The sequence below is a fragment of the Rhinolophus hipposideros genome (assembly GCF_964194185.1).
Source record: "Rhinolophus hipposideros genome assembly, chromosome: 16".
In the NCBI taxonomy this organism is placed as follows: Eukaryota; Metazoa; Chordata; class Mammalia; order Chiroptera; family Rhinolophidae; genus Rhinolophus; species Rhinolophus hipposideros.
The window spans coordinates 31009156-31585871 of record NC_138062.1 but is presented as its reverse complement, the minus strand read 5'-3'; the positions used below and the strand labels follow the sequence as shown (position 1 = coordinate 31585871).

The following is a 576716-nucleotide window of genomic DNA, read 5'->3' as shown; positions in this document are numbered from 1 at the left end:
CCAAAAGCCAGCTGTTGAACATTTATCAGCATACCACAGGTGGAGGAGAACTTGATGAGTAATGTAATGGACACTTGTTCATTTAACTACTGACAGAACAAAGGGCTTCTCTGCAGAGGTGGGTTTCCAGCTTGCCCCACCTAGTCTTAAAGAAGAACTGGCCCAGTGTAGAGAAGTAGCTTGATTATATGGCCTAGAGAGCCTTGGCTAGCTGTTGTCTCTCTCTGAAGCAGGTTAGCACTAGGATGAGGTAGGAGAGGAATTAACCACAGGTGCAAAATTTCAGAGAGCATCAAAAAAACACAGTAATCAAAATGACTCAGCAGTATTTTAAAGGATCACAATTAATGTCCCACAATGAACAAAATATCAAAATTTTAAGGAAAGACAGGATTGGACAGGGCTGAGATTAGGGTGAGGTAAGCTGAATCATGCAAGTGCTGGTCAGATCCTGTCTTGGTTAGATTTTGATCGTTTGTTCACACACACTTTTTCACATTGATTTTGATTTTTTTAAAAAGTTTATGTCTTTGCATTTGGCAATGATTTCTTGGCTATGACACCAAAAGCACAGACAGCAAAAGAAAAATAAATAAATTAGACTTCATTAAATTAAAACTTCTGTGCATCAAAGAACAGTATCAACACAGTAAGAAGGAAAGCAGAATGAGATAAAATATTTGCAAATTAAATATATGTGAGGAATTAATATCCACAATATATAAAGAGCTCCTAAACTCAGCAACAACAAAAACAAGCAACTCAATTAAAAAACGAACACAGAACTTTACTAGACTTTTCTCCAAAGAAGACCTACAAATGGCCAATAAGCACACGAAAAGATGCATCACATCAAACCATGAGGGAAATGGAAGTCAAAACCACAATGAGATACCACCTCACACCCTTTAGGATGGCTATGATCAAAAACCAAAACAAGCAAACAAACAAAACAGAAAATAAAAAGTGTGGAGAGGATGTGGAAAAATTGGCATTCATGCATTGATGGTCGGAATGTAACATGGTGCAGCTGCTGTGGAAAGCAGTATGATGGTTCCTCAAAAAATTAAAAATAGATCTACCATATAATCCAGCAATTCCACTTCTGGATCCATATTCAAATGCATTGAAAGCAAGGACTCAAACAGATATTTGTATGCACATGTCCACAGCAGCCTTATTCACAATAGCCAAAAGGTGGAAGCAACCCAAGTGTCCATTGATGGATGAAGGATAAACAAAATGTGGTGTATCCATACAATGGAATATTATTCACCCTTAAAGAGCAAGGAAATTCTGACATATGCTGGAGCATGGATGAACCTTGAGGACATTATGCTAAGTGAAATAAGCCAGACACAAAAAGACAAATACTGTATGATTCCACTTATATGAGGTACCTAGAGTAGTCAGACTCATAGAGACATAAATTAGAGTGATGGTTACCAGAAGCTGGGGAAGGAGGAAATAGGAGTTGTTTAATGGGCACAGAGTTTCAGTCCGGGAAGATGAAAAAGTTCTGCAGATCAATGGTGGTGATGGCTGCACAATAATGTGAATGTACTTAATGCCACTGAAATATATACTTAAAATTGGTTAAAATGGTAAATTTTATGTTATGCATATTTTACTATGATTTTTTATATACTGCATTAAATTATAATTTATCATGATTTCTGAGTTTTTTCTGGCACCATCTTAAATTCTGTTTCTGAGAAGATTGTCTCATTTCTAATCCAGGCCTGCTCCGAAGCACTCCTCAGGCAAATGTAGACAATTTTTCTGGTTTCCTTATCAGTAGAATACTTCTCCCCTATGTGACCATGGCCAGTGGCTGCTGGTGACCTTCTGTTCCTGTGTCAGGTGGCTGAGAGGTGAGGACCTGGCCAGTGGCTGCTGGTGACCTTCTGCTCCTGTGTCAGGTGGCTGAGAGGTGAGGACCTGGTTTGGGGTGAGAGTGTGGAGGCAGGGTGTAGATGTTGAGAGGTACCTGTTAGAATCTTGAGATGATGGGCACATTCTGAGGTAATGGGAATTAGGACTTCAAAAGGTGAATATTTTGGGGGGGTGGGGTGGGGCATAATTCAACCCATAACAGACGTTACTGGACACCAGTGTTGTCACAGAGACTGGACAGCCTATGTGGTCACATGGCATCCTTGTGGCAGGGGTGAGGTAGTATGAGGAGGCTCCATTCTTGACATGGGAGGGATCTTCTGATGTCATGAATGGGAAGTTGTGAAGATTGTGAATTTATAGTCATGGTGTGTGAGTTTATAGCCACTTCCATCCAGCATCATTGTTGGGTACATGTGTGAGCAGCTAAAGTGAACGCAGCAATGAGCTGGAAACCACATTGCCAATTTTCTCATTTTCATTTATTCATAGAGTGGTAGTTTTAGACCCTGAGCTAGTATTAAATTTAATATAAATATAGAATACTGGGGGGAAAGTAGTGGATTAGAAAACATGACTGGTCTGGGAATAGGAGGCTTGTCTAGAGGCCCAGTTCTACTTTCAAAAAAATTTCCCTCTCTGGGACTGTTTTTTCATGCATAAAATGAGTCTTCTGTTGGTCAGGGAATATTTTTAAAATACTGATAAGTAAAAAAAGCAAGGTGCATATGTACCAAAGAATTGAAAATAAGGACTCAAATAGATATTTGTACACCCATGTTCACAGCAGCATTATTTAAATAACTACAATGAGGAAGTGATCGAGGTGTTCATTGATGGGATGGATGGGTGAACCAAATGTGGTATGTCCATACAATGGAATATTATTCAGCCCTAAAGAGGAAGGAAGCCTTGTCATATGCTACAACATGGATAAATCTTGAGGACATTATGCTAAGTGAAATAACCTAATCACAAAGAAAAATTCTGTATGATTCCATTTATATGAGGTTTCTAGAGTGGTCAGATTTATAGTGACAGAAAGCAGAATGGTAGTTGCCAGGGGCTGGGAGAAAGGAGAAATGGGAAGTTATGGTTTAGTGGATACAGTTTCAGTTTTGCAAGACGAAAGAGCTAGGAAATGGATGGTGGTGATAGTTGCACAACAAAATCAATGTGCCTAACACCACTCAACTGTACACTTAAAGTGGTTAAGATGGTAGATTTTGTTATGTGTATTTCACTAAAATTTTTCAAATGGGGGAAAAAAGCAAGGTAACAACCAGTATCTATAATAGATTATCTTTGTATTTAGAAAGGGGAAGAAGGAATAAAAATTTAGTATTAGATTTGCTTGAATGTGCATTTTTAAAGCTCTGGAAAGATCCTTAAGAAACTGAGAATAAAATTTACTTATGAAGGTGTGGGAACTGGGCAGATGGAGCTCAAGGGTAGGTGTGACACTTGTCACATGTCCTTTATGAGAAGTTCTAATTCTATATAAACAGGTCTCAGAAATTCCCAGCTGCTATGGAAAAGCAGACATGTCCTGATTTGAAGGTTACATAATGGCCACATGTGACCTCCTCAGAACAACTCTTTCTCGTGGGGTTCACCTTGAGCTGCCATTGACCAGTGGATTTTTTTTGTTTGTTTGTTTTATCTCACTTGAAACCCAGCATGAGCCCTCAGGCCAACCCAGCAGAGCATTTTCTTCTAGAAACAGTCCCACTTCCTTGACAGGAGTGGGCCAAGGGGCACTGAGCCAGCTCAGTCAGGAACCTTCCCTCTGGGGACAGTTCCATCTTTCCGCTTAGCTTCCTACTGTCTCCATGGACAGTCTTTCATTCGGTCTGATGAGATCCCAGACCTGCCTGCCGAGCTCTTTGTCTAACAGGAAGATTTAAGGGCCCCCTCTCCCAAGCCTTTCTGAGGGTTGACCACTCTGGCCCTGTCGGGAGAGATGAGAATCTCGGGTGAGGACGAACACCTACGGGGCATGCTCCCTCTTTGCTCCAAAGTAACTGCTCTTTACCTCTTCTCTCATCCTTGCTAGCTCAGGAGAGTTGACTCCTGAGTCTACTGGAGTCTACTCCCTCCCTGCCCACCTTCTCTGGGGCCTGGCCCTCCAATCCTGCACCTCCTCCCTTCCATGCAGGAGCCGTGCCTCGTTAGCACTGGTGTAGGTCTGCAGTCAGACACAGGTGCGTGTGCATTCTTGCTCTGCTGCTTACGTATAAGTTGTGTGACGCTGGGGGAGGTGGTTAACCTACTTGCCTCTTGGTTTCCTCCCAGGTGAAATAGGGACATTGATAAAGTAACCCATGTATGTGCAAGGGGGTCCATGCTCCCCACTTGTGCTGGGTGCTGGCGTAGTTCTGCCTCTTGAGCTACTCGATGGCTGCATAGGACTTTGTGTCATAATTATTTATTCAACAATTCATTTGGTTTTATGCACTCTTCTATATGGATATCGTATTATACTTTTTTTAAAAAAGTTTCTTTGAAAAAAAAAAGAAAAGAACACCTGTTAGGTGCTGAATAAATAATACATGCTAGTTTAGTTATCATCCCCTGCCCCCAATATTGCATCAGTTCTCTCCTTTCATAAAAATCCCTTTGATTCTTGTCGATGTAAGAAATGTCCAAACATGTAGAGAATTTTTACTGGAGTGTATTTGAGCCAAACTGACAATATATGCTGGGAGGAAGATCTCAAATCCTTGAGAGAATGACTGTTTTGCAGCTTCTTTTACACGTTTGAAATTAAGGTGGGGATGTAAGGAAGGTTACATGGAAGCGGAAGAAAGCAAGGCATGGATTAACAAGATTATGAGCTCCTTTGAGGGTTAATATCCCCTTCAAGGGGTATCACTTCTGGTATTTCACAGGTGTGTTCACCTAGATGCACAACAGCAATGGACAGGGCTGGTTTAAAACCTTTCACTAAATAAGTTATATGTCTGGGAGCATGACCTGCCCGGTTAGGAATTTATAATAGGATCACCCTGTGTGGTTACTTTCCATAGAACCCCTTTTTTCCTCCACATTCTTTGCTATCACAAATCTCTGTCCCTCCCCAGCCATCCTCCTAAAATGGCGAATCTAAAATTGCTGCCTCTACTTGTTTCTCCCCTTTCCTTTCGGTGAGCCTTTCACGGCTGTCGGGCTGTGCCTTGGCAAGTCCAATCTCCTATCACGTTTCTGAGGGGCTGGACCATTGCTCACTGCCACTGCCATCGAGAGCATCTCTCCTTTTCCCACTGCAGAGAGTTTCACCTTCCAACACTAGTCAGCGTCATGGAGGGCACAAGAATGCTCTCTGGGCACAATTCCAGGAGTTAGGTTCTGTAAATGATATGAAGCAATGTCACCTACCCTTGCATCAGAATTCCCTGGGAGCTTTTAAAGATACCTGTTCCTCAGCCCCACCCTGATGAATCTGCCGGGAGAAAGCTCCAGAAAGAGAATTCTCATCCACTGGACACCTACTCCCGTGTTTCTCCGAAAAGAAGACCTAGCTGGACCATCAGCTCTAACGTGTCTTTTGGAGCAAAAATATAAGACGCAGTATTGTGTTATATTATATCTGGTATTATATTTTATTATATTCTACCCGGTATTTTATATTATATTATATTATATTATATTATATTATATTATATTATATTACATTACATTACATTATATTATATTATATTGTATTATATTATATTAAAGACCCAGTCTTATATTAAAATAAGACTGCATCTTATATTAATTTTTGCTCCAAAAGACGCGTTAGAGTTGATGGTTCAGCTAGGTCTTATTTTTGGGGAAACACGGTATGCACCGGGCACTTCCCATTCACCAGCCTATTTAATTCTTCTCCCAGTCCCATGAAGTTAGTGCTGCAATTGTCCTCACTTTGCAGGTGGGGAAACTGAGACTCACAGAAGGTGAGTGACTTGCAGTGGATCACATGGGCAGGAGTGGTGGAGGCAGGATTTGAGACAACGACTGTGCGGCTCCCGCAGCCACGCTCCTCCCTGCCACGCCAAGACCACGCTTTTCATTCTGTCACTAACTTAGTCTGTGGTAGAGCACTGTTTCTCAAAAAAAAAATGTTCAAGTGCATGCTGATCACCTGGGATCTTGTTAATTGTGACTTGGCGGTCTGGGGCGGTGCCTGAGAGCCTGCATTTCTAACAAACTCTGAGGTAATGGTGCTGCAGTTGGTCAGTGGACCTCAGCTTGAGTAGCAAGATGGGAGAAGAGGCAGAGTACAGAGAAATGTGACCCAGCCAATCACTGGGGGTCCCTTGCTTTTAAGGGTAGGTCAACTAAGGGGTTATAGACTGAATGTTTGTGTCCCCCCTTCCCCAAAATTCGTATGTTGAAAACCTAACCCAAAATGTGATGGTATTCAGAGATGAGGCCTCCATGAGATGATTAGGCCATGAGGGTGGAGCCCTCATGAATGGGCTGCGTGTCCTTATAAAAGAGACCCCAGAAAGCTCCCTCACCCCTCTGCCGTGTGAGGACACAGGGAGAAGACCGTGAATCATGTAGTGGACTCTCACCAGACATGAAATCTGTCAGCTCCTTGATCTTGAACGTCAGCCTCCAGAGCTGTGAGAAATAAATGCCTGTTGTTTAAGCCACACAGCCCTAAATGACTAAGACATGAGAGCAGGGGAACTAGATGATCCCCCTGGAGGTCCCCTCACCACACTGCCTCACTTCTGCCAGCATCGATCAGACACAAAGGTTAGCCATCTGACTACTTAACACAAGGACTTGAGACCTTGGAAAGTTCACTACAGATATGAGGAGATGACAGACAGCGAGCTCGTCTCAGGCCACATGGCTTCAGCCGTCTTGCCAACCTCTCCTCCAGGACTGGGGCCTTTGCAGAAGACCACACTCAGGACATATGGTCTCCTGGGAGGCATGCATGGTAAAATCCCTGTTCCAGAAGTTTCTCTCTCAGGGACTATCTGTCTTGACTAGGCCTCTGGCCTCCTGGGCTACAAAGTGTTTTTCATCACATCACATCCTCCTCTGAGAAAAATATTGGCGGCTCTTTGCAAAGGTTTTTTTTGTTTTTGTTTTTGTTTTTGTTTTTCTTTTACATTTGATCTTAGTCAAAAGGCCAAGAAGCAATTTTTTGGTTTTTTTTTTTTTTTTATGTTAACTCTCTCCCTACAAGCCCAAGAAAGAGACCAATCACTATATTTGCTTGTCGGTCCCAGGCTTTCTCCAACTAATTGTTCTTCTCCTAAGGATTCAAGGTGGGGTTCTTCTTTTGCGGTGTGGTTTCCCGGCTTCTCCCCGCTTTCACCCTCTCCCCACCTTTTTCACCCTCTCCCCACCTTTTTCACCTATGGCATACAGAGAAGATGATACTATACCTACCACGTGCTGGAACACAGGAGACAGCTGCTGAAACTGAGGCAAGGACTTGCCCTGAGGGTTTCCTAGGGCTGAGGGCATCAATGTCACTGCACACTCATGCTGCGGTCACAGCTCCCCAGTGGAGATTCTTAACCTCCCCTCAGGACACTTGTTTCCTATACTTTCTACTGACTTTATCTGTCCTTGTGGCAAGGATAGATAGCATCAGTAAAAGTCAGCAGAATAGCCTGGGGAGATTATGAACATGCATGTGTTACTGGAGGGCGCCCAGCCTCATTAGGGCTTTCAGGTGATCTGAAGGTGCATCTGAAGTCGGAGCTGGGTCCCTACACTCGCCCCATGTCACTGAGAGGGTGCCCTGCCTGCTCTTGCCCTCCCCCAGGGTTGTGATCTCAGACAGGGAGTGGTGAGCTCTCTCTCTCTCCCACAAGTTTTCGTCACTCTGGCCCCACCGTACTCTGACCTGAGGCCCAGGAGAATATTTGTTGCATCGTTGAGACCTGCTGTGAGATGCCACCCAGCAATGGATGGGAGTTTCTGCCTCGGAGTCCTGGGGAGCCCCTGTTTCTAAATCTGTCCCATGCGGGCCCACGCCTGCGAATGTTGTGGGTATGTGCCTTCGCATCTGTCCCGGTCACAGGCACATTTGCAGGCAGCAGACTGGTTCAGGGGTCAGAGCTGGGAACCTGCTAATTCCCACTCTCTGAGACTCTGCCTGCTCCAGCAGCCCCCAGGGAGCTGAGTCAGATCCACTGCACCTGCCCCCATCCGGTCTGAACTGGTTCCAACTTGATTAGTTAGTCTCATTTGCCAAGGACAACCAGCACGGCCTCTGTCTCTCCTTTTATGAAATTAGTTTCACAGAGAATGAGAAGTCAGGGCGTCAAGTGTCTGAGATCCATAGTATGATTTGGCCATCACTCGCATGATAACTTGCCCATCTGGCCTGATGTGCTTTCCAGAATGCATAGTTTGCACTTCTTGTCAGATGCCTTTCTAGCCTCATGCAAAACTTGCTTCTTTTCTCGGTGGTGTGTGGTAGGAACCCTGGCATGGAATCCTTACAACTCTGTAGTATGCCATGGAGCTCGCACAGTGCCAGAGGCCTCTGTAGCTCTGACACCACGTAGAATTCCTGAGCCTGCCAATGCTCAGCTGGTCATCTCGTCTCCACCTCTGCAGCCTGCCCCCTGTCACAATCCAAGGACATTTGCCAACCATAGTTTCATAGTTTCTTGATCGGTTGCTGATGCTGCATTCCTGCATGTGGCTCTGCTTTCTGGAAGCACAGGGCCCTGCAAGGTTCCTGTTGATGAGACAAATGTCCATGGGGCCAAGATTTGAAGAATGGTGGATCTTATTGGACAACAGCTCCCAGAGAGCCCAACACAGGGAAGAGATGCCGCACTTGGATCCACTGTCCCAAATGACCACTGAGGGGCCTGGGAGGAGGGATGAGGAGGACAGGAGTCAAAGGGGCCTGTCGAGATGAAGGCCGAACACACCTGCTCCATTAGGGATAATGTGGCGCTCCACCCCCTCTCTGGGAGCTGCCACCAGCTTCACAGCCCTCGGCAGTGTTGACTCTGGCAAGAGGGGAGGATGCTATCAGCTCACAAGTTCTGAGCTTCAAGGCAAGGACAGAGCGGCTGATAGGTTAAGTGGGTCCTGGGACCTGATCCAGGCACAGCACGTGACCCACCCTGCCTTTCTCTGGCTGATCACAGCTGGGGTTATGGAGTACTGCCCAGCTCAGGCCTGGTACTCTGGGAAGAGGGTGGGAGAAGTCTGCCAGCCCATGCCTCCCAAAATGAGCTGGCTGTGTCTTCTTCCAAATGCACCATAGTTCTTCGTCTTTTCAGGTGTGTGGGGGGGGGAGGGAGCCTTTGAGAATCTGATAAAAGCCAGCACCTTCTGCCCTGGAAAACACAGCCTCTAGTGTGCAGCTGAGGTTTTGGTTTTAGGTCCCTCTGAAACCTGGTTGAAACACAGACAGGATGAGAGGATGGGAGGCAAAAAGTTGACAAAAATCTCTGGGACCCTAGTGGAAGGGGAGTAGAACAAAGAGAAGTATTAAGGTTAAACTCTTCTCCCATGAAAGAGAAGATGGGAAGCACTCTGTTTCAGAGATGGCTGATGAAATGACAAAAGGACATCAGACCTCAAAAGGATGGAGTCAGGTGTTAGTGGAACATTTTCAGGTGATCCTGACCTGATCACCTGGCCAGTAAAGAGTCTAGCCAGAGACCAAGAACATAATTCATGAAAGACTTTGGGAGTAACATGAAAACATCTCCTTACCCCCCTTTCTCTTTGAGTCTTAGTAAATAATTTTAACACAGAATGATGAATTCTGTGTATGGTCTTTCAGGTGCTGAACAGCTGTCAGACTTGGTCATTGTGACAAACAGACTATAGGGTGGCCCTCACAATCCCTGCCTCCTGATTTTAATTTGGGAAACTCTTCCCTTTTGTTGTAAGCAAGACCTTGCCTCTAACCGATAGAATATGGCAAAGATGATAGAATGTCAGTTTCCTGTTTAGGTTATGTCATGTATGTCTAAGGGCTGTCCTTGCTGGTTGGATGAAATAAGTGGCCATGTTGGGAAAACCTATGTGGTAAGAAACTTCCAGAAGCCTCTAGGAGCTGGGAGTAGCTTCTAGGAGCTGAAGGCAAACTCCAGGCAACAGCGCACAAGCCAGGGCCTTCAGTGATATAACCACAAGAAATGAATTCTGCCAACAACCCAGCAACCTGCGTGAGCTTAGAAGTAGATTGTTCCCCAGTCAAGCTTCCCAATGAGACCCCAGCCCTGGATGACACCTTGATTGCAGAGGACTGCTTAGGATCTCTTAGGAGCTGTACCTGCACTTACCTGATTCACAGAAACTATGAGATAATTAGTGTGTGTTGTTTTACGCCACGAAGTTTGTTACACAGCAGTAGATAACTGTACAGCCATAGACTGAGAAAGTCGCTGAAGGGCTTTCTGTACCTGTGTTGCAGTGGTTTGGAGTGTCCATATTGTTAGGCAAAAGCAGAGCGGTGCCAGGACATGGATAAATGCTCTGTCTTTGTTATGTCTCAGGAATCACTATGTTTGCTCTGCATTAAGTTTTATAAAGCCCAGGACACTACACTGGGAGAGGAATGCCTTTTATTCTGTGAATTCATTCTCTATCTACATCTTATTCCTGGAAACAGCTACTGTGAGCCACCATCTATACTTCAGAGGACTCAGATTTGCTTTATCCTCAAAAGAACCCAAGATAAAGGGACATGCAGTTATTACTGATGATTGCAAAAGCAGAGCTGGCAAAACCTGTCCAGGTACTTCAGTGTGTCTGAGTTGTTCAGGCAGAGTTAAGTCTATTCATTTGGAGATAACTTTGGATTCCTTGTGTCAACCTGATTTCTGATTACCAAATCTTCTCTGATTTTGCAGGTTTCCCCTTATTTTTGACGCATGTCTTATTAATTGTGACATAATGCTAAAATTTGTGTAATGCCCAATAATAATATATTTCTACCCTTTCATTCAACTAGAATTTGTTAGGTGCCAACTGTGATAGCAGGGCCCATGAGAGTTGACAGATGATGAAAAGCAGCTCAGGTTGCTTCAATGACTTGCTTGCTTATGTAGGTCACAAGTGAGGCCCAGGCTGTAATCCAGTCTTCTGGCTGTAGAGTGCTTTGGGCTGTCATATGAGATTGCAGGAAGATTCTTAACCTCTTTACTTCAAAGCTATCCTTCATCTTTCAAAGGATATCTCTTCTTGCTCTCGTTCAATTTGGTCCAATATATAATCATTGAACACCTACCATCATAGTCTCAGAGGGAAATGCTGGGCTAGATGGACCACTTAAGGAACCTCTTAAGTCTGAACATCAAGGCTTTTGACAGGCTCTGAAGATCGTGAATGTGGGCTTGTGTCCCTATACATACTGTATCGGGCCTTCAAGGGTACATGTGGGGATGGGGAACCCCTTCTTTGGATGCCCCCAACCTCTGTTGATCAATAGCAAGTCTTCCATAAGAAGTTCCTGAAAGCAAAGAACCTGTGGTTGACTTGGTTTATGCAAGAGCCATCCAAGGAAAACTAGGACTCTGCGTCAGGCATCGCAGGACAGGTTTCCTGGGCGCAGGTTAGGGCAGTATGATATTGTGATATAAGAAATATATACTTTGGTTTTCATCTCCAGCTGCTGGCAGAGGTCCCCTAACGCTTATAACTTCCTAAGTGATAAGAGTGATAGGAACATTTTTTTTCACTGTTATAATATTTGATTTTTGTCTCCAGCTCCTGAGACAACTTTAGACTGATAAAGGTGAAAAGAGCGTCTTTTGTTATTCATAACAAGCCCCTTTCAATCATACCTGGCTTTATGTTAATGAGGTGACTTTTGGAAAGCCCCTAAAGATGGGGGCGCTGGCTGCCAGGGAAACCACCCTTGTGTTTAGAAGGTTGGAATTTTCAGCTCCCTCTCTCCCTAATCATCAGGGAGAGAACAGGGGCTGGAGGTTCAGCAAATCAGCAGTGGTCAGTAATTTAACCACTTATGCCTACATAATGAAGCCTCCACAAAAACCCTGACCAAAGGGATTTGGGGAGCTTCTGGATTGGTGGACACATAGAGGTGCCCGGAGGGTGGCACACCCCCAGAGGACATAGAAGCTCTGCACCCCTCCCCCATGCTTTGTTCTATGCCTCTCTTCCATTTGGCTGTTCCTGAGTTGCAGCCATTATAATAATCTGGTATTGGTAAGTAAAACTCTTTCCTGAGTTTTGTGAGCCATTCTAGCAAATGATCGAACCTAAAGACTGGTTTGTGGGAACCTCTGATTTATAGCCAGTCGGTCAGAAAAGAGCAGGAAGGTCTGGACTGGTCATTGGTGTCTGAAGTAGAGACAGTCTTATAGGAGTGAGCCCTTAGCCCATGGGGTCTGTGCTAAGTAACTCTGGGTAGTTAGTGTCAGAACTGAAATAAATACTAGGACACCCAGTCGGTGTCCTCAGAGAACTGGAGAATTGTTCGGTGTGGAAAATCCACACATCTGGTGTCAGAAGTGTTAGGAGTAGAGGAAACAATGTTTTGACTTGTTGGAAGTTTTTGTCCTTTGAGGCAGACATTCCTTCACCATCCCCACACCACCAGGCCCAGCTAGCTGTCCTGGAGCTCAGTCCATGGGGAAGTCTATCCATGACAGTGTCAGGGACCTGGAAGGCTTGGGCCTGAGGCTTTGGGGCTACTTCTCCCTCCCCTGCTCCCTGAGCTCCCACAAATTCTCCTGCGTCTCTTCTCCTCCATCTGCTCAGGCCCCTCCTCCTGCCTGGCTCCCAGCTCCTCCATGTCAATCCCTTCTGCCTCTTATTCCTGATTCCCTCTCAGAAGCTCTCTCCTGTCTCTTTCCTCCATGAACAGACTGCTGGCAAGGACAATGCCTTCTGAACTGCTCTCCTTGAGCCATTTATCAGGCCGTTGCCCTCTCCCCTCCAGGAGGGCACCTGGAGAGCCTCTGCTCAGGTCCCAGATCCTGGGGACAGACCTGGAGGACATCACCTGGGTGCTCTCTCCTTTTTCTGAACATCCTCCCTGCTTTGCAGACTTCCCTCTCCCAGCTCTTTGTCACCTGCCCCTCCTTCTGCCCCAGGGCTATTCCCAGTGCAGATACCCTAGCCTGAGGGCTGGGGAGTCCTGACTCACATTCTCTTCCTATGGAATGCCTGGGCACCATATGGTGCTGATATGGAAGGGGGCGTGGGTTCCTCCACCTTTCTTAAAGGAGCCTGGTGTCTTGATTCCTGCAGTGTTAAGTATAAGTCAGCCATTCCCAACAGTGGAGGTGGGCAGTGTCAGCACGTGGCCAAAGCAGTGAGCTTGTAACAGGATAGACTTGTTTCCAGGGAGCTGTAGAGAAAGGAACATGGCAACGGCAACCTGTCGCTGAGGTCAGGCACAAACAAATGCATCCAGCCTCTGTTGCACTGTCCTCTGGGGCTCTCGGTGTGTCTTGTTCATCCTGGCTGTATCAGGTTCCTTAAGAGGCCAAAGGAAAATGCCACTTTTGGATCGTGGGAGGCTGGTGAGCGTCCAGAAGGAAAGAACTAACATTTAAGTGCCTGTGTTCTGTTCTAGGCACTGTGTTTTCATAGCACTGTGTCATTTCTTTCTCACAGAAATCCGCTCAAACAAATACTATTCTATACAATTTTCTTATAGCATGCATGCTTTCCTGGCACTTAGTTCAGTAATGAATACATGTGTTTCGGGTAGACTGAGTAACTCATCCATCAGAGAGCTCCTGGTCCAACGCGGAGGCAGATGTGTAGACAATGACATTCCTGTGTCCTTGGGAAGAAGGGCTCAGGGGAGTCTGGGCCCTGAGCATCGGGTGCCAAAATGGAATTAGATGAGCAAGAGACATACGTGGGGGAAAGTGCCTGTGAGGAAAATGGGGGCTTCTGCTTTGTGGTCTGCAGGAGCTCCCAAAAAGTCTAAGAATCACTGTTCTAGGGGGAAAATGCTCTTTGCTTGAAAAAACAAAAGCCCAAGCACAGTTGTAGTTCTCTGTCACTGTTCTCCTCATATAGCTCCAACCATCATGTTAATTTTATAACTTAAACTGAGTGTCTTCTATTTCACAGAGAAAACTGGGGAAGTGGATAAGGCAGCACTGTCTGTCTTACACCAGCATTTTAGCAGAGAGCAAAGCTCATGACTACATATAACACAACATTCAATAGTCAAACACAACCCTTTATATCTTAAAGTGGCAAAAATGAAGACAGGATTAATATGACCCCAAGATATACCATAACAATAAGAAGCAATAGTACATAAATCTGAAATTATGTTAGTAATCAACATGTTGGTATTTTACAGTGTTTAGACATTGTCTAGGTATCCAATGATTATCCATTAACTAACTCAATAGTATCAGTCCAAGGTTTTAGATTACCTTAAAATCTTGGAAGTTGCCTTCTAGCTATAAAAACATAATTACTAGTGCAAGAAAAAGTTTGTCAGAATGACTGAATTTAGTTGAACAAAAATGTACATGTTTATTAATACTAAATGTTATATAACATTAAATATTAGCTTATTTGATTAGTACGCCTGTCTACATTTAGGAAAGATAAAATAAGTAAAATAAAATGTATGCTTGTATTACACACTGATAAACAGGAGAAGCAGCATGCTGTTTTTTTAAACCAAAATGATTAAACTAGTCTCATTTGCCTATGATTAATTTTAATTATACAAACTTAGATTGTAAAATGTTTCTGAATTGGTATTAGATGTTCAATTTCCTTATTTTCTGGGATTGTAGGAATATTCGAAAGACACAGACAACCCAGAAGAGTGTGCTAATAATCTTTTGCCCATTGCAAATTCTTTCACAAATTTTCCTGAAAGTAGCAAGAGATCTACTTGGCTACTTGTGGACAAGTCGAGTTTGAGATGTCATTTGTGTGTCCAATAGGAGATGTTAAAAATTTAGCTGGATGTTCACATCTGGAGTACAGAGGATAAGTGCTTAAGTTTTACCTTCTTAGGGAAATGGTTCTGACCAACATACCCCTGGACCCCACGTCACCACAAGACTACGTGCTTATGTGCTCCTTCCCATAAGTCATATGTTAACTTTTTTTTTAAGTTAGCATCTACCACAGTGTATTGTAATTGCCTTTTTGTGTTTTTCTGTTTCTCTCCACTAGATTCTTAGCCATTTACAAGAGGGACCATTTCTTATTTAGTATACCATCTCCAACACCCAACAGAGATCCTTGCCAAGGGAAAAAAGTAAGATAGGGTGGCAAACACATTGTTCTACCATTCTGCGTTCTACCTGAGTGTTTGATAAAGAACTTTGTAATTCCATACTGACGTCTTGGTCCTGCATGCGATATGGTGGAAGGTGGAGAAGGAAATTGAAATCATACAAGGATGTAATGAATGGTATCCACCTTCAGTCATTACTAAATTAGTTAGCTAATTAACTAATTAATTCATTTCTTAGAAAATCAGTGAAACATTGATCTAGGAGACAAAGCTGAAACTCATAGAAGTAATAATGGCAATGAGGGAAAAGGGAAAGTCAGTATAAAGATTCTGAGGCAAAAGAACAGGAAATGTCTGGGGAACCACAAACTGATGAGTATTACTTGAGCTAAATGCACAGGAGAGAGTGGGAAGAAATGAGGCTGTATATATAATGTGATGGTTCAGTGTGGGGTCGGAGGGATGGTGGATGGGGGGAGGGGGGTTCGCAGTGTGGGGGATGTAGATGATGAACGTCTGGGTATTGCCTTGTTTTGTACACCTGAAACTAATAAATAAATTAATTATAAAAAGAAAAAAAAAAAAAAAAAAAAAAAAAAAAAATGAGGCTGGATAATAGACAGCTGAAACATGGAGGGTCCCATAGGCAAATGTTCGATTCTATGCTGCAGGCAATAAGAAATTAACTGAAGAATTCTGATCAGAGGTGTGGCACAAACAGACTTAACATGCTTATCAGTGCAAAACATTTATGAGAGGAAGGGGAAACTAGGAGTAGCGTGATCAAGAAGGCCGCTTGATTAATCTCATATCCTGCAACCTTGCTAAAATCACTTAGTAGTTTCAGGAGCTGTTTTGTGCAGCCTATACAATTTTTTTATATAGCCTATCACATGGTCTCTGCTAATCTTGATATCTTTTATTCTTTTTCATACTTTCATTGCATTGGCTAGAACCTCCAGTACAGTGTGGAATAATAGATGTCTTTTATCAGGTCGAGGCAGCTTCTATCCATTTCTAATTATTGAAAAATTTTATGAAGAATGAATGTTGGAACAAATGCTTTTTCTGCATCTATTAAGATACTATTATAGTATAAATTTCATTTGGGTATGCTCACTGCTCGTGGATAGAACAGCAACTGATTCTTGCAAATTGATACTGTATCCTGGAATCTTGCTCAATTTCGTTTTTAGTTCTAAAAAGATTTTTTGTGTATTACCCTTGTGGACAACAAAAAACGGGGTTCTGTACAAAGTAACCTCATAGGGTGATCTGATCATAAATTCCTAACTGGGCAGGTCATAGTGAGTAGTCACACCCCAGCCATATAACTTTTTAGTAAAAGATTATCTTTGCCTTAAGCAAGCCCTGGCCATTGTTTCTATGCTTCGTAATCCAGTCCTTGCTTTGCTATCCCCCACTTCCATTTTATCTTCCTTACTTTCCCTCTTTAATTTCAAATGCATAAAAAGAATCTGCAAGACTGTTATTTTCCGGAGCATTTGAGATCTTGCTCCCTGGAATATGTTGTCAGTTTGGCTCAGATAAACTCTTATAAAAAATTCTCTACAGGTTTGGAAATTTCTTACGTTGACATCCTTTTACTTTTAACTTATTTGTGTCTTTATATTTAAAACGTGTTTTTTCTAGACCCAGCTATAGTTGAGTCTTGCTATTCCATATTGTTTTCTTTTCTTTTTTATTACACATTAATACATGTGATAGGGGAAGGGAGGTGGAACTGGGTGGGTTGTTAATTTTTTAAAAAAGCAGTCCAAGACTCGCTGGAAAATGGAATGGACTTACCTTTCCTTATTTCTCCAAGTACAACTAAAACCTCTGGCTATTATATATAAAACAAATATAAGAAGACACTAAAATATGGAGACAAGATGGCAGACTGGCTGGACATACCCTGACCTGAAGAAAAACACAGTGATGAGTTCTTAGTTTGTGGTATTTTTTTGTTTGTTTGTTTGTTTCATATATCCCAGAATGGGTGCCGAAGAAGGTGGCAATCTGAAATTGCTAATGGGCACAGGAAAAAAAAAAGTCCCCCAAAGTCTGCTCTCTCTAGCTAAATAATCAGGAAAGAGGCAACCTAACAAGACAGAAAGCTTTTAGGAAATAACCAATCTGCTGCAATCAAACACTACAGAGAAAAACACTGTGGACCCACCACACCCACACCAGCTAATGTCAAGTGAGGAGCCTAGATGTCCATCCTTGCCAAGCTGTAAGGAGATGCCCCAACTACCACCTTGATAGGTAGGATATAGTAAAGCTGAATTTACGCTGTGATCCAGTGTATGCTATAAACCTTGGGTCTTTAATCAACAGAAATGCAAAGTTATATTCACCAAAAAACATGTAAAAGAAGGTTCATGGCATTCCTATTCATAATAGCCCAAACAGGAAATGACATTAGCCAAGCAAGTAGCCTCCCACTGAAAAACTTTAACTTTTCTTTCCTATAGGGATTTTAAGTTTCCTTTTCCTTAAGTTTCCCTTTCCCCAGTTTCTTAGCTCCTACCCCCCTACTTCTTAATTATTTTGTAAATCAGTTTCTTAATCATAAATAATAGATTGTTTTAATGTGAATCATAGAAATCCCCTATCCGCTGCTTTAGATAATTACCCTAAAGCTTGTGATTCATGCTTGTGGATTATAGTCACTGTGGCCCAGAGTTCTTTCCATGCTTAGCTCCCAGGTGAACAATAACTGAATGACTGGTGACAGCAGAAGAAAGGCCAGGCGCCATGAAGCTGTATGAACTTCCCATCATGCATTCACCCTTTGTCAATGGCTTTGAGTCCTGCTTCTTAGGCCAAAACTTTTAAGTCTCTTAACTAAAACCTCTCTCTCCTCATCTAAGGGCCGTTAGGATACAAGTGATGCCCCAGCAGGGTTTCCAGTACATCCCGGCCAGAGAGGTCAACATGGTCCTCCAGGCAGATCTCGAGACCCCCTTCCCCTCATCTAAGATCAGACAGGGCAAGAGTCCTGTGAATCCCGAATAGGTAGGGACAATGGCCACACTCAGCAGGAAGCAGATACAGAAGAAGAGACCTCCTGTCCCTCAAAGTCCCATAGAAATTTATGGGGATCATGTCGCTCAAGGGGGACATAAGGCAGGAAGTTAGAAACAGGAGTTGGGGCTCCGAGATGCCTGGATACATTAGGTAACATTCCTGCATGTCCAACGTGGCCTACGGAAAATAACTGCCCAAAAGGCCTCCCCTCTCCACCCAAACTTTCCTTTATTTACCATAACCATTAGCTATTACAAGGAAGCTAAAGAATACAAAATACCTAACTAGATAAGACCAGTCACCCACACCTGTGCAGTAAAGGCTACAATGACCTTCATCTCACCCTGACCTCATTATACCATCTTTATAATATCATACATATGCCCAGAAGTTCATTAATATCATTATAACAGACTGAATTCTAGGAAGGAACATGTGCAGTCTGAAAAGATGAGGTAATAGCCTCCTGTCAATCACAGGTGCCAATCAAGTGGCCCCACACCCAAAGAGGAGTAGCCCATTCTAGAAGAGAAGGAAATAAAAACTCCAAGCCCTCACCAGTCAGCACCTTTTGAGCCACTCCTTTGTGCTCAGGCCTGCTCCTATCTCTTTGGAGTGTACTTTCACTTCTAACAAACTGCTCATTCACCACTGTATTTCTGTGTCTCATTCAGTTCTTTGCTCGAGGCACCAAGAACTTGGACACCATGCTGAGAAGGGTCTGCTCTCTGGTAACAGAGACAACCCAGATGTCCACCAAAATTAAAATGGATTTTTTAAATGTTGATTTTATCATTCACTGGAATGCTACACAGCAGGAAAATGAACAAACTATAGCAGCCAACAACCCCATGAATGAATCTCATGAATATAATGTTGAACAAAAGGCAGTCACCAAAAAAAGGGACTCTGATTTAATTACATGTAATTCCAAAACAACAAAACTTATCTACAGTGTTAGAAGTGAGGGTGTTAGTTACCTTTGGGACAGGATGAGTAGTGATTAGGAGGGAGCAAGGGGGTTCTGGGAGCTGACATATTCTATATCTTGATCCTAGGTAGTGGTTACACAAATGTGCCTATCTGTAAAAATGAATCCATCTGTACGCACAAGATTTGTGTACCTATTATGTTATACTTTAATAAAAAATGATTAAGAATATTGGGAACTAGTAAAATTATATATGCATTTACCCTCACCAATGTCAATAACAACATCTGACACACAAGTGAATAAAATGAAAAAAGGGAGCAAGATTTTAAATATGCAAGCATCTTTTTTTTTTTTTAAGCCTGGAAGGAAGAGAGAGGAAAAAACAAAAAATGAAATGTGATTTTCATTCATCCTATGGAGACAGGTTAGTTAGCATGTCGTTAGGCAGGCAGGAAGGTCCCTGGTGGAATAAGCAAAAGGCAGCCATATCCTGAAACTCTAGGTTCTGCAATGGCTCCGTCACTCCAGGACAAAGATATGAGAAATGCATGCATCTTTTAAGTGAAAAGGGGCAAATACCAAAACCAGCATTTTAAATTTTCTGTTGGGTATAGGAGTGGTATAAGTGATCTTTTTTTTTTTAAATTATGAAGTCATTTTAGGTTTCCAGATATTTGTTGTGAAAATGAAAAAAAAAAAGGAGCATTTACTGAGTATTGAAACATAAAATAAAGAACATTGTCTATTAATGCAAAACAGTCTTTCCTGGGAATTGCAAATTGTTTTTACTGAATGGAAGTGTTGAAAACAGTTTCCATATAATTATATGAATTACCACATGACTACTATTCAATATTAACAGGGACAGTTTTTGAATCTTTTATTAAAACAGAAAGATTCTCAAAAATCATTCATTTCTCCCCACCAAACAGAATCCCATCTGTTTCAAGACTGAATAAATATGTCAGCACAGCAGTTCACTTCCAGAATTTAGTAAACATTGCAAGATTAGTTTCAAAGCATATGGCAGATAGTTAGCAATTTTCCCCCCAAACAATTCTATGACTTAAGGGGAAAACTAGGAATTTTCAAACAGTTGCAATATATTCTACCTATTTCACTGAATGGAAATCCATAATTCAGCCATTATTTATTCCTCAGCAAGACAACCAATTTTGCTTTAATATGAATGTGCTGAATAATTTTAAGGAAAGTTATTTTTTAAATGAAGGCGTGTTGACAGTAGTTTATTTAAAGGAAAAAAAAAAGAATGGAAATATTGACTCGTCTTCCAGTGGAACCTTACTATCTCACCAGGGAAGGGAGGAAATATGCGGCTACATCCACCTCTAACAAGCAAAACTGCACAAGAGGAAAAGTGGTGAGTTGAGGAGAGGATGCTCTTGTTCCTAAGCAGAGTTGTGGGCTCCTGGCAGTTTATTTTATTGTGCTTCATAATGTACGTTTACAAATATTCTTTCAAGCATACACAATGTTACTTTTTCAAAGCATATTTCAGTTTGAGTATATTTCTAAAACATCAGCTTTAGGGGGTGGGGAAGCAGCAGCCTTGCTGAGCCAGGCTCACACCTTTCCCACAGGAGAGGAAATGGAGACTCACGATGAAGTGATGGAAGTGACTTTGTCAAACTTAACAACTGGTGGCAAAACTATGGCCTGAATTCATTTCCCTTCCAGGTGTGAAGCTTTTCCCACAAATCAAACCTCCCTCTGAAATCAGATTTTCACACTTTTGTATTTGTTTAGAAGAAATGTAGATTTTTAGCGTGCCAAAGGCTCATGTTCAAATACAAAAGTGTAATCAAGGAAAGAAGGAAGACACTTAATGTGGCATTTGCGATTATTTGCTAGGCTGGAAGTCTCCTTTTTGGTTCTTTGGATCATGATTCACAGCAGGCCTGACTGAGGGGCCCGGGAATGAGACAAATGCTTTAGCGGAACTGAAGGCTTTAGTGGAACTGAGAGGTAAGAGAGGCGTAGAAATATGGACCCAAAAGAAGTGACTCCTCAATGGATAAGTGAGTATGAACAGTAACTGCCTGTTACTGTTCTAACCCTTTTAGAGTTAAACTGGGAACATAGACTTCCTTTCTTTTTCGATCTTTCACTTACATTCTAAGTGTTTATTCCTTATCCATTCAGGCTTAGTGAAGAAATTGGTAAACAGTTACTCTGCTTACTTGATAATGCTAGATTATTCCTTTCAGATAATGAAAGTTTCAAAATGGAAAAATTCAAGTTATTTTATCTTAATCTGGAATAAAACAAAAACCATGAACATCAATACTTTGAACCTTAGTAATAATGAAATAACTGTCAGTCCACTTCTAAAGCAGCTGCTCTGTCTACTTAGCAATCAGTCTCCCAGTTGTAAACACACTTTAAGAAATATGAGATATTTATTCTATGTATCTCTTTTCATAAAAACATTTGTGTTAATATAATAGCACTGTTTTAAGTGAATTCTTTATAGTCATTCAATGAGTTTTATTACGGTAAAAAAAAGGCGGGGGATATTTGCCCTTTTAAGAACTTAGTTATTTGGATATAAAAACTCTGTTCTTCAAAAATCCCAGAGAGTGACTTTTGTTCTTTCAGACAACAAGTTTTCAGTATTTGCAGTGATGTTCTTTGCAGCGTTGTCTATAACAGTGAAAGAACGGAAGGATTCTAAATGTCCATTATTAGGAAATCAGTTAAATATATTTTTGTGCATCAACAATGAAAAGTTATGCAGCTTTTAAAATAAATGAGGTAGATCCAAATGAATTCATACTGAAAAGTGTTGTAGACTGTTAAATGAAAAAAGACTGGTGTATACTGGGGGTGCCAAGAAAATGTCTATAACTGGACACTTTGGTCCACGTTGCTCAAGCAGCAGTTCACCATAATCAGAAATGTCTGGACACTGATGGTAACCACTTTGAGCACCTCTTGTAATTGCAGAAGTCAAACGTGCTTACATACAGTTAAGTTCGTGAACTTGGTGCAACGATGTTGCTAACCTTTTTTGTTATCCAAAGGATTATTCATTATGAATTTATACCAACTGGACAGTTAATTAAGTTTGCTATTTGGAAGTGCTGAAAAGGCTGAATGAAAATGTTAGACAGCCTGAACTTTTCGCCAACAATTCATGGCTCTTGTATCACGACAATGCGTCAGCTCACACAACACTGTCTTTGAGGGAGTTTTTAGCCAGTAAACAAATAACTATATGGAACACCCTTCCTACTCACCTGATCTAATGGTGAGTAGATCTGGCCCCCAATGGCTTCTTTCTTTACCCAAAGATAAAGGAAATATTGAAAGGAAGACATTTTGATGACATTCAGGACATCAAGAGTAATGCCATGACAGTTCTGATGACCATTCCAGAAAAAGAGTTCCAAAAATTGCTTTGAAGGGTGGACTAGGCACTGGCATTGGTACAGAGCTTCCCAAGGGGAGTACTTCTAAGGTGACTGTAGTGATATTCAGCAGTGAGGTATGTAGCATTCTTCCTAGGATGACTTTGCGAAGTTAATTGTCAGAACTTGTATATATATATATTATATATACATAATATATAATGCATATATACTATATATGTACAAAATATTATATATGTATATACATATATGTATATATTATATATATACATATACATAATATGTACATATATAATATATATATATCTGAATATGCAAAATATGCAACCAATCATGATCACCTCTAAAGACGGCAACTGAGAAACATTTTTCACTTTGTTTACCCATTCATGCTGCTTGAATTTTACAATGAGCATAAGATTTTTTTAATGATTTTTTAATTGGGGTACAATTGATATAACATTATATTAGTTTCAGGTGTAGAATGTAATGATTCAATATTTGTAAATATTGTGAATGATTACCATAGCAGTTAGTCTAGTTAATATCTGAAATTTTTTTTTAATTAGAAACTTAAAAAAAAAAAAGATAGTAGATACAGACCTAAAATGGAATCTTAACTTCTATGGTTAACAGTTACTATTGAAAAACACTATATAGTATATATATTTTTCTTTTTTGAAGATTTCTGGTTTCATGTAAATTTTACAAAATAAGTGAAGTTAAACTTTGAATGACATTCATGAAACATGATTGTAAGAGGGGAAAAGCTCATTTCTTGGTTAACAGATGAACAAATTTGAAACACTAATACAGTAATTAATATTAAAGATATCTTTTTTACCACCTCATCTACAACCCTAAAAGTTGTATGTTTAAGTTGGGCAGAAAGATTTTAGGGTTATCTTCACATTGAATGATGAGGCATTACCTGTTCAACTCAGTCCTTTTATAGTCAAGTATACATAATATTAAAACCATAAAAGTTGACATAATTCTATTTTCAAAAAAGGAAGTACCCTAATTTATCTTAATAAAATGTGATTTAAAAATAGGATTTATGTCTTATGATTGCCTATGGAACCAATGCATTGATTTAGAGACAGTTATTAAATTAGTCTGAGATCTGTCTTTTTCACATTAGTTCAAATCTTTTTCTCTTAATTGAGGTAAAATTGATATGTAGCATGGGTTTCAGGTATATAACATAATTTGATATTTGTATACACTACAAGTGATCAGCACCATCAGTCTAGTTATTATCCATCACCACATAATTGAGCCCCTTCACCTATTTCACCCACTGCCCAACCCTTTTCCCCTTTGGTAACCAGCCACCAATCTGTTCTCTGTATCTATGATTTCGTTCCTGTTTTGTTTTGTTTTTCAGATTCCACACATAAGTGAAATCATACAGTCTTTCTCCATCTGACTAATTTCACTTAGCACAAAACCCTCAAAGTCCATCCATGTAGTCGCAAATAGCAACATTTCATTCTTTTTTATGGCCAAGTAGTATTCCATTGTATGTGTGTGTGTGTGTCTATTTATTTTACATCTTCTTTATCCAGTCATCTATGGAAGGACGCTTAGGTTGTTTCCATATCTTGGCTATTGTTAACTAACACTTCAAAAAACATAGAGGTGCATATATCTTTTCAAATTAGTGTTTTCATATTTTTTGGATAAATACCAATTAGAATCTTAAGATTCTCCAGCAAAAAATAGAGTTTATATTCCCAAAACCTTTATAAAATTAGAACTTTTAAATAAATTCAAACTATATCTTCGTAAATAAGTATGTACCAAGAGAAGGGGTGCAGACGGTAGAGCAGAATTTCATCGAAAATTAATTCAACTCTTTCTCAATAGAAATTTGAGTATGTAAAATTAAGAAGCAAGTGAAGTGTTTATTTATACCCCTTGACCTAGTAATTGTATTTCTGGGTTTCTAAATAAAGCAATTAAATAGTGGATTGATTACACAATTACGATCGTCCATTCAATGAGTATTATGCAGCTATTTTTAAATGGTAAATATTAAATATTTTAAATGGTAAATATTTAATTTACTTGTAACATGTCTGAGAAGAATGGATAGGAATATGAAAAAACAGCTAGTATGTTAGCTGGCAAGGATTGCAAATGATTCTTTTCCAAAACTTGGCAATTTTGTCTTAGCACTACTTTTATAGTTATGAAAAACAATATTTCTCTATTTGTTACTATGTTGTATAAGCACTGGGAAATACAGATATACACTATACTGTTGAGTCAGTTATTGATTGCATTTAGAGAAGACAACTTTTTTTTCATTACTTTTAGTTGTTTAAATTCTTAATAAGAACATTTTTAAATGAACAAATTAAAAAAAAAATTTTTAAAAAAACACTTATGCCCTTACCATAAAACACAATAACAAATTGTCAATCTGGCCTAAGCGTGTTAAAAAAATACTATTAGCATCCACCCCCTTCTACAGTAAGTGTCTGAAGTAGTGCAATAACATTTGTTGCCTAGGGCCTATTTCTTGATTTTAAACAGTATAATTGCTGGCAGTCATTAGGCTGTGCTGTTTGTGGAATGACACAAAGGCATATTATGGCAATGCCACCCAGAAAACACATTAGCAGAACTAATAACCATATCGGTTGTCTGTGGAAATCTTTGAAGTGAAAGACATCAGAGCAAAGTCAACATTTGTATTCTTCCTTTTCTAATTTAAAATAAAAAAAATGTTTTTGTGGTTAAACTCACACTTTCCCCTTCTTCAGATCATTTCTAAATTAACCATAAAAACCCCTTCTCCCAACAGAAAGGAAAGCTCCTTATAGTAAAAGATTGAGTCATCTTCTGGGACTCCAAGGTGTGCACCAGATAGAAAGTGTTTAGATAGAAAGGGCAACTCTAATTTCAGTCTTAATTAAAATGCAAAGATGTCAGTAAGAATCATCCATATAATTCAAAGCATACCTTGTTCTTACACGCTTCTTTGAGGTTCTCCTGAAGAGGTCTTTATAGATTTATAAACTCTATAGCCATTCTAGAACAAATCCCTCCAAAGGGCCCCAATTCCAAGGTCACCCAAGGAAACGCTGGAAGGAAACGCTTCCACTTGGTGGAAACGCTGGAAGAACAGGGTCTAAAGAAAAGGGTCATTCAAGTCAGTTCCTTTTTCCCTTCTCATGGAAGGAAAAAATTAATTTCTGTTCCTTTAAGATGACTGAGAATAAATTAAAAGAGCTTAAGAACTGTTTTTCAAACTGTAAACAGTAAGAAATAAATGAGCTTCAAAATTCAATTATCTGCATATATTCATAACAATATTATTTATAACTAAAAAGTGCAACCAACCAACCTAAACATTCCTCAACTGATGAAAAGACAAAACAAAATGTGGTATGTACACACAATGGAATACTATTTAGTGATGAAATCAAGTACAGTAAAAGTAAATGAAATACTGATACACGCTATAACATGAACCTTGAAAACATTATGCTAAGTTAAAGAAGCCATTCACAAAAGACTATATATTGTATGATTCCACTGATGTGAAATGTCCAGAATAGGCAAATCTGTAGACACAGAAAGTAAACTGTTGGTTGCCTCGGGTGAGGAGGGCTAGTATGTGGTTCTTTGTGGGATCCTGACGTGGCCTAAAATTAGGTTATAGTGATGGCTGCACAACTCTGTGAATATACTGAAAAATCTAATTACCGTATACAGCTAATTACCATATACTGAATTTTACAGTATATGAAATATATCTCAATAAAGCTGTAAAACAGAAAAGCTCATTACTATCTGTTTGGTTTTAGAAAATAAAATGTAGAAATGTAAGGTTAATTATGCTAAGTAAGGGGAAGAATTATATCAATATAACTATTATTAAATAATTCAATTATCTAGAACTTCTCCAGTTATATGTTAAAAAGATTTTAAATCCAGTTATGCCTCCCGGAAAATTACGTTTCTGCCTAGCTGTTAAAAATTCCAAACACATAGCATTGTCATTAAGCACATATAATAAATGCCTTTTAATCCTTGATAGCTGTTTACCAATATACCCAGGATTCCTCTGTGCAGTTTCACCTTCTAGTGATTCCACATGTAGCACGTCCTGAGGTAGCTGGAAAAACAGTAAATCTGTATATATTTATACAGTAATGGCTTCGGAGGGTTTAGAGTAGCTCCTCTGAAGTCTCAGTCTAAGAGTATATAAAAAAGGCTGTAACAAGAAAGCTCTCTTTAGAAAATAGTGTTTGGAACTGGTCTACACAAGTGGGCTAGAGCTTCAATAGGACTAGTGGCACTTCGAGATGCCCGTCCCCATTTATTGAGACAAGGTGAAGGGGTGGAGCCCAGAAACCTGCGTATTTAGACAAGCTCCTCTGAGAGACTGACATTGTCAGGTAAGGGAGTTATATTCCTGCTAATTACTATAGCTCACTAATTGGAAGGCAATCAAAATAAGAGGTGACATGCCTTGTACTACTTACATCATCTTTTATATTCTTAATTTCTTACAGACATATTTTCTTACAGAAAAATAAATGAGAAATGATCATTTTTGAAAAAATGTTAAAATCTCTTCAGCATTGTGAACGTGGGATTAATAAAGATATCAAACACATTTTATGTTCTGATGGGACAGGAAAGAATACTTTTAAATTAGGAGGGCATCTTTGATAGTCTCTAAAATGTAATCTTTAGTCTCTAGTCAAGAGAATAATAGAGTCTTAGGAGTGATATTTAAATGAAATTTAATTAAACACAACCGTCACATACTTTCACCTTCCCAGAAATGGTCACTTAATTAGGGAAATAGAAACGGTTACGACTTCAGTCTTCATTCTGTGATATGTGTGTCTGGACAAGTTTAGGCAAACAGCAAAGCTTTACAAGTCCTACCACCTAACGGACAGCATTGTGAAAATGCCAAAGCCAATTCGATTCTCTATCTGGCAGTTCAATGTGAGCTGCCAAAATTTAGTCCAATGAGGCCTTTGACTCCAATAATCTAGGTTCTTAGGGGTCTTTAACCTTAGGGTCACTACTGTTTTCCTTTGACAGACGTCCAGGATGTACAAGCTCGTTCTTTTGATCCCTTCAGTTAGCTTGAGCAACTCTGGTATCGAAACCATGGAAGTTCAACATGGTCGTCACCAACTCTGGAAGATCAAAATCATGTTTCCATCCCCAGTCCTTCCGAGCATTGCTGTCATCAAAGTTCATGGGCCAACTGTCGGCTAGGAAAAGATATAGAAGAAGAGCTTAAGTTTTTCAGGCTCTAGAGTTTCAAAAGGTCTCCAACAATTTTATCGACAGGTCTATCACACAAGGTACCACACAAGAAATTCCGTCTTTCAAACGCCCCTTTTGAGCAGACCAGGGCAGCTACTATGCACACACATAGTCAGCCTCTGAGATTGGAAGACTATTACTTGTCTACTGTCAGACACTGTGAATTGTTACATACTACTAAGACCTCAAGCAAACTCATAGGGTAGGAATCTTATACTCAAACGGTGCTCAGGGCCACAGAATGGGACAGTCACAGCATTTAAGACCCAGGGCGGTTTGCATCTCATGTCTTCTTGTTTTATGTTTAAACTGTAAAATGCTGACAAGCTGTTGTTTATTTGGAATGAAGCTACTCCACCCCCATTAGATATCATTTCCCAAAATTGCAGCATCTACAGGCTTTGGCTCAATAATTGCTCCTTCTCCAGAATGTGTCAGGATCCCTGGGAAGGCACCATGCTCTCCTTATCCTCCACAGTTTATGTTCCCCAGGGACTCATAGTGCAAACCGAACTTTAATTTTGGTTTTGAAACGTTTGCAATTCTGTACCAACCTATGGCCTGACGAACAGAATCCACGTTGTAAGTGATCTGGAATTCTGGTACGTGCTTCAGGACCTCCTGGGCCAGTTCCTCGGGGGAGAAGCTCATGGCGTTGACGTTGTAGGTCCTCATGGAGAGGGACTCTGCCGGGGCTTCCATCACTTCCAGGGTGGCCCTAATGCAGTCATCGATGTACATCATTGGGAGCCTTGTGCTGGCTTTCAGGTTGCACTCGAATTTGCCATTCTTTACAGCATCGTGGAAAATCTGGACTGCGTAGTCTGAAAGAGAATCCTGTCTTAGAACAAAATCATGAACGAGCCTCGTGGATTGAGGCAGTAGTTCTGAAACATCTTACTCTCAAAACCTCTTTATGCTCTTAAAAAAAAAAAAAACACCGATGGCCCCCAAAGAGGTTTTATTCACGTGAAGTGTATCAATATTTACTACATCAGAAGTTAACTGAGACTTCATATGTATGATATTTTATGTGACTAATAACATATTTTTCAAACCAAAGAAAATTAAGTGAGAAGAATGGCATGTTTTATGTTTTGAAAATCTCTTTACTATCTGGCTTAATAGGAGCTAACTGGAGCGCCCATCTGCTTCTGTATTCAGTCCTGTGCTATCACCCTCACATAGCCTCTGAACAACTCCACGGAACACTTGTGAAGGAGAGTGAAAAGGCAAATAACATGTCAGTATTCACGTAAAAATAGTTTTGACCCCTTGGACATCTGAAAAGGGTCTCAGGGATCCCCAGGGGTTCCCAGTATGTACGTGGAGAAACATATTAAGGCAAAAGCTTTTTTAAAGTAACCAAAAACAGAGCCTCCTTTAAATTCTTTCAGATTTTGTCAAATATCTTTTATATTGCATCTCAGGACCCCTCATGTGGGAAGGATTTCTAATGTAGGAGTTACTGAATATAATGCATGCTTGAGTCCAAACCAACAATAGTACTACTACCACTACTACTACTACTAACAATGCTTGTGTTCCTTTTAACTATGCAATATATAGATTCCATTTCAATAAGGTTCTCTGTATTAAGAAATAAAGGCTGTATTCAAAGAAAGAGGGTATTTCTTATTTGCTGTCTTCCTACATTGTGGGTAACACGTTTGCTCCCAAATATTATCTGTTTGATTCCAGCACTGTGGATAGCTGACCTGAGCTGCATTTACAACACTGGCAAGTGTAAGTCAATAGGATACAACAATAGGATACAATGAGCTTCTAGATGCACTTCCTGGAGAGGATGCAGAAACTCAGTCAGCATATGGCTACAAAGATGACAGATTCATCAGCACTCTTCCCCGTCTTACACACAGAAAGCCTATCTTACACACAAAAGAGATAGGAAACTACACGTACCAGTTGTTCCTCCTCCAGGTTGGGAGTCAGCTGAAATGATGCCAGGATATCTCAAGCATCGGAAATCTAACCCATACCGGTAATAATAATACTACAAAAAAGAGAAAACTCACTTTTAGAAAGAATCTTTCAAATCAGATACAGCAATACAAAGAAATAACAGACTTTTTCTGAAATATTATCCCATGCAGTTATACTACAATTCTCCTAAAGGAAAGGAAGATTCTAGAATTTCTAACAGTGTCCTTTTAGAAGGAGGGAGGACAGCTCATTTTGCTTTAATAACTCTTCAGTGTTTATCTTCAGACAACCATCATTCTGCGGACCCATCAACAGGGTAAATAATACATCAGCTTACAGTAGCAATTTCCGGCCTTTCATTGGAAGGGAGTCCCTGCTCATGGTCCTACACAATTCCCCATGGGCAGGTCCCTGCCGTGAAGCACTGCAAAGAGTACGGGGGAGGACAGTGGGTGACACGAGAGCAATGACTGTGACATATCAGCTAAAGGATCAGACACCAACAAAAGTCTGCTATAGAGTTACAAAGTATAAAAAAATAAAATAAAACCAAAAAGACGTTTGAAATTTTCCATAATATAAAGTTTTTAAACTACCACCAATAACTACCAATACGGGAGTCTGAAAGAATAGTGCAGGACAAATACAATGGGCAGCAAATGCCATCTGAGGGGCCTCTCGGAGGCGTGAATATTACCATACGGCTGAGGAGTTCTTCTGGAGCTATCGTACCTGCTGCTTGGCAAACAATCAGTTTAGGAGAATTTCTGGAGGCTAGAATCGGGGGAGCAGGAAAGTCCCCTCCAAGGATGAATCAGCAGGTGTTTGAGACAAAAAGAGTAGAAAGGGAAACACTGAGACATCTGGCCAAGTAATGCGTACTTCTCCCATGAGCTCCGCGTGGACCTTAGACACCCCGTAGATTGTCCTTGGTCTCTGGGTGCAGAGATCAGGGGTTGGGTTCCGGGGAGAAGTGGGTCCAAAAGCTCCGATCGTGCTGGGCACAAACAATCGCAAATTGTGTTCTGTGGCAACATCCAGAATATTATGCAATCCTGAAACCAACAGACAGTATCACAATCTGAAAAATCTTTTACCAAAAAACTGGAAAAATTGGAAAACAGGTCATTTTGGGCAAGATTCAGAGACTTACCTGTGATATTGACAGCTCTTGCCAAGGATACGTTTGCTTCTCCAACTGCACTGAGCAAAGCGCTATAATGAAACAACCAGGTAATGCGATGGTTTACCACTGTCTCTCTAAGATTCTTGTAATCCAGAATGTCGGAATAAATAAATGGGCCTATAAGGAAAATGGTGAAACCACAGAGGTAAAAAAAGTTTGGGGTTTGAAGAGCTAAATGGACCTTTCCCCTCTCCGCCGTTGACTTGTGAATTCCATTAGTACCAACTGGGTAACCGAACCACTTGGACACCATGTAGCATTTTTGTTATGGAAGAATCACCAACTCCAACCACCCCACAGCTAATAATAGCTATTGCTTAAACAGGATTTCGACTTACAGGTACTATTCTAAGGGCTCTCTGTATATTTAGCTCTCACATGGCATTTGAGGCAGATAAATTTACTGACGAGGAAATTGAGGCACAGAGTGGTTAAAACTTGCCAGGATCAAATAGAGAGTAAGTGGAAGAAATGTCATAATCAGGCAGCGGGTTCCAGTTGGTACTGTTAATACCAACCCTACATGCAGAGTGATTTCACTCTGCTTAAAAGTTACAAGTTTTAAAAGGAATAGAGAAATGGGTTGAAAAACAACCACAAAAAACCATGGTACAGAAGAATGACAAATCATGATTTCATCATATCTGGTTAGGCGAGAGGTGGAGCCGATTTTGTTCAATGCCAATTTTCCCCACTGATAGCAAATTACTGCTCTTCCCCAAGTTGCAAAAGGACCACACTGAACGAGGCAGGATTAGAAGACATAAAAATGATTCTGAGCTAGTGGAAAACTTGACTACAGGAGTTTGAGATTTGTGTGTGTGTGTGTGTGTGCAGTAATTTAAGTGCAAGTCCATGTTGAAATATGAGGATTAATTTCTCCAACAATTTTTTTAAAACTTCTTTTTAAGTGTGTTTTTCCAAGACTCATCAGCTCCAAGTCAAGTAGTTTTTTCAATATAGTTCTGGAGGGCACAGCTCACAGTGGCCCATGTGGGGATCGAACTGGCAACCTTGTTAAGAACACCGTGCTCTAACCAACTGAGCTAACCAGCCGCTCCTCTCCAAAATTTTTAAGTTCCTTTTCTTCCTTACAGAACATGATTTTTGCTTGTTTGTTCTCTGAGCGAAGAAGTTAACTAAAAACTCAAAAAGACAGGAATCAAAGTTTTTATTTCAAAGATACTACTCCAAATGATATCCAAAGACGTTATTCCAAAATTTTACCTCACGTTTAGAAGAACTCTCATGTTCTTATAACACTTGAATAAGCAGCAGTGTTATTGTAGACATTGTACAGAACTACTGAGAACAAAAATATGAAATTTTTTTAAGAGACACAACTGTGCCTCAATAATCTCTCTTTCTTTAATTCACAAGCCTGGTTATGAGCTGTTGCCCACACTGATTCCATGAGCTGCCCTTCCAACCGTACTTTGAAAATTAAAGATAAAAATAAAAGCAAGCCATAATGACCTCTTACCACTGTGGAAGATGTGATCAGAGGGTTTCCTTATGTCAGACAAAATCACATTATCCTTCCCAAATCGTTTCCTAAAATCAACACACATAAGTTAATATATCTAGGATATAATTTGTCCTATGAGAACAATCTTTCAAACAGGAAGTGTAATTTCCTGTCAGCCTCCAAATCCCTCCTTTTCATGCCTTTCCTCCCTCTTCTTCCCAAACACACACACCTTCAGTGCGGGCCACACTCAGGCCTCCCTCTGCCTATTCATGGCCCCATCTTCCATTTCTACTATCACCCCATTTTCACCCCTATGTTTGCCACCTAAGTTTTTACCTCTCCCTCCTCATCCTTCTCTCCTCCCTTATGCTTTCATCCCACTCTCTCCGAATCCCACACTGTTCTTGTCGGTCTCTACGCATATCCCTCTGCCCCCAAACATCTAAAAATCAAGTGATTCTTCTGGAGTTCTGTGTCTTACTCTGCCTTAGTTAGAAAAGAGGGTGGGTAACTGATCAGTGTAGGGAATGCTGAATCAGGACCTGCAATAATGTCTACCTAGGAGGCAAAATGAAATGTATTCCAAACAGTCATTTAGATAGGAGATCTTAAAAATAGTAAGGGGCAAGAGAGGAGAGAAAAGGTTACATGGTTAAATGGTAGCAAAGACATGCTTCCCATACTGAAGAACTTAAATTTTAAATTTTAAATTTCAGATTTTAAATTTTCACTTTTAGGGCTCTTACCTCAGAAAGTTAGCAAGCCCCACTCCCAGCTGGCCAAGACCCCCTAGATGAAGGGAAAAGAAGTAAAACTTTAATCTAAATCTAACCAATGCATTTATTCCCAGAATGTAATCATGAAATAAGACTCTATTTGTTGTCTTAGCTTATTAGGGAAAGCCCCAGGTTGGCCTGATAGAATTGAATTACCTCCTCCAAGGGAGGAGAGAAATGAATACAGGTAATATTAGTTTCAGAGACAAAGCTCTCACCCACATGGAGTGCCTGAGTAGGAGCAGGGTGCAGAAACAGAAAAATTACAAGAAAACTGGACAACCTTCTGGCTCCTCGGGCCAGGAATTCACTCCCATCCTTGCCTTCATTATTAGATGGGTTCTGAAGTTTGTCTGCTATGGGTAACAAAATACTCAAACACAAATATAATAGTTTATATCAACCTCTGATGGGATTTTCCAGAACCCCATCCTCCATTAAACCTAGAATGGGATGTGAAAGGAGAGAGAGGGGGACACAAACCAAGAAATCACCTGAAAAAACAGGCTGATAACTGAATCGATAAGGAGTCATTAATATAAACAAAACGGCATTAAAAATGCCACTGATAGAAACAGGAGAGCTAGTGGGTTGGGAACACATTTGGGGGAACAAAATCATAAATTTCATCTGAGAGAAATTACTGAGGCAGGAAGATACAGAAAATAGGATTTCCTGTAAGCACTGGTTAACATGGAACTAAAACTAGGCCCACTGATGCTAACATGGGCCCTGGAAGATGCTTCGTTAGTGGGGGTAGGAGGCAATAAAACGACACACAGACAAGCTGGGTGAATCACAGAGGGAAGTGCAGAGGGGAACCAACTACACTGGAAACCCATTCACAGTGGGAGGAGAGCAGGAGGCAGTCAAAGGAACACACACACCAACGGTGACGAGAAGCCAAGAGAAGAAAACCTGGCAAGAAGGAAATTAAAGGGGTAAATTAAACCAGAGGTGGGCTTGAGTAGGCTAGAAGTACATGGGAGTGACAGAGTAAAATTTGGAGTGAGGAGGGTATAGAATCAGGGATTGGGTGGACACCAGGTAAGGAGGATCAGGAAGCAAGTCTGGCGAGGATGAGACAGACAGCAATATGAGATGGGGGGGGCGAGTTCCTCCAGACAGCCCCTAACTTATCTTCTCCAACACACGAATGTGCAATTACTGCTTGGGATGAGGGACACCGAGTTTCGATTGCGGAGTTTTGCCAAGAAAAGATGCTCCTGATTCCAGATTCCATACTCTATTCCCTGCACACTACCTTTCCATGAGACTAGGGATGGGGAACCGAGTTCCAAAGCAGCTGTTGGGCGCCCAGATTCCTCAGTCCTCCCTCAGACAAAAAATAATGGCAGGGAAGAAATCAAGCGCTGGCAATAGTGACAAAATGAAGGTTTGAGATTTGCAAGATTCCAGAGGAAGTCACAAGTGGAAAAGGGAGTTTCTGATTAATAAGTGCCAGCTGGTGGCATGTTAGACATTCTAAAAAGACATACATGGCCACAAAGAAGCTGCAAAGAAAATCATCAGCCACAAAATAATCCATGGAAAAAAGGGGAAAACGCAACCTGTAATTAAGACGCGTGGCTGGTCTGTTTCAGAGAAAGAGGCAGAGTGGAAGTTGGCATCGGCTGGAAGCTGCCAAGGGGAGGGGCCCGGGAACAGGCCGGGCAGGGCAGCCTTCCGACAGCGGCAGGCTGTGCTCTGCAGCACCTGGCATACAGTTTGCCGCAGTGTCCTAATGACCACTGGCATTTTCTCTTCAAGTACCCTGTAAGAGAAAAGGAGCTGAGTTCATTACGTTACCTTTTATTCTCCGAAACCCTTAAAACATAAACTCTTTAACCAAAATTAACACTAAGATGGTCAGTTCATGAGCAAAGCCATGTTTTGGATTTATGAATTGAACTAAAGAGACTGTCGAGAGTGCCAGTCAAGAGCCCACTGTGAGTCAGGCCCTGTGAAAAAGGGATAAAACGTTGCTCATACGAAGTGCAGGCACACACAGGCTGGACGGAGACTTAGAATTGGAATTGCATAAGGCTGACATCAACTGGGATCTACTGTCACAGCAGAGGTTACTATAATATAGAGAGAGCTGTACAGCCCAGAAACACCAAGTCTGTGGATCCTAGGGAAGGCTTTAAATCTAAACAACTGTTATCAATCTGTCCCCACACCCTCAGAGAGTACAAGTAGGTCTTAAGTTAAATAACACAGTACCCTGTACATCTCGAGCAAACACTCAGATATTATCTTTAGAATGAACCAGACTAGAAAAGCAGATGGTTAAGACAAAAAGGCCCCTGGCAATATTTAGTAAGCTGTGACTAATTTCTGTTTTAATGTCATCCCTTTAAAAAGGATTATTTAGAAAAACCATTTTCTCCTTTCCTCCCAGATCATGTATATTTCAGTCTAGCTTTGCCTCATCAGCTTTACCGCTGACTATGAAATCAGCTCTGGCCTCAAGAGGTCAAGATGGTCCAATCACACATGGCTTGAGACAATGCATGCAGAACAATGCATGCAGGGCTTCCCTTTTCCCCATTCTCTCCCCAGCAACCAGGCAAGTGTGTCACAAGAGCAAATCAGAGCCTTACAGCTTGCTCTGATGGTTCAAACAGCAGACGTCCCACCCTCTAATGTGAGGCCTATTCCACCCTGCACACAGCCCCACAGCCCTATCTCTATCAGTGGTAACATTGCCAAAAGAACTGGTAGATGAACCTTCAGAGCAGACTCTGGTGTCCCACTCCCTCAAAAGGGAGTACCAGGTCTCAACCATCTTATATTTTGCATCATGAAAGGAGAAAAGGTAAACCACAGTTGAAGACATTTTCATTTTAAGATATTAATTTAGCCTACTGCCATACTCAACTCAGTGCTTTGAGTAGACAACAGTAATTCTAAATGAAAACACCAGAGGTAACAGGAACTTTCTTGTAACTTTTCTCAAGTCCAAATTATAGAAAACAAAAGGAAAATACAATCTCCTGAAAATCTATGCTTTACTACTCTTGTATGAGCCATGGTGACTTAGTTCTTTAGGACACCGAAATAAGGCAGGTAGAGTCCCAGCAGCTTCTGTTGGGTTGGTGGCTTGGCCCCAACAGGTCCCCGGCATCAAATGCAGTCCTACAAACCTCCTCCTGAGGCCCTTCATCCTGACTAACTTTCCCAGACAAGCAGAAGAGAACCTTTTGATGGCACATCTCTGGCTTCCTGTTCAGGATCAGGATTGGAAAAGAGGCATCCAGGGTGGGCCATGTTACAGAAAAGGCCTGAGGTTCTCTTTAAGCATCTCTCAAAAGACCTTTGGGGAGAACATCCTTGAAGCCATGTCGACACCCGAGTCCAGGTAAGAACTTTGATTCTCAAAGTCACCAAGTTCAAGAGGATGGCATGGAAGCCAAGAAGCAGCTCGATTTACCAGAACACTTGAAACTCAAAGGCAATGCTCAATGCCAAAAACAAAATGATAAATGGCCACAGTTGAAAAAGTTATTTTTTTTTCTTTTAAAGATTGAGGAGATGGTAGTCAGGGAAAAGGCAAACCCTGAAGATATGAAATAGGTACAACTCTATTCATCTTCTCTTTCCCCACAAGGAGAAAGCAGGAAGGAGGCAAAAATTCCTAACTGAACACAAAGCGTTTTAGTTAAACGATGTGGACAATTCCTAATTGAATTGGTTCTTCCTATTCCACTGCCATTAATAGCTAACATATGATGCTCACTATATCCCGGTGAGTACTTCCCTACACTATGGGATTTAACCACGGCAACCGCCCCTTCTCCAGACCCCAATGCTTCACCACCAAGCAGCACTGTTGCCCCTCATATGGGATTGTGTTGATTAACAATGTACTGACATTAAAGCCAAACCAAACAAAACGCTTCCTCCCATCTACAACGTAACTCTTTTCTAAGTCAAGATTATATTGCTACTGCCAAGTTCAAGTTAATACTCTTAGGGCAGCAGTTCTCAGGTTTTCTGGTCTCGGGACTCCTTCACACTCTTAAAAATTGAGGACTACAATGAGCTTTTGTTTATGTGGGTAATATTTAACAATGTTTGCTGTATTACAAAGCAACACTGAGAAATGTTCAATGTCTTAATTAATTTAAAACCAATAAACATGTTAACAAGCGTATTTTTATGAAACTATATTTTCAAAACAAACAAAAAAAATAGTGAGAAGAGTGCCACTGTTTTACATTTTGTACATCTCTTTGATGTCTGCCTTAATAGAAACAGCTGGATTCTAACATTTGTTTTTGCACTCAATCTGTTTGTTGCTTTTATTGAAGAAAATCCAGACTCACACAGCAAAGTAGTGGGGAAAAGGAATAGAATTTTAAAAGCTTTTTCAGATAATTCTGGATCCTCATTTTTGATATCCAAAACTCAACACATGGTAGTTTCTTAAAGGTTAGTTGCAATGTAGAATCCGAAGCCATATCAATGAACCTTTCAGACTCTGTTACATTAAAACCGAATGGTCTATCTAATACTTTGAATGGATCTTTTACCCCTGCATGATTTTGCAATTTCATGCATTGGTCTTTTGGAAAATACTCATTCAGTGATTTATGCAGAGCTTCCAAATGTTAACACACTTCCCTACATAGCGTCAAAATCATTCTGATTAATATCACCACTGATCTCATCAGAAAATTCCTAGGTATTGGGAGGCTATCAAGCTCATGGCGGTAGACACAAGTTAATTGGTAACAAATACCATTAGTTGTTTCCTTGAAGTCAGACTCACTTGGTTCATTTTGTTTTAGAAAACGTATTCCAATTATCCAAGAATGAATAACCACAGTTTGTCTGTCATTCTTTGAAGCAAAAATGGTTCTCTATGAAAAAAAAAAAGGGGTCCATTTCAGCTTACAACTCAATCATCATGCACAGGCTTTACCTCGAGACAGCCATCACACTCCAACACAGAACAAGTGCATTCATTCAGCACATGGCATACTAAAAAGGTATGTCCTCAAGGGTCAAGATAGAATAAAATCCATCATTTTTACTGGTCCATAAAGGGCATTCTTAAGTAAGACTGGCAATTTTTTTTCTTTTTTTTTCTTGAAAGCTTATGAAGAATACCATGTGAACCGGTACCGTTTGTTGCCACAGCCTTGGTTTGTGCAAAGGCACCAGTAGTTTTATCTAGTACTGTATTTGCGTCATCAATGCAAACGCAGCACAGGTGTTCCAGAGTACACCATGAAATTCAAAAAGTTATTCTATACTGAAAATGTTGTCCCTACTTGTGTTTGCTGGCAAGCATTCACTAAAAAGATATTCTTTGATGGTTGGTTTGGAGCTGATACCAGAAGAATACAAACAAAATGGTAAATCCAGCCATGACTGTACATTCTTCCATCTGTAAAGCAATAATACATTTCTGTTAAGATACTAACTTAGTTTTCATATCTGCAGCTAAATTTTTAATTTGACAAATTTCTGTATTATTACAAAGTGGTGGCGCTATGATTTCTTTCAACGCTTTTTCATCCGAACAAAGCTTTATTGTGTGTTTCTCCGGCCACTGCAATTTGATAACTTATCCTGTTAGATGTTTCAATAGCTTTTTCATTTCTCGTTAGGGAAGCTGTAATGAATAACTTTTGGCTTCTAAAGAGCTCATCATATCTACATTTAAGCTATTCAATTCATTTTTGTTTAGATAACTCTGAATGGTTGGTTTCAGAATAATGTTATTGGCACCATGTTATTAAAAAAAGTTCTATGACATAGGACACATACAGTAAAGTTCTAACATCTGTAAAACTGAGGAAAGCATTCATATTTTTATGTCTTTAGATTTGCCCATTTCTCTAGAGTAAATCCCTCCCTTCCACAAGTCAAGGAACTTGACATGTTATTTCATTTCTTTTTTTAGCATTTACAGACATGGATGGTGTAGCTTTGAGTAGAAAAATCAAGTGCTCTAACACCCCCTTTTTCAGTCAACAACGTATCCTTAAATATAAAAATTATATAAGTTAACATCCTTTTACTTTAGAACAAAATAGTAAATTTGAGAAAAATTTTATACCATTTAAAAATTCAGTAAACTTTTCAAATCAAAACTACAAAGGACACTTACTTTTTATTGTTTTTTCCTATAGGCACAAGGAAAACTTAGGAATTAGAAAGTAATGCCTTATTAAAAGAAAATGAGGTCACAGATGACAGCAGATATAACTGAAGGTAGCCAGTAAGTGCACAGTAAAAGTGCTAAGAACAAACTGAGTTCATCTCTGAAAATGTACACATGTATACCCTAAGCCTACTACCCTTGCAAGATTCTAGAAACACAAGAATACACAAGCACACCTTTCATAAGCCATCAGAGGAAAAGCTCATCACAAGTTATGTAGCCTCTGGAAAACTCCACTTGTAGAGAAAGAATGAAAAAGGCAAATCGCTTCTTAGTATTATTTTGAAAATAGTTTGACCTCACAGACCCTATGAAAGATCTCAGGGAACCCCAGCATTCCCCAGATCACACTTTTAGAACAATTGTTCAAAAGTAATACTTGCTTTGCTAAGCTAGTTACTAAATTTATATAGGGAAAAAAAACATCAAAGAAGACTCTCAGTCGCTCCTTAACGATCAGATGATAGTCCCTAGTCTCTCTCTCCCAAACACCTTATTAACTTTAACTGCAAAGGGATAAAAAGGAAACAGGTCAATAGACTCTCCTCCAGAAATAATGGAACGCCTCCCCAACCAGGCCTCTGTAAGGTGGTCATTATACAACCTCTCCCATCTCCTGGAATATACCCTTATGTACATGAACCACAGCAGAACTATGAAATAGTAGTGGCATCACCAAGAGGGTGGGGGTGATAGAGATAGACTCAGAGCTCAACTGGTTTTGGTAATTGTTTGGATATGGCAGGGTGATGGTAAAGGAATCAAGAAGGATAATACTGAGGTCTCTAATTTGTGCTGATGCAAGAATGAGCTTCCTGAAGAAATAGGTCAAGTGAGGAGAAATGAGTTTGGTTTGGGATGTGTTGGTTTTCGTGGCCAGGAGACAATATGGCTGCCTCTCTCATAAAGCTGTGACCTCTGATGAGCAATTCCTATTAGTGCCTCATGTGTGTCAGTATTCACCAAACACTGTGTCGACCGGGCAGATAGGAAGGAGAAAACAAGAAATATAAGGGGATTGTCTATACTACAAAAAATAGAATGCACCTGTTCTCAGAAAAAATTACTTATTTTCTTAGGGAAAACTCACTTCAGTTGTGATTGTTCTGAAGATAGATAATTCTGTTTCAGGAATAATAAAAAAAGTTCCAATTTGAAATATTAAAGACCAACAAAATAGGCCTTTTCCCTGAGGATGCACCATCAGTTTCCCTTAATGTTCTTGCTGTCTTGTGATCTTCCCAAATTTCTATCTCTAATCATTCTTAGCCATGGAGATAGTAAATAAGGGTGAATTAAGTTATGTCTCCAGTACATTAAGCATGAAGCCAAAACTATTTAGCTCTTGATGGATGAATGGATCAAGAAAATGTGGTATATACATGCAGTGAAATGTTATTCAGCCTTGAAAAAGGAGATCCTGTCACATGAGACAACATGGAGGAAACTTGAGGACCTTATGCTAAGTAGTAAATAAGCCAGTCACAAAAGGCCAAATATTGTGTGATTCCACTTATATGAGTTATGGGTTATCAAAAGCAGTCAAAAATCAGAGATAGGAAACAGACAGGTAGTTGCCAAGGGGTGGGCGAAAGGGGAAGGGATTAAATTAAAACTAAATTAAATTAGTTTAAATTAGATTTAAAAACTAATTAAATTAGTTTAAAATTAATCGGCATAGTTTGTTATGCAAGATGAAGAAGTTCTAAAGATGTTGTACAACAATATGACTATACTTGCCATTACTGAACTGTACACTTAAAAATGGTTAACATGGTAAATTTTGTTATGTGACTGAAACCACAATTGGAAATAACATTTAAATTAAAAAACAAAAGTCTCTGGCCCCAAGAAACGGTCTGTGCATATACATATTGCTGAGGAGCTAGAAAATTCACCCAATGAAGATCAGTGCTGCCCCAGAGATTTGACAATTCAATTGCCTTCTGAACCCCGGTCTTGTCCAACCTCCCAAGCCCTTGTCCCACTGAACCCCCATCAGTTTTTTCTTCACTTATGAACCTGCTGAAACGTATTGTTCTACTGCCTTTATCTTTTCTCCCAGTCAGAGCAGTCTCCAGGAATGGTCAGCTGCTCCAAACCTTAATTCCTTGCCCCTCAAGGAAGAGCTTCCTGCTCCGTTCACCAAAGCTCAGTCATTGCCTAGTTGGCAACTTCCAGGCCCCTGTGCCCTCTCCCACGTCTAAGGAGAGGCCCACGTTCACGTCCTCTGGGTTCTCTTACCTCGAATTCTGCTTTAAAAACCAATAATTCTTATAAAACACATTTGCAAGGCAGTCTCAGCTTTAAATCTCTGGTTCATTAAATAATAATAATAATAAATGTGTCCTCTTAATTGTAATGACCCAAGGGAAAAATCAGGCACCTCATAACTACTGAGGGTTGACAAGCCCCTGCTTTCCTGAACTCTTATTTCACCTTCACAGTAACCCTGAAGCTGGGATCTTTTCCGCATTTCGCAGAATGAACTGACCTGACTAAGGTCGGGCAGATACTCATTACCAAGAGGAGGGGGCAGGAAACCAGGTTCCTTGAGTCTCTAACCCACCCCCATTCTTCTTCCTCAAGAAAAGGAATGAGATCAGGTACCCAAGAGAGAAAACAAGAAAACACGGCCCTGGTCGCGCAGGGGGCATCTTCCCCACCGCCCGCTGCCCACTCCTGCGCGGCTCCTCGTGCCCCTTCCCCAGGAGGAGAGCACCCACCAGCCTGCGTTTTCAAAGGCCAGGCACCACACTCCCTTGCTGGGTGAGCCTACACATATTACCTTGCCAAACCTTAATTTTCTTCACCCTTAGAAAGGGGACGATGATGGCACCGCCAAACTAGACCGTTGAAAGAATTTAATAAAAATCAATCTATGAAAAGAACTTAGCAAGCTGCCCAAACAATGTAAAGACTCCATCAACGATCTGGTGAAGTCTGGCCTTACTGTGGGGACGCTCAGAACGACAAAGTCCCGGAGCTCGAAGCCTGAGCTGCACAGGGAGGTCTGGCTCTGCGGAGCGGGCGTCCCTGTCCGCCCAAGCACACCTGCCGGGCACAGGGCACCCAAGAAGACGCGGGACGAGCCGCCCACCGGTCTCCGACCTCAGCCTGGCTCCCTGCGGAAAGGGCGCAGGACCCCACTCTGCCCGAGAGACGACTGCATAAACCGGTTTTGGGAGTCCAGCCGCTCCTGTCCCTATTCCCTGGCGGGGGGCGCCCTTCCCAAAAGTGGAAGGGGCAGGGTGTCCTGCCCTGCGGACTCCAGCAGAGCTCCGGACCTCCCCGGGCCCGGCGCTGACCTCCCCGTTCCACAGTGATGGCTGGGGACCCGCGCTCACGCCGGGGAGGACACAGTCTGCGGCGCCGCGCCCGAGGCACCTGGATCCCGGCAGCCGCGCATAGGGTGCCCCGCGACGTCGGCCTCTGCTCCCAAGGAGTGCTCAGCCCTTCAGCACAGCCATCGGGGGGCACCTCCGGCCACCTCCGCACTGACCTTCCGACGCAGCCACCCAGAGATGCGGCGCTGCGGCGCTGGAGCTGGAGCAGCACGTGGCCCCAAGTCAAAGCGCCGCGAGCAGAATCCCCACCCGGGCCCAGCAGCGCGGCGCCTTTATCCCCTCGGCGCCCACACCCGCCCCGCGGCGCGCCAATCCCTCTCCTCGGCCAGGGACGCTCGGGCGTCGGCGCCAGTGCACCTGGGGGTGGGGCTTGGGGCGGAGGAGCGCGCCCGTGGGAAGGGCAGCCTCTCCCCGCGGGGCCCCGGGGCTTCCCGGCCGCGCGCACCCTCACACCCGCCTCTGCCTGCCACTCGCCCCGTGGAGGATTCGAGGCCCGAGAGGGACGCAGCAGAGTCCCGAGCGCAGCGAGCGTCTCCCGGCGGCCGTGCCAGCCTGCCCATCTTCGCGTGGGCACCGTCGGGGTGGGGGCAGCTCTGCAAGGACATCCCCCTGAAGGGAAACCGGCCCCCGTGGAGCCCCAGAGAACCCGCTGGAATTGGCGTTTAGTGGCTCCGCATTGGACAGGGAAGAAAGCGGGACGCGGAAGAGAAAGCTGGAAAGATGGGCTGAGGGAAAAGCCTGGGACTGGAGTCAGGAGATCTGGTATGGAGAGACCTTGAGCAAGTCCCCTCATTTTGGTTTCCCACGTGGGAAACATCGCTATCAAATTAGATGCCCTCCAAAGCCACTGACCAGCCGAGTTCGTATTCCTTGGGACCTTGTTAGAAATGCACATTTGAGGCCCAACCTGAGATTTGTGGGTCACATTCTCTGGGGGCGCGGCCCAGCGAGCTGTGTTGGACAAGACCTCTAGGTGATGCGCTGTGTGCTCAAATACGAGAAGTTTGTACACGGGCAGTGGTTCCCAGGTATCTATGTTGTATTGATATCATCGGGGAGTTTTTGAACCTTCCAATGCCCAGGCTGCACTCAAGACCAAATGAATCAAGATCTGGGTTGAGGATGTGGGGGGTGGGGGTGGGGAGAACGCCAGCCATAAGTATCTTTTTAAAGCTCCTCCAGGGATTCCAATGTGCTGTCAAGGCTGAGAACCACCTATTTTCCCTAGAGAGGCTTGGCATTCAAATGTGGTCCCTGGACAAAGCGTCCCCTGCCCAGATCTACTGAATCATAACCTGCATTTTAACAAGATCTCCAAGTGATTCTCATGCACATTAGGGTTTGCTCTAAGGTTTCCTTAATATTAAGAATCCATGGTTTTGTGACATATGTCTAATTTTATGTTTTAGGGGTTAGGAGGCCCCATTTCTTCCACGTCTTCCCATATGACCTGACCCATTATGATCTCTGATGCACTTGAATTTTGAAATCTTAATTACAGATGCTTAGCCTCTCAAGAGACCTTAGAGATTAGTAAGGCCAGGTATACCCATTTCACAGTAGAAGAGGTGAAGCCCCACCCAGACATGAAGACATTTGGTGAAGGCGCAGGGGACCAGAGTGCTGACCCAGGCACTGGGTCCCTGCCTTTTCTAACATACCACATCATATCATGAGGAATTATATTTGTTTTCCTCAGAGTTTATGGTGGGTTCGGAGATGACACTCAGAGCGTAGCTTCAACCTTTATTCCTGAGGACAGGGCAAGAAGGGTTGACTTCCAAGGGATTGAAAGATGGGTGGTTTCTGGCTACCTAGCATCTGTTTCTTCTCTTCCTTATGTAAATCTTGTGGTATGAAAATCATAAGCCTTCTGCCTACCCTACCTAACAGACAGACACTACCTCCAGACTTGAATCCTGATTGGAATGACAGAGAAGCTGAAGACAGCCGGTGCTGTCCCCACCAGCAGAGGTCTTCTAAGGTGAGTTCTGTCCCCGGCCACTGCCTGTGGGCTTCCTGAGACACAGAGGAACCCAGGACTGCCTTGAGTGCCTGCCCCTTTCCAGGCTGCTTCTTCAGCCTTTCCAACAAGTCTGTGCCTTTCTCAGATCCTTTGTCTTAAGTCAACAAAGTAGGTTTCTGTTTTCCAAACTTCGTGATAACTTCGTGATAATACTAAGACTTTCCCTCCATTTTCAGAGTTGAGATTTTGGCTTTCAGATCACAAACCCAAACAATAAAAAATAAATAAAATAAATACCCTCCAGTCTGCCCATATTGATATAAGTAAATAACTGAATGAATGGATAAACAAATGAGGGAGAAGGAACAACTGTTTCTTACAGAACAATTCCAACTAACAAATATAGAAGGGATGAGGAAAATAGATTTCCCCATAAGAACACCACAGCAAAATTGCTGTAGGCAAAATCCCCAGATAGATGCTAAAATTAGTGGGTAAAAGCTTAAAGAAGAAGCAGAATATTTGCATAGTCTCAAGATATCTCTCCCAAAATAGATATTTATTAATATTATAACAAAGGGAAAAATAGTAACTTTATGGTGAAGAAAACTGGCAGTCACCCCTTTAACCAACAGACTAAAGTTAACATCATCAGCAATAAGACATATTGACATGATGTACCCCATGATTTTCTGCAGTGGGAAGAGCATATCATCTCTGTCATATCTTTCCCAACAAGGTATAACCTCAATCTAATCATGAGAAAACATCAGATAACACAAATAGAAGAACATTCCTCAATATGACTAACCAGTGCTCTTCACAAATGTCAAAATCAGGAAAGACAGGAACTGTCGTACATTAAAGAAGAGAGTGTGTTACTTGCCAAAGTCAGCTTCAGCTCCTACGAATGAGCAATGTAGACCCTATGAATCAGCTCTGTAGACTCATTCCTATGAGTCTTTTATGGAGTCAGTCCATCTCTATTTGGTCTTCCTTTTTTGTCTAAATGTAATGTGGGATCCTAGACTGGATCCTGGAAAAGAAAAAGAACATTAGTGGAAAAACGGGTGAATCCCAAATAAAGTTTGTAGTTTAGTTAGTAGTATTATCCCAAAGTTATTTCCTTAGTTTTGAGAATCATACTATAGTGACATAAGATGTTAATGTTAGGAGAAGCTGGGTGAGGATATAAAGGAACTCTGTACTATGTTTTGCTACTCTGTAGGTCTAAAATGATCTTAAAAGGGAAAGTTTACAAGTATTTTTAAAGGAAACAAAAGGCATGCAGTAAAATATGTCACAATAAAAATCTTAACAAAATATAAAAATGTAAAATTTCACTTGGGGAAAAAGACTTTGTAGACATAATGACCACAAAAGAAGATTCACCATGGGAGGAACTATATTTGTTTAAATCTGAAATGAGAACAAAAAATGACCCAAGGAATGAATCAAATCTTTGTTGTAAAATTTAATGAGAAGTAATCAGTTCCAAATAAAAGTCAGTAAAGTAAAACTCAAAAGTGTTACCAGAGGTTGGGCCTGATGCCCAGGCTTGGCTCTCACACCAGGGGGTAAACCCAGCAGAGTCCAGGCTAAATTTCCACACCTGTGGTGAACCCGGGCCTCCTGGAGGAAAACTGGCAATCCAAGTGGCTACGTTGCTGGGGGTGGACCCTCCTCAGCGCAATGTCCAGGTTCTTGGCGTCTCGAGCAAAGAATTGAATGAGACACAGAGGTAAAGTGGTGAAGGAGAAGCTTATTAGAAGATAGTATACTCCAAAGAGATAGGAGCCGGCCCGAGCACAAAGAAAAGTGGCTCAAGGGCCATTATTAGAAGAGAAAGTACATTATGAAGGTATAGCAGTGGATCTTAGCAAAAGTTGGGCTCAAAAGGCTCAAAGGGTGCTGACTGGTGAGGATTTGGAATTTTTATCCATTTTTTCTCTAGGATGGGCTATTCCTCTCTGGGCTTGGGACCACTTGATTGACAACTGTGATTGACAATAGGCTATTATCTTTTTAGAGTGTGCATGTTCCTTCCCAGAATTCAGTCTCTTATAATGATACTAATGAACTTCCGGGCATATGTATGACGTTATAATGAGGCCCAGGTAAAATAAAGGTCATTGTGGCCTTGACTACACAGATGCAAGTGACTGGTCTAATCTAGTTGGGTATTTTGTACCCATTTGTTTCCTCATAGGGGTAGATAATTACAATGAAAAAGGGAAGTTTTGGGTGGAGAGGGGAGGTCTTTTGGGTGGTTGCATTCTGTGGGTTGTGTTGGATATGCAGGAATGCAGAGACCCAATGCCTGTCTGACTGCCGGCCTTGTTTCCCCTTGAAAGACGTGATCCCCATAAAATCTATGAAAAGTTGAGAGAGAGGAAGTCTTTTCTTCTGTATTGGCTTCCTGCTGGGCAGGGACATACAGCTGTCCCTACCTATCGGGGATTCACGGAACTCTTGCCTTATCTGATCTTGGATGAGAGGAAGGGATCTTTGAAATCCGCCTGGAAGACTGTACTGGCTTCTTTGGTTGGGACTAGTAATCTTGCTGGGGTATCATCTGTATCCCCAAGGCCCCTGAATGAGGAAAAATAGATTTTAGTTAATAACTTTAAAAGTGTTGGTTTACAACACAAAACAAAGAGAACTACAGACCAATATCTCTGATGAATACAGATGAAAAAAACCTAAACAAAATTCTAGCAAATCGAATGCAACAATGCATTAAAAAGATTATTCATCACGACCAAGTGGGGTTCATCCCAGGGGCACAAGGATGGTTCAACATACGCAAATCCATCAATGTGATACATCAAATAAACAAAATAAAGGACAAAAATCATATGATTATATCAATTGATGCAGAAAAAGCATTTGATAAGATACAACATCCATTTATGATTAAAACACTTAATAAAATAGGTATAGAAGGAAAATACCTTAACATAATAAAGGCCATCTATGACAAACCTGCAGCTAATCTCATAATTAATGGTGAAAAACTGAAGCCCTTTGCTCTACGTTCAGAAACACAACAGCGCTGTCCCCTATCACCTCTGCTTTTCAACATAGTGTTGGAAGTCCTTGCCAGAGCAATCAGAAAAGAGAAAGAAATAAAAGGCACCCAAATTGGGAATGAAGAAGTTAAATTGTCACTCTTTGCAGATGACATGATGCTATATATAGAAAACCCTAAAGACTCCACCAAAAAGCTATTAGAAACAATCAACAAATACAGTAAAGTTGCCAGCTACAAAATCAACGTACAAAAGTCCATTGCATTCCTATATACTAACAATGAAATCTCAGAAAAAGAAAAAAAAATTCCTTTTGCAATTGTAGCAAAAAGAATGAAATACCTAGGAATAAACTTAACCAAGGATGTGAAAGACGTATATGCTGAAAACTACAAGACATTTTTAAAAGAAATTGAAGAAGACATAAAGAAATGGAAAGACATTCCGTGCTCATGGATTGGAAGAATCAACATAGTTAAAATGGCCATATTACCCAAAGCCATATACAGATGTAATGCAATTCCCATCAAAATCCCAATGGCATTTTTTAAAGAAATAGAACAAAAAGTCATCAGATTTGTTTGGAACCACAAAAGACCCCAAATAGCCAAAGCAATCTTAAGAAAAAAGAACAATGCTGGAGGTATCACACTCCCTGACTTTAGCTTGTACTACAGGGCAACAATAATCAAAACAGCATGGTATTGGCAGAAAAATGGACACATAGACCAATGGAATAGAATTGAGAACCCAGAAATAAAACCACATAAATATGGACAGATAATTTTTGACAAAGAAGCAAAAAACATGCAATGGAGAAAAGACAACCTCTTCAATAAATGGTGCTGGGAGAATTGGAAAGCCACGTGCAAAAGAAGGAAACTGGACTGCTATCTGTCACCATGTACCAAAATTAATTCAAAATGGATCAAAGACTTAAGCTTAAGACCTGAAACAATAAACTGCATTGAAGAAAACATAGGTAATAAACTTATGGACCTTGGGTTCAAAGAGCGTTTTATGAATTTGACTCCAAAGGCAAGGGAAGTAAAAGCTAAAATAAATGAATGGAACTGTATCAAACCTAAAAGCTTCTGCACAGCAAAAGAAACCATCAACAAAAAAAGAGGCAACCAACTGAAATGGGAGAAGATTTTTACAAACAGTGCCTTTGATAAGTGACTAATATCCAAGATATACAAGGAATTCATGCAACTCAACAACAAAAAAACGAACAACCCAATTGAAAAATGGACAGAGGACCTGAAGAGACATTTCTCCAAAGAGGACATACAAATGGCAAATAGACATATGAAAAAATGCTCAACATCACTAATCATCAGAGAAATGCAAATAAAAACCACAATGAGATATCACCTCACCTCAGTCAGAATGGCTATCATCAACAAGACAAATAATAACAAGTGTTGGAGAGGCTGTGGAGAAAAAGGAACCCTCATACACTGTTGGTAGGAATGCAGACTGGTGTAGCCGCTATGGAAGGCAGTGTGGAGGTTCCTCAAAAAATTATGAATAGAATTACCATAGGACCCAGCAATCCCTTTCCTGGGTATCTACCCCAAAAATCTGAAAACATTTATCCATAAAGACACATGTGCTCCAATGTTCATTGCAGCTTTATTTACGGTGGCCAAGACATGGAAACAACCAAAACGTCCTTCAACAGATGAATGGATAAAGAAGTTGTGGTATATATACACAATGGAATACTGTTCGGTGGTAAGAAAAGATGATATAGGAATATTTGTGACAACATGGATGGATCTTGAGAGTATAATACTAAGCAAAATAAGTCAGACAGAAAAAGCAGAGAACCATATGATTTCAATGATATGTGGTATATAAACCAAAAACAACAAAAGAACAAGACAAACAAATGAGAAACAAAAACTCATAGACACAGACAATAGTTTAGTGGTTACCAGAGGGTAAGAGGGGATGGGAGTGGTAGATGAGGGTAAAGGGGATCAAATATATGGTGATAGAAAGAGAACTGACTCTGGGTGGTGAACACACAGTGGGATTTATAGATGATGTCATACAGAATTGTGCACCTGAAATCTATGTAACTTTACTAACAATTGTCACCCGATAAACTTTAATTGAGAAAAAATGAAAAGTAAAAAAAGGACCAGAAAAAGTGTTGGCTTAAAGAACAGAGCTTAGGGCCGGCCCAGTGGCTCAGGCGGTTAGAGCTCCGTGCTCCTAACTGTGAAGGCTGCCAGTTCGATTCCCACATGGGCCAGTGGGCTCTCAACCACAAGGTTGCTGGTTCAACTCCTCGATTCCCGCAAGGGATGGTGGGCTCCGCCCCCTGCAACTAAGATTGAACACAGCACCTTGAGCTGAGCTGCCGCTGAGCTCCCGGATGGCTCAGTTGGTTGGAGGGCATCCTCTCAAACACAAGGTTGGCAGTTCAACTCCCACAAGGGATGGTGGGCTGTGCCCCCTGCAACTAGAAATGGCAACTGGACCTGGAGCTGAGCTGCACCCTCCACAACTAAGATTGAAGGAACAACAACTTGAAAAGGCCTGGAAGTACACACTGTTCCCTAATAAAGTCCTGTTCCCCTTCCCCAATAATAATAATAAAAAGAACAGAGCTCAAAGCTAGTATTGATGCGGGTGGCTGGCTATGTGATGGAAAATCCGTCAGCTCTATGGAGCCTGTCGCCATTCAACCTGTCATTCATGTGGCAGTAATTGTCCAGGAACTGAGCCCAGAATGGGTTGGAAAGAACATTAGGCTGCAGTGATTGCAATCAACAAGTATAAATCACAAATTTCAGGATAATTATCTAAAGCAGGGGGTAAAAGGACTTCTTATGATTCAGGCTAAAAACAATCTGTTGCCTAAGATTAAGAAACTGATTTAAAAAAATAATTAAGAAGCAGGGGCTGGGGTAGGAGCTAAGAAACTGGGAAAAAGGAAACTTAAGTAAAAGGAAACTTAAAATCTCTACAGGAAAGAAAACTTACAGTTTTTCAGTGTGTGTGTGTGGGGGGGGGGCTACTCGCTTGGCCCATATCAAAAGGACGGAAAGTAAATTTTATAGAAAACTGGTCACAGGCTTATATAGACTTAATGAAAACATATTTTTCTCTCTATGTAATTCGGAAATATGAAAACGTTTCCAAATAGAGTATGTCCACAGGTAGTGTTTTGTTTAAGATATCCATATGTGTAGTTAAGGAAGAATGAACAACACATGCAAATTTCATGCTTTCATTTCAGGATCCCACAATGATTTAATCTAAAATATGAAGGGAGAGGCTTGTTTCTGTGTAAAGTTGAATAAGATTGCTCGGATAGGGACTTGTGCCCAGAAGGAATAATGGAACTGAGACACAGGGAACAAGAGAGTACAGTGGTACCTCAGTTTTCGAACGTCTCCATTGACCAACATTTCGGTTTATGGATGCCGTAAATTTTATGGATCTATGGTATCATTAGATAGTAAAATTCATGCTAAATTTGCAGTTTTAGGGGTTGATGTTAAAGGTCTGGAACGGATGAATCCATTTTGCATTACTTTCTATGGGGAAACCGTACCTTGGTTTTTGAACGTTTCAGAACTTGAACGGTCTTCCAGAACGGATTACGTTTGAAAACTGAGGTACTACTGTAAATGACATCACCAGGCTACAACTTCTGTTCTAGTTACTGGAAAGAGCACCAGGGCTCCGCTTCCAGTTGCAGAAGCATTTGGTCAAGAACTACACTGTCCCATGGCCACTACCCACGTGTGGCTACGAGCACTTGCTATGTGGTTAGTCGGACTTGAGATGTGCTGTAAGTGTAAAGGACACAGCAGATTTCAAAGATATAATATGAAAAAAGTAATGTGAAATATCTCATTAATTTTATACTGTTTACGGGTTAATTGGCTATTTTGAATATGTTGGGTTAAATAAAATGTATTATAATTAATGTAATCTGCTTTACTCTTTTGATTGTGGTTAATAGAAAATTTGAAATTACCCATGTGGCTCCTATCTGTCACTCACGTTCTATTTCCATAGCACAGCGCTGGCTTAGGACGTTCCCAGAAGAGGCTCCATAGGCTATAGGCAAACTCTCCCACTCCCTTTTGTGAATGGATTCCTTGCATCCTTGAAGTTTCCCACATTCCAGCAGAAGAGATGTGTGGATGAAAAAGGGGTTCTATGGAAAGTAATCTCAGGCGATCTGATCATAAATTCCTAACTGGGCAGGTGTGGGGACAGAGTCCCAGAGAGCAGTTTCCAGGCTCTCAGCCTCACGTGGAAAGGTGCTGGCTCAGTTATTAGATGGCCATCAGCTGTAATCAGATGGCTATCCGCTGTGGCTGAGTGGCCATCAGCTGTTACCAGTTAGCCATTGGCCACTAATATAACTGCTGTGGCTAGGCTTGTGGGGTTGGTTGGTTGGCAGCAAAGCAGAAGGCGGATTGCAGCTAGCAAGTGGGGTTGGTTGGCAGAAAAGCGGACGGCAGATTGTACATCCTGTGGAGCCTGCTTCCGTATCTCCAGCCCAGTCGCCAGCGAGATTATAATGGTATGAACCCCCTTTCCATGGATCCTGTGTTTTTGTGTGGGGAGTGGGACCAGAGACCCCGCATGACAGCAGGTCATGGTGGGTAGTCACTCTAGGCATATAACTTCTTTACTAAAGACTTCTCTTTGCCTTAAGCAAGCCCTGACCATTGTTTCTGTTTATCTAGGTTAATACACCTTTGAAATGCCCCCTTTTACACTCCTCCTTCTAATACCTGACCACCATTTCAGAGCCCGCCTTCTAAAGTGTGACCACCCTCAAGAGTGGATCCCCACCTTGCTTTCTCTCACCTTCATGTAACCCTCATGTTCCCTCCTTAATCTCAAATATGTAAAAGTAACTGCAAACAGTTATTTTCAGAAGCATTGTTCTCAGTCTGTTGAGATCTTGTTTCCAGGCGTATCATCTGTGTGACTCAAATTTTTATAAAAATTCTCTACAGGTTTGTATGTTCTTATATTGACAGATGAAAGCAAAGATGGTAATGTCTAAAAAAAAAATCATCCAAGACATGTTCTGTAATCCATAACCTCCTGCTAGAAAGAAGTTAGTATTTCTGAAATAAATGCTTAAGTAATTCCTTGATTAAGACTTATTCTGCCAAGCTAGTTACCCACCTACTCCCACCTCCCAGTTGACTGTCTGCTGACATTGAACCAGACTTTTTCTTTAACATCTGGCCTAATAATCATTATCAAATCCAGGGAGTCTCAAACTATAGGGTACAACAGAATCAGTTGGGGAGCTTGTTAAAACACATATTTCTGGCCCCCACCCCAGAGATTCAGTGGGTCCAGGGTAGTTTCTGAGAATGTATTTCTGGCCAGTTCTCAGGTGAGGTTCATGCTGCTGGTCCAGGGAACACACTTTGAGGACTACTGCTCTAATAATTCACTTTTCCCGTGAAATGTCCCTAGTTAGATGAATTTTTAAATTGACCTATTAGAGATCTTTCTTTAAATGATTAAATGTTGACCCATGTTCATAAACAAATTGTCTGACAAAAATTCTTTCATGTAAGTTGGTCTGAGCATAGCATTTAATAAGATATACACCAGTCTCTTGGTGTTCTGAAATTTCTCTCATTGCCATTGTGATGGTTAATTTTATGTGTCAACTGGACTGGGCCACAGAGTGCCCAGATATTTCCTTAGACATTCTTCTGGATGTGTCTGAGAGTGTTGATGGCCTATGTGAAAATGTAGACTTGAGTTAAAGCAGATTTCCCTCCCCTGTGTGGGTTAACCTCATTCAATCTGTTGAAGGCCTGAGTAGAACAAAATTAAGGGAGAATTTGCTCTCTCTCTCTCTGACAGTCTTCAAGCTGAGATATCAGTCTTCTCCTGCCTTTGGACTTGGGCTTGCACTTCTCAGCCTTCATACCTGGTGAGTCAATTCCTTATAATAAATCTATAGATGATAGATAGATAGGTAGGTAGGTAGGTAGGTAGATAGATAGATAGATAGATCCTACTGGTCCTGTTTCTCTGGAGAACCATGGCTAATATAGTCATTAAGTGAATCTAGCAATTCTAGAAGATAGGGAGTCACCCTAATCTGGGGCAAATCCCAAAATAGAGTTAGTGCCAAAAAGGAAAAATACTTTCTGAATGAAAAAACTTTAATATCTTCATAGTTTTAATTGAAATATTTGTACTTATGAAGAGAGTCAAAACATCTATCAGGTCAAAATGATGGAACAAAGAGCCCTGAACCCATGTGGACTTAATTAACATCTTAGCCCTTGTTAGTACCACAGAACAGGACGTCCCTTTTTGTGTGAGGGAAAAGGACATCTGTAGAGTGTGTCAAAGAACAGGGTCTGCAAAAGAAATGTATCTTTTGTATAGTTTACTTACATGGTAATTGTGAATAGCATGTTTATAGGAAGATATTTATGAATGATGCAGAAAGAATCAAAACAAAATTGTCACTGGGATCACTGCACTTTACAAAAGATATGCATAGGAATAACAAAGTAATTGTTGGCAACAGTACATGTTAAAAATTTCTTCTGAGTGTGTTTTGAACAATGCATGACAATTTTTAAAAATAGAGACTTTGGAGTAAATGAATGTAGAGTACTGAAAACAAACCTTTGACTTCTGCTCCCTACCCAAATTCTCTAAAATGATTGTAAAGGAATAAAAAATGTATATCATGATAAAGAAAAAAGGAGAAGAAATGTTGGCAATGTTGAGGAGAAAAACTTTTTTTAAAACGGAAGTTTATCGGGGGTGACAATTGTTAGTAAAGTTGCATTGGTTTCAGGTGTACAATTCTGTATTACGTCATCTATATATCACATTGTGTGTTCACCACCCAGAGTCAGTTCTTCCATCACCATATATTTGATCCCCTTTACCCTCGTCTACCACTCTCTTTCCCCCTTACCGTCTGGTAACCACTAAACTGTTGTCTGTGTCTATGAGTTTTTGTTTCATTTGTTTCTCTTGTTCCTTTGTTGTTTTCAATTTTATGTACCACATATCAGTGAAATCATATGGTTCTTGACTTTTTCTGACTTATTTTGCTTAACATTATAATCTCCACATGCATTCATGCTGTCGCAAATGGCACTATTTCATCTTTTCTTATGGTAGAATAGTATTCCATTGTGTATATATGCCGCCACTTCTTTATCCAATCATCTATCGAAGGACACTTTGGTTGTTTCCATGTGTTGGCCACCGAAAATAAAGCTGCAATGAACATCGGAGCACATATAACTTTATGGATAAATAATTTTTTGGAGAAAAATCTTTTCTCCAAAGGAGAGAAAAATTTTTTCTCTCTTCTTCTAGGATCTTCTGGCCGGTCTGATAATCAAATTGACGTAAGACAGATTAGCAGAAGAAAAACAAATTAAAACTTAATTACATGTGTTGACTGAGCATTAATCAGGAGGCTTTGGCTAGAAATAAATAATAAAGATGTATTTAAGGATCTTAGGATTTGCTAACTAGAATCACAGCTAGGCAAAAACTCAGAAGTGTTTCAAAGAAGAAAGAAAAATGAAGAGATCTTAGAGTAAAAGTGTAAATTTGAGAGTAATCAGTCCTGTCTTCTTAGGGTTGGTCCAGGATGGTTATCAGCCAGATGTCAGTTGGTCTGGATGATGGATGCCAGGGGGTCTGGATGATGGGTGTCAGGAGGTCTGGTCACCCGTGGTGGTTGGCAAAGTGGATGTCAGGTAGTCTGGGTACGTGAGTCCTTCAGGGGGTGGAGGGTGTAATAGGAGGGTTATCTGGAGCTCTGATGTGTGTCCAGGCATTGACACAAGACTGGAAAGTTCAAAAGTTTAAGTTCCCAGGCTAGTAAAATCAAGAATAGAATCATCTCCTCATACCTCAACGTACTTGAGTTTAGTAGCTTAACAGTCAAGTGATTCTATTTTATTTCTTCACTCTTTCCCTCATTTATTCCTTTTGATCAGGGTTTTTCTCTCAGAAAACATCAAATAAAACACATTTAAGTCTCTCGAGGCTAAGATGGCAGTGCCTTCCTTGGGGCCATGCTGTCTCGCAAAGGGGGGATATGGGCTACACATGCTGACCACATATGAGTTTATAGTCAGCTCAAGATTTGTGCCAATTTTCAGGTTGAAGCATTAGGAAAGGACGAATTAAGGCAATATTATTATATATCAGTTTTAGAAACCAGTCTCAGTCTTGAGAATAGGCCAGTTCAGGTAAACAGGTGTCTCTTATTTCAGGAGGCGATAATGCAGCCGGCTCCCAGAGTTAGATCTGTGGTACTAGAAATCAAGTATTTAATAAGAGGCACTTCTGTGGAAACAGAAGAAGAATGGTTATTGATTGAAGCACTAATTCTAGTCTCTGAGTTCTGAAGGTAGCCAGTCGAGAAAATTTCTAGATGTCTGACATGAAACATCTTTAGATGGAGTGAGGGCAGATAGGAACAAGCTGACAGATTCTCCTGGTTAGCAGTTTGAATATCTCTGGTGATTTTTCTGCAACAGGCACAAATGTTGCCCAGAGATGAGCTGTTGTAGTGATTTCTCAGGTTTATATCAAGTTGTCCCACTTTAGTTTGCATGACTTAGGGAAAGGGGCAGTTTTAGTTCTCAATGATTCCAAGTCAAAGGATGGGAGAAAAGTGGGAAATATTCGTTTGGAGACTCAGAGCCAGATATTGAAGGAAACTAGAATTCAGAATCCAGTCCAGTTTACAGATAGGAACAAAACCTCAAAAGACATCGAACAACATAGAATCTAATATACACAAAAGTGTATTACGGAAACAATTTTTCTCTCTAAAATCATCCTCATTTTTACCAAACATAACCAGATCAATACTAATTATTATTTATTTTTTGCACAATAAGTCGTTTCAATAAATTTGGCCTGTTATTTACACAGGAGCAATAACAATAGCAATTAACCACATAGGCTCTTTTAAATCTGCTTTGTTCAAATTTTTCATAAGGAATCTTCAGATTGAACTTTAAAAGACCTGTCAAGGCCAGAAAAGCCAAGACAAGGACTTGCTGTGAGACTTTGCCTGCAATACCTATAGATTTGGGTGAGTTCCTCTCTTCTCGAGGTCCTCAAAATACCATGAGGATCCTGCACCTGCCAGGAAGTGATCTTCCTTACTCACCTGGTAAGGCTGCTGGGAACTCTGTCAGCAAAGTACCAGGCCGGTATTTCCAAGGGTCTGATTGGCTTCCATAAGTCAATCTTAATTCCTTAAAGCTACCTGGTCATATCTGACTCTATGCATGTTTCTCTCAAATATGATATTCCAATCAAAGCCTTGGTAATATAACCAGTTTCCAATTGCATTCTGTTACAAGGTGTACAGGTTATTATTGAACTTATGCAAACAACAATATTGCCATGATAATAAGAATATTTGCTGAGAGTTCTGAATTCTAGAGGGATCAGGAGGGAGAAAAAGATAAATATTTCAATTTTACTCACAAAGGTGTAATTTACCACATTGCTCCACATCATAGGTACCTTAAAAGGTTTCCTTATGTCAGGGAAAACCAAAGATTAAAGAACCAGTAATATTTCAAATAGAAAGTCATAAAAATTATAATCATCCTCATCAGTTCATTCACTACCATGTTATTAATTCTTATTGATCCTGAGCTTTATGTTGGCAGTTTGATGAATCCGATTTTTTTTCTCTGAGTTCTGTAAATCCTCAACTTGTTTAATGGTATGATCTGAAAGTTTATCAGAATCCTGCAATTTAGAGTAAGTGTTGGAGTCCTCTTCATGAATCTCTCTGAAGATGAAAACATGCTTGCAAAAAGTATCAACAAAATAACTCCATAAATGACAAAAGATTTAACATGACATGGTTAAAGATTTGATGACAATGCAATTGACAAAGAAAGTTGCTTATTTCTCTGCAACACACATTTTAAGATGATGTTATATCAGGGTATTGTAGATTCTTAGAAAGTTTATATAATTTCAGAACATTTATTCTAATAACAATATATGCAAACAGATAGAACATAATTATTATTTATTTGACAATGCTTCCATTTTAGCATATTAAATAGGCCTCATTCGTTTAATTTCCCCCTTTTATAGAGAGACTTGCTTTGAACTATTTCAGGGATACTTTTGAAAATCTCAAAGTTATTTTCAGGTTAAGAAACAGACAATTTAATTTTGAATTTTGGGGAAGTTTATCAAACATATCAAAAGTTTTAAAACTCTTGATCAAATAGAATCCTAGGTTACTGAAATAATAGTTATCTATTTCATCATGGTGGCAAAGACTGTGCAGGCAAATACAGAAAGTTAAATTATTGTAAGCAAAATTTAGTTCTCTTAATATTAAGAAAACTCCATTTACCTAAGCAATCAAAGAACTGATGACACATAGCACAGGAAATAATTTTAATAAAACACAAAGTCTTTGCTTTCTCTTTATAATCACTTATTAAGAGCATACCAATAGTACAGGAAAACTTTGTCCTTTTAACAGAGAAAGAAAGAACCAAACTCTAATTTTGTGTCAGCTTAGTTTTGATGTTTAAATTCATTTTTTAAATTAATTTTAATCTCATTTAGCTTGACCACACATAAAATTCCTTTCTCAAGATTCCTTTTCCACAAACTTTCTACAACATTCCTTGTTCCTTTTAGTTTTTCTCCTTATTCATTGAGAAGTAACCAACTTATTTTATGACAAACCATTTTCTTTTTATTCTCTTAAAACTGCATTTCCATACCTTATGACTTTTTTTTTTACTGAAAACACATATTATTCCCTTCCATATTTAGTAGAATTCTTAACACTTAGAAACCTTAATTTTTAATGACAATGAAAAGCAATTAGCACTCTCTAGATTGGCGAATTTATACTTCCATAACTTCTAAAAACATGGGTTCTTTTACTGGAAAATATATTTCATAACTTTTAGAAATATACGCTTCCTCAGCAAAGCACAAAACATAACAAATCCAAATTTATCTTTTTGTTTCCTTTAAAAAAGAAGCTAAAAGTAGCCTTAGACTTATTTAACAATTAATATTTCAGTATTTTATCTTATTTGGAATGATCTAGATATTCAATAAATTTAATTTGACTCATCATTTAACTTAACGTGGCAAACTCTAAGGTTTCAAGTTACCAAAATATTTTTGGAACTTTTTTAAAACTTTTATTTATTTTAAGTGTATTTTTCCAGGACCCATCAGCTCCAAGTCAAGCAGTTGTTTAATCTAGTTGCAGCTCACAGTGGCCCATGTGGGGATTGAACTGGCAACATGGTTGTTAAGAGCACCACTCTCTAACCAACTGAGCTAACCGGCTGCCCAGGAAACTATTTTTAAGTACACATACCATATGATTATTGTGAAAAAGTTTTACCTGAAAAAACATTTTATTAATTTACATCTATTTAATTTACTTATTCACAATAATTATGTTTAGGTTACTTGTGAAAAATTGATCATACCAAGTTATTTTTCTCGCTGACAAATTTTGCTAGAGATAACATAAACGTATTTGGCTAATAAACCTAAGTGTTATACTTAATGCTTATAACTCTAAAGACATACCTATTTAACCCAAAATCAAACCAGCTTTAATATAGTTTCCCAGATGATGTGATCCTTGAAATCATTTGAGTTAATTTCTACTGGTTTTTTTTTTTTTGAGAATTTTTAAATATAAGGGCTTAATTTCTTTAAGTCAATTAAACATAGCTCTTTACAAATCAATTCTAATAATATCCTCTGGATGAAGACATATATACACATATATAGACTGATGCAACCAAAGACCTCATAGTTTCATTTTTTAAATTTCAGCCATGAGACAGGTACAATAAGGCAGAATCCCACTAATTCATAGCAGTTGGAATAAGTTATTTGTTCAGACGGCTAAGGCTTTTTCTTACTAATATTTATGGAGCATAAAATTAAGATTTGTTTTTATTCTTGGCGAGGAGCCATGGAGCCAGAGCAGCAGTTTGTGCTTTAAAGAAATCACCTTCATTTTATTTTTTTTTTCCCTTCCGTCTGAGGAATTGAGAATGGTAAAGTAGGTGGGCTTTGAACTACTTCTAGAGTTGCATTTCTGGTTTCACAAAGATTTGTAACATGAGGACAGTTGTCTCAGTTCCTCCAAAGTATTGGGTTTTAACTTAGGTGGCATCATAGGCTGATCTACTTGTCCAACTACATGTTCCGAATTTGCTTCTTTCTCCCTGGGTACATAGTTTTATTTTAGCTTACAGGAGAAGATCTTGTTTTTTGGGGAGGGGGAAAAATCCTATCAGGCTTTGAATCTTTAGCTTCTAATTTTTCCAAATTTCTGACTATAGAGTTATTAAATTCTTTGAAATATCAAATTTCAGATGGGAGAAACAGTAAGTATCTCTGGAGGTATTTTAGTGTATGTGCTGCCAAAGGGAGCACTATCTCTGGAGGTATTAAACAATTCCACAAACTCAACAGGGTGCAACGGTCACTCCCTCTAATAGCCAAAATCTTTGAAGAACTGATAGCCTGTATGTCCCAGGCAGGCAAAAAGTCAAGTCAAGCCCCAGGACACAGGCAATAACTATTTCTGGGGGAGAAAAGATAAATAACCAATTGGTCATACTGCAGATATATTTCTTCATATGGATTTGAGTTATTGTCTAATTTTCTTTTATTTCACCCTGAATGACTTTCTTTAGTATTTATTGTAGACCAGTTCTAGTGGTAACAAGCTCCCTGAGCTTTTGTTTATCTGGGAATATCTTAATTTCACTACCATTTTTGAAAGACAGTTTTTCTGGATATAGAATTTTCAGTTGACTAGTTTTTTCTTTCGGTATTTTAAATATATTATCCCACTGCCTTCTGTCCTCCATGGATTCTAATGAGGGATCAGTTGATAATCTCTTATACGTGCTGATTATCTCATTGTCTTCAAGATTTCTTCATTGTCTGTGTCTCTTTTTTCTTTTTTGGTTTAAACAACAAAAATTTATTTTTTCACAGTTCTGGAGGCTGGAAGTCCAACATTAGGGTTCCAGCATGGTTGGGTTCTGGTAAGAACTCTATTCCTACCTTGCAGATGGCCCTTTTCACTGTGTCCTCACTATTGAACTATTGAAGTGACTTTCAATAGTTTGATTATAGCATATTTCAGTGTGGGTCTCTTTGAGTTTATACCAGTAGAGGTCATTAAGTTCATTGGATTTGTAAATTCATGTCTCTCTTCAAATTTGGAAGGAAAAGCTAGGGGAGATTCTTTGGAAAATTAAAACATTCAAAATCCTCGTGTATATGAAGAAATTAAGAAGGACACATACATGCCTAGGTTAAGATGCATGTTTAGAAAAGTGTTGAGAAGCCCCAAGTTTTCACTTAGGAGTGATCCCTAGGTTCAGTGCAAGCCTGGTGTTGAAGAAGTGTCCCAACAAAGAACGGATTGCAAAGATTGGAAGAGATTATTTTTTTGTTTGCTTGTTTTCGGTTATTTTTTAAAGCTCCTGGTATTCAAAGAAATCTCTGTCAAAACATTAGGTGAACATAAGCTGAAGGAACAGAGACCATACATGGCAAGAAATACAATCTTTGCAAAAAATAGTTTGGAAAAGTAACTATTCAAATGGACTACTATAGTCTTCAATACTAACAACAAAGCAAACAAAAAGCCCCCAGCAAACCCTGGGGAAGGACAATAATCTAATTTCCAATGTTATCACATTATAATATTCAAATGTCAGTTTTCAATAACAACAAAAAAATCACAAGGCATGCAAAAACAAATAAGCAAACAAAAAAACAGGAACATATGGCTCATTCAAAGGAACAAAAATTCAAACTATCCCTGAAAATTAGACATTGGACTTACTAGAGAAAGACTTTAAAATAAGTATCTTAATTGGCTTAAGAAGCTGAAGGGAAACATGGACAAAGAACTGAATAAAGTCTAAGTATTACTTTGTCTTGTGCACCTGAAACTAATGGAAAAAAAAAGATCTTCCTTTTGATTCTTTTGGATAATATACCTAGAAATGGGATCCTCGACCATATGGTAATTCTATTTTTAATTTTTTTTTTTTGTTGAGGAACTGCCATACTGTCTTCCATAGTGGCTACACCATTTTATATTCCTACCAACAGTACACAAGTGTTCCAGTTTCTCCCCATACTCAACAACACTGGTTATTTTTTGTTTCTCTGATAGAGGTTATCCTAATGGATGTGAGATCATATCTCATTGTAGTTTTGAGTTGTATTTCTTTAATCATTAGTGATGTTGAATATCTTTTCATAGACTTGTTACCTATTTGTACATCTTTGGAGAAATGTCTATTCAAGTCCTGTGTCCATTTTTTAATTTGATTCATCTTTTTGCTGTTAAGTTGTAGTTCTTTATATATTATGGCTATCAACCCCTTATTAGATATGATTTGCAGTATTTTCTTCCATTATGTACATTGTTGCTTCACTCCGTTGTTTCCTTTGATGTGCAGTTTTTTTGTTCACTATTGTATCATTTATCTATTTTTACTTTTGTTGCCTGTGCTTTTGTTGTCATAGCTAAGAAATCCTTGCCAAATCCAATGTCATCAAGTTTTTCCCGTTTTCTTCTAGGAGTTTTATTGTTTTAGGTCTTGTTTACATCTTTACATCTTGTTTACATCTTGTTTACATCTTTAATCCATGAGTTAATTTTTTTATATGATATAAGGTGATAATCCAACTCTATTCTTTTGCATGTGGGTATCTAATTTTCCCAATACCGTTTTTTGAAGAGACTGGTCTTTCCCCATTATGTGGTCTTGCCATCCTTCTTGAAGATATTTGACCACATACACAAGGATTTATTTCTGGGCTCTCTATTCTGTTCCTTTGGTCTTTGTGTTTATGTGAATACTACACTGTTTTGATCACTGTTTTGTAATATATTGAACCCAGATTGGTACATCATTCCTTTTTTAAAAAAACTTTCTCAGTCACTTTGTTTGAATTATGTCTGTTGTATACAACATAGAGTTGGGTTTTGTTTTATAAGCCAATTTGTTTGTTCGTTGCTCTAATTCAAGCTCAGATATTTTCATGATGTCACATAAAAACACGCAACAATGAATGCCACTCAGCAAGACACTGCCACATGTTGACATGAACACAGCTGTGAGACACTGATATACCAAGGTTATGAAACCTGACCGAGCTGTTTGTACAGTGCTGCCAATGTAAGCACACGGTGGCAAGTTCGTGAGCATAATTGTCAGACCTCGTATTTACTGTATTTCTTTGTTATTCCTTTGGAGTTTTATTTCCTTGGTACAAAAGATTTGAATTTTTTCTAGAGGTGTATTCATAATACTGTTCATAAAGACACCTTTGTTCTAACCTAACACTCTACAGTGAGATTTGTTAGATTCATATGATATCTTTGACTTCTACCTATTACTTAGATGACAGTTGATGACCTTACTTTTTTCCTTTTTTCTCTTATTCAAAAAAATTGTGTTATTTCTATTTTGTCAAAATACATACTTTCTAAATAATATTTTTCTACCCGTTTCTACCTATGTCTTAGATCTACAGTTACAATATATAGAGTCCTAAGCTATTATTTTCCTAGTCATCTCCAATTGGGACGAAACTCATCCATCTTTTCACAGATTTATGAGAAAGCACTCTTGACTACAGCATTTCCTGACTTCTTGTATGCTTAAAAACTTTTTCAACAGTTTTGATTGTTAAAGTCCAGGTTGGCTGAATATAAAATCGTTGGCTTATACTTTGTTTCTCAACAATTTCTCAATAATGCTGTTGTCTTACTTCGTATGTTGTTGTTGAGAATTCTAATGGCGACCTCATTTTAAGTGAGTCTTTTTGCCCAGAGGACCTGGGGATTTTTTTTCTTCTTTGTAGTTAAAGTCTAATGGTTTTACTAGTATATGTCTTGGAATTGACCAGTCTGTATCCAATACCTCCGACATTCTTTTATTTCTGGAAACTTTTCTTTGATTGTAGATTCAAATATTAATTTTGTTCCATTATTTTTTCTTCTTCAGGGACTTCAACTACTTATACATTGGCTCTTATTTGTGTGTACTCTACATCAATCACTTTCTCTCTGACCTTCTTGCTTATTTTCATTCTTTCCCTTTCATGCTTTTATTCAATGCTCTTTAATAAAAGTTCAGTTGAACCTAGTCTCCCTTGAGTACCTTATAATTTCATCTTTAAGATGACTTTGTCTTTATTCTTTGAATTCTTTCCTGAGTTCATTTAACTCTTGTTTTCTACCTTCCTATTTTTTTTGTTTGTTTTTGGTCTATTTCTGTTCTGAGTTTTGTAATCTCATTTGAGGATTTTTTTTCCTATCATGCCTGGAAGTTTTGTTGAAAGGGATATGTTCCTTTTGGAATGTGTTATAGTTTGCTTCTGTTTAATGTTTCATTTATTGGGGGATAATTTTTATCAGCCGAACTATTTTCTCATTTTATTTTTATAGCTTTGTATGAGTGCCATTGGCTGTTTTCTGTTCACTTTGTGCTTTTGAAACTTTTGAAATAATATCAAACTTATAAAAAGGTTTTCAGTCTTTCCTTCTGTAATCTTCATAATTTCTTTAAAGGATACAGACCAGTTATTTTGTAGAATGTTCCTCAATTTAAGTGTGCCTGATGCTTCTTCATAATTAGATTCAGGTTGTGCTTTTTGTTTGTGTGTGCAAAAATACCACAAAAGTGATGTTGTGTTCTTAGTGGATCATATCCACTAAGGCACATGGTATTGATATGTCTCATTACTGGTGGTATTAACTGTGCTTGGACAGTTAACTTGGTGGTATCTACCAGGCTCTCTTCACTGTAAAGTGACTATTTCCCTCTTTGTAACTAGTAAGTATTTTATGGAAAAAGACTTTGAGACTATATACTTTTCCTCACAAACTTCCTCCTGCTTAGTTTTAACATCCACTTATGGTGACTGCCTAGATCAATTATGATGATTACCAAATAGTGACTTTCTAATTTCTTCATTCTTTCTACATTTCATTGTTGGCAATCTACTCTGAGGAGGATATTTCCCTCTTTCCTCACTGATTTATCCACATCAATGCATACTGAGTAAATAGTGTGTATAATATATACTCCTAATTCTTGGGAGATACATGTGAAGTAGTTAGGTGGAAAGGTCATGATGTCTGCAGCTTATCCTCAAATGTTTCAACAAAACAATACACATACTCACAAACTCAAGAGCATTAAAACAAAGGTGAAAAAATGTTAACAATTATTCAATCTAGGTGAACTGTATAAGGGAAATCATTGTACGATTTTGCAACCTTTCTGTGGATCTGAATTTTTTCAAAATGTAAGAAATATATATCAGTTTTAATTGTAACACTGCCAAAACCTTCACAAATATTTGAAAAAAATTAAAGTCAGCCTACAGATTTAATTTACCAGCACTTGAATATATTCAAAATTTATTACCATTGTCTATAGAAATTTAACACTAGCATCTGTGCAACAGCCCTCTGAGGCAGAGGGAGAACACCATACACAAATCTTACACACTAAGATAACAGTACCACATTCGACTGTTTCTTGATTCAGTAAACCAAGGTTGACAGAGCAGCCAACTAAAGATGAATGATTACAATTTTGGGACATAATGCCTCGTACTTATCACTTAGGGAACATTATAAGTAATATTAAAAATGCTATATAGACTTACAAAAGTTCAGTATTTTTCCCGAAACCTATATATAGCCTGTTTATATATAGACAGGTTCACAATATAGAACCCTGTACATTACAGCACTCTGAGGTTTTAGCAAAGCATTACATTATAGACACATTTGCCATACAGTTCAATTTTATTACGTAAGACATGAATAACAGTGCACTTAATTCTAAGAGTCACATTCAAATATATCAAGAGTACAATTCAAATACCCGCTATTGAAGAAATACATATTCTTTTTTTTAATAATAAGCTGTGCAAGTACAACATTTTTAGTGTAGATGGTAATAGCGCTATAAGGATGCTAAACAACAGAACTCAAGGTGCATTCATGTAGAATAATACACCTCTCCAAAGATGTGCATTTTAAAAGTGCAACAAATGTCTTGGGTAGACGGACACAGGCAGTGTTGCAGAACTTGTTTTTATTACAAATCACAAATACAGTCAATCTCTATACTCACAGGTGGTTAAACAGAATGGCTGTAAAAGTCAGTACGCTTCCCTCAGGGACTGTTTTTCAGGACAAAGTAGTGTCTGCTGTGAGCCCTACTTTCTTTCGGTAAATTAAGCACAAACTACAGTTCCACAGTATAGTTCAAAAACAGGACGTTGGGTTTCTTAGAGGAAATTTAGATAACAAGTCCAGACTTTCTAAAATCTAGTTATACAGTTTCAGAGGGTCTCTTCTAGGCTATTGGTTTAAAGGATGAAGACGCTGTGGACACTAGATTATAAAGACTGAGTAAAGGTAAAAGTCCTTTTTTTCAATAAAACAAAACTTAGAAAACTGATATTGTAAGAAAAGTACCATTTTATATCATCTGAGGATAGGTAATAATAGAGAAATCAGTCTTTTCATGTTTTTGTTGTTGTTAAGATGGTGAATTACACAAAAATACTATCTGGTAATAACTTAGAATATCAGCTCTGGAGGGGGAAAAAGATCTGAGTCATGTTAAAAAATAAGAAATAACTAACCTATGCTGTCTTGAGGTATAGCATAAACCTGTATTAGATATACTGAATGACTTCATTTTCTGGTCAATTTCAAAGCTGCCAGGACAAAGGATCAACTATCCTAAAAACTGCCTATTTTCTTTGTCCAGGAAATAGTTTTCTGATAAAGACTGCTCATAATACCCTCAGACAGTTTTCATTTACTAAATCTGGATATGGGTAAATCCCAAAACTTTTACGTCAGGCTAAAGCCTGATAATAAGTAAACCTGATATCCTCATTAAGAATTATAATTAAAATAGCTAATCTGAAACCAGATTAACTACAAGAATTACATTTTTAAGCAAATGTTTAAAAATGCATCAAAACATTCCTATTTTTCACTGCAAGAGACAACTACTGGCCAAATCTTTTCCATGGTACTGATTTTTTAGTTAACATAAATACTAACTGAATCAAACACTAACATCTCACTAAATTTCATTCTTTAAAATGAAAAGAAATGACATATCACCTCAGTAAATGAGGTTTCAGAGTTCAAAGAAAAGTTTTTAAATTCTCCATATGGGATCTGAAATGACTATTGTCTTCCAAAGTTTTCTCAAAAATCACTTTAAAATCTTGCTTTAATGACCTAAGTTTTCTTAGAAATATAATAAAACACATTTATAGATTGTTTTAAACCTATTAGATTTTACAATTTCTGCTTTTCTTCCCTCTAATTTTGCCACCACTCTCTGCATTAAGGTTTTTAAAGCCACATTTATAAAAGACAATTCTCCAAACTTAATGTTTAAGAAGTACCTTGTTATGAGTATATCCATTGTATTTATTTTTCTCATCCAAGGAATGGGTAACTGAATAGTATTATGAAAAATCCTCTTCAAGTTGTATTGATAATGCACTTGTTTTTGACAGAGTGCTCGAGTTTGGGAAAACCTTAATATTTGCATTGTTAGCTGAGCCCTTTGAAAGTGCATTGATACCGTTTATTTTTATAAGCTATAATCAGAACTGAGGTTTGGACAATCCCTAGTTATAAATTAATACTAACATGCAAACTTGTCTAAACAGCTTAAGATTGCTGTCTCAATAAGAGAAATAAAAAGAAAACTGAAATACTTTGCTATTATATTCTGGCTCACACATAAAATGCTCTTCAGGAATACGGGTGTAAATGATGGCATACAATTTCATCATGACCAAACCTAATAAAAACTCTCTGAAGTTTCCAACCACGGAAGCCCTACGGCCAATCAATATTACCACTAGGAATCACTTTTAAAGGATCACTAAAAGAAAAATGAATCTCTAAATGGTTTTCCTTATGGGTCCATTAACTGAGAAGAACAAGGCTCCTACATATCTAGTCTTGAGACAAAATTAGGAGAAACAAAAAAGTCAAGCTGCGTGAACGAATGCAACAAGCAATTCTGAGGGGTCATAAAAAAACCAGGGTGTTTCCTCCTTAAAACGTACACAGACATTGCACTAACAAGAGATATCTATTGCAAGATAGTTCATCTCCATTGTTCCTTTGCCTCCACCTTTTGGTGAGGGTTTCAATGCCCCATTATTCATAACTGTAGCCGAGAAAATAAGTAAAGAAGAAAACTGAGCTTAGAGGAGAAGGCAGGCAAATTTACCAAAAGAGAGTTCCGACTATGAAGTGTTTGTTCAGCCTTTTGCAACAAGTCTGAGGAAACAGAAAAAAGATGAAGCTTTGGAAACTGGAGATAGAATTTGCCACTTTCTAAGGCTTCTGAATATGGCCATAGATTTTGACAGAGTCAATTTTTTTAAATTACATTTTTAGCTCAATACATATCTCTAAAGCAGGGTTCAGTTTTGGTATGCTTTACACTGAAATGGTTATATACAGATGGGGTACAAATAGTATTAATGGTTATCCTTCAACTATCTTTTTAAAGGATAGCTAGAATCAATGATATTTGTTAAAACGAGCAGTGCCAACAAACAGAAATGTACATGGAAAGCATGGAGCTGCTAACTTTTAGAGTTGCAGGCATAAACTAGCATGGCATTAATACAGTCATCACGGTTTCCGTAACACTGAAACAGTTCAGATCTGTTTCTGAAGTTTAAAACATAGCTGCATCGTGTTCATAAACTGTCACCTCCACTTAAATTATATTTGCCTAACATATAATGGACAAATCAGCAGAGTCGAGATAAAATTTCAAAAGGCTGAAGCCAACATGAGAGTTGTAACCTTAGTATTAACAAACTCATAGAATACTTAAAAATAAAACAACACAATAAAACATACACATACAAACATAAACCAGTGCAATGAGAACTTCAGACAAGGGCAGTGCATCTCTGGTTTAAGGAAACCATATTTGTAGCTTAATTATAACAAATTAACACTATTGTAAATGATGGTTTAATGTTACATCTGGCATCTTTGATACACATTTAATATGTATGGTCAGAAACCTGAAAAACCAATTCAACAGAAACAACACCACATCAGTAACAAATTCCTACTTTGTTTCTATATTGCACATACTTTTAGTGTCTACTGTTAAAATAAATTTACTTCTTATTGTAAATATCAGACGACTATACCTCTTGCCCTTGTAAAATGATTTACCTTGAATAAACACTCAGAATTTCCTTTCTTGACAAACCAGAATGAGAATGAATTCAGCTTTGTTAGTCCAAAACTATTTTAAAGAATGGCAAAGGTATTGGAAATGGCATGTTAAACATAAAATTCTTGATTTATCCACCATTTCAGTTTTGAAAAATATTTCTATATTCAAGTTGTTTAAACGTTTGATCCTTTTTTAAACTGACAAATATTCCGTAAAGAGATTAATCATATCCTTGACTGGTCTGGAGCACTGTCTGGAAAGTGGACACAGAGAAAAGCTTATGATAAAACGGTGTATAACACAAAATGGCATTACATAAGTCACCTGATTTACCTAAAATAAAATGACTAGCACCTCCTTCCTGCTCCCAAAGTGAGGAGGCCTAATAGGCCACGTGAAACATGAGAAATTATAGTAAGTTTCGTTCATGACGTAATGAGAAATCCATTACATTAGCGGGTTCTCACACCTAAAGCCTTAAGTTCAAGGCTGCTGTGTAAAAGTGAGCTGAAGGGCAAAAGGAGAGAGAAGTGGGCTACGGGTGCGGGAAGGTCCTTACATAGGGTGTGAGGACATCTTTCAGGGACTCTCCTGTATCCCATCCTCAGTTTCCAGTTCCGCCAACTGCCTCCTAAGGATATTTACTTTTGCTTGTAATTCCTTATTATAGTCAATGATGTTAACCATTTCTTCATATGCTTCATCCAAATACTTGGAGGATCTGTTCCAACGTAGGAAAATACCTATTGAATCCAGGAAAGGAAAACAGAAGGGAGAAAGATACATATAATGGATTAACACTAAAGTTGTGGGTAATACATAATTCCGTGTATTTTTCTTTTTTTTCCACAATTCACATCTGTTTTATCATACTCTAAAATATACAGGTATCTTGATGTACTGAAAGAGTGATTAAATACAGTATTCAAGAAATCACCATTTCTATGTACACGCTTATTCTTCAAAACCCCCATAAATAATGAAATACATAAAAATACTGTTTTCTGATATATTCAGGAAACAAGCTGATAATTCATAATACCATAAACTTTCCAGTTTCGCAATAGAAATATATTTTTTTCAAAATTATAGACCTTTACTCAGACCTCTGAGACCTCTTACACATGTGAAATCACTTTCACTGAAAAAATGAGTTACAGGAAAAGCAGCACCACACAAATTTTTATTTAAAAGCCTAAACTTCGGTTGTGTCTCTTTCTGTCTTGTTACTTAAGAGGCAGTGTTCTAATTATGCAGGCAATTGCTTCTTTCCCCAAATAATAATTACAATTTTATTATGGACCAAAAGGAGACATTTTCTCCTCTACATAGATCCTGTGTTAACTATCTATCATCCCAAAATAACAGCAGAAAGATACTCAAGTAAGGAGGTACAAAAACTTTCTAGGCAGCAACATGTCAGTAGCTGACAGCTCACAAAGGTTTTATGATTCATTAAAACACGTTCCATAAACCAAACTTCCGTGGGCCCTAAAGAGTCTTTCTATGTATGTCCAAAGGCTACTCTCTATCAGAAAGGTAAAACAGAAACATAGCGTAAAGACGGGCTGACCTGTGTTGCTGTTTCTATAAGAAAAGTACAAAAGCCTATTTTTTTAAACTCCTGTTCTTCAATACAGGCAGGAATCATTTGATGATAATGTAACGATGATGTAAAAATAAACAGCAGAGAGACATTTCAAGGCTAAAGAGTCGTGTCATGTACACACTCCATACACCCACCCTGAGAAGATTTTACCTAACATACAATTTCTTTCAGCTGTAAGTTGAGGAGGCACTAAACACATATGGAAACTCCGTTCTTAATAGTGGTAGGAATTCATTCATGTAACAACAAAGGTTTCCTTCTATCACTTAATCCTTAAACTCTCAATAAGATTTGGTTAAAAACTAGTTAAGTCATCCTGCAGGCCACTCAACTCCCAAACCTGGGTTTTCTTCCGAGTAGCTAGTCTCTCATTTCAGTTATTAAGCATGCCAGTGGCTTTTAGGTAAACTGTCCCAAGAGTCTTAAACAAGAATATAGCTGTGATCGCTCACTTAAGAGATCACTTATCCTGCACCTGTGATTGTCTACAACAATCTAGAGAAGTTCTGAGCAGCCCCCAAGTCCCTAAAGCACTGATATTCAGACTCAGAGAAACTTGAGACTATGTGAGGCCATTTCCTCACAAATCTGACTAGAGGACATCTTGACAGATAAGATGAAAAGCACAAACTGAGGGGGAAGGAAGCAGCTAATGACAAATATGCCAAGAGGAACAAGACGTGAGAGCTGACATCCAGAATAGTGACACAAACAGACTTGATCTCAAGCCGAGAAAGCAAAACAATCTGAGATCCTTTTACACATAAAGGGCAAACAGTTTTCCACATGAATTTTCCTTGAAGGCATAATGTATCAGAACATGGTGTGATAACTGACATTCCTGTTAATCCAGTTCAATTTGCCCAACAGTTACTATTCCTGTGTGTATGATGTATGCTGCTTAACACAAAGATGAATAAAGGTGTACTTACTACCCTCAAATTAAAAAGAATTTAAATGGCATTTTATAGTCCTTTTTTTAGGTGAATGCCTAATATATTTTAGATAGATTTTGTCAATTTTTTAAAAGCAACTCTTGGTATTTAAGGAGATAAGCTTCAGGAGTCTGAAAAATTAATGTTGGTGAAACACCTTCTTTAGAATAGATTGTAAAATTAAGCATGGATTATTGTTCCACACAATGTCTGCATTACTGCACTGACAGTGGCATCTGTGTCCATTTAGAGACCCTAGCTAGAATGATGAGCTCTGTGGGGACAGAGCCAGGAGTGCAGTTTCCAGGCTCTCGGCCTCATGTGAAAAGGTGCTGGCTCAGGTAGTAAATGGCCATCAACTGTGGTTGGATGGCCATCAGCTGTAACCAGTGAGCCATTGGCCACTAATATAACTACCGTGGCTACGCTAGCAGCAAATGGGGGCTAGCAAGAAGATGGTGGCTGGCAAGCGCGGATTGCAGTTAGGACAGCGGTTGCGGACAGTGTGGCTCTTGCTTCCTGTGTCTCCAACCCAGTGAGAATATAGTGGTATGACCCCTACCCATGGCTCCGTGGGTGTTCCTTTTTGGCCTCACCATATCCTGCGTTCTTATGTGGGGAGCGGGAGCTGAGACCCCACAGGCCGCCCCGCGTGACAAGCTCATTAACCCTTTAGTAGCAACTAACAAAAGAACCTATCCTAATCACTGCTTAATAAAGGAAACAGAAACCATCTCCTCGGAGCTTACAATTTATTCCTGTCCCAACTACCACCCAACTTTCTTACACAAAAAGTAATGTACTTTCCCTCACACCCATTAGGATGGGGAAAAAACCCAACCAGAAAATAACAAGTGTTGAATGTGAAGAAGTTGGAACACTTGTGCACTGTTGTTGGGATTATAAAAAGGTGCAATTGTCATGGAATATAGGATAAAGGTTCCTCAAAAAATTAAACAGAGAATTATCATATGATCCAGCAATTCCCCTTCTGGGTACACACCCTAAAGAATCAAAAGCAGGGTCTCAAAGAGATTATTTTGCACACCTGTGTGCCAAAAGGTAGAAGCAATCCAAGTACTCATTGACAAATGAATGAATAAACAAAAATGTGATGTACGAGTAGTATACATTTAATAGAATATTATTTAACCTTACAAAGGAAGGAAATCCTGTCATGTGCTACAACCTGGATGAGCTTTGAACACATTATTTTAGTGAAAGAAGCCAGTCACCAAAAGACAAACACAATATGAGTCCACTCATGTGAGGTACCTAGAATAGTCAAACTCATAGGGACATAAAGGAGAATAGTAGTTGCCAGGGGCTGGAGAGACGGACAATGGGAAGTTGTTGTCTAATAAAGCACAGAATTTCAGATTTACAAATTCCAGAGACCTATTCACAACAATGTGAATATACTTAACACTACTGAACTACACACTTAAAAATGGTTAACTTGGTACATTTTGTTTTTTAATGTACCATCTTATCTACGGAAACCATTGAATATAAGTAGCAGTATCCATTAAATAATATATTTTTTAATAGGCTGGTGGTTATTTATTTCATCATTTTAAAAGTGTTATTCCATTGTCTTCTGTAATTCTAGTTGGGAAATCGCCTATCTTATTTTCTCTCTTTTAAGATAATGGGTCTTTTATTCCTGAGGTTTAAAATGCTCTCACTGTCTTTGGTTTTCAGCAGATTCACAGTCATGTGCCTTTGCGAGGCTGACATTGCATGGACCCTTCCTGAGTCAGGCAGTACTTCTGGAACCTGAGGCTTGATGTCTTTTGTCGATTTTGAAAAATTCTTGGCCATTAACGCTTCAGATATTGCTTCTGCCTTATTCTCTCTTATTCCCTACTGAGACTAATCCCACATGTATATGGGCATTCTGATTATTGTTCCAAGTGTGTCTTCCGCTATTTTCCTGCATTTTGAATCTGTTTCTTCTCTATGCTCCCCTTTAAAGGTCGTCTGCATCAGCTTGTGAATCCTCTCTTCAGCTGTGCTTAATCTGCCATGCAATCAGTTAAAAAAGCTCCTGTAATCGGGCACTTCTGCCTTTCCTTCAGGCTTGAAAAGTTTAGGGTATAACGCTTCTAAAAGCGGGGGATCACTGCTGACAGCCTGTTCCTAGGGCAACTGACAGTACTTAGGGACAGCTGTGGTGTTGAGTTTTTCAGGAGGAAGTTCCTTCCGTGGCCCAGAATATCAGGGTGCAATGTTTTCTGCATTTGGGGGACTTCGTGGCTCCGGGGTGTTGGGAGGAGTAAATGGGCTTGCTGTGAACCACCTTCCACGTGGCTTCCGTTCATTTCCCATGCTGCATGGCAATATTATGATTTATTTGTGATCTTGATTCATGCTGGACATTTTCAAATGTGTATTTGTCAGATCTCTGTCGCCTCTTCAATAGTTGGGCACCATAGTTACTGAGACAGGACAGTTCTTCCAGCAGGACGTCTCTGGGGATGCTGACCTTTTTGCCCAGATCCATGCCGTCTACATAATTCTGGAGACGTGAAGTCTGAGAGCTGGGTGCCAGCATAGTTGAGTTCTGCTGACAGGCCTCTTCTTATGTTTTTACATGTTGGAAGGGTAAATAATCACTGCTAATTACTCAAATGGGTCCTGAAAACAAGGTGTGACTAGATAACTGATATGAAGGAGAGAACCATGCCCATACTGAGAAAAACATAATTTCACACGGGGCTGAGGGCCGGGTCCACCCCGTCTTCAGATAACAAACACGTACTCACAGGCAGTTGAAAGAGCATCCTCGACTAGGGGTAAGAGGTTTGCAAAGGCTGTGTGGCTTACCTTCCCAGAGCTGAAGACTCTGTGGAGCCACTGAAGGCCAGATGACGAGATTGTTGGCTTCAAAGAGAGGATTGGTGAATTTACTCAGTTCACTGGGCCGATTAACCCAGGACCACAGAGACATTGTTTTCTGCTGCAGCTTCAACTTACATCTGATCAAGAAAGAAATTGCCGTTACAGTAGTTAATTAATTAATTAATAATTTTAGTTTTTTTACTAGTTTCAGATGTACAAAACAATGTAATAGACATTTCACCCCTCACAAAGTGATAACCCTTCCCCCAATCTCTTGTTCCTCTGACGTCATATATAGAGCAGTTAATTTATAACAACTACTATTAAATACTCCTCTTAATGGGAAAATTTCTTCTCTCTGTATGTTAGAAGGCAGAACAAAATACTTTTAGTAGAGGAATAAAATGTAAAATAAAAACATTTGTCAGAACATACAATCAGCACTGTAACTCTCAACAACAAAAAAACAAAGCCTGTTTTACAGTCTTCCAAAGACAGCAAGAAGGAAAAAACCAGAATCTAGTCATGTCAGGTTCGGTATTAAACATTAACCCAGAGAACGTTATACTATATGCAAAGTCTTTTATTGTGTCTGAGATTGTATTTTAATTTAAAACAGCTTAAAAATTAAAAATAAATATGTATCTTGATGTAAATACAGATTTAATCTACATTCATATACAATCAACAGTTTTCATAATAATCCTGAAATTCTGTAATATTCTATCGTGGAATAAATGTTAAGGATAAAAACTGAACTGGCACATGTTAGAAAAAATAAATTTTAATGAGGAAAGATAATTTGTGGTAAACCTTACATTAACCCAAAAGATAGTACGTTCAATTGTCACAGAATCCTGTTTAAGTTGAAATTTTACTATAAAATTGGTTTTGTCTCTGAAACCTACTTGATTACTTGTAAGTTTCATGCAAGTTAATTATGTGCATATAATTATGCTAGCAATAAAAATAATCCACATAATCACAGAACCCATGTGGTACTAGAATTTAATTGCTAGGATAGCAAGTCCCATACTATGTCCCCAGGAGCCAGGCATGGTGAGGACAGGAAACCATTGCATTCACTGCTCCCTCCAGCCCCAACCCCCCAAGCCCATGACTGGCCAATCACTGAACTTATTCTGGCTGAGCCCGCCCCACACAGCTTCAGAACCCTTCTCAATCAGCACTACTGATAGGCTCTACCAAATGGGAATCAGAACGTGAGATAACATTTGTGATCCTTTTATTTAATGTAGTGCAGAGGGATATTTAGGTGTAACACCAAAAAGAAGTCCATAGTCAAACATATTATTTAAATGTGGAATTACAGTTACATACATTGCTTCAACAGAGAAAGGCTAGAGCAGGTGGAAGAAGGCCTGTAGTATAGCTCTACGTTTGGTGACCAGCTGGTTGTGTGTCCCTGGGAAAGTCACTTTACTTATCTGGATATTACTTTCCTAATCTATAAAATTGGATGGAGAGAGAAGTTGGAATATATGTTAAGGCTTCTTCCAGATGTAAGATACTATGATCCTATATAAGGACATTAACATTTAAAATGGTTGTCGAATTTATTCAAAACATGGACTAATTTTAATCTATTAGAACAAAGTCTTAAGATATGTCCACCTAGCATGTGATAGGCTCATAATAAGAATACACTTCATATAATTTATACTAACTGAAATGTCTATCATCTTATAAATAACATTAATGTAGAACCAAATCCTGGTCTCTTTTACGAAGTGACCAAAACCACTTGAAATGGCCCCCATGTGAGCAGTATACCCACCTTTCACTTTCATTGTTGCCCAGAAAGGTTCCAAATTGTGAGGCATAAGAGTGCTCAAAGAGCATGATGAGGAAATTCTCATTAAATTCAAAAGAACAAGGGAACTGACGAAGAATCTGCCACACACAGTCCAAGAAGAGAAGAAATACAGGTGACTCCCACTTCTGCTTACTATTACAATAGGCTGACTGTGCACAGCGCTGTTGGAACGGGTGACCAGCCTAGAGAAAAGATGGAAATGTGATAGTCATATCCTAGTGAGATCACAATGTAGCACATTCTATTAACGTTATTTCACATGGGCGCAATGAAACTCTTATTAAATGGAACATCATATAATTTGGGTGGCTGCTATTTAGAGGAATAATTTCTTGGTTTAAAACAGTTCCCCAGTACTTAACAAGGCTGTGCAGTTAAGACATCACCATAAGAACTGCAATTGTCCTTAGAATATCACATGGAATAATAATGAACTTCAATAATGATAAATTTATAAAATAAATCTTTCTAGGTCTGTTTAATTTGGAGCAAAGTCAAAAAACAAGCTCTTCAGGTACAAAACAAAGGGCAACGATCACCTTCTATCTATTCCAATGCATTGTAGGCTGTTGTGAGCTACACTACTATTTATCTCACTACTAAATGGAGATAAATATGGGGCTCTCATAGACAAACTTTATAAGGTCACTTCTGATATTAAATCTTTAAATTCCACATGGAAAAAAGTTACTGTCATGAAGAGCTCTTTTATGAATACTATTACATTAGACATAAAGCTGTCCTCAGTTTCCCTCTTCTCCCAAAAAGAACTGGAAGAGTCTACTGATGAAACAAAATTTAAGAATCATTTGTCTCTCTGGCCCACCTAGAACCTGAGCACCAACCTTATTCCAAATCACACCCTTCTAGGTTTTTCACAGACCTGCTTTACCTTTGAATCCTTATAGCACTTTATGTGACAAAGATAATGCCATGACTATTTTCTAGTAGTTAATGGGGTTTTGATACCCATTAAAATGGTAATATATAAGTATGTCATACTCATTTTTTTGTTTGCTATGTATCAAGAGGAATGTAGCTAAATAGATTTTCACTAAATATTTAGGATGGGCTGAATTAAACTGAGATAAAGTTCAGATGTCAGGCGGGGTAGACATGATACACACAACAGCATTCACATACAATAAATCGGAACTATAACCAGAAGGGCCAGAAATGATTTTTCTCTAGAGATACTTCCACTTTCAAGATTTATCTAAACATTTGTTTTCAACCACAACTGTTTAGTAAGTTACACAGCATATACACGTTCATAAATGAATCTCTGATTGGAGGCTTTCAATGTTCTGAGACCTTTATTTTAGTTGTCATTCAGCATTACGTGACAGCACTGTGTTGTGTCCTAAGAAGAAACAGATGAACTGGGCAACGTTCCCTAACCTCAAATAAGTAACTTTATTTGAGTCTAGTTCAGGAAACAGGGCAGAAAGAAAAAGGACCCATTTTACCTGTGAAGGAGATCCCAGATTTCACGGGAGCAGGGACAAGAAAGACTTCACCTGGCTGGGGAAGAGGATAGGACGGGTCCAGACTAGAGCCAAAAGGCGGCAAGTCCTGAGAAGCACACGCCTTTGTAATTACAAGTCCCTATTTCCCTGTCCCACTTGTTTTTGCATTTTGTCTCTAAAAAGACTAAGCTCTGCAAGACAAGACTATGTTTTACATTCTTTGTATCCTCCTGTCGGTAACGAAGTACAGCTAACAAGCTTTTGCTGAGGCAAGGAAGTGCCAAATGAGCAATATAAGCAAAGAAAGATACAGAAATTGAGAGGCAATAGAGATTACAAACATTTATTGGGAGGAAGATAAATCATTGCCCTCCCAAAAATTAAACATACACTTTAAACATTTTAATCAATCAAAATTTCACACAATCTATTGGGTCCTACAAACCCGGGTCACAACATCAATTATTAGCTGTTCCTCTGCTCACAAAATAGCTTTTCTCACCTGTAGCCACTCTCTTTCTATCAGGGCCTCAAACCCACGGATGGTCCTGCTTCTTGGTTCCAAGATGATCTGGGCCAGGGACGTAACCTGAAGTGTGGAATCAGTTCCTTCTGTTCCATGAATCAATATGGACGCTCCTTCCCTGATAGGAAAATTCAGGGTACAAATGGGATACTCCCGACAGTCAATCAACTCCGTTAATAATAAACATTTACTGAGTACAATATTCCAGTCTTACGTATTCTGCTCTGTCCAGTAGAGTTTAGTCTAAATTAGGCATAGGAAGAGAGCTTCCTTTGGGTGAGTTCCAAATTTCACAAGGCAAGAACCCCTTTAAGATATGACAAATATAACAGAAACTTTTAGCTGAAAAATTCTCCCTTTACAAAACTGAAAAGCAGTCCTTATTACACACAGTAGGCACTTACCTTTTCTGCTTTAATAGTAGTATTTCTCATCAAACCTAGAAACATACACTTAAAGTTATTTTTCTGTATCTCTCTGACCTTGATTCTACCTTTTTACCATTAGCTGACTATAAAGACACCTTCATAAACTATAATGGATCTGGGAAACAAGTCTTAAACCACACTTTGAGAAACATGAAAACAGGAAGAAACATTAAAAAAACAAACAAACAAAAAAAAAACCCCATCATAAAACTGTCAATCTAGAAAGTCAGTGGCAATGGTGCCATGATATTTAGGTGTCTGGGACCCCATTATACTAAAAAGAATGGGAGGAAACACCAAAAACTAAATTAACTGCATCTCCCCTCCCCTTCTTCTACCTCTTATATTGAAATGACAATGATGAAAATTTTGGAGAAAAGAAAACTAAGCTCACCATTTTCTCATAAGTTTCATGTTTAGTTACTACTGTTAACTCTTTTCCAATGTACATATATACTTTACATAGCTATAACATAGGGTAATTTCTTATTTTTTCCTCTTGTATTATAAACTCTTTCCTATGTTTCTATGTCATCTTTAGAAGTAGTGTTTATATAATTAGTGGTTATATAATTTCCTATTAAGTGATCAACTACAATTTACTTAATCCTATAGCTGGAGAGTTAGGTTATTGCCAATTTTTGTTACACTATAAATGATGTACTTAACTTTTTGTCTTTTGCTGAATTATTTGAGAATTCTTCATTTGAAAGTAAGACTCCCTGATATTCCCTTATGGTTAGGTTAACAACCTCATTCTTAGCATGAAATCTAATGACTGGGCCAAAGGGTATGAGCAAATATTTTTAGGCTTCTGATGTACAGCGGGTACCAAAAAAATGTATACACATTTTAAGAAAGGAAAAAACTGTATTAAAATTACGCTGATGGTAACCACTTTGAGCACCTCTTGTAATTGCAGAAGTCAAGTGTGACTTGTATTCATTCGTCTTTTGTTATCAGTATATGTTGAGTATTACAACTTTAGTACAGTTTTTTCCTTTCTTAAAATGTATATATATTTTTTTGGCCCCCTCTATATATTCAGAATATACATCTTAGTTATCTGTGGTATATTCTGAATTTAATTCAATTAATTTAAGGTTGATTTTTACATTTTAAGTAATTAATTATATGGGCAGATTTTTATGGCGGTATTAAGTAGCTAATATATATATCAGAAAAGGGAAACCAAACATGGCAAAATAAACGAAAACTTTCAGTTCTCCTGAGTGTGGAAGTCCCTGTCTGCTTAAGTGGCCAGCCCAAACTAAATGAAGGTAGAAATACCAAACACTATTCTGCACCTAGAGTTGCTTTGACCTTCATCATCTCGTTATTAGGCTGAAAACTTAGACAACATGATGATACCTGTCTATTACTATTCACGTTTCCTAAGAAACCAGAAGCCTCTGTACTTACCATGTAAGGGGAAATCTGTTAAACTTAAGTTAACATTAGAATCTCATCATCCTGTTTTATCAATTTCTCTGCCACAGAGCCTTGGTCTTTAACTCCCGTATTTTATTAGATAAATGAGCTTTGCCTAAAATAAAGAACAGTGATAGCCTGGGAATGCTGACACCAAGAGTGTCTGCCCATTCTTGGTTCTGTCACTAACTTACCACATGATCTTAAGCAACCTATTCTATTATCAATTTCTCACTAACCATAAAAAATTACATCTATATTTCCTTAATTTGGAAGCATCAATAAAACAAATTAAATTCTCAAAGGCAAGGGCCATCTAACTATGTGGGAGCAATACTTATACCTACCTATTGTTTCTGTGGGAATCCCCTTCTTAAAAAGGGCATACTAAGCTTCTGTAAAAATTTACACCAATCATTCTGCCTCTGTTCAAGTCTTCTGCCTCAAGTCTCAAGGACTAGCCACCTTCAACTAAGTGAATAAACTAGAATCACTTCATATCCGTCCCATCACTGTCATCAGGCTTTCTCAGCTTTAGATCCCGATATAACTGCACATATCAAGAGTTTGTAATAAGATATCTGAGAGATTAGAAAGGATCATTTTATTGTGTAACAAAATTACATGTTTCCCTTCATTGATATTTCAAAAGAAAGAAGGAAAGTTTGGCCCTCTGAGAAGAAATAAGAAAACTTCTTTTCTTTTTCATAGTTTAAGAAAAGGAAAGTTGGTAGATTAATAATTTAAGGATTTTATAGAAAAATTGGTCCTTTAGTATTTAAAAAAACTTGTGTTATCAGAGATGTGTATATGTGCATGGTTCACAATTCATTCAACATTAATTATCAATTAAATGTGAGACTAGGCACATACTTTATCGATAACCAAATGGCACGGACTATCTTATGTAGTAATTTATAAAATGATCTTAACAGAGAATATAGAATAGGCACAAACTTTAACATACAGGCATACCTTGTTTTATTGTGCTTCGCTTTATTGCACTTCACAGATACTGCATTTTGTACAAATTGAAGGTAAGACCCCAACAGCAAAAAGATTACGACTTGCTGAAGGCTCCAATGATGGTTAGCATTTTTTAGCATAAAGTATTTTTAAATTAAGGTATGTATATTGTTTGTTTAGACATAATGCTATTGCATACTTAATAGACTACGGTGAAGGTAAACATAACTTTTATATGTACTGGGAAACCAAAAAACTTATGTGACTCGCCTTATTGTGATACTCACTTTATTGCAGTATTCTGGAACCAAACCCACAGTATCTCTGAGGTATGCCTCTGAGATATATGTTAATATGGAAATATATGTCTGGATAAAAGCAAAGTCTAGTTAGCAGTGCATGTCTCATTCTGATATGCTGATATCACTTTACCTGTCGATACACTGAGCTGCTAGACAGGCAGTTGTCAGAATCTCTTTGATGTGAGTCAGCCAGTTTGAGGCCTCCAATTTACTGAGCCATCGGTCCATGTTATGTGTTTGGTCATTACAAGCTTCCACAAGTTTGATTAAGCTCTCCTGAAGAATGTGATACCTTTCAAACACAAGGAAAAGAAAGACAAAATAGAACGATGAAGGAAGAAACCAAACCAAAAACTCAGCCTCCAATGTATCCAAAAGCAACAGTAGCTCAAAATATTGTAGAAATATTTACCTTGTTGTACAGTAACTTGAGGGTTAAATGTTGAGAAATTCATATGTAAACATGATTGCAAAGATGCCTAAAATGCCTGTCATGGTAAATTGTTCCTCCCCTGAATAGATTAAAGCTGAATTATCTGACTGGGGAGAGGGCCAGAGCTCTGCCATCTGTGATCCTCCTCCCACAGAACCATCCGGTGCTGTCAGCAGGGTTGCCCAAAGCCAGCAGAGACCCCATTGCTTTATTAGCCCCAACTCCCCCCCAGCCACTCAGAGGCACTTATAAACCGCTGTTTGCAAGCATAAACAAGAGATGATACCGGTGAAGGAAAAAGGCTGTGAGAGTAGGTGGGTAGGGGAGAAATTAAATCGCTAAGGCTTTTGACTTAGGGATATATAATTATCCATAACATATCTGTTCAGTAAGTTTAATCTACAGGTAGAGGAACAGACCTTGTGGTGATGAAATTTCAGAGCTGACTCAGAGAAAGAGTGCTATTTGTCTAAAAACTCAACTGTGGGCATCCAAGATTAGTTTTCCGCTTATCTTACAAAACACATTGACAGGACATCCAATCAATTTTTGAGTCTAAGTTAATGTGTAGGTTCATTTGAAAATTTGTGATTTTTGGACAGCTAAGGGCTCACCCAGTCTAATGAGCTTCAAATAAGAGTCCACCACTGTCTCTAGAATCTTTTACCTCTCAATGGACTTATGAATCCGCCTCCACTGAGGATAATGTGCTTCTTGTTCAAAGCCGCCTCCTTTGGCTCGAGCTTGCTGAGCCACATTGAGAGATCGGGTATCGATGATATAGCCACGCTTTCCTGCCCTGAGGGTAGCATTTATCAGCTTCTCATCTTCTTTGCACCGTCTCCCATTTGTGCCAGTCAGTGGCTGACCACTTCGCATAATTACCTGGAAGCATAATACAGTTTAACATTTAATAGTAGCTGCTTTTCAAAATTTCTGAAAACAGAAATGAATTAGCTAGTTTAAGAGTATTTCAAAAACAATTTTGTGACACTTTGGAGATACTGCATTTTGTACAAATTGAAGGTAAGACCCCAACAGCAACAGTAAGACCCCAATTTTTTACATGTCTATGTATTGACAATAGTTACTAATTGTAAAACAAAAATAAGCCTTGTGCTTTTAAATGATTTTTCTTCCAACTACCTCACATAATAAATTATAGTTCCTCTTTACGATCAATCTTATAATTCCTTTAGTCAGTGAATTCATGATCCAGTCAATCTAGCCCTGTAATGACGATAATAATGGCCAATGCACCAGGAAACTTTTGCTGCAACTACATAAACTTAGGGTTCGCAGGTTTTATCAAGAATTGTAAAGAAAAAGGCATCAATGGCAAAATAAAAAAGTTTATGAACTATTCTTGTTTTGGGAATCATTTTCAATATCTTGAAAGTGCCTAGTTATTGTTTATTCTCTAGTGGCCCTCTTCCATCCTTTTCAGTATTCATACTTGTCTCCAAAGACCACCAACTATATATTTTGAAAGGTTTGCTTTTGAAACTTTTCTCAAGAAATCAATAACTATTATATTGATCTCTTCCCAGGTGAATGGTTCAGAGTTATTTCAGCTTCACCCCGTAGTATATAGTTATCTTAACTACCTTGAAATTTAACATGATCAGAAAAGTCATCCAGAGGATGACGATGTCTAACGCTCAGATTGCGCTTACCATGGAAATGGACACAACAGTAACCCGGATGAACCCGAGTAAAAAGAGATATACTACAAGCAGGATATGTGACCTGATGCCAAAGGAGCAACTTTTCAGAAATCTTTTTATCCTAAACATCAATGTTTGACTTATTACCAGGGGAAATGGAAAATGGAAGAAGGCTATCCTTTATCCACTAATTTACTATTGGTCTCAAAATGTGAAGCAGTTTATCGACTGAGAGAAAATAAGAGGACAGAAACAGATTTAGAAAATATTTAGGAAACAGATACACAATGAGCACTTGCCTATTCAATTCCTGACTTGTGTTTATTTAACTTGTGACTAATATGTATCACTCTTCTCCCTTTTGAAAATAAAAACATCTGCTCGATTTACCTTTCATAGGGAAATTTGGTGAGAATAATTAAAGTATCTTACCATTATTCTGGTCAGAGAAAATTTATTGTTCTGCCTAAGAGTGTTATTTTAAATATCCAATCAATGAACATTAGTTCTCTTTGTACTCAGTCCTGAGGATAAACCCATCTGGGCTTTTCGAAGGTTGAGCAGCATCATAAAGAATTTAAAGTCATATCCCGATCACAAAAAGCAATCTACTCCTGATTTCCTAAAACTTAATGAAGGAAATCCTAGCAGGAGAGACTAATCACTTCAATGAATAGGTACACGGAAAAAGTTAACATTTCTAAGAAAAGATCCTCAAACGAAGTATTTTGGTAGAGCAGTACTGTACTCTTACCATTCCGTTTTTTTTATGATAGTAGCTGAGTATTGGGAAGCGTCCTCCATGTCGAAATGTAGCTACCTTCCGAAGGGCTTCATCGTCAATGGATTTGGGCACAATGACAATTGGCGGGTAGGAAGGGCAGACCGCAAATTCCTTATTTACATAGCTTAACCTCCATTCACTGGTCTGAAAAACAGAAAATACTTCAAAGCTAAGCAAGTATCTCAATGTTACAAAATAATCTGAAAAATTTTAAAGGACCTTAGAGATCAACTTCCATACAATGAAGAAGCCATCTTAGGAATTTAATAGAACGATACCTAGCCCATACTCAAACACGTCCAGAGAAAAGGAGCTCCATTCTTCAGTCAGCTTCCTGCACTACTAGGTATCCCTAGTTCCTAGAAAGTCCTTCCTTATATTGAGCAAAATTTGTTGCTCTATAACTTCCTCTATTGGTTTTTACCGTGATTTCAATACAAGTTCCCTATTTCACATGGCATCCTATCAAATATGTGAAAGACTGGTTTCTCCCTTAGCCTTCTATTCTACAAGTTAAATGTATTAAATATACTCATGACTGTCAGAACCAACATCATCTCATTCATTCTTTTCTGGGTACCATTTACTTTGTTATTGGTACTCTTAAAGTATAGCAACAGGAAGACTATAATACTCCAGAAAATGCTGGACCAGAACAGATGAAAATAGTACTACTTACTTCAGATCCCTTGTTCCTTTCTGTTACTTAAAAAAGGAGTAAAATGTAGAAAGCTGGTAACATTTTTCTTAAAATAATAATAACAATACAAAGAAAGACATGAAGATATGAGTCAGTGAAGTAATTTCTAAGTCAGTAAGCCGATTAAAAGTATGCAATATAAAACTATCAAATGAGAACTTATTTCAAACATAAAAATGAAAACCACTTGAAGACTGTAAAAAGGTTTTTGCAGTAAAACAAAATTATGTATATGTAAATTTCAGTATGTTCTTCTAAATCAGAGTTGGTCTAACATACTGTCCATGGTTGCAGTACCAGGAGAATAAAACCTAAGTATGTTAGATATACTGTAGAACAAGAGTACTTTTTAAAAAAACACTGATATGATATAATATCATGTTTTTAATTACATTTTTTTCACTTTTCATGTTACGAATTTTAAAAAGACAGTTTCTAAAAGATCCATTATATAAAGAAAGGAAGTTACTTGTTTCCTGCTTATTCATTACCTAATTCCCTTTTCCCAGAGGCAATTTTCAACTCTTTTCCCGTGTGTGTGTTTACCTCCACATTTCTAAAAAAACATAACCATACTGTTACTTCTTGATTTCTCACTATCATGTATCATATACTGATTTCCTACTCAGGAGAATATGATCCTCCATTGATAGCAGTGCCACTTCTGTCGTATATTTTTATTTATTTATTATTTATTTAGTTTTCGATTATACTTGACATTCAATATTATTTTATATTAATTTCAGGTGTACAGCATAATGGTTAGACATTTATATAATTTACAAAGTGATTCCCCCAATTAGTCTAGTACCCACCTGGCACTATACATAGTTATTAAAATATTATTGACTATATTCTCTATGTTGTACTGTACATCCCTGTGACTACGAGTATTTTGTAACTACCAATTTGTATTTCTTTATCCCCCTTTTTACTCAGTCCCTCCAATACTCCTCCCATCTGGCAACCATCAATTTGTTATCTTTATCTATGAGTATGTTTTTGTTTTGTTTCTTTATTGATTTTGTTCTTTGGATTCCACATTACAAATTAGATCATATGGTATTTGTTTTTCTCAGTCTGACTTATTTCACTTATGATAATGCCCTCTAGGTCCATCCATGTTGTTGCAAATGATAAGATTACATTCTTTTTTATGGCAAAGTAATATTCCATTGTATATTTGTGCTATCTTTTATTTATGCAGTTGTCTATTGATGGGCATTTCGGTTGCTTCCATATCTTGGCTATTGTGAACGGCACTGCAGAAAACACATATCTTTTCGAATTAGTGTTTTGGATTTCTTCGGATAAATACCTAGAAGTGGCATTGCTTGGTCATAAGGTAGATCTATTTTTAATTTTTTGAGAAACCTCTAAACTCCAGTGGCTGCAGCAATTTGCAGTCCCATCAACAGTACACAAGTGTTTCCTTTTCTCCACACCCTCTCCCAATAATTGTCATTTGTTGATTTATTGATGATAGCCATTCTGACAGGTGTTAGGTGATGTCTCATGTGGCTTTAATTTGCATTTATCTGATGATTCGTGATGTTGAGCATCTTTCCATGTCTGTTCAAGTCCTCTACCCAGTTTTAAATTGGATTGTTTGGGGTTTTTTGTTTGTTTGTTTGCTTTTTGGTGTTGATTTGTATGAGTTTTTATAATTTGGATATTAACCCCTTAGTAGCTGTATTATTTGTGAATATCTTCTCCCATCCAGGAGGCTGTAATTTCGTTTTATTGATGGTTTCCTTGACTGTGCAAAAGCTTTTTAGTATTTTAGTCCCATTTGTTTATTTTTTCTTTTATTTCATTTGCCCAAGGAGATACATCAGAAAAAATATTACTAACAGCAATGTCCAAGAGTTTACTGCCTAGGTTTTCTTCTAGGAGTTTTATGGTTTTGGATCTTATATTTAAGTCTTTAATCCATTTTGAGTTTATTCTTGTACATGGACGGTGTAAGAAGGTGGTCTACTTTTATTTGTTTGTTATTTTTGCATGTATCTATCCAGTTTTCCCAACACTATTTATCAAATATTGTCTTTACCCCATTGCATATCCTTGCCTCCTTTGTCATAGATTAATTAACCATATGGGCATGGTTTATTTCTGGGCTCTCTATCTGTTCCATTGATCTACGGGTCTGTTTTTATGCCAGTACCATGCTGTTTTGATAACTATAGCCTTGTAATATAGTTTGATACCAGTAACAACAAGTAGCATGGTACCTCCAATTATGTTCTTCTTTCTCAAGATTGCTGTGGCTATTTGGGGTCTTTTGTGGTTCCATGTAAATTTTAGGATTATTTGTTGTAGTTCTGTGAAAAATACATTGGTATTTTGATAAGGATTGCATTGAATCTATAGATTGTTTTGGGTAGTACGGATATTTTAACAATGTTAATTCTTCCTATCCATGAACACAGTATATGCTTCTACTTATTTGTATCTTCTTCAATTTCTTTCTTCAGTGTCTTACAATTTTCTAAGTACAGGTTTTTTTTACCTCCTTGGTTAAATTTATTCCTAGGTATTTTATTTTTTTGATGCAAATATAAGTGGATTATTTTTATTTTTCTCCCGGATAGTTCATTATTGGTATATGAAAATGCAACCGGTTTGTGAATATTTATTTTGTACCCTGCTACTTTACTGATTTCACTTATCAGTTCTAATAGCTTTTGGTGGAATCTTTAGGGTGCTCTCTATATGTAGTATCATATCATCTACAAATAGTAACAGTTTTAATTCTTCCTTTCCAATTAATATAGATGCCTTGATTTCTTGTCTGACTGCTGTGGCTAGGACTTCAAATATTATGTTGAATAAAAGTGGTGAGAGTGGACATTCATGTCTTGTTCTTGATCTTAAGGAAAACGCTTTTAGCTTTTCAACATTGAGTATGATGTTAGCAATGGGTTTGTCATATATGGCCTTTATTACATTGAGGTATGTTCCCTCTACTCCCACTTTGCTGAGAGTTTTTATCATAAATGGATACTGGATTTGGTCAAACACTTTTTCTGCATCTACTGATATGATCAAATGATTTTTATCCTTCATTTTGTTTATGTGGTATATCACATTAATTGATTGGCAGACATTGAACCAACTTTGTATCCCAGGAATAATCTCACTTGATCATGTGTATAATCTTTTTAGTGTACTGCTGAATTCAGTTTGCTAATATTTTGCTGAGGATTTTTGAATCTATGTTCATCAGGGATATAGGCCTATAATTTTCTTTTTTTGTAATGTCTTTGTCTGGTTTTAGAATGGTAGTCAGGGTAATGCTGGCCTTGTAAAATGGGCTTGGGAACCCTCCCTACATCTGAGTTTTTTGGAATAGTTTGAGGAGGATACGTGTTAATTCTTCTTTGAATGTTTGGTAAAATTTACCTGTGAAGCCATCTGGTCCAGGACTTTTGTTTGTTGGGAGTTTTTTGATTACTGATTCCATTTTGTTAGTAGTAATCAGTCTGTTCAGATTTTGTTTCTTCTTGATTCAGTCTTAGAGGATTGTATATTTCTGGGAATTTATCCATTTCTTCCAGATTGTCCAATTTGTTGGCACATAACTGCTCATAGTATTTTCTTATAATCCTTCATATTTGTGTGGTGTCAGATATCACTTCTCTTTCATTTGAGGTTTTATTTATTTGGGTCCCTTCTCTTTCTTTTTTTTCTTTGATGAGTTGGGCTAAAGGTTTGTGAATTTTGTTTACCCTTTCAAAAAACCCTCTCTTGGTTTCATTGATCTTTTGTATTAGTCTTTTAGATTCTATTTCATTTATTTCGGCTCTGATCTTTATAATTTCCTTCTTTGTACTCACTTTGAGCTTTGTTTGCTGTTCTTTTTCTAGTTCTTTTGGGTGTAAGTTAGACTGTTTGAGATTTTTGTTTCTTGAGGTAGGCCTGTATTGCTAAGAATTTCCTTCTTAGAACTGCTTTCACTGTGTCCCATAGATTTTGGGCCATTGTGTTTTCATTTTCCATTAGTTTCAAGGTATCTTTTGATGTCTTCCTTGATCCCATTGTTAACCCATTCATTGTTTAGTAGCATGTTATTTAGCCTCCATTTGTTTGTGTATTTTTCAGTTCTCTTCTTGTAATTGATTTCGAGTTTCATACCATGAGGTCAGAGAAGATTCTTGATATGATTTCAGTCTTCTTAAATTTATTGAGACTTGTTTTGTGGCCTAACGTGTGGTGTGTCTTAGAAAATGTTCCATGTGGGGCTGGCCTGGTGGCTTAGGTGGTTGGAGCGCCGAGCTCCCAACGCGGAGGTCACTGATTCGATTCCCACATTAGCCAGTGAACTGCGCCCTCTATAGCTAAGATTGTGAACAATGGTTCTCCGTGGAGCTGGAGCTTGGCTGCCATGAGCAGCCAGAGGTCGGTGTGAGCTGTTGTGGGCTGCCGCGGGCTGCTGTGTGCTGTGGCGGGCTACTGTGTGCTGCCATGAGCGGCCAGTGGCCAGCGTGAGTGGCCAGCAGCCATCATGAGCTGCCGTGGGCTGCCGTGTGCTGCATGGGCTACCGTGTGCTGACATGAGTGGCCAGTGGCCAGCGCGAGTGGCCGGCAGCCAGCGTGAATAAACGACAGCCGGCAAAAGCTGCTGTGAGCGGCCAACTGACAACCCACGACCAACTGCCTCAGCCTCAGCCTGGGGGAGCGCAAGGCTCATCATACCAGCATGGGCCAGGGAGCTGTGTCCTACACAACTAGACTGAGAAACAACGGCTTGAACAGGAGTGGGGCGGGAAGGTGGAAGAAGGGGGAAAAAGAAAATGTTTCATGTACACTTAAAAAGAACGTTATGTATATTCCACTGCTTTGGGGTAAAATGCTTTAAAAATACCAATTAAATCCATCTGGTCTAATGTGTCATTTGAGGCCACTGTTTCCTTGCTGATTTTCTGTCTGGAATATCTATCCATTGATGTCAATGGGGTGTTAAAGTTCCCTTCTATGACTGTATTACTGTTGATCTGTCCTTTTATGTCCATTAATATTTGCTTTATGTATTTAGGTGTTCCTATGCTGGGTATATAAGTATTTACAAGGGTTATATCCTCTTGTTGGATTGATCCCTTTATCATTATGAAGTGTTCTTCTTTGTCTCTTATTATGGCCTTTGCTTTAAAGTCTGTTTTGTTTGATAAAACAGACTTTAAAGCAAAGGCCATAATAAGAGACAAAACCCTAGGTTTTCTATTCATTTCTGTTTACATGAAATATCATTTCCCATCCCTTTAGTTTTAGTCTGTGTGTGGGTCTCTTGTAGAAAGCCTATGTATGGGTCTTGTTTTCTTATCCATTAAGTTACCCTATGCCTTTTGATTGGAGAATTTAATCCATTTACATTTAAAGCGGTTATTGATAGGCACATAGTGTGTATATCAGTGTTCGTTAACAGTTTGACTCTGATGCGCCTAGGCATAGTTTCTTCATATTTATCCTATTAATGTCTTGCTGAGCTTTTAAAATTTATATCATTCACCAAATTTGGAAAGTTTTTGAACATTATTTCTTTAAATATTTCTTCTATCTTATTCTCTCTGTTCTTTTCTTCTAGGTCTCCAATTACACATACTGGGGGTACAAAAAAAATGCATACACACGACTTGTATTCATCTTTTGGTATCAGTATATATTGAGTATTACAATTTTCATACAGTTTTTTCCTTTCTTAAAATGTGTATACATTTTTTTGGCACCCTCTGTACACTAGGCATTCTGCTATTGTCCCACAGGTCTGAGGCTCTGTTTATTCTTCTGTAATTTCTCCCTTCCCCCGTCTTTCTACTGAATAATTTCTACTGCTCTCATTTCAAGTTCACTGATTCTGTCCTTTGTCATCTACTCTCTACTATTTAGCCCATCCAGTGAATTTCTTATTTCAGATATAATTTTCAAAAAGTTCTAAGAGTTCCACTTGAATCTTTTTAATATTTTCTATTTCTTTGTTGAGATTTTTTTTTTTTTCATTTTCAGCATATTTTCCTTTATGGAAAGTTAGGCAGTTTTAATAGCTGCTTTAAAGTTCTTATGTGATAATTTGAACATCTGAGTCATCTTGATGTTGGTACTTACTGATTGTCTGTTTTCTTGAGAATGGGTCACAATATCCTGGCTGAATTTTGGATTGTATCCTAGCCATTGTGAATGTTATGTTATAGAAACTTTGAATTCTATTACATTCCTTTGAAGAGCATTAATGTTTCTGTTTTAGCAGGCAGTTAACATGGTTAGACTTAAACAGCAAACTCTGTAACACATGAGGTGCATGGCAGCTCAGATCTTAGTTCTGACTGCTCTCAGTCTAATCCATGTGAGCATGTTCAAGAGTCAGCCATAGTGTCAGGGTTATATACAGAATCAAGGTTCCCCTTCTCTGGCTTTCTGGTTGCTGCAGGCCCTTCCCGTTTCCTCCCACTAGAGGGAAAGCAGGCTTTCTATTGAAATGTCAGTTGTTCCCTACCATCCATGCAACAGCTGTGCCGCTGACCTCAGGACAAGGTCCCCAAAACAGGAAACTCATATGCCATTTACTTTCTCTAAGTTTTGACTCCCCTCCAAAATATGCTGCTTTCTTTTCACTTACCAGGGCTTTCAGGTAGTAGATTTTTGTATTTTATTCATAGTTTGTCATTGATATCAGCAGGAGGGCTGATCAGAGAGGAGCTACTCCACTATTACCAGAAGCAGAACCTTATCATCATCTTTTTTTTGTACATACTTTCTAAAGTGGTAGATTGGGAGAGTACAGATATACTGTACATGTGTATTTTAGCAAAGTATCTGTAATAATCTTTCATGATATCTTAGGATAAAAGCATGTTAAAAGTGGAAGGAACTTTAGAGATTATTTTGTATACATGGAAATTAAGTCCCAGAAAGTCAAGCAGCCAACAACACATCTGGGATACAACACAAGATATCTTCAGAGCTAGCTTTGTACTCTTTCCTCTCAATACCACACATCTCCTTTGGACATAATAGGTAAGTGGGGACTGGCTGATATTATAATAAAAGAGTTTTTCAGAAGGTCAAAAACCTTACTCAAAGAATCCTGATCAACAGATGTCTATCTGGCAGAGGATTTCTAATGATATATAGAAGGCCTTATTGTCCTTTTGTCCTATTCTGCATAAATACACACATTCCTACATTCAGTCACTCAGCAGATACTTACTTCTTGCCTATCACGTGCTAGGAATACAGTAGGGAACAAGAATGATGTGGTTCCTGCCCTTGTGAAGTTTATATTCTAGCAGCTTATATTCCAGCCCAAGAGAGAGGCAATAAACAAACAATGAATAAAACACTTTCTGTTGACCCTCTTTTACTTGAGACTCGCTCTTCCTTTGGCTTTTTCCTCCACTCACCCCTTAAATGGTTCAATCCTTGCCCCTCTTCTCAGTTTAGATGCTTCCCCAGGCAATTTCACCTTCTCCCTATGGTTTCCACAACATATTTATTGATTACTCTCAGTTTTTCATTTTTAACATAGATCTCTCAAATAAGCTCTAAACTATTTCTCGCACATCTTCGACGACATGTACCATACCGACTCTTTGAATCTGCCATCTTCAAAGCTGAACTCAATTCATTCCCTGTCAAATACATTTCTCTTTCTGTCTTTACCATTCTCAGTGGTATCATCTTAAATGCCACTGCCTGTTTCACTTCTCATATGCAGTGAGCGGGTCACCAACTCCATTAATTCTATTTCCTGAATCTTTCTGCACTATAATCTCCCTGCTATTGATCCAACCATCTTCTTTACATTTTTCTCAGGAGCCTCTTAAGCAGTTTCTCAGCATTTTGCATCAGAATTGATTTTCTATAACACAAATCTAATAATGTCATTCTCTTGTACCAAAAGTGGATACTTTTGCTAGCACTTAATTTATTGTACTCGATTACTTAGATAATTATTAGACTTTGAACAAGTAGAAGGAAGGGACCATGCTTTGCTCATTTTAAATTTCTATAATCTAGCAATAATAAGTTAATACCTTAAATCGAGGCATTAGAGATATTCTTATTAAATCTGTGAAATATAAAATTTTGCAGGAAAATATTACAGAAATTCAAATATACAAGATGCTTAAATAATTAGCTAAACTGAAAAGGAAATTCCAATTAGGTAAAAAGAATTGAATCTAAGTAAAAATAAATAAATAAATAAAATAACCAAAATGTAGGGAGAATCCCTTAACACATTCTGAACGCCACTTTCTACTTAGGAAATAACTAAGGATTCTTCTAAGGTAGTTGTTAGGTGGTAGTTAATTGATACAAGAGAAAAGCATCATGCATCTGATGTTTGCTAAGCAGTTTTTAATGCAATAAGGACACAATGTAAATACAGATAGCTACCCACAAAATACAGAAAAATGCTCCATACCTAAGCACGTAAAATTGGCCTTCCTTTCTTGCTTTGCTATTGTGGACATCTTTGTTCTTTAAATACATGGTGTTCTGGTCCCTACTTCTGATCCCCTCCACACTCATTTACAGAGGTATAATGGAAGAAGAAAGAATGGGAGAGAAAACCTGGTTCTAGTCACCTGGTCTTAGTAACCCAAATTATAAAAATACAAAAATTATCCCACAGAAACAAATGTGGTATTTATTTCTCTAGTGCTATCTTAAGTACACAATGGGTTCAACAGAGTTTTTTGGGATGGCTCAGAACCTAACTACTACATACAAAGTTGTTTCTATGGAAATGTTTTTAAAACACCCAACAATTAACTCAAAACATGTCAGAATTATCTTTATAAAGATCTTTATGTTTTATCAATAGCATTTGCAAAATTTTTAAAAGTAACATTTAGAATACTGTAAATCCACTAGAAGAAAAAAATCACTTGAGCTGCAGCACTGAGAACAAATTATGCAAATGTCTGAATAGCAGAGGCTGTAGCACTAATAGCTAACAGATACTTCTTTTAGGCATGAATGAGTTAAATGCATCTTACTACTCATCAAAAGGAAGTGATCATTTTCACAAGTAAAGGAAGGTGTTGGGTTATTCCTCATTACCCATAGTTCCCTCAAGTTACTCACAGCTGAAGAGTAGAGTTCAAACTCTTGCTCAGGAAGGAAAGAATGCCAGCCATCTTCTATCACTTCAAACATGGGCCGGTAAAAGAAAGGGTACATCAGAGTGATGGAGTCCAGGGTAGACAGTGCCTGGGGCGGGGGAAAGGAAATAAAGAGAGGAAAAGGGAATATACCACAACTTGAAACATTTAACTGTCAAATTGGTATTAAACAAATATGACCTAATAATGATAGGCACCTAATATATTTCTCTAACACTGTATTTATCACTAGATACAACTATAGCTCATTGAGGCTAATTTCCATGTTTTCAGCATCTAACGAGGTATCTGGCAGATAACAAACACTCAGCATTTGCTATAAACAAAAGAATAAAAAAACGTGCATACCTAGGAGTAAAATGAAATGACTCCTTCTTGACATCATTTAATAAAGCCTTATAAAAAGGTCCAAATATTTTGGGGGATCAGAGAACAGACAGATTTGGGTTAGTCAGAAAGGCCTTGGCTCAAAAGCCAATTATCAACTATATAAACATATGTAAATTACTTTTAAAAATCAGCATCTGTTAGTAATTGTAAAATAGGTGACATAGCTTAGTAGCCAAAGAGTCAAACTGGAGTCAGACTGCTACATTCAAATTCCAGATTCCAATGCAGTAGTGGTTAAGTGGTATAACCACTCCATGTCTCAGTTTCCTCAGCTGTCAAATGGGGGAAATAACAGTACCTACCTCACTGAGCTGTTGGGAGCATTAAGAGAGAGAATATGTGTAAGAGACCTAGAACAGTGCCTGGCACATAATAAACATTAAAATAATTTTACCTATTACATGGCCCACATATTATATGCTACACGTATACTCCATCAGTGTTCACTTCCTCCCTTCCTAGAGTGTTACACCATTTGGTCTTGTATCATCATATGATACACTGACCCATTTTCAAGCTGGGGCATTAACTCTGTGGTCCCCCCAGGAGCTTTTATTCATCTGGAGCACTTGAATTCTGGGTGACAACACCAGGAAACCTGAGTAGAGGGGAGGAATAGTTCATCCTCCATCAAGTGGCAGTTTCATCGTTCTGACAGAGGAGTTATGGAATACATTTCTATGGCTGGACAAAAGGGCACCAAAATCAGTTAGCATAATTCAACCTGCAGTAATTATAGAGATGTTCACCTGGAGCGGTGAGGGGCCCAACATCATGTTAACACCCCAAAACTCTCAGCATGAAGCTACCTCCTTGTAGGTCACAAAAACATCACACTCACAAAAGGATGGGCCCATGACTTATTAAAAAATAGACAAAACATGTAGTTCAGCAGTTTCACAAAAACATCTCCATCCAAAGTTATTCTTCTCTCTGCCCATAAGTCATGAAGCCTTCATGAAGCCTTTTATAAGCCCCAACGCTCATAAAACAGAAAATATGGAGAAACATGGCTATATAATCCATTATCCACTTATATTGTCTTTGGTTGCCAATCACACCAAATAGAAGCAGAAAGGCCAGTGTTCATGTATGATTTGACAAGAGTTGTCATCGGTCAGTACAAACTATTTGTTTATTTATTTGTAAGATATTCTTTGCACTATTTAAAACAATTTTTTAGCTTTACTGATGTGTAATTGACAAAACTGTAAAACACTTAAAACACAATGTGGTGATTTCATACACATACACATTGTGAAAGGATTCCCCCCATTAACAACACATCCATCACCTCACATATTTACTTTTTGTTGTTTTTGAGAACATTTAAGTTCCAGTCTCTTAGCAAATTGTAATTATATAATATAGTATCATCAACTAGAGTCAGCATGTTATACATTATATCCACAGACCTTATTCATCTTATAGCTGTAAGTTTTACCAACTTCTCCCTATTCCCCACCCCCAACTCCTGGTAACCACTTTTCTACTGTTTCTATGAGTTTGACATTTTTCTAGATTCCACATATAAATGATACCATGTAGTGTTTGTCTTTCTCTGTCTGGCTTATTTCACTTAGCATAATACCCTCCAGGTTCATCCATGTTGTCACAAATGGCAAGATTGTTTTCTTTTTTAAGGCTGAATAATAGTAATAATAATAATAATAATCACACACACACACACACATCTCACATCTTCTTTATCCATTCATCCATCAACACTTAGATTGTTCCCATACCTTGGCTATTATGAATAATGCTGCAGTGAACAGGGAAGTACAGATACCTCTTTGAGATAACGATTTTGTTTCCTTTGGATATATACCCAGAAGTAAGATTGCTGGATGATATGGTAGTTCCATTTTCACTTTCTTGAGGAACATCCATACTGTTTTCCATTGTGGCTGGTACAACCATTGTTTTAAATACAAGTCAGCAACCACTCTGACAGGCAATAAGCACTCATACTTTGACTTGTCATGATTACATGCTATGTCACTAGAGATAGGATTTTTCCTGTAAACACATTAAGAACTGAAAACATTTCAACCCCAAAAGCAGTTGAAACTATAAGAAAAAAGCTTCATCAGACTTCCTGCTATCATTTAGGAAACTGAACACTTGCCAGTTATTCTTCCAATGAGGTTCTATTAGCAGAATATATTTGGGTATACAAACTCTGGATTACAATGAATAGCTCAACCATGCTATATAAGAATTTTACTTATTACTCCCAGATTATGTGAAGACATATGGGGGCAAGGGGAATTGGATGCCAGAAAAAGGCTACAGGTCAACTTCACCATGTATATGTACTGAGCTGTAAAAACAATCAAGAAAGCATTCACTTTCTGAAGTCAAATTATGACAATGGCTCATAATATACAGCTTCTTTTCAGCCATAAGGACTATATAATCAATCAGTTTCTAAAGAGCTTTAGATAATATCTACAGCCAAGTAAACAACTGACTCATGCCAACAAAGCTAAGTGGATGCAATCAGAAAGTGAAATAATATGCTTTGCCCTATTTCTTCATCACTATGCTTCACTATGGGCAACTTCACTAACACCCACCAACCAAGTTGTGGGTGTTACAAGTTATAAAAGGGACAAGAAGAAAAATATAGACAGGTCAATGAAAATCCAGTCCCACAACTGAGAAAACCACATGCTAACTGAAGTGGGTCAGTAGCATTTCCCTGCCCACAAAACAGGATAGTATTTCAATTTAACAGACTAGAAGGCACTTGTACTTCTCACTCATGGTAGCAAATTTGGCTAAATCAACATTACTGTGTTACTTCCAAATGACAGATATGTAAGACAAGCAGTTCAGCTCATCTTCTCATTTCCTTAAGTAAAATTCAGCAAAGGCAGAAAGAAAAAATGTTGCCAATTTTCTCAGTACCACAACACTTGTTCCTTTATTTCTCTATTCTTGTTTAAAACCAAACAAAATCCTAGTTACAGATTTTTAAGGCTTTCTGCCCCCCTTTAATAATCAAGCCAATAGCATTTGTTTTGGAACACAAAGCCCAGATTAGTCACTCAAAGACAGAAACAAAACAAAACAAACAGTGTATCTCTATAATTGTCTAGAAAATACTGTAAACATAAAGTTAATTGCTGTAATTTAGAGGCCATGATTTAAAATAAGGCAATTTAAAATTTGAGTGTATACCAAAATAGTTGGTTAGAATGGGGAAGAAAATAGTGTGAGGTCTTCAATTTAAATATTAAATTATCCAAGTAAGATTTCTGTTATTTATAATCTGAACAGATATTCAATAATTTTTCTACAAATATAAAACAAACACACCTTGTCTTAAGCAAAGCTGTTATGTGGAAATTCAGATTAATAATAATAAAAACAAACACAAGACTAAAATCATTGGTGATATTTACTTGCTTTATAAAAGAAATAACTTTTTAAAAAAGTCTTACCATATGTACATATACAGTGGGATATTATCTAGCTTTAAAAGGAAAGGATATCCATCCTGTCACATGCTACATACAATACAGATGAACTTGGAAGAGTAAATACTGCTATACGTCTGTAAAATCCTATTACATTCCTATAACATGAAACTGGGTGAGGCTTTTCCTATCAGTCTTCAATATTTGAGTCACAGAACATGACCAAATATCTAACAAAGAAACATATGAGCTACATTGAATCAGAATATAAGGCTCTTTTTTATTACTATTTATTTTCATCAAATTTTGCTTCCAAAATACTTACCTCAATGGAACTGGCTATATTCAAACATTCCTCCATTCCAGGAATATCCAACTGAATTATTCGAAAATCTTTACATTTTACGATGATGGTACCCAGTGGTCCCACAAATCTGTAAAAAATTATAAATTATACTTAGGTACATATGCATATATACTTCTAACTTTAAGCATATGATTATTTCTTTGAAAAGAGAATGTAAATATAATCACCATCTATATTCAACTTCTCAATTAGTCTGATTAAGGAAGAGTAAAGCCTGCATCATAAAAAATGTGAGCCATAAATTATTTAAAATACAGGCTAATTCATTTAACAGATTATTTGGGGCCTTCAAAGAATAGCAAAAAACAATCTGTAATGTATTCAGTGTTTGTATAGAGGTATTTCTGAAGCATAGGAAAATGGTTCATTTGAGATTTTACTTACTCCCAAGCTTGTAGCAGTTGATTTTAAATGTAACTATTTTTCGATCTTTAAAAACTATTAACTTGCAATATCTATTCTAAATCAATACCGTATCTAATCATAAATTTTGTATCAGTAAGTTTACAAATTTTGTACAAATTTAATTTTGTCTTAGTTGGGATTTTAAAATAAAAATTAGTATTACTGTAACAGTAGTTTATAACTACATTTTTTTGTTTTCTACATGATTTAGCAGGTTAATACACTTAAAGAGAAAAATACAATTATTAGTATAAAAGCTAATATTCCTGTATTACTGTAGCTTTGGTTTGTAACTCCAAATTTTGTTTTCTACACAGTTAAGAGACTAATGCATTACAGGAATTATTAGTTTATGTTTGGGGGCACACAATATATAAAGATGTAATTTTGTGACATTACCAATGGAAAGGGTGGGGATGGAGCTGTAAAGGAGCAGAGTTTTTGTGTATTTTGAAGGTAAGCTGGTATAAATTCACATTAAGAGTGTAAGAACTTTAGAATGTTAAATGGAATTCCCATTGTAATCACAAAAACAATAGCTATAGAATATACTCAAAAGTAAATGATGAAGGAATTTAAACATTTCTCTACAAAAAATCAGTTATATACAAAAGAAGACAGTAATTCAGGAAATGAGGGACAAAAAAGCTATAAGGCGTAGAGAAAACAAATAGCACAATAAATCTCAACTCCTTATCAATACAGTAAGTCCTCACTTAAAGTCACCGATAGGTTTTGTGACTTTAAACGAAATCATGTGTAATGAAACCAATTTTGTCATAGGCTAATTTATATAAACAAGAGTTAAGTTCCTAAGGCATCTTAATCAATGTTATAACAAAACATTAAACAAAATGTTATTTGAGGACCTGCTGTGAGTACTTTAAATGTAAATGGCTTAAACTCTACAATCAAGAGACAAAAATTGACAGAATAGGTAAGAACACATGATCCATATATGCTGTATTACAAGAGGCTCAGTTGAGATCCAAAGACACAAACAGGTTGAAGGTGAAAGGGTAGAAGAAGATATTCCATGCAAATAGTAATCAAAGGACAGCAGGGGAGGCTATACTAATATCACACAAAATAGACTTTGATCAAAAACAATGACAAGAAAAAGAAGGACATTCTATATTAATAAAAGGTTCAACACAGCAAGAAGATATAACAATTATAAACATTTACACACCTAGTGACGATCAAAATATATAAAGCAAAAACTGACAGAGTTGAAAGGAGAAATAGATAGTCTAAACTAATAGTTGGAGACTATTTTCTAATGGGTAGAAAAACCAGACAGAAAGATAAATAAGCAAATAGAGGACTTAAACAATACCACATGAAATATATAGATATATACATGCTACCCAACAACAAAACACATTCTTCTCAAGTGCACATGGGACATTTTCTAGGATAGACCATATATGTTAGGCTCAAATCAAGTCTCAATAGATTTAAAAAGATAGATATCACACAAAGTACAGGCATACCTCAGAGATGATACAGATTTGGTTCCAGACCATGGTAATAAAGCAAGTACAGGCATACCTTGGAGACACTGCGGTTTTGGTCCCAGACCACCATAATAAAGCAAGTATTGGAATAAGGCGAGTCGTAATCTTTTTGTTGGTGAAGGGTCTTGGTTTCAATTTGTAAAAAAAATGCAACTGTAAAGCGCAATAAAACAACGTTTGCCTGTATCTTCTCTGACTACATGGGATGAAGTTAGAAATCAATAACAAAAGGAAAATTGGAAAATTCACAAGCTGTGAAAATTAGACACTTTTAAACAACCAATGGATCAAAGAAGAAATGACAAGAAAAGTTAGAAAATACTTAGAGACAAATGAAAACAAAACCACATTATAAAACTTACGGGACACAGCAAAATCTGTATATATTATATATACACATATATAAATCTATTTGCTAAATGACAAGTCAGTCAAAGATGGGTTGTTAGATGACAGTTTAGTAAAACAGACTTGCTACATGGAGGAAAAATAAAGTTGGATTCTTATCACACAAAGGTAGAATCCAAACAATTAAGGACCTAAAAATGAAGGCTAAAACTATAAAGCTAATATGAAAGAAAATGTAAGAGAGTATCTGGTGATCTCCGGATAAGGAAGGACTTCTTAAATAAGACTTATAAAACACAAAACATAAGTAAAAAATTAACATTTTGCATTAAAGGTAAGGACTTCTGTTCAACAAAGGACACCACAGGAAAGTTAACAAATAGGTGAGAGACTAGGTAAAGACATTTGTAATGTCTAAGAATTGATATCTAGAGAGTATACAAGGAATTGGTACAAATCAACACAAGAAAGACAACAAACTCAGTTTTAAAAAGTGGGCCAAGGAAATTCACAGGACATTCACAGAAAGGAAAAAACATTTAACTTTATATACTTGAATTGCTAACAAGTATATAAAGAAATACTTACACTCACCAGTAATTAGAGAAATACGATGTCTGACAATTAAGTTCGCGAACTCATTCTAGAAGTGCTACATACGTCATTGCTGACTATCACTATGGTCACCTTCGAAGTACTCCCCTTGGGAAGCTATGCACTGATGCCAGCGCCTAGTCCACCCTTCAAAGCAATTTTGGAACTCTTTGTCTGGAATGGCCATCAGAACTGTTGTCGTATTACCCTTGATGTCCTGAATGTCATCAAAATGTCTTCCTTTCAATATTTCCTTTATCTTCAGGTAAAGAAAGAAGTCATTGGGGGCCAGATCAGGTGTGTAGTGAGGGTGTTCCAATACAGTTATTTGTTCACTGGCTAGAAACTCCCTCACAGACAGTGCTGTGTGAGCTGGCGCATTGTTGTGATATAAGGGCCATGAATTGTTGGCAAAAAGTTCAGGTCATCTAACGTTTTCATGCAGCCCTTTCAGCACTTGCAAATAATAAATTTGGTTAACTATTTGTCCAGTTGGTACAAATTCATAATGAATAACCCCTCTGATATCAAAAAAAGGTTAACAACATCGTTGCAACAAGTTCGTGAACTTAATGTCCAACCTTGTACAAATTAAAACAAAGAGATACTATTTCACAATCATCAGAGAGGCAACAATTAGAAAGATCGTAATACCAAATGTTGGTTAAGAATGTGGTAGAAATAGTGACTATGGTGGGAGAGCAAAGTAGAACAGTCTACTTTCTGGCTCGATGCCATCCTAGGCACAATGTGGGAGAAACTCTCAAACAAAACTATAATGGGACCCAAATGAGTATATTTATCCAAGTTGTTTGTCATAATGGGGAGTTGAAATTATCTAAAGGGTCAGATAAGTAAAATGTTATAGACACTTTGGAATTCTATGCTGCAGTCAGAAGCAGTGAAATGGACGTACATACAACAAAATGAAACACCTCAAAACAGAGTACTGAGTTAAAATGTTGAGAAATAGAACAAGATCTACAACATAATCCTACTCCAGTAAATTAAACCCACACATGCATGTGTGCACACACCCACACACAACAGTGCTATGTATTTTATAGGGATAGACATATATCCAAGGAGAGAGAGCAACACCTAATATAGTTACCTATACGGATTGAAGGTGAGGTGGAAAATAGGAGAGAAAATTAGGGCTGAAGAAGAATAAAATAAAAACATCAAGAAAACCTTATAATGAATCAATCATGGAAATGATGAGTCATCAACGGTAGGATTAACTCAACTTTCTACATCTGAGGTCCATAAAAAAGGAAAAGAGTATAATTGTAAAATGTGTATACAACATAGTCTGCTGAAAGGATCAAGTAAAATTATGTATGCAGTGTACATGAAAGTATTTTATAAGCTTGTAAAGCATTATTCAAATATAAGTTGCTACTTGATATGAGAGGGGTTGTCTTCCGTTTATGTGATAGAACTTAGGTTCACAGAGGTTAAGTAGCTCGTCCAAGGGCACCTACGTATCTAATATGAGGCAGAACTGAAGGAGTCATGCTTAATACTGCTCTTCCTGTCACACCCCATTTACAATTCACCAGCAAAGCATGGCAGCTCAACCTTCAAAATACATCCTAAATCTGCCTGCTTCTGACCATACTACTGCTGCTTCCACTCTACGTCAATGTCACCTGTTACCTGAACTATACTCAAGTCTCCTAGCTGGGCCTGCTGCATCCACTCTTGACCCCTTACAATCCACTTTCTGTCAGTGGCCAGAATCATTTAAAAAGTCTATCAACTGCTACTTCCTTGCTTTCAATTCTTCAAGGGCTTCCCATGAAAACCATCACAATGGCATATGAAGCCCTACACAATCTGGCCCCACTTGTCCCTCCAACCGTAGTTTACGCTGTCCCCCTAGACGCTACACCTTGCTCACACCGGCCTCTTTGTTCTTCCTGGTACATGCCAGGCATGTTTGATTCACGTCTTTGCATTCACTGTTCCCTGGCTGAAATGCTGTTTCCTCTGATAGTCACATTGCTAGTTTCTTCCCTTCATTCAGATGTCATTCATGCAAATGTCACTTGTCTCCTCTGAAATTCTTTTTACATACACTGCATTCTCTATCTTTCCATCTTCCATTCTCTATCTTTCCATCTTCCATTCTCTATCTTTCCATCTTCCATTATTTCCCTTTCTGGCACGTATTACCTGACATTGTTATATATTTATTTGCTGATTTATCTGAGTGTCCATCTCCTCCACCAGAACATAAGCTCCTCATCCATCTTAGACATCACTGCATCTGCAGAGCTCCAACAGTGCTCAGTACATGGAAGCCACATGGAAGTAAATATTTCTTGAAAGCAACAATTAAATAACCTCTGATCTGACCATCCAGCTCATGCTCTTTCCGATACATCACTCTGTTTCTTAGGAAAAAGAGAAATGTGCGTACAGTTTGTCATGTATCCCCTACAGATTAAAAGGCCCATGTCTTAGTATATACTTCCTTAAGCCCTACCAGGATGTAGTAAATGCTAGGCAAATATGATGAAATGAAAGTGAAAAGCCACCATAAATAGAGGTAAGTAAGAGAGTGGATGGCCCAGAGAAACGCTAATTTGTATTCTATGGCACCACTAACCATTCAGTAATCGACTCTTCTGTTATTTCCTATGTGCCTCTCTGCCCAAGCCACAATTAGGAGTTTTAAAGGAGATAAAAATGAACCAAATGTGAGTCATGGCTTCAAGAAGCTAAAATGTATGTAACTATCCAAATACAAAATTTGTTCTTTAGTTGGCAAATATTGGGGAACAGTGTTTCTCCAGGGCCCATCAGCTCCCAGTCGTTGTCCTTCAGTCCAGTTGTGGAGGGCGCAGCTCAGCTCCAAGTCCAGTCGCCGTTTTCAGTCTTTAGTTGGAGGGGGCGCAGCCCACCATCCCATGAGGGAATTGAACTGGCAACCTTGTTGTTGAGGGTTCGCGCTCTAACCAACTGAGCCATCCAGCCGCCCCAAATACAAATTTGAATGTACACTTACGAAAGAGGTATAATTACAGAGCTATAGGATTTCAAAGTGAGGGGAATTACTTCTAGTTGTGGGATTAACAGCATATTGGTAGATTGGTAATAGTTGGATGGTAGCCTATAAACTCCTAAAAGAACTCTATTTTATTCATCTTGGTGTCCTTAATGCCTCACAGAATATCTGGGATATAACGACATTCAATGAATGTTTAAGAAACTTGGGAGGAGCAAGGCATTCCAGGCAGAAAGAAGAACATCAGTATAATACAGACATGAAAGAGTGCAGGAAACAGATGAGCAAAAATAAAGTGAGGACTGGCTAGTAAAAAATGTTCATGAAAGGGAATGGCAAGAACTAAGGTGGGAAACGTAGGTTAGAGATGGAACCTGGAGTGCCATGAATGACAGACTGAGTAAGAGATTTAGACTTTATTATGCAGGCCAGGAGAGACCATTGAAAACTCGTACCCAGGAAATGATTTGGGGAGTCTAATAGGAACCCTCTGTTTGAAAAAAATAAATAAATACATCTATTACTACTTCACCCATAATGTTTCAAATTCTATCATTAGAGAGTATTTTCTTTTAAGGCAAAACCTCTCTAGGAATCTTCTTAATATCCAAATTCTCTTGAAAGGTAATAAAAAAAAAAAGCTATTGTCATTCACTTATATTATAGTTTAGTGTAAATTGGACAATCTACCTTCTCCTGGCTAGAGTAAGTCCATAGTCATTGCGGAAATGGGACTTTTGACTGCAGATGTAAGAGTAACTTTTTTTACTCTGAGACACTACCTTGGAAAAACAGAGTCTGGGGTGCAATAAAAGAGAAGAGGTTAATTAATTAATTCCTTTGCTTAAGTGCCAACTCTGTCCTTTCCAAAAGCAGAACTAAGTAAACCCCACAGTGGGAAGTAATATAAAATGGATGACCCAGAAGGTAAGAAACAAGGAGACATATGATCAACTGAACATTTTTGAGAGAAAGAAATGGCGGTGTGGACTTTACACGCTACGTACGGAGTTCTTTTGAGTTTCTTTTCCTCCAAAGTGGCAAGTAAAGACTTTACCTAAATTGCATTCAATCACAACTTCATGCACTGTGATAGACAATTAATAGTCAAGGTGTACGATGGCACAAGGAGAAGACATTTTAAAAGGGAAACGTTGAAAATGCTCCCAAATAGTGTTATGTACCAAAAAATGATGATAATCAGGATGAGAACCACCACGTGATACCCCTGAGATTTCCATCCAGATTGAATGATGGGGACCGGGTTTAATAAAACCATCTCAGTGGATGGCTTTATGCTTTCTGAAACTCAAACCGTCACTCTAGGCCAGCGAGGGCTCATTTTGCTGGCTGGTTGGGCGACAGGACGCGAGGAAAACACTGGGACGCGTTTCCTCCACGTCCGCTTAAGGCCCCGGGTTCCCTGAGGAGCGGGTGGGATGAGCACTCACCGCTTGTCAATGGCGTCGATGTTTGAATGGAGAAGCCACAACTCCTCCGTGTTGTCCTGCCGGGAGGACAGGATCAGGTGGTGGCCAGTCAGACACAAGGTCCCCTCCACGGCTGGATAGAAAGGCCGGTGCAGCACCACATTGTCCACCCGGGGGGTCTTAATCAGCTCCGCAAACTCCATGTTCCCCAGCAGTGGGAGCCTGGGCACTGCAGCTTCCAGCAGACAGAAGGCGGTTCCCCCGCCGCAGGGCTGAAGAAGAGAAGGACCCGGCGCCAGGCAGGCCGGGGGGGCGGGGTCCGGGGCGGGGAGGCCGCGCCCCGCCCCGGGATGGGGTGGACTGGGCGAGGCCTCCGGCCGCGGTCACTGGCTGCGGAAAGACCGGGGCTCGGCCAGGCTGGTGCGTCTCTCCCGCACCTCCCGGCCCTCCCAGGTCCAAGACTCAGCCCGAGAGAACGCTCTGCGACAGGCCCAGCAGCTGCCGCCGCCACCTGCGGACCCGGCTGGACCCGCTGAGGGGACAACGAGGAGGCCGCTTGAGGGCCAGTTTCCAAGTCCCAGCCGCGAGGGACTCCTGGCGGAAGTAGCTGCTCGCAGCCGGGGCCTAGAGCAACTCCGGGCGGAAGCCGCTGAGCTCGAAACTCGGAAGACAGGAAGTCAGAGATGGAAGTCGGTCCCCTCTTGGGTCCGACGAGAGAGTGCCTCCGGAAACACAGCCAGGGTCGAAAATGTGTGTTCCTACAAGGGAAAAGCTCTTCTTTACCTCCCCACCCACCGCTATACCACCACACCCTTCAACCATTCCGTATCAGAAAAGGCCGGGGAAGATGGGACGAGGGGAAGAGTTCCCTGTTCTGTCTCCCTCCGCTTCTGTAAGCCCTCCAAGGTTCAGAGCGTGAGGCTGCCATAAATGGTGGCGATTTTCATCCGTTCGCCGTGAAGAAGTTGCAAGTGTGGGATCGAATCAGTGATTGAGTCCCCAGAGAAGACGCCAGGGGTGAGGGCGAGACGCCTCAGACTCCCAGAGAGCACCGCACCAAGGTGCTGTGACCTTGAACAAGAATGGGAAAGCATCCAAACACCGATGAGAAGGACCTATGTAGAAATACAGTGTACAGAAGAGGAAGTGATGAATCCTATCCTGTAAAGAAGCTCTAGTTGACTTGCTAATGCACAGTTTGTCTGTAGCAGAGACTGGACTTCACTTTAGGTCTGTGGAATCCAAGGCAATGCTCACCACCACCCAGTGTCCGCATTAAATACAATCCAACTGAACGACTCCCAGACACCTCAATTATGCCAGAAACTTACTCAAATAATTTTTCCTTGCTTGGTGCCTCCCATCTTAAACTGGCATTTTCATTCTAAAATAGAGGATTAGAGGGGAAATACGCAAGGATTTGAGTCCTGGTCTACTGTTATTACTTAACTTGCAATCTTTACCGTCTAGTACAGCAACTCGGCTGAAGTCTCACAGCAAAGACAAAATTAATGCCCCACATCTCACCAGATTACCCAACACATGTTTTTGCTTCTGTCCTTGCCCCTCCTAAACTGTTCCCTTCTTAGAAAAACACCTTATAGGATTATTACAGCTGAGAGTCCAGTTTATTTTATTCGTCTGCAAAAGAAAAACTGGAACCAACAGAAAAGGGGGAATAGTGGGAAATGGCTTACAAAGTTATTTTTTTAATTGGTATTTTTGTTGTCCTTCCATTATGTGATTCATTATAACAATTACCTATTGTGGAAGGAAGAATTTATTCCAGAGTGAAGAATCAGTCAGGGAAAGCTTCATGGAGAAGGTATCATTTGAAAGGAGGACTTCGAAGGATGAATAAGATTTATATACTGAATGGAGTATAACCAAGATAGATGTCCAGTTTAATGATATCTACTAGAGGTAAGGAAAAATTCTTCAGAAATTTTATTGGCTTTTTCTTTTAGTTATTATGGGAGGAAAAGCCTATGAAACATCATTATTTCATTAAATTTAAACACGTTCAATATTCCATAAAGGCATAAATAAACTTTTTGCCCATGAAAGAAAACTGTTAATATCTTGCTGGATTGTTATAACAAAATGCTAGAAACTATTAGAAAATTGAGTCTACTCTGGGTTGAAGCTTAAAGCATGGAAAGCCCTTGGGATCTGAGGAAAACAAACATTCCTCAGTAAATAGAGGTGGTGGGGGCACAGTGTGTTAACTTAGTACATGAACAGTAGATGGCAGTAGAGTTTGACAGTAATGAGCTAGGTTTCCATTCTATTAAAAATCAACGAAACTGTAGTCAAACAAGTTATTATACAAGCTGCCTGCATAAAAGGGTCTCAGAGGATTCTGATAAACCAAAGAACATGAAAGCATTTGTAATGAATGTAAAGCACTCAATACCTTACAAAATATTATTATTTTTTATCTTTTTATGAGATAATAAGTGACACTGATATGTAATCATCCAAATGTTATTCTATCAAATAGTCAGCTGGCATGTAGTAAGTGCCTACTTGCTCATCAGCACTCTGGGAAATGGAAACAATAGATTTGACATGGCCCTTGCCCTCAGAGTAACAGCTAACTTGGGAACGCCAACACACCCCGCACAACCAATAAAATAAGAGAGTAACTGCTAAATTTTGAAGTACAGATTTGCTTTCCTGGTTTTGTGTTTCTCTACTAGGCCTTGAATAGTTAGTATAAATTGGGGCAGTTTGAAGAAAGCAGGCCAACAATTGCCAAAAATAGCAGGCTCATCTAAGATGGAGAAGACCCTGCCTATGTGTCCCATTGATGAGTAGCTATTCTCCGTGTTCTTTGTTATATATTGACTGTCGGCAGCTGAAATGAACCTGTTCACCCCAGGTCTTGTCTTTCTTGTGGTCTCCATCCCTTTTATCCCCCAAGAAAATCAATCACCAGTTGTTGATTGTGTCTTTTAATAGCTCTTGAATTCCCCCACTTTTCTTTATCCCCAAGGTCACCTAGTTCAGGCCACCATCATTTCTCACCTACTGTTACTTAACAAGAAAAGCTTCTCAGTTGGTTTCTTTCTTCTAGTGGGGTTCCCCTCCAAATCATTTTGCACTTGGCAGCTAAAGCTCTTTTTGCTGTTCTAAGTTTCTTTTTTTCCCCTTAAATTTCAAATCCCTGTGTGATTTAGCCCCTTAGACAGTGATCATCATTGCAGATCTCATCTCTCCTACTCTCTCTCTACCCAGCACAACAGCCCACAAACCCCTGTTCCTTGCAATTTTCATGTCAGCTATTCTTTTTTTTAAATTTATTGGAGTGACAATTGTTAGTAAATTTACATAGATTTCAGGTGTACAATTCTGTATTACATCGTCTATAAATCCCATTGTGTGTTCACCACCCAGAGTCAGTTCTCCTTCCATCACCATATATTTGATCCCCTTTACCCTCATCACCCACCCCCCACCCCCTTACCCTCTGGTAACCACTAAATTATTGTCTGTGTCTATGAGTTTTTCTTTCTCATTTCTTTGTCTTTTACCTTTGTTGTTTTTGGTTTATATACCACATATCAGTGAAATCATAGGGTTCTCTGCTTTTTCTGTCTGACTTATTTCACTTAGCATTATACTCTCAAGATCCATCCATGTTGTCATAAATGCTCCTATATCATCTTTCCTTAACGCCGAATAGTATTCCATTGTGTATATATACCACAACTTCTTTATCCATTCATCTATCGAAGGACATTTTGGTTGTTTCCATGTCTTGGCCACTGTAAACAAAGATGCAATGAATATTGGAGTACACGTGTCTTTATAGAGAAATGTTTTCAGATTTTTTGGGTAGATACCCAGGAGAGCGATTGCTGGGTCATATGGTAATTCTATTCGTAATTTCTTGAGGAACCTCCACACTGCCTTCCGTAGCGGCTGCACCAGTCTGCATTCCCACCAACAGTGTATGAGGGTTCCTTTTTCTCCACAGCCTCTCCAACACTTGTTACTATTTGTCTTGTTGATGAAAGCCATTCTGACTGGGGTGAGGTGATATCTCATTGTGGTTTTCATTTGTAAGCTATTCTTAAATAGCTGGCAGTTTCCTCTTGAGATTTTTGCATCCAGTTAGAACCTTGCTATCAAGTGGAAGTGTAGAGCAGGTACCAGCATCATCAGCATTCCCTGGGAACTTTGTTAGAAGTGTTCCACTCTAGAGCTGCTAGATCAGAATCTGCACTTCAACAAGATTCCTAGATGATTTTTATGCACACGAAACTTTGAGAGAGCACTGTTTTAAAGGATCTGAGTGTTCTTTCTGTCTGGTACATATTCACCTCACTCACAATATCTTGTCCCTTCACCTGCTGATTCCCGTCATCCTTCCGATCTCATCTCAGATGTCACTGCCTCTCGAAAACCTTCCCTGATTTGCCCCCAAACCTATGGGCTCCACATTATATAAGCTACACAGCACCATGTAATAATAATAGTTCGTACTTTTGAGTGTTTAATCTGTGTTCCAGACATTGTGATGAATGCTTTACATATATTGGCTCATGTAGTCCTTACACAGTTTTTTGAGGTTGGTTATTCTCCTTCTACCTCTGAGGACTGAGACACAGTCATCTTAATCACTTTCCCAAAGTCATACAGCAATAAGTGGTGTAATCAGGATTCAGACTTAAGCAGTCATGTATAAACTCTGTACTCTTCACCACCATAAGAGCTGAAACCACCTTGGTTAGTCTCTGATTTTACCTCTTAATAAACTGTATTGAGATGTCTATAACGTTCCAGCTATATAATCTCCTTGAGAGCAAGGACCATTTCTTTTTTTTTTCCAATCTTCCACCTCCCCTCCTACCCCACTCCAGTTCAAGACGTTGTTCCTCAGTCTAATTGTGTAGGACACAGCTCCCTGGCCCATGCTGGTATGAGCCTTGTGTTCCCCCCGGCTGAGGCATTCGCTCACAGCAACTCCCGGCAGCCGGCGGCCGCTACAATTCACAAAATGTTTTCAAATATGCCATCACATATGGCTCTCTCTATGACCTGGTGAAGTAGATATGAGAGGTATTATTTCCAGCTTAGAGAGAAAGAACTGAGGCTTAAACGGATGGTGATGTCCTTTCAATGACAAAACCAAGCAGTGAGGCAGAAACCCAGAGGCAACTCTTCTGCATCCAAAACTGGTCCCTTGCCATCACACTAATTTAAATTAGACTTATTTTGCACTGCTTTTGTCTGTTAACATTCTGAACTGTGAATGTGGGGAGAAGACAGCCATTCTTTAGCCAAGGAGGGCTAAGGTTTCATTGCACACAGCAACAAAGGGGACGCTTTGGGGACAATGGTATGATCAATGGGTCTGTGTTCAGATACTGCATTCTAATAGCCACACTCCCTGTGTCTGGTTCCTGTGTATCAATCACTGTGCCATCTCATTTTTTGAGACCAATCAGAAGAATAGGAACTTTGGAAGAAAGTGACAAACTAGAAGGAAGAAAGACTGTTGCTATTGCACATAAAATACATCAGTCCAAACATACATCACTCCAAACAACATCCAGCATTTGGTAACTAGAGCTGGAATAGTGGGGGAGGGGATGCTGAAGCCACTGGAGGCTGCCCAGGTACCTCTTTCTGCAGTCTCAAGGTCTCTCCTCAGGGTCTCCTTGGGAATTAGTTTGGTATTCCTGCTAATGTGGGTTGCATGCATGGCAGCTGAAAGTGTCACAAGTGAGTATTCCCAAGAGCAAAGCAGAAGCTGTGTCAACTTTTATGACCTAGACTCAGATGTCACATAATGTCACTTCCACTGCACTCTGTTGATCTTAAACAGTGACAGAATCCCACTCAGTTTCTAGGGGAGAGGAGGACATAAATCCCATCTCTCCATAGGAGCAGTGTCAAAGAATGTTTGCCATGGGGATGCAGTTAATAGTGGGAAATGTGTGTGAACTCAACTTTCCCTGAACACACTGGCAGCTGGAAAGAGGAATAAAGAGAACATTCCAAAAGTCAGCACACTCTTTTTGGCAAAGTGCTTTTCTGCTCATAGCCATAATGAAGAGAACTAAGAATATGCAGTTACATTTAATTAGATATAATTAAAATAAAGAGACACATCTAAAATAAAGGCATAATTAAAAAGTAGAAAAATTTACTAGATGGGAATGTCAACAATGCTAATCCAGTGATTACTGTTGGAGTTTATTTTATTGTCTCTGAACCTAAATGGGTTCAGTGTCCAGGAAAGCCAATAAGTAATCTCAGTTGCTCTCCGCTCTTTTAGTTACACTCCGTAGCTTTCCATTTCTTCTCTCCCTGCACTATTTAGGGGAAGCTTTATATATAATTTTAAATGGGACGTTTAGTTTTGTTTTCAATTCTTCAATTTGTTTAATAGACTATGACACCTGTTCTAATTTCCCCTCCTACATCTTCCTTTACTTTTTTTCCTTTGGCTTTCCTCCACTGTCCTTTCCTTTCTCATCCTATTCTGCTTGTCTGTCCCCAATCTTTTTTTCCTCAGAGATACCACTTTAAGAGGACAGATCTACAAGTATCAGGTCACAGAATGAGGAAATTGGGTGGAGGAATGGCCAGGGGCTTGCACAGAGCCAGGGAAGTGAAAAATTACGAAGCCTACAAAGTAAATGCCGTGAGGCCAGCTGTGTCTGTGAGCTGGCAATTTTTGAAGTTAGGATTCTGTCCTCCCACAGACGGGGAGGGAGACAAGGGACCTGTCCTTCCTGAGGATTGCCTTTCAAAGGAATGGCTCTCAGGTCCTGGAGAAAGACACTCCTGAGTTGTAGGAGATACACATACATCTCAAAGGACAGAGGAAGGATTTACAATTCACAGTAGATCCCCCTTTATCCACGGAGGATACGTTCCAGGACCCCCATTAACTGCCTAAAACCATGGATAGTACTGAACCCCAAATATACTATGTTTTTTTCTATACATACATGTCTATGATAAGGTTTAATTTATAAATTAGGCACAGATATTTAAAATAAGTAATAATAAAATAGAACAATTATAACAGTGTACTGAATAAAGGTTATGTGAATGTGATCTGTCTCAAAAAATCTTATTATACTATATTCACCCTTCTTTTTGTGAATATGTGAGAAGATGCAATGCCCACATGATGAAATGAAGTGATGTACTCAGAATGGTGCACAATTGAAAACTTAGGAATTGTTTATTTCTGGAATTTTCCATTTAATATTTTTGGACTATGGTTGACTGCAAGTGACTGAAATGGAGGAAAGCAAACCCACATAATGTGAAACTGTCAGCCTTTTTAATTAAATGCTCTATAAACGCAGGTAAGGGGCCTAGCTTCAGGTGTTGACTGGAACAAGCAGTCAGTTCTTTGGTAGCTTTGAGGGTTTTTTTGTTTTTTTCAGGCGGTAAAGGTGGTAGGGTCATCCTTGGGATGTGATATGGCCTCAAGCTGTCAGAAATCATGTTAGTGTTTTTTCAAGAAGGCTTTTAGTGTGTGTGTGTGTGTGTGTGTGTGTGTGTGTGTGTGTGTGTATAGGGGAGTTTGGATTAAATCACTGGTGCTGTGAGTGTGCAGTTTTTATAGTCCAACGCTGAGGCCTAATAGAGAAGAAGGCTCAGAAGGCCTGAGTAGAGTCTGATCAAGGAGAAAATCTTTGTCATTACTGCCAAGGAAACGTAATTTTTTAATTGGCCTCATCCATTGTCATCAAATTTTAAATCTAAAAGTTGAATAGAGTCACATATTATTTGATTCACACTTGACATTCCTTTCCTCATTCACTTCTCTTTTTTTACATAAAATTTTTTCTGGAAATTCTTTTTTTTAAGATTTTTATTAAAATATAGCTAACATGCAATATTATATTAATTTCAGGTATACACCATACTTATTCAACATGTATACACCTAAAGAAGCGATCACCATGGTAAGTCCAGCAACTATCTGACACCGTGCCACATTATCACAATATTATTGGCTGTACTCCCCGTGCTGTACATTACATCCCCAGGACTTACTTGTTTTATACCTGGAGATTTGAACCTCTTAGTCCCTTCACTTTTCCCCCCTCTTAAAAATTTTTTCAATTACAGTTGACATTCAATATTATTTTATATTAGTTTCAGGTATGTAACACAGTGGTGAGACATTTGTATGATATACAAAGTGATCCCACTGACTGGGCTAGTACCCACCCTCATTCCCTTCTTTCTCGTCTTTATAATATTCCTGATCATATTAGTTTCTTATTAGACCGTATGCTTTTTAGAACAAAATATCTAAATCCTGTTTCTCTTGGGGCCTCACAGTGCTAGTTAGGCACATAGAAGGCACTCAATAAATGTTTGTTAGTTACATAAAGGAACAGCTAAAAAAGAGGAACCATGTATGTCCTTATTTCTCAAAGGCCAGAAAGTGCAGTTGGGGAAGCAATGTGAGAAGCAGTCTATACACTGCTAATTGGAAAGGGTGTATTTTAGACTAATAATGTACTTATGGGTACCCCCCAAGATGTTTATTTGTCTTTGTTGTTTAAAGAACTAAAGGGTGTCTAAAACAAAAGAAGAAAAGAACCAAAGGGACGTTCATTCTTAGACAGAGATGTTTAAGTGTTATTACCCGTCCTGACCATTGGTAGATTGATTCTCTTTGGAGTGAGACCAGCGTTTTCTCCCATACGTGTATTTAATCGTAGCGGGAATCCTAATATGCTTTAGCTAACAGCAAGCTCCCGAGGAGGCCTCTGCAGGTCATATTAACACACGCTACTAGTCATATAGGCTTGGGACGGTCACTTCTACTCTCACTTTCCACTCTTGTCTCACCTGTAAAATGAGGCTAGCCATGCCTACATAAGCAGTTATGGTAAGTGTCAAGGAACGGTTACGGAATAGAGCTGCAAAGTGTCAAGTGCCGTGATCAGTACGATGTTTAGGTTTCTATTATAACTGAGGGTGTCATTGGAATGGCGGTAACTTCCAACTCATGTAGCATCTTCTACACTGTTATAATCATGCAGGAAGAGGGGAAGTTAAGGCACACGTAAGACAAGGGTGCAGGTTATCATCATGCAGAAGAAAAGGGTGGGGGAGGACCTAATGAAGTAGCTCTGCTGCGTCTATGCTGTAACCACTATTTTCTCTTTTGAGGGAGGGGGAAAAGCTCCAATAGGACTGAAGGCAGGGGTGGGCTGAATTGTGTGCTCCCCAAACTCCCACTGTATGTTGAAGTTCTAACTCACAGGACCGCACAGTGTGACTGTATTTGGATACGGGGCCTTAAAAGAGGCAATTAAAGTGAGGTCCTTAGGGTGGGTCCGAATCCAGTAAGACTAGTGCCTTTGTAAGAAGAGGAGGTGAGGACACAGATGCACAGAGGGGTGACCATGTGACGATGCGGGGTGTGTGTGGGGGGGACAGACATCTATAAGCCAAGGAGCGAGGCCTCAGGGGAAACCACCTTGATCTCAGACTTCCAGCCTCCAGAACTGTGAGAAAATAAGTTTCTGTAGTGTAAGCCTCCCAGGATGTAGCATATATATATGTGGCATATATATATATCTCCAAAGATTATAAAACCAAGAACAACCAAGACAACTCTGGATTCCGTCACTCCTTCACTGTGGTTCTCTACGTGACGCTATTCTTAGCTCTGTCTGGTGTTTGGGCCGCAGCTCCTTCACTGGTCCTCACAGTTACGCCTCCTGGCAGTAGCCCTCACGCTGAACACAAGCTTCCCTGTTTGTCCCCCAGGGGAGAAGCGAATCAGTGAAGGAACATGGGAATGCTGTGGACTAAGCCGAGACTGGACCCCTAGGTCTGTCCATGCTGCTTTTCCGGAGGGCATTACCTGGGGACAGCAGTGCCAACGGCAGGGAAACGCTGCCATGTGGGTCAGGTTGTGCCCTGCTTCAGCCCAGAATTCCTCCCAAGGCTGTCAAGTCATTCAAAGGCGGTGGAGCCCTGCCTCAGCACTTCGCAATCGTGTGGCCTCAGGATATGCCCAAAACCTCTCTGACAGTCTCTCCACCATAAAATGAAGGGAACAGACCTCCCAGAGCTGTCGAAAGAAGTAAATAACATTATGTAATTATTTAAAATACCTAAAGTGCCCAGTGTATGCTGCGTTCCTAGCACAAAGCCTGCTGCTTCTCAACTATTAATAAAATAGAAAACAGGGCATTATTGTTTGCGGTTCAGCTGGGCACCTTCCCTTTGACTCCTAGGGCTGTTGTTGTGAACTTGTGCTATATTTGTGATGGTGAGAAATGGAGATTCCATCTCCATTTGGCCCTGCAGAAGTGCGGGGACTGCTTTGTATAGCCTGCTCTTAAACTGCTTTTGCTTGAGAGCCTCCTTCTGCCTGTCTTTCTCCCCTGGGGTTACCTTGGCAGTAAAAGCAGATCATTATTGGCTGTAGGCAGTGTTTCTAAACTGTGGGACACAGAACATTTACATCAGGATTTCCTGGGCTGGGGATGGGGCTTGGGGGGAATATGCAGATTCCCAGGCTTCTCCCCAAACCTACTGAATCTGAACTTCTCGGAGACTAAGTTTGTTCCCCAAGCTCCCCAAGCTCCCCAGGTGATTCTGTAGGTACCATACACCCTGGTACAGTGAGTAATCAAAATGATGGCTAGCATATGTGTATGATGGGGAAGGTGGGGCGAGCAGCTTGATATTTGCTTTTGTGTATCATTTTGCCCCTTAAGCTGCACTCACCAAAGTTACTAACACACATTCATCCAGTCAGAGCCCGTTGTCCATTGTACCTTTTCTTTTATACTGTTTGCCTGCACAGAATTGACATTTAGCCCTACCTCAAACTAGTCACATAAATAAGTTCTAGCTGAAATAAAGCTTTAAGTGTCAAACAACAAAACGATTGCCTTCTATTTTTAGCAATATGGCAGACTAGAAACCCTAATGGCCCTTTTGGTACCGAAATTGTATATTTTTGAAACAACAACTATTTTAAAATGTGTTTTAAAAACCAACAAATTATTAAAGGCATAGCTGGCCTGCAAAAAGTAAAAGACAATCGTCAAAGACCAAAAATAATGGAAATCATGAATTCAGAGAAGAAAGCAAGGATACCAAAGCAGTTACTGCTTAAGCAACATCGAGGGGCCTGGAGTTTCCATTTAGATAGTTGGTTGAGGGAGAGAGAAGAGAAAGTCTAGTGCCTACCCAGGTGCAAAGTCTACCTGGAGACCTTGCTTCATAAGGCTGGGAACCTGAAAGCCACACCTCACTGAGTAATCCAGGAAAACAAAAACAAAAAATAAAAAGCCTCCTATCTCTCTAAAGGAGATAGTAAGGAAATTTGTCTACCTTGACCTTATCTCCAAGTGAAGGGGAGACAAATATGTTTAAGAATTTGCATTTCACCCTCACACAGATTTAGGAGCAGAATGTATACTGTCTGAGAATCATAAAAACACAGAAGTGACAATTTAGTTTAATGACACCCTGGCTTGCAAAAGCAAACATAAATATTTGCTCAAGGAATACACCTCAAACTCAAGTCAGAGAATCAACATAGATAGGTTCCGTGGAAGAATCTCACAATGACAAATTATAGGACACAAGAGGAAACGAGTCCCATGAGCAGGAGTGAGGAGCAAGAAGAAACAGCAGAAGCATATTCACAAAAGATGGAAATATCGGAAAAGAAAGGAAAATAAATATTTTAATATATTTATAGAAATAAAAGGGCATTAGAAGTATGACTTCAGAAAAAATTGGAAAGAGTTCTGCCAACTTTACAAGCAATGACTGAGATCTGCCCGTTATCTGTACTTAACTAATGATACCCAAACAGAAAACTCCAGAGTCTGCACAGTGACGACAAAGACATGCTCAGTAAGATCTAGCTGCAAAGTCAGAACTAATGTTTAGACAACATAACATTTCACAGGCAATCACTTTAACAAATAACCTAGTATAAAAGAAAACAACCACCCTACTTCTGCATTAAAAATCCTTTCCCCGTGATCCTCAGGTAACCTGATGACTGTCTACTATACAGTCTATAAAATTTGAGCAAGGCTCAATTCTGTTGCCTCTTTGTCTTTAACATTTTTGGAGATCCAACGGAGCTCGCCCAATACTCAGAACTTGCCCTCCAATCCCTGACCAGGGAACATTTTGGCCACCTGCCAAAAGGTCCTTGTCCCTCTTGACCATCTCTCCTGAGAGTCCATTACTGACCAGAGTCCAAGTTGTTGCAGTGCGTGGGTACCAACTGAGTTTTGCTTGTGAGATGATTGAAGCGGAGTGGTGAGTACATGAGCGTTAATCACACGCTGCCTCTACATTTGTGTGCATTTGAAATTTTCCATCGCAAGTTCAAAAATAGACTCTGCTGCATCTATAGACCATTCCTCTCAACAACAGCAAAATGTACATTCTTCTCAAATGCACATAGAGTATTATCCAGGATAGACTACATGTTAGACCATAAAATAAACCTTACTAAATTGAAATAATTGAAATAATACAAGTATGTTCTCCATCTACAATGGAATTCAATGAGAAATCAACATCAGAAAGTAATTTGGAAACGTGAAAATTAGGCAACACAATCCTAAATAATGAATAGATTAAAGTATAAATAAAAATGGAAATTAGAAAGTATTTTGTGATGAATGACAATGGAGATATAACATACCAAAACTTATGCAGCTAAGGCAGAACCTGGAGAAAAATTTATAGCTGTGAATGTCTGTGTGAAAAAAGAAAAGCTCTAAATCAATAACCTAACCTTTTATCCTAAGATACTGGAGAAAGAGAAGCAAAGTAAACCCAGAGCAAGCAGAAGGAAGTAAATAATAAATATCAGAGCAGAAAGGAATGAAATGGAGAATACAAAAACAATAGAGAAAATCAATGAAACCAAATGTTGGTTATTTGAAAAGATCAACAAAATTGCCTAAAACTGATTAAGAAAAAATGAGAGAAGACTTGAATTACTAGAATCAGAATGAAAGAGGAGACATTATTATCAACCTTACAGAAGTAAAAAGGATTATAAAGGGATACTATGAACAATTGTACACTGATATAAGAGTATTAAATAAGGTCTACTTATTTGCCTTTACAATCACTGTGTTGTCGTGGTTTGTTTTGAATCTACTGTTTAAACAGGTGTTGGAGACACTTGCTGCTCAAGAAACAAACTCCAAGCTCAAAATGTTTCTGAACTGATAGGAACTTATGCTGGAAGGAGAATGTGCAAAGCTGAGTCCAGGGGGCAGAAACTTCTGTGCAACTGGGAGTTCTCTGAATTAACTTCCAGATAGACTATGATTATTAATGGGTAAGTAAGAAAATGTCAAATTGAAGCTTACGTTTACATTATCAAAACTCAATCGTACCTACAGAAATTGTTTACAACTTCAAACAACAAAAGTGTTTTTTGTGGAATATTTTATCACTGACATTATTCAGAATTGCTAGCACATGGTGATCTAAAAAAAAACACAAACCGAACTGACTTTTGTTGTATTCTTGTATTTAAATTCTCTACATACAGTACATCCCTTATTGCTTGTGCCAGGGGCAGGCTGCTTCCACAGCTCTGTCCTTCATTTGCTGCTGTTTTAAAGTGGTGGCCTCATGCTACAAGGTTATACATCTATTTTCATTTAAACTGACAGTCTTACAGTTGAGTGTTTTTGTTTTAAGAAAGGACCTCTCAACGGTGAAGGAAAGGGCAAACAAAGGAAACATGTGCTAAATCCTTTTTTTTCTCAGACATCAATCCTTAGGATTTTTTGAGAACGGGGTGCGGTGGGGGGGTGGAGAGCTGGAACCTGGACATTAGTTTTTTCAAGTTCCAGGACAGTGTTTGGTGCCCTCTGTGGGATACTTTGAAAATAGAAAGATCAGATCCTGTAGAAATTAATAATAGCTTACATTGTTTATTAAGTTCCATGTATTGGGCTAAGCTTTATGTGCATTGGCTCATTCTTACAAATTAGGCATCTGATTCCAATTTCACCAATTACAGGACTAACTCAGGCCAGGTAAAATGACCGCAGCCACACAGCTAGCAAGTGGCAGAGCTGGGATTTGCACCTAGTTTGTCTCATTCCAGGGCCCAAGGCACACTACCAGATCCGCATCCCAGCACCTGGCAGCTTGAAGAGTGATCACCCCAAACTGAACTATAGTCACTTGCATAATTGTTCTGGTAAGATCTAAAATTAGTTTTTTGATGTTCTCTTAGAGGTTGTAGTTTGCTCTCAAAAGTCAGCCACTGTGGCTTGGTTTGTCATTTTCTTCTCATATTTTTGTTCCTTTTATATCTTAACATGTTCTGGCCAGTTCATAATAATGGCTTCACTGTCTAGCAATACCGTAGAACTCTCAAACTAAAGAAAAATGAGCAGTCTACATCTGTGAAGTCTCAGCAATCTTAGCACCATAGACTTGAAGGGAGCTAGTTCTGGAAGGACCTTGGGAGTGGTCCACTTTAATGGTTTCACAATGTGGGCATCTTGAAAACCCATGGTGGAAGTTTTGTTTGTCACAATGATTGGACTGTGGTATTTAGTGGAAGGGACACTGGATGGCTTGCAATGCCCAGGAGCGGTCACACAAGGAAGAGTTTACCTGAGTCCCATAAGACTTTCCAACAAACTGTCAGATATTCTGAGATAGAATGTCTCCTTCAACCTGTGATGGGATTTCAAAACCTGGGATGTCTGTGATGTTTTCTGTGATATTTCATCACTCCCACACCCCATGTTATCACAAGGAATGATTCTGACACTGTGCTTATCAATAAGGCCTGGATGATTTGCAATAATGTCTTATTTCTTTGTTTTCCTCCACAATCTATAACTTATCTTGGCATCTTATCCCACTTAAGATGTTTTCCTTTTTTTCCTACCATGTACAAATCAGTCAGCTCTGTTAATACCACTAAATTTATTCCTGTCTAGCCATTCTTCTTACTCTCTGTCCTTCTAGGAAATGGCTCCTGTTCTGACTTTTATTAAATCTAAGCTTATTCATTGTAAGTGGGGGCTACAAACCATTTCCTAATGTCTTGTAGTATTCTTCTGTTTTTAAAATATTTTGTATTCATAGAACATTTGAGGTCTAGTCAAGCCAACAGATCAGGAGATGACTGCCGTTGAAATAACAGTTTGTTATTCATGATTCCCGAGTGGAAGGGGCACACAGTGCCATGGACCCACATGGGGAAAGCACTAGGGTCCACCAGGAGGCAGAGGGAGTGAGGGGAAGTGTGGGCAAGAGCCTTGATTGTAGTTCCCACAGGAAGGAATGGGTGAGGCAGTGGAAGCGGGTTTAGGATTGGCTAGTCCAAATAATTTCAGTAGGCTCTGGGACATGGGGCTGTTCCTAGTTGTCTGGTACCTGGCCCTGGGGTGATTCAAGCAGGAGACAGTAGTCCAGAGTATGAGAGGTGATAGAAAAGGTGGTTGGATTGTGGGCTCTGGACTAGTTGGTTTGAATCTGAACAGCCCACTCTTGGGCAAGTTGCTTACTGTCTCTAGGAGTCGGCTGGCTTGGGGAGGGACAGTCACTCCAGGGTTGGCAAGGCCCCAGAGGTCAATCATCAGCATATAGGAAATAAAAGACATGGTTAATATACTGCCCATGCCTTTTCATATTAAAATACGTATTATTTTGTTATAACCTATTCACATGAATTTCCCATTTAAATTACAGTGAGCGATCAGAGTGGTCTTTAAAGATACATCTGTAGGTAGTTATATCTATGATTTTCATTTTAGAATAGCAAACAGGATGTTACGAATGTTTATTTCAAAATGAGGCGTAGGATCAGATGAAATTGGGTGCCACAGAGGTTTTGCAGGTGAGGCAACTGACACGGGGATGGGCGAGATAGCCTTGGTAGTGAGAACACAAGGAGAAGGCTCTCAAGAAATGGGCAGAGGAGCAACAAAGAGACAAAGATGAGACAGTCGGAAAAATGGAGGACAGTGTCTTAGAAGCCAGGGATGGGGTGCTGATGTCCAGGGTCCATCCTGAGCAGAGGAAGTGCTGCGCTAGAGACCCGTGTTTTCCTGATTCCTACTCCCTTCGTGGGCCCCAGGCTACCTTAGGCAACACCCTGAGTAAAGCAGGGCTCTAACTGTGTTGTTTCCTCCTCTTCCCCCAGAAGGGAGAGGCTCCATCTGCTAAAAGGGAAAGGGGAGTTGGTGCGAATGACTGGAAGGGCCTCATTACTAGGGATGGCTGGTAGAGAGGGAGTCTGAGAGGGGACAGGTAACTGCCCCACAACCTGTGAGAGGGAGACTTGTGAGAAATGAATCCAGGAAGCAGGATTAATACAAGGCAACAGGAGGCTTGCAAGACTTAGAGAGAACACCAGAAGCTGCACAGAAATCCTTGGTTAGTTGGGTTCAATCTTGCTCAGAGACAGCCACGTAAATGGAGTCAGTTAAGACCTTTCCAAATGACAGCAAACAGACGACTCCGAGTAGCCATCAACATGGGCTCCACATCCTGCAGGAGAGAAGTCAGGAAGGAAAGGCAGAGCCCCTTGATGCATGTCTAGTGTGTTTCCTCCATGACAGTAGCAGGGAACTGGTGCACATGTGCTTTGCAATGTACATATATGACTTTTGGTGCATGAGATAGACATCTGTTCAATGCTCTTAAGCACCTGCCAGCCATGGAGTTTCAGATGCGTTTCTTAGATAAGCAGTTTTTGATTTTTTGTTTTTTTCCTCTGTTGCAAAGCACGGAGTGACAAAGGCACAAATCCTTGCTGGGACTGCAGAATGCTGGCAGTGTTACCCTGAGGCTGCTATGTAAGGAAAACATTCTGCTGAGGCCTTTTGGACAACATGGTTTCATGTGCTCATTTATTTCACACCCATGTTTTAAAATAATTCTTTGCAGCTGAAAATGTATTTTTACTTAAGATAATAGATGGAAGTTGTGGGGTGGTTACATTTTCCAAGTGACATTAGCATATGTGTCACATTTCCTCCTGAATTCCACCCCCTCTCTCCTTTCCGATTTTCTGTCTTTTTCTGGTTCCAAGGAGGAAACTTTGAAAACATTTCCTGTATAATATTCCTCTTACTCACCTCTTTTCCCCCAACCTTTCCACAGGAGAGGGTGGGGAGTCTTCGGACTCAGTCCTTCTTTATTTCCCGTAGGAGAACCTCCTTCACACCTCTCCATCCCACTGCCTTTGCCTGAGCATTCACTTTTCCCTACCTTCTCATTACAATTCCCCTACCTTCTCCTTCAGTTTTGCCTCATAATCCATTGTCCACACTGTGAGCAGAGGATCTCTCTAAAACTGCAAACTGGGTCCTGCTACTCTCCTGTTTCATCCTTTGGTGACTTCCCATCAATTACAGGATACTTCCAACCTTCTTACCAAGCCACTCATCTCTCAGTCTTCTGCCCTTCTCCTCCAACACTCCATGTGGTTTCAAGCTGTTTTACTCATGTACATGGCTCTTTATCTTCCCAAAGTATGTTTTCCCTCCTTGTCCACCTGGCAAACGCCTACTTGATCCTTGGGCTATGGCTCAAGTATCCCTTACTCTTGGAAACATCTCAGGCCCACCCAAGCAGGACTTATCATTTCATCTGAGGCTCCTTGACAAGCATGGCATGTGCCCCTGGGGATCTCTGATGCCATCCCTGCTTGACTGAGCGCCTGGCTGCAAGGACTGACCTTCCTCTTCTTTAGACCTCTAGCACCAGTCCAGTGTTTGACTCAAAGTAGACTCTCTAAAAATATATGTTGTATCGAAGAGCTACACTAAAGAGGTTTGGTTGGCTGGTAGCAATGGTAGGTCCTACCCTCTGTGATTATTGGAAGGGTCACTCCAATTTAACAAATATTTGTTAAATATTCGCTTTATGCCAGGTACTCTTTTGGGTTCATTGTACCCAAATGAGCAAAACATCTTTCCTTCAGTTAAGGGCCTTACAGTTGACCAATGAAGACTAGCAAGAAATATCACTAGAATAAAATGACAGGTGCTATATACTAGGGGTAGACGAAAAATACCATATCAATGGTTTTCAACCATGGCTGTCCATCCAAATCGAGGGAGTTTTTAAAAAATATGCATGATTCTGCTTATATAAAGTATATAAAGTAGTCAAATTCATAGAAACAAAGAATAGAAAGGTGACTGGCAGGGACCGGGGAGGGGGGAATTAGAAGTTGTTAATCAACTTGTATAAAATTTCAATTTTGCAAGATGAATTAGGTCTAGAGATTTGATATACAACATTGTGCCTATAGATAACAATGCTGTATTATACACGTAAAAGTCTGTTAAGATAATAGGTCTCATGTTAAGTGTTCTTAACAAAAGGACAGAAAAATAGGAAAAAACTTAACAGTGCAGCCAAACAGGGTGGAAAAATAATATTGAAGTGTTTCAGGTAATTTATAAACAAGTATGTTATTTCTCTGGACTAAAAAAATATATGTACGTCTTGGCCTGTATTGGTTATCTATTGCTGCTTCACAAATTACTCCCAAACTTAGCAGCTTCAAGCAACAATAAACCATTATTATATTATACGACTTTGGTGGGTATAGAATTTGGCAGCAGCTGACCTGGGTGGTATGGGGTCTCTCCTGTGGCTGCAGTCAAGGTGTCGGCCAGGGCTGCATTCATCTGAAGGCTTGACTGAGACTGGAGAATCCACTTCTAAGACGGCTCATTCACATGGCTGGCAAGTTGGTGCTGACTATTGGCAGAAGGCCTCAGTTCCTCACTATACGGACCTCTCCACAAGGTTCCTTGAGTGTCCTTCTATGGTGGCTTACTCCAGAGAGAGTGATCCTGGAGAGAGAGAGCCAAGTAGAAGCTGAAATGTCACATATGTTCAAGATTCAAAAGTCACATTGCACCATTCCACAATATCCTACTGGTTGCACAGGGCAGTTCTAGTCAACGTGTGCGATGACTACACAGGATTGTAACTACCAGGAAGTGAATATTGCAGGGAGTCATTTGGGGGCCTGGCTACCATACGGTCCTATCATCAACTGCTTCATTCAGTATGCCTAGGTAGGACCCAGAGTTAAGTTTTTCGGGGGGTTTGTTTATTTGTTTTGCCATTTCTTTTTATTATCTTGTTGGCTTAACTTTTTATTGAAATACAACATACATACAATATGTAAATCATACACAAATCATAAGTGTTCAACTGGATAAATTTTCATAAAGCACGCATCCATGTAACCTATGCCAGGATTAAGAAGCAGAACACCACTAGCATCCTAGGAGCCCCTGTTATGCTCTCTACCAGTCACTAAACCCTTCTGAGTATGCTCTCCTGACTTCTAACACATAGAATAGTTTTGCCTGTCTTTAAACTGTAAATGGCATCAAACAATATGTACTCATTTATGTCTGGTTTCTTTTCACTCAACCTTATGATCATGAGACTTATCCATGTGGTTACGTGGCTATATTTGTTCATTCTCATTGCTATATAATCCCTAGGGTAAATCCCCATTCTACTGTGTTCCAGTGTTTGGCTACTATAAATAGCACTTCTGTGAGCATTCTTGTAAATGTCTTCTGGTGAATAGATATACAAGTACATTTTTATGTCTGGTGTATGCCTATGAGTGGAAATGCTGAGTTATAGAGTATGTATATGTTCAACTTTATGGACACTGTGAAACAGTTTTTCAAAGTGGTTATACCAACATACACTGCTATCAACAGTCTATGAGAGTTTTGGTTCCACACCTTCTGCAGTACTTAGTATGTTCTGCCTTTTTCCTTTTAGCCATTCTGGTTGGCATGAGGTGGTATCTTATTTTGGCTTTAATTTGCATTTCCCTGATGACAAATTAATTTTAACCCCTTTTTTATATTTATTGGCAATTTGGATTTTGTTTTTGAAGTGACTGTTCGTGTCTGTTGTCCATTTTTCCATTGAGTGATATTCATTTTCTTATAGATTTGTAAGAGGTTTTTTTCTATGTATTTGGGATAAGAATTTTTGTTAGATGTACATATTACAAATGGCTTCTCCCATTCTGTGGCTCACTTTTGACTCTCTTAATCGTAATGTTTGATGAATGGAAGTTCTTAATTATAGTGTAATACAATTTATCTTTTTTTCTTTCCTTTATGGCTATTGCTTTTTGCACCCTGTTTTAAAAATCTTGATCTACTTCAAGGTTATGAAAATGTTCTCCCATTTTTTCCCCTAAAATCTGTGTTGCTTTGCTTTTCATGTTTACATAGGCAATCCACCAGGAATTGTTGGGGTATTTTTGGTGTGAGGTAAGGATGATGATTCATTTTTCCCTATACGGAGATCCAACTGATCCAACACCATTTATTGAAAAGATCACCATTCCCCACTCCACTCCAGCATCACCTTTATTGTATTTCAGGTGTGTCTATTTCTGGACTCTGTTCTGTCCCAGGAGTCTACTTGTCTATCCTTGCACCAATACCACATTGTCTTAACTATTATTTGACTGGTCTTAATACTGATACTGTAAATCCTCTGGATTTTTTTGAAATCCATCTCCCACCCCAAATGAGAAGCAAGGTGAGGTTATCCACTATCAGTGTTTCCACTCAACATGGTCCTAGCAGTCTTAGGCCATGCAATAATGCAAGGAGGAAAAGGGCATACAGATTGGAAAGAAAGAAAGAAAACTGTCACTATTTGCATACAACAGGATTTCATAAAAAGTAAATTTAGAGAGGCTACTCAATACAGGGTCAACATATAAAAATCAACTGTGTTTCTATATATTAGTAAAAAACAAGAAAATAGAAATTTCTAAGTATTACCATTTATAGTGGCATCAAAAACTGTCAACTAGATGTGCAAGCCTCAACACTAAAAAGTACAAACATTTATTGAGAAATTATAAAAATACCCAAATAAATGGAAAGATATACCATGTTCTTGGATAGAAAGACTTAACATTTAATGCACTTCCAATTAAAATCCCAGCAAGGTGTGTGTGTGTGTGTGTGTGTGTGTGTATTTAAAAAACGCCTTTTTAAATATATTTGGAAATGCAAATTGCCAAGAATAGACAAGGCAATCTTAAAGCTTAGAGGTGTGTGTGTGTGTGTGTGTGTGTGTGTGTGTGTGTGTGTGTGTGTATTTGGGACAATCAGAGCATGTATAGAAGCTCTCTCAAGCAGTTGATAGAAAAATGGGAGAGCATCCCTCTATCCCCTCCCCCCAAAAGAAAAGAAAGAGCTGGCCTTGGGGAGAATTCCATAGAAAGGACAGAATTGGCCTAATATCGTGAAAATTAGGATGTGCATAGTATATTCCAGGAACTTAAATGACTTGAGGTAGTTGGAACTTAGGTTGCAGAATTACAGCGAGAGACGAGGTATAGGAAATGTTGATTGACAACCAGAATGTTAAGGGCTTTGAATGTCATGGAAAATTCAAATTAAAGTATGAGCTTTATCTAATTCCATAAATTGCCCACACAGTCTTTTAAAGCAAAGGAACAGCATGCTTTGCACATGTTAATTCATAATCTTCACTATTATTATTATCATCCCATTTAACAGATAGGGAACTAAAGGCAGAGAGATTAAATTGCCCAACCCAAAGAGGCAGTTTATAGGAGGGAGATTTAGAATTTGATCCCAGGAAGTCTGACTCTAGAGTCTATACTGCTTCTCACGATTAAAGCTTCATTAGAAAGTTAACTTTGGTGCAGTAAGAGGGCTGGTGTGAGTCTATGATGGGAAAAAATTCAGACAGTTAGGAAGCTATCAGTGGCACATTTCTGAACTAGAGCAATGACAATGAGAAAGGAGAAGAGATGAATTTGACCAACATCCCCGAACTAAGACGACAAAATCTGGCAATTCACTCAATTGAGAGTCGGGTGAGAGGAGGAGGGAGAAAGGAAAGTCAATGAATAAACTGCCTAAAGGTGGTACTGTTTTCTTACAAGGTTCTTTGTTGGGGAAAGGATACAAATGTACTTATAAGTAGCATTGCAGGTATAGGAGCCCTTGCAGTGGGTTTGGGAAGATGGAGGTTTTAAGTTACAACAATGCAATTATTGCATTGAAATTCAAGTTTATATAGTCGAGTTCCCCCCAAATACCTGTCATTTCAGAACCACAGCTCCAGCCTCCAGCCTCCAGCCTCTGTTTCTTATTTTCTTTCTCTCTTACCCATTTTAAATAAAGACCAGTTCAGAAATTGGGGTTGTTTGTTGGTTGGTTGGTCTTAGCAAGGCTAATCCATGCTCTCTGGATATCAGTATCCAGTGTCAGCAATCTTGTCAAAGACTGTTCCTTCTCCAAGAGGAACCCTCGTTACTCCATTACAGAACTTATGGCCTTTCATTTTATCATAAATTTCATCCTGAAGCCTGATGTCCTCAACTATAAACTGTTATAGTCATGACTCTGTATTTTAATTTATAAACGGAAACTTTAATACAGAGCTCTTAAACATGAGTGAGAGTTGACAGTCACACAGGGGAGCTTTGTAGAAATGCAGAGTTCTAGGCTTCACTCCCGAAAATTCCTTTTCAGTGGGTTTGGAGTAGGGCCAAGAAATCTTCCTCTCTGATATCTTTACATATTCAGCGCCTATCCCAGCTTTGAGGAAGGTGGTTCTGACACTACACTGAGAAGCAATGCTGTAGTGCTACAGTGGGTGGTGGAAAAGCTATGCTACTTTCCCCGCCCCAGGGCAGCAAGCCTATTTCCACTGCCTGAGAGGAACTTGCCCCGCAGAAGCACTTGACACTGTGTTTATTCTCCCAATAACCCTATGAGATAGTTACTATTATTATCCCCATTTTACAGGTGAGGAAACTGAGGCTCAGAATGATTCACTCACTCACAACTAGTGCTCAGCCATTAAGTGATTCTCGCATTCATTTATGCACCACTGAATGCTGTGCACTATTCTCGATGCCAGCAGGTGGCAGAGCTAGGATGTGAACTCACAGTCCATGTTCTTCACCGTGGTGACACTGTGTCTTTCTAAAACATTGTTAAGACAGTTTACAGACTGTGGAGGTTGGGTATGATGAAGCAAAGGATGCAGGAAGAGAGGAGGTTCCATTGTACTGGGCTGGTGCCCAGGTCCCAGGGTGTGCTGATGGGACCTTGTCCACCTGCAGAGGGCGTCCTGTGGGTATGGAGGTAAAGAAGGGCCACTCCAACCAAGAATATCGGAGCCACACCAGGAGTGGCAGGAATGACTCCTGCCAGAGCTGGGAGTACTGGCATTCGAGGAGAGGGGGCAATTAATGTTCAAATCCATCTATCTTCCCCAAACTCCTTTCTCCTCCTTCTTGTTTTCTTCCTTCCTGACTCCTCCCTGCCCTTTCCATTTCATCTCCCTTCTACCTTCTTCAGCACACCCCTTCTCTTTCCCACTTCTCTGTTGACCTCTTTTCTGCCTCGCTTGCTACCTGCAGTGGAGTTCTGGTTTGCTGTGAACATGGCTGCTCCCCTGGAGTGTCCCCTCCCCTGGGAGGGCTCTCCAGAGTCCTTCATGGGTTCAGTACCACCCCTGGGCCCTAGGACCAGCTGTGACAGGAGACAATGCAGTATTGCTTGGGCAACCCTCACCTGAGCTCCACTTGTGTTCAAGGGACTACAAGAGCCCGGGAACAAAGACACTAGGGACACAACACATAGAGGATGAGACATAGTAGAAAATGGGAAGATGTTATAAGAGAGGTGCAAAGGGATTCTGCCAACGATCTTCCTGATCTGTTGCCTTTTCTACCTCCTTGCCACCATTGCTTTGGCCCAGTGCTGACTGGGATTTTTGTTCATCTGGTTTACTGCAGTGGTCTCCTTTAGACCTTGAGGGGCCTCAGCTTTACCCGGAGGACGTTCTAAGACATGGAGGGCTTGGCTCCACCCCCAGAGTTTCTGATTCACCAAGTGTAGGCTGGGGCCTGAAAAGTGGCGTTTCTAGCAAGTTCTGTGCGATACTGCTGCTTCTGGCCCAAGCACCACACTTGGGAATCACTGTTCTCATTGATCTTTGCTCTCACCCTCCAAGCCATTTGATTACAACCAGTATGAGTTGTTGTAGTTGTTTTTACTAGAAATCTGCTCATATTTTTCTCCTACTTAAAATCAGCATTTTTACCTTTGTTTCAGGGGCCACATAAGACCTCATACCTAGCAGAACCACTCACTGTTCTGCTCTCTGCTGCCTCTGCGACTTTGTTCATGCTGTGTCTTCTCCCTGGGGTGGCATAACTGCTAGTACTGCTCAAGACCCCTTGAGCTTCCCCACCATGGAAACCCTTCCTCCCCTCCCACTCACCCATACACCCCAGCATGTCTGAGTGTAGGCATCCATCGCTTCCCACACCGATATGTCTTCCTTGCCTTTCTAGTCCCTCACTAGACTTTCAGCTCTTTAAGGACAGGGACAAGCCCAGACAGTGTCTTGGATTGGGCACCTGGATTATCCCTTATCTATCCCATCTTTTTCTCTAGGCTCCCATAACGCACATATTCTTGTGTTTATCTGTTTATTCATGGCACTGGATATTGGTAACTTACACAGCTGTGCATGACTCTCCTTCTGAAATATCAGCCTTGAACCAGTTTTGGTCTAGTCTTACTAAGACATAAGCCCAGCGCCTAATCCCTGCCCTTGGGAGTCCCCTTCCAGCCTCCTCTTTATGCACCTGCCTGGCACTGCAGACACCTTGTATAAGGTGCCACAGCACATTTTTTAGAGTGTGCTTCTGATGTGACATTGTTTCTAACAGCAAAGTATTTTGGCGTAGTGAGACTTTTCCAGTCGTCCAGCTAAACCCGTCAGTCCTCTGACCCTTCTGAGAATGGGAATTTCAGAGAAAATGGGGGAGAGGTAAAATGCATATGTAAAAACAAAGGCAATTTTTTTCCCCTTAGCATTTTCAGCAGCACAATAGCAGCAGGCACTGTTTTAAACTCTTGGATAATTCGGTCTTAATTATATGGTATGCAGAGTCACTAATAAGTTTACAAATCTGCCAGCAACACTAAACACATATATCTTAGAAAATGCTACCCTTTTCCTTGCTTATTGTAGAACCGGGAACTAGAGTAATTGTGAGCAATCAAGAGGGAGTGACCAAACGGTGATTCAGAGGAATCCTCTGGTGACAATGACACCAGTGGAAGCAGTCTGGCCGGGTGGGCAGGGGGCATCTGGAGGCTGGAGAGGTGGCCTGGAGCCCAGAACTTTGGGATTGATCTATCACAGCTGAATGCCTTCCAGAAAAGTACGTCAGGAGAGCCAAGAAATGTCTCTTTCTTATCTCAATGGATACCAAGAGGCTCAGTGACAGCTCTGAGAAGAAAAACACTGTGTGGGAAATGCAAACTTCCATTTCCAGCACCTCATGCCATGGTGGAGTAGAATTGGCGGGGGCCATGGGTTCCCACAGTGTGCAGGACTCCCAGCTTGAATCTGCCACTCACCCACCAAATGCCATTGTACAAGTTACTGCTGGTGTTCTTGGCTTCTCTCTGTAAAACATGGGACATACCTCCCTCGTGGGAGTCATGTCAGAAGTAACTGACATAGCATATGTACAACCTCAAGCAGATGTGCTAGCACACCTAAGTGGGTGTGCAATTAATATTCTTTCATTTCCTTCCCTGCTTCCTTTCTTCGGAAGAGGATAAAATGTTTTCACTAAGGTAATCTATGATGGGTACATTTCCTGGCCCACAGAAGGTGCTTCATAAATATGTGTTCAAGGAAGGAACAAATAATCAATAATATTTTTTCCTGCTAAATCAAGAAACTAAAGCAGAGAGAGGTTAAGTAACTTGACAGAAACACACAGCAAGTAGATGATAAACTGGCCTTTAGTCACAACAGGGTTTCCAAATTTAGCATAGCTGAATTCAATATGATAGGACCAAACTACAGTATAGGGCTCTATTCCTTGATCTTTATTCTGAAGTTGCAATATTTGGCCAAGACTATTTATTTCAAAGTAGATAAAAAGAAACACCCCAAAAGCTAAAGGAGTGTAAATGCCTGATTATAGGCTTCTTTGGATAAAATAGAAACTTTGCTTCTGTGGTATGTGTGTTTAGGCAGATTAAGTTGATGTTTGATTACAAACCCCAGGATAGAAGGAAAATAAATATGTTCATGAAGACTAGAAATTCCCAAAGGAAAGAGGAGAAAAATAACTATTAGTTAATACTCTTCTGGCTGCTGTCTGTAACAGAGTCTAGATAGATCTCACCATGGCATTCCTGTGCTCAGAGGTTGCCAGTGGGTGGCTCCCCAACATTCCCAAACATGGCACTCACCACCCTCCCGTTCTGTCTGAATCCAATGTGTTTTCTGGCCTCATCTCTCCTGCCTTCCCTTCCTGTACCTACACAGAAGGTTACTGTGCCCTTAACACCTTCTGAGCTTCACTGCCAAGGGCCTTTGCACCCTCCCTTTCTTTACCTGTTGGGAAATACTAATCAATCTTGAAAGCCCAATCGAAATGGATAAATCCCCTCTAAGTCATTTCCTAATGCCTTGGCAGGAAATGATTTCTTCCTTTGCTGTCCCAAAGGACTTGGTAGTTTTCTTGTTCCATTCATCAAAATCAGCCTTTTATTAAAACGACATTTATTTGTGAATGTGTCTGACTTCACTTCTGAATCTGTAAACACCCTCTTGGTCCGCTACCTACAGTGCCCTGCACATGATAAGTGTTCAAAGAATGTTAATTGATGTAAAACAACTTAAATGTCCCAAAATAGAGGCCCAGATGAATTGGGTATGGTACCGTCATGCAGTGGAGTTTTATGTAACCATTACAAATGTGGCGTGCATATTTAAAGGATACAGAAGCATAAATATTGACATTTAAATTTCTACTACCCTGGCATGGCATGACCACAGCCACTCACAGAACATTTCATCTGCTTTCACATATCTCCCTGTCCCCTTAAGTGAGTTAGGTGAGGCCATGTGACTTCATAGCTAATAGAATGTGACCACAAGTGATTCTACTAAAGCAATGAAAAACGTGTGCATGACTACAGGTTTTCTTCTTCTTTTCTGGTGACCAAGATGGTCATGCGGTCCAGATGGTATAGCTCCAAAATGGCTGTGCCTCCATCAACTAGGTGCCTGAGTGACCAAGTGGAGCAGAGGGGTAATGGATATATTTCAAAAGAGAGAACTAAACCTGTGTGGTGTTAAGCCACTGGGGTTTTGGTGAGTGAAACACAAAAGAGGGATGTTAGTTCTTCCTTTATAGACGATTGTGACAATGACATGATATTACACTACCTAACAAAGTGCTTGGCATAGAGTACGTACTTTCTAAGTGCTAGCTCCTATCTCCCCTTCTATTCTCCCATGTGGTGAACTTTAAACTGTCCATTAGTAAATAGAGTTATTTAGCATAACAGGAGTTCTGATAGAGAATATAGAAAAATCCCAAAATGTGTGGTGTTGCACTTGTTCTAAGTGTGTCCTAGATTAGTTGTCGTGGAGGAAACTCTGGGAGAACCAGCATGAAGGACCCAGGCCTCCAGCATGCACACAGAAAGGAGGAGCCTCGGGGTGCCCCAAATTTGGTAGTATGACTTTTGGCTTGTTTGACCTCTCTTATATAATGGAAGCAATTAATTCTTGCCTGGGTGGGGCTAAAGGGTGAGAGAGACAAAGAAATTTCTGGATGTCCGCCATGATGGCTAGGGCAGAGATCTAGAGGGCTCTGAGCGGGGATAAAAGGTTGTGAAAGAGGTGAGGCTTAGGAGGCTGCCAGAGAAAGAGAAGTGCCACATTTAATCCTATTTGTCCTATGGGAGTTTTCCAAAGCCAGACAAAGGACATCGTATCTAATGCCCGGTCTCACACACAGACATCAGGGAGAGTCTTTATATTCTTTTTAAACTCTGTACACACTTGGCTGCACAGATTTTAGGAAGGACAAAGGTTGTTTTAATAGTGTTAATGTGGGGTGATGGGCGAATCATAATCTTTTAACCAAAATGGTTCACTCATTTGTGTCAGCTATTGAAAGCAAAGACTCTTTGGTAGGTATAGAAGAAAAGGATTTGAAATTGCTTGCCACCCACCTCCTCCACAGGACTGTTAATGAGGGAATGTCTTAACACTGTGAACGCCCTGGGAAGAAGTTGCTTTGCCAATTCCAAATATTATTGTGACTTGCTTAGGCAGAGCTGAAGGAATGATGGGGGTGGGAGGCTGGTTCCAGCATGGAGTGTTTTTCTTTTGGGGTTCCCAAGTTTCTTCAGAAGCAGAACTACTGCTGAGAAAGACCCCAAAAAGAACAGAGCATGTATTTTGGGTTCTTATTCCCATCATGCACTTGCCTTTCTGGGAGACCCTGGTCTACATACAGTACCGTGCTGTGACTTCATGTGGCTTCAGCGGCTGACTTTTAAACTTAGTTTTAGGATGTAGAAAGAACTGCAAATAACTTAAAACTTGTTGGAAACATGAAACTAAATAAATACCCTTAGAATGAAACTATAATGAAGGCAGAGCATAAAAAAATTTTGTATTATCCTTCTTGAAAAATAGCTTTAAATGCTTCCCGGTAAAGATTTCATTACTTGGAAGGTATAGAGCTTTGTGAAGAACTACTGATGTGAATTTGAGTGGCAGAAAATAATAACAGTAACAGGAACTGCCTTGTATTTGTAAAGCAGATGAGAACTCACAAAATGCATTCCACGTGCTTTATCTTCTATGATCCCACAGCACTGAATTCAGGGAAGCAGCTGAGTGTTATTGTGATGGTCTTCATTTTGTAGATAGCAGCAATGAGGCCCCCCAAAATGAAAAGTCTGAGAAAAAAATGGCTAGTAAAGTCTTCAGGTTTCAAATCCCTTTTTTGTTCCACCAAACAAACAAGAAACATACCAAAATAAAAAGCAAAATACACCAACAGAAATAACAGAGATGCATGCTCAATAATTAGAAAAAAAAGAAACAACGTTAGAAGTGGTGAGGAAAAGCTTCACAGACTTTTAAGTAGTGATTTTTCAACAAATTTTGTTTTTCGCTTAAGAAAATGGTAATATATTTTGGTGGAGGATAGAGAAAAACAGCCTTTTCTATATGAAAAAATGGAATATGGAGAGTTATCGATGCAAGAGGGAAGATAGCCGTTTACTAATCTGAAACTACAATAAACCAGCAGTAGTGGCAAAAGAGGGCTTTCAGATAAATTAGCAGAAAACCTCCAAGCCCATGACTAGTTTAAATTTGACTCAAGACGCCATTAGAAGCCTGCATAAGTTTCTAAGAAGGGTTGTAACACTTGAGAGAGATGACTCCTATGGCACCAAACCCTGCGGAAGGGAGAAGTGGGTGTGCCTTGGGAGATGTTATGGAGGGAGAGGTACGAGAACTCAGTGGCAGCATGAACTCCAAGGCAAACAGAAAGGAGCCCCCCTTGGCTTCAGAGCAGTAGCTGGGGTGGAAGGAAGTGTGTTGGATGCTGACAGAGTCACCGAAGAACTCACTCAAGTGACAAAAACCCATCCTGCCCTCATACCTATCTCTCAAGATTCCAGATCGACTCTCTAGTTGGGTGTGTATAGGAAAAAGCTTTCCAGGCGATTCTGACATGGGATACGAAGAAGGATGAAAAATAAGACCCCAGTCCCAGGAGAGCCTAGGTCTGACCTGTGAATAGATAAGGAGTAAATGAGAATTGCAATATGCTATCTATGTGGTATGATGGAGGTATATAGAGAAAGCTCTGGAAACTCATGAGAAGGAATGATTCATCCTATAGAGAAGAAAAGTGTCCCAAAAAGGTATAGATTAGTTGTTCTCCACCGAGGTGGCACATTTCACACAACCAAGAAATCAGGCTCTCTGTGGAGTGGGGGCTTGGCAATAGCAATTTTTTAAAGCTCCTCAAGAGATTCTAGTGCATCTGCGGTTGAGAACAGTTGTTAGAGATCAAAGTTACCCTAGCCTTTGAAGAAGGAGTAGACATTTTCTAGTCAAAAAGAGTAATGGAACTGACAAAGGCACAGAGGCACGGATGCAGCACGTTTGGACAGTGGGGAAGAGACTGGTGTGGCTAGGACTTTGGTAATGAGGAGGAGACACTGGAAAGATACACGGGGGCTGCGTTGTGAAGATCATGGTGACAGGATGTGAGGATGAGGAAGAGGAGGAGAGCACCCTGAAAGCATCAGGACATGTTTTCTGAAACATGATATGAGAGACCTATGTTTTATAACAATTCTGGAGGATGATGATGGATAAAAAGAGACACAAGAATTCCAACTTTTGAGTTAATTTCTTTGGGCCACGGGGCCCATTTTTGCCTATAGTTGTGCTAAAGTAGTGGTTAGTGAGTCTTTGAAAGTAATACTATGCTTGGTAGCCACAAAGATAATTGTCCTAATTCTTCATGATTTCTTTTTAAATAAAATGAAAAATGTCAGGGCCCCCATTCCTTCCAAAGTACCAAGGCATGAGGTTGTCTCCCTTCCCCACAGTGAAGATTAGGAGAAGTGATTTCACGATTGCCTACCCTTCCAAAGTAAGAATTTAAACCCCGTCCCCAACGTTTTGTAACAATTTCAGGCATTGCATATAGACCTTATACATTTAAAGGCAGGGACTTTAAAATCAGCATTAGACAATACGGTAGATCTTTGCCTCTTGGGGTTAGAGGAGTACTACCAGTGAGCTTTGCATCTTTCCTTTTGTCCCTTCCTTTCCCTGTCCTTACTATTACATTGGAGTTTGTTTTAATTGTTCATAGCTTTTATTCAATTTTATATCTGTTTTCAAATTAAAAAGCAGAGGAATAAAAGTTAGATTTTTTTAAAAAAACTTTTAAATTAAGTTGATTTTTACATGGATGTTCTTGAATTTTTTCTTCTTCTATGAATTCACAGCCATTAATGCAAAGTACGCAAACACAGACACTGTTTCCAGATGGTAGTAAAAGTTTAATGGTGGGCAGAACACTGAGGACCTGAGGTTTATAGATGCTTGATTTTATTTTTAGATGCCTCAGGTGGATTTCCTTCTTCAATGTACCCTTCAAGCATTCTCTGAATACTCTCTGTAGATGACGCCCCGTGGAGGATGGATGGAGATGAATAAGGCAATCCTTGATCCGAACTCATCTTCCCGATTACTTTAAGATATAAGTAGGGGGCAAGGTTATTTTTACCTAATGAAATTGGGGCCCAGAAGGGTTAAGGGCATGAATCAAGGCTGAACAAGAGTGGATCCAAGATCATTCTATCCTTGGAGTGATGTTCAAACCAAATCCTTACATTATATGACAGGTTTCAGTAGTCCTTGAATTACTGAGGAGGCAGGGGCAGCTGAGAATTTATGTTACTATAACAAAAAAAAAATGACATTTTTATTATATACTATTGTTTGAGATTTTAAAACATGGACTGAAAAATGATAGAATTTGGTCAAGCAGTTATTTAACATAGGAAATCAAATACTTCTTCCATGACTATTTCATGTCAGAGGAAAACAAAATGTTAACACTTTAACAAACATTAAAAAAAATTTTTAAGTGTTTTGATCAAACATTTTCCTCAAAATGCTTTTATAATTGCAAGCTCTTAAAAAGTATTAATTGTGCCAGTGATTATTAAATTCCATATGATTTTTACTTATATTTTTAAATTTTTAATTAAGAGCATTGATAACAATGATGGTTTTATATTTTCACATAATTATCCTAAAACTTTGAAGTACCTCGAGAATATTAAATAGTAAAATACTAAAATCCTAGACTATGAGGAATCTTCTGGCTTAACCAAATCAGTGCTTTATACCTTGAAATGAAACATTCTTACCATATCCTTAAGGGATCATATAATTCTTTATATCTTAACTCATTCCTGAGCTTCATTAAAAAAAAAACGCAACAGCAAAATTTCTGAGCTATTAAATAGATGCATAAATTGTTATACTTTCCCCTTTTACTCACTCCTTTGTTCTTTTCTTCCTCCGTGCAATAAGTCTGCCTTTTCCCACGGGATAGTGGAGGTGATTCTGATAACTTCTTTAAATTTATCTAATTTTGGCCTCAGGGCGAAAGAGGTCAATTAGCATTTCTCTTGTCACAAACTATAAGATGTGAAACTTGAGAATAACAGTGCACATATTTCCTATCTTTGGGCCAAAACTGGTGAAACAAGTAGAGATGAAAGATGGATAGTAAATCTTGCCAAGTCTCAGGTGACAGTTTGCTACACCTGTTCCCAAGTGAACTTGTAATTCTCCAGCTATTAGCAGACTTTTGGGTCTTCTTTTCTTTATTTCTGAGATAAAGCATTTTGAGTGTAGAGGTGGGAGAGGCAAAAATGAGGAAGGGAAATAAGTCTCTCTCCTTTGGGAAAATCCTCTCTGGAGGTAGTTGGTTTCAAATCAGTCAATCTCCTCATGACAGAATGCAGCTATCTCACAGGTTATTATTAAAAGTTTGCAGACTGCAGCCTGCAATCAACTGTTTACTGGATTGTCTGCCTCCTCTTCATCAACTACCTGGCTCATGCCAGTGATAATATAATCATTTTGGGTAAGGATCACAGGGCAAAAAGTGTGTTTGTGTGTGTTTGTGTGTGTGTGTGTTTCAGAACATCTGGGGCACAATATTTCAATATTAAAATGAAATAATAGCTAATGCTTACCATGTGCTTACTATGTGCCATACACTCTTCTAAGAGTTTACATGTACCAACTCATTTAATTCTTATAACAGCCTATGTCAAATAGTTGTTGTCATTCCTGTTTTATAGTCGAAAGTACCATGGCACAGAGAAACTAAATAACTTATCTGAGGTCATACAGGTAAAATGTGGGGACAGAATCAGGATTCAAACCCAGGCAGTCTGCTCTTAATGTCCACGGCACATGATTTTTTTTTTTTAATGACGGGGTGCAGGATATGATGCTTCTTCACAGCAGTGTTCCTCCAGCCCCACGGGATCACCAGATTCCTCTTGGGGAGGGAAGGTTGTTTAATGCTGCCATTATGTGCCCATAGTGGGTCATGGGCTCAGTATTTGTCCAATCATTATTATATGGGGCATGTTGGAACAACCTAAGCTGGAGTCCAAAGGGTGTTACCCAACTCTGTTGTAAGAAATTCTGCTTTTAGGGGGTTATCAAAAAAGCTCAAGGATTTCTTTACACATAGTAAACATCAAATACATAATTGATGAATAAACAAATGAGTAACAACTAGTTATAAAGACTACCAAAATATATAATAAAGTTCTAAAACTTAATGGGCTGATTCTGGGTGGTAGATTTTCACTTTATGTTTCTCAAGTTTTTAACTAAGAACATATATCCCCTTTTAAAAACATAATCAGAAAATCATGTATGTTTTAAAAGAGGGACATTCAGATGCGATAATTGCAGTTATGTGTTGTTTTATTTGTTTCATTTTTGTAGTTTATACCCCAAGGTCAAAAAATATTTCATGTATAAAGTTTAATCCAGGTACTCAATAAATATTTGTTGTCATGGTATTTGATAATAATATATCCTGTTTTTATACGACCACACCATTCTTGATTGAAAAAAACATCATGTAATTACAGAATACTAAATGGAACTCTTAGAGCACTGGAATTGGAAAAAGCACAAACACTCCTGGACACATGTATTGGTAATATGTAACTAAATTGTCAGTTGAGTTCCTAATATTTTCTACACTTTCTTTTATTTCAATTCAAGCAGATGCCTCATTACCTTAGGGAAGGCAGTGGCAGGCAAGGAATAGAGTCTACCAGATCTCCAGGCTTCTGTTTCAAGAAGTCTAATTCATTTAGGATGATAGGGTCTGAGGTGGAGAGGGTCTTCCCAAAACAAAAAAGAAAGAGTTCCCATTTGGATGACAGAAGAAAAGACTGGGGGTACTGGAATGGCTGAGGTCTATCTGTCATTACTCTAGGGTACAGGGTGGTGGTGGTGGTGGTGGTGGTGGTGGTGGTGGTGGTGGTATCTCAAATAATGCAAGATGTGCTCAGGATGTGTGGAACTATGGGTACTAGTGAATCCTGGCCTTATAGGTCTATCCTGACACCCCAACACTGCTTGAAAGCAGCAGAGAGCAGTTGGCCTGAATGGACTGGGTACCTCATGGCTAGAGATAAGACTCTTATCTCTGTGTGGAGGACTGACTGATGGCCAGAAGTTTCCCTGTTCTAGGCTGTAATGGGCTGAGTTGAGCTCCCTTCTGTCCCAAATTCATGTGTTGGAACCTAACTCTCAGTACCTCAGAGTGTGACTATATTTGGAGATAAAGCCTTTAAGGAGGCAATTCATTTAGAATGAAGTCTTATGGGTAGGCCTTAACCCGGCTTTACTGGTATCCCTATAAGAAGAGATTAGGACACAGCCACACTCAGGGGGAGGATCATCTGAAGACACAGGGAGAAGGCAGCCATCTACAAGTCAAGGAGAGAGTCCTCAGGGTAAACCAACACTGCCACCACCTTGATCTTGAACTTTTAGCTTCCAGAACTGTGAGAAGATAAATTGTTGGTTAGGCTACACAGTCTGTGGCATTTTGTTTTGGCAGCCTGAGCAAGTACATAGCCATTGACCCTGCATGAGACTGCAGAACCTTATCACATCCTGAGGAGGACCACTCCAGGACGACTGAGGTGGAAAGCTGGCCAGTCGTGTAGGATTGAACTAGAAATTCAGTTGTTTAATGGAAAAGAACATCTTATTTCTTCCACACCTAGATTTGAGCTCTGTGATTCAAACCAATGCTATTTATTTCATGTTGATTTTTCTGCATTGTATTTTGAGGGATCTGTTTTTATTCCTATTTGTTATTCATGCTTTTGTATATATCTCTCTTAGAACTCATTATTTTATGACCCATTGTGAAGTTGTTCGAAGTCATCTAGTACATTTCTTACTTTTGTGTCTTTTCCAGGAAGGTTGGTGATACTGATATTTGTGTTAAGTGTGCAAAATTATATATATGTATATATTTTATATATGATATATATTTCCCCTGTAGGAAATCTTCACAAAAACATTCCACTATAGAGAAGAGGCTTGGGAGAAAGAATTAGAAACCTAATCCCTCAGTTTGCAGCTGATTCAGCTGAATGGAGGCAGAATGAACCAGCAATAAACAGAGAAAGCAATGGAAAAGGCTTGAAGAGTTTTGCGATTTTTATCAGCAGATGGAAAGTGTGATTTAATGTAGACAAACTAATAATGAATTGAGGAGCAAGGAGGCCAGTCCAGTGTTGTGTCCAGGCAGAAAATAATCCCCTAACACACAGATCAAGAAAAGGATTTAGGGATTTTTCTTGAAAAATCATTAAAACTATCAGTCTAGTACATAGTTCTGTGAACAAAGGCAAACACGGTGTTTGCAAAGACAAAGCACAGAAACTGGAGGTGGCACCTGTTAATTTGAAAAGGACTTGTTTGATTTACTCGGGGGTATCATCATATTAGTCACTGTTATGTAAGGAGATGATAGAAGAATGATGAAAACCCACGAACCAAATGTATCCTCTTATACAAGAGGGATGCAAACTCAGATGCCTTCAAGGGCTAAGCTCGTGGGTAAACGTGTGAGCTATCATGGTAAGACTTTCGGGAATCATAGGAACTGGGTCAGATTGGAAGATGCTAAAAGGCTTTAGGATTCACACACACACACACTAGCCCAACAAAACATGTCTGCCTGCCCAATTCAGCTCTTTGGCCACCCTTATGGATCCCTGACTTAGAAAGTTTGTTTCGTGCCTCACTTCTGACTCCTCCCTCACTCCAATCTGAGCGTCCTTCTGGAGGATCAGACAGCGTCTTAGTCAGTCTTGTATCCTGATCTGCACTGAGCATATGACTTTGCCCCATGAAGATTAGTCAGAAATGTTGCAATGACAAAGGCGCTCTAGGCTGTATATAGCAGAAAATGCTGCTGACAGTTGCCTGGTACTTCAGTGGCTGCTGTGTCTGAAGTTGCATGTCTAAAAGAGCTCGTGAGTGGGCCCAAAAGCCCACTTGTGCTTGACTCAGCCTCACAGTACCTAATTTACATGTGGAATAAATTATTTCTGTCTCTGTCATATGCAATGCTGCATTTCTCTCTTCTGTCTGCTCCTCCCACCAAACTCAGCTTTTCTTCATCCCGGATCTTTCTCTTCCCCTTTTTAGCAATATAAAAAGAAATCATTCAGTTGGTTTTTCCTTTTCTGTCTTCTCTTCTGATCCTGGTTTGTTTTGCTTCCTACTCTTTCCTTTTTTCATTATACCTATGTCACAAAAGATGGGCGACAAAAACAATCTCAATGAGTTATCCTCAGGGAGTGTAATATTCTGGTTAGCAGAGTTTGTGTTTAATTGACATTCTACTCTTTCAATAGCACAATCCTTTTCTGGTAGGTAATAGAAATAGATTAATCAAAAGAAGTACACTTGACTGATCATAATGTTTATTTATATTTTAAATTGTGCATATATATATATATATATATATATATATATATATATATATATATATATACAAAGGCAAAAACCCTAACACACACACACACACACACACACACACACACACACACACACTAAAATGAATACCTGTGCGCCCACCTCTCAAGAAATAGAACATTCAATATACAGCTGAAACTCCTGTATTTCACTTAGTGCTTCTTTGATGCCTACCAATCCTACCTTAGGATCATTATTATGAGTATCAATTATGACTGTATAATACTATTGATGCACAGGGTAATGCTTTTGTCAAACTATAAAATAAAACTGAGTTCTTTCTTGCATCTGTCACTTCTTCTTTTTCCCAGATGCCACTGCTGTAGCCCAGACCCTCAGGAGCTCTTCTACACCATGACAGACCCCCTCATTTGTCTCTGTCTCCATTGTCACTCAAGGTTGAACCAGCAGCTGGATGAAGGGGCAACTATGGGTGGGGGGATTCAGTCTATAAGAGGTATGAAAATATTTGAATCAATTGGAAATATGGTGCCAATTAGTTGGATTTTCATACAACTCTAAATAACTAGAAAAATGTGAATTGATTCTATTTACATGCTGTATTAGTTTTCTATTGTTTCATAACAAATTGCCACAAACTGAGTACTTAAAACAACACACATTTGTTATCTCACAGTTTGTGTGGGGCAGGAGTTTAGACACAGCTTGGCTGTGTCCTCTGATCAGCTCTCACATGGCTGTAATCAAGGTATTGGTTGTGCTGCATTCTCAACTGGAGGCTCGACTGGGGAAGAATCCACTACCAAGCTCATTCAGATTGTTGGCAGAATTCATTTCCTTGTGGTCATATCACTGAGGGCCCTGGCTTCTTGCTTGATATTGCAGGAAGCTGTTCCTCAATCCTAGGAGTCACCTTGCCATATAGGCTTCTTCAACATGGTGTGCGGGCTTCATCCAGCTCATGAGGAGTATCTCCAGCTCCAGCCTCCTAAAATGGAGCCTTATATCGTGCAGTGTAATCCAGGATAGTGACATCATGTCACCTCTGTCATATTCTATGGGTTAGAATCAAATCATAGTTCCTGTCCACATTCAAAGAGAAGGGATTACACAAAGGTGTGAACAACAGGATGGGAATCTCTGAGGGTCATTTTACATATGCCTAAGTTACAGTGCTTTGGAGCAGGAAAAAAATCCTAGTCAGGCAGATATATTTTGTTTCTTCCCAGAGATTATGTGTGATTATAATTAACTGAAAGTTGGCATTCTGCTGAAATTTTAAAACCAAATAATGCATTGTATAGTACTGACTGTTTGAAAGGAATGACTAATTTTAGTATCTCAATTTTAAATCTTTTAATATGCTCTCCAGAAGTGCTTTAGTTTAGAAAAATCATAAAATAGAACTATGAGTGAAAGATAACTATATAAAAGAAGAAACTATTTTGCCAATTTTATAAAAGATAATTTATTCTGTTTGAGCTAAGAAAATTTCATCTGTTTCGGAATATGATTACTATCAAAAGAATATTAGTTTCTACACATCTCCACTAATGAATATTGAACCAAAAAAAAAATGCTGGTTTATAGAGACACCAGTGAATTAGTAAGCTTAGGACAGCCACTTGTCAACTTTTGCTCTAACTTCTACACTGTCATCAAAGTTATTTGTCTAAAACACAAACTTGATTTTGTCACTAGTCTGAATTAAAGCCTGTGACGATTTCCCACTGCCTACAGGATCAATTTGAAAGGCTTAAGTCTGACATTTATGGATCTCTAAAAATTTGCCCCAGTCTACACTTCCCATCTTCATATCTTTTCATACTTCTCCCAGCAACTGATGCTGTAGACATACTAAGTAGTTTCATGAGCCCCACTTTGTTTTCATGTCACTCCCTCTGCACGGTATACCCTCTACCTGCCATGTGTCCCACCTCCTTCTTTGGGAATCCCATAGACTTTGCTTTTGATCACCACAGGATTTCTTGGGAAAGGTGCTTAATAAATAGTAGTACTCAATAAATATTGTTTGAATAAATGTCACAGATTCTTATTATTTAAAATGAAAGATTAAATGATGGATCCTGATGGCTCTAATTTTTAAAAAATCATTACACAAACTAAGAATGTAAGACTGCATATAAATAAGTTAAAATGTGTGATAGAGGTTCTAAATGCTACAAGATTTCAGAAAAAGTTATTCCATGTTGGGATCTCCAAAGACATTTTTGCTGAAGAAGGTGAGATTTGAAACACGTATTTGAAAGAGAAGAATGATTTGGAGCTATTGCTAGCATGCCACATTCTTCACAGTAGGCATTCATTAAAAGTTTATTGATTTGAATGATAGACAAAGAGAAGGAGAAAAGACTTTGTGAATGAACAAAAAGCAAAATCAGAAGATACAGTGCAGGAAAGAGCTGGATATGTGTGAGAATACACATAAAGAGCTGGATACAGTGAGGATATTTTCCTGATAAAGGTGTGTTCTGGCCAACAGTGAAAATTAATTTTGGCTATGTAAGTTGGAAACAAGATTATGGAAGATCTGAAAACTAAGAGGTACAGTTTGGATTTGATACAATAGGCAATACGGAGCCATTATATGGTCTTGCAATAGTATGACAGTATTTTAGGTTCATTAGTTTGATGATGGTAAGCAGGATGGATGGGGAAAGAAGAGAATAAGGTCAGGGAGATTATGTAGGAGGCCTCAACTGGGATAAAAACAGTTCCTTATATGTTGTATGTCTCTTTATGCAAAAAGCACCCATTAAACCTACAGGTTCTCACAACAAGACTTGGAGAAAGGTAGGGCAGATATTAATATTCTTATTCTACACGAGATTCAATCTGGATTTGTCCAAAGTCATAGAAGTCGCAAATAATGTCATTGGAACTCAAACCTACGTTTTGCCTTTTAATGTCTCAGCCCACAGTTCCTGTCATTAAGAAATAGAAATGAGGAGATATCAAAAACTGAAAATGATCTATGCAACTCAATAAGGTATGTGAATCAGCATAATTCACATTATGAAGTATTAAGAGGCCTGGCCCGAATATCAGGAAATTTAAGCCGTAATCCTTGAGTTAATGTGAACTAGTGTGACCTTAAATAAATGTCTTCTATGTTTAGCTTTCTCTTTCTCATCTATGACATGGGAGTTGCACACAAAATGCCCTTTAAATTCATTCTGGATCACCGGTCTTGGGGATTGTAGTGAGTCATTGACTAGATGTCTGGGATGGGTAAGTGAGATAATAAGAAAATTGGAGGATAGAGTCAATTTGAGGGCCAGGAATGATGAGCTCAGGTTTGCACATCAGGAAGAAGTTAAAGGGAGTGGTAGACAGAGTAACAGCCCCTGAATACGGCCACATCCTAATCCCTGGAATCTGTGAATATATTACTTTCCATGGCAAGAGAAATTGCATGTGTAATTAAAATAAGTATTTTGACATAGGGAGATTATCTGCATTTTTATAAGGGAAACAGAAAAAGGAGAGTCAAAGTTGGAAACGGAGATGTGATGACAGAAGCAGAAGTGAAGCAATTGTTGGTTTTGAAGGTGGAAGAGGGATCTGAACCAAGGAAAGCAGGCAGCCTGTAGATCTAGAAAAGGCAAGGAAAGAAACTCTCCCAGAGAGGCTCCAGGAGGATCTGCTGACAACGGGACACACACTGAGACCCATTTTAAACTTCTGGCCTCCAGAACTGTAGGATAATACATTAGTATTGTTCTAAGCCACTAAGTTTATGTTACTTTGTTATAGCAGCAATCGGAAACAAGTATAGGGAGTGACTAGGGGGAACTAATATTTATTTAGCCTCCACTGTATACCAGGCATTGACTGATATCACATTAAGCTTGAGGGGGGAACAGTATGCTCATTATTTTACACAACAGGAAAATATATCTGAGGGCTGAGGTAACGTGCTCAGATGACATAGTAAGGGGCTGAGCAGAGAATTCAGGTTCAGGGCTGTGTGACCACTTGTTCCATCACACAACGTCCAGTATGAAAGGCAAAGTCCACCAGAAGCCTACACAATTACTTAACCACACAGTACTGGAAAACCAGGAAAAAAATGCGGTGTAAATTAATGGACCAGGGGTTTGGGAATGGGAAAGACTTTCATAAGATCTGGCAACATGAGGCAGGGAAGGGCCAGCATCGACCACTTATTCAGTTGTAGATACTTTTTATACACATTATTTCATTGGACCTCTACAAATCCCACCACAAGATAAATTTTATTCTCCCAATTTTTATGGTCGAGGAACTGAGGCTTAAATAAAAAAGTACCTTGCTCAAAATCCTATGGCTAATGATAGAGCTGTGACTTAAGGACAAACCTTACCTCCTGTAATTAAAAAAACAAAAACTTTTATTTAGAAAAAAGAGGTGAATATACTCCTCTCAAATGGCCTGTATGATTTGATTTGTTATTGCTTGCTTTTCGTTTTCTTTTGGTTGAGCATGAATAGTTGATTTCACATAAGTGTAGGTATGATGAACTTACACTGTCCTCTACCTTTGGGGAGTTAACTCATTGGAGCTCATTATCCTTACTAAGACAACATAGTAGATAAAAAATACAAGGAAGTCCAAGAAGGGTTTAAGTTAATTAACAGATGTCAGAGTTCTTAAGAGAAAAAGACCTTTACAAAATACTTCTTAGTGGTGTTACTGTCCAGAAAGAAATACAGATGTGTCTGACCCCTACATTCCTATCTCTGCACCTCTTGCACATTCCTCTTCCCCCTGAAAACAACCTCCTTCAAACAGTAATTGCCTTTCTTCCATCCTTACCCCCATTCGTATCATTTTCCCCCCACCACTACTACCACACTATAGGTAATCACTTTGTTTCTTGGGTATCTTTCCTGAGCTGCTTTATGCAAATATAAGCAAATAGGTAACCTTATCCCTCCCCATTTCTTACAGAAAATGTAGCATGCTCTATGTTTTGCACCTTGCTCTTTTTGTATAACAAATTATCCTGCAACTCTTTCTAAATCATTAAAGACAAAACTATAAATTTTCAATATCACTGTATGGTATTCTGTCATGTGGATGTGCCACAATTTAGTCTCCCTTTGGATTGACACTTTTTTTTCTCCTCTACTTTTTTTTCTTGCTATTATAAACAATGATACGTGAATAACCTTGACCACATGTAACTTTTCACATGTGCATATTTATAAATTCCCATAAGAGGGACTGCTGTCTCGGAGGGTGATTGCATACATTTATAATTTTGACAGGTAGTACCAAATTCCCTCCCATAGAGATTGTACCATTTTAACTCCAGCAGGAATGTATGAGAGTGCTTGCTGAAATTTCAATTCTTAACATCAAATATAGAAATGGAACTTCTAGGGATAATGCATTCTATGAGCTTACTCTGCAGTGCTCAAAGAAGTCCTATTTCTATAGAAGTCAGTGAGATTCAAGGAATAGAATTGATAAGGATGACATCCACTGCTGGTTTTGAGGCTTTACCCAGGCTCAAATTAGGAAAATCTTGTGAAGAATGTATGAGGAAGTCCCCTTGTAATGCTTTTGCTGGGGCAGATCCCCATGTTGGAATTCAAGTGTTCTGTTTCTTAGATGTGTATCAGCATCATAAGAGGATATCTCCAGGGACTAATAGAGTAACACTGACTTCATTTCTAGGGGCCAATAACTGTTTGGCCCAGGACAATGGTATAGACTTTGGAATTAAACCTGCTTAGATTCTAATCCATGGCTACCCTATCTTCCATGGGTGTGACTTTGGGTAAAGTCATTTGGCAGACTCAAGGCTGTTTTTTAGACAACGGACGTGGGGATACTAATCCCCAAGCCTTTTTGGACTGTTGTAAGATTAAATGAAATAAATTTGGGACAGTATCTAATACATAATAGCATCCAACACTAACTTTCCCCTCTCTGCCTTTCTGAAAATAGCAGAGAATTGGGAAGAAAAACCCCAAATATCTCTCTAAACAGCCAAAATGCATGCCACAATTTCCATATATGAAATCTATCTTACTTTGCTCGTAGAAGAGGCTCTGAAAATCTACTTACTATTATTTTACATGGAATTCCAACATGCTTTGTGGTTTGGCTTCCCAGACTATATTCGGGTGTAAGTAATGGGAGTCAAAGTTGTAACTGACTGAACTATGAAAAGCAGAGATTTTATAAAGATTGTTCTTTAGAAACAGCAAGAACAATAAAAGTATCCAGTAGGCCTGGGGTGGCTCCTTAGTAGGCTCATAGTGAGAGCCTCTTAACATGAGGCTACCTTAAGGTCAAGTCATCAGGAAAGGCTTACCTGGTGTGCTGTTAAGAAAACAGAACTTTGGGCAATGAATTTCTTTTTATTTTCTAAAAAAATTTAAAATTAGTTTCAGGTGTACAAAACATAATGATTAGACATTTACACCCCTTACAAAGTGATAAATCTACCACCCCTCTGACATCATATATAGCTGTTACAATACCTTCACTATATTCCCTATGCTGTACTCTACATCCCATAACCATATATATATATATATATATATATATATATATATATATATATATATATGTGTATATATATATATATATATATATATATTTATTTATTTAATTATAGTTGACATTCAATAGTATTCTACTTCACCTTCAGGTGTATCAGGCATCTACACAGTCTATGAAGTGATCCCCCTGATAAGTCCAGTAACTATCTGGCACCCTACGTAATCTTTACAACATTATTGATTACATTCCCCATACTCTATTTCATATCCCCATGACTATTTTGTGACTACCAATTTGTACTTTCTAATCCCTTCACCTTCTCCCCATTGCCCCTCCCATCTAGCAACTATCAGTTTTTTCTCTGTATCTCTGAGTCTATTTCTGTTTTGTTTGCTCATTTATTTTGTATATTTATTCCACATATAAGTGAGATCATCTGGTATTGGTCAACAAACAACAAGTGTGGGAGAGGATGTGGAAAAAAGGGAATGACTCTCATGCACTGTTGGTGGGATGGCATATTGGTGCAGCCACTATGGAAAACAGTATGGAGGTTCCGCAAAAAATTAAAAATAGAACTACCTTATGACCCAGCAATTCCACTCCTGGTTATTTATCCAAAAAATCCAAAACACTAATTTGAAAAAATATGTGCACCCCTATGTTTACTGCAGTACTATCCACAATAGCCAAGATATGGAAACAACTGACAAGCCCATCAACTGATGATTGAATAAAGAAATTGTGGTACATTTATATAATGGAATATTAGTTGGCCATAAAAAATAATGAAATCTTACCATTTGCAACAACATGAATGGACCGAGAGAATATTATGCTCAGTGAAATAAGTCAGACTGAGAATGAATTTCTTTTCATTAATCCCTCCCCCCTCACTAAAGAATTGAGATATGTCTATAATACATCAATGAATTTTATGAAGATTCACATCACAAAATGTAAAATACAATTTTAGGGGACACTTTAAAAGGTAAATTTCAGTTATCTGGAAAATTAATATAATTAATTAATTTAACCAATATTTACTGAATGTTCATGCTGTGTTTCAGCACTGTGCTAAGTGCTGGACTTACTTAAAACACCTAATTGCCCCCAAATTCTAGGTAAGAAAAAGTCCCATTCATAGCACAGTTCAAATTCATGTTAACCTTTCAGTTAGTCTCATGATTATTTTATTATCATTATTACTAATTTTAATTTTAGAACCTACTGAGTTCTACAGTGTATCACTACCAAATAATGCAGAATGATAAAACTGTTGAAACAGCAAGTGTAAAGTTGAAATCACTTGACAGTCTGCGAATCCTATAAATCTACTTCAAACTTCAATTGTGGAACTCTTTTGACTCAGTCTCATTTGTCAGCCTTATATAGTGAGTGTAATTTACTTAGCTAATTTCACTAGTAGATTATGTTCTTTCAAGGCACAGAAAAATAGGAATCATAAATATGCCATTGCTGCCCACTTTTTAAAAATTCCCATTTCATAGCATCATAGGCTTAAATAGAGGAAATATATTTAAAAACACAAATTAAATGTATCTATTTCCTAGATGTATTTAAAAATGCTTTCATTTATTAGAGATACCAAATCTACTGAATGACAGAATTTAAGTAACTATATGTTGGTACTATGCAAACATAATAACAATAACAATACTAATACTAACAACAATAATGGGTTTATTGCTTACATTTATTTTTGCTTAAGTAAGTCAGGTATCGTGTTGAGAGCTTTGAATGGAAGACCACCTTTAATATTCCCAACAATTTTTCAAAGGTGGCCCTATTATTATTCCCATTACATAATGGAAGAAATCAAGGTTTAAGAAGTTAACTCTCTTGCTCACGTTACTCACGTTATTTTAGTGGAACTGGGATCCAAACCTGTGCAATCCTAGTCTACATTTAGGCCATCTTTTTAAAAGTGCTATTAATTCAAATTCAGTAAAGAAAGAAGCAGAATCCTATTTACATGCAGCAATAATCCTTACCTGCTGGCTCTTTTACTACCATAGGAACAAAGAGGCTTAAATCATAGTATGAAATAAAAGGATACAGCTATGTGACTTGTTTCCAAAGGTAGGTTTTTGAAATCCCCCACATATATACAAAGTCTGGAGTAAAAATTATCTATGTGTACTTTTTGTAGTCTTTACAGGTTTTATCTTGACAAAAATACTCATGTAAAGTTGTGTCCTAAAATGAGGAAGGCTCGTCTTGCCTTGCTACCCCCAAAATTTAACTAAGTGCTATAGTGCTAAATATCATATACCTCAAAATAACAATACTGATCATTTCAAAGGCAGTTTTCTTTCACAGAGGTTCAATGCCATACAAACATTACCTAATTTGTCCTCAGCATTCCAAAGAAAGTTATTAGCATCATTAAAAGGTTTAAATGAAGGGAATGGTAGACAGAATCAGAAAAATAAGTACAAAAATCTAGGGAGGTCCATGAGAAAATGCAGGGTTTAAATATTTTTTTTCTTTTTTAACTTGAAAATGTTCCTTTCACTTGATCAGGAACAACTCTAACCATGTAGCTTGCTCTATTCAGTTTCAAATATATTTCACTGGAAGATCATTGTAATTCAAATCCATTCAGTGCTGCTTCACTTTTGTAATTTGTTAGTAGTGTACCCTGCACCTATCTTAATGATATAGCACACTGATAACATTTTCACTTATTTAGAACTATGTTTACTCACAGAGACTTTCACCCCGCTCTCCCCAAATTCTAAAAGTAGCCATCTTCACACATTCAAATAGCCTGAACAAGTAATTACGAAAGTTTAACCCCTGGCTAATTCTGAATTTTCCAAATTAAGGTCACAGAATTTTAAAATTGCATACTTAAAAAAAATTGGTAGATACACTTTTCAGTGGTGAAGATGATACACTCAAGGTCACAATATGCCAATTCAATCTTTGCTCCAACATTTAAGACGCTATCAGGCAGATTTTAACTGGATTTTGCCTGGAGTTTTCTTAAGGGAATGGTGGAAACTTTGTTACAAAAGATGGTCAAGTTGTCAGTGACAAGATAATCAGGGGATCAACAGAGGTAAAAAAGGAGGGAGGTGTCTAAATAGAAGTAAGAATGAGTAAGTTTTGTGTGGGAATCTAAACTGAATTATGTAATTTCTTAAGACCCTTACCATAAAAGAATAAGAGAGATTCTTAAAAGAAGAAAACAGGCAAAGAGGTGAGCTACAGCCATTTTGATGGGGGGGTTGTCTAACTACACAATGAGGTCATCCTATCTCCCGGAAGTGACACATAATCACCTGCTTTGCACTAGCTCCGCCCCTTCCCCCAGAGGTCCCGCCCCTCCACCAGCAGCCGGCAGGGTGTTAGGGGGCGTTTCTCCAGGAGGAAAGCTGAGTTGCGACGCTGAGGAAGGGGACCCCAAAACGTCTGGCACTGCCCCCTCCAGGGATCACTTTGGACCGCCTCACTCGGCCCAGCGGGATTCAGAAACGCCGAGGGGTCAACCTGATGGGTTTCGGGGTCAACGGAAGAGGGGAAGGGGAGCCCTGGCGGGGAGAACCCCCCGGCCCCCCGCCCAGCAGCTGAGGCACAGGAGGGCGGCCATCTTGGCCGGGAGGGTAGGGCTGGGGAGCTGCGGGCGCCGTGCGATTGGGGGGCTCGCCCGGAAGTGACGCCAACTACCCGGAAGCGGAGGGGGTTCCCTGGCCCACTCCCCCCTCGTTCGTTTGCTCCCCCGCTTCCTCCCCGCCCCCCTTCCTCTCCATTCGTTTCCCCCCCTCCCCGTTCCCTGCCTTCTTCCCCCCCCCCACCCGTCCCTCCCCCCCCAACCTCCGGAGCTGGGAAGAGAGTCAAGATGGCGGCGAAATCCGATGGCGGTGGCGTGGGGGTGGGCTTCGCCCAGCTGCACAACCTGGACGAGGCGGTGGGCAGCGGCGGCGAGGAGGACGGGGAGCCCGGGGGAGGCGGCTGCGGCGGCGGCGGCGACGGCAGCGAGCCCGGCGAGAGCAGCTCGCTGCACATTTGCCACTGCTGCAACACCTCCTCGTGCTACTGGGGCTGCCGCTCCGCCTGCCTGCGCTCCCTCTTGGGCAAGAAGCCGCGCCGCAGCGCCGCCGCCGCCGACGGGGGGGACCAGCCGCTGCAACCGCCCGGGGCCGCCGGCGCCGACCGCCACCCCCCGACGCCCTCGGCCGCGCGGCCGCAGCCGCCGCCGCCGCAGGTGGAGCGGCCGTGGCTCGACTGCCTGTGGATTGTGCTGGCGCTGCTGGTCTTCTTCGGGGACGTGGGCACCGACCTGTGGCTGGCCCTCGACTACTACCGCAAGGGGGACTACGGCTACTTCGGGCTGACCCTCTTCTTCGTGCTGGTGCCGTCGCTGCTGGTGCAGAGCCTGAGCTTCCGCTGGTTCGTGCAGGACTACACGGGCGGCGGGCTGGGCGCCGTGGAGGGGCTCAGCAGCCGGGGCCCCCCCATGATGGGGGCCGGCTACGGCCACGGGGCGGCCCGCGGCGGCCCGGGCGCGGTGGGCACGGCCACGCCGGGGGCGCAGCGCCTGTGCCGCCTCTCCGTGTGGATCTGGCAGTCGGTCATCCACCTGCTGCAGATGGGGCAGGTGTGGAGGTAAGAGCACTGCGGGGGTGGGGGCGGGGGCCGGGCCGGCGGCCCTGCGGAGGGCCCCGCGGGCGAGGCCGGAGCCCTCCCGGGCGTGCTCCGCCCTGGAGGTGACTCGCAGGTGGGCCCCTCGGACGGGCCGGGCCCGGGGTCTTGAAGGAGGGGTTCGCCGCGCACTTCCCTGGGCGTCTCAAAAAGACCATCATTTGATCTGGATCCCTGGCCACGCCTTTTGGCCCAGGGAGGCCCAAGGACCGCTGTTCGTCTTCGTCCCTGGTTCACACTTAGCGGAGACCCTGCCTCAGTCTTGCCCTCCCCTCCATCTCTGTAGACCTCTGTGTTCCGGTTGTCCCTTTCCCCTGTATCCCAAGGTACCCAGCCGCTAGCGCTTTTTATCTGCACCTCAGCTCGCCTCCTGGAGGGAGGGGGGGAACCTTCCTTCTTCCAACCCGTTTGCACTCGGTTTTGTCCCCCGGTGAGACATCTTCCCCTCTTCCCCCGTCTTCTCTCCGCAGTGGCTTGTGTGGAGCCTTGTGCAAAACCCCTCGCTGCCTCTCCTTTTAGCACTCCTTTATTCCACGCCCCCTCCCCCCCTTCCTGCAATCCCATCCCCTGCAAATGACTCCAAACCGCTGCCCTCCTTGAAGGAAAAATGACTTTTTTTTTTGCTGGATTAGACGTGTCCTTTTCTTGGTGACAAGTAAAATTATATAGTATCTGATGGGTGTAAGCGTTTGTTTTTAACTCCGACCTCCAGAAAATCAATTAGCCACCTGGACACCTAATCTGGTGGAACCTTGTTTTTGGTAGCCAGGACAGTGTGTAGGTGATTTATGTTTACAAAAGGCCCACGCTTGGCCCTGCGGCCCTTTCTTTCCCCCTTTTGTACAGTTTCCGTGTGTCAGGTGAATCCCTCAAACACCACTGGCAGATGTTCTTTTTGCCACCAGCCTTAAGTGGCTGAACTAAGGAAATGGTCCCATTAAAACCATTGGTAAATCTGTGCCCTCCAACTTAAGTGTATTCTGGAAACAGTTGTAGGCAACAGTATTTGCAAAAGAAAAAAATCTTCCTGAAGATAAATTATACAGAGCTCTTCAGGTACGTTGCTTCTGTGAGAAGACATTTTGCCTTGACTACCCTGACTCCTCCACCTAGCAGGAAATTTTAGGTGCTCAGTATTTCTGTTAACTGAGATTACTCAGGTTAACTGAAATAAAGTTCATTGTCTTTTGAATTGTTTGTCCAGATCTCTATTGAGAATTCAAAAAAAAAGTTTCAGAAAGCATGGGATCAAATTAAATGTAATTCTGAAAGTGAATGCAAGAACTGTGTCCTACAGAATTTACATGGAAATTATTGATAGGGAACCTGTGAATGGTTCTTGCTTTTCTTGCTCCTCCTAGGGATGTTTACTGGTGTTTCTAGATTGAACCAAGCAACCTTTTTTCCTGTCTGTTTTTATCTGCAGAGGTTTGCTTCCTGATGATAAGTTTATAAGAACAGGGGGGAATAAAATAGAAAAATAAATGATGACTGACTAACTTTTAGTTCTTATGAGCACAGCTTGGGTCAAGTAAAATTTTGAAATACGTTTTGAATTTGAAATCTAAACTAGAAACACCCCTAAATGCTCAAATTCATACTGAATCAAAGGTAGTGTGTTTGATATTGGGGATACCTTTTTTTCTTGCAGTTTGATAAGGCATAAAGAAATGAAGGAGGGAGAGGGTCGAAAAGTATGGGGAAGAGAAAGATTTTGAAATACTAGTAAAATTTAACGGCATGTGTTTAATAACTACCTAGGCTTCTACTGAACAAACTGAAGTCACCTATGTCTATCCATGTCTTAGACTTCTGTAAGTGTGGACAAGCAAAATCTTGGTGTCAAGTTAAAATTGCTGAGAGAATTCTAATGTAATCCATCCTCACTATTAGAAGTAAGCTTTTGGGACATAATGAAATTGGAGTTCAGAATCTCAAAATTTTTAGGGAGAATGATTTCCCCCCCATTGACCTAAATCTTAATTGTAGTTGGGCAAAGTAGAAGTCCAGTTTGGAACAAACTGAAAGGTACATTTTAAGTGTAAATGTAGCTTTTATAGCTGTGTGAAAGAGCATGGTGTCTTATTTTCCCGGATCTTCACTGAACTTTCAAGGTCTACAGCTGGGGAAAAAAAAAGAAAAAAAAAAATACATGTCCTGTGATTTTTTTTTTAATGTTTAAATTATTTGTCTCTTTTAAAGATTAGAATATATGTCTAAATATTTCATTAACTTTTAAAAGTATACCATTAAAAGACATGTTAATTCAGCTAACTTATTTATTCCAACATAGCTATACTTCAAAAGAAATATTTACTGAGGAAAGATTGTATTTTTTCATTTTCATTTTTTTTTTTCGTTAAACTAGTTTTGCTTGAAATACTCCAGGAGCAGGGTTTGTTCTTTAATACCTGTTAGGCATGTGGCTTACACAGAAATCATTCATAGGTAAAAGATTTGGAGAAAGGTTTTTATTCTTTTCTTGTTTTAATCTCTTGGCAAACAGTTGTCAGTGTGTATAAACATACATCATCTCAGTTTTTATTGCAGATCTTTTGGGGTTACAGTTGTTCCCTTAATCATATTTGTTACTTAAATTTGCTATTTCATGTGGTCACATGATACTAGTTAGGGTCTAGGAATCACATCACTGATGTGGGCCACATTTCTGAGAAAAGATGTTGGTGAAATTGTGCATTGTCAAAACAGATTCCATTAAACCATGAATACCTGTCTCTTCACATGCTGTTTTTTAAAACGTAAAATTATTTGACTTTTGCTTGAAGAAAGCACAGTGCAGTGCTTATTTAAGAAAATTTAGTTTCCTTTGATGATAAGGTGGTAAACTTTTATGCATGTTGCCTTTCTTGTCAAAATGAAAAGTACTTGACATCTCTGGCACCAAATGGCTTTACAGAATGTAGGAAAATATTTATGGCTGGGCCAGAATTGGAGCATGAAAGAGTAGTCTATGGGATGATTTTGTTTCACGAACCTCCTGTGGTAGAGCCCTTGAGTGATGAAGGTCTATTTAATTCATCCTTTGCCCTCACTAATTACTTCACAGTAACTTACTGTGTACCTAGCTTTATGTGCTCTATTTTTCAGGTGCTTTTCCCAGGGGAGCAGGTATGTGAATCACTCCTGAGGAATATGAGTCATGTGGGGCTTCAGTTTAGTACTGTGTTGTTAGAAAGTGAGATCGTTTTCTTGGAGGGTTAGACTTTAGGAACAGTTTGATATAGTTTGCATATTACATTGTTGTATGTAAGTTTTTTCCTTCAGCCTATCGGCCTTTCTTCGCTCTTGCGCTACCTTTAGAGGCGGCTGCTTAGTGTGTTGGTGGTTCTCTGCAGTCAAGAAGCGACTGACTGGTCTTTGAAATTTCATCTAATGTTGTGATGTCATAGCCAAATCATTAATCTCCCTTTTATTTATATTTTTAAGAGTGTGTTTTCCCCTTCTACTTTACAAAGTGAAGGGGAATTTAAAATCTTAGTGGTACTTGTGATTTTTAAAGTGAATGTTATCTTTCTTTTATCTTGAGAGATGAGATGGAGTGGAGGTTTGCCTTCAAGGGAGAAAAACGAAAAAGGCATTTCAAGTATCATAATGGCATCATCAATCTGTGAACAGTCTAAAGCTTTGTTTTAGCTTTTTTTTTCTGTCTCTAGACTGATAATATTGTACAACACATAGCTGTCTATATAATCAGCAGCAAATATTGCTGGATGGGTGAAGAGGTAAAGATGCTTTTTTAAATCACCCCTCACCCCCATCCCATGTTGGAATACTTGGTATGTTATGGGCTTTGTTCTTATTGAATATTTTAGAATAGTGGTTCTTAACTCTGGCTGAGAATAGAACCAACTACAACTTAAAACAAAACAAAAACAAAGAAATGCCCGAGCATTGCTGGACCTGCTGAAGAAGAATCCCAAGATGGGACCCAACCAGTCTTATTTTTAGAGGCTCCACAGGTGGTCAGTTTGGCAGCCAGGCTTGAGGAACACTTTGAGAATTGGGTTTCACACCTGTTCCATTTGGAGAGTGTTATTAGATTTGTGTTGTTAATACATATGATGGAACAATTGGGAATGGGATGATTTGGTAATGAAGTTTGGTTCCTGGACACCACCATAACAGAACGACTTTATCAGAAACATGAGTGTCTAAAAGTACTTGAGGCTGTCTCAAGTGTATGTCTCAGTGCTTTTTCCTTTGAGCCCAAGTATGGATCTTATTCTAAAAGGATTCCTAAATTCAAAGCAGTCTTCAATAAATGCAGCCCACTTCTTTGCCTTTTATGTGATTCAAATAGTACTTTTATGATTATGTTAAATGTAAAAGATGTATTCATTTTAATTTTAAAATGATTCTCTTAAGTAGGCTTGAGGTAAACATAACTGGGATTACAAGAGGTGTTAGACTAAGTGATCTGTAATGTCCCTCTAGGTCTAAGATTTTGTGATTTAAGAAATTGACTCCTGTGGCGCTAGGGTACTAGTCACAGCCACATTAAAAGATTATATACATGTATGAGTGTGTGTGTGTGTGTGTGTGTGTGTGTGTGTAAAAAGATTATATATCTGCTTATTACTGGGTGGGAATCTCAATATTGTAAAAATATTGTTTTTTAAAATTGTATTCATAAATCTAGTGGAATTCTGGTTCAAAAGAAACTCAGTGGGATTTTTTGAGGGGAAACTTGAGAAAAGTTGATCTGACAAAAATACGTGTTTGAGTAGTCAAAAAATCATTGAATAACAAAAATATTGAAACTTACTTTATAAGAAAGTGGATGTGCTATAAAGTGTTAGTAATTTGAACAATGAACAATGTGCTTCTGGCATAGAAATTAAGCAACTAGGTAGTGAAGCAGAAAAAAGTGAAATAAATTGACAGGTTTGTGGGAATTTAGACAATAAAGGTGGCATTTTTTAATTAGTGAGTGGAAAAAAGGTTATTTAACAAATGATACTGAAGCAACTGACTATGCAATTGGCGGGAGAGTTGATTTCTACCTTACATAAATAAAACTTCTGAAAGAATGAAAGATGCAAGCGTAAAATATTAAACTGGAAAAGCACTAAAAAAATGTAGGATAATAATTTTATGATCTTGTAATGGGCCAGGCCCTTTGATACTATCAAGGAAAAATGGGACAAATTTCACAACATAAAGTTTCATCTAGTTATTCCCTTCCCCATCGGAAAGATTATAGAAATACATGATTAGCTATGAGTGTGGAAGAGTTATATTTAGACAAGGAGCTTTTTTCTAAAAAGCTGTGTGACTATGAAGAGAGCATCTCTGAAGATTATTTCTCATTTTTGCGTGAACAGAAACAGTAAAAACTTGATATTTACGGTGAATTTTTAAAGGAAGGTGATGAAAAAATGGCATACATTGAGTAAAATTTCAACTAGTGATGAAGGACAGTTATTTCCAGAATGATCCAGAAACAAAACATCAAAATCTGTATTACAGAAGTCTTGCATTGCAGAAATCTAGTAGGCACATGTCAGAAACCACCAGCAGTTCATTTCTGCCTTGAGGTTATTTGCTTTGATTTTGGCAACTTTATCCATAAAGTCAACTAGTTAGGCTTATGTAATAAATTCTGGACTGTTGGAAAGATTCTGTGGGATGTAAAAAGAAGTAAACCGTGTCTTAAATGTTGCCATTTTCACCCTGGACTGGTTTGCTTTATGGTATGCTCTCTGCAAACAATTGTGTGGCTAAAACTTTAGTTTACTCCCCATGATGTTCTATTTACCTACTTTCTTCTAGTCAGAAATTCTGGATATTTTTGTTTGGCTCTGAAAGAGTTAAAAATTTTAAAAACTCACGAAAATACAGTCTCATTTAAAAAGTTCAGTGACTTTTGGCTCTTGCCTGAAGACAGTCCACTATTTACCACTGTTGGAGATATAAAACAAAACAAAACAAAAACACAGGACATTTTATGGTATAAAGGGAATGTTGGAGTTCAGAAATCAGATTTATTGTTCTGAAAGTTACAAAAAGAATTTCGTCCTTAGTTTCCTCATATTTATCAAATAAGGAGTTAAAATGATCTGTCTTTAAGGTCCCATCAATTTTAAAATTTTTAAAATCTATAGATTCCCAGGAACTGGGAAATTAAACAAAGTCTCATTATTTTTAGTCACTTTGCCACCTATTGAGGCATTTTATATCTATCCCTAGTTAATGTTAAAATTTATAGTAGATTAGACTTTCTGAAAAACTTGGTATGCTGGTTTATGAGCTAATTTTGTGAATTTGGAATTTCAGCTAAAATTAAAGTATTTTAAATTGCTTTTTGGGTAATCTTTTGTTGAAAACTTTTTACTGTTAAACTAAAGTATTGCTTATATCTAAGCTATATAGATTTTGGACATTTTAATGAATGGTTCACCAAGATTTATTATTTTTGGGGGGAAGAACATCAAAATCACCTACTGCAATTTACTGTTTGATATGTATTCTTCAACTTTGAAAGGTTAGTGTTTGTGCTTTTTTTTTTAAATGATAGCTTCCATGTCAATTGTGAACTGTTTTAAGAAATAATTCTAGTTGATTTATTTTTTTCTTCTTAGATTAAGATATAAATGCTTTTGGTTTAAATTGAATTTTTGGGAAAGATGGGATTTACTTGGAGGAGTCAGTGAATATTGTTACAATGACTCTAATACATTTCTACATAAAATTCAACCTTAGATTTTTCTTTCCTGTATGTCTAATGTGGTTAGATCTTGGTATACTGCATTTTTTTAATGTACCTTAAACCACAAAATCCTAAGGTATTTTACATATTGCTAACAAAGTCTCTTGTATATCACTTTTATCCTGGAATATCAAACGAGTGGTTTTTAAAATAACTTTTGTTTAAAATACAACATTTTTGTCTTTTTTTTTTAATTGTGAGGAAGCTAAAGCTATTGTTTTATCTTAGTCATCAATTTATGAAGCAGGGACTGTATGTTCATCATTCATTTCTAGGAAGAAGTATGAATATTCGGTTCACAGAAAGGTAAACACAACAGTTTTCTTCCCAGTACTCTTGGAAAGGGGGTAGACCTGATAATTATTGATAACCCTAGTAGGATGCGCTTAGAGTCCTCAAGTACCTGGAATAGAAAGGTTCTGTTTCACCGTTATGCCCCTTTTCATTCCGCATTAAATATACTGGAAACATGAAGAAAGATGGCAAAGGTGAGGAAGACACCAAATCCATGGCTTGGGAAGCCTGCCTAAAATCAAGCGGGCAGGAGAGGCCCTTCCAGAGCAGACACACTCCACTTTTCTCTCCTGAGCCATGTTTCTTAGAGTGGTCACAGAACCTCTTATATTAGGATAGGTCTGGGGCTTGTTAAAATGCGAATTTATGAATCTACTATAGGCTTAAGGAGTCAGAGCCCAAGGGTTTTGGGCCAGGGAATATGTGTTTTAGCTTAGCCTTAATTTATTATGGAAACTTCGAAGCATAGAGAATAGTAGGAATAGTATATTGAACACCTGGATTCCGTAATTAACACAGATAGTTTTAGCTCTGTGTGTATGTTTAACATATATCCTGAGGTTTTACCTCTTCTTACTTCAAATAACAAATAATTAGAATAATTCTATATAGCTACATATCATTATTCCATCTAAGAAAATTAATAGTAATCCCATAATTATTCTGTAATTCTATAAAATCATCTAATAGCTGCTTTATATTCAAATTTGCCCAGTTGGCCCCAACAGTGTCTTTTAATAGTTTTTTTCCCACCTCTAAAAAGAGATTTGATCAAAATTCATGCATTGCTTGTATATTTCTTTAACTCGGAAACAATTCTCTTAACAATATTTTCCCTCACAACGTTGACTTTTGCAAAGTCTAGGTCACTTCTTTTGTTGTTCACGTTTTGGATTGCCAAATTGTTTCCTCCATGTGTTATCTTCCCTCTGTATTCTAGGTGTACTTGAAGTTGTACCTTGGTTATAATCAGGCTACATGTTTTAGTCAAAAGCATTGCTTCCTACTTCATATTTGCATCATATCCGTAGGCACATGATACCGGGTTTATCCCGCTTCTAGTGATACAGATTTATCTCCTGGTTAAGGTTCTGACTGCCAGATTTCTCTGTGTAAACATCCATTTTCTTGTTTGCAATCAGTAAGTAACTTGTGAGGTAATACTTTGATAAAGTGTCAATATCCTGTTTTCTAACAACCTTTTACCTAATAGTTTTAGTGGCCATTGGGAATCCTTGCCTGAAACCATTGTGAAATTGTTGATGGGAGGTGGGACTGTATTTTAAACAGGCTCTCTAGTAATTCTCTAGTAATTCTTAACCTTCTCTCTAAAATTTGAGAGCCATTTGCTGTACTGGAATCAAGACCTGAGATTAAAAAAAAAAAAATTCTGTCCTGAAGAAGTTATTATGAATAGGCGCACTCTTGGATTTTCAATGGGTTGTCAGTAGACAGAGTTTAACCTTCATGTTAATTTTGGAGGAATAAAATTAAAGTTTATGCATCATGTGCTTCTGGTATATAATAGCAAAAAACTGAAGAAAGGGCAAATCAAAGTATTAGGAGAATGGAACAGGCACGTAGAAATCACTAAGGAGGAAAGGAAACTATATTGAAAATTCTATTTTTATAAATATTGTGTCATTTACATTTTCATGTTTTTCGTGCCCGTTTTACAGATGAAGAAATGGGTTTAGAGAGGCTAAGTAATCTGATTAGTCACTAGTAACTGGTGAAGGAAGGTTTTGAAGCAGATCTTACTGATGACAAAATATGTGCAGTTTTTCTACGTCAGACTTCTCTTGTAATGATCAGGAAGTTCTTCTCACTAGTTCTTTTGCTTTACTTTGGGATTTTGCTGTTCTGGCTTATTGAAGGTGGAGGAATGATATTCTTGAACCATCGGGGCCTCTTGATGAATGAGTTCTTCGAGACTTCTGATTTCTAGTCTAATGCATTAAACTCTGCAGAGAATAAGGAAGGCTTAGGACTCTTAGTTGATTATAACCACTAATGTGATTCAAACAGCTAAGTAGGACCACTAGGTCTGTATCCTCAGGAAATTATTTTAAGTACTTTACCCCAATCTCTTACTCAGAGTAGATGCACCTTCCAATACTGTGATTTCCACATTACACAAAGGAATATGGAGGGTTGACAGGACCTCTTTACCACTGTTTATTCCCACAGGTCCCACCTAAGTGCTGCATCCATATGTTGGTTCTCTGCTGACATGTTGGAGACACTGAGAGCAGCAGCAGCTCTTTCCTTAGGGTTATGAAGTATTTGTTTCCAAACCTTGGCTGTGATCGGAATCACCTGGGGAGTCAGGTACTAGGTTCCTTCATAAGAGGTTATGATCCATTACGTTTGGGGTGGGCCTTAGGATCTGTAGAAACTTAAGCACTAGGCATATCAGCTACAGAGGGGTGGAATGTATAAAGGAAGCTCTGCCAATGATTTTAATGGAACACAGTATTTAAACAATTTTTGATCTGATCTTAGTCTTAGCTGTAATGGGTTGGCAAAAGTGTTTATTAATCAAAAATAGTAGCTATCATATACTATGGAATATGGGTTGCCATATACTATACTTAAGATTTGGAATACTGTGAAAACATTTAACATTAAAACTATGGCATGTAACTAAATATTCCTTCAGAAGCTTCTTTGAAGCTTGAAGTACTTCAAGGTCATTATTAATACCAATTATCACTGTTGGTGTTCCCAAAGTGCCAGATTTAGAGGTATTTTATTGTGTCAGAGAAATTGATATTCAATCCAGAATGGATTTCATGTCTTAGATTTTCAGAATGTTTTATTTGTTGAAATCGGTGCCAAGGACAGGATTCCTAAAAAGAAACTGGTGAATGAAAGGGGAGAAGTGACAGGAAGGAAGGGAGCAGAGAAGAAAAATAACTTATCTACATTTTGCCTGATAGATTCATGGGGTTGAATATCTAGGGGAGGGGATGGAAGGGGTCATATACGTAATGTTTTACTCTACTACTTCATACAGGTAAGATGTTAGTGCAGTGGATTAGCAAGGACTCCGAAAATCTGCACACATCAAAATAACGTCCTTTTGCTCTCCATCTAGGAGTGTACTGTGGCAGTGGTGAGAAAACTCAAGTTCCTGGGAAGCTTGGGGGCCAGAAATCCTAGGGCAGGCAATGGCTGGCAGACGGAACACGGCGTGGATGGGCAAGCGCTGTGTAGAGCAGGTTGGATCCTCTGTGATTCTGGATCAAAATGAGGAAAACTCCAAATCTGTCATTTTGCTTGGTCAGAAGTAATACAGCTTTTGAGTTGAAAGAGTAGTTGTAAATAGGCCTGTATGTTTAGGAAGCTGCCATTTTGCCTTCAACACTGACTTTGAAGGATAAGATTATTCCTTACAATAAAGAATTAATGTATTCAAAATTGAAGCAATCTCAAATGGTTTTGCTTAGACCTAGTGGGTGATGGTGTGCTTTCCTTTGGATTGGAAGGAAAGAGAAGACACATAAAGGATCTATTACTCCATTTGCAGATTAAACAAAAGTTGTCAACACAAAGCTGAAGTTAAAAGCAGTAACATTGTAAATTTGGAAAAACAGAATTAGAATGTATTGGTAGCATTTGTAGACTGTATTTGAGGTTTCTACGGTTTGATAGGTACAACATAATTTTTAGGTAGTTTTTGAGATGTAGAAGTCTAGGATTAAATAAGATGGCATTTGTCAGGCGTGTTTCAAGATTTTGAATGTGGCTCTACGAGGTTGGAGTGTGTCATTTAGCCAATTTGCTTGAAATTTGTAGTTCACCATCTCAATTTGTGGTATGCTCATATCTACCGTAATGTGATATATGCATTCCTGAAAAACCTCTCATTCTGCAAAATCATGCAGAATGACTAAAAATAACAGGACTGTGGAAAACGGGATTAAGGTGAGACTACTTAAAACTAACGTAACTTTGTAACCAGAGCACTAACAAAAACAATGACAATCCAAATGAAAATACTGCCTAGCTCAGTACTATGGGTGACATTTGTACTCAGGCTTGAGGAATCAGATAATTCCTTAATTATCATACCTAGGTGATTCTAGGCCTTTTTTATCCTGGGACATGTTTTACCTTCTTTGATATGTAGACTCTTGTAGGTATTAGCTTTTACTGTAGACCACTTTTACCAAGATTATAGCTGTGATCCACTGTGTATCCATACGCATGCCCATTGCGTCACTAGGTAGTGAAAAACAATGGATGTTGAAGCCACTAAACCAGCTGTCACCACTTGTACTAAAGGGAAGGTACTTTGGTAAGATTCTGTTTTTCTTAAAGTCTTCCCCCACCCCGCCCCCTTAAGTCTTTCATTTGTGAAAAATCTTGCCCTTGATAACTTCAAACATTAACATGCTGAGAAGACTCACTCATGAATCAGCAATCCTTTCCCATTACACTGTTGTCATTCTCAGTTTGCCAGTCGTGTGTGAAGGAATCTGTTAGAGAAGCATGCATTGTGGCATAGCTGACATAGTTTTTAATCTGTGATGATGTCAAGATGCAGCTCTTGAAAATGTCAAGGTTCTATTGTTTGGGGAAGTTCTAGTTTGGAGTTACTACAGTATTTTAAGGTTAAGTGAAATTTATTACTCTTCTTATGCTTTGTTGGCCCTTATGTACAATAAAAAAGTGAAGAGGGGCTATTTCAATCCACTTTTAAATTTTCTGTGTCTATAACAGCCATTGGATGGAATGTGATAATGTCTCAATGTCACATCAGCATTTGAACTACATGTGTGGAGCAGGAATGGTTTAAATTTTGGTTCATTTGAAATGAACCAAAGGTATAGTGAGGCTTTAAATTAAAATTCATCTGAGCATATAGTAAATAGAAAAAGAGCAACAGTAGCCAGTTGTCAAGGAAAAGACTGATGGGTAGAATAAACAGACAGCTTACAGCAATATAAACAGTCTGTTTTCATAGGGTGTTTTTTTTTTCTTTCTTTTTTAAGGATGCTTGGGAGAACTTCCAAATTAAGTAGAAGTTAGTTAAATGTGAAAGGCAGCAAATATACAGCATGTATGTTAGTGACTATTACAGCTTGTTCCCTCAACTGTAAAAACAAAAAGTCTGTGGTTTAACACAGCAGAAATCTATTGTCTGCTGTGGGTGCTCTGGCTGATGGTGTCTTTGACGTCCTGAAGGGACTGAACACCCTCAGCATTCAGCCAGAGAAAGGAAAGAGAGTATGGAGAAAGCATAAACTTGCTTCTTAGAAGCCCTAGCTTGAAGTGACACGCATTCCTTGTGCTGCCATTCCATTGTGGAGAAGTAGCCCTGTCACCATACACCATACCCAGATCAAGAGAGGCTGGGAAAGTTAGTTCTGCCCAGGCACTGCCCAGGCAGTACCAAGAAGAGGAAGCTTGCATTTTGGTGAACAGAGACTCAGAAGGAAATAATTCGGTGGTTAGACCAGGTACACTTCAGATTAAGGGAGGGTGCGCGTGTGTGTGTATGTGTGTGTGTGTATGTGTATGTGTAAATTGTTATTGATTAAAGTGTAAAAGAGAATTTCTTTTTTAAACTTTGACTTACATTTTAATTCAATATTTTATGGTTTGCAAGCCGTGTCAGGCCTCTGTCTCACTGTACCCTTTAAAAATATAAAAACCATTCTTAGCCTGAGGGTCATACAAAAACAGGCCAGCCCCGATTTTAATTGGTGAGGTAAAACAAATATTTAAATTAGCTTTTAAAAGTGTAAGTTAATCAGTTAAGTGTGATCCATACTAAATTAAAATATAATGAAATAATAGTAAAATTTCACTGAGGTAAAAATGGCCTTCATAGACTAAATAAAAAATATTATGGCCCTTATGACTTGTCAATGTTTCAAGTCTTAAAAAATAGTTCATCTGGTTTAGGACAGTTTGGGATATGTGACCACAGCTGATGTAACTTTACCAAAACCATGTCCTGTACATGGGAACTTGTGCACTGTTCACCAATAACTTACCTCCAAAAGTTACTCCTTGGTTTTCGTCTGTTAATTGTACAGGCCAGCAAATATATATAACCTAAAAATGTGCCAAGTGCATACCTCAATTTGGTAATTTATGCTAAAACTTTGTACTACTAAAACTTACGGAATTCTATTTGGTTTGTGTGTTAATAACCACTGGGGATTTATTTAAGTTAATTAAAAATTCCTTATGAAGGTGTTAAAGCATGTAAATATGATTTAATGTTAAACTGAAACTAAAACGTTTTCATCAAAACGTCAGAATGTTTTAGACGTTCTTACAGAAATTCATAACATTTAAGAAATAGAGACCTACTACTCTAGTATTGACAGTTAACAGTCAACTGTTTTAAGATACTTGTTCTTTTTTTTTTTTTAATTTATTGCGGTGACAATTCTTAGTGAAATTACATAGATTTCAGGTGTACAATTCTGTATTACATCATCTATAAATCACATTGTGTGCTCACCACCCAGAGTCAGTTCTCCTTCCATCACCATATATTTGAAAGATACTTGTTCTTTTAATTCCAGATATTATTTTGGTTACATTTTCTGGTATTCTTAATTGGCTTTTAAAAATTAGGTTACTAAAACATTAAAATAAGGAATATATATTTATTAGAGGCTATTTAATAATTAAAATTCCTCTATGTAATGTTATCATTAGTTGAGACCAGGAGTCTCCATGAAGATCCTTGATTTTTTCTTATAAACCAAAATCTGTGACCTGTATGGCTAATAAGTAATTAACATCTCAGACAGTTGTAGTTGAGAGATAAAACTGAAAGTTACAATTAGAATAAAAGCTGTACACTAAAACTTTTAATGGAAGGTTGTTGGGAACGTAAAAAAAGTGCAGCCATTATGGAAAACAATATGGTGGTTCCTCAAAAAATTAAGTGCAGAATTACATATGATCCAGCAATTCTACTTCTTGGGTATATACCCAAGAGAACTGATACCATGGACTTGAAGGGATGTTTGTACACCTGTGTTCATAGCAGGGTTATTCTTATAGCCAAAAGGTGGAAGTCACCCTCGTGTCTATGGATGAATGAATGGAGAAACAAATGAAGCATATACATATAATAGAATGTTATTCAGCCTTACGAAGGAAGGAAATTCTGACACACACTACAACGTGATGAGCCTTGAGGACATGCTAAGTGAGATAAGCCAGGAAATAAAGGACAAATACTGTATGATTCCAGTTTTATGAGCTACCTAGAGTAGTCAGATTCATAAGGACAGACACTAGAATGGTGGTTCCCTGGGGCTGGGGGAAGGGAAGAAAGGGAAGTTGGGTAGAGCGTCAGTTTGAGATGATGGAGAGTCCTGTGGATGGAAGGTGGTGATGGCTGCACAACAGTGTGAATGTACTTCATGCTGCTGACCTGTACACTTAGAAATGGCTACGATGGTAAATTTTCTTATATATATTTTACCATAATTTAAAAAAATCAACAAACACACACTTCAGATATTTTCATTTCTTTCTAGCCCTACTCATAACTTAAAATCTTTTCATCATTCTCGCCCAGGACTGTTGCCAATTTAAAAACAAATGCAATACTAATTATGTCCGCATGGCCAACCCATTTAGAACAAGGCATACCTCTTATCAGTCCTGGGTATCAGTCTCCATTGTGTTACTTAAAAATATTATTTTAAAATTTGTCACTTGCACACCACAGTGTGACTTTGGTCAGGTAGAAAGTTAGCCGTAGTGTTAGTCGCCGCAGTAATCCCCGTAGTGTCAGATTTGAAACAGAACCCCGGTGGTATTAAATCTGAAATTACCCCGATAAAGGATGGGTGGGATTTTAAATTAAAAGAGCAGTTTTTCAAGTTCTCTCACCTGTAGGTGACCCACGGTGAGGAGAGCCAGGAGAGGAGAGCCAGGAGAGCCGGGGCCATGCTGGTCTCACTTTGCCTCGGGCTGTGTTAAGGTGAACAAGTTATTTACCTTCTCGTCCTGAGTTTTCTCATAGGTAAAATCGTGCTTATTTGAGTAGAAAGATCGGGAAGAGTTTTGTGGAGGAGGATATTACTACCTTACAGGGTTTTTTGAAAATTAAGAGTTAATGTACAGTGTGAGAATAGCGCTTCATACACAAATGTGAGATATTAATGAACAGCTTTTCTACCTCGCTCATGATACTGAAAATTGTACCCAGCATTGAAAAGTTTTAGGTGGCCAAAGTTTCCTCTTTTACGTTATCCAGTCCTTTTTCTGTACACCTGAAAGTGTCTTCCTTAGCTGTTCAAAGTAAATTCTTATAAAGATGTAGCACTGTTAAAGCCCTTATAAATATGTATGTGATAAATGTTCTCATTGTAAGTGAAACCGGGAGGAAACTATAGTCACTTTGTAATTTATTTACATATTGATAAGCGCTTGTATAAAAAGTGGATTATCCATATTCAAGAATAAAATTAGGCAGCCAAGTGTTTTGAAATACAGTCTGTCTAAAAGTCAAAACGTGTTTTCTAACCCCCCCATCTAAAACTGTTTATTTGAGCTTTTTTTAAGGAAAAAAATTACGAAATACTATCATGCATATATAAACTTTCGATGGAAAAAGAGTTTACCACCCTTTAGTTGATGAATAAAATATTGAGTATAAGTGGTTTAATTATGCAACAACCCTTTAAAATCCCCTTAACAAAGAAGGACATTAACCAGCCATTTTACATCTGCTTCCTAATATTAAAGACAGATTTTAGTCCTGGAACCTACTACTACCAGATCAAAGACCTTCGTTGGTAACTCTGTTTACAAAATACACCCCAAAGTTAAAAGTAGGAAGTCTTATGTGGTTCCAGAAGACTTTTCTAACTCCAAATTTCATTACTTTATTACTTTTTAGTTGGACTTTGATAATGAAGCCTTATAACACTGTATTTCAACCAAACCATTCTCATGTCCTGTACTGTTTTGTCTCCATGCTTTTGCACTTGCTTTTTCCTTCACCTGGCTCTCAACCGGGAGCGATTTTGCTCCCACATACCCAATATTTGTTGATGACTAGCAGACAGTTTTGGTTGTCACAGCTGGAGGGTGCTACTGGCATCTAGTGGGGAGAGGGGTGCTGTAAATATCCTGCAATACACAGGACAGTCCTCTAGACAAAGAATTACTCAGTCTAAAACAGGGCTCACGTTGAAAGACCCTGGTCTAGACAAGTCCTTTGCAATTGCACTGTGTTCACATGCTAACCACTCTTGATGACATCTTTTAACTGTTACCTCTTCCATGAAAGCGGGTCCTGATCTTTCCATCCAAATAATCACTCTTGACTTTGGACTTTCCTAGGGAAAGTGCTTTTGGCACTTAGTATGTTTTGCTTATTTATTTTTTATCTTATTTATAATATGTTCTGTCCCTTACTAAACTCCTTTAAGAGTAGGCTCTATGTTTGATTCATCTTTATTTCTTGCAAAGAAATTTGTATATGTTAGGTTGATGCAAAAGTAATTGCGGTTTTTGCAATTTGTAACCTTTTAAACCGCAATTACTTTTGCACCAACCTAATAGTAGGATGTACTATCTGAATGAGTGAACAAACATGGCATTAAAGCATTGCACGGTGTTGACACAAGGTAACTAAGCCAGGTACAACTGAATGATTGCTGGTGAGTACAATAGAAGATGGATATAAGGGGATGTCTGAACATGGAACCTGATTTGGGCTTCAATGAAGGGTAGAAATTCAACGCCAGAGTTTTGAGAGGGAGACACAGGACTCTATTGATGCAAATACGAGTACACACACCCTGGGAAGTATTTCATTCTAATGCTACCTTGAAAACAGCTGCAACCAATTCAGGAGGTTTTCTTGTGACAGTTCCCCAGGGTCTGGTTGGCTCAGGTGGTGGTTTCCATCTCTTGCCTTTGAAACATTACCTTATATGGAGGTTTATTTTCTGTGTATTGTGGCTAAAGTCCAGGTATCCAGTGGGAATTACTATGTTAATAATCATTTATTTGCTTTTTATAAATAAGAAGGCATCTGTCAACTTGTAGTCCAGCTGTCAACTTTAGATGGGCCTTCTCTGACTAGAAGCCTGTACTTGGGGCAACTGGACTCCTGTAAACTCAGAACCAAAACCAGTCAGAAAATGAAGATTTAAAGAAAAAAGGAAGAGTTCACTTGACACTTTAGTAACTGTCTTTAAGTGCTTTGTCTCAGTTCTATTTACAGCCAGAATTACAGTCAAAGTAGATTTCTGTTTGATCCAATCTCCTCCCATTTTTTTAACCTCTCAGATGTTTGTATTTACCTTTGTTTTTCTTTCGTGATTCTCCTTGGTCAGGATATTTTGTATTCTTTTTTTTTTTTCAACTTTAATATGTGTATACAAAAGTTCCTTTTTGGTTAGAATTCAGGTTGTACTCTTTTCATAACTGCCTGATGACTGCCTGTCACATAAGTAAGACTATTTAATGAAGTAATCCACTTTTAATACATTTGGGTTTTTTTTGGCCCATTTGTTCTTTTCAAAGTTTCATAATAACTAATTTTTGAGGTTGCTGTAGGTTGATCCCAGAGCTGATATATTTTCAAAAGATTATACTAGAGTTAGGCTGATTCGTTGTTGAGCATGTGAAATTACTTATTTGACTGGAATACATATTTGTGGTCTGTTTTCAGTAATTTTGCCCTTAATAGTGTTCTTTAGGATGACCTCTCTCTCCATAGGATGGTTTCCTCCTGTTTCTGCCTGTTGGGTGGAAGACCTGGCTCCCACCCGGTTTCTATGGCTCAGTACCCTGCTCTCTGTGCTGTAGTGATCTCTTGAGTCCATTGTAAAACCAGGTATGATGGGATCCGTTTTGTGTAGTTTGCGGTTAAGAAGGACCTCAGACTTCCTTCCGGCTTTCTCTGTCAGGGAGGCCTCAGTTGGGCAGTGCCTTGGAGTGTACGTGAGCCCATTATGTGAGGTTACTCCTGAGATTGCTGCCAACTATCACAAACTAGGTGGCTCAAGACAACAGAAGTCTGTTCTCTCTTAGTTCTGGAGACCACAAGTCTGAAATCAAGTTGTCAGAAGGGCCACGACCCTCTGAGACTCTGGGTAGAATCCTTCCTTGTCCTTTTCTAGCTTCTGGTGGCGGCGGTCAGTCCTTGGCGTTCCTGGGCTTGCAGCTGCGTCACCTCATTATCTGCCTCTGGTGTCACATGGCGTGCTTCCCTCTGTGTCTGTGTCCCAAATTTCCTTTTCTTATAAGGATGCCATCATATCGGATTATGGCCCAGCCTACGCCGGTATGACTCCACCTTAATATACTATGTTTGCAACAACCGTTGTTTCCAAATAAGGTCAGCTTCTTAGGTACTGGGCATTAGGACTTCCACATGTCTTTGTGGGAGAGACTACACAGCCCCGTAACAGCCATGGTTTGTCCTCAGCGTAGCAGGTTTTACAGTCCTCTTTTATAGTTGACCCAATGTCAGTCTGACTCAAAATGAAGGCAGTTTGGGTTTGGAAATAGGTAATCCTTCACATAAGGAAATTAAGTGTTTATGAAAATGTGCTGTGATGAAGGTTACAAAAGAGGTAAATCTACAGCTTTGCTATAGGATAAGCCACAGTCTTTGTAGCTGGACTGTTATATGTGGCATTATGCAACCTGTTGTTCCACCTAACTTCCTATTGTAACAAGTGGAAGTACAGGGGGCTAGCTTATCCATTATTGTCCCCTGCAGATCATGCGTTTTTCTCAGTTTCCATAAGGACATAGGCTTAGGCTTTGGAACAGATTACTGAGTTCTTGGAGCCTTCTATTTATTTGCCCATTGGTGGAATGAGGACTGTACCTCCCTGGTAGGGTGGCTCAGGGTTTGGATGAGATGATGTTGGCATGGCGTCTGGCACACGTAGTGTGTTTCACTCTGTGGGAGTCGCTCTCTCCTCCCCTCCATATTCTCTTAGCCTTGGCCACGAGGAAAGTGGCTGTCAGCGGAGCAGCTGGAGTCCGTCACGCTGCCAGCAGTCACATCTTGCTGCCAGTGGCCAGCCTTTGCCCAGTGTTGAACTGCCTAAAAATAGTAACCAGGAGGATGGCCAGAGGAGGTCTCTTGCTCTGATTTAGAGGCTTCGTGAGAGTTTTTCTCTGAGAAAGGTATTCGTGCTTTATTAAGATGCACTGATTGCCTGTGGGTCTTAGTTAGTCCCAGCTGGTGCAGTGCTGTGGGTGCCATAACACCCTGTGTGCCTGGGAGTGGACCTCGGCTGCCTTCTCACCCAGGGTTTTACATCGTTTTTGGATGTTAGGGTGGCGGGGAGTACTGTGGTGCAGTGTCTTAATGTTTCGGAAAACAGTTGATGAAAAATTTGGCTTGACATAGTAACTTTTTAAAAAGTACATACAGTATTTAATAAATAAAGGGATATTATATAAAAACACCAGTTTACCAGTATATTTGAAGCTGTTTTGTTTTTCCCCTTCAAAGTATCAATATCATGCTTAAGTTTTTTTTTTTGGGGGGGGGCGCGGAATTTATTCTTTACGTAGTTAAAATATATCAGATTCTTCCTTATCATCTAATCTTATCATTTTACCCAGTTCACCCTCAGTTTTTGATTCTATTAAGTGGAAATGATAGTACCTATTTTAGTAATTCTGAAATGGTTATAAGCATCAAAACAGGATTTAAACATATGTTGGTCAGTTGGATTAGATCATTTCCCAGGTATAGAGTCTTTGATTTTTTGAAATCAGATAACTTCTAAAAGTGCTATAGAGATGCTAAATGTGTAGGGCCACGATGAAAATGTCAGCTTGGAAACACCTGGTACACAAGCTGGGAACCCTGTAAAATGAGCTTTACAAGGTCATCACAGAATAGTGTGTGATACAGCCTATCTCTTTGGGTCAGAAATTAGTTTGTCAGGCTTTAAATGCAAATCAACATTGCTCTAATTTTTTGAGAAAGATAAAGTTGCAAACCTGTATTTTTGTATTTGCATTATGCTATTTTTATTTTAGATTTTATTAGTTTCAGGTGCACAAGACAAAGTAATACTTAGACATTTATCATTTATATCCTTCACACTGTGTGAACCCCCTCCCCCCATTCACTATCCCTCTGACATCGCTCAGAGAGCCATTACATTTCCACTGTCTCTATTCCTAATGCTGTTCTCCGCTTCTTGTAAGTATATACATACATATATATATACATATATGTGTATATAAAATTATAGTTGACATTCATTATTGTTCAGCTTCAGGTGTACAGTGCAGTGATCAGGCATCTACATCATCCCTGAGGTGGTCTCCCTAATGAGACAAGTGTCCATCGGATACACTACAAAGTCTTTACAACGCTATTGATTACGTTCCCCAAATTAATTTTCAAAACCCCGTGGCCATCTTGTGGTTACCGACTGTTTTCTAATCCCCTCACCTGCCCCCTTATCCCCCCCGCCCATCTAGCAACCCTCAGTTTTTCCTCTTTGTCTCCAAAACTGTTTCTGATTAGTTCATTCACTTATTCTTTTCTTTAGATTCCACATATAAGTGAGATCATATGGTATTTGTCTTTCTCTGTCTGACTTATTTCACTTAACATAATGTTCTCTAGGTCCATCCATGTTGTTGCAAATGGTAAGATTTCTTTCTTCTTTTTGGCTGTGTAATACTCCATTGTATAAATGTACCACAGTTTCTTAATCCAGTCATCTACCGATGGGCATTTCGGTTGTTTCCATGTCTTGGCTATTGTGTATAGCATTATGCTATTTTTTTATACAGTCAAAAGATCATGAAAGTACTGATTAGCATTATATTGAGATGTCATTAGCTTGGTAGGAGAGGGAAGCATATAAAGGGACAGGGTTTAAAAAATATATTGCTTTCAACGTGAAGTAATTATTTTCAAGTAGATAATCAGAAGTTAAACTTTTTTTTTTTTGAGACCCTATTACAGAGTGAGCTGAGGAATAGACCTTGCAAGCAAATTTGATTTCGCCTTTACCCGTCTTTATTTTTGTAAAATAAATCTTTACTAATCTATTTTAGAAAGGGGGAAAGGGATCCTAGTAATAATTATAAATTACTTTGGAACTTTGGTTAAATATTCTCCCAACCAGAAAAATGTGGCTTTGGGGCTTTTGAGAAGGTGAAAAGATCTTTTGGTTGTCCTTTCTCTTTTGTTTCACAGGATATTGTGGAATGAGCTAATGAGGAGAGCTGTAGGATTCCCTCTGGAGTCTTTAGGTGAGAGCTGGAACTGGAAGAATGCGCAGGTCAGGGTCTCTACCCTGTAATGGCAGTGTAACCTCGGAATGGACTAATAAGCAACTAAAGGAGGGCACTTTATGTTCTTTGCTATAGTCACAGCTACTTGTTCCTTGAATCAAAGGAAAGAACAGAATGTCTAATTATAATAATCTAATAATTACAATATTTTGCATTCGTTTTCTTTTAAAAAATCTATTTGAGTAACTACTAGCCTTCAGAAGATGTTGGAAAATAGTATTTAGGCAGCAGCTGGCAGCTACAAGTGTAGTCTGTGCAGTGCTCCGTTGTAAACGATTCCATTAGTTGGACATACACTTTGATTTCCTTACTGCTGCACAAGTACATTCTTTTGAGCAGCTGCTTTGGAAAGGAATGTACAATAAATATTGCTACACTTGTTTTAAATATGTGGGTTTTGTTGGAGTGTCGCTTGCCATCTGGTAGAGAGAGGAGTGACTTACTCTTGTTGAGGGGAAGTGTTTGAAATCTTCGCATGTGTTCCTAATGCAATTTCAGGTCCCTTCTTCATTTTTCATTCACTGTGAGAGGAGATAATTGACAGCTGTAATTATTTTGTTCCGTCAGATCCTTAGGAAGAACTACATATAGGATAGGATTTATAGAAATGTTTTGAGTTGTACCTGATTTGTAATTGTTCTAATTTGAAAGCGAATGTTTTCATAGCATTTATTGAAGCTTAGCATTTTTAAACAAACAAAAAAGATATTGTAAACAAGTCAGACAAAAATACTGACATGTGTAAAGAAAATGTGAAAGTTCTCCCCTTATCCCTAAATCCCAAATCACTACCAGCAGGAAGGTGCCACATTCATCCCTCTTTTTTTTTCCTATGTCCCATCAGCTAATTAGATAGAGTGATTTATGAGCAGAATTCTTCTAGTAGTGACTTATGGTTGTGGCGTTGATTGCCAACAACTGCACATTAGTTTTCCGGAGGCAGGTGGGGTGGGTTGAGTAAAAGAAGTCCCTGCTTCAACAGGAAAGTGGCCAGTAAGGGTCATTTTTCAGGTACTTACTCATAATTGGAATTTAGTCCGCCATCACTACGACCATCTTACATTCAGGGTCTCCTCTAAGTGCAGGGCATTGATCACTTTACATGTGTCTTACAGCAACACTGTTAAGTTTAGTACTATTATCCTTATTTGACAGATGTGGACACTGAAGCACAGAGAGGTGAGTAACTTCCCCAATACCTTAGTAAGAGGTTCAAATTGAGCTAATCTGGCTCCAGAATTGTGTTCTCAACAGTGCTGTGCCTTCTTTTGGAAACATACCTCTGTCCCTTGGAAGATGTTATATTTTAAAATCATACCTTTTGGTCAAAAATTCAGATGAATGGAAATTAATAGATATGTTAATGACTTAAATACCAGATTTTGTGTAATTGACTAAATATATGACTTGAAACAGTTCCGCTGTTGCCAGACTGCTTGCAGGAATCCTTTCCCTGGTTTTGCTTTGTTACAGTAAACGTTTCCCCCATGAGTCTTCTGTAGTGTTTTGTTCCTGATATTTTTCTTTGGGGCTTGCATTCCTCTTGGCTTTTGTTCCTGCTGAATAAGCAAACCAATCTGGAGACAGCCATGGAGTAAAGGAAAAGAAAATCTTTGCAATTTAAAATTGATTTATGTGTAAGCTTTTTTTCTGTCATTCAAAAAAAGAAGAAAAACAACCCTGCTCTCCTTTCTATATTATCATCCCCAACTCCAGTGACCAAACCCATTTTATTTGGGGGGCAGGCATGAGTGTGTGGAAACACTCAGAACAGGGACGAAAATGCCACTATGATAATCAAGGGCCTTTCATAAGAAGCTGTTGTTGAGAAAGTAAAATATGGAGGAAAAAACCCTGGAAGATGGCCAAACTGTCCCAAAGTATGTGAGTTAGTGAAGGAATGGCATTTTGAGGGCTGCAGTTTTTAATCTCTGGTAATTCATGGTAAGACAAGCAATATGCCCTGGACTAATGTCCCCCCCCCCCAAGTTGTTTTCTGAATTAGTTCTATGTATGCATCTCGCTCTCTCTCTCTCTCTCTCTCTCTCTCTCTCTCTCTCTCTCTCTCTCTCCCTCTCTCTCTCCCCTTGTGTATTTTTTGGGATTTTGTATATGACATGTCATCTGCAATAGAAATAGTTTTTCTAATTTTCTTCCATATGGGATGCCTTCTATTTCTTTTCCTTATTTGATTGTTCTGGTTAGAACTTTTAGCACATTGTTGATAGCATTGTTGTGAAAGTGGGCACCATTGTCTTCTTCCTGATCCTTTGGTGAAAGCTTTTAGTCTCTCACCATTATTGAATAAGATGTTAAAGGTGAGTTTTACATAAATACCCTTTATCATATTGAGAACATTCCCTTGAATTCCTAATTTTTTTGCGTGTTTTTATCATGAAAGAGTGTTGGGTTTTGTCAGATGCACTTTCTGCATCAATTGAGATGATCATGTATTTTTTCCCTTTATTCTGTTAATGTGTTGTATTACATTGACTCATTTTCATATGTTGAACCATCCTTGTATTCCAGGAAAAAAATACCACTAGGTCATGGTGTATAATCTTTTAAATACACTGTTGGATTTGGCTTGTTAGTATTTTATTGAGAATTTTGGATATATATTCATAAAATGTTGGTTTTTAATTTTCTTTTTTGGAGATGTTTTTATCTGGCTTTGGTATCAGGGCATTCATTGCAACCTCATTAGAACATGTTGGGAAGTATTCCCTTCTATTCTTTGGAAGAGTTTGAAAAGGATTGGTATTGATTCTTTAAATAAATGTTTGGTGGAATTCATCAGTGAAGCCATCCGGTGCTGGATTTTTCTTTCTTGGAAGAGTTTTCATTGCTAATAGGTTTGTAGAGATTTTATGTTTCTCCTCGAATCAGTTTATGCAATTTATGTGTTTCTAGTAATTTATCCACTTCTACTAGGTTAACTACTTTGTTAATGTACAGTTGCTCATAGAATTCTCTTATAATTTTTTATTTATTCAAGGTAGGTAGTAATGCCCCCATTTTCATTTCTGACTTGAGTTATTTGTGTCTTTTCTGTTTTCTTCTTTGTAAGTCTAGCTAGAGGTTTGTTAGTTTTGTTGAATCTTTTCCAAGAAGCAACTTTCATTTTCATTGCTCTTCTCTGTTATTTTTCTGTTCTCTATTTCATTTATCTCCTCTTTGCTGATCTTCATTATTTTCTTCCTTCTGCTAGTTTTCGGTTTATTTTTCTCTTTTTTTAGTTCCTCATGGTGTAAAATTAGGTCATTGATTTGAGATCTTTTTTAATGCAGGCCTTTATAGCTATAAATTTACCTTTGAGCACTGCTTTTGCTGCTTCTCATGAGTTGTCATATATTTGATTTCTGTTTACATTTGTCTTGAGATTTTCTAATTTTCCCTTTGACTTATTGGTTGTTCAGTGTTGTCGAATTTTCACATATTTATGGATTTTCATTTTTTTTCCCTGTTATTGATTTCTAGCTTCTTAGCATTGTGGTTGCAGAATATACTTGGTATATCAATCTTTAAATTTATTGAGACTTGTTTTGTGACCTAATATATGATTCCATGTGCACTTTAGATGAATATGTATTTTGCTGTTGTTGGGGACAGTGTTCCATATATGTGTATTAGGGCCAGTGGATTTGTGTTGTTTAAATGTTCTATATATTTGTTTATTATCAGGTTGTTCTATTCATTATTGAATGGGGCGTATTGAAGTCTCAACTATTATTGTGGACTTTCTCTTTTTCTTTTAAATTCTGTCAATGCTTGCTTCTCTATTTTGGTCTTGTGGGGTTTGGTGCATATACAGAGGGTGCCAACAAAATGTATATACATTTTAAGAAAGGAAAAAACTTCATTACAATTATGCTGATGGTAACCACTTTGAGCACCTCTTGTAATTGCAGAAGTCAAACGTGACTAGTATTCATCTTTCATTATCGGTATATATTGAGTATTATAATTTTAGTACATTTTTTCCTTTCTTAAAATGTGTATACATTTTTTGATACTTTATATTTATAATTATTACATTTTTTTGATGAATTGACCCTTTTATAGTCTTTTGTCCCTTGTAACAGTTTTGATTTAATGTCTATTTTGTCTGGTATTAGTATATCCTCCCCCGCTCTCTTTTGTTACTATTGCATGCACTATCTTTTTCCATCCTTTCACTTCCAACCTCTCACTTGCATCTTTGCATCTAAAGTGAGTCTTTTGTAGGTAATATATAGTTGGAGCATACTTTTAAAATTCATCCTACTAATTCATTTATGTTTTCCCATCTGTCTTTTCATTGGAGAGTTTAAACTATTTACATTTAATGTAATTAGTCCCTTCGAGTGGATTATATTTTCTTGTTTGTTTTATGCTTTATGATTTTTTTGGTTGAAAACTGGACATTTGAATATTATAATGTTGTATTTCTGGAAATCAGATTCTTCTCTTTCCCTAAGGTTTGCTGGTTTTTGGTTGTTGAAGGCAGTAATACTCTTATTAGTGACTTTTTCCACCTGTTTTTTGCAGTGATCATATTCCTTGTCATGTGTGGTCACTGAAGTCTCCGTTAGGTTGTGTTCAGCTAGTGTTTTCACAGCGATTTTCTAGAATGCTAAGGAACTAAAAAAACAAACAAATCTTTTCTAGTCTTTGCAGATTGGCTCTGCATTGGTGCCCATTTTCAAAAGTTAGCCATACTTGTAACTAGCTTAGCATTCAGCCCAAAGTAAAAATTTAAGATTTTCTTTGAGCATGCATCCTGCCCTTGGCATGCTTGTGGCTTTCTAAGTTCACCCATATACATGAGTACTTTTGACTACTCTAATTTCCCAAAGAAACTTTTTTGTTGACATTTCCTCCTAGATCTCAAGTGTTGTGGTGTATGTCTCAACTGTAATCTTTTACCTCAGATTGTTCTCCACCATTTTCAAGCAATGCCAGTTACTTCTCCAGCTTGGATGAGTTTGAGTTAGGCAAAACAGAGACTACATCTTCTGTCAGTACTTCAGGTGGTCCCCAGGTTAGAACAGAGTTACACAACAATTCGCATATAAGGTTGACTCTGCTTTTTCTGGAACCAAGGAGCAGAGTCCCATTCTGGGAACATAGTCTGCTGCTGTACCAGACATGGGGTAGGGCAGGGACACGTAAGAATGCCACAAAGCTTTCCTACCATTTGAAGTTCATGTTCCCTTGATTCAGTGTTCAGTTGGTTCCTGTAAATCTTTGTTTTACACAGTTACGACAAACTTGGTTCCGACAGTTGGTGCTTGTTTTTTGATGTTATGATATGGTGTGGTGGTGGATGGGAGCTTGGAGCTGCCGCCTGTGGATGGGAATGCTCCGCCATTCTGACATTACTCTGTCAGACTTTTTCTTATGGTGGTCCATTTCAACACCCACTGAGATGCCATTCTACCACCGCTATAAATTCTGCAGGTAAGAGATGCCTTGTTGCTTGTCAGACCCTCAGTATTTCCCTGGCAATCACCAATGTCTCTTATGCTATTTTCAGTATTTTGTTGACTGAATAGTAGTGTTAATATTTTTTCTACTAAATATTAGATTAACAATATTTAATAAATATTAATTAAGTAGTATTTATTAAATACTAAATTTAAGGTTTAAAAGCAGTTTGGTGCCTTGTGATCTTTATATCTTAAGGCCACAGTTTTGGATCTCTCCTCCCTCCCCTCCCGTGCAAATGCACTTCTGAAATAACCCACGGCAGTGGTAAATATGATTTGATTTATATACAATTTTATAGTTAGGGATTTACTGGAAAAACGGAAGTACAGCTAAAATGGTTTTTTATATATTGGTGGATAGTATGCATTTATAATCCATTCCCAAATATCAAAAGTCGGCATCATTCAGCAGAATATTGGGCAGTGACCACTGCATGTGGCTTTTTAAAACTTTACTGCCCTCTTATGTAACATGAGATAGCATAACAGAGTGTATTCATGAGAAGACAGATTCTAACATGATACATGAAGGAGAAATGACCATTTGAATAAGAATTCAAGGCATTTGCATTCAAGAATGTATAAAGCTTTCTGGTGCTCTTTGGCTACTTTTGTCTTTGATCAATCATTTTGATAGTCATGGGGAGTCACGGTTAATTTTTTAGGAGTACGACCTAGAAGTTGATATGTTGCATTTATTCTGAAAACTGAGTTGGGGGGAAACAGTTGGTAATAATTTATGGTTTGTATTAAATGAACCTGTGGCCGCTGGGACCCTAGACTACATGCTGTTTTCCCAGCTGTTCGTCATTGCCCCTTAGCTTGTTTGTCCAGGCATCAAGTCAAAACATCATTTGGGTAAAATTCTTCATAAAAGCATAGGAGTTAGTGCATCTGCACTTCTCTGCTTAAAATAGTTATTGCCAAGGGAAAGGTTGGATTACTTAGCATTGATATGATGTTCAGAGGATTTTCTTAGATTGAAGGTGTATATTAACCCTGTTGGTACCTCTAGTTCTTTGGTATACTTATACCCACATAGTATCTTTTCTGAACCCTTCCATTGGGGAGGTAAGGGGAAGTGGAGTTACCTTTTACAGATTAGTAAACAAAACTTCAGTGATATTGTTTCTTAAGTAAGTGATGGAGGTATCCTAGGAGCCAGGTCTCAGGTATCCAGGGCTAATTTTATTTCTGATTGTTCATATCTGACAAATGGATTTTGAGAAACAGTTGTTTATGTGGTTACAGAAGAATGGTATAGTTAGGAATTAGTGGCTAGAAAACGGGAATCCTAAGAAGGAAAGACCCTCATTATCCTGGCATATGTTTGTATGTTTTTATACGTGTGTGTTTATTTATTGTATGTAGGCCATATTCCTAATGTTTTAATGCTTGGGTTGTTTTGAAAGGAACCTGTTAAAACAGCAACTTAAAACAAGAACCTCCTGAGTTTTCATTCCATTTCATTTTTTTCTTTTTTCTTTTCAGACCTTTTATTTTCCCCACAGGAATCCATAGGGAAGAAGACTTAGAATAACATAAATGTAGGAGCAGTACAACCAAGGGGAAAAGGCTAACGACAGCTCTGAGTAAGTGCTGGGAATAGAGCCTGAACACCAGGGGTAGAGAAAAGGGAAAAGTAGTGAGTGCCTAGAGTAATTGACCTCATTTGAGCATGGCTGCTATGACACACAATTGCAGAGTTTGATATTGTAAAGGATCAGAGAACTGTTGGCTCTGCTTGAGGCACTTTCAAACCTCACTACTACTGTACCTGAATTGAAGCAGAAGCCTGCAGGATGATTGGCTTTCTGGTTGTGAATTGGCCGACTCAGCAGGGAAGCAAGTAGGAAGTGAAGTAGTGCTGGCATGGCCTCATTCATTCTTCCCCATTATAGACAGATAGATCCTAAGGGTGAAACTGAGATGTGAGGGACTCCTCCAAAAACTCATTTTCACATTACCATTCAGAAGCATGAGTCTGTAACTTACCAAGATAGCTGGGTTGAGGAATGATTGTCTTTTTTTAAAATTAATTGGTTTATTTTTATTATTAGTTTCAGGTGTACAAAACAATGTATTAGACATTTATACCACTCACAAAGTGATAACCCTCATCCCACAATCTATTGCCCCTCCAGCATCTTATATATCTATTATAAGAGGAATGGTTGTCTTTTTGATGTCAGTTTATCCTTTTGTTTTTTTCAGTGAGGGTTGGGCCAGGGACAGCAGAGAAGATTTAGAATGGGATAAAATTTAAACCCTTCGTTTAGCTCTGTGACTGTTATCTTGAACACGTCATTGAACTCTGCTTCAGTTCCTCAACTGTCAGATGAGTATACCTACTTCATACCGTGTTTCCCCGAAAATAAGACCTAGCTGGACCATCAGGTCTATGCGTCTATGGAGCAAACATTAATATTAAAATAAGACCGGGTTTTATATTAATGTTTGCTCCAGAAGACACATTAGAGCTGATTGGAGCTAGGTCTTATTTTCGGGAATCGTGGTAGGTAGCATCAATGAGTTTATTTATCTTAAGTGCTGAGATGCTGCGTTAGCGGACTGTATAAGTGTGCTATTGTTGTCAGAAACTGAAAAAAATTGGTAACAGATCATGCAAACAACAAAATGGATATGTATTCCTGAATTAGTGCCTCTACCTAGTTCAGTATGTATTTTGTTACTCACTATTCATATTTTAATTTTTGCCCTTAGATTTTATTATGGGACTTAATTTTTATCATAAAGTCTATCTCCAGCAGATGTAGGACATAGTTAATTATGTGTTTGGAAAGACATGGTACCTGCAGATTTGGGTGGATTTTTGAGTTTTGTTTTTTTTAAAACTAGATCAGAACCTGCAAAGGACAGTGGCAACAAAAAAGACAAAATCTGTGGTGCGCTAGTCACATTTTTTCTTGCAACTATAATTCTTTGTTAGAATTAAGTACATATGGAAACAGACTTGGTAATATATTATCCTGGATAATAAATGCTGTGTAATGCTTATGCTTTACACAAAACTGTATTTTTAAAACCATGTTTAAAAGGCTGGTAATTATTAAGACTGACTCTCAGAGTATGGTTTAATGTTTTCTAACAATTTTTTAATTTATTAAATTTGTTGATTTTTTTGGTCATTTTAAATTGCCCTGATTTTATTAGAAAATAATTTTAGGTTATGATTACTTGTTTTTGGTATGATATTATATTGGTAAAGGGTTCTATTTTCCCTGTTCCATGTACAAGGGAAACAAATTGGATAAATAAATCATTTCTCTTTTAGAAGAGCTGTTTTCTTTTTCCTAAAGTGATATTTTTGGAGACTCATATCCAAAAAGATTAGCTGGACTGAGAATGAGATAGGTGATGAATGCATAAAAGTGTCTATTAGGTCTTTAACACTTTTAGGATATAGTTCCACTAGGACTCTGCCATTGGTTGTGACATGGCTATTAACAGATACAAAGTTCTTTTTCTGGCACTCCAGTGTCCACCAGACAGACCATCTTAAAACTTTTGAAGTTGAATGCCTCTTTGGGTTGACGGATAGGTCTTTTGTAATAATGTCTTAAATTTTTTAGAAAATTGAAAGTCACACTTTCATATAAGCTAATACAAACAAAAAGTGAAGTTTCTCTTGTAATTTATGGAGAAGGAAGTACGTTCTGTAATTGTTCACTGTCACTGTCAGTATAAAACCATTTTCAAATTCCAGTTTAGCTGTGTTTAAGTGAAATTTGAAATAAAATCACCTAGTACCTGATTATAACTAAAAATTAGGTTTTTCCCCATTACACGATTGATCAGGGCTACTCTAAGCTGTAACCTTTGTGAACCTTAAATCACCGTTTGGAAAATTAAGGCCATAAAACTTTCGCGAGTTCAGGATATCCGAGAATAGCTCTTATGGACTAAGGGAAGGAGAGGGAGGGGTTTTTCGGGGTTTGCTATGTGGTAAGTATATATATTTCTATTTAATTTAATGTAGTCCATTATCTACTTTGCGTCTTTCCCCTCAACTTTTTTGTATCCTTAAGTCTTGGATTCGTTTCTGTGTTCATTCTTTTAAAACATTCTGGAGGCTTTTCTTTTCAGCTTTCCAATTAGGTGGGTTCCTGTCTTAGAAAATAAAAAGGGAACTTTTTTTTTTATCTTGAGCATATTGCTTAATTTTTCTGGGTCACTGTTTTTACATATAACATATGATGGAGTTGGATTCCTTTTCAGATATGACATTCTTTGAAGTAGGATAAGATGTGATTGATCCTTCTGTAGACCTTCGTCTTGGTTTTTGTTTTTTTTTTGGTTTTACCGAGCTCCATATATTTACTATGGCCTGGATAAGTAAGTACAATTCCTTTTCAATTTTTTAGAAAATTGAAAGTCACACTTTCATATAAGCCAATACAAACAAAAAGTGAAGTTTTCTCTTGTAATTTATGGAGGAGGAAGTACGTTCTGTAATTGTTCACTGTCAGTGTCAGTATAAAACCATTTTCAAATTCCAGTTTAGCTGTGTTTAAGTGAAATTTGAAATAAAATCACCTAGTACCTGCCTAGTACAAAGGCAGGCTAAAGTAAATTCCTTACTTTCCTTCTTTGGTAGTTAAGCTCACGAGAATTTTGAGTTGCAGGCACTTGATGATATAGTTTAATAAATATTTTACCATTATATAAACATATTAAATACTAAACTCTGACTGAGAAAATTCTTTGATAGCTTCTAAAGTGATCGATGAATAATTAAGATTTATTAAGGGCCCAAAATGCTCCCAATGTTGTAAAGAACTTTAGGGGCACCTGAACTTGTTTATATTACATATAATTGGATTCATCCTAATCTTGATTGCACTTGACAAGATTCGTAAATTTTGGGTGAGCACAAATGGTTACTGATGTCCTAGGTTTGTAGGGGTATCATGAGCAAAGACACGAGACAGGAATTAGGCTAGGGGCTGGCGTGGGAGTGGAGGGTTATGGATAGCTTTGGGAGACGGACTCGGAGTAGATTTCTTAAGGAGTAGGAGAGGTAGGTAGTGGTGGTGGAAAGACAACTTTAATCCCAGTCAAAATGGAGTTTATATTGGCGTTAGGTAGATATTTGAAAGTCTTTGTTTATTAAAAATGAACACAAAGAGGGGACCTTCTCTCTTCTAGCCTTTAGATGTTGTTGATGTGATGCTTAGAGCTGCTGCAGCCATCTTCTAACCCTCTGACGGGTGTGAATTCTGTCCCATATCCTTGATTTCTTGAATTGAATTTCCTCTGGGTACTCTGCCTAGATCAGGTCCTATTGGAAGTTTTGATATGATTGTATGTTTTAACGAGTCTTCTTATCTTTGCTATATTCTAATCTGGTCATAATATCTTAGAATCTTAAAGTTGGAAGAGTCCTTGAAGGGTAATCTGATCTACCTTCCCAACCAGGGGATTCATACCCTTAGTTTTTGAAGTGATGATTCTGTTGCTGCCGAAGTGCCTGGAACATTTTTGAAGGTAGCTCTTTCCATTGGCAGGTTTCATTCCTTCAGTTAAAATCGACTTCCCCGAGCTTTATGTGGCGGTCTCATCGTTTTTCAGTATCCCAGCCCTTCAGATACTGGGGACAGTGATGATGCCCTCTTCTAAGCTTCTTCTTTCTCAGTCTAAATATTTTACTTGCTTTTACTTTATATTTCAAGGTTCTGTTACCATTATTTTTGCCAATCTTTTGTGTACTCTGCATCTTAAGACCCAGAATTGGACATAATATCTTTTTAAAAAATCAATTATGTTTTTAGCAGCAACAGAAAGCACCTTCTCAACTGGCATAAATAATAAGGAATGTACTCTTTGCCATGCAAAGATGTACATTTTCTTCATATTTGACTATTCCTGAAATAGACATTTGAACATTTAAATGAATAGCATGTCAATTTAGTTGACAGCATTTTCCTCCCTTGATGATCATAAAGTAATTATGTGTCCTACCATTGATATGACTTATGTTTGATGAAACATGATATTATCTCCAATATCAGGAGGTCTTGTGGATACAATGGATCCAGGATTGCTTATTTTTTCTCCTTGATTATATCAAGGACCCAGCATGACAGGATAGGCTTTTCGCTTTCCCTCACAGGGTTACAGGATGGCTGCAGCAGCTGTAAGATCACATCACCAATCAATAAGTGTTCATTTTTAAGCATAAGCAAAGTTTTCCAAGTGTCCCTTCTTGGTCAGAACTGTCACGTGCCCATTCCTAAATCAGTCACTGACGAGCTAGAGAGTTACTATTATTAGCTCAGTGGTTCTTGGTCAGTGGTGCTCAGACTTGTATGTACCCGAATGGAGAACTTGTTAAAATGCCGATTGCTGGGCCCCCACCCCCACAGTTTCGGACTTAATAAGTTTGGAATGGTGACTGAGAATGCGAGTTTCTCAGAAGTGCCTGGGTGATCCTCATGCTGCTAGCCCAGGGAATGGAGATGGGACTGGTCTTATAATGTGCACGGCCAACTGATACCCAACAAAATCAGGCTTTTGTTAACAAGAAGTGAGGGGGGAAGTCTAGATCGTGATACTCCTGGGTGTTATAACACACTGAAGTGTGGTGATTGCTCTGGGTTGTACAGAACATTAGCGGTAAACTAAGTTTTAGGAATGATTTACTTCAATCACATATAGTAGATTAAGTAGACTAAAGATAATGTTTGCTACTCTCTGACATACTTTCTTGAGAAGGAGTGAAAAGGGTGGCTATTCATAAGCACAGAGAATATATACCTTTGGTAGTATATAGTGCATATTAATAATAGCTGATGTATGTTAACTGTTTTAACCATCAAACGGAATCCATCATATAGGTACTGATAATATGTGTACTCGTATTTCATAAAGAAGGAAACTTGAGCCCAAAGAGGTAAATACCCCCCATGTCAAACACCCATGTAGTAAATGGTACAATTGGGTTTCAGAACTGTGCAGTTGGGCCTCACCCCATGCTTTTAACCGTATGTTCTCCTGAATTCTGTCAGATGGGTCCTCTGTTGCACGAAGGGTAAGGCTGAGGTACAGTTTTGGCTTGTGCTGGTATGATGAGATTAGTGTTTGGGTAACCTCTCCCTCTCTTCCCTGGTTCATCTCAATCTGTATTTGTGTAATTGATACATTTGAACTTAAATATAGAACTTAAAATATTGTATTAGCAATGTTTGCCAGCTTTTCGCCATCTATGTGTTTTATAAACCGGCTTTCCTTATCTTTTTGTGCGTATTGGAAGGAAAATTGTGTAGGATTGCATATAGAGACCTGTGGTTAAGTACTTAGTTTCTTTTTTTTTTTTGATGTTGTTGAATGTTATGATGTGGAGGCTAATTATTTTCGTAAGAGGGATTGTGTTGGTTAGAGTCTTTATGGTAAGTAATGAACTAAAACACAAAAGTTTTTAGTTGCTCCAGCATTGTTGAGAAAGTTAAAGAAACTCTAGGCCAAACTTCTAGGCATGACTCCCAAAGCAGCCTGAAAAACTGGGCTGCCTCATTTCTTGGCTTGCCCTACTTAGCACCTGAAGCTGTAGGCATAGAATAACTGGATGTTCTCTCACTTGTAGGTAGGTCTTTGTGTAAGCTGTTCCCTTTGCCTGATATGCTCAGTCCTTCTCTTTTCTTGGGTGATGCTGACCATCTTACTCTCCCTCAGACAGACAGGTGCGCCTGCTCTCTGCTCTCATTGCACCTGCAGCCCCCTAGCACAGCACCTAACCATTTATTATTGCTCCTAGTCTGACTTTTCCCCACTCCTCACGGCCTGTTAGTGTCTAGCACAATATGATGCTTAAATGTAGGGAGTGGTTTAGATGTAAACAGTCACTAATTACACATTTGAAGCTTCATTATCAAGAACTAGATGCAATCACTAAGTTCTGAGTTGTAAGTTGTCATTTTCGTAATTACAGTCGACCACACAGGTTTTTTGCTTTGGTTTGAGTGTAACGCCCTTTGCAGTATGTCTAATGTAACTTGATGGACATGGGGCAACTGATCTGTTTGCTAATAATTTTTTGAAGTTTGGAAATCAGGAAACAGACATTTATAATCCATGAAAATAGACTCTTAAAAGCAAAGCTTTTCACCCCAATAAACTTTAATAAAAAAAAAGCAAAGCTTTGAATTCTGAATAATTTTAGGTTTACAGAAAAATTGTGAAAACCACACGGAGAGTTCCTGTATCCTTCTCACTCACTTCCCCTGTAGTTAACGCCTTACATTGCAGGCGCTGGGTCGTTTGACCAAACCGAGCAACCAGTGTTGGTACATTATTATTAACTAAACTTGAGACTGTATTTGGACAGTTTTTCCATCTGTGTCTTCTTTCTGTTCCAGGAGTCAGTCCAGGGTACTGAATTGCGTTTTGTTGTCACATATCCTTAGTGACAGTTTCAGTCTTTCCTTCTTTTTCATGACCCTGACAGTTTTAGGGAGTATTGGTCAGGCGTTTTGTAGAATGTCTCTCAGTTTGGTTTGATTTGACTTTTTCTTCATGGTTAGACTGAGGTTACGGAATTTTGGAAAGAATACTATGGGGTGAAGTACCCTTTTCGGTCGCTTATATCAAATGACATGTCATTTATATTATATCAAGGGGTGCATGATACCTACAGGACATGGTGGGTGAGGTTACCCTTCATTACTTGAGTTAGGTGATACTTGGCAGATTTCTCCACAGTAAAGTTACTATTTTTCTCTTTTTCCCTTCTGTTCTTTGAAAGCAGGTCACTAAGTAGCCCACCCTCGAGGACTGTGGTGTTGGGGTGGGTGGTGATTAAGCTCCACCGCCTGGAAAGTTGGTGTCTACAGTGTTAGTTAGAATTCCGTAAGCGAGCTTTGTGTCTTCTCTCCCCCAAGTAAATATTTAGATTTATTACTGTGTAGTCACTTTGTAAATATGTTACATGTCTCATTTAGATGTGAATTCAGCTGGTTCTACACTTGGTGAATCCTTGCTGGACATTTTTCTCTTCCTCTTAGATAATTCTAACTGTAAATTACTAAGAAGAGTAATTTTTACGGTGACCTATTTTTTTTTCTGTTTAACTTAGGCCACAATGTTAATCACTAGTTTCTAATCTGATAGATACTATTTATAAAGGAATTGAACCTCTTATGAGGGAAATTACTCCTAAATAAAGCATTAAAACTTAGCACATGTTTGAACATAGATTTGACCCTACGCGTAACAAAAGGAGGTTTTTGGTCATGGTTATAATGCCTTTTGGGCATGGTATTCATTGACTTTGGAAATTAATTTAAAATGAAACTTCATTAGACAGCCACTACTCTTGCATTTTTATTCTTTCTGAAGTTTTGTTGAAACACTGTCTAGTGCTGTAATGATAAACAACTTTCACTTTAGAGAAGCATTTTCCTTTTGTGATGGATTTTTGAAAAGAAATTTTAATAAAATTACATAGTTTGTACTAATAATTGCCTTTGAAACCTTTGAAGTGCTTCTGGACTCATTCACTCAGCAAGTATGTGCACAGCACTGTGGATTAGCACGGATAAGAGAAACTTGTGTCGTGTTCTCAGGCTTCCAGGCTAGTGGCGACACATTGACCAGGAGTGGCTAGTGCTGCAGAAGGTAGGGTGTCTCATGTAAGTGTGTGGGAGCTTACCTTGTGGGAAGGCATCAGCAAAGACCTCTTTAGTGATGTGAAATCTGCAACCTGACGAATGAGTAGAATCTGGGAGAAGAGTTGGGGAAGGATGGATGAGGCAGAGGGAACAGTTATGAGGGAGGGAGTATGCGCGTAGAGTGTGGGGACCCTGTGCAAGCAGACCCAAAGGGCTGCAGGGGGAGAGCAGGACGTAGGACTAAGGGCACATGATGAGGGTCTTGTAAGGCTTTTGACTTTATCTTAAAGACTCCAGAAAACCATTGATGGGAGAAGATCAGATTTGCGTTTTCAGTAAGATCACTGTGCAGTGGAGTGGAGTGGAGTGGAATGGTGGGGGTGAGTGGAGTTGAAAATAGATTGATGGAAGGTGGGGGGAGGCCAGGTGGCCTAGGGATAATGATGGGTACTTTATAAGAATTTGGTGTTAAACTCTACCTTCGGAGAGACCACTGAAAAAGCTGCAAACTGGATCTGTGTATAAAAACAAACAGCACATGCCTATTTTAACAAATGTAAAGGTTTATAGTGAGTATAGTTTTCAAATCTAATTGAAGGATCCTGAATTCCATTAGGAATCCATATCATAAAGATGCACAACTACTGTGAAATCTTTATTAAGTTTTTTCTCTGGGAGGGTGTCCCTTGTTTATTTTACAAAATGGAACTTTAGTATTCAAATTATAAAGTGGATATACTGATTTAAAAACAGATTTTTCTTTTCAGTTTTAAATGTGTCTGACTACCAAAACAAAACAAATTATCATAGACACAGAGAACAAACTGATGGTTACTAGATGGGAGGGGCATTGGGCGGCTGGGTGAGAAAGGTGAAGGGATTAAGAAGTACAAATTGGTAATTACTAAATAGTCACGGGGTTGTAAAGTACAGTATGGGGGATATAGACTTATGGGGGGAATCACTTCATAAATTAAATAAATATCTAATGCTGTGCACCTGAAACTCACGTAAAATAATATTGAATATCAACTATAATTTAAAAAAATAGTCACGGGCTATAAAGTATAGCATAGGGAATATAGTAAATAATACTGTAATAACTGTCCAGTGTCAGATGGGTAATAGACATATTGGGGTTATCATTTTGTGAGGTATATAAATGTCTTAATCACTGTTGTTTTGTACACCTGAAACTAATAATAATAAAATAAATAAAATAAAATTTGGAAGCCCAAAGCAAGATTTTGCTTTGGTGACCATAACCAAGCCAAGTGGACTCTTTTTGAATAATAACATATTCAAATTTTATTTGAATATTAAATATTCAAATATTTAACTCCCCTGAACTGTGCTCATTATATATGAGCACAGTTCCGGGGAGTATGTGTTACCAAGCCTGGAGAAGCAGGTGCCAGTGGTTGGTGGCTTCAGGATGGAGCCATGAGCCTGGCCAGAAGATTCTTATTTGTTTTCACTTCTAACAGTGCTCAGATAAATATGAGGCTGTGCTGGTCGAGGATCTTTTGTATTCCCTGTTTGTCTTTACCTTCTAGGAGGAGTAGAAACTTAGCAGATTTATGAAAATATGAGAACATTTTAGAATTCATTTTTGAGTCCCTAAAAGTAAAGTGTACCTACTGAGAAGATTTAAAGCAGTCAGTGAAGAGAAAAGAGGAAGATGGAAGGACACTTTGCTTTCTCTTAAACAATGGGTGCTTAGATTATATTTATTTAGAACAGAAAATAAAAGATTCCACATACTCTAGAAACTGTTAATTTGCAAGAAAACTACAGAAACACACTGGTACCTTCCTGTAGTTTGCCAAACGGTAAGGTTTAAAGGAACAGTCTCTAAGACTGCACTCCCTTCTGACACCAACTGCAACTTCAAGGGTTTCTCAAAACCACTCTCAGCTTCAGTAATTTGCTAGAAAGACTCACAGAACTTGCTGAGAGCTGTTGTCCTAACAGTTTTGGTTTATTACAAAGAAAGGATACAGATCAAAAGGATACGGCAGAGAATCTGGAAGGGTTCCAGTGTAAAGCTTTTGGTTCTCTTCTGTGCAGTCATGATGTACGCTCCCAGTATTGAGGTGTGACAGAGCGCATGGAGTTCCCTGGAACCAGGGAACTCACTTGAGCTTTGGTGTCCACAGAATTTGTATTGGGGGTTCATCACATGGACATGATTGATGATCCATGGAGGTGAACTTAAGATTCCAGGTCTATCGATACTGTGTAACCCAAACCCCCTGCACTGAGCAAGGACACTTCTATCGGATATGACACATTACCTCTGAGTAGCTGACGCAAAGGCCAGACCTCTCTTTGGGCGAGGTCAACTTTACTATGCACTTAGATTTTAAAAGGACTGCTTTTAGTGTTATGAAGGGTGGAAACAGAGATCATTTAGGAAGACTATGTATAACAGTCTGAGTGACGGTTGGCTTGACCCCAGGTGGTAGTGGTAGGGGGAAGGTAATAAATGGTTCTGGTCAAAAAGCATTTTGTAGGAAAGATGCAATTGGATGTATGTATGAGAGAAAGAGATGAGTCCAAGATACCCTTGAAGCTTTTGCCTTGGACACCTGAAGGATGGAGATGCCATTATTGAGATACTGGGAAGCCAGTTGTCCATCCTAAGAATTAGGTGGCTTCCACTATTACCACCAATTAAGGAGAAGTCATAAAAACCGGTCCTGTACTGAAGGTATATTGCAACTCATTAAAAGAAAATCATTCCTTGTGTTTCAGATACTTGGAGAAAAAACCGTTGTATTTTATAACCCTCTATGTCAGGGCTCCGAATGAACAAAAAAGAGAAACTTTTGTGATGTTAATACTCTTATTATATATGTTCCTCTCTAAAAATATTACCAAAGTGATCTAAAGTGTATTTAGATATTTTTAATTATTTCTGAATAGCAACAGTATTAGAGTTCCTGGACTTAAAAAGTTGTTCCACTTATTGAAACTGGTCACATTTTCAGAAGTTCTTGTTCTGTATGTTATACGTGCTGTATGCATGGGTTATGTCATATTTCTTGATTTGTAACAGAAGAAATAGTTTCTTCAAGCTCTGCTGACCTAGCAAATTAGTTTATTTGGGTCAATCGAGAGCATTTATTTAAAGGAACTGTTAATATTGAAGTCAGTTGTTCATTATCTTCATGAAGGTTGTTTTTTTTTTTTACTTTGATGGTGGTTATTTTTATGCAGGTTCAGTTTCTTCATTGAGTTTAACGGTGAATGTTGGCAGTTATATAAATTCAATGGATAATGTAGAATAGCTGTACTTTTAATTTAGAAGTTGGTAATTAAAAATACTCTTTCAAATAGCAAAAAAATTACTCTGTGTTGATGTTATGATCAGAATAATACCAAACTATTTGTTTGTCTGTCTATATCAGTGCATAATTTGTCATCTGACAAATTTGTCAGCCAGAATTTGTCCTATTCTCGAGCTCCAGTGACCGGGTGATGTCTTTGCTGCATTATGGAAAGTAAAACGTTTGCTTAAGACTGCTTAGGAAATTTCTCATCATTGAGAATTGTGACTAGATTACATTTAACTTTGTTTATAACTGTTAAAATTATTAACTAGAAAAATCATCTGTTCAAAAGCAAGTTGAGGATCAAATTGTCCTTTTTTTGGCTTTGTACTCTGGCTTGGTTCTCTGGGCTACTAACTCAATTCTGTTCACTTTGGAAGCATACAAATTAGTGACATAAAACAGATTGGTGTTACTGAAGTTAAAATAAAATAGAGAATGAGAATCTTTGGTCAGATATATACTTTATTAGGAAAAAAATTCTATTAAAGTTTTTCAGGTGCAGGAAATCTCATCCTGATAGTGAGAAATCATTCTTAAGTGGTGGGGTGCATGGACTTTTCTCTCCCTCCCTTCTTCTTTCTTTCTCTTTCTTCCTCCTTCCATTTCTCCCTCTATCCTTCCCACAATTTACTGTATATCTAGATTCAAATCTTAAAAAAATGTAATATTGTCTAGCTTTAATTTATTCCAATGTTTTTTAAACTGCTCTTACTGCTGGTAAATTTTTCTTAGGATAGTATTTGAATTGTGTATACTTTAGTAAAAGCCTATGTATGCTCTTAAGGTAAATTGAAGTTTTAAAAAGGCCTTTTTCTTTTTATATTAGGTTGGTGCAAAAGTAATTGCGGTTTTTGCAATTGTTTTTAACTTTTTAAAGCAACTTTTGCACCAACCTAATAGTAATTGTTAATAAGTTTGGTTACTATTGTCTTTCTTTTTCCTGTGATTTTTTTTTTTAATTTTTAAAATTAGTTTCAGGTATACAAAACAACGTAGTGGTTAAGACATTTATATGTCTCACAAAGTGATAACCCCAAGAAGTCTATTACTCATCTGACTCTGTACATTATTATAGTAGTATTGACTGTATTTTCTATGCTGTACTATATATCCCGTGACTATTTTTTTAAATTATAGTTGGCATTTAATGTTATTTTATATTAGTTTCAAGTGTACAGCATAGTGGCTAAATATTTATATAATTTATGAAGTGATCCCCCAATAAGTCTAATACCTTTCTCACACTATACATAGTTTTTACAATATTATTGACTGTATCCCCCATACTGTACTTTACATCCCTGTGACTATTTTGTAACTACCAATTGGTACTTCTTAATCCCTTCACCTTTTTTTATTCCACCCACCAACCCCGTCCCATCTGGTAATCACCATTGCGAGAACATGAATGGACCCTAGAGAGTATTATGCCAAGTGAACTAAGTCAGACTGAGAAAGACAAATACCGTATGATCTTACTTATTTGTGAAATCTAAACAAAGTAAACGAACAAACAAAATCGAAACAGACTTAGATACAGAGAACAAACTGATGGTTCCTGTGAGCTTTTTGTCTCTAAGTTGCATTCGACCTTCAGTTTAATATCCTGTTGAACAGGACCTCTTCTTTCTTTCCTAACCAATAATAGGAATGATCCATTTGCTTCTATATAGCCACAATTATAACATTAGTACAGTTTTATTAGTAATTCCCTGGTAGGTGAGAGCTATTAGAACTTTTAAAGGTAAATTTGTAATGGTATTTTTGAACTGGGAGGAAATGGTAGGCAAAAGGGAAGAATGTGAATGGATGTGTTGAAAAAGTTGAGAAAAATAGAAATAAAATACTTGTTGAGAAATTATCAAATGGATCTTAGGTCTAGATTTTCTGAAACTAAAACTCACGTTTGTCTGTTCTGAATTCACCAGGCTTTTCAATATTGTTCGTTTGTTCTGTTAATGCTGTATAGTCTTTAGTATGAGATTTGGGGAAATGTCCCATCATGTTTACATAGATGCTTCCTTTACTGATTATGAACAAAGGTAAAGCGGGGGGAAAAAACAGGAACTGGAAAAAAAAAATCCCAAAGAGATTAGGGAATGCTCTTTTTCAGAGCTACTCAGAGTCTTATGTGAAGGAAATTAGTTTGTTCCCCCCCCCCTTAGGAGAAATTCTAACATAATTTTAAATTAAGGAAAGAGAACATAAAACTTCATTCAGTGAATACAGTGAACAATACACATCTTTATTATGGTTAAATGAGTTAGAAGAAAAGGGAAGGAAAAAAATGAAAGATTTCAAGGGTAGAAGGAATTTTAAGTGATCATTCTATTTAACTCCCCTTTTTGAGATAGATATTCTAAATTAAGAAATGGAATTGTGATAGATATATACAGTGTCAGAGGGGCAGTAGATTGGGGGTGGGACTTACCATTTTGTGAGGGGTGAAATGTCTAACTATTAACATTGTTTTGTACACTGAAACAATAAAAAAAAGAAAACTACACTGGATGGACCAATTTTTTTTTATTATTATTAGTTTCAGGTGTACAAAACAATGTAATAGACATTTGTACCCCTCACAAAGTGATAACCTTCCTCCCCCAATCTACTACTTCTCTGACATTTAAATAAATGTTTAAAATTTATTTTTGTAAAACAAAACAAAACAAAACAGAAATAAGGTAGGATCATGGAGGAAGTAACCAAAAATGGAGGGGGGTGCAGAAGAAGTCCTGTCTCATCAAATTTACTTTCACCTTGTTTTCTACAAATGGTTTTATATAGAGCATAAAACAGCAGTGGGATTTTTTTAAGATTTAAAGCATAGGCATTCTTGAAATATTTTCATCTCATTAATTTTTAATCGAGTTTTTCAGATTACAAAAGTGTGATACATGCTAATTTCAAACATAGAAACTATTCTGAACTTGAAATGTAGACAGCAAAATTTCACCATATCACTTTCACAGAAATAACCACTATTAAAAGTTTGTTGCATAATCCTCTATATTATTCTTACTCACTTTTATAAAAATGCAAATGTACATATTATTTTACAGTTTTAAGTTAACATCTTGCGTGCCTTTCTGTATCAGTATATATAGATCTGATTATGTTAAACGTATATGTAGAATTTCATTGTGTTGTACATTCCATTGTGCCATAATTTGTTAAAACAATTCCTTATTGAAAATATTTAGTTGATTTTCTAATTTGTTTGAATACAAAAGTATGCATATTAATACAAAAGTTCTTCATTGAACTTCTTGATACATGTTTACCTTTTGTACCTGTGTTAGTATTTAGGATAAATATTTCTGGATCTCAGTATATAAACAAACAAATGAAAAACTGAAGAGGTACCAATTTACATTTCCTTCAAGGAAATATTATCAGTTTTTAACCTGATAGTCAAAACATGTATGTTAATTTATAGTCCTTAGTTGCATTTGAGTATCTTTATTATGTTGTAGCTCAGGAAATTCTGACAAAGTGAATACTCCTATGACCAGCATGTAGATCAAGAAACCACAGAAATGCCCTTTAGTCACTAAAATTGCTCTTCCTTCTTGTCTCCCCACTAACATCATATAAGAGTTTTACCTGTGTGTGAATTTTATATGAATGGTATCATACAGAATCATATAGATTCTTTGGTGTCTGACACCTTTAGCTCAACATTATTTTTTAGATTAACCATGTTGTTGTGTATATAGTTGTAGACTTTTTCCTTATTGCTGTATAGTGTTCCATTGTCCAAATGTACAGTTTACTTATTTGTACTAACATTGATGGGCATTTGGGTTGTCCTTGTTTTTGGTTATTAGCAATAACGTTGCTATGAACATGCTTGTATTTGTCTTTTGATGAACATATGTACACACTTTTTTTGGATGTGTTTCTAGGAGTAAAATAGCTATGTTCAGTTTTGTTTGTTTTAATATATCTTTCATCCACTTTTAACATTTTTATATGTTTGGTTTAGCTTTCTGTCATGTTCTTAAGTAGATTTGGATTTTTTTCTTTCTGCACGTTATCTTATGATCAGTTCTTGTAGAGATATACGGACATATTTATGAAGTGGTTGTGTCATTTTGTACTCCCACTACCAGTTTGCTTCTCGTCCTTGCTAATATCTGATATTGTTTGTTTTATTTTGCTTATTCTATTGGGTATATAAAATTCCTTGTGATATTAATGTAACTATGTTTGATTTGATATCTGGTTCAGAATTTCCTTTCAGTCTTGTCCTGTAGTCATCAATGTAAACTTTAGAATCGTTTTGAAGTTTACAAAATAAATATATTGGGATTTTTATTTAGAATTTTATTGATTTAAAAGTTACATTCATGTGAATTGGCAACTTGCAGTACTGAGTCTTCCAGTTCAGAGTAAGACATGTTTTTTTCCAGTTAATTCAAGGCTTCTTTTCCAGTTAATTAAAATCATACAACCCACGTGAGTTGTATGATTTCTTTATATAGATTATACACTTTTCTTACTAAGTTGATATCTCATTGTTTTATGCTTTTACAAAAAAGTATGAATGTGAGGAACTCCTAACCACAGCAGACAAGAAAAAGAATAAAAGGCATCCAAATTGGAAAGAAAGAAAGAAGTAAAACTGTCATTATTTGCAATGACATAATACTACATATAGAGAACCCTAAAGATTCCACCAGAACTATTAGAACTGATAAATGAATTCAGTAAAGTAGCGGGATATAAAATTAATATTCGTAAATTGGTTGCATTTTTATACACCAGTAACGAACTATCAGAAAGAGAAAGAAAATGATCCCATTTACAGTTGCATTAAAAAACCTCTCAAAAAACCTAGGAATAAATTTAACCAAGGAAGGAAGTAAAATACCTGTATTCGGAAAATTATAAGACCTTGAAGATAGAGATTGAGGAAGACACAAATAAATGGAAACATATACCGTGCTCATGGATAGGAAGAATTAACATCGTCAAAATGTCTGTACTACTCAAAGCAATCTGTAGATTCAATGCAATCCCTGTCAAAATACCAATGGTATTTTTCACAGAACTACAACAAATAATCCTAAAATTTACATGGAACCTCAGAATAACCTGAATAACCACAGCAATCTTGAGAAAGAAAAACATAATTGGAGATATCACACTACTTGATACTGATATGACACTGTACTACAAGGCTATAGTAATTAAAATGGCATGGTACTGGCATAAAAACAGACACATAGATCAATGGAACAGAATAAAGAGCCCAGAAATAAACCCACACCTATATGGTCAATTAATCTATGATAAAGAAGGCTAGAATATACAATGGAGTAAAGACAGTCTATTCAATAAATGGTGTTGGGAAAACTGAACAGATACATGCAAAAAAATGAAACTAGAATACCTTCTTATACCGTATACAAGAATAAACTCAAAATGGATTAAAGACTTAAATGTAAGACCTGAAACCACAAAACTCTTAGAAGAAAACCTAGGCAGTAAACTCTCTTGACATTGATCTCAATAATATTTTTTTCTGACGTATCTCCTTGGATACAAAAACAAAGAAACAAAAAGCACATGGGAATGCATCAAGCTAAAAAGTTTTGCATAGCAAACCATCAACAAAACTAAAATTTAACCTCCTGGATGGGAGAAGATACTTGCCAAGGATACATCTAATAAGGAGTTAATATCCAAAATTTATAAAGAACTCATACAACTCAACACCAAAAATCCTATCCAAGTAAAAGATGGGCAGAGGATCTGAATAGACATTTCTTCAAAGAGGACATACAGATGGCCAATAGACATTTGAAAAGATCTTCAACGTCACTAATCTTCAGAAAAATGCATATTAAAACCACAATGAGATATCACCTCACGCCTGTCAGAATGGTATCATTAATAAATCAACAAACAACAGTGTTGGAGAAGATGTGGAGAAAAGGGAACCCTTGTGCACTGTTGGTGGGATTGCAGATTGGTGCAGCCACTATGGAAAACAGTATGGAGGTTCCTCAAAAAATTACAAGCAAAACTACCACATGACTCAGCTATTCCACTTCTGGGTATTTATTCCAAAGAAATCTAAAACACTAATTTGAAAAGATACATCCACCCCAAGTGTCCTTTGTTCATTGCAGCGTTATTTACAATAGCCAAGGTATGGAAGCAGCCTAAGTGCCCATCAGTAGACGATTGCATAAAGAAGTGATATACATATATAATGGAATATTACTTGGCCATAAAAAAAGAATCTTACCACTTGCAACAGCATGGATGGACCTAGAGGACAATATGCTAAGTGAAATAAGTTAGACAGAGAAAGACAAGTACCATATGATCTCACTTATATGTGGAATGTAAAGAACAAAATGAGTGAAGAAACAAAACAAACAGACTCATAAATACAAAGAACAAACTGATGGTTGCCAGATGGGAAGGGTGTTGAGGGGCTTGGGTGAAAAAGGGGATTAAGAAGTACAGATTGGTAGTTACAAAATAGTCATGGGGATGTACAGCATAGAGAATGTAGTCAGTAATATGGTAATAACTATGTATAGTGTCAGGTGGGTGCTAGACTAATCAAGGGGTCACTTCATAAATTATATAAATATCTAACCACTATGCTGTACACCTGAAACTAATATATTGAATGTCAACTATAATTGAAAAATTAAAAAGTATGACTGATTTTTTTTATCTTCTAATTGGAATAAAAACTTGGATAAGGTATATTTTTATTTTGCTATATTCTTTCTAGTGAATATTGTTTTGTTTAGTTTTCATAAATGAGATTAATGTGCCTTTGTGTGTGTATTTATATATTTTATTATTCTTTTTAAAAGAAATTGGAGAACTTTATGTTTGCAGGAACAGTTTAAGGAGCTTTAGAACATTTGACTATATAAAAGATCATGAACGAAATACCTAAACTTGGTTTTTAGAATGTAGGTTTTTGCTTTCTCAGTTCCATACAGGGTATTATCTATTTAGGTTTACTATTCCTTGAGTCAGTTTTGCTGACTTTATTCATAGGACTTTATTCTGAAATTTATGGGTGTTGGGTTAAGAAAATAGTCTCCTATAATTCTTCTTACTTTTCTGTTTGTTTTTCCTTGGTTTTTCAGTTTTGTGTATTTATGTCTTATCCTTTCAAACTTTGAGTAAGCTTATTAATAATTTATAGGTTATATTGAATTTTTATCAGAGCTATAACCTTTGTGTGTGTGTATGTTTGTGTGGGGATTTCAGTTGATACTGTTATTAATTCCTCTTTGATTTCCTAGAGTCGTGTTATTCTTTTTCTGATTTCTTCATTTGTATGCTTATTAATTAATTTTCATTCTTACTTAGAAACATATTTAATCTGTGAACTTCCTTATGTTGCATATTTGTCAGTGACCCATAGATTTTGACATTGTTTTTCATTTTAATTATAATTTTCTAGATCTGTAATTGTGTCTTTGATCTCTCCTTTGACCTAATACTCATTTATGAAAGAGTATTTTAAATTCCAATCAGTTAGTGGATTTTGTTGTTGTTTTTGTTGTTGCCATAAGCCTCCAGTTTTCTTGCATCATGATTAGAATGTTTGCTTTCTTTTGTAACTTGTTAAGATGTTCTTTACAGGTCTATTATGTGTTCACTTTGTGTGTAGTGTTGGGAATCCATAATTCTTTTCTCATGATGTAGAGTTAGATGTGTGAGTATGCACTTGTGTGCCTTAATTTAATGTTTTTCTGTATTCTTAGTATTTTACTTACTTGATCTGTCAAGGACGGAAAGAAATTTATTAAAAATCTCCATTGACTGATGACTTTGTGTCAGTTCCTCCTTTGTAGTTTTAAACATGTGATGTATACATGTGTACTTAATTATTTCAGTTTTGTTGAAATATAATTGACTTATAGAAAACTACAAATTTGAAGTATATAATTTGATCCACATCAAAATACTCAACATACCTGTCACCCCTCAAATCTCCTTATGCACCTTTACAGCCCTTTTGTTTCCCCTCTCTATTCCCAGGTAACTACTGATCTGCTGTCTTTCACTACATATTAGTTTACCTTTTCTAGAATTTTATGTTAATGCAATTATACACTACGTCCTCTTTTCTGTTGGGTTTCTTTTACTCAGCATAATTACTTTCAGATTTATCTACATTGTGTGTATTAATAGTTGATTCCTTTTTATTACTCAGAAGTACTCCATTGTATGGAAACACTAGTTTGTCTCTCTGTTAATGGATTCTTGGGTTGTTTCCAGTTTAGGGCTATTAAAAATGAATATGCTATGGACATTTGTATACAGTCTTTGTGTGGACATGTTTGTTTTAAGACACTGTTACTGTTTTTCAAAGTAGTTATTCCATTTGACATTTCCATCAACAGTAGAAGAATACAGTTGCTTCATATCCTTGCTGTATCAGTTTGTGAGCACTGCCATACCAGTACTACGGACTGGGTGGTTTAAACAACAAACATTTATTTTCTCATAGTTCTGGAGGGTAGAAGTGAAAAGCCAAGGCAGGGTTGATATCTCATGAAACCTTTCTTCTTGACTTACAGATAGCTGCTCTCTTGCTTCCTCTTCACATCGTCTTTTCTCTGTTGTGTGTGTGTGTGTGTGTGTGTGTGTGTGTGTGTGTGTCTAGATTTCCTCTTATAAGGATACTAGTCAGATTGGATTAGGGCCCACCCTAGACTCATCTTAATGTAATCATCCCTTTGAAGGCCCTATCTTTAAATAATGGCCACATTCTAAGGTACTAGGAGTTAGGGCTTCAACATAAGAATTTGGTGGGGGGACATAGCTCAGCACTTGCCAACACCTGTTATGATCAGTTGTTGTAGTTTTAGCCTTTTTAATAAGTGTGTAATCGTATTTCATTGTGGTTTCAATTTGCATTCCTTAATGACTAATACTGTTAAGCATATTTTCATGTGCTTACTGCTGTCCATATATCTTTTTTGGTGAAGTTTAAATTTCATGTGCATTTTTAAATTGGTGTTGTTTGGTTTCTTATTGAGCATTGAGAAATTTTCATTTTGGATACAAGTTCTTTATCAGATATATGCTTTGAAAATATTTTCTCCTCCTCTGGCTTGTCTTTTCATTCTTGTAACAATATCTTCTAATGAGTGGAAGTCTTTAATTTTGATGAAGTATATTTTATTAATTTTTTTTTTTTATGGATTGTGCTTTTGGTGTTGTATTTTTAGAAATCTTTGCCAAACCCAAGAACACGAAGATTTTCTCCTATGTTTTCATCTAGAAGTTTTATGTTTTTTGGTTTTATATCTAGGTCTATGATTCACTTTAAGATTCCTTTTGTATATGGTATGGGTCATATCTTTTTTTTTTTTAATTGTCATATTAGTCAATATTTTTTGGGGTCAATTGGTCAATTGTCCTACTACCATTTGTTGAAAAGGGTGTTCTTTCTTTACTGAATTGCCGTTTCACCTTTGTCAAAAATCAATTGACCATTAATGTAGGAGCCTGTTACTGAGCTCTCTTTTGCTCCACTAATCCTTTTGTGTTTCTTGATGCCATTACCACGCTGTCTTGATTATTGTAACTTTTTAAATTAGTCCTGAAGTCATATAAGTCCTCAAACATTCTTTCTTTTCAAAATTGTTTTGGCTCTTCTTCGTTCTATGCATTTTGGAGATAATATGTAAATATTTATATCAAAGTGTGTGTGGATTTTGATTGGGATTGTGTTGAATTTGTAGATCAGTTTAAGGAGAATTGAAATACTGACAATTTGAACCTTTTGATCTATGAACACTGTATCTCTCCATTTATTTAGTGGTCTTTAATTTCTCAGCATTATTTTGTAGTTTTACAGTGTCAAGTTCTTGTGCAACTTTTGTCAGATTTTTCCCTAAAATTTTCATTTTTTTTGGATATTATTGTGAATGGTATTGTTAATTTCAATTTCTGATTGTTCATTGTTGATTTATGGAAATACATTTTTATATTAATGTATCCTGCAACATTGCTAAACTCATTTATTAGTTTTAGTAGCTTAGATTCCATGGGAATTTCTAGAATCCTGTTATCTACAAATAAATTTTATATTAATGTACTTTAATGTGGATCTTTTCATTCTTTGTTTGAATTATTGGCCTTTTCAGCAAAGAAAATCATTATCTTTAGTTTTTGGAAACTTTTCTAGTACTGCTTCTTTTATCCCCCCCCCCCCCCCCTTTCTTTCTGTTTGTAGTGTCAAACCTAGCTGTCAGTATTCTTTTCTAGTATGTCAACAAGGAAGCACTCTGGAGATAATGTCTTTTATTTCTCTTGTGGAGTCGAATAGCAGGTAGTAGTTTTTTGCATATGCTCTCCCCATTTCCCAATTGTCTTTAATAGTTCTAATGTGTCTACGTATTATATAGCCATTACTTATAATATTACTCTTTAAACTCTCAATCTTAGTTTTGCAAGTAATTGTATAGTTAGTTTATGCTCATACCGGTGTATATATCTCTGTAGTCATTTTAGTTTTCTGAAGCTTATTTTTTAGTAGATTTCTCAAGGAGTCAAGAACAACTTTTATTGAGTTTTTGCATAGTAACAACTGTTTCTTGATCTTTGAAAATCACTTTAGCTGGGTATACAATTCTTGGCTTGCATTTTCTTTCCTTAAATCTCTGAAATATATTTCTCTGTTTTCTTCTGGCATAAAATATTTCTTGCAATGTCCAATGATATTTTTCTCTGTAAGTCATGTGCTCATTTGGCTAAGAAGTCCAAAAGACTTTAAAGTCCAGTACTTTTTTTTATAATATGTCTGGTGTTGGTTGTTCGGGGTTGATAGTCTCACATACATGGTATTTCTTTCAGTATGTTTTCACATCATTTTATATTCAGGAAAATGTTCTTGAATCATAGTTTTTATTATTTCTTTTATTCCATTGCTTTATTGTTATTTCGATTAGAGTCTCCTTTTTTCTTAGTTAGGTCTTCCTTGCCCATTTATTATTTTCTCTTGCATTCATTTTGTCTTTCATGTTCTTTTATTTAAAACTTTTTCCTTTTACCCATCTGTTATTCTTAAAGCATGTTTGTGTTCATTTGCTCCTGTCTTCTAAAATAATGTTTATTTTTTAAAAAAATATTATATTTAAAAAAAATATTATATTTTTTATTCTTCCTTGAGTTTTATCATCTCTTTTCTGAATTTAAAAAATTCTCACATTTTTCTTGCTTTATATTATTTTAATATTTTTTAGCTGTTTTTGATGATGTGTGTGTGTGTGTGTGTGTGTGTGTGTGCATGTGTGCGCTTTTATTGTCTGTGGGGTTATTGCTGTTTAATCTCTTCCTTATAATACCTTTGTATGGGATCTGACTTCAGTACTTTCTATTGCTCATTTTTTTGTGAAGTTATTTTTCTCCAACTCTTAGAAGGAGGATTAGTTTAGACCACCCTCCCCCCCTTTAGCATTCCTTCTTTTGTGTTTTTTGCATAGACTGCTTGCTTTCTGAGATTTCCAGGTTCCCCTCTCCCAGTTTTATCTAGACCTATTCTTTTTTTTCATCTCTCTTGTCCCTGTTTTGTTCAATTTTTATTCCACTCACAGCATTTTCTCCTCAATGTGGGTCCTTGTTCTGGAAAAGGGGTTCCTAGAGGGTCAATTTTATGAGTCCATGGAGGCTAGATTGCACCAGCCCCTTTAGGCCTGCTCTCACCTGCTATTGGAGTGGGCAGAACCCCTTCTGGGTTCAGCTGCTATTCTGAAATTGGTCTACTGCGCCTTCCAGTAAATATCCCAGGACTGTTGGGGGTTCTCCTGTTTTGGGAACTGACGAACTTCCCATTGCTTTTCTCTGCTTTCTTTGGCACACTTGCTAGTAACATGGTACTATGGCTGTGGTGTTTTGCCCCTGCCTGTTTGTACTTTGGCGTTCATGAGTATCCTTGGCGTCTAGTTGTGTCATAAATGTTGTCTGTGAGTTTTGGGTTTTGTTACCTAAACTGTTTTTTATATTTCATTTAGGAAAAAATTCTAGTTTTCTGTGCTGAAAAGTGAAGGATTTTATTTTTTATTTCACAAAGAGTCTCCTTTTATACAGTAGCAGCCTTGTCATGAAGGTCAAGACTGTAAATTCTCAGTTAAAGATTTACAATTTGCATTTAATATTAAAGGTTAACAATTTTATTGTGAAATTACCATAGACTAAGTAAGAGAACTAATTGTTTTGATTAATTACCAACAAGTAACTAAAAATTATCCAGATTTTGGCAACTAGGTGACTATATGGTAGTACGTTACTGAAATTGCACTTGAAGTCACTTTTTATTATCAGTTAATGAAGTGGTACAGATACTACAGTGTAAAAAACGATGCTTTTGACTGGGGACATAAGTTATTTCTTTTACATAGTTTTGCCTATTTTGAGTATAGAACACTTCAAATAAAATTAGTCATTTTATGAAAATTCAGAGAACTGAGACTTTGTCTGATTCTCTTTCCTGCTAGATCAGTCCTAATTTTTCTGTTTTTCATCAACTTGAAGACCCCTTGGTTGTAAGAATATTTTGATTTTTTTTTTTAAACTGGCTTTCTCCTTTTGTTTCACAGAGCTGGGAAGGGCCCAGAAGGGAGAACTGAAATTAAGTGAGATAATTCTGCTTCTTAATATCATTTCAGCTTAATTATTTTAGTAAGAATCTGAAATCAAGTATAGAATGGAAAATGAATGTAGGCAAACCATGTGAGAGCCAATACTATAGTTTACACATCAAATCGTAGCATTCAGTCAGTAGCAGTGTGGGTACCTACGACATGCTGTGTTGAATGATAATCGTTAACACTAGAAACTTGCTCGAAAAATGTAGTTTTCTTTTCTTGTATTAGATGCTTAACCAGTGTTCTGTTCCTCAAATAAAATGGTTCTGTTTCTAACTCTTGGTTATTCATACTAATGGGAGAAAATGGTGGGAAAGTTTATCTGCCAACATTTCGACATGAGACTTAACACAGTTCTGCCCTTAATATAAGCAGTTCATTGTGGGAAGTACCTGCAGGATTTCCTTTTGATCCTTACATTTGTAAAATTTTTCTGGAATCGATTTTCAGGACAGGGTCTTAGTAGGTACTTACATATAGTCAATTTCTAAGGTAGAGGCAGACATTTTCCTGAAGAATGTTGTTTACATTGAATAGAGGGACAGGTCTTGATGCTCTTCCATTTTTTAAGCCCCTTCTCTCTAACTGCCCTACCTGAAACAGGCAGCAACCCCCTTCCATCTTTGAAAATGGAAGAGCAGCAAGGTTGTAAAATAGACGACATTATCTGATTAGGTCTACCATATAATGACAGGCATGTAATTAATTATATTTTGGGTGTGGGATGGTTGTGAGACTTGACATTTCCTTGGAAAATAACATTCATTGACCTTAAATGGAATGAGATTATTGGGAACAGGGACCATTTTGAGCAAAGGGTGTTTCAGCTGCCTCCCTGTTTGCCATGAAGGCCTTTAGCGCTGCCAGTAAAGCTTTTCCCAGTAAAGGGTGGTGATCTGTTCTGATGCATACAGTTCTTTCAGGACACAGGCCTTTGCTGAGTCTTAGTCCATAACATAATAGTATTTGTTCCTTTTCAAATCTTCCTGTAGATTTCTGAGGGAGGCTCTGTTCCATCCAGCTCAGGGTCTGCGCTGCCTTGCATTTTCAGAAGATAAAGTTGGGATCCTCAGTTGTTGTCCCCTCTCCCTGAGAGGAATCTGAAGGGTATTGTTCTCATTTCGCCCAAGGGTCTTAGTTCTATCCAGGGTTCAGAGTAATGATTTGTTCCAGTCTGCCTCCAGCTTGCCTCTCACAAAGACATGCTCTGTATGAAGCTGGCACCATAGTTTTATAGATCTGTCAAAATGTGATTCTGGCTGGTTGCAAACATAGCAACGACAATACTTTAGTTCTGATGTCTATAAAAGCAATAAAGCTTTTAATCAATGTGCATTTAAACTTCAATTTCTGGTACCCATTTGCACTCTGCCTTGTGTGCTTGTATTTAAAGCCAATTATATTCATTTGTTTGCATTATAACTTGCAGTTCAGTATTTCCCTTCACTGTAACATTAAATGTCACATGAATTTCTTTTCATTTTTCCTTACAGAGGTTTTTGATCTTTAAAGTGTGTAAATGTGCTTCTAACCCTTCTTTGTAACTCAAATCGTTTTAGTCTGACTCGAGCAGACTTTTGTCCTTGGGCCATTTTTTTGTGGCATTTCCATTGGAAGTTCTTTCTTTCTTTCTTTCTTTCTTTCTTTCTTTCTTTCTTTCTTTCTTTCTTTCTTTCTTTCTTTCTTTCTTTCTTTCTTTCCTTCCTTCCTTCCTTCCTTCCTTCCTTCCTTCCTTCCTTCCTTCCTTCCTTCCTTCCTTCCTTTTCTCTCTCTCTCTCTCTCTCTGTCTCTCTCTCTCTCTCTTTCGCACATCACTATACAGGTGGAGAAAAGTGGAAGTAGCACAAACTAAAAGTCTACCACGGGGGGCGGGAAACAATGAAGAAAGTAAAAGTTGAAGATTAGGTGATTAGCAAGTATGACAAAGAGGTTTGAGTAAGTTTGTTGAGAGGAATTTATTAAGCGCTCGACTGTAAGAGTTCCTTAGACAGTAGCTCTAAAACACCTTGGGCTCCAGTGCACTGGCTTTGACTTTGAAGACATTTAGTGTCTGTAGCAGATTACTTGATTGTAGGATTATATTAGACCAGTGCTTTTCACAGTGTGGTCTTGACACAGCTGCTTCCTGTCATCTGGGCGCTTGTTAGGAATGCAGATTCTTGGGCTCCACCCCAGAGCTACTGAGCCAGAATCTCTGGATGTGGGGCCTCTCCATGCTGAAGTTGAAGGTCCCTGTAATAGAGCTTAGAATGTAGAGAAAACATGGCTCTTTGGGTCAGCAGTGCTAGGGAATAACTCTAATAATGTAATTGAGCACCCTGTTTTAGAGATTCCTTCTCCTGGGAATTTTCTGGTGATGGTGGTGGTGGTAAGCCATGTTCAGAGCTCTAATTCCAATGGAAAACAAATCCCAACGACTTGACATTGTTTTGCATCGATTGTTTGTGTTCTGGTTCCACTCAGTGAGCATCTTTCATTTTCTTTAGCTTTACACATCTCAGCCTTTCTCTGTGTTTGTTACACAGGTGGTACAACTATACCCTCTTTCTATTTCTTTTAGGTTCTCAATCCAGATTATGTCTCTTTAGATTCCTATGTGGAAATGTCTTTGGATTTAGGAATTGAAATTACTTGAAAGGTATAAGTAAGATACAGGAAGAGAGTGGTAATTAAAATAAAAGGCATGATGGAAAGCATTGAGTTTTTCTTTTAAATTTATGATATAGAAAGGGAAAATTCATTAGAAAGATAGTTAAATCTCATGATCTCAGTAAAGCTAATATTAAAAATTATTTTTGAATGGTTTATTAGCGTAAAATTCAAAAGGTAAACAAAGGGTATATAGTAAAAAGTCTTTTTTTCATCCTGTCCCTTAGCCACTGCACTAGTTCTCTTTGCCTGAAGTGTAGTCAGTGTTGTTTGCTTCTCTCTCTCTACACACACACACACACACACACACACACACACACACACACACAATTTGTGTACATATTGCTGTACGAGTATATGTTAGTTTACTTTTTGCCATATCCAGTAGCATGCTGTACCTTTTGCTGTCACTGCCATGAGTATTGTGTGTGTCTGCTACACCTGCATACATGTATACACACACGTCTCATCTTTACACATGTGTTACTATATCTGTAGAATGAATTTTTACAAGTTTACTGGTTGCGTTAAAGAGTATGTACATGTGCTATTTTGATAGATATTGTCAAATTGCCTTCCATAATGGCTGTACCAATTTGAACTTCCATCAACAATGTAAGAAGGTGATTATATCACCAGCTTCACTAACAAAAAGTTTGGAGTTTTTGCTAATCGGTTGGTGAAAAATAATTTCTCAGTGTAGCTTTAATTATGTATAACATGGATCATCATTCTGTTTGTATTCCTTCCCCATGAATTGCTGACAGCTTTTGAATATACCTCTCTAACTATATCTCCTTCACTTTTCATTTACTCAACAAATACTCTTTGAGGAACTTCTGTCTGGTACTTTGTGGGCTTGGGAGATACCAAAATGAAAAATTCACTGTGAGGTAAATTTTTGTTTTTAAGATGGAAGACACTTTGAAATGAAACATGCTAAAGAAGACAAGCCAGGAGAGAGGGTGTGCTTGGAAATACATGAAACAAAGTGACTGGCTGATAGAAGATTTTGGGAACCATGAAATACCTATGAGTATTTTAGTCGGAGAGATACGTATTTATATTGTGTGTAATGTCATGACATCATTTCTTGGTCTTCACTAAATTCAGGTAGTTTGACTGCAGAGTCTGCTACTTGGAAACACATTTGTTTCCCCACAAGATTGGTGTTAGCATTGCTAAAGTAAAGTGGAATGTGAAAAATGACTGAGTTCTCACGGTGATTCTCATAGGTGTGTACATATGCAGATCCAGAGTTCTTTATAAAGGCCCCTCTAACTTTACTTCTCGCTTCCACATTTCTTCCGTGTTACTTCTTGCTTTGTCTGGATATCCCATGATTTGTGTTGGAAGGTTCAAAATCTGTGCCTTAGTCTGAAGGAGATACACACACACACACACACACACACACACACACACAGATATATAGTGTTTCAAAGAAGGTTCTCAGTAACCAACCTGCAGTGCCCAGAGCAAAGTTAGGTCAGAGCAGATCCTACGTGGTTAGGAATGAGAATGAGTTGCAGAGTAGCCGATGATTTTATTTAATGCCAAGTGTTAGCCTAGTGGGTAGCCCCTAGCCCCTATCCTAAAGAAGTCTAGAGAGAACGCACCACTTGGGTTCCGACTTTGAATGAACTCTTCCTTTCTATATCAGTGCCGTTGGGAGTGTCTCTGTGTAACATACAGGTCCTTCTTGCCCCAGATCTGATGAATCCAGGGAGGATGGGTGTGGGAAAGAGAGGAGAGGAACCTGAATTTCCCTTTAAAGACGTACCATTCGTTGCTGTAGTGTAAATATCAATACCATTGTAAAACACTTGTTCTTTGGGAAACTTGGTCAGGTCTTGACTGGAAAGTGAAGAGGAGTGAATTTAACTACTTGCTGGAAAATATATGATTTGGAAGCATTAAAAAATTAAACTGTAAACTGAGAGTGAAGAGTTTAACAGTAATCCCCCAAATAATAAATAAATGAAACCAGCCACTAAGGAGGTTTACTTTATCATAAATGCTAAATACTTGTCTACTTCTAGAACTAAAAAGGACTTGTCTTTCTAGAAGTATATGTTTTGAATATGTAATGATACTGCTTTTTCTATGGCTCTGAAGAATTAAATTTACTTTATCGTCAGACCTTTTATGTGAGAATCTTGGTCAGGGTTTCCCATGCAATCTGGACCTAAGAATTTAGATTGACACTTGAACTTGTACCTCAGTTATCCCTTTTCCTTACTTCCTGTTAATTATAAAATAGATGAGATTTTTAAAAGTGAAGAATGTTTTCTCACATTTATTGTAAACTGGCAGAAAAATGAAAAGAATTATTCTTTGAGACAAGTTGATTTGGCGGGATAGAAAATATTCCTGTCTTGTTTCCCTGCCCTCCTTTTCACCTTTATTTAAAAAATTAGATACAAATGCAAAACCCCAAAATAATAGATTTAGGATGAATTAAAATTCAGGTAGAAGTAAGACACTGTAACTTAAATAGTATTTGACACTAAATATATGTAATGTTTAAAAAAAGTTTGATGGTTATCCTCGTACCATGAATATTCTCATTCAATCCCAGAGTCAGTTATTAACTCTTGAAAAAGAGATGGTTTTGGTTAGAACATCTAGTGGTCTACCAGTGAAAGTGGAAAGCAGATCTATATGTTTGATAACATTTAAAGCCAAGGATGAACCGCTCAAGAAATATTTGATGATGAGATTTTTTTTAAAAAGACTCATCAGTGAAACAGTGAAAAAATTACTTAAGTATCTGATTTTGCAAACATGATAAACCTTTTAGCTTTTAACACCAGGAGTATTTTCCACAGAAAGAAGAAGAGAGTCGTGCTGTCCCCCCACCCCCAATAATTTATCTTACTAAATTGAGAAATCACTTGGCAAATGAAAAGGAAGTACTTTGAAGGCAGCAATTTGTCTTATTCTCGCTTTTGAATTGTAGTATCTGTTTTAAAGCACATGGTACAATAGAAAATATTCATTGGGGCGGTTGTCATTAAGAAAAGGTTAGTGTGCAGTGTACTCTGTTGTGGAGCAGGGAAACGTGCACTACACAAATACTTGCTTTCAAAATGGGATAACACAAAGTTTCTGCTTATAGAATGATTTAATTCATAAAGTTAGAAGAGACCTCAGAGATCGTCTAATGTAGCCCATCCTAATTTTAGAGCCACGGGAACCGAGACTCGGAGCATTTAATAGCTGAGGCAGAGCACACAGCCTGGTTAGTGTGGTGACAAAGCTGGAAGGGAGCCAGAGCGCCTCGCTTGTAGTAGCTCTTCACCGGGTAAGATGAAGTCCCTCCAAAACTTCACCTGTGTGCATTTCACCTGCTAACTGCATGACTGTCTTATAAATCAAAGCAGTGCTGGGAAGAAGAGACATTTCAGGTAATGGTAATATTTTTGAATCCCTCGAGGTGTTAATAAACTCCTAAAAGATACCGACATTGTATCTTTGACTACATTTCATAGTATATTTGGTCTGTAGTAATCTTTGCACTGTTCATTTCTAATTCATAAAATACTCATTTTTTAAATTCTTTTGAATTCAAAAAGAGTGTTTTACATTGTCAAGTAAATAGCTATCTTTGAATAGCCTTTGTTGTTAATTTCTAGTTCCCTTGCAGTTTGGCTAGCAGATTTGGCTTGTGTTGGTGTTTCTTTCGGAGTATGTTGAGATTTTCTTCATTGCCTAGTACGTAATCAGTATTTGTGAATGTTCTAATGTATATTTGAAAAGATTGTGTATCCTCTGTTAGGTACAAACATATATGATGTAGCTTATTAATGGATCTTTCAAATCCTTTATATCCTTCCTTATTTTTGCCTGCTTAACATTGATTTGTGAGAAAGGTTTTGCTATGGTCTGAATGTGTTCCTCCAAAATTCCTATGTTGAAACCTAACCCCCAAGATGATAGTTACAGTGTTTCTCCGAAAATAAGAACCAGACAATCTAATGCATCTTTTGGAGGAAAAATTAATATAAGACCCAGTATTATATTTATTATATTGTATTATATTATATTATATTATATTATATTATACCCGGTCTTATAGTAAAATAAGATCCAGTATTATATTTATTATATTATAGTATACCCGGTCTTATAGTCAGATAAGATCTGGTATTCTATTCTATTCTCTTCTATTACATTGTGTTATATTAGACTTGGTCTTATAGTAAAATAAGTCTGGGTCTTATATTAATTTTGGCTCCAAAAGACACATTAGAGCTGATTGTCCAGCTAGGTTTTATTTCCGGGGAAACACGGTAGGAAGTGGTACTTTGGAGAGATGATTAGGGGCCAGAGCAGAGGGCTCTGCCCTCAGGAATGGGGTTGGTGCCCCTTATAAAAGAAGCCTGAGAAAGGTCCCTGGCCCTCTTCTACCATGTGAAGATACAGTGAGAAGTCTGCCACCAGGAAGCGGGCCCTTACCCACACAGGTTGGCACCCTGATCTTGGACTTCCAGCTTCCAGTACTGTAGGAAACATATTTCTGTTGTTTATGAGCTCCCCAGTTTGTGGTGTTTTGTTACAGCAGCCCAAACAGACTAGGATTTGTTAAAGCCTCCCTCAGTGAATATTAATTTGTCAAGTTTTCTCATATTTTTACCAGAGCTGTGTGGGTGGGTACATACAATTCATGATTTTTATCTTCTTAGTGGATTATTCCATTCATTAGTATGAAATACTCCTTTTTACCTTGTTTATTGGTTTCTTTACCTTAGGTTCTATTCTGAGCCTAATCAAGATATGCCTGTTTCTTTAGTATTTTCTTTTGGTATGTCTTTCTCCCACCTCAGTTCTCTGCTCAGATGAACCCTCCTTAGAGCGACTTGGCCTGACAACGTTATAGCAACCTTCTGTCCTGCTCTGTCATTTAAGTCTGCTGACTTCTCATCCCGCATTGCTGCTTCTTTTTTTAGTTGGGGAACAATGTGTTTTTCCAGGACCATCAGCTCCAAGTCAAGTCGTTGTTTTCAGTCTAGTCGTGGAGGGCGCAGCTCACTGACCCATGTGGGAATCGAACCAGCTACCTTGGTGTTATGAGCACTGCACTCTAATCACTGAGCCAACCGCCCCCCCCCCCCATTGCTTCTTAACTTTACATCACTCAAATGTTTCTTGATTTATTTATGGTCTGCCTCCCACTTGACTGTGTTAATTTTAGAGAACAGCGGTGATACTTGCCCAGCCCCCATCTCTGTGTCTTAAACATCTTGAAGAGTCCTGGCATATGTTAGGCATTTTATGAATGTTGAATGAATGAATCTTAAATTACTCTGCAGGTCAAGTATTCCTGTTTCTGTCTACTGTTCTACATATGTGACTTCATATCTACATGTTTTACTGTATTGATCACTCTTCATTTTACCAATGTCCTCTCTCATAAAATGCTCAGGACTCTCTTAAAATGTTTAGTACCAGTACAGTGCAACTAATTGTCTCCCGCGTGTTTAGTACCACACTCTGTCAGTACCTTCTAACGTTATATTGCTTCTCTGGGACTGTTCATCTCCTGACTTCCGATAAACTTGCTGGAAACTATAAATCTCTTTGTCTTCTATAATCCTACGCTTTGGCATTTTTTTAAAAAAAGTGATACAGTATAAAAGTATACTTAATTATGCTGTATTTTACCTTATTGATTGAGGAGGGGAACACAATACCTTTTTGCATATACAGTATTTGTAATACAGTTAAGGAATAGGGATTTCTCCAATTAGATCTAGAGATCAGAACTACCGTGTTTCCCCCAAAATAAGACCTAGCCAGACAATGAGCTCTAATGCATCTTTTGGAGCAAAGATTAATATAAGACCCGGTCTTATTTTTACTATAATGTAAGACTGGATATAACATAATATAATATTATATAATACTGGGTCTTACATTAATTTTTGCTCCAAAAGATGCATTGGAGCTGATTGTCTGGGTAGGTCTTATTTTGGGGGAAACACGGTGGTGCTAATAGGTAGAAATTACTGAGACAAGATTTTGACGCCATACATTCATAACAAACGTTGGCTCACTTATACATTTCCCTGCCCTTTCCCTACCCTTACTCCCAAAGGAACTTGGATTTTGTTTAAATAATTACTCTATCTGCACGGCTTGGTCTTTAAGAATATCAGACTCCAGCCTCACTGGGGCAAGTCATGATGGGTCTCAGCCAGTCATTAATGACCTATTTTCCTGGCCAGTGGTTGGCCACATGTTGTGCTGGCCCATAAGATGTGAGCTAGGGGTCTTCAGACACAGGTATTCTTCTCATAGAAAGATTGAGAAGGGAAAAAATAATCTCCCACTGGACATTGTTATGTCTGCACGTGAAGCCTAGAATGATGGGAGTCATCTTGAAACCATCAGGAATGCCAGACCGGCGTACTTATGGAAGAGTGGGAAAAAGTAACGTTAGACCTAGATAGGCCTTTGAGAATACTGAGCTACCAGAATAACAAACCTTGGACATATGTGACCTCGGAACGCCTTATTACTGAACAATAAAAAGCAAACGAGTTGGCCTTTACTTGAAGTAATTAATATATCCTGATATTATTGATTTTTCCTAAATTGTGTAAGACAAAAATGATTTCCAACAGAACTGCTCTGAAATGTAGATTATTTCCCAAGGACGCAGTCATTTTGTCCTTGGAGAAATTTAAGCAAAAGTTGAAAAACACTTGATGATAGACTTGGGTTTCCAGCATTGGTGAAAGTTTGGGCTAGATGCCTTAGATCTTTTCTAACTAAAAGATTCAGGCCTTACCACTCTGAAAACAAGATAATGAAGCACTTTGCAGTTCAGACAGAAGTTGGGGTCTGCTTAGCTTCTCTATTTGTGTTCTCTTAACTCTGTTAGGAGCTCTACTTTGAGGGATGAATATGGAGCATTGTTTCTCATCATCATACGTAGCCCATTTCCCTTTCTCTGAATATGTTGTCTGCTCTGCTTTATAGTTTCCAGAGGGAAGGAGACAGGACATAATTTTGGTTTAGTGGAAAAGAGCTGTTCTATTGTTTAGATGCACTGATTTATGAAGAGAAGAAAGTGTCTTAGAGTAGATGTCAGAAGTTTTGTTTTACTGTAGTCATTTAAACAACCTTAAATCTTTTTAGTTTCATTTTTTTTCCTTTTAAGAAAATGGACCAATTTTTCCAGTCTTATGCATAGAAGATATTGTAGGGACACAGTGAAATGATAATACTTTGGAAAAATAATGGTGTGGTAGCTATTTATTAGGAATGTTTTATGCTATTTGAATTCATAAGTTGAGAGTACATTTTTTATTGTGTTGAGGCCAAAATAATTAGTTCATTATTAGATTACTGTCTCTCTACCCTTTGAATTTCAAGATGATAGTGAGAAGCTAAGTAAATTTAAAAATAAATATGAAATACAAATGAATCTGCTTTTATTCATTGTGGACATTATCAGAAACGTCAGATTTAAATCATTCTCAATGTTTCATTGGGTTATCTTATGTTAGAAATAAAGGCAAAAGAGGTTTGAATTCAGGTTTCAATTGCTAACATACCTTCTGTAGAAAAGGTGGTATATAGAAAGAAAGAAGGAGTGTCCACATATTGTTAAACTTCTTTTTGAACATAGTTTTTCTTTTCTCATAAAACATAATCACTTAAGCTATCAGGAAAATAAATTAACACACACGGTTAAACAGTTTTCTCTTGCACATCACCAAAGCATTTCAGAAGTTGTAAGGTGAACTCAAAAGTAGACAATTCTGTCTTCTGGAATGGTGACATAACTGATAACTGGTAGTTTCATGAGGTTCTTTTTTTCTTCTAATTTTAGAATTCAATTTTTTAATTCTCCCAAGACCCATTCTGGTATTAAAACTTTTTGTTACCCAAACCCAGATTCTTCCATCTCCTAGCCTAACAGGATTTTTTTTGTTTGTTTTTTTTTAAACCATGGCTAACCTTGAGCAATTAGTCTATGGGGAAACTTTTGTCTTTGGCCTTTTCTGCCTCTCTTTATGTTACATATTTCAGATATAATTTGTATAGGGTTCTTGTCTTCTTGCTCTCAGGCAGCCATATTGATCTTTCCTGGGTATTGATAGACTCCAGATCTCTTTCATTATACTGCTTTGCCAAAATGTGTCAATTTTGTATGTTTCCTATCTAGTAAGCTTCTGTATGTTCTGTAGTGATTAGTTTCATATTCGACCCTGGAATAGTGTTAATAGATGTTAATGTGTCTCCCCCCCAACCTCCAACCCAATTTAAAAAACAAACTTGGGAAGATTTTGGTTTTGCTGTGCCCTGTCAGTTGTACTGTGGGTGCTAATGGCCTCTGTGAGTGCCTGTCGTATTTAGAGGTGCAGGTTCAGTTTGACTTTCCCCTGCTTCTGCTTCCTGGAACAGTAGTAGTTTGCCTACTGCGCAGGCGCAGGCAACCTGTGCAGTTGCACAGGGCCCCATACTTGGTTTAACATTCTCCTGTTGCCATCTTGATATTCCCAATTATCTTTTTACAAGGGTCCGGCAATTTTGTTATGACCCTGGAAATTACGTAGCTGTCCTATTGATAAGCTTGTATTCATTGCCTGCTTTTTCTTCTCCATTTGCTTCCAACTTTCCCTGGGGGCTTTCTGTGCCGTCTCATAGCTCTCTATCTTCTGTTCACCCCACTTAACTTTACTCAACCCACCACCCCCTCACATATGACTACCTCACACCAGTGGAATCTACAGAAAACAAATCTGAGTTACTGTATCTGGCTGGTATCTATCAAGCCTACCTGTTAAGATAAGCATGGCTGTTTCAAGGGTAGTCTTGGGGAGACACAAATATTAGGTTGGTGCAAAAGTTATTGCGATTTAAAAGGTTAAAAATAATTGCAAAAACCGCAATGACTTTTGCATCAACCTAATATCGCTCCATTATGTTTACATTTTCATTTGGGTTCTTTAAATCCTGAACTGTTAACATTTTTAGCATTTAGCTAGCTACATATTTAATATGTAATATAGTCTGCTTAAACCAGTCTGATTGAAAGAAACATTTATTTGAAATTATGGGAAGACTGGTGATAGATTAATAAGGATCTTGAATACTTGCTAACAGATCAGGACTTCTGGCTAATCAATTGTTTTGGAAGGATTATATAGTGTAATGTATATGAAGTATTTTGTAAACTCCAAATTTTGTCAAGTGCCATAAGTCTTAAAAATAATTATTTATCATTTTTGTGTACTTGGGTAAGAATGTAAACTAGTATAGCCGTTGTGTAAAACAGTGTGATGGTGTGTCAGAAAATAAAATATAGAATTATCATATGATCCAGCAATACTACTGGGGGTGTACCCCAAAGAATTAAAAGCAGGGTCTTGAAGAAATATTTGCACACCCATGTTTGTAGCAGTGTTCTTCACAATAGCCAACAGGTGGAAACAACCCAAGTGCCCACTGATGGGTAATTGGGTAAACAAATGAATATTGTTCAGCCTTAAAAAGGAAGGACATGTTAAAAAACAAACAAACATAAATCTGAAGGATGTTACGCTACGTGAAAGAAATCAGACACAAAAGTACAAATACTATATGATTCCACTTATCTGAAATACATAGAATAGTCAGATTAATAGAGACAGAATGTAGAATGGTGCCTGTTGGGAGAAGTGCGGAGGGGAGAATGGGCAATATTGTTTAATGTCAATAGTTTCCGTTTTGCAAGATGAAAGAAATTCTAGAGATGGATGGTAGTGATGGCACAACAATTAAGTGAATATACTTAATACTACTGAAATATGCTTAAAAATGGTTAAGATGGTACATTAAAAAGTTGTAAATTTTACCTCAGGAGAATAAAAGGAAATAATAATCATCAAGTTGAGAAGTGAGGAGTGGATGGAGGTACAGGTAAAACAAAACTGGTAGAATGTTGATAGTTACTGGAACTGAGTGAGGGTTCATTGCGCTAGTCTGTTGTTTACTTTGTATGTATTTGAAATATTCCGTAATAAAAAGTTAAAAAACATATTTGTCATTCAGTTTAGGAGACTAAATTTGTCCATCAGGGGTTTCTAGTGGCTGCCCTAACCCTCCATTACTAACGGACATTTCCAGTGAGGAGAAAGGGATGTGGCTAGCCAGGAACGGAACAACTGAAGCTTTCTGACTGGGAGAATGGTGTGTACCTGGTAGGAAGTTCAAGTACACAAGTCTCTCTCAGTTGTTTTCTTTTTATTAGAACAGTTACTGACTGAATCCAGGAACATGCTAAGTGCTCTGCATTAGTATTCTTCATGCCTGTGTGCTTTCTTCTCATGAGCCCAAACAGTGTTGTATTTGTTGCCTGTGTTGTTGGGAACTACAACTAAAGGACACAATTATCCAGCATTAAAGTCAGTATTAAAAATACCATGGCCTGCCCTTCATGGAGCATGAATTTATCATAGACATCTCTATATTAAGACAGTGTGGTCTTATTTGCCAACAGAGGCACTTTTTTTCTATTTCTAGTTCTATTTTAATTTTAAACACAGGTACTTTCTTTCCCATCATGGGCAGAGTGTCCACCCATTTATAAGATGTTTCAATTATTAGTCTGATCATCTTTTAGACAACACTGTGTCTGTTAGCAGGACTGACGCATCAAAGCCCTGTGAACATCCTGATTTACTGCTAAGAAAACCAGACACCGGAAAGCAGAAACATTTGACATTAAACTTTAAAACGTACAAAATCTGATCTTTAAGCCATTTTAAAACAGAGGATGAAGCAGATGAGGATGGTTTTTCTCCCCTATACATTTAAATTTTATAGAGCTTTTACTCTTGGTTATAAAAGACATAATATGGTGGATTGAGTACAAGAACAATGAAAGTACATTTTTATATGCTTTGTATAGAAAATACCCAGTTAAGCTTAATTATTTGATGGGCTGATTCTGGGTACAACTCAGGTCATCCTGTAGACATAAAGATCTGCAAAGAGCTGAAATATCTACAGCTCATGGTAGAGGAAGTGTATTACTTTTTATTTCTTTAATTTTTGGAATTTTTTTATTAAAGTATTGTTGGCAGTATTAGTTTTTTAAAAAAGACAAATATTATATTCCTTTTTAAGTCTGTATCAGTAATTCTAATGGAATGTGGCCAGAGCCCTTAAATGTTGGACCTCGTACCTTCTTGCCCTACTTTCCAGAAAAAGGTGAAAAGACTTGGTGCTGTATACTCAGGTACTGTTAAACATGGAGAATGGCAGTGTGATCTGAACTTTGTGTTCATGGACTAATCAAATTATCATAGGGCATTTATTTAAAGAAATTTCTTGTTGAGTTCATAAATATTTCATTTCTACAAGAGAAAGCAAATCTGTAAGTTAAGGCAGTTCCAAATGTACTTCTAACAGAAATTCTTATTAAATATGGTTGCAGTCTTGTTCTTTTATAATTAACTTTCCATTAATCTGTTTTCTTCCAGGACCGGTTTATCCATTATGTAAATTTTGAATGCCTTCTATGTGCAAAACACTAAGCTAAATACTGAGAGAAGTGGAAGATAAAACAGATCAATGACAGATCATGCTGTTGAGCTCAGGATGGAAGTCATTTCAGAAGCTGTGTGTCAGTTGATGAGAACTGAGAAGACTCAGTGTGTTAGGAACACACCGCTGGCTTTAAGAGAGTGGTAGGAATAGAAGTCCCACTGCAAAGAGCTGAGTAGTTAAGGGTGATAAATGAACCCCGTCCCAACTGCACTTAGGATAAGCCCCACATCCTCCTTGTGTCATGTACCACTGGCGGATCTGGCTCAAGCACTTCTCTTCAGTGTAGTCGCACCACATTGCCCCTTTTCTGGTCCTCCAGTCACCGTGTTCTCTCCTGTCCAAGGACTTGAATGTAGCTAGCTCCCTCTATCTGGAATAGTACTTCTCTTCTTCTTTGCCTACACAATTCCTATTCAGCCTTTAGATCTCAGCTTAAGTGTCTCTTCTTCCAAGAGGCTCCACCAGGGCTGCTGTGTAGACCACCGGAGCTGCACCCCTTGGCATCCCTAGTGCATGAGAAGAGTACCCACTGACGTGCAGAATGGCAGCCTGATCTAAACTGAGCCCCCGCTTGATACTGGCATAGCCTCACGTGTTTGTCCTTAATGACAGTTAACATTTTGAACCCATACATGTATCTGATATTTTGTATGATGGAACCATAAGCTCCCCGAGGGAGGGGCCATGTGAATTTGTATCCCCAGGCCCTGGCATGTAGTCAGGTTTCAGGAAGTATTTTTGAATGAATGAATAAATGTAGATCACTCTTCAAATTTGGGAGTTCATCAGTGGAGAAAAAGAAGGACATTCGCTGAAATCAGTGATGTGTTCAACGAAACGGATCATGGATTGGTCTCAGGATCAGGAATTTGAGTGTGTCTGTAGGCAAAAGGAAACGAACACTCAAGGAAAAAAACTGAAGATGTACAAGGGAATGATTAATGGATTAAGGTTCCGTAGGAGTTATGATAGAGAAAGTTAGCTTTAGAAGGATCCCAGTTTACCCTTAGATAGAAGAGAGAGAAGAGTGTGGAAATAATTTATTAGTGAAGGCTCAAGTAAAATTAATCTGCAGATAAATGCCACAGCACTGTCAATTATAATGGCTTAATATCTAAAGAGAAATGCTGTGGGAAAATGATCAAAACCGTGTACATACCAATGGTGACACACCGTGGTTCAGTCAGAAATGATGCCTTGTAATTGTTATGCCCATTTGTCACCTTTGGGGGTGGAGGTCTCCTATAAGTGCCCAAATGTAGTCACACCAGGGTAATTATGCCTCCTCTTGTCCTGCTGAATAATTGAGGAATGCTTTCTCTGCTGAGTGCTGCTTTGGGACAAATGAAAGAAGAACTATAGAGTTAAGACTATTTTTTAAATGGACAAATATTATTTTTAGCACATTTTGCTTTGTTTCCTACCTGGGATACTGATTTTCGTCGGTGATGTTTTGTTGGGAAGCCCGACCAGTTTCGTGTATTCTATGTGTAATGGAGGGTATCCTATCAAATGGCAAGATCAGAATTATAAAGGATCTGGGTTGTAGGATCACTGAAGAGCCTCTAGCAGCAGCACAGTTTTACTAGGTTGGCACTGTGTCTGTGGGTTTGGCAGATTTGCTAAACAATCGATGACCAGCTTTTGGCACATACTGAGTGATTGGATAGACCATTAAGTCCTTAAAAGTAAACTCAAAATCTTGTAACATGCTCCTCATTTATAGGAGTGAAGAGTGAGGGTGTACTTTGCGTGCCCCAGTGTGGCGTGCAGGTTTAAGAGCGTTAGAAGCCAGTGGTTGCCAAGTATGAGAAGCCCAGTGCCTGGGCCACATTGACAGTTATCATCAAGGTTGACAGCCGAGTGCCTGTGTGGTTCTGGCCCCCAACGGATTCTCACATTCAGAGGGTGGCTCTAAAAATCCCTTTCCATTTTGCGAAATCAATCCATAGAGTTTTGAAGTGCTGAAATAGCAAAGCATCCTTGAAAAATATTTAAATTCTAGAATAATTATTCATGTTACAAAAATTACCTACAATAGAAGTTATAAAGTGATAAGGAAAATTCTTTCCCCCACTCTCATGTTTTTTAAGTTTCTTGGGTAGCCTTCCATAATTTTCAGTTCCTTCCTTTCTTACTCATATCTATTGCACTCCTTTTTAAAACATACTATTTTTTGAAACGAATGACAGTATGTATCTGTTCACAATGTCATTTATGCACAATAATATATCTAGGAAACTTTTCCACAGCTATATGAGATGTAACCTGATTTTTTAAAACCAGCTTCCTTTTGACCATATGAAATGTATGTAACATAATACTTTTAACCAGCTTCCTTTTGACAAACATTGGAATTGTTTTCCTGATTTTTTTCCTTCATTTTTTGTATTGATAGTATTGGTGTAGTAGTATTGTTATAAATAGTCTCCCTGTTCAAATACTTTTGCTCACATGTGGGAAGAAAGCTGAAGGCTCGAGTCCTAGAAGTCAAATTTCTGGGTCAAAAGCATGTGGGTTTTAAAATTTTGGTAACTAGTGCCATTGTTCTTCAAAAATAGAGTACCAGTTTACCCCTCTAACTGGCATGTTTGAGTGCCCTGTCCCTTACACTCTTGATATTTATTGTCCATCTATTACCATCTCATTTTGATTTATATTACTTAAGTTTTGAGTGAGTTTGAAGATATTTTCCTGTATTTACAGGTCATTTTTATTTCCTATTGAATTGTCTGTACTCATTGGCCCATTTTTCAGTGGGTTGTCTTAGCAGTTTGTCAAAAAGTGCATATTACTGTTTGCTGCAAATATTTTCCACAGCTTATTGTTTATAATTAGTTTTTTATTTGATTTGGCTTTTGCCTTTTAAAAAAATCAATTGTCTTTTTTCTTTGGCTTCTAATTTACGTGTCATGATTAAAAGTTTTCTTTTGCTTTAAAATTTATTTTAAAAAATTTCACCCATGTTTTCTTCAAATATAGTTATAGTTTCATGATTTAACTTTAAATGGTAATATTTGGAATTTATTTTGGCTTAAGGAATGAATATAAAGATCCAGCCTTAAATCTACCAGCTGTTGTTTCAACACCATTTTTTGAGCACTGTCTCTTCTTCCATAGAATCCCTAATTTGAGATTTCCGACTGATAAATGAATGTATTGTAGTTATAGTACCATTTACGTAAAATGAGATGGAGTTGAGTTGGGAAAGCTTCATGTGTGATGTAGGATTCCCATAAAAGTTAAGAATGCTACTACAACAAAACAGTACAAGGAACAAACAGTTTCTGATTGCAAAAAAAAAAAAAAAAAAAGAATGCTTATGGTTTTTGCTTAGATTAGGAGATGAAAGGTATATGTGTCACAAGGGAGATCTTAGAATCTGTAAAGTGCTGGGAGCAAAAACTAAACTTCTAAGAAGAGTCCACAGTGTTCAATAATCAAATTGTAGGTTCACCCCTAGTGTATTGTGAGGCTTAATTCTTCCTGTAAAAAAAATCAGTCCAAACCAAGGAAACGATTTTTATGAGAATGTATTTTACTTTGGATGTTCTTAAACAAATAGGCATTGTTTTTATGGACATTTAATTCTATCATTTGTTGAAGTTTATAACTAACTTACTGATTTATAACTAACTTCACTGATTTTATTAAATGAGGTTCTCAACATAATGTTCCTGAGGTGACAGATGCAGTTTTATGATTGGTTTAACTTAAGACCGAGTATAAGTTACTTACCTTAATAAGCTATAAAATATGTCTTCTGATCATTAAAATCTCATTACTTTGTCATTAACGGCCTTGACCAAAGCTGGAGTAGTGAAAATGGTGGAATTCAAAGAACTAGTGTCACAGTATTTGTTGTTGCATTCTATGGATTGGTTCAGGGAAAATGATAGGACTGTACACTTGTATAACAGATAATACTATGATTCAAGCCAAAAAGGGGGAAATGAAGCTATGAATGTAGCATGGATGAGGATAAAAGTTACCTAAGGGAAAGATGTGAGTTTTGGAGAGACAAATGAAACCTCTTGTCTACTTTTAGTTTTTGCCCAAAAAAATGGCAGCAAATATGAGTTGAGAAGAGCTGTCGGACAAATGATAGGTTGTCCTTGTTGATGCAGGATGAATTTGGGATTTATAGACAAGTGAATGTTTAAGGCTTAAAGTGGAAAAAGTAGATCTATCAGTTATGTATTCTCTGAAATTTATTGCAACTGAAAAGAGCCGGGGTCTATGACATAGGTGGTAGAGGAGGAAGGATGGACTGCTTGCAAATAAGACCAGCATGCAATTTTCCTTGATTCACATTTGAATGCAACAAAGCATAAAGCTTACAGAATCATCTTATGAACATCAGTGGGAAATGAACTCTCAGATCGTACTGATTTTGTTTTCAATATTTTCACTTGAGGCAAACCATAACCTAAAACCTAGATATGACTCAAAACAGTTCTTTTCTTTGTTATTCTAAGTATTTAAGCTTAAATGACAATTTATTACTTTAAAGCATGGTTCTGAGACCTATAAACTTCAGAGTCAAACCATTTAACTTTGTAATATTAGTCTACATAAGAAATTTAGTTGGACTTCATATGGAAAATTATGGAAGATAAGCTAACTCAGAAATGTACTTAACTCTTGATTTGAGATGAACAAAACGCTTAAATTGAATCAGGTGCCTGTATTTTGATGTTTTTTGGTAATGGAGCATATTCCCACAAAATTTCATTGGTATACATAGAACCAGTGGAGAAATGCAAAACATTAATCAGTAATGTTAGTATAGCCTACAGTAATTTATTAATTCTATTTAGTTTAATGGATATATATGAATAGTGTAAAAATTCATAAGATATTTGTCTTCATTACGTTATAGTTAGGGCCAGTTCTTTAAGTATAACTTTTGTAGCAAAGTTTCTGAATTTTAAATTATGGCTCCAATTGAATGAAGTACTCTTATATTAAGTGATATTTTTTTGAAGATGCTTGGCTGATTTAACCTTACAAGACATTTATGTTTGAGATTGAAACTACCGGTGCTCTCCAAATGAAGGAAAATTTTCAGGATTAACATAGGATTTGCAAAACATAAACTTCACACTAAAGTGACCAAAGGATGACTGGTGGTCACTTGCAACGTAAGATTTAGGCTTCTCAGTGGATTTTGTTTTTAAATCCTAAAGTCTCATTCTGTTCTCACATAATACATATTGTTCTCCTTTCTCTCATGGAAACATAGTGGTTCTTATTTTATGTTTCGTTAGCATCATAGCTCAGACTTGAGACCAAAAATTTGGAAATAGAAGGCTGGGACTCTACTTGCTGAGGTTCAGAACCCATCTTTCATATGTAGCACTTTGATTTCCAGCACTTAGAAATATTCAATATTTGTTGAATGCGTGAATGCCTTACTTTGTAGAAACAGATTAGTTTGTCATGTACTGCTAGCATTGATGTTGGGACTAGGAGTTCCAAATATACAAAAATATATTTCTTAGGGCCAGGCCATTCTTCTGGTTCGACATTGCACTATTCCTTTCTTGCCTTGTCTTGTATGCGTGAAGAACTAAGTTGGTGCCTAATATTATTACTTTTATTACTGATATTGTTATATTTAACTCTAAAAAAATGAACGTTTCATAATCTCAGGAGATGAATAAATACTATTCTAGCTTTGTACAGCCACCTTGGAATTAAATTGTCATTATTATTATTATAACCAGCAGCTGACGGGATGAGAAGAGCACCCTTCCATTCTAAATAGGATTGTGATGCTCTGGATATAAATGTGTACATTTTCATCTTTCTGTGATAAAAATGGCTTCTGATATTTTATATTGTAGTGTCATGTTAGAGATTTCATTCCATGATCATTTGTTCATTCACATGTATTTTTATTTTTAGCTCTAAGCGAAAGACATGAGGCCTAAGACTGACAATGAGGTTGTTTTGAGGCCATCTGATTTCTGACTAGAAGGTGTGCGATCGCCTCGTCCTGAAACCACTTCAAACACAATGGTAATGGCAAAACCTAAAAGAAAGAGAGGCCTTCATGTTTTTCCATGCCTGTTCTCCTACCCCAATTCTTTCCTTCAAAAAAAAAAAAAAATTAAGTTGTGAACAGAAAGTATTAAACAACATGTTGACATATCCTAACTAAATTGGTTCAAATGTTTTAAACAAAAGGAATAATTGTATATGTACACCCACATGTTAATGAAAGGTTTTGGAGTTTAAACACACTTTTGAAAAAGTAAGCTCTTCTGAGCTACTGAACTAGCAACAAAATACTTATTATATGAAGATATCTGAACCATTAGGAATTTGCAGATTGAAATCATTTCCTTCCTTTGAAAACCAGTAGAGTTTGCTCTTAAAAGGAACTCTAGATTTGATAAAATTTTCAGGCTATAAAGTAAGGATTCTTAGCATAAGTTTCTTTTCATGTCATAAAGAATTTTGATGTTTTGTATGTTGGGGGTCTTTTTTAATGTAAAGTGCCTATTAAGAATGTTAATTATATCAGTTAACTGTTTAATTATTACCTGCATCTTAGTTCAAAATATGTTTTATAGTTGAATGTAATAGCATTTTTTTTTCATTATGGTAAAACTTTTTTGGGGGAGGGGGCAGGTTTCTATTTATTAAGTTCATTCCATGGACCATGTCCTGTTAAATATGTTAATATAGCTGTGCTTATAAGGCAGTTACTAGGCTTAATCTCTCAGGAATATAATTTAAATTAGTTCTTTGCCCAAGTTCAGATTTTACACTAACCGTTTTTTCAGAATAAGTGGTTTTTCATGTTATTTCATTCCCTGTACTACATGTAATAGCATTAATAGCAGAAATAGTATCACAAATTTACTTAAATTTAGCCTAAATTATGCATTTGTTTAATTGATGAGATGCCGGAAAAAATGAAATTGTCATCCCATTCTAGAGGAAATACAGAGGACAAATTCTAAGGAGCTGACAACATTACTATATATTTTTTAAATCATGCTTATTTTTATGTTTTCTTCTAGAGGCTCAGTTGTCTCTGTAGTTCTGTACATGACCTCATTTCTCTACAAACAGTATTTTCTTACCAACAGTATTACAAATCGTATTTTACAAACAATATTTTCTCAGATGTTGAGCGTGACTTAAAATTTATAAAATGTTTTTTTATTCATGCATGTGACTTTCTGTGATGATAGACTTATTCACAGGCCATGTAAATCCAGTTACTGTTAGTTGGATTGAAAGTGGAATGATTTTATATCTGTGATCTCAATTTATGCTTAAATAAGCCAATCTAGTCTTCTTCTAAAGAAAAACAATGTACAATAGGTTGTTTCTTTGTTTTACCATATCACCTGATATGTTTTATTCTTCTCGTGGAAATATAAAGTCTAAACTCTTGATTTTTCTATGGAAAAATTAAACAGGCTGCTCTAAATAGTGTGGTTTTTAAGCCTATCATAGAAGAATTCTTCATACAATTAATGTTTTAATGAGAAACAATTACTAATGGATTTTGTAGAAAGTTTCGTTACTTATATTTAGCCAAACAAAATTGGTTTTTCTTTTTCAAATAATAGATTGACCCTTTTTGAGGTTAGAAGAACTTTGAAGGTCATCTTTCTTATTTCATGTGCTAAAAGTTAATGTGATTGAAGCATAAAGATTTTAACCACTATTAATTGGCTAAAAACATAGGTTTTAGAGGTATGATTATATAGGAACGAAATCAGTAATTCTCTTTATGCATCTGAATATCTGCTACCGTGACGGTAGTGTTTAAAAGAAAATAAAGAAGTAATGCCACTTTAACTTAACGCCTGAAATTGCAAGTGTAAAGATATTTTGACCCAGTAAATATGAAATAGTTAATGTGTATAAGTGTAGTTTAGTGTTTGTTTTCTTGTAAGTAAACTGCCTTGTTTTTAAGCAAAACTTCAGTGTTAGAGTTAAGAGCTTGTAACTGTAAGATGGGAAAAATACATTAACTTTAAAATGTCATTTTGAAAATTATAAAAGTAAATACTGACCTTTCTAAGAAAGTCTTTTCCTTTTGACATTGTTTAATTTTTTTTCCTTTTTGTTTTTTAGGTTTGCAATTTTTTTTGGTGATGGCATGTTCAGAATCTTGGATCCCTAAGTTGAATATGTTGGAAATGTTTAGGAACTCTGAAAATTGTTGTTTTTGCACATATGATGAACTTATTAGGTGAATGAGTAGATTTAATAAAAAGTATATAAAAGAATAGGTTTGATTCTGTATTTCTAAGTTGGCATGCATGTCTCAAATTCTTAGCTGTCAGTATTAGTGTTACACTTTCAGAGATAGTTATCTTTTGAAGGTTTGGGGGATTTTTATGGACCTCATATTTTCCCAGGCAGTTGATATAATTCTCCCATGTCTATTTGGTTAGCTTTTCTTTCTATAATACCTACCTATTTTGCCAGTGTAGCTTTCTTAGATCCGAGATAATTATCAGCAAGAGAGAAGAGAAAAAAATCATCAAGTGCGAATCCTAAAGGTAATAATTACAAACTTTCAACCTGGAAATGGTCTTAATATGGTCTGTGTTAGAATATGCAAATTCCACCCAAATTCTACCCAAATACACTTGGGGCAAAATGCTACCAATTTTTGAATTAGATAATATTATGTAGAACAGAAGTACTAATAAGGAGCGAAAAAAACTATTCATTTTCACATCCTCCCTGTTTCCCTGTTGTTGGGTGACTGAATTCATGGAATGTAAAATGGCCACAGGGTAGATAGTGTGAATGAAAAGGAGAAGGAACAATACTTGAATCTCCAAGGATTATTTCCCTTAAAAAATTGAAAGTTGGCTATATTCCATGCACCTCAACATGCTGTTTAAAACTGTAGGCTACTTGCATGTTGCCCCAGCACTGCCATCCGTGACCATTCGCATGGATGGAGACCGCTACCTGACAGCCATACAGTCTGGGGGTGACCGGAGTGCTGTTATCCATGCTAGTCCTTTTCTGTGGCCTGTTCTTGCTGGAATTAAGAGATTGGAGGAACATTCTGGGGCAGACAGTTATTTTGATGGTCAAATGTGACTGCCTCCCTACTCTTTTGACCACACCCGGGGGAAGATTGATTTTTAAGACCATAATCAGAGCAAGTTGAAAAAGGATAAAAGGGAAAAGATGAGAATTCAGGGAACCATATATAGAGACTGGTAGCTCAGTAGAGTAGAATGTTAATGTGTTTAATTATTGGTAGATAATCCAGTAATACAGAAATTGGTGTATAACAAGTTTTTAAAATAACATTTCTATTAAAAGTCTTTTAATAAACTAACTAAATAGGCTACACTGTAACTATCCTCTACTCCCTTTGCTTGATTTCTTTTAAGGGGAATTGGCTGATAGATATTTCATAGATGGAACAATGAAAACATTAGATAGATTTTTTAAAAAGCAGGTTACATTTTTAATCCAAATGCATTTTGCCTATTAGCTGCTTTCCCATTACAATTGGCTTTTTAAAAACTCTCCTGTGATACTTTTGTCAATAGAGGTATTTCCTCTTAGCCAATTCTAGCCACAATATTGACTGGGCCTCAGCATTTGATATTCCCAGAAGGAGTTAGACAGGCAGGAAAAAACTTGGTCCCTACTGGAATGAATATTTTAAAGACCTTCTCAGATTCTGAACACTGAGTACAAATGAAAGAGACCCAAGAGAGAGAAAAATTAAAGAGCCAAAGGATAAAAAATCATGGTGGGGGTGGATAAACTCTTATAAGTAACCTAAGGGAAGGGATTTGTTTTCCTGGAATTATGAGGTAGTATGTGGAATTCCGGGACAGTAGGTACTATTCTCTTAATTTGGGTAGTTCACACTAACCCTGTAGTATTTTAAGGAGAGTGGCTGGTAATCTGGGAAATACTAATGCATTTATTTCCTAACAATGAGTTTGATTTTATTTTGGTATGTTATAAATGGGTATGTGACTCAAAGATAAACTTCATTTAAAATAAATGCCTTAGATATCAGAGAAAAAAAATTATAAAAATGGGTGTTTGGTCCCTGTTGTATAACTTGAGAAAATAATGGAGAATCCTGAGCATAGTAGAGAATTGATGACATGAATACAATCAGTATTTGATGGTTGCTTTCCAAAAACTTATAAATAAAACCTTAAATTTGTTTAATTAATGTTGGCCTCAGGTTATATTATAACAGCATTTTAGTGTGTGTCTCCTGGGAAAATCTTCTTGGGTCACTGCATGTAGTCTGCCACGTCTCTGAGAATTCAGAAATCTGACTCATTTTACCCAAAGTTGAACAGGTCTGTGTAAGTTTGGGTACAATAAGTACCTAGGGACGGATACACAGAAAAAGTGAGCCTAGAACAATGATTCTTTGTATTTTGGAAATACAAAGAACTTGTATTTCCAAATACAACTCTTGAAAATCTGAAGAAAGCTATGGATCCTTTCCCAACAAGACTGCAGTTTCTGAGGGTAGAGGGACAGCCGTTGGTTGTCAGGTCAGGAAGCTCTGATCTAAAAGATCATTTTCATTTTACTTCTGACATTGCTCTGACTTTATTGTTACTCTCCTTTAGTGATTCTCTATCACCTTTGACTAGAGCGTCAAACCTTCAAACCTGCCTTACACATTGAACTTAAGCCACAAGTTCAGAGCTTTCTAATGCAATGGAACAAAAACTCTCTGCAAAGGGCTGCGCCAAAAGTACAAGTGATAAAGAGAGAGAGCCCCTGGCGTGAGGGTGTGGCGTCGCCCTCCTACGTAGATAGTACTTAACCCCCTGCTGCTTTAGGGGCTTTTATTTCATAGTAAGTTGAATATTAATGTTTTGTTTTTTAAAATAAGCGTATTTCATCCAAAATTTCTAATTTAATTTTTTTTTAACCTAAGTGTGACTTTTTTCTTCTTGTTTTGGGATATCAGATTCATGGTGTAAAATGTGTACTTTAAATTATCATTTTGAATGGAAATTTGGAATCCTGTTATTTTGTGATGCTAAAATTTGTAGCGCGATTTCAGGAAAATTGTTGAGATTCCTAGGTAATTCGTTCTTTATTCCTTTCAAATTTCCTGAATGTATGATTATTTCTAAATTTTATCAATTCATTTATAATTTTAGAGAAAACCGTCTTCAGTTCATATGTTGGATGAATTTGATTTACATTATTCGAAATGTATTTCCACAAAAAAATGCCATTTGAGTGGTTCTCATCTCCAGTTTGGAATCTCAGATCACCTGCTTGTTATGTTATTCATTGGGACTGTTCTGCAAAATACAGCTTCACTGACCAGGTCATCCTTGAAAAATCAAGAAATCTGAGAATCTAATTTTGGGACTTTATAGAGAGATTGAAGAGCATCATCAGATTGACAAAACAGCACACTCTGGAAACATCCCAGGCTGCATTGGTTTTGTACATGAAGCATAATTTGACTGTCTTTTGTGACGTGGACCTATAGACAGATAAAACAACCTCCTAAAATGTATCTTTCATGTAAGAAGAACACAACTTTAGCCTCTAAAACATTCCTGTCAGTACAGTTTACTCCTGATTATTACCCGGGTTGTTCAACTTGGCTGGAAGTTAGACGTCATATGTTCTGGATTTGAAGGCATTTTGTATTTTCTTTTGGAATATCATGTTTTGGGCTTTTACAACATGTGCCTCACCATTTCACGCCTCCTGAGGGAGGATCCTGCTTTCACCCGTGGCTCGATGCTTACCCTCTGCCCTTCCTTTTCTGTACTGTCGACTTCGATGTGGGAGAAACGGCGCGTCTATAGGATTCCAAAATTGATCGTAATCCTGTTAGGTTTATCCTGCTTATCCTTCCCACATTATTTTACTACATTTCCTGTCTAGCTCTTCTAAGTGTTGCCCATTTTTACTCCCTTTGTTAGATCAAGATAGGTGCAGCTGCATTGAGCAGGCTACTTCCTCCCATTGTCCTGTTTTGTTCTACCTGTGATGGGAGGTTTTCAGTTGCCTTACTTACAGTAAAAGAGTCCATGTGTGTCTTTTCATTTCCATCTCCCTGGATGTTCTTATGGGGAGAAAAGATAGGTCTAGACACAGAGATCGGGGCTGTCTCATGTTTGCTTATAAAAATTCATAGCATTATATTTCAATTTTAGCTTTTTGGCCGTGCTGTTGACAGTAGTCTCCACTGGACGTGTGCTGTCTGTGGGGCACTGCTGGGTGTGGTTGTCCATGCTTCCTCTCCCGCACCTTAGTCTCGAGGTCAGGAATGAACCTCATCACTCCTCAGGCAGGGAAAGAACCAAAATGGACTTCCATGTGAAGCTTGCTAATTCCTGAGTCCTGAGTTAATGAGGTAGTTGAAGAGATCCACTTTTGCCTCCTGGATACTAGTAAAAACAAATCATGTGCAGAGGAATGATCAATGTCAAGATTTTGAAAGCAAGATTTGTAAAAAAAAATTTAAAAATAACAAACTTTAGGTTAACCTACACAAATTGACATTCACTATCCAGGTGAATGTCTTTAAAAAAAACCCCAAAACTAACAAAAACTAAAACTAACCCTTAAAAACACATTACCAAATTACCCTTACATATTCCAAATGTGACACTACTCTAAAAATTTTTTACACGTAGTTTTCAGAAACACGTTCAAATATGTTTTGTGTAAAAAGTATATGCTGTATATAATAATTTTTCTGACTCTTGCTCTAATAAATATTAAAATTAAGTGGTCTCATTATTTAAAACCTAATAGCTTGAAATTATTCTTTGAGTTAAATTTTACAGCAGATGATACTATTTTTACTTTTCATGTGATGTACAAGTATTCTTAGAAGGTGCTTAGCTGTGTGTGTGTTTTCCACATTGTAACAGGGTCCACATCTCCAGTGAGAGTTTCCGAACCTTTGGCTGTAATTACCAAGTACCTGGGATTTGGCTGGCTGGAAATGCATATCGAGCTTTTTCTGTGTATGTGGCAAACTTTGCCAAATAAAGTAGCTTTGCATATTCTGAAGCAGCTTTTTAGTAATTAAATTTCTGTTCAATAAAAATTCGTGTGAGTTAAAAGAAAGTTAAATATGTGCTCTGAGTTACGGAAATGAACAAAAAGATCTGTAATGTGATGGTCTAAGTTAGTGATTTGCAACCTTCTAAGTTAACAGTGGTTTTGAGTCAGTAGGAATGGAGTGAGGGTGGGACATGTTTGTAGGGGAGAGAAAGATCCATATCTGGGATCGGCGGTAGTGTGGGTCTATGTATAAGCTGTGCCTCGTGGACCTGAACCCCAAGGTCAAGGAAGCTTGGTACTAAAAGTCTGTTCCCACAGTTCTTGAATGACCAGCAGGGAATGGGTGCCAATCTGAGGCAAAATAGGAAAAAGGAAAACAAAGATAGTGTAGGGACTTCAAATATTTTTCCAGTTTAAAAATTGTTCTATAAACGTCTATGTCATCTCCGTTGTATGCCATTATTTGGTAGAATAAAATACTTGTCATCCTAAGTTAGTTCTCAAAAGATACCAAAAATTTTTAATTGGTCTGTGAAACCAAAAGGCTGGGAATGCTGTTTCTTGGAACTGTCCAATATTAGCATAGTAAGGTCTCAATTGTCCCACAATTTACAACCCACAATTTACAGGACACTGATTAGGGTACCAGAGAACAGTTTGGGAAAGTTTATATAATTTCTTCAGCATTTCTGTGTGATAGGAATCATTGTCTTAAAAAACCTTTTTGTGATAGTTAAAAGGACAGCTAGGATCATCCTGTTTCAACCAATGGTTGTCTGGAAATCTCTCAGAGTTCTAGTAGTTTTGTGTGAAAATGAACTGAAACCTCAGATAATGCAAAGTTCCATCCACTACAACACAAACTTTGAGGAAATCATACTACCTTGTAGATAGTTTTCAACCTGCAAAATAGTTGTCAACTTGCAAAAAGTTCTGTGCCAATGACCAGAAATGCAATGGTTATAACTGATTTTATTTCTGCTTATGTCTCATGTCAAGTTTAAGATAGACTTCGTATGCCATAGTCTTGTGTGACTAGACTGTTTTTATTAATTAGCTTTAAGGAACTGGACAAAAACATCCTGGAGAAGGAGAAACTAAGGATGAATCGTTGGGGCTGTTTGGTGATCACTTTCATCTTCCCGGTGGAAGGGCATTTTTCAGAAAAATGGAAGCTAACTAATACCAATTTTTATATCTTGCCCACTTACCTGCTAGCCACTGTAATACAGAAGTATGTGTAAGTAATACAGAAAATGTGTCAAGGAGTCAGTTTCCGAGAAAGATGACTGAGATTTCTTCCTTTGGCATCTTTAAGATGACAATTCTTCCTTCCTAAATGGGTGCTTGCAGGCAAGTTCATAGGAAGTTGGTCATCTCTGGTTTACAGTTCTCCAAAGTACTTCCCTTTTTCTCCGGGATACTACAAAATTCTTACTGAATTGCTCATTAGAGAAAGCTTGCCATATTCTACATTAAGGGTTTTCCTTAGAGACTTTTTCTTAGGAGACCCAACTTTGAATTATTAAACCCAGGGCTATGATTAGTGAAGCAGGCACCTGCTTTCTGTATTCACTGGGGCTTGAAAGCAAGAAGGAAATTACTAAATAAAACGAAATTGGTTAGGGGGATATTTTGGACTTCTTTTGCTGTATGCTGTGCATTCTTTCCCTCAGGTAGAAAACTATCAACAAGGACATTTACATTTCTCAATATTGTGAGGCATTGCTTTGCCATTGAAATTTTGGATTAAACATTTTGAACATTGGCCATTTTGTAACAAAAAAAGATTATAAGTTGATACATATTGATTGAAAACATTTCACTGAAAATATGACCAAAAATTGTGGTAGACTTGCAATTTTGTATTTGGAAGAGAAAGCACCAGTTTCTTACTATGGCTCATTGAGGACAGTCATAAGCAGGGAATTCAGGTGTTTTTTTTTTCTCTCTCCAATTATCTCATTCTTGCTCCAAACCAAGTTACATTTTCAGTTGAATAATACTTTAGAAGCATTCCCTTAGGAATTAGGCTTTTCTTCAGCTCGTAAGTGGCTGTCAGTGGCCTCTCCAGCCCTCATTTCAACCTTAGAAAACCCTATCACAGAATGAGTTATCGTGAAATTTTTAACTTGTGGAGTCTTCTAAAAAGTTGTACAAGATTCACACCATTGTCGGATCGTTTTCTCACTTTCAGAAAGGAGGAATTATTCTTACGTGCTTGGCCAGGGGAAGGCCCGCGTGGTTCATGAATCACTCAGGCTGTTGGGTCCACCAGCTCTGGGCCTGAGGCAGCAGGACTTCTCTCTGGCATGGCGGCTGAGTGGCAGGGCTGAAGTTCTGAGCAGTTGAATTTCTGGATGATTTTAGGAAGCCTAAGGCAGGTGTGGCAGCATCACTTTTCACATCTACCAGCATACGCATCTCCTGGGTGGTTTCTTAATAACATCCTTCCAGGAAGTCATTGCAGCATGTTATAGTTGCTACTTTCCTCTAGATTTTAGATGTATCTCTTAAAATTGATAGTAAGTAGGGTTAATTCAGTAGCTGTCATTTCCTCTAAAAAATTGCCATCAGCTGACCTAGAATTCCATCTTGTAGTCAGTATTATATATAATGCCTAAGTCCTAAATTCTGACCAAAAAAGATAAATTGGGTCTGAGTGGAGCACAAGATTCTAAAAAGCTCTTGCACCTTTCCTTGCCTGGTTTCCTGCCCCTGGGATCTTTAAGGTAGTGATGACCACCTTAAAGGTTTGAAATTTAGAGCAAGAATCAGAAAATGGTGATGGAAGGGAAGTGGCCCAGAGATGGGGTAAAACCCTTTAAAAGTGCAACAAAGACTGCACTAGCTACGGGTATTGTAGGCTTATCAGTATGTTTTTAGGATTGAACAGGTTAGGGCTGAGCACAGCGCATTAATTCTCGCCTCTTCCAGTTCTGGTGGCATCCGTGCCTTCCTCTTGTCGACAGGAACTTGAGTTCGCATAAATGAAGTGCTCGCACACGGTGGCACTGGTGCCTAGATGGGTATCAGATTTGGAATGGCAGAATTTCTCATATCAGACTCTCCTGAATGGGTGCGAAGACAACTTTTCTCAACAATTGGAAGTTGTCACTTGCCATGCTGGCTTCCTCTGTCTCCCCACCGTTTTCAGTAGGAGAGACCATAGCAAACTAATTTCTGCCAGAAGCTATTTAGTAGGGGAACTTGAGAATTATTATAGTTGGGCGTGGCATTTCAGAAAATTACTCATTCTTGCAACGTGGATGGACGCGTCCTATGTGCCAGGTGTTCTGGGCTCTGGAGAAACAGCACCCAAAGCATGGAGTTCACATCATAGCAGAGGTAAACAGACTCCAGAAGCAAATCATCATGCTGTAGAACAAATGAACAAGAGCAGAGGGAATGTGCTCAGGATGCCGTGTGGGACAGAGAAGCAGGTCTTCCTGTTTTTAAACAGGGAGGTGAGAGAGAGTAGAGTTCATCTTGCAAGTGAGATTTGAGAGAGACGATGTTCGTATAAATTGGAGCTGACCAACAAGTTAAGATAGAAAATAAAATACCGGAAAATGTCCAACAGCTGTGTACTGCTTTCCCAGCCACTCCTTCGCCTGTACTGGAAGATTTCGCTACGTGGAAATGTAGCTGTGCACATTCTTGTGGCTAATATCCTTCCTTCTGCCTGCATTTTTCTTTTCCAGGGCTCAGCCCAGATGGCATCTCCATGACATTGTTTGTGGAAGTACACATGGTCATAACAAACTAGACTGCATGGCCAGCTACGACACTAAGAGTGCAGAGGTCCCACGAAAGATGAGTGGGCTTTTAGGTGGGGCCCTAAACTAAAGTGTGGGCCACATGTCATAGGAGGGGTGAGCATGACAGGCCAGGTGGAGGGAACCCAGGAGCTAAAGCAGGCAAGAGTGAGCAAGGTCAAACTTTAGCGTGATTGCAATGAGACAGATCATGGAGGACTCCCAATTTCATGCTAGGGCAAAGGGGCAGGAGGGGACCACTGCTGTCTTGGGGCTTGTCCCATGTGGGAGTGTCCAGCGAGTATGGCAAAGATTTGTTGCCTCTGTGGGTTTCTAATCTCTGGCAAGCAACGAATGGAAGAGAAGGTACTTAGTAATAATTTCCTCTCTTCTGTCTCTCAATACCTGTTTTTCCAAAATGCAGATAACTTTTTTCTCATAAAAAGGATATGATTTGTAAAAATTTCAAGTGGCACAGGAAAAATCAAAAGCAAAGTTCACTGTTACTATTGTTCATATCCTGGTTGTCATCAGTTTAGACTGTGTTCCCAGCAGCAGGCAGTGGACGCTGACCACGCTAACAGCTGCTCTGTGTGCACATGCCCAACTCCCTCTTGACGGAAGTGAAGTGGTTTATAGTTTTCATTTAGGTTCTTTCCAGGTTTTCACTCTTACAGACTCCGTCTCAGTGAATGTGCTTATGTATAATGTCTGCGTTTACCCAATTATCTCCTTGGTATAAATTATGTACATTTCAAAAGTCAGGATGCCTGTGACTCAGAAAGAGACAATACTAGAATTTAGTACCGTAAGACCTTCCCTTTGAGCAGTGTGTGTGTGTGTGTGTGTGTGTGTGTGTGTGTGTGTGCGTGCGTGCGCTCACAAAGCACTAGCAACAGCTTATTTCTTCAGATCTGCTTAAGACATAGCAATGTGGGTTAAGGGAGGTGGTGGTCTCCCTGTGGGGCAGGTGAGGAAATTGGGGGAACCCTCTGTTCCTCAGCGTGCAGCAGGGAGCCCCTTGCTGCTCATGAAGCACATTTGCAGCCAGCTTTCACAGCACCGACTCCCAGGCCAACCCACAGGAGCTTTTGCAATATAAGATGATAAGCACATATCATAGCCAAACTAAAAAAGGAACTTTCCAGTTTCCTCCCATAAAACTGCTTTGATTCCAAGTTTAATTAGGCAGATCAAAGAGACACCATGTTTTGCTGAGAGGTTGAAAATCATTCGGCAAAATTCTGATCTGTTTCTCCATGTTCCTACCCATGTAGGAAGTCTTTCCAAGGGTTAAGTGTGAGTATTACTCATTCTAGTTCTTTCGGGGGAGCGTACCTTCTGGAAGTGTTCTAATTGGATTACTCGGTGGTGGTCTTCTATCCATGCCACCCTACCCAGACACTTTTCATAGGGCTTGATAAGATGGTTCTTAGATTAAACCATTGTGCACTAAACATAATGAGTAGAACTCAAAGTGTTACCATCGTTTTCCTATTATGTGACAGGCTTGATTACATACAGGCTCAGGATAAAGTCCTAAGTTCTGTTCTGTCTCCTAAAACGTTAATGCTACTGAAAAGTTTTAGCTATATCACCTCGTCTACTCATGAACCAGCCCCATTAGTGTATCCCGTTCCTTTCTGTCTCGGGGCCTTTGCACTTGCTCTTCCCTTTGCCTAGGATGCTCCTCCCCAGGTACTCACATGGCTCCCTTGTTTCATTCAGCTCGCTACACAAACGTCTCCTCCTCAGAGAGGCCTCCTCTGACCAGCCTATCTGAAGTAGCATCTTTTTCATCACCCCCTTATTTCCTCATAGCAGTTAACACAACCTGACATTAAAGATTTTTCTGCTCCAATATAAGCTCAAGAGAAAGCAGGGTCTTTGTTTTGTTCCTGGCTGTTTCTTCAAAACCTAAACCAATACCTGACATGTTAGAAACTCCATAAATATATGATATTTGAATGAGTGAATGAATGAGTCCCCTACTGCTCCTACCTACATAAGGAGCTGTGAAGAAACTTGGAGCTTTTAAAGAGTCTGAAAGGAAGTCAAGGACTTAGAAAAAGCGGCAACTACCTGAGAGGAACTCACCTCAGGACCCCATCTCCAGGCAGGGCTGTCCAGTTCAGTAGCGCCATTCCCGCCTCCAGCCCCTTCTCTCCCTGAATGTTCACTGCAAAGCCATTGCTCCTGTCATTCCCCCAGTTGGAGGGTGACTTGTGCTAATCATAAGCACCGCCTTTGAAAAACATTCTAGTGGATTAATACAATCAATAGGTATTTACTGAGCACCAGCCGTGGTGCCAGGCATTGTTAGAAGTCAGGGTTACAAAAGTCAACTGGACAGACTCTGAGCTTAGAGTTTTTCAGAGCGTGAGTTTGATTGGACAAGATTGTTTTCCTGCCATCTCCACACAAGACAAGAGCTCTGAAGGGCAGGAAGCTTTGTTCAGTGGGGAGGAGAATTGTAAGGTGCAGTGTAGGTATTCATGGGGAGGGGGTGGGCTGCGGGTGCTGTGTGTGGTCTATGCACAGAGGGAGGGCAGACATGGGACAATGACAACCTGCTACTCAGGTTGGCTTAGGCTCCCCCAGGTCTCAGGGAAGAGGGAGGAGGCTCACTGTACTCTTATTTTCTCCTAGACCATCTCAATAAACAAAATTCTTATGACTACCACTTTCTGTGTTAGACCTCTATGGACTAAAGTCAGAAGGTAATTATTTTTTAAAAGATTTTTATTAAAATATAGCTTACATACAACATTATATGAGTTTCAGGGGTACACCATACTTATTCAACACTTATATACGTAAAGAAGCGATCACCGTGATAACTCCAGCAGCCACCTGGCGCCGTGCCACGTATTGACTGTACTCCGCGTGCTGTACATTACATCCCCAGGACTACTTGTTTTATACCTGGAGATCTCACCCTCTTATTCCTCTTCACCTTTTTAATTTTTCAATTACAGTGGACATTTCATATTATTTTATATTTCAGGTGTACAGCACAGTGGTTAGACATTTATGTAATTTAAGAAGTGATCCCCCCCGACTCGTCTAGTACCCACCTATCTCTATACATAGTTATTACTATATTACTGACTATATTCTCCATGCTTGAGGATGTAAACACCCTCAGGACTATTTGCTATCAGTTTGTACTTCTTACTCTCTTCCTTACACCCTGCCCCCAGCCCCCTCCCATCTGTCATCCCAACAAATCTAGTACCCATCTGACACCACACATAGTTATTACAATATTACTGACTGTATTCCTCATGCTATACCCTACATCCCCGTGATTACTGTGTAACAACCAATTTGTACTTCTTAATTCCCTCCCCCTTTTCCCTCATCCCCAACCCCTCTTCCCACCTGGCAACCATCAAAATGTTCTCTGTATCTATGAGTTTGTTTCTGCATTGTTTCCTTATTTTCTTGTTTAGATTCCACATAAAGTGAAATCACATTGCATCTGTCTTTCTTTGTCTGACACTCCACTCGGCACAGTACTCTTTAGGTCCATCCTTGCCGCTGCAGATGGTGAGAACCCATTCCCTTCCATGGCTGAGCAATATTCCACTGTATACATGTACCACCTCCTCTGTATCCATTCTTCCATTGACAAGACACCCAGGCTGCCTCCCCATCTTGGCCATTGTAAACAAAGCTGCACTGAACATACAGATGCATGTAACCTCAAAGTACCGTTTGGGTTTCTTCAGTTAAATACCCTGAAGTAGGATACTAGGTCCTTCTTTGTCCCTGCTATAGCCTTTGTTTTAAAGTCTGTTTTGTCTGGTATAAGTTTTGTCTGGTATAAGCCGCTACCCCAGCTTTTTTTGTTTTTGTTTTCTTCATTTCCATTTTCATGAAATATCTTTTTCCATCCCTTTACACTCACTCTATCTGTGTGTATCTTTCAGCCTGAAGTGAGTCTCTCGTAGGCAGCATATGTAAGGGTCTTGTTTCTTATCCATTCAGCCATCCTGTGTCTTTTGAGTGGAGCATTTAATTCATTTACATTGAAAGTAATTTTTGATAGATATGCAGCTATTGCCATTTTATTATTCATAACTTTGATTCCCCCCCCCCCATCTTAAGTCCCTCTAACATTCCTTGTAATACTGGTTTGGTGGTGATGAACTCATTTAGCTTTTTCTTGTTTGAAAAGCTCTTTATCTGTCTTTCAATTCTAAATGATAACTTCGCTGGGTAGAGTTATCTTGGTCGTAGGTACTTGCTTTTCATCACATTGAATATTTTGTGCCAATTCCTTGTGGCCTGCAAAGTTTCTGTTGAGAAATGAGCTGACAATCTTATGGGGGCTCCCTTATAAGTTACTAGTTGCCTTTCTCTTGCTGCTTTTAGGATTCTCAAAGAGGGTCTTTAAGCTTTGCCATTCTAATTATAATGTGTCTCGATGTGAGCCTGTTTGGTTTCACCTTGTTTGGGACTCTGTGCTTCCTGGACTTGTATGTGTGTCTATTTTCTTTGCTGGGTTGGGAAAGTTTTCAGTCATTATTTTTGCAAATACGTTCTCAATCCCCTGCTTTTCTCTCTTCTATCTAACTATCCTCATTTTTTTGGGGGGGGGAGGGGAGGATTCTTTTTTCTTTTTGCTGTTTTGATTGGGTGTTTTCTGCCATCTTGTCTTCCAAATCCTTGAATCGATCCTCTGCTTCATCTGTGATTCTTTCTAGTGCATTCTTCATTTCAGTTATTGTATTCTTAACTTCTGACTGTTTCTTTTTTATGTGTCCTTTTTTATGCTTGTTATCTCTTTGTTGAAGTTCTCACTGAGTTCCTTGAGCATGCTTATAACCAGTGTTTTGAACTCTGGTCTCTGGTAGGTTGCTTGTCTCCATTCTGTTTAGTTCTTTTTCGGGAGTTTTCTGCTGTTCATTCATTTGGGAGGTACTTTTTGGTTCCTCATTTTGGCTGCCTCTCTGTGTTTATTTCTGTGTATTAGGTAGATCTGCTATGTCCCTCAGTCTTATGTAGGAGGTGCCCTGCGAGGCCCAGTGGCACAGCTTCCTTGGTCACCTGTATGGGGTGCCTGAGAGGTGTCCCTCGTGTGGGTTGTATGTGCGCTCCTGTTTTAGTTGAGCCTTGGTTGCTATTGGCACATAAGTCGGTGGGATTGACCCTCAGGCTGATTGGCTGTGGAGTTTGGCCACATCCACCGCTTACAGGCTGCTGCACGGAGGAGCTTACCCCAGTAAGTGGGATTCACCCCAGTGGGCTCTGGTTCACTTTTGTACATGTGGCTTGTGGGGCTAACTGGGTAGTGCTCTGCTGTACGTTGAGCACCAGTATGTTGGTTCTGGGACTTCTTGCGAGGGGCTCCAGTGCAGGCCAAGGTCACCCACTGTCTGTGACTGGCCGGGGACTACCTGGCAAGAGCTACAAAGGGATCTGCAGTTGTTCTAACCCTGGAGGCATGTGGGAAAGGCCACGCTGCAAGCCGAGGATGTCTGCCGGCAGTAGTACCGGGCTTGGGGTAGCTCCGTAAAACGCCAGGACACCTCAAGGCTTGCTGCCACCTGCCAGCTCCCTTAAGGTTCAGCCACTTATAAAGCCTCATGCTGTATGGGAGATGGGTGTGGCAGGGTCTCAGGGAGTCGCTAGAGTGGGAAGAGTTGTGGACCAGGTTAATGTAAATTCTGGTTTGGTGCCAGTGCTGAGCCTGAAACTACTCAGCAAAAGTCTTAGAGCACACCGAGGCAAGCTGCTGCTTGCCTTGGGTCTGTCGGATTCTGATAGTTTTTTTAAGAAGAGAGCAATGTGGGTGGGGCTGGCTACTCTTGGAGAAAGTGCCTCTTGCGTTGGGTTGGGTGGGGTCCCAGTGAATCAGCAGGGCGGAGTTTCAGAGCTCACTAGACCAATCAGATTCAGATTTGGTCATAAGCGTAGGGGGCGGGCTCAACACAGGAAAGATGACACCAGCCTGCAAGCTGCCCAGAAGGACTCTTCACAGGCAAATTGCAGACTGTCCTCCAGCCCTTGTCCCGAAGCTACACAACTCAGTCTACCCCCCCCCCCCAAGTTACTGTCCCTCCGCTGGAGCCCAAGGTGAGTGCCTGGGAGTGAGAGAGTCTGTGTGTGGGCCCTTTAAGAGGACGTCTGGGTTTCACACTGCCTTCTGTCCCGCCTGGATGGTTGGAATCTCCACTATTTTTCACAGCCAGATGTTGTGGGGCTCCTCCAGCCAGCACCAGTACTCTGGGCTGGGGAAGCCACTGTGGGGCTGGGGTCCCTCACTCCTCCAGGAGGAACCTCCAAGGCTGAGATATTCCTTCCACTTCTCAACCACCACATGGAGGTCTGGCGTCTCCACCAGTTCCACATCCCCACCCCTCCCACCAGTCTCCACGTGGCTTCTTATTTATATCCTTAGTTATCAAACTTCTGTTCCAACAGACTTCCCATGGTTTTCCAGGTTGGCTGTTCTATAATTTAGTTGTAATTTTAGTTTTTTCATGGAAGGAAGCAGGCAGTGTGTATCTACTCCGCCATCTTGGATCCCCTCGCAAAAACTACTAATTTTAAATGTTTCTTTGGGTGAATACTTCAGAAAATTCCAAGGCCTTGGAAGTCTATTTATGATCAACTTGGAACCACAATGAATTTGTATTTCTACCCCCTCCTGAAGATTCAAAAAAGGAAAAAAAAAACAAAGAGAACTCTTTATTCCTCCAACAATTCAAATAGACTAAAATTTAAGGGAACAGGATTTCTAACTGATTTCTCACTTATTCAGTCAATCAATCAATCATCAATCCTTCAAATATTTTAAAAGAAGTGTCTTGTAATTTTCTGTAAGGAATATTTAATCAAAAAGGAACCTACTACAAACATGCATGACCATGGAACCCTAACCTGAAGGTTGAGGATTTGCGTGGAGACAGCTTTCCTGCATAGCTCTGTTGAGACAGAATTCTGTACTCTAGTTATGAAATGAAATAGTCCTACGACATTCTTTCTGACACATCATGTTCTAAGGGTGAGAAATACACATAGTATTAATAGTGTCAGGAAAACCAGACTGGTAAGAATAGGACATGGAATTCAGCCTGTCCACTGGGTGCTCTAGCTCACATGCCAGCTTTCAGAAATAATGCTCCAGCTCTGTGTGTGTGTGTGTGTGTGTGTGTGTGTGTGTGTGTGTGTGTGAATAACCTGGGGACTTAGTTCAATTGCAGATTCGGATTCAGTATTTCTGGAGTGGGACTTGGCGTTTTGTTTTCCTAATAGGCTTACAGGTGAAGCCAGTACCACTGGTCCACAAATTACACAAACTAGCAAGGCTGTAGTTTCCCAAGGACTTTCATGTGCATTTTTTTCGTGCAAACTTTATAATTATCCTGTGAGTTGAACACTGGTAGTGTTACCTCCTTTTACACATAATAAAAGTTTTCAAGAGGTAGATTGTCTAAAGTTATGCCAGAAACCAAGTATTCTTTCCTTCTTTCTTTATTCCTTCCTTTCTCTTTCTCTCTCTCTCTCACTCTCTCGCCTCTCTCTTTCCTATTAGTTTCAGGTTAGAATCCAAGTTTTCTCACTCCTCATGGAGTGTTTTTTATTATACTAGTTCTAGTTTGTTTATTGCATCATAAATGTAGGAGTGGGGAGTGGGGAGGTGAAGCTAAAATGGGTATTTTTAGAAACCCACTAGAGAAAATACATACATACTTCTATTAATATTTCTATTATGTCTCCTGAGGTCTCACGAGGGAGAGCTAATGGGCTAGGGAGATATCAAAGATATACGAGAGTTCTTAGACTTGCCATTTGTAGCAACAAGAAGACAACAGATGGTGAGTGTCCTGCTGATGACAAACAGTGGACTGTCTTTGGGAAAATTGTATTTGACTTAACTGTAGGCTGCTTTCATCTTCGGGATGGAACTAGAACTTAAGAGCTCAGTAGCATTGATTTATGGAGCGCTGTTCCTGTTAGACGCTACAAAGAATGTGCAAATCATATGCAAGTGGGTTAACTCTCGCTCAACATTTGCCAGCTGGAAACAGGATGTCTTCATTCCAGCTAGAGTTCAATTTGTTCTTTGGGTAACTTTCAGTGAGGACTTGATTATGCTTATTCTTCATATGGTATGAGATATAGGTAAACACTGTCAAAGAGATATAGGTAAACACTATCAAAGAGAAACATGCAAGCATAGAAATCCAGTGTGGTACTTGTGAGCCTGCGTCTCGAGCCCCAGCAGGTGAGAAGAGGCCTGACTTGTGGCAAAATGAATCTCATATGGCCTTTTATTTTTATAATTCTTCTTTTCCAGGAATAGGCAGCTGCTTTATTATTGGTGTGGTCCATCTTCTTTCCTTTTCCAGCCTCAGGCATTTGCTGCTAAGTCATCCAATGGTAGCACAGAAAGATTCAATTCATTTGGCATCTTATTCAGCTCAAAAATATATATGAATGCCTTGATTTTCCAGTATTCTAAATAGTGTCTTGTGGTAAATATAATACATCTCATGGCAAAAATTTTGAAATTACAGGACTTTAACTGAAGAAAAAAATCACTATTATCACTCAGGGATAATTATTGTTATCATTTTGGTGAGTATCAGTCATGAACATATTTTAACAAATTGAGATGATGACACCATTAAAGCATTTTTAAAAAAGTAGTATAACCTCTTTCACATAAGAGTATTGGAATAAATATTTTCCCAAATTTTGAAATATTATTTAAGAGTTTAGCTTTTTCTTTTCTTTTTTTTTTTTTTTTTTGCTAGTTGCTATTCAATCAGATGGATGTATTATAGTTATCTGGTCATCTGATGAATGTTTAGTTTTCTATTGTTTAATATGTTATACTGCAAGAGAGAATTCTTATATTAAACCTCTGTACACATTTCTGATTATTCCCTTAAGATAAATACTGAGAAGTGGAATTACCAACTCAAAAGATATATTTAAATTACTTGTTGGATGAATGATACCTTTTGGTAAATATTAACGAACCATGTTCCAGAATGGTTGTCCAATCCATACCTTTAATTAACAGCACTCTCTGGCTGTTTTGTATATTGTTTTTAAATTTTGCTTTTTTGTTTAAAATGATATCCCTTTGTTTTCATTTGCATATGTTTGATTTCCAGTGAGACCGAATTTCTTGCATTCTTTTCTTTTGTGAAATACCTCTTCGGTCCTTGGCTTATTTTTCTCTTGAAGTTTACTTTGTTTTGTTGTTGTTGTTGTTGTTGTTTAACGATACCTGACAGCTCCCTCTATATTAAGATACTCGCCTTTGTCACTCGTACATGTATTTTCCCTCATTTATTCTTTAACTTTGTTTATAGTATTTTTCGACATTCAGAGAATTTTACACTCTTACCTAATCAAACTTATCAAACTTTGTGTTTTCTTCTGCTTTTATGCTTAAAAATGTCTTCCCAGTCCTGACATAAAAGATAGCTTTATTGGAAGACAGTGGAGTTAGGAATTTGCAGCAAGCATTTTGGGGAAAATACAATCACTAATTAAATGCGACCTGGTCTTAACCAGATGTGTACATCAGAATCACCTGTGAGAGCTTTTAAAAATTACCAGTGCCTGGGACATACCCCAGGGCCGCTGAATTAGAAACTTAAAAAAAAAGATATGCAGGTCCACAGACTTAGAAAGGAACAGACCCAAGTTGCACGTGACTTTTTTTTTTTTTGCTTGCTTTGAGCATTAAATTTTATTAGTGTAGTGGATGTGTTTTGTGCTACCTATCACTCTCTGTTAATAATGGGGGTCAGAGTGCTTTCATGAAGAAGGGGATTCAGAATAGTGTGGTAGGGGAGCCCCTTGCAAAATTACAGGGCTTCTCTGAAAGCGCCAATCTTGTAGGTTGGCAGTTATGTGCTCATGATTATTTCTGAGTTCTATGGCTGCTTCCCATGCTGCCTTAGGTGTCACTGCACTACTGCAAGTAGATTTTTTAAATTAGAAATTAGAAATTTTTTAAATTAGAAATTTTTTATATTAGAAGATATGATATAGTTACAAACTACAAGTGTAATACATGTGTGTAATTTTTTTAAACCATGATTCATTATTCTTTGGCATACAATAGTATCTCATTTGAAATGGAGTGTAGACCTTGCAAAATAGTATTTGCAACTTGGGAAAAGAAAGTCAAACCAAAAAAGGTCCATTTAATGTCTCTGTACAAACTTGAATTATGCTCATTAGTTAACATTGAAAATAATCCCCTGTTTCTGTAGCCTGGAGTTGTCTCATTAAGAAGTTTTATAAGGGGGCAGCCAGTTAGCTCAATTGGCTAGAGTGCGATGCTCGTAACACCAGGGGTGCTGGTTCGATCCCCACGTGGGTCAGTGTGAGCTGCGCCCTCCACAACTAGATTGAAACAACTACTTGATTTGGAGCTGATGGGTCCTGGAAAAACACACTTAAAATAAATAAAAGTTTTTTTAAAAAGTTTTATAAGGAAATTTGCCTACGAATCAACTTGTAACTTTTTTAGTGTCCACCCTGTAAGCAGTAGCATGCTGCATTTAAGGAGTAGCCAGTCTGCCTGCAGGAGGTGAGAGGGAAGGCACAGACAGGCCTTGGCTTTGAGCAAGGAACTGAGCATCTCAGAGCCTTGGAGACGATGATGATGATGATGATGATGATGGTGCCAGTGGTGCCTCATAGAGCCATTAGGAGGAGTCGGCATGGGAATTTAAGGTTAGTGTCTGGCAGCTGGCAACTACTCTATTAATATTGGTCCCACTGGCCCCCACTGTGTTCAATGCACCGGATAATTGGAAAGGAGGACGTTTGGGGGGCACAAGGCAGAGGTTCCAAGGAGAGATCCCTTTCTGTTTGAGGTCCCCTGACCAGTTTGAAAGAGAAATTACGTATGCCCCAAACCAAAAGTAGAAACTGTAAAGACACTGAAGTCTGACATGCAAAATTTCGTGTCACAGATAATGCACTTGTTATTTATAAAAAGTCAAAACATGGAGAGACCACTGTGGCCTGAAGTAGTGACTACACTACTTTTATATCATTTTCATGATATAAAATGTATCAGATACTTAAATCAGACCTGAATGCCTCTTAGGTAATTTCAAGAAGAGGGAAAGGTCATGATGCCCAAAATCTCTGTTATGACAAAGAGGCTAAGAGAATGTGATAGGGGATTAGTTGCTGGCAGGGTGAAACCTGGTCCACAGTAAGCTGCAGGGAGCAGGGGAGGCACCGATAATTATGATAGAAAAGTTTTTCTTGTATAACCACCTCTGTGCCATGATTGGGGTTATGACTTTAGATAAACGGTGGGTTAGAGTGCTGGGGTGGCAGACTGTGCCGTAGAATGCCCACTGTGGGTATGCCAGGGCTACAAGCAGCTAGGCCAGGTCCCCCGGTGCTGAGAGTCCTGGGGCCCGCCACCCTGATCTCCTTGCCCCAGACTGCCTCCTGTACGATGAGGGGACCAACTGACTGGACTGTGGTCTTTAGGTCCCTTTCAGCGCTTACATTCCAGGGTGAAAAGCCAATTTATTGAGTATCATGGGCCAGAACAATTGAAAGTGGTTGAAAGGTATCCTGGGTTCTTTTCTGGCCAAGGTTCCTCCAGAAGCAAAGCAAAATGAGCTTCTTGATCACCATCCAGGAGGAAGAGTTGATCTTTGGACCTCTTTCCAGTCTTCTTGTGACTCTTTGCAAGGCAGGACCATGGACAGCTACTGGCAAACTTGTGAACTACTAAGCAATTTCTCCAAGGTAAATCTTTTATCACCCGTGATGTCCCCTGCCTCCCAGCATAGCATGCCTCATATCACAGCTTTCAGAGGATACAGGTCTTTCCAGCCAGGGTCCCCACCTAGCCACTCCACATTTAGAGGTTGTCTCAAGGTCAAAGCATTCCATGTACAAAGTCCACAGTGGTATTTGCACGATTATTACTTTTCATTTTGCTCAACAAATACTTAGCCAACTCCTGTTGTGTGCAAAACACTGCTGGGTTCATGGGCAGTATTTTTCAAACTTTAGATCACCACCTAGTCATGGGCTTTAATCTCATTTTAATGTGCTACAACCAGAATTCTGAAAATAAAGCAGATAGAATAAAATAAAAAATATCAAAGAGTCTCATGCATAGTAAAGCTGAGTGTTATTTAATAAAATGTTTCAGTTTTACCTTTGTAGGTATGTGTGTGTTATGAGTCTCAGTGGAAGATATATTTCTCTCTTTGCATTGTAGTTAGAAAAGTTTAAAAAGCAATTTTATGGGCTCACAATCCCTTATCTGCAATTCCATATTCCAAAACATGAAAGTTTTTTTTTTTTTTTTTTTTAAGTTTGGCACAAATTCATCTGGCAGCAAAACATGATCTCAAGTGATTTCAGTGTATTTATAGCCTTTCTTTATCCCACTTACTGTGACTATGGTACACTTAACTGCAGAATGGAGTCATACCTTTGACCACAGTGGGCATATTGCATGCATTGACTTTCCTAAGAGCCAAAAAATTCTGAACCCTAGGGTTTCCTACAAGTGACTGTGGACCCGTATAAGGGATATAACAGTTTTCATTCATTCAGCAAGTATTTATCAAATGATTTACTATGAGCTTAACATTGTGCTGGGTGTCAGATATGGAAGGAAGAAAAGTTAGTGTGAGATGAATTCTTGGGGAATTCAACAATCCCATGGGTGGAGTAGACTTGGGGCCACCCGAGCTGGACTTCAGCACTTTCCCCAGGAATTTCTCCACTGATGCCTCTAGGTCTCCTCCTCCACATTTCTACCGCTGCTTCGTGTCAGCACTTCAGTTCAGCACATGTAAAAACAGAGTCCATCCATGCACATGTATTAAACATTTGATTTTTCTCCTTTTTATTTAAAAAAAAGCAAAAAACGACTCCAAACTGCTTCCTCTTGTATTTCTGTATCGTAATGGTACTACTGTCTCCCTCACCTGGACACAGCCTTGCCCTTGTCCTTAAATCTGTCATCCAGTCGTTGGTCAATTTGTTGGTACTTTCCTGCCAATAGCCCTCGCCTCCTTTCCCTTCTCTGTATTCTCAGTGCCACCTGTTGGCACAGACGCAAATTATTGCTTCTTACCTGACAGATAAAGTAGTGTAGAAGTGTGGTTGGGGGAAGCAAGTGTCTCAAGTTCATGAAGACCTGGGCTCAAGTTGTACCACTTCCCTATTCTGGCTGAGGGAGCTTAGACAAGTCACAGAGGATCAGTGTTCTATAAAACGGAGTTGATCATACACGTATATTTCAAGAGTTGTAGTTAGGAATAAAAATACACACACCAAAAACAATATTAAAAGAGAAAACACAGACTGTGTGCAGATATTTGTATGTCACATAACTAACAAAGGACAAGGGTTCAGAATTTATGAAGAACCTCCTTCAAACCAATAAGGGGACAAAGACCCAATTTTACAAAATGGGCAGAATATATGAAGAGGGAGTTTCTAAAGAGGAAGTCCAAAGACCGATAGATATATAAAAAGAAGTTAACCTCCTTAGCAATCCAAGAAATACAAATTAAAACAATGAAATACTGTTTCACGTCTATCCTGTGGCACAGATGTGGGCAAGTAGGCCATCAGTCATAACTCATATAGCGTGTGCATATGCAGACTGGTCCGCCCCCTTTAGAGAGCAATTAGCAATATTGAATAAAGTTGAAGATGTATATACCTACCACCCAGCCAGAAATGTTCTTTACAGCATTGTTTTTAATGACAAGATCATCAGAAATATCAAAAAAGGAGACTGGATATTCATTCAGTGGAATATTATATAGTAGTTAAGGTAAATAAATTAGAACTAGATTTGTATCATGGATATATCTGGAAAACAATGTTGAATAAAAAAATCCAATGGCAGAATAACCAGAGTATAAAACCATTTATATAAAATTTTAAAACATGCCAAACAATATTACTTATATATTACGTATACTTACATATATGTGTGTGCATATATATAAGTAAATATCTAGTTTATGAATAAATGTATATCTAGCAAAAATATTTAAAAATGCATAGGAATGAGTAACAACAGATTCATACAATGGTTTCCTCAAGAAGGGAATGGAATGGAGAAGAGTAGAGAGAGGGTTTCAATTGAAAATGATTTATTTCTCAAAAAGAGAATGAAGCTATTAATGCAAAATGTTAAATTTTGACAAAGCTGGGTCGTATGTAAGTTTTCCTTGTATTAATCTCTTCACTTATGTGCTTGAAATATTTCATTTTTTAAAATTAGCACTCAACCTCAGCCTGGCACTTACTGAGTATATTATAAATATTTCTTCCATTCCATTCAGGAGGCTTCTAAGATTTCCCTTTACCTGACTACTTGAGTTCCAGTCCCTCCATCTGGCATTCCAGATCAGAGAAGTCTGACCTCCCTGATGAGGCACTCATCACCCTCCACTCCCTGGCTTCCAGCCTCCATTTTCTAGCCTTATGCTGTAGTACTTCCCTCAATGGACTTGATATTCCAGCCATAGGGTCTCAGGTCATATTTGATGCTTTCCTGCTCCTTTGTCTTGGCTTGTATGGTTTTCTTGGCTGGAATTTCCTTTTATCTTTTCTCTGGTTATAGAAACCCAGCCCCTTTTCCATCCATCCATCCATTTCTCTATCCACCCATCCATTTTTCCATCTACCTATCCATCCCTTCCCTCCTTTTCTTCCTCCCTCCCTCCCTCCCTTTCTTTCTTCCTTCCTTTCTTCATCCATCCATCCATCTATTGGGCATCTTCTATGTACAAGGCACATACAGCGTAACCTGATTTGCTGATTTTGCCACAACTTTCACAAAATCCCAAAAATGGCCTCATACATTTAACATGGCATGTATTATACTGAAATTTATTTTATCTTGCTAGGCTAGGCACTGAAGAGCAGGTAATATCTTATTCATTTTTAGTGCCTTGCACTTATAAGAGCCCATTAAATATTGGTTGAAGAAATAAATAAGTTTCAGGTTATATGTCCAAAGCGTTGAAATCAATGTTAAGATTATGGTTTACTCCTCATTGCTTGAATCTAATTATGTAGGGTCTTTAACTGATTGATTTTAATAAGAGAACCATGCACTTCCTTCCACCTTTGTCACTCTAGCCATCCTGCCTTCACATTTACTGAGATTCAAGTCTCTAGTGCACCAGACATGATCTCACTTCTCTAGGGACTTTGCATTTATTTAGAGAAGGAAGAGGGTGCCACAAAAAACTAGTAACATGACAAGGTGTGATGTGGGTCAAATAAATGATCCTGGCATCATGATCTGTAATCATCCTTCATGAAACAGCTTGTTTTATGCCTGGCTGTGTAAGACTGATTTTGAGAGATTCTTTTTTTTTTTTTTTTCCGAAGGGATCTGGGTCAGAATTATCATTTTATGTCAGATTGTGTTTCTGTAAAACGCTCGCGCCCCCCCTCCCCTTTTTGGCTCAAGTAGGTATTTAAGAAGATCTCTATTATATGTAAGCTGGTACTCAGGTGTGGATTTAAAGATGTCTTCTGATACCACAATTTTACAAGGCATGAGCCTGAAATCTTTCTGACTTGACACTGAATGCAATTTTCTTTGCATTTTTTCAAAATAAATGTCTGTGAATTCTTAAAGCTAGTAACCTTCCTCGTACCTCTTCCTTTCCAGTACACTCCTGGAAAAGAGCTTTCAATCAGACCGTGGCTATCCTTTGTTTCCCACAACCAGTCACAGGTTCTTTGTTTGTTTGTTTGTTGCTATGGTTATTCCTTATCCAGGTAGGCTATTTGAAAACTTTGGGTTAGAAGGCGCCTTTATGGGAACTTCTTCCAGGATAGATGTCTTTTCCCTCTTCTGCCTCTGCTGGAGTATTTCTAGTGACTCAGCATTTCTCATAGCTGATGACCTTGACATGCGGGATTAGAGATTCACAGGTTGTGTGAATATGGTGGGAAAGTTGAGCTCTCCCCAGCAGGGGGGCCAACATAGCATCCAGGAGGACCCAGGTTCTCCTCAGAAGAACCCTCCTCCCCCCCGGCCCAGTTATGTTCCTTGCAGAGGAGGGTCCCAATGGAGGCTTCTACTTCCAGCGTTGGCAGCTGCCACCAACTGCCACAAAGCCTGCTCCCATTGGAGACTGGGGGCCCAGTGGATGGGAACCTGGCTGCTGGATTGCCAAAACACAAAAGCAAAATCCAACCAGGATGCCTTTGAGTAACAAACTTTGAGGAAGTTCTGAAGTCACCACCTTATTGAGTATGACACACACCGTCTGAAAAAGAAGAAAAAAATAAATTGCTTTGCTTTTCCCTGTTCTTTGCTTTAAGCTTTGGCATGTCTGTTTTTAGCTGAGGAGATAAATGCGAGTTAGTAAGGGAACCAGTGCCAGCTTGGCCCTGCCTAATAGGGTCCAGCAACCATCTGCTAAGACGAGGCTGGAGCTGGCGTTAGGAGGTATATTGCAGACGACAATCAAGTTCTTCCAGGACGGTGGACTTCCCACTAGTGCTGTCCCTCTCTACTGAGTTATGTCAAAGCATGGTCCACATAGTTGTTGGCAGTTAAGCGTTGATGAGACCTTCATAACACCAGAAAGTTTTCTTTTTCTCTTTATGTCTTTGTGTTGTGTGTGGCGTGACAGACCCCTGGAGACACAGGACACCCAGTCCCTGGTGTGGAGACCCCTCCACTTGGCAGGAGCCTTTCCTGTTCTTGATTCCCTGCCCACACGTCTCCCTTTTGCATTGTCTGGCACACTGTCTACCTTGGTTTCCCCTCTCTGCCCGTCTTGTTCTTGTGCCTTTGGACCACACACCTCTTTTGGCTTTGGGCCTGCCAAGTATTTGATTCCCCGATTTCACCCAACAGACAGATTTTCAGGTGGGGCAGGGGTGGTGACTTGGAGTCTAGAAAGAGTCTAGTTCCCCAGTCTCTACTCTAAGGAATGTGAACATAAAGAGTAGGTGCAGTTTTTGTGATTTTTTTTTTTTAAGGCCACCATTGTAAACACAACTTAAAAGCTGAAAGGAAGTAACGGATTCACAGCCAGCTTGAGTGGATGAGTGGAAACTGGCTGCTAGATAATTAATAGCTGCAGTTGATTGGATGGAAGGATCTTATAGGTAGGAGTAATATTCAGACTACTGAAAGACTTGTAAGGCACAGGCCCCTGAATCAGAATGGACGCTCCCTTAAGCTGGGGTCTCATTGCCGGGTCAGGAGAACCCTTTGGTTGCCGGGAGTTCTGGTAGTCTCAGGGGATGGGTGGGCAGGGTGGCAGGAGGAGCACTGGGCTGATAGTTTACCAAGCAGGAGAAAATTGAGGCATACTCAATATCATCCTCACTCGTAGTACAAAAACTGACAGAGATGCAGTCTGTATTTCCAGTGGTTTTTTTCTCAGGAGCTAGGATTTAAAAATAAATCTGGTTTACTTACTCTGTTTAGGTAGATGATGGTTGGATTGTATCTCCAGCCTACACATTAGGAGTTTCTCTCTTATACCGGTTTTAGTCTTCTCAATTAAGGGGACCACAGGCTCCAGAGTGAGAAAGATGGGACACACCCCCTTCCTCCACACAGTGGCTGGGTGACATCATGTGAACTAACTTTTTCTGTAAAGTGGACCTGATGATACTTCCCTTTTAGGGAAGTAAGGACATAGTAAGGACTCAGTAGGTTGACATAGGTAAAGCTTCTGGCACTGTGCCTATGCCAGCCACTTGAATTATATCTTGGAAAAAGTGTGGCCTTTCAAGAAAGACAAGACTGGTTTTGAATCCCAGCTGTACCATTTACTATGCATGTAATTTCAGGCAAGTTAACTTCTCTGAGTCTCAGTTTCTTCATCATCAAAATGGAATTCATACCTCATGTCTCACAGAGTCAGGATCATTAATGGAAATGATGTCTAGCACAAAGCTAGGGCCCTGGCAGAGATCAATAAATGGTAGCAATAATTGTCTTTCCTTCCCTTGGCTATTAGATGTGCTATTGTGGTGGTGATGGGTATTGCAGTAACAGTATTTTTGAAGAGGCACTCGTCATTACTGGGGCTAGAGATTGGGGAATGGCTGATCACACGACTCCAGCTTCAAGCATGGAAGGCTACTGCCCCCCATGTCCCCGCCCCAAATTCCATCTAAACTTGGAAGTGTGGTGGCAGGGCTTGGGGAGAGCTCCCAGACAAACCTTTCAGATTTATGGATGGATCCTATTTTCCGATTAGGTCTTGACAGAAGACCTGTTTCATGATGAGACCACTTTAATTTCAAAGCAATAGAAAAATATATATGAATCTGATTTTTTAAAAAAATATATTGCCTCCTATAAAATGCATACTCGAACGTTGAAGATGAAAACTATGCAGATGAAAAGCTTACCGCCAATATCTGCATCTGGCAATATTTTAATGAGAAAATAGTGAAGAGGCTTTTGTACTGCTCTAAAGAAAGAGAAAACCTTTGTACTGGAGTCTTTATCTTTGTGTCTTATGTTCCATCTAAGTATGATACTTCTTGTGAAGGAACCCTGAATACCACTAACAAGGAGAAAGGACAGCGAGCTGGTCCTCAGTCTTCCATTGAGCAGCTGTGGGTCCTCAGTGTACTTGTTAGGGCAGTGAGGGGACTTAGTGAGTTGACCTCTGAGAATCTGTCTGGGACCAATGTTCAGATCTGAAGAATGATTTAAATAATAGCACAGTAAGAGGAACATGGCCTTTGGTTTACATGTAGCTTCTCCCTGCCCCAGGGAATCTGTTGGCTTATGCTAATAAGCAAAATGACACTACATAATTATCCTTTTCTCAGAGCATTAAACATCATAAAAACCCTTCCCATTTACCTGGGGCCATTTGTTCTGGTCTAATTGTAAAGGCCCCACCATGATTTACATTTTAGAAATTGAGTTCAATTTACATTCCAGTCACACAAAAATATTTCTAAAATGCTAAACATTTTCACGAATGTGTAATGTGTTGGTCCTATGTGTAGTTTGGAAATTGGTGTTGCTTTTATTCTGTCTCATGTATTAAATGCTAAGACCGTATTGAGAAGAAAGATTGCTAATCAGTTAGGGTGCTTTTGGCTACAGGTACAGAAAAAGCACATTAAAGTAGCCTATATAATAAGGAACATGTATCATGAAGTCACTAGGTAATGTGGCTCTAGGGTTGGTTAATTCAGTAGCTCAAAGATGACATCATAGAACCAGGTTCCTTCCATATTGTTGCTCTGCTCTCCTTAGAACATCAGGCCTGTTCCCTGTTTGATTGCAAAACGGCCCTCACTGTTTCCAGTGTAATTTTGAGATATGACAGTATCCAAAAGGAAGAAGAGAAGATCTCTTTCCATGTATCTCTCTTTAAGAAGGAAGAAACCCTCAGTGGGCTTCCGCCGTGTCTCATTGGCCAGAACCCATCGCACTGCTGTACCTCAAGTTGTTCCCTGGTGAGAGGAATGGGATTGTTGAGATGGACTTGGGCACAGTAGATTTTACCCTGAACTTGAGATCAGTCACTTTCCCTGAGAGGAGGAAAATCATCAAGATCAGACTTCTGTTAGCAAGAAAGGAGGGGAGGAACAGATATGAGTGATTAACGAATAATGACAGCCCAAAACGGTCTTCACCGAGACAATTGTTGGATGCCTCCTCAGAGGGTAGATTTAGCCATACGTATGTAAACATCAAAGTCCCTCACTATGGTGTTACAGGATTTGGAAGGAGGAAAGGAGACATGCGGTGGAGAAAGACTTCTAGAACGTATAGGATTTCAGACTTGGGAACAGAGGGAGGTGAGGGCAAGACAGGAGAATGAGTGTGTTTGGGGGAGGGGTGAATGGGTTCCACTGGGTGACAATTCCAGCTCTAGCGTGAAGGCAGGTACTGTGTGAGGCAGTGTCAGCCGCAGAACCATTCCCCGGAGATCTCTGAGACGGGCAGGACTGAGCCCTGTGGGACAGGACTGGCCACGTGACCTCCAAGGCCTCTGTTCTGTGTCAGATATTTCTGGTGTTAAATCTTTTCAGAGGAGGCGGGCGGCAGCCACACCACTGCCGCCATTAACAGCAGACAAAAGTCCTGCACTGACTTTTTATTTGAAGTCTCCCCTTTCACTGAGGAGGCAACAGGATCTAGAAAAGAGATGCTGTCAGAGGGGGACACTGGAGACCTGGATGATATTCCTGTCCCCGCTGGGGATTCACTTTGTAGCTGAGGTAAGTCACTTAACCTCGCGGCACTGCTTTCTAGTGTGTGCAACCCGACTGAATGCCATGGAGAGCTTTTTACTCTTTCTGACATTTTAGATGTGTCAGGCTAGGGTTGCCTTAATGTGGGCTGGGCCGGAGCCAGTGTCTTTATCCCATTAGGATCCTTTTCAGTGACTGCGGTCATGAAATGGCAAGATACAGTTCTCATGAACACCTCCACATTTGATGCCCACCTCTGCCACAGGCTGTCATTTACGGATAACAATAACTGGCACCTCCTGAGTCCCTACTGTGTGCCAGGTGTATGTGCAGCCAGGGATTTGGGCCCTGGCTCATTAGTGCTTAGACGTCCAGAAATTTCCATGGGTCAGCCAAGTTCAATCTCTGTGTTTACTCGTAGTGTGATTTTCTTTCTTGAGTAACTTATTTATATTTAAGCAACCATTCATAAACCAGCAAGTCAGTGCTTTAGCAAGAATCTGGGTCAGGGACATGCATTTTACTAGGTTTTTTTTAAAAGACAGTTGGCTTCCACTTCTAATTCTTTTAACTGAGAGAATGTGGACAGCTGGTGGTGGTGTGAGCATGTACGGACAGTATCCTCCAGGGGACCCAGGCCCACTCACCAAAGAGGAGATTCAGTTCTTTCCGTTGGTGATGCTGAGACTTTAGTGAGTGTAAGAATCCCCTGGGGAGTTTGTGAAACCCTGAGTCCCATCTGCACACATTCCCGGGTCCCCATCTGCAGACACTCCTGGATATCCGCTGTACATACTCCTAGGTCCCCACCTGTGTACATTCTGACCCAGTAGATTTGGGGTGAGGCTCATGTGCATTTTCACAGCTCCACAAGAGATGTGAGGCAGAACCTCTGTGGACCCCAGTTTGGGAAACATGGGTGGTGCTGATGTGCTGATGGGTGACTCTGGCCCATGGAAGCCACTGAATGGACCTTTGACAGAACAACCAAAGTAGGACAAACTGAGGACGTAACTAATTGCTCTGGAGGGATGGAGACTGGTGTGAATGCCAAAGGGAACAGAGCTGAGTGAAGCCTTCCTCTGAGAGAGACAGTTTGCGCCAAGGTATGAAGGAGGTGGGGGAAAGACGGCAGGTTGGAGGTCACTGCTGCTCCCAGGTCCACACTGGCAGCTTGAAAATGAGAGTCTACGGAGACGTCTGTGGGTGGCCTGCCTCGTGGCAGCTTGATCCCATGGCCCAGCGAGGCTGAACCAGAAAGGAAAGGTTCCCAGCAGTCTGACCTCAGGCAGGCTGTCTTTCCTCGTTACCATCCTGGGTTAATATCCACCCTGGAATCGCCCATCATTCCATCATTGTCCATTTGCCACTCTTCTACCCCGGACAACATCATTTTCCACTTTGGATATTTTTGTGATCTTATCTATAAAGTGAGGAAAACTAGCTCTTCCCATGAGATTGGTCTGAGGATTCCTGCAGTCATAGCACACACACATACCTTTCACATCTAACAAACATGCACCTAGCACTCTCCCTCGGCTGGGTCCCCTGCACGGGGCTGTGGGCTCTTGGGGAGCAGGAACAGGGCCACACAGCACCTGGCATGCAGAGCAGGCATGCCATGAATACCTTTTGCTTGTTGCCAGGGATATAGCGATGATGAAGACATGGGCCCTGCCTTTGAATAGCTCACCATCCAGCACGGGGACCACCGTGCTGCACCTGTAAGGATTGTGGGATGCGGTAGAAGTGTGATGCTAACAGAGCTTTGTGCAGATTGCTCTGGGATGACAGGAAGGCCCAGCAGTGCCTGGAGGGTCAGGAATGCCTAAAAAGAGAGCTAGGAAGACAGAGACGGAGGTGACACGGGGACAGAGGTGAGAAGACGTTTAGGGATGTAGCTGGAATGCTGTGGGCACCACAGCCCAAAGGCTTGTTTTGGAGGCCAAGGAGATTGGGAACTGCCTCAGAGCTGGATGAGTGTGCCTTGGATTCCATTTTTCAGCGGCTACTTCATTTCATAGGCATAAGCCAATGTTTCCTTAGGAGCTGACCAATTGCAACTTTGTGAGGAAGCCAAAGGATATTAGTGGTCTCTTCCATCTCATGTGTGAGCAATCCCCTTCCCCCTGAAGCTGGCAGCAGTCCCAGCACCAACGCAGAAAAGAGAACGGAGAATCTTCTCCCTGTCTTGGAAAATAGCTAAACTGTTACTGGCAAGTGCCTCTTTATAAAAAGGAAGAAAATAGATCCCACACATTAACGCTGAAAGCTGGTGAAGTCTAGTACTTGATTTCAAACACATTGGGACTGAATCAGAAATACACCAGCCTGGCGGGTGGCGCTCTATATTTACACCTTCGTCTCATCGTTGAGATCGGGTAGATGTTTCATTAGTGTGAGGTGCTATGTAAATACGAAGAACTTTCGGAATAAATGTTTTCCCCCCCTCCCCCAAAGTAAGATCAGCTCTGGGATAAACTGTGCAAGGTTTAGAGCCAGAAGAGTTTTATTTGTAAATGACAGTATAAATCGTACCTACTTCCTGGGAAGTGCTAAGTGGTCCCGCCTTGAAGTAACATAGTACGCACTTCTCTCTGTGCTCAGGCAAGTCAAGCACATGGTTTGTAGCGAATTGGTCTCAGCTATTGAGAGCATAGTATCCGCACATGGTGTTCTGGGCAGATTTCCTACTCTTTTGGTTTGCTAAATATCGATAGTTGAAGTCAGTCTAATTAATTAGGTCCGTAAGCACTGTTTGTGGGTGGACAAAACTGTAGGAAATCAGATCTGGAAGATACACTGGCAATTGTAAAACTGTATAATGAGTGTAACTCTACTTAGGGTGTAGTTGTGGAAACTGAGGCTCAAGGAGGCCCAAGGCCACGGGATGAGATTGGGCAGAGACAGGACTTAGGGACCCCCCCCCAATTAAGACACCTGTTTTTCACCAGATCCCTTATTTTTTTCTTTCAGTGTATTTGTGGTAAAAATAATATGTTATTAAAGGAGTTTTAAAGAAGTATCACCTCCCTACCTCAGAGCTCTAAAATATATTTCTGCATTTCCTTGCAAAAATTTAAAATAGGTAGTTGTAATCAGAGTGGGCATATATACTTCGGTGTTCCCGTGCATAATTAATATTCAAATTGCTTCCCCTTATGGTTATGTGTTTTTCATAAATATTTTATGACAGCTTACCAGAGCTCTCATTGATTCTAAATATTCCCTTCTTCTTTGGGCACTTAGGTTGTTTTCAAATTTTTAACTTTGACACATAATGCTGCTTGAGCATTTTTATGTATTTTGCTTTTTCACCCTGAACTAGGTCCTTGCCCTCCTCCCCCACTGAAACATTCCCAGGTCCTAAAGGGGAACCCAGCCCAGCGCCAGTAGAGTTTTTGTACTCCGGCTCACGTGGGATGATAGGGAAAGCTTTGACCCAAGCTGGGGGATACAAATAAATAAAAAAATACAATAAAATAATAAAAGGAATAAAAATGAATAAATAAAGCCCAAAGCCCCAGTGAGGATACTGCAGCCTGTCAAGGTCAACTGAAGGTCCCAAGGTCATCTAAAAGAGAGGAGATAAGATTTCCTGATGATGCTGAATGTGAGGCTTTTGTGGGAAGAGGGAGGAACTCACCCCACAGCCAGTGTGCAGAAGGAGGGAGAGAGGAGGAGAGTGGTAAGGGGAGCACTGAGTTCCCTCCTCACAGGGGGGCCACTGAGCTCAGCCATGTGTGAGTGTGTGTGTGGGGGGGGGGCGTGCGGATGTGGGGGGGCGTGCGGAAGTGGGGGGATATGGCAGAGCACAGAGAGCCCCACCAGCTCTTAGAGGCAGCTGGGCCCTGCTGTCCCTGTCTCGGAGAGGGAGGTCCCGGGAGTGGCCTCTTTCTGCAGCAGCAGCCCACGAATTCCAGGGCCAACTTAAAGGATCCCAGACAGAAGAGCAGGGAATTCCTGGAGAGCATCAGTCACACCCACTGACCGAGACACCGGAAAAGGGCCCGATGCCGGGAAGCCTGGCTCCACCTGCTCTCGCTCTTTCATAGGAAGCTAGAAACACACCAAAGGTCACCCCCAGGGGCCCACGCTTACCCTGTCTGACTTCTCTAGCTCCTCTTCAGTTCTTAAACCTCAAGTGCTCAGACTAGCAATGTGCCCCAGCCCCTGGTACGGAAGCCCCACGTGTCCGCGAGAGCTTTGTCCTATCTCAGCAGTGTCCCAGTGCAGAGCAACTGAGGAAAGCTGAGGAGCAAGGGCGGAAGGGAGGCTCGCGGGGCCACACGCTCGGAGCACAGGGCTCTTCTTTGACCTTCTCACGGGCTGCAGGTTGAGGCCCACATTATTTCAGCTCAGATGTTGATATTCACCAGCTGTCTTAAGCACGCCCCTCCCAACTTTGCCTGACTGTTGCTCCTGCCTGTATAACGTGTTACGAAGTGATTGACAGTATTGTTTGAGCCCCATCCCAACTCTGTGAGATGACCTGATCTGAGTTATCAGGAAAGATCTTAAAAAGAGTGAAGCTGGGATCTGCGGATGACCCCCCACAAGCTAGGATGGATTGATTACCTTTTGTATGTTCAAAGCAGAAATCATCTCCTCAAATTTACCAAGCCCAGCTCCCCGGGCCAGGCCACACAGCATCCGTGGAAGGAGCTGTCTGTCTGCAAAGCCAAAACCGCCCTGGTCTGACCTCTGGCTCCCCTTCACCTGGGTTCCCTGGTCATTTGTTCCCTTCCAGGTCTTAGCAGAGAGGGCAGGGGGGCAAGGGCGTCCTCAGGTGGGTTCACTGCCTCTCTGGCTGGGTGGTGCCCCATCCCACCATGAAGGAAAAGGCGCATGTGCTTACGCTGCCTTTGACGGAGGTATTGAGCCTGCAGCCCCAGTGGTGCTGGGGGAAAGCAGTTGCACTTCCACTCATTCCTAATGAACTATTGCAGAGTAAGGCCCCTACTAATTAATGCACATGAAAGCGTCTCTATCTCTCCATTAAGCCAACGGGCTTATGCTTGTTTACGTCTTCTTTGATTGCAAGGTTCCCTTTCAACTTGCCTGTCAGAACCCGGGGTGGGATCCATGGGGAAAGGAGGGAGAATCCTCATCTGAGCCTGCTAACGTGGGAATTCCTGGGATGGAACAGCTCCAGGAGAGGAAACAAGGCCGACGCATTTAATTTCTCAATTAAAACGAGTTAAATGCCTACAATTTTGGTGTGCGATCAAATCATATTTGAAATGCACTGGGCCGAATATATTCGTGATGAACTGCTGTGCAGATAATGGAAATCATTTCAGTGGAACTCTCATCCATGCTAAGACCTTGATCAAGGGATAACCTAGTCGACACTGGGTCACAGAGAACTGTGTAATTCTGCCCCTGCAGGAATAGATTTATTCTATTTGCGTGATTAATGCATGAGGAAGCCGAGGTCATGCTGAAGTTAAAGTCCATCTTCTGCATTTCTCTAGCATTTTCCAGTTTTCTGTGGGAGCAACAGTGTTTAGAATGTGATTTTTACTGTTTTTCTCAGTCATCTTTACTTTTCTCCCAATTTGGTCTTCTGTTCATCAAAACTATGCCTCCTTGAGGTAAATAGCTTACAAAGTAGGGGGATACCTCTCCCAGCCCACTGGACATTCCCCATGTTACTGTTACCTCAACGTAAAGGTTTCAACTGGACTGGAAGTTTTGCTGTGACGGGCTTTGTCTCAAATAAGCACATGCCACTCGGTTTACTTCGTGATTACTTACTGTTGATATGTCCTGTATATTTCGTCATTTCATTGTATCTTATTCTATGACCCTCAGTTTCCTCTCATGTAGAATGGGGGTGATAAATGGCTTTATTTTCCTTCCCAAAGAGGTTGGCAGCTCAAAGGGGCAAACAGTGCCTGGCTTGTGTGAACCACAGAGAACAGGCAGACACAGGTGGTCTCTGGTATCATCACATTCCCTCTGAGGGTCTTCTCTTTCTGGCTAGGTCATAAGCTTTTTGTGGACAGGGGCTGTCTGTCTCATCCCCCACATTGTTTCCTGGCATGAGCCAATGCTCATCAGAGACTTCTTGGCCGACCAGCTGGGCATAAGTACAGACGGCCCTGGATACCAGCCAGAGAGGCCCGCCCTGGACAATGAGCTGGGGACAGACTTGAACCAGTGGCGAGCCCTGAGTTTTCATCTCCAAAGTTTTGATTATTACATTCTGCTGGGAGGAATAGATAAATAGTTAAACTGCTAAAATGAGACTAATAATCAGGTCAGTGGAATTGCAAAAGATATCTCTTTTGACGTGTTCTCATTTCTTTTTACCTCTTTCCTTACCCTCCTCCTAAAATCTGTCCTATCTTATAAAGAGACAAATTCCTGATTTGGCATATGCTGTAGCTTGGACTAATTGTGTGAGAAGAGATCTCTTTTTGGTAGGGAGCTACCTTCTTATGGGGACGAAAATGACTGGAGAGGCCCGGGCTCTTCTAATTAGGCAAAAAAAACAAAAAATATATATGGCAATTAAAAAATGCAAGTGGGTATTTTCTCTTGCTGTTTGGAGTGGGTCTCTGCAAACATTTCAGGGTATTGCCCATTTGTGGAAGGATGCAGACCTCAAGCAGGGGCTCTTCTTTAAGGATATTTGGGCACTTTTTTTGATGATTACTATTATATATTTTTTACCTTTATTGCTTTTTTTTATTACAAAATGTTACAAAATTTATTACAAAATGTTTTGTAACAAAATTCTAAGAAGAGCATAAAGTAAAACCATATTATCTTCTTTCTTCCTCCCCCCATACTGCCCAACTTCCTGGCTCCAGTACCCCCTTCTCCCTCTCACAGGTGGTGGTTATTAACTATTGGTATGGTGTACACTTCCAGACTGTTTTGTATCCATGTTTAGCCAAACTCATGTACAGATACGCAGATTTTATTTTACAAAAATGGGATAATAGGAAACGTATTGTTCTGCAACTTGCTTTTTTCCACTGTGGACATTTCTCAAGTCAAAAATATAGGCCACCTCATTATTTTTTAAAGTTGCATTTATCCTATTGTTCAATAACCATAATGAAACAATTTGGTAATGCACCAAAATACATATTCATTTCTTCCCCTATTGCTACACATTTAGGTCCCACTCCCCTGTTCCTTGCAGACCTGCAAGGAAGATGCCCCCCCAGCTGTACACATCGGGCATCTCCTATTCTGAGGCACCTTACTGATGGGAGGAGGCATTTTCTCTCTTTGCGCGGGTGGCCGGAAATCAGCCCTCGGCCCTCATGTCCTGCTTCCCGCCCCTGGAGGAACCAAGTTCAGGCTGCAGACCAGTTGGCATTTTTAAGGTCCACTGGTGCCCTGCTTCTCTGTCTTTGCTCGCTCTTCCTTATGGTCCCAGTGTGGCCCACAGGCCTCTTTGCCTGGCCATCAGCCTAAGCTGGTTGGAATAGAATACTCATGGGGACAGGGCCCCTCGGGAGGGTCTGTTTGCCTTGGGGGCTGGATGGGAAGGCTGGGTGTCCAGCCTGTGACCTCACAGCTCTAAGGCAGGAGGCCTGCAGGGCTGGCTCGGTAAGCTCCCCTTCCTCTCTCACCATCCTTGGCGTTCCGAGGGCTCTCAGTGACCCACTACTAGGGCCTTCCTGGATTGCCATCGAGACCAGCCTTTGCTTCTATCCTGGGGGCAGCCTCTGTCGGGCACAGGGAACCCCGGGTGAGAAAGGCTCTGCCCCTGTCAGTCATGAGCAGTCATCCATATTGTGTCTTGTGGGCCCCCAGAGCTCGAGGAAAATACACAGGTGTTATGTCAGAAGACACTGAGGTGGGGCCCTTTGTTAGGGAGGACGGGTGGCCAGAGAAGGCATATGTCAGCTGAGGGAGGAGAAAGAGCCAGCGTGAGATGAGCTCCCCAAAGCGTGTTCCAGGAATGGCAATGAAGGGTGCAAAGGGCCTCAGGGGGGAACAGCACCAGGAACTGGCAGCAGGGCAGGGCACTAGACTGTGAATGAGGGCACAGTGGCCGGAGAGGTGGTGCCAAGGGGGCCAGACAGATGGTGTGGAGTGCCCACATGCCTGGATCAACTGTTGGGGCCCTAGTTGCCCATCTATGCTTTAACAAATTGCCAGTTATCGAACTTCTTCTAGGACAAAAATACTTCATTTGAGGGATCTTGGCAGTGGAGGCAGAAAACACACATCTGTTCACTCTGTGGCAAGGGTGCTGAGTGCAGTGCCAGGCTGGTGGCCGGGTCACACCCAGGATCACTTGGAGTGGGGAGAGGCTCTGTAAAGCCCCCAGCACGACCCTCCCTGTACAGCCAGAGAACACCTCTCTGGGCAAAGAGGTGGAAGGAGAAAGAAGTGGAATCTGATGCATGTCCAGCGTGCTGCAGTTTTAGGACTCACAAGGCTGCCTTTTATACCCCTGGTTGAGGCACCAGCACGTCCTCCCCTAATCCTTCGCTTCCTTGGGACTCAAAGTGACCTCAGGTATCTTGTGACAGGAAGTAGGCTTCCCTCACAAGTGGTCTACACTTGGTGGAATGGAGGATAAAACACCGCTAGAAAGGCAGACTGAATCCAGGTTTGGATTCTATACTGGTGGCAGGGTTCCACAGCTGTGCGGCCTTGGAAAAGTAACTAGAGCTCTCTGGGCCTCATTCTCTTATCTGTAAAGTGGTGACAGCAATCCACAGGCTCAAGGAGCCCATTAAAGTTGATGATGTCAATAAAGTCTCAGGGCGCAGAGTAAAAAATTCAATAAGTGTCAGTTCTCCTTTCCCTCTGGAATTCCTTCCCCTACTTTACCCTTCCAAATGAAATTTTAAAAATAAGTCTGTCTTCCCAGTAGACTCAGGAAGACAATAAATCCTAGAGTAAGGTACCAAGAGAGGTTGCAGAATATGTTTCCCCAGAGAGCGTTAAGAACACAGTTGTCAGGAGTGGCTTGGGGTCAATATCAAGGTCAATGGTGAGGTCCCTCCATCTGAGGGTAAGTGTTCTCACACCTGTACACCCGGGATTTCATCATGCCCCTCCCATTCCCCACTCCCCACCCCCTAACTATCCAGCTCAGCAGCCAGTGCAGTTGAATGCTGTGAGATGACTTCCAAGTTCAGCTTCTCCTTTGAATTCCCTGGGGTTCTGATTCTGAGGAGCAGAAAAGGCTAAGTGTGTGAGGGTTCCCCCCTCCTTTAATTTTAGCAGCAGCTGACTGCATTCGAGCTGACACAGATTGCAGTGGTTACCATGGGGACCAGAATCTATGCCCAGATTCCTTCTAGAACTGGGAAGATGGTGGGGCTCCTCGGAGAGGTTGAAGGGTTTCTACTTTATAGAGAGACGTACCTTGATCTTGGACTTCTAGGAGACTACAGGTCTGTTGTTTATAAGCTACCCAGTCTGTGATATTTTGTTATAGCAGCCCGAATGGACTAAGACAGAGGGGGTTTATTCAATAGAGTGGTCAGCTTGGGCCTCACGAAAAGGTGACATTTGAGGTTGGTGATGGAGTCAGCCATGTCGAGATCTGGAGCAAGAACACTTAGAGCCTGTGCTTTCCAACGTGGTACCCACGGGCCACGTGTGGCTGTTGAGCACTTGAAATATGGCTAGTCCCAACTGAGATGTGTTGTAAGTGTAAAATTCATATCATATTTCAGAGACTTAGAATGAAAGACAAGAATGTAAATTATCTCATGAATAACTTTGATATTGGTTACAGTAAAAATGATAATATTTGGATATATTAGGTTAAAGTATATTGTTAAAATTACTTTCACCTTCTTAAAAAGCCTTTTTTCATGTGGATACTAGAGAATTTAAATTTATGCATGTGAAATGTCACTTTGAATTATGTATGTGAAAAAGCACTCACATCCGTGGCTTGCATTAGTGGCTGGCACATTCATAGTGGACAGTGCTTTTCTAGGCAGGGATTGCTAAGCTGAGAGCGTGCCTGGTGCGGTCGGCGATAGAAAGAAGGTCAGTGTGGTGGATACAGTGAAGGAGGGAAAGGGGGGCAGAGATTCGTGGATTTTGAGCAGAGGAGTGACCTGGGGCTAATGGCGCCTTGTTTTAGTTTGTCTGAGCTTCCATAACAAATTAGCACAGGCTGAGTGGCTTAAACAACAGAAGTGCATTTTCTCACAGTTCTGGAGGCTGAAAGTTCAAGATCAAGGTGGTAGCAGATTTGCGTTGTCCTGAGGCCTCTCTCCTAGGCTTGCAGACAGCCATCTTCTGGCGATGTCCTTACATGGCCTTTGCTCTGTGCACATATTCCTGGAGTCTCTTCCTCTTCTTACGGGGACACCAGTCACATTGGATGAGGGCCCCACCCTTTACACCTGATTTAATGTTAATTACCTCTTGAAAGTCCCTATCTCCAAATATAGTTATATTGGGGGTTAGGGCATCAATAAATTTGGGGGGAACACAGTTCAATCCATAGCAGACCTTTAGCAGCCATGTGTTCTTTCTGCTCAGCTAGCATGAGGAAAGGTCACCCCTTCCTGTCCCCAGCTTGGGCACGTGGTCAGCCATATGTGAGGATGACCATCTGGCTCCAATCACCCTCCTCACTGTACCTATGGGCCCTGGCACCTCCCCAGAACCTTCTGGGAAGCTCTCTGTGGTGCTTCCTAAAGGAAGACAACCTTATTGAGACCTCCTATGTGCAGACCCTCAAAGCCCAGGACCCCCTCTAACTCTCACAGCCACCCTGAGGAGGGACCATTGTTCCCCACACTTTCCAGGTGGTGCTTGAAGAAATGAAGCAACGCACCCAGGGTCACACAATGAGAAGAGGTCGTGCTGAGTCCCATCGGACCCCTGAGTCTGTACTCCGGCCACTGCTTGGGCTTCCCAGCAGCTGGACTCATCTTTCCACTCTTTGAAGGAACAAGTGAGTCAGACTATTACTTTAAAGGACTGGACTTCCTCGTCCCAGTGGCTTGGTAGTCAAGGTTGCAGTGGGTAAGTGGACACTTATGGGCAGCAACACCCGTGCTGGCCGAGGCCCTGGGTCCTGGGTCCTAGCAGGGCCCTTGCTTACTCCCCTCTCTGGCTTTCACTGGGCTCCTGCCTGAGCTTGGGGCACTTTACCGTTGTGATTGTGCTTTCCCTTTCATTTCTAGCTTAGAAAATTGAATCTCTGAGAGGCGAAGGAGGCAAGGTCACGTGGCCCGTGAGACTCTCGCCCTGTCACTGATCTGCCTCTAGCCTGTGTGTTCTTTCTGGTGTCCCACGGTGCCCTGACGCCTTAGCTGATGGTGTAGAAGTCAGGCCAGGGACCGGATCGTCAGGACATCAGGGTTCAAGTCACTTTTTACAAAAGCATTAAAAAACATGTTTTTTAAAATTGTGGTAAAATGCACATAGCATGAAATTTACCATCTTAATGATTTTTTTAGTGTATGGTGCAGTAGTGTTAAGTACATTCACGTTATGCAACCATTCCCACCATCCGTCTCCAGAACGCTTTTTGTCTTGCACAGCTGAAATCCTGTCCCCATTAAACATCTCCCCATTTCCTCTCCCCCGGCCCCTGGCAACCACCATTTTACTTTCTGTCCCTATGAATTTGACTACTCTAGGTGCTTCATGTAAAGGGACTCATATAGTATTTGTCCTTTTGTGTCTGGCTTCTTTCACTTATGTTCATCCACGTTGTAGCACATGTCAGAATGTCCTACCTTTTTCAGACTGAATAATAGTCTGTTGTATGTATACATCACGTTTGTTCATCCCTCAATGGACACTTGGGTGGCTTCCACCTATTGGCTGTTGTGAATAGGGCTGCTATGAACATGGGTGTGCAAGTATCTCCTGGCGATCAAGTCACTATGTTTAATTGATAAACTTGGAACCATCATAGCTGCCCTATCTACCTCCTGGGATTCTTTTGAGGAAAAAGTAGTAAATGTGTGTGGAGTGACTTGTGAAGTGTGAAGGATGATGTCATGGGGTGGGAGTGGTCATTGTATCCTCCTCCATCACCAACCTTGACTGGGCAGGGTTAGCTTTCACCACGAGGCAAGAAGCTGGGAATATTTTCCTTAATCCCAACCCTGGGAGAGACTTCATTTGACAGAAGACGAAACTGACCTAGACCCTGGTAAAGGGGTCACTTGGAGGGCAGATCCAAGCCCAGGTTCTTGATCTATGCCCAGTTTCTGTTTACTTCCCCAATAGGACCAAGTATGGGGAACTGACTCAAATTTCTAAGCCAGGGACCCATGGCTGGTGGACAGATCCATTTTCTCTGCAGAGCGCAAGACTTAGCAGGATTCCTATGCTCCTGCATCCAGATGTGAGGGGCCACCTTGTGGGAGCCCCTGCGGAGCTAGCGCAGCACTAAAGTGGCCCCCTCGGTAGCCTCCCCTTCCCTCCCCTCCCTGCTTTGCCTAACGCCTCTGTTTCCCAGGATGGTGCCACTGGCCATGTCCTGTGAGCCATTTGGAATCTCTCCTGTCCCCAGGCGCTGCTCTGAGCCAGGCTGGCCCTCCACCCTGTGGGAACACGACTGTGGCTTCTGCTGAACCTGCAGTGGTTTATCCCAGTGCTCTATCCCCCTTTCTCCCTCATCTGGGGTCTTAGCCCTGTTTGTTCTCATCCTGCTCCCAGAAGACTGCTGCCTACAGACGCTCCAAGGGTTAGAACTTCAGGAACAGTTCATTATCTCCTCACGGGGACCTAGTGTGCAACCTCTACTAGGCAATTTCCCCTTGGGGGCCAGGGCCCCAAGGCACCACTGGCTCACACCCTATGTAGCATGCCCCACGTTGCCACCTTACAGCCCATCTCCCACACTGGACTCGGAGCTTCATGGAGCAGGGGTGGTGTCCCCAGTGCCTAGCATAGCTCTGGTCCATAGCAAGAGCTCAGAGAATGTTCCTAATGGAATTGTTTCCTAATGACTCCTCTATAGGACTGTACTCTCTGGGGCAAGACCTGTGGTTCAATAATCATCTGCATGTCTTTCTCCATCCCCCACAACCGTCATAGTACCTGGTACATAGCCAGGCCCAGGAAATGATTGTCTGAATAAATGAAAAAGTGAATGAATCATGAGGGCGGAAGCCTCTATCAGTTCAGAGCAGGGCAAAGCAGTGCTGCCATGTCATCAGAGGTGGTATCTGATGGTGCGCCATGGGGCCGTGTGAATGCTGCCAAGATGGGGAGACCTAAGGTGGGAGGAAGGGTATGTGAGGCAGAGGGACGAGCTCAAGCATGAGCTTCTGCCAACCGTAGTTCTGTGTGCCTGGCTCCTTTCTTCCTGCTGCTGGAGCTGCTACAGAGCCAACCTGTTGCTGTGGCCATGAACCTCAGAGGTAGGACATTTGAGAAAACATCCAACTCCCCATCATCTCAAGAATAGGCAAATCTTCTTTTAAGAGTTCTTACCTTCTTGCTCAAATGCCCTCAGCAACTAAAAGTCTAAATCCTAATCTTTTGCGATGTCACTAAAATCTGCTTCAATACTTCTCCCCTCCTTCCAATTCTCTTTTGCATCAAACAGACCACTGGGTGTTCTCTGTATCTGGCTTGTTTCCCGGCGGCAATCTGGAACCTACAGTCTGGACTCTGGCCTATTGAAACCACCATAAAGCCCCAGGTCACCCTCTTGGGAACTTCTCACTGGTGGCCGCCCAGATGGGAAGTCTACCTCAAGGCCTTTTGCTTTACCCTGAAACTCCTCATTCCACACTGTTCTCTTTCCATCTGTCAAAGGCCTGCAGAACAGCCTCTTGGCAGGGTTTTTACTTCTTAATCTATTTTCACAACCTGTGATTGAACTATGTGCAATGCAGGTATCAGAATTTAGTGGCATCTTTTAATTCTCTATTATTGATGAAAATTTTTGGTCTGGAAAGAAAAACTGGCTTTGGGATTGATTTTCATCAGCTTAATTCATCTTCGGTATCGATCGATACATGCGTTAGAGCAAAAGAATAAACTGGGCTGCTTTAGATGAACAGGGAATGTTATTATACAGAGTGTCTAAGTTTGGGGTGCAGAAGGGCATGTCTGGGTTTCTGCTTTTTGTGACAGTGTTTCACGTAATGGCTCTCTCCTGATGTTGTAAGGTCTTAGTGAGCAGATACAACTCTGAATTACCCTTCTAACCTACCAAGACCCAATATAGTACCTGGCACATAGTTGACTCTCAGCCAACGTTTATGAAGCATATTTGTTTAAACATAGCCTCCAGAGTTCATTACAGCCCTTAATTATTGTTCATCAGGAGGGAATCCCAAAGCTGAAATCATGCAAGTATGCATGAATACCATGGGGACTAGGATTCTGGGAAAGGTACCCAATATCAATCATACAATCTGACTAACAATTAACCTTCTCAGGAAAATACAGACAGGACCTTAATTTCGGAATGTACTAATCAGACGTTCCTTTAGCATAATTCAAATATTCTGGCCATCCTGCCCTATGACCACCAATGTCCCCCTTCCCCCATCCCGACACCCCCATGTTGTTGCCTACAGGTACAGCCCACTCTCTCTCTGCCGAGTCCCAGGGGTAGAGTGAAAGGTAGGGTTGGGGGCGGCAGAATGGGGGGTTGGGGAGGGGGTAGTTATCTTCCTTCTCTTTACACTCAACACAAGACGTGGGGACAGAAACTCTGGATTGGACTCTTGGCTCCTCCAGTGCAGGGCTCATTTTGGGTAAGTGCTGGACCCTCTCTCTGAGCCTCCAGACCCCCTTCTGAGATGTGGCTATTGAGAGTTTTCCTCCTGCCTCTCTGACAGGCAGTTGAATTCCATGTGGGAGATCAAGGAAGACTCCCTGAGAGGTGCCAGCAAACTGAGTCTTGTAGAAGGAACATGGTGGAAGGGAGTGGGAAAAGCAGAGCGGGAAGAGGAAGCATCTGCTCACATACCAGGAGGCAGGAGAAGCACTACAGGTGTAGGTAACTGCTGTGTTCACCCCAGCCTGATACTGGCTGGGGCTGGCTGGGTACAGGGGCAATGATGGCTGGACACCCACAGAGTGTGAGAGATGCAGGCAGCAGCCAGGGGGAGGGAAGCCGAGCTGGGTCTTGGGGACAGACGATTGCAGGGCCTGGAAAGTCTCCTGGGCCAGGGCAAGAGGCTGGTGTACTGTGGTGGGATGGGGTGAGGCTCCTCTCCTGGGCCCACAGTGGGAGAGAGCCAAAGAGGAGAGGGGACAACTCCCCATGTCCCCGATGCGGGATAATGGGAGTGCTGACACCGTGGCTCAGGGGTATCTCTTGTGCTTTCCGCCAGCTCATGGGGAGTGGGGACTAGGAGGTTTGGATTTGAAGGCCTGGATGTGTGTCCTAGGTGAGTCTCTCTGAGCCTTAGCTTCTCCATCTGGAAAATGACCACAATGATTATAATACTTCATTTAAAACATTGTGATAGTTGGATATCTTTTAAAATAATGTTAATTGTATTAGAGATCATAATGTAAAAGTTACCATCTCAACCATTTTTAAGTGTACAGTTCAGTAGCATGATACATATTGACATGGTTGGGTAACAGAGCTTCAAAATTTTTTCATCCTGCAAGATGGAAGCTCTGTCCCCATTAAACAATAATTCCCCACTTCTCCTCTCCCCCCAGCCCCCAGTAATCCCCATTCTACTTTCTATGAGGTTGACTACTTTAGGTACTTCATATAAATGGAGTCATGCAGTGTATGTCGTTTTGTGACTGGCTTATTTCACTTAGCATGATGTCTTCATGGTTCATCTGTATTATAGCAGGAGTCAGGATTTCCTTCTTGTTAAAGGCTGAAGGATATACCTTGTTTTGGTGTGTATGAGGATCAAAAGGCAATGTCCAAGAAAGTGATGTAAACGCTAAAGTCTGTGCACACGCTTTGGAGGAAGAGCTCTTCACAGGACAGGCCTCGTTAGCTGGTGGAGCAGATCACGTGGTTGGGAGTTGACTTGAGCTGGGGCCAAGAGGTAGCGAGGAACAGAGGGAGGAGTTGCGGATAAACACACTTTGAACAGCATGGCCCCGTTCGTAACTGTGAGACAGCTGGGCAGTGTCCTTCATACTGGATGGATGTGGAAACTGGGACTCAGAAGGTGAAGCAATGTTGCCAAACTTATAGAGCCAGTGAGTAGGTAAAACGGTGACAAGAATGGAGGGCTTCTGTAGTTGTACAGTCCGTCCTCTGTGGCTTATATGCAAAAATAAGAATAGTTCATGTTTATACAAGACAAAAATGTCAGCATATTCCTGAAGATACTATAGAAATGGTGGGAAGCAGAGAAATTGAGCAGAGGAAAATGGAGTCTGAAAATACTCTGTGTAGAACAAGCAAACACTAAAGCCAACTTAAGAAGAGGTATCAGGGACAGAAGCCTGAGCAAGATGCTGGGATATGCCATGAGGAGCAAAGACAATTATTTTACAGACAAGAGCCAGGTGGAGGGAAGCCAAACTGGGTCTTAGGAAAAGCTACTGACTGCTAAAGAACCCACTAGTAGGACACACCAGAGGGAACATGCAAGTCACCGTGGCATCAGAAAAAGCCAAGGTCAGGGTGCACATGGGGGGCATCTACACAGATGGCAATGAGGTACCAAAGGAAGTAGGAGTTAAACGTGGGCGTTCAGAATGGCAGGGGCATCAGAGAGTATGAGGTCCCCTCTCTACCTGCTTCTTTGCCATTTTATAGCTGGATAAACTGAAGCTTAAAGAGTGACTTACCCAAGAACCCAGCTCTCCTGGCCCCAAGTTCAGTGCTCAGCTCGGACACGTTGGCATGTTTATTGGGCACCTGTTCTGTGCTTAGTCACTAGGGAATGTATAACAGAGCTCATTTTATATTTTAGGACAGTTACTCTAATAATAATACAGTAGGAGTCTGATGAGTGCTCTGGGAAGTCAGTGGAGGCAAGTCCAGGTTCAAGGTTGATATCAGAAAAGACTCCCTGGAGGAAGTGGGACTTCGTCTAGGCTTGGAGCGAAAGATGGAATTCAGGTGAAATGTGAGGAGGGAGGAAGTCATTCACAAGCCAGAAAGGAATAAAAATGCTCTCCTTAGACACAGAGAGCACAGGAAGATGTGTGATGGTTTCCAAGACTGAAATGGTCAGGGTCGAGTGGAAGCTGTAGAGAAACATTTCCAGCAAGGAAGAGGCAAGCCAGTGGCAGCGGGCTTTCACTTACAAGAGTCTCAGGAATAGCATTTGTATTTAGAGACATTTATTTAATGTGTATTAGGGAAAACACCCTGCAACTAGCACTTCAAAGCTGTAATTTCCTCGGACAACACAAAATTTATTAAGTAAAAAGGCGAGTAGAGTTAATGAAAAAAAAATTATGTAGACAAGACTACAAGTGGTATGGCTGATATGGTGCCAATCAAGGTCTCGGTACCAACATGACTTGGAAACACTGACAAAGGATAAAGGGAAATCCCATCGGAGGCACAGAGCTGGGTAATATGGTGAAGCCGTTGGACAGTGGAGTATACCAAGGCATTTGAGAATTATATGATAAAAACCCTTGGAAAATTCTTTTTAAAGATTAAGGGAAATGACAAGACCCATGAGACAACTTTCTCTCATAGCTCATAGTTAGGAAGCAATCATCTCTGCAACTGTAGTGAGGAAAAATTCAGCTCTGTAATCTTCCTGTGTTTCCGTCTTTGCCATGGGTGCTGGGAAGCTTCAAGCGAAGTTCTGTACTCAATTGTGTTCATTCCCTTGAGTCTAGCTTTTAAAAGAAAGTGATAATTACTCCTCCTGCCACACATATATCCCCATTTAGCATCTCTTGTCTTCAAAAAATTTTATGCTGTGTTGTATCCTTTTAGCAAATAGGCAGGAAGTGAAGAAATCTTTTTCAAGTATTTCTAAGACTTTATTACAAGAGTAACCACGAACACACTCACGTATGTTATGCTTTCTAATGTTAACCATTGAGATCTTTGTCAAGCCTCCTGTGTCTCTGCATTGTTATTTATTTGCATTGAAGTTTAGGGCTCAATTTTAGGGTCAGTGACAGTCAGTGTCCTTAGTTTAGGACACACAGATCCATAGATCTGTCCCTTCCTTAATTGGGTCATATGCTTTCATGTTCTGTTATTTGATTATTTTCATGCCTTCTATTGTGAGCTACCACAATTCTTTTTGGCAATGGAAGAAATATAAATACCTGAAAGGAAAAAGGAATGAAAGAATGGACTATGTGAATATTTGAAGTGTGTAATGGAATTTAATAGAAGTTGATGTGTATTTCTTAAGATGGCAGAAAATAATGTTTAAAGAGGTAAAAGTTGATAACAAATCATGACAATTGTTGCGATATACTTTTAACTAAGCAATTTGTTTTCTTCCTACACATTGTTATGCTTCCTTTCTTTGAAAATGATGATGAGAGATTCGGATATATGAGAGCAGAAGACCACACGTAGGAGTAAGAATGATAATGGCCAACTAATTTTTTATTAGTTAGCCACGTGGCTCGACTTAACGAAGGCAGAGATAACAGGGAATTGAAAGGGAGGCTTTAACTTCTCATTCCTAGTTGAAAGATTAATGGAGATGGAATGTGTCTCAGAGAAGAAGCGGGGTTGTGGTTGTGTGCTGGGAAGGGAAGAAATGCGTGGAAAATGAAGGGAACCATTTATCGGAAAAGAAACAAGAAACATGGCAGAGCAGATAATGAGATTGGAGGACCTGAAGAGGCAGTGTAAGGAAGTGAAGCATGGAAGAGATATAACCAAAAACACAGTATAAATGGAAGGGTTGATGGGAGTTGATATAAAAGGAAACTTTAGAAGATTGGGTGAAATAGAGGGTTGAAGCCAGGCACTCAGTAAGTTTTTTGTCAGATGGCAAATTGAGAAGATTTTAAGGGAAATTATTAGCTCAAGGGAAAAGTTTGAAGAAAGAAGTGATGCATTCACTCAGTCTCCAAGTGAAAAAAAAAATTGGGTCCATCAGTTAAGTTCAAGTGTCTAAGGGAATAGCCACTAAGGGGGAGAGTTGATGAGATGTGATTAGTGAGTGTCTGTGGCCAGGTGCAAATTACACCTGGTGACTGATGGGATGTGGGGAATGTGCCAAAAATTTACACTGAGCCTGTGTGTCTGTGGATGTTCCCGGCATGGCCCCCTCTCCACATACTCACATTTGACTCTCACCTTTATGTATCCCACCCAGCTGGGCTGGCCATGTGCAGTATGCACCGTAAGTGCTTCTGTTAGTTAGACTGACGTTGGAGGTTGTAATAGATAAATGCTAGAATGTCAGTAGCTTAACAGGATTTAAAATTATTTCTTGTCCACCTATGAGTATAGTAGGATAATTTGTGGGTGGCCTTTCCTGTGATGCTTCAAGAACCCAGGCTACTCCGTCCTCCATTTCCAGGGGTGCTCAAGTCCTTCACTTCTAGCCATGCCTGGGGAAAGACTATTGATATTTACCCATGAGACAATTTTGTGGGCCTAGCAGAGATGCTCACTTCCGCTCACTTCCCATTGGTTAGAGCCCAGCCACATGGCCACATTGATTGCTAAGAAGGCTGGGAAATGCAGTCCGGCTGTATGCTCAGGAAGAAAGGAAACAATTTTGACAAATACATACCTGTTTATGTCACAGTATTTTAAAAAAAAATAAGTGAAACTCAAGCTTTAAGACCAGATCTCATTAGAGGGTAATTATGTTTATTACTGTTGGATTCTTTGCTGTTTTGAAGGATTCCACACAATTGCTTTAAATAGAAACTCTCCGATTATGGGGCATTTAATCAGTTGCTCAATCCCCATTTTGTTTGCATCCTATTCTGTACCAGGCATATAGAGGAAAGGTGGCGTGGATGAAATGACTCCTGACTCACGAAGCCAGAGATCTTGGTATCTGCGCTTTTGATTTATAAGTTTTTACTGGGGGACTGAGGGAGAGTGGGGCTAAATGAAGGAACATTCAAATACAGGTGTCAGCTTATTTGGAGATTTCATTCCTCCTGTAAACATTTGGCTTGTGGATCACATGTTCACCTCCCGAGTCTCTCAAGAAGCCAAGCAGCTCTACCCCACCCTCTGGCTTTGGCTCCCCAGATGTCCTGGGGTACATCAGTCAGTGTTGCTCTCTGTAGCCCACATCCCAGCTGGTGGCAGGGACCTCATAAGCCCTGGGCAGAGTTACTTTCCAGCTAGAAAGCCCTACCTAGTTGATCCCGGACACTCGTGCAAGCAGGAGTCATTGAGAATGCAGGATACCCATGCAAGAAGCTTCTCCACCTTCCCTGTCACCTTCCAGATTGGACCTGACTTGCTGTCTGCTATCAAGTCAATTGACTTGCTGGTTACTCTCAGCATCTTGGTGCTCCCGGCTTGTCCGTCCCATGGAATTCTGTGTTTTCAGATTGCTTTCCCCTGGATGCATTAGCCTGCTGCTGTCCTGGTTTCACCCTGTTACAATTCCGTCCTGCTCTTCTGGAGGATGGAGCGTGGCTGAGGGACACGGGCTGGGAAGCTAAGAGCAGCAGTATCTAATCCTTGCTGTGTCCTTCTCTGACCCACGCACACGAACTCAGACTCGTTTTAATGGCTTCGGATTAAGTCCTCGCTCCACCACCGACAGCTGTCCTCCCGCTTTCTCTCTTCTTCTGCCCAGTCTCCCTCCCTTCTCAGTCTGTGGGCCAAGGAGGTTGCATGGACTCTTCCTGCCCTCAGCCGCCTGCTCCTTGAGGGGAGACTGGAGTTTTAATCCTCCTTCCCTGTCTGTGCTCCCACAGCACCCTGGATAGGGCCCTTCCAGTTCTGTGTGGGGTGAGGGGAATTCTCCAGGCAGGATGTCTTGCAGGGTGTGTTGAATGAAAGAATTAATGGATTTGCACTGAGGGAGAGTGGGGGGAAGTTTCTTTTCAGCCCCGAGACTCAGGGGGGGCGTCTAGATGGGCCTGCGCTTCTGTCCAATGGGATGGTCAGAGGGTGGTGCCTAGTCAGTGTGTGTTCACATTTCTACTGGTTCAAAAATTTTGAAGCGGGGCCCTCCAAGTAGACTCCTTCTCGGCTTTAGCCAAATCTTCACCATCTCTGGTTTGAATGTGTGCTATAGCCTAACTTTTTGTACCAGAAACCATAAGACCAGCCATTTCTAAACCTCTCTCCTAGGCAGCTGTTGCAGTCAGAACACGGGTTTTGGACCTGCCTCCAAACCATCGGACTGGTTTCTCCTCTTTGAACCATATTTCCATATCTGTAAAATGGGGATAATCGTATTTACCATTCAGAGTTGTTATCTGGGTTGGTGTCAGGATTAAAAGAGATCATTCCCTTATGGCGCATATATTGTCATTGCAATTATTTTTAATTGCTTCTTCTCAACTACAAGATTTGTTCTCTGCTCCATCCTCGGGAGCAGAGGGGCAAGAAGTATTTCTTGAATGGATTGCCAGAAACAGCAGACTTAGCACTTGGTACAGAGTAGGTAAGCAGTGAACAGCGGTAGTTCCCGTTTCTTCTGTCTCCCCATCTTAGAATGTGAGTTCCTTTGTGGGCAGAAAGTGTAACCTCCTTTTTGGCACCAGTTTGTAACCTCTTCAATCGTTTGTACCTGGGGAAAACCCCTGAACAAAGCAATAATCATATGGAAACAAGCCCCTGGACACTGGAAAATCCAGGACAAGTGCTTTGTACCACTGTCCCTTGGAGAGAGTGTGGGGATCATCCCAACTCATGCCTGGCTGGTACCCTGGTAGTCCCGCAGGCTTATAGAGGAAGCAGGAGATTTATACACAGGCATTCCCTAGTCTGTAGAAGAGGCAGGGAGGAGGGGCGGAGGAGAAAGCAGGGGCTGCCAGCTCTGAACCCCTCTACCCCCACCCCCATAGCTGTCCCTCCAAAGCCTTGTTCTCAGCCACCATGGCCCAAAGCCCCTCAGAACCTGAGTGAGCATGCTTCATCTTTGGGATGGAAGCCAGCCTCCCTAAGACCTGCATTGGGGGTGCAGTTTGTGGGGTTATTCTCCTTATCTCCACCTGCTATTAGGGGCCCTGAGGCTTGCGGCTGCTGGGTAGAACCACAGTAGAAATGGCAACACCAGAAACGCATTTACATCAGAATGATTTTAGTTTTCAAACTGGATATTTTTTTGTGAATAAATTTTAATTCTTGCCTTTCATCTGTATCTGGGACTGTCTGACACGGGGTTCCTGAGTTGAGTGAGAAACCGGGTATTTTGTAAAATGCTTAAGACTCATCCTATCACCCCCAGTGATACTACAAGAGCTTATATTTATTAAGAGCCACCGTTTGCATTGCCTCATTTAAACCTTGATGCGCCCTAACACAGATACCACTGTTCCCAGATAGGGTCTCTTAGCGAGTTAGAGGGGAAGGCAGACTAGAACCCCGGCCTTCGCTAGTGGGGTTGGAGTGAGGGCAGGAAGGAGAAGCGGGGAGGAGGGCGGACAGGGGCCGTGCTGGCCGCGCTGGGTCTGTTCTGTGGCCCCCTGGGGTCCATGGTTCTAGGCAGCCCCTCCTTCCCGGCTGGCAGCGACTACAGCGCGCCTGGAAGAGGAGCCGTGTTTTTCTCGCACGCAGAGCCGGGTTTGTAAACAAACACTGGGGCTGCGTGGCAGCCCGCACAGCAGATGGCTCCGCAGCTGCCCGCCCGCCCCCGAGGTCCCTCCCTCTCGTGGGGGTCGGTGACGCCGCCAGTGCTGGAGGCCCAAGGGACCCCGTTCCATCCCCTGCTCTCTGGGGGCTGGAGAGCCTGAGCAAGAGCCAGGGACCTCTGGAGTGCTCATTTAAGTCCCTGATGTACATCAACTCATTTAATTACATTAAACATGTATGCCATTAAAATGTGGAGAAATTGAGGCACCGAGCTTTAAACAGTCTGCCCAGGGTTACACATCTGGTATGCAGCAGAGGCAGGCGTTGTATGCAGGCCCCTGAGAACTGCTACCGCAGTAGGTGTTTCTGACTCAGTATCTCGAAATGGTGAGACCATGACTGAGATCTGGCATGACTTTTTGGTTTGGGCCATTCGTGCTTTTGCTCTCCTTCTGCTGGCTCAGAATTTCCAGACAGGGGCAAGGAGGGGACATGTTTCAAAACTCCCACAGGGGTCAGATGTGGACCAGAGTCTGAGAACCCCTGGCAAAGATGACAGTCAGCTAAGGTCTGCCTACATTTTGGGAGCATTCTCTGGGGTCAGTTTCCTTTGGCCACATTACCCTTTGGACCCTTCTCAGTACTCCTGTGACACCAGTGTCACTATCCCTGATGAAGCAGAGGCTGAGAGAGGGAGGGAGGGAGAGAGAGAGAGATGGTGCCACAACCTGCACCTTCTGCCTGTATGTCACAGCTCTGGCCATGTGATGCTCTCCGGGAAAAGATGCTCTTCGGGTGTTGACACCCCAAGAATCAGCAAACAAACTCTGCCCATGGATTACCTGTGGACACCCTTATCCAACAGTGTGATTACTCACTTCATTTCTGCCATATCCTCAGACCACGGGATCTCAAGCCTTAAAGCAGGAGTCACCTGGAGAGGTTATTAAATGCAGATTCCAGAGCCTTTCCCAGAAGGTTCTGATTCAGTAGGTCTGGGAAGTTGTGTCTTATCGGACACTCCAGGGCCAGCCTGGTTAGGGAATTACCTTGTGGATCATCTAGTTCCATCCCCTCGATTTACAAGGTGGGAACTCAGACCCGGAAGGGGCCCTGTCTCACCGTGTGCGTTAAACTCTTTAATAGTTTCCAGCGATTTCAGGCTGAAGTCCAGCTGCTTCCAAGCTGATTCCTCCTCTTAAGCAATTTGTTTCAAATGTTCAGAAAGTTCTCTTACCTCCATTTGGAACAGTTCTTTCCTATCTTCCTCTCACTTGCTGCTCATTCTGTCAGCCCCACACCACCTCCTCCAGGCAACCTTCCTGGATCTATTAAATGGTGGTTAGTTTTCTCTAGCTTCCCGTAGTGTCAGTACTCCACTGTGGCAACTTCCCGTGTTGAACTACAGTGACTTTTTTACATGTCCGTCTCCCTTCAATGTTGTGCAGGTAGGAACCAACTCCATCTTTGCACATTATGGCTTGTTGTCGAATGAATGAATGAGCGAATGAGCAAACAAATAAATCAGGACCTGACACTCTACAAATGATAACTATTATTATTATTAACATCTGCAGAATAAATAACCAAATGAGAGTTGATTGTTGTTGTTTAAGTTACCATTTTGGGCACAGATTCTTAGCTTGCTCAGGCTCCCCCAAATCCATCCTCTCCTCCTTCTTCCTGGTCACATGGCACATTTCCCAGCCTACCTTGGGTACAGTGTGGCCATGTGACCAGGTTCTCACCACAGAACCTGAGCAGGAGTGACACATACAACTTTCACATGTGGAAAAAACCTATGGGCTTTCCACCCCTCCTCTCCACCAGCTGGGAAAGGCAGCAAGGGTAGCAACCGTGGAAGCCATGGGTTGACAAGGGTGAACCTACCCTATTAGCCTGTGTCCTGATGGGATGACTTCTTTTATTTTTTTTTAATTAAAAAATGGAAAGTGTACAGCTTAGTGGTTTTTAATATATTCACCAAGTTGTGTAGCCATCACCACTATTGCATTCGACAACATTTTCACCACCTCCAAAAGAAACCGCCCTCGTTAACAGTCACTGACTGTTTCTTTCTCCCCTCCTCCCAGACGCTGACAACCACGAATCTACTTCGGTCTCTATGGATTTGCCTGTTTTGGGCAGTTCCTGTCCATGGAATCATACAACACGTGGTGTTTTATGTCTGGCTTCTTTCACTTAGCATAATGTTTTCAAGGTTCATCCATGTTGTAGCATGTATTGGTATGCCATTCCTTCTTGGGCTGAACAATATTTCATTGTATACATATACTGCATTTCATTTATCCATTCATCAACTTTAATGACCATTTGGGCTGTTCACACGTTTGGCCATGATGAGTCATGCTGCTGTGAACATTCACGTAGGAGTTTCCATGGGGGTATGTGTTTTCAGTTCTCTTAGGTAGAGAACTAGGAGTAGAGTGGTTGGGTCGTGTGTAGTTCTAGGCTTGACTTTTTGGTGAATTGCTAGGCTGGCTTCCAAAGCAGCCACACCGTTTTACATTCTGATAGGACCTCTAGGAATGGAGTTGCCTGCACACCTGGACTTTGCAGGCAAGAAAAACCACACCATATTTTGTTGGAGCCATTGCCTTTGGAGGTGTCTTTAATACAGCAGCTCAGCTGTCACCCTAATTTCCCAGTGAATCGTCTTACTAGTCATGGGAATTAAAGGAATAAAGCCAGCATGTTTGGTCTGGTAGGAAACCTATGCAATATGGAATGGTCTTGCATGAGGCGGGAGAATTCCATAATTCGTGCATCCATTCATTTATTTGTTTATTCATCATCAAAAATATTGGAGCTCTGATGATTTGCCAAACGATATTAGCCCGGGTCCTGCCGTCAGTGATCTTACAGTCTAGCCAGGCAGCCAGGCACTTGGTTACTAGGATAAATTTTGGGCATGGAATTCAGGCACAACTGGGTGAGGTACAGATCCTGCCTCGCTTGCTGGTTGACGGGCTCTGGGCTAGTTACTTCAGCTCTCTGAGCCTCACTTTCCTCATCTGTAAGGTGGGGGTGCTAACACCTACCTTGCAGGGAACTCGTGCCAATCAAGAACAGTGTGTGCTAAGGGACCGGAACGTAGGAGTTGCTAGAAATGATTGTTTTTGACAACCCCTCACAGTGTCCTCTGCCAAAGCCCAGCTCAGAGGGATGAACAAACCACTGTGGGGGGCACAGTGGCTTCTCCTGTGGAGTGGGAGGGTTCCAGAGGGCTTCCCAGAGGAGGGGATGTTTCCATGGGATCTGAAGGCTGAGAAAGGGCAGAGGGAGCAGCCAGCACAAAGGCAGAGATGTCAGGAAGTTCAGCTCCTGATGGGAGAACAGTTCTGAGCCTTACGTGGGTAAGAATATCTGTCTGAACTCCCTGGCTCCCTCCCTCTCCCTGACTCCTGTCCAACCCTCGCCTGGCCCCTGGGCTGCTGTGGCCTTTGCTCAAGAGGGGTATGTCTCCGCAGCCTTCGAGCCCACTTCCTCCTCCTCTGGAGACATGAAGCTCTGCTCATTCCGATGCAGGCTTTGATCAGAGCTTAAGACCAGTGGAACCCCCAAGGATCTTGGTTGCCTGGCCTGATTTTGTAAAAATTTAGCTTCCGTCTGGGTTTGGGGTCGTCAGTGCTACCTTATGCATTATGGACAAAGGAGTTAGGTTTTTTCCCCCATTTGCATGAAAATCAGGAAGAAGAAGATGATGGTGACTGTACTGGTATTAATAAAACAATAATTTTCTATTTAATAACTAAGCGTGGTGGGGTAGGAAGAGTTCAGTGTGAGTTAATCGGGAATCTAGACTTTGATCCTGAGTCTATGAGTCATTCTCAGCCAGTTTCCTCTTCCGAGAAATGATGAACTTGGACTGGGTGTACTTCCTGACAGTCTGAGATTCTGTAAGGGCCCCTGGACTGTGCCGTCCCGTTTACCATCTCGAGCAGTGCTAGTCCTGTGTTTGAACCCAGCCAGCATCCATCCGGTGACGCAGGGTGAGTCCCTGGATCTCTGAGCCCGTTTCTTCTCAGAGGTGGTCTGATGATGGTAAGCATTTGTGTGAACTAGCCTGGCCTTGCCCCTGGCATGAGGGCTGGGGAAGCATTTTCTTGGAGGAGAGCGAGTCCCCGGCCTAGTGTGACAAGAAGTCCAGAGGCCCAGGTCCAATGAACCAGCTCCTGAGCCAGAGAGATGTCCTCCCTCAGCTCGGCTGTATTAACTGTGTCCCTTATTGTCTGTATTCTGATGCTCTGACATCTGGGGCCTCACTGACACTGGAGGAACAGCCCCTCCAAGGTTAGCCAATTCCTAGAGATAGTAAACAACTCGCCTGCTAGTGCACTGTTTAGATACACGCTCACACCCCCAACTACCAGTCTGTCACATTCCAGGCCGCTGCCCACCTGCCCTAATCACCCGGGACCAGGTACCTGACAACTAGGGACATCCCCTGGGTGCCAGAGCCTGCTGAAATTATTCAGACTAGCATATCCTAAGCCTGCTTTGTCTGCCTTGCCTTTGTTTCCTGCAAAACCACAATAACGACCCTTGCCCACAGATCCCTCCTCTCTTGCTGACTCCTGACTGCCCCCAGTGCTTCCCTGAGTGGCCCCCCATGGAATGGCTTAACCGCTCCTATCTTTTCAGTAACAAACTCTCTTGTCAATGGCAGACCTCTCTGGTCTGTTGGAACCGCAGGTTTTCTATTAATACACTGTATTTTAAAGCACAGGCCTCCTGCAATGATGCTTCCACCCTCTGCTTCCTGCACCTCCTAGTAGCAGAGTTTTTTCTTGCTCGGCAGTCAGCTCTGTGGAAAGCTAGGTGTCCTCAGGACCTTCTGGTAATTTGGTCTGCTCATCCCAGCCGGCGTGCACCACGGCCGCCTGATTCGAAAGGCTCTGGTCTGGAGGCTGTGTCAGAACGTGCAGCGCCAGGATAGCAATGCACTAGAACTAATCTCAGCGTGGTGGGACCAAGGAATGTCAAGGGATGTGTTTCCTTCGGTACATTTCCTATGTTTTCTAAAAGTCCTCAAGTGAACATACATTCCATTTCAAACCAGGAAAAATGTTGCAGAATATCTACTGTCCCTTCCTATTTAAAGATTCTCCCAATTCAACTGAAAGATAATGCCCCCTTCCAGGTACCTCACACTGTGTGCTGTTGGAACACAAATCGAATAGGGAAAATGTACTCCTTGCTCTCAAGGAGCGTGTAGTCTTGGCGTGTTCTAGGATGGAGCATGGGAATAAAATGAGCCAGGCGGATCAAGATGGTCATTTAGAATTAAGGGCAACCCGTGTGCCACATGCATTTGACAAGACATAGGCAAATAATGTCTTTTTTATTTTTGACCAACTTCACCCGTTTTGCCGACCCATTTGTCAAACATTTTTAAAAATTAGTTTTCAAAGCAACTTCATTGTTATTGGTCAAGACAGAAGTTATTTACAGTGACTTTCAAAACATGAGTTTAAGAGAAATACCTAGATAATGAAGAATGCTAGGATTGAAATAATTCAAAGGACAGCGTCATGCGTGGCAATAGTTACGAACTCTAGTATAAGGATCCTTAGGAGCTTATTTAGTAACATTTCAACAATAGAGTGAATTTTAATATGTGAAAATCATGGAAAGGTATTAGATATATTTATTAAAAAATTCTGTATATATTTTATCCATTCATCTATATATGTTTCTATCTTCAAAATCTATTAGGCATTGCTTCCATGGTTCAGTCAGCTCAGACAACGCAATTTTAAAGCTGCTTTCTTTCCCTTCATGTTACAAGTGTTTATTATACATTCATTATTTACAAGATGGTGCATGTGCTCTGGGCTGTGATTCAGATTCTTGCCTTGTGTCTTCATGAACTCATCATTTAGTTCTAGAAGATAGGTGTGCATATAATCAAAGATGTTTTTAAAAGTGATTTAAAATCCCAAGGCCCAGAAGTAGGGATCAAGAAGAGCTTCCTGGAGGAGGTGGCATTTGGCAGGTGGGCCTTGAAGGGTGAGCAAGGTGAAGACAGGATTATGGGGGGCAGAGGGTCCAAATGCAGTATATGGGGTGGGGGTAGGGAGGCTTGGGAGCAGAGAGTGACAGCAGAGAGCTTAGGCATTGGGGTCAGTTGGGCCTGGGTCCTTTCTCATTCTACCGTGGGCAGGGATTGTCATACTGAACAAAACTGCAGTGGGTTCCAGCTTCATCCTATCCAGACTCTGTGACCTTGGGAATTCACTGAACTTTCTTGCATGTATAAAATGAGAATAATAAAAGCACTTACCTCACAGTGCTATCACAAGATGAACTAAGATGATATGTGCAAAGAGGGGAGAATACTGGACATATGTAACTTCTCATTGTTCGTTCATTCATTCGTTCTTTCATTCATTCAATATGTGGTGTTTGAGCCCCTACTGTGTGCCAGGCCCTGTGTGTTTCACAGCAGTGAACAAAACAGACAAAAATCCCTCCCTTGCAGAGCTTAGGTTGCAGTGTGGGGAGAGACTGGATATGAGAAATAAGTAAAATAAATAGTAACAAGTGTGACAAAGCAGGGTATAGAGAGTACTGAGGATGCCATATAGAGGAATTGATGATATTATTCTTTATCGTTTAGTGTGGGTGGAAAATAGTTTGCATGCAGTGGGGAGAGTTGCAGGAAAATCTTTTTGTAAATCGCTGGGTCTCAACGCACCAAGAAAGGCTTTCAAGCCTTGGTGTGAATGAGCGGTGCTTTGGGAAGATGAGGCAGGTGCTCCTTGTTCCGGGCAGTAGGGAGACCCCCTGGCAGTGGGAGAGGAGAGAGTAGGAGAGTTGGACTCGGGCAGCGGAGGATGAGACCTCGGATATGGGCTGATGGGCACCAAAGTAAGGAGGAAGCCACCTTGCCTGTGGGATTCTTGGCACGGTCTGAGCCAACCTGGGCTGGGGGAAGTGAGGCAGGGGAGAGTCAGGAGGCATGACGAGGGACACAGAAAATTCATCCTCTCTGCTGGTCCCTGCCTGGGAGCCTGGGAAGGTGAGAGGCACAGGAAGGTAGACACACAAGAGGCTGGAGGGACATGAAAAAGAGATTACTATCTCCCTTTCCCTTTGAGAAAAAGGTTGTGGGTACACAAAGCCTAGGAGTAATCTTCAAGTTTCTCTCAAATCACAGAGATGTTCATTGTTGCACTGGTGTGGCTGTTTCTGTGGAACACGTGGGTTCTGGAACTCAGGGGTCCTCCCAGGGCAGCCCTGGGATCCGACTGTGAGACGTGTTTTTACAAGGACGGTTCTCTTGGTGAAAAGACCTTGGTGGTAGTCGTGCTTCTCTGAACCCAGTGTCAACAGCCTCGTTATTTGTAGAGAAACTTCCACCCTCTCTTTAGCCATTTCCCGGTGAACACAGGGAATATTTACCCAGCAATTCTCAGAAGAGCCTTGTGAGCTCCTGGCAGTTGGGAGTAACTCAGTAGTTGAGCAACGTGGAGCATGGAGAGGGCCTGGGGAACCAAGGAACTTGTGGGAAATGTAAATTACAACAATGTAAATAAAGAACTTCCCGCTAAAAGCATAAATAAAAAGCAGGCGGCAATCTCCTTGGAATAGTAATTAGGCTCGGTTGGTTCTGCCTTCCCCGAGTTTGATGAGAGCGGCAGGACGCCTCCATCTATTTTTAACAGAGGAATCACCTCCATGTAAGGTTACTTACTGCCTGAGTCACAGAGGGGAACTCAGTCGGAGAGCTGTGTGTCCAGGGCAAAGGCCTCCTGTCAGGGGAGCTGGAATTTCTTCAGTGTCCCCGTGCAAGGCATCCAGCAGTGAGGGGAGCTGATAAGAAAATGAAGATGTTTAACCAATAGTGTTTAGAGGGTGACAAGGGCTATAGAGACAAATAAAGCAAGGAAGGGGGTGTTTCACTTAAGTTTGTTGTTGTTATTGGTAATTTGGTCTGGCTGGAGCACAGTGTCTGAAGGGGGCAGGTGAGGGAAATGACGTGTGACCAGGAGGTGGTGCAACCACAACTGAGATCCATGGTCCCCAAACCAGGACAGGGGCCCAAGAGAGTCTGTCTTGCTTCCCCGCCTTTGTTTTTGTCTCTGGGCTGACTACCCCAGGTGAGGTTACGGTAAGGCCGCACAGGTCACTTTAGAAAGTCCTAGATGCGTCCAAGATGTGCTCATCCATGCTGTTGCCCTTCAGGGACAATTGGAGGGAAGTAGAGGCTGACTAGAGCCAAGTGCGAGGAGTGTCTGTCAGACAGAGCTGTCCTAGGATGTGGAATGTGGGGGTGATGGGCCAGACTCCCCAGAGGAGCCGAGATGTGAGGTGGAGGGGATGGAACCCAGACCTGCCTCCTCGCGGGTGCTGAGAAAGGCCTGCCGCTCTCCCTGACTGGGTGCCCTCCTCCCACAGATGCCCAAGCAGACTCCCTGGATGAGGCCATCAGCTTTTACAGCCCCCTCAGGCTGCCCTCTGGTATCCCCCTTTTCTAGAGAACACAGGACCTGTCCTGGACCCAGGCTTCTGCTAACCCGTAGGGCCTTTGCGTGAATTAGAAAACGGGCCCTTATACCTTGAATATGCATAATTCTTATTAAAAAAGGAAGGGGGTCCTTCCCCGAGTGACTCTTTTAAGTTACTACAACTCTTATTTGAGGTGTTCTAGCCCACCACTGCCTGGGGAGATCTCAGGCCCCACTGGGCAGCAACCCCGGCAGCGGCTACCTCTGACACCGCACACAGGCCAGCAACTACATACGCTATCCACCCCCCCTCCCGCCCTCCTCTGCTTGCCACTCACCACCAAGGTGAGGCAACTATTCCATTTTGCTAGCTTGGTGGAGGCAGGAATTGGGCTTTCTAAAGGGTGGGTAGGAAAGAGAAGTGATGGTGGGTCCCTCCCAGAGCACAGTTGGGATAGAGTGCCAGGACACAGGCATGCATTAATGACTATGCCAGGTGGATTTATGGAGGAGGACTGTCCCCCTGCTGCTCTAGGACTCAGCCAGGAGGCCTGGAACCTCTGTGCCCACCCAAACACTCCAAGATAAGTTGGTATATATCTACAATGTAAATTGTAGCACCCTTCCCAAAGACATTGCATCCTTGGGCAGTGCACAAGCTGAACACCTGTACATGGATGACATTTTTGTCCAGGGTACGCAGCCTGTGAGTTAGGCTCCATGCTCAGGCCCCATGGCTTCTACAGATCATCAGTGGAGAGTTAGTAGTTTAGACTGAATCACCTTGAGCTGTCTTCCTCCTTCTCTGATCCCGTTCAGCATGCCTTGGACCAATGGGAAGGGCCAGGTTCGGTGGAAGGGGGAGGATGGGGCTCTCCTCATAGCGCCTTCTTCCTTCTGGAGGAGGAAGGCAGGCAGTTCTGTTCCCTTAAGCTGCTGACTTCATTAAAAGATACTGATTTGTAAGGTATCATTGTGGGGTCCTACCCACCGAGCTCCCATGGTAGTCTGTGTTCTTGGAATTTATACCCTTTGATTCCCCATCCAGAATTCCCATCCTATTTTAGTTTCCATAGAACAGTATTATTGCAGCATCAGAGAAAATTTAAAGAAGAAAAAACAACCACTCGGATTCCAACCTTGTAGCACAGTGGCCCAGCACTTCTTTCCATCTCCCGGGTTGCTGCCAGAGCGTGCCCATGTACACGCGTGTTTGTGCGTGGTTGGAGACCTGTGCACACACTTTTAAATCCCTAATTCTAGAGAGTGGGAGCATCTAGAGAATATCTCCCCTGTCTCCCCACTTAGATGGGGGTGGGGGTTGCGTCTTCTCCTCTGCTGTGGGACATATTTGTTGGAGGGAACAAAAGGGGAAGAGTGAAGTTTTGTGGACTGAAGGGGTGGGGGGTGTTTTTATTTTTATCCACAAGGCAGAGCAAGTGAATCTTGGTCCCCATGGGGATTCTCAGGAACCGGCAGCCAGGAACAGATTTGATCAATGAAAGCTGTTTCCAAAGAGAGGTTGCCATTGGTAAATTCCTACACTGCCCACTTGGCTGGTTGGGGCTCATCTGTTGGTGGGAACCAACCAGAGTCCGCAAGGGGAGGAGGGGCAGTGCCTGGCAGGCTCCCTGGGAGACGCTGCGGGCCTGCCGCTTTTCTGCAGCTGCTGTCTGGGCGGGAGGAAGAGATCCCGCCCCTCAGAGCCAGCTCTCTTTCTAGTTAGCATAAGGGGATCAGGGATTGATTTTTGCTGTGATTAATGGGTTCATCCGGGCCAGTCTGGGAACAGGGACTCATGAGAGGGGGTTAAGTGTGCAGGGCTGGCGGACTCAGGGTTACTGAATGCAGAGACTTTAGGAATAAAGTGAACCTTAGCCCCCCCCCCCCAGCCTTGGCCCGTCCCTTTATTCATAGCTGAGGAGAATGAGGCCTGTCGGAGGAAGTGATTTGTCCAAGATGACACACTGTGCCCACCCCAAGTGCGTGGCTGACAGGTGAATGACAATCTGACATCAGCCTCCAAGAAGGTCTTCCTCACCTCTGATTTAACAGCCTCTTCAGCTCAGCGAGCAAGGACTCCCTGCGGGTGGACCACAAGGAGTGGTCTAAAGTGGCTCCAGGGGAGTCCCAGTGGTCAGGGAAATGACAATTTCATGTGTAAGAGTTGAGCCCTGGGGTGGGTGACTGAGAAGGGAGTGGGTCCCCAGGGGACCAGGTAACTTGCAGGAAGTCAGCCAGTGGTTCCCACACAGCAGGCGAGAATGCAGAGTCCAGGCCCTCCCAGAAGTTCCGGTTCCAAACAGGGACCCTTTGCAGAGAGCTTAAGCAGGTTGTCCCAGTGAGTCTGGGCCAGGCTGGCAGGTCTCTGGGTGCAGGGAAGGGGGTGAGTAAGATGATATGCAGGGAAGGGCTTGCCGACAGAGAGTACGTACATATGCACACACACACACACGCATGTGCGAATGCACAGGCACGCACACGTACATGCACACATGCACACACGTGTGTTATCATTGCTGCTAGAGGTGATGCTAACACGGTAGTTTCCAAGGGCTTTCACCAGGTAAGAGCGTTTTGTTCATTTTTAGTCAGAGGGCATTGTTGTTTGAGTGGTCAGATGCATGCTGACCTCACACCTTCCCTTCTACTTCTAGGCCTTCTCCCATTTCCCTCCACCTTCTCTCCTTCCTGTCCCTCCTTCTGCTCCTGTCTGGGGCACTGGGTGCCACACCCGTTTACCTCTTGATTTACTGGCTTTGGGGACAAAGCATGTGTCAGTGGATATGTGGACGTGACCTTGTCTCATTTAGCTGGTGCAGGAAAGAACATGAGTGGAAAGAAGTGGAGAAGTATGAAAGGGAATGGGAGAGGAGAGCGAGGCTGTGGATCCTGGGCTGGGACCACTTGGCCGTCACGTAGTGGCTATAAAGTGGAAAAGGCAGGCAGGCAGGCAGACATAAAAAAAGCTTGGGTCTGCTGTTGCAGTGCTGTGTGTTCCTGGGTAAGTTATATAACCTCTCTGAGCATTTGTAAAATGGGAATCATGTTCCTCCCGAGGTTGTTAGGATCAAATGGGTTGAATAGGGTAGAACTGGCCATAAATGACAAGCCTGGGCTGCAGAGCGGCTCAGAGCATCCCACCCCAGGCTTCACTGGCCGAGGGCAGTGGGACATCCGTGACAGCATAAGTACCCTTGTGTTTTTCTCATTGTTGTTCACAGAGTTGTAGTCTAGCAAAGCTGGAGGGACCTCTGAGACTGCCATCCAGTTCTACCCCCTTATTTTTACAAATGAGGAGGTCACGACTGGGAGGGACCAAGTGACTGGCTCCAGTCAGGACTTTGATGTCGCTGCTGAGATCAGCCATAATCTCAACATGAGCCGATGGTTGGTTGTATGCTTGAAACGATACCATTTCTATGCTGCGGGTGCTGCACTCTCCCCTCTATGTGTACCTGACATGTTTCTCTGTGCTGCTTAGACCAGCACCATGGAATCAGTCCTGCACGGGCCTATATTACACGTCTCACAGAAAAGACCCTGGATGGCGTGCTAGCCACTGTGGCCCCAGCTCCAGGAGTAGGGTGCGAAGCTATTCCTGGCATTTCTTCACAAATATTTACATTCTGCAAGTAAAAATCCTAAGGGACAGAACATATTGCTCAAGGTCACTTAGCAACTACTAGTGGACATCTGATATCTTGATGGTTACAGCAAGGGGCCCTGGGAAGGCAACAAATGCTGTACAGTCATGCAGATATGTTCTGAGAAATTCGTCATTACGTGATTTCGTCATTGTGAGAATATCACAGAGTGCACTTATATAAACCTGGATGGTATTGCTTTCTACACACCAAGGTTATACGGTATAATAGCTCCTAGGCTGCAAACCGGTACAGCATGTTCCTGTACTGAATACTGTAGGCAGTTATAACACAATGGTAAGTATTTGTGTATCTAAACACAGAACAGGTACAGTGAAAATACGGTATAAAAGATAAACATGATGCACCTGCGAAGGCTACTTACCACGAGAGGAGCTTGCAGAACTGGAAGCGGCTCTGGGACAGACAGTGATGAGTGAGTGTGAAAACCCAGGACGTTACTGTACACGACTGTAGACTTTATAAACACTACGCTTAGGCTACACTAAATTTATTTTTTAAAAAAACACTTGTCTTCGATAAAAACTTAGCCTTAGCTTATTATAATTTTTTTTTCTTTACTGTATGAACTTTTAAAATGTTTTTTAACTTTTCAACTCTTTTGTAATAATAACGGCTTAAAATACAGTCTGTAGAGCTGTATAAAAGTATTTTCTTTTTTTATATTCTTGTTCTAGAAGCTTTTTCCTTTTTTAAATTTTTCTTTTTTCACTTTTAAAACTTTTGTTGTTAAAAACTAAGAGACACACACACTGACATAGGCCTCCACAGGATCAGGCTCGTCGGTATTACTGTCCCCCACCTCCTCGTCTTGTCCCACTGGAAGGTCTTCAGGGCCAGGATCACGCATGGAGCTGTCATCTATGATAACACTGCCTTCTTCTGGAACACCTCCTAAAGGACCTGCCTGAGGCTCTTCTTGAGGAGGTGTCACTCTTTACAGAACTTGTCCACGGTGGTATGCTTGGTTTGTTTCCTTTTTTCATCATAGATCTGCTTGTAAATGGATAACGCCCCATGAACATTCCCCAGCCTTTCCATGTTGGGGTCCATGTTTTCAAACGTTTTAAGGAGCTTGTTGAGGTCTGCAAAAGCTGCTGCTAAACCCTTCACTGTGAATTTTCCTGCGGGTTCTTCTTCTCCTCCTGCAGTTTCCTTTTCTTTCACCTCTTCTTCAGCTATGTATTCTGTTCTGTTCCAACAACTCATTAGTCAATTCCTCAGGAACCACCTCTAAGACCTCCTCAATGTCATACTCATCTACTCCCAGGTTCAAGGTGGTTGCCATCTCAACCACAGCCTTGTTGATTATTGCAGCCTTTGTGCTACGGCTTTACGAAAACTATGACATCACTAGGGAACAGAAAGTTTTCAGTTCCATTAAAATTTTATGGAGCCACTGTGGTATATGTGGTCCGTGGTTGACTGAAATGTCGTTATACAGCACATGACTATAGTTCCTATTTTGGCGACGGTAAACTGAGGCATATCAAAGGAAATGTCCTTTCAGCCCCTCCGCAGGGCACAGAGGCAGGAGGACAGTCTTTCTCTGCTTGCCTTGTGTTGGCTCTGTTTGCCCCTTGGTGACTCTTGAGGATTTTAAAGGTAACTGGAAAAAGATGGTGGAAAAATCTGCCCATCACGTTTGGCTGACTTTTTCTTTTTCTTTCATATTTCTCATTCATTACTAAAAGAAGGTATTAGTTATACCCTTTTGATTTTACCAGCTGGGTGTTTCCCTTGGAGCTGACCTCATGGGCCCTTGGGGGAGGTGGGAACGTCCAGCAGGCTTTGCAGTTCTGCCTGGCAGAGGTGGGTGTGATTGCCACAGCCGCTCTGCTGCCGGTCACTTAATGTCCTTCTCTCAGGAGTCCCAGAAAAGAATCAGTGTTGGTGGTGTTAGCAGATCCGGCTGGTCCTACAAGGTTTGGGTCTTCATGCCATTCTCTTTCCTGGGCATGGGGCCACCTGTGGAAGGTGCCAGTCTGCAGCCCCTCAGAGAAGCACAGGGACATAGCTAGCCCCGAGCCCAGGCTGTGTTCTTAACATCTGGTTCCCCTTTAGGCATCCCCCTCTCTGCGAATAAATAGAGTAACGTCCAGCACCAGCCTAGGGAAAGTTCTGAGCCCTTCTGCCTGATCCTGTCCTGAGAAAAGGGGGAACAGATAGAGGTTTTGGCTCTTCGCCACCTGAGACTACATTGAGACAGTAGAGATGCCAAGAGAAGATTACCCAAAACCAAGCGGCCGGTTCTTGCTATTAGGACCCCAGATAAGACTTTGACAAGAATAAGCTGCCCCACAGCCAGCTGGCGAACAGAGCGCCCATTCCCAGGGAGGGTTTCTGAGCTCTGCAAAGCCCAGAGCCATTTACTCTCCCCAGGAATGTTTCCTCCTGCCAAGGCTGGTCACATCTGCAGGGTGACCTCCAAAATGCCGGCTGGGGTGGCAGTCACAAGGAACTTGTCCTGACTCATCCCCAGCAGACACCCTGTTGATCCCATTGATAAAATCCTGCCGCCACTGTGCACCCGGGCAGCCAGCCAAGCCCAGCTTCATTCACTAACAGGTGGCAGGGCTGGGAGGGGTGGGGTCGGGAAGTGCGGGGGGATGAGGACCAGGGCGGAGTGGAGCAGAGGCCTGAGACCTGGCCCAGACTGGGTGGAGCTAAGAGCATCAGCAGGGGTGGGGGTGGCCACCTGAAGGTCTGGGGTCCACTGGGCAGAGAGAAACCCAAATTCGGAAGGCCACAGGCTTGCTCGAGTCTCAGAGTAACCCGGACAGAGGACCCAACTTCCCTGCTTCCTTGGCCTAGAAAAGGCTCCTGGAGACCAATTGGATCAGTTCTTCCCAAACCTTGGGGGTCATCAAAATTTCTCTTGGGGTACTTTAAATAACACGGATATTTCATGTTCCACCTAGAAAATCCAACCCTTAGGAGTTGGCCTCAGGAATCTGTATTTTTAACCCATTCTCCAGGTGAATCTCAGGGCCCACACAGTCCTGGCCCAGCTTTTAGGGGTGACTGTAGCAGGCTATGCCCCACTCCAGGTGCCAAGGCAGGACTCAAATTGAAGCCATCCAGGAAAGCTACGGGATTTGACATCTGCTCACCGAGATAACACTTTTGGGACGTACAGATTCATTCCGCTTAGCTCCTCCAATCATCTCGTGGTGGTTGTAGTAGGGCAAATATACAGACCACCCCTATCACGGGAATGTGGGCTTTGAGATACCACCTGCCATTCTCTATCATATTACAGGCATGCCTTGGAGGTATTGTGGTTCAGTTCCAGACTCGCAATAAATCAAGTATCTCAATCAAGCAAGTCACACCAATGTTTTGGTTTCCCAATGCATATAGAAACTATGCTTGCACTATACGGTAGTCTGTTAAGTGTGCAGTAGCATTATGTCTAAGAAAACCTTCATTAAAACATACTGTATTGCTAAAAATTGCTAACCATCATCTGAGCCTTCGGCGCGTCATCTTTTTGCTGGTGGAGGTCTTGCCTGAATGTTAATGAAAATGCAATATCTGCAAAATGCAATAAAGGAAAGCACAGTAATACGAGGTGTGCCTGTGCCTGGCTTTATTTTATATATAGTACGTATCACTGTCTGAAATTATTTTATTGTTTGCTTATTGGTTTGTTGGCTATCTCCCACCATTGAAATTGTGTTTCCATAAGGACAGGGGCCGCCTCTGCTTTGCTAACTGCTGTCTGCCTAATGCTCAGGAACAAGCTGGTATGTCAATGGGCATTGATTCTCTCTCATTTGTTGGATCTGAGTTACAAGATCTAGGAGGCTCTCAGGAAAGTCCTCTAAGTGTTCAGTGAAACTCCTGACATTCCCGGTTCCTAACCTCCATGTCTTGCTCGGTAGAGCAGGAGGGTGTCATGGGAGGTTGGAGCATTTCTGCTCCTCAGAGTGAGGACATCGCAGTAGGACCTTAGTGGTGTTTGTTTGATTGTTTGTTTTGAAAATGAGTCTACCTGCAAAATACCATGTATATCTTATTCAAGTCTACATTCAACAACATTCCTGAAATAAATAGGCATTACTCGGACCCTATCCACAATCCATTCCTCCCCTCTCTAATACTGACAGATCTATGAAGAGCTCTCTCTTCTTTTTGGCAGGTCTGAAACCATTGCATCCAAGGGGCTTAAGGATGCTGGGGTGGGGAGAGTGAGAGAGAAGGGAAGGCTCCATAGAAACAGTAGTTCCCCTTCCCTCCAGGGAAGAACTGAACTTCCTCTCTCGGTAATCTGCTCTAAGCAGCCTGTTTTCTCATGACTGCAGGCAAATAAAGTTGAAAAATAAGGACAGGATGCTGCTTGCTGATGGCGTGTTATAATCAACAGATAAGATTTCTACGTTCAACCCTACAGTCTATGTAAGTACTAGATTTCTGTATGGCTGAGTGTCACTATAGCAATGTGTGACTTTTGGCTACTGCTTTGACTGAGTGTGAGGTGAGAGAGACAGAGACAGAGAGAGTCACGTTGTCATCACTGAGTCGCGGAAGACACGGTCCTGGTCAGTGTAATAGTCAAAAGAATATCAGTTTTGGAGGAATTATATATACCAAGTCTCACATACCCTAGGAAGTGGGAGCCAGGATGGGACCACCTGCCTTCCTCTCCTCCTGGTATTATTGGGATAATCAGAACCAGATTGATATAATTATCATCTTAAGAATAACTTCAGGGTGGAAAATGTAATACAAAGAACAAGGTATTTGTACGGGTAAGCAGAGATCACTGGAGTTAAGATTGGCAATCTTCTCATCATCCCTAAGCCTCAGTTTCCTCATCTGTAAAAAATGGAAACCCTGTACCTGCTTACACGACTGAGTTGCTGGGAGGATGATATGATGATATGGGAGAATGTTTGTGGACATGCTTCATAAGCTATAAAGCACACTCCATGCTGACTCAGGCTAGAGAGAGGCCTGGAGGCCGAGGCCATCAGTGGGAAATTTTATTCACTTGGTAGGAGTTTCTCCGGGCTGACTCTGTTGAAAAGAGAGTGGCATTCAAAGATGTCCCAAACCTAGTCTCTGCCCTCCAAAAGATCTGCAGATGGCAGGCAAAGAGCCCAGGGCACAAGTAACCAAAGAGTAAATCCTCGAGACATAGAATGGGAAGTTTCTTAGAGGTGGAACTTAAAGAGAGCACTAGGTAGGTGAAGGAGGGAGAAAGCAGGGCAGGCTGCGTGGAGGCGCAGGCAGCCTGGAATGTGGAGGGTTTAGTTGCAATTTCCAGTTTCCATAGACTTCCAGTTCAGGAGTTGAGTTCCCCCTGCACTCTTTCTGGGAGAACATTCCGCCACCCCCACTTCTCATCCTGCCTCTGAAGCAGGTCCTCCCTACTACAGTGTTGTTGTTTTTTTCCCCTCTTCTTCAGCAGAGGCGCATTGGGCATGTATTATTTATGATAATTAAGTTATATTTTATAGGCTTAAATCTTTCATCTTCCCATAATACATGGAGTCCCTGGGGAGCCCAGCATTCTCTGGGTACTCCATGGAGGTCTGCCCTGAAAAGGAGCCCCCGTAGGCGGGCCTCAGCCACCCAGGGCTGGGCTTGCAGTGCCTAGAGACCTGGCAGAACAGCTCGCAGGCTGTCACTTCCTCTGGATTGCAGTGTGGCTGCTGGGCCGAGCTCTGCTCTGGGGAAGCTGGCATGGCTGGCCTATCTTCACCCACGTTCAGTTCGCTGAGTTCCCGAGACCTGGCAGGAAGGGGAGTGTGGAGCCCCCTTGGGGCCTGAGTGCTAGGGCCTGATGCCGATGGCAGTCACCTCACTTCTGCAATGGCAGGGGCCACGACAGGACCCACTTTGGGGACCCTCCTGTTAATAGTTAACTGCCAAAGTGGCATGAAGTAAAAAGGGCTGGATACAGAACAGCGTGTTTCCAATAGTTCCTGTTGGTAAAAAGAGGAGGAAATCGTACAGTGTGTCATATTTGCTTATAATGTCACATAGGCATAAGGACCCCTGGGTGCTGACTTTTAGGGGAACCAGGTGTGGGAAGAGCACTTGACACATACACGTGTACTACACACACACACACACACACACACACACACACACACAGGTACATATGACTTTTTGACCAATTTAAGTGTATTAAAACCATTTTTAATGTCTTACTCCACCCGTAGTGATGAGGCCTCCAGGTCTTCCCTGCCCTGGCCCGGACCAGACGGAAGGGGGCTTACCTTCAAGCCCCTCCAAGCCCACTGCCCGGGGCTCCAGGCTCTGATCCCCTCCCTCCTGCCTCTTGTTCTCTGTGCCCCAGGCCCTGGACTTCTCCCCAGCCCTCTGCTCCTCATCCCCGTCCCCAGCTCCTGTCCTCTTCCGGCTTTCTGACTTGCATCTTCCATTCCAACTCCCTGCTCACTGACCTGCTCAGTCCCCCGGCTGCTCAGCAGGTCTGTCAAATCCATTTGTTCTGTGATCTTCTCAGCCAGTAATGACATGTGTCATCCAGACGACACCCATACCCGCAGATTGTGATAGTGATACATTCTCATGGGATAAAACTTGGAAAATATCAGAACAGCCATTTCTCAACGACCCCCTACCTCATGACCCAGAAATCAACTGTCAATTCTTTTGTTCCTTTCTTGTGCTTTAAGATGCGCATCATCAACATTATTTTCAAAAGCTAAGTTGATACCATGCTTTTCCGACACTTCTCTGTTCTGCTTATTTTCCTTGAATCTTCTGTTTTAAGCATTCCCCAAGTTTTTAATAAACTCCTCATGGATAACATTTCTAAAATGTATTATAGAGATGGTCCATACATTGAACTGCTCCCTACGTCCTAAAGAGCATTTATACTCTGACCCTGGCTGGGGTAGTAACCACTGCCTCAAATGCTTGTTGAAGGGACAGTATGCACTGATGTCCACAAAGGACCTGGGCACCCACCTAGACCGGAGTTCCCAAAAAACACCCCACACATCCACTTGACAAATACACACACCTAAATCTGGGAGACTTCTTCAGGCCTCCAAACTCTGAGGTTTGGTTTTCCCTGGGAGAAAGCAACAGCTGTGACCAGTAATTCCTATCGAACAGGAAGCCGCTGGGGCCCGGAAGGAAGGAAGGGGGGAGGGAGGGAGGGTCTGTTTCTGAGAAAGGAAAGTGAAGAGTGCAGGCTCCCTTGCCTGTTCACTGCCTGTCCTGCACCTCTCATTGCGAAGTCTTATCCTTTCTAAGGAACTGCCTGCAGTTACTTTTTCTTCAGACTTCCTCACCTCCATAAATGAGGGAGATGGACGGCTGGCTGGAGCCTCGGATGGGAAAGGTGAGTGTTTGTTGAAAGGCAGGAAACCCCAGCGCTGGAGGCATGAATAAGTCACTGCAGGAGCAGTGAGCAAGTCATGCTTTTGAGTGAATGGGAAGCGTGTTCTGCGAACTCACTGACGTCCTGCTCTTTGGAGAGCAGCTTTCCCAGGGCTCCATGGAACTCCGCGTGGGCGCCTTGGTCTGCTTGTTGAGTGAGAGCTTGTTGAGAGTGCACGGGTAGGGCCTTGGATGTTCGCTCCTTCATTCAACTAACATGCATTCAAGCACCTGCCGTCCTGGGCCTGTGCTAAGGAAGGAGCGAGGACAAGTCAGAGCTGGCGAAAATCCTAGGGGAGAGCGTGTGGGCATCAGGCTGCTGCGCCTGCTGCCAGTGTCGGCCACTCATCCCCTCACACTCCTGTTCCCCTCGGATGTGGGGTGGTCTCTGCTCCAAGGCTTTGGTTGGCACCAGCCGTGTCTTTCTGTCTGGGCCCCAGTGTCCTATCTGTAAAGGAGAGAGGTCCCTTATCGTCCTTCTAGCCCGTAAGCACCCTTCTAACATACACGAGCCGTTTGGGGTGAGAAGAGAAGCATGGTCTCAGCCTAACTGTGGTGTGAAGAGGCTGCAGAGTTCCTGCCTTGAGTTTCACCTACCTGGTCACTCTTTGTCGCCCTCCCAGGGCCCAGTCTCTCTCCTTCCATGTTACCTACTTTCCCCTGCTTTGTAATCCACACTTTGCCTCTTTTCTCGTTCAGACCTGTAAGTTAGATTTAAAGTGGATTTCTATGATTTGAATACGTGTGTATGTTTCGTCTTATTAGCTTTTCGTGGGAAAAGCAGGTTGGTTGAGCGATGTGCAGCTCCCGTCTGGGCCTCTATGGCAGTTGTTACACTTCAGGCTTCTTCCTGCCAAAGTCTCTTTGGGTCTCGTGGGCTCCTCGGCTCTCCCTGAACTCATCTCTGCAGCCAGGGGAATGTGAGCTTCTCCAGGTGGGGCGGCCAGATCTGAGGGATCTGCCCTCCGGACGGTGGAGCGTGAACGGAAAGTTGGAGGGTGTGGGGTCTTCCCTAGTGGAAACTGGGTGAGTGTAACAGGTAGCTAAAGAAACAGAAACCCACCTAACCCCACTGGCCAAACTGAACAAAACTAATTATTTCTCCAAATCCCTGAAGGACGAAAACAACTAAATTTATTAAATGATAAAAATTACAAATTGAAAAAAAAAATTACATCTCATAGTCACTGATGTGTCCTCCTGCATAACAAATGCTTCCCTACTCTCTGGTTTAGTTGCACTTAAAATATCTGTGTGACCTTGGGTGAATCCCATGACGTCACAGAGAGTCAGGTCTCTTATCTATAAAATGAGAGGGTTGGCCTGAATTATTAATTTGCTAACATTTTAAAAACAGAAGCATCTTTTCCTTAAATGAAATCCTCCATGAAGTTCCAAAATAGATACAAGTAATGTTCCTATTAAAAAGGGTCCCATAAAGTAAAACTCAGAATATTCACTTTTTATTAAATCTGTAAGTGAAAAAACAATAATAATGAGTCCATTCTGACAACACACAGATTTGAAATCAGAGATTAGAGTTAATATACATCCATCTTGGCATTTAATTATTTCCATTTTGTGTGCAGATAACACAGTACTAAGAAAATTCTGATCAGCTCAAACCAATAGTTGTAAATGGTTAAGAGTTTTCTAATAGCTCAACTTATAATTGTTGAGCTGTTTCCTGTGGAGTGAAACCGATCCAGAAGCCTGACAGAGGAATATTGGATAATTTTTGTTTCACAGTAGAATCACTAAACAACAGTCTTTCCTCGTCATAAATATGAATGGGATCATAATAAGTACAAAAGGCACCAACGTTATCTGTGAAATGATGAGAGTGTGACGGGCTGAGCGTTTTCTGTGACTGCACAGCTGGCTTTCACGCTGCGCCTGGGAGGTGTGTCAAGCATCTGCACGCCTGGCATTCCCTGAGTATAGCAGTTGGGAGTGTCCTAGTGCCTGTGACATGTGACGGGATTGGGTGTGCGTAGTGTGCGCTCAGAGAAGATCTCTATTCAGCCTCAGCCATTTTCCAGGGAGTTCAAACATGACAGGCTCCAGGACCCGGCCTGCACAAATGTGACACACGTTGGTGGCCCAAGTTAATGGCATTTGTAGCCTCCAAAGTATTGAAATTTGGCACATAACTCAGAGCATAAGGACTGTATTTTGTTGTGGTTTAAAACCATAGTTATATCAACCAAATGAAACCTACCTCCAACTTCTGTTGAACCCCCCCCTAAAGAATCCCACAAAATCTTGAGAGCAAAGTTTCTGAAATTTTAACACGCGTCAGGGTTGGCATGCCAAATTCTCAAAATGTTGTGCACAGTGACCTGGAGGGTTTGCTAAAATACAGATTCCTGGGCCAAACTTCTAGAGCTGCTGACTCAATAGGTGTGGGGTGGGGCCTGAGAATCTGTAGTCCTAACAAGCTTCCAGGTGATACTGATGCCGCTGATCCTTGCTGAGTGGTGAGGTTGAAGTTCAACAGCTTGAGAACGACCTGGTCAGAAGATCTCTGTGGGGTCCTCCTTACTGTGAACATCTCTCATTCGCTGAGGCAGGACACCGAGTGTATTCCTCTGGGTTCCCTTCTCTCATTGGGACTAGATGATCATCTAGGTGATTGGACTAGAACCTTTCTGAGACTCCTATAAGCTATGAAACGCTCTTCTCTGCTGGTAAGGAAGGGTCAGGTAATTTCTAAGCAGACACAGAGTGCTAGAAATAGTCGGACCTGCCTTTTTCCCTTGCTGTGAGCTGTGGCACTTTGAGGAAACCACTTAATCTCCTTGTCCTCAGTTTCCCCATCCGCAACACCAACTCACTGATCTCCTCCCAGCCTCCCCCACAGGATGAAAGTGTTTTGTCATGACCCGTCACTGTCTGCACACAGGGAAGGAGCTATTACTATCTGTATCTGTGGAATCTTTATTTGTGTTAGTTCTGGGCATAACGGGACATTGCAGGCCTCTGAATTCTTCATCAAGAACCCCAAGGCCAGTGGGATTCTTCAAGTTTAGCTGTAGAGCAGAGCTTGCTCTCACGCCTCTGAGGTCCCTCTCCAGGCCGCCCTTGGTGTGGATGTGTTGAGCCCAGCTCACGCCCTGCCCCGTTGGAGGTCAGACAAGCCTGTTTGCATGCAGAGGTTTGGCCTTGAGCCTCCATCACTCCCGGAACTGCACTTTGCTCCGGGCCTTGACGCAAAGAGCTTTGTCTGTGTTTTGGTCTCCTGGCTCCTGCATGGTTGCCAAGGGGCCCGAGCTGTCACAACACAGGAAGATGGTATGATGTACTGCTGATGCTGGCGGTGACGCCGATGGTGTGATCTGGAAATGGGGTGCAACGTCATTGTTGTCATCGTCGTCATCATCATCTGAGCAGCCACCAGATAGCTGGTACCCACGCTGGGCTGGGCTGGGCACGGGGCTGCATTCGTTATACTTTGTCTCTCCACCTCAGGGCAGTTCCGTAAGGTAAGTATTATCATCCCCATTTTACAGGTGAGGAGACTGAGGCTCAGGGAGACTCTATAACTGGCCCAAGGTCATAGCTATTAAATGTGTATAGATCTGAAACTCAGAGTTATGGAGGCACCAGCTGGGGCTGCCATCTCCTTCTCCCATCCTGCCTCTCAGGGTTTGGTCAGTGCATGAGTAGTGTACCCCAGGAAAAGCCAGTCTGACTCATTACTGCAAGGAAATAGGCAAGACTGGGCCAGGATATGCAGAGATGGGCGTGTGGCATCGAGACAGAGCATAGAGCAGCCATGCATTAAATGTCACATCTACACCCTTTCAACCTGTCACCCCTGTCCCTATAAAGGCAGGTGGGAGGTGGGAGGTTAGGTAGGCCTAGGCAGTTGGCAGCTGTCCTACTACGGGCCTGCAAGCCACTGGCCTCCCTGGGTGCTGGCACCTTTAGGGGCTTGAGCTCAGGGCCAAAGTCATTTATCATTCCATCCAGTTTTAAGCTGCTGTCAGCTGACCTTCCTAAAACGCACACCACTCCCTTCCTAGAACGCTGCCCATGCCTCCCTGTTGCTTATAAAGTAGAAACCAAGCTGCCCAGCCCAGGGCCAGGCCCATGTTCTCTGCCACCACCCCCCACCCCCAGCCCTGAGCCTCATGGGGCCCCATCTCACCTGGAGGTCTAGACAAATGCAGCTTCTTCCTGTTTCCCATAAATGTCCTCAACATTGCGCCTTTGCTCATGTTGTTCTCTCTGCCTGCAGTGTCCTTCTCTTTATTTTGTGTGGCAACTTCTGCTCATCCTGCAAAGCTCAGTGAAAGTTCCTTTCCTCTAAACTGTCTTCGTCGACCTTTGAGCTCCTCCGTGCCGCTTGCCTTCCCTACCCCTGCACCCTCTCCTCTGTTCCCCTAACTACTTCTCCATACTCTTCCATTCTCCCACTCTCAGTTGTGTGCTTGTTGGAGGCAGGCATTTGGTCTGGTTCACTTTGGGGCCTGGGCAGTGCTTTGCAGACGGTTGACATTCAACATATCACTGTTGAATAAATGACAGGCTGTGCTGAGATGACAAGCACACTACTCTTGGAATTTGAGGATCTGGGTTTAGTCCTGGCTCTGCTAACCCTGACTGACTGACCTGTTCCTCTCCAGGCCTCAGTTTCCTCATCTGTAAAACGAGGGAGGTAGACTGCATGGGTCCACCTCTAGTGTACATTAGAACTACCCAGGGAGCATGTTTAAAATGCATATTCACAGGCACCCTCCCTCGAGTCACAATCTGAAGTTCTGGGGCAGGCCTGGGGATCTGCACAATTCACACACACCTTGGGGGCTTTCTGATGATGGTGGTTCTCAGACTACTCTTTGAGTAACTCTGGTCCAGACTTTGACGCAAGTCCTTTCTGCATCTGAAGGGCTGTCTAGAGCTATGAGGGGAAGAAGGGGCTGTGGAGTGGTGCTCACTGTGGGTGAGGCAGGAGCTGTGGTCACGATCACCATCACCATCACCACCGTAATTATCTTCATCATCATCACCATCATGATCACCATCACCATCACCACCGTAATTGTTTTCATCATCATCACCAGCACTGTCATGACCATCATGATCTTCTTCATCATTCCCATCATCACTGTCACCACCACCACCATCATCATGATCATTACCATCACCGTCACCAGCAAAGCCACCACGACTCCTCCATGCTCACTAGGGGCCAGGGCTTGTGCTAACCCCTTTATGGGTGTTGTCCCCATCAGTCTTCTCAGGAGCCGTGTGGGGTGGGTCCCAGGAGTGCAGGAGGCAGGGCTCAGAGGGATGCCTAGCCGTGCCCTGGAGCAGACCATGGATATTCCAGTCTGCGATGGCCCCAGGGCCCAGGCCATCCTGCTGTTGGAGTGAGCCTGAACCTTCTCTGGTGAGCCTGGAGGGAGCGTATAAGGTGCGTGGTCCTTCAACATCCATTTCCTTACCCCGAGTATCTCTATTACAGGCCTCCTTCATACCAGATGCCGGGTTTGAATTTGATCCAGGCCAACGTTTTTTTTCCCCATTTTCACAAAACAAAGATTTTATTTTTTCTCTCCCCAACCCCTTCCTGCCCAATATAAACTCCTGGGAAAATAGCATTTGTAGCTGCGCCTCGGGCCAATTTGTGTCTTTGTGCTCAGCACACACACTCCATTTTTCACACTACAAACAGCTTTGCTCAGGAAAAATATGTTTTCCCTCTGCAAAACTGCCATTTTAGGGCAACACATAGAAAGACTATTTTACTTTTTCTTCCCTTGGAAAACCCCACCAAGATGTTGTTTTCCCTTGCTTTTTCTGGAGGGGAGATATTTTTTGACAGCTTTCGTCGCTAATCTGGCTCTCAGCCCCTATGTCTGGTGCCAACTTGTGAAGGAAGCAAAGGAAAAGCTAGATGAGCAAAGGCAAGATTCTCCTAGAGGGGTATCAGAACCCCACGATTCAGGAGTTGTAAGATACCTCATGGTAAGCCCAGTCTCCTGCCCCCCCGGGTGCCCCTTCTGAGCAGTCCAGGATGGGGACACAGCTATGGGAGGACATGGGCTGCATGCTGGGGTTCCTGATGTACATCCAACAAACATCCTGCCAGACTTTCTTTTCACAGGCTGGAGACTGGGCTGGGTGCTTTGGGATTATAAAAAGAAAATCAGTCATGGACCCTGCCTCCGTGCTTTCCAGTCTAGTACAGAGTGAAGATTTGTCTATGCATTTACTGTAACATTGAGTAGAAAGTGAGATGTATTGACTGGGAAGTGTGTCGAAAGTCCTAGTTTCACATGGGAGGTTCGTTTCAGCCAGGGGAGTGAGACAGGTTTGGAAGAAGAGGTGGCACTTGAGCTGCGTCCAAATTTCCCAGCAAGGTGCTCTTCATTGCACTGAAATTGGCCCCTATGAGATTTTCACCCATTTGTCCTCCCTCTTCTCCCCAGCCCAGCTCAGAGTGAACTCAGGGCTGTGTGGGGCAGCCCTTCAGGTGCTGGCAGACAGCTGCTGAGTGTCCCCAAGTGTTCACTTTTCTGGGCTCCTTTCCTGGATCCTCAGAGCCTTGCGATTCTGTTCTCATGGTCCGTCCTCATGGGTCGGAGTGGAGTGGAGTGGTCCTTTTCAGTGTGGAGCCAGCATCCTGTGCCGGGAGCACATGTGGGTGGGCTATGCTTGTCCGTGCAGCAGGAGGGTTCTTGCTTCGGGCAGTCTGGAAGCACCAATCCCACGGAGTTGATGTTATCAGGGCAATTGTCCTGGCATGGCTGGACTTGGGACCATCTGGAGAGCCTGTTGGCATCCAGATGGAAAACGAAGAGCAGTGAGGACATTCTGGGGATAGTATGTGGAACCACGCAGAAGTGGAAAACAGCCCAGCTTGGGCAGGCAAGAGAGAGAAAGGTGGCTGGGCTGAAGCACAGATCTGTGCAGGGTGAGCTGGGACGGGGGCAGGGTGGTACCCAGATTACTGCAGACTGGGAATACTAAAATAAAGAGTGGACTAAATCCAGTGAGCACTGGGAGACAAAGCAGGTTGTGGAGTGATGTACATGGTTTGGGCATTATTTTTGTTGCATATTTGTTGTAGGATGGATTGAATAAAGGGAGACTAGTTAGTCTATAACAATTGCTCCAAAGTTGATGGAAAATAGCTTGAACCAACATAATGGAGCAGGGATGGAAAAGAAAGGACCAATCCAAGAGAAGTTTTGGAGGGAAAATTGAGAGCTGAGACTTTGAGTGAGAGAGGGGTCGCTTCAACTCTTTGTAAGGGCCCAGGTCCCATTATGGTGCCTCACCTTGTGACCTCATTAACACAAATCACGTCTCAAAGCCCCACCTCCAAATCCCCTCACCTTGGGAGTTAGGGCTTCAGCATATAAATTGTGGGGACACAAACATTCAGTGTATAGCAGTGAATAAATATGAGGGGGAATGGCCTCCTAGAGGGAGAAGTGCTGATGGTATTCAGAGATAAATGGGAGCTGTCCTCACACAAGGCCAGGTTGGATGTAGGATTTGGGGGGATCATCAACCCGGAAGGTAAATTGGGACTGTGAGGGTGCAGGGGCCTGGAAAAGAGGGGTGTGGAGAGGACAGTAGAGAGACAAGGTAGAAGTTTTGGGGACAGCTCAGATAAGAGGAAAGAGCAGCACCTCTGACACCGGCCTCAGTCAGCATTCAGTGATGGCTGCTGGAAAGACTCCAGGCACAGGGGTGATTTCCAGGTGAGTGAGACAGGTCCTGGCTCTTCAGGAGCTCACAGCTGAGGAAGATGGAGAGACACGCAGACCAGGGGCATCCCATCCCAGGGGTTACCCGCAGTGCATGCAAACCTCATCACTTCTGCCCACCAGCAGTGTGACCTTGGGCGAGTCACTGCATGTCAGAGCCTTAGTTTCCACATGTGTAAATGGAGATAATGAGAGGACCCAATGCTGTGAAGATTATTGGGATGATACAAGGAAAGAGCTTTGCCCAGTGCCCAGCTCATATTAAGTGCTTACTATTAGCATACTTATTATTAAAGAGCACAGGTCCATATGCTGAGTGTTACATGCTATCTTCAGGAGAGCTGTAGATTGGATAGCTGGGGTCTGGGCTCAGTGGAGAGGGGGCACAAAGGTGGAGCTCCTAAAAGCAAGAATAGCATGGTAAGCTCATCAAAGGTAGTGTGGTCTCTCATTCATTGCTGTGGGAATGCAAAATGGTGCCTCCACTTTGGAGGACAGTTTGGTGGTGTTTTACAAAACCAAACATACTCTCACCATATGATCCAGCAACTGTGCTCCTTGGTATTTACCCAAATGAGTTGAAAACTTATGTCCACACAAAAACGTGCACGTGCATGTTTATAGCAGCTTATTCATAACTGCTAAAACTGGGAAGCCACCGACATGTCTTTCGGTAGGTGAATGAATAAATAAACTGTGAGACATCCAGACAATGGAATATTATTCAGCAATAAAAAGAAATGAGCTGTCAAGCCTCCAAAAGACATGGAAGAAGTTTAAATGCATATTACTAGGTGAAAGAAGCCAATCTGAAAAGGCTACTTACTGCACGATTCCAACTATATGAGATTCTGGAAACGGCAAAACTATAGAGACAGTAAAAAGATCAGTGATTGCCAAAGGTGACAGGGACAAAGGCATGCATAGGGGACACACAGGGAATTTTTAGGGCAGTGGAGCTCTTCCGCATGACACTGTAATGGTGGACATGTGTCACGATGTATTTATCGAAACCCACAGAACACACGCCTAGTGAAACCTAATGTAAACTGTGGGCTTTGGGTGATAATGACGTGTCAATCAAAGTAGGTTCACCCGTTGTGACAAATGTACCACTGGGGGACATTGACAGCGGGGCAGGCTGTGTGTCTGTTGGGGAGGAGGCAGGGAGTCAATGGGAACTCCCTCTACCATTCACTCAGTTTTCCCGTGACTCTAAGCCTGCTCTAAAAAACAAACTGTTATGTTTTTTTAAAAAGTAGTGTGGCTGTGCAGAAGCCCAGTCCTTGTTTCAAATAATGAAGAGATGAAGCAGTCATTTGCACATTGACCGTTCAGGGACTGCAACGTCAGGTACAGGAAATGCAGGAAGATGTGCCTCGGCCCCCAGGAGCTGCTCACATCTTACAGGTGACAGCCAGGGGCATGGGGAGCAGCCAGGCCATGCAAGGCCCGAGAGGTGGCACCGGGAGGAGGGCCTCTTAGCCCAGCCCGGGAGCAGTAACCGTAGGCTTTGAAGGTAGAAGGCATTGGACGGAGGCGTTAATTTTAGGATGCATGATATCATAATGACTGTCCCCACTTGAAAGCAGAGTACACATTTTTCTTCTGTTCTTACTACACCACATCAGGGAGGTCTGAGCTCCATGTTACAGGTGAGGAAGCAGGTGAGACCTTGAGCCACGCACCCAAATTGCTGATGCCTAATGTTGTGTCACCTGGGCCACTTCACCACGTCTCTGAGCCTTGGTTAGCTTGTCTTGAAAATGTGCCTCCTTCCTTTGGAGATTCTTCCTTTGTAGAATTGTGATGAGAATTAAATGACAAAATGGAAACGAATGCTCTAGATTCATGCTGGCCAATAGAAATAGAATGTGGACCGTCAAGGGGAGCCACAGTTGAGACGTTACATTTTCTAGTAGCCAGATTTTTAAAAATCAGAAGAAGTAGGTAAGATTAATTTTAGTAGCACATATATAATGATGTTTTATTTAACCATATACAGAGGGTGCCAAAAACATTTATTCACATTTTAAGAAATGAAAAAAAGACTATTAAAATTGTAATACTCAGTATATACTGATAACAAAAGATGAATACAAGTCACATTTGACTTCTGCAATTACAAGAGGTGCTCAAAGTGGTTACCATCAGCGTCCAGACATTTCTGATTACGGAGAACTACTGCTTGAGCAACGCTGACCAAAGTGTTCACTTGTATGCATTTTTTTGGCACCCCCGCTATATGTGTGTGTGTGTGTGTGTGTGTGTGTGTGTGTGTTATGAATATAACACTTATTCATGAGATTTTTAATTTTTTTGTACTAGGACTGATCCCTGGTGTGAGTTTAACACTCACAGCACACATCTCAGTTCGGACTGGCCACGTTTCCAGGGCTCACTAGCTACGTGTGGTCAGAGGCTGCCATACTGGAGAGCGCAGCTGTTTGTAAATACAGGCAGTTTATATTTCTCCCTCTGCAAGTGGGAATAACAATAGCACACCCCAGAGCTTCACTAATTACTCATCCGGTCACACTCTATCTAGCGTGTATTAGCATTATTAGATGAAGAGCTTTATTTCATGCACCATGATTGTATATTCATACATTCTAACTCCTGAATTCACAAGTCTGCAATCACAGGCCCATGCAAACACAGGAATTAGTCTTCTGTTCTTGAAGCAATTTGTATTCACCTCTTTTGGAGTATTTATCAAGCCTGGCATGCGTTTGGATGCGTTGCATGAATCTCTGTCTCCCCCAAAATTGCCCCGACTCTCAGCTTCTTGGAGGGAAAAGATGTGATCCCACCATCTTTCTGTGCACCCCTGCCAAGCCCTTCCTGCACCCCAAGTGTCTAGCTCTGAGCTGGTCCTAGCAGGTATTCAATAGCATTTTTTGAATAGATTCCATCAAGCAAAGTGTCAGATCCTTTTTAGAAGAGAAGCATATTATAAAGAAAAGGCTCTAAAGACAGATTATGTAAAAAATGTGTTGAAAGGCTGCAGGGACATCAAATATAACCACTGAATTGAAGTTTTTATTCGAGCAGACATGAATCTGGCTGAGGTGACTCCAGGTTTCCAGCATATGGGTGTGTGTTTGGGAGATGAGGCTGGCACAAAAGTGTCTGGAAATTTGTCACAGGCATTTGAACTTCTGATGAAATAAATTCTGTCTCACCCCCTCATGACATGCTCCAGTCAGCACAAAGGCCTCCTAAGGGGTGGGAGCACCTTGTTCTCTCCCTGCTCACATCAGAGCCCTCGTCCTGGGGAGATCTGACCCCCTGACCCCTTCTGGAGGCTTTGGTTACAGGGATCCAGAGAGACTCAGGAAGCAGGCTTTGACTAGCTTCGTGGTGACCGTGTGACCGCGCTAGCTACAGTTGCTACCCCAACGCAGGACATGCCTGCAGCCCTGAGGAAGGAGGGCTAGTCCAGTTCTGGGCATTCCTTCCCAGGGCTCTCAACTCCCACCCTTTGCAGCTGTCTGCTCATCTGTACTGTCTCTTTACGAAGAATCAGTTCTAGAGTGTGTTCCACTCTTAGGCCACCTGGGGGCCAGGAGAGGAGACACCTTTCGGCAGGTGATGAAAATGCTGGGCTGCTCCTCAAGGATGTCTGGTGATTTGGCATCATGGGCAGAGATGTGCTATGCTGACATGGGAGGGGATGAAGTCCTTAAAAGATGGAGGCGTCGCTGGGGGCTGAGGCCAGCCACATACAGGGTAGGGAGTAATATTGGAATTCATTACTAACAGTGATGAAAATTCATGCTACTGCTTATTAAACACTTACTATGTGCCAGACACTTTACTAAGCATTTTCCCTGAGGACCTTCTTTAATCCTTGGAACACCTCTATACCATGGTTTTGGTCACATCCCTATTCCACTGATGAGGAAACAACTCACAGGTTGCGTAACTTGTCCCAGGTCACTCAGCTGGGCAGAGGCTGCTGGGGCATGGGGACAGCAGGAGCCATCCCAGTGTCCTAAAATCAGGAAAGAAGTAAACAATTGGATGGAGAATATCTCTCTCTCTCTCTCTCTCTCTCTCTCTCTCTCTCTCTCTCTCTCTCTGTTTCGCACGCAACACATACACACGCACACACACCCCTCTTAATAGGCATGTTGTCTACAACAAGGCAAAAATGATTTATTATCACTTCATTTAAAATTGTGGGAGAGGGAATTCCTGAACCACTTCTATGGAGCGAAGGATGGAAATTGGAAATTAATTGTAATTATCTTTTATGACTACTTTAAGATGTGTAAAGTGCCTTTGGTAGAAGACTGTGTGTATTGTAATGTAGGTGAAGTTGTCGTTCCAAGGACTTTCCTAGGTTCATTTGCAATCATGACTCTCCCTGCCCTATACTTCTTGAAAGGTTGTGAGTTCTCCTTCTGCAAGTGTTCCCCCATTCCCAACCCCTCTCCCCCTGGAGCTGGGGAAAGACAATGTGCCTCAGAAATGAAGAAAGCTCTAAAGTGACACAAATCCTTCCTTTGGAGGGGACAGTGCCGCTCCGGGTAGTATGGAGGCAGGGAAACAATTGTCAGCTAGAGCAAGACATCTTTATGGAGAGTGTGACTAACTGAAAGAAAAGGGGCTCTAAAAGATACTGATTCCCCCTTCTTGGTTGTGGTTTCCTCAACCCTAAATAGGAGGGGCTAGGCTAGACCTTTATGCCCTCCCCTCACCCCTCATCCCCAAGGGACTATCTTAGATTCTTAGAAAGCGTCTCTTTAGAAAGGAATCCCCACCCACAGGAGCGCTGCCCCACACCCCCACTTGCCTGCCCCAGTGTAAGACCCCTGTCCCCTGCCCCCTGCGGTGTTTTTCAGACTGTGGCCTGTGGGCCACCAGTATTAGGTGCTTTGCGGGGAATGTGAGGCACCCCAGCCAGGATTGGGGAGAGCTGAAAGGGAGGGGCCGGGGGTCTGCCGATGATTCTAGTGCACACTTGAGACAGAGCAGTGCCCATGGGCGGGCAGGGGTGAGGGTGGGACTATGGCATCTGTGCAGCGGAGAGAAATGGGGACACCAGCGACGGGGGTCGGGGCAAGCTGTGCTTCCCACCCCAGCACTTTCTCGCCGCCAGCCCTGACTCACTGATTGAGACAAGTTCCTGTCTCTGTTTTTTGTTCAGCATATCAGAGGCTGCGTCTGAGCCTTTGGTCTAGAGTTTGAACAAATTGGAGCTGAAATCGCCTCAGTGGGGTAACTGGGAGCACTTAGTGTCAGTGTTGCACATGGAAAGGGAAGGGTGGAGTGACATTTCTTTTCTGTGGACCTGGAATGCGGGAGCCCCAATCCAAGGAGCCCTGGGTTAGAGACTCCTAGCTATGGCCCTAGGGCATTGAGGAAGATTAAGAGATGCCTGATGAATTAAATATCAATGAATTATGATTAAATATCAAATAAATAATTATCAATAATCAATTAAATATTAGTGACAAATATAGAAATGGAAATGATCTCTCCATTTTTGTAGGTTGCATAGTATAGTTGAAAAAGCCCAAGCTTTAAGAATAAAAAAACTTGGGTCTTGGTTTTACCACATACCAATTGTAGTGTCTTTGCCAAGATAACGCCTCTGAGCCTCAGTTTTTGCATCTGTAAAAGGGGAAGAATCAACCTCAGATGTAGTTGTAAGTATTGAAGAAGGTAACACAGGTGGAAACCCCAAGTCTCCTCTGCTCCCATTACTCACTCATCCCTTGATTAATGACTCAGTTTGACATTTTGACACAGTCTTTGTCCCATAAACTACATCCAGGACCTAAATTCTGGCGTTTGCTTAATCCCATTGTGTGCTCTTTGTCATCTTGCACTTGGGGTGGACCCTTGCCTTGGATCCAGTGGGTCCTCTTTGTCACTTCTTGTCAGCAAGGGAGTTTGGGTTTACTTCATGCAGAGCATAAGTACCAGTGTCCACGTTTAAAGATGCTGCTTCTCCTTGGGATGTGATGGTAACCTAGGCAGGACGCCGGGCTTGGCTGTGACCCACAGGCCTTTCCCAGGAGTGCTGTTATAGGAACGCTGTTTTATAGCACCTCTTTCTAGACTGCTTGTGCTTTTGGCCCCTACTGTCTTATTACATGTCATAATCACGTGAGTGAGAAGGGCTGGACTCTTGAAGAGAGGAGCCGTGTTGTCTAGGACATACTGCCTGTGAATCACAAGCTTTCCAGGGCAGTTTTGGTTACACTCCTTGAAAAGTTCCCCAGTGAGCTGTAGATTCTATAAAGTCAATGGCTTTATTTCGTTGTTTTCTGCAGTGTCCAGTCCAGTGTTCAGCTGGAGGCAGTGGCTAAGTAAATGCTGTAGAGAACACAGAAGTAGAAGGTCAGTCAGTACCAGCCAGTGATAATGGTGGGGAGGGAGGCAGGCAGGAGGAAAAGAGGTCTATGTGGAATAAGGCCAAGTTCAAGGAGACAGGCTTACCCTCAGAGCTCCTCGAGGGCAGGGATTTTGTCTTATCATATAGGTATCTCTGAGAGCTAGTTCAGTCTTAGCATAGTGGAATGAGCAGTAAGCAAGGAAGACTTGAGGCGCTGATTGGTTGTTCTTTGGAATAAAAGGTACAGCTGGACCAAGAAAATATAGTAGTCCTGAATTCTGATGTTCTTGACAACAAAATCTCTGTGGATTTTGGAGCTTTGGGGATCCTATGTGACCTTGGGCCCTTAGTCACAGCTTCCTGTCGCTTTGAGCAGGAGCTGTTTTCTGCTTGAGAGGAGCAGAAGAAGGCTGGAAGCTACTATGAATTGTTCTGTGCTCTGAAGAAGTAAATAACTATCGATTAATATTAGTGTTATGCGTGGGAACTTAAGCAAGGCAGTGCCTCTGTCCACAGGTTTGTATACTAAGAACATCTTCAATCTGATGAAATTTAACGCAAACCTGCAGCATCTAGAAACTCTCAGCTCCATGCTTGGTTCTTCCCCTCCTTATCACAACGGAAGTCCAACCTTGTCACCCACCTCATTGCAGGAAATGGAAAGACAGCATTCTTTATTCACACTTCTTTCCCCTGTGAAACTCTTGTAGTGTCTTCTCTCAGAGGCTGCAATGTCTCAAAACACAAAATCTCTAGGATGAATTTATAAGAGAGGGCCTGAGTCTCCTCCCTGAGGAAGATGCTGTGTGGAGGTGGGTTAAGGCCTGGGGAGACTATGGCTTGATATGTCCTCAAGCCGGAAGCAGTTGTCCAATAGGGTCCCTGAGGTCCTTTGTAAAAGGTTAGACTGAATCCTCATTTGCCACCAGCAAATTGCATCATGGTCGTAAGAAGCTCACCCTTATCTAGTAGGATCTACTGTGTGTCATCTGCTATTCTAGGCACTTCACATATATTAACTCTTCAGATCCTCACAGCAGTCCTGGGAGAGACTCTTATTATCCCCATTCTACAGATGAGAAAACTGACACACAGAGGTCCACTGACCTGCTTAAGGTCATACAGCAAGTTTTGGGGGGACCATACTTTTGTAAGGGCCTCAGAAATATATTCTAATATCCTCATATTAGGAGACAGTACCAAGTTGACTTGAGAAACTAGCCCATAAATGCCAGTCAAGGGTTCCTTGGCTGTGATCATAAAGACCAAGGGAGAGGAATTTTCCACTCCCTTAGGGGCTGGAAAGTTCCTGTCTTAGAAGCACCCAAAGGGCTTCTCCCTGTCAAAACCACACCTTACGGCATATGTATAACACTTTCCAGCTGCGAGCGCATTGGCATTCGTTTTCTCATTGATTCTCACAAATACTCAAGGGCAGGTAGAACTCACCACTCTATAGGGAGGTAACAGAGAGCTTAGCACCGGGCTTGGCACAGAGTAGGGACTCAACTTTGATTTGCTGAATTCCATCTTGAATGACTAGATATTTGGAGGACAGGATGAAGGATGGGTTCCTGTAGGGATGGGTGATCACAGGAGAATGGGCTCAGGTCTCTGTGTGTGGGGCGCACACCAGCATTCGGTCGCATCAAGTGGGGCTAACCCCTGGCTCAACCAAGATCCCAAGCCCAACTCTCAAGACTTTCACTTGAAGTGCCCTCATCCCAACCCCACCCTTTAAGTCACCGTGCTCCAGGAGTCAGGACAGATGCATGCACTTCTGAGACAGGGGAGGAGCCTGTGACCAGGGTAAGTGGGACTATGGCTCTTTTGTCTCCTGTCACCTGCTCTACCTGGGCCTGGCTCTTCCCTGGAGAGGTATGCCAGGCCCTGCCCAGAGAAGAGAGCCGTCTCCCCTCCTCACCATTGATTTCTCAGTGGTTGCTCCTCCACTATTTATAACCCACGCCTTTCTGCCGAGTCTCGGTCCAGCTGGGAAATGAACGCCATGACCTCGGATAGGATTTCTCTTTTCTGGGTTCAAGCTCATAAGGAAGTGAAGCATCCTCAGAGGTCACAGCGTCTGAGCCCCATGGGTGCCCAATCAATGCTCATGCTCTCAGCTGAAGGGTGGAACCAATTAACTGCGTTAGCCTCATCTGCAAGGGCTGCGTCTACAGGCTCGGCTGGTGCCTGGGTTATGGCAACAGCTGCAGCCAGCTGTGTTGCAGAGGCCAGAGCCTTGTCACCATGCCGCTTACTCCACTGCTGGGGGAGATCCATGCCCCGGCCTGAGCCTGGGTGGAGCTGGAACACCATCCGCGTGTTGTAGCAGCCTGTTCCTGAGTCTCTTGCCTCCTTTGCCTGATGCCAGGATGCCTTCTCTCCATCCCCAGAGGAGAGGGCCCAGCAGTCCGTCTCTCTTCAGGTAGCTGAGGCTCTGAAGAGCTGGGGTGGAGAAAGTACCACTTCAGTAGGTGGGCCAGGAGTCCAGATGTGAGAGATTCAGCCCCTCTGCTCTTGTATCCCCTTCTCTTTACTAGGGGATAGGGGCTTCTGTGAGTGAGTGTGGGATGCCGGCCAAGCCAGGGTCTCCTCATTTATCCTTAGTGAAGGTCTTTAAAACACACTTAGGGAGGAGAGGGAGGGTGAATCAGTGCTGTGAAATGCACATGAATGCTAGGCCCTCTGAGGAATAAAGAGCCACCAAAGAAGCCACATGCTGTGGGGGTGACAGATACACAAGTCTATATACTTCATGGTAGACTGTGTTCTCATAGGAGTCCCAGGGGGCCTGAGGAGAGGGGCTGAGCCTTAAGGGTGAGGACAGCTCAAGGAAGTGGATACGGAATGAAGGGGGCCCAGGCAGAGGGTCAACTTGAGACAAGCATAGTGGCTGGAGAACTTTGGGAAGCAGGAAGTGGTCTGCTGAGAGTGTGGCATGGGGGCTCTGTCGGGGGGGTACTAGGTAGATCATAAGGGAGATATTTAAATGGGAGACTGAGGCCTGGGTAAGGAGTTTGAATCTTCTTGCTTGGCACTGAGGAGCTATTGAACGTTTGGAGCACGAGGGTAACAGACCAGGTTTCAGAAACAGTATTTTGGTGTTCTGCGTGTGTGTGTGTGTGTGTGTGTGTGTGTGTAACTTTGATGAGAATGATACATTTGATAAATAAGTCTGCATCTTTCCCAAGTGTATTCTCGAAGGGTCCACATGTGTCATGGCCTGGAATAATGGGAAGTCTTCCGCAGACACCAAACGCTGATGGTAGTTCTCATTCCTGCCTTCGTGGTCTTTGTCCCCCTCCCTCTGGAGACCTGAATCTTACGGAGAGAAATACCAGCCTAGAGTCCCCATGGTGGGGACATCTGTCATCAGGCCTCCCTTTTCCTTCCATTGCCCATCCTGAACCCATCCTGAGTTCATGCAGGAGAGAAAGGTCCTGAGATGCTGCTTGTCAAATACTGTACCTCTGCAGGTGAGCAGCTGTGCACAGGCTTTCACTGCAGGAGCAATTTAGACATCCAGGTCTCATCAGGGAAGATAGGTATGAACCTAGCGCCTTGGGATCGCCATGGTAACCAGTTACACATCACAGCTGGTGTCAGAAAGGGAGCCAGGAGCTGAATCACCCTGAAGGGGAGGCTGTCCCTGGGTGGGTGGGAGGATTTAGGTCAGATAGCTGGAGGGCCTGCTTTGACATTGGAGCTTCTCCCCTAGGAGGGCTGATTGACTCTCGGATTGTCACATGTCCATAGTTTGAAGAGCTGGCCAAGAAGCCTGGGGTTTTACCCTATGTCACCTTGGGTGCCTGGGGACAGATCTGGCAGGGGACACAGGAACAGAAGAAATAGGTTGGATGTCAGGGTGCCTCTCAACTTGGCCTCAGCCAACCGTCTCCTCTGTGAGCTCGATCTAGACCCCCCATCGCCTTGCGCTGTGACCTAGTCCCACCAGACTGCTCCCCAGCCCACAGATATTGGACCCTCCGCTCCTATGAGCACATCCTGGGGCTTCTGCCTGAATACCTTTCCTTCTCCTGGGAACCCTCTACCCCTTCTTCAGGACCCAAGTCAAATGCTGTCCCTCCTGGTGTTCTCCATCCTTAACTCTACCAAGTCCCCTATCACATGGAGTTACTGTGCGAGGGTCTGAGCCCACGAGAATGTCAGCCCCCATCAAGCAGGCACATTCCCTGTCGGTCTCTGGGTGACAGTAGCCAGCATTGGGTGGCTACTTTAGATTCAGCAGATGCTGATTGAAAGAATGGGTGGATTAATCTGGTGATGCCAGCAGGCAAGCCTGGCTGCATTGGAGCTGTGCTCAAACCATCTGCAAGCAGCACTGGACTTCCAGGCTAAGCTGCTGTTGTGCTTGTGTTACAGAGGGACTCAAAGCACTTACAGTTTGCTCCGCTGGAGCCCTGCAGCTTCTGTCTGTTAAGCAGGTTGTGACTGCTGGCATACTGTCCTGGCCAGACTGGGGTCCTTGATTGTCCCTTCAGTATATATATATATATATAGTAGTGGGGGTACTATATGTATGTATGTACTGGGGGTGCCAAAAAACTGTATGCAAGTGGAAGCTTTGGTCAACGTTGCTCAAGCCGTAGTTCGCCGTAATGAGAAGTATCTGGGTGCTGATGGTAACCACTTTGAGCACCTCTTGTCATTGCAGAAGTCAAACGTGACTTGTATTCATCTTTTGTTGTTGGTCTATGTTGAGTATTACAATTTTAATAGCTTTTTTCCTTTTTTAAAATGTGTATACATTTTTTTGGCACCCTCTGTATATATCTGTATCCATCCATCCATCCATCCATCCATCCACTTTCTGTCTGTCCAACTTTCATCTCTCTCATCTATCTCTGTCTATACCTATTGTCTATCGATATGTATATATCCTCTATTGTAAATATCGTCTATAACTATCATCCATGTGTAGCTAGTCGTCCATTTATCGGTCTCTCGCTATCTATCATTTATCAATCGTCTGAAAGGTGACTTGCTCAGGATTTGGGCACTGGAGGGTCTGAGAGGAGGTGAAAGCAAGGAAGGAACTGGGAAAACAGAAGACGAGGAGGCTAGACTGGCTGTGGGCCTTGGGGGTTCAGCGCGGGAAGAAATGAGGCGGTGGGCAGGCAGGGCTGCTCCATCTCTGAGCGGGGTGTGTGCAGGCGAGGGGGCTGAGAGCAGGCAGGGACAGACCAGCGGAGCTCGGACATCTGCTGCAGAAGGCTGAGGCAAGGGCCAAGGGCTCCAGGGGGATGATGTCATTTACGGCCAGGCGGGGCTCGTGGGGAGGCGAGCGCGGGCTTTCGGAACGCCCCGCCCAGGGCTTGCTCAGCGCTTCCGCAGCCAGCCTGCGGGCGGCGCTCCTGGGGTGCGGACTGGGACCTGGCGACCGCCCCGCTGACACCGGGAGCAGCGGGGAATGGAGAACGCTGGCGCTGGCCGGAGTGGGGAGGAAGGGTCGCCGGGATCCTGGGGCAGAGGGCTCGGCAGGCAGTGTGGCGCCGCGCCCAGCGTGCACACGCACCAGAGTCGCCAGCCTGGGCGCGCGGTGTCACCCTGGGCGGCTGGCGCGGGGGACGGGGGAGGCGGAGGAAGGAGGCGGAGGAAGGTCGGAGCCAGGAAGCGGGGTCTTCAGGTATTGGAGGCTTCATGGAGCTTCTCGCCCTGTACCCATCACGGGGGCGCAAATCCCCAAAGGCAGCCCCCCCCCCCCCCGCACACACCCCATGGAGTCCTAGAGGTAGCCCCCAGGAGGACACGCGGGACAGTGGAGGCGGCATGGGGCTCAGCATCAGGGGGAGGAGGGGAGGCTTCATCCAGGCCAGTGGGCTGTGAGGAGGTGGGGGGGGGGCAGGACGAGTGTTAGGGAAGGATCAAGTACGGCCGCACGGCCTTGCCCCGCAGCCTAGCATTCTGGTCAGGAAGAGCCGACATGTAGAGAGATCTGCCTCCATCTGAATTATTGCACCAGCCCACCCTCAGTACAGGTCAATATTACCCCTTCCTTTTTCCTTTTCTGGTCCCCACTCCCTTCATTTCCCTCAATTTTCTCTACCCCTCCTTCCTTCTAGTTCTGAGCTCAAGCCATCTCAGCAGGGCTGGCTGTGGGTCTCAAGTTCAGGCAGTCCTGCGGCCTGCCTGAGGCTGGAGAAACCCAGAGCCACTTGGCCTGCTGCCCATTCCCAGCTTCAAAGACATTCAATAGGGAGACATCCTTCTTTGCCAGACCTGGCTGAGCGTCTCTGCCAGCTCCTCTCACAAGACCACAAGGCACCGCTTTCTAAGGTGGTGGGATTCCTAGCAGATGGGGGAGGTAAGAGATGAAGAATCCCCCAGTCCATTTAGAGACATCCTTGTTATTATAAATATTCCCCTCCACCCCAGACCGCTCCTAAATCAAAAGTCTGGAAGAGTAACCCCTTTTCACAGTTAGTTCTGCATCAGGATATGCTCAGAGGACAAATAAAGGTGCAGCAAGAGGGGATTTAAGAGCAGTGCCAGGAGAAACTGTGGGGAAGTCGAAACTGGAACTAAGGGAGTTTGGATGACCTCAAAAAAAAATTAAAAGTGTAGCTCTGGGTATTTTCCCAGAGTGAATACACCCAGGTAAACAAGGCTTGGACCAAGCTAGTATCAGTACCTTACGAGTGCCCCACATCTTCCTTCCAGTCCTAACCCCCGGGTACCATGGTCCTGGCTTCTGTCATCAGAGATTCGTTTTGCCTGTGCTAGAAATCTGTAGGAACGGGATCATACGGTATGTGCTCTTTCAGGCCTGATGCTTCAGCATGATGTTGGGAGGGTGGGCCATGATTTGCCTATAGTTGTACATGTTTTGTAATTTGGATAGCTTTCCTAACAGGACGAATCATTTTTCCATGCCAGAGAGCAGAGAGGCAGCAGTGTGGGTCATTCTTGTCTTGGATTCTTCCTACTAGGGACTTGTCCCCCATTGTCCCCTGGGGCTTTATCCTGGTGACTGCAGGAATCCACTTTCTTGTTGCCCACTGGGCAAAGGCTTTACCCCAGATTGGTGCTGAATGGCTCACGATGCTGACACCTAAATTTCCCCTAGCAGACCGCCTTTCCTTTCCCCAGGAAAGGCTTTGAGTTAAGACTAGCACTGGCTAGAAGTGATGCTGAAAAAGATATTCAGGGGAATCAGCGTTCTTCTTGGCCTCCTGGAGGGAACCAACAAGAGAGGGTGAAGGGGGGAGGAGGAGGGAGAGGGCTCCAACTTTAATTGAAGTGTTTTCAGGGGCCAGTTCTGCAATTAGAATCTTTGGGCGCTCACAGGGGGATTTTCCTGCCTTCAAGGAAAGAACATTTGTAGGCCCACACAGGTTAACAGTTTCTCTTTAAATATTTTTCTTTTGTGGTTAGCTCCGTGCCTGCTTTGGAAAATGTGGTCATTTTTAAAAACAAGAATCAATTCTCCCAGAAGGGATGTGAAGGGCTTCTACCCTCCTAGAGCCTTTTCTTCCTCGCACATAATAAAGATTAAGATTATGTAGGTAGGACAAATGCTTAGAGGCTCTGAAAATATGGATTATGCAAATGAGCTATTTCAGGACCTTTAAAAATGCTGACCGGGTCCCAGAGTATTTACTAGCTGTTAGAAAATGTGGATTGTCTAAATGGGCATTTGGGGACCTTTAAATACTCAGATTATGATGGATCTGGAGAGCCTCACACATCCCTTCTGGCCCATTAGGCCTGTCTGCTGCGTGAATAAAGCAGTGTTTGGACAAAGCTGAGTTTTCACACAGTGGCCTGGGAAGGACTTGGCTCTGTCCCGCAGGCCTGCATGTTGGAGGGGAGCGGGTGCCGGAGGAGGTTGGCGGCCTCACAGGAACTGCCCCCCATAGGACGGCGTGGGTATAGGTGGGCTGGAAGACAGGTCCATAAACAGGATGACTCAGAGGTCCTTCTACATATAACAAATGGGCTTCGTATAACAAATCCCGACTACTTAAGGAACCCCTCTGAAGTGGGTGTCCATATAAATATGCTGGCGCCAGTTTCCATTCCAATTGCGGAGACACACTCCCCTCTCTACTCACTCGTCCTGGATTAAAGGATGACAGAGTTTCCTTCAACAACAGAGATCCAGGGCCAGATCTAGGTGCTGAGATTTCATAAAAGGGGCCTAGATATGAAGTGTCCCTTTTAATGAATCCATGGTGACAAATTGCTGGCACGAAGTCAGTCCTTCGTCATGTGGAGCCTTCATCTTTGGCTAGGCTGACCCAGACAGAGCCCTTACAGCAACGGGGGAAGCCTGGGCCAGCATCTCAAGTAAATACGCACAGCCTTGTATCCTGGCTGGCACCTCTTTGGGCTTGCCAGTCCCCGTCCCTTGTGAAGTGCTGTGGTCAAGCCTTCTCCGCCTCTTCCACAGCCCTCCTTTCCTCTCCTCCTTGATGGAGAGCCTCCTAGAAAACCACGGGGTGGATAAAGTCAGTCTTCTCAGCCTCCTTCTCCTGCAGCTACAGATGTCTAACAGACACCTCCGGCAGGTGCTGTAACTTCTCTGAGCCTTGGTGTCTTTCTCTGTAAAACAGAGGTATTGATGGTATCTCCCGCTGAGGGTGGCTACGAGGATTACATGCCTGGTGTGTAGTAAGTGCTTAATGCACATGATCTTGGGAACCCAGGTTCCCCTTTCAACTTGCAACCTGCTGTGTGACCTTGGGAAATTCACTTCCCCTCTCTGGCCTCATTTTTATCTTCAAACTGAGGATAAGGGTAGTCTACAGATGTAGAAGGGCTCTTATAACTCTTATAAGCCAAGACACTACAACTCAACAGAGCACCCCCTCTTTCCTGAGGTGGGGGGCAGGGGATGTCAGCAAGGCCTCAGATGAAAGAGATCCTGGAAGTGCAGAGGATTTGAGAATGGAGTTACATGTATTATAGCAATTGATTAGAGGTGACCTGACATGAGGCAAAATTTGTGATAGTGAATGACCTCCTAATGTACTCACAGGTGAGTTACCAGGGAAGGCTATCGAAACCAAGATTAATCCAGAGAAAAGGGGGGGCACTAGACTGGGGGACAGGAGATGACCCTTGAGGGGGTACATAGCTGGGGGGTGGAAGACAAGTGGAGGGAAGGGGGGTTACCTTTTCCACTGTTTACATTTCTCCAGCTCTTCTCCCTCCCCCGTGATGCTGGAAATGCTTAGGTAGACTAAGAATGTTGTTTGGGGCTGCTGTCAGTAATAATAATAGCAATAGTAACAGCTGCACTAATAGTGACAGACACACGCAGTTTTTGAGCTCCTACTATGTGCAAATGGTGTTGTGAATCCTTTACATTTATTACGTCACGTAATCCTTCTTATGGGATAGGGGCCATTATTATCTCCATTTCACAGATGAGAAAATGGAGACAGAGAGGCTGAGTAACATGCAGGTGAGATGGACCTGCATAACAGTTCCCTAGCAGCTGAGATCCCAGAAAAGCTTGGATATTACCTTTCCATGTGTTCCCATGACAACAGTCAGGGTTGCGTATGGGGTGCGGTGGGGGTCCTGTGGCCTGCAATTCCAGGCTAGGGTTGGCTCCTGCAGGGATGGCCCCAGGCACAAATGAAGTGGGTAGACTCCTTCTCCATGTGTTCTGGTAAAGGTTCAAGGCCCTGCCTGCCAAATTCCAAATTCCCCTCACTTCCTGGGTAAGAGAATAGCTAAGGCTCCTGTCATTGACACAGCTGACGGTCCCCATGCTTGAGCTCTTTCATCGCACCCATGGGTTTCTTGTGTTACTGTCCTAGCGCTATGCACGGCCTCTCAGTGTACCCCTAGCCTAGCACTTTCTTTGTTCCAGCCATGTTTTTTTCCCTTTTCCTTGGCTGCTTCTTCCACTTGGAATGTTCTTCTCCTGCCACTGTCACTGCCAACTCTCCCTCACTCCCTCCATCAGATCTTCACTCAAATATCTCAGTGAAGCTTTTCCATCAACTGAAAATCACAGCCCTCTGACCCCAGGTATTCCCTGTCCTTTCTCTGCTTTATTCTTCTCAGTTAACACTCATCACTATCTATTTCACGTATTTGTTTATTGTCTCCTTCCCTGTTAGATTGTAAGTTCCATGCGGCCAGGGGTCTTTGTCTCTTTTCTTCTCTGATGTATCCTTAGTAGCCAGGGCAGAGCTGGCACGTAGAAGAAGCTCCATAAATATTTGTTGAATGAATTAATCAATGAACGAATAAAAGAATGAATGAAAACATTCAGGACCTTTTTCAATGCCCATCCATTCTGTGGCTTCAGGGCAAGAGGCCACCTGCCTTGCCCCCCACGGCCCCACCTAGGCCCCCTCTTGGGGAACCTTGTTAGTCTCCCCGAGAGTCCACATGTCCTTTCTCTTGGTTCCTGTGCCATCTCCCACTTGCTTGTTTCATGGCACTTTTGTCACTGTGTTGTTATCATGGCTTGTTCCCCTATCAGTCTCCCACTAGGGGGAGGCTCCCTGAAGGAACTATGGTATGTGGGGAGGAGCATGAGTTTGGCTCCAGAGTTCAAATCTCAGCTCTACTGGTGACTGCTGTGGGACTAGGGCGAGTCACTTAACTGTTCTGAATGTCAGTTCTCTCATCTGTCTAGTTGGGTGATACCGTTGCTGAGAAATGTACAGGCAGTGTAGGCAGTGCGTTTAGCACAATGCCTCGCATAGAGTAGGCAGGATGTGGCATAACAGAGGGGTGATGGTGTTAAATAGCCACATCACTCAAGCCAGATTTCAGCCTCACTTGTACCACTGCTATGATGAAAGCTTCTGTTCTTGACCTACTGGGAACGGCTAGTTTAACTTCGCGTCAGTGTCATGTGGGGAAGCTCTGTTTTAGACTAAAGGACAATAAAGAGGCCTGACAATGGGATGGAATGCATGAGCCTGGATATTGGACCCCCAAAAAAGCTATAGAGGACATTTTGGGGGAAACTGGGAAATTTTAAAAATGTGGACTAGTTAACACATGTTGTTATTGAATCATAAATGCATTTATTGGTTGGGATTTCAAAAAGAAAAGTTTAATGAGTGGCGATTGTGTGCTAGGCATTGTGTTAAGAAAACATTTTACATGTGCTATATCACCCCCATTAGGTAGATATTATCCTATATTATGGATGTGGAACTGAGGCTAAAAGAAGGGGAATAATTTTACCAAAGTCATGCCAGTATTAAGTGCCTGGGACCTGTTATTAATATTATATTTTAATATACATTTTATTTTAGAGCAGTTTTAGATTTCCAGACTTATTGCTAAGGTGTTATAGAGAGTTCCCATATGCTCCACACCCAGTTTCTTCTACGATTAATACCTCACATTATGGAACATTTGTCACGATTGATGAACAAATACTGACACATTAACTAAACTTGACGCTTTATTCAAATGACCTTAGCTTTCTCTCATGTCCGTTTTCTGTTCCAGGATCCCATCTAGGATACTACATGGCTTTTAGTTATCATGTCTCCTTAGACTCCTCTAAGGAGTGTCTCCTCTAAGGGACAGTGTCTCAGACTCTTTTTGTTTGTGATGACCTGGACAGTTTTGAGGTGTGTTGGTCAAGCCTTTGTAGATTGACTGGGACTGATTTTGAACCCAAATTTGTCTTATTTCAAAACTCATGTTATTTCCACAAGGTCTTATTTCTTTCTTTTGAGAGAGAGAGAGAGAGATTTATTGAGTGACTGTGGAGTGATTTACCAAAAGCCAAGAAGCTACAGAATAGGACCAACCAACTTCTATTGACTCTCTAAGAGAGGTATAATTTGGGGCCTGGCTCTTTGTCTGTACTAATAACTCCCCCCCCCCATACAACTTTAGACAACAGTTTAAAAAGAATGAGGCCTCAGGCACTTGCTCTTTCTGAGCATGTAAACGGGTGTCCCTCAGCCCAGGGAGAGCCCCAGCAGGCCACCGTGGATGCAGGGGCTCTTTTTCACTGGGCTGGGAGGCCATGACTGGATTGCCATCACAGGCCATGATATGAGCAGTTTGGCCTGTGGCTCACCCAAGGCCCCGAGCAGCACTTCGGCCCAGAGAGATGGACTGTATCTGCTGGGGGAGTCTTTGGCCCAAGAAGCCCCCTGTGTGTGGCGGGGGGGGGGGGCGGTGAGGACAGCAAGTGGCAGGATGTACCAAGCTGAGGAAGAGGAAATCAAAGAGATCCTTGGGGTAGTTAGCAGTTTCTTCATGGGCTGTCCATGCCTGAGTGTTTGGGCCAGGCTGGCCTTTGGGGTACATATTGGACCCAAATAGGGGGCAAGGCTGATGGCTGGGATGATATTGTGGAGGACCGGGCTAAAGAGATTGGGTTCAACTTCTCCGACAGCAGGAGCCACTGAGGGTGTTTGAGCAAGAGAGTAAAATGAAAGAATGGTTGGCTAAATGAGGCGGCTTCTCCACAGGGGCTTTACAGGTGAGGTGCAGGTGTGGAGCTGCAGAACCTGCTGGGCACAGGGCTTCACGGCCCTGCTCTCCTTCTGTCCTGGGCAGCACTCACTCAACCCCAGTTGCTTTGCTCCCGTTCCAGCCCTGCCATCCACATCTGTGATCTCAAGCTCCCTTCCTGCTAATTGCTGGCCTCACCTGAGTTTTCTACCTCTAGGGAAGGAGAACCAGCCCAGAGAAATGAAGCCAGGGCCTCCAAGGGTGACTCCGGGTACCTACAGTGCTGCCCTGGCCCACGCTTGTACCCACAATGAGTAAATGAGACCTGGGTAGAGTTTCCTCCCTTTTGTTTTGTTTCCTGCCAAGTGAGCTTTGTTTTGGGGAAGAGAAGAGCTGACGTCTTCCTCTGTGGGTTTGGTATGTTTTCTGCACCTTATCCATCAATATTGATGGTGATTATCATGTTGGAAGTTGGGTGGAAACTGTGTTAACAGCTTTATTTCTTTGTGCATGTAAAAGCCTACAGGGAAGGTCTGACCTGATGTGAGGGAAATACTGGCTTTCTGGCATCAGACGATCATTGAGATGCAGGCTTTGCTGCCAGCCTGACCAAAGCTCATACATTATCTCCTGGTCTGGAGGCAGACATATTACTTACTTGTATTTGGCATCAAGGAACAGAATATCCAACTAACAGAGGCTTAATAACAAAGGCATGTAATTGTCTTACATGACAAGATGCTAGAAACGGGCATTTTCAAGAATGGTCTAGCAGTTCTAAACTGTTAGGATGTTGTGTTCCTGTCTCTGCAACAATCCAGGCCAGTCCCTCATGGTCTTACATGGGCTGCCACAGCTCCAAGCAACAGAGCAGCATCCCAAGCTGGAAGAAAGAGGAAACATATAAAATGAACCTTTTTATATGTTATTTTTATAATAACATAACATATTATATTTTTCCTTAACCAACACATTAGAGCATATTTCCATGTTAATATATACCCATAGCATCATTTTTTATTGTGGTAAAATACACATGATATAAAATTTACCATCTTAAACATTTTTAAGGGTACAATTCAGGGGTATTAAGTATGTTCATATTATTGTGCTTCCATCACCACCATCCAGCTCCAGAACTCTTTTCATCTTCCCAAACTGAAACTCTGTTCCCATTAAACACTCACTCCCCATTCCCTCTTCTTTCCAAACCTCTGGCAACCACCGTTCTATTTTCTGTGTTTACGAATCTGACGACTCTAGGTATATCATGTAAGTGGAATCATACAATCTTTATCCTTTTGGGACTGGCTTTTTCATTTAGCATAATGCCCTCTGGGTTCATCCATGTTGTAGCATGTGTTAGAATTTTCTTGTTAAAGTTGAATTAATATTCCATTGAATGTATAGAGCACCTTTTGTTTATCCATTCATCTAGCCATGGACACTTGGGTTGTTTCCACCTTTTGGCTGTTGTAAACAATGCTGCAATGAACACGGTGTCCAAATATCCCTTCAAATCCTTGCTTTCACTTCTCTTGGGGATATACCCAGAAGATGGGGTGCTGGATCCTACATATCATCATTTTTAATGACTACAGAATATTCCACGGTGTGGATGAGTATCCAGTTTATTTCACAGTTCCCTATTGCTGGACTGATAGGCAGTTGCCTCTTTTTATAAACATCAGAACAACAAACGTTCTTGTCAATACAGCTTTATTCCATAGTGAGCTTTGTAACCCAGGGCTCCTCGTAACTCATAGGCTCAGGGCACGAGGCCCTCAGGTTCTGGTTCCAACTGTAACCACTCTCCCTCACTCACTAATCATTCACTCTTGCAGTGTTCCCAGAACTGCTGCACCCCAACTGTGCCACATTCCTGCCCACTCCCTGTTTTTTTTTTTTTTGTACATGCTCTCTCTTCTCCTTGAAACACACAGACAGCTTTCTTTACACTAGAACTTGAAAGTCTTCCCAAAGGTTCACCTTGACTCTCTCCTCCCCAGTGAACTTCTCACTCACCATCACAGGCAAAATTAACCTCACCCTTCTCTGAGCTCCCAAAGCTCCTTCCCTATGTCTGTGAGAGCATTTATTACCTATTAGCGTAATTATTGGTTGATGGAGGCAGCCTGGAATAACAGAAAGCGGGACAGCTTTGCCGTCCAGCAGACCTGCTCCAGGATCCCAGTTCTTCCAGTACACCTCTAGGCAGACAGTGTGGTTTCCCCGAGCCTCACTTTACTCCTGTGTAAAATGGGATAATCAGTTCTACTTTAAAAGGCTTGTCTGAGGATTAGAGATAATGAATGTAATCCGTAGTTCTGTACAGATTGGGTATGATGACAGTATCCACGTCGTTACGGTAGCGATGACGGCAAGGCTGCCACCGAGGATGATGATGGTGTTGGTGATGATGGGGGTGATGATGTGACGATAATAATGGCCTCATCTCTCTGTCAGGATGTCATTACTGCCAGGGCACGTGCTGTGCAGTTTCATCTCTGCTTCCTCAATATCTGCATAGAGCCCATAGGTAGTAAAAAATAAAAAGATGAATGACTTCAAGGCTCACTTGCTTTGGGCGGAGGGGTCCTTCCTGAATTAACCTGTTTAGCTGCAGATGAGACTCCCTTCTGGGTCCTCCGTGGCTGTGAACTTTGTGAGCTAAGGCAGCACAGTGGGTAGAGCCCCCAATTTGGAGCTGTGGAGTTGGGGTCTGCTCTCAGCCTTGCCCTTAGCCAGGCCAGTCATTTCCCTTTTCTGGGCTTTGGAGCCCCCGTGAGGTTCTCCTGTTCAAATCCCTGCCGGAACACTAGTTTCCATCCAAAAGTGCCTTGCTCTATAACTGTACCCACATTATTTCCACGAATGAGTTTTCCATCCCGCTGGAATAGGCCCCAGCCCCTGGGGGTGGAGACGGTGCTCCATTTCCCTTTTGCCTCCTATTTCTGACACTCCAAGTGCCCAGAGCTCACACCTTGGTGGTGATGGTGGTGAGTGGGAGAAACAAAACAATACCTGAGGTCACTGAGCTCATGCCACCCCATGGCCGGGGCTGTCCCATGGTCAGGGGTTGGTGAGAGTGATTAGTCACCACCTGTGTATCACCTCTTGGGGATGTTACCCAGCGCCTGTGGTGGTGGGTGAGAGGGAGGGGGCAGCCTTAGGGACTGAGATGCGTACTTACCTTATTCCTCCCCACTTGCTGTATATAGGTCAATTTATATTCTCTACAGTTCCTTTCTCCCACCTTCATCCCCTAGTGATGAAGAGGAACTAAAAACATTGCTGAGCGCTTGGTCTTTTCCAGGATTAGAACACAGTTGCATGCATCTACGGAATGCTTCTTCCCCTGAAAAGCTAAAAGTCTAGGAGGGAAGATCATATACGGACACAAGTAATTGCCATACAAGGAAAGTGGGCCATAGAGTGCTTTTGGAATTCAGAGGGGTGGGTCTTTGTGGAGGATTGGGCTGCCCCCCCCCCAGGACAGGGGAGGGTGAGAAACAAAGTGCACAGAGGTGGAAGTGAAAGTGATTTGTTCTTTCCTGACAGGAACCTGCAATGTCTACAGTTTGGGGAACCTACCCAGTAACAACATGGATTTATCCTCTTGGCGCATGTACTAGAGAAAGGGAGTCATTCTTATAATCCCATAGATCTGATTAGAAAACTGAGGTCCGTTGAAAGCAAGTGCTGTGGGTAGCCAGGAAGTGATGAGAGAGTGAGTAGGGACTGGGGAAGCCTGAAGTGCCACGGGACATGAGGGCTCTAAGGTCACCCCAGCCATAGGGAGGACGAGGTCCAGAGCCTGTGCGTACTGCTTGCCCCCACCTGACTGAGCGCGGTCCAGCTGGGGGTGCTCTGGTGACAGAGCTGGTGAGTGAGCTTCTGGGCATGCACGGCCAGGAAGATCATTCTTTACCTTGTCCCAGCTTCTCTTCCACACAGGGCTCTCTCTTTGCTCTCCTTTCCTAACTCAGGAGAGATTGCAAGATATGTCAGTGACGATACCCCCTGACCCTGGTGTTTGCCAGGGGTGACCCAGAGGCAATATCAGAGCCAGACCGGCTGGCCCAGAATTGCCATCTGGGAGCTGGCTCCAGGAGGCAGAGAAGCACTTTTATTTATACATGAGACAAATTGCTGCTCAATTGGAATAAACTCGTGTCTTTGTCAATGAGATAATAGTTTGAATGTCTGAGGATCAAGGCTTTCCCCTTCCTAGCCGTCTGTTTCAGCTTCTATTTGAGGGGGCCTGAAGGCAGTGTGTTCAAAAGAGGCCACTTTCTAACTGGGTGATTCTGAGCAGGATACTTTTCTAATCTCTGAGATTCAGTGTCCCCATCACAAATGGGGTTCTTACTTCACAACGTTGTTTTCTAATAGGAGGAGAAAATATGTGTATGGCATCTAGAACTTAGTATGTGCTCAGTAAATGTTAGTTCTCTTTCCCATGTGCAAAATCACTATAGGAAACCAACAACTGCTCTGTTCTTTCCTCCCCCCAAATCCAGATTTCAGATATAGGGTTTGTTTAAGGTTGGGAGTGGGTTACACCTTCCTAAGCAGAAAGGCAAAGCTTTGAGGTGATGAAATAGCAGAGAGAATCTCTAAGAAAGAATAATGTTGCTCTAAAACATGTAATATATGTGTATCAAAATGCAATTATGTGCTAAACGAGGAAGAAAACAATGCATCGTGATGCATTGTCACTTGATTCTGCACACCCTTTCAGCCTGTTTAGCTTCTGTGACCTTGTTTCTTCACTAGAGGGCGCCAGGGCAGTAAGGCCGCACGTGGGCTCTGTTCTGCTGCCTTCTCACATAGCTTCAAACAAGCTGCTAAGGCCACCATGTCGAATTAGTGGAAGGAAGACAGGACTAGGAGTCAGGAGGGCTTGGTTCTGATCCAGGAGGGTTTGGTTCTGATCTACGCCTTTAATTGGCTCAGTGACTCTGGGAAAAATCGCTGCACCTGCATGGGTCTGTTTCTTCATTCTTATGCAGGGTTCGGTGGGTGTTCCTCTGGGTTCTTCTAAGAATAGAGGTTTCTGGTTGTCCTTGCAGATGGAAATCTCTATTATCTAAACCCGTGGTCTGGGCAGTTATGGGGAGACACGGTGTCGTCAGAAACCTTCCTTTCCTATTTTGCTTAATCCTCTAATTTGTTAGAGTATAAGCAACACAAGAGCTCTCCTAATTGGTCTTAAATCTTGGGGTCCTCGGAAGCCTTCTTGACCCTGCCCCATGACTTGTATTGTGGCCTGGAGCTGAGTATTGCATGCTGTCCAAGGGTGACTGGTGGAGCTCTCTCTGCATACGTTAACCTCCCCCACCTGCAGGAGGAGAGTCAATTCCTTTAAAGCTGCCTCTCAACTTAGTTATACAAACCAAACCAGACAGAACAAGACTCATCTCCTCCATCTTTTTGGGTTACCTCACTCTTTGGTCAAATATGGAAAACAGCTTTTTTTTTCCCCCCCCGGAACTTTTATTTTGGTGCCTAGAAAGAGACTTTCTGTCCCCCTGTAATGTTGGCCCTATTCTTCTGTTTTGAATCTAGAAATCTGGCAACCATTGATTTATTTCTTTAAACAGTTTGTTCTGGAAATTAAAAAGCATAAATAAAGTAAAAGCTCTCACTAGTAAGTCCTCTATCTAGAAACAATCTGTCAACATTTCGCCCAATTTTATTTTAGTGTTTTTATTCACATTAATTAAATCATACTATAAATACAATTTTCATGCTGATTTTTTTCTCTTCACATCACATTATGAGTATATTCTCATGTCGATAACATAGAATTTAAATGCCTGCACAAAACTTCATAGAAGAAGTGAATCATAATTTAGCCATTTTCTCAAGGTTGGACATCGAACTTGCCTCCAGTTTGTCAATTCCATAAATAATGCCGTGATTGAACCCTTTCACAAACATGGCAGCTCCTTCTGACTGAAATTTCCCTAACTTACCAAAAGTATGTTTGATAGGTTTGAAAAAGTAAGACAGCTGGGCATAGGAAGGGAAAGAAAAGGAACAAATATTTAAGGGTTACTTTCCAGGCATGGATTGGAGAGTATTTTATACTTTACATTTATCCTTGGAACAGCCATAGGAGCTTTTACAGATGGGAACTGAAATGGTGAGAGATTTAGGCATTTGACAGTTGTCACACAGCTAGTTAGAAGCTGCAGGATTTGTCCTTGAGTTTGTCTGACTGCAGAGGTGGCTTGTCCCTTGCCGCCATGCTACTCAGAGGTAGAAGGAACAGAGTCTGTGGGGTCTGGGCTAGGCTGCAAGGAGCTGGTGTGCCCACCACCAAGGGGTGTTCAGATTACAGAGGTCGGGGTGCTTGTCTGCAGAGGGACCAGAGCAATGGGAGCCCACCTGGGGGCAGTGGAGGAAATACACACCCAGTCTGAAGAGTTCAGGACTGAGCACTCGCCAAGGTTTCCAGCCTGCTTTGCTGGAAACACAGCCCGGGGCTCTGCTTCATTGCCTCCTGCTCTTGTCCACCACTTTTCTCCACCACTCCTAATAAATCTGAATCCCAATTTTTGGCTTTGTACACATAAATCTGAAGTGGAGTTCTTACCAGGCCTGTCAGTAAGATGGAGAAGGAAGGGTGAGAAGGAGAGGTGAATTCTAGGAATCTGGACTATTTTTAAACACATGCTCGTTATTCTAGGTCTTGCAGGTCACTGGTAACAGAGAAGAATTTTGCAGACTTGACAGCTGGTGTTAAAACAATTAGGCTCAAAATGACAACCAAGTGGTGTGTATGTGTGTGCACGTGCGTACGTGCGTGTGTGCGTGTCTGTGTGTCCACTCTTCCTCTTTCTTCTCCTTATGTCATGGAGAAGCTTTCCTGGGCATGTCTCAGGCAGGGCCAGCTGGGTCAGTGGGAGGATGTACAATCCTGGGAGTGAGCTCCAGACTGTATCCTAGGAGAGCTGATGACGCCCCCTCTGCTGCGCACACAGGCATCACCCCAGATCTGCTGCGTTCCCTCCTTGATCTCACTCTCCTCTTCTATAAGCTGCAGAGCAGGATTAGGCCCTCTGTATATTTCCTTCTGCTCTAGGACGCACCCTGTACCTGGGACTGCAAATGCCTCTTGGCAGGCTATTTTATGGCCTCACAAGGTCCCTTCCCAGCTATCCCCCACTTGCCCTGGTCATGCCTGCCTGACATTCTACCCTGAGAGTTTAAGGTTTGGCTGCTTGTTAATATGGAATTCTCTGGGAGGGGCAAGAGACAGCTTGGTCTAGTTTCTTGTCCTTGATGCTCTCAATCACTCTTTATTATCTGGACACAGCCTGCCTTTTATTTTCATTTCCCCCAGCACTTCCCACCTGAATGGGTCAGGGTTCTCCAGAGAAACAGAACCAGTAATAGATATAGATGATAGAGATAGAGATAGAGACTATATACATGTAGATATGGATATAGACATAGAGTTTCAGTGTAAGGAATTGGCTCAGGCAGTTATAAAGGCTGATACGCCCTAAGGTCTGTAGTTGGTGAGCTGGAGACCCAAGAGAGCTGATGTGGACTTCCAGTCTGAGTCTAAAGGCCTGAGACCCAGGAAAGCCGATGGTGTAGTTCCAGTCTGAAGGCTGGTAGGTTGAGATGCACAAAGAGCTGATATTTCAGTACAATTCCAAAGGCAGGAAAAAGGTTGTCCCAGGTCAAAGGCTGTCAGGCAGGAAGAATTCTCTTATTTAGGAGACAGTCAGCCTTTGTATTCTATTCAGACCTTCACCTGTTTGGACGAGGCCCACCACATGGGGAGGACAATCTGCTTTGGTCGGTCTACCCACTCAAGGGCTAATCTCATTTCGAGACATCCTCACAGATACACTCAGAGTAACGTGTGACTAAATGTCTGGGCCCTGTTCCTCCTGGCCCAATCTAGTTGACACATACAAGGAACTACCATACCACCCAGTATTCTTACCCCCTCCACACACACCCTCCCATACACTCATTGCTTTTCATGGCCCCCCTACAGATGTTCCTGTCTATAGGCCATTGCTATTCCCTCCACCTGGAATGGCCTCTTTTCCGTAACCCTCATCTGTAAGAAGAAATTCTACCCAGGGCTCTTCAGTTATTTTCTTGTATAGCTGTCTCACCAGCTAGAAGGAGAAGGCGGGGTCTGCAGCATTCTGAGGTGGCTAAGAGCATAGACACTGGAACCCCACTCTCTGGGTGCATATTCTGGCTCTTCTGGACTTGGGTTCATTTGTGCTCTATTTTCTTGATCTACATCATGGACCTAATAATAGTACTGACCTCATGGGTTTGCTATGAGGGTTGAGTGAGCTAGAACGTGGGAAGCTCTTAGAACAGAAAGGACGAGCTATTTCTAAGGCATTATTGTTTCTGCTGCTGTAGTCTCAGGCCAAGCACCGTGCCTGGCATAGAAGGTCAGACAATTAAATTAGGGAGCGTATACCAGATGTTCCCTAAGTCTTTGTGGAGTGGAGTCGTTTATAGTGAAGTATATACAGAAGATTTGCAAGTCAGTACAGATGAGGTGATTTGAGAGAAGTACTATGAAAACATTGAGTGACCTCCCTGGAGAGAAAGTGCAGATGATTGGAAACGTTGGGGTGTGTGTGTGTGTGCACGTGCACATGTTTGGTTGGTGGGGAAAGACTTGGCTTGTTACTTTCCTTTTCCCCTATGGCCAGTCCCTTTCTTATGGACTGTAGCAATCTTTACACAAGAGCATATGTACATTTCCATTTATACCATCTTTGTATACAAAAGACAAAAAGCCAAGAGAATGGGGATAGATGGGTGTAGTGTTTTATTCTTCTTCAAAGAGGAACATTGCAAAGGAAACCTGTAATTAGGAACATTTTATTTTGCTCTCAGCAGTATAGACCTGTGCTCTATTCCTCCACACTTAACTTCTACTGTATGCGAAGAACGTAAGAAAAAAGCAGAGACTATAAAAAAGCAATTCAAAGCGTTTCCTCAAGTTAGCTGGGAGCAGTCAGAAAACATTGTCAGGAGAGGACCGAAATCACTGACAAAGGAGAGTGCCTTCTGGAGCTTTGGGCACCCAGCGAATACAGAGCTTAGCATGGCCGCTGCTCCACACACTCCTGTAGATGCCTCTTCACAGAACATAGAGCATCACCGTGAGTTACCAAAGCTTCATTTTAGTCAATGATTGTGAAAAATATGATTGATCTGAGAGGTTGATAACAGACAATGATTGCTGAAGAAGAGTATTTCATATTCTAGGCATTGCTTCCTTTAAAAGTTCTCTCTCCATGTATATTTATATGGATTTGTAGCCCAGAATTCCAGAATTTCAGTCCTGAAAGAAGCTTTAGAGAGGATCTATGTCAAACCTCCGTTATCATATAGATAAAGAAACTGAAACTCTAGAGGATGACACAGCCAGTGTAAGTCACACGCCTTTCGTTGATTGAGCCCATTCACTCCGTCGTTGTCTGACCATGGCCAGCAAAGAAAAGACATGTTGTCAAAGAGATTCAAACACTTAGAGCTAAACCCACAAGGGGAGATGTGAGACCTGTGGGAAAGTGATGAATGGTGAGTGTGTGAGTGTGTACATGTGTATAACCCCCCCCCCCAATCCCATTAATCAATGCAATACTATACTAATTTCTGATCACTGGGACCCTGTCATGAGGGTCCAACAATATTGTTCCCAATGCTACTAATAACAGTGAGCACAGGCCGACGTGGAGGATTAACTCTAGAACAAACTGACCTTCGTAGAGGTTATAGGCTGTGATGGTTTTTATGGGTCAACCCAGATAGCTGGTAAAACATTAGTCCTGGGTGTGTGTGGAAGGCTGTTTCCGGGAGAGATTAGCATTTGAATTGGTGCACTGAGTAAAGAAGATGGCCTTCACCAATCTGGGTGGGCCTCCTCCAGTTCATTGAGGGCTTAAATAGAACAAAAAGGCAGAGGGAGAGCGAATTTGCTCTTTCTCCTTGAGCTGAAGACCTCCATCTTCTCCTGTCCTCCAAAATCAGTCCCGCTGGTTCTCAGGCCTTTGGACTTGGACTGAATGAAATACTCCACCAGCTTTCCTGGTTCTTCAGCTTACAGGTAGAAGACTGTGGGACTTCTCAGCCTCCATAACCGTGTGGGCCAATCCCTATAAACAGTCTCCTCTTGTAGTTCCCATTGGGTACTGATATTCCCAGGCAGTTCCCCAAAGACAGACAGTCTCTGTAGATAGAAGTCTGGCTGGGTCCAGGGGGACTCTTTTGAGCAGGGGACTCTTCCCTGGCATCAAATATAAATGTGGAAGTAACTGTACCTACATGCCTTTTCCTGTAGAGTGCCCATTGCTTTCCTAGGAGTCTCCACAGGTTACAGACTAGGTCTGGGTGTACTGTATTTCAGTGGTGGTGTGAGTGAGGAACAGCCCTTTCCTTAGGATATGGGCATCTCAGGGCCTTCAACTGTGGGTCTATCACAGGGAAACATCTTGAAATATCCCGAGGAGATTAATCACGGGCAGCATGCGATGCCCCACAGCCCTGTCTTTGAGAGCGACCTAGAGAATGGCTGGAAAGGCCTTTCTGGGGCCGTCTAGCTCCCTACTCTTTGGATGAAGGACCACCCTTCCAGCAGGCCCACGTCTCTTTCATTCATTGCATCTCCACTGAAGGGGGCTCCTCTTCCTCCATTAATTCCACCCTCTGGTATGCCACAGCCTCCAATTAGGCAGCTTTCCTGATTCGTAGTTCAGCCTTGCAAATTAACACCCCCGAATGTAATAGCTCACAAATTGATTTTACTCATCTCCCGTCTCCTACCAGTCAGTGTATACTGGTACCAAAGACAAAAACAGTTTCTTTCTATACATTTTGCATGGTCTCTTACTTGTTGTCAAGGTGGGTGGCTTCTTGCAATGGCGGTCGAAGCCTCACTCCCCCTTGCTGCAGGACTTCTTAGACAATGCTGTCTAAATACAAGGAGGCCTTGCCATAAGATGGTGAATGTAACTCAGGGGTCAAGCTTATCTCTTAAAAGGGCCTTGGCAAAGATCTGACTGGTGATAGATGAAGTTTGTTTTCTGTTCCTCCCCACCCATCTTCTCTTCCCCACGCCTGTGCTTTTTCTGTCCTTTTTCTGGGGTAAGATGCAGGGGTGGGGTGTGGGGAGGTGCATCATAAACTTTGGAATTAGGCAGATTTTTATTTGCATTCTGGCTCTACTATTTATTAATTCTTGAGCTCAGACAAGTTACCAAAGTCTTCAGTTAGTTTCCTCATCTGAAAAGGGGTATGATTTTTCTCTTCTATAGTTGTTCTGCTGGTTAAACGGAGTGGTACATGTATAAGTAGAGAATAGATACTTAGTACATATTAGTGTCGTTATGCCTCTGAGGCACCTGAGTGTGGAGATAATGTGAAAGTGACACACAGGTCACTTCTAACTGATAGTTGATTCTAGTTTCTAGATTTGATTCTTAGAGCAGCTGTGACCTTGTGACAAGACAGGAAAGTCACCTCCCACAGACCCCTCTGGCAGGGAGCCTCCTGCCGGTTTCCCACTAACCCTGAACTTTGAGATGGCCAGACCCCCACTAGTCCCAGCCCAAGTCCTCCAGCCAAATCCTACCTGGGAAGGAAGCATCACACTCCAGAGGGCTTAGCTGCGTGCCACTCTCAGAAGCGCAGCTGGGAATCAGGTCTGGGGAATTGGCCCGGCGAGGACAATGCAGTAAACGTAAAATGACAGGGTCTGAAGTTGTATGACAAGCTGAGGCTTGATTCGGATTGGTGCTGATTTCCCCAGGAGCCTCGTTCTTAGGAGCCTCCTGGCATGGTGATGTGGGTGGGTGGCACATTGCATTGTTGGTGCTTTGCAGAGGGACTTCAGCTCCCAGCTAGGGGTTGGCATTAGGGCCCAGGGGCTGGCAGGGCTTTCAGGGGCCCAGCCAAGGAAACTACAGTTTCTAGTGTGTTCTGGTGACAGCAGGTAAGTGAAACATCAGTCAGGATCGAAGCCTGATGATAGGGGCAGACTGAGGCTAGGTGGGCACAGGGATTTGCTGAGCTCGGGATTCACTCCAGCCCCACCCTGATTGGCATAGGAGGGCTGAGGCTACGGGGTGGGGCTTGTGTAGCTGGGTCTGCATGGGGCGGGGGGCCCCGGACCCCCTTTGGAAGAACCTGGCTTTGGATGACTGAAACTCCAGTGGGAACATTTCAAAGTATAACAGGGGAAGAGCCAGGGTATGTGAATGGGTCAGGAGTTAGGTAGGCTGGAGGCAGGGTGCTCCATGACAGAGGAACTCCGGGCATGAGGTGGGATAAGGCTGAGGCAAGAGGTGAGGGGCAGAGCAGAGGGAATACACAGGGGACAGCCATTTAGCCTCCCTCCCACTGTGTACCTCCTTCTCTCCACCCTGCATCAGGAGCTTAGTTTCAGGGCGCCTCCTCCTTGGACCTCTGAGCATTGCAATGTGTCCACCCTGAAGACACAGGCCCTGGGCCGGCTCATCTCTCAGCCCTCCACCGGGCTGACAGAGTCCCACCAAATGAAGGAGGCGTCCATTCTGAATGAGAGAGGTGGGGACAGATGGGCGGCATGGCTGGGTCTGCACCTCCTTCCTCACCTCACCAGCTTTTTCCCACCCCTTTCCTTCCTTCCTTCCTTTTATGACGTCACCTCTCGCCACTGCCCTCACACCCGTCCCCTCCTGTTGTCTGCTTTTCTGCTTTCTGGCTGCAGGGCTGCTGCTGCAAGTGGTAGGTGCTGATTAAGATGGATGGATTTGTAAGAGGCATTCAATGTGACTAGAATAAAAAGCACCACAGCCTCGCCTGGACGCGGGCATGCGGCCAGAAAGTAGCATCACTCAGGAGATTACTTTACTACTTACTGCGGCTTGTCCTTAAAATAGCGCGTACCCCTCCATGTTCCATTTTGGTTGCTATTTATGTAAATGTAGATACATACCTATATATATAGTTTAAGAAGAATCTTTTCTCTATTTCCCTCCTACCTCTTCTCTTCCTCCTGGTTATTTGTTAGTGGAGATCAGATATCAATTTTTGAAAGAAGTGTGAAGGATCCAGTGTCACTGGAAAAAGGTGACATCCTCCTACCTTCTGGGGTAGTTTTCTGTTTCAGCTCAGCTTGAGGGTTAGCACCATTGTGGAATTTCGTGGAGCTGGGCTTGAGATCACAGAGGTCTATTTGGTGGTGCCTTCCCAGGGACTGTGGCTGTGCTCTAAGGACCACCCTCACCTCCTGTGAAACAGTCACGGCATTACTCGTCCTCTTGGAGACTTCCTCTCCAGATGCAGAATTGACTTGCTTGATACACAGACACTGCTATGTTAGCAGGATGGAAGAGGTCAGGGAATCTGTTCAAGGTCATGTGGAAGTAGAGGCTCCACTCCCAGGTCCTTTCTCCTGACGTCCAATCTGGGCCTCGCTTAATGGTAGGAACAAGAGAGATTAAAGCTCCCTTTAACATGTCAGATCTGTCTCGAAGGTTCACAGCCTGCTGCTCATTCAACCTTGAGTTCCTACTGTTCAAAGATATAAAGACCTTGTTGATAGGTCGTGCCAATGAATCATCAAGAGAAGCACATCTGCCCCTCTAGATATGGAGAGGGCATTAGGGACGAGTTAGACACGAGAGCACCAGCATAACGTCAGAGAGGTGGGCTTTTGGATTGATGAATTCTTCATTGTCATACGTAGCCACTAAAATCTGTTGGTCTGTGGTGTGATGTGGTGAGGTGGTGTGTGTGTGTGTGTGTTTAAATGGTGGTATAGAATTTCCTACCATCTATGAATTTTTGGGTAAGCTCTTTAAAAGTAATTGACAGCTGAAGAGCAACAGGCTACAAAAGGATGATATCATCACTTTGCTATTTATAGCTCTGCATTCCCTGAAGAGTGCAGATCTTGATATTTAGATTGTGAAGGTCTGTGGGTAGGACTCCTGCCCAGTTCTGTGCTTTCTGCTGTACCCATCACATGGCTGTCTTATGACTTCCGCTGTTAACCACCTGTTTGTAAACAGGAAGCTGAAATATGGAGCCAGGATCTAAGTAGAGAATGGAATTATCCATTTCTGTTTTCCCACTTTCTTCTCTCTCACTAGGCTTTACCCATTTTATATATTTGGAAGCAAACCCAGGGAAGAACAGTGTCTGAACCAATTCCAATATGAATGCATGGTCAGGAGTGAAAAAGGAATATGCTATCTTACACAGGATGAGGAAAGAGAGTTGAAAGTGAATAGGAAATAGATATTGAAGAGAAATCACTGAAAACAGTAATCCTGCAACTTTATCTTTAATGAAATTTAGACTATAAACCATGCTTCTGGTCTGATCTGGGTCCAGCAGTTAAACACTGATTGCTCACTCAAATCTATAGAGAACCTTGCCTGAACCTGGGTCACTCCATAAGTGGAAAACCCCTTACAACCTGCTTTTATACTGGTTTGAGCTGTTGTTTTACTGCAAATGAAGATCTACAATAATCCTGAGGACCCAGAAAAGATAGACTCATCTTGTACAGATCTTAACATCCAAATTAATCTTGAAATAGAACCTGCTTCTTTGAATTTTCTGACTCATAATGATCCCCAGTCTAGTCAGTTAGCCAGCAGATCAAAGAAGAACTAACTAGAATTTAAAGGGAAAGAGGAAGGCAATTTCAGCTATAGCAAAGCTTTGAACACTGAGAACAAGTCAGAGCTGCAATGGCTTAGGACCATGGACAGCTACTGTTGGGGGCTAGAGCAGGATTTTCAGCACCATGGCCAGCAGCAGCCCCAGCCTCTCAGAGCCCCTGGACAGAAACTCCTCTGTACTGGACAGTTCTTGGCCAGCACTGCATTAAAACTAACTGCAAATATAACCACGCCCCATCCAGACACCTGGATATTACAAACGTTTGTTTGTTTTATGATAGTGTGTCTCTCACGTTCACAACCTCTCATATGAGGTGGGGAGGATGACGATCTCAGCCAGCATTTTACAAAGAGTGCGCCTGCTATTTAAAAGAGAATGATAGCTTCCTTTGGATCACATGGTACAGCAGTGGCCATAACAGGATCACAACCTGCCTCCCAGTTTGTGATCTGCTCTGCAGGTCATCTTAGCACCAGAATACAGACGGGTCAAGACTGAATCATGACACTTCAGCTGACTGTTACATGTAGCAAACAGAAGTCAGTCAAAAGATCCTGGAAGTGAAGGACTGGTTTGATTAGATCATTTCTTACATAACCTCTGTCAGACAGCTTCCCATTCATAAGGAAGCATTTTTTTCTAATCGGATGTGACCCAGACAGGATATCCACACGTGTATTTTTTCCCCTGTGTTACCACAATATTATTAATACTGCTTTTTGAGCACATACCGTGCTAGGCATGATGTTAAATGCTTTACATGCCTTATGTCATTAATTTTCACAACTTCAGTTCTGTGAGGTAGATGTTGATATTAGCTCAACTTTATGGATAAGACTGAAATTTAGAGAGGCTAAGGAACTTACTAAATGTTCCATACCCATCATGTACTGGAGCCAGGATTGAACCTATTTTTCCAGCCACTCTGCTATAATTGACAGCTGTCATTTTAGCCTTCTCTTTCCTTCCCCATGATTTCTTTCGATTACTGAAATGGACTTGGGTTTTAGAATTATATCGAATGTAGACATTGGTGATCTCATGTCTCATATGGTTTGTGATTTGAGCGTAGCCAAGTTTCAGCTAACTCTCATGTCCAATTGTAAGTCATTGCATAATGACTGCTCTGGCCATCTTGTTTTCTCAGTTCAACCAAAGGAATTATAAGGAAAGTATTAACCCACGTGTAATTTTTGTCAGCCTTGGTGGTATTTCACTTTCCTTAATGCAAGCAAGTGAGTTTTATTTTCTCCTTCTGTTCAATCCCTGGATCCTCCAGCTGAGTACTCACCTGCATATTGCCCCTCTTAAGCATTACCCATGTTGTAATATAGCCATACAAGCTCCACAGAGCTCATGCCTCTTCCAAGGCTGTACATGTCATCCCCTTGTCTGTTTCTTGGTCCCTAACACAGTCATGGTGGGGAATCTATGGAAGGACATAGCTTGTTTCTTGTGGTGTTCCATGAATGTCAGGATTGAATCTCATTGCCAATGTCTAGTAAGTCCTTTGCATACAGGGTAGTGTCCTCTGTCTTTTCCTTTGAGTCACCTAGAATGTTGTGACTTTTTGTCATTGGGAAACACTCCACTAGCCAATGAACGAAAGGGTAAATCTGCACCTTCACTCCACAGCAGGGCCTATGGCAGATTGAATTCATGGAGTCATAGCTTTGTTTGTTTGTTTTTGGGATTTATTCTGTGAAGAAGAATTGGGACCAGTAAATCTTTGACCTCTTCCTTCCTTTGCTGTCCTAAGTTGGTGCTGATTTCTGTGCTTGTGAATTATTTTATACCTCTTGGCTCTGAGCTGCTGAGAGGCCTGAGAATAGGTCCAGAGTTATTCCCCTTTGTATGTTAATATGTAACAGAATCTATACAGTCTTGCTTCTCAGATGTTGTCATTTCTGTATGCACCTTGCATGGAAAAGCAGAAAAGTGATGAGAGAAATGGAGTTGAGCTTAGAATCTCCTCTCTTTCACTTCTTGGGTTACATTTGCATGACAATGGGGTTCTCAACTCTCCTGGAAATAACAGTGGTGTCTGTATGTCTACATAATGTCTAAAAGTTGTTCTGGGGGTTTTCCAAAGAATGGAAAGCAAGATTCCAAAGAAGACCAGGATTCACCAAACAGAAACACTAAATGTCTCAGGGAGAATGACAGTTCATTTATCTACTTGTTTATTCAACAAAATTTTACTGAGCACTTTTGTGTCAGGGAACTATGCTAGGAGCTGGGGAGACAGTAGCAAATAAAACAAATTAAAAATGCATGCCCTTATGGAACTTATATTCTAGAGGGGAATCAGATAATAGATAAAATAAATAAGGAAAATGTTAGGCAGTGATAAGAAACACAAAACAAAGCAGGGCATAGGATATGAAGTGTTGTTGGGGGAGTGTTGAAATTTTAGATGGGATGGCCAGAGAAAACCCCACTGAGAAATTAACTTAAATAATGTGTTGGGTTTTTTTAATGGAAAAATTTCAACATACTCCGAAGTAGAGAGGATAGCACCATTCATGCTCATGCACCCAAGACTTAGAGACGGTTGTTCTTGAGTAAAGACCTGAGAGAAGTGAAGGGAGGGTTACTGAATCAGATAGTGGATCTATTTTTAATTTGCTGAGGAACCTCCATACTGTTTTCCATAGTGGCTGCACCAATTTACATTCCCACAAACAGTGCACAAGGGTTCCCTTTTCTTCGCATCCTTGCCAGCACTTGTTATTTTTTGTCATTTTGATGAGAGCCATTCTAACAGGTGTGAGGTGGTTTTGATTTGTATTTCCCTGATGATTAATGATATGAAGCATCTTTTCATGTACCTGTTGTCCTTCTGAATATCTTTGTAAAAATGTCTATTTAGTTCTTCTACCCTTTTTTTGAATCAGGTTGTTGTTGTTTGGCTATTGGGTTTTATGAGTTCTTTTTATATTTTGGATATTAATCCTTATCAGATACATGATTTGCAAATGTTTTCTCCCATTCTATGGGTTCCCTCTTCATTTTGTTGGTAGTTTCCTTTGCTGTGCAGAAGACTGGATTTTGATCTGAGTGAAATGGGGTGTTATTGCAGGTTTTTTGAGGAGAAAAGAGATTTACAGTTTAAAGGATCCCTCTGGCTTCAGTGAAGTATAGGACACATAGGAGATCTCCCCAGACTTCCTTCTTTCTTGTAAAAGTAAACATTTTACTGACTTTTTTGGAAATGACATTCCTCTGCAAGAAATCAAAGGGAAAATGCAATTCTCACCATATCTTTGATTTGTGTTTACTTTGCTGCCGCATATTAATTTTGTCACATATCATTTGCCTTCGAAACAGAGCTGATTGGAAAGACATCACAGAGTTGTGTTGATTGTGCAAATGTCACTGGGATGGACTGGTTGCCTTTCTCCTTCTCTTCATAACAGCTTTGACATAGAGCAGCAACCATGGCTTCTGAGCTGACTGAAGCTTTCAGTGCATAAAAGTTTGTTTGGGGTGCGTGAGCCTTACTTTACATAGGTTAAGCAACAAGCCTTTTGAATTCTGAATAGCCTTAATCTAAGCCATGAGCTTTTGGTAAACGATTAGCCTTTGGAATAAAAGCACAATTCATGGATTTGCCTATTTTTCCATCAGCCATCATTTGGATTTGATATGTGACATCTGTACATAATATTTGGTGGGTGCAAACGTAATTGTGGTTTAAAAGGTTAAAAATAATTGCAAAAGCCACAACTACAGTTGCACCAACCAAATAATAGGTCCTATTATTAACCACACAATGTTGGCACTTCCACTAGAGAGAGAGGAATCGTCAAAGAAAGACTAAAGCTAGAGTGAGAAGGATTGAACTTAGCTGTAAGGAAAAAAAAATTGCTGGACACGAGGGTGGTCAGCCACACGAGCAAGTTCCAGGAGGAAGCTGGGCCATGTCTCTGTCTGGACATCTTTCAAAGGAATTTTGTTGTATTTTGTTATTTGGAAAGTACAGTCAATACTAAATTTGGAGGTTTATTCTAGATCCCTGGGTCTATAAATCTATGAATTTTTAGATTCAGATTTAGAAATTCTAGACTGACTTTTGCTTTTAAACTATTTCTATCCAGTGCCCCTGCCGATAGGATTCAGCTAGATCTGACCACTGCCTCAATAGCTCATCTCTTTCCAAACCCTTGTCTTCCTCTCGCTCGTATCTGATCTGGTCCCAAACCTGGCTGGCTCTGTCTTGGAAATATCTCCTCTACTTGGTCCTTCTCTGCTGTGCCTTGGTTCAGGCCACCATTGTCCCACCTCGAATATGGCCATGCATCCCAAAATGCATAGACAGTTGAAAGAATTAATCCTGCCACAGGTGGGTTTCTAGACAAAATTTCCTAGACAAAAGAGTGACAGGACAAGGTCATAGGTCGGCCTTGGGGGAGGGTTGTCCAGCTTCCTCTGAGGCTTGGGAGGGTGGCTGGTGGGCTTGGCTCCACAGTAGTACCAGCAGTGCTGAGCTTGAGGCAGAGTCAGGTGGAGAAGACCCAGCTGCCTGAAGTCAGGCCTGGGGATGTGGACGTAAGTGTGTGGAGCTGAGGCTGAGGGTGGCAACCTCTGTCAAAGCAAAGAACTGATGCAGGGAAGAGAGGAGGGCCAAGGACAGAGCTGGAACCACATTTCCTTCTGTGTCAAGGTCAGAGGCTAATGTTGGTTAGCATAGCCCTGAGCAGGGTGTCTAGGCTGCCTGACTCATTTTATGGGCACAGAATGCATAAGGGTCCTTAATACAAAGCTCAAGTGATAAAATACACCTATTTCCTATTAAACCAGCTTTTAATAAATTGTCCACACACCCCCCAGGCACACCATATCACATGCATTATTTAATTTGTTTAAGATGGAGTACATTTCACAGGATGTATAAATCCATGGAAATTTATTAAGTCTTGACAAGAGTTATTGAATGTTATATTAAGTTTTTCAAACTGGCAAATGTTGGATGGCTGAAAAATTATTAATTAATACATAACATTAAATACCAATAAATTGCATAGTGTATTTATGAACTATCTTTGAAGGTCATTAAATATGCATATCAGGCAATAAATCTATTCTTTCCTAAAAATCTGTTCTGAATCTGGTGAGTTAAGATTTAGGTGGTAATCGGTGGTGAGGGGAGGACTAGACTGTCATTGGAGGTCACAGGGATGCTAGGTGGTGCACAGGACCTGCAGGCCAATCCCCTTCTGTTTCCATCATTTCCTCTAACGCGTGAGAAGGAGGCTCAAGAAGGTGGACCCTTTAAGTTTCAGATGTGAAATCAAAAGAGCAAAAATCCAGATGTTGGCGTGATCTGGATGACAGTTTCTGTTCTAAAAAGCCATGTCTTAAGCTCATCACCCACATCACCATCTGCTGTCCAGATAACAGCTGCCATTCATTGAGGGCCTACTGTGCGCTTTGACAGCAATTTAAAAAAATCAGCCCATCTGATCCTTACTCGAACTCGGGAGGTCAATGTTATCCCCAGTCACAGAGGTTAAGTACCTTCTCTTAGTTACTTGCTCATTTCAAAGCCCCACCTCTTTCCATGACCCAGTGCTGTCTCCATCCCCAAAGTGGCCTCAGTTATAGACCCTGGGAGATGCAGGGACGTTAGTACTCATAGCCCCTCTGAGAGTGGTGAGAAAAGTGGTCCTTAATTGGGGGCACACAAGCCCAGCGGTCCTGGCTGTTGAAGGCTGCTGGTGCTGATTGGCTTGTGTTTGTACAGCACCAATTGTTACGTATGTAAAGTCTGGGATTGTTCCTTAATCTCATCCCAAATTCCTCCAATGATGAGGAACTCACCATCTCCCAGGGCCCACTGACAGACGGTTTGGATTATTAAAAATGCTCTGGTTTCTTAACCTGTGCAGTGCACTAGATAATTTCTCATCATTCTCCATATGTATTCTCCAGATGGCCACTAGGGGACAGTGTGGCCCCGGGAGGGCAACTAACGGGACCAGGAAGTAGAAGTTCTAGGTTTTGCTCCATCGCCCAACACCTGCCTGGTCTCCCACAGGTCACTCTCCCCGGGTTCTACCTTAGTAAAACAAGGGTGTTAACCTGGACAACACCTGTGGTGGCAGCCAGCCTTCGGAGGCTGAGAGGCTGCTTCTATCGGGAGTTTCGATGAGAGGAGGTCTCATGGGGGAAACTGAGTCCCCGATGTGAACTCAGAAAACCTTCTTAGCTTAGTGATCTTGGGCATGTCTCTTGACCTATTCGAAGTCTTTTTCTTTGGGGGGGGCAGGGGACATCCTTAGACCTTGGAAGTCATTGAGTCTTTTGTGGCCCAGGCCTCAGTAAGATCATAGAGCAAATGAGACAAGCAACGAGCTGGCTCGGGGTCTGCAAGTTTAGGCACTGATGGTGTGGCTGCTCAGTCGTGACCTCTTCCTGTGTCCACACGTACGTTCCGGTTTCCGTTGGGCCTCAAGTGAACTGGCTCTCAGACAGCCAGATGTATTTTCCCATACATCAGGGAGGCTGTGTCAGTTTGGGAGGAGCTAATTGTCAAATTAATTCATTGCAAAATTTTCCTAGGTAGCCTGGTCTGGGGGTGGGGAGAAGATAGACAAAGAGTGAGCTGGCTTAGGAATAAGGAAGCCACTAAAGCACATGGGTGACTTGGTAACGTTCCTTTATTCAATAAATATTTATTGGGCCCTTTTCTGTGCCAGGCATAAGAATAAAGAGAGGAATGAGACACAGTCTGTGCTATCACTTATCCTGGCCTGTGGAGTTGGAACGCCTGAAGGCAGGGTGTCTCTTTTCCATCCTCACACCCCCACTGTTTAGCCCATAACCATTTACTGGATGAATGAATATAGGAGCACTGTCCTAAAATCAGCGGCCCCCAATGGAGGCAGCACTGCACACCAATGGCTCTAACAGGACGAGGTGGGGTGCACAGGTTGTCCCAGGCTTGCTCCTCTGGCTTGCAGGTTCTTAGCCTGCAGATTGGGACTAGATCAGCTGCTATTTGAGGTCCCCTGGGACTCTGGGTCTCGTGTCTTCCCTGTGGCAGCTTCCCATTCATGGAGCCTCTGCCATTACATGGGATGGCTAGTAGGGGACGGAAGGAGGACCATGTTGGGCCCTTTGCTGGGCCCATTCGCTTCCGTTTACTCATTTGACAAACGTACTTTTCCACCATGACCTCATAAATCCTCCCACAGGGTTGAGGGCACGTGTGGACACTTCCATGTTTCCAATGAGGGAGACTCAGAGACGGAGTGATGGTTCTTGTGGCAGAGCAGGGATTCGAACCCAAGTCTCCCAGCAGAGCAGCACGGAGGCAGCCAAGCCTGAGCAGAGACCGTCTGACTTTCTGTCAGCTCCTGGTCCACCCACTTCAGGGCTGGGATATGCGTTGTGGCCTCTTGACTTCCCAGCCAGGGGTCCTGCAGAGGGCTGTGCTTCCCCTTTCTTTGAACAGCTTTCACTGGAACTGAGACTTCCCCTTCCTCCCGCCCATGGAGGAGCCTACTGATCAGCAAGCGCGCATGCCCTGCCCTGCCAGCGTGGGCCCGAGCAGAGGTAATTTTCCTTCTTTTCAGCCGTGTGCCTCAAGCCTGCTGGTGGGCGAGGTTGTGGGAACACTCCCGCAGAGGGAAAGTGCCATAGTTCTGGCCCACTCAGAGAACAAAGGTTGGAAACACATTGCTTAGCTGTTGTTTGCTTTTCACTGAAAATTTCTTTGAACCTGACTTTGCCCAGAGCTGGGGGTAATGGCACAGTGGCTTTTATTCCTGGGCAGCAGTCCACCTTGCCACTGCTGTGTGTTCTTTGCCTGGAAAGGGGCTCTGTTGCCTCCTCAGGAATGGGAGATGGGGAGCAGCTTTCACATGCCCTCCCCCAGCACTCTATCCCAGGGCACTCGAGGGGACTATTGACCAGCATTCAGCCACTGAGCATTTTTTGGTCCCCTGTCGCTATTGGCCCAACTGCTGGAGCCTTGCCCAAGTTGTGCAGTCATAGGACCACTTGACAGAAGGAGAAACTGAGGCTCAGAGAGGCTAAGCTGCTCCCCCAGGTCACATACCAGTAGGTGGCATAGCTCAGATTTGAACCCAGCCATTTTTTTTAAATTAAAATGTTTAAATTGTGGTAAAATATACATCACATAAAATATACCGTTTTAAGCACGTGTAAGTGTACAGCTCAGCGGCACTAAGAACGTGCACACTGTCGTGGAACCATCACCGCCATCCATCTCAGAATGCTTTCACGCTCCTCAGCTGAAAGTCTGTGCACATCAAACACTAACTCCTCCTCTGTCTTCGTCAGCTCAAGCCGCTGTAACAAAATACCACTGACCAAGTGGCTTAAACAATAGACATTTATTTCTTCCAGGGCTGCAGGCTGGAAGGCTGAGATTGAGGTGTTGGGTGATTCCGTTCCTGGTGAGGCCTCTCTCCCTGGTTTGTCGATGGCCACCTTCTCACGGTGTCCTCACAGGGCCTTTCCTCAGTGTACGTGGGTAGAGAGAGATCGAGCTCTCTTCCTCATCTTGTAAGGGCACTAATCTCATTGTGGGCGCCCCCACCCTCATGACCTTATCTTGACTTAATCACCTCCCAAAGGTCCCACCTCCCAGAACCCTCACATTGTGGGTGAGGGCTTCAACATATGAATTTGGGGAACACAGACATTCAGCCCCTAACATTGCCTATCTCCCCCACCCCCGTCGACACCAGTGTGCTGACATCGAGTTCTGTGTTCTTTCCTTTGCCGCTTGTCACAGATGGAGGCTTTTTCTATGAAAACAGCTCCTGGAGAAGAAATAGAATCTCACTGGGGTGACATTCCTTGGCAAGAGGTTTGGGGAATGAGCATAAAAGTGAGATAATTTTCCAGGCATCCTAGATGGTAATCCAGCTATTCACTTGTCAGCCTCTCTCCCACCAAAACTGGGGGAGGGGATGAAACAAAAAATCATTTTTCCTGCAAACGGAGACAGCTCAGGATGTGGCTGAGCTGCCCAGTGACTGGGGTCTGGCAGAGCCTGTGGTCCAGGTTTAGGATGGGGGAGGAGGCCTCACACCTCTCCCGGGACCTCTGCTGGTGGCCCTGAGCTGGTGGCCCATGCACTGTTTTGGAAGGATACTCGAGAGAGGATCTGATAGCATTGGTTCCATTGTGTGACTGTGGGCAAGGCCTCCCCTCTCTGTCCATTCATCCTCCCATCAGTGAGAGATCCTCCAGTCATGCCTTGCTCATCACATATTCCTAAGGAGAAGTGTTCCACTCTCTGGGAATTTCCCAGCTTAATTTATTGAAGCTAGAAGTGTATAGCACAGAGTTATCTTAAGACTAACATATCCGAGTCCATTAGCATCTGTTGAGCCCCAACTAGCTGCCAGGTACCTCCCTTCTTACGTACATACGCCTCCGTCCCACCTCCCCCATATCACAGAGGCAACTGGGGCATAATAAGAAGGCTCACTGGGCAGTTGGAAAGATATGCATTCAATCTGGCTTTGTCATTCACTTGCTGTGTGACTTAAAACAAATGGTTTAGCCTCTCTGAGTTTCAATTTCCTACTTATAAAAAAATTTTTTTTAAGAAATGATGATAATATCCAGAAGAATGACTTACTATTTAAAAAGCATCTAGTCACAGTACTAACAAAAAGTGGGCACTCAAGAAATATTGGTAGCCTTATGCCTTCCTTGGGCCTCAGTTTTCTCATCTATGAAATGGGGATAAAACAGGTTTTAGAGGGTGGTTGTGAAGATTGAATGAAAGAGTGTATGGGAAAGTCTGGTACATTGAGGCTCAGCTAATATCATTCCTTCCTCCCTTCTCAGATTAGAGCCTGGCAGTCATGGAACCCTAACTTAGGGAACTCTAAACTTAGGGGAGCCTAAACTTAGGGGAACCCTTTGCAGGCTTCCCAGGCAGTGGACATTTTGATGACTGTCCTGGGAGGAATGGCTAATGTGGCTTCTTTTCTTCTTCACAGTTGTGATATTCAAATAAGATACTGCGAAATCTATGACAATTAATGATGGGTTACTTTAAATTTTCAGTTTATATCATGGGTCGAGTTCATTCTTTCAAAATAGGTGTTCCATCAATTCCTGTTAATTAAAACGTTAGTCGTATGATGCGTGTTCTTAAGGAACACTTCTGAATAACGTACGGTAATACCCTACCTCAGCCTCATTTACCAGGTACATTTTCAAGAACTGAGGAAAAGCAAAACTACTACTGAATAGCCAGGTTAAATGCTAAAAACTCCATGCACAAAAACATATGAATGTTCCTCCCAGAGGCATGTCACATTTCCTTTGGGATCTGAGTATGACTTTTGGTATAGTTCTTTTTGAAGTTCTTTTTTAATTGTGGTAAAATACACATAGCATAAAATTTACCATTTGCACCATTTTTAAGCATACAGTTTAGTGGCATGAAGTACATTCACACTGTTGTGCAACCATCAGCACTATCCATCTCCAGAACTCTTTTCATCTTCCCAAACTGAAGCTCTGCACCGAACCCCCCACTTCTCCCTACCCCCAGCCCCTGGCAACTACCATTCAGCTCTTGGTCTCTGTGAATCTGACTTCTCTAAGTACCTTATATAAGTGGAATTATACAGTATTTGTCCTTTTGCTATTGGCTTATGTCGCTTAGCATAATGTCCTCAAGGCTCATCCATGTAGCATATGTCAGAGTTTCCTTTCTTTGTAAGGCTGAATAATATCCCATTGTGTGCATGGACCACATTTAGTTTATCAATCTGCTCGCAGTACAATTTTAACAAGCTTACTCATTCCCACTGTGCTGGCTCATCCCACGACCATATGACTTGACGATAACCAGCAGCTTGTTTAGGGTTTACAAAGCACTTTTACGCATATGTTCTGTCCATCTCCTATCAACTCTATAAAGCAGATATTATCCCAAGAAAGGTTAAGTCATTTTTCCAAAGCCCCACAATAGTAATTAGCAGACACGCAAACTCTAATCTAGTAAACTCCAAAAAACTCTGCATTATTTCTGCTCAAAAGCTCTGTTCTGTGGAGGCTGGACTGATACTGAACAAACGGTGAGACATGGGCACCCACACATTTCCTCAGAAGGGAGGGGCCAGGAGGAACCCAGGGCAGCTGGGGGTGGGGGCACTCAGGGTGTTCCGACCAGTGGCTTGTCAGTTCTCAGTACACAACTATTTTAACACATATTTAATAATCAGTCTGTCGTACGGAGGCACTTCACTGAATGCCACTTGTGGGATTAGGTTCTAATGGAACTTACCAGAGGTGGAAAGAATGTCGTAAGGAGAAGGGACGGACAAATCCATTTTTGGAAATCAAGAATAAAAAATTTGGCACCAAGAAATTATTTCCTTTATCGTATCTGTCACCGACTGCAAGAAGTGACGAAAAGGTGTCTGACTGAGCGAGTTACTCATTCTCACAGTTGGCTTCATGCTGGCCCAGGGTCTGAGGAAGACGACACAAGATGGCAGGTGGTGGGGGCAGCCAGCAACCCCCCACCCCATTAGTGTGCAGAGCCCCTGGGCCTCCTCTCTTTGGGACATCAGCTTGCCATTGGCAAGATGGGGTGTTGCCACAGTCCCCAGGGAACTGTGTGCGAGGTGAAGGTAGCTAGGACCACTGTGGGGTGGGGGGTCGGGGGCAAGGACTGGGCTTTGACTTGAGTCCCCTTTTAGTCACAAACCACTAACTAGCCTTAGGTAAGTTGTTTACCTTCTCTTGGCCCAAGAGAGGGTCTCTTTTAGTTTCTACATTCTATAATTCCCTGGAATATTTCACTCTACTTAATACCAAAATGTACTAAGCCTGCTCACAATTATAAAACATGCAAGAACAGGAAAATGAAAAAAAAGGTACAAACGCAGTTACAAGAGGCCGAAGAAAAGAGGTGCCAGATCCCCAAGTTGAATGTGACTACAGTTGAATGCTCAATTTATCAGTGAGCTTCCCAACAGCTGAGGCAAAAAGGGAAACATGTCACATTCTCTAATCAAAGGGTGCCTCAGGTCTTCCTTATTTAAATGTCTAACCACTATGCTGTACACATGAAACTAATATAAAATAATACCGAATGTCAACTGTAACTGAAATTAATAAATACATTTTAAGAATGAAGGGAAACAAAAAAAAAATCTGGCTGAAAAATGGAAAGAGAAAGAGACAACTTCCTGGCATTGAAAGAATTTATTACCTGAGTCCTCCTATCAAAGGCAGAAATAATAATGTCTGGCTGAAATTTTGTTACAGAACATTTTTTTAAATGGACATCTGTCATTTTACTCCCTCATAAAATCTGAGGGCAAACATAGTAAATTTTAGCCCAGGGAAGGCATTTCTGTAGCTCAAATCATATGCTCTATGTGTGTTACCTGACTTAAAATTGTGACCTAACGAGTGAGTTAATTGTCCACCTCGGTGAGAATGCACAGGATCGAGCAGTTAGTATGCTGTACGTCGTGAATATTCGATGTCTCGATGGGAATTGGGAGCATTTCTGTGTTCTGATTGTTTCATGTTTAACTTCCCCGGGGAGGGCCTGCTTTATTGTTAACTTGAGACTTTGTGCCTTCGCGCCTAGGACAGTGTCAGCACATGGTAGACACTCAATAAATATGTGTAGAATTGCATGTTAGGTTCCAGACGTGGAGAATTCAGGCCACAAAGGATCTGAGAAAATGTTTGGTCCAATGCCCTCGTGTTACAGACAGGAGTCTACGGGGCAGAGGGCCGTCACGACCTGCCGGTGATCACATGGCGGTAGTGGCAGATTTGGGTCTGGTACACAGGCTCCATGCCCCTGGCCACCACTCAGTCCTGTGTCACTGCCAAGGCCTGGTCCCCTGCCTTTCCAGGATGGCAGAAGCATTTGTACAGTCCCAGGATGTCTGTCTCCCTGCTGCCCTCAGAGGACCATGTGGAAAGGTGGTAGTGTTGCAGTTGGTCACGGAGACTCAGAGCAGGGAGGACAACCCGAGGCGTGGAACCAGAGACCCACAGCGTGTTCCCACTGCCTGGGGGCATTGACGATCAGCCCCGGGAGGTTGTTTGCTAGCTAGTCCCTCCGCTACGAGTCATGAGGGCTTTGCTGTGCATTGTCACTTGATCAGGGCAGCTTCAGTAAGCTCTGTGGGCATCTGGGGACAGCGTGGCATTTTTGTAATGAACCCACTTGGGCACCGAGGGGAACCATTTGCCTTTTTCCCTCATAGAGGTGGGAGGCTGAATCATGGTTCTGGGCGAGCCCGCCTGGCGCAGCCCACCTTGGCTGATCGGCAGGTAAACTGTGCTGGTGTGATGAGGGTCAGACTTGGTGTTAAGGCCGTAGGGTGAGATCACTACCGGCATCGTCGGTGTCTAGTGGTCGCTTCCTTGCCCTCACTTGAGCTCAGCCCTCCGTGAAAGGGACAGGTGGCATTTCCATTTTCTCCTGAATGGCCCTTCGTACTTAAAGAGAGTGTTATTAAGTTCTTATCTCTAGGCTAAATCTGCAGGGTTCCTTCGGCCTTTCATGAGGACCCCCGTCTAACTCTTAACTGTTTTATCACTTTCCTTTGGGCTACTCCACATTCTCTGTTTCCTCTAAAACTGTGCACTCAGGCCAGGGATGCCTGCATGGGGTTAGAGACCCATATTTCTCTTGTCCTGCTTGATTCCCAGGAGACCTTTCATCTGCTAATGGATATCATCCAATCCATCATCTTTAATTAAATCTGTTCCTAAACAGTCCTTTTCCCTGAGTTGCTTTGGATTCCACTAGGTAACGTCTCTAACCAGGCCCTGCTTGGTTTGCAAAAACTGGAATGTGATTTCTGAGAGTCTGGACATGGCAAATTGGTGGTTCGCGAGGGTTCCTGAGACGCTGGGATGCATGTGTCTAAGCTGGAGCTTCTCGAAGTGCTACATGGGACCCCCTGCTTCAGGAGCCCTGGGGTGCTGTTGAGGCCCAACCCCGACCTAGGACATAAGAATTTTTAGACGTAGTTTCGGAGCATCAGGACTTTTGTCAAGCGCCCTGAGTGTGTGATTCTGGCACACTCCCGTTTGGGACCCACTGCTTTAATCGCCTTAGAATATTTCTTAAAACCTTAGACCTTATTTTTACCCCTTCTTCCCTGTCAATTTCAACTTCTAGGTGGAAAATAGGCCTTCATTTAACATGTTAAATTTGAAGTTAAAAATAAAGGCTAGCCATTTCCATTGCAAAGAGGAGGAACTGCTGGAGGGTGAGTTGGCATTCGGGTTGGGGGGGCCATGGCGTCCCCAGAGTGCCCCCCACCAGCCCTGTGTATCCCCACGCCCGGGAGCCTTTCCTTCTCACTCCTTCTTTCCTCTCCATACCATTCTTCTTTTCTTCCTCACCATCTTCTCATGTTCTTTTCCTCATGGTCCTGACACATGGACTGATTCATGTGTCAGCTCTGTGTGTCCGGCAGGAAAACAGTGTGCACTCTCGAGCCTTTAATTGGAGAGAATTCAATCAAGATGTGGGCAGAGTTTAGGCAGAACACCAAGAGCTCGGTCAGCATGTGTTGCTAGGAGGAGCGGGGAGCTCTTACCACCCCTAGCCGCAGGCACTACGGCCACCCAGAGTGAGCCACCGACAAGCTGAGTCAGGGACACAGCCTGCCTCCCCTCCTCCTCTCTGACGTCCAGTTCCTGCTCCCCACTGACTAAAGCCACCCAGAATAGGGCAAGGGATGTGGTCGACACAGGTCAGCCACCTGGGGCACAGAGCAGGGAGAGGATCTGGACGGCCGATGGAAGATTCCAGCGTCATAAGGAACTGAAAGAGACCTGTACATTTTGTACTTATTGATTGTAATGGTAGGCTCTGTGTTCTTAATTTCAAGTGGGGGAACCGTGTCTAGGCTGTGAATGCATTTTTCCCTTTAGCGGATAGGAGGGAGGAGCCCCAGGGAGCCCCAGAAGGAGTAAATGTGACCATAAACCAGGCTGCAAGGCTGGGCAGGAAGAGCGACTCGAGCCCTCCTGAGGGCTACGCCCCCAGAGAGACAGACCCTAGAACAGAAGGACGCTCCCTTGCAGCAGGCAGGCCTCTGGGAAGCAACAGGATGTCCCTGACTGCCCTGGGACGCTGCCAGGGCGGCTCAGGGAGGTGGGAAGAGCGAGTGTTCTCCATCTTGGCTCCCCTTGGCCCTTGGGGCTGTGCTGTGAGAGGGGAACCTCCACCCCACAGAGTGCCTTCAGGGCAAAGTGTCTTGTCCAGCCAGAGCTTTAGCCTCCCTGCAATCCCGCAGGAGCACAAGAGTCTCCTGGAGGAGGAATGAGGGCTGAAATCCCACGTTCACGTGTTTATGCCAAACCAGCGCTGCCCTCCCTCCTTGCTGCTCCCAGCTGACCGCCTCTCCTACCTCTTCTCAACCTTCCCACTTCCTGTGGTCACAGCTCTGTCCCCAGCTTCAGGGTCTGGCTGCCTGGTCTTGGTATCTCCGAGATGGCCTTGGAAACCCCTTCCTGCATGGCCCCGTAGGCAGCCCCAGCCTTTCCAGCTCCTGGCTGAGCTATAAGGAAGAATAGCCTTAGGCCAAAGGGGAGCCAGGCGTTTTGGGAAGGAGGCACTTGGGGCCCTCTGGGAATCTGGAAGTTTTCCCACAGCCACTTCTCAAGCCTCTACAATGAGGTACCTCAAGTGTGATCTCACTGATCTCACAACAACCATGTGAAACATGTATGGTTGCCTGGTTTATGGAGTAAATCTATTTTACAGATGAGTAAACTGAGGGTCAGAGAAGATGAATGCTTTGTTCATAGGTCGTACTACCAGTAGGTGTGGACAAAAAGAGTCTCTAGATCAATGGAACTTAAACTTGACTGTGTCTACCAATCCCTTAGGGAACTTATTGAAGTGCAGAGTCTGGTGCAGCAAATGTAGGGCCTGAGATTTTGCATTTCTAACCAGCTCTGGGGGGGAGGCTGATGTCACCGGTCCCGAGACCACCCTTGTCTAACCGGGCTCCGTTCTCAGGCGTGGCTGTGCATTGCAGTCATCTGGGGAGCTCTGCCCACGAGGGAGGCCTGCACCCCACCCCCAGAGAGTAGCGTGCAGGCTGGGCCCTCAAAGTGTTCTCCAGGTGACTCTATTAGGAAGTGATAGTTTAGGAACTGCTGTCCTAGCCTAGGGCTTCTCAAATGTCAGCATGTGTCAGAATCACCTGAGGGCCTGCGAAAACCCAGATTCCTGGGCTTCAGCATAGAACAGAGATTCTGTTCCAGAAGTCTGAGAGCAGGGCTCCAGAACGTGCATGCCTAACAAATGTCGAAGTGGCGCCGACCTGGTGGTCACAAAGGGTGGTCCCTGGTCATCAGGATCAGTAACATTTGGGAACTTGTTAGAAATACAGATTCTTGGGTGTCACCCCAGACACGCTGAATCCAAAAATCAGGGGGTGAGGCCAGCAATCTGTGTTTAAGCAAACCCCCCCCCTTCCTGTAATTCCACTGTGCTCTGAAGTTTGAGAGCCACAGTAGACCTTTGGCCTTGTTGCCCCTGTAAAGGATCCTAGCTCAGTTTCGTCCTCCCAGGCTGAAAGGTGATCTTGGTGTGCTTGAGGAATCTTAGTAGTTGGAATGTTGAAGACCGTTCTTTGATGCCCAGGGAACCCAGCAGCATACACCTGCTGGGAGCCAGACAGTCCTGTGTGGAAGTCGGAAGTGCCTTTATTCGGCCCAGACCAGATGTAGCACAAGCTTCTTCCCTCTGTGTGAACTGTCGGAAGCAAGAACATCTGCTAAATCATTCTCACTTTCGTGTTTTGTGCGGAGTAAGAGTTAAACCGCCAAATCCTGTCAGACAGCCGTCTGTTGCCCCGGCAACACCCTGCAGCTGCCGGAAAGAGAGATGGTGCTAGAAAGAGAGAGATGGTGCTTCCAGGCACCAAGCCCTCACTTCCTCGAGTCTCCAGCGAGCTGTTTGCTGTCTTGGTTTTACTTCTGGGAAGAGACTAATCTGGAACTGCTCCCACGGGGCCCCTGAGAGGATCATGTATGACGAGAAAGCCAGAAGTGTCGCCATATTCTTATAGTCCTCCTACCTGCACTCATGCAACAAATTGTGCTCCGTGCCAGCGGTCAGCAGCAAACCAGAAAGACAGGTGGCTCCAGGCAGATCCTTGCGTAGGAATGTCTGTGGGCCCTCAGAGCCCTCGGAGGACCTCAGTGTTCAGGGGGTACTTAGCCTTCCATCGTCACTGTTTCCTACACAATGAGCAGAGCAAGGGAATAGGTGGGCCCACAGCCATGCCCATGGTGGTGCCGGCATCAGAACTCAGCTCTGCCACTGTGGATTTTCTCAGAACTGTGAAAGAACGCAGGGTGGACACATGTCCACAGAACCCATCTAGGAGGGACCTGCCATCTATGAGGCCAGAGCTCGTTAGTATGTGGGTCCCTGGCCTCTGCAGTGTGGTTTCCTACGTCGACAGCTGAGAGCCCCATAAGCAGGCGTGCTGAGGGCGTCCAAACCCGTTGGTGGCCCTCGGCCAGCCCCTTCAAGGAAGAGGGATGGGAAGGAGAGATAGAGCAGAGTTTGGCCCCCTAAGGAAGACAGGTGGAAAAGTATGTGTAAAGTGCTGGGGACGGCAGGTTTCACAGGGTCCTGGTGCTGGTCAGGGAAACTGAGTCAGAATGTCATTCCCATGAATGGGGCCATGTGCAGGGAATGAGGCTTTAGGGAATACTGCAGACATTAGCCAGGCTCATCCCCTTAGCATCAGGGAGCGTGACAGATCGCAAACTGCAGCTGCTGGAACACTGAGGAGCTGATGGCCCCAGCGCTTGTGTGTGCAGCATCTTGTGTGTGGAGGCCACAGAGACAGGCAGGTGCAAATTGTTGGAAGGTTTCTAGGGTTTCCTTTTATTTTCAAGATCAAGAGGAGGTTGGCCATACGCCTTGTGAAGGCTGAGGTGTCATCCCCTCATTGAAATAACCAAGGTCTCTGTCTTCACACGCTCTAGCTGAACTGGGCTCCACTTGGGGAGTGGGGAGTGTCACGACTGTTCTCATCCCTGAATGTGGGAAATCGGGGTCCTGCAACTGGGAACTGTTGCTCTACCTGTGGTTTTGAACCTCTGGGTCTGAGCTCCAGCCCTGAGGATGGCACAGTGTTAGCTGGACAGGCCCTGAGTGGTTCAATGTGCTTCGTTCAGTCTTGCAGAGCTAAGAAGACAGGTGTCCTGGAAGCTCCTTGGCATTGGGTGGGTGGTTTACGGAATCAACCGTTCATTTCTCCCACAGCTACCTCTCCATGCAAGGTGCCCCTGGGATACGTACCGTGTTTCCCCCAAAATAAGACCGGGTCTTATATTAATTTTTGCTCCAAAAGACACATTAGGGCTTATGTTCAGGGGATGTCATCCTGAAAACTCAAGCTAGAGCTTCTTTTCCAGTTAGGTCTTATTTTGGGAAAACACGGTAGGGGCTATAGGCAGCCCTTGCTCTGGGGAAATTGGTTGGGGGAGTAAATGGAATCCAGGGCTCCGGGAAAAGGTTCTTCGAGTTCATAGACCTTATGTGGTCCCCTGGGCTGATGCCCAGGTCTGAGGGTGCCTTCCGGTCTGTGGACTCTGAATGACTAGCGATGCCCCCCCATTGGGCTCTTGCACCCCCCCCATTCTACAGCCACTGAAATTGGGGAGTGGGGGTATAGCATGAGGCAGTAGAATTCTGGTACCTGTTGAATGTTTAATGTTGAATGAATGTTGAATGTTTATCCTGTGCCGCTTGACAGCTCACAGAGTCCTCACAACCGCCCTCTGAGGTGGGGATTATGTCACCCATTTTAGAGACGTGGTAACAAAGGCTTCAGAAAGGTTTAGTAGCTTGCCCAGTGGCACATGGCCGTGAGCTGGGATTGGAATCCAGGACTGATCCCAAAGTTCATGGTCTGCTCCCTTCATTCATTCACTCAATACATGTTTATTCAGGGCCTACTTTGCACCAGGCACTGTTTTGGGCTCTGGGGATTCACCCTGAGCAAAATCCCTGCCCTTGGGACGTGATCATTCTAGTCAGGCCATATAAACAGGTATCTATTTCAACAATGGAGAATCGCAGCGTGGTAACAATGGCTTGGAGAAAAATAGCGCAGAAAGAGGCAGGAGGAGTGTTCAAAGGGAGGGTTGCTCTTTTATATAAATAGGATGGTTGCTCTTTTATATAAACCTTGCTTGCTGGTTTATATAGAACCACCTTGCTGATAAACTGAGGCCTGAAGGGAAGAGTCATGCATGTCTCTGGGGAAAGAACATGGTGGGAACCGCTGGTGCAAAGTCTCGGAGGTAGGAGCAGGCCTGCTTGTGGGGCTGGAACCCAGTGAATGAGGGAAAGAGTTGGGAAGTGTCTGGGAGGAAGCAGGGTGCCTTTGTCAAGACTGTGGTCGAGACTCTGAGTGAGCTGGCAGCAGCTGGATGGGGCTGAGCCGTGGAGCAGAGGTGGCTGTACTGGCTACTCTAGTCTACTGACTGCAGGGGCGGGGGTGTTTGCATGGGGACCAGTGAGGACGCTCAGGCTCAAAGGCAGCTGCTTCTTGGAAATTCGCACAGGGGCCAACGCTGAGATCCTGTCTAGCTTCAGAAAACAGACAAACCAGAACATCAGCCTAGAAAAAGAGCAGAGGAGATAAAAGATATTACAACAAATCCCCTTCCAACCAAGCTCTAAAGATGCAACATGTAAAAAAAATAAACAAAAATACACTTGCACCTTCTCATTCCTGGCCACAGCTCCGGAAGGAGGCAGTCAGGTACTTCTACCTGTCAGAGCGCCTGGGGACATATTACTCTTGGGGTTCGCTGCAGCCTGACCCCAAGTCCCACAGCTGCAAATTGGCCAAGGAATTGGGGGCTGCAGAAGCACAGAGCAATTCTGTCACCCAAAGCGGTTTAGGGACCTGAATTGTATTATGCTATTTAATAACCTCTCCATTGTATGGTAATATTACGCTTTGAAAAAGCATTTAAGCCTACTTAGGGTTTGCATTTTCTTACCCCTTAAAAAAGATTGAAAATACCTAGCGCTCTCAGGGGGCGCCCCTCCTCCCTGCTCAGGCACCCACGCCAAAGGTGTGGTTAGGCCAAGACTTCTTTCATTGTACTTCAAAGAACAGCACGCAGTAAGATCCAGCATTTTAAGGGAGAAGGTGCTTGATGCTCTCCCCCTGAATCAAAGGTATAGATTTTACTCTAAAAAAAGGTGGTGTATAATTAGACATGCCTTTGTGTCTGGTGAATACTAAATGCTCCCTTTTTATTGTCAATGAAATAAGAAAGATTCTCCTGGCCTTTGGCATGGTGAGAAGTCCAGCCACAGTCACTGGCCTTCTTTCTCACGACACTCCCCGAGCCAGCAGGATCACTCCTTCCTGACAGAAGAACAGGGGAATTGTGGGCAAATGAAGTGACCACGGCCCCACATCAAAAAAGGTAAAAAGGGGTAAACTGGAGTGCACAGTTTCAGTTTTCCAACCTGCTGGGCCACGGTGGCCTCCCTATCAGACTTAGGTGCAATTGTGCCAGGATGACCTAATGGCATTCTCAAGCCAGGTACATCCTAGTCTAGGGGGGTCCACATGAATGAGCTTCAGGCCCAAGGGACCGTCTTCAAATTCTCTTGGATTTCTCATTCATTTACTCATGGGATGTTACCATGTCTCCCTCTATGTGTCAGACTGGTATCTGGATTCTGCTTACAGGAGTCCCACCCCTGGTTCTTGTTTCTCCTGCCAGCCCATCACCAGTCAGCCAGGGGGTCACGCAGCAATCTGTCTAAAAGCCATTCTGTGTCATCAGCTTCCCTCCACCTTACCACGAGCACCCTCATTCAAGCTACCACCCTCTCTTTTCTGGACTATTGCCAATTGGCTGTCCCCAAGGCCTTCCAGCTTCCCACTATTTGGGACACAAAAGCCAGAGTGATCTTCTTAATTGGTAAATTGGATCTTGCTGCTTCGCCGTTTAAATCTTAGTGGCTTCCTTTTGTACTTAAAAAAACAAAAAACCAAAAAATCCCAGCTTCTCAGGTGGGCTCATTGGCTTGCTTCTGCTTTCCTCTCTGACCTCTTGAGATGTCATTTGCTGTTCCCTGTTCATTTGACTCGGCCATTCTGAACCTCTCGTTGGCCCCCCAGTCCAAGACCTGGTTGCTCACCCTGCCCTCTGCCCAGAGTGCTCTTACCCTAGATCTCTGTGTAGCTGACTCCTTGTCATTCAGTTCTCGGGGCAAATGTCCCTTCCTCAGAGAAGCCTCCCTGACTGGTCAGTCCTGGCCACACCCTCACCCTAGTTTTGTTTTCTTGATAGAGTTTACTGTTTATTTGCTTACATGTTTCTTTCTTGCCTGCGGCTAGAATGCCGGGGACATCCCAAGCTCCTAGAACAGGTTCTGCCACGTACATAATAGGACCTTACATAATGGTTGTTGAAGGAGTGAATGGATGGGGCGAGGAGGGAGGGAGCGAATGAATGAAAATTCAGGCCTTGGGACCTTGAGGCAGGTGGCTTTGGTGTCAGACTTGAGGTTCCGGTTGTCTGTGACCTTGGACAGATCTTGTTACATCTCTGAGCCTCTGTTTCCTTATCTGTAAATTGAGAACAACCCTCCCTTGCTGGGCTGTGAGGATCAAATAAGATAACTGCCTAAGTGGCAGACTGCCTGACCCACAGTGGAAATCCGATGAGTTTTCATTTTCTTCCTCTCCGTGGAGACGCGGGATCATTCCCTGATCAAAGGAAAGGCTTCCGCTCGCACTTTAATCAGGTTCTCTCTTGCCTTAGGGGAACTCATACATCTTTTCCCCAGGCCTGGGGCTGTCAAGGGTAATGCCTCTCACGCAGCCTGATGGGTTCGTGGGCTTCATTGAGGGTTCCCTTGACATCCTGGAGGAAACTACCTGAAACGACCTGTCATATCTGAATCCACCTGCCTAGGGGAAGACCTCTGTGGATCCCCAGTCAGGAGGCAGCCTGGACCAGGGGCAGGAGGAAGGCAGGGCCAGGGCGAGGCTGAGGCAGACAAGGCACCTTAAGGAGGACCTCACTTTCAGGGTTGTGCAAGCATAGAGTCACCCCGAGAGTGAGCGCCGCCTTAATTTCTGTCCGCTGTGTGCCTCCTAGCCTCAGTCAAGTCCTTTTCCTGGTCACAGAAGCTCCTGTTTGGAAGGGACACTGAGAACTACCTCCCAGCCATTCTCAGATTCCTCCCAGAGCATTCCTGCCTTAGAAACACAGAGGAGAAGGCCAAAGGAGTGTCCAGCTCCACATATGGTTCCTTCCTTTGTCTCTTCCTCCTGTCTTTTCTGATACTGGTCTTTATGGACGGAATGTTTGTGTCCCACCAAAATTCATGTGTTGAAGACTCCTAATGTGACGGTGTTTGGAGATGGACCCTTTGGGAGGTGGTAGGTTTATGAGGCTGGGTCATGAGGCTGGTGCCCCATGATGAAATTGTGTCCTTATAAGAAGATGAGACCAGAGCTCTCTCCCCCATGTGAAGGCACGGCAAGAAGCGCCCTCACTGAGAACCGGTCTTGGACCTTCCAGCCTCCAGAACTGTGAGAAGTAGGTGTCTGTGATTTAAGCCACCCAGTCTGCTGAGCTGACTAACACACTGGGCACAGCCAGTCTCCGTGTGATGTCTACCAGTCGCGTCTATTGCCCCCTGCCCTTTGGGGCTACAGAAAACAAGTGTGGCCCTTTCTATGTGGCTGCAGAGGGAGCCCAGTTCCCTTCTCATTTCTGTGGTCTCCATGCTCACTGTAAAGTGGGGAAAGGAGAGGTACCAGAGAAAGCCTTTAGCCATCCTGGAGAGCAGGGAAAGCCACATGAACCATCATTATCTCCGGCCGAGCCCATGTCTGGGGAATTACAGAGCAGACAGGTACTCAGGGTGATCCAAAAGAGCTGGTTGGAACTCAGGACATCAGCACCCGCTTCTGGCAGCAGGAGCCCTGGAGAGGTGTGTCCTCCAGTCTCCAAGAGGGTTAGGCCACATTTTCAGGTTTAATGTTTTCCCACTGAAGTATAGACAGAGCTTTTTGCACAAAAGGAGGTACCCCTTCCCCAAAGCAGGGATACTCCCCGGCCTTGCTGCCAAAGCCTCAGAGCTGGATAACCGTAATGACAATTATCCTCGATGCCTCTGTTCTACCTGTTTCCTCTCTCCAGAGGCTCTCAGACTCTGTGTTACTTTATCAGTTGAGCTCACCATTTCTCTGTAGGATAAGAAGGAGTGAGTCGTCAAAGATGAGAAAATGCAGGCACAAACAGGCACGACCTTCCTCAGCTAGCAACCCAGCCTGCTTCTCCAGTTGGAAAAAGAGAACGCTAGTGTAGGTGACAGCTACAGACCATTCTACTTCCAGCTTTTCTGACTTCTACCCCAGAGAGAAGCAAGCACGTGCCTTCCCAGGTGATGGCAGTCTCCTCCTAAGCTACCCGCCTTGCCAGAGGGTATCCAGATCTCAGGATGACCCCTGCCCAGAATAGCTCTACCTGGGCCCTCCTGGGAGAACAGTATCACCTACCAGGCAGCTCATTGTCACTTTTGATTTAACCAAATGAAGCACAGTGAAAACCAAGATGAAGTCCTAATCACATAATTACATTAGTGCCGGCTCCAAAGAGGCAGCAGGCTCCTCGAGTCCCACGGTTTGGTCCTCTGTTTCCCAGGCTCCTCACAGATGGCACATGTAGAACATTCCTTTTCCAGATGACTTACCTTGGTGGAGAACTGAACCTCATCCAGACGGAGAACTGAACCTCCTGGAAGAGCCGTGCAGAGTCCTCGTGGAGGCTATTTTGAGATTCAGGGATTAGATAGATAGCGAGAAGAGTCATTTGATCTTCTAGCCTGACACACACAAAGGCAACTGAGGCCCAGAGCAGGCGAGTGACTTACCCAAGGTCACACAGCACACAACCAGACCGACACACTTTCAAAATCACTGTAGGTTTCTTCTTTTTGTTTCAGTGTAGTAGATTTAGAAAACGTCAATGTTCAATTACGAATCTAACTATAATTCAGTAGTTTTTTAAACAGTTAAAAACTACAGTTAAAAAAAAAGAATGGTAATATTGGGAGTCATTCTGAGATTAGGTATACTGGTTCTTAACTTGGTTTGGTTCAAGTTCCCGGACCAAAACTAACTGACTCTGAGCTGTGTGGATTGCCCCAGTCTCCAGGTGGATGGTTCTGAGGAGAGAAGGAGAGGCCGCCCCGGACAGGGCGAAGACAGTGTTGGCATGCCAGGGAGGGATGGGAACGCGCCTCAGGGACTGAGATTGGGCCTCCGAGCAGGGAATCAGCAGCTCTTGGCAGGTGAAGTCTCCATCTGGCCTGCAGTCCCCTCTCGTTTTTTCTTCCTGCCGACGACTGTGCACCGGTATCCCAGGGTCTGCCTGTCTGTCTCCTGGGAGGCCGCCAGACGTTAACACTTAATCCCCCAGGCACGCGGAGCCTGGCACTGCCAAGGAGTGAGTGGGGCATGGGGTGCGCCCTGGACCTCAGGTCTCCTTCAGGCAGATGCCTAGCTCTGTGGCCCTCAGCGAGTGGGAGGAACTATAAGATGGGAATGGGTCCTTCCTTCTGCTGGGGACACAGACGGGAGAGAGGCCTCGCCTGTATCTGAGAAGCTGAAGGCACTTTAAATTCCAAATTCCAATTCAATCTCCCTCTTTCTCCCCACGAGCCACTGGGGTGGAGGGTGGTGTGGGAGGTACAGAGAAGGTAGCCAGCCATTTTCCCGTGATTATTGGCTTTGGTCTCGCTCAAGTCTTTGGCTAGACGCTCTTCTTTCTTTCACAACTGCCAAGTTTCTCCTGGAAAGCCCCACTGGTGGCTACAGACTCCCGATCCCCTGGGGCTTGTTGGGGCCAGCAACGGACGTGGGAATAGCTGTCTTCCCAGTGGTGTCTACCCATCATTGTGCCTTGATGGCCCTCCCTGCTGACATGTGCTTGGGCTCTCAGGTCAGGGCATGGGCTCTTCAACCTCTCCCACCTTGGGGTGCGCTCTTGGCCCCCTTGGGGAGCCTCTCCTCCGAGTGGGGTGCAGGCCTCAGTCCCCACTTTGTAAGATGAGTGGAGCTGGCATCCCAGGGCAGAGAAGATGGGTCCCACAGCAGGGTAGAGACAGGGCAAGCTGCTAATGTCACCCCACCATCCACCCGGTAGTGTCTCAGGCAAGACAGAAATAAAGAGAAATGAAGCCAAGTAAACAACTCCTGGGATAAGGAAGATACTCTAGCCCTCAGGCACCAGATAAGGCTTCTGTAGATTTACTCTCTAGGGCCAATGTGAGGCAAATTGTGAGAGTAACAAAGTGGCCCCAGCTCTCCTTTCTTCACCCTTGCCACTGGCAACACCTGGGCCCTGAGAAGACCCGTGAGGGAAGGCAGCAGACAGCAGGAAAAATGCAGGCTGGGAGCCAGGAGACCTGGGATGAATCACCATCAGGGACATTTCTCTTGGCCTCAGTTTTCTTCATCTGTAAAGGAAATGGTTGGATTCCTGCCCATTCTAACTCTAACTTTCTGTTATTCTTGCAAAGGGAGACAGGATGTGTTACCTCATTTGGTTTCAATCAACGGAATGACTGCCTAACAGCAGGAAGGGATCAGAACTTGAACCCCTGGGTTTGGAACCCTCTGCCCTCATTCTGCTCCCCACCCCACCCCCTTTCAGATGACCACAAGGCCTGGCATTCATGCCGCCACCATTTGCTGAATGAATAGTGCAGACCTCTTTCTCCACAGATGGTGCTAGGACTCCATTCATTTTCAAGGACTTCCGTAACAAAGTACCACAGACTGGGGAGTGTAAACAACAGAATCTCATGTTTTCCCAGTTATGGAGGCTGGACAACCAACATCAAGGTGCTGGCAGGGTTGGGGTCTGCTGAAGCCTGTCTTCCTGGCTTGTAAACAACCACTTTCTCTCTGTGTCCTCACGTGGCCCGCTGTGTACGCACAGAGGGAGAGACCCGTCTTCTCACAAGGACACCTGGCGTAGGGCCCCACCCTTATGATGTCATTTTACTTTAATCACCTCCTTAAATGCCTGACCTCCAAATACAGTCACAGTAGGGGTCAGGGCTTCAACATATGAATAGGGTGGGGGACACCATTCAGTCCATGACAGACTCCTAGGCAGACATTTCTGGAGTGACTTCTCTGTAAACAGCGGGACAGTATTGCATGGTTGAAGCTGGGGAGAGCTACCAGAGCCTCCACGACGGTGGAAAATGGTATAGGAGATCCCAAAGCCAGCCTGGGCTGCTGTGCGTGACCTCAAGTGTCCTGGTGGGTGAAACTCAATGAGTCAGCCTCTTTCAGCCTAAGGGTCCGCGTGTATAAAAGGGGAATAATGATACCTACTTCATCTACATCATATACGCAAAGGAAACACTAATGGGAAAGTGCAGTGAATCACGTGTTGGTTGCTCTGTCTGGTTGGGGGAAAGGTTTGTCTTTTGGGTCCGAGTATGGGTTTTGTGGCTGGTCAGGCAGACTTTTCTCTACAGAAAGGTGACCTTGTGAGAGCAAGGCAAGGCCAATGTTTCCTGTAGAAGACAGGATTAGTGGGTACTGTGCTGCAGTGGGAGCCCGTTATGTTGTCTGAAACGCCAGCTGCCAGGAACCATCAATCCTTTTATTTTAAGCATTTATCTCCGCTGTTGGGAGGGATAATACCTTAAGCCACTATCATCTTAGTGTGAATTAGCTCCAGCAATTTTTCTCTTCTGTGACAGGAGGGATTTGAGGAGCATGAGTCCTATGTGGGATGCGGGAGGGGTCAAGAATGGGGAGGTGGGCTCCTGGCGGGCCCTTGGCACCTGCAGGGGTGGGAGGAGCCTGGCTAAGCTGTGTCAGAAGGAAAGAACAGCTTGATCAACTGGGTGACTTTTCCAGTGCTTTCCCTGGGGCAGCCTGCAGTCTCAGGCATCCACTGGTTTAGTCACCATTCATTCATTCATTCATTCATTTATTCACAGAAATTAACTGAGCACCAGCCATGAGCCCAGCCTTGTGTAGACAAGTCGTTATTCTAGGAGCTCATGGTCTTGTGAAGGAGGCGGAAGGAAAAACTGTGACTACATTATAGTGTGCTGAGTGCCGCAGCGGCAGGTGCTGGTGGAGAAGGGGGCAGAGGAGGGTACCATCCTCTCCTCAGAGGTGCAGCGATAGGGGAGAAGTCAGAGTGAATTCCCATAAGTGATGTTCGGGCTGGGTCTTGAATGAGATGACGGAGAAGGGCATCCCAGGAGCTGGCAGAGTATGAACAAAACGAGTGAGGAAGGGTTTGGCTTAGGATGTGCTGAGAGGTAGTGTCTTGGGATGGCTCATAAGAAGGAGCCCCACTTCCTCTCTGGGACCCCCTGGGGCTGGGGAGTCTCGCCACCCCAGCTCTGACCTTGTGGCCTGGTGGGCCTGCTGCTCACGGACAAATGTGGCTTTGGTGCCAGGCTCTGTCCAAAGTGGTGCCAGTGGGACTCTCTGCAGGGGCAACAGGAGCTGGGAGGTCTCATCCAGTGCTGGGGAGGTCCAGGCAGTGTTAATTCAACGAAAGTTGCTGACAGCTGGGGAGACTAGCACCCAAATCGGGAGCCTGCGGAGATGACCCCGTCAGCCCATTCAGCCAACGTCAGCCAAGGCCTGCTGTGTGCCTGCCACTGCATGGGTTGGCTGCTGCAGGTCACAAGGATGGGAAGCTGGGCCGCTGTGCTCCTGGAGCTTCCCCTTGGTGGGGAAGAGAGACAAGCCCCAGGGATGCCACTAGATGGACAGTATGGGTACAGCAAGGTGGGAACAATGACCCCACACAGTCCTGGGCCTGCTCCCTGGGGACTGGGTTTAGGCCCCTTTCCCTGTGAGGAGGACCATGGATCTGTTTAGGGGCTGGCCCAGCATCATGGCTCCCACCCTCTCGCCCAAGGCCCAAAGTAATCACTGCATGGCCATTGCATCCCTCCCAGCATTTTGACAAGGTGACATCACATTGAAATGAACATGCAGGGCTGTACAGAAAGAGGAAGTGGCCAGTGCAGGCGGGGGAGACCAGGATCTATAGACTGGGCTCTCCTCTGCCTGTCACAGTGAGCCTTGGACAAATTTCTCTGTGCCCCAGTTTCTTCCCTATAAAAGGGAAGACCCATGTTCCTGGCATTTTTCTGGGTATCTGTCAGAGCAATGGAGCCACATAGCTTGGGTTCAAGTCCCAGCTGTGCCGCCTACCTCATGTGTGACCTTAGGCAAGTTACTTGACTTCCTTGTGCCTCAGTTTCTTCATCTGCAAAATGGGACTGATAGACCCTACCTCACAGATCATGGTAAGTGAGTGATACACATGACACATGTAGACGGTATGAGGCATATATCTGCAGAGAGAGAGAGACAATCTTGAAAACCAATAGCAAAGTCAGAGCAGTCACACTTCAGGTTGCTCGTGTATTGAATGGTACAATAATAGTAGCTGCCTGGTGGGGCAGCCATGAGAATTAAATAAGATGGCATGTGAGAAACTTTCAGCAAACTGCCTACCTCATAGAAAATGTTCAAGAATTACTCATGGGCAACCTTGGGAGGGGGATAGTTTATCCAGCGAGCGAAGGGTCTGTGGTGCTGACCGACTCTATCAGATGCTCTTGTCCTCTCAAATTCTGTTCAAAATGTGCTGAGGTATGAATTAATGAATTATTAAGCACTCTCTGTCTGAGGGAGGAGATGAGGCTTTCTGTTCCTGTTATGTGTTCTTAGATGAAGACTGTCATATGAACATAAGCGCTGAAAGAGAATCCACAAGAGCTCTGTATCCCAAAGCCAGCCTGGGCTGCTGAGCATGACCTCTCTTGTGTCTGGCTTTGGGGAGGCTGGACTGCCCAGGGCACTGGGGAGCGGGATGTGGCCTTGCATTACCTGGCCGTGCGTTCGATGATGTGGAAACATCACTGGCATCCTGGCTGGGACAATGCAAACTCAACTAACTGCCACTTTCTATTTCTATTTCCAGCCTGTTTCCCTGGGAGGCCCCAGGAAACAGTGCACATGACCTGTCTGGCTTCCCAGTCTGAGGACGGAAGCCTGGATATGAAAGAGGGCTTGGATGAGCAGGTGCTGAGCCTCTCCTTGTAGGGAAGCAGCCTGCAGGATGGGTAGGTGGGGGTGGCCTGGCAGAGATGGCCCACGTCCTGCAGGGTGACCCCTGATCCTTGCAAAGATCCTTGCGTAGTAGACCAGACCCTACAAGGTGTGCAGGTCAATGTAATGCCAGGGCTTGAGAGCTCAGCCGCACTTATCTGCTCATTTCACAAAGAAGAAAACCCAGGGGGAAGAATATTCCCAAGGCCACAGAGCTAGGACGTGGTGGCAGCAGGGCAGCCTTGAGACCAGGGTCAAATCCACCAGTGGGTTGTCACATGGATTACTCAGTCTATTTCCCAACTCACTACTGGCGGCGTTCACTGCTAGAAGGAGGTTTCCGGAGCTTAAAAACGCAACATGCATGGCATTGTTACAGTGGTCGCATCCACCACTGCGACCAACAGGGTCCTCAGATGGGGAGGCAGCGTGACACAGAGGAGGGAGGGCTGGGTCCCTGTGCCTAGTGCAGTGCCTGGCATGCAGTAGGTGCTCAATTGTGGCTACTGCATGCTTGAATACAGTTAGGAGGGGGCTGGATTGCCGCAGTGGAGCACTCGTGAAAATCTGAAAGGGACAAGTTTAGAGCAAATGAAAGGACAAGATGGCCCACGGGAAGAACAAACCAATAGGGTACCTTATCCCCACGAGGTAGTGTGGGTAAGCCCAAAAACTTCCCTGAGCATTTCAGATTAATTCAGTCACCACAGATCCACTGTGGGCCAGAAAAGGGAACTGAAATGTTTTAGCCACACGCTGAACCTGAGGCGTGTGACAAAGGCACAGGCAAGTCCTCCTGCCACGTATACAGGGTTCCTTACAGCCACTGTACTTGGTGGGCTCATTTTTATGTTTATCAAAATTCAAAGCCCCTGGCAAAGTGCAGGTGACCTTACTTTGAGTCAGTGGGTCCCCTCTCAAAGTTATGAGGTACTCTGAACAGCCACTAATGTTTTCCCTCATTTAAACAGAGCCCATCTCCCCCTGTTCTACAGGGCAGCCTGTGTGCTCGTGCACTGCCTCGAATTCTAGCACATCCTCTGTTTACCAGGATGCAGGCAGAGCAACACCAATTATCAGAAGTCATCAGCTCTAGTATGGGGGACAGTGAAGTGGCCCTTGCCACTGTGGTCATGGCAGTGGTCCCAATTCCAAGGCGGCACCAGCAATGGGGTTACTTGTGTGGTTGGGAGAGAGCCTGTGGTGGCGCGAGGGAGGAATAGTACGTACTGTCTCTCACTCATTCAGGACTGGGCCTTCGGCTGCGCCTGGTGAGGCTTGAGGAAAGGGGAGGGAGGGAGCAGGGAAGGGACCCCCATGAGCAGCTCTGGGCGCCAGCTCCCAGTACCCCTAGTGGAGAGTGGGTGCTGACCCGGATTCTGGAGAAGAGGAAGGCTTTCCCCATACCTGTTCTGGTAGCTTGGAATATAAATGTATGAACTTTCTAGAGCTCAAGGATTTTAGTAACAGGCTGGCTGCCCAAATGGTTCATTCATTCATGAGACAAACACTGAATGCCTACCACATACCTGGAGTGTACCATGCACCAGGTATGCAAAATAAACCACCACCCAGAAACTGGATTTCTGCCCTTCTGGGGGCTTGTAATTGGGAACAAGAAAAGCATTTCTCCAATGTGTAGGTTTGCCAAGGTGTGTCGATCTTTTTAATCAACTTCTTGCAGAGTCTCAGAGCAGGGGCAGTGGCCTGAGCCCCACTCTGCTGGTGGGGACGTGAGGCAGGGGCCGGTGTAGCACGTTATGCCCTCCTGAGCCCTGGGATGTTGGTGGATGCGTAGGCCACTGTGCGACCAAGACCCTACATCCAGGAAGACTCCTGGGTGACACCCACTGTGGCTGCCTCCCTTCCCTGAAGCTTTACGGTGCTTCCCCGTCCGTTTTCCCCTGGGCCTCTGCAAAGAAATGCCATTTCATGCCTGTTCTTTCAGATGTGTGCCCTGAGCCCGCCACCATTGCTCAGCTGATGGCAGGGACGCTGGAGAGAAGGACTAAAAATAGCTTCGATTTGACACGCTGCTTTCAGGGTCTGAGCTGGCAGCTGGTCCCCCACCTCTCCTCCATGCTGAAAGCAGCTCAGCTGGAGTGTGTGTGGGGGGGGGGGAAGGGGGCTTCCAGGGCCAGCCAAGCAGTGGAAGGTTCTGAGTCCATTCTCATACTTAGAAAGAGCTTATAGCCCACTGCCGGAGCTGTGTTGGTACACAATTCCTGCTGTGCCAGGCTTGGGGATCCCTTCAGCCTCCCAGACCTTGCATTTTGGGTGGTTTTAAGGGAGTCTGCAGATGGGGCTTGTGTGTGGATACACAGGTGTATATGGCTGCGTGGGCATTTGGGTACCTGTGATAAACTGCTAGGGCCGAGAGGGCCCCTGGCACATCCATCCCGTCACCCATGAGCTGTGAGTGTCTGACATCCGACAGCCCCAGTAAATTTGCTTCTCTCTTCTTAAACTGTCTGAGAGGGGCAGAAACCCCGTCCTGTTGGAGTGTTATCCTGCCATACTGGTTGGTAAGTTCTCTCTCGTGTCCAGCCCAAATCTTTCCTGCTTTAATTGAGCTCCTGTGCCTGTTCTGGTCGTCTACCTGGGTGAAAATCTATTTCATGTATTGGGAGCTAGGGTTGTAGGCATTCCTCGGTCAAATGAGACCAGGGTCTAAATTCACTGTAGCACCTCTGATTGGATGGCTACCATGGTGGGCTAGGGGCACCGGGTGGGCAGACGTCCCTCCTTGGGGTTAGAATCTAGCTGGAGGGCATCTCTGTACATAAGTGACTCCGGTTCAGTGTGGACTGCGTGCAGAGCCATGATAGTGGAGGTGAGAGGCCTCTGGTGTGGACAGCAGAGGCATGTAACAAACAGAAGCTTAAATGGGGCTTTCCCGCTTGGGCATGCTAATTAACCCCCCTGAGCCTCAGTTTCCTGGTCTGTAAAATAGGGCTAGTGGATGATTTAATTCATAGGGTTGTTGAAAGGAGTAAATGACGTGGGGAGAGAGAGGGAATGAGAGAAAAGTAATGAACAGGAGAATGTAGTGTTTGGAGTTGGCGGCATACTCTCTGGAGTCCTCCTACCTGGTATGAATCTCAGTAGCTACGTCCTTGGGCGCCCTCTTGCTTCAGTTTCTGCATCTGTAGACAATCATAGTGCTTTTGGGTTAAATGACTTACTATGATTGGAGCACTTACATTGTTCCTGGCACCTAGGGAGAACCCAATAAATGGGCACTGTTACTAGACTGAGGAGCCAATGTCTTGGGAGGGATGGGAAGGGAAATAACTTGACCTGGGCATGGCGTAAGGCGTGTGGAGGGAAGCTGGACCCTGCTCCTACCTGCATGCCATTGGCTCTGTGCCCAGGTAGGCACCGCCGTGGTTGTTCCCTGGGTCCTAGAGCTGGAGCAAGGAGCAGCACAGAGCACGAATCCTTCCAGCTCTTCCAGACCTCCTGGGCATCGGCCCTGACTTGTCAGCTCTGCAGGCAGTGGGAACGGCATAAGCAAAGACATCAAGGTGGGCACATACCAGGAAGGTCTGGGAATGAAGAGCCATCAGGTGTGGCCAGGGGGCAGGGAGCAGGAATGGGACAGGGAGGTGGGGAAGGCAGGAGACTGACTACCTAGATGCAGGGCCAAGGGGGAGCCACCTGGGTCTCTAAATCTAAGTTAGCCTCAATTTCCTCATCTGGAAAATGGGAATGGTGATCACTGTAACCTGGCAGAGGTTTGCAGGCTGTTCCCTGATCCTGTCAGTGACAAGTCAGGTGCTGGTCCGGAAGAGCTAGAAGGACGTTCGCTCTGTCCTGCTGCTTGCTCCTGCTCCAGGACTCTAGGGAAGAGCCACGGGGCTCCTGCCTGAGCACAGAGTCATTGGCATGCAGGTAGGAGCACAGCCATTTTGTCACAGCAAACTGGGAGCTCCCCCCATCAGCACCTTCCCTGGTGGCACCTGGGGACCCAGCTCAGCCGTTCTCACCAGGCGATGTGCCCCAGAGCAGCAAGGTTCCCACACAAGCCCTAGGCAGCCCAGGACCCTGAAACACCCCCACCCGTCCTTTGGGCCATGTGCTCCTACAGCCACTTCATGGCCACCTGGCCCTAGACCTCCCCAGCCCTAGGATATGGTCACGAATGGGAAGAATGCGTGGGAGGAAACCGCTCCACCCCTAGATGGATGGGCCCGACAAGAATCCAGATCTTACAATCTCACAACCGCTCTCCACACCTTTACTGCTATCAGACAGGTCAGGAGTTCCAAATAAACCGGACCTGGGTGGAGGGAAGTGAATCTAGTGAACAGTGCCGAGGGGCGCTTCGCAAGTTCAGAGATCAGTGAGCTCTTGGTGCTCTGGTGGCAGCAGCCCAGCTCTAGCCTTAGATATTGGGGGCAGCATGTCATGGGATTTTGAACGCCCCGTACCCTCTCACTTCCCAGTAATTGCAGTGGCCCTGCTCTCTCTGAGGGGGTTCATAGTACTGAGAAGAGCCCCATGGCTTGATTTGATGTGGGTTTGGCTTTTCCTCTGAGTCCTCATGTCTGCTGCGATGATAGTGAATGGCCAGGATCAGGCGGCCCTGGGGGACAGGAGGCGGGATGCAGGCGGGCGCCCACCTCCTCAGTAATCCAGGGCTGGTTGTGACTCGGGGCGGGGGGTGATCGTGTGCCTACAGGTGTCTGTACGGGGGGGGGACTTAGACATGTGTAGCGTGTACATGCATGTGGCTGTTTGTATGTGTGGGTCTCTGGGCTGCGTGGGACACAGTGTGTGGCCATGTGGGTGGAGGAACTTCGTGTGTAGTCAGCGTGCACACACCAGGAATGTACAGTGTGTATGTGTGTCTATGTGTGGTGCTTGTGTGGAGTGTGTTTCTGTAGGTGGTGTGTGCATGGGTGCAGTGGTGTGTAAGTGTACGTGTGCGAGAGAGCTCGTGCACCACGCCCACCCAGGATAAGGGTAAAGGTGCCTCGGGGTGGTCCCAGACGCATGGCTACTTGTATTTAAATGCAACAAGAATGTAAAGGCATTCTTTTAGAGCAGCCCTCCAGGTGAATAACTGTATCATGACTTTCAGAGTAAAAGTGTCTTGTCTTTGAGGTCAGCTTTCTGGGTCTTTCCATACAGAGCTGGAGGGGTCAGAGTGCAGCGCCAGCCATGGCCACCCTGCAGGCCTGGCTGCTGTTGGTGGGTGCAGCTCAGGCTCAGGGCCAGAGCTATGAAAGGGCCGTTGGGGGTCTGAGCACTTCTGGCGAGACCCTAGAAGCCCCGGGAGGGGGATGGCAGGAGCTGTGTTGTGTGGTTTTGTTCCAGCTCTGCTGCCAGGGCAGCACCTGCAGATGCCCACAAGGAGGGAACGTCAGTGGGCCCTTGTGCAGAACCTGGTCTCCTCCCCCCAACCCTCTCCGGAGCCTGCTTTGCACTGTGGGACGCAGGTGAGATGCGGGTCTACCATGGCCTCCACCAAGCATATGCCCAGCAGATTTCTAGTGGCTTCCTGGGGTTGTATCCCTTCCCTGACTGGCATGAGGGCTCTGGAGGGGCAGCCTTAGCACAGTGACACCTGCTGGCCCTGTGCCAGGAGACCTGCACACAGAAGGGAAGGCAAGCCTGGGATGGTAAGTAACTTAAGGCTGGAGTCCAGTCTGTGTCATGGCAAGGTCTGCTTGTACCTCCTGCTTCATGATGCCGCCTCTCATCTCAGGTTCTTCCTTCCCTTCCCAGGGGACGTTTGAAGGACCAAGGTCAGCCTGGGTCTTAGGCACCCTCTGAGGCAACCACCATGCCCAGGGTGGGATAGAAGAGCTTACAGAATTGGGTTCCCCAAAAAGGTACTTCCTAAGTAAGTGGTGAGAGCTAGAGATTGCTAAGACTTCCCCCGGTATGTTGGCTACCTAAATACACAATAAGATCCCTAGCCTGCACCCAGCAATCCCCCCTCTATAGCTGGTTTGGCCCAAGGGGGCCTCTGGAGAGCTAGGGCCTAGCTCTACCTTAAATCCCTGTAGCCACTACCCATTCATTCCCTATCCAGCCTCAGGGCCACCCCAGGGGGAGTCATTGCCCCACAACTATTCCTCACCCCCACCCTGAGATGTCACCTGCAGAATCTTCCCCTCAATGGTTGGGTCCAAGGGGACTTTGGCCAAGGGAGAAGGAGCAAGAAGGAGTGGCAAGGTGGGAAGTCTTATTGCCTCACCTTTGCTCGGGTTCTTCCTGCCTTCCTTCATGATGAGTTGGAAATTTTGAGAGTTCTGTATATATTCTGGGTACAAGTGTTTTGTTAGATATGTGACTTGAAAATATTTTCTGCTCGTGTGTAGCTTGTCTTTTCATTCTCTTAACAATATCATTCATGGAGCAAAAGTTTTTAATTTTGATAGAAGCCAATTCATTGATTTTTCGCCCCTCTTTTATGGATCTGCTTTTGCTATCCTGTTTAAGAATGTTTTGCCTAGTGCAGGGTCACAAAGATTTCTCCTATGTTTTCTCTTAAAAGTTTTACAATTTTACATTTTAATCTATGGTATATTTTAAGTTAGTTGTGGCCTATGAATGACTAATTGTTCCTACATCATTTGTTAAAAAGACATCTTTCCTCCATGGAATTATCTTTGCACCTTTGTCAAAAATCAATTGAAGGACCAAGGCCAGACTGGGTCTTAGGCACCCAGTCTGTGCGTGTGCATGTGTGGGTCTGTTTCTGGACTCTGTTCTGTTTCATTGATCTGTGTTTCTCTCTCTTTGCCAATACCACAGTTTTAATTACTGTAGCTTTATAGTAAGGTCTAATGTAGTGTGAATTCTTTAATTTTGTTCTTTGGTTTCAAAATTGTTTTGGCTGTTCTCATTCCTTTGCCTTTTCATATAAATTTTAGAATCTGCTTGTCTGTATCTACAAAAATATACTGCTGAGGTCTTTATTGAAATTGTGTTAAATCTGTAGATCAATTTGGGGAGAATTGTCATTATACTGTCACTATATTGAGTCTTTTAATCCATGAACATGGTATGGACCTATATCATTTAGATTTTCTTTGATTTCTTTTATTCGTGTGTTGTAGCTTCAGCTACAAATCCTGTACCTTTTATTAGATTCATTTTTAAGCATTTTATTTTGGGGGGCTAATTTAAATGCTATATATCTTCTAAATTTCAATTTCTAATTATTCATTTGCAGTGCATAGAAATACATTTAATTTTTATATGCTGACCTGTGTCATGAGACTTTGCTGAACTTACTAAGTAGTTCTGGAAGCTGTTTGTATATTCCTTGGGATTTTCTATTTAGACAATCAGGTCATTTACAAATAAGGATAGTCTTACTTCTTTCTTTGTAATCTGCATATACTTTATTTCTTTTTCTTGACGTATTGCAGTGGCTGGGACTTCTAGTATGATGTTGAATAGGAGTGGTGAGAGCAGGCGTCATTGCCTTGCTCCTATCTTAAGAGGAAAGAATTCAGTCTTCTATCATATTCAGTATTAACTGTGGGTTTTGCAGATGCCCTTCATCTATGTCAGGTTAAGAAAGTTCTCTTCTATTATATTTCCAGTTTGCTGAGAGTTTTCTGAAAATCATGAATGGATGTTGAATTCTGTCAAATGCTTTCTCCACCAATGTGATGTGTGGTTTTTCTCATTAATATCATTGATTACATTGATTGATATATGAATATCAAACCTACCTTATATTCCCAAGATAAATCCCAGTTGGCTATGGTATGTCATTATTTCTGTATATCATTGGATTTGATTTGTTAATATTTTGTTGAAGTTTTTGCACCTATGTTTAGGAGGATATTGTTTATAGTTTTATTTTCTTGTATGGTATTTGTCTGGCTTTGATATTAGAATTATGCTGGCCTCATAAAATAAGTGGGGAAGTGTTCTTTCCTCTTTTATTTTTCTGGAAAAAAGTGTGTAGAATTGGTGCTATTTCTACCTTACGTGTTTAGTAGAGCTTACTATTTTTCTTAAAGAGGTTTCTCTAAGCTTCAGGCCTCACAACCTCGACTCAGCCATGTTTGGGGCTTTGAAGGTACGTTGTTCTCTACAGTCACAGGTTTCAAAATGCTGTTTCTGAGAACACCATAAGAAGCAGCAGGGCACTGTAGGCCCAGATGGGCAAACCTATTCAGCCTCCTACGCCTTGCAGAAATCACTTATTTCCTATCCAGCCGGTGTCAGGAAGAGCTAACTCCCAGTGGGGCTACTTAGTTTGGGGAAGACCGTCTCCAATTTTCCTGAATCATGACTGGCTGTGTGATTTTGGGGAGATCACTCAGCCCCTCTGAGCCTCAGATGAGCCAATGGGAAAAAGGAAACGACAAATGTCTCCCTCAAAGTGCTAGTGTAAAAGTGAAAATGTTCTCAGAGAACTAGAGAGTTTTCCTGGTAGGAGGTATAAGGAGCTTTAAACAATTCCATGGTGTGCAAAGTAAGGGGAGGAGATAGAATTGGGAAGAGAATAAGCAGACTGGGCTGGAAGAAAGGCAGGAGGAGAGCACCTCGGGGAGGGCTGGGGCAGACCTAGCTGCCATCTGTGGCTTCCGGTCTCCCATATATTCCCACAGGCATCTCGTTTGAGCCCCCTGCGACCCTCCAAGAGGGCATGACTGCATGCGTTTATTCGTGCAGCATGTCCTGAGGTTCTACTCTGACCCAGGCATTTTATAGATGAAGAAACTGAGGCTTAGAAAGTTTAGGAAACAGTCTCCAAGGTAACACAGCCAGTGACAGAACTGGAAGAGTTGTTTTGGGCAAACTATGCTTTTCCACTATACGAAGTTCAGAGGAAAAGAGACAAATGGTCCACCTCTGAGAGGTATGTGGGGAGGAGTTAAGAGCACTGGTCCCAAAGCCAGACTGCTGGTCAACCACTTACTTAGCTGGGCAAATTGAAGCACATTTCTTAACCTCAGTGCTTCAGTTGCCCTCTGTAAAATGAGGGTAATATTGCGTCTGTAAGGTTGTTGTGAGAATTAAGTGAGTGCAAAATGCTCAGAGCAGTGCCTGGCTCATGTGAGTGCCATGCAAACCTCAGGTATTAGTATTGGTAACGATGCTAGGCCATACCTTTGGCCCTGTGGAACCACCCACTTAAAGAAGGGTGGTTTTAAAACGTCGGTGGAAGCTCAGGGATCCTCCTGTCTGGCCCTGAGATGGGTGAATGTGACACACTTCCTCCCTGCTGTGACACCCATTTCATGATGCAATGCTCTTAAGAGAGAGGTGGTGTGTCAGGAGGTGCAAGCAAACCCGGAGGAGGAGATTTGGGTGTCTTCTCTCCCCGACTGCCTCCTGAGGGAGCTGATTTTTCCGGAACCTGCCAGAAAGGGGGAGAAGGTGCGGGTTTGGGGGAGCAGCAGCCCACCTTGTGTCTCCTGCAGATGCCCTGCCTTCCTGTAGGGACTCACACATCTGCGCTTGCCCCTCGGCCTCACCTGCCACCCCGACGCTGCCATAACGTAGGGTGCTGGACCTCAGGAGGCCGTTGGCTGGGGATGAGATCACCGCCTGGAGCAGCCTTCCTGCGTGGCTTAGGGTCTGGCACCACCTTGTGGCCATAGGCTAGGGCTGTCTTTGCACAGGGGCTGGGGGCTTACTTAGCAACAGGCAGCTAGCTAGGTGGGTGTCGCAGAGATGGCTTAGACCCACTCTGGATTTTACACGTTCCCCTCAATTGTCTGCTGAGAACCAAGGATTTAAGGATAGAAGAGGAATTTGCAGGAGCCAGAGGGAGCGGAACAGATAGAAGGCACTTGATTGGGAAATCCTGAACTGGACTCCCCTATGGAAGGCTGTGTGGCGCGGTTTCCAAATTTGGTTTCAGACTTGATCCTGGTGTGCTCTGGCTCCCGACATCTGTTTGCTTATCAGCACTGGGGGAGAGGCTCTGGCTCTGCCCAGTCCCCTCCTCCTTTCTACCCATACCACAGGATGCTGTCAAAGAGGAAATTGGAGGTTGGTTTCTCTGCAGGCATTACACTTGAATCAGCATGTTCCGGGCTCGTTGGCTTCCACTGTCCTGGCCATGATGGGCAGAGGGCCTTGTTGCTTAGGGGAAATGGGGGGTAGAGGGTCAGCTCAAATGCTCCTTTTGCCCTGGTCGGGCAGACCGAGGTGACTCTAAGTGTTGGCGTTACTTACCTTGGCCTGGGGCCTGGATGTGTAGCCTTGGCTCTGCCACAGAACCGTTCTGCCCCCTTGGGCCACTTTGGGAGGCTAGGAGAGGCAGAGTCTGCCGTCTGAGTGGACCCCTGAAAGAGTTCAGATTTGTGGTCTTGTCCTATGGTGCTGTATATTGCAAGTGCCACATGTGGGCAGAGCTGAGTTTGGGTTCATGGAGACCACATCTGACCTGTGAGACCCCCGGCACCAAGGCTCTGCTGGGCACATGGCTGTTCTGGGTGCTAATACCGAACCTCTGGACTCATAGGCCTCAGCCAGTGTACCCCTGCCCCCCAAGCCACCATCAGATCTGATCAATCTGACCCTTCCTGCCACCCCAATTCTCGCCAAACTCTTTATGACCAGGTCTCCTTACAGCGGGCCCTCACTGCCCAGGTTTCTTTTTGCCATCGCCTCTTCTACTTGGTTCTCTCCTTCAGGCCCCACATTTTGACACGGCTTCCCTCTCCTTTCTCTCTCTTTCCATTCCCTCCCACATCTCTTTCTCTGTCTCTCTTTTCATGTCCCTTCTCTGAGTGTATATGTGTCTTTCTCTCTGTCACCCTCTCTCTGTCTCTCTCCATCTCTGTCTTTCTCTCTTTGTCTCTCTCCATCTCTCTTTGTCTCTGTCTCTGTCTGTCTGTCTGTCTGTCTCTCTTTCTCTCTATCAGCGGCCCTATAGCTTTACAGATCAGGTACAACAACCTCCTTGCCCTTTTCCAAGCCTCTTCCCTGGCCCCTTGATTTGGAGAACTTACAGACTGAGGCAGAGAGAGAGACAATGACTCGTGGGCAGTACCACAGCCAGTAAGTGACAGAACCCGGAACACAACCAGAATTCAACACTTCATTGCACTTCAGAGCCCCGGTTTCCCCATGGGTTAAATGACGATAACTGGCCTGCCCCACAAGGCCTGTCAGGAACCCCAAGAGGTGATGGACCCGGAAGTACCAGCCCTTCTCCCACACTCTCCCTCCCTGACAGTCCCCCTGCAGTGCCTTCTTCTCTTTAGTTTCCAGCAGGACTGTTTCTCCGCTCACTCTTGGGAGTGTATCTGGAGGGAAATAAGGTGTCAGTCCCAGCTGCCCTGGGTGGGACCTTCAGACCTATAGCACCCAAATGCTCTTAATCTGGCGAGAAAGTCACAGCATCCTTTGCCAGGTGTTGGATGTGTGCACATTGCTGCCCTCGTGTTTGTTGGAGGTCACAAAGGGCTGCTTTGCGTCCCGATGCACGCTCTAGGGGACCCTGAAGCATGTGTCCCTCCTTGGGGGTCCAGTCTGTGATTCATGCCCTGGAGGGAGGCCCGCTGTTCCGTTCTAGAGGTGGGGAGGAGCATCACTTTACAGTTTTTAAATTATCTTACAAATGTCTGCTTTTATGTGTTTGCTTTTAAAGTGTGGGCTTCTGTCATATTGAGGCAAGGTTTTGTGGGCAACACCCCATCTGCTGTTGCTCCTGGGGCAATACGGAGCCCCCCTCAGAGACTTGCTTTGTGATCTCCTCATAACTGTGCCGCACCTGTGGGCATGGGCCACCCACAGGTGCTGCGATAGTGTCACCCCACCAGGACTCCTCAGCCCTTGGGAGGGTGGCTTCCTTCTATATCCAGAGGCACTGGGGACACAGTGTGAACAACAGACCACCTCACGTGCTCCACAGGAGACACGAAAGACATGAAAAGGGGGGAGAGAGAATGGGGAGTGAGGCTGGAGGGGCAGGCAGGGTCCCATGAGACAGGGGAGTGGGTGGGGATGGGTTTGAGTCTAAGCATTATGGGAAGCCATGGAAGGGTTGAAAGAAGGGGTGACGTGATTGCATTTATGATTCTCAGAGAGCACCTTGGCTGCTTTGTGAAGAGTAGATGGTTCTGGGGCCAGAGTAGGCACCGGAAAATCAGGGAGGAGGCTTTTGCTTCGATCCAGGCGGAGGAATGGTGATGGGTATCAGGCTGGCGGTGGCGATGGGACAGAGAGATGGGGCTCAGCAGCCCCCAGCGGGCACGTGACAATGCCCCAAGACAGTGGGGACTACAGAGGGTGTCCCCCCTGCTCTCAGCCTCTCTCATTCAAGCTTGGTTGCCATTGTAGAGAAGGCACCATGATACACATTCCCAGGGGACGGTCAGGGACGCGCGTGTGGGTCTGTCCTGCTGATGTTCGCCCCGGTGTGTGGGTTGTGTTCTCGATCTTAAGTGAGCCACAGAACCCTGCTTTCTGAAGCTTGCTTTTGGCCCACTGCTGCCACTTCCTCTGGCTCTGGCCTGGCCTCAGAGACCGCTGGCCGCCTTCGAGGAAACTTCCCCTTTACTGGTTTGGAGACAGCTCCTGAAAGTTCAGATAAAAGTAAGGCGTGGGGTTTTCTTATGTGGACCCCGTGTGTGTGCCCACCACTCATAGTACCTCCCTCATCTCCCCCACCGACTCTGTGATGCTGCGATGCTTTTCCCCATGTGAAAGAAGAGTAAAAGCACATGGAGTTGGAATAATCAGTCCAAGGTCCCATTAGCAAATGACACAGTTGGGATTTGAACCCAGAGCCCTGTCCTTCACCTGAACCCTCTTCCTTTGCCCCACTCCTCTTTGACGGAGTGGCGTCACGGCATCTGTGTGACTGCGCCTGGGCCACACCTGGACAGAGGCTCATCACAGGCTCTGTGTCTCATGGTGTAGAAGGGAGCACACGAACTTTCCCCTCTAATGGCTTGGGGCTAGCCCCCAGTTGCTCCACATCCAGCTAGGGAGCCCTGGCTAATCCCAGTCTCTTCTAAGTGGGAATCACACCTGCCTGCCGCCTGGGACCCAGCCAGCCAGTGGTGTTCAGTAGACGCTCTACAAACACTACCCCGAAGCCTTAGCACTGTGTCTGTGTCCTGGGCTGGGGGGACCCCCTACAGCCGGTTCAAGAATCTGGAAAACCTCAGAGTGAAGGAAGGGACACCAGCATAGGCAGCTCCGGTTTTGGGGGGCGGCATGGCCCTTCCAGAGCCCCCACCCCTACCCACACTCTGTTCTGTCCTGTCTTTCTCGGCAGGTATATCCGCACCATGTACCTGGGGATTCAGAGCCAGCGGCAGAAAGAACACCAGCGACGCTTCTACTGGGCTATGATGTACGAATATGCAGACGTCAACATGTTGCGCCTCCTTGAGACCTTCCTGGAGAGCGCCCCCCAACTGGTGCTACAGCTCTGCATAATGATCCAGAAGAACAGCGCCGAGACTCTGCCCTGTGAGTGCCCTACCCCCCAGCAGCCTGGGGAAATCACCTTCTTTGGGGCTGGGACAGGCCCCCATTCCATCTGGGGACCACCTGGCGGCCACCTCTACACACTCAGTGCCCAGTGCCCTCTATGGGTGTCGCCCACCCTGGCTCCTGAGCCCTCGTGGGGCCCCAGCCCCTATATGGTGCTGACCTGGCCCACCCCAAGCACGCCTGAGTGGCACAGCCATTTCCCAAGCACACGTGTGTGAGTCTGCAAGCCTGCTCACGGCCACTTTGTTCACATGAGCAGAGCAGAATCGGGGTCTCGAATGTCCCTGGGAATGGCAGAGTGGAGGACCCTGGTCTCCCAGTTGGGGAGGAAGGGCCCCTGTCCTTTGGTGCTGGCCTGGGCTGGGGTGTTCGAATATATATAGGGTGGGAGAGATGGCCTACAAGTAGCATGTGACAAAAAGACTAAATCACGTTAGGCAGCAGTCTCAGAGATTTTTAAGCTGTGGTGCTCTTGCTGCAAATCAAAGCTTAAGTAGAAGCCCCATTTATAAAATAGGCTTCAGTAGCTTTGTTCTAGCTAGACGGGGGAGTCCAGAGTTTGGTGCACTCTGCCCACTGGCCTCTCTCCCCCCTCCTGGCCCCTGTGGCCTCTGATGGTCTCCAAGAAGCCCCCCAGAGCCCAGTCCAGACAGCACTGGTCTCTACAGCCACAAGAAGTCCCTGGATGCCAGCCTGGCTGCCCGAGAAGCCCTTGCGAGGTTAGACTTCCCTGATCTAACTCTAAGGCAGAGTCTCACACCAGGTCCCCAACGGTCAGACCAGTTTTGCTCTCCCAGCCCTGAGGGAGCCCTCAAAGCCTCCTTTCCTCTTTATATAATGGTGCAGCGACAATAATACCTGCCTTTTAGGGGTATGCAGTGGTGTCATGCACATAGGTCACTTTGTAAACTGTTAAGCTCCGCTGGCACCTAGGGGCTGTGTCGATCATTTCCCGGGCCTCGTGGTAAGTGGCGAGGACAAGGTCCTAGGGAGACTTTGGCCCTGTGTGTCATCTCTGCCCAAGACTTTGTGCCGAGCCTGTCCTTTGACAGTTTCTCAGATTATAAACACAGAGAGGCTAGATGGGAAATCTCTGCAGAGGAAACGCAAGGGGCAGCAGATGTGGCTTCCTGGGGGCCCTAGTGGGAGCCCAGCGCAGCCAAGGTCAGTGAAGGCTGAGGGCTGCCTGCATGTGCTGCCACCTGCAGGCGCCTGGCAAGAGCTGGCGTGACAAGGGTCATGTGCTCCGAGGACTCAATCCCTGCCCCTTCCTCCTGCTTCCCACTCTTTTTTGTGCCAGCCACTCAGAGGTTGGGTGAGCCTTTGCCCATGCTTGTTTGGGGTGCAGAATAGGTGTTTCTTGAAATAGGCTTTCGTGGTTAAACACATGTGCGAACCGCTGGGTTAAACAACGCTCAGTGGCAATCTTTGCCGTTAGGTTGTGAATTCCCAAGACAAGCGTTAGCAGGGTTGATGGGAAGCAAGGACACCTGCCGTCACCGAGCCCAGACCGCAAGGGGCGTGGCGTTTTGCTCATGCTTCACCTTCTCGAGTGGCTGCTCATCCCCAGATCATTTTGTTATGACGATAGATGTCTTCCCTCATTTACACCCGAAAAGCTGCATGACATGCATGCACTTTACAGAAAATCAGAAATTGGATGAGGGGAGAGAAAGTCTGCGAACTTGGAAAGGACCTGTTGGGGACATGGAAGCCGTGTGAGTGCTTGGAGTGTGGCAGCATGGAAAGACAGGAGTGGCTCCCGTCCTGCTACTTGATAGCTGTTTGACCTTTGGGGGGTTACTGAGCCTTTCTGTTCCTCTCGTTTCTGAAATGGCGAAAATATTAGAACCTACCACAGAGGGTTGTTATGAGCATTGAATGACATGACAAATGTCGAGTGCCTCGTACAGCATCTGGCCGTTTTGGTGGTGGTGGTGGTAGAGCTTTTTTTTCTTCTCATTTTTTTAATTGTAGATACACGTCCTGCAAGCTTTACTAGTGGATCCGTGGCTGATTGGCTGGCCTTTGATGATACCTGTCTAGTTTATACCATTAATGCTAATAGATGGTTAGAAGGATCACTCTCACTTTCGTAGGCGAGCGCTCCATTGATCTTGCCCAATGCCAGTCTCTCCCACTTCTGTCATCTCTCTGCCTCCTTGTCCTTACTTATCTGTGGTTATCCGGAACCTGAAGGTAGAGCCCCCTCCGATCCCAGAACAGGGCCAGCTGGCGTGGTGCAGACCAGCCCTGCTTAGGGGACACACATGGGGAATATGCTTCTCCCTAGGGCAAGGGCTTCTCTCTGAGAGGATCAAATGCTGATTTGACTTGTTCTCATAAACGGCACTCCACCATGCAGCACTTTACAGGTGTCCTGTTAGCCTGTGAGTAGGGCCTGGGCAGATGCTGGGAGAGGATACCTAAACAGGCACTTTTTGTTGGTGTCAAGAAACTCTAACGTCATGACTTCAGTTTCCAAAGTGATTTGGAGTGACAGAACCTTTAGAACTGAAGAGGCCAATCAAGGCCCTTTAACCCACATTCCTTGTTTAACATAACACAGAGAGGTAAGTGAGTTGCCCAAGGTAACCAGCAAGAAAGGCACTCAGAAAAGTCTCCTCTTCATGCTGCATTGGACCTGCAGCTGAGATGGTAGGGCAGCATCTATGGGATGTGTTTCAAACACCAAGGCTTGCCCAGGTAGCCCCACACACACACATACCTGGCCATCAATAACCACGGGTATCTAGTCTCCAGTTTATACAAAAATAAGCGTTTTTACTAAGACAAGGAAGTGTGAGAAAATATTAAACCCTGCCTTTAAATATTGGTTTTCTTTTAAACAAGCGTTAAGTGCTAAGATTCGATTAGGGCTCTTTCTGTCTCTGGCATTAACCTCCCTGATAAGTTTTCTTTCTTCACTTCAATTGCTAGCTCCTTTTATATCAAAAACGCTTCCAGTGACTTGTACCTTAGCTTTGCATTTGCTTCTCTTTCTAGCAAGAGCCCTGACAGGCAGCATCCAAGCGCTTCAGAAAGGCAAGTGTTCATTTATGTCTCCGCGCCCACTAAGCTAAACTGTGGCTTTCTCCTCAGCCGCCAGCTCCAAAAACACTTCATCCTTTCCCTAGTGAGGATGAAACGCACCCTGTAGGAAACATCAGCTCCCACTTCAGTCTCCCTGGTCAGGTTGTCCTTTGCTGTGAAGAGCTAAGCCTTCTGTTTCTGGCTCTCAGGTGAGGGCAAGACCCGGGGCTGCTTCTGAGCTGTTGGCTTGGTTCAATAACCCTCTCCTTCCTCTTCCCACAGTGGAGGATTTCTGTGTCTCTCCTCCTGGGAGCTTGCTTTTTTCTTATGTGAAAAATACCTTCTGGTCTCTTCTCCAGTGCTGCTCATGTGGTCATTAGTGGTCCCCACCCTCTAAGCCTGGGATACAAAAGTTCATTACTTGCTCAGTTAGGATTTGGATTATAATTTGGTGAAGCTGCCACCCAGAAAATGCTGGTATTTCTGGTTGTGTAGCCTGAACATAATGGATCTGTGTTCTACACACCAGAGCTATGCATTTCCTACTCAGTTTCCTCATGGCCAAGAAGTAAAATCTGTTATTAAAATGACCAATCCACTGCATCAAATGACATCAGATAATGAATCACCTGTCCAGCGTTATAGGGAATCTCTCTGCCTACCCCCAGCCCTTACCAGTCTTAGCCACTGCCTGATCACACCCTCGGGGAACAGAGCCCTTCTCCCTAACTCACCCCATGCTGAGCTGGAGACTTCCTGTGGGGTTTTCAGCCTTTGATATCAACTTCCAGGCTGCTCATCACACTTCTGTGTCTTAGCCAGGAGACAAATGAAGTCAAAGATGTGCTGTTCCCTCTTCACCCCTTTCTCCTGGCTGTCTTGCGTCTTACCCGTAACGGAGATGATGAGCAATACACAAAGACACACCTGCCTTCTCCGGCCAGAACACAGGTTACACTTGGCCTCTCTCATTCCCCCAGGTTGGCTTCTCTCAAGCTCCGGTTCCCTCTCCTTTGGAGGTGACAACCCGCCTTCTCCCCCTATGTATGCTTGACATCTACACATAGGGCGCCCTGACCAGACAACTCCAGCTCACACTCCTGCTTCAGCTATCAATGGCTCCTTCTCCAAAGTTCAAACCTTACACTTTTAAACAGAATTTGCAAGGATTTTAAACAGAGACCTAAAGCCTTCCGCTACATCCGTGCAGCTTGAGTCCGCATATAATTCTGAGATCTTTCAGCTGAGGCTGCCCCTAAACACCAGCAAGAGAAAAAGAGAAGAAGAGTTCTTTTTTTTATTATTTTTAAAATTGTGGTAAGAACACTTAACATGAGATCTGTCCTCTTAACAAATTTTTACGTGCAAAAGAAAATCTGTGTACCTACGAGGGAGAGTTCTTAAAGCAGCAAAAAAAAAATATGAAAAAGGCGAACTGAATTGATTTCATTATAGTGAACATAGATGAAATAAGCAAATGTTTACTTGGAAATGGTTGTGCGTGAAATGCTAGAACAAACAGGGATACCGAGGCAGGCTTCCTGAGCCCATACGGGCTGACCAGTACAACTTCATGGGGGCAGGTCCTGACGGCTGTAAGTTTAGAGCCTGAGCAGTAACTGTAATTGAGCCTTTTATTCATTTATTCAATAACTACTTATTAAGCACCTCCTACGTGCCCAGCATGGTTTTCGGAGCTGGGGGCAGATATAGCAATAAACAAAACAGAAAACCCCACCTTCAGGGAGCTTGCATTTCTTGTAAAGAGAGACAGACAATGAATGTAAGAAATATTTTGTTTTATATACAGGTTTCCCCCACTATCCCAAAATAGGGTGTTCCTATGAAATCTTTCATAAGCCCAAATGGCATAAAACAAAGAAGCAATTGTCATTAATTTATGTGGAAAATGTTTTCAGCATTCCCACCGAACAGAACGCCAGGCTTTGTAGACCCACCAATCCACTCAAGCAACGCTTTCCATTGTCTCCATTACTGGATGCCAGCCAAAGGAGCTACTTTGCTACTAACAGAACCAATAGTACCTTCATCCGTTTTCAAGTTACTTTCTCTCTGCGTCTAAATAGTATGAATGGTGGATGCAGGCCAGTTCAACACACGCCATGTCTTTATTTCATTCACACAATCGAAACGCTTGATCACATCCAGTTTGATACTAAGTATAACGCCCTTCTGAGGTCGCTTAGGCTTTTCTGATACCTGAGGACCAGTCTTGCTCACAGATGCACAAAATAAATCAAGATGAAGCCCAGACGCTCAGACATGGTTCAGAGCTATGGGGCTTGATGCTGAGTGTGGTTCCCGGGGAAGGGGCTCGGCGGGGCCACTCTCGCTGCTGGGCCTTCACGCTGCCTCTATAACGGCTCGTGCAAAACAAATGCTGCATGCTGTTTTTGCTTTTCACCTTTTTTTGTAAAAGTGAAAATCCTCTTCTGATTCCTTTCAGTTAGCAGAAAGAGGTACTAATGTAGGGCTTTCATAAGAGCAAAGTGGCGTAATGGGAACTTTTGAAAAGCAGGGAATACCTGTCTTAGAAAAGGACCAGCAGTAAGGGGAACACTAAAGCTGGAAAGATGGTGGGAAGGGAGCAGAGCCGTGTGCAGCTCTCAACAGGGTGGCCAAGGAAGGTTTCCCAGAGAAGGTGACCTTGGAGCAAAGATCTGAAGATAGGAGGGAGCCAGCCCCGCAGATTTCTGGAGCAGAGTTATCCAGGAAGAGGGAACAGCCAAGGGCAAGGCCTTGAACTAAGAGACTGCCTCCCATGTTTCAGGAGCAGCAAGGAGGCCGAGATGAGTGTGGGCCCCGGGCCGCTTCTACAGCTCAGCCCTGCCCAGGGGACTTGCCAGCAGAACATCTCTCCTCATTCTTCTTTTGTTTATATATATAGAGAAACAAAAAGGGTGTGCTATTGAGAAATAAGCTATATACCGTACAATTCACCCATTTGAAGTATACAAGTCAACGGCTTTTAGTATATTCACAGAGTTGTACCATCCATCACTACAATTAATCTTAGAACATTTTCATGGCCCCACAAAGACACCTCGCTCCTTAGAACTGCTCCCGTGTGAACTTTGCCCCTCCTTTCCTGCACAGGGAAACGGCTGGCTGAAGTAGCACTAGGTCAGGAGTCCACTGAAGGATGCTGAGCAAATCTCTCGAATCAAATCTTCTCTGGGCCTGGGTGATGTGAGTGAGGGCAGGAGGGATTGCCGAAGCCCGTGTCAGCTCTGGCAGGCCATGACTCTAATAGAAAAGTGGGGGAAATCTCAGCGAAATTTGGAGAGTAGCAATCTTTATTGATTAGGCTAGACAGTCACCTCAGAGACAATCAGAACACTAAGCCTCACAGGAACTTCTAGCTCCGGGAAAGCCTGCAATGAAATGATCCTCAAAAGATCTTGTCTATTCTTTAAGATGTCCAAGGAAAGAAAGTGAACTGTTTCACAAATGATGTCTTCATATGTGACACATCTCTCAGTACGGGGGAAAAGGTGTCATAGAAGAGACTAGGAGAAGGACACTTGGGGGTGAATTCCTGTAAACTGTTCCCTGTAAGATTTCCTTAAATAGTTTATAATTGGAAAGGGGTGCATGATATTGGTAGAACTAAAAGGAAGGAGGGAAAGAAGGAAGGAAGGGAGGAAGGAAAGAAAGAAGAAAGGGAGGAAAGAGAAATGGAAGAAAGGAAGAAGAAGGGAGGAAGAGAGGAAGACAAAGGAAAGATGGAGGGAGGGAGGGCAGGAAGGAGGTAAGCAAAGTAACAAAAAGGAAAGAAAAGAAACATTGTATCTGTGAATTAACTCCAGTGTGAATTCACTTCTGGTGTGATCATGGGTGAATCACCCTTTCTGAATCTTAACTTTTCCTCCGTAAAACTTACAAGGCTGATGGTCAACGATAATGCATTAAGCAAACTCACTTACACACAACTGTATCGAGCATCTGCCATCCGCTGGGCTCTGTGCTAACCTCTGAGGGGACAGAGATGAATGAGGCAGACGGGGTCTCTGCCCTCATGGGGCCAATATTTTAGTGGAGACAGACAATAACAAGTAAACAATAAATAATACCATTTTAAATATAATTGAGTATGGATATGTATATACATATAGAGAGAGTGTGAGTATATATATGCACATAGTTTACATAGTATGTATAATACATTATATATTATATAGTATATATATCAGCTGTGTTATATACATATTGGCCTAGAGGAGGGACAGAGAGAGAGAATATAACATATAGGCCCATGTATGGTACTGTAGAATACTATGTATGTAGATTGCAGTCACGCTTCACATAACGATGTTTTGGTCAACAGACAGACTGCATACATGATGGCGGTCCCATGAAATTATAATAGACCTGAAAATTCCTATCACCTAGTGACCGTGTAGCTGTCATAACATCCTAACGCAACTCATTACTCGCGGGTTTGGGGTGACGCTGGTGTACACAAACCGACTGCGCTTCCAGACGTGTAAAAATATAGCACATACAGTTCCGTACAGTATATAATACTGGAGAATGGTAATAAGCGACTATGTTATACTGGTCTGTGTGTTTACTGTACTAGTCTTTTTATTTTATTTTAGAGTGTACGCGTTCTACTTACGAAAGCCTAGTTTGCTGTAAAACACTGTGGCGGGGTTATGCCACACACGCCTCATGCCAAATGTGTTTCCTGCATCTCTTGATGGCATTATTTTCTCTTGTGCTTGATATAATCTCATGTTGTTTTGGACAGTAACGTGCTGTACAGGCTTGCAGCCTAGGAGGAGTAGGCTATCTCATACAGCCCAGGTGTGTAGTAAGTGACACCCTCCGTAATACATTTGTGTAAGTGCATTCTGTGATGTTTGCACAATGATGAAATTGCCTTTCCCAGAACATACCCCTAAGCGGCACATGACTGTATATGTAGTCGATATGTATATATACACTATACACGCATATGTGCTTTTAATATATGTATGCGTATGTACATATATGTAGTATAGGATGTATATTTTCCAGGATGTGCCTATATTTTTTACATTCGTAATTCATCGAATCCTTGCAATCCACAGCCATGGTTCACAAACAATAAACTAAGGCCAGGTCTGTTTGTTCCAGAGCCCATGTCCTTTTCAAGCCGTCTCATGGGCTCTGTGAAAATGCAGTCACTCAGGCGCATCAGGGCATTGAGCCTGGCCAGTTGTTTGCTCCTCCATGAGAAGGGATTTACTGGAACTTTCTAGTGACAGCAGACGGCCTTCTTCATGGTGTGTTCCAGGCCAACTGGGATCCAGGCATCCTCAAGGCTTGTGCCACACCAGCTGAGAGGCTGACATTTGTTCTAGACTCTCTAAAGTTTGCCTTTATCCAGCTGGCTATGAAGATGGTATTTTGATAGCTCTGATAACACCTGAGAAAGAAGAGACTAGCGAAGCAGGGAGCTGGATGTAGCTTTCCTCCTGCTGGGTCCTTTAAATACCGGTGTCTGACCTTGAATCTCCTTGAGGGGAGGGCTGGCAGCTTCCTGTGATCCACTACACGGAGAAGCACCAGGGTCCACCAAAGGCAGAGGGAGTGAGGGGAAAATGTGGCTAAGAGCCTTTGTTGTGGGTTCCACAGGAAGGAAGGGGGTGAGGCAGTGGAAGCGGGTTTAGGATTGGCTAGTGTGAGTAATTCCAGGAGGCTCTAGGACACATAATCTGGTCCCTAGAGTGTTCCTAATTATCTGGCACCTGGCCCGAAGGTGATTAGAGCAGGAGACTAGTGGCCTGGGAATGTCAGAGCCCAATAAGGGAGGTGGTTGGGGTGTGGGCTCCAGATTGATTGCTTTGCGTATGAAAGGTGCCAATGGCTAGCTACTTCTAGGAATTTGCTAACCCTGGGAGGGCCAGTTGCTCCAGAGTCAGTAAAAGCCCAGGTGTCAAAGCATCAGAATAAAAGACATGCTTGATGCAGTGATCTTAGACAAAACCTTTTACCTCCCTGAGGCTTGTTTTCCTCTTCTGAAAAATGAGGCACCAGTAGATATTCCAATGGAATATTGTCTGGATTAAATGTGCAAAGTATCTGGAATAATGCCTGCTACATTGCAAACATTCAGTAAGTGTTAGTTCTTTGTCTCTGTCTTGTACCGTCAAGGTTTTCTTCCTAATGGAGACTCCCAGAGAATTCCCCTTTCCCACATTCAGGGGTGACGGTAGGAGGTTGTGATGGCTGGTGGGCTCACAGGCCCCTTTCCCAATGGGCTCACAGGCCCCTTTCCCAATGGGCCCGCTTGAGAATCCAAGGATAGCTATGGACACTTTCATGAGAAAGAGAGCCACAGTTTTGCACGTAGTTTCAGAAGGACTGGACCAGATCTTTGCCCTGCCCTTGGGGAGCTCACATGTTTCTGGGCACATCTGAACTGGAAAAAAAGCGGGGAGCAAGTAAGAGATCAAGTCTATCAAGGTGGTGGGAAATGCTAAGGTGGAAAGTAAGGCATGGAAGGTGGGAGGGGGCATCGGGGAGTCTGTAGTCTGCAGTGTGGGGGTCAGGGATGGCCTGGCTGAGAAGCTGACATTGGAGTAAAGGTCTCAGTGAGATGACATTTGGGCATCTGAAGGCAGGGCATTTCAGACAGAGGGAAGAGCAAGTGCATATGCCCTGAGGTAAGAGAGTGCCTGGAGCACTTCTGAGGCAGAGGGAGTGTGAGGAGCTGGCCTGAGGTGACCTCAGAGAGGGCCAAGGGGCTGTCTCCTACGGCACTTTGGGTGAAACCTTGATGCCCTGAAAGAAGCTTAGATTTGAGCCCATTGGAGAAGGGAACTACTGAAGGACATAAGCAGCAAATTGACGGGTTACATTTGTAACTGCAAACCAGTATGGTCTTGGCCCCTGAAGGCCCTTCTAAGAACTGTGGCATTGACCCTGAGCGAAATGGCACACCAGTCAGGATAGGCTTGCCATGCTGCTGTTTAGAATATGGAAACAATTTCAGTGGCTTAACACAACTTTGATTCATTTCTTGCCTGCTGCTGGCCTGTCACATGTCACTGGTGAAACAGCCTTTTCTTGGAGCATGAGAGACCGTGCTCTTCCTCCTGGAAGTGACACATGGACCTCGTCTCATGTATCTTTGGCCCGAGCATGTCACCAGCCACACCGGAGTTCGACAGGGCAGGATTGCATTTCCTCCCATGAGAAGGGCATGAAAAATCAGTGACCACAGACAGTCGACCATGCCTGTCTGGGAAGCCACGTGGAGGCCATTCTTTAGCTTAGTCACTCTGGCCACATTGTGACAAGGGCAGGTGCAGGGAAACCAGTTAGGAGGCCATTCCAACAATCCAGGCGAGAGATGGACTAGAGGTGTCGCCACTGCTGCACTTGCTGGGACACACAGATAGGGCTTTTCAGGGGTGAGTCCGCAGCTTAGCAGGCCCACAAATTTGACTTCATGAGTGCTCAGAGATGAACAGAGGGTTGACTCAAGATAACCAAATTGATTGGAAATTGATATATAAATCTGAATACTAACTCACGAATTTGTGGGTGGGAAGGGGGCGCTACACCTTTTCCAGTGATTTAAACAAAGAATCTCAGTTTTGGAATTAGGCAGGCCTGTGTTTAAATCGTGGCTCTGTGATTTCTAAACTACTTGATATGGACAAGTTACTTGGTCTGTGAGCCGTAGTCTCCTCACCTGAAAATCAGCCTACTACATATATCAGAGGCATTTGTAGGGGAGTCACTGAGTTAATCAGCATGTGTCAAGTGCCCCGCATCGAATCTGGGCCAGGGAAGCTGTTCCATAGAGGAGCAGTAGGGCTGTTATTGTAAATTGAGAGATTGTCAGATGACATGATAAGCCTGGAGTCAGAGCCAATACAGAGGTATTTCGTATAAATCATGGTAAGACAGTGGTAAACAGATTACCACCGTATTGGCCAGATTGAAGTCTGTCTTCCTTAGACCATCTCCCCTATCTTAAAGAGCTTTGTTTTCAGCCAGAGTATGGTATCATTTCTAAGATGTCAACTGTCCTGAGACATTCCACTCCTCCCTTCCTATGTTGATACCAGGCCACTTTGATTGGACTCGGGTTTTTCCAGATTGCCTCAGCCACGTATATATGGCAGTCCTGAGGGTTGATCCTAAGGATCAATCTGGGAATGGCAGCGGTGTCTTAAGGTTCCCCCATGTGGTAACCTCACATGAAGATCACACCTTCTTCAAATACAGAAATCTGATGAAAACGAGTATGTCCGTGCTTGCGAAAGACTGCATTCAAAGAAAACTGTTAGACCTTCAATTATTTACTATGAATGTATTTTCAGGGAAAGTTTAAATAGCATGATTTCTTTGTTGCTGTCATGTCACACGTACAGAATATAATTATGCAGGTAGTGCATTGGTTTGCCCAGAAGTGTGGCATTGGAATATGCAGGAGAGCCTGATGGGGCTCTTCTAATTTGCAACAATGCCCATCAAGCTTTTCAGGAAGAATATAGTTTATTTTGACCAGGGGTGTACTGGTAAATGTTTAACAACCAGCTCTTAGCAGGATTGGGGGAACTCTGATTTGTAGCATTTGCCAATTTCTGTGGTATAAATACTCCCACCATGTCTATTTGACATGATATCATCCAGCCCACAAAATTCCTACAAATTTAACAGTGGGATCTCGGAAGCCAGGATGAGCCAGCTCTAGCACACTGATCCTAGCTGAGTGGCGAGAGGATCCAGCTTGCGGTGCTCACGTTCTTGCTTACCACTTGTGTGACCTTCACCAAGTTCCTTCACGTCTTTGCGCCTGGGTCATCGATGGCATCCCTGAGGCCTCTTTCCTTCTGCCTGGTTCTCCGGGGAGGAAAATACCTTTGACAACCCCTTGCTGTGTCTCTGGGTGGAGGTGAGGACAGGAGACAGACGGTGATGCTTAGAGAGCTGTGCACGCAGCTGTCTTATCTTTTTCTGGGAGTATTTCCAAGAAGAGACGGGACTTTTTAAAAATGCAGGAAGATAGGGGAAATTTGACAGGTAGGAAGGGAACAACTGCCCATCTGAAAGGAACTCAATGAGGGGCAAATGCACAATGGGAACTTGAAACGTAGGTGGTGGAGTCCCCCCCAGATGTTAGCTTCAGTGGTAGGGAGGGAGGGGCTGAGGGGTGAAAGAGGGAGATGTTGACCTTGACATACATATAGACAGATAGCCCGCGGAGCATTTGGGAATCTCTAAGGGACCAAGCCAATGGGGTACAATGCCCTACCAGTTAGGTGACTATGCCATGTCAGAACACAGCTATAGCCACATCCAAGTCTCTTAACTTCGCATTCGGTTTCCTCATTTGTAAAATGGGGATAATTGCCTGGTAGAGAAAGGATGCCATAACTGGGGGATAGCTAATGGTCAAGTGCGAAGAAGGACAGAGTGGGTCTCCACGCCAAATGTCACACAGAGAGAGGAGGCGTGCACAAAACCAGTCCTCGTAATGCTGCACTTAGGAACTGGTTGATGATCCCCGTAAGAATTCTCCATTGGGCTTGGGGGGTCAGGAGTAAAGGGGAGGTGAGAGAGGGAAAGCAACAAAGAAATCACCCGTGAGATGGTTGGAGGAGAAGAGACAAAGAGAGGTGGGATCACATTGGGAGAGGACAGAGGGTCCAGGGAGCGACTCTTTGTAAGATGGGAGGAACTTGACCACGGTTACATGTGATGGGGAGGAGCCAGGGGAGAGGGAACAGGAAGTCCCTGCATGGCTGACTCTTCCTAGTCCTGCCCTACCTTGTGCTTAGCCCTCATCCAATCTCTTCCTTAAGTCATTTTCCAATGTGTGATTTAGCAGTGGGACTGAGCACTTCGTGGCAGAGGGTGGAGGAGGGCGGCTGGTGACACACCTGGGCTTGCACATCCTAATCTGTAAAACAGTCCTGCAATTGACCCCACCCACTTTCACTCAGAAGCAGTCTCATAGCCATCTCTAGACACTCCTTGGGCTCTTCAGAGCACTCCGCGCACCCACATGCTGCATCCTCCCTGGGAGATGCTCTAGCCATTTGGTTTCTCCCCTTCGTGTTCTCTTTCTGGTGACATGGCGGAGCTCCCATATGCTCACTAGGCCCTCGCTGCAGCCCTGCCCTGGTCCAGTCTGAGCCCTGGCCTGTCTTCTTCCTGCCAGATCTCAGCCTCCCCACCCGACCCTGGTGCCTGGGCCCCCCTGCTGTCCTTGACCCTCGTCCTGAATTGTACCTTTCCTCCCGATTCTTCCAGCTCATCTGCTCCCACCCTCTGATTTTAGAGTCCTTTCTTTCCTCAGACACCCTGTCACTGTGCTTCTCACATGAAGGGAGAGCCACACTCATAATTTTTTTGCTGTGTTCCCCAACTAGTATAACAACCGTTCAACGGACAGTGACCTTTGGATATTGCAATGGCACCACCAAATTGGGCCTCCCCTCCTTTGGTAAGGGATGTCCAACTGTAGATTGCCCTTCTTCCTCTGTTCTGTTGGCCATAGGCGTGGCCATTCCATTTCTGGAAACCTTAGACTCCAGGTTCAGTGATGAATGCCTAAAGGCCTCTCTCCCAGGCCTTTCTCAGGGGAGTGGCCCCCAGGAGACTCCAGCTTAGTGACTTTCTAGCTGGCTCAGCTGAACTCCAGTCAACTCAGTGGGCCAGCTGCAAGCTCCACCTCCTGGTCTGCACCAGGAAAAGTAAGCGAGCCATGAATGTCACTGCCCAGAACTTGTCACAGCTGAACGTGAAGTGTTTAACAAATTCCAGTCTGATCTTTGGAGTGCAGAACATGATTGAGCCATAGGTGGGAGTGAATCACAATGCTCCCAGGCCGCACTGAGAATTTCACTGGAGGCCACGAGGCTACTTCCACAGCCGGTTCCCATGGGTTTGGGTCTTGGCTAGGATAATGCATTGACTTTTGGGTTGACCTCAGGCAAAACAGAAATCTTTCAAGTGAACCACTGCAGAGAGGGAAAACCCTGCACTTCCTCCCTCTATAATAGAATACACTGCAGGCCTTTGAAAATTAATCACTTAACAGAGGGAAAGTGATCTCAGTTAATTCTATTGGCGTCACCTCTTTCTTTGTGGCTTGAATGTTACTCTCCTGAGAAAGGTGGAATAGAATTAAAATTTGGTTTTCAGCTCCATAATCAAAGGCCTCTCTCAGGTACCCATGGGTACTAAACTTCCTGTCCACTCTTGGCTGAGATTCAAATCGTTTGCACCCAGAGTGCCTAGATTTTCTTTTCTCTCCCCTCACCCAGCCCCTTCTAAGGCCATGTCTAGAGGGTCCATTAGTGCAGTGGTTACTTTCAAGGCCACTGGAGTCAGACTCTGAGTTTGCATGCTGATTCAACTTCTTAACAGGTGTATGATTTTTGAAAAATATCTTTAATTTCTTCATAAAAAAAATGGGATGAGAGCACTGTATTAGTTTGCTAGGGCTGCTGTAACAAAATATCACAGACTGGGTGACTGAAACACCAGAAATGTATTTTCTCACAGTTCTAGAGGCTGGAAATCCAAGATCAAGGTGTCGACAGGGTAGGTTTCTCCTGAGGCCTCTCTCTGTGGCTCGTAGATGGCCGTCTTCTCGCTGTGTCCTCATAAGCTCTTTTCTCCATGTGAGTGTCCCTGACGTCTCACTGTGTGTCCAAGTTTTCTTTTCTTATAAGGACACGGGTCACATTGAATTAGGGCCCACCCTAATGACCTCATTTTAACCTAATCACCTCTTTAGAGGCCCTATCTCCAAATACGGTTACATTCTGAGGTCTTGGGGGTAAGGGCTTCACAGATGCTTTGTGTGTGGCAGTGGACACGGGTCAGCCCATCACAGCGTTCTTCTAAATAAGATAATGCATGTACATCCTCAGTGAGTCACACTGTTTTCTGGGACAGCCAGGCACACTGACAGGGCATGCGTCGGTCTGGGCTCTCCCTCCCCTGCCCCTTGCATCCCAGAATTAGCTGGCTGCCCTGACATGCCTTCTATGATGACCCTGTGAGGAAGAGTTGCACTTAGTCCTGTAGGTTTGTGAGGTCATAGGCTTTTTCTAGGGAAATAATGCAAAAGTGACCAAGTCACAGGACATTTGGTCCATAGACCAAATATAACAACTGTGGCAATGTCACAGACAAGGTCCAGACAAGTTCCCTGGGGGTGGGTTGAAAACAAGTGTATCTAACACTCTCCACCATTGTTTCTTCAGAGGCTGAGGGTCACTTCTCTGTTGAATGTCCAGTGAGAAACCAAACTTCCAAGTGAGGTCCCAAAATGGGCTGGTTTTTCTGCTCTCCTCTCCGGGGTGTACTCAGCCCTCTCACAGCACCAACTTTGGACCCAAAAATGTGTCTAGAGCCTTCCATAGACCAGGAGTTCTTTGGTGATGTGGTGAATAAGAAAGTGGCCAGCGTGAGGGTTTTAATCACCCTCATGTATACCCCTGCATAGGATCATCTCTGTTGATGCTGCTGGCAGACAGAGTGGGCCAGGCTCACGTGACATGAAACCCCCACTCACATTACTACCTGTCCCTGCTTGTGCTTTCAGCCCCCAGAGACGGGAGGCCCAGCCAAATGCACGCTTTTTCGTCTTGGGCAGGTCCTCACCCTGAGCACCCCGCACTTGGCCCGGGGTCAGAAGTTTCCCCTTTCCCTTTTTCCTTGAACCTGGAGTGTGTTCCAATGCCGAAGATGTGGCCTGGCATTCAAGGCCCTGACAGACAAAGAGCTTGATGCCGGAAAAGGCGCCGACCATTAGAGAAGGCTGATGACCTTCTATACAAATGACCGTCTGGGAAAGACGCTACCAGGTGGGCTGCCAGAGAGCCGAGCTGCCAAAGGGATAAGCCAGAGAAAGAATGGAGAGCTGAGCCCAGCGTGATAAGGCAGGCAGAGCGCTGTACAGCAGGCCTACCTCTGATTCCCATAGCCTCTCAGGGTAACTTTGAACAAGGTACCCACGCCTCTGGACCCCTGTTTTCTATTGAATGAGGAACTGAACTGGATGGTCTGTGAAGCTACCCATGGATACAATGTTTGACGTCCTACAACTTTACCATATTGAGAACAGAGGAAGCAGAGAAGCGGGGCTGAGGCTGGGTATCAGCAGGCCAGCTGATGCCCCCAGCCGAATGCTTCGTTGTCAGTCTTCCACGTGACCAGCTCCCAAGCACCCCTTGTAACTCAGCAGTGATGTCCTACGACATTTGGGGAACATTCATGCCATAGCCTCGAGAGAAATTCCAGAAGCACTGCCCAAGAACTGAGGCAGCACGAGGGGTCAGCTCAGAGGGGCGTGGTCTCCGCAACACCTCATGAAGGGCGCGGCAGGAACAGAACACCAGCCCTCAAAACCACAGGGACAGATGTGGACATGGCATAGGTCACCCAGGAGATAGAATAATGAAGAAGGATTATATTTGGCTTTGCCACATGCAATCAATGGACATGAATTTCAGTTGATTCATATTTGGTATGGACGGGGCTAATGTCACAACACAGAACAATGAAATCAGTATGGTGAAGGCTGAGGGGCTGTCCTTCTTCTACACCCCAAGTCTGTTCAAATGCATGCTCAGAATTAGAGTGAATTAGAGCACGCTCCAGTGAGAACTAAGCTGCTTTTTCTTCCTTCATGAGCTCGGCACTATTGCTTCTCTGAGGGCAGGGGAAGTAATACATTTCGCTTTATTAGAAGGAACACAGAAATGAACCCTTCTTCCCATTCAAGTTCTGTAGAACTCCCCTCTGATAACTAAGGGTCAGTAGTACCATGTTTCCCTGAAAATAAGACCAGATCTTATATTAATTTTTGCTCCAAAAGACGCATTAGGGCTTATGTTTAGGGGATGTCATCCTGAAAAATCATACTAGGGCTTATTTTCCGGTTAGGTCTTATTTTGGGGGAAATAAGTACCTCTGAGAAATGAGTTCATCAGGAGAGGAGTGACATCACAGAGACATTTAAAAGGAATTTTTGAGAATGCCCCAGTGTTGGTAATAAGACTGGCTGGCACAAACTATCAGACTAATAGCACATTCCCTGCCCTCAAGAAACCTATAGCCTGAATCACGTGACTCTTAAGGGGACCGCATTCCTCTCCCTACTCCAACCCAACAGACAACACGAACACAGGAGGGTCTAAAATGTTCATATAACCACTGTGACATGGCTGCAGAGCTCACATACCCTCAGCAGATGCTGGTGGAAGTGCCCTGTGTGTACAAAGGGCAAAGTGGGACACAAGAGTACTGTGTTAAACAGAACTTTCCAAAAAACTGAGAGGAAAATCCTTAGGCATTTCCAAGATTGGCTTCTATGGAGCAATTGGGATTGTTTCTCCTCAGTTTGTTTTTAATCTTGATTGTTATTATTACAAATACAATGCGTACTCTTTGTAACAGTTAACCATCCAGGGTTTTTCTATGCTTATGCTAACATACTGGTTTTTGTTATCACATTAGAATGTTCTTTGGCAAGCTGTGAACCTGAGCATCTCCCTGAAGTGTTGGAAGGGAGGAGCTGTGTGAGATGAGTGAGGAAGGTCAAGTTAAAGGATGGGGTAAAATGACAGAGAACTTGGATTCTTCATTGAGCTTTGGAGAAAAGTGGAGAGGTAGGGAGCGGCCTGGGGAAAGATAAGCAGAAGGCTGAAGCTCTGGGGCACTCTACTCACTTGCCTGATGATTGGGGCTCCTGGATCTGACATTTGAGCTTAGGCAGGGCTTCACTTTCAGCCTGGAAGGATGTCATGGGGGAATTGTGCTCTGGTGTGAGGGCAGGGCACGTGGTAAGGAGATGGCTGTCCATGGGACACTATTCAGGACTCCGACTGAATTTAATTGCATTTAGTTCTGAAATTTTGGGAAAAAGGAAAAACAAAGAGGTGCTAAATGGAATGAGAGAAGGTAATGCATGGGAGAGTCCAGGGGTAACGGGGAGTCCTGCTTGACAGCAGATTGTATGACAATACCTGACTAATGATTGCTTGCTCATGGGTGGATTTGGAAAGTATCCAATAAATACTTATTGTGTTTAGTTTGATTTAGTTACACATATCAAATAGGCAGTGTTATAAATAAAATTGCTCTACGGTGGTTCAAGTATCACTTGGGATTAGACACATTCACTTGCCCGTTGAGGAGAAATGCAAGGAATGATGTGCCGAGGTCTTGGAAACCTCAGCAGGCTAGCGAGAGGGAAAGACATCCTCACACCATGAGTTATACTGCTGCTGAGTCAGGACGAAATCTAGGAAAGGACAGCAGCTCACTGGTCAAGGCCTCCGAGAACTCTGAGCAGTGATTGGATGGAGGAAACAACAAGGATTGTGAGGAGGCCAACAAGACAAGAATGAGTGAGAAAGGCAGCCAGTGAAACAGACAGGATGTCCCAGGGTCCTTGATCAGGGTGGCCTTAGGAAGTGGATGAGGGAGAAGCTAAGAGGAAGAGGGTTCAGTTAAGGGCTCCTTGAGGCCTTGAGTGAGCTGTTGAAAAGGCAAAAGACTGACTCTAGTGCCTTCCCAAAGGAGAACAGTTGTGGCTCTTGGGTCAGTGAGTAAGCCGTCAGTCTTCACCGTTGGTGATCCCTTCTCTGAGCTTCCCTGAGAGCACAGGAGGCTGGTGACAAGGACACCACCTCTGGCCTCATCTCTGTGTGCAACAAGGATCCCCATGAACCCACGATCCTTAAAATAGAACATGTGTGGTCCCACGCACAGCACATCTAATGAAGCACCACGGTGGCCCCATTCCCCAACCCCCCTGGCAAAACACGTCAGCCCCAGCTTTCCTCTTGAGCAGTAGGTCTCCAGAGGTTCTTGACTGGGTTGTGGAAAACTTAAACTAGATTTCAAAAGCTGTCAGCTGCGACCTCCAAATTCGGTTCCTGATTTTGTGTTTCTTTCTCCCTCCTCCTTTAGATCGTGGTGAGTGTGGGCGTCTCCTCAGCTGGCGGCCCTGCTGTGCCCTGCAGTTGCTGTCCAAGGTTTTGACTGTGTGGGTTTGTGTCTTTCCGGCAGGTGTCTCCTCTGTGACTTCCCTGATGTCCCTGGCTTGGGTGCTAGCCTCCTATCACAAGCTGCTGCGGGACTCCAGGGACGACAAGAAGAGTATGAGCTACAGAGGGGCCCTCATCCAAATCTTCTGGCGCCTCTTCACCATCTCATCCAGAGTTATCTCTTTTGCCCTCTTTGCTTCCATCTTCCAGCTCTACTTCGGGATCTTCGTGGTGGTGCACTGGTGTGCCATGGCCTTCTGGATCATCCATGGCGGAACAGATTTCTGCATGTCCAAGTGGGAGGAGATCCTCTTCAACATGGTGGTAGGGATTGTGTACATTTTCTGCTGGTTTAACGTCAAGGAAGGGCGGACTCGATATCGAATGTTTGCATATTATACGATAGTCTTGACTGAGAATGCTGCCTTGACGTTCCTTTGGTATTTTTACAGAAACCCGGAGACCACTGACTCCTATGCGGTGCCAGCACTGTGTTGTGTCTTTATTAGCTTTGTGGCTGGGATCGCATTGATGCTCTTATATTATGGTGTGCTGCATCCCATGGGGCCACGAGCTAAGATCTTTGCCAGCTCCTGTTGTGCCGAGCTGCTCTGGGGCATCCCTTTGCCCCCCGATGTTGAGCCCATGGCGCCTCAGACCCCTGGGTACCGGGGGACCCAGGTCACGCCTACCAGAGCCGTAACGGAACAACAGGAGGATCTCACGGCTGACACTTGCTTGCCCGTTTTCCAAGTGAGACCCATGGGGCCCGCTACCCCGTCGGGGCGACCTTACCCCCCAGAAGGGCCCCTCATTAAGATTGACATGCCAAGAAAGAGATACCCAGCTTGGGATGCTCATTTTGTAGACAGGAGGTTGAGAAGGACTATTAACATTCTACAGTATGTCACCCCCACCGCGGTAGGCATTCGGTATCGAGATGGACCGCTCCTCTATGAGTTGTTACAATATGAGTCTTCACTCTAAGAGCATCTTGACCCAAGTTCAGAAGGGGACCTTAAGTTTGGTTTGCGGCAAACACCGCTTGCAAGAAATATAACCCTCCCTTTTCCCAATACACAGAACCACCACCACCACCACCACCACCACCACCACCACCACCACCACCACCGCTACAAAAAAAAGAAAATAATAAGTCACAACCCCTTCAGATAAGCTTTCTTTCCAGTTGCTGTATGTATACAAAGATATTCTCTATGTTTTGTAAGTAAAAACAAAAAGAAAACCTTTCTTTTGTTTTTTACACATAACCAGTATTGAAAAAAAATCCCAAACTATTGTTCACATAGTGGAGAAGGAGGAGTTGTCTCCACTCCAAAAGAAAAAAAAATGTTTTATACCTTACACCAAGTGTAGATCATTTATGGGATTGGTGCTGATTGAAAGTAAAAAAACAAAACAAAACAAAACAAACACAAACAAACAAAAAAACCTTCAACTGCCTTATGCCCTTAGGTGCTGAGTTTCATTAAGTACTGTCACGTTTTCTCATGCAAAACTCTCTGGTGATTTTTGCACCAGGAGAAGGAAAATTAAACAATCAAATGAAACAAATCTAGAAACGAAACAAAACCAACCAACAAATAAAACACAAAGCAATCATTCTTTCTTTCTGATTATTTGTATTGAAGAAAACAAATTTACCCAAAGCAAAAGATTAGAAACCCTTCTCTCTTTTTGGTTTCTCTCTCTCCTCTCCTGTCCTTGATCCCAACTCAACAGGGCCTTCTAGGAGCCAAATGGCCATTTGGAACGCAAATGGCTAGAAAAGCTACTTGAAGGCTGACTATGTGCCATTTTAGCATTCACCGAGTAAGGATCACATTTGTTTCCTGGTGAAAAGCAAACCAGAACAAAACAAAAAGCCACCCCAATAATTCGATAAGAACAGGAAATTCTAAAGCAAATTAAAGGCGATTTCCATACATGTAATCAAAGAAAATCAGTAATAATAAAACTCAGCATAGTAGCAAAAAGAATGACATCAATTTAAAGGCACAATACTTAATCAGTGACTGGCAAAAATGATTTGTTCTGTCATTTTAAGGCCATGAAAGGTATACATTTATCACATGTGGTATTGTGTAAGGCCTCTTCTGTTTCCATTTGGTGGGAAGCCTTAAATTGATCTGGAAAGAATTTTTCATTTTTCATTTGTGCTTTTTAAAAATATTAACACAGAGGAATATTAGACTACAAAAAATGTCAAATTGTAATAACTGACCCATTTCAAAGACTGTTTGGTGCTTCTGTCTTTCACCATTGTGGTTGGCTGAAAGTCATTCAGCTCACTTGGTGCATCTGGGTTGAGTGGGAGATTTTGTGTGTGTAGGGTGTGTGTGTATGTGTGTGTGTGTGTGCACGCCCATAGCACACATAGTACATGTATGTATGTGTCTGCTGCAAGGTCTTGCCAGAAATGTAGAAAATGGCTATAAGACAGACTCTGGGTATGGCTGAGGTGGAGTATAAGGGGGCTAGGGAGGGGAGCAGGAAGGAGGGGATGGTGCTGGAATATGAACCCCTGTCTGGTTGGCGAGACTCACACCAGCAGCATACTCTGGGTCTTAGAGGCATGCCATTTGAGTGCAGATTTGATTGTTTTCTCATTGTACCAAATTGAATTTTGGGAGGTGTTGCAAGTATGTTCAACCATTTCTTAAATGTTATTTTTCAAAGTATTGCTCCTGTAAAGGAATATTCTGTTATAGGCCATTGTTTCAATCCCATTGTATCTCTACTTGGGCACAAAAAAAAAAAAAAAAAAAAAAAAGGAAAAGAAAAAAATCGCAAAAACAAAAAATCTCCACAAAAAGATATATATATAAATATATACACACACACACACACACACACACACACACACATACACACAATATTTTTTAGTAAATACTGTTAGTCTTTGTTGTGTGTAGCTGCGATTTATTTTTTAATTTTAGATATAATTGTTTAGGGTGCAAGACCTCATATTGAACAATTCTTAAGAGAAGTTCAAAAACTGAGGATTTTTTTTTATGTTTGTGGATTGTTTATTTAAAAAAATTATATATATATATATATATTATTCAATGAGGTTTCTCCTTCTCAGCCCTACACTGTTTATCTAAATCTGTAAAAGAAAAAAAATTTTTTTTAATTTCAATTCAGTTGTAAAACTGGATGTTCTTTTCTTTGTTCAGATCTCTTTGATTTCCTTGATGGTTATTAATTTTGCAGTGGTCCTGTCCCCTCGGGGTCCTCCCTGATGGGAAGGAGGGGCAGGAGGCGAGGTGCAGAGAGGAAGCATGCTGCACAGAGCACACCAGGACCTTGGTGAAGACCAGCCATGTGGGCCCATCCAAGGGACAGGCCCAGGGGCCACTCAGTAGTTAATTTGGAGTTCCAATCTGGTCACAGGTGCTTTTCCTTTTTACTCTGCTTCCCTGCTGAGGGCTTAGCTCACTGCTTACTCTGCTGAGGCTGGAGGAGGTGAGGCCATCCCCCTGGCTCACTGGGGTCCCAGCTTTTGTCTGCCTCAGCTCTGGGGCTCCGTGTGCCTGGAACCCTGTAGACGTCTGCAATCTTTGAACTAGAGCAATCCTTGATGCTGTCCCTCGTGCGTCCCTTTGGGACCTCTGCCACTTTGGGCTTGTTTGTCTTGGATTTATTTCCCTTCTCTTTCATTTCGACACAGTCATAGGTCTTTAATTTGCAGCTCTATTTTTCTGCTTCAAATCTACCATGTGTGTGCATGTGTGTGTGCGTGCATGTGTGTTTATGTTTACATGCAACTGAGAAAACTGCTCACGTTCATTGACCTGGAGCACCAAAAGTTGGGGTGATAACTTCCAACTCAGGGAGGTCCGTCTGGGGCTGTCGCTACTGGGTACAAAGGAGGACACCACAGGACATTTCAGAAATCCTTTCTTTCAACGTTTGTTGGATTGGCCTCTTCAAGACTCAGGCAATAGGGCACACTTCTCCCATGAAGTTTCATTTCCCACCCCTTCCATCATGCTAACTCCTTTCTTATTGATGCAAATGAAAATATGCATCTAAGAGCAGCAGCAGCAAGGTAATCTGATTTTGCAAAGAGACAGAAGAAGGAAGAAAAGTCGGGAAAGAAGTAAAGAACATGAGAGTGGGGGAAACGTGAAGAGAATGACTAGATGAGAGTTTTCATCTGTTTTCCCAGTATCATCTAACAGGTTCCCATGTTTCCAATCACCAGGAAACGCTCTCTCCACTGGTCCCAAACATCACCTCCTCCCCCAGTGTGCTTCCCCTGCAGGGGGCTTCTGGCAACTGGCTGGCCCTGGGCATCAGTGTGCAAATCCACACCCTCTAGGTGCTCTGCGTGCACCCCGGGAGGTCGTTCTCCCTATCCAGAAGACTTTGGTTCTGAAAACCTAGATCCCAAGCTGCTCTGCAGCAGGTCAGTCTCTGTACCCACTGAGAAGTGGTGGCCTCCTTACACACTGGGAATCCATCTTTAATCTGCCATTTGCCTGAGACCCTGACAAGCCCCTTGTAGGCAATGTGGCGCCACTCATGCTGCCCCAGCTGCTCCCCAGGGAGGAGCCTGTGACGTTCTTTAAAATAAATCTTTGGGCTCCCTTCTCGCCCAGGAAGTCCTGAAGAAAATGAGTGAACTCTCAACATGTAGTTCTGGTAGGAGATAAGCACACTGTACCATAGGAAGCTGTGCCCCTTCCCCTCCTACTGCCACCACCCCCTCCCCCTCCAACAAATATGCCCACAACCCCCACAGAAAATTTGGCTCTTCTTTTTGTTCTCAAAAAAGATGGCAGTACCTCTAAAACTCGGCTGATTTTGTTAGTGTTATTTCTGCAAGCTCTGTTTCTCCCTTGCTCAGTATGTCTGCCTCTTCTCTGGGCCTCTGCCTGAAAGAAAACCTCGGTCTCCTTAGATAACATAGAGATGATATCGCCTGAGTTCATTGTCACAAGCCTGTGATATTCCAAATGGGAGCATCATGTCTCTTAAGGCCAGGATGAGGGGAGCTAAGATGGTTTAAATTTATCAGATGAGCCCCTACTGACCTTATCTACCCCCGCCCCATTTCTTGTATCTCAGACACACTCCTCCACTCCATCTCCAGAAGCCTCACCTTGCTCTGCAGGGTCAGACTTGTCCAGACAAGTTGGTGATGGGAATGTAGTGAGACACGTGGGCCCCATCTCTCTTGATGGCACATGTTCCTGATGTATTCCCTTTCAATTAAAGAAGACAGCACTTCCTTGTGGCCTGGGTACCCTGCCATCCCTGCTAGAACCCCACACTCAACCTCCCCAAAGCACAAAATCACCCAAAGCTCTATGGCTCCCGGGACCTAACCTATCCCCTCAATAGCCGCAGCCCCTCTGAGGCCCAGCGTAGCTTGAAAGAGTACAAATATACCTGTTTGGATCATGGTCATGAGGGTGGTTCTATTGGCCACGTGTCATCCCATGTCATAGGTCCCGGTGCACCCCAGACCGTAGCAAAATTTTCTCTTTCTATTACCTAGGAACAGAAGTAAGAGGACACTGTGTACAGGCTCAGAGCCCTTGGTCTGGAGGAAGAGATGTCACATCCTGGAAGAGAATGGGGCCGGGTATAGTCTACCCACAGCGTCCTTGCCCTCCTACTCCTGGCTCTCTCAAATGAGTGGGCTGGGTCACTAGCATTTGTTTGGCACATGATGGCACTTTCTTTGCCAAGTGGCTCCTTCTTCAAGTGAACCCTTTCAGGCCTCATAGGTGTGATGACGGAAGCTCTGGGTAGGAGCCTTAATGAGGGGACCACTCTGGGTACATTGGTTCGATTTTCTTATCAAAAAGCTAAAACTTGTTATTTATTTGCCAAACTGAAAAACAAAACTAAAATGACACCACCCAGATTTGGTTGGGAGGTGGATTTAAATTTGGAGAGTAATTGCTCATTGCAATTAATTTCACCTAGATTTAAGTGATGATATTCCCAGTATAGACTAGAAAGCTGCCAGGAAAATCTCCGTGAGCTCAAGGGAAACCTGACAAAGAAGATGCAGGAGTGAAAAAGAAAGACACAGAGGTGTTGAATTGATCCCCAAGGGCTACGTCAGCCTTATAGGTAGCAGTTCTGTTCATTCTCAAGCATTTACTGATTACCAGATTCTGTCAGGCAGTCCTTCTCGTGAAACACAGACAGCTGCCCTAGAGGAAGTGAATGTAAACCAATATCAGCTCCTCTTCTTAAGGTCTGGGTGTGAATGAAATGAAGAAAATGGGAAATCTCCAAAGTTAAAGTCTGTACCATTATCTCCTCATCTAAAACTGACCACTTTCATAAAAGCAACATTCCGTTCCCATCCACAGCTCAATCTCCTGGTCTTGGAAATCATAGTGGTTAGCCTATCACAGGCTACAAAACCATAAGCTCGTAAGAGGACCGTCCCCAGAGCATCCTAAATCAATGTGTGCCTGTCCCAGTTTCAAAACTTTTAAAAAGGCAATGCTACCCTCTCAGAGATTTTTTTTTTTTCAAAGTCCCTCACTGGGGAAAAAGATGATGCTTAATCTAAATTCTTGAAAGAGCAAAACAAGCCTCTTTCTCACCCACCCCTAGCTATTTTAAAGGGTCCATTTCTTGCTTAAAACACTGCATCTTGTGCTATTGGCCAAATATCAGAAGACAAGGGCACCGCCCTGATTTGCCTGCAGCTTTATTCCTCTGCCCACCTGGTTCTGTCTGCCTTACTTGACTCTCCCAGGCACCATCTGCTTCTTCCCCTCCTGGGAAGGAGCTGTGCCTTCTTGCTCCCTATACCTTTCCTTGTAGTGGCTGGTATGTACCGGAGCCAAAGGTCGGGACTGCTATTAATGGCAGCTCCTGAGGGCAGCAGACGGACAACCGTAGGAGTTCCCCCTGCACACAGCCAACACCTGGTGTCAAGGGCTAAGAATAGACCAAATCGGAAATGAGCTGGCAGGACCTAAGGGGCAGCAGCTGCCCTGGCCTGCCCTATCCCTTGCGGGACAATATGCAAGCCCCCATAGGAGATGCCTGCCCTTGCCAATCCCTAACTCAACTCACAAGACCCCACAGCAGAAACTGAAGGCAGTCAGCTCATCCAGGAAGGATTACTCCTAAAATTTATCCTCAAACCATGAAAGACAAATAATTTCCCTTGGGTGTAGTGCCAATTGCTAACCCAGAAAAAATCCCTCTGGAAGCAGCCTTTGACCATATGTCATGGTGGATACAGAAAACCAGTCACCTATTAGATGAGCTCCCTTCATCTGTTTCTCCATCTTCAACATAGCTCTGGGATCCTCAGGCTAGGTTGAGGTTAAGAGATTTGTTTTAGCTGTAGACTTCCTAGAAGCTCTTTAGACCCGGAGCGATCAGGAAATATCATAGGCTGATCCAGGATCCCCAATGGGATCACGAATAATTCACTTCACCTCTTGGTGCCTTGGTTTCTCCATCTGTAAAGTGGAGAGAAAGAAGGCTGACCTCCTTTTTCTCTCCTGCTCAGGGATGCTGTGAGGATTCAGTCATTATTGCCTGTAGCGAAGACATCATATAAGAATAATGGTGACCTCGTTACTTGGGAAGAGGAACCGCAGAAGAATAGCGTGACCTCTAGGTTCGGGGGCACCTGAAAGCCCACAGGCTGAGCAGTGGAGGTGGACAAGGAGAAGTATCACACACTGTAGTTTTTAGACACTTCACAGCACTGTGAACCCAGCACAATGGTACCCAGTCAGGTGACCAAGGGTCATCTAGCTCAAGCCGGCCACTTGTAATTCTAAAAACAAATGTCCTGATGTTAATTTTTCCTAATTATCAGAGGATATATGGAAGAATCAATTTGAACACTGCTAGTCGTTGAGCTTTTGGCAGACAAGAGAGTGAATGGATATGGAATATTTAGAGATTCTTTTTAAGGTGGTTAAAAGCTCTTCAGGAAATGTCTCTCACTTTAGTTATCTCTCACTTTAGTTCTTCTTTACAATCTTTGTCAACCTTGAGGCTCACCTCGAATGGACTCACCTTCTCTTAGCCTCTCTGCAGAGTACAGAACAAAACTTTGTTTTTTTTAAAAAAAAAAAATCTCATCAGCCAAAATGTGGGTCCCAGTGGTGGGTTATAATCATTTCCCTGGTGTGCTTTGAGTGGAGCCTGCCCGCAAAGATTCGGAGACAAACGGGCTAGAGGGGGGAGGGTCACTAAGGGTTTTTATCTAAATCAGGGTATTTTTTTCCTCATTATTTGAACTGGAAACATTTCGTTGAGTTTCTTTTCCTTTCCTTTTTTCTTTTTTTTTTCTTTTTCCTATGGTTTGACTGTTATCAATTCAACTACCAAGATACCCTTTGAGCAAGTAAACAGACCCATCCTAAGAATCTTCATGTTCTTCTTAGGACATAAACCAGAGTGAGGGCAGGTGGGAGAAGTGGAGAAAGACACAAGTGCTCCAGGAGGGCCAGCTGCAACACCGATTTTCTATTGGCTCTGAGAACCTTCGTGGAGGGGAAAATTCTAGAAGCTTCAAATCTTCTAAGTCAGTCAACCTGGCTTTGGCTCTGACATTTTCCTTGGAATTCAGGTGTTTTTCAATGTAAAAATTCTCACCCAAAAAGGCACCTCCTGAGACTGTCCCAAAGGAACAGATAGCTCACCCAGGCAGGTCCCAGTTGTTGCTGCAAGTCTTTCTGCTCTTTGACTGTGGAGCCCTGACAAGAACTCCTTTCCCACCTGCTCTGACTCACTCAGAGATTAATATTATTGTTTTGACAGCGCAAGGGATCAGATCATAGTTTGGAGTTGAATAATGACTTCTGTTTGATTTTGTATCTGATCGTTCCGTGGATAGGCCAAATCCTGATGGGCTTATTTATCTCCACAAGATATTTTTGATGGTAACCAGAAGGAAGGAATAAATAAGACCTCAGACTTGACTTTCCGTCCTCATCTGCACTTCTGTTTTGACTGGGATGGATGGTGAATGAACTGTATGGCATTTATGAATGAGAACTTTGAAGATGGACACGTGGAGCCACAGAGAACAAAATGACTCAATAGATGGGTATAAAGAATGATAAAGAAGAGGAGAGCTTCCAGAAGTATGTGAAAAGAAAATAGGTGCAACCATCTAATCATTACTTCCTACGCTATCTGGGGCAGAAATAGCCAAGCATATTCTTTCCAAACAGAAGAAATTGATTTTACTGAGTGACCCATTTAAGCATTATTGTTTTACTAAAGGGCCATAGAAAACATCTAAAGAAAGGAAAGGCACATTCGCATGAAGTGATCATTCATGGGAAGTTAAAAAGTAAAACAGAACTCTATCATTCTGCTAACCTTAGTCAAGTCACTCTTGGGACCAATTTCTCTTTCTGTAAAGTGGGAAGAGTACTGCTTACTTACCTCACAGGGGTGTTGTGAGGAAGGTAGTGAATGTCTGGAAAAGTATTTTGAGGATAAAAAGTATTATGGTTATTAAGTTTGCTTCCTATTTAAAATGCTTTTAAACATTAGTTGAGTACCTACTGTGTGCAAGGCACCATGCTAGGTGCTGAGGAGGAAAGGGAAGGTCATCTAACTCCTCTTTTTTTTATTAATGGATATTTTTAAATGACTACAAGAGAACATAATAACAATGATCTCAATGTGGGTCAAGAAAGATGTTCTTTTTCTGCCCCAGAAAGGCTACTTTCCTTTCCTTCCCAAATATTTGGGCAAGAAATAGGACTTTAAATGCTTTGGCTTCCATCAGAATGTTCTTCTGAGAAGCAAACAAATACTGGTTGCTCTTCTTCGTTTGAGGGAAAATGAAGGCAAATACCAGGGAGTATGTCCTGTGACCAGCAGATACAGTTCTTTTATTTCTGTCATTCTTCCTGGGCTCAGCTTCAGTTTTGCCATAGCCTTCATCTTCTCTCTTCAGACCCAGAGAATGGTGTGATGACACTGTGCTGGAATAGCTGGGTACTTTTTGATGGGTTTGTATCCTTGGAGAGTCTGGTACATTGTTGTTTGCTGGAAAGTTTTGGCTTCCAAAGACAAGGGTCTTTACTAGAAAACAAGTCAAAACATGTGACTTTTTTTTTGTGGTGGTGGTGGTGGTGGAGTTTTCAATTTCTTAGCTGCCTAACATAAAACAAAGCCTTTTTAAATTTCTCATTTGTTTTTCTATGTGCAAAGTTCTTGCCTTCCTAAACATACTCAAGGAATCAAGTCTGGAGTCAAAAAATATTCTAAAATATAGCACATCTCAAATTAGTCAAGTGCTGTGCCCAAGGTTCACTAATTTCTACAAAGAGCCAAACCACCTACTGAGTTAAGCAGGTTGGAAGTCCAACCCCAAACTAAAGCTTCCTGGAAGCGGCCCCAAAGCCTGGTAGCTTTAGGAAAGCTCATTTAGTATTATGAGATCTGTCTCCCTGAATCCTCAGAAATCTTTGTGCCACAAAAAGAACATCCACAGAGCTCAGCAGGGGTTTCCTCTGTGTTTTAGAACCAGAGTGAAACCGCTTGTTATTTTGAAAATGGTTATATGATGCCAGCCTCCAGGGAAAGAAGAAAATTACTTTCTTTTCCTTTCAGAATTGGAAGAAGGGACAAAGAGAAAGGCATGGCTTGTTTGAAAGCAGCTCTTTTGTTGCTGAGAAAAGACATGAGACTCAGTGGTCCACAGTGGTCCCATCTAACTTGGACACAGGATTTGGGAGGCTCCATGTGAGTTTCTTTAGGAACCCAAGGTAGTAAGTAAGGAGGTTTTTATGTCCTTCGACTAGGCCCTGAGGAAGGGATGAATGTCTTCAGCTTTGCTGCTGCTTGGCCCCAGATCATTCTGTGCTTCTCAGCCACTTCTCTGCCTTTCTCTAGCCTGCACTCATGACAGCTCCCGGCCTGGGTGTTGATTCCAAAAGACCTTGCTTCCATAGGCTAGTCCTCATAGGCACACTGCTTCAGGTCGGGGATGTTTATCCAAATTCAACCGCTTTCGCCTTTTCACTTGCCTTGACACCACAATTGCTGCATGCTTCCACCAAATACATCATCAACAGCACAGAAACTGTCATTTCACATCCCTCTGAGCTGTGGCCCCAGCCACTCCAATGGTCCAGCCTACCTGAAGTCAAGGACAGGCTCCCTTTCTTCCTTCATGCAATACATATGCCTTTAAAAGGTATGGCCCTCGGTCCTGAGGGAGACTTATGGGGATGGAGGGCAGGAGAGAGGGACAGATTGTGTGACTTAAGCAGCTGAGGACACTCACCGATGACACTGAGGATGACATGGACCTCCAAGTGAAAATACAAAGTTTTCCCAGTCCCAGGACTATCTAGGGGATTATGTCATCAGCATACAAAAAGCCCCTGCACAATGTGATGGCTCACAGCATGGTGGGGTCCCCTCCCACTTCACTGTGGAGGCCAGCCTATGGCACCTCCTCAATACTGAGGGCTTCATTTATATTTGAAATTATAGTGATTATGAAATGCTTGTGGGAGAAAGAGAGAGAGAGAGAGAGAGAGAGAGAGAGAGAGAGAGAACACACTGCAAACCATATAAGCTATGGGGTGATCTGAGATTTTGAGATTATCATGAATTGTGTAGAACTAGGGAGCCTGATTGAAGCACATGAGCATGTAACTTCATTTTCAGCTTATTCATCACATCCAGATATGTCAATATGCCACGCTTGGGCATATATATATGTATACATATATATATATATATGTGTGTATATATATATATATGTATGTATATATCTTTTTCTTAAAGGGCTTAAAAAGTGATGGAAGAGAGTATTCTGATGTTTAGGGCTCTTGCTGGACTTGAAATAGCCCTGGCCTAGCTGGGCTTCTCTTTCTCCCAGGCCTGGGTCATGAAGATTCCCCTGGTCTGGGTTATGTCGTCACCTCCTCCATCTGGGACAGGAAGCCAATAGCGGGTTGTGCTGGGATTTTGAGACTCTCCAGTTGCTTCCGGTTTTCTCAGAAGGTTCACAGAGGAATCTGGAGACTCTGGGCAGCAGCTGTCTAAATGGCTCCCCATTTTCTGGAATTCAAATCACACAGTCGTCATTGGAGCAGGTAGAGAGAGATGCGTACATGGAAAAGGAAGGTGGGAAGTTAGTGATTGGGGCCAGGTCAGCATTAGTTGTCCTTTGGCTGCCAGGCCAGTGAAACCTGAGCCTCACGGGTCTGGCCCTGCAGCATCTATAGCTGCAGATACTACGAAGTTGGCCCCGTAAAGCCGTCTAGGGGCTCAGGGAATATGACCTCCCTTCTGGTGACTAACATTTGGGAGACATTTCAGAGCAATCGCTTTGTAGGAGGCAGAGCTGAGTTTGGAGCAGTGCCACATACCTCCCTGTTGCAGTGATAACCAAGTCTGAGGTCAGTCATACAGACCTGAGAAGAAACAGGTAGGCAGGTGACAGCATTCACATGACCCAAAGTGCCAGGGATTTGTTTTATGCTGAAAGAGTCCTTCTACAGAAGGGAAAAGAGTATTTGGGGGTTACCTGGAGGGAAAAGGTGCTGATGCAGCACAATGCTTTGGGCCACGAGCCTTCTTTCCTGACCTGCATCCCATTCTGAGTAGATTCCTACTTTGACTGGAAGGGAAGTCACCTGCAGTGATGCGAACCATCTCCTAAGAGTGTCTGGGATCTAGGCAGGTGCTGGTGGGATAGCCACTGCTGCCTGAAAGGCCTTGTGTTAGGTGAGAAAAAACCACAGGGTCTGGACAAAGCCCCTAGAAATCTTTTCAAGCCTCATGACACAAGAGCAGTTTTTGGGGTCCCTTCCCTCACCTATTACACGTGCAGGTCCATGTCTCCAACCCCCAGTCATGTGGCAGCTGCCAACTGCTGCAACCATCATGCCAGGAGCTTGTGTGATACCTCCCTCTTCCCTTGTGTTGATGTCCCCTTATCCTCAGTGCCAATCCCCAGGGTATAACAGCTCCGTTATCTTTTCCCCTGCATGGACTCTTTTATGACAAGGCATGTTTCCAAGAAACCCACTTTTCCCTGGGTGTTACAGAAAAGCAGCTCCTTGGCGTACAGGAGAGAAGTTGAGAGGTAGGACCTGGGAAGACGAGAGTACAGTCCTGACGAGGCCTCATGGCACAACCCTGCTTCCTACATGGCATTTTTCCTTTACTTTAAACGAAATGACAGGTTTGTTTCAGAAGAAAATATACAAGCAGGAAAGGAAGGAAGGACATAAGGAAGGAAAGGAGGAAGGGAGAGAGGGAGGGAGGGAGGGAAGAAGGGAGGAGAGGACAAAGAGAGAGGAAGAGAATCCCCTGGAGAATCCACTGTCATCTCTTGGTGTCTGTAGGTTGTTAAACTGTGGTCTGCTGTTCAAAGCAGCAGCTTTTCTTTCCCTGCAGCTAGGCACAGCTTTTCAGCATTTCCTAATTTCATGTCTCTCTGAGGACAGGCCACAGAATCGTGGCGCTGGCCTCACTGGCTTACTCCTGCAGGGATGTTTGGGGACTCCCATGTGCTCACTGGCTCTCCCTGTTCACCTGCCTGAGGGGAGGCAGCCTGCAGGGGTCAGAAGGCTTGATCCAGTCTCTCTTCTCAAAATGAAGGTTGTGTTCTTACATTTGTTTAGTTTTCCTGGGATACATTTATGCTAGTCATTCTTCCCATTTTAACCCCATAAAACTGCTGACACTGCTAACTGACTCTTTATAGAGCAAAGCTGTTGGAAATTCTCAGGTAATTAAAAGTCTTGAATGCATAAAATTTGTAATTTTCCCTAAAGGGCTAACAAAATATTCTCATTGCTTCTATCTACTCTGAGCGTTAGCTGTGTCTGAGAAACTAGTTTGTATGTAAATATGAGGGTTTGAAGGAAGCAGAGTCATAAACACATTAATTTTGAGATTCCAGCTATTTCCCCCCACTGAGCAAATGATCAGGTATCCATCAAAGGAAAATTCTAGAACTTGGCCATTCCAAGTTGATGGTGTGGGCCCTGGTCCCTCTCTGTCCGTTTCAATGAGATGGGAGTTTGCTGAGGGAGCTTTAGTCACCCACATAAGACACTTTAGTCACCCACATAAGACATAGCCTTGTATCCAGCTGGAATCTTTTCTTCTTCCCTTTTCCTTTCTCTATCTGATCTTCATCATCAGTGCTTCTGTTCTAGGCAGCAGCTGTGTGAGTAAATATAGTTTCCAAAGCTCAGACCATATCTTCCTTTACTCTTGAGTTTGTTGGCTTTAAAAATAATTTATAGTAAACTATAGGATGAGCCCTCTCAAACATGTAGATATATGGCCACCTGCTATTGACCAAATTCTCAACCTAAGGGAATATAAATGAAGCTATTTCTAGCCCCATCTCTCCAGAGCAGGTCTATGGGAAGTGGCTTAGCCAAAGAAGGTAAGATAAGGCTAGAAGGAACCCTGCCCTTTATTACGTCTGACCTATACAGGTACTGCTTATGTGAAACATGTGGTACAGATAAGGAGAGCCCATATATGTTTGGCTGAGGACATAAGCTACGTAATTAATGTACCCCTTTGGATGGAAAAAGAGCTCTTATTCTTAGAATATAACTTAATTCCATTTAACTGAGCATTATATGCAAAACACAGTCCTTGCCATGGGTAACGCAGTAAGGGAGGAAAAATATTGAATGAAAATGTAAAGGTATAAAGGCTAAGAATGACATCCCCATCTACCACAATAGGATAGTGTAAAGACTCCTGGTAGGAAATCAGTAAATCCAAGCTCTGGCCCAACACTATGTGACCTTGGACTAATTATTTAGCCATTCTAGTCATCAATCGTTGTTTCCAAATTGTTTCTCTCAGCTCTAATATACTCTGGCCACCGTGACATGGCTAAGAACTCCGAGAACTCGAGTGGAAGGCAGAATATGATACATAGAGGCACAAAGCAAATGCTGCAGGAATCCAGCGAAGGGCGCTCTCTTGACTCTGGAAATAAGGGATGACCTTTGGAGGAGGCAGCCTCTGAGCCAAGCGTGTCACTGTTTCCCTTCTCCTGGGCTGCAAACCAATACTCCTGGTGGCCATGGGCTGCACCTTCCACTTGGTCTCATTTAGGGAGCAGTAATAATGACAGATTTGGATTTCCCTTCTCATTGCTATTTCTGTTGGCCGGCAGCAGCAGGAAGAGGTGGAAAGCCAGCTCTCCCTGTTCTACGAGCTCAGACTGCACTTCGCCATCTAGTCTCCACCCACTGTGGTATCTGGGACTGTGATCAGGACACCAGTGACCTTAAGTCAACACAGAGGCAGGGGCTTGGAGGCCAGCAAGACATTTCCTCCCCAGAAGGGAGTTCTAAGAACCTCTGGAAGGAACAAATGGGCAGAGGCCATTCTCCTGAAACCATGGGCAGACAGAGACTCCCAAACACCCAGGTCTGTCAGGGCAGGAGGCGCGTAGGTGGGAAATAGCATAAAAGGAAACCTAGGGAAAGAGGTAAGAGCAGATGGCGCATCCTGATGGCCTTTCTCTGTCCCATGAAGGTGCTAAAGGAAGCCCTTTGCAAACGGAGGATTCTTCTGGCAGAAGTCTTTTATTTACCCTTGCTGTCCATGTCCCAAAAAAAGGTTTGGATGCATAGTTCAGATGGTTGGCAGGTGGTTGTGCTTAGGAATAATTTACTTTTCCTCACACTGCAATGGGAGTATCAGTTTTGGTATAGACAAACATCAGAATTTGAAAACCAACTTAAGCTAAAACCCCCAGCTCGAGGAACCGGAAGGAAAAGCAATAATTTCATTTAAATAAGCATGCCACAGAGACTGATTGTTCAGCTCCTGTGTTCGGTAGGAGCATGGACCAGAGTGTGGAAGAGAGGCCCCTGTAGTGAGCCATTCTGATCCTGGCCTCGGGCCTCCTCCCGTCCTGTCTCCACGGGTTTAGACAGCAAGTCCTGGGAGCTTTGCAGGTCACACCAGCACGGCCCATCGACTTTCCTTCTTCTAACCCAGACCAGGAGCGAGGGAAGGTGAGGAGGACTCTGCACCCCTCTCCCACCTTCAGGCTTTCCTGCAACAAATACAGGCTACCCACTCCCACGTGGTGGGTGGCCTCCCCCTGGAACAAGAAACATAGGAAGGGATATTTCAAGGCCGGCAAGTAACGAGTAAAAATTGAAATGCTGTCGAACGTGCACTCGGCAGTGCTCACTGCCCTCTGCCCTTTTTTGGTTTGTCAGTGGCACACGTCATTCTTGGTGCTCTGAATGGCCAATGACTTCCAGTTTTCTTGGCCAGATTACAAGATGGAGTAATGTTGATTCTCAACTAACACTCATGGTTCTCAGTTATGTGGACAGATGTGGACATCTATCTGTCCCCATTAATAACCCAGATCCGGTGCTATTTGTGGTTAACGGTGCCTACAGATGTCATTCCTTCATTTTCTCGCTCTCTGTTTTTTTTTTTGTTTTTTTTTTACCCTAATGCATTGCCTCCAAGGAATCCTATTAGAATGACAGACTTCCATGTAGGACCTTCCTTAGCACAAAATTTTTGTTCTTATTCTCACTTTTTTAGGAGGGCCTGGTTTCTAGTGTCTGGGTTCCCCCACCCCTCACCCCCTTTTTTTTTCCTTTTTGAGAATGGAAAGGTTTTCCTTTTCCATAGCCAAAAAGAAATTACGGTAAAAAGAACCACGTCAGCCTCTTCCTTCCCTCTTTCCCTGTTGAGTGCAAATGAACGTATGTACATGGGTTGTTGGGATTATGTTAAAATCAGTTACTCGAGGGTCCTTGCTAAAGATGAAAGGCTTTTTTGTCCCCCCACCACGGTGAGGTCAGGGTGGCAACAACAAACAATTTAACTTCTCGAAACCTTGTGGTGCCTTCTCTTGTGGTGCTTCTCTCTTGGGTAACTCCAGTCAAGGCGGCCAGTTGCAGCAAACAGCAATGCCAGTACTTTTCCTGGGTGTCATGTGCCAGTGCAGGCGAAGACTCTAATGTAAACATATAGAAATAGATATAGAGATATCACTATCGTTATATACTTATATCATTGAGGTTCTGATGCAGCTTTGGTGGGAGTCGATCATTCCTCGGCAAACAGAAATGCTATTCAACGGGAACTAACAGCTCTGTGGAGTTTTGACTTCCGGGAAGGGCACCGACACATCAGATGGTTACCCCTGTGACGAGTTTTCTCCTCCCTTCTTGTGAAAGTTGCTGTCTCCATGGAATGTTTGATAAGGGAGCAAAGAGCAGCTTCTTTTGAACTTCCTTTGGTGCTGATATTTTAAAAAATTATTTGTTTGTGTTGCTTCCTCATCAATGGCCCCGGAACTTGCTTTCCCAAAATCTATCTAAGGGGACGAGGGGCCGTTTGGGACTAAGAATCTAGAGGGTGGGCATTTTTGACTCTGTGTCTTAACCCAGACTGTTCCCTCTGTGACCTGCATACATCTCCCAGATTCAGTTTCCCCATTGGAAATGGGCATCCTAATATTTCCTTACCTCGTGAGGGAGGGTAACTTAAAAGGAGGCATTGGTGCCACTGAAACACTAAATTATTATTAATTTGGAGACAGCAACTTGACATGTTTTTAAGATTTTGTTTGTATGTTGTTAAGATTTTAATCTTGGGGTTTGGTTTTGTTCCCCTCTTACTCTCCCATCTCCAGTGTGCTGTATGCCCTCCCTCTGGCAATACCTTCGAAAATTGTGGAATGGATAGAGATTCACCTGAGGTGTTGGGTAGTGCTAATTTCTCCCAAGGGAACAACATCACTAATACTGTATAAGGTGCTAGAATCAAACCTCATTTTATAAACTTTGGTTCTTAGAGAAAAACAAAACATGCAGAATTCTTTCTGTGAAGCCTTACTATAGATTGTTATAGCCAATTGTTTATCCAAAAAGAGAGAGAAAATAGAAAATAAAGATAAGATGCAGTGATTCTGTATCAAATGTAACTAAAAGACCTTTGCTATTTCCTATATTAATGTAAACTATCATATATATGTGTGTATATATATATACATATATATATGTATATGCTTGAGGCAGATAGAAAGAATGAAAAAATATAAAGTATGTTCATCTTTATTCTAATTGTCAGTTGGTTCACAACTTTTAGTATGTGAGAAAGAGAGTTTTACAGTGGAATGGGATAAGGGGTGCCCAGTATGATATAGGAAGTTATTCATATTTCTTTTCTGTTCTATGTTATTAAAAGGAGTTTGATGAATGAGAGGAAAGGGAAATAAATCAAAACGTAGATGTGCTTTCTAAATGTTCTGAGCATCAGTGTTACATTTAGTGTTGTTTTCCTCTTTATTCTAAGGTTTCTCAATAGCTCTGTAAGGCATGTCTGCTGCCTAAGGTGTTAACAAATAATGTTTACCTCACGAAAGCTTAAAAAAAAGAGGCAGTTGTTTTTTCCCATCTCTTAAAAAAATAGTGAGCCCCTAACCCAAATGTGAGGCATTTCCACAGAAGTTCAAAAAGAAAACAGAAGTATTTCTGGTGCTTTTCTCCACGCCCCCATTCTCATCTGCCCCCTTCATTGCTAAAGAAGGAAATCATCCAAGGGGATGAGTTTTGACAAGAAATGCGGTTTGGCTGCAGCAAAAGTGTATTGGCGAAAAAAAACTTTGCCCGGAACAAGTGGTGAGGGGTCATTTTAAAGTATGGCTGTGTCATTCAGGTGTTTAGTGCTGCCGTGTGTGTGTTTGTGTGTGTGTGTGTGTGTGTGTGTGTGTGTGTACTGTATATATGTTTCAGTGTATGCAATGTTTGGTGGACAGAGAAAAATACCGTAAAGAGAAATGAACAGAAATATATATATCAAATGCTATTTTATCAGATGACGCACTTGTTCACCTTGATGAGAAGCCACTGTTTCACAACTATGCAATCTTCCAGTTTCTCTTCCCTCCCTCCTTCACCTCAGATCTCCATTGCCCTCACAGATTTTCCTTTGTACAAGAACCATGATATCCAATCCCTGGTTCAAGGTGAGCATGCTACAGTGATTCTTTTCCTAAATTTAAGAGCTCCCGAGAAAAGTTTTCCTTTGCTTTCCTTTTAAATGATTTCAATGTAACCCTGTTTGGTTCTGTAAGTGAACTGATGTGTATCTTTACGTTTCAGTTACATGTTTACAACTTGTTTTCATCCTCTTGCTTCAAAATATTTATTTTCCTTGTAAAGTTTACTTCTATAGAATATGTTTTGGGGATGTGTTGACTTAAGGCAAGAACAAAAAAATTTGGCTTAAGTGGAACAATGAGCATGTGACCTCTGGGATTGGGGGTTGGGAAAGAATTTCGACCTGCTGCTAAATTCGCACCTTCAACTTGGTCCCGAGTCAAGACCCTGGCAGGGACCTGGCGTACTCTGGGAAAGATTTGACCCAGGTGTTTTTATGTCCTTATTTGTGAACATCTGTATGGAGTAACCTATCCCCAGAGGGTGAACTAATATGTTCTACCTTAGCTTTAGGCCAAGTGCATCCTTCCCACCTAGTCTACCCGCTCTGCCCAGTGCCAAATCCTAGTTCCTTACCTTTGCACGGCTTCCTGCTAACACCTCTCTTCCCCTGCCAGTCATGAGGCAACTTGCCTGAGTGGAGTTACTGAATCTGCTTTTATTTTGAAAGTTAGATATAAAGAGAATCTTCAAGAGCCTGACATGACATTCATAGCGCTCAGGAAGTCAGCCCTCAAGTTGCACACCATTTGGAGGTATTTGAAATATATACGCTCTTAGCTTTAGAGCAGACAGCATGTTCTAGTGCATTTACAAACTACCCTGGAGGCAATTTGACCAAGCACATCTTCACAAGGTTTGAAAAAGCAATTGCTGGGAAGACGAGAGATCACAGGGTTAGACAAAGCACAAATCAGGCAGGGGAAGCCCTCCACCCAGAAGGCAGCTTCTCAAATTCTCTGGTTGTCTGCACAAGTCTGCGTTTTGCACACAGTGTACCAATCTTGCACAAGGTGGCCGAGCCATCGAGATAGTTTTTTTTTTAAAGATAAATTTAGACACTGCCGAACTGCTTGAGCACAATATGCTTCCACTCCATGGCTGGTGGGAGCTTAGATGGAATTCCTTTGGAATGTAAAAGGAAGTCAGTCCTTTGACAAGAATGCATTTTCTCTGTAGGCCTCATTCCTGCCTCCCCCACTCTGTACATACTCTTAGCTACTCAGGGGATCTTAATGAAGTGCTGTTCATTTGCTTTTTTGTCCTGTTCCATAGCTCACGTCTGCTAAGATCCATCCAGGAATTTATCACTCATTATTTCTTCTGTAAAGGGGGTCCTCTTGCCCTTGGAAGTAGTATTTTGGAGACCTTTAGGCCTTCATGGGGTCTGGTCCTAACTACGCAAACCCAGGAGTGTTTTCCAGAAGCCAGCTCAGAAAATATCAAGGGAATGAGTTCTAGGACATCATGAGATTTCCCAACTCCCGACCTTCCATCGAAAGGGAAGCTAGAGGAGCACTCTCAGTGGTTGTCAAGGTCTAACCCGTGATCCCACTCTTCTCTAGTCTGTCCATTGGTGCTCAGCCCTGAGATGGCTTCAGGAATGCAGAGTCTCTGGGTCTTCTTTGAGGCAAAATGAAGAGGGGTCCAAGGGTGGAAGTGACCTAGATTTCTCACTCTTCCACCAGAGTTGAATCAGAAGAGTGTCCTATACCTATTTGGGAGCTGTGACAACCTGTTCCACTGGGAAGGGACATGCCCACCTCTGAAGGCCGTGGCATTATTGAGTTTCCACCACAAATCTGCCCGTCTTGAGGCCTGACAGTTCGTCAGCAGCACAATGAGAGCCTTTGCTAAGGAAAGTCTTCCCCATCGGAGTGGACAAGTCCTGCTGAGGTGGCTTTGTTAGGTAGCTTCTTGCCATTGATTGGCACCTGAGACCCCTCAGGGCCCATAGGTGTAGAATCTTGAATGCCAGGGTCAGAGAAGACAGGTAAAACCCAGAGCTCCCTGAGGTTGGCTGCTTCTGAAGAAGTCCCACCAGAGGTATTGTGTTTTCTTGTGTGGATAAAAGAGACAGTTCCTTTAGGAGAAAGAAGTATTTAGGATTATTGGAGTCTCAGGAACGTCGGGGGTCGGAGTAAGTCCAACGTGACCTGGGCAGGTGACATTGCCATAATGAAGCAGAGTCCTTTAGGGAGGACAGGAGAACTCAGATTCAGTGGTCATTAATTGAATACCAATAATGTATAAGGCGCTTATAAAAATTATCTCATCTAAATCCTTTTGGTAATCTTGCATGGTGAGAAACCCCACCCCATTTTGCAAACAAGGAAACTGAGACTCAGGGAGCCTCTGTGATTTCACAGGGTCCCATGGTCAGCCAGGGGTACAGCGGGGGGCCAGACCTGGATATTTGGTCCCACTCTTCTTCAAGATCCAGGCTCCCTCCACCCCACACACCCTCCCCCAATGGCTCCTAGTGGCCAGGTAGCTCAGAGTGCCCGATAGGGAGTGCTTGGGACTAAGGCAGCCTTGGCATTTTTGTTTCCCTGCAGATGGCTGTGGGTACTAAGAGAAGAGTGGGAGGCTGTAGGGGATTAAAAGTTTAGTGGCGATTTATGAAGTAAGGTGTCCCCGTGGAAAAGGACACCTGTTTTCCACAGGTCATCCTGAGCATGACGTCTTCCGTATGAGTTCTTGGAGAGCTCCACGTAGCTGGAGCCTGCCTAGAAGCGCTTTGAAATGTCTCTTTTGGTTGTCCTGGAAACTCTGTGTCTCCTTTCTGTGGGTTTGTTGTGGTTGTTGTTATTTGTGTGTGATCTTGAAAGGTCAGGTGACTTTCAGATAAGTGGATTATTTCTCAAAGGATCTGTTAAAAGACTTGAAAGTTAGAGTCAGGACAACTTCAGAAATTTAAGTTTCATGGGGTAAGTTGTGAGCAGGATTTTGAAGAGAATGGCTATGACATGGTAGAGAGAAGCAGTGATTCTAGGCAGGTCATGGCCAGAAACTGCCTCCTGCTGGGCCGGAGGGGGAGGCAGCCTGGGAACATGCATTCCACTCTTGTTCCCACGGTTCCTGAGCCTGTTACCTCCCTTCCGTGAGCCTCAATTTCCCTGTGTCTAAAACAGAGGGGTAAGCCTGGTGACTTCTGTGATTGAGCCTAACCAAGAAGGTCATAAAATAGCCAGACAGGAAAATGCGTTTGATGAAAGTCTTAACAGCTGACTGGTGATAAATTTGAGTTTGGGATGATACACCGTGGAGAGCCACTTGTAAATTCCTCAGCCAGGGAATGAAATGACCAACATCAAAGTGTTAGGTTTAAGAAAGTGATATCCACTGTCTTGTGAACTGATTAAGGGAGAACAGCAAGAGAGGAAGAGCAGAGGGAGAGACAACGGGCAGGAAAGGGCAGGTTAGAGAGAGGTATGGGAAGGGGTGAGATGAACCCTACATATTCTTTCTCCACTGTGAGCCCCATGATTTGCACGTGTGTCAGTGATGTCAGCTTAATGCCAGCTGGGCAGTCTCGGATTGCACATGCGCACACACTGTCCGAAGCCTGCCCACTCATAGCAGTTGTCCACGGAGAAAAACCCCTCCATCCTCAAGCACAGCTGGGGCTTCTTCAGAGCGCAAGAAACAATGGAATCTCAGGGTTTGAAGGAGACTCAGACACTCCCTAAGTGCTGCTCATCCTCACAGTCACAGACCAAAAGGTCTCAAACTTAGTCTCAAAGGCCTCCAAGGAAAAAAGCTCCTCACCTTTTCTCACTACTGAATGCTTTGCAGTCAGATAACCCTCTCTACCCTTACTCCAATGCTGCCTATTGCAGTCCAGACCGATTCCTTTTGCTTCGGGTCTCTGAGGGGACAGGATCTAGTCCCTGGAGTAGTGAGTTTGGGGACTTTCTGGAAGTGCCCTCAGCCCTGCCTTGCCCAGAAACTCCTGTAGGGCAAGAGTGGAAGTCACTGCAGAGTGACGGTCACACCGTGTCTTTGCCTCCGGAATTAACTGCTCAAGACAGATCACAACCCTGACCCTGACCTTCCAGGCCAGCCAGGCTGGAGGCAGATAACTGCCCAGCTTCGCTGTGACCTCAGTTTTTACACACACTCAGATGAATTGTTTTGAGTCCCTTGCCCCTTGGGCCCTGCTGTTGTTTATTCCCTCTCACTATAATAATTTATATTCAAAACTCAAATGTGAGTCTTCACTCAAGATGCCTCTAGGAAGGCAGGCAGAGCCTTGTGGGTATTGCCGTGAGGGGGGATATAGGGTCTTCAAAGCTCTTATTACACTGTAGACACCTTCCCTTCTTCCCTACACCATTGTCTTGTTGCATTTTCTAAAAATGCAATTCACTCTCAATGATGCCCTCCGCGTGCCAGGGGCTGTGCTAGGTCCTGTGAAGACAAAGAGGGAAGATGGTCTCATAGGGCCTTCACAGTCCAGCATAGGGCCTTCACAGTCCAGCAGGGGAGACAATGCACAGTCAGATGGGACACGACAGCCAACAGTCTGGCTTCTGGAGAACACAGCTCGGCCCTGCCCAGCACAGGCCAACTTCAAGCTTCCCTGAGGTGCACTTAGCTCAAGTGCCCGTCTTCTCACCCACCTGGTTGCCTGTCAGTTCTCCTTCCCCATTCTGCCGTTATCCCAAATTCACCAGGCATTCCACTGGGACCGCTCTGTCTTCCTTCTTGCTTGGGGATGACCTGGCCTGCAGCTGATCCCAGCTGTTTCCCAGCAGAGCAGATCCTACCAAAAGCAGGACCACATCCAGAGTAAAAATAACTATTCAATCACCCTAAGGGAGCTTGATTTAGTTCCACTTTTAGCCCCATCAGCGTCTCTGAGCCTTGTTTCCTCCACATTTTCTCCAGGGTCTCCAGGGTCTTCTCGTCACTGGTGACCAACCCACGTTACTCCTTGGCTTTCTAGTTGGAGCTCCCTAGATCTCCATGGGTGCTCTGCACTTGCCAGATCTGACCCTTCGTTGGATGGTCATTTCGTGGCTCTGTTCTGCCAACTGCTGCCTCCACCAGCCAAGTTGATCTCCTCATCCCTTCTCCTCATTCCATCCTCCTTCCATCTAAGACATCAGGCAGCTCCCAGTGCCTGACCCTGCATCTTACAGTGAAAATGTATTTATAGGTAAAATTGAGGCTGAAAATGGCCTTCTTGGTGGCCTTTTAAGCTCTCCATTGGAAAGGTTGTAAGTGGAAATGATGAGAGGAAAGGGAGAATCTCAGTGTCCCAAACCAGTAGGTGCTCTTTTCCTCACCCACTAGGAAAGCAGATGATTCTAGGAAGGTAAAACCTTGCCAGAAACTTCATAGCTAAATTGATTTCCAGTCATTTTCAGGCATGTTTTGATGCCCCCCAAAGGCCAGTGGTCCCTGTTGCAGTGGCTGCAGAGGTGAAGGTTCTTCGAGGGAAAAATACAGAAATCCTGTTTCCTTACTGTCAAAATCTAGCTGCTAAGCTCCCAAGGTTGCCCCATCCCCACCAGCTGGAATACATAGAAGAACCCTATGGGACAGGTTACTCCTAATTAGGTAGATGAAAATTACATTTTTCCCCCCTGGGCACAAAAGCAAAAACGAAAACTTTATTTCACCAGGGTTTACAATTGAACACATCTGATTCCCTGACTTTTAAAAGAAAACAATTTTTTTTTTTCCATTTTGGAGCAGATAATTTTTTAATGGGGCTTATTTTTGGATTTGAGATCACTGGGCTTCTTGCCCCGTGAATCAATGCTTGCTGCTGTGTTGAAAATGCATACATTGGTGACCACAGTATTAAGCCAAATTTAAACTCTTTAGTCTCCTCCATCTGTAAGTGTTATGTATCTACCTCATTATGATTTTTTTGTTTTCCTGTGCTTTCGTGTTGTGTACAATGTCAGAGGTGAAATGTAGATAAAAAAAATATATATATATAAAAATATATATTTTTGCTTTGCAATAAAGTTCAAAGCTATAACACAGAAAATTCATGAAATGTCATAGCCTTTTATTGTGCTCTATCTTCTTAGTTGTGAATTATCCTGGGGAGCCCTTCTGCCTGTTCACAGAGTCAATATTATTGTGTTTGTCATTTGATGAATTATTCTAATTCTTTTAACTGTACTTTTTTGACGCATTGAATAAGACACTAGGATTCTTGAACAACTCTTGGTTCCAAAGGTGCTTTATTTCTGTGGACTCATGTGAATCAAATGGAAGGGAAGTGTCTCTGCAGACTTGAATCTTTGAGATAAAATGATTGATCTCAATGCCTTTGGGCTTTGGGTTTAGAACAAAAGGTTTGTGTGTAGGGGGAAAAAGGAAACATTGGTTTGGCTTTGACTTTTTGAAGCTTTCAATATTGATTTATGTCCAGCTTTTGTTCTTTTTTCAATTTCAACTTCTTGGCATGGAGTGCGGTACTCACTGATTCCCTAGCGTTCTCGTCTGATTTGGCTGCTTTCAACTTCTTGACTTTGCCGCCATTTCCTCTACGTTGATTTTATGTGTTGTGCTATTTGATGTTGAACTACCCTGTGCCCAGCTCCCACGTCTTCTCTAAACCTTCTGGAACTCTCTTCCACACCATGTGTGATTTGGGATGGTGTGGATTTGGGAAGAGGGATGGTGATTTGGAAATATCTGTAGTCTACAAGACAGCGATGCCACAAAGACTCAAGTTTTTCAGAAGAATCCTGACCATTTACACTACAAGGTGAAGGGATCTTGAATAGAAATTGCAAGGTGGATTGTCTACAGTTGATTCCTTTTTCTTTGTATTTGGATAGAATTATTTTCCTTTAGCTAAGCACATCTCGGCCGTGACCCTTAGATACCTTGTGCGGTTCAACAACCCTTGTTTTGCTGTGTCTTTTGCCAAAATATGTAAGATATTTCTCAAACTCATTAAATATGTTTAAAATGAGGTTATTAAAAGGTCTGTAAGTTAGAGTAAAAAAATCCTTTAAAATGATACTTAAGAGAAACTCTATACGTTATTATTCTCCAGCTCCAGAGAGCTAGGGAAAAGTAGTAACCGAAGGGGGGAGAATCATTTCTACAAATGGCAAGATTTCCCTTAAAATACAAACCATGACTACAGAAAAGAAAAATGCTTAAGATTCAATTTCATAATATGTCCATTTTTTTCTACTTTTTTTCTTCTGATGATCATAAAGAATTGCTAGTGTTTATTAATAACAGACATTTTAACTTGTATTTGGGAGGTTTGCTTTGCTCTTTAACAATGCTGAACCAGTATATAAGACAACTCTGGTTAGGTTATGCTTTGCCCATTCTCAGCTATTTCTCTGTGTATTTCTGGTCTGTGTAGGAATGGAAATGCAGATAAAACGTATACTGAAGGTGGACCACACTGATATTGATTTGACAGGCGAAAAAAATCTAATGATAAATAAATATATATATATATATATATATATATATGCCTGTAAGTGGGTGAGTGGGACTATGTGATAAATTCACACACACACACACACACACACACACACACACACACACAAAATATGAGAATATGCTTCCAAAATTGGCTTTTGAGTCTGAGGAATTTACCACCTCACTGAGCTTCCCCAAATCCCAAGATTTCTTTTGATGTAATTAAATGTTTAAGAAATGTTTTGCATTGTTTTTTGGGTACTCGAAAGCACAATTCTTATTATTCCCTGTTCTTTGGGTGACATAACTATTGTACATTGAGAGTAGCCTGTTCTTAGGTAAGTTTTTGTGGGATCCTTTCTTGCACGACCAACTTCCAGTCCACCCAATACCGAGGAAAATTAGCTACAGAGCCGTCTACATCCTCCTATCTTGGCTCCGTCTTTCCATTCATCTCAGGCCTCCGATTTCCCCATAGGGAGGGGGACTTATTTATTGGCGACCCTTCTGAAGTTTGAATACTGGGTTGACTTTTCTGTCCCTGCAGATTCTGGGCCATTTCTACAGTTGGTGCCACTCTTCCTGGATGCTCACACTTATTGCCCCCCCAAATCACTACTAGGATACCGATAACTAGCAGATTTCCGGGTAAGCAGAAGGAACTGCTTGCTGTGTCTGGGATAGAGACAGTTTAAGCGTATGTATGTATTGGTAGCCCCAAGCACTAGGTTTAATCTGTTTCTTATAATGGCCCAATCTCTAAAGGTAACCCTAGTGGCAGGCATGACACAAGTTCCAATCCAGATCAGCAGTTTTGTTCGTGCAGTGACCTACTGCAGGCTCATGAGCAAAGTTCCCTTAGTTGAAACGGGATTCCTGACATGTCAGAGCGAGCATGACAACGGGGGAAAGGGCACTGAGTCTCATCTCATTGTGAAAAGTATTTGTTTCTGTCACCTTCCTTTTCTGTCCAGAGACCATGTGTCTTCAGGGTGGGTTAAGTTTTTGGGCTTGCCTGTTGTTGTGTTGTTGTGGAATGTTTTTGCTTTGCTGTGAGGAAGCTGTGGGATTTCTTTCATTGTTACTAGTCTGGATAGTTCTCTGTCCCCTTTGAAAGGAGAAGGCACTGTCCAGGGATGTGATCATTCTAGATAGAGATGCTTTCAGTCCTGTCCATGGTTGTTCATTGTTCTTGAATTTCTGGAATCCATTTCTGACTCTTTAGTTGTTGTCTGGGTGCCCGGCTTTGAGACGAGAATAACTTCAATGCTTGAGGAACTTTGAAATCAGAGGCAGGAGGTACACTTCAATGATACTAGAATTTCTCTTATCCTGAATTTGAGGTGTGGTACAGTCACCGGGTCTGCCAGCCACTGACCCTCCTTGCAAGGACAAGGTGGCAGATAATGAATTATTTTTACCCTACTGTAGTTTTCCTGCCAGAACACTATTTCTATTTCAAATTTAGTCACTTGGCTACCAAATATTTATCAATACCGACTATGCCAAGTGCAGGGCTAGAACTGTAGGAGCTCCAAAGATGACACAAAACTCAAGAAATTAAATATGAGAGGTGAGCAATGCATATATATATATAACCATAATACAGTGAAAAATAGAGCCCTAAGAGAGGTGCAAGGTGCTCCAAAAAAGGAAGCAATACTTGTAAGGGGCAGTATAAGGGAGGGGTTTCAAAAGACTGGCATTAGAGTTGGATTTTGAAGGACCCATAGGATGCATGAAGATGGGTGAATAGGGTTTGCTATGACTACCGTCATATTACATCATTCATTCACGTAAGATGTTAATTGCTTTCTGATGAGAAAGCAAATTTCCAGCAACACATACTTAAGCCATACTGTTTCTTTCACTGTCTGTTAACATTTACCCACCCTTGTTGAAAGTCTTTCAAGCTGCAACCTGTTTCTCTTCATTTGGTAATGCGATCCAGAAAATGGCTCCACCTTGTGGAAGGCTGTTCAAACCACCTGAACTGGGCGTGTGGGTGCTCATCTGTGCTCATGTGCATACCTTGGCCCCAAGTTTAGTTTCCTGCAGCTTTGGTGTCCCTAACACCCATTCTTTTGGTCCTCCCCTGCACAGTGGAAGCAGGAAGAACAGGGGCCTTACAGAGGTGGAGATTCGTGTATCTTCATGAGTGAGAGGAAAACAAGATTGGGAGGTGTCAGTTGACCATTCCAAGTTTGATTTCTGGGACTACTGAGTTTTTAAGGCCCAAGAGGAAGAAGGTTTGAATAATACATGAAATTTCTTAAAGCCCGAAGCTGCCTAAGGAGACACAGACGAGCCCAGTTCCTGTTTCTTACTAAGGTTTCAGTTCAACCCGTTCAGGCCAGCCTTCATGAATATTTGAGACCACTGCAGCTTCCCAGAGGACGTCAAGTGCTGCAGACCTCCATCAGCTCTGGGTGCTCCCTGTAACAGCTTAGGAGCTGGTCGCTGAGGGCATAACATATGCTAAGAGCGCGCTGAGTCTTTGGGATCTGGGCAAAGTCCCTGTTTCTCCTATAATTAGTGCGGTGGTTTAAGGCCTTTCCAGATACCAAAAAAGAGAAACGGGGTTTTCCTGACTCTTTCCCCAGTGACCCCCAATTCCCTCAGCCTTACCCACATATTGTCCCACACTTTGTTCGACTTAATTTCATGCAACGTGTAGAGAAACAGGGCAAGCTTGAGAACCTACCGACAGATGGGTTCATTCCTGGAATTCATATTTCCCATTCAAAGTGTGGCCTGGCCTTTGATATAGACTCAGATTCTCAGCCTGTCCAAGTGGAAATGTAGGGAGCGGCAGTTCTGAAATTAGAATCTATTCATAGAACAAACAGGCTTGGCCTCCCGACTGGAATCCCCTAGTCACCTCAGTCTGTTTCGTTATAGTCATTTTCCCTTTAACCTCCCCCAAATGAGTCTATTGTTACCGATTCATGGCACGGAATCTTTTCAGAATGGGAGGGGATGGTGAACACTTGCATCCCTAAGGCCAGCAGACTAACCATATCAGCCCAGCATAAATTCAGAAAAGGTGGGCTTTTATTTTGCACGAATCATTTTTAACTCCAAGCTTCAAGTTAACAAATTTTGAGCACTCCCTTTATCTCCCACCAGTTATAGCTCTGCTGAGCCTGACCATCTGTGCAGCCCAGCCTGAGAGTGACACCGAAATGCCCACTGTCTTCCATGTACCTGACTCATCATTTTGTCTGCTCAAGAATGTGTTGCCCACATTGTCATTCATCTTAGATTTAGCTCATAATTACCTAGCACTTGCTTCATGCCAGGCTCTTTGCTCAGTGCTTTTCTATATATTTTCTTATTTAGATTATCTACCTTATTCTTCATAGTGACCTTATTATTTAGGGGGATTTAACATAGAGCTTTATTTCACAGGAGGTAGAGATTTAGGGGGTTGTGTGATTTGCCCAACTCCCCTTGATTAATGAGAGGCAAAATCATGATGTGGGCTCAGGTGCCTTGATTGAAAGTCCCCTGCCTCTTCCATCACACACCCCCCTTTCTTAAATCAGTGGGGGCATCTTAACTTTCTTTTTTTCCTGCTGCCTAATTGAACTTTGAGAGCTCACTCCAGCAATGGTATGTTTATCTAGCCCTGCGGTAGCTCAAATGGCTTGACCCATGTAAAAACTATTCATATCGAGAGGGCCTAGAGCAGGAGCCATGAGGCATCAGATTGAGTCTGGCATATGGAAAAGAAACCTTCCCCTGATTTCCAATGATTTTTCTCTGAAAAAAAGGTGCTTAAAATATATCCTATGAGAACTTACTTTTTAAGTCAGTTGATGTTCTGATTTCTCCCAGGAGGCTCTTTGGGCAGGATCCATCAAGGCTGTAGAGAAAGAATCTGGGTATTGAGTGGCACCATTTGTTTTTTGAGCTCAAGGTGCTAAAAGAGACTCCAAACAGTAAAACTCTGCATCTAACAAGAATTGCTGCCTCCACGCTGACTTGAAGAACTGGGAGAACGACAGCTCTAACTTTGCTTCAGGAAGCTTGTGGAATCCTTGCTTTGCCTCATGCCTGCAGTCAAAACTGAAGCAATCTCTCCTAACATGAATTAAAGAAGATCTCCTCCCTTGAGAACCAAGGGCTCAGACTCTTGAACTCATGCCCAGTCTATTCATTCTGTTCATTAATTTAATCACCTTATTCACTCACTTATCATTCATCCAGCAGATATCCCAGGCACTTGACTAGACTCTGTCCTCAAGCAATTCATAGTCTTGTTAGAGAGCTAAAACCTATACATCAAGGGCTGAAAGTAATGAGTTCAGATACAGGTCTCTGATCTCAAAGAAAGAGGAGACGACATGGGGGTTGTGAGCTCTCTGCCTTTGCCCATCTTTCTGAAGGAATGCTGAGCATTCTTTATGGATGGCATACCCTCAGTTTAGAACCTTAATACAATGTGTCCCTACTGTTCCCCTCTTTTCCCTAACAGTCACCCCCAGTATAAACCAGTATGTTAGCGCCCTTGACATTTTTAGTAGATGCCTCTTGCAAGAGCACCAGGAGCCCTTCTCAAAAGCAATGCTACCTTAGGAAAAATGGCTTGACCAGAAGGAAGAGACAAAGAGAAAGGAAAATAATAAGATGCTTCTTCCCTTGAGGTCGATTGCTCTAGAAAGAAAGCAGCTTGCTTCACCCATAATTTTGGTACCTAGATCTAGAGACATAAAGTGACGCAGATGAAGAATTTAAGAAGGGACTGCCTTAGTCAGCTGAGTCTGCTATTACAAAATGCCATAGGCTGGGTGACTTAAACAACAAACATTTATTTCTCACAGTTCTGGAGGCTGGGAAGTCCACGGTCAAGGTACCATCAGATTTGGTGTCTGGTGAGAGTTTATTCCTAGTTTGCAGATGAGTGCCTTCTTGCTTATCCTCACATGGCAGAAAGAGAGAGCTTTCATCTCTTCTTTGCCTTATAAGGCCATTAATCCTATCATGGGGACTATACCCTCATGACCTTACCTAAACCAAATTATCTTTCAAGAGCCCCACCTCTAAATACTATCACATTAGGGATTAGGGCTTCAACATATAGATTTGGGGGGAGGACACAAACATTCGGTCTATAGTAGACCCCTTCACTGCCTTACCTCCAGGAGACATGAAAGACCTAAAACTAAATATCCTTACAAACTTCCAGCTGTTGTTTTTAGCCAATCATGTCTTTATGTCCACAGAACACATGCCTCCATCCTGAGTTATGGACTTACAGAGTTTAGGTTAAGCTCTGAACATACACAGGGTACAGAGAATAAGAGAGAAGGATATTCTCTTAAGAATAGCCACAAGAAAACAGGGCACAACAGTATGACATGAGGTCAACACAAACCTTGTATCAGTCAACTAACCTTCAAAGGTTCCCTGTGAAATGAGAATTCCTGGGCCATTTCCTGCAGAACACTCTGACAATGTCCCTTTAGGCCAAAAATGAATTGTTGTTAATTCTTCTTAAGAATAATTATTTCTTTGGCACTCTTCTGTTCTCATGGTGAATGCTGAGATAAGTCTTGAGGTGCGTTACCAAGAGTTTCTGAAGTAAAGACATACCATATCTATTGCATTCATCACTTACTAGGTGCCCGTTTCCAAAATATTACATAATAATCTCCAAGTAAGTCCATTTTAAAGCTACAGATTATGTCAATCGCTGGTGGTTTTTAAAAAGTCCTCACTGATTAACAGTGATGAGAAATAGTGGGGGTTTTTCCTAACCTTTAAGAAATAGTGATTGTTAATTCCTTAATCTCCTAGTTCAGTTCAGCAAACTGGACCACTGAAAGTTCACCGATAGTTTATCCAGTGCTTTTCTCTGGGCATGGCCAAGGGAGAGCAGGTTGGAACAACTTCTGTAGATTGTTTGGGAAGCTGTGCTGTAACACACAGAGACATTTAGAGCTGTCCTCCAGCCCTGCCTCCCCTCTAAGCAGGGTCGTGCCCCCCCTGATATCCAGCAGCAGGAGCATTGGATTCACCACCAACCCACTACGCTAGTTAACTCTTCTGCAAAATGAAGATGACACTCCCTAATGTCCCTTCCCATCCTAAGTTCTCATCAATGCACCCACTCATCTAACAAAATGTCTGTGGAGCTCTGAACTGTCTCCAGACTGTGAGCTTCTTCTAAGAAACCCTAGGGGGAAAAGATTAACTTCTCCCTTTTTAACATATCCTAATGTTTATGAGCATAAGAACCCTGGGAGAGCTTTCTTAAATTGAAGGTAAACATCTCCTAAATCAATTCAAGTATGGTTTTCTCTTGCTTTAAAAGAAAAGATGAAGCCAACTTCTCATGATCCCAGTAAACAGATTCAACATACACCTTGAAAGTAAAAAGCATTTTGCTGCCCCCAGTCCCTTTTTTGTTGTTGACATCAACCAGTTTAGTGTGTTGGGATAAAGACCAGAAAATCTGCTCATCATGAGATGAGAATCAACCATGCTGGATGTACAGAAATTATTGACCAAACAAAACAAAAGCCAGCCAACAATGCCCCCAGAAGCCCTACTGTCTTTTGGAGCTCCACTTAGAGCAGGTTACAGTTTTTGGATACAGAAAATTATCCACCTTCAGTTCATAAGGAAGGTGTGGTACTTTCCATAGAGATAAATGAGGTTATCCACCAGCATCTGTGGAATGTCTGTGGGATGCTGTCACAGGCAATGTCTCACTTGATCTTCTCAACAACCCTGAGTAAAGTAGCATCACGCCCAACAAACAAATGAGGAAACTACGGTTCAGAGAGTTGGTCTGCCCGAGATCACACTGTTCCAAAGGAGTAAGGGTCCAACCTGGGAATCTGATGCCCTACCCCGTGATGTGCACTCCCCACTCTCCGGGGAGGCAGAAGCGCGGCAGTCCACTTCCGACCAATGTCCCTGGACTGACCATGTCTATTCTCCACAACACCACTCCTGGGACTCTCTTTCAGCCATAGACAGCTTCATAATGAATTGTAAACAGCACTAACTAGGCCCAGGGACTCGACGTGGGGCATTTTCACCAGGTTTCACATTGGCCTAGGGACAGCCGCAGGAACTTAGCACAGAGGAATCTTGGAGCATTTCTTCAGCCTTTAAGCCGTATTACATATCAACTCATTCCTTAACTTCATTCTGGCCCTTCACTCACGTGATACATTTGTGATCACAAATCCTCAGACGTTACTTCAGCCACCAACTACCAAATTGGAAACACACCATTTGGAGAGAGCAGATCTAGCTAGGCAGAGCTTTTAGACTTTCCTCAGGAGAAACACAGGCATTTGCCAAGGCCATTCAGGCAAAGCAGCTTGCACCTTTTAAAAATCCTCCATTTGAGGGAAAACCTGTGGTCAGTGGTCGCTGTAGACCTTAGCTGGCTCAGAAATGACCAACCACTTAATGGCACCCAGAGCAATAAGCAGAGGGCTTATTTGGGGCCCCACCAACTCTGTACCCCAGAGGACCAGGCCTTGGGCTGTCTTTTGAGTCCAAGCTGAGTGAGGAGCACAGAGAACATTTCCAACTTTGCTATAGGTTGGGGATGGGTATTGAACTCTGGGAAAGCTAGATAGGAAATGAGATTGGTGCAGGATCTCTTATGGCCAAAGGGATGGGGCAGTGTGAGTACCCGCTGCAAAATGCAAGGGGCATGCACACAGGTTCTGCCTGACTCCATAACTGCTAAGGGGCAGAACAAGCCAAGGGACCCCTACTGTAGGAAGCCACGTGCTGCAGCTGACAATGCCTGTCCACCTCTATCCATGCGAGTGGGAACCAGAGCAGTGTGGAAGCACCAAGCCTGGCGGAGCTTTTTCTTCTCCTTGAGGAGTGTAGCAAAATTTGTAGAGGAAGCCCCAATTTCCTCCATTGGCCAGATTGTAACCAAATAATCGAGTGCTTCCTGGGCTCACAGCACCTCACACTCTATCTCAAAGGTAGGAAAACTTTCGAAAGTGGCAGAGGAATTTGTGTTTCTTCCCTATGTCTGGGTGTAGGTGTGAGTAAAGGGTTTGCTCACTTACATGGGTCCCTCATGTGAGGCAGCTGGATACAAGCACCCAGCCACATCCCAGTCAGGATGGGAGCAGGTGCTACCCACACCTTCTATAGGACGAACAGATTCCAGGCCCTAAATAATAGCTTCTGGCTATCTAAAATCGTCCCCTTTTAATTTCAGCAAACCTGGGAAGAGTTGGCCCCACACCGTAAGGAGGAACTCAGAGAGACTAAGTAAGGGGCAAGTCAAATGGGTCCAAGGGTAGTTTTTATGGGTATGGCCACCAGGATGAGCATAGAGTGGGGCTGAGTGACGAATGGGGGCTGTGTGGCCTCCACTGGCTTCTGGCCTGGTGCCAAGGTTGCCAAACACCCACCCCCTGCCCCCTTGTACATGGAGAGAAGGGCTCCTTGAGGCTTTCCAGTGCATCTTATATCTTCTAACCCATCCTGCACTGGTTGGCTCTAAAAATCTCAAAACAAGATGATTCTTCAGTTACCCCTGCTTCTTCTCACGTCCCACAACATGAATTGGAAGACGGTCACCTGGTCACATCAGTTGGCCACATTGCTCTCTCGCTTGGCCACTTGTCTACTCCCAAAGACAAAGCTCTGGGGGCTGGTGGCTATCTTTCTCAGATGTAGTTGGGGTTCTTGAATGTTTTCTCTCCTTCCTTTCCAGAACACGAGGCTCTGAGAGGCACAATGGCCTTGCCAAAGGCCATTACTTTTGCCAGATATAGGCTCCCTGGTCCCTGTTCACTCCAGGCCCCCAGCTCTGGTTTAACAGTTCCATTTTCTTCTCCTGGAGGGTGATTCTTGATGGCACAATGGGGTGTGATCTTCATCACGGTTTCCTTTGATCCCCTGTGGTGGTGCCGTTCCCTGTCCCAACTGCCTGGGACAAAGGAGCTAAAGCACAAAGCAGCATCACCCAAAGAGGCTCCCGCTAAAACACTTTTTATTTTTATATATAATGGGAAAGCTCAGTGATATGGGAAAACTCCCTTCAGATGCTCCACCCTTCAGCCCCAGATTTCCAGTCCTTTTCTTGTTGGAAGTTTAATACCATCCACTTATTTATATTTTTAATGGAGAAAGAGCCTCATGCTAATGAGCTGTGCAAATGACACCATTCTTTTGTTACTATTTGAAGGGGTAAAGACCATAGTGAACTGTGTTTATGTTAAGCTATCCATTTCTTGTGCTGGGTTGATTTCAGATTGGTGCATTCTCACTTATCAGGGACCTCTGATTCTAGCAGAACAAAATCAGCTACTTACTCTAGTTACTGTAAGCAGACACATAACTTTTACTGTAATTTGAAAAACCTTGCACTGTAATGGTTAAAAAAGAAGCAAATCTTATTGAAACTGATTTTGTATTTTTGATTACATCTGAATTTTCACATTTTTGTATCTAACCGTGACCACGGTAGTGCTTCCATAGCTTGTGTTCAAGGTCTTGTTTCTTTCCAGGTTGAATTCTTAGGATTGTGTTAATGCCAAATGTTTAAGGGGCAGGATTGGGGCCTGGCTAGCAGAACCTGTCATGAGGGTTGTGTCCTCCTTCCGCCAGATCACTGGCTGGCAACGGGAAAACTTGCCTAGACTGGAGCAAGCTGACGTCACATTTCATTGCGTGAATTCCCACAGACAGCTCATATCTCCAACTAATTTGAGGCCAATGGTTTTGGCCAAACCTTTGCCAAGGACTCTCAAAACTGAGCTGCCCCCACCCCTGCACAACCCAGCTTCCTGGGTAAGGGAGGACATTTTTGAAAACAAAACTTGTGAAATTAATTTGTGATTATGATTTTTTTCTTCTTGCTGGAAACGTGCTGGGAACCAGACAGCATGATGTTGTCGCTCTTTCTGCTTTTCCAAACCAATACACCTGTTGTGCTCTTTTGTTTCTTAGTGAAGAAAATGCTAGACACAGACCTAACTATGAACTCTTTTCCTCCTGTATTTCTGATTAGCAATTCTCCCTATGTATTCCTAACTTGTTGAAGTGTTTATCTTCTTAGCATTGCTTCTCATTTTTTTTTTTTACTGAACAACAACAACAACAAACCCACAAAGGAACAAATAATCTCTCTTTTTCTCTCTTTCTCTCTCTGATGTGTAATGTTGTGTTGTCCGGATTCTGTATAAAAATATGTATATGATGTATCTGATATTTGGCAGCCACTGGCTGTTACTTTAACCAGTATAATTAACAAAAATGCATAATGTTGGTGTTTGATTTTTTTTTTTTTTACAAAAACGAAACAAAACAAAACAACCTAGTTAAGATGTTTGTGTATTTTTGCATGGTTAAAATGTACTTAGTGCATTGAGAAATGTTGTGGAGGTACTCAGTGAAAAGGCCGGTTTACTTTTTGATTCTAATGGTGATTGGTTGTTGACCAGACTATTTCCTATGATGTCCGTCTTTAATTTAGCATAATTCTATTTATAACTTGTTTTATTATTCAAGATTCAGCATAGTGTATCTATCTATCTCTATTGTATTTACTGTTCCTTAAAACCAGGTTGTGGAAGTTCACTTGTCTGGCACAGATGTCTCCATTGCCAATTTCCATTGAGTTGTGTTCCATTTAATTTTCTGTACAGTCTGGATCTGAAGCACCCCCACCCCTAGACAAAGGCTGTCATCTCTCCTTCTAGAGGTCTCTTCCTTTGAGCAGTACTGTGGTTTTCCTTGCCATGGAACATTTTTTTTTCAAACCTAGTTATATAAAGGAGGAGAAAAGGACAGGAAGATAAGCAGGAATCTAAGAATTGTTTATATTTTATACATAATATTATATATAATATATTATAGATAGATAGACAGGCAGACAGACTTTAAATGTGAATTAAGCTGAAAGGCAGTGGAAGATATTGAAGGATTGAGAGAGAGAGAGAGAATGAGATCCTGAGTTTTCCTCCCAGGCGTGTCACTAAATCAATAGGAGAGCTGCAGAAAAATTGTTCGTCCTTCCTTGCACCTCAGTTTCACCATATGTAAGGTGAGGAAATGAAGTGGGGTTTTTTTTTTGGCGAAGGGTAGGGGCAACTACACTTTCTCATGTCTTCAGTGCACTTAGAGCAAGAGTAGGTCTCTAACTACCTAAGAGAGTTAATTGCTGTGTGTTTGGAGACCATGCTGGCAGCATTCTCTCTCCTCCTCGGGACATCTGAACCTGCTCAGGAGAAAGAGGTGTCTGAAAAGCCCTGAGCTATGCTGGAGTGAGATTACCCTGGCATCCAAAGTTGTGTCTTTGGCTACGTAGCTTCTGCTCAGCTTGGAAGGAGGTGGGATTGGTAGGCAATAGCTCTGGCGAATGGAATTGAGTTTCTATTCCCCGGAGTCCTATCTTTTCTCTGAGTCAGAATCCATGGGTTTGTTTCCCCTGAGTACACATGGAATTTTCCATGCTATATTTTCCGGCTGAAAACTCTGATACACCTACTCCCACCCCCACCCCCCATTGCTGGGAACTGGCATACAGTTTGTATTAGAAGCACCTATATTTCCAGTATTTGTGGTTTTGCAGACACGGGTCTTTTGGCAAAAAAAAAAAAAAAAAGTGTACCTGTCCTCAAAAGGGCCTTTCCTTCCTCCTCAGAGCTGGAGACACAACCAGTCCGCTATGGTCTTTGGGCTTCTTGGTTCTGCAGTGAAAAGTCAACTTTCACCACCATCCAGGTGGAGGCGAGTACCACTTTTCTCACTCTTCTGAGGGAAAACCTCAAAGCTCAAATTCTTCACAAGCGTGGGCACTTCATCTTCCTGGGACGTATGTGACCGTGACTGTTGATCTCATTACTGACCATTGCTTGTGGGCATCTTTCAAAATACATTGAAATTTGTATTAGGTTTGAATAGCATTGCTACTTTTCCTCAGTGTCAAGGTTCACTGCAAAGGGGCAGGATTCCAGAGACGTGGCAGGTACCGCTCTTCTGTTGCCTGGCTCTTCCAAGGCCAGAGTTTACCAGAGAGCGTGGCATGAACGTGATGACCTGGTGAAGGGGTGAGTCTCTGACTCCTCTTCCCACAGTGACATTAGTCAGGAGTCCCAAGGAACCTGTTAGAAAATTTACTCACCATCCCCAGGAACAAGATTTGTTCCCTTTGGAGGCAAGGTTAGGAGAGACCATGATTCTAGAATTCAGTCCCTACCTCCTGTCTATTCCAGAGTTGATAATCAGTTCTCTAGAACCACAGACTATGAATGTCAGAGAGGATCTTAGGCTTATATGGCCCAGTCTCCTCCCTTTACAGATAAGGAAACTGAAGCCCAGAGACAGATGAAATAATTTCCCCAAAGAAACACAGCTAGAAATTAGTAGAATTAGATCCTGCATTGCAGTGCTGTTTTTGTTCTTCTCCTGACCCAGGACCAGTAGTTCAGAGTCCCTTTTTTAATTTGTGAAATTCAGATACTATTTCTCGATACATGTTTTATATAAATCCCGGAGAAAGAAAAGAGTTTATTTTCTCAATTACTGTGCAATGTGAACATACACATATACACACTCCCGTCTCCAAACACAGTTCTCTATAAGCCAAGTTAAGAGGGTTAGGATTCTGAATAAGAAATGAGCTGATGGTTAGGATTCTGAATAAGAAATGAGCTGATGTCTTATTTACCTATATTTTTGAGGGACAAGGAAGAACAATGAGAGTACAAAACAGCAGAATCTAAATCTGTAATCTGCCATTATTGAGTCTATTGCTAGAATAGGTTTTCCTAAATAATCTGAGTGGTCCATCCATCCACCCAGCCACCCCAGGTCTCATTCAGCCATTGCAACTTTCTTGTATGTCTTTTATTTCCAAGGCATCTGATCTCTCCAGAAGAACATTCCACAGTTTCTTTTAACTATCTGTTTCGGGAAGACCACACATTTTTAATCAAAGCAATTCTTCATAATTTTTACTGTAAATTTCTCCCCTTCCTCTTCCTCCTCCTCCTTTTTATTCTCTCTCTCCTTCTCTGTCTCCTCCTTCTCTCCCCGCCCCCCCCTTTTTTTAATGCACCTCTTTCTGCTAACTTTGATCTCACCTGAGCCACCAGAACCAAGGTGCATTTTCTCATACAAAATGGTGGATACAGGAACTTCCTTGGGTGTCATTTTTCTCAAAATGGCACATCCCTCTTGACCTTACCTTCTTCTTATGGGAGCTTAGAAGCACCTAGCTTATCTGGTCTGTTTTCCTTTGGAAGAACTCTTTGAAGTTTGTCCCTATAGGCTTACAAGGATGTATTTGGAATGTTTTTATGTTAATTTCCAAAATAAAGTCTATGATTTGCTACCAAGTCCCCTTGATTCCCTATTAGTGTCATCACTGAAAAGGACCCAGTGAGTCCTGCCTCCCTTTCCCCAGCCTCCAGTTCTTAAATGTCTTTTTCTTATTATCTGGAAAAATGCCTTCGATTCCAATCAGATTATAGTGCTGTTTCTCTAAAGATATCAAGTAACCTGAGTTGAAGATTTTTAAAGGGATTTATTCTCTTAAATGGCTGCTATCCCAGCTCTTCATACCCTAACACTGTCGTAAATTGACACTCTCCTCCTTGCACCAAGCCCTCAATCAGGCTCCAGAGAAAACACGGCCAGGGGCTCAGGAAGAACATTCAGTGTGCTTTCTGTTGATGGTTTCCCTGAGAAGAAGTGGCGACAGCAACTGTTTTGTTTTATTCAACTTTAGAGTGAAGTGTCTCTCTTTGAAATGTTGGGGCCGAAGAGAGCCCTCTAAGACAGCGTCCCCTGGTGGCTTTATGGGTACTTGCTGTTATCATGTTCTTAAGTCTCATTGGCAGAATTTTAAAAAACAGTCACCGGCTTTTCCACATGGGAAGAGTCGAGCTGAAAATCATGACATTAATTTAAGACTGTCAATCCAACCAAAATATCCTAATCCCTGAAGGAAGAGTGCTGGGTTTAGTACTGGCTCTGCATTAAGTCCCTGTAAGACTTTGGGCACTTAGCCACTGGGTTCTGTCTGTAAAAATGAGGAATTAAACTACATAATGTCCAAGGGGCCTTATTTTGTACTATGGATAATTTCAAAACACATATTTCAGCATATATTAAAGTAGAATTGTGCAATGAACTCCTACAGACCTACCAATCGACTTCAACAACGATCAACTCCCGGCCAATCTTGTTTCATCTATACACCCACAGCTTGAGGATCACATTTGCTTTGTTATGGATTTATTATTATAATCCTTGGATTCTTGGATGAAATGTTGCCCTCTTTTCTTAGGACCAGCAGAAAGGTTCTTCTACCAGAGAAAGGTCAGGCAGGGTACTGCTCCCCAGACAGCTGGCCATTACAACTAGCGTTTCTGCTTCTGTGCATTGTTTACCACATGAATACCCCCTTCTGAGGTGGTCCTGAGTAATTAAAGTGCAGCTATTGCATCTACGCCATTGCATCCTCAGGCCCCAGACATCTCATAGAGTTCTTGCATTAGGCTACAACCTAATGCTACAGGGTGGAGAGGATGTCTGTCTTGTTTACTGAGCTCACCTGAGGTTCCTTTGCTGGGGTAAATAATGGTACCTTGTAGCAACTGCCTGAGAGCCAGTTCTTCAATTCTAGGGTCTCAGCGGTCATATCACCCAGCATCTTGCCAGTCGCTTCCCCAGAATGGCAGGCAACTCTCAAGGTTTATCCTTCCCATAGCATTTCAAAGTCCATCTCCTTCACTCCAGAACAAGGAGAAAGGAAAAGGCCCTTGCACCTGTTCTGTTCAGTCTTGTATGAGTGGATTCAAGTCAAAGGAGTTTCTTTGACTCCACTAAGCACTCAGCCAGGGGCTCCCACACCTTGGGAGGACCTCACATTCCCATGGATTTTGTAGCTGTCATTCTACCTGATGTAGGAGGACCAGACCTGAACCCTGAAAGGCTAGTCCTGGCTCCAGCTGAGCATAGGGCATGCGAGCACCAGGCCTGGCTTTCCAGGACACCTGGTGTTCAGGCCTGTTGGGAGGGCCTGACGGTCAATAGCAAAGGACTTGCCCTAACTGTGCTCAAACCTTGGTGCTTCCACTTTTCACTCGACAGCTGAGTGACCACAGCCTGCACTCCTGAGAGGACCTCAGGAAAGAGAGCCTGGAGAGTAGAAACTTCAGTCAAGTTGCCCCAAGTCAGGGATGAGCCTTCTTTTCCATGGAGCCTTCCAAAGGGCAAGCCCTCTGCTACTGCGTACTGTAAATTCAGAGCTTCGGAGCGAGGCCTCCTGTACTTGGGGGGACAGGTAGCTGAAGAGAAAGGGACTCCTTCTCACCTTTTGTTTACCTTCAATCTGGCTGAATTTAGCTGTCCTTAACTTCTAGTTTGCTAAAGTCCTTATTGCCTTAACAACCACCTAATAAGCAGTCAGAACCAGAAGAGAAAGCCCCTTTGGTGGCATTCATTGTTAAGCCCTATACCTGTCCCAGTCTCCCCAATGCTGCCGTGCCTGAAAAGGGTCCCAGCCCTGTCTCCAAAGTGCTGGGTTAGCCTCTTGCTGAAACAGAAATGTTCCCAGGCTGAGGACAAACCCAGAACTGCTCAGGTGGAGAGATCCCCACACCACATTGTCACTACTGAAAACCGGATCCATCCTTCAGACTTGCTTTGCTTCAGATTTGGACTCCTTCCTCACACTCCCTCCCTTCCGCCTCTTGTTCCAGAGACCCTCCACACCCCATTATCTCGGTGCCGTTCCTGAAGACCATCTAGACTTTTTGTTCTCCTGAACATTCTACCCACCTTCAGCTGCAGCATATTTCTTCAGCCTCTCCACCAAGCTCTTTAAAACGAAAGGCAGTTGCTGTCTTCCCATGGACAATAATGAATGTATCTACTGTAAGTGCAGACCATGTAGAGAAGTGGCTGGGTTAATCAAAAAGAGGGTTTTTTTGTAAAGCCTGTTTATTTTTTTAAGTCAGTTTTGAGCATTTCTATTTTACCACCCTTCACGTGGTTTTGGGGAACCCAAATCGTATCAAGGTCTCATGCCAAAACAAGCCAAAAGTTGTTTTCTTTACCTTTTTCCTCCATGCACCATGATTTAAATGATTGTTTCGGTGTCATTTTAAATGTTTTCCTGTGACATGTACTGACGATAAAAGTCATCTTGACAAAAAAAAAAAAAAAGATTTATACATGAATCAGAAAGTATTTATTTCAATTTTGTACCTTTCCATTTTAATACATTACAATGTATTGACTCAACTGAGATAATATAAACAGTTCATTTTAATAACATGTGTGTGCGTGTGCCTTTTCCTTTAACATGGCGGGGGAGGGGCAAATAATCATGGAGAGGAAAATTCTTGATGTTTACTGGCATCGTTGGGAGCAGACCGTGGTCTCTGACTGGACCAAAGGTTTTTCAGAGGCAGCTGGCGACGCTCTGGGAAAGGAAGAGATGATACAGGGTAAATGGAGGGTAAATGAGGAGGTAAGTAGGTGGGCCCTCCAGGTATCAACTATACTGATGTACTGACCCCACCCCCATTGGTAGGAACAGCCATAAAGATGAAACTACATACTTGTAGAGCCTGAATGCAGGCTGGCAATCAAAGGTTGGGACGGGGCCAGATAGGAGAAAACCCAAAGCAGATAGATAAGAAAAAAAGCTAGAGAGAAAACTCAGTGTTAAAAATAGTGGGGTTGGGGTAGGAGAGACAGAAAAGTTCTGGGTTGTATTTTCTAAATACAACACTTGTTTCCCCCAATACTTTATGTACTAGAAATTCTGCAAATCTCTGGGGCAAGTTGCTTTCAAAGGAATCCCAGTGGAAACAAGCAAAAAGGTTTCTGTATTGCTTCATTAGGATAATTCCTTATTGTCCTACTAGGATAAACACAAAATCAAATACAGTGGGCGGGAAGGTGCATTGGGTGGGCACAGGTGGAAGCCAGAGAGGGGAAACCTGAAGAAAGAGGGAGTAGGTCAAATACAGCTGCACCTGGAGGGCTTTATAGAAACTTTTTCCAAACATATTTGGCAAACCTGGTGGTATTTCCACAAGCCTCACAACATTAACCTCTGCTTTTCTCTGCATGTTTGGACATGATTCATTTTTAAAAAGTGTCATCTAGGAGGAAAGAGGGGAACACTGCTTGAAAGGAATCCATCAGCCCTTTCTTCCCAGTAGACATCTGGCTCAAGGTGAACTCCTCCAACGGGAGAGATTGAGATGGTATTAGACGGGGGTATGTCTAGGACTCTGGGAAGAGAGGTGGCTCGTTCTTCACAGCCAGCCATTTGATCTCCTCCAACATCCCTCTTCCCTGCCTTCCCTCTTCTCCCCTCCTCCCAACTTTTAAACAAGTAACTTTCTACACCTGCCCTTCTCAGGCACCACCCCCTGCGGCCAGGGCCTCTGAAATGCTGGCTCTTCTCAGCCAGCAAGGAGAACACATCTGAGGAAGGCAACTCGGCATGGTGAGTCAAGGGGCCTCCCTTCTCTTCCTTAATCACTCCCACCCCATCTTCATCTTCTCCTGAGAAGATTTTTGTGTCCTGGGCAGGAAACTAATGAATGGATTATTTCAAGTCCTAAGCCAATACTTTAGAAATGAATCAATTGCCAATTCTATAAATTAAATGACTCTTCAGCCCTACAAAGGGGCACGTTTAGAGACTCGTCTACCAGGAAAGATGTAGAAAGCCCTTTCAAATTTCTTCTCCAAAGCTCTTATTAAACTGATGGATAATCTGTAGCTGGCAGAGGGCTCAACTGTTTCTAAAGAGAGTTTCTGTTCTAAGGAAAGGATGTGGGAGGCTCTTATTATCTTAAACTAAAATCCTTTCTAAATTGAGTTTATCTGCTTTTGCTATGGTTTTAGCAAAGGCAATGCAGAAGACCCTTTTCAGATAACTGAGGAATTTGTTTTTTGGGAATGTGTGTCCAGAATTTTCCCCTGTGCCAATGTGTATTTGCATTTGGGGATTGGTGATTCTGGATCCTCTTTTCTCTGTAACTCCTAAAGAGAAGTTCGGGCAGCCTTGGTCCCTGGCCGTTGCAGTTGGGTAAGGGGCATTTTAAAGGGAGAATGAGAGAATAGGAAGGTGGGTGAGTGGAGGTTCAGTAGAGTCAGAGAAGTGAAAAATCACAAAAAGCAGGAACAAGGTTGTTCAATGGAGCACCTCTGTTGGCCGGCATGTCTCTCTCTTGTACCATGGAGATTTCTTCTCCAATCTTCTTCCCTATCATCCATTCCTCTTCCGTGCATTATTGGAGCATAAAAATATACCCAGCTCAGCACTAGATTTCCCCCCCATATATTATCTCAGTTAATAATCCTTCAGCCAACCCCAAAGTAAATATTATTATTCCACTTTAGAGATGAGGAAATTGACTCAGCATGGTTGAATAACTGGTGATTTACAAACACCAAGCCCACCAGTTCCGTTCTACCTAGGTTTCCTGACACCCAAGCACTCCTCTCTTACCCACCTTCCAGACACCCCCTTTTGCCTTTGTTCTTTAAAAAGCTGGAGGCAGTGTTTGTCCAATTGGAAAATCCCCACATGCCCTCTTGTTTTGAAACTGAACATTTATCTGGGCTTTGCTATATAGAGAAGGATCCATAAGGATCCCTGGCCCAGGGAAAAGGAAAGCTTAAGATGAAAACTATTTGGCTTATAGCCAGCTGTGTTCTGGTAGATAGGACAAAACCATTATCACAGCTACTAGGTTTACAACTACGTCTTTATCATTTATAATTCACTTTGGTTAGGTATTATTGTCCTCTCCATTTCATTGATATGGGAACCAGGCCTCAGAGAGGCCTGTTGACTTCCCTGATGGGCAGAGCCACCCCTGATTTCCAGGACTGTTGGCCCCCACACCTGTGTTCTTCCCACCACTCTATCACTGTACCACCTCATAACACAAACATTCTGTCCTATCAACAACCCCCACCTCCCACCCTGGAACAACAGAGAACTCATTGACTGCAATGGGGGTCAAGCTGGAACTCTGTTGAGTCTAGTGAATGATGGAATTGCCAGTACTAATAACTGGAAACCAGGAAGAAGAGCTCCTGGGGCAGACCGAGTAAGGAAGGCACTGTTGATGGCAAGGCATACAGCCATAGGAGATGTGGAAGAGGCTGTGGTCCAGATCCAGGAGTCAAGGAGGGAAGTCCTCTTTGGAGACCCCTGAAAGGTGGGGTGGCTGAAATTATGGAAAAGAATGTCCGAAGGTCTGCAAGGCTGCCACATGGAAGAGAGGTACATGCAGAGAAAGTTAACTTTTAATAGGACTAAAAGACCTGAACAGACATTTCCCCAAAGAGGATACAATAGTCCCCGTTTTATCCATGGGGATACACTCCAAGACCCCCAGTGGACACCTGAAACCAAGGATAGGACCAAATTTTATATATACTATATTTTTCCTATGCATACATACCTATGATAAAGTTTAATTTATAAATTAGGCAATTTCATGGATAGAAGATTCATTCTTACCGTAGGTCTTAGCAACTTCAACATACAATTTTTTCTCTTTCTTTAGAGAGCTTTCAACTTTTCACTCTTTAAGCACTTTGAGGCTTCTCTTTGGCATAACTGAGTTGCTAGCATCACTACTCTTGCACGTTGAGGCCGTTATTAAGTGACATAAGGATTACTTGGACACCAGTATTGTGATAGATAGATACCGTGACGGTAAATCTGATAACCCAGATGGCTACTAAGCACCTAATGGGTGGGGAGCGTATACAGTGTGGAGACCACGGACAAAGGCGTGATTCATGTTCCAGGTGGAATGGAGCAGGACAGCACAAGATTTCATCATGCTACTCAGAATGGCACACAATTTAAGACTTATGAAGTTTTTTTCTGGAATTTTCCATGTAATATTTTTAGACTATGGTTGACCATCGGTAACTGAAACCGCAGGAAGTGAAACTGCAGATAAAGAGAGGGGGCCTATTTAATACAGATAGCGAACAAACACCTGAAGAGATGTTCAACATCATTAGCCACTAGGGAAATGCAAGTTAAAACCCCATGATATTACTATATGACTGAAAAACAGAGACAACACCAAACGCTGGAGAGATGCAGAGAAACTAGACCACTCATACATTGTGGATGGGAAAGTGAATGGTACAGCTACTCTAGAAAACATTTCATCAGTTTCTTACAAATCTAAACATGCAATTACCTAATGATTTAGTAATTGCCCTCTTAGGCTTTTATCTACAGGAAATGGATATTTATCTTCACACAAAAACCTGTATAGGAATGTGCAGTAATAGTCCAAAAACAAAATTGCCCAGATATCCTCCAACAGGTAAATGGTTACACAGTGATACAGCTATACCCTGGAATACAACTCGGCAATAAAAAAGGTACATCCATCAATACATGCAAAAACTTGGATGAATGTACGAAAACCAAGGCCATAGATGGCTGGCCTACCTGCAAATACTTCAGTTGTCATTTTAATCAGAAGGGAGCTTTCCAACCACATTACTAACTCCTTCAGAACTTCTCAGATATCTAGAAACTTCCATAGTGTTGTGTCGTAGGCCAGTGACAGGAGCTAGAAAGGTGGTCATGGCGCCTGAAAGCCTAGGGCAGGAGAGGTAATCAAGAAATCAGGGGCCAGAAAACCAAAGAAAGTCAAACCAGGATCAAGAAGCGGGAGGCTGGAAGCCAAAGATACCTAAAAGACACAAATTCAGAAGTAGAAGCTGGAAACTCACAGGGAATCAAAGCTGTGGGGAATCAGAGCTGAAGTAATGTGGACCTCGTGGCAGAGCAGCTGTGTGTTAGGAGCAGGGCATCCACGTGGGACCCCAACCAGTCTGCTGGTGCCCCACTCATGTTTCTGCCTCAGGAGCATGCTAAAAGTGTCAACTGTTTTACGAAATGTTAACAGATTTCTGTTATTTGTGCCTACCATAGTTTTCAGGCATGGCTTGGATGGAGCGAAGAAGATGGAGTTAAACTCCCAGGCAAGGTACTTATGTCCATTCGACATAAGGACAATACTTTTAAAGGAAGCATGCATGCTCCTTTTCACATGTTAATAAACAGAATACATATGTATATATACACTATTCTGATACAATAAAGAAGGAACATGTTATTATGATTTTAAAGTTCTGGCAATATAGAAATATACTGCAGAAAATAAAGTCTAATGTAATTCCTTTCCCCACTCTACTGAAAATGCCAGCATTAACTGTTTGGAATATAGTCTCCCCAGATTTTTCCATGCATATGCTAACTGTATTTGTATGTATAGGTAGACTACTTATTATACATAGTTTATTTTTTAAAGTGGAATTTAAAAATACGGGGTGTCTGCAGTTTTACAAACGGTATTATTTACTTAACATCTCTCATAACAAAGTTTTTAAAAGGGACTAAACGTGAATGAACTCTGTGTGAGTCAAAAACGCCCTAAAGGACTTACAGAGATTTCTGCAAGATACCCCCTGATGGGCGTATTTGTGCTCGTGTTCACCACCTCCTCAGGCAGCAATAATCCTGGCTACTGGCTGACCAGGTCTACGATTCTGAGGGGTTCTACGTCCAAAGACAGCCTCCCGCCCCAGGAATCTCTCATCTGTTCCCCACACTGAGATCACTCCTGGACAAATCAAGACAGTAGCCTTGGTGTCCGTAGCACCTCATGTAGGACATTCATGAAATCACTTCACTTATTGAACCAGCATCACAACACTTGGAGGCAAATGCCATTATTCTTATCAGACAGATGTAGAAAGTAAGACACAGAACAATCAGTAACCTGCCCAAGGTCAACCACTGCTAAGTGGCAGAAGAAGATTCAAAAGGGACTTAAAGAATAAGGATGGGGGCAGATGTGGCCCCAAGAGCTGCCCATGATTCTCAGGGCAAACAGCAGTGGCCACTCGCAATGTTATGGTGCTATAGCTCCCTAGCTGTCCCGTTGTGTTTCTACTTGCTTCTCACAGCAACCCCATGGAGTAGTGGAGAGGAATCAGAGAGGGGCCGTAACTTGCAGGTGTCAGAGCCAGATGTGAACTCTCTAACTGTGGAGCACTATTAATTATTGCACCAGGGAAAATCAGTGTAGGGAGGAGAGACTACACCAACAGAGCTCCAGGGGTTTTGGACTACTCACCTAGAGAGCAGCAGAAGCCAGAAAGAAGACTCTAGAAGAGGTCAGAGAAAGCCAATAGTGAGGCTTGGGAAACCTCCTTAGGTGATTCCAGAACATCCACTCATAACCACCAAGGTCGAGCCCTTGCCTGACAGGATGCTTTCCCACTCAGGACAGGGGACTTCAAGCAGCAGTTCAGGGCTGGAAACCCTCACAAGTGGTTGATTAAAGTCAGCCACCACCCCATACTCCTTTTATCAGCTCAACTGCACCCTGTGTCAGTTTGTTCCCTTTGCAGGCATCTCCCTGCCCCCATCTCCATCACCCTTCCCTCTACCACCTGCCATTCCGAAAACATCTCAAGCTATAAGAAACTAAAGTGTCACCATCTTGCTCAAAGACCAGAGAAGGCTAATCTAAGACAATAAAGACAACAATTACTATAAGGTAGTGAGGAAATCAGGTTTTTTCATTTGACATCATTATGTGAATTTGATCTCTGGACATGATTTTTCATTGTTGAGTTTTACAGGTTTTGTGAAGGCGAAAGCTTGAAGTCAAATGTTTTGATGGGAAGTATAAACAGAGGGGGAATCTCCGGCCAGGCCTGCTGCCAGGAAGCCAGAAGGCATTTCTGGACTGGGACCAATAGAAAGCCTCCCTGCGTACGGCTCTTGGCTAGGTTTCGTCTTCCTATTTGAGTCTCTATAGCATAAAAAGAGAGGACAAGAAAATCGCTCACGGCAGGCCTAGAGGAGGAGAATCCTGAGTTGGTTTTAACTGGGCATGTCACCTTTAAAAAGAAAAGTATCACTGACATAGTCTCCTGTCTCAGAGGCGTATACAACAAAAACTGAGTTGAATTTAAAGGAGATTTTGCAGAGCAAAATCGGACACTTTCCCCCCAGGAAATGGGTAACTAAATCTCAGCAAGACATTGTATCGATCATCCATTTCTAGTGTGTTGTATCTCAGAGCGGGCAGGCGCCTCTCAGCTCCAGCCGGAGAGGCTTTGGTAAGGAACGCGAGAGAAAGCCTGCAGGGGCAGATTAAGTCTTCCGTTCTCTGGGTCAGAGCAACTCGATTGGCACTTTGGGGAGTTTATGATAGACACAGCTCCCTGGAGAACTGACAGAAACAGACTCCATGGCCCGTGCCAGTTCTCCTTAGGCAAATTAGAAAAATATCCCCAAAGGTTGGTGAGGGAAGCGTGAAGCGGAAGCCCACAGCCTTCATCCACAGCAGAATTAGCTTTAAATAAAAGAGAAAGGTTTCTCATTCACGTTCTCCTTTCCCTTCAGTCTGCTTCCAGCCTCCACTCTCCCAACCCCCACAATACACACAGTTCTACTGAAATTCAAAATACTCTGACATTTTCATGGTGGTGGTGGTGGTAGTGGTGGTGGTGGTGGTGGTCTGTGTATGTGTGTGTGGGGGGGGCGGTTTTCATGGTGGTGGTGGTGGTCTGTGTATGTGTATGTGTGTGGGGCGGTTAATAGCAGTCATTCAGAGCACATGATATCTTATTTTCTGCTTTATGTCATTTCAGGTTTATCTGTCTTCACTAGTGAAAAATTGATTTGAAGGTAAAATCTGGTTCATGGGCTTTAAAAAAACTTTCATGTTTCTAACTTGCAAGGTACTGTATAGGACAATTTTACTTTTTCGAGACTTGATTTTTGTAGTCATACACAGCTGGTGCACAAATTGTAGAAAATTTCAAACACTCAGAAGGTATTAGGAACCTGTGCTTCCAGCCATGCTGTAACAGAGACTGGATTTACCCATCCATCTTAGTTCCCAAACTGGACAAAATATATGAAACAATGGTATATATGAGGCATTGCGCAGAAGGCAGTGAAGAACTGTGACCCCCTTGAGAGATGGGATAGAAATAAGATGAGCGCTCGGATTGCAGTTTCCAGGTCGCAGCCCTGGGGAGAGGAGTCTGAGCAGAACCCAGAGGTCTCACTGATAGGAGCAGATACACACCTGAGGAGCTAGAACCTGCGGGGCCGTGAATCAGGGAGAAGAGAACCCACACTAAGAACTAAGGTAGTGCTCTGTATACCTGCAGAGCATATCTGTGGAGGGTCCCCTCCAGTCTTCCAGGGATTGCTGAGCAAGGGACACTCATACAGAAACTGCTGGAAAGAACCATCTTAGAGGAGCAGGCAGGAAAATCCCCAAAGCTTACACAAGGCCAAGAATAACTTGTGTTTCTTGAGAAGAAAGAACTCGGAACACATGGAGCATCACACAGGATCCTAGACGAGTGCTGCCTCAGTAGTGGGAGCAGATTACACCTAAACTAAGACTGCCGGGGGCCCACCTGACAAAGCTTCAAAGAAAGTCTTGAGAAGATCAAATTGTTCCCCAGGAACTTAACTGTTCCCCAGAGCAAAATATTTAAAAGAATACAAAAGCTTCTAGCAGCCAGCAATGTAACACAGAATGCCTGGCATGGCATAAAAAGTTACCAGGAACATATGAACCATAATCAAGAGAAAAGAATTTAAAAACATTAGGAAGATTAAAAAATAACCATAACCTTATCAACGGGAAATGATCTTAGTGAATGATTCAGGTATTACCTTTTCGACTGTTATATAATACATTTTTTTAAAAAATTACTGAACTTACATTAACTACGGATCTAAGTAAAACTTGGTATTATAATTTTCTCTCTTAATGAATCTTAAGCACTTTCCCATGTGTATTATTTCACCTTTTCAGTAATATGAACTAATGCTCACTTGGGTTGCCTCAAATAATAGGGAATGTATTATAAGGTGATTGCCAGGTAACATGGAAATAGGATTATCAGCACAAAGGACAAAAGGGGAAACAAAGCTAAACCGGACCTTGCAGAAAGTGAAGGAATGAAGGTGATGTCAGGATGGGAAAGCAGATTCACTCGGACCCAGACCAGCTCCAGCACTTTAGCAGGAGCTGTGAATTTCCCTTCAATGCCCCACCTTAGAGAGACTCAATGCTCACTCTCTCACTGTGCCTTCTCTTTGTACATCGTCTGCATTGCTGAGTAGTATTCCATTGTAGGAATCCATGAGTTTGGATAAACACGCAACGTTTATCCATTTGCCAGCTAATGATCACCAGGGTTGCTTCCAGTTTGGGGGCTATTGTGAATAACCCTGCTATAAACATTCTTGGACAAGTGTTTATGTAAAAATATGTTTTCATTTCTCTTGGATAAATACCTAGGAGTGGAATTGTTGGATCACAGGCAGATTTATTTTTACTTTTAATTTAGATAAATAATTTGAAATAATTAAAAAAACCTTCCAGGCATCAGTGTTATTTTTACTTCTTTCTCCAGGGAGAGATAATTATAATAACTTTCTGTAGGAATTACTTCCCTCACTGCAATTTCTCTCCCTCTCTTGCCTTTTTCTTACTTCCAAGGTGAAATGATCACAAACAGAACTTTGAAAACATACTTTACACACCTCTCTCTAAAAAACTAAATCCCTTATATTCTGTCCTAGCTTCATGGATCTATCCATCATTTCTCACAGTTTTAATTTTACAGTTATGTGTGTAATTTGATTAATGTCCACCTTCTCTGCAAACTCATTGGGGGTAGGGGTCATGATAGTTTTTGTTCACCTTTGTAACTCTAGCGCCTAGTACAATGCCTGAAACAAATATTTGTTGAAATAATCATCCTAACCTTTATTTCCTTTAAAATTATAATAGTGCTTTATTGAATGCTATATTAGTGTTTTCTACGTGCCAGATGCCATTCTAAGCACTTAACATGTCATTTCTTTATTTCTCTTAACAAGTTTATGGAGTAGGCACTATTATCTGTATTTTACAAATGAAGAATAGTAGCATAGCGATATGAAGTAATGTGCCCAAGATACACAGCAGGTTAACAAAGCTAGTGAGTGACAGACCTAAGAGTTGAACCCAGGAAGACTGGCTTCAGAATCCAAGCTCTTAACTATAATGCTATTAGGTATATTGCCTTTATAGCTCGTATTACTGACTTGTGCTTTTCTGATTAAAGTAATTCCCTGAAATTCTTTCAGACCTGGAGATAATCTCAGAGATCATCCTTTTCTCATAGATTGGAACACTGTTCTCAAAATAGATGAAATGAGTTGCCGAAGTTCACACTCCAAGTTGGGAGCCTAATTTAGGCTTTGTTCTATTTTCTGACTGCCTTTTTTTTTCTTTTGCATTGTATCAGACTGGTGCCTCTTAGGAATGAGCTAAGTTTAACTGGAAAGATTCAACTCTATTTCTTTTATGGATAAAATTTGAGTGATATATCTGAAATTAATATAAATATGTAATGCAATATGTGAGGATTCCTTTTTTTTTAGACTTTGGTGAGAATCTGTTTTTATTAGTTTCAAGTGCACAAAAGAAAGTAATACTTAGACGTTTAAAAAATATGGAGCGCTTTACGACTTTGCGTGTCATCCTTGCACAGGGGCCATGCTAATCTTCTCTGTATTGTTCCAATTTTAGTATATGTGCTGCCGAAGCGAGCACGAGGATTCCTTTTTGTGATTGCACATAATGTGCAACTAGCTTTTATAATAGTGTGTGTGTGTGTGTGTGTGTGTGTGTGAGAGAGAGAGAGAGAGAGAGAGAGAAATAGATTGAGATTCACCAGAGCTATCTCAAAGAAGTAGCGATTATGTGTCCCTGCTATTGGCCTTTACTTGCCAGAAGGCAGGGGACTAGCTCAGATGACTTATCCAAGTACCATCTAGGTTCAGGTCTTTGAAGTATTTTAAAGAATTTGTTATCATCACCTAAAGGTGTTCTTCCTAAAACCCTTTTCTTGAACAGGAATAAAAAAAGAGTATATTTTAACCCTGGGTTCACGCATACCTTTGGTTGTTTGCCTGTTACACAAAGTAAGGTCTGTGGAGCATTAGGATCCACATCCTTGGAAGCTTGTTAAAAATGCAGAATCCCTGGCCCCATCCCAGACATGCTGAACCAGAAACTGCATTTTAACAAGATCCTCAGGTGACTTACAATCACATCAAAGGCTGAGAAGCACTGCTCTAAGAGGGTCTGCCAAGAGACTGAAGAATAAGACTGAATGTCTTATAATGAATCACCTTCTTTTAAAAAATGCAATGTCCACTCCCAGCTGACAATTCTAAAATATACATAAGATTCTGTAACTTTTTTAAAAAATCCCAAACTTAACAATAGCTTTTTTTTTTCCAATAGATGATTCTCATAGATATTTCATAGACATGAAGAATTCTAGAGTTGGGACAAACCTTGGAAACCGTCAGTCTATCCTACATGCACCCAAATACAGAGTCCCTTCTACAACATTTCTTTGTGACCTCTTATTGAACATTTCCAGGAAAGACAGCTCACCGAATCACAACGCACAACCATTCCTTGCCATTCACTGTCATATTCAGTCTTAATTGAGTTCTGACCATCTATCACCTGGACCACTGCAACAGTGTTGTGAACGTCTGCCTTGATCTTTGTGACCATCCGACAGACAAAATTATCTTCCTGAAATCATATACGAACATTAGTGGTGCTTGAAAAAAAATGCTTCCTTCCTGATCAATTCACTATTGTCCACTCTATATAACTAGCTTCCATTTTCTCTGGTCTAATCAAACAAATTGGCACATTATCCTACGGCTAACATGATCCTGCCTTCGTAATTTTGGGCAAGTCTAACTCCCCACTTTAATCCTGTTCCACGTGTCACAACTTACCTGCTCCCTGCCTTGGATGGGAAAATTCCACTGACTTTGCATCTCCTCACCCTCCTCAGGTATTCACCAATAGCAGCAACTATTCTTTCGTGTTTCTTTTTCTGATTTTTATGAAACCAGAGAAGTTAACCTTGTTCTTCTAGTCTCCTAGGTAAAGGCCAAGTTCATGTAGAACAGGAATCTAGTCCTTCACATAGCTTCTCTTGGCACCTGGCTGCTCTCTTTACGTTCCACTTATGAGGGGAAAGGCTTCTGTCTATACTGTAATCTGAAGTTCACTGGAGAGTCACCCGTCCAAAAACATGTCCTTATTGTCTGTCTGTCATTCTCATTGCCAGAATCGCACTAGAACTCCCCTGGGGACAGACGTACTTTAGCTAAAATTCACAAATATCTATATTAAAATTATTTTGCTCGGTGCGGATATAGATACAGAGAGGAATGTGACAAAGGCAAAGTTCCAGAGTGCACGTTGTAATGGAGGGGAAGGAAAACAACTTTGTTTTGTTGAAGGTATCGTTTTATTTAAAGAGAGACAGCATTTCCCCCAGATTTAATTATCTGCTTAACTTGGGATCGTCTTTCGATCCCAAGTGAGAATCTTTTTCTCCCTCCCCCATCTCAGCGAGCAGAGCGGTAGGACATTAAGAAGAGATGAGGCACCATCCAGGCAAGTTTCTTAAACTCCATCTCCACACCGTTTTAATAACGCTAATGACCCTAAGGCCTGTTGTTTACGTTTCTTTTCCTTATCAGACTGTGGGCTCCTTGAGGGCAGAGTTCATGTCTTATTTCCATAAGGAACAATGCTCGGCATTTAGCAATGAATGATGAGAGCGCCTGCTCTGCGGCAGACACTCTTCAAAAGGCTTTACGTATATTCAGTCATTTAGTACAGGAATTGGCTCAAACGAAGGTTTCCACTCCTTTCTCCACGTGGTTTAGATCGGAAGACGACTGACCGCTGCTCACCTAGTGTCCACGCCCTCTCGCCTCCCCGCCCCGCCCCCAGACTGTCCGCGCCCCGCCCACTCGCCGTGCCTAATAAATACTAAAGGGGCCGGTCGCGCCTCAATGACGTAAGCAGCGCGCGCCCTCGCCGCTGCAACTCACCTGGCGTGAGAGTCTGGTGGTTCCCATTGAAGCGCGAGCGGGCGTCGGGGTAACCTCAGTGGCTCATACTCGGCGGTCCGCGGCATCTCAAGCTCTGCGACATGTCGATGCTGGCTGAGCGTGAGTGTTGGGCGCGGGGACCCGATCCTGCCGCGCGGGTGAAGGTTCCGGGTGACGCGCCGGGCCGGACCCTGTGGCTGCGGTGCGGGTGACCGGCGCGCAGTCGGGTGGAGGATGCCGCGGGCTGGCCACTGGCAAGCCCGCTTCGGTTCGCCCTGCGTGCCGCGGAGATCTCCCACCCCCGCCTGCTAGTGACAGAGACTGCGACTGTCGCGTTCAGAGCTGGGCACGCGCGCGCTGGCTTTGCAGGAGAGTCAGGGCGCCCGCGTCCTGGGGACCGGACTTGTCACTTCCCCGGGCCTCAGCCGCCTCCGGTTTACAACGAGGAGGTTAGGCCGCCAGAATCGCCTTAGGCAGTGAAATCCCGTTCTCGAAGATGTACTGATCCCAGAAAAAAGGTGTACTTAAGATGTTTTGAACCCAGAAACGCAAAGGGATCAGTAACATCAAACCCAGGAAATGAGCAGTTTTAGGTGTGCAGGGCTAAGAAGTGGTTCTAAGTAAGGCTGTGGCGGTTTTGACTTTGTTGGAATTAGCACGCTTCAATGACGCGGTGTCTGCCTCGGTTTGCCTTGGTCGTTTATCATCACTGGGGGAACGAAAATTCCTGAATTCCCTGCCTGGATCGGCTGTTCAACTTCCGAATGGGACCTGTAGTGAGGTGGCCGGCCACCAGAGGGCAGTCGACGCCTATGACTGGAAACACAGCGGCTTACTTAACAGACCAACAGCAGTTACACAGGGATTTGTGACGTCAATGCTGTCAACATCCTCTAGTCTGAGAGCAGGAAGGAATGTGAGCACCAAACGAAATGGGTAGGGCTCCGTTCCAATCTTAGCGGGGCAAAAATTGAGGTTCAGAGGAAAATAATTCACCCCAAGTCGTTGGAGTAGCGATAAAATTGGTCTGTCTGGTTATCTCTGCCTCTTTATGTTCTTGTTAGGACCAGCAGTTTTCTACTGTTTTGAATAGGGACGCATAGAAAGGAATACCACCACGTCTCAGATCGTGATCTTAGAGCCTAGATCGCTGAGCTCTCTGCTGGCTTTAATATTCTTTGATGTGTGCTTAATTCAGCATGCACTGGGGAACATTATTAGCCCTGGCTCTGCTATTCATTTATATCCCTTTCCATGATCAGTTTCTGTGGCGGTATTAAAAGCTTCTTTTGTTATCTTCATGGCTAGGTTGGCTTAAAAAAATCAAGGAGATGGTCAATGTAAAAATAGTTCGAAGTAGGAAGTGGTATACAGGTGCAAAGCCTATTTGTAGACATCAGTAATTCAAATTGCATGGTTTCAAGGGAATATTTTCAGTTCTACTCTCCCCACCAGGACTACAAATTTTCAAATCGTTGTCATGATAATACATAATGCGTTGTCTTTTTTAAAAAATTTGCTAGATTAATGTCTGTGACATACTTTATGGTTAGATATTTAGGACTGATGTTCTTATTTTAGAAATGAAAATATGGAGGCATAGAAAAATTCTAGTCCCACAATTTCACCACCCAGCAATTATTTTCACTGATAGTTTATAAAATCAGGATCATTCTGTAGGTACAGTTTTGTATTCTACTTCTTTTTTTCTGCTTAACATTAGTGAGCATCTTCACTTCCGGAAGTGGACTATATTTTGTTTTATCTTCACCCTGTTTTTTAAATCTTATACTAATTTTCTTTGAGTGTCTCAAAAACACTCGTTATCTTGTGTTTCTCTAATTATCAAATGTTATGGATAAGAAAACCAGTTTACACAAACCTCCTGCTCTGTGAAACAAGAATTTCATTTATCACTCTCACTTCCAAGTCTATATAATTTGGAGTTTTAGATCCAGATTTTTATATCAAGGTATTACTTTTTGCAGACTTTTTTTGAGACCAATTTTTGATCCTTGGAATCATTACATTTTATAATTAAAAATCACAGCACTAGCTAGTGGATTTTAATGCTTATTGCATTAAAATAATATACTGTAGTTTCCTCAGTTTTGAATATGTCTTGAACAATGTGTTAATAAGCATGCAGGGTAATATATTTTGTGTTCTTGAATATCTGAAAGTGTCTTTGGGAAAAAATACACAAAACTTTTGTCCTTGGTTCTTGAAACTCAACATACCTTTCAGAGGAAGCTGAATCCTGGCATAGCCATGTGATATTAGGCATGGGGCAATTGAAAGGTGAAGTCCCTTGTAGCTGTCCTATGAAGGTTGTTTATTCAGGTTATCCCAAAAACATCCTGACAGAACCATTTACATTTAGCTCTCCAAATAGGAGGAGTCCCCACCAGAGGACGGTTAAACACGTCACCCCAGATAGTGTTTCTGCGGGTTCTGGGCACTGTACCCTGAGGCCCAGTGCTGTCCCTCACGCTGCTGACCTATATGGTGTCTGGGTCCCCAACACCATCCCCAGGTTCAGTGATTTGCTAGGACTCAGGACACAGGACTCATTATCTAGTTGTAATCATAATGGCTAAGATTTATTATGGCTAAAGGATACAGAGCAAAATCAGCGAAAGGAAAAGCCACATGGGGCGAAGTGCAGGGGAAACAGGCACCAGCTCCAGAGTCCTCTCTCAGGAGAGGCACATATGACACACTTCATTCCCTTGGTGCAATTTGTGGCAACACGTGTGAAGTGTTGCCTACCAGGGAAGCTTGTTAGAGACTTAGTACCCAGGGGTTTTTACTGGGGGCCGGTCCCATAGGCAGCCTCTGCCGGGCTTGTACTAACATTCCAGACTCCCAGAAGGAAAGCAGGTATTCCGCATAAGCCATATTGTGTGTATGAACAGTTATTTCTGAGAATGGTAGAAATCCTGAAGCCCACGTTCCCAGCCAAGGGCCAGCCTTGCAAGGAAGCCTTTTGAAGGGAAGCTATGAGTCAGGCCTGCTGTGTTAGCTTTTTTCTCCACATAGGTGTTAGCAAAGCTGACATCTGGGCACAAAACAGACTGTGGAATAAGAATAACATGGTGCATGGAAAAGTAGATCCAATCTGAACAGACTAGAGACAATTTTTTCCTTGCCAGGATTTCCCAAACCTGGAAACTTCTACAAGACTCGAGCCAGAAAGTGTTTCAGGGAAGTAGGGTTCTGGTCAAATAAGCATGTCTGCTCTGCTCTCCTCTAAAAGGTTCTACACATTGGCATATTAAAAGTCTGGGAAAGTTTGTAGTATGGAACACTATGAAATTTTGTTTTGGCCCAGTGTTACTGTTTTTGAATTTAATGGGGAGCCCCTCCTCGCCTTTCACATCCTCGTGGGAAACACTGCCCTACCCCATTGGTGAGGATACCTGCCATTTCTTTGGGGAAGAGAAACTGACCTTGCCTCCCATCCAGTCTCTCGTGTCAGCATTCTCATCTGCTGCATATACATATGTGACATAAACTACTATATGCAGTTCTTAGGGTAGAGGGTGGCCTCAGTCAGTCTCAAAAAATTTTGTTTCATACACACCCCAGTCAGAGCCCTGGCAAGCGCCGCTGCTCAGAGACGTGCACTCTGACACACGCCGGTAAGTGGCCTTGCAGAGGGAACCCTAGGATTTGTTCATTAGCAGAGGCAACGTTATGCTGAGTATTTACTAAGAGAAGGAAAGCGATAACATAGTCACCACTAGCACTTTTGGGTCACCGTTTTCCTGGAAAACACTACAGTTGAGCCCAACTTGCTTTGCTTTAGAAGTAGCCTTTTTTCTGCCTGCATGCGTGCAAAAGGGTTACTTTTGCTAGGTTATGTATAGTTATAGGTTTCTTTATTGATTTCACATACAGTAACTTTGACGGGAGGTCGTGATTTTTTAAAAATTATGTTATGAGACTGAAAAGGCATGAGGTTGATGTTGGTAGTGACATACTGGCTGCCATCAGGGCAGTAGGTGAATGATGATGGCACTTGACTCCCAAATTTCTCACTTGGCCACAATTTACTTTTGCGTTTCATATTCTTTTTCTCTGGATTTTTGAGGTTCTATATCTCAGCCATAATTTTTCTTAAAACTATAAGGTTAACTTTGAGTTCCTAATGCTTATTTACCTGCATTAAAAAAAAAAGTACTTAACTTGAAAGAGAATCAGAGCAGTGCCTTAATTCAGTTATGTTCCTTTCTTCCTTTCCCCTCTTCTTGTCTCCTCTTCCTTCCTCCCTCTCTCTCTTCCTTCCTCCCTCCCTTCCTTCCTTCCTCTCTTCTTCCTTCTTCTTTCCTTCTTTCTTTCTCACTCATTTGTACATTCATTTACATACTTACTGGGTACCTACTATGGATAAAGTGTTTTTCATTTCTTGCAATGAAACATAAGAAAGGATAAGACACATTGTGAGCCATAAGGAGATTATGGTCTAATAGGAAACATAAGAGATGGATATAAATAGACATAATACAGAAAAATGTTAATTAAATGCCAAAAAGTAAGTAGGTAATTTATTCTAGAAGTTTACAGAGGAGTCATATGACTTTAGGGCATCTCAGTGAGAAGGAATGGTGTCACTAATATCTGTGGATCATGTGTATAGATAGTACAGTTGACTCTCTCCAGTATTGTAATGACTGTTGGATATTGTGGACAAAGAATATAGCTTTGATGTCAGTAGGACCTTGTTTTGTATAAGAGGCTCTGGTTTTTCCTTGGGGACAGTAGGCACATTTCTGTCCCTGAGCCTCAGATTTTCTCATCTGAAAAGTGGAGATAAGAATATCTACCGTCATTGGGTTACTCGGAAAATTGAATCTAATGTGTGGGTAGCATTTGGTGCATAATATATGGCAACAAAAACTATAAACGCTGCTGCTGCTGCCACTACAATGGTGATGATGACGCTAGTGTCCTTTAATAAGTTGCTGAATGTGGAGGACCCAACTGATGGGATAGCTGTGTGTTTTGATTGGTCACGTTTGGAGGGAATATCTTTATGTTTGTCTTCTGAGGTCAATTTGTATGTTGAGAATATATAGTTATTGGGGAAACTGGGGTAAATGATCCAGTCTGATGCTGAATCTACTATCTGTATCTATTAAAACATAACGTATGTCATATTTTATCCAAGTATGTGTGTATGTATTAGGTATGTTTGTATTTGTGTGGTATTTTTCAGATTTGTAAGATAAGTTGCCAATGAGGTGCTCTGTCATTTACAGGTCGGCGGAAGCAGAAGTGGGCTGTGGATCCAAGAAACACCGCATGGAGTAATGATGATTCCAAGTTTGGCCAGAGGATGCTGGAGAAGATGGGGTGGTCTAAAGGAAAGGTATTTTGGATAAGAGCAAAAGAAATTGGAGCCGTGCAAAGAAATTACAAATTAGGAGAATGCGTCTTTCTTAGGAGACTGGGAGAAATTTATGTTTTGGATGAATAAGTGATTTTGGAGAAATTAAGTAAATTACAGTGACCTTGTGATGGGAAAGTTAGAATTGAACATACATGTCAACTCTTTTTGTTTATCATTTAAACTGCGTGATTAGCATCTTTCATGGCCATTGCCTTTTAATTCGTTGCACTTGGAATCATACTTAACCATCAGAGTTTTATATTGCTAAGAGGAATATTTTATGATACATTTTCTCCTTTTCCTCATATTCCACTTATTGCTGACTCAAAGAGGAATTCTACTGACATCGCTACACTTAAGTACTTCTTGTCAAATACTTCCTGTTACCAAGTCCAGTGGACCCTTTTTTTGTTCTCACATTACTTAATCGCTTAGCAGCGTTGGACAGAATGGACTACTTCCTTCTTCAGATACTTCTGTCTTGGCTTCCACAGTACTGCCCTCCCTCTTTCACTCCTAAATTTGTTTCTGGCTCTTCCTCTTCCAGACTTTTGAGCTTTGGAGCTCCTGGAGTTCAGCCCCAGGCCCTTTCCTGTACTCTGCTTAGATGAATTCATTCATTCCATACCATCCTTTGGATTATCTGAATTCTGAGAATTACCTAATTCTGTCACTTTTCTGTATCTAGTTCATGTATATCCTCTGAGCTCCAAATGTGTAAATTTGTCAGCCTGTTTGACATTTCCATTTGAGTAGGCATCTCGAGTTTATCATTTTTGTTATACAACTCTGGATCTCCTACATCTTTTTCTTCTCAAGTTTACCCCATTTTTTGCAAGTGGTACCCTGTCTACCTACTTCCTCAAGCCAGAAATGGGAATCATGCTGGGTTCCCCCATTTCCCTCGCTTCCTGTGTCCCCAGTCATTATTCTCTAATCAGAGCACTGTCCCGTCCAAGCCCTGCCATTGCTTGCCCTCAACAGCCTCTCAGCTGCTTTCTCATCTTCCTTCTTTTCCTCCTTTGGGCCATTTGCCATGCAACAGCCAGAACTGCTTTTAAAATACAGAAATTAGATCATGTTACTCCCTTGTTTAAAAGTTTAGTTGTTTCTCATTGTTTTAAAAAACAAGAAATCCAAATTTCTACCATCATTTATTTCCAGCGTCCTGTGAGATCTAGCACCTTCCTATCATCTCATTTCCTGTTCATTCACTCTGCCGAAGCTACCCTGGGTTCCTGTTAGGTTCTCCAGTACACCAAGCTCTCTGGGACACCTTACAAATGAGTGTTAATTGATGCAGGGCACTTGGAGTCTCCCTCCCCTTTCTCAGTGTTGTTTTGTAAAATTATTTAATGGAGAGAACCATAGACTCGTAAAACCTCCAATGGGCTTCTAGTAGTTTTGTGGCAGAACATCAGAAAAAGGCATATTCTCTGTAGTGTTTACATGGGCCTTCAATTAGGTCTCAGGTTGAAGAATAACTATTCATTATTATAAGTGCGTCCTTGGTGTTACAGACACGTCTGTGAGAATTCATTAGACTGTCCTCTTTGAGGGCATGGATAGTGCCTCGCTCCTAGATGTTTAATAATTAGTTGAATGGTTGATGCAGGACGATAGAGATAATCACTCTTTATACCTGATCAATAAACTAACTCTATGTTTTATCTCCACAGGGTTTAGGGGCTCAAGAGCAAGGAGCCACAGAGCATATAAAAGTTCAAGTTAAAAATAACCACCTGGGGCTTGGAGCTATGATCAATAATGAAGTGAGCAACAGTGTGTCTGCTGGGGGGTTTCCTTGCATAATTGACTTTTTTTGTAAATTTATAAATTTTAATTCAATCAAATTGATTGATCAGTTTTTAACCATTCACGTGTGTATCCTCTGTGTTTTGGTTAAGAGCCCATAACTACTCATCAAGTGTCACGCTCTCACCTTGCCTTATTGTCCTTCTGGCATTCTTCACTTATATCTAAGAGATCCAAACTAGTTTTATCGCTAAACTTTGCCAAAAGTATTCTTTTTATAGAAGTACTCATTTCAGGTCAGAGGAATCGTCATCTTTCCCTCTGTAATATTAGCTTATAGTGTTAAAAGTTGGTGATATTTAGTTTCGGAAAAAACTAAAAGTTTCTTTTAACAAGAAAGTGATGTTCTTTTCCTGTCCCATTTTCTATTTCTGACTTTCGGTATACGACAGTCGAGTTTCTTCAAACTTCCTCTTAAACCCTGACACTTTGAAAATATGACACTGTAGTTAAAATTAATGGCCTATCCTGCTTTTCATTTCAGTATTATTTGCTTTAGAAAGTGTCTAAGCTGAAAGCTTTGTTCTTACATTTCTATAGCTAACAGAATCTGGTAGAAAATTTAAATTACTTCAGGTAAACTGAATTACAGCTAACCCTTGAACAACATGGGGATCGAAACACTGACCCCCATATAGTCAAAAGTCCACGTATAACTTTTGACTCCGAAACTTAACTACTAATGGCCTGCTGTTGACCAGAAGCCTTACCAGTAACATAAATAGTTGATTAACACATAGTTTGTATGTTATATGTGTTATATACTATATTCTTACAACAAAGTAAACTAGAGAAAAGAAAATGTTGTTAGGAAATCATAAGGAAAACAAAATATACTTATAGTATTTATTTTAAAAAAAAGAAACAACACATGTGAGTGGACCTGTACATTCCAAACTCATGTTGTTTAAGGATTAACTGTACTTTGATTAGTTCAGTAGCACTGACTAGCACACTAGACCAGCTAAAATTTGCTGGACCAACAGCTAAAATTTTAAACCACTAAAGAAAGAGTTTACATAAGGTTGGTTTTGAAGTTAGTTGTTGAGAGATAGATATGCAGATGTACTTAATTTTTTTAGGAAAAGTATTGCCCAGTAAACTTACTAATCTTAAGCAGTCTTAAAAAAAAAGTGTATATGAGGCAAATTCCTACATCGATACCTTGCTTCCCACTGGTTTAGATTGTTTTAGAGATGTTCATTCTCTCTTAAAGCCAGATTCTATTTGGTATAATGAACTTAGCAGCTTACCACCTTACAAATGGGTGCTGATTGACTCAGGGAACTTTTTCCCTCCCCCAGTGTGATTTTGTAAAGTTGGTTTCGATGCCAGCAAATAGAATTGGGCAAGATATCCGAAGCATAAATGAACAAAGAAGAAAGCTAGCCCCCAAGTCCATCACTGCCTTTTTCCTTTGACTTGCATAATTTTCCATTAGTGAGAAAAAAATAATGTTTTGTTTTATTTCAATATTTAACATGCAGGTTGCCTGTTGATTATTTGACTGTAATTGATGATTGATAAATTATCCACATTTAAAATCAGGACTTAAGCTTCCAGGAAGCCCATTTTTAATACTAATATAAATTACATTTCAAATTTAGATTGTATCTTCTCCATTCAAATTTATAAAATATTTTGATGGAACATTTAAAATTTCACATTAACCACCAGACTTCCTTGATTCCAAAATACATCTTATCTCAACCAGTATAGGTAAACTACAGACTTGCCTCTAACTGATTGTTTTGGTGTTTTTCAGGACAACTGGATTGCTCATCAGGATGATTTTAACCAGCTTCTGGCTGAACTGAACACTTGCCATGGGCAGGAAACAACGGGTAGGGAAACCTTTGCTTTGTTATCCATTAAATTTATAGAGGACATAATCTTAAAAATATGTTTACCAAACTCATTTTATTATAAGCTTCATATACCTAAAAATTAATTGATTGAAGCTATTACAAATAGTCATTTCTGTTTATGTTTTAATGGTGCTTTCATTATATGAATCTTAAGTCATAACCAAACACTTTTTTCCTGTTAAGAGTTAGAGAATGGCAAGGTAAATCCATGCACTTTGCAACCTCAGATAGTAAAGTGATCTTTCCAGGGATCCAAGAGTGTCACTAAAACATGTTTTTGTGTGTGTGTGTGTTGTTTTTTTCTGGTAGGTAAAGTAACAGTTTTATTAAATAAATAAAGTTTTATTTCAGATATATTACAATCATGCCAAAGATGTATAACCCAGCATATGCATGTGTGTGGGTGTGAAGTAAACCCTAAAATAGTTTTCCATTTTTAAAGACAGACAACTTTTTCCAAATAGAACATGTTTTAAAAATACAAAGCAAGAACTGCCAAGTGGAACCATAACCCAGCAAAGGCTTAATAGAAAAGCCTTTTTGTGTGTGTGGATTCTACCTAGTGAAATTTGTTTTCTTTTTAATGTATGTAAGAGATTCAGATTGCTCCGGTCATAGTAAAATTTGTTGCAAGGGGCTCAGTACTAGAAATTGTATTCCCAAGCTGGAAGAACTAGAAATGAAAAATTTGAACATTGGTCTTTCCATATTGAATTAACAGAAAGGTAGTACTGTTTGGGGTAAGGGCATGGATGGTGTACTCCTCACACTTGTGGGTCTTTGTTATGATTTTAGAGTTGAAGGGACTTTTTTTGTCACATGGCTATTTGGAAGGCAAGGATGTAACTTCAGTTAATTCTGCTGGATAGTCATTGAAGAAATCGACACTATTAGCTGTTCTACAAACATTTTTTTAAATTGGGTAAAGTACACATAACGTAATATTTACCGTCTTAAATTTTTTTAAATTGGGTAAAATACACGTAACATAATATTTACCATCTTAACCATTTTTAAGTGGACAGTTCAGTGGCATTAAGTGTATTCACACTGTTGTGCAGCCATCACCTCCATCCATCCACAGGACTCTCCATCATTTCAAACTGAAACTCGGCCGAACTTCCCTTCCCTCAGCCCTTGCCAACCTCCATTCTAGTTTCTGTCTCTATGCATTTGACTACTATAGGGACCTCCTGTAAGTGGAATCATATAGTGTTTATCCTTTTGTATTTGGTCTATTTCACTTAATGTCCTCAAGGTTCATCCATGTTGTAGCATCTAACGTTGTACCATTTCCTTCCTTTTAAGGCTGAATAATGTGCCATGTGTATCCCATATATTTTTATCCATTCATTCATCAACGGACACTTGGGTTACAGCTCTTAGCTATTGTGAATAATGCTATGAGTGTGGGTGTGCAAATGTCTCTTCAAGTCCATGGTGTCAGTTCTTTTTAGTATATACCTAGAAATAGGAGTACTGGAACATATGATGGTTCTATTTTTAAGTTTTTGAGGATCTGCCATACCGTTTTCCATAGTGTCTGTACTATTTTACATTCCTACCAATAGTGCATAAGGGTTCCAATTTTTCCACATCGTCACCAAGACTTGTTATTTTTGTTTTTTTTGATAGTTGCCATTCTACTGGGTTTGAAGTGATACATTTTTGTGCTTTTGATTTGTATGTCCTTTAGAAATTAGTCATGTTGAGCACTTTTCATACTTATTGGCCATTTGTATGACTTCTTTGGAGAAATGTCTTTTCAGGTCCTTTGCCCATTTTTGAATCAGGTTTTTTTGTTGTGGAGTTGCATTCTGCAAACATTTTTATAAGGAATTTCTTGTCCCTTTGCACAGTGTTTGGCATGTAGTGAACAGTCAAAAGAGGTTAAATTGAAAGAGAAAGAACTTTGTGGAATGAAATTAAAAATTAGATTTGAGTTCAGCAAACATTTATAGAGCTTCGTGCTGAATACAAAGTTAGACTTGAGAATATACGGATGTATGAGACATGCATAATCCCTGCTTGGGAGGATGCCAGCAGGATATGCTAGTAAAATTACAGCACAAATCTGTCTGTGGGAAGGTCTGTTGCAATACTGCGTATGGGAGTTAGCCCAAAAGCATGACGGGAAAGGTGCTCTGTATTTTCCCTAATTGGATTGGACTTCTTATTGATATCTCTACTTGGACAGTTTTCCTTATCCATGGGATAACTCTTAGAACTATCCTAACCATTCTATATGTGATCCTATTACAAAAGATAGTCATTTCAATGTTAGCTAACGAAAAACATAAGGAAAATGTTTTGTGAAAATGTTGACTGGACTGGTATTTATTAGGAAATGCAGGATATATGCAGTAGTAAACTGCAGGGGTATTAGCCCTTACTAACTAAGCAGAAACATCTTTATATTCAAGATCACAGTTGAAACCAAGAACAATATAGATGTGACCGTTTGAGACTTGTACGTTCTGACTGACGTGTAACAGAGTGTAGTGGTGTAGAGATGAACGCCAGAACAGACTGCCTGGGTCTGAATCCTGATACTCACACTTCTACATGTGTGACCTTGAGTGAATTACTGAAAGTCTCTGTGCCTTGGTTTCCTCTTGTGGTGAAATGGAGGTAATAGCACCATCCTCAGAAGGCTGTGAGAATTAAATATATTTATGCAGCTAAAGTACCTTGAACACTGTGTAACACACAGTAAGTACTTAAGAAGTATTAGGTACTGCTGTAATGTTTGTCATTATTATTATTTGCAGAGCTAGAACTCTAAAATAGAGTATTTCCTCTGATGACCTTTAGTAATTAGGATGGACTGCCACCTGGTAAGTGATACTTTTAGGTGGCTGGATTTTGGTTAGATACCTAGGAGTCATTAATGAAATCCCCAGATAAAAAAATAGAATGATGTTCTTAACATAATGATCATTATACATATCTATATGTAATGACAGCAAGATACAAATAAAATTTGAAATGTATGTACGACTGACGAATGGTCTCTAATATTATAAAGTAAAAAAAAAGGGGGTGAAAAATAGTGTGAATGGTGTGCGTTTGTAGGAAAAAAATAGGAAATGTGTGTGTGCTTGGGTATATACACCAGAGGTTCACAAGTAGGGGTGATTTTGGCAACGTCTGGAGACATTTTTGGTTGTCACAACTGGGTGTGGGGCTGCTCCTGGCATCTAGTGTGCAGAGCTCAGGGATGCTGCTGGATATCCTACAGGGCACAGGACAGCCCCGGCAGTGGAACTACCTGGTGCTGAGACTGATAAAATATCTCTAAAGTATCTATTCTGTATGTATTTTATATACATAGACTATCTCCACAAAAACACTTAAGAAATTGATGGTGATGATTGCCTCTAGGGAAGGGACTTAATGACTGGGGAACAGGATGTGGGGAAAACTTAGCTTTTACTATGGTCTCTGTACCTCTCTGTACCTTCTCAAAAAAATTGCTTCAAAACTAATTTTAAAACCTTTTCCTTGACCCCCATTTACCTCATTTACTGTTACTTCCTGATGCTTCTGCTCTCCTTTGCTGAAAACTTCAAATTTTCTGTGCAAACTGATTTTAGTCCTTCTAGTCTCTCTTTTTAAAAAAATTTAACATTCCTTGAGTCTCATGTGTTCTGCTTAGTTTCTCAACCTCTCAGCTGCCTCTTCTAGAGTTGACAGACAATCAACGGAGTAAAAAGCCCCAAATGTCAGACTCACCTCCTCTGGATTTCCTTATCCCTAACTGTGAGTCTGCAATTCTTTACTGCTTTGTTTGCTCCATGGTAATATTTTTCAGCAATAATCCCCTACTCCCACCCCCATATTTGGTTTTCTAGGCAAAAGAAGTGGTTGAAATTTGCCAGTCACCATTACTGGAGGCAGGATTCTGCCTGGAATTTTTTTTGAAGTAAACTTTATCGAGGTGTGATTTGTATACAATATAATATACCCATTTTTGAGGGTATAGGTCCATGAGTTTTGACAAATGTACATACACCTTTGTAAACATAATAACCATGATAAAGAAATTTTCATCACTCCAAAGAATTCTCTTGGATGACCTTCTAGTCAGCCCTTTACTCCTCTCCCCACAACTCACCACTCCATTTTCTGGCCCCAGACAACCACTGATCTGTCCCTGTCGATTAGATTTGTATTTTCTGTATCATCTGGCTTCTTTTTCTCAGCATGCTTCTGAGCTTTGTCTATGTTATTGCATTTATCAGTAATTCATTTCATTCTTGAGTAGTATTCCATTGTATGAGTATGCCACAATTTGTGTATCCATTCACCTGGTGATGGACGTTTGGGTTGTTTCCAGTCTGGGCTGTAGTTGGGCTTTCCTGACATTTGACTGAAGTGCAGTCAGTGAAATGTTTCAAGTGACTCAGGGAACTCTACTATGTGTCAGAAAGGTAGTCAGTACGTGACAGGTTCCAAGCAGTACTGCCGTGTCCATGTGCAGGCCTGTCCAAAGGTTCATCTGTGCAAGCTGATTCTTTCTTTTCTGCGTAAGACGTAGAAGTATCTTAATCATTGACAGGAGGCGTTACCAATCTATAGAGGAAGTTCCCTTCAAGACCACTAGAGGGTGCCAGTAGCCCTGCCGTAGGGAAGATGCAGTTAGCAGCTCTGCTTCCTATCTAGAGCTCAGTCATGTTTGAACCAGACCTTGCTAACTACCAGTCCCAGTACTGAAAAGCCTTTAGAAAATTCCTTTAAGGGAAAGCCTGTCCAAGGAATGGACCTGGAGAGCTAACAGATTATTTTTCTGCCATGTCATCTTTGGTAAATACAGTATATTCATCCGAGTGAAGTTTTGGTCATATTAAAGCTGAAATTATCGTGTTAAAGCTGAAGATCAAATGACACAATAACCCAGTAACATTTTTTTTGCTATAATAATATTTTTACTTCCTTAAGATTGCTTACCAAATTCGCATACTTTTCCTTTTAATGAAGCAGAGATTCCATATTGTCCTCTTCATAGAGTCTTACAAAGAGTCTAGAAATAGCCCGTATCTCCTTGTGGTACACAAAAATCAGTATAGTCTTTAAAATTTTATTTTTAAAACTTATCCTGTTTCAATGAGTTACTCTTTGCCAGACTCAGCCTAGCTTTTTGGTGGACTTACAGTTTTAGGAAATGTTTGTTATTTCCAGTTGATACTTTGTCTTCGTGATTTTAACTATTTTGGGAAGTCAGCTGGGATGCTGATAACATGTCCACAGAGGTGTGGTTTAGTACAGGGAGCTTCAGGTTTTTCTGCTCACATGTCTTCTAAGGGAATTTGAAAACTGGACCCTATCTCACGTTTTTCTATGGACATCTATAATGTTTTCTAACCATAGCTTTCAATAGTTGCAAAGTACAATAGCTTCTGGCCTATTGGGAAATATTGACATTTTAAAATAAAGTCAAATGTAGCCAGTAGATGACAAATACCAGAGCAATTTGATACCCATTGTTATCTATTTAGAAATGGACAAGTCCTTCTTTAATAGTCACAAGTATTATGTTTCATGGTTCCGTTTCCTCTGAAATAATATTTCCATTGTGTATACCCTATAGTATTTCATGTTAATATTCTTTTTTGGCTTAAACTTTTTAAGATTCACCGCCTCATCCTATTTCTCTGCCACAAAACAAATACATATAATATTTAAGTGTAAATATTTTTCCTTTGGATTAAGTTCTCAGTATAATTAGTAGATTACAATGAACAAAACCAGGAAACACATTTTGATAAATAATTATTATCCAAATCTTTTTGGAAGTGCACCTCTTCATGAGACAGATTGGCATGGGAAGGAGGCTGCTTTTGCTGCTTTGATTAAAGGATGCTTTCCTAACACTAGTACTTTGGCTCGTCCCTGTTTATCCCTGGTAAGAAGAGAGTGGTTCCTTTCTTTTGTAAAGTGGAAGGAGGACACATGGGAGAAGTGGGGAAGGAGAATCAGATCGATGTGTCCACTCCGAATCAGAGCAGTTTTAGGAGGGAGTGCATACGGACAAGAGATAGAAACTGGTCCCCTAAGGTCTGTCCTTGCTCGGGTATGCTTTGGGAATTCTGTGTACTCAGAAGCTGGAGAAGTTCCCCAGGTGATGTTCACGTGCTCTAAAGTGGGAGAGCAGCTCCCCTAACAGGGACACGGTGTAGTGGTTAAGAATGTGCACTCTCACTGCTTTCAGTGCCATCAAAGCCACCTCCTAGGTGTGCCTTATGTAACCCCTCTGTGCTTCAGCGCCCTTCTGTGACATAAGTTTAATAATCAGACCAGCTTCCTGATCGAATGGCTGTAAAATGGAATACAAAAATGCGCAGAAAGCTCTTAATCCAGGACCTAGTATTTAATCAGCCTTCAGTTGATAATAGCTTCTTTAAGCTGATAATCTGCTAGGTGATTGGTGTTTGGACCATCAAAATTGATATAAGTAACTCATGGGAGGCATTGCCTAAAAGCTTAAAATATGTGTCTTTATGTTATTAGAGCCTTGCTATATAATTCACACTTTGCTTTTGAAATTACCAATTCCTAGAAGGGATTACAGTTAACTGTCATGTTGTTTGATGGACATGTGCTTGTCTTGCTCCAATATTAAGGCAAAATTTTCCTTTTTTACCCATTTCTCTAACCTCATGTTTATATTTCCGTTCGACATAACTATAGGAGCGTTCAGTCTCCTCTACCTGTGGCATTCTGTTTCTGTGGTACTCTGCTCCCTGAACTTGATGAACAGGTACAGGAATACATAGAGGCAGCTCGTTATTATCCCGTAATTGACTCGAACCCCACATCGACTTGCTCTGTTATTTCAGCCAAGGGACTCCTTTCCGACTCACATTTTCCTGTTTTGTCAAAGAAATAACCCCATGAATTTATTCCTCGATGATTTCTTGTTGTTGTTGTTTTTACCCTTAACTGTGAGCCTCCAGTAAAATCTGGTGTTCGAGGCAGTGGCTCATTGCCGGTACTGCTTCTTCACTCTTAACCTGTCTTACCTTTTTTATTCACTTTGTAAAAGAACTTTTTATTTTGAAGTAATTGCAAACTCATAGGAAGTTGCAAAAATACTACTGCAAAGAGTCTGGAGTACCATTCCCCCAAAGGTGACATCTAACATAGCTTGTAGTGTAATAGCAAAACCAGGAAATTGACACTAGTGTTGACTGTTAACTAGACCAACAAACCTTATCCAGTTTTCACCATTTTTTAGCTTCATTCTTTTGTGTGAGTAGTTCTATGCAATTTTATCACGTGTGTACAAAACGTAGATTCATATAGCTACTAGCACAGTTAAGGCACAGGGTTGTTTCAGCACCACAAAAGAGCTGCCTCATGCTGCCTCTCTGTATTCACACCCACCCCTCTAACCTCTAACACCCCACTTTCATCCCTGTCCCCTGGAAACCATTAATTAGTTCTCCATCTCTATAGTTTTTTCATTTCAAGAATGTTATGTAAATGGAATCACATAGTATTTAGCATGACCTTTTTCACTAAGCAGAATGCCCTTGAGATCCACCCAGGATGTTGTGTATCAATAGCTCACTGCTCCTTATTGCAGAATAATATTCCAAAATAAGGATGTAGCAGAATTTGCTCATCCATTCACCCATTGAAAAATTTCGGTTATTTTCAGTATTTTAATACTACGAATAGGCTTTTTTGAACATTTGTATGTAGATTTTTGTGTGAACACAAGTTTTCATTTCCTTGAAGATTTTATAAATTACTGAAGAACATAGCCTTGCTTGATTTGTAGTACACAGTTTAAGAAGAAGATTTCTTATAACTTGATTAGAGTTCAATAATAAATGATAGCGCTCCTAAAGATTTTATTTAAATAAAACCATGTCACTATAAGAGAATAAATGAGAATGGATTACAGAGAATTTAATGTAATGCTTTTTGGTTTTTTTAAGACTCCTCAGACAACAAGGAAAAGAAATCTTTCAGCCTTGAAGAAAAGTCCAAAATCTCCAAAAACCGTGTTCATTATATGAAATTCACAAAAGGTAAAATTAAGCATTTCTTTATTTGTTGTTGCAAACTCTATGTTCACATGGGGTTTCTTAAAGCATTTTTAGCTTTTCACCTGCATCACTTCTTGTTTTACGAACAAAATAGGAAATTATGGATGGCCTAACTGGCTTGATCTAAAGCAGTGCTCAAGTTTCATCATTTGTTGTTAATTGCTTGGAGATCTTGTTAAAGAGCAGATTCAGATCCATTAGCTCTGAGGCAGGGCCCCAGATTTGCTTTTAGAGTAGGTACCAGTCCTTTGGCAAAGCTGAAAGCGGAAGTCAACTTACTATTTAAAAGAGAAAAAGGACTTTATATGGCTAAGTCAGAAAATAGTTTAAATTTATTGCTCAACATTTTTTTACATTTTCTTGTTTTTCGGGGCGCAATGTTGGTGTTGAATAGCTTCTAAAATGTGTCAATTTAGAGAATTATGCTCTGTATTGAGGCTCCAGTATGAGAAATCTTGCTCCCTGGTTGACCCTTGTATTATTCCACACCATCTCTTCATTTCATGGGGCGTTAATTTGGCATTCCATGGTCATTATGAGCATAATGTTAGAAAACATGGTTGAGAACTGGGTGATAAATCCTATTTTCCTCCATCACCACCTCCCCACTTCCCTTCCCATTTGACAATCAATTGTGAGTGCAGTTGTCTGCTTGAACCACTAGGTGGCAGTCTTGTATTGTGAAGAACAATTTAACTTGAACTCATCAACTCCCCAAATGTTTTCCCATAGAAAAATATTATGCATGAAGTGCACTTTCCAGGCACAAAAGCCTATTCATTACATAATATAATTAAAGTATAAATATGATGATAATTTATGTTGTGATATCTAGCCACCTTTGGATAATTCATCTATGGGAGATTAGATGTACGCTTCTACCTCGAAGTGCCAGGAAAAGCACATCTCTTTGCTTTTAGTCTTGTTGTCATGATTGGGAATTCCCTCACTCCTAGAACCCACCTGAATAGCAGTGGCAGCTAGAATTCTCACTACTTAAAAATACTAATGCTGTTCTTATTTGGGGCCAGGACCCCAAAAGGTAGGAATGGGCTTGGTTTAAATGAGAGTCTATGGCAGAGCTGACTGGAGTTGGGAGCTGAATAGCTTTGGAAGTGTGTGCAAGGAGATGCCGGTGCTTCCTCCTTCCCTGTCCCAGCAGGTGTGGTTTGTGTGGCTCTCGTGTCATCCGTTTCCTTTCTCGCAGGCTGGAGCCTTCTTTGTTGCTTTTCTCTATGGCTTCATCTCATGGTTTCTGTCCACCCCTGACCTGCTGAAGAACAGAACATCCTGTTGGCCCCTTGGTCCTTTTGAGGAGAAGCTAAATAGTCACTTCCTACCCAACTCCTTATATACCCCTCCTTTTTTCATTAGACCCTATAGAAAGAAGCAGAGGTACGGCAGACGGGTCCAGCTGAGCGAATTAGTGAAAATAAAAGTGGCCTGTAACTTTTGAATGGTATGGCAGTCTTTTAAGCTTTCACTTTTGCAAATAAAGTCTTCTAATTTTCTTTCAGTAGCTGACTACATGCATGAGTTCGTGTGAAGCAGTTGCTAAAGCCAGATAAACCTCCTTAGTCTTCTTTAATTTAATGGATGCCGGGAGTATTTGCTTTCTATTTCTCGTGAAACCACTCCCTTGCCAGGTGACCCTGTCAGTCTGGTGTGTTGTGCCTTCGTTTTTTCTCTTTTAAAATAGGGTGTGCTGATTTATTAGCCTTGCTTGGGGAGAAAAGGGATTTGGTATAAAGGGAAGAAAGTTAGGTAGCAGAGGAGATTGAGTGGGAAAACAGAGGAAATGCAGACTGGGAATAAGTAGAAAAGATAGGAGAAGGAAGCATGTATGAGAATACAGATATAAAGAAAGAAAGTATTTACCATCCATCTTAACACCCATACGGAAAGTTTATTTTAAAGTTCTTTAATTTACTAAAAGACATTTTTTCATGTAGAGCAACTATTGTCACTGGATATGAATGATAAACTCTAAGTTTCCTCCAAAGTAGACTCTCAGGTCACAGGAAACCTGAGTACTGGCCATCATTCTCTCAGACAAATCACTAAATCACTTCCCTTCTTTCACACTCAGTTTCCTCTTTTGTAAAATGAGGATAGGTTCTTAAGTCATTATTGAGTTCTAAAATAGGTTCTATTTTAGGACTTATCAGAAATATCTCCATTATATGGAACTTTTGATTGTTCAGCATTATGGATAATAAAGGTTTTAGCCTGTGGATATGCATATAATGGAAGTAACTACATCACATATTGGATGAGGATGATTCATGTTGGAACTCCATCAATGGTCCAGAAAACCAAAACATGAGAAAACTTCACTTTATGTAGCTTGGTGTGAAGAGTAAAGATAAAAATTGTACTTTAGTGAGGTTATAGTAGCATAGAACACTGTAAAATTTGCTATTGCCTAAATATTGGCTATGTCATTTTAGGTCTGATACATAATTATTTCTTCCTCTAGTCCTAAATTTATCATTTTAATTTGAAATAATTTATTATGTACTTTTAACAGTCATTTTCATCTATATTTGTTTAAAAGCCTAACTTCAACATGGTTTCTTTTAACTCGAGAAATGTTTGGCAATGCTAGATTTGTAGAGAGGAAACAGTAGGGAAAATATCAATTTCAACAAAACCATTTTTGAAGTTTTTCTGTATACAGTGAGCAGTTGTCAGGAGAGCATTGCTTTTTCTCTCCCCAGTTGTGCAATGGGTGGATAAAAAGTTGCATAAACTGTATTGTGCAACTTCATCATGGTAATTCACTCAGACTTCTATCCCTGTGACAATTTGTAGTATTTTGCTTCTTAAACAAGGAAATGAAATGCACAACACATGTCCTGGTAGTTGTTAGCTTGCTAGTCTGGAAACACGGAATGTAGTATCCTTAGCATGCTTAACTCCTCCCCACGGTTAGACTCTGATGGGTGTTAAGTTTCCTCTTTTGATTCTTTTGACATTTAAATATGAAGTCACACCACTGCAGACTTTTAAAAAATTCTGACTATCTTATCACATTTCACCTCCTACTCTGATTCTTTCACGGTTCCTGGTTTTCTGACATTACCCTGTATAGAAGTTGTCATAATCTTCTGTCCTAGGCGTTTTATCAGTCCCATGTGTTTCCATTTTTAAAAATTTAATATTATTGGTTTTATCCTTCTTGATCGGGGAGTGCAAATGAATTTTCTAGCAAGTGGAGCTCCCTGCATAAGCCTTAACTGTTTATTTTCATAAACATGTTTCTCAAACCTGCATTTCTTTGCCCTTGCCCCTTTATTCAGAGTAGAAAAATGCCGAGTTTTTGAGTCTCAGTTACAATACAGTTTTCTCCTTAGAACTTGTTGGGTTCTATATATGACTTCTGCCCTGAAACAAAAAGGCTCCAAATTTCTGTGATTCTTAAGTTCTTACGTTTATTTTGCATAGTTTCATTTTCCATGAGGACTTGGCGTTGCACGTATCTGGTGATAGCAGTAACAGCCCTCCCTTCTGGTTTGCTACCCTGATAGACTGGAAAACCTGATACTTACTGATTATTAGCAAAACAGCTAAAATAATCATAAATAAAGTGCTTTTCTACCTGCTCATCCTTTCATGGACCTTTGTTACATCAGTTTGAGAACTGGAACCCTTTTTCCTTGGTTCTCGAAATGTTATGGCAAATTGAAGACTGATACACAAACCAAATCCAGACAAATAACATGTTTCTTAGCTTGTTTAATTTTTTGATTGTCATTTTTTTCTAAGATCTAAGTTTATCAACAGAATTTGCTGTAATTTAACTACAGTTCAGAACTGAGACCAATAAGTTTTTAAACTCAATTTTAATATGTATATTTTATTTAAACGTGGCCGTAATTTTATAACATTCAACCATGACCATTAACTAATAACTATTTCTATATTGCTTCCATCTTCCATTTTTATCTCCCTTTGGCTTCCTTTCCATTGGTCTCTGACTCTTAATTCTTTTCTGTGTTTTGTTTTCCAGATCAAATCCAGAGCAAGGCCTGTAACAATCGTGGTTTCTACATTTACTTAAGGGAACTTTGCTAGAGGATAAAAATTTCTGACACAAGAACCTATCACCAAAATTTTAGAAACACTTGCAACCTTCATTGGTATAGCTAACTATCTCTGCCAGCTTGGCAGTTTTCCCTTTGATTTTTAGATTTGTTTGATCTCTGTGTGTTCGTATTTTGACATTCTGTTTTAAAATTGTCATCTTGCATGTACCTTCCTTTCCTTAATCCCCCCTTCCTTAATCCCTCCAGCATTCCTTTTAGTTGAATTGCTGTAAAAGAGGTCTTAATTTACATTTCCTTTAGGGTATCTATTGCGTTTCAGAAGATAGTGTAGGATAGATGGCCAGTACACATTTTGAACTAAGTACAACTCCTTTTTCTGAAACAAATTCCACAGTGTAAAATGGGCTATGCTGATGACAATGCTAGACTAGGTCTTTATAACTCCTGAGGGTTTGTCCACTTCTCCCCACTGCAACCAATTGTATTCCCCACTTCTCTGGTTTATTTCTTGAGTTCCTATCTGGTATATGCTTCATTTTGTTGTTAAGTTGGTTTCCTTTGGGGTCTTTTGTCAGGGTTCTATTTAATAATCAATGAGAACCAGGAAGGCTTCGTTTCTAGCTCAGGAAGAAAGGAGAGAGCCGCATAGGAGCGCGTTCTTCCTGATAGGAACAGGTAGTACTGACTGCACCATTGAATCTGGTACTGCTGCCTATGAAACTGGTTTTGGCACCTGGCTTTGCATTAAATTGAAGGGTGTTTTGTTTTTTAATTTCATGGTGTCACTGAGCAATATCATATTTGAATGCCCTGGTGATAGCCAGTGAACTAGAACCTCTGGGTCATGACATTACTTTGCCACGTCAGTTTGCTACAGGAAACCAAGAAGACGAGTGAGTCTTTGACAGTGGAACTCAGCCTTCCAACTCAGAACAGAAATTCCTGTGTCTAACCCAGAGCCTCACTCCCCCAGAGCTTCAAGACTTTACATGGAATAGTTACATTTTGAAAGGCATTAACCATGAAGCTGACAAATGGGAATAGATTTGGTCGACTGCTCACAGAGTGTTTTTGGCAGAAGTGGAAATTCCAAAGAAGTGAATTTTAAATTAGTTGGTTTGTGGGTTTGAAATTAAGTGAGAGTTTTGTGTTTTTTAATAAGAATCATTGGGTCCTTTTGGCCACTGCTTCTGCCAGAAACCATTTCATTTCCTGCTCTTACCATGTAACCTGTTACTTAAAGCTGATATAGCTATAACAATAAAAAAAGTTTTTTTAAAGAAAAATCTAAAGCCCTAATAAGGTACTTTTTATTTGCATTTATTCTTTTTAAATATGCATTCGTTCAATTGATTATTGAGCTTCTATGTCAAATACAGTATGTTCTCATTCATGTGTGTATGTGGGGGTTTGAAGCTATGTATGTAGCAGCATTTTTTTTTTCTGCGTTTCATGATCCTAAGTAAGTAGCTCATGTCTCTTTGAAGTAAATAAGATTTGTTTTATAAATGGGGAACCAGAGACCCAGAAATGATACCCCCTAAGGCATACCAGTAGGCGAGCTAGCTTTAGAATTTAGTTCTCCTCTCAGTCTTCATGCTCTTGGTTGTTTCTACCATTAAGAGAATGTCAGAGGTTCTGGTTCTCAAACACTTTGATTTTTAAGTGATTTTAAAATTTAACTAATTTTATTTATTAATTGAAGAGTTGTAATCTGTGAAGGGGGGACAGAAAGTCAGTAGTTTATAAAATTGCTTCTTTTCCAAAACCCATTTTGCTTTCAGGAGTTTCACAGCTTGTATTTGTGCTCCACATTTTAGAAAGAATGGTGTTACTAAAAGGCATCGTGTTGTTTTTCTAGGGAAGGATCTGTCATCTCGGAGCAAAACAGATCTTGACTGCATTTTTGGGAAAAGACAGAGTAAGAAGACTACCAAGGTATTAAGCCACATACACCTGATATGTTTTCTTTCTATATTGTTTGATTTTCAATGGTGTAGGAAACTTTTTTTAAGTTAAGAATAGTAGTTTTCAAAGTTACAAAAAACCCACAAAACTTTCAGTTTTACAAAGGCTAAATGTGATCCTCTTAATAATTGTTGGTAGATAATATGTTTTATAAGGAATATAAAAACGGATCTGTGTTGTCTGGGTTTTATAGTTGTTGTATGAGGACTCATCTTGGGGATGAATCCTACCGCTGATCTGGTCAAAGGGGAAGTATAATGTCTCCTCCATCTCCAGGAGAGGGAGGCTGCGTGTCCCGATTCTGTTTGTTTTGCTCAGACTACATCACTCTATTTGGAGTATGGCTTGGGGAGGAAGGATATCCTATGTGTACTCCAGTTCTGGTCTATTCCAAGTTAAAAACATTTTGAAATGGTGTTGGAACAACCAGCATTGAGATGCTGGAAGGGACTTAGATATAGTATTTCTTCCATTGCGTAATGCAGTTTGTTTCAGAACTAGAAGATAATAGGGTGACTGAACTACACCCTAAATAGGATGAATCCATAATTCATCATTGTAATTATTAAATTGGGCTGTGTAATATAGCATAAAAATTTTTGTGCCACTTACAACTGTAAGAGACAGCCCTGGATGTAATTTGGATATCAATATTAGATTTTTTAAATACATATTTTTAGAGATAATGGGATAAAAACATTTAGAATTGATGGTGTCTCCAAAAATCTGGAATATATGGTTGCTACAGCTACTACTCAGCTCATCTGGTATGTCACACATATGTTCTTTTATTGGTTCCTAGCCAAGGCCTTTGGTGGCTATAGAACAAAAAAGACACTTTTCATTTATTTCTGACATTTCCACAAACTGACAAATTTTCCAGGTTGGTAGCTATTAATATCTGTTACTTAATATTATTTTCAAAGACTCTGGAGTTACCAGTTACTAGAAATTTTGTTTGATGATTTCCTTTGCAGGTTGGGAAAAAAGTTTTATTCTTCAGTACTTTTCTGCCCCTACACCTTTAGCAGTGAGGACAGAGCAGGCCCCAGCCCGGAAAGGAACCCTGGGCCCTCTGTGGCTAGCTGAGGGCTGGTGCCTGTAGATCTCTGCTGAGTCCTGTTAAGGCAGGTGGGTCCGTGGGGAGGGTATGAGGCCATACTGGGTGCTTCATTCTCAAGAGGCAGAAAGGGCTGGGGTCATCAGACTACCCTGCTTTTGGTCACACCTGTGCCCCTCGGCGGTTACCTTAGGACCTGGATTCGGCCCTCTGCCTTGTTCACTAAGGACTTTGCAGCTGGTTAATCTTAGTCTTCCTCTTGAACCCCTCTCCTCTGACCATCCGCAGTAATTTCAGGATCCTCAGGGATACTCTGTCACCTCTGCTCTGCCCCAACAGCCCCCTCCTGAGACCACATCTGGAACTTGGCATTAGCCCCGCATCTCACTCTGGAGCCCTGAGGCCATTCCCACTGCACTGACTTTTCCAAATCCTTGCATTCTTGGAATCCTTGGTCCTCCCTTTTCTCCCTGCTGCCAACCCCTACTGCCCCCAACCGTCGTCTTCTCCAGCACTCTCTTTGAAATTTTATAGTTGAACAGATCAGGAAAGGAGATATTATTTATGGGCTTTAGGTAGAACTTTAAAAGAATGTATGTGGTTAGCACAGGAAAGTTTGTTATAGAAGAGCAGAGATTTCTAATCCTCTGGCAGACATCTGTCTACCTGAGGACTTATTGGCGTTAGGTGCCATGAGGTTTTCAATGCTATTTGTTGTTATTTAACTTTTTGGTGGTGTAGTCATTTGTGACCGTGTTAAAATAAAGTGAGCCCGTATTTGAATGTCAGAAACAATTGTCCACTACTAGCCCAGGGAAAATCTATTTTGGTGCAATTGGTGTCAAGACCAACCTTGATACAATACCGTTTTGTGCAAGATTTATATCTAAGTACATCTCAATCTCTCATTCTAGTTTAATGATTTCTTCTAATGATGCATTTAAAATCCTAATTGTTTGGCAGGGCAGTTTTATATCACAGTGCAGCAGTGGTTCTCAACAATACTTGCATTCGAATTTTCTAAGGAGCTTTTAAGAAAATGCTAATGCCAGCGCCCCATCCTAGACCATTCAAATCCAAGTCTTGGGTTAGGATCCAGGTGTAAGTATTAAATAAAGAAGAAAAAATGTTGTTAAAAAAAATAGCCTCCTCAGATAATTATTCTAATCATCAGGACTAGATATGTAACTATATTGTTAAAACTTCTGGCTTTAGGGTCATGAATATTGTCTAGGACAGGGCTTCTCAAATTTTAACATGCACAGATCATCTGGGAATGTTGTTAAATTGCAGATTCTGGTTCCTGAGGGTGGGTGGAGCCCAAGATTCTGCCTTTCTGGGAGCTCCCAGGTGCTATGCTGCTGCCCACACCCACCTGTACACTGAGTAGGTAGGACCTCTGTAGTCTGCATATACCTGCACGTGTATGTCAGATAGCTGTTATTTAAATCTAATCACCTGCTCAGACAGCAAATCAGTCTTTCTGCAAAGCAGAGTCACTTTTAAATTTAGATTTTACATACATGTGGATTTTCATATATAGAGCTTGCTTTTATTGAGACACGCCTGTATCGTCCCTGAATAAACTGTTGCTAAGAAACCTTACCGTGTTAGTTACAACAGCTCTTATAGCCAAGGGCAGGAGGCCTTTGATCAGATGTGTTTGAAAATACAACCTCTTTTGGCTCCTGTTCTCAGTTGAAAAGAAGATTGCTTTGTTTTCACTCCCTTGACCCCCATAGCAACATTGGCCTGAGTTTAGACGCGGCATCGCCAAGGCAGAGGTGCGGTCGGAGGTCAAATCCTGAGGAATGCCAGAAGCCATGGCAGCATGGAGTGCTGGAGCCGTAAGACCTCTGCGTGCTCTGGATAGGTGCTGATATTGATATTGTCTTTGCGTCTAGATTTAAAGAACCTTGGGCACTGACCACGTCTGGCTGGGGGCCACATCGTAGCTGTCACATTAGCCCAAGCTTACGGATTTCTACAACGCCTGACTGTGACAATAATAGAAGTTACAGCTTTATTGAGCATCTGTGTGCCGGACGTCATGCTAGACACTTGTTAACGTATCTCATTTACTCTTCAGAACAGCCCTGTGAAATAGGCATTTGTTAGCACTCTTTTAGCAATGAGAAAACCGAGCTCAGAAAGGTTTGTTACAAAGCTCCAAAGTGGCACAAATGGGGTTTAGGTCCAGGTCCCTCTGGCCCCAAAGTCAGTGTCCTTTCCCCTCTACCACAATGTCAATGAACTTTGTTTGCCTTTTTAAAAAATCTGCATTTAGATGATTTGAGTTATGCTTTAGGAGTTTTCTTTGAGTTTTTTGTCAAAGACATACGTAGTTAATACATTATCATAATGTGAAAATGATTGGCAGTTATTCTCATTTTGCTGAAAATAATGGTTTAACCTTTAAAAGTTTCTTCCTGGCCTTCAGTCAGACTTGAGCTGTGATGGGTTCAGAAGCATCTTACCAATGCCTGGGCCAGCTTTGGGAATGACCTTACTTTGTCATTGGAGCTGTTGGCTGAATTAAGAAAGAGCTAGCTTGAGTTTCTGGAGCATAGGTGCTTTGTTACTTGTGCATTTTCTGGTTTCTTACATAAATGAAATGATCTGAATATATATTAAAAAAATCAGCAGCCCTTGATTAGTAACAGTCATGAGGTTATTTTGCTTTGGGGGTGTTTTTTTCAAACTTTTTAATTTTGAAATAATTTTAGACACGCAGGCAGTTACAAAGAAAGTTCAGAGGGGTTCCGTGTGCCCTTCACCCAGTTATCCCACTGGTTACCTCTCACAAGTGCAGTACAGAGGAAAACCAGGAAGTTCACTTTGGTACAATCTGTGTGCATAGTTCTATCATAGTTTATCACACTTGTGGATTCTGTAACCACTGTCTTAGTTAAGATACAGAACTACTCCCCCGCCACAGAGAGCTCCCTCACGGTACCCCCAATCATAGACACACCGCTGCCGCCACCATCCCTAGCCCCATCCCCAGCTACCACTGCTGCCAACGGAATTGTCTAATTTGAAATAAAACATAGGTGAACCATTTGATTTCTCACAGTTTGATGCTGAGTCTGTTCATATTAGTAATGATCAATGCCAAAGTTTTAAGGGCTGATTATAGTTTCCATGACTTACTTCCTGCCTAGATTTTGTGTCTTCTGTCTTATGGGTCTTTAGAGAAAGCCTTGTAGAAATCAGCTCATTTGATGTCCTTAAAGTCCAAACCTATTGCTGAAGTCAGTAATTTTAGAAATACATCAAACTGTAAAGTGGTATATACATACAAAGTGGTATCATTATTATGTGACAGTTTTGTCGTCTGCAACTCGTAAGTATAGGAAAGTCTGGGCAGTATCTCGGGGTACACTCATTATAGTGAGGTTGGTGAACTCCTTTAAATTGCATGCAAAATTTGTATGTGGGCATGTGTGCGTGTACGTATGTGTGGGTATATAAAGTTCTCAGTGCTTTTATCAGATTTCTAAAGGAGTCCTTGATCGAAAAAGAAACTTTAAAATCCAGTACTGCATAAAAAAAAATCTCTTCCTACTCAAAAAACAAAACACAAACCAACAAAAAAATCACTTAAAATGAAATTTTTCTGAGGATAGTATATATTGTGTAGTAAAGCAAACTGCCAAGCCAAGAATCTAATTCCTTAATTATTTTCCATATGATATATGAAAATAAAAAAATATGAAAACAATTCAAACTAAACCTAAGATGGCTAGGACACATTTATGAAATTTAAATTATGCTTTCTGTCCTCTCTCTAACCTTCATACGTCTAATGAAGAAATCAATCCACTGTGATTTTACATGTGAACTTTTTCATCTGTCACACACATTGGACAGTGAACTGCTTAAAAAGAGAGGACTTGTGTCATACTCATTTCTGGGTCCCCAGCATGTGATGAATTCAATAAATTGAAATCTCATTGTTCTTCTCTTTTTTTAAAAATGGACTTCTTACTTATGTTTTGTATTGCTTCAGAGTTTATATTTGAAAGTTTTTCCTTTTGAAATGCTTTGATCAGTAAATAACTATCTCTTCTCTGAGAGTAGGAAATACTCATCAATTAATTTTTAATCCCCTGCCAAGCATACCCCATAATCTACTAAGAATGTACATAGTAGATTCTTGAGCGAGGATTATTGAATGATTGTTTGCTCTACCATTTTATGTTTTTAAAAATCAATCCTATTTGCCAGAAATTAGCTTTCAGACATTGCATTTCCCTCTAGAACAGTTTTTTCATAGTCTTGACCATTTTCCACTGCTACGGGGGTTAAAGCCTTCCTCTCTCTTCAGGGACTATACTCAACTTTATTGGCACTTAGTTCCCTCCAGCCACAGAGGCTGTCTGTCCACCAGGCACTGTTTCCCAGCTGAATCTGGGTATTCAGAACTGCTTGCTTAAACAATGAAAGAAAGATCATCACAAACTACCAATTACTCAGAAAACTTTTAATCAACTCTTTATGTGGGAATGGCTGGTTGTACATTTCTAATTTCTAAGTCGTTATGCTATATTAATTGGAAGACAATAACTCTGGTTTGGAGTGCACCTAAATTGGAGATGTATGCACTTTCTACAGAGACAAAGAAATGATCGAATATATTGAATTGAAATTACTAGGGTCCCTTGAGACCATCAGCAGGTACTTGTGCTGGCCAGTGCCTGCCAAGAGTTGTAGATACAAATGTGTGTGTGTATGTGTGTGTCTTTTCTCACTTGGTTTGCAAGTTGGAGTTGGAGACACTGAAAAACAAATTCCATTAGTTCCTATCTGGTTGAACTTCCTGATACTCCTTTTTTTTTTTTTTCCCCTTCTTATTTTTTCCCTCCCCCACCTTTCTAGTTTCCTTCCTCTACCCAGTTTGTTTCCTGATTCAGCCTTATCACTAGAGAAAATACTCCTAAACCATATCAAGGATTTAGAATGTGTTAGCAGCATTCCTACTTTGTTTCTCCAAACAACGTGTTTCTGGCATAGGCTCCTGGCAAAATAATTGTCAATTTTTTCACCTCTATGGCTTGATTGAATTAGAAACCTTGTGAGTGTTTCTTGTACTCTCCCAGGATACCCAATTAAGGTTCAATTTCCTTGAATTCTGATGGCTTTTGCTTTTTTGAACAAAAGCATGACTTTTTTGTGGTTTGTGTCACTTTCCCTTCAGTTAACATGGATCCCTTTTCCCATTTCTTGCTGATTGTTAAATCTGAAAACTAAAGCAGAACTTTCTTTTTTGGTGGGTTAAAATTGTGAGGTTTTTGGGCCACTCTTTATTCCAGTTCTGTCAATTGTCCTAAGCAGCTCATAGGGAAGATCATTGGGGAAAAAGGGGACCTTTTTTAAAACATTTTTACTTGAAATATCTTTGAATCAAAGACTATTTCTCCTTATTTCTGAATTTTCATGTTAATAACTCATATTCGTGAATTAGGTCGAGTTTTGTAAGTGGTTTATAGGTTATAGACTCTTAAATTTGAAACTGTCGTGTTCTTCCAACCTCTATCGCTCTGTCTACCCCTCCTCACCCCAGATCTGGGCATCAGCGTTCAAAAGTTGGGCAGCTTTCCCTGCCTAGTATTTGCTAAAGTAATCTTCTAATGACAAATCCTTTAGTTAGAGATAAATTTAAACTAAGCCCACAAACAAGCCAAATAATACAGTTAATATCCAAAGCTTATTTTTTGCCAGCAATGATGACTTCAGTAATTCTTGTCATCATTTTTACCACTGATAACAGAATCAAGGTTCAAAATAATTTCTTTAAGTTGGGACATTTGGCCAAAACTAAATAGATGAAATTTTATGAAGATACATAACGTCTCATTTAAGCCTGGAAAGATCTAAGTTAGTAGCAGCTAAATGAGAATTCAATTAGAGGCTAGGATATGTAACCTAACCATAAGTTTAACCTAAGCCAAAGTATGTAGTATGCCAACTATCCTAATGCAGGCTTGAGCTATATATATATTAGAATATATATATAGCTATATTAAAGCTATATTAGACCATTGCTGAAGCAATGATCTTTTTGCTTGTTTTTTGCATTGGTGACTGTATTTGAACTGCTCTATTTGGGACTAAGTGCCATATTTTAAAAGAGTGCATTCAGACAGTGGCATTAGGAATATACTGTGTTTCCCTGAAAATAAGACCTAGCCGGACAATCAGCTCTAAGCTCTAATGTGTCTTTTGGAGCAAAAATTAATATGACCCGGTCTTATTTTACTATATTATAAGACCGGGTCATAATATAATATAGTATAGTATAATATAATACAATATAGTATAGTTTTATGTAATTTATAATATAATATAATATGTAAATAATATAATACCGGGTCTTATGTTGATTTTTGCTCCAAAAGATGCATTAGAGCTTAGCGCTGATTGTCCGGCTAGGTCTTATTTTCGGGGAAACAGGGTAGGTATCTGGAAAGCATGTTAGGCACAGGAATAGGTAGATGGTAGATGAGCCATTAGGAAATTCTGCCTAGACTACAGAGAGATCTTGACTTTGAATGTTGGATGCTTTCAGTGTGGTTCTCTAGAAAAGGAACACGTTTATTTGGTGTGCTTCATAAGGAAGAACTAGACCTAGTGGATGAAATTCATAGAACAATTTCTACTCAGAGAAAGGAAGCAGCGTGGGCTGGTAAAACTGGCCAGCTTTAGGATGTACCTCGTGGTGAGTTTTATAGGTACCTATGTACCTCAGCGGTACATAGGATGTACCTCATGGTGAGTTTCCTGGAGGAATTCTTGTCATAGGTATAAGTCTGAACTAAATGCACATGAGTCCTTCGAAGTGTAAGGTTCCCTGCTTCTGTAGTAAAGAGAACAAAGGAAATACATTTGAAATGGTTCTTGACTCAAGCTTTGCATTATCTGCTTATGTTCTTTATTCGGGAGATGAATGTGAAAAGTCTTTGTTGTGTTCAAACAAGAAATCGAATAATCTTGAGGCAAAATAGCAAATTGTCTTAGCAATTTAAGACTTAAAAGAATTATTAGAAATTTTGAATGTCCAGGTGACATTAACTGTCTTGGATGTTCCTATTTTATTTGTAAATTCGGTTTTCTTATCCATAAAATGAGAGTGTTGAATTCTATGTGCTTGTAGTAGATTCTAGTTTGCAAAGATGGCCCCAGTGATGTCTCCCTTTTCACATCCTTTTCTAGGTTGACCCTGGCCCTTTTCATCAGGAGTAGAGCCTAGTCCCCTTGCCTTCCATCTGGGCAGACTGTGACTTGCTTGTAGCTAACAGAATCTACTGGTGGGGATGTTGAGTGACTTCTGGGCCTTGTTAGCTAAATTACTTGCTCTGGAAGCCTTTAGCCTTAGTAGGAGCAGTCCCGCTGCTCTCAGCCCCCAAGCTGTAAGAAAGCCCAAAGCCCGGAGTAGCCCACGTGGAGAGACCATGCACAGAGTTTTGCAGCTGCCCCAAGACTACGTGAAGAGAAGGAGGTGACCAGCCCCCTGCTGTGCCGTTCTAACTACTTTGTGAGCACAGCCACATTAGAGAAACCCTGAGCCAGAACAATCCCGCCAAACTCTTCCTTGAATTGTTGACCCATAGAAATACTGAGTGATAATGAAGTGATTGTTAGTGTTTTAAGCCATTAAGTTTGGGGGGTGGTTTGTTACCTAGATAACTGAAATGTCTCTCTAGGATCTGTCATTCTATGGTTCTCTGATTCATTGATGAACATGGTAGAACCATCTTAACCAACAGAATGAGGAAATGATGTCATCCAAGGAAATGTTCTGTTGCTGTGGTTTCTTCTCCAAGGAGGCTCATTCAGTGGAATGTGGTATTAAGAATATGAGTAGGCACTTTAGAGTTTGGTAAGCCTGCATTTGAGCCCATGAGTAGTTTGAAGACGATAGATTTGAGGCAGCTATTTAACCTCTGAGCCTCAGCTTCTTCACCCATGCAGTGGGGATGATAATTTATCTAGCAAGGATTAAGCAATAAGCCATGTAAACCTCTTAGCACAGTCCCTAGCGTGTAGAAGGTGCCCAGTGCGTCTTAGTCGCTATAGCCGAGTTGGCTATCATCATAGTAATTGTTCACACACTCAAATTGAAGATGGCAAGTGGTAACTTCCACTGAAACAGTTTCGAAATGAGAAAATTTTAATCCATGTGCACAGTCACATGCTGAACAATGTGTAATATAAATGTACTGACTAAACTCACTCATTGTTAGGAAGTCCTCCCTTAAAGTCCTCAAGCAAAGAGGCTTTCTGTTGTCATATTGCCATTACAGCAATCATAGAGGGCTTCTTAGCACATCAGTGTTATTTTCATTAATAGTTATGATAAGCAGTAACTAAGGCCGTGATCTTTCCTTTTAATGTTACGTCCTGTACAATTTTAGGTAGAAGTATAGGATTTTGTTTAGAGTGTAAAGAACTTATTGCTTTTAAAAAAATGAAAGAAAACTGAGATAGAAGCTCTTTATCACCATCAACATGTGTTGAGTATCCATGGAGATGATGGCACTGAATTTCATAAGGATTCAATGCTATCCCTATTCCAAGAAGATTTCCAGTGTTTCAGTACCTCTGGAGTCTGTTTGTGTAAAGATAATAGGGTCCCAGGTACAGAAAGACCCTTTGGATCATGCGCCTAGTTTATGCCCCTGTACCAAGTAGAACTGTTTGTGTCGTCATTCTGGAAATGAGTCAAATAACAATAGGAAGGAAAAGCAGATTTTTAATGTGAGTTTCAGAGATGAAGTTAAATATAAAGAATGTATCCCATTTAAAGAGGGAGAAAGCAGTACAAATTATCTGGAGGGGTCATAGAAAATTTAACTTTTGGAGACATTTACCAATGGAATCAAATGCCATTTAAGGGAATTGAGGGGCAGTCCGTTTAGGAGGTTCCAGTATACCATTATCCTACGTTTTCCCCACACTGAAATTCATCTGAACATCATAACACCCTCGGAGATAATGAAAAATAATACAAAATGGTGAATAGCTTACCAAAGATACTAAGTTTCAACCAAGATGGATTGTTTGTACCTTGTACTATGTTCTATTCTATTCTATTAATACCCTTGAAGCCCTACATAAAAAATATTCTCTTATAGGTAAGAGTTATAGTCACTGTCCTGTTTCTTCCTTCCATAATATAGTTTGTTGGTATAATGGAAAAGCAGGAAAAACTTTAAAGGTTATAAAAATTTAACCGTTCTATGATTATTTGAGTACCTCGTGTGACCCAGGTATTATTCTGATTGCTTAAACCACAAAGACAATAGTACTTAGTCTTCTTCATGGAATTTGTGGTCCTCTGCTATAGGAGATAGACATATAAACACATTGAACATAAGGTAATATATTCTCTATGAGAGTCTAATAGAATCTTTTCTACAGTGTATTTTCCCCACAGCAGCTTGAGTGATCTTTTGAAAATGTAATTGAGGTCATGTCAGTACTTTGTTAAAAATACTCCCAAGTTTCCCTGTCTCTCTCTCTCTCTCTCTCTCTCTCTCTCTCTCTCTCTCTCTCTCTCTCTCTCTCTCTCTCTCCCACACACACACAACACACACACACACACTTAACTGCCCTAATTCATCTGCTGTTTTTTCCTTGTCCACTCTGCTCTTCCTCCAGTACTTCAGGATTGTTCCCACCTCAAGTTTCAGTACTTGATAGTTCCTCTTCATGGAATGGCTTACCCCCCTACTTTCATATTTTGTAATCTCAGTCAGTCTTCCTTGATTACCCTATGTAAAATTGAAAATGCAAATAAACAACAAAAACCCCTGACACTTTTGTACCCTCTCCTTTGCTTTATTTTTCTCCATAGCAGTTATCACCATCTGATGTACTAAATAGTTTACTTGTTTATTGTCCTGCTTGGAATGGAACTCTCACATGGCAGGAATTTTTGTACTATTTAGCATCTAGAACCATACCTGGTATCGAGTTAGGTGCTCAATGAAGTTTTTGTTGACTTGAATTTAGTTGTTGAAGTATGCTTTAAACATTATGGGAACACAGACCAAGAGCCATTAATTCTCACTGGGGATGTCAGGAAAAGCTACAGAGAGGAATTGATAATTGATCTACGCTCAAAGGGCAGGAGTCTCTGGGTGGACCAGTCAGAAAAGAAGATGTAACATGAATAACAGCTGATCCAAGGCCTCAAATTCAAATGCCAATGGTGCCCAGGCATATAACTGTAAACGTGTACGTAGTCTGACTTTAAGATAACAGGGAATCAGGAGACTGATATCCTGTCTGAAATTATCCAAGATTCATATATAATGACGATGATGATGGTGTTCCTGGTGTTGCTGGTGGTGGTGGTGGTGGTGGTGGTGGTAAAGGTGGTAAATTCTCTTCAGGATAAGTGAAATATGTTTGTGATCTCATCTGACACAGACTGTCAGCTTGTAATCTGGCTTATGTGGAGGTGAGAAAGCTGGGTAGTTTTACATGCTGAAGTGTGGAATTGCATGGCAAAGACTGGCTACTCAGACCATCTCGTTGAGTGTGCTAGGTAGCATAATAAAAATATTTAAGGTGAGCTTTTTATCTCCTGGATATGTGAATGTTCACAACTATCCTCTATAGGAACTTAAATTTCTCTGAGATATGAACTTCTACGTCTTTGTGCTTTGGCGACTGTCAAAGGGAAAGGGATAGATAAGAAGCTTAGAAAACTTGTGCCACACAGTAAGCAACTGCCTGACTGGAGTGAGATCAGTGTGTAAATAGTGCCTGAGATCAGGCTACTCACTGCCTCGTCTAATTCAGAGTGCAGGTGAAATCATTCCAAGTGAGTAAGAAGCATTACAGAGCTAGATTTTCTATTGAGCACAGCTTTTGATAAAAGGAAGAAGAGCTGGATATTGACTTTTTGGTGCCTGTTCTATCAGTGGTCTGTTAATCAACAGAGGATAAATTATTGCTCTTTGGAAACAGGAAAGGATCCCCTTGGTTTGAAGGCATTTCCACCTTTCTTTTCTTTGTTTTTTCTCTTTATTGGTAGAGGATCTTTCCTCGAGCCATTTGTTCCTTGGGGGTTTTGTTAAGGACTGAAGGGAAACTGAAGGGAGCTCTTTTGATTTATCTTTTATCCTTTCCTTTTGGTCACTCCACAGGGCTAAAATAGCCGAGTTGGCTTTAATATGTCTCCATTAGAGTCCAAACATTAGCTGGAATAAACCATCATGCCTCACAATGAAAAATGTCCCCTGATTGGCTAATTAATCAGTCAAAGGGGAATGACATGGCTCTCGGCTTGAGGGACTCTGCTAGAGAGAAACAGGCTGTTGATAAATGGTTTTCCAACAAATTCATATATCAAGGAAACTTAGTCATTTTTTAACTATAGTTTGTGTGACTGCAATTTTTTTCCAACTTTTTCTTTTCTGCTGCTCTTGCTGTTTAGGCTGTTTTTTTGTTGATAGAAAAATATAGGATTTTAGATATGAGAAAATAAATGCTTTCTATTTATTCATGTCTGTTAGTTTGATTGGTTTTGACTGTCTAGGTTTATCAATAGGTGAATTCAGATAGCTTTTTCCAAAATAATTTATGAAATTAAATTTTCCTTGTTTCCGTCAAAGTTAAGGTCTCCAAACGCTGGTCCACACTGCCTGAGTTTGAATCCTGGCCCCATCAGTGGCTAGTGGGCGAATTACTTGACCTCTCTGTACTTTTATTTCCTCATCTTTAAAACAGGGATAATAATAGTGTCACTTAATAGGATGGATTTGATAATTAAACGATATCATCCGTAAAGCATTTGGAACAGTGCCTCGCACATAGTGATTACTTTTTAAATATTCAGTGTTACTTTTTAATCAAAGTAATATATACACATAGATTTTCAAAACTGACCTTCATTAAACAGCATGAAAAATGACATCCTTCAATCATACCCCTCATCTCCTCACTTACCAAGGCTACTCCCCACAGCACCTTCAGTTCTTTTTAAATTATGATATTTATCTTTATTTATTTTTTTATTGTTAGTTTCAGGTATACAAACCAGTGTAATAGTTAGACATTTATACCCCTCACAAAGTGATAACCCCCTCCCCCAATCTAGAACCCCTCTGACATCATATATGTAGCTGTTACAGTTCCACTGACTCTATTCCTTATGCTGTACTCCACATCCTGTGACTATATATATGTGTGTATACATATACATATGTGTGTGTGTGTGTATATATACATATTAAATTATAGTTGACATTCATTATTATTCAGCTTCAGGTGTACGCTCCAGTGGTCAGGCACCTACACTGTCCATGAAGTGGTCTCCCTAGTAAGACAAGTGTCCATCAAATATCTTTATATTTTAAAATAATATCTTACATTGACTTTCTTAAGGTGTTAATTTTTAGCATTATCTGGATTTCTATTTTGTTAGGTTAGAATTTAGGCTATTTACTACTCAAAATACTGATGTCTTATAATTATTAATTAATTTAGTATTTGGTGTTTATATTTTTATGACTATGTAAATACCATTCCCTGTTAAGCCAAGTAGTGTACTTTCATTACATTTCCTTTCACAATTTTGTACTGTTTTCTGGTGGGAAACAAAAGGTATAGCCACGTAATTTTTCCCATACCCTCTACTGGCCTCTTAATACAAAACTTTCTGCATGTCCAACATCAGATAATGTGTCAGGTGTGTCTTTCCTCAGGAGACTGCCCTCCTAGGACCCCCTCTTCCTGCTCACTCTGAACTGGCTATTTGGTTTGCTCCATTCCTATCATCCTAGGCGTTTCTCTCCACCTTGCTCCTGTTCACCTACTCTGTCCTGACCCCTATGTCACCTCACTCATCTTCCAGCAGCTTTCTGAGAAGAGGTGCAGGTGTGAAGATCTCTATTCTAATATCATGGCAGATTGTGTGGGTATAGAATTCTGGGCTGAAAATCATTGTCTTTTAGAATTTTGAAGATACTGCCCTAGCGTCTTCTGATATCCATTGTTGCTATACTTATTATGATCCTTTACACGTTTGTTTTGTCTTCTCTTCAGTTTTTAAAATCTTATCTTTGGATTTCTAAAACCTCTTGGAAATGTGAGTTACTTAAGTGTTTTTATATACGAGTCACTTGATATGCCTTCCACTGTGAAGCTTCATATCCTTCCACCAGTTCTGGAAAACTACCTTTTATTCATTCTTTGATAATTTTTTTCTGCTCTGTTTTCTCTGGAAGTCATTAGTTACGTGGTGGACTTACTGGATTATTCCTCAGCTTTTAAAACATCTTTTGTTTTTATTTTTCCATTTCTTTGTTCTACTTTGGGGGAGATTTTCTTGAGTTTATCTTCTAAACTTGCCATTAAAATTTTAAGTTTTGCTCGCATATTTTTAATTTCCAAGAGCTATTTTTCATCACCAAATTGTTTCTTTATTTTTACATAGCATCTTGTTTTTATTCCATTGATGTGGTATATTCCCTTTTCTCTGAATGTATTATGTTTTGAAAAAACAGGTTGCTTTTCTGTCCCCTTCCTCTGAACTTTATTCTTTTGGACTTAAGAATCAATTAATGAGCAGTTGATGAGAAGTTGATTCATAGGCAGCACTGCTCAGCTGGTGAGTTTTGCTGTAGAGTGTTCATGGTGAGTTGGCCTTTCTTTGGGGGACCCCCAGATGTCAGAATTTGCAGGTCTTTTCTTAAGTGGGGTTGTTTCTCTAGAAGGCACTCTTACTTGGGAAACATGCCCAGATTCTGGTAAGGAGTGGGGTCGGGAGGTCATTACATACATACTCTGTCCTCCTAGTCAGGCTTTATCTCACCCTGCCCTCCAGCTGCAACCTTGGTCGTCGCCAGCAGAGCCTCTCAAGTTCAGTCTTTCCAGAGATTAAACCTTTTGTCTCCTCACACGTTATTTTAGAGGGGTAAAAAAATGGCTATTGCTCCCCATTCTGCAAGTGGATAGGGGCTAATGCACAGGGCAGTTCAGCAAATGGGAAGGAAGGTTAAAAACACAAAGATCACACTCATCACATCAAAAGAAACATTTGTTTAAAAATTTCACAATGCTTTTCACATCCATCAATTCCAACATGGAAACTACTTTATTTTAAAACTTTTGAGTAGGGCCAGGTAAGTGGGTGTTATTTTCAAATCCTACCCTAGCGTTATTCCCATTTTAAAAGGAGAAACAAACCAAAACGTATCCTATTTGCTACTCAGATTTACTTCCTTATAAGGTTTATTTAAACAGGATTGGCTTAGAAATCGTCAATTTAAAATTATCCCTGGACTGTCCTGTGGACTTCTTTCTTTACAAATGCATATTTCCTCTTCTCCCTCCTCGGCCGGCCACGTGACTATCTCTTACATAAACCTCTGGAATATGAGTTGAATAAGACAGAAAAAGCCCCCACTGTGAGGTGAATAAGATGGTACATTTGTCATTACTCTTTATTCCCCCAGCTCTAGTGTTCATTCTTCTTATGAGTTAAGCACAAGTAATTTGCTGAGTGTTTCAGTTGTCTAAAGTATATCATGGAAATATGCAATTCTTAATTTGTCCTATAGAAATGTGTGAGTGGATTGCAGAAAATGCTCTGATTCCAGAAATATACCGTTGCTGTTATTACCTTGATAAGGAAGTCTTTTGGGAGTGATTCCCCGTAGCCAGCAAGCTACATCTATCGTATGTTTTCTCCAAGCACACGTTGGCAGGAGGCCTTATGTCTTGCCCCTGGCTTCCATTTTCCTCTCCCACAGAAAGAATGCAAGGTGTTCTGCCAGGAGAGACAGGCCTCACCTACTGCAGGTTTGCCTTTCTTAGAAATTATAATTGCACTATTGGGAAAGATTAATGGAAACTAGTTAAGATGTTAAGGTGGAAAGAGGAATGAACTGAATGACAGGAGTTTCTCCGTTTCAGTCTTAGATCTGTTGGTAACTACTCTATTGGCCTGGAGCCAAGCCTTAATCTCTCTGGTTCGGAGGTTTAGATTGAAGCGTTGGTGGGATCGCTTTCTGTGAGAATGATGATGAGTGCGTTAAGTGCATACCCAGAGTTGTAGGGACAGAAAGTAAAAACAAGCATCGTTTTCCTCATTGTATATCTTATTTACCCAGCATAACTGGGTAAGGAACTTGCGTATGATCTTTGATGTCTTTGTTGACTTTGACAGTTAGATCCAGTCAGACCATCACCAACTCCAATTGATTTTGTATTTTTAATATCTGCAGCATTTTTCCTGCTTTCCATTTTTACTGATATCCTGGTCATCAATACTCCCAGTTGTTATTACCCCTGAATTACTCGCCTGATTGGTCTTCCTGACTCCAGTTTTTCCCTTTTTCAGGGCATCCTATTGTCATCTATGTTCTCAAAATCTCTCCTTGGCAGTGTTCTGTCCTCCTTCAGTAGTCCCCTATGTCTAACAAATGCACATGCCTTTAGCCCAGTGTACTAGACCCTCCACCATCTTGCTCTAATCTCTGTTCCAAATACTAATGCCTGCTGATCCATAATACAAATCTCCACCAGGACTGTCTCAACCAGCTCAAGACATCCTTTGTCCTCTCACATCTTTGTTTGTTTCCCCACACCATTCCCTCCATTTTTACTGCTCTTGGCTTGTCCACTCTGCCTGCCTGAATCCTTCCAGGGCAGCTCAAGTCCTGCTTCCCGCCATTGAGGAAGGAAGAGAAGTAATGCACAATTGTTCAATCGAATAAGCACTGGTCCTTAAAGCCCTGGCTCATTAATGTGTTCAGCAGGTTTTTATTAAAGGCCTCTGTGCCAGACACTAGTAATGAACAAAACATACAAGAATCACTGCCCGCAGGGGTCCTACCGTCTTCATGCAGGTTTCCTAACCGAAGTCTATCCCTTCTCCAAACTCTGCATTTGTCTGTATTTGCGATCACCTTGTGCTGCCTTAGCTTGTTACCTCTTTTATTATCCTTCTAATAGCATGTGTCTTACTGCTCTACCATAAGGTAGATGCCATGCTTTGTGTCCTTCATAGGCCCTGCCTGGCTCACTAGGAAACTAGGTAACTATGAGTTAGGTGGTATAATTTTAAATGGGTAGATTGAACTTCTTAAAATACTCATGGGAATCAAGTATATTGTTTTAGTTGCAGGTTAATTTTCCTGCTTCTTAATCAGTACCTATATGTAAAAATTGTTCAGTTTCTGGTTGCTACTAATAACCATATGCATTAATCACTTTTAAAAGAGTTACTGAAAATTTACTTCCATAGTAATCTATGGAGATATGTTTCAACAGGAAGAAGTATTTTTCAGTGTTTATAATAAAGAACGCTGTATCTCCCAGATCAGTCTTAGTAATGCTAAAAGTAGAACAGGCAGATCTGTGTGCACCTGACATACGCAATATGAACCTATGAAGTATTCTTGCTAAAAAAGTTGAACTTAAACCTAATCACATCTCGGGAAGTAACGTTCATTCACAAAAAATACAGAGTATGGAGATACAAACATAATGACCTTATAAAGAAATGAATAAAAATTCAAAATGTGGAAAATTGTTTAAGATAACTGACATAATTTCCACGATAAGTTAGTGGCATGAAAAAAAAGGTGGGAGACTGCCAGGAGAAGGGAGAATGTAGCTAGAAAGACCTTAAGAGATATAAGTAACTAGACATTAATAAGTGGGCCTAGTTTGGAACCTGATTTGAACTATAATAAGATACATATGAGACAGATAAGGAATATGATTATGGATTGTGTGTTAGATGATACCAAGGAATTATTATCAGTTATGATTGGGTAAAAAGATGTCCTTATTTTTTTAGAGGTCTGTACTGATGAAAGTAGGAGTAAAATGATTTGATATTTGAGATTTGCCTTAAAAATACATGAGCAAAGAATAAAGGAATGATGTAATAATGTGGCATGGCCTTGTTAATTGTTGATGGGAACATTGGGGCTTCACTAATTTGGTATATATTTGAAAGCTTTCATAATAAAAAATTTGTTCAAGAATCTGCCAATTATAATATTCTTTAATGTTTCTTTAGCTCTGCTCAAAGAATGGTTTAATTATTTTGTGTAGTTGGTTCAAAATGTCATGGCCATCCTTCAAGTGCAAAAAGTTGTTAGTGCCGTTTATTTTTGTCCCAATATGTCCTAGTTTACCCCTTCCTTAAATCATTTCCGTACGTCTTCTTGTCGTTTGTATTAGTATTAATAGAAATCAGGGATGGAAGCCAGTGAGAGAGAGAATGGAGGTGGACCAAAGATAATTGCCACAAGAGAATAAATACTAATATGTTGATTCTTTCACAGACTAATTCCCCTGCTCTGTGAGCACCTCATCGCCCTGTACCTAGAGGTCTGCCACGTCCCTTACTTACGCTGCGTCGTCCTGATCACATGGGACAGAGACGAGATGTAGAAACGATAGAGTGCTTGATTCCTCCTGAGTCCACCATCACCTGTGGACTCCTGACTGCTTTGGAAATCTGGATCTGGGAGTAGCGCATGGGAAGGAAGATTTAAGAATGTAGGGTAACTAACAGGTTTCTGTCATGATTTGGGTTCTGACAAAGACAGCAGTCCCAGGATGGGAGCGAGTTCAAGAAGTGGTTGTTTTATCAGGGGGTGACAGGATGGACTGCGAAGCTCTTTCAGGTCTGGAATATCCAAGTTTGATTGGTCTTCCAGGGGTGAAAGTTGTTTGCATAGATTGAAGTATACCCTTGTGTGTGGGGTGAGGAGTTCTGAGGGAATTGGTTTTAGTGTCTGAGTACCTCGCTGTGTGTAAGTCCCAGAGGTTTGGCTCCAAAGCCAAGGTGACCCAGGTGTTGTCAACTCTATGAGCTTCTTCCTGAAGTTATTCTGTGTGTTTGGAGACGGATATTATGAGATTTATGACTTCCAACGAGCGTCTCCGTTACTCTAAATCTTGTTCCTCTGTTCCTTCATCTCCCAAGCTATCTTTTTATTTGTTCATTTCTTTGACGTCTTTGCATTCTTTCCTTTATTGTACATTTTTTAGTTTATCAGTGGGACACAGTTAGGATTCGTAAGGCACATAGTGTATCTTTTACGTTCACATTGGAGGAATGGTACTGTACGTTGGCCGCATTTCAGTGGCTCTTGTGCATGATGTGATGTTTTCTTCACCACTTCCAGTCTGTCACCAATAGAATCGCTCAGGGGCCGATGACAATATCCATGGTCAAGGATAGAAATGCTTTTATCTTTGAGGCAAGCTTGTTCATCTAGTAGTTAGGATTCTTAAGATACTGACCACAAGCCCAAAGCATCCAGGAGTCAGGCTGCAATGATAACAGAAGTTCTATTTTATTAAAAATGGTTTGGCATATAGTTCAATGAGTATTAATTGTGTTAAAAATCAGAAAACTTAGATATACGTCCTAGTTCTATCACTTCACCCTCAGTGTGACTCTGGGCAAGTTATGGAATTTGAGAGCTGAAAGAGACTATCGAGTTTTTCCCTTAACTATCCCTCCAGAAAAGGAAACTGAGGTCCATGGAGGTTGGACTTGACTAGCACAGGGCTGGGCTGAGAGAATTCTAGTCTTGTAACTTCTAGGATGAAGGCACCATACCACTTACCCGGCCAGTTACTGCTCTGTGCTTCTGTTCCCTCATCTGGGAAATGTGTGTGAAAGCACTGTGAGACTCAGCAAGGCATGACGCAAATGTAAAGAGTGGCATTATCTCTGAAATGATGGGAAGTCAGTACCAGCTAATACCTGGGTCACATGCCTCTTCTCCTACTTTAGTATTTGAGAAAGAGTTTGAGGTGCAGTGTTACAAGCCATCAATGGGAATTCATGCCATTACTTTATGTATTCCCACCTTACTTCTCTCTCTGCAGGATGAGGCTTAATTAATTTGTCACAGTAGGAAAAATTTACTTGAGTTTTTATATGTTTTAGGATTCTATTTTTTAGTTGCAGTATGTACATAAAAAGCTTTCCTCTCTATCTTGCTGAGCTTGTGATAATAAAATGTAGAGCTGAAGAGACTTCCACCAAAGATCCAGCAAGGTGGCAACTTTCTTATATGGACTTAGGGTCTGTCTGTGCAGAAAAGGAGAGTTGGACCAGACTTGTCATCCACATACGTAGTGACGTGGGTCCTACTAAGTGTCTTGGTCAAGGGTTTTGGTTGGAGACTCTGGGAAAGCAAAGAGGAGAGATTAGTATACTTTTCTTTTGAGGCTAGTGTAACATTAAGAATTTGGACTTTATTCCCCACCAGATCATGTAGATAAACTCTGTTCCATTGTTTTAGTTAACTATGACCAAGAGAAACCCAATTTAGTCGTAACAGCGCTTACAGTCAATGAACCACAAAATAATTACCATCGACATTGTATAAAACCCTGCCCTAACGTCTGATTGCATGAGTGCAGTTTAGCAACAGGTCGCCCTTGAACTGGACAGTGTGTTTATACATATGCAGTGTCGAAGCATTGACTGGACCTAAGATTCGTACCAAATTCTGTAGAACAGACTCTTACTAGGTAATGTCCCTGAATCTGGGCTTTTACTTCGTGGAGGTGACATTGTAGATAAATGCAATTTCAACCAAAACTAAGTAGGACGAAAATCTTAAAGAACAGAAGTAACAAATGCAAAAACGGTGTAGGATAGTGGGAAGAGTTACAGGCGTTGTACAGACCTGGGTCTCAGTCTGGCCCTTGTGCATCATGCAACCTTAGGCTGGAATTTAACTTTTCTGAGGCTGGGAGGTCAGCTAGTGACAAATAGCCCAGTAAGGACTAACCTGGAACAACTGTTCAGCTTTGTTGGAAGTCACCCTAACTTGGAAAGAATCTATTTTTCCCAATAAAATTCCTTAGATCCATGTTCAAATCCATAATCCTTAAGCATTGTCCTCTGGTCCCCCACCAACTGACTCTTCTTAGCTCATGGCCCATGGCGGCTTGCTCACATGCTGTGCCCCTGTACTCAGACCTATGCAGACCTCATGTTTTGTCCACTGCACCCCAACTGAGACCGAGGCAGTGGGTAGTCTTAGACCACTGTGGGGTGTGCTGTGAGGGTGCTGCCCACTGGGCTTTGGCCCTAGTGGCTGTGCTGTTCCCTGCATGCTTTCTCCAGGTTAGGCCACTCACCTGTACGTTTCAGACCCTAATTGAGATGGACTGTCATACGTCAGGCAGGTGTGATGGGGAGTGAACTGGACTTTTTTTTATGGCAGTTGTAGAAGGCAGAGTGAGGTGAATAGACAGCCAGGCTGGAGAAAATGAAACAGGAACAGACATGTCTGTTCATCGTCTCTGTCAGGCCTGAAGGGGACTGTTCATGTTGTAATGTAAAAGCAACCACACCGAAACACTTCAGGCATAAACACACCTTTTAAAGTCTGTCAGTTTTACTGAGACTTATCTTACATTGATACTGTGTTTAAATATAGTTAATAGTACACAACATAAGTGCAGGTTTATCATACGTTTAACTAAGGCTACCATTTTCTTTCTTTTTTTTTTTTTTTTTTAAGGCTACCATTTTCTCTTGTTTTTTTCTTCTGCGCAAATAAAGTAGAATAGATTCGAAGTGCACCAAAATTAAAAAACAAAAAACAAAACAGAAGACCTTTCTCTAAATGTTGTATTTTATTGCAATAAACTTTAAGTATCATGTTGCATTTATCAGTCTTGTAAGAAAGTAATAAGAGTCCTCATCTATAATTTCTTTTCTGTAAAATTATGTTTTAGTACAAACTCTCTCTTACAATCCATGTATTGAAGGACTTTTCTTACCACAAGAGAGCAGAAAACGATGTGTAGGCAAAACATGTAACTCCAGCCTCCTAAATAATCCCTAACCACATATCTAAGAAGAAGGGAAGGATTGTCCCCATTTTCTCTGACTACTGGTACCGAAGATTTGGGTGATGACTATTGATCTAATAGCAAATAATTGCCTCTTGTGCACAATTTGGGAAAACTCAGGATTTCCTGAAAAGCTGACACTAAGAGGAGCTACTGAGCAGGAATTTATTCACTGTGTCCAGTCAGTTCTCAACTCCAGTTCTTAGCAAGCAGAAGAGTCACCTGGTGAGCTTACTAAAAGTGCATATTGTAGGCTCTGGCTGGACCCTTCTATAGACACAGGCATTTTTACCAAGCCTCCAGGTAACCATGATTTGCAGTTTCTGAAACACCAACTAGGCCATTAGGCTTGAAAGAATTCACCTCAAGTTAGAAAAGTTGGCTTTTGATGAGGATGTGGAAGGATTTTGGTTTAACCAGCTTACTGCCAAAAGACTTTGCCTAAATACTCACCAATACAGCTTTTGAATCATCTGGTCAACTTTTATTAATCAGGAGTCCTTGCTGTAAGCTTGACTGATAACAAAAATTATACTTTTTCTCTTTAATAATTTCCATTTTATGTTTGGTATGTACAAGTGCAAGTATGCCTTTATATTGACTTTCTTTTTTTAACCATGTGCTAGTTAAAAGCTGGGAAAGTAATATGTAGCCACAATAGCTCATTTTGAGTTGTTTCCCGTTATGCATAAGGCACATGGATTTGAGAGGGCGTGGAAGGCAACTTGAAATAACTCCTGGAGGCTGACGATTGTACTTCTCTGAATAGCTCAGCTACACGTGCACAACCACACTTTAGCAGACACTTAACGAGCTTTACCCAGGTCAGGTATAGTCTAGGAGAAGTTCAAACAAGTTTTCCAAAAGTTTGGCTGACCAGTTTATTTAAAGAAAGCCTACCTAAGGCTTATGATCATCTCAGAAGCACATCTGTTGATAGGACAAATCCAGAACGGACTCTATCTCACTATCTAGTCTTCATTTCTAGTGTAGCTCTTACTCCTGAAAAATCAAGGTAAGTACTTTACATTTCCTCTACTTCAATTTCCTCTACTAACATTTCCTCTACATTTCCTCTGCTTTTGTTTCTGATTAAGTAAAGTAGCAGTTACTATTTTGACTTAAATCATCATTTAGAACTTTATACTTTAATGCATTACTAGGATGATGGGAAGTATCTTCTCTCCATTAGAAACTTAAAGGACATTTATTGCTGTTATATCATTTCCTAATTACCAAGTGTTTAAAGAAATTATTATGGATGTCTTTCTGTAACCAAAAGTATGCTTTCAGTTTTTTCTGTTTTCTTCCTTCAAATTATTAGAAAATACCAAAAGGTGGTTTGGGAGCTTTTTGTCATGATCATGAAACACTAGAAATAAAAGTGAATTTCAGATGTCCCTCCCAGGGGACAGGCATCTATGCTTAAATTTTTTTATAAATCTCCAATTCAGATGTTCTCTTTTATTTTGAATAAAATAATGGTTTACTAATACTCCCCTAACTGTAGTAATAGACACGATTTAGACCCTCTTTGTTTTTAGAAAGTTTTTTTTGTTTCTGTTTTTTTTTGTAATAATTATATTGCCTTTTATAACCATGTGTTCTAAACTTTGAGGTTAGTAGAGCACCACTATTGACTGGTCCAAGCTCTACCTGGCAGGTCTGAGCTAAATACAGAAGGTCAAGACTGTGAAACTACAGCCTTTTATGAAAGACAGGGAGTGGTTCCACAATAATAATAATGCGCTCTTTTTTATGAAGCGTTTAGAGAGTATAGTTTCAGCATTGTTTAATTCTAGATCATTAGACACTGCAACCCTGAGAGGTAGGCAAGATTCAGGGAGGTTAAAATAACTGTGTCGAAGCTTCAGACTAGTAAGTGCCACAACCTGTGCTCGAAAACCAGGCCTTTTGACTTCAACGCAGCAGCATTCTTGCTGTCATTCTTTATTCTGCTGCTGGCGAATATGGGGAACGTGTGCTGGGCTTGGGAGACGAACTGGATCTGCTTCAGTTGCAGCTGTGGTGCTGTTTCTGCTGGTTGGTTCGTACCGTCAGCATTGCTGTAGGGCAGGGCTTCCCAAAAGGTGTTTCCTGGCACGCTAGATGGTGTGAATAGATGTGGGGGGAAAAGGAGGGGAGGGGGCTGGTGGTTGTCATGTCCCATGTTCATGTTCAAATACATTTGGGAAATACCAGATGAAAGATGTAGTTATGTAACAAGTTGTTTTGTTTTACTGCCCCTTCTTAGAGCCTTTTAGGTGGTAATGAACATGGTATATCTCCAGAGCTTCTGTTACTTACTTGACTGTGGACCCCTCTTTTTGCAAAACCCCCTATGTACATCTTTTAGAATAAGTTGAGGAAAGCTGTTGTAGGTCAGTAAGAGAAGAAATCACCTATAAAAAAGTGTAGGCAGAGTAAGGGATTTTTATAACCTATCTCAAGTCAACAAGTTAGTTTTCTTGGACTTTTTATGTTCTAAACACTTTATGTTTTAAGGAAAACATATCGTTCAGAATAAAACTAAACAACTAGAACAGCACTGTGGAAGGTATACTTGGCTAGCTGGGTCATAAATATAGTAGAGCATCATTGTCATTTCTTTTCCCGTTCTCTCTGGAACGTGATCTCATGGCCAAGTGAATATTATGACGGAGGCAGTAATAAAGGTAGAAAAGAAATAACCCAGCAGATTCTCACAGATCTCTACTTTGATTGAAATTAACCCAGTCAAAATTCCTTTAAGCTCTCTTGGGCCCAGGGGACACCTGTGCTTTCCAGTTGCCTGAGGTCTTTGACTTCAAATAGGAGCTCTCCTCCCCAGACTTCCCTGCTACCTGGTTTTTGCCCAAAGTTCCGTAGAAGCCTTTCTTACCTGAGAAAACAAGCTATGTCCATGAATCCAGCAGTCATTGGATGTACTTGTCTCCCCATCATTATCTGCAACCCTAGAAATCATCTCTCATTCTCATTTGAGACCACTAGTTCTCCAAACCTCTCAGCTCTTTCAGCACTTGGCATCCAAAGCCATCAACTAACTCCCTTAATGAACTGCCTTTACCTTTTTTCTGTGAGGATAAGTTTCTCTTAAACCACCTCTGGCACTTAAAGCAGTCACTCCATTTTATTTACCCATACAAATTCTATGATCAGTTGAAAGGGAAGGACACTTAGCATGAAAAAGATTCAAATGATGTTTGTTAACAAGGGCTTTTTTGCTGTTTTTTGGCGACTGTCCTATTTGGAATTCCGTTTTATAGAATAGTTTTTAATTTAAAAAATATCATTTTAATTTTGATCTTTAAAAAGATCATTTTAATTTTAACTTTACCTGTTTAGGTAAGATAGGCTTTGAGAGTCTTGGGTTTTTTCTTATAAGCAGTGACTATAAAGTAAGTCATGGAGTTACAACATAAAGACTTTTAAAACATGTAAGGTTACAGTGATTGTTGAAAATTTCTGTTGGCACCTTTAAAAAGGTCTCTTTCTGCTTCATTGATGATAGCAGCTAAGAAAGGCAGCCTGGGTGGAAGACAGGTCCTTGGTCTGTAGCCAGGTCAGAGAAATTCTATGAACTGAATTTGGCCGAGGTGGAGGTTTGATACCATTTAACCAGGTAGGTTTGGTGAATGTTTTTACTTTGATATTAGCACTTTCACCAGCCCAAGTGATTGCTGTTGTGGTTGTGGTTGAGTAAATTCATCTTAGAATTTTGTACTTAACAAAGTCAAGAAGCTTTGAATTTTATTTTTCTGATTCTCTAAATGAATACTCACTTTCTCGATGGGCATAACATTTAACCTCTTTAAATATTTGTGAATGTGTGATGTGTTCATCTTTAACTTCCACCTCCTTTATCTCTGTTTCTCTTCTTCAGTGATGTGAAATGTCCCAATCTGACACGGGCAAGGAAGCTTGCCCTGAATAAATAGCATAGATACATGGTCTTTCTGCCTGGGAAGAATTCAGAGCACTTTTTGTATATGATGTCACTGAAAACAAAAAGCCGTCTTAAAAATACTTATGCACTCAGAATTTCATTTCCAGTCCTAAAAGTCTAATTTAAGGACATAGATTTTCTTCCCACTCATTTAAAAGTAATAACAGGCAAAAGGATTGGTCCTTTTTACTTTGTAATATTGTTTTGGACTTAAGCAAATAGCCATATATAAGGAAGCTACTTCTTATGAGAAAAAAGGTGCTTTTCTTCGTAGGTTAGAGGAGGTGTTTGTGTAAATGTTTATAGGATGTTTATTTTAAGGTATATTTGTAATGACAAATTTTAATTGGTGATCAGTTACCAATGAGTGAGCATGAGTACTTTGGTTGTTACGAGCCCATTCCTAGAAATACCCCTTCATTGCCTTTCTATAACATTCTCATCTTTAAAGAGAATAATCAGTCAAGAGAGTTATTATGTTAATGACAAACAATTGCAAACAATTAACAAATCCATTTGTAGCAGTTTTAAAACCATTTCTAAATCTTTGAATGTAGTCCTCTTATATAAAAGCTATGCTGGGCAGCAGAGCTTTCACACACACCCCAGTTGACTTGTTTTTCCTCTTGTTTGAATCTGTTAATAGATACTCGTTGCAATAATATTTGTTTTAAGTTTATCTTGAGTTAAATCTGTATAGGTAATAAGGAATACACTAAAATACTCATAAGTGACTCACATTATCATGAGTTGTTACAACATTCATTAACTGTATTTGTGTTGCTGCTTTGACAGAGATCCCTGAGGCAAAATGACTTATACACTCACTCTTATTTTTGAAAATAGAGTCCCTTCTGTTTGGTTATTGAAAATAATGACCTTTCATAGTAAAAATTAAAACAAGTGCTTACATTTCCCTGGACATATATGTTCTTCCTTTAGTGTTAGTCCATTTGAAGCTTTTTGGTGGGAAAATAATTGTTTAGGTGAAAACATTTGAATAGACTGAGCTCAGGAACACAGCTCTTTACTCAGAGAATTCCTGTGCCATAAATCATAATTTTGATTGAGATTATTTTATAGACCCACTAATAGAGGCTTATATATGAGGTGTGATCAGAAAATATAGTGAATGCTTAACGAAAAAACATTTATTATAGTGAAAGACACACTGCCATTAATCCCCCTCAAATACTCCCCCTCTCTTTGAACACACTTATCCCATCATTCTTGCCACTTTCTGAAGCAGTTCTGGAAGTCCTCTTTCGTGAATGTCTTTAGTAGTACTGTTGTGGCTGCCTCGATGTCCTGAATTATTTTGACTTTGGGGAAGAGCCAGAAGTCCCACGGTGCCAGATCTGGTGAATAAGGTGGATGAGGACACACCGTCATGTTTTTATTTGACAGAAATTGCCATATACCAGAAGCAATGTGTGACACCAAGTGTTATCATGATGGAGGATGATTTACGGCACACTTTAAAACACACCTTCTCTCAACCGTAGCTCACACCTGACTGTCTGCACTGAACAAGTTGAAACTTGTCACACACTGTGACTAAAGTTCACCAAGCCGCTTCCCGTATTGAAGATCCCTGCCTTTCCATTGGATGGCACCTGGCAGCAGCATTCATGGTATTTTATGCTCACACCTCGTAGATAATATGCTCATTAAAATAGTTTATGGGATGCAAACACTAGTAGTTACAGATTGGAAGGCAGGAACTACTCAAGCTTATACTTGTAGAAGCTCCTCAAGGGCAAAGTGCTGGAACACTCACCAGATGTTGACAGGGTTGGAGTACTACACTGAGGAACACATCTTGGGGGATGTGATTTGGCAAATACATGGAAATGAGAAGAAGTGTGTGTGGACCAGATCTGGGACTGTAGAATGGAGAGTCAGCTTCCATTTGGGAATGGGAGACGACTACCGTGTTTCCCCGAAAATAAGACCTAGCTAGACAATCATCTCTAATGCATCTTTTGAAGCAAAAAATAATATAAGACCCGGTCTTATTTTACTATAAGATCAGGTAATATAATATAATATAATAATATAATAAAATATAATCCCGGGTCTTATATTAATTTTAGCTCCAAAAGACGCATTAGAGCTGATTGTCCGGCTAGGTCTTATTTTGGGGGAACCACCATATGTGGGGAAAAGATTGAGCAGTAACCTAGAATAGACCGTAAGGTGGGAATCTCAAATAATAAAAGTTTTTTTGTTTAATCTCACATTATATATTTTAACTGTATAATACACCTTATGATGTTAGTAACTAACACAGGTTATTGCCATATCATATACGAGTATACATACATATATGTGTGTGTATATATACACACATGTGCACACACGACATAGAATGACATTTGTTACTAATTCAGCATCATTAAAGCCATCCTGTCTTTTAATTAGTTCTTTTTTCTATTACATTCACCTGTCAATACACCATTAGTCTGAAAATCCTAAAAATATCATTAAACCTTATATGAATCCCTGCGGTGTGAATCCCGGCAAGCCATTTGCAAATCTCTTGTGAATGCAATCACTAAGATTATTTCTTTTTATTGTAAGTCTGCTTTACTTCATTCATTAATCCCATAAACAGTCCTTGGGCATCTGTTGTGTGTGTGCCAGGCACTCTTCAAAGCAGAAGGCTGTGCAGACAAGGCCTGATCCCTCACCCAGGGGGCTTTCAGTGGAAGACAGGAACTGTCCATTTCAGTGCCGTTTGGTAACTGTTGTGCCAGAGGTGCACACATGGCCCCGTTGGGAACCCTGATAGGACACCTGCCCCTCACGTGGACTCCCGCCTTTCTGAGGACGTGGCCTTCCATAAAGGACAAATGAGTCCATAAGAGAAGAGGCTGGGAGGGTTTTTCAAGCTGTAGTAGCATCACATGCAAACATGAAGTTGAAAGAGAACACGGAAAGGCACAGAGTGCCAAGAGAGGGTGTTAAGAAGAGGTGTGAGCCATGCTGTGCAGGGCCTGCACTAGTCTGATTAAAGACCAAATAACTGGACCTTTATCCAGAGACTCAGACTCAGAGTGTAATTCAAATATAAGCAAGCTTCAGTGTTATCTCTTGTTCGTCCTGAATACTAGAAGGGAAGAAAGGGGAAGCCTGGGCAGAACAGGGAGTGGAGTGACTCACCACACCAGGCACTGTGTAAAGAGCACCTCTGCAGAGACGAGTTGGAAGAGGCTGTCCTAAGAGCCACAGGCCTTCCGAAAGCTAGCTCCTTTCTGGTCAGCCTAGAAAAGGTCTTCCACCAGAATCCCAGCGAGTCACACGGCTGCACCGCGGGCCAGTGCAAGTCCTTTTGGCCTGGACAGGACTGGGCAGGGGCCATCACCACCCTTTTCGTCTACCTGAGAAAACTCTTACCAGAAAATCCTATGCAGCCAGCAGATTCCCCAAATATAGTAGGGCCAGCCACAAAGGCAGGGGCTGGAGCGCCCCAAACAAAAATACCCCACCAGTCCGCCCACCAAGAATGTGGTATGTTTCCAACGTTGCACTGAAACCTAAATGCACATGAGGTAGTTGGACAAGTAAGTTTGACTGGCTGGTTTTATTTCTAAGGCTGAGTTTAGCAGCTGTATGCCATGAATGGACAGCAGGTGTGCTGAGATACTGATTCCTCAGCTCTTGGAGTGGCCAGGCGGGGCCTGGAGTAGCTGACATCCCGTGGCTTATCACTTGCCGCTGCCACCAACAAGCAACCACATGTATTTATTTACCTGTGGATGCTGTATGTGTATTATTTGCTAGGTATGCTCCACGGAAAAGAATTGGAAACCACTATAGGCTTCACATACTTTAGGGGCAGTTTGGTATCAAAAGAAAAGACAGTCTTGTTACAAATTAGTTTTGACATTTGGGGTGGGTGTTAGAAGATGGCCTAATACCCACCCACATATTCCTAAAAAGGCAGAGGGGGATTTTCCCAGAGAGCCCTATTAAGATTCGTACTAGGAGCTTTGACTCTCCGTGCATTTGGGAGCAACTGAGGGATCTGAAGCCTACGAGGGGACATGATTCTTTTCTTAATTTAGAAACATCCTTTTGGTTGCAGGAGATAAAAAAAATAAGAATGAGGGTAGTAGGGGGCACGACTAACTAGCCAATCCAGTTAAGAGGCACTTATTCTGGAGAGTCATGGAAAGCCTGAGCCAAGGTTGTGACAAAGAGCTAGAGAGAAAGGGACAGAGTTGAGTGATATTGTAGATGACCCAGGACTCGGGGTCCAGCTGAATCTGGAGGAATTGAGGCTGTGACTTGGCTGTCGCAGCTGCATGAAGAGACAATGGTGTGGATTACCGGGATGAGGAATGCCGAGGGAGGAGCAAATCTGTGGACACTGAGCAGTTCAGTAATGAAACATGAGCTGGCAAACTGTGCGTGTCATGCTGGCCTTCCACACAACCACACCTTTACTTCCTTTCCACTCACTGTACGTTCCCTTGCCTGTCATTGCATGGCCATTACTAGTAACTGTTTCACGTTTCACCTCATGCTGTGAGGTCCTCACTTTTTGTCATGGACCCATCCACATCTGCCAAAGCCCTTTTTCTCCTTGAGCCCTGTCTTCCTGCTAAACCTCCTTCATTGTCATCTGGCTACTTTCTCCTGTCACTCTGTCCCTCACTCCCTGTGATGGAAGGCCTTTTCACTCTGCTTCATTGGAAACTCTATAGACACAAGCTGATGGCGTTAATGGAGGGGGGAGAGGAGAACCTTGAGAGAGACATTGAGACCATCTGGAAGTGGAAAAGATGAGGGGAAGAATGTGGAGCAGTGGTAGAGGGAACCAAGAAAATGCCACCTCCTGTGATTAGTTCAGCGTCAAAGGCCAACCCTACCATTTGGGCACAACAGCAGTCTGACCTAAATGTGATTCTCCTGGAGGAGAGCACTCTGCCTCAAACTTGTAGATCTCTCTCTCTCTCTCTCTCTGTCTGTTAATTTTAAACAATTTATTATAAAGCTATAAAGCAGTAAACATCCACTGTAGAAAAATTATTGTCTATAGATAAGAAGAAATATACCCCTGATCCAAACACCTAGAGATAACCATAATTAAAACCTTGGCTGGTGGAGGCGTGTGGGTGTGGTAGGAATGGTGTCTACGATTTCTTGGCAGTCTCAGAAGCAGGATCATAGTGTACATGCCGTGTTGTAACTTTTTAAAAATGCACACATTTCGTCTCTTCAGGAACTTGCATTTTTAGCTCTGCTACTGAGCCTGTGAAACGTGTTGCTATGGGCTCTGGGCTGACGGACAGCGTTTCTAAACCACTCTTGCCCAGTGTGCTCTCTACAGTGACAGGGAGCTCCGTCAGCAGACCTCCCTCTCTCGGTGACCCGTTTGCCTCTCTACCTAGGATCCCCTCAGGTCTACTTGTTAGCTGTGGAGAAAACAAGTGTTTTGAGTCCGTCGTCACGTTCTGATGGTCTGAAGGTTGCCTGGTAATCGAGGGAGAGAAGAAGGACCTAGCTGGAAGGGGTGAGGCTAACAGGAAGTTCTCCTGGGCTTGGTCCCTTTTAAGGGCTGTGAGCGGCTTTTCCATTCCCCGCCTCCACCTTCATCCTGTCATCCTGTCCCTCTTCTCACCCCTTATCCTGCTTTTCCCAACCTCCTCAGTTCCCTGGTATTACATAATACTCCTGTTAGGATCAGTTCCTGTTTTGCTAGCGAGAGGAATTGTGACCCTTTCAGGGAAAAACCCTGTTCTAACATTAGCAGCAGCTGCTGGTGGCCAATCCATGATCTCATATGGGAAACACACCACTTCGCAGGCTTCTCTGTTCCCATCTGAGTCAGCACACAGATGGGATTACCTTTCTGCCTTGGTTGAGTTCCCCTCTGTCTTGTTTCTTCTGTGGGAATCCACGATGATTTCTCTTATGATAACGAAGCTGTCAGCTTCAGTTAGGCCAGTTAGCGAGCACTTTCACTTATGCACAAAGGCCTCGGGTTCCTTGTTGCACTCCAGGAAAAATTACAGAGTAGAAGACGTACGTTCACTTTTTAAAACATTTTATTTTGGAAAGCTTAAAATGTAATAAAAGTAGAGAGAATATTAAAGCGTCCCTCCCTACCCATTCCCAGCTTAACCATGATCAGGTCATAACCAGTCTCGGGCTTGCTGTACTCCACCCACTCTCACCCCAATTATTTAGGAAGCAATTCCTAGACATCGTATCATTTTATCTTATTTAGCATTTCATTATACATCTCTAAAAGATAAGGACTCTTAAACACACAGTCACTGTACCATTATGACACCTAAAATAATGGAACCACATTTCTTAATTTTTTCAAATCCAGTCAGTGTTCACATTTCCCCTGTTGTCTCATAATTTTTCAGTTTGTGTGTGTGTTTGAATCAGGATTCAATGAGATCTTTTTATATTGCAATTAACTGATAATGTGTTTTAGATTCAACCTGTAGTTCTAACTTCCTTCTTTCTTTGTTCCTTGCACGTTATTATTGAAGAAACCTGTTTCTTTTCTCATAGAATTTTTCATATTCTGAATTTTGTTGATTTCCTCTTCATAGTGTCTTTTAATGCATTCACTTTTTAAAGAAACCCTACACTGAATCTTTGTATAACAAATGACTATCCATGCTGGACCACCTCTGAGCATTAATTTCCCTCACATGGCTCTTCACCAGGTAAGTAGTTCCTGCCTTCATGGAATTTACAGCGTAATCTGAAAGACAGTAGTTAATACTGTAAGCTCTTCTGAAGTACTAATGTCAACTGTAAAAATAAATATAATAAAATATGTCAAATATGAGCATTTCTGTATAACACAATAATTGTGTTCATGAAAAAATGTTACATTTTGCAAAATGCCCGTTAAAAATAATAGAGCTCATGGGAAAAATCGGGTAAGAGTTAGACTGGTGAAATTGATGCATTTTTGTAGCCAGAACACACACGTTGCCTGCCTCCCTACTACCATCACCTCTTTTCACTCTCACACACACACACACACACACACACACACACACGTTGCCTCATGAAATAATTCACTCAGACCAGGGAGAATACTTAGGGGATCTTAAACATAAATGCTCAAAAACAATAGCATGAACACGTTGGCTTGTAGGTGCTGCGTTGCTAAGGACCGAAGCGGACCTCTGGGCTGTGGGGCACGTAAGGTGAACACTGGGACCTGCACTGCTGCCAGCTGAGTGCTCTGTGGGGAGGGAGTCCCAGATGCCAGTGCTGTTGTGGTCTGCTCCCTGGGAAGCAGACTCTAAAGGGGACATTAATTAGCCTGTAGGAAGTGTATTGGGAGGTGCTCTCAGGATTACTAGCTGGGCGGGAGCATTGGGGGGAAGAAACAGGATTGGGCAGAAATTGGGCTTCCATGATGTGTCACATGTCCTCAGCTGACTCTACAGGGACCTCTTGAAAACCACCCAGATCTTTGGAAGCATCTAGACCTTTATGGCCCTGCGTGGACCAGTCACGGGTTAGCCCTCTGTTTGCCAGGTATGGGAGTGTGATCTTAGGCCCGGTGGCTCTTCCCAGAGAGCTCTGACCGCTGAGAGTGGTCAGCCCCTTTAGTCCTAAAGAGAGGATCTGGGGGTGCGGCACAGCATTCGCTTTGGCACAAGGCTAAGCGAAAGGGCTTTGGCAGATGTGGAGGGGTCCATGAGAAAGGTTAAGCGAGGGCTCCACCACAGCAGGTGAAATGTGAAAAATATAGTTAATAGTAAGTAATGGCAGTGGTGTGATAAACTAGTGAATGTGCAGTGAGTGGGACGGAAGTATTGCCAGTGCTCGTTTTAATTTTCTTAATGTCAAGCTGAAGGGGTTCTGCCTGAGCAGCAGCCAAGCTGACAGGTTTTGGGTGTTTTCCCCTTTCCTTCTGGTAGTGGGATTCTGCCTACACTATCCAGGCTCCCTTGGCCTCAGAAAAATCACACAACTTCCATATTTGACTGTCACTATTCCCATTTACCAATGACAGAAGAGGTACTTGGTGTTGCAGAAACAGATGTTATTACAGGACAGACTATGTGAGAGAGGCATAAGGAGTAATATCAGGGCCTCTTCATGTTTTCATTGACTTCAGAAAGTGTCCAAGCCATTGATAGACTTGGCCTTGGCAGTTACTTATCAGGCTTAATTGTCCCCAAGAAATTCACCTAAAATTTAAGGCACTTCCCGTGGTGGCACCTGATACATTGTACCTAACTTATCCGTCCTCTCCCACCAGACTGTCACAAACTTACATGGTTATTTACGACAAAACAAGAGAAACTGAGAAGATAATAGATTTCTCTGGCCATCAAAACACTTAGCTGGCTACTTACTTTTAGTGACTCTTTAACTTCAGAAGGAAACAAACCAAAGAAGCATAATTCTATAGCATTACACGGCATTTTGGATTCATGACAATGTGAAAAAAATGACGAGGGTCCTGAATTCCAAGTGGCTTTTTACCAAGTGCTTAAACTTGTTTTATGTCTTGACTTCAGTCACCTAGATTTGGTGGGGTTCCTTTTTCAACCACCAGAAAAGCTGACCTGGGGAAGCTACTTTCCTTACATACTAAGTACAGTCCGAACATTTCATGTCATCTTGCTCCTCGCCACGTTAGCCACACAGAATCCCTGAGTCTCCTAGTGACATACTCAGCCCAGAATCTACGTACCTAATCCTGCCATCTCTAATTTGATTTGCCTGGCAACAAGTCTAAACATTGTCTAGCTAAGAAAGAAAGCGCTATTCACAGTCCATTGTTTGTGTTCCTTTATAGTGTGCATTACCCCATCCTTCCCTGGGGAGTGTGTGCATGTGTAGTTGTAGCTATACAGATATACGTACTCATATACAAGCAACGTACATTCATTAACTGGGTACTTAAAAATTGATCTTTCAACACTAGTTTGTTCAGTGTTGTGTTTGCATTCAAGATTTTCTTTGATTTCTTATTTAAAATGGGGGATTAAGGAGCTTTGTTCCACAGGGAAAAAGCTTCAACCCCAGTTTATCATTTACTATCCCAATGGGGTTGCTTTGATAAGTACTAATTTTAGTTAGTACAGCAAATGTTTGTATCTAAATGAGCATTACTAAATTGCTTGAAGCTACCTGAAGGCATTTCTTGTAAGTAATTATGTCATTGGGATAATTTATCACCAAAATCCTATTGGATGGCATTTAAGAATCTTGTCTTTTGTAGACTTTGGGTCTACAGTAAAGTATAAAGGAAGATTCTAATTTGTTAGTTTGCTAGGCCAACCCTTCCATAGTGAGAAGTAGCTTAAACCTAGCCCTGAATTAGTAGGATTTCACTAATAGCTTTAAGTGTAGTTTTAAATGTTTCTTGATGCTTATCAGTCAATAAATTGTAATTTTATGTAATTCCATTGAACCACTTTATAACAACCAAAAAATGTTGTTTAAAACTCAATCATTAACCTAAAACTTTACAGGAATTTTCTAAATATTTTTTTTTAACATAAGATGTAAGTCATAAGTTATCATGTGTTCATTAGGTATCAGAGTGCTGGGAAGTCTTTCTGTTTCTCAAGGTTCTGTTAATTGTTATCTGAAACGAACTGAGCCTCTAGGACGTTCACTCAGTTTTATTTCTTTGAACAGCACTCAGTCTCTGCAAACGGCACAAGGCTGAAATGGTTGGGTTTTGATTTGTCATCTGTTTTTTGACAAGTTTATCTTTTCTGCACCAGAAAATGTTGTTTTAAGCAAAGTAATGGGTAGCAGAGTAGTGGCAGCCAGCCTCCAGTCACCTCTGTCCCTGACATTTGTCCAGGACTCCTTTTGTAATTCTCTTTTTTCAGTCTTAAAATCATATGGAGGTTTCACTTGACTGGTTTTTGAAGCGTTTTGTGAGCTTGAACTCCAGATAGCTTTTTAACAAGTGCTTAAACTTATTGTATGTCTTGACTTCACTAACTTCGATTGGGTGGAGTTTCTATTGCCACAAACAGAAAAGCTGACTTGGCCAAGCTACTTTACCAAAGTAAAATCTGAACATTCATGTCAGTGCCCTTTCTAAAAGGAAGGTAGCTTTTATAGGAAATTGTTGAGTAGACTCTGGAAGTGAATACACTTAGTCTTATTTCTATGTATTATTGAAATTTGTAAATAGAATATCAGCTTAGATAGTTATCTAATTCTCATTCCAAAGTTATTAAAGTTTCAGATTGGAACGTGTGTGCCTGCTTACTTTATAATCCTGAGAAAACCTTTTTTTTTTTTAAATTTATGATATACTTTATAAAGTTAAAACACTGACATTCATTCAGGTAAATCAGTCATTTAATTTTCAATTGTCATCCTCACACTCATCCCTTCCCTCCTCCCTGTACAGATGATATATGCATTATTAGGGGGACAAAAGCATGGCATTCACGTTGGTTTTAGTGGGCCCCAGTTACTCAGAGTTGGATTAATCTCAAAGCATGACACATTATTATCATCGGTCACAGTTTATTTTAGACTCCTTTGTCCTTATAACAATCTAGAACTGTGTGTAGGCTGATACCTTGGGGGCATTTTCTTAAACTCAATGGATAAAGTCAACTGTCTGTGAATTGAAGTTATAAGTTACCTCAAAACAGAGCCTACTTTCTAGTCAAATGTGGTTTAAAACAATAGGATCAGGCTCAGTGTCTTTACTCAGTGTCTTTGTATAAGGCTTAAGTTTTTGGCATGACTCCCTTCTGTGTAATCTCTCCTTTATTTCATCGTTCTTCTAAGTAATATAATTTTAATTGTTTTCTTCCTATCTAGTTCCCCAGATCCAGACCCTTGCAATTCCTTTTTCTACTTAGCTCCCATGTTTGTCCTTGTCACCCAACAGCATTGTTGCATGACAAGTGATTAAGTGAGTAAGACATAATCCCTATTCAGTCTATGGGAGGTCAGAGATATACACAATCAACTGGAGCAAAGGCCTCAAGTGCTGTGACAGAAGTCTGGGGACATACATGACGTCTGGGACATACGTGATGTAGTGATGAATTCTGCTTGCAGAGATTAAAGAAAGTGACATATTTGTAGTGCCTTAAAGGAGAAGCAATCAGCCAAGTTGAAAGGCCTACAAGGAGAAAGGAAGACCATATCCACAAAGACACAAATCCTTGAAGAAGCCAGAGGCATTTAGCGGAGCAACAAACATACTAATATGGCTAGCCTGTAAAGGATAGAGAGGGCAAGTGACCCATACGCTTCTCCTCTCTGTGTTACTTTGAATAGGTCCCAGAAATCATAACATTTCATCCAAAAATATTTTAGCGCTTTAGTATTCTCTAAAAGTTAAAGGACTTTTTAAAAGTGTGTGATTCCAAGACTGTTATCATACTCCATAAAAATTGAGAATTGCATACTATCATCAGTAAGTGTCCACACTTACAATTTTTGTGTCATAAATTTTGGTTTACATTGTAGTTTTTTCGTTTGAATCAGGATCCAAATAAGGGTCACACATAACAGTTGATTGATACATCTTTTTAAGTTTCTTTCAGTCTGTGGATTTCCTTTCCATATCTCTTTCTTTTTCCTCTTTCATTTTTAGAATGAAATTTGGAATAGAAATGTACATATATCTACTATTTGATTACCTTGAGGTAATAAATGATAAATATTTTGTTTCCTTTATTTACCGGGTTTTAAATGGAGGAGGTTCTCTACCATTCTCTGGAAGTAACCAATGAGTTTTCCTTTTTTATTTTTTTTGAAATCACTCATAATTAGAAATAGATTTGATATGTTTCAGTGTGTTGCATTTAATATCTTTAGCGACTATCATTTTCCATCTTTGCCCAGCAGGAGCCTCTTGAAGTTGGTTCCTAAATTCTTTTGACATGATCCTAAATGGTTTTGATTACTCCTTCCTACCTAGTGTCAGATTTTCCAGGCCTACCTTATACCTTTGCTGCCCCAGACTCAGTGTCGTCCATTTCTCCCTGGTTCCTCTTGGTGATAAATGATGTTTAGAGGCCACAATCTGGGCAGGAGAGTTGTGCATTGCCATTAGATTGGTCTTTATTCCTAGGCCTTTTTTACGTGGATAGAATTATAATTTCTTTTAGTGATAAAACAGATTATGAGTTTCTACTCATCTTGCTGATTCAGATTCAGGACCACAAGAACTTAACTTCCGTATCAAATCTTTTATTTTTATTTATCCACAGTAAGAATTCTTGGAATCTATTAATTCCAGAAATACAAGCATTAAAATATTACATGACTCACTTGCTTATTTTCCATTCCATACACAGTAGTGACAGAATAACACCAATAACTTGATTATCAAAAAATAAGTAAATAAATTGAGGGGTTTTTAGTGAGGGTTGGCCATTTCTTTTTGTCCTTAGGGGATATCCCATTGGGTTATGTACAATCAAATTACAGTGTTTTAAAGTCATTTGCAATTTCGTTCTGTGTAGGTATTGAACCAGCTGGTTACAGAATCAGGTTCATTTGTTTCATCTTTATTTAGGAATTGCTTTGCTAAATGTTAATTTTGTTATGTCTATTGATTCTTGATTATTCCATTTTTATTCTTTTGATTATATTATAAATTATTCACTATTCTGTAGTTTGTACAGATTTTTAAAGGGAACTGGATTCCAAAATCTTTCTTCTTCACTTTGGTTTTCTCTCTGGTTAGACTGTGCTCTACTGCTTGCACATATCCTAAAAAGAAAATATGGTTAGACTGTAGGAAGTCTTAAAACTTGATCCATGCATACTTGGCATGATTTACGACGTGTTATTTCTCTGCAACCTTCTTTTCCAAGATGGACAAGTGATTCTTCTGACTAAGCCTGGATACAGATGTTTCCATTTCAATAATGGGGTATCTAGGGAAGAGCTAGCCTCTTCTCCCAAAGTCACCTAGCAATCTGGTGGTTCCTAATGAGATGCTTGCCTCATCCTCTTTTCACTTCCCTACCAGGTATCTGCTATTTTTGCATAAAATGTATGGTCAGTGGTAAAAGCCACCCCTCCCCCCCATACACCAAAGTAAATAAAAGATTTGGCTGTAAAATTTAATCAGGAAAACTAGTCATTTTATCTAGATCATGACAATATCTGTGTGAACAGACCTTCTCAAAGTAGGTTCAGCAGAAAGCTAATTCCATGGGATGTCAATGGATATTATACCAAAAAGGCTTCCAAGGTGAAATAAGTTTGGCAAATTCTGAAGTTTAATAACTACTGCATTTCTCAGATGATAAAAAACGTGCACTGTGAACCAAAGGGAGGAATAGGTTTGTTTTCCGAGCTTACTTAACCATGAATCCATCCCAATTTCTCAAAGTGGCATGCTGCATTAGAAAATAAGGCTGCCTCTAAGTTCAACTTTATAGGACATACACAGGACACAGAAACATATTAACCCATATTATAGGGATCTGTCCAATAAAATTCAGATCCTGAGAGAACTCTATAGGACGAATGGTTCAGTTTCATCAACATGAAATTAAAAAACCAAAAGAAAGGGGGAATGGAAACTAAAAGCCCCAAAGAAGCAAGAGACACATAAGCTAATCACAGTATATGGACCTTATTTGGAAACTGATTCAAATAAATTATAATAAGAAAAATACTTAAAAGCCAATATGAATACAGACTAGATATTTAGTGATGTTAAGTAAGTTTTGTTACTCTTTTTATGTGATTATAGTATTATAGTTACAGATTTTTCTTAGAGCTGTTTACCTTTTTAGAGATGCATACTGAGATATTTATAAATGAAACTATATGAGATCTTTGATTTGCTTTGAATTAATAGGAGTAAAGTTAGTAATGGTTATGTGTTGCTACTTGTTGAAGCTGGGGAATGGGTACATTGGATTCGTTATACTGTTTTTCCTGCTTTTGTATATGTTTGAAAATTTCCATGATAAAAATGTTTTTAAAAGACTGCCAAATTGGTATTACTTTCACATGAGATCATTAGAAATAACTGAGGCCAATACTGATTTTAAATTTCCCTGCTTAGTCTAGATTCTTCTCCTGCAGCTATCTTTGTTCCCCACCCCCAAGAAAGACCAGGATTTCTAAAGCATCTAAGCCTTCTTGGATTCACAGGTGCAATTTCTTGCAGAATGAAAGAGGTCAGCAGTGACGTCCTCTGTATTTGGAGGAGCGTCTCATAGCCTTTCTTGTTCCTTTGTAATATGGAAATGGAATTGTGAGTGCCCGGACCCAGAAAATGGAGGCATGTGTGCCCATAGAAGGCATTCTGTCTGCAGCCTGTGGCTTATGGCACCTCCACCCCCCAATTCCCGGCCGTTGGAGCATGGACAGCAGATCAGTCTTGTGCTACGTGCCCAGGAGCCAGTAGCACACGCAGTGAGGGGCAGGGCTCAAAGCAAGGAAAGTGGCGGTGCATTCCAACCAGAAAGGAAGTTCTTATAAAAACTTCTATCCCTGTTGCTGCAGTTGTAGCAAAAAGAGATATAATATGTGTTTTCTTTTTTCAAAGGCAATTTTATTCGGGCCAGACCAAATAAATTATATTAAAAGCCTCATCTCTTTTACTCATTCTACACCCTTTCCTACGTCACTCCCTCCAATCCCCAAGCTGCTCACACACCCAGCCCCCCCTTTGGCTAGTTTAGTTTATTGCCAGTCATGGTGCTGTCTGCTCTGGAAAGTAGCAGGAAAAGCTGATAAGGTGCTGAGGACAGAAATCTCTGGTCTTATCTCTCCCTAGCACCCGCTGCCGAGAGTGTATCCTTTTCCTGTCCTAGGACAAGAGACATAAACCGACCATCTCCTGGCAGCAAGGACTTCAAACAGAATTTGGGGACCTGCCTCTACTTTCTATAAGAGCCAGAAAGGAGAAAGTGGGTCGTTGAGTTTTTGAAAGTTGTCTTAGTACCAGTAAAAATATGTTGTCTTCTAGATCAAAAACGTAACTTCATAGTAAGACACTCATTTAAAAAGAAGCAGCAGAAAAGAAAAAGAGGCAGGTAAGGGAAAGGCTACCAAAATAACCTGAGTTCTAAGTCACTGAGCTGTTCTGTTTGGTTAGACCTTTGCCAGGACATAGGTTTGGCCTGAAAGGATTAGATTTGACTTTTTGTTTGTTGACAGACAAGGCAAATGGTTTTTAACAGCTTCTGTGATAATAAGAAGTTGATATACAGATGGCCTGGTGTTGGAGGAGAAGAGTGAAATATTGGCTCATTTTTCCTTCTATCCCTCTGTCCTACCAGGAAAGCGAAAATAACATTCTCTCTCAGGTTTTCATCCTGTGATGTAATGCAAATAGAATGCAGAGGAAGGAACCTTCCTTTGGGTTAGAGTGTGGCCAGTGGCTGGTGAGACGCTTTATTCCTCATGCTGTAATCTGAAGGGACTATGGTGGGGATACCGGTGACTGGGCTTTGGGCGTTACCATCTCCCCTCTGGGGCCCCTTCCGAGCCTCACCAAGTAAAGCTGGAAGTGTCAGCCAACCTTGATATCATCCTCAGCCATCTGGGTCCTCAGAGAGCACCCAGTTTGCAACTTCAGACTTTATAGTATTGAGGAAACCAGGCTTGATCCTTTGCTACCATTTTCCGAAGAAGTTGGTCATTGGCTAGTTCTGCCAGACAGCCAATTGCTGGAATTCCAGAAGTTAATGACAACTTTCAGAACTATGTATATGATGTAGTAGTAAAAGTCCAGTTTTATTCTTGAAAGCTTACAGTCTGTTGGCTGAGTGCTGTGTTGTTACCTAGGCTACAGTGAATGTTGGAATTGCAATGGCCCTTTCAGACTTAACCATTTAACCATTGTTTTTCCAACGTTATTCCATAGAGCCCTGGGAGTTCCTCACAGTTGCCTCCGGGCCTTATGACAGGAGAGGAGGGTTAGGACCTGAGCTATGGGTCCCCCCAGCCTCACCTCAGTCACAGTTCCCCTGATGTGCTACACATTGGCCTTTTGTTTAAGATTTCATTTGAACAAAGGTGTGCAGTGCTAAAACTATGTTTGGAAAAAGTCACTGAGTAGCCCTACTTCCTTGTTTTGCTAATGATTCATTTTGAGGCCCAGAAAGTCCCCCGACTTGTCCAGGATCACACGTTCCGTCGGATGTGAGCTGGATTTTTTGACACCCAGGTTATTACCATTTCTACACTGAATTCGGCACCTTTCTTGCTTTCCTTTGGTCGCTAATAGTTTATAGTAGTGAGACTTAAGGTATGGGCCACTCAGCAGCCCGTTGACGAGGACAGAAATTGATTGCAAGCATTCAGAAACTTTTATAAGTAGTTTGACGTTGATTTTTATAAATTGGAACTCGTGTTTTATATTATTTTTTAAATTTTATTTTCCCAGGACATGAAAATTTTATTTTTTTTGGTATTTTATAAAGATCTTGGCCCGCAATGGATTAGAGATTTTAAAAAGAAAAAAATTGACCCTTTACCCCTAATGGTTGGAGAAACACTGTGACATAGAGCATTGAAGTTCCACAGAGATGGGGCCCGTTAGGGACAAGAGGCAGGCAGGTGCTGCTTTATGGAACCCTGTTGGATTCTGAGTAGGTAGGAGGCAGTATTACTTGTTCTTTTTTGCTTCAATTTTTGATGTCTTTCTTGCTTATAAAATAAAATAAAATAAAAAAATTATAGCTGATGTAAAACTAAGAAAGATTATATATTTAATATCTATAATAACATAAGAGAAGCATTACATATTTAATAGCAGTGCTAATGTTTATTTTTTATGAGCTCTTTGGAATTGTAATCTTAATTTAAGGTTAGGGGTTTTGTTGAATATGGTTGTTTTGTAGTTGGTTTTCTTATTTAGTTTCTGTCTGTTCAAAAAATAAATTCTCCCAATGTACCTTTTTTTTTTTTTTTTCATTGTGGTAAGAACACTTCCATGAGATCTACCCAGATCTTATTTTGTATTTTATGTTTTGTAGTCTGTCTCCCCCAGGACGGGAGAGCTATCTCCCAGTCAGGTAAACAACAGTGGCTGGTCAATGAGTGTATGTGAGGGACTGGTTGGCCAAATGTTTTTGGACCTCAGCCATCTCAAGATCTTGTATAATTTACTTTAATTGCATGACTTAATGAATTCAATTTATTTAATTTACTCTTTCTAACTTAAATATCCTCTAAACATAGAACTATTTTGCCCTACCAAATTTACTCCTATTACTTTGATTTCTAGTCAATTAAAAAGAATCTATGTAAAGATTCATCTTATATAGTATACAAGAACTGAGGGAGGAGACTTTTTATTTATACCTTTATTTGCCTAAATTAATATACCTTCCTCTTAAAAATAATCCTGACTATTCCATGTAAGTATTCATACCCAATTCCTTGTTTCAAAATATGAGGTTCTCTAAAATCTTCCAAAAATGCTATACTTCCTATAATAAAGAGCCTAATTTTGAGTTTTGTGATTCTTAAGCAATTTTTAAGTCTTCCTGTGTAGTAAAGGTAGAAGAGACAGCCCCTCTGTTAGCCTCTGCTTCTGTTTTTGGGGATTCAGATACTAGCCTTCAACTACTTATGAAAGCTATTTGTCCTGCCTCCAGAGAGCAGGGAAGAGAACCAGTTGACCTAGAATTATAAAACATAGTCAATTTGGATTATTTTTAGACTTCATTCAAATTGGTGCCTATGTCACATTGATCATTTCTAGTTTTGGAGGAGCCTCGTTTATCTTATAATGGCCAGTGTGATGTGAAATGTCACATGAGTCACTGCAACTTTACAAGCCTTAGGACCTTTTAGGGAGGCAGGAAGCCTGCCCCTTTTTTCTTTTCCCTCTGTTTCCCCAGAGGCAGCATGACTCTTGTCAGCAGTTCTGATGTTAGTTACTTGAGAAATTGTTGCCATAGAGAACCATCCTCTTAAAACATGTTTTTGTTGGCTTTTCTTAATGAGTGGCAATTTGAGCGGCTGACTACGCAAGTGAAAAAAAAAAAAAAAGAACAACTCTGTTAGCCCTGGCCTTCATATGAAGAATTTGGCATTATTTGTATTTCTCTACTAGTGTCCAGTGAAAAGCAAGATAGTCTGTCCCTTCTAGTTCCCCAGTATCATCTCTGAGATGTCCAGTTCATTTGTCTGAGTTTCTAAATTCCAAGCAAAGTGTTAATGCCTAATTGTTAGAAAGGTAGCTCTGCATGTTTATAGGATGTTGACAGTTCTCTTTGATGCCAGATCACTTTATAACCCAACTTGGTCCTTGTCTGCCATCTTTTGCTGCTAGAAATCAGACAGCAGTTGGCAGCCTCTCTACCACTCCCTACCATAAGTCATTAAGGGAAAGAGAGACTGAGAGGGAGAACATCATCAAAACCCAAAGCCTTCCAATGCCGTGTGCATGCGTATGTGTATACTTCCAAAGCATCTAACATTTCCGAAAAGCAGACCATATTTCATACTAAATTTATGTATTCATATAGTCAGCAAATATTTACTTAATACCTTTTATGTTTACTTGTATAGCAGAGAGAAAACAAATTTCCACAAATTTTTTTACTGATGAAATTCAAAACTTTATTGACATTGATATTTGAAATTCACATAATTTTCACGTCACAAAATAGTCTTCTTTTGATCCCCCCATTTTAAAAAACATTCTTAGCTTACAAGGGATACAGAGATTGGCAGCAGACTGGATTTGGCTTGCAGGCCATAGTTTGCCAACCCATTTCTAGAGAGACCCCTCCAGAAAATCCTGCTGAGTGGGCTTCTCAGACATCCTAAGAGTCTCTAACCTGTTTGCATGTGCATACACCCCACCACACACACACACACACACACACACACACACACACACACACATAGTTGCTGCGTGATTCTACTTCTGTTATTCTATTTTGGATTTTTAAACCTCACTTCAAATCAAAATTTCCCTTCAGTCAGTGGTGTGTTGTATTTCTTTGTAAGTCTTGCGATGCTTGCTAATACTAACAGTGACTGTTTCCCAGGCAGGTTCCGTAAGGCTGGTTATTACTAAGGCTGTGTGTTTAACTAACTCCAGATGAGAGTGATAGGTATATTGAAAAAAACACAATATCTCACACTTGAATAAACTTTTTGAGAGTGTAAAAATAGCTCTTTATCAGTAAAACACTGAGTGTTTTCAATTGTATGGAAACCAAAAAGGTGCGATAGAAAACAAAAGAGGAAACACTGACTTCAAGGCCCAATTCCTGCTTTCTAACTAACAGTGTTGGTCGCTGCTTCGCTTAACCTTTGGAGGCAATGCCATCTGATGACTCCCTAGAATCAGAAGCTTTGCTAGATCGTATTTTCAGCTCGAGACGCTGAAGCTTAACAACTTGGTACCAGGTGGCTTCTGGTGGAACTTTTATCCAACTGTTTGTCTTCTTGGAATGAGCTCCTACCTTTGCCTCTGCTATGCCCAAGAACTGTCTTGCTCTCTAGTGCTTTCTTTTGATGGTAAGAACAGTCCCCCCCATGCAGGCTACTTTATTGCTGTGTTCAGCCCATCCCACAGAATGAATGCGGCAGTTACCATACCTCACAGCACCTCACTTGTTTCCGATTCATTTATCTCCCAGAAGGAGACTGTGGTAACACGGAATACTAGCCCAGAGAAGAAATGTATGGATTGTTTGACTGAGATCCTCTACGTAGCTAAGGCTACAGGGAGTAACCGGCTGCTTACACCAAAAGGCTCTCAAATGTACATTGTAGTAGTTTGAGAAGCAGTTTGCGCTATGAGGTACAGTGGCATTTGATTAGAAGTGAATGGTTTTGTCTGGATGGAGAGAATATACGCTGTTCAATGCTGATTCTCTTTCCTTCCTACCCTGCCAAGCCTTTTCTAGTCACTAGCCCTGCCTGGCTTGCAGACAAATTTTTGCCAACAAATACAAAGCTTCGGGTTCAGTGGGAGCATTTCCCAGCCTTGATCTGCTTGGGCTCCATGTCTTTTGTGCTACCCTTGAGCCCTCACCATATTGTTGTTCCTCATTAGAGAGGGTGTGCTCAATAAAAATGAACTAGAAATTGTCTCTGTCCTCAAGGAACTTAAAATTTCCTTGGGAAGATGCTTACAAAGCACATTGTACAAAACCAGAAAATAGAAGTAACTAATTGCTAGTCATAGGAAGTAAATAAGAGCAGTGTTCCACAGGGGGTCAGGCTTGTTGAAGGAGGCAGTTTTGCATGTGGAAATTGAAGCACATTAAACCTATGGGATCTGGCAGCACATAGGAGTCCCGTGTCGCAGATGACTGCACCAGCTCCTGCCATCCCTCCTGTTGGCCAAGGGCTCGGTGCACACACAGCCCAGCACTCCCTTCATCTCAGCACTCCTTCATCTTGGTGAGTCATGAAATCACTTCGTACCTGAATTTCTCTCTGTCCAAAGTGGGTGGGTGTAGTTTCTCCCTCCCAGGAGTACGTCAAGACATAATTGGTGTTTGTCAGAACTGTCTTGCTGAAAAGTTTCGAAAAGACAAAACATTCTTTCAAACGATTCACTTACCACGCTTTCTTAACTTTTCCCAGACTAACCCAACACGGGCTGACACCAGACAGGCTGGGGTGGAAGTGCGCGTTTGTGTATCACAGGCCGCAGCTACCAGCGCTAATAACCCCAATCGCTAAATCCATTCCCCTTGAGCTCTGGTGTCTGCTTTGTCTTTCCATGCACATAGTACGGGGAAGGATTACTGTTGCAACATGATCTCTGTGTCAATGTGGAAATCAAAAGGCTTCAATCATCTTGTCCCTTAAGATCAGCAGTGACATATGACAAAGGCTGTGAGCTGAAAGGTTTTGCCTTTGAAACCCCATTCCTGGCTTGATAATGCTGATTATAAGCGATAAGTAGTAAGATTTTATATTTAGGGTGCATCTGCCCCAAACACCTCACTAAATTTTTGATCCAAAAAATATTAACAACATTCTAATGAGAATAATAGAGAATCCTCTTTATTTGGGCATTTTACTGGTAACCCATCTCAGTACAGGTGTTTGAGTAACACAGAGGAACCCAGAAGAGCTTGAGCAGATCATTCATTGAGCTACAAAGCCTCTGGAGAGAATACCTAAAAGAAACAAAGAACAAACTCCGATTCTGTAGACATTTGAGAAAAGTGGGCATGCATAGTTTGGGGCATCTTTCAGGTAGCTGAGATGATTGTGGTATATTATAACTGATACTTGAAGGATTTCTTTCTGCAAGGTCTTGTTTCCTTTGCATCCACTCTCCCAACACCCCCACCTCACCCCCAATCCCAGTGGTAGTTCAGCATTGCCAGAGAAAGGTTTAGGCTTTAAGATTCGCCAGCTCTAATCATGGCACACAATACACAGTCATGAATCACTTGAATCTGCCTCTTGCTGAAGAGAAACCTGAGACACAGCAAGTTCGCCGTGGAATGGACTGCGAACCATTCCATGGACTTGTCACACCCAGCGATCACTGTCTGCCTTGGAAGTGTCCTGGTGGCGGTCATCCGGCATCTGTCCACGAGCAGCTTCCCTTAGTTCAGTTCCCTTAGTGTAGGTGGAAGGTTGGACTGACGTGGGTTTTACTTCCTGCGTTAAAATAGTGCCACTTGGCCAAGTGAATCGATATGCTAATTTGACATATATTAAACTCTTACGCCTGGTTTTAGGCTATTTTTTTATTTATATGAATTACAAGCTACATAATAGAGTTTTTTATGTTTAGAAAGTAGTGTCTATTTCTAGTAACGTTTTTTTCCTTATGACGCTTTTGCGTCAGTTAACTTCTGCCCTCATAAAGTTGAGCATGGACCTTAGTCCCTGGATTACGTAACCAATTGATATATCTTTCGGTGTTAGTATGATTTTTAAAGAGAGGAACAGGGACAAGTGAGCCTGGTGACACAGGCTGGAAGTTAGGACGCCTTAGTGGCTGGCAGCCTTGGGGCCAAATCCCGCTGCTGCCAGCGCCTGTCATGAGACCTTTTGCCCATGAAGTGCTTTCAGTCTTGGTTTCTACCTCTGTAAAATGGAGAGGATGCCTCTGCTTGGTGCTGTGAGAGACGCATGAGATGACATGTGACACTGAGTGACTGGCACGTTAAAAGCATCCAAGCCATGCCAGCAGCTTTCTTCAGTGCACCAGCTGTGGTCCCTTTGGGTAAACTTTCCTTACGTGATAAAGCAGAGCAATCTCAAAGGGCTCTTCTGGCTTTAAACTAAACGTTGAGGTTCTGTGAAGTGGGGAACAGGTCCTCCCGCGTTCTGACCTCCAGAATATTTATTGGTCGAGTAGAAATGAAGGCCCTAGCTATCCTTTGAGAAAATCGATCATCAAATGTTTTTTAAAATATACTATACCCTCATTGGCTCTGAAAGAAATGAGAAGACCGAGGTTTTCTGAGAACAGACAAGGTTAACCTGTGAAACCGTTTTTAAGAACAACACAAGAAACTGTCTCATTTTGTATTTTAAAAAGAGTAGCTTCTATAATGCATGGAAAATATTTCAGGAGTCTAACTGTGCCTTTGGGTCTTTCTTATTAATTTATGAAAGGGGAGTAAAACAGTAGATATATTACAAATCCAGGGAGGGATGTTTAAAACTGTTTTGTTAATTGCCTTACCATTTCCCCTCCTCATCCACTGAACTCTTTTCTTTGAAAAGCTTCTTCATCTTAGGTATGCTGTTAGGTCCTAGACACACATGGCTACGTGTGACATGTCCCTGCCCCAGCTGAGTGCGGAGACCATTGTCAGCAAAAAGCTGGGGGAGGCAGAGCCCTCGTTACCACTCATACAGACTCTCCCACCTTTATCCTTCGCTGTACCTGAGTAAAAGCCTACATCTCTCCTTGCACATGCTGTTACTGCACAGCTATTAAAATTCTTGGCATTTGAGCAGGACTTACAGAATCTTAGACTGTGCGGGCATAAAAGCCAAGGGAGAGGTTGCCAGGTGATTCATTCCAGAAGCCCACCACATTTCCCATTCCAGCCAGAGAGCATCGATAGCATTTCCCCCATGCTCTGCCTTGTGAGGACACAAGTTTAGGGGATGTGAAGGATCAGTGGAGATTTTCAAGCCAGGGCATATAAAAAGAGAACCTTCAAAACCATAACTACAAGATGGGGATATATTATCATTTCTTAAAGTTCTAGCTTCTTACCACCTTTCTTAGAAGTACTGGGATGATTTCCAGGGCTTAGGTTTGAAATAAATTCATATTCCAGTGAATAGTCACTCCAGTTGTTTTGTTTTTATTGATTTTAGCTTCTGTATAGAATTGATCCTTTTAAACAAATTTTTAAAAAATGCTTCCATACAGACTTGTATTTAGCTCTTTCAGCTCTCTGAAGTGGTCTTACTGGATCTGCTCCTTGGCTGTATGCTTTCTTACAGGTGGTGTAAAAGCATTTTTTCCAGGCAGGCTGTAGGTGCATGGATGTCACTTGTGCATCTTGGCTTGACAGTGGGGTGATAGTTTTCTCTGAACCGAGCTCATCTCTGCTGCCTGCTTATACCGCCTCACTGTCCCTTCTCTGCTCACCTGTGTCATAGAGGAATGGCCAACCCAAATGTCTTTTCAGAGATCAGTAATTTTAGGCCTTTGAGGGACCTTAGAAGTCACCTATTTTAACCCACTGATCCGACTGGACTACATAACTGAGGCTCAGAGAGGTTATGGGATTTACCTAAGGACTTCCTTTAGTTAATAGCAAGGACTGACATTTTTTAAAAAAGAGATTTCCTGAACCCCAGAGCTTAAATCAAATGTTTGTTAAGATGATTCGTTAACCACATACCCCTTGGTAATTATTTTGTATGGAACTGCAAGTTTTCAAGTTATTTGTAAATTTATTTTTCTAGTATTTAGAACATTGTTAGCAAATGAAAGTCACATTTGATATGACAGATTTTTTTTTTTGAGGTATTATGTGTTGAATGGAAATGTGGGAAGATGCAAGTTGTCTCTATTTCAAAATACAAAAAAGTAACTGGTGCTTTTCTCAGTGCTTATTCACTGTGAAGTTGAGACCAGGGATGAAAAGTATTAGTTTTCTTGAAAAGGTGTACATTTTTTATATGCATAGCCAAGAACATAGAAACAGGGATTATAATCGCTGTAGTAAAACTGGGTTTATGATTTAGAACATCATAAATTATGAGCTTGTAGAATATGAGCCCTAGGCTTTGCTCCTACTGGAATCATGTTCGTAAGCTAGCCCTCCTTCGTTTCCATGGTTTTTAAAACAGACCCATGACTGTCGTGTGGGAGGGTGGCTGCCCTGGCATTGAAGGGCCCTCCCCAGCAGGTCATTGTTCCGTGTACACTCTCCTCGGGATACGGAGCATGCAGGTGCTGGCTCCTCTCTTGCTGGTCTCCATGCCCTGCTAAGCTTGGTGTGCAGTGGCCCATGGTTATTAAAATCCTTATCACTGGAGGAGTTGATTATGAGCTTAGTTATTTTCTGGGCTTAGAAAGGCCCTCTGAATTCAACAAGTGACTCAAAAATGCTCTTGTATTCCTTAATAATTAAGTGTGATGAATACCAGCAATTAGCTCCTGTGATTTAACTGTGAAAAGCAGGAATTCCGAAGTAATAATAGGTGAGAAAGGGAAGGAACCATAAGATGTAACTTGAATTCGAGTTCCTAAGACACAGGTACACTCCAGAAGAGTTGACCCATGTAAGACAAACTCCTGTTAAAGCACATTACGCAAAATTAAATAAGACCTACTTTACATAAACAGGCCACCTTCACAGAAACTGTCTCTGTGTGACTGTGTGCTCTTGTCCATCAAACTGGGATTTGCTCAAACTGAGACCCTTGAGATTTTCCAATCTGCTACACGGCACTCCAGCTGTGTTTCAACATTCGAGGAACGGAAAGACAAAGTGACCTTGTTTTTGTTTCCTGGGACAGCTGTTTTAAAATTTTTCTTAAGAGCACCTAATGGGATTCCAGCCAAAATTGAATGCTGATAGATAACATTTAAGCGTTTCCCCAAAGCTCAGGTAGTTTATTCCACCTGTTCTGCATTTTACATTCTGAACTTCTTAAAAATTTGGCCACGTGATTTTTTTATTTTTTATTTTTTGTCCTGAGTAAAATGAGGTTTGTGTTAATTAGATAAGTTGTGATGTTGTTGGTAAGGTTCCCTGTGGTGTGAGCTGTTTGGGGCAGCGGCCACTCAAAGCCCAATTGTCCTTTGATATAATATTGATTCTACCAGAATTTCAGATGCGATGCTACTTTAATTCCACTGAGCTGGTTTTCGAGTGCTTCTGTATCAAGAAAATGCATGGCCCATTTATGTGTGTTGGTTTGTGATAAAGTCAGAGCTTTTCCTGCCAAATTCAAAATAATTTGTAGAATGCTAATTTGGAAACTGATTTATTCAGAAAACTGTTTCCCCCCCTCTCCCTACATGAGAGGGTCGAATAACCAGTCTCTTCCTTGTGTGAATAAGTGAATAGGAAGGAGGAAGCCAAGCGATTATGAAAACCTAAGTTTAGCATTATTGTTTAATGGCTTAATTATTGTACAGACCTTTGTGGGCAAAGTTATTCTAGGCATTGATTTTCCTTAAAGCATAGTCGTTATATCCTTCACTGTGAAGGGACTCCCTTTTCCACATGGATATTTTCATCACCTTACTGCCAGCCAGCTGCAACCCATATGGTGATACCAGCATTTCATTTTTTGTCCCAATCTCCTAGGGATTTTCTCTCACTTCTCAAGCTTTCCAGTGGAATATATTTCTTTAAAATGAAAATGTAAACCTCACTTAATCTCAGCTGTCTGAGTCATTCCTCCCATTTAGAGGCAAGACTAACACAGCCATGAGGATCTGGCCCATGTCAGCACAGGGATGGGGGCTTCTCCCTTCTCCCCATTGCCCAGGGAAGGAGGACTCCCCGTACTGAGCTGTTCTTTCTGGGTGGAGGGTGGAACGCACGCACTTCCAACCCTGGTGGATCCTCTCCAGGAGTGGCTGCCAGGGAGCCACGCTTTGCCTTTGTAGGAGAAAGGTGTCCCTGACACGCCAGGAGCCAGGCTGGCATTTTGCTCCTGTTATATAGGAAGGGTTACTAACATATACATGTCGCATCTGAGTTTCTAGGTCAATGCACGAAGACCTATATCATACATAACAGAGCTGAAACGGTGTCTGACAAAATCACAAAGGCCCAGGACTTCCGTGTGCCTGTTTTTTATGGGACACTGAGAACTCAATCGCCATTTACAACATTGTTGCAAAGGTGCCGTGTGCTCCAAATTTCACTTAGGTGACTTGCCAGCTAACTTCTGAAGGAAACTTTGGCCTGTGCAACCTACCATGCCATGTAGTGTTCAACCAAAGTGTCTGGCCACCCGGTTCTATGCTTTGCAGTTCAGCTCTACCAGAGTGGGAGAAATCAACAACGAGGCAGGAAGCTGGGGACCCAGCCTGGTCTGACGGCTGGGTGCGAGTGGCTCCAGCTGGAGTCCTCCTGGACGCTGTGAGGGTGCTGAGGCCTAACCGGTTTTCACTCTTTTCCCGCACTTTAGGAGGACTCCAGGCCCGCCACTCCGGGTGGGAACGAAACCTCCACGACAACCAGTACCTTCACCATCCAGGAGTACTTTGCCAAGCGGATGGCAGAGCTAAAGAACAAGCCACAGGTCACGGCTGCAGGGCCAGAGACCGAAATGGAAAAAAAACGGGGGGAAAAAAAGAAGAAAGGGGCAAAAGATAAAAATGTGGAGAGTTATATTCAACCAAAGACTAAGAAGAAGAGAGACCAAGTTGAGCAGCAGCTCGGAGACCCTCACTGGGATGAGAATTCTGATACTCGTGCTGAGGTTGGCGTGGATGGTGTGTGGCCACTTGGTGACCCGGACATACCACCAAAGTCCAAGAAAAGGAGAGAAAAGAAAAAGCTACAGAAGCAAGTGGAGGCAGCAGTGGACGCTATGCTAGACGAAACACCAGTAAAAAGGAAGAAGAAAAAGAAGAAAGGTTCCAAATAAAATTCGCTCGAGCCAGGGCCTTCCAACCACTCAGATGTCAGGGCACTGCCAGGGAAACAGACACTCTTGGCCTGAAGTCAGAGCGGAGTTCACCCAAGAGTTTGTGCACATCTTTTAACATGCCCATGGGTTGCTGCATCTCGCCCTCTCACCACATTTGTCCCAAATCATATTCCCAAAAGAACTTTTTACTGTTTCAAATCATGGTTCCATAAACAAATAAATTTTGTTATAGACTCTGAGCCCTTCAGCATGAGTGTTCATTTATATTTGTATGACTACATCAGGCTGTGTGTGTGTGTGTATATGCACGCGCACATGTGTATTTGCTCTTGATTTCCTTCAGTAACAATGAATGGTGCTTCCTTCTGAAGGACTTAGTCTAATTAAAGGATTAAGAGGCAATAGTTTGGATTCAGATCATTCTTTTTGTTCTATAGCCAACCATACATTTTTTGCCAAGTAGGTGTTATATGATTACATTCCCAAATCAGAGAGTTGGTTTGGTTCGGTTCAGCTCGGCTCGGCTCCGATGGGGAAATTGTTTTAAAGCCCTCTCTTCCACTGAGCAGTGGCACCCATGTGTTCTCAGGTCTTCTCCCCAAGACTATGAAGTTTAAGAAGTGAACTGACTCTGGGGACAGTTTAACCTTCCAGCTGTCACAGGAGGCCCTGCAGTTCTCGGGGAGAGCAGGCAAGCAGATGTATCTCTGTTTGGTGGTGCTGGAGGGCAAATCCTCTATAGTGGGCTCTGCCTTATTTATAACAATCAGGAGCTCCTCACAGGGTTAAAAACACACACACACACGGGAACTCTGAGGTCAGGAAATTAATTTTATCTGAAAATCAGTCTGTGAACTGGGACTGCCTTATGAAAGTTCTTAAAAGTATATAAATAGTACATAAATGTAAAAGATACCTTTCAGTCCTGCCCAAACCAAATGGTGTCATCTTGTTGTGTTTATACTGCCTTCTGCCACACCCGGGCGTCTCCCTGTGTGCTGGTTACCCAGATAACTTCAGACTCCTTCACACCCTCTTTGGGACACAGCCTGAAAAAGAAAATGCGCGCTTACCACTTAGAGGTCCAGCCCTATTGTTTTCTCTGCTTGTTTCTCCTCTCTTCCTTTCTTTGTTCTCTTTATCTCTTCCTTCTTTTCTTTTTTGTCCTTTCTCCCCTGTTTATTCCCTCATCCTTGCTCCCTCCTTCCTTTCAGTTCCAGTTTTCTTCTGACCCCTTTCTGGTTGCCTGCTGCCCATCCTGCTCCAGCAATCTTGGTGATGGCTGGCCTGCTTCTGACAGACCTGTCAGAGTAGCTGCGGGGGTGCGGCAGGGCGGTGCCGGCTATGTGCTGTTCCCGCTTGATTTATAGATTGGTACCGGATAACACACACAACGTCTGATGACCTTTTGCCCTTGATTTTTAACTCTTGGGGTCAAGTATTAGAAATGGAGCATGGCCGCGAGATTCTTAAAATTGAGAAAATACATGAAGAATGTTTGGTTTGAGTCTCTTAAGAGTTCTGAATAGTGTTAATGGTTTAAAAAAATCACACACAACACAACCCACAGAGGAAATTCTTATGACTTTAGAGTCTGAGGTCTAGTTTTTGAGTTTTATCATGTTCCCCAGGATTTGGAATCCCAGGCTTTGGTCCAGTCTAATAAAGCACCAAAGATTTTTAAAGTCACTTTTCTTCACAGAAGACTCATGCCCAAGGTATCTCTCCCTGTCCTATCTTGTACGTGAAATGAGTTCCAGAAGGGAGTGGAAAAGTATGAAACCTAAAGGGAACTCTCTTTTAAATATATGTGTATGATATGTATATCATATTTAAACACAAACAATATATAAACTATATATGTGATATATATGTATAATATATATCATATAAAACACATACAATATATAATATATATAATGTATATGTAATATATATGTGTGTGTATATATATCTATATATATACATATAGATATATATGTATATGTTGACTGGGATTGTTTTTTTATCTTTTTTTGCCTTTTATTAACTTTAACTTCCTTTACCCATAAAAAGGGGAGCTAGGAGAATCTATTGAATTGTGTGCAGGAGGAAGCCAGTGGGTGTTTAGGAAGCAGGGGAGACGCCTCCAAGTCAGGTCAGATGAAGGGGCCGGCTAGGAAGACGAGAGGAGGGAGTTGGGAATTCCAAGGCAAGATTGGAACACAACAAGATTGTTTAGAGAGAACCTGTAGACTGTGAGTTTTATTATTTCAATGGGCTGCAGAAAGAATTTCTGAATGATTTTAGGAATGTCAAGGTAGCCTGAGAAAAAAATTGCATGCTCAGCGAAGAGCAGTGTGACCATTTGCTTCAAAGGACATAGACTCTTAATTTTCTCTAAAAATCTGCAGCTTTCATTTCCCCCCAAATGTCTCTTTTTTAAGCCACTTAGTTTTCTGGATCTAAATGTAATTTAGAACAATGAAATAAATATGTTTGAGAATTGCATTTCATAGGCGTGATGTTTCTTAAATTGTTAACGTACGAATCCTATTTTTTTGCCTGAAATTATTTCACTCAGTAAAAATACATTTGTTTTCTTCAGTGCTTTCCTTGGCATCCTTCAGTTTTCAGAGGGAAAACAGGTTCCCAGGAAAAGATGTATCCAGTGAAGCGGTTCTTAAATATTACCCTTAACTAGCACCCTTCTTTACTTTTCTGTTAATTTTACTAGATAATAATAATTTCTGCATGAGGTCATGTGTGCCTCGCCCTATTCCAAGCACGTTAAATAAATCAGCTCCTATAGTCCTCCACCCTGTAAATAACCCCTATTGTTAGTTATCCCCTTGTACAGATAAACTCTTTTGTAAAAGGGCCAATTTCAATTTTTATAGCTAGATTTCTAGCCCCAGTCCCTTCAACCTGGTCACAATCCCGGGCTCCTCTTGGCAGTCTCCCTGCACCTGCCACATCCAATCTCACCTGTCTTTAGCAAAACTTTCTTTTGCTGAGCCTCTTACTTCACATGTCATTGGTACTTTTAAATGTGAATATATTTGAAAGCAGCTGGCAAACTAAAGAGTTTTACAGTGAACTGAAGTTAGTATTATATGAGCTGTAGAAAATACTTTTGGATACTCTGCACATTAGAAATTCTCAATGCATTCTCCTTTCCAACTTGGGCGAGAGGTTGGTGGGAAATAATTGGGTAAGTATAATAACTCAACTTAACACCTGTTTACTAGCCTATGGGAAATTTAAAAAAGACAGAATTTCTTCTAATTTGCAGAAAATACCGATGCTTCTGAAAGAGAAACCAAAATGAGCATTGGTTGTAGACCACAGTGCATATCTCTGATTCTCTCCTCCCTCACCTGTTGGCTGACTCTAGCAGCAACAAGCTGGGACCTGTCATTTTTTTTTTTTCTTTTTAGAAACAGCATCAGAGAAATGTTTAGGCACAATCTATCCAAGTGATCTCAGCCGGAACCAGCAAGCAGTGGCTGTATTTAGATTTGAGTAAGAACCTCCCCACCATCACCCTGTTTATCTCGTGGGTTCTGCAGCCACTGCAGTTTGGAGCCTGTTGTTCTAGCAAGTGGGGTTGGGGAGGTCAGATCAGTGTTCCAATGTGTGATTTTATAATGAACAAATTAGTATCATGTCCTCATAAAAAGGATGACTAGACTCATTGCATAAAAGTACACTGTCTAGTTAGGAAATATTGAATACAGTACAATGGCATGCACAAAGCCTTTATGGGACCAGTTAAGAGGGGGGTGGGGAAGACAGGGAGAGAGCAAGTCAAAAAAGGTAGGTGGGAGCAGGGTTGCATTTGGGCTGCCAGAGTGTTGTGTGCAGTTGCAGCGTATGGGCTAATGTGGACATGGTCACTGAGCTTCCCTCCCACCTGAGCTGAATTTTTGTATAACCATTAGCAGTGGACCTCTAAGGAAAACTGGTGAGTTATTTAACTGAAGGAAGAATTTTGTAATTATTAAATTGTTGCATCTTAAATTTTCTGTTTGTAGTTCCTGTATTTTTGTTGTTGTTGTTGTTTTTTGAAAAAGGTACATGGATGCTGAGAAGCCGTTATTTGTTCTAACAACATTTGCTAAGCCCCAACTTTGGACTAAGCCCAGGCCAATTCAGGACTGAGTGATGAATCCATTATGGGGCCCACTCACGGACAAGATCTACCAACTTGTGCCACACCCTGGAACACTGTCAGTGGGATGTACCCACGAGCGACCTCTGCAGTGGTTAGGTGGTGTTTTGTCACCTGTGGCATTCATGCAAATGTTAACTAAGTTGGGGAGTAAATTGTAAGCAATACTTTGCTAACTCATTTGATTTGAACCTGAGGGGTGACTTTCTACTAAAACCTCCCCATTAACATTTCTAACTCCGTATAAATAAGCAAAATCATACACACATTCCCCCACAGAGGGTGAATTGAAAATGTGTTCTGCCTAAGTGGGGAGTGTGAGAAAAATAGACCCAGCTTCTCCCGCTTAACCCACCCCGCCCCCATCCCTCCTGTCACCAGCATATCCGCTGAGGGGACTGGGTGTAGGACACGAGGAGCGGTATCCAGGAGGTGGCCTGACTTCACCTGTCAAGCAGGGGACACCCTTTGGACCCGGACGGAACAAAAACACATTAACAAACGTTTGTTAAAGAAATGTAAAACTGCTGAAGGCAAACTCCAACTCCAGCCTTCCGACATGGGAAAGATGAGGTTGTGAGAAACCCAGGGGTCAGGACCAAAGTGCCTTGGCTGACGGCAGTGTCCTCATGGTCACCCTCATCCTTACCCGTTATGTGGCTTCCACCAGGTGAGAGGCTTTGTTCCAGACTATTCGCGTCTTCTTCCTTCAACTGTCCTAGACTCCCTAAAACGTCTTTCCTGAGTGTCCTTTCCTGAATACTCCTTGGCTCTTCCTCCCGCCATCAACTAAGTAAGTGTTGTCTGAGAAAGAGACAGGAAGTCCTTGAGTGTTTCGGTCAGAGGTTCCATCCTCCCTCTCTGTCTACATTCTGTGTGTGTGTGTGTGTGTGTGTGAGTATCTCCAATGATTTTGTTTCTTTCTGAACAATTCTCAGGTCTGTATCTGTCTCCCACTGGTCAGTCTCAAGCTTCCATCCTGCATTTCCGGCCAACCATCAGAGGGCCCCTCACATTCAAAGGGTCTGAAAGGAACTCTTGTTCATCCTTCCCAGGCTACCTTCTGTACCCTTTTATTGCTATGGGTACCCCTGTGCTCTCAATCTCCCTGGCTTTCACATCCAGGGTCGTTTACAACAGTTCAACCCAAATAAGTGACTGTCATCAGTGTCCTAAGTTAAGTCTTTGCCCTAGGAGCTCACAACGTATCACTTCCTCCCTCTTGAACCCTCTGCCTGGTTAGCCCTGCCCCCACAAGTCACGGATCTATCCTCCTTTCCATTCCTCCTGTTCATTCTGTAAGAATTCTTCCTGGACCATTGCACCCACTGCCTTGAGGGTCCCCCCACACCTGCAGTCTCACTCCGGTCGTGACTGCAGCTCTCCTGTATCACTGCCCTGCTCCCTCCTGCTGGCTTCTTTTCTCTACGTAATAGCCTCGAAGGCTTGCCTCTGGTGTCATCAACAATTTCTGCAGCCTTGCCTCACCCAGCCCCCAGAAACAATCTCCGTTTTCTGAATTTTTGTAGGGCCTTCTGATTCATCCAAGTCTGACCTGTGTTAGGCTTTTGGATGTCTTATTTCCCCCCTTCAAGTCTAGGGCAGGTAGAGAGGGACTCTTAAATGAAGGAGCGAAGGAAGAGACCACAGCTAGACAACCCGTGCTCTGCAGTGCACCCCACAGTGAAGATGTCTAATCGGGTGCACTGCTGTGAGCACAGCCCCCACCTGGGGTTTCTTCAGATTCCCCACACTATAACCAGTGGAGGTCAGACTTCCTCCCGCAGCTTGAGGGCTTGAGGATGAATTCCTCCCTACTTCTCCCCTAGGACTCCCCTGTGACTGTCACCTTGCCACTGGGATCCCAAATGACCCCCTCCCAGGGCCCTAGTTTCAAGTCTCCCTCAAGTGGCAACTATAGGATTAAATGGAAAAAAAGGACCTAGCAAAATACCTGACAGAAAGCCCTCCGTACATTTTCCTCTCTTCCTCCAAGCACGAGAGAAAATGAAAAATAAGTGTTCCCGATGAACAGTCAGGGACCCCAGTCATAGGGGGGCAGCTGGCATCCTCACCCTCACACGCGAGGAAGTTCTTGCAGCAGCTGTCCTCTCAGAGCCATCACCTGGGCTCCTGAACCACTTTTGACAGCTGCAGCCTCTCTTCCTCTTGACTGACAAGCTGTAGGATGAAACAGCAGAAGGTGTGGTCAGGTCATCCTGAAGACATCAGAGTCCCAGGAGGGCTTAGGGCTCCCCACGAAAGGAGGGAACCTGTGAGCAGACCCTGGGGCAGGCTGGGGTGTGGTCACTTTGACTCAGACTTCTCAGGTGACAGGCTTCAGGATCCTGCCCCCATCTGGGATTCCTAGGTGGCCCTGGTCAGGCAAGTTGTTGCAGATTAGCCTTGTGGGATTACAACATGCTGCTGCAATGGGGCAAGGCACTGCCTATGCGGAGGGAACAAAGGATGTGAACTGCTGGCTGATGGAGAACAAGTGTGCTCTGGCCAGATAAGCCAGTGGATCTTCCAAATCAGAAGAGCCTGAAACAAGCAATCCTGACAACGCTGTAAGAACTGCATTGTTGCATTTTTCCTCATCTTATACATGAAGAAATAGGCTCAGAGTTGCTAAGTGCTTTGACCAAGGTCACCAGTTCGTAACATGGCAGATGGAATGACTGTTGAATGGGATTGAATAGTTCCAACCCCTTTTTGATCCTGGAAAGGTTACGGATACTATGTTTGATTTTTGTTTTTAAATATTGGATTTATTCTTCTCAACGTGTGACTTAGTCTCTTTGGGACGTGAGGTACCTTCCAGAGCAACTACAGTGTAATTCATACGTAAGAGAAGAGGGATACACAACGGTGTGGGAGAGCACCATCAGATGTGTTCATTCAGTCCTCCACAAACCTCACGTGGCTCAGGCTCTGTGCCAGCGGGCTAGGGACACAGATACGACAAAGACACGGTCCCAGCCCTCAAGGAGCTCACCGTTGAATGAACCGTGTCGTGAAAGTTGGAAAAATGAAAACCATAAGCTTCCTCTAGATACTCACAATTTTACGTATCCAAATTCAGAAGGACGTTGTCCACTTAAAAGATTTTGTGAGCCAAGGAATGTTCATTTGGTATCTGTGAGCAGCAAGACCCCTGTGTGTGGAGGCATGAGTGTGACAAGTCAGGCAGAAGGAACCGGTGCCAGAGGACTGTACGCCCTTCAGAGAGCAGTGAGGAGTGATGGCCTTGAAACCCCTTGGCTGAAGCTGGACTTCAGTGTTTGGAGTTCTGCTCCGTAGATCTTAGAGTTTTAGAACTGGAAGGAACCTTAGAATTTCACCAGAAAGATGCAAGTCAGATCAGCAGTGTGGCGCAGAACCACCCAGACTGAAGGAAAGGGACTAGATAACTTCTTGTGTCCTCTCCCAGTCCCTGGGCTGCGGCCTTCTTGCTGGTTCCTAAGTGCTCAGGCTACAAAAACCACTCCATCCCAAGTCCACTGTCTCTGATACAATGTGAGTCAGAGTTTCTTGGGCCCCGTTTCTTTTCTCAGTCCTGTTTGACCAGGATGGTAGAAAGAGGCTTGTGCCATAGAGATCTAAATACAATGAAGATAGATAATAATATTGTACTATCATTAAATGTAATGTGATATTGTTACACCAGCAATCATATTACGGTATATTAATGTATCACAGTAGCATGATGTACACCTTAAACATACACCATGTTACACATCAGATTTATTCAATTTTTTAAAAAGAGGCTTTATCATAATCAGGGAGGATTCCTGGCTGATAATGTGCATCGCATTGTCAGTTATTAATGGCAGCCTTTATTAAGCTGGAGGCTGTGCAATTATTTTCTCATTTATTCTCAGAACAACCCATAGGTAGGTATGATTTTAAAAATGAAATTCCGCTTGATTGACGTTTTCTCAAGATCACACATCTGGTAAGTAGCCAAACCAGTACTGGATCCCAAAGCTGCCTCACTGCAGAGCCCCCTCTGTTTCCTCGATTGTAGAGAGCCTCCTAGCTATCCTTGAGGTTCATCATGTGAGCACATTTGGGAAGAAATACAATATATTCACGATTCAAAACTTAGCTCAGCAGCCACCTGCTTGCTGCCTTGACCATTCTTGGTGTGGATTACATGTCCCTCCCCTTTGCTTCTTTGGAGCTGAGTGTGTGCTTTTTCCAAACTTATCACTGGAGACACTTTTTCCTGCTGTATCCCCAACACCTAACGTTGTGCCTATCCCCTAATCCATGTTTAAGAAACATTTTTGAGTAAATAAATGATGGGATTAATGAGTGAGGAAATGAAACGATTTTCTCTTATTCCCACATGCCTCTGTGTTTTGAGGCAGTGGGCAGCTGTAGACCCAAGAAATCTGTACCTAGTACTCAATGTTGTATTTTTAAAGTCAGACTAAAGGAAGTAATTTATAAACAGTAAAGTCACCAATTTCAAGTGTGCAATTTGCTGAGTTTTAAGAAGTGAGTACACTTGTGTAATCACAACTAGTGTGACACAGAACATTTCTGTCAGCCAATAGGTTTCTTTGTGCTCCTTAGTGGTCCCTTGTCCCCAGGCCCTGGCCGTTGGCAGCCACTGATACACTTTCTCTCACTATAGCTGTATTGTTTCTAGAATTTCATATAAATGGAATCATTTCAACTTAGAACAATGCTTTTGAGATTCAACAATGTTACTGTATTTGTCAGTAGTTTGTTCATTTTTATTACTGTATAAATTACAGTGTATGAAGAGACCAGTTTATCCATCAGGTGAACATTTGATGTTTTTGCAGTTGTGTATTCTTTGTGCATAAAGCTGCTATGATCATTCAAGTACAAGTTCTTATTTGGACATACACTTTCATTTCTCATGGACAAATACCTAGGAGTGCAATGGCCTGGTCATATGATAAATGTTTGCTTAATTTAGATAGTTAAGCAAATAGTTTTCCAAAGGCTGCCACTTTACATTCTCATAGGCAGTTTATGAGAGTTCTGTGTGCTCCACATTCTCACCAACACTTGATATGCTCAATCTCTTTAATTTTAGCCATTCTAATACAATGCATAATAGTACCTCATTTTTGCTTTTTTTATTAGTTTCAAGTGTACAAAGCAATGTAATAGTTAGACATTTAAACCCCTCATAAAGTGATAGCCCACTCCACACCCCCCCACAAGCCACTACCCCTCTGACATCTTATATAGCTATTACAATACCATCAACTATCTTCCCTCTGTTGTACTCCACATCCTGTGACTATATATACCTGTATATTTAGTTATAGTTGACATTCAATATTATTCTACTTCAGCTCTTCAGGTGTACAGTGCATTAGTCAGGCATCTACACAGTCTATGACGTCATCCCCCTCATAAGTCCAGTGCCCATCAGGCACCTTACATAATCTTTACAACATTGTTGATTATATTCCCCATCCTGTATTATCAATTTATATTTCTTACTGCCTTCACTTTATTCACCCTGCCCCCAATCCCATTCCCTTCTATCACCCTGATAGATCTAGTACCTATTTGGCACCATACCTAGTTATTACAATATTATTGATTATATTCCTTATGCTGTACCCTATATCTCCATGACTACTGTATAACAACCAATTTGTACTTCTTAATCCCTTCCCCTTTCACCCATCCTTAACCCCCTCCCATCTTAAAGAAGTCCCTCTAAGATTCGTTGTAATTCTGATTTGGTGGTGATGAACTCCTTTAGCTTTTTCTTGTCTGGGAAGATCCTTATCTGTCCTTCAATTCTAAATGATAGCTTTAGTATAGTAATTTTGGTTGTTTTTTGTTGCTTTTCATCACTTGGAATATTTCCTGGCACTCCCTTCTTGTTTGCAGAGTTTCTGTTGAGAAATCAGCTGCCAGTCTTGTGGGGGCTCCCTTGTAGGTAACTAACTGCTTTCCCTTTGCTTTTTTAAAGATTCTCTCTTTGTCTTTAACCTTTGGCACTTTAATTATGACGTGTCTTGGTGTGGGCCTCTTTGGGTTTATCTTTTTTCGGACTCTCTGTGCTTCCTGGGTTTGTATGTCTATTTCCTTCACCAGGTTAGGGAAGTTTTCTGTCATTATTTCTTCAAACAGGTTTTCAATTCCTTGCTCTCTTCTCCTTCTGGTACCCCTATGATGAAAATGTTGGTACACTTGATATTGTCCCCGAGGCCCCTTAAACTCTCCTCAATTTTTTGGATTCTTTTTTCTTTTTGCTGTTCTGGTTGGGTGTTTTCTGCTACCTTATATTCTACACCACTGGTTGGATCCTCTGCTTCATCTAATCTACTGCTGATTCCCTGTAATATGTTCTTCATTTCCATTATTGTGTCCTTTATTTCTGATTGGTTCTTTTTCATGGTTTCCATCTCCATTTTTATGAGATCATTGAGCATTGTTATAACCAGTGTTTGGAACGCTGTGTGTGATAGATTGCTTATCTCCATTGGAGCTTTGTTCTGTTCTTTTATTTGGGGTATGTTTCTTTGTCTCCCCATTTTGGCTGCCTCCCTGTGTTTGTCTCTATGTATTAGGTAGGGCTGTTATGTCTTCCGGTCTTAGTAGAGTGGCCTTATGTAGTAGGTGTGCTGTGGGGTTCAGTGGTGCAGTCCTTTTGGTCTCCTGAGCCACGCGCTCCAAGTGTGTCCCTCATGTGGGTTGTGTGTGCCCTCCTCTTGTAGTTGAGCCTTGGTTGATAATGGCACATCAATGGGAGGGACTGACCCGTGGGCTCACTGGTTGTGAGGACCGGCCTTGATGACAGTGGAAGAGCTGTTGTGCGGGGGCTGATCCTACAGAGCAGGATCTGCCTCAGCAGGACTCTGGTGCCTGCCTAATCCTCCCCTTGGGTGTGTCGTACTTGGAGGCAGCTGGGTAATGCTCCAGCTCGTTTTGAAGCTGCGCCACTGTGGGCACCAGCCCCAGGACTACTTTGGAGGGGATCCACTGTAGTTCAAGTTCAGCCCCAACCTGTGCCCTACATGGGGCCACCCAGCAGGAGCCACAAAGCAATCCACAGATGGCTGCCACCTGTGCTGTGCTTGGAAGTGCCTTGAGAGGCCAAGCCATGAACCATGGCTGGCTACCCATAGTGCCATGCTTAGGGTTGCTCAGCCAGAGGTACAGGACATGCTCAAGCTAGATGATGTTTGTCTGGTTTCCTCGAACCTTTGAGAGACCCTGGGAAAGTCTGCAGCTTGAGCCAAGGTAGACAGTCTACATGAAAAAGCTACTGGAAGCGGCCTGGGTATGCCCAAAAGTTAGGCTGAGCCGGGTCTCAAATCGCCAGGGTGTGGCAAACTAACAGCAGAGACTCAGAAATGGCAGCCACCTGCATCCACATGTGAGGAAGGGGGAGGGCTCAACAAAGAAACAATGGCCTCCATCAGCTCCCCTGTCCAGGAGAAAGTCACCTCTCCAGTCCCCTTCCCAAGCCAGACAACTCAGTTCCACACCATAGCTCCCTACCGCCTCTCCAGCCACTGCCCCAATGCTGGAGCTCAGAGCAAGTGTCTCCGTTGGTGGGTAAGTCCGCGTGCAGTCCCTTTAAGAGGAGAGCCTGGGCTGTAGCCACTCTCAGTCTCAGTCACAATCTCCGCTGGTTTTCACAGCCGTAAATTATGGGAACTTCTCTCCCCAGCACTGGAACCCTGGGCTGGAGTGGGGCTGGGACGTGTTGCTCCTCTGGGGGATGGGGGGACCCCCCACTGCTGAAATATACCTCCCGATCTTCAATGGTCACATGTGGGTGTGGGCCCAGCCCTTTCCACGTCTCTGCCTTTCCTACTAGTCTGGAGGGGGCTTCTTCTGTGCGTCCTTAGTTGAAAGGCTTCAGTTCAGCTTGATTTTAGGTGATTCTTAATAATGGTTGTTTTGTAGATTAGTTGTAATTTTGCTATGGTTGTGAGAGAACGTAAGCACAGCATTTACCTATTGCACCATCTTGGTGGTTCCCCCTCGTTTTGGCTTTAATTTGCATTTTCCTCTGATAACTAATAATGTTGAACATCTTTTCGTGTGCTTATTGGCCATTCTTACAGCTTCTTTTGTAAAGTGTCCAAATCTTTTACCCACCCTTTCATTGCATTTTCCTGTTAATACTGAGTTGTAAAATGATTGTCTACATAGAAAACCCCTAGGAATCTAACCCCAAAGCCTCCTTTAAGTGAGTTTAACAAGCTCACAGAATACACGGTCAACACACAATTATATTTTTTATGTTGTAATGAACTAGTGGAAATAAATATTAAAAACATAATTCCATGTACAATCATCAGAAACATTAAATACTGGGGACATCATCAAGATGGCAGACTAGGAATCCCTAGGCCCTAGTCCTCCCATGAAAACATCAAATAAATAACTACAGGCTAACTAAAATAACTTTATGGGAGCTCTGAAAACCAGCCAAAGATCTACAGAAATCAAGTGAACACCAAATCAAGAAAAAAAAAGCACTTAAAATGGTAAGAAAATTCATGATGTTTTTACTTGCCCTCGCCATGCCCACACTGTGAAGTCAAGAGGAAGTAGCTCAATCCCTAGTTCTGACCCTTGAGCTAGAAAGAGTAAAGTGGAAATTGTAACATTCTAGCTTATCTGTGGGCTGCCCAAGAGACTCATATCTCTCTTGCCTGACACAGACCTCAGACAGGAAATGATGGCAAAGTTTGGGTCTTAGGCTATAAGCCAAGGAAGGAAGTGGTGGGCACCATAGCATGTAAAACTGCAGGGGAATTGCAGATCTACATATGCCTGAGGGCAAGAGATTGTGGGCAGCGGAATACAACAGAACAAGCTGGGTCCCTGAGAAGAAGCTGGAGTGAGACTCTGGGAAATTAAGACATTTAGAAGCAGCCAAGGAAAATGAGGAGGGAGGAGCCCATACAAATAGGCCCAGTCAGGACACATGCCCAGAAAAAGCCAGAGGAGCTCTTAAGCCTTAACCCTGTGTGGATCTCTAGGCTCAGGGACCTGCCAATTAGTAAAGGTCTCCCATGCCAGTCTGCAAAGACGAATAAGGTGGCCATTTTTTCAAACGCCCACTTTATAGCAAAGGATCACAAGGCATGCAAAGCAACAGGGAAACGTGATCCGTTTAAAAGAACAAAATAAATCTCCAGAAACAGTCTTTGAAGAAACACACAATAGAATTATTAGACAAAGACTTTAAAACAAGTATCTTAAATATTTTCAAAGAGCTAAAGGAAAACACAAAGACCTAAAATTAGGAAAACTATATATGAACAAAATGACAATATGAACAAGGAGACAGAAATTTAAAAAATGAACTAAACAGAAAATTCTGGGCTGAAAAATACAATAACTGAATTTTCACTAGAGGGGTTCAACAGCAGATTCAAACAGGCATAAGAAAAACAATCAGTGAAGACTTGACATTTAAAATGATTGTATCTGAGGAGCAAAAAGGAAAAACAAATGAAGAATAATGAACAGAGCCTAAGAGACTTGTAGGATATGAACAGGCCAACCAATCAATGTAAGCAGTATGGGAGTCCCAGAAGGAGAAGAAAGTAAGGAGCAGAAAGACTATTTGAAGAAATTGTTACTAAAAACTTACCAAATTTGCAGAAATATATGGATATAAATCCAAGAAGCTTATCAAACTTCAAGTAGGATAAACCCAAAGAAACTCACACCAACACATTGTAATCACTCTGTTGAAAGCCAAAAAGAAAGAGAATTTTGACAGCAGTGAAAGTGACTAGTCACATAAGAGGTCTCCAGTAAGACTATCAGTAGATTTCTCAGCAGAAACCTTGCAGGCCAGAGGGCAATGGGACGATATGTTTCAAATGGTGAAATTAAAAAACTGTCAACTAAAATTTCTATACCTGGCAAAACTGTACTTCAAAACTAAGGGAGAAATTAAGATATTCCCAAAGAAAGAAAACCTGAAGGAGTACATTGCCACTAGACATGTCCTACAAAAAATTCTACAGGGACTCCTTCAAGTTGAAATGTAAGGACACTAGAGAGTAACTTGAAGCCATATGAAAATAGAAGGTTCTTTGTAAAGGTAAGTACATAGACAAATATAAAAAATTGTTATAATTTTGGTTTATAATTCCAATTTTTTTTCTATAGTATTTAAAAGGCAAATTAATAAAAATAGAAATCTACATTAAGGGACATATAGTGTACAGAGGGTGCCAAAAAATGTATACACATTTTAAGACAGGAAAAAACTATTACAATTGTAATACTCAATATATATCAATAACAAAAGATGAATACAAGTCACGTTTCACTTCTGCAATTACAAGAGGTGCTCAAAGTGGTTGCCATCAGGGTCCATACACTTCTGATTATGGTGAACTACTGCTTGAGCAACGTTGACCAAAGTGTCCACTTGTATACATTTTTTTTTGGCACCCCTGGTATAAGGACATAAACTGTGACACCTTTAACATAGAATTGGGGGGAGTGGAGCTGTAAAGGAGTAGTTTTTGTATGTGATTGAAATTAAGTTGATATCAATTCAAGGTAGAATGTCATGACTTTAGGATGGTTACTCTAATCACCATGATAATCACAAAGAAAATATTCATAGACTATACCAAAAGGAAATGAAAAGAGAATCAAAATGTGTCACTACACAAAGTCAACTGAACACAAGGGAAAGCAGTAATGGAGAAAATGAGGGACAAAAAAACTATACGTATACAGAAAATAAGTAAAATAGTGAAAGTGTTTCCATGTCAATAATTACATTAAATATAAGTGCATTAAACTCTTCAATCAAAAGGCATACAATGGAAGAATGAACAAAAACAAAACAAAAGTCAGGATCCAGTTTTATGCATAAGAGATGTACTAAAGGAGCATAGGTTGAAGCTGAAAGGATAGAAAAGATTTTCCATGCAAATAGTAACCAAAAGAGAACAGGGGTGCTAAGCTACTAACAGGCAAAATAGATTTTAAGTCAAAAACTGTTACAAGAGACAGCAAAGGACTCTATAATAATATATAATAATAAAGGGTCAATGCACCAAGAAGATACAACAATTATAAACATATATACACTAAACATCAGAGCTCCTAAATATATGAAGCGAAAAATCAGAGATCATACATGTATAAACATATGACAAAGTTGAAGGGACAAATAGATAGCTCTATAATAATAGTAGGAGACTTCCATACCCCAATGTCAATAATGGATAGAACAGCCAGACAGAATGTCAATAATGAAAAAGAGGACTTGAATAAAACTATAGACCAATTGGCTCTAACAGACATATGCAGGTCACTCCAACCAACAACAGCAGAATACACTTTTTTTTTCCAAGTGCACGTGGCATTCTCTGGAATGACCATACGTTAGGCCACAAAACAAGTCTTAATACATTTTTAAAAACTGAAGTCATATAAAGTATCTTTTCCAATCACAGTGGAATGAAACTAGAAATCAGCAGAAGGAAAATTTAAAAATTCACAAATAGGTGGAAATTAAACAACACATTCTCAACCAATAGGTCAAAGAAAAATATCACAAGGGGGATTCGGAAATATTAAGATAAAAAGTATAACACAACATATCAAAACTTATCAGATGCAGTGAAAGAAAGCTGTGCTAAGAGGGAAAAGTATAGCTGTGAATGTGTATATTACATAAAAGAAATGTCTCAAATCAACAATCTAACTCTACACTTTAAGGAAGTAGCAAAAAAGAAACTAAACCCAAAGTTAGCAGAAGGAAGAAATATAAAGAGCAGAGATAAATAAAATAGAGAATAGAAAAACAGTAGAACATCATCAAAACCAAGGGTTGATTCTTATTAAAGATCAACAAAGTTGACAAGCTTTTAATTAAAATGACTGATAAAAAGAGAAGATTCAAATAACTAAAATCAGAAATGAAAGGGGACACTACTATCAATTTTATACAAATAAAAGTCATATAATTGTATGCCAACAACGCACAACCTACTAAAATTGAATCATGAAAGAATTGACAATCTGAATAGAGCTGTAACTAAAGAGATTGAATCAGTAACCAAAAGTCTCCCAACAAAGAAAATCCCAGGACCAGATGAATTTTACCAAACGTTTAATGAAGAATTAACACCAATCTTTCTCAAACTCTTCTAAAGATTGAAGAGGGGGGTAACACTTCCAAACTCCTCCTATGAGGTCAGCATTTATCTTAATACCAAAGCCAAAGACACAAGGAAAACTGCAGACTAATATCCATTGTGAATATAGATGCAAAAAAATCCTCCACAAAATACTAGAAAACAAAACTCAACAGCATATTGAAAGGATTATATACCATGACCAAGTGGAATTTATTCCTGACATGCTATATATATGTATGTCCAAAATGATTTTTGACAAGTGTGCCAAGACCATTTCAACAAATGATGTTGGGAAAACAATACGGAAAAGCAATGGATAGACACTCAGGTTCACAGTTCCAGCTTAGCCAAGCATTTGAGTCATCCCAGCCCCGGTGCCAGACATATGGTAAAGAAGCTTCCAAATGTTTCCAGCTCCTGACCATTCAAGTAAATGACAGTCGTTCATGCCTTTCCAGCTGAAACCTCATCTGAAGCAGACATCCTTACTGTACACTATCCAAATTCCTGACCCATAGAGACACTGAGCATAATAGTTTGCACTACTAATTTGGGGGTAGTGCATTACAGAACTGTAGATAACTGGAGCACATCCCTTTCCCACATCCCTGTCAGATACCAGCAGACAGACAGTGAATGGTTCAAGGACCAATGTAGACACCTAGTCTACGTGGAGATGTTGAATGAGGGGGGTGTTTCCCAGTGATGTCTTTCTCAAGGGACATCTGAGACTGCCGAGACATCCTAACTTTCTGAATAGAAATCTAGGAGCTACGGAATGAAGTCTCTTCACATGAGTTGATGTGAACAACTCACTTCGGTGCTGTGGCCAGTGAGGCTATTGAAGGCAGCCCTCCTGTTGCCCAACCAGCTGGCCCATTATACACCATCCTGTCTCTTCTCCCCAGATGCTTCCTTCCTTCTTTCCTTCCATTTTCCCCTTGTCACTGAGTGCCTGTTAGGTGCAACACATTATTTTAGGTTCTGGAGTGTCAAAGATGAGTGCATACTAGCCATGTCATTTATTATCTGTATGCTGATGCTTCGTCATCTGGGGCCTCGCTGACTGACAGTCTGCCTCTCCCAAGGTTAGCCAATTCCTACAGAGAGTAAACAACTCACCTGCAGTGCGCTTTTCATACAAACCCACACCCCCAACCACCTCCTTGGTGGAGCTCTCACACTCTGGGCCACTATCCACCTGCCCTAATCACCCCAAAGCCAGGTACCTGACAACTCGGGATATCTTTATGCCCCAGTGCCCACCTAAATTATTCAGGTTAGCTGATCCTAAGCCTGCTTTCCCTCCATTGCCCATTCCTTCCCAAGGAAACTCCAATAAAGACTCTTGCCCACAGTTTCCTGTCTCCCAGTACTTCCCCCTATGGCCCTCAGAGCTAGAACTGCCCCTCTTGGGAACTGTGAATAATTAGTTTCTCAAGAGTAGTCATCTCCTGTTGGCCTTACTATACCTCAAATTTTCTATGAATGTGCTATATTTTAAAACAGAGTGATACTCAGTCCCTGCCCTAAGGAAACTTACAGTTTAGTGGGGGAGAGGAGACCTTAAAATAGTAAGACTGGTGACATTCTGTTTCATAATCTGAGCATCATTTACACAGGTGCGCTCACGTCGTGAAATCTCAGCTAGTGCTCCCTATCTCTGCACTTCTCTGTAGGCGTACTGTACTTCAATGAACATTTTATTAAAATAACAAAACATAAAATAATGGTTGTTTGCAATCCTTCCCTTAAAGCAATCTCATAAGCCAAACAAGGAAATATCCTCAGCTTCTCATACCAGAATTGTTGGCTGATGACAGAGTCCTCTGTGATGAGATCTATCGTTGATGCCTCGTAATGTCAGTTATTAGCCTGACACTATTTACGCAGAAATCAGACGTGTATAGGTAGCCTGAAACGTGTTTTCCATGTTGTATTATTTACAGGCATTTTATAGTCACTTTCCCGTCTTCCTCTTAGTCATTTGGAAAGAAGAGGCAATAGGATAAAGCGATAGAAACATACCCCTTTGAGCCAGCTCTTAGTTTTTCTTGTTGGTTTGTTGGTTTTTCCATCTAAATTTGTCTGAAACTTTAGCTTCTGACCAACTAACTAAAGATCATTTCAGTGCCGTAATCCTTCCTCCTTACAGAAGGAAAACTGATTATTGTTCAGAGTGGAGCGGGAGAAAATTAATGTAGAAAAGGTTTATTCTTGACCTGGAATTCACGCAGCCCTCAGTGCTAGGGAGAAGCACGCACACACCCCAGAGTGAGCACGAGCTTACCTCGCTGCTGCTGTGAGGATGTACACACAGGCAAAGCCGTCATCTCCCTGGACCACGAGGCTCTCCACCCTGCACACCAGGTAAGTGACTTGCTCAAATGTATACAGCCAGCAGTGGCAGGTGGGACAGGTATTGTGTTTCCTGGCTCCAAGTCTGGGTTCTTCCACAGCAAAAGTTGGGGGACGCAATAAGAGACGATTGTGCCTGTGTAGAGGGGGGATTCTGTAGTGGCCAGGATGTCTGATCTGGTTACTGCAGATCAGGTACTCACCTGGTTCTGACCCCAAGAAAATGTGGGTTTCTGTACCTCAGTGTTTTGTTACTGTTCATTCTCTCTGACAAAAGGGTTTGGATGTTGTCAGGGGTTCTACACCCCCCACATTCAGGGGCAGTGTCATCTGAAAACCCTATTCCTGTTCTCCTGGTCCTCAGGAGAAAGTTAAACTGTTAAACCTAAGATGTTGCAAAACTCTGTCCAGTTCTCCTTGTGTCCCGCCTGCTTCCAGTCCACTCTCACGACTGATAGAGATCTCATCACACAGGACTCTGTCATCAGCCAACAATTCTGCTGTGAGAAGCTGAGGATATTTCCTTGTTTAGCTTATGAGGTTGCTTTAATGGGTGGATTTCAAACTACCAATAAGCCTATTGTGGGGGCAGAGCCCCAAAAAACGGTTTCCAGGCTCTCGGCCTCATGTGGAGAGGTGCTGCCTCAGATAGTGGATGGCCGTCAGCTGTGGCTGGTTGGCCATCAGCTGTAGCCATTAAGCCATTGGTCACTGATATAACTGCCGCGGCTACGGAGGGGAGCCGAGGAGAGTGAAGGAGGAGACTGAAGGAGAGTAAGGAGAGTCGAGGAGAGTCGAGGAGAGTTGGTCGGTTGGCAGCAAAGCGGACAGCAGGTCGCACGTCGTGTAAACCCAGCCTCCAGTGAGACCATAGTGGTATGACTTCCCTACCTATGGCTCCGTGGGTGTTCCTTTTTGGCCTCACCATGTCCTGCGTTCTTATGTGGGGAGCGGGAGCAGAGACCCCGCAGGCCGCCCCGCCGGACACCCCGCACAACACCTGTAGGTACATCTTAAATCCATGCTGTGTGGTTGAATCCCCCCAAATTATTCTAAATTAGGGACCTTGATGAATTTCTCCCAAATGACTATAAAGAGATTTCTGTGGGTTAAAAGAGAAGAACTCTGAGCGAAGCTTCTTGGAAGAAAGGCAGGGCTTCCGGTTGCTGACTAGCTGTGAAGGGTGGGGAAGGGGGCCTCCAGAAGGCCTGGGCTCAGTATCCTGGCTTTCCATCATACACTTCACCTATAGCCAACAGGGTTTGCCCATTTGCTTTTCCCATTACCTTGAACTTTTTAAAGCGCCCTCTGAATGAGGAAAGGTCCAATGGAACTTGGAGAGATGGGGCGGGAGAGGGCAGAGGGAGACCCAGTGGCAAGTGAGAAGCTCTTCCCCTGGTCTGGGGCTCTGGTGAGTGTGGGGAACTGGGAACTGAGCCCCTGGCAACCTTGGAACTCAAGAACAAAGGCATGAGGCCTAGAGAGGTGTATTCAGGTCTCTGCTCTGCCACTTGCTGCTGCAGCCTTACCTGCCTCATCTGGAAAACAGTTTAATACTAAAACTAGGGCTGCCTACTTTGCAGAGGGCTGTGTAGAGGCCTGGATGAGCCAGAGGATGACCTTTGCGAAGACTGCCAATCAAGTCACAGGGATAAGTCAGTGAGAGCAGCAAAGATGATGGTGATGATTTCCACCTCCAGCCTGCTGTGAGGAACAAAGAGCACCAGCAAAACACGGGCACAAAACTGTTGCAAAGACAAAGGTCGTGAGCTGTGGCTCCATCAGCCCACTGGAGCAGCACCCAGCTTTTTCTGGCCTAGTGCTCTGGTGCCCTAGAGTCACTGAAATTCTTCCGTTTGGAATAGAGTAAGGAAATAGAACAAGGAAAGCTCTTCCAGGAGAAAGTTATGGAGGTGGGACCCTATCAATCTTATTTAAATTTTCATCCATTCATTATTTTATAACAGTTCACAGTTGTTTTTTTCATGTATGAGGTGCTTTCACAAATACTGTATCAGTAATCCTGTATTATCCCCATTTTACAGGTGAAAAACTATTGAGATCAGGTAAATGAACTATTACGTTGGTGCAAAAGTAGTCGCGGTGTTTGCAATTATTTTCAATGGCAAATACCGCAATTACTTTTGCACCAACCTAATTGCGCGCTACTATTACGTTGCAGCAATTTGCAGGCTTCTGACCTCAAGCCCTGCGTCCCTGGAACCTAAGTTCAGCGAACTACAGATGGGCGGAAGGGGAGAAAGAAGGAGAGGCGAGGGGGAAAGAAGGAGAGGGGGAGGGACAAAGCAGGGAAGCAAGCAAGGAGGAAAGGAAAAAGAAAAAGTAAAGAAAGGAAAGGAAAGGTCTTTCAAAAGAGGAGCAGAGAGCGCATTTTACGCCACACACACCGGAAGAGTAAGGCGCAAGGCTGTGCGCCGACCGGTCCTCCGGCGCGTGGTACACGCGCGGTGCCCGCTGTGCCTCGGCGTCGTCCCACGCGGACCCGCCGCTCCGGTTCTGCTCTCGCGTGTCCGCGGGAACCCAGCCCGCCCTGCCGACGCTCCAAGCACTCGCAGGGCCCGGCACCGCAGCCCTATGTCTCCACCCGTCTTGGTGGGGTTGCTTGCGGATTCACCGCGCCGAGTCTAAACTACTGAGTCTCTGGACCAAATCCAACTGTCAGCGGTCGCGGGCTCCGCGCTGGCCGGCCGGAGCAGGTGTTGGCGATACCGCGGAGGGCGCCAGCCCTGGCCCTGTCGCTCAGCCTTCGCAGCCCCGGGCTTTGGGAACGCTTGGGGGGCTGCGCGGAGCTCGGGAGCACTGAGGTCGCAGTGACCAGAGAGGCGGAGGGGTCGCATTGACCCCTCACATTTTAGCACTGCCCGCATCAGCGCACGTTTGCATAACGTTACCCAAGTGAGTCAAAGCATGGGGACAAATTAATGAAGAAATAAAGTAAGCGTAAGAGCCCGGGTTCCCGTGTGCAGACAGCTCACGAGGTCGGGGCCAGGCCCGTGCTAGCAATATGGCCATTAACAACCAGATCCTGGACAAGCCCGGCGCAAGCGCTCTCCCGGGGTGAAATGCAAAAAGTTAAACGATTGGAAACAAGAATCACAACACGTATCTTCTCTGACACCGCCTTCGCTGTTTTCTCCGTTTTTGCCATCGGTCTGTGGAATCCAATTTGACTTCTCTGCGCTCCTGGGGGCCGGCGCATCTTCCTAACCTGGTGCCTGGGCGCGGCCCCATCGCGTGCGCGTTCTGCTCAGGAATCGCGCAAGGAGGGACCGGAGGCTGGAACTGCAGTGGGGATGCCCGTGGCCGGCAAGGGGGCGCTGTCCCCTAGAGGACTCTGACCCTGCGGGCCACTGTTCCCACCCTGGCGCGTTGGTGGGTTAGAAAGGGTCGGTATCGAGTTCTCCCACGGGTCTTGGGCTGCCGCGCAAGTCCCTCTGTAGGGATCCCTTCTTTCCTCCTTCCTCCCCCACCCCCAACAAGCTGCCCTTCCCGGCCGGCGTGGCCCTAGCTCCCCGCAGTTCCCAGGGCGTTCTGGCGTAGGAGTTTTCTAGAGGAATTTCTGGCAGAGGACTCCAACACGGGAAATGGTCTGGGCTTCCCGGAGTGGGGAAGTCCGCCTAGACCGTGGGCACCTTCTCTCTGCAACCCTCCCGGCCTGCCAGCTGGGTCCCCTACGCCAGCCAGGACCGCGGTTGGTTCCAGGTTGCTCTCGGGCTGTGGGCATCCACATTCCTGCGCGACCCGCGCCGCGACCCGCGCCCTTCGCGGCTCGGCCCCGGCTGGCGAGAGCTGCGGGCGGAGCGAATGTGCCTCGGGTGGTGCTACTGCGTCCTGGCTGGAAGGGAGAGGAAAACTAAACCATCTGTTTTATGCGGAAAGCCCGTTCTCGGATGAAACTTACACGGGGCTTTAGAAATTAAAACTGGGACTTTCAAAACGGAGAAGTCGCACTTCTCCACCCGCTTGCCCGGCTTTAGCCGCGTGGCCTGTCCCAGGGTGCGTACTGCCCCCGAGGCGCCTGCGAGCTCGGACGCTGCGCGCTGAGACGTTGAAATCCGGGCTTAGAGTCTACGGGCTCTATGTCTGGAGTTATACTAACATTTGCCATCGTGTGCAGATTTGGGGCTTCACACATATTCTCTCACCATACCGCACAACAGCCCTGTGAAATCAGTGTTACCGTCGTCCTCGTTTCTGGATCAGAAAAGGAGGCCTCGCGAGACACCCTACTTGCCCAGAGTCACGCGTGAAGTCACCCAAACACTGAAGACAGTTCCTGACTTCAGACTCCACAGCCCTCCCGTAACGATGCTACCTCCTTTCAGGGTCATTTCTGCAGAGCACTGCACAGGGGGTGCGCTCAGTAAACATTTGTGGGTTGAATTTCAGGATCTAGTTAAGCTTTATGATTGCTATGTTTTGTACAGTAGGGTGTGTCTAAGCCGCATTTACTCCCTCATTTATCCATTCAGTTATTTAGCATTTCCTGAGCGCCTACTGTGTGCCAGCACTGAAGTAAGAGCCAGGGGAACAGCCCTACTCAGACGAAACAGGGTGACACGGGAGCTGTCCACCGAGACAGGGGGTTCGCGTCCTCCCGGACGGCGGTGAGCCCCCAGCCCCCAGCCCTCCGGGTGGGCGCAGGTCCAGAACCTGAAGCCCCGTCTACCCTGGGATGTCAGAATGAGGGAAACTCGGGAGCTCCCAGGTCGCGCCAAAGCCGGGGGGACGCGCTGGGGAGGGCTAGAGCAACTCCACTCGCTCCGTGGGAGCTGGCGGGAGGAGAAAATAGAAGGGAATTCCTGGAGAGAAGAGCTAGAGACAAGGGAGCTGGAGGCCGAGACTACGGTGGGGTGGGGAAGGAGGGGTAAGAAGAGAAATCAGAGGGCAGAGTGAATAAGAATTGAGAACGCAGCCATGTGCTCCCAGGAGCCAGGAAGCTGCAGGGACATCCAGGGGTCCCTGGGGTGGACCCTGCAGTAGAACCCGATGTGGGATTCAACCCCAGCCCTTGGTAGTCTCTGGTGGCCCCCAAAGTTGGCTGGGGGCCCGGGTCATTTTAGAGAAGCGGTAGTGTGTTCTCTCAAGAACGGTTCACATGCTCCTCTGGGGGATTCGTGGTCAACGACTCTCGCGCCCCGCCATTCCCAGCGAAACCTCTTTGGCTTCGGTTCTCCATAGGATTCCACGCGCGGGAGGCCTTAGTGGCGTCTGGCCTGGGGAGGCCACAGCCAGGGGGCTGGAGTCCGGCTCCCGCTCCCCAGCGAGGTGGCGGCTGGTGGCGCCGGCCTCCTGCCTCTGCGGCACCTGAGCCCGGAGCGGGCGGGACGGGAGGTGGCCCCCGGGCGGCGGGTGCGGATCCCGGAGGGGGACCCGGAAGGCAGAGGGCCGGGCCGGGGCGGCGCGGGGAAGAGGCCCTCCTCCCTTCTCCCCCCACACCCGGCAGGTCGGAGCCGCGACGCGGAGACCCGGAAAGCAGGCCGGGGGAGGGGGCCGCGCCGAGACGGAGGGAGGGGCCGTGCCGCCTTCCAGAGTCATTGGAGGACGCGGCTGCTCCAAGCTGATAAATACGGGGCCGGGCCGCGGCTGCGGGCCAACTTGGACGCCCCGACTGACCGGTGCGAGGGCCAGGTCAGCACCCGCCCCGCGAGGCGACCCCCGTGCGGCCATGGCCTCGCTGCTGGGAACTTACCCGTGGCCGGAGGGGCTCGAGTGCCCGGCCCTGGAGACCGAACTGTCGGATGGGCTGTCGCCGCCCGCCGCCACTCGCCCGCCGGGGGACAAGGGCTCGGAAAGCCGTATCCGGCGGCCCATGAACGCCTTCATGGTGTGGGCCAAGGACGAGAGGAAACGTCTGGCGGTGCAGAACCCGGACCTGCACAACGCCGAGCTCAGCAAGATGCTGGGTGAGTGAGCGGGGCGGCGGGAGCCCCGAGGTTGCGGGCGCGGGGCGCGGGAAAGGACAGCCTGGGGCGAGCGCGCCGATCCCGGCCGGACCTGGCGCGCAGGGACGCGCGGGGCGTGACGCGAGGGTGGGCATCTGTGCAGCGCGGGTGTGCGCGCGGTGGCCGGGGTTCAGAGCAGGGACACCTGGGCAAGGCCCAAAGTGAAACCGCGCGAAACGCCGCGGTGCCCCGGGAGGTCCACTCGCGGGGACACAGGCGGAATTGGGGCCTCACGGGACAGTACAGGCCGGGCGGCGTTCAGGCGCGGGGCGACCAGCGACAGGGACCCAAACGCAGAGACGAGGTGGAACTGGCGTTTACCAAATATACCGGAATACAGGGAAACCCGCCGTTCCCTGAACTTGACCGCTGGCACCATCACCGAGGGAGATTGTAACTATTATTAACGAACATTGTGAAGAGAGACCTTGCGGGAACGCATTCCTGGTTTAACTTAATTATTAAAGCAATAGTAAAGAAAAAAAAAGTCTACGCAAATAGACTCCATTCAAGACTCAATCGCAGGAGTTTAATTTGATAGGCATGCTCAGGGCAGCCAGTGAGGGTCTGTCCCGGAGCCCGCCTGGGGGGCTTCCCCAGTGACCCCGTGCAGTCCCAGCAGTGGTGGCTGGACTGGGGATGGGGGCAGCTAGACCGGAGGAGCCCAGAGAGACGATGTTAGGGCATGTCGGAAAAACCGGGAGTTTGTGTTGGGCCTTCGTGTCTCTCCCTTGTCTGGAGCTGAGCACTTTTTTACTTGGCCTTACGCCTAACCTCTTAGTCCCTTGGATGTGGTTTTTATTCCTTTTAACCGGTGGAAAGCTTTCAAAGCACTTTGCGTGAGCAGTGGGTGCCAGGCCCTGTGAGCAGGGACAGTGTGTAGATACCCCAGGCTGGCTCTGCCCTCCCCAACCCCACCAGGCCCAGAAGGTTTGGACCGGGTTTCTTTTTCAATTGGAGCTCCTGGCTCCTTCTGGGTGGAAACTGTGGGGTGAGGGCTGAGGTGCACCTTTCTGCTGGCTAAAGCCACAGGCCCACAGAGGGGATTCCTCCTGCAGGCTGGACATGCTTTCAAAGCAGCTGGTAGACTCCTGGTTTCAGAGCCTCCTACCCACAGCCCAGCCTCTTGGCTGGCTGTGCCCAGGAGACATTAGTGGGCCAGGTTTAGTGAGCCCCTTCCCCCATGAACAATATTTAAAATTGTATTTTACACTGTATTGGCAAAAAGACATATATATTAATATGTACTACAATAAGTCATTTTATTCTACCTGATGGTTCACATTTCCCTCAAATTGTTAAAGCTATGAAAACATTTTTTGTGGTCCCCAAAAGCTTTTTCCATGGGCCCCAGATTCTGTGCCTATTACCTAAACATAGCTCTTGAGACCAGGATGGAGCAGGGTTTCTGCTGCAGACTGGAGACAGCGATGGGAGAAGCACTTGGGTTGGGGAGCCCTATAGAGGCCTACCTGCTCCCAGGCAAAGGACTTGGGTGACAAATGCCTCCTGTAAGCTGATCCCTGCTGCCTATTTGCATTTAGGCTTTCAGAGGTTATAGTTCATTTTGCAGGAAAGACACAGATTCCTTCCTGCTTAACCACATAGCTCCTGGCACGGGGTGAAGGAAACCAACCTGGTATTGCTTTTTAAAATACGGACTTTCTAATCTGTTCACAGGGGAGCAGCAGGATGATCTATTTCCACCCCCATGACCTAACCCAACCCTTTCCTTTCTGACCTAGGAAAGGAAAGGACTGGATGTGAGAGTCCCAACTTTTTTTACTATAAGCTTTCTAATCTTTAACATTAAAACTTCACCCAGTAACGCTAGTATTTTTAGTATATTATGAACGAGAAGGCCCATACAGTTACACATTTAGTGGCATTTAAAAACGAACCTATCTTTTATTAATACTGCCATATCCAGGTATACTTAGAAACTAGAGTCACGTTTATATTCAGTCCACAGACAGGGTGTGTTGTGTCTGGGTCTTGGGCCTCCTACAACAACTTTGTGGCCTCAGCTGAGGCTGGGAACTGAGGACCAACCCCGAATCTGGGCTTCCTAACACTTGTCAAGTCACCCTTTTAAGTAATAGCTAATTATATTAATGACGACTCTGTCAGCGTAGCTATAAACTTTCATACCAGTGGTAGCACACCTTTAATATTCACCCTCCACCAGCCCCCTTTGAGGGCCTGGTGTGCAGAGCCAGCCAGCAGGGACACTGAGGGAGGGTAGCCGCACACACAGCTCTGTACTGGGCCCCGTGCAGAGGGCTCTGGGTGAGAGATGTGGTCCCCTTCCTTACAGGGCTTAGCAAGGCCTACCCTCCAGGTTAGTGGCTCTCAAACTTCAGGATACATTAGAGTCATGGGGGAACTTGTCAAAGCTGTAGAATTTGAGTCCACCCAAGGGGGTAACACTCTATGGGGTCCAGAAGTGACCTTCAGAAAACCTGCAGCTGGAGGGATGTGCAGTGCACTTTGAGGGAGGACAGAGAGGCGCTAACGCAATTTACAAGCAGCATACAAGCAAGTAAGGACCAATAGGAAATACAAGTGAAACCAGCATTTTAGTGGCATACATGTGTGCAATGCTTTTTAAAAGAGAGTTTCGAGTTGGGTAGCATCACAACATATGTTCTAGTGAGGAAAATAGAGACCCAGGGAAGTTAAAGGGGTTTTCTTCTGTATGGGGTCAGTGGCTGAGCAGGTGCCCTTGCCATGGTCAACGGGTCCTAAGTAGACGGCTGGGAGCTGTAGTGTGTGTGTGCGTGTGCGTGTGCGTGTGCGCGTGTGCATGCATCGGTGACTGGTGCAGATAGATGCGAGCATTCTGATCAGGGTCAGACCTTCATATAGAAAGGTTCTATTTGACCTTCAGGTGTAAGGGATACTCTGCTGTTACCCTAAGTTAGAGCCTATAACTTACTTACATCTGTGAAATTACTGACTCTGAGTTCCTTCAGGGGAAGGCCTGTGAGGTGTATGCCATAAATAATATTACAGCATCACTTCCCGAGAAACAGCCATAATGAATGAAGGCAGAGAGTTTTCATTTAAATGCATACATAACTAGAATTGCCCCTCAAGGGTAAAAATCAATGTCGTAGTCGTTACATATTTTCGTCCTGTGGCTGATAATGGGTCAGGTGGGCCTTTCCTTGTGAGTCCCCATTGTTTTTCCGTTCGTGTTATCTGGTGGCTTTTATAGGAGAGGCGGTGTGACTGTGTCGTTGGCCTGTGGTGGTTTTGCGGGACGCGGGCAAGGGGGCCGGTTTGGCCTCACTGTGCTGTGCAAGACCTGGGCCGGGAAGCGGGTTCGAGGACTGCGGTGCCCTTCGTGCCCTCTGTGGGGAGAGGGTACCGCGGACGGGATGGGGGACAGGGGCAGGGGCACGGCGTGTGCGTGCGGGCTGCCTGCGGGCACGGGTCTGACACAGGTGCGCCAGCCGCCCCACGCCGCGCAGATGCTGAAAGTGGCCTTCTCTGACTTGTGTGAGCAGGAAAGTCGTGGAAGGCGCTGACGCTGTCGCAGAAGCGGCCGTACGTGGACGAGGCGGAGCGACTGCGCCTGCAGCACATGCAGGACTACCCCAACTACAAGTACCGCCCGCGCAGGAAGAAGCAGGCCAAGCGCCTCTGCAAGCGCCTGGACCCCGGCTTCCTGCTCAGCTCCCTCTCCCGGGACCAGAACGCCCTGCCGGAGAAGCGGGGCGGCGGCCGGGGCGCGCTGGGGGAGAAGGAGGACCGGGGTGAGTACTCCCCGGGCGCCGCCCTGCCCAGCCTGCGGGGCTGCTACCCGGAGGCGCCAAACGGCGGCGGCGGCGGCGGCACCCCAGGCAGCGCGGACACGTACCCATACGGGCTGCCCACGCCTCCGGAAATGTCGCCCCTGGATGTGCTGGAGCCCGAGCAGACCTTCTTCTCTTCCCCCTGCCAGGAGGAGCATGCGCACTCCCGGCGCATCCCCCACCTGCCCCGGCCCCCTTACTCCCCGGAGTACACCCCCAGCCCCCTCCACTGCAGCCACCCGCTGGGCTCCCTGGCCCTCGGCCAGTCCCCTGGCGTTCCTATGATGTCCACCGTGCCCGGCTGTCCCCCATCTCCCGCCTATTACTCCCCTGCCACCTTCCACCCTCTCCACTCCAACCTCCATGCTCACCTGGGCCAGCTCTCCCCCCCTCCTGACCACCCCGGCTTTGATGCCCTGGATCAGCTGAGCCAGGTGGAACTCCTGGGGGACATGGATCGCAATGAATTCGACCAGTATTTGAACACTCCCGGCCACCCAGACTCTGCCGTGACCCTCAGTGGGCATGCCCCGGGCTCTCAGGTGCCCACCACGGGCCCCACGGAGACCAGCCTCATCTCTGTGTTGGCTGATGCCACGGCCACGTACTACAACAGCTACAGCGTGTCATAGAGCCCCAGGCGGCTGGTCCAGTCCTGCCTGGCCACCACTCTGCTTCCTGCGCACTGCGAAGAGCCGACATCTCCGCGCTACGGCCCTCATGGGCAGGTCTGCACTGCCCGCCCCCGCCGCGGCGACCTGGGTTCTGCTCCTCCGAGGGCTCTTCTGCCCCTCCCCCACCCATTCCACTGCCTGCAGCCTGCACTTTGCGTATATTCCTTCAAATGAGTTTTTATTGGCTAATTGGGAATAAGGCAAGGTAGCTGCTGAAAGATTCTGGTCCCAGGTGCAATTTTCTCCCACCTCTCCTCCCTGACCCCACCCCTGAAACAAATGTGTGAAAAGCCCAGCAGCATTTACAACCTCTCTGAAATCTGACTCAACCTCAGGGGGACAGCCTGTCTGATGTTTGGGTTCTCCAGATGGGGAGACCCCCGGGCTGGGATCCGCAGACCCAGGATCCTGGGAGGGCTGGTGACACCCTGACTGGCATCTCCTCCCCTTCCAGCCTGTCCCCCGCCACCTGAAAAGTGAGGCACAGATTTGACACCTAAGTTTCCTTCTTCTCCAGGGTTTTCTGATGTAGGATTTTCCCAAGGCTAACTAAAAGGAAAACAAAGTTTGATTCAGTGAGTTCCTTAAGCTGTAACCTGTGGTGATTCTGTGTGCACAGCCTGAGGACTCAAGGCTTTCTGCCCTTGGACTGCCTTCCAAAATGACCCTAGTCTTGCAAAAGGATTCTTTTCCAACTTGAGAAAAAAACTCTCATCTTGATTTGGGAAATGAACCAGTAGGGTTGACTACATCACTGATAATGAGATTGAATTCAAGCTGCTTTACTGAAAACATGTTTTTAGAGATTTTCTTTTTTGATTGCACACACATCTCAAGGGCCTAGGCACAACCTGGATATATACAGTGTGTGATGCACACGCCTTCACGCCCTGCCTCACAGCCTACATCAGATGCTCTTCTCGACATTGGCAACTTCTTGTCAACTCCCTGTTCCTAATGACCCAAAGAGCAGGGATCCCAAAAAAGAATTTCCTCCCCTCTGCATCTGTTCATTTCTTGAGCTAAATTTCAGCAACCCTCCCTCCTGCAAAGTGCAGAAGCAAAAGGAGCTTTCTTCCCAATGTCTCCATCTCCCTCTCTCCCTTTCCTGGGATGCCCCCCTCCCCAATTCTTTGCTCTTTCTCCACCCCTAAATTGGCCACTAATTCAAAGATTCCCCTGATTTAAAAATTCCAAGTCTCATTCCCATGGCTGGGATGGGAAGGCATCCTCCTCACCAGCCAGCTGTTTCTTCCGGTAACATCTTCAGCCAGCACTTCAAAACAGCTACCCCACTGCACCTTCATTGCACTTCCTTCCCGAAGAACAGAAACGCACAGTAATTTGGAAAATGATTCTGAGCCCTGACCCCACCCCCCAAACATTCCCATCCTTCTCTCTCTCAGACCTCTTTTGAAGGAACATACCTAACAGTGAGCGAAAGGCAGTCGTTTGTCTTTTGATGTCAGCATATTATTGCCTGTATGAAATATGTAAGTGTTTTATATATTCTCTTATTTTTTTCACCTTATATTTTGTATTGTTGAAAGATCCTTTTTTTTTCCTTCCAAGGAGTCCTATTGTAAAATCACTTATAAGATATGATTAATCTTTATGCTATTACTGTATATGACATTTGGTAATAAATAGTAAATCATTGACAATATGATTGACTGGTGCAGTCCAGAATGTGTATTAATAATCTTGTAAAACACTATCACAGACATTAAGCTAAACTGTTCCTTTTTTTTTTTTTTTTTTTGCCAAGAACTACACATGTTTTGGAACAGTTGTAGATATTGATTTGTCTAAAATATTTAATTTAAATAAACTTTTTTGTACCGTGACCATTTTATCATTTGAAATATAGTTTTGCAAAAAGAAAATGGTTTCCAATGAGGCATAGATCTTACGCCTGGTGCTGTCTATAGTCTTGGTCAAAATGTTTGCTATGTCAACTTTTTTTTTAAGTTGTTATCTTGTAAGGGTGCTTTGTTTTATGAGTTATGGTAAAGAGATAAAGCCTAATATTACACATTGAAACTGCATTGTTATTGTTACTATTGAAAGAAAAGATTAATTCATAGCCTACCTGCATGACAGTTTTCTTCCCAGGATAATTTCACGCTTGTAAACTGGAACCAAGTGTAAATTCAAGATAGGAAGTCAGTTCTGCCTAGATCGTTGCTTACTTAAGGCTACCACATTTTTCCTTTCTTTTTGAAATAGTGTTGAAAAACAAAAAGCCGGATTGCCCTTTTTACTGTGTATTTATGGATGTGGTAATAACAAGAAACGTGGGCTCTCAAAAGTCAATGGAACGTTGTAGAGAAGGCAGGGGAGGCCGCGGGTCAGCAATTAAAGGATGTAACATCTTGTGAGGTTTACGATTAAAATACCAGCTAAAAAGTGCCTGGAAAAAACCTGATGATTACTCAGCCCCCGTGCAGTTCACCCATGTCTGGCTTCTCTCCGTCGCGAAGCAGTTGTAACTCGTTAGAGTCAAGGGTAGTCTTGTGTTCTCCCAGAGCTCTCTGGGCCAAAGAGTGGGCCTGGGGAGCCCCAAATGCTCATATGTTCCTTCTCCAATTTTCACCATCTTCTATAGTCATTACTTTAATAGCACTTTATAGGTGCAGGGAATTTTACAGTAAGTTTTATGGGCTATTTCTCATCGACAGCCCCAGGTGGGGCCCTGTCATCCATCTACCTCATTGCTCAGCCAGGGATACTAAGACCCCAGTGGAAGGTGGTGCAGTATAGCTCCTCCCACTCAGCTGAGGTCAAATACGTTGGGCAGCTAGAGGCTTTGTGCTTTCTTCCTAGTGCTTCACCAAGCCACGGCATGACTGTGCATGCAGTCCAATGCATACCTATCACAGCCCGGGAATAAGGGATGAACAAAGAGGAAAACACAGGGCCAGGGACAGATGAATCCTGAACTCATTGCTGCCCAAGCCCACCAGGGCGGCCAGCTGACAGTGGCGGTCACAGAGTCATCAGCTGGCTGGAGGACTTGTCCAGCAGCATCTGCCCAACACATTGGCCATCAGCACTGCCAAAAGGGCACATTTCATTCCAGGACACATTGTGGGGGCGGGGGCATTGTCCCTGCCTCTGGGAGGGCAGGAAACAGGCAGGCGACAGGGCTGTTCTTTCACTTTTGCTCAGCTGAGTGAAACGGTCATGCCCAGAAGCCAGGGGTGTTTTAGAGTTTTAGCTGCCCATTGAAAGCATCCACAGCCCCCGGTGACAAGAGCACTTTTTGCTTTGGCTGATGAGATTTGATGGATATGCACAGTTATAATTTCTTTTTCTAAAATGCAGATGTGCCTATGTCACTCTTTTCCTTAAGGTCTGTCAGCACCTGCTTCTCACCCGCGGCGCACACACAGTGTGAGTGCACAAGTGGCTTCACATGAAGCCAAGGAGGTTCATGACTCCACGCTCCTCCCTTCTGCAGGGTCCTGGGAGGGGCCCTGATAATGTAGTCACATGGCCGTTTGTTTTTATAAACCTTGCCAAAAGTCAGATTTGTGTGTGTGTGTGTCCTTTCCTTTAAGAGTCCCTCCCTCCCAACTGTACAAGCTTCAGGACCCCTAACACCTGGCTTGGTTGCATGTGAATACCCTTACGGCAGATCCTCTTCTTTCTAGAGCCTCTTACTGTCCCCCCACGCCTCCTATGATGTACCTACTGCATAGAAAGCCTATTGTTCTCTGAAAGTGTCCTCTTTTCCCATAACTGCTGTGTTTTTCCCATGCTTTTCTCTGACCGGGGAGACCCTCACTCCCATTACCTGTCTGATGACATCCTACTCGCTGGCCAAATCCACCTCAGACATCCCCAACTTTGCTGGGAGAGGGGCTGGTCACTCTCCTCCTCGAGCTCCTGCAGAGCTTGAGCAGGTCTGTTATGGCACTTATCACCTGGCATAAGAATCATCCACCCATGACACATGCTGGAAAAATAAATGAATGCTGGTATGCTGCTGGAAAAATAAAAGAATGAACAAATGAATAAACAGTTGAGATGTCCTGTAGGTATTCTGGTTCATTTTGGTGGGAAAGACCTAAAACCTTCTTGGTTCCTAATTTTCTAGCCCATCTCTCTGGAAACCAAGACCTCAGAGCATTTGTGTGTAATTCTCAGGCTGAGGCCGGATATAATGCAGACATGGCTATTCACCCTCAACTGCTGGAGTGAGGCCTGGAGCCTGCAGCTCAGGAGACGGGCACGAGGGCACTGAAGCAGAGTCTTCTCTTCCATCCTATCTTAGAGCAACAGAATAGAGCTTTTTTCTTTTTTTTGAGAAGATTGTGCTCTTGATTTCATCCTAGTGAAAGGGATTTAGATGGAAGGAAGGAAGGAAAGAAGAAAGGAAGGAAAGAAGGAAGGGAGATATCTCTATCTGTCTGTCTATTTACCATCTATCTATCATCTATTTCTCTATCATCATCTGTCATCTACCCACCCATCCATCCACCTATCTATCTAGCTATCAATCATCTATTGATATTTTAATTCTCAAAAGAGACACACTCTTTATAGAAAGCTTCGACAAAATAACATCACAGAGAAAAAATAATTCATCTGTTGTCCACAATTTAGAGACATTACTGGTCATTTTTTCCCCATATATCTATCTAGTCTTTTTTTTTGTTGTTTTTTTTTTGTCTAGCTCTACATATACATATGTCTTTTCTAATAGACATTTTAATCATTCATATTAAAAAAACATTTTCCTATGCCATTGAACTTCATATGTCTGCAAAAGATGTTTTCTTTTTAGTTGCAAAATCAATGTAAAAGTGTTTGGGAAAAAAGAAATTTCTCACACCATGACTTTGACATAACCGTTTTCAACATAACTTATTTTTGTATACTGAACTCCCCAGACTTGTGTTCATGCCTTCAAAATTGTACCTGGTGTGCTCACCCATGGCCATAGATGCACTGGGATTTGGCTTTATCCTTTCAACTCCTGTTGTAGAAGTTTTGCCACGTTGGTATTTGTCTTCATATTTGTCACCTTTGATGATGTCGCTGAACTTCAGGACTTTAACGTAGCTTAATTTACCTGATTACCCCTTGCTAGTAGATAACTGAATCGTCCCATTTTAATTTTTTTGCCATCGCAAGTAACACTGCAGCGAACATGTACTTGTTTATGTCCGTGGCTCGATTCCCAGCAGGGTATCACTGGCTGTAAGCCTCTGAGCAAGTTTACAGCTTTTGCTCCAAACTGTGTGATTGTTGGCTTTCCCAAAGAGTCTCACCTGATAGTTGAGGCACAAAATGACTCCATTAAATTCCCAGAATGAACTGACTCTTTCTTCACAGGAAGAATTAAAACCCCTGAATATGATTTATAACTGACTTCCATCTGACCAGGCTCAGGGGGCTTCACTTGTCACGGTGGCTTTGTCTTCCTGAGGACCTAATATGTGCTTGCTGCTAGCTTCCACTGGCAAATTGAGTGTTCCATTCCCCAGACACCACAGTGGTTGGGACAGCTTTCCCTGAGCGTCAACTTACCATCTGGGGGAAAGGATTGTTTTATCAGTTAGCAAAGTAACTATAATAGATTGGTTCCCCAGAGTCCCTGGTGCAGAGCCATCAGTTCTGCTGGCTATTTGCATGGGGCCCTCAGAGCTCTAGACACAATGGGAGAGCATCTGGAAAGAGCCTGGGCAGAGGTCTGACCTTACTCCATCACTGGATTTTGATTGGGACTTAGGTAAATCCCTGGACATATTCTCTCATCTAAGGGAGTGCTTAAAGATTTTGTAGGCTCTTGAAAAATTGTAAAATTTGTATGTGTGTAAGGATAGCTATGGTCTATTTTAATTTCTTTAGACAATTTAGGTTTCTTTTAGGCCTGGAGGCTGGTACCAGTTTGAAAAATTGGAACCATGTGTCCAGTGATTGACATACTGGGATTGTTTGTGTGGGAAACATGAGGGGACAGGACCACGACAATATGGTTAAAGGGGATTATACAGGGACTCTGTCAGTTTCCTTTGGGCACTGAGCTAGGACTGAAAGAGACCATTTGGGTCATTTAGTATATTCTCCTGCCTCTACTGATGACTGCCTCTGAAGCACTCTTGGCAGATGGGTTTCTATTTGATTTGAGAGTCCTCTAGACAAAGGGATTTTTTCTCTCTGTAAGCAAGTCTAACAAGTTCCATCACCAAAAGTTCTTTCTTCTTCTACCCCTAAACCCCTCCTGCTTCAGTCCGAGTCCATTTCCGCTTGATGTCATGTGTGGAGATACATGCACTTGGTCTCCATCTTGCCCAGGTAGTCCTCAGCCCCGAAGGCTGGTGGTCAGGCTCCTGCCTTTTTGTTATGGGACCATGTTTGAGGCCGGGTAAAGGTAGCAGTTCCCTCCAGACCCTCTCTCAGGTCTGCATTCCCCTTAATCAGAAGCTAAATGTTGTATGGACGTGGGAGTGGGAGTGGGGAGGAAGGTCCTCTTATCTCCATCGTGAGAGAGGAAGGTGGGGATTTCACCTGGGAGTGGGAGAGTGGATTCTACGGGCCCTTTGGGAATGTTGTGCATGTAGGCATAGGGTGTGGTCATGTCTCAGAGGTTCACACCACTGGGTCAAATAGTCCCCCATTCTCCATCCATCCGAGGCACTGTGGGGTGGCTTGGTCTGGGATACATGGAGCAGGGACCTTAAACCAAGAAAAAGATTCCACTAGATTCTGAAAAAAGTCACTAGATTCTGATGAACAAAATAGCTTTGCGGCCTCCAGGGGCCTCCGGGAGCTGGCTATTATGTCTGAAGATGAATCCAGGGAGGTGAGGCTGTGACTTCCAAGGGTGAGAGGTTGTCCAAAGAGAGCAGGTGGCCAAAGGTGTCTGCTTACTCCCACCTATCTCTTCACCCCGGTTTGTTCTTATCATGTCAGAGAATCCAGGAGAGTTTCATAGCTCCTCCATTACCATCACAACAAGACCATAATTTTCTTTTTCTTTATTTCCTTCCCTGACAAATAGCAGCACCAGCTCCCACATCCAAGGGGCTGCAGAGGTCAGGGGAAATGTGTAACCTTAAACTCTGGAAGAGCAAGTATAATGAGAGAAATTGATTTGTTCTGCTGAAGACCATCAGCCATCAGAGGTGTCCTAAAGTACACAGAGCAGTTCCATTTTTATTGGAAAGAACCTGGGCCTTGGAATTAGGACATTCTTGTCGCGGCTCTGTGACCTTGAAAAAAATCACTGGCGGTCAGAGCTGGAAAAAATTGTTATCATGCTGTCAACCCCCAGATTTGATGAAAAAGGAAATGGAGGCCTAGAGAGTTCAGGGGATTTGCCTGAGAGCCAGCAGCTGAGAGCAGATGCCGGTGGAGGGCTCTGAGGTGGGGGACACTGCCAGGGGGTGGGGGATGGCAGGGTGAGATCCCCTCAGGGCCAGGTGGTCAGTGCTCCGTAGCAGCACCAGCCAAGGCGGGTGGCCAGACAGAGTCCCACTACTGTCTCTGCTGGGTCAGCAGTCTCAGCTGTGGGTCGGGGCTAGGGCACAGATACAGGGATGTGAGTTGACAGGGAGAAGGGGCTGTGGGAATGTAGATGAGAGAGGACGCAGGAGCCTTGTGTGTTAGCATGCTTTCTGGAGACTTCCCACAAAGTTTCTCCTTGCTGCTTCTTGAAGTTCAAGATGGTCCGGATGGATGCTGGCACGGGAGAGTGAGGCCAGGAATGGGCCTCCCAGAGACAGGCACATGCTCGAGGGGTCCCAGAGACTTCAGGGCACAAGAGGTGGCTTCTGAGGGCCAGGGGCTGCCATAGAGGGCCCCAAGGACCCCACCTGGACTTCTCTGGGAGCCAGTGCCCCTTTGTCATATTTCTGCCACCCTTGCCTGCCCCACCCTGAGAGCAGGCTTCGGAGAAAGGCAGCAGGCAGTCCGGGCCAGGCAGTCCAGAGCAGGCAGTCCGGGGCCGGCAGAGGGGCTGGGAGGCCAGGGCGCCTGGGCCGAGCTCCCATGGCGGCAGACCACAGCACTGGGCACTCGGCTTCCCCATTCGGCTGGAAGATGAGGAGAAGGGTAAAGGCACACAGGAGCAGCTGGAGAGGGCGGAGGAGCAGCCAGGCTGCTGAGTGTTTTCCTGCCCCTGGGAGCTGCTGTGAGCAGGAGGAGAAGGATGTGGCCGGAGCCCAGTGTTTCCTGCCTGATAAGCCGGCCCCTCCCAGGGAGTCCAGGCCAGCCTACCTTGGAGCCCAGAGCCCTGCCCAGGGAGGGGCTGGCTGAGGAGGAAAATCACTTCTCCAGATTAGCTTGCCCAGGCCAAGCCTTCCTCCCCCACCCCTGTCCCTTAGCGGCCACAGGAAATGGGGCTGGGGCCCAGCACGCCCAGCGTTCCCCACCTCAGGACAGTCAGGCTCCAGGCCCAGGGACTCCCGCCTGTCTGGGGGCCCCCCCGCCGTTCAACTCCCCAAGCGCGGAAACCCTCTGGCTCCAAAGTCAACCTTGTCCGAGGAGGGTAGTGTCTGCAAACCTTTTTATGTGTTTGTCAGAGCTTATGCTTGGAGTTCGGGCCTAGACAACTGGTCACTTTATTCACAGTCAATCCATGTACCGACCCCCTCCCACCTGTTCACTTGTCCTGGGACACAGAGTACAGAGGACAGCGGGCTTGGAAGGCAAGATGCCAGGCAGGCTGTCACATAGGGAGGAGCAGGGGCTGGACCCCAGGACCCAGCTCCCGCCCTGCTCTGCCCTGATGACCTGTGTGGCTAAGGTGAGACCCCTCCCTCTCTGAGCTCTGCTTCTAGTCTGTAACTGGAAGAGGTGACCCTGTGGGAGCTCAGGCCTCCTTCCCTTCCTCCCAGCCTTCAGGATCCACGACTAGGATGCTGGCTCCAGCACTTCTAGGAGCACCGAGGATAGTGGCCATCCCTGAAATAAGGAAAGATGCCTAGAGAGGGCACGCTCACAGACATAAGCCCCACCAGGAAGTGGGCCACTGACACCCAGGTGAGGCCCTTGCCACAGCAGCATGGCTTTCCCCCAGGCCCACCAGCCTGGGCATTCTACCCCCAAACTGTGGATGCCACTTCCTTCCTTATACCCCAGACCTTCTTCCTGAGCCGCTGGTAAAGGCCCCCCCTCCACCCTCACTGGGGAGCCAGCTCTTGGTAATTCAACACCCAGCACAGAGGAACACGTGCTTGCCTTAAAAACATTTGCATGGGTGTCAAAAGACACCTGAGTGTGCACACTCACGTAGATAAACAGGCAGTGCCTCTGCCCTTCACATGTGGGGGTGCACCGCCATTAGCAGAGCGATTTCACATTTGGCACCTCATGGGATCATCACAGCAATCCCAGCAGAGGTACAGTTAAGCCCTTTCACAGGTGGGGAAGCCAATGCTCGTGTGGGGCAAAAGGCCTGCGTGCGGTCACATTGCAGGTAAGCAGAAATGGGGACCCTGCCCATGGAGCAGGACACAAACTTGCCCTCCCCGGTTCCTACCTTCCTACCGAGGAGGAGGGGCTGTCTGTCAGCCTGCTCTGGGGGGAAGCATCCACCCAACCCCTGCTGAGCCTGAACACCTGGTGGCAGCTGAGAGGAAAGTGGGGAATTCCCGGGACACCAAGCCCTCCTGCAGCCCAACTGGTGACACAGGGCCACCCGAGTACCCTGGCTGCACAGCCTTCCCTAATCTGGGGTCCGCTGCTTATGGGAGACCAGGATTTGGAAGAGGCTTGGAAGGAAGGAAGATCGGGGTCTATCCCTGTTCATCTTATACTCCGCAAGGCTGGCCCAGCCACTTGCCACGGTGTGACCTCGGGCAAGTCACTTTCCCTCTCTGGGACTCTGTAAATTAGGAGGCTAGACTGGACATTTTCTGTGGGCTAGAATACCCCCTGGTTCTCTGAGCCTATGAGAAGGAAGCAAGAAAGAAAGGAGAGTCCCCTTCTCTCTTCTCCTGGTCTCAGCAAAGGAGTGGTCGCTAAGGAGGTGGCACTGGGGTAGTGTCCCCTGAGCACAGCGAGAGCTGCACACATCTGTGTCAGAGCTCTGGCTCCGGCATCCAGGCCTTGAACACCTCCCACTGCATCACCCACTCCTGCCTCAGCTGCCCTGGGCTACCGCCCAGAGTCTGTCACTAGGCCACAGCATGAGGCCCCCAGACACCTGGCCTGGCCCCATTCCCATGCATCACCAGGGCCCTGGCCCCACCTCCTTGGCACTCTGCCCCATCTTGCCCACATCGCCTAATCTCTTTACCTCTCCACACAGGGTGTTGGGCTCGACAGGATGGTGCAAGAGGCTTCTGTCCTCTGAGCCCAGCCTAGCAGGTACTCACGTAAACTTGACAGCCAGGAGAGCCCTCTCTGCCAGGCAGGACATGGTGCAAAGGTTGTATCTGGTCTCCCGACGAGGCTGGGTCCTCTGTGGTCATGGAGATGCCTGAACTCCGTCCTCCCAGCCCCACAGTCGCTGTCCCCTCCAAACCCTCAGCACACTTTCTTCGTAGCTATCACCCTCAGCTTCTCCCCATCCAATTCAGCTGGAGGTTCCATAATGTCTGAAAATGTCACCCTTTTGCTTAAGCTTTTGCCTACCTGGTACTTCCAACAAGATGAAGCTCAAACTTTTCAGAGGGACTTTCAAGTCCCAAGTCACCTAGGTGGCCTCTTTTCCCCTGATTCACTCCCCACAGCACAGCCTGAGTTCTGGGCACAGCAAATTTCCAAATAGGATGTATTTCTTCATTCCCCAGTGCCTTTGCCTAGGCTGTTCCCTCAGGCTGGAATGCCCTTCCCTACATCTTCACTGTGGATTCCTACTTAAGTCTCAGAACCCAGCTCAAATATCCCCCCTCCCAGAAAGCCTTTTCCACATACTCTCCACCTGTCCAAACTACCCTCCCCCAGGGCCCACTTCCAGTGAGTTTCTGGCCCCTTTTTTTTTTTTTTTTTTTGCATATTCCCACAACCCTCTCACACAGCATCTACAGGGTGCTGATGCAATCTCTCTGTTTTTAAGCCTCTATCCTCCCACTAGTCTGGGAACGTGTTTATCTAGGAAAGTCATCTCATTTATCTTTGATTCCATGGGGCCTACTTCATGCCAGGCACATAGTAGGTGTCCAATCAATATTCATTGGATGATGGAACATCTCCTCAGCTCAAACATGTACTGGTCCGCCCTCTGCTCCGTGTTTGATCTTAGACCCATCAATTCATTTCTCTGTGACTCAGTGTTTCTCTTTGTAAACTCGTACTGGTTATGTCAAGAGATGTTAGATTATGGTAATAAATGGAGGCAATGGGAGTAGCTCAGGAGACGATCAATGGTGAAGTATAAATTCCTAGGACCATCGCCTTTTGATGATCCCTGAGATTTAATTCTACAGTGGCTGTCCACTACCTCTTAGCCTGCATCCATACCTTATCCTTGGCTGTTCGTTGGGAATAAAAAACTATGTGTCATATTGCCCCCACCAGAGCAGATTAGGAAGAAAATCTGGGCTGCATGTGGAGATGAGACACACACACACACACACATACACCATGACTTTCGAAGGCCTGATATAAAAGACACGGGGATATCTTGCTTTCTGGCTGACCCCAATGGGACAGATATAGGGACTGACACTAATGATTAGTGTTGAGGTTTATCACAGTAAGGAGCTGGCTGCTAATTCTCTAGCAATAAAAATGCTAAATTCTCTTTGGAAGTAAATTTAGCCCTTTGGTAAATTCCCTTTTCCAGGCCTAATTTAAAAAAAAAAAAACACAAACTTTAATTATTTCATTTATTAAACATGTTATGTAGGTACATATAGAAAACTTGGAAATACAGAGATACAACAACAAATACACACACACACACACACACACACACGTATACATTTTTTGGCACCCCCAGTATATGTGGAGAGAGAGAGAGAGTGAGAGAGAGAGAGAGAGAGAGAGAGAGAGAGAGAGATCCCTATCATCTCACCATGCAAGGATACCTTCTGTTAGCAATTTGTTGTATTCCTTCTAGGCTTTCTTTCTACATGTATGTGTGTGCTCACACAAATATTTTTGAACTTTATTTTAGAATATTGGGATTATATTTTTTCATAAACTCACTTTTTAAAAAAAGTGAAAATGTAGCCTGAATCTCTTTCTGCGTCAGTGCATGCCTGTTAACGGGTGATGAACATTCGTTGTGGGCTCTTCTACAAGTCACTTTTCTGTTCCCCACGTTACTGGACCCCACAAACACCCTGCTGTTTGCTGAAGAAACCCCAGTTGCCCTCAATGAGGAACTTCCTTTCCTGCTAGAGAGCAGGTCACCTGCTTGTCACATCCGATGAGCAAAGGATACAATCCCGACCTTGTGGGATTTCCCAGCCTTCAGCTGTCCCCTTTCCAGAAGTACAGCCACCCCCAGGACTCCCTCCTATGCATGTTTCCTCCACCCAAGAAATGTGTGAGGCTTCTTTTCAAGTAGGCCCTGTTTTCACTTTCTAAATGTAGGTTATGTTTTCCATGGAATATTAGTTTTCAGATGACATGTTTCCCACTCTCCGATATCACCTGACCTCCCTCCGTACTCAACCAGCTGCCAGTGGCTCTGGTGGAAAGGGTCCCTCTGGCACACATTATGCAGACCCAGATGTGGGTGGTGACGGACATAGAGATGCCCGCTTCCAATGCCACACCAGGTGCCCAGGAGGGAAGTGACTTGTCTGAGGGCTGCTTGGTGAGTCAGCAGCTTGGCCCGGCTGTCCTGAGAATGCTGGGAATCGGCCCCAGGCCCAGGCTTGCCAGCCCTCGGCCTCTGACGTGCGCTGTCTTGCTCAGGGCGGAAGCCTCTCTTCCTGGGAAGGAGGGGCAAAGGCCCTGGGGTGTCCCTGGGCCTGGAGATGCCTCTGTGTCCTAGAAACTTCACAGGGGGCTTTTGGGTGGTATTTTCCTGTGTGTGTCTCCTCTGTCCAGCCAGACTGTGACTGTGCAGGACGTGGTCTTCCTGTCTCCTCTACCTTTCCAGGTTGAACCCCTTCCAGCTCACTGCTACAGGGGGAAGAAAGTACACTCAGAGGGCAGAGACTTGGGCCTGGCTCTCATCTCCTTCAGTGGCTAGCTGTGGGCCCCAGGGTGAGTCACTTCATTTCCTTGAGCCTCAGTTTCCTCAGCTGGAAGAATGGGGATTCTGAAACCCTCTCACAGATGGGTGGATTGAAGTTCCATGCTGTTATCAAGTGACTCAAATCAGGCGCTTAATAAATGACCACTTTTCCTTTTGGTTCATCCTGCCACTGCCCATCTGGGAATCACGGTGGCTCCCTACCCTGGGACACTGCTCAAAAGTCTCAGCCTCACATTTAGGCTCCTTTCCATATTCTTACCCCACCCTTTGACTGTGGCAAGTGTGGGGACAGAGCCAGGAGTACAGTTTCCAGGCTCTCAGCCTCACGTGGAAAGGTGCTGGCTCAGGTAGTAAATTGCCATCAACTGTAATCAGATGGTCATCAGCTGTGACTAGTTGGCCGTCAGCTGTAACCAGTGAGCCATTGGCCACTAATATAACTGCTGTGGCTAAAATGGGGGCTAGCAAGAAGATGATGGCTGAGCTGGCAAGCATGGATTGCAGTTAGCACGGCGAATTGCAGTTAGCAAGTGAGGTTGGTTGGTTGGCAGAGAGAAGTGGACAGCAGGTTGCAAATTGTGTGGCCCCTGCTTCCTGCGTCTCCAACCCAGCGGCCAGTGAGACTATAGTAGTATGACTCCCCTGTCTGTGGCTCCGTGGGTGTTCCTTTTTGGCCTCACCATGTCCTGCGTTCTTATGTGGGGAGCGGGACCAGAGACCCCGCATGACACCCTGCATGACAGCAAGATAGGGTTTGTGGAAGTGGGGGGGCACGTTGCCTCTGAGAACATGCAATTTAAAACAACAACAGAACTTGCTGTACAAATGCACCTTTAAGATAGGCTCCCTAGTTCCCCTCTATAAACTTGGAGTACAGGAGCACCCCTGAGCCCTCCTACACAGGCATTCCAAGCCCCTTACGGCTGACTGCCACCAGCTGTAAGCATCCATCCCTCTTCCCAGCACAGCCTTTGCTCAGGTGCACACTCAGGTGCCCTGACCTATCCTGCTCTCTGAAGCCTCCTAGCCTAAGGTTTACCTTCCTGTGCCCTCCTGGAGTCCTCACGTCTCAGTCCTGCCTCCTCGGTGACTGGCCCACCCCTGCGTGCCTGTGGGCCTGCTGCCCTTGGTCACACATGGCCCAATAGACTGAACGTGAGGGGTGTTGGCCTCTTGTGTACGCTGAACTTCCTAGAGGTGGAGGATCGCATCGATGTGATGACTGACTTAGGGGAGAGGGTGGATGGTTAGGGTTACGGCAAATGGGCCTGGATTTCCATCCCAGCAGCTTGGGAACAGTCAGTAAGTCCTCGACTCCTCCAAACCTCAGTGTCCTCATCCGTAAAACGAGGATAATGACATAACGTGCCTGGCTCTTGGTAGGTTCTGAGTATTAAGTTAGAGACGACTGCATTGTGTTATTTTTGTGTTCTCCTGTATGC

The 576716-nt window shown here is 42.3% G+C and overlaps 6 protein-coding genes and 1 pseudogene across 8 annotated transcripts in view; 4 read left to right on the top strand and 3 right to left on the bottom strand.

Annotated features, from left to right (window-relative positions):
* Nucleotides 1-27481: 27481 nt before the first annotated feature.
* Nucleotides 27482-36294, bottom strand: LOC308509382 (L-threonine 3-dehydrogenase, mitochondrial; the record flags this gene model as incomplete). Its single annotated transcript, XM_081077366.1, has 9 exons — nt 27482-27693; nt 28303-28572; nt 29672-29762; nt 30575-30747; nt 30846-30995; nt 32362-32432; nt 33096-33138; nt 34697-34899; nt 36275-36294. The coding sequence occupies 9 exons, from the start codon at nt 36292-36294 to the stop codon at nt 27554-27556; spliced, it is 1161 nt and encodes a 386-aa protein (XP_080933492.1). The 3' UTR covers nt 27482-27553.
* Nucleotides 36295-65131: 28837 nt separating this feature from the next.
* Nucleotides 65132-106169, bottom strand: MTMR9 (myotubularin related protein 9). 2 transcript variants are annotated; one of them, XM_081075561.1, is made up of 11 exons: nt 105565-105896; nt 98189-98297; nt 94008-94133; nt 84191-84364; nt 82437-82654; nt 81467-81628; nt 78186-78327; nt 76176-76396; nt 74363-74514; nt 69549-69732; nt 65526-69242 (listed from the first exon to the last, which is right to left on the bottom strand). In XM_081075561.1, the coding sequence occupies exons 1-10, from the start codon at nt 105744-105746 to the stop codon at nt 69569-69571; spliced, it is 1650 nt and encodes a 549-aa protein (XP_080931687.1). In that variant the 5' UTR covers nt 105747-105896; the 3' UTR covers nt 65526-69242; nt 69549-69568. The 2 variants fall into 2 exon arrangements, with proteins under 2 accessions (XP_080931686.1, XP_080931687.1); XM_081075560.1 differs by having other exon boundaries at nt 65132-69732; nt 105565-106169.
* Nucleotides 73568-74042, bottom strand: LOC308508955 (myozenin-2-like; annotated as a pseudogene). Its single transcript has one exon. The product of its transcript is annotated as a myozenin-2-like (transcript).
* Nucleotides 106170-152401: 46232 nt separating the features above from the next.
* Nucleotides 152402-404642, top strand: XKR6 (XK related 6; the record flags this gene model as incomplete). Its single annotated transcript, XM_081077643.1, has 3 exons — nt 152402-153168; nt 382400-382596; nt 401710-404642. 3 exons carry the CDS (start codon nt 152402-152404, stop codon nt 402672-402674), a joined length of 1929 nt encoding a protein of 642 aa, XP_080933769.1. The 3' UTR covers nt 402675-404642.
* Nucleotides 404643-457018: 52376 nt separating this feature from the next.
* PINX1 (PIN2 (TERF1) interacting telomerase inhibitor 1) lies at nt 457019-478580 on the top strand. The gene is made up of 6 exons (XM_081076418.1): nt 457019-457178; nt 462323-462432; nt 464133-464225; nt 466034-466112; nt 474083-474175; nt 478206-478580. The coding sequence occupies exons 1-6, from the start codon at nt 457160-457162 to the stop codon at nt 478268-478270; spliced, it is 459 nt and encodes a 152-aa protein (XP_080932544.1). The 5' UTR covers nt 457019-457159; the 3' UTR covers nt 478271-478580.
* The window catches only part of RP1L1 (RP1 like 1), a 181081-nt gene continuing 82627 nt past the window's right edge, over nt 478263-576716 (top strand). Inside the window, exons 1-2 of the mRNA XM_081077365.1 lie at nt 478263-478335; nt 480104-480180. The gene's annotated coding sequence lies outside the window, so the exon portion shown is untranslated. The remainder of the gene's footprint in view (nt 478336-480103; nt 480181-576716) is intronic.
* On the top strand, nt 557379-564574 carry SOX7 (SRY-box transcription factor 7). Its single transcript, XM_081076416.1, has 2 exons — nt 557379-557650; nt 561202-564574. Exons 1-2 carry the CDS (start codon nt 557413-557415, stop codon nt 562119-562121), a joined length of 1158 nt encoding a protein of 385 aa, XP_080932542.1. The 5' UTR covers nt 557379-557412; the 3' UTR covers nt 562122-564574.

Coding starts and splice junctions, on each gene's coding strand:
- MTMR9 (XM_081075560.1), bottom strand. CDS start 105,746: ATGGAGTTTGCGGAGCTGATTAAGACCCCCCGGGTGGACAATGTGGTG. Junction 78,328..81,466: donor GCAGCTCAGTGTATCGACAG/GTAAAGTGATAT, acceptor TTTTCCTATCAG/GGAAGGAGCGTCCATATTGA. Junction 69,733..74,362: donor GAGTCTTCAGCTCTGGGAAG/GTAAGCCACACA, acceptor TGGATTCAATAG/GTATTTTCCTACGTTGGAAC.
- PINX1 (XM_081076418.1), top strand. Junction 462,433..464,132: donor TGGGGTGGTCTAAAGGAAAG/GTATTTTGGATA, acceptor TTATCTCCACAG/GGTTTAGGGGCTCAAGAGCA. Junction 474,176..478,205: donor TTATATGAAATTCACAAAAG/GTAAAATTAAGC, acceptor TTTGTTTTCCAG/ATCAAATCCAGAGCAAGGCC.
- SOX7 (XM_081076416.1), top strand. CDS start 557,413: ATGGCCTCGCTGCTGGGAACTTACCCGTGGCCGGAGGGGCTCGAGTGC. Junction 557,651..561,201: donor CGAGCTCAGCAAGATGCTGG/GTGAGTGAGCGG, acceptor TTGTGTGAGCAG/GAAAGTCGTGGAAGGCGCTG.